General features: G+C 44.1%; 2 protein-coding genes and 1 long non-coding RNA gene across 7 annotated transcripts in view; 2 read left to right on the top strand and 1 right to left on the bottom strand.

Annotated features, from left to right (window-relative positions):
- The first annotated feature begins 41,306 nt into the window (after window positions 1-41,306).
- Window positions 41,307-63,982, top strand: LOC143818284 (uncharacterized). The gene is made up of 4 exons (XR_013224438.1): window positions 41,307-41,371; window positions 60,962-61,046; window positions 63,343-63,525; window positions 63,668-63,982. It is a non-coding gene; the product is annotated as an uncharacterized LOC143818284 (long non-coding RNA).
- Window positions 63,983-141,526: 77,544 nt separating this feature from the next.
- On the bottom strand, window positions 141,527-445,140 carry REPS2 (RALBP1 associated Eps domain containing 2). Of its 5 annotated transcripts, none has more exons than XM_077296311.1 (20): window positions 444,826-445,140; window positions 342,833-342,956; window positions 314,184-314,326; window positions 308,608-308,713; window positions 294,465-294,565; window positions 237,436-237,577; window positions 224,484-224,547; window positions 221,921-222,063; window positions 216,176-216,252; window positions 209,332-209,409; window positions 207,166-207,232; window positions 206,550-206,618; window positions 204,879-204,924; window positions 197,400-197,536; window positions 195,425-195,486; window positions 194,209-194,292; window positions 171,480-171,557; window positions 156,002-156,147; window positions 147,023-147,128; window positions 141,527-144,011 (listed from the first exon to the last, which is right to left on the bottom strand). In XM_077296311.1, exons 1-20 carry the CDS (start codon window positions 445,024-445,026, stop codon window positions 143,943-143,945), a joined length of 2,043 nt encoding a protein of 680 aa, XP_077152426.1. In that variant the 5' UTR covers window positions 445,027-445,140; the 3' UTR covers window positions 141,527-143,942. The 5 variants fall into 5 exon arrangements, with proteins under 5 accessions (XP_077152426.1, XP_077152427.1, XP_077152425.1 ...); XM_077296312.1 differs by having other exon boundaries at window positions 194,209-194,289; XM_077296310.1 differs by having other exon boundaries at window positions 195,413-195,486; window positions 237,436-237,574.
- Window positions 445,141-566,543: 121,403 nt separating this feature from the next.
- LOC143816207 (uroplakin-3b-like) overlaps window positions 566,544-576,716 on the top strand; it is a 20,727-nt gene continuing 10,554 nt past the window's right edge. The window contains exons 1-3 of the mRNA XM_077296313.1: window positions 566,544-566,701; window positions 569,191-569,334; window positions 571,218-571,434. Coding sequence (XP_077152428.1) covers window positions 566,644-566,701; window positions 569,191-569,334; window positions 571,218-571,434 — 419 coding nt within the window. The 5' untranslated portion in view covers window positions 566,544-566,643. The remainder of the gene's footprint in view (window positions 566,702-569,190; window positions 569,335-571,217; window positions 571,435-576,716) is intronic.

The following is a 576,716-nucleotide window of genomic DNA, read 5'->3' as shown; positions in this document are numbered from 1 at the left end:
GTGTCCTATATTGGCACCATTAAATAGTTACTGCCAAATTACTATGTCAGAAACTCAGTAGATGAGCCCACCCCTGTACCTAAGTATGCCACCTTTTTTTTTGTTGTGGTTGTTTTGCGAGACATTAACATCTATTTATATTTTGGGAGTACTGGGACAGACACTCCTTGCACTACTCCTCCACTCACCACCAAGCTGCCTGTGTATCCATGTAACCGCTGTAAAGCTGCCATGAGCCTATTGTTTGTTATTTTAGGCCTTTGAAGCCTGTCTGCGGTCCCTCCTTCCACTAGTCCTCCACTGACCAGACCACTGCTGCCCGTGTACCCCTGGAACCAATTATAAAGTGCCTACAGCCAGCCCATTTTCTTATGTTAGGACTTTGAAGCCTGTCTGCGGTCCCTACTTTAAATACTCCTCCACTGACCACCAAGCTGCCTGCCCGTCTATCCATGTAACCGCTGTAAAACTGCCATGAGCCTATTGTTTGTTATGTTAGGCCTTTGATAGCCTGTCTGCGGTCCCTACTTTAAATACTCCTCCACTCACCACCAAGCTGCCTGTGTATCCATGTAACCGCTGTAAAGCTGCCATGAGCCTATTGTTTGTTATTTTAGGCCTTTGATAGCCTGTCTGCGGTCCCTACTTTAAATACTCCTCCACTGACCAGACCACTGCTGCCCGTGTACCCCTGGAACCAATTATAAAGTGCCTACAGCCAGCCCATTTTCTTATGTTAGGCCTTTGAAGCCTGTCTGCGGTCCCTACTTTAAATACTCCTCCACTCACCACCAAGCTGCCTGCCCGTCTATCCATGTAACCGCTGTAAAACTGCCATGAGCCTATTGTTTGTTATGTTAGGCCTTTGATAGCCTGTCTGCGGTCCCTACTTTAAATACTCCTCCACTGACCACCAAGCTGCCTGCCCGTGTATCCATGTAACCGCTGTAAAACTGCCATGAGCCTATTGTTTGTTATGTTAGGCCTTTGATAGCCTGTCTGCGGTCCCTACTTTAAATACTCCTCCACTCACCACCACCAAGTTGCCTGCCCGTGTATCCATGTAACCGCTGTAAAACTGCCATGAGCCTATTGTTTGTTATGTTAGGCCTTTGATAGCCTGTCTGCGGTCCCTACTTTAAATACTCCTCCACTCACCACCAAGCTGCCTGTGTATCGATGTAACCGCTGTAAAACTGCAATGAGCCTATTGTTTGTTATTTTAGGCCTTTGATAGCCTGTCTGCGGCCCCTACTTGCAATACTCCTCCACTGACCACAATGCTGCCTGGAGTGCCTGCCTGTGTATCCATGTAACCGATGTAAAACTGCCATGACTGCCTACTGTTTGTTATTTTAGGCCTTTGATAGCCTGTCTGCAGCCCCTACTTGCAATACTCCTCCACTGACCACACCAATGCTGCCCGTGTACCCCTGGAACCTATTTAAAAGTTCATAGAGCCTAGTTATATATTTTATTTACTATTAATAAGGCCATGATGGACTACGCTGTACCACGCTACAAGCTAACCAGTCGACACTTCTTTTGCGAGAAAAGCCATCCCAACCCTCCACCAGCATGTAGAAGACCGCATTGTCCATGCACTCTGGCAATCTGTGAGTACAAAGGTGCACCTGACAACAGACGCATGGACCTGTAGGCATGGCCACGGAAGATTACGTGTCCATTACGGCGCAATGGGTTAATGTGGTGGATGCATGGTCCACAGGGGACAGCCTACTAAGTCTGTCTGCAGTCCCTAATTCAAATTGTCCTCCACTGTCTAAATCGGAGCTTCCACCTTCTGGCTTTCGGCCTATAGTATCAGAAATTAAACTGCATTTGGCCTTCAACTTTGGTTAGGGCCTACTAACGGCTTCTGCCCCTCCCTGGTGTTGCCCTCAACTAAATAAAGCTGAGCTTCAACCTTCTGCTCCAAATTACCATTTTGAAAAATGCAATAGGCTTTTCCGGCCTACTAAAGGTGTCTGTCTGTGTGCCCCTGCCTGGTGTTGTCCTCAACTAAATAAAGCTGAGCTTCAACCTTCTGCTCCAAATTACCATTTTAAAAAATGCAATAGGCTTTTCCGGCCTACTAAAGGTGTCTGTCTGTGTGCCCCTGCCTGGTGTTGTCCTCAACTAAATATAGCTGAGCTTCAACCTTCCGGCTCTCATTAAGTGGTTTTAAAAAAAAAAAATGGTGGTTAGGGCCTACTAACGGCTTCTGCCCCTCCCTGGTGTTGTCCTCAACTAAATAAAGCTGAGCTTCAACCTTCCGGCTCTCATTAAGTGGTTTTAAAAAAAAAAATGGTGGTTAGGGCCTACTAACGGCTTCTGCCCCTCCCTGGTGTTGTCCTCAACTAAATAAAGCTGAGCTTCAACCTTCCGGCTCTCATTAAGTGGTTTTAAAAAAAAAAATGGTGGTTAGGGCCTACTAACGGCTTCTGCCCCTCCCTGGTGTTGTCCTCAACTAAATAAAGCTGAGCTTCAACCTTCCGGCTCTCATTAAGTGGTTTTAAAAAAAAAAAATGGTGGTTAGGGCCTACTAACGGCTTCTGCCCCTCCCTGGTGTTGCCCTCAACTAAATAAAGCTGAGCTTCAACCTTCTGCTCCAAATTACCATTTTGAAAAATGCAATAGGCTTTTCCGGCCTACTAAAGGTGTCTGTCTGTGTGCCCCTGCCTGGTGTTGTCCTCAACTAAATAAAGCTGAGCTTCAACCTTCTGCTCCAAATTACCATTTTAAAAAATGCAATAGGCTTTTCCGGCCTACTAAAGGTGTCTGTCTGTGTGCCCCTGCCTGGTGTTGTCCTCAACTAAATAAAGCTGAGCTTCAACCTTCTGCTCCAAATTACCATTTTAAAAAATGCAATAGGCTTTTCCGGCCTACTAAAGGTGTCTGTCTGTGTGCCCCTGCCTGGTGTTGTCCTCAACTAAATAAAGCTGAGCTTCAACCTTCTGCTCCAAATTACCATTTTAAAAAATGCAATAGGCTTTTCCGGCCTACTAAAGGTGTCTGTCTGTGTGCCACTGCCTGGTGTTGCCCTCAACTAAATAAAGCTGAGCTTCAACCTTCTGCTCCAAATTACCATTTTGAAAAATGCAATAGGCTTTTCCGGCCTACTAAAGGTGTCTGTCTGTGTGCCCCTGCCTGGTGTTGTCCTCAACTAAATAAAGCTGAGCTTCAACCTTCCGGCTCTCATTAAGTGGTTTTAAAAAAAAAAATGGTGGTTAGGGCCTACTAACGGCTTCTGCCCCTCCCTGGTGTTGTCCTCAACTAAATAAAGCTGAGCTTCAACCTTCCGGCTCTCATTAAGTGGTTTTAAAAAAAAAAAATGGTGGTTAGGGCCTACTAACGGCTTCTGCCCCTCCCTGGTGTTGTCCTCAACTAAATAAAGCTGAGCTTCAACCTTCCGGCTCTCATTAAGTGGTTTTTAAAAAAAAAATGGTGGTTAGGGCCTACTAACGGCTTCTGCCCCTCCCTGGTGTTGTCCTCAACTAAATAAAGCTGAGCTTCAACCTTCCGGCTCTCATTAAGTGGTTTTAAAAAAAAAAATGGTGGTTAGGGCCTACTAACGGCTTCTGCCCCTCCCTGGTGTTGTCCTCAACTAAATAAAGCTGAGCTTCAACCTTCCGGCTCTCATTAAGTGGTTTAAAAAAAAAAAAATGGTGGTTAGGGCCTACTAACGGCTTCTGCCCCTCCCTGGTGTTGTCCTCAACTAAATAAAGCTGAGCTTCAACCTTCCGGCTCTCATTAAGTGGTTTTAAAAAAAAAAATGGTGGTTAGGGCCTACTAACGGCTTCTGCCCCTCCCTGGTGTTGTCCTCAACTAAATAAAGCTGAGCTTCAACCTTCCGGCTCTCATTAAGTGGTTTTAAAAAAAAAAATGGTGGTTAGGGCCTACTAACGGCTTCTGCCCCTCCCTGGTGTTGTCCTCAACTAAATAAAGCTGAGCTTCAACCTTCCGGCTCTCATTAAGTGGTTTTAAAAAAAAAAATGGTGGTTAGGGCCTACTAACGGCTTCTGCCCCTCCCTGGTGTTGTCCTCAACTAAATAAAGCTGAGCTTCAACCTTCCGGCTCTCATTAAGTGGTTTTAAAAAAAAAAAATGGTGGTTAGGGCCTACTAACGGCTTCTGCCCCTCCCTGGTGTTGCCCTCAACTAAATAAAGCTGAGCTTCAACCTTCTGCTCCAAATTACCATTTTGAAAAATGCAATAGGCTTTTCCGGCCTACTAAAGGTGTCTGCCCCTCCCTGGTGTTGTCCTCAACTGAACAAAGCTGAGCTTCCACATTCTGGCTTTCGCCCTATACTATCAGATATTAAACTGCATTTGGCCTACTAGTGTGGTTAGGCCCTTGAAACAGTGTCTGCTGCTCTTGGGTTTGCTACTCCACTGAACAAAGCAATGCCGCCTGTTTAGTCCTGTTACCAATTTTGAACTGCATGTAGCCTACTTTATTCTTTGGCCCTATATCTGTTTCCTCCTCATCCTGCCCATTGCCCAGCCACTGCTAAATGAGTCTGCTGGTACATTGACCTAGACCACTACATTCCCCTTGTACTCTACACAGCCAGAATCTGTCCCTGCTGAAAGTAAGGTTCCCCTTCCCGCATGTTATACCACCTTACACAGGGACAAAGAGGAAGGTGCAGATGAAAGTGCAGGTTCCTTCATCAGGTGGGGGGGCATACTCGTTGGCGACGTCACTGGCACAGGGCCCCTCAGAGTACGCAAAAGTGTCGCTGCTGGTGGGAGGCGCCCCCGCCATGCAAACACACCGCCGTACTTTGAGGGGCCCTGTGCCAGTGGCAATGCGAACGAGTGGGCCCCCCCCTGCTTGCTCAGGATCACAGCACTTGCAACTTTTAAATACTTACCTTTCCCTGCAACACCGCCGTGACGTAGTCCGCATTTCCTGGGCCCACGAAAAACTTGAGCCAGCCCTACTCCCCCCACAACTTTCCCCCAATTCCCTATGCCCAACTATTATTATACAGTTAATTAAGATTGGCAAGCTTCAGAAACAAGAATGGATGTTTTTGGCATTAAAATGGGCACTGTAGGTGTTTTCCTGGCCTCCACTCACTGCCGACTATGCTTCCCCATTGACTTGCATTGGGTTTCGTGTTTCGGTCGATCCCCGACTTTTAGCGATAATCGGCCGACTGCACTCGACTCGACTCTGGACAAAATCGGGTTTCCCAAAACCCTACTCGATCTTAAAAAAATGAAAGTCGCTCAACCCTAGTGATAACAAAAATTCCCCATTAAGTGTCACCTGCTTAACCCAGCAGGAAGTACGGCGGCGTCTAAAATTCACTAAAATTGACAAATCTCCGGGCCCGGATGGGATACACCCCCCAGTACTGCAGGAATTAAGTACAGTCATTGATAGACCATTATTTTTAATCTTTAAAGAGTCCATAATAACAGGGTCTGTACCACAGGACTGGCGTATAGCAAATATGGTGCCAATATTCAAAAAGGGGACAAAAACTGAACTTGGAAATTATAGGCCAGTAAGCTTAACCTCTACTGTGGGTAAAATCCTGGAGGGCATTCTAAGGGATGCTATACTGGAGTATCTGAAGAGGAATAACCTCATGACCCAGTATCAGCAAGGGTTTACTAGGGACCGTTCATGTCAGACTAATTTAATCAGCTTTTTATGAAGAGGTAAGTTCCGGACTGGACCAAGGGAACTGTTGTGAATTCCGTTCTCGGGCTCCCTCCTGTGGTCATGAGTGGTACTTTGTGAGTTCTGTTTTTGGGCTCCCTCTGGTGGCTTTGAGTGTTACGGCTGGTCTGTAGCTGGACTCCAGCTGCCTCGTTTCCTGCTAGGCTTGCTGCCTATTTAACTCCACCTGGACCTTTACTTGTTGCCTGCTGTCGTTGTATTCAGTACTGGTTCAGATCTCTCTGGGACTTCCCTTGTGACCTGTCTCCTCGTGGAGAAGCTAAGTTCATGCTAGTCTATTTTTGCTCATTGCTATTTGAAAATGTTTCTCAGTATATGATGAGTTCAGTCCAGCTTGCTTATATGCTATTTGATTGCTAGCTGGAAGCTCTGGGGTGCGGAGTTGCGCCCCTCACATCGTGAGTCGGTGTGGGGGTCTTTTTGTATTCTCTGCGTGGATAATTTTTGTAGTATTTTATACTGACCGCACAGATTCCTTGCTATCCTCTGACTATTTAGTTATTAGCGGACCTCATTTGCTAAAACCTATTTTCATTTCTATGTTTGTGTTTTCCTCTTAACTCACCGTCATTATTTGTGGGGGCTGCTCTCACTTTGGGGAAAATTTCTCTGAGGCAAGTGAGGCTTTGTTTCTCTCTAGGGGTAGCTAGTTTCTCAGGCTATGCAGAGGCGTCTAGGCCGAGTTAGGAACGCTCCACGGCTGCCTATAGTGTGTTTGGATAGGATCAGGATTGCGGTCAGTAAAGTCCCCACATCCCCAGAGCTTGTCCTATTTTTTGGTTTACCTATCAGGTCAGTTCATGTGTTCTTACCACCAGAACCATAACAGTACAGCAGGCCAGTAAAGTGTTAATGCATCGCAAAAGAGGGATAAGAGAAGCTCTGAGGGTTTTTTTTCCTCTGCAGTGTGTTTAGCCTCTCTCCTCCCCTTAATCTCTGGGTGGTTCAGGACTCAGCTGCAGATATGGACATTCAAGGTCTGTCCTCTTGTGTGGATCAGCTCGCTACAAGGATACAAAGCATTCAGGATTATGTAATTCACAGTCCTATGTCAGAACCTAAAATACCAATTCCTGAGCTGTTCTCTGGAGATAGGTCTAGGTTTTTGAATTTCAAAAATAATTGCAAATTGTTTCTTTCTCTGAGACCTCGTTCCTCTGGTGACCCTGCTCAGCAAGTTAAAATTATTATTTCTTTGTTACGTGGTGACCCTCAAGATTGGGCATTCTCCCTGGCACCAGGAGATCCTGCATTGCTAAATGTGGATGCGTTTTTTCTGGCACTTGGATTGCTTTATGAGGAACCTAATCTAGTGGACCAGGCAGAAAAGATTTTGCTGGCTCTCTCTCAGGGTCAGGATGAAGCAGAGGTTTACTGTCAGAAGTTTAGGAAGTGGTCTGTGCTCACTCAGTGGAATGAGTGTGCCCTGGCAGCGATTTTCAGAAAGGGTCTTTCTGAAGCCCTTAAGGATGTTATGGTGGGGTTCCCCACGCCTGCGGGTCTGAATGAGTCAATGTCTTTGGCCATTCAGATTGATCGGCGTTTGCGGGAGCGCAAACCTGTGCACCATCTGGCGGTGTTTTCTGAACAGAAGCCTGAGTCTATGGGCTCATTTCCACTTGCAAGGAAAACGGACGAGTGCAATCCGATAAAAAATCGGATTGCACTCGGACCAATGTTATTCAATAGGTGTCTTTTCATTTGCAATTTTTTTTCTCAGCCGAAATTGGACTGAGAAAAAAATCGCAGCATGCTGCGTATTGCTGCGATTCTCGGACGAGACTCGCCAATGCAAGTCAATGGGTGCGAGAAAAAAAACGCATGGAATACGGACCATGCGTATGACGTCCGTTTTTTACGGATACCTTACCATTCTGTGGCATAAAACACTGTAAATGGTCCTGTAAATGACTGTATAAAAATAGTTGCAGAGAAAAAAAACGGATTGCATACGGATGTCATACAGATGTAAAATCGCATTGAACTCACATGACAATCGCATACTTTTCATCCCTTTTTTTCGGTCCAGATTACGGACCATTTTTTCTCTCGCAAGTGGAAATGAGCCCTAAGCAATGTGACAGGATTCTGACCAGAATTGAACGGCAAAATCACAGACGTCAGAATGGGTTGTGCTTTTACTGTGGTGACTCCACTCATGTTATTTCTGACTGTTCTAAGCGCACAAAAAGGTTCGCTAAGTCTGTCACCATTGGTACTGTACAGCCTAAATTCATTTTGTCTGTTACTTTGATTTGCTCTCTGTCATCCTACTCTGTTATGGCTTTTGTGGATTCAGGTGCTGCCCTGAATTTGATGGATTTGTCATTTGCCAGGCGCTGTGGTTTTATCTTGGAGCCATTGCAATTCCCTATTCCACTAAAGGGAATTGATGCTACGCCATTGGCCAAGAATAAGCCTCAGTACTGGACTCAAGTGACTATGCGCATGACTCCTGCACATCAGGAGGTTATTCGCTTTCTGGTGTTACATAATTTGCATGATGTTGTCGTTTTGGGTCTGCCATGGCTGCAGGTTCATAATCCAGTCCTGGATTGGAAAGCAATGTCTGTGTCAAGTTGGGGTTGTCAAGGGGTACATGGCGATGTTCCTTTGGTGTCAATTGCTTCTTCTACTCCTTCTGAGGTCCCTGAATTTTTGTCGGATTACCAGGATGTATTTGATGAGCCCAAATCCAGTGCCCTACCTCCTCATAGGGATTGTGATTGTGCTATAAATTTGATTCCTGGTAGTAAGTTCCCTAAGGGTCGACTTTTTAATTTATCTGTACCAGAACATACTGCTATGCGGACTTGTATAAAGGAGTCTTTGGAGAAAGGGCATATTCGTCCGTCCTCGTCACCTTTGGGTGCAGGGTTCTTTTTTGTGGCCAAGAAGGATGGTTCTCTGAGACCCTGTATAGATTATCGCCTTCTAAATAAAATCACGGTCAAATTTCAGTACCCTTTGCCTCTGCTGTCCGATCTGTTTGCTCGGATTAGGGGGGCTAGTTGGTTCACCAAGATAGATCTTCGAGGAGCTTATAATCTTGTGCGTATAAAGCAGGGAGATGAATGGAAAACAGCATTTAATACGCCCGAAGGTCATTTTGAGTACTTGGTGATGCCTTTTGGGCTTTCTAATGCCCCTTCCGTGTTTCAGTCCTTCATGCACGACATCTTCCGAGAGTATCTGGATAGATTTATGATTGTGTACCTGGATGATATTTTGGTCTTTTCTGATGATTGGGAGTCTCATGTGAAGCAGGTCAGGATGGTGTTTCAGGTCCTGCGTGCCAATGCCTTGTTTGTGAAGGGCTCTAAATGTCTCTTTGGAGTCCAGAAGGTTTCCTTTTTGGGCTTCATTTTTTCCCCTTCTACTATCGAGATGGATCCAGTTAAAGTCCAGGCCATCTATGACTGGACTCAACCTACATCTGTGAAGAGTCTTCAGAAGTTCTTGGGCTTTGCTAATTTTTACCGTCGCTTCATTACTAATTTTTCTAGTGTGGTTAAACCTTTGACGGATTTGACTAGAAAGGGTGCTGATGTGACGAATTGGTCTTCTGTGGCCGTTGAGGCCTTTCAGGAGCTGAAACATCGGTTTTCTTCAGCTCCTGTCTTGCGTCAGCCTGATGTCTCTCTTCCCTTTCAGGTCGAGGTTGATGCTTCTGAGATTGGAGCAGGGGCTGTCTTGTCACAGAGAAGCTCTGATGGCTCGGTGATGAGACCATGTGCTTTCTTTTCTAGAAAGTTTTCGCCTGCCGAGCGGAATTATGATGTTGGTAATCGGGAGTTGTTGGCAATGAAGTGGGCATTCGAGGAGTGGCGACATTGGCTTGAGGGAGCCAAGCATCGCGTGGTGGTCTTGACGGATCACAAGAATTTGATTTATCTCGAGTCTGCCAAGCGGTTAAATCCTAGACAAGCTCGTTGGTCGCTGTTTTTCTCCCGTTTTGATTTTGTGGTTTCGTACCTTCCAGGCTCAAAGAATGTGAAGGCTGATGCCCTTTCTAGGAGTTTTGTGCCTGACTCTCCGGGAGTTTCTGAGCCAGCTGGTATCCTCAGAGAGGGGGTGATTTTGTCTGCCATCTCCCCTGATTTGCGGCGGGTGCTGCAGGAATTTCAGGCCGATAGACCTGACCATTGTCCACCGGAGAGACTGTTTGTCCCGGATAGACCAGTAGAGTTATTTCCGAGGTTCATTCTTCGGTGTTGGCGCGTCATCCTGGGATTTTTGGTACCAGGGATCTGGTGGCCAGGTCCTTTTGGTGGCCTTCCTTGTCGCGGGATGTGCGTTCCTTTGTGCAGTCCTGTGGGATTTGTGCTCGGGCCAAGCCTTGCTGTTCTCGTGCCAGTGGATTGCTTTTGCCTTTGACTGTCCCGAGGAGGCCTTGGACGCATATTTCCATGGATTTTATTTCGGATCTTCCAGTCTCTCAGGATATCTGTCATCTGGGTGGTTTGTGATTGTTTTTCTAAAATGGTCCATTTGGTGCCCTTGCCTAAGTTGCCCTCCTCCTCTGATTTGGTTCTGCTGTTTTTTCAGAATGTGGTTCGTTTGCATGGTATTCCGGAGAACATTGTGTCTGACAGAGGATCCCAGTTTGTGTCCAGATTTTGGCGGTCCTTTTGTGCTAAGATGGGCATTGATTTGTCTTTTTCTTTGGCCTTCCATCCTCAGACAAATGGCCAAACTGAACGAACTAATCAGACCTTGGAAGCTTATTTGAGATGTTTTGTTTCTGCTGATCAGGATGATTGGGTGACTTTTTTGCCATTGGCTGAGTTCGCCCTCAATAATCGGGCTAGTTCTGCTACTTTGGTTTCGCCTTTTTTTTGTAATTCTGGTTTTCATCCTCATTTTTCCTCAGGTCAGGTTGAGCCTTCTGACTGTCCTGGGGTGGATTCTGTGGTGGATAGGTTGCAGCAGATTTGGAACCACGTAGTGGACAATTTGACGTTGTCACAGGAGAAGGCTCAGCGCTTTGCTAATCGCCGTCGCTGTGTGGGTCCCCGACTTCGTGTGGGGGATTTGGTATGGTTGTCATCTCATTACGTTCCTATGAAGGTTTCCTCTCCTAAGTTTAAACCTCGTTTCATCGGTCCTTATAAGATTTCAGAAATCCTCAATCCTGTGTAATTTCGTTTGGACCTCCCAGCATCTTTTGCCATTCATAATGTGTTCCATAGGTCATTGTTGCGGAGGTATGTGGTGCCTGTGGTTCCTTCTGTTGATCCTCCTGCTCCGGTGTTGGTCGAGGGAGAATTGGAGTATGTGGTGGAGAAGATCTTGGATTCTCGTATTTCGAGATGGAAGCTTCAGTACTTGGTTTAAATGGAAGGGCTATGGTCAGGAAGATAATTCCTGGGTTGTTGCCTCTGATGTCCATGCTGCCGATTTGGTTCGTGCCTTTCATTTGGCTCGTCCTGATCGTCCTGAGCCTGGGGGCTCTGGTGAGGGTTCGGTGACCCCTCCTCAAAGGGGGGGTACTGTTGTGAACTCCGTTCTCGGGCTCCCTCCTGTGGTCATGAGTGGTACTTTGTGAGTTCTGTTTCTGGGCTCCCTCTGGTGGCTTTGAGTGTTACGGCTGGTCTGTAGCTGGACTCCAGCTGCCTCGTTTCCTGCTAGGCTTGCTGCCTATTTAACTCCACCTGGACCTTTACTTGTTGCCTGCTGTCGTTGTATTCAGTACTGGTTCAGATCTCTCTGGGACTTCCCTTGTGACCTGTCTCCTCGTGGAGAAGCTAAGTTCATGCTAGTCTATTTTTGCTCATTGCTATTTGAAAATGTTTCTCAGTATATGATGAGTTCAGTCCAGCTTGCTTATATGCTATTTGATTGCTAGCTGGAAGATCTGGGGTGCGGAGTTGTGCCCCTCACATCGTGAGTCGGTGTGGGGGTCTTTTTGTACTCTCTGCGTGGATAATTTTTGTAGTATTTTATACTGACCGCACAGATTCCTTGCTATCCTCTGACTATTTAATTATTAGCGGGCCTCATTTGCTAAAACCTATTTTCATTTCTATGTTTGTGTTTTCCTCTTAACTCACCGTCATTATTTGTGGGGGCTGCTCTCACTTTGGGGAAAATTTCTCTGAGGCAAGTGAGGCTTTGTTTCTCTCTAGGGGTAGCTAGTTTCTCAGGCTGTGCAGAGGCGTCTAGGCCGAGTTAGGAACGCTCCACGGCTGCCTATAGTGTGTTTGGATAGGATCAGGATTGCGGTCAGTAAAGTTCCCACATCCCCAGAGCTTGTCCTAATTTTTGGTTTACCTATCAGGTCAGTTCATGTGTTCTTACCACCAGAACCATAACAGGGAACCCAGTAGATGTAGTGTATATTGACTTTTCAAAAGCTTTTGATACGGTGCCACACAAAAGGTTGATACATAAAATGAGAATAATGGGGATAGGGGAAAATATGTGTAAGTGTGTTTAGAGCTGGCTCAGGGATAGGAAACAAAGGGTGGTTATTAATGGAGCACACTCGGACTGGGTCGCGGTTAGCAGTGGGGTACCACAGGGGTCAGTATTGGGCCCTCTTCTTTTTAACATATTTATTAATGACCTTGTAGGGGGCATTCAGAGTAGAATTTCAATATTTGCAGATGACACTAAACTCTGCAGGGTAATCAATACAGGGGAGGACAATTTTATATTACAGGATGATTTATGTAAACTAGAAGCTTGGGCTGATAAATGGCAAATGAGCTTTAATGGGGATAAATGTAAGGTCATGCACTTGGGTAGAAGTAATAAGATGTATAACTATGTGCTTAATTCTAAAACTCTGGGAAAAACCGTCAATGAAAAAGACCTGGGTGTATGGGTGGATGACAAACTCATATTCAGTGGCCAGTGTCATGCAGCTTCTACAAAGGCAAATAAAATAATGGGATGCATTAAAAGAGGCATAGATGCTCATGAGGAGAACATAATTTTACCTCTATACAAGTCACTAGTTCGACCACACTTAGAATACTGTGCACAGTTCTGGTCTCCGGTGTATAAGAAAGACATAGCTGAACTAGAGCGGGTGCAGAGAAGAGCGACCAAGGTTATTAAAGGACTGGGGGGTCTGCAATACCAAGATAGGTTATTACACTTGGGGCCGTTTAGTTTGGAAAAATGAAGACTAAGGGGTGATCTTATTTTAATGTATAAATATATGAGGGGACAGTACAAAGACCTTTCTGATGATCTTTTTAATCATAGACCTGAGACAAGGACAAGGGGCCATCCTCTATGTCTGGAGGAAAGAAGGTTTAAGCATGATAACAGACTCGGATTCTTTACTGTAAGAGCAGTGAGACTATGGAACTCTCTGCCGTATGATGTTGTAATGAGTGATTCATTACTTAAATTTAAGAGGGGACTGGATGCCTTTCTTGAAAAGTATAATGTTACAGGGTATATATACTAGATTCCTTGATGGGGCGTTGATCCAGGGAACTAGTCTGATTGCCGTATGTGGAGTCGGGAAGGAATTTTTTTCCCCAGTGTGGAGCTTACTCTTTGCCACATGGGTTTTTTTTTGCCTTCCTCTGGATCAACATGTTAGGGCATGTTAGGCTAGGCTATGGGTTGAACTAGATGGACTTAAAGTCTTCCTTCAACCTTAATAACTATGTAAATATGTAACTAAGTTGTAGCAAAACCGGACTGTGACTCTTTATTCTTGGAATCGTCTGCAGAGGTAACTGTCCTGTGCCAGGAAGACCCTGATGGCGTTAAGGAACAGTACCGAGGTACTCAGAGAGCTACACGTTTGTATGGAGGGGGAAGGCTGGAGAGTGATAAAGGGATTGCTATTGGCCATGACTGCTGCCCTGGCTCCCCCTTCCTACAAAGATACAAGAGTTGTGAAATGGATCTGTTTAGCACAGGTGAGGGCCGATTTGAACGTGAAAGTTGCAGTTTTGATTGGGGTGAAATTTTGAATGGATGGGTGTCTTATTCAAGGTTATATCCTGCTCTGCTCTTATTCACATTGACATTGTATGACATATGGTGAGGTTTAATACTAGACAGGTTAGGACTATCCTGTTGGGTACAACGTGAGATGGTGAGAACTACCATGAGTCCTGTGTCATGCAAACAGCAGAACAATCTAAGACCACTGATGTGTGGGATTGCTTTTCATCCAAGTGAACTCACAGTTTTGCCTAAGAACACTGCCATGAATAAAGGATGGCAGCTAAACATCCTCCAAGAGCAACATCTCCCAATTATCCAGAAGCAATTTGTTTATGAATAATGTCTTTTTCCAGTAGTTTAAAACACTATGCCACAAGGCAAAAGTGACAACTAAGTGGCCTGGTGAACAAAAAAATTACATTTTGAAATGCTTATAATTGTACTTCAGGAACCACAGAAACATCTGACTAAAAGATCTAAAATGTTGTCAGTCTCAAATCTTTTGGTCAAGTCTGTACACTGTGAAAAGTTTCTAATGTTTTGCTTTAATGTTCCTATATGCCCCCATTATAAGACAAAAGAAAAAGTATGTTCTTTTGGTCTCTGTTTGACAGGTGTGCATCTACATAACATTGATTTAACTCTGCATAATGAACTTTCCCAGTGACACCTTAAAAGACAATGCAGTGCTTTTTTTTTTGCAACTGGTTCCTATTGTGGTTGGATGCCTAAGCATTCGCACTATGGCCATAGTCTAGCAGATATGTCATGAGGACATACATCCAACATGGGCCACAAATGCAGTGTGCCTTTAATTTTGTTTTTTGCATTGTACATTTGGGGTTTGGGACTGCCTCAATTTTCTGCACTCCTCCAATCGATCCACAGCTGTTTTTAGTTACAGCAGAAAACAGCTGGATCCCACTTCCCAATTTTTTTAGGTGAGAGTTTAATTTGTTTAGTGTAGGGGCCCATTTGAGATCACACTTTGTTGACCCACTTATAGGATTCTGTCAACTACTTTGACTTTAATGTGTATGTGACAAGAAGCTTCTCTCACCTCTCCATCTCCTGGATCCAGAGCTAAGTGGTGCATCCTCCTCCTTCTACTACTGGATCCCTGTATTTCGCTGCCCTTCATGTTGCCGTGGAAACCCAATACGCCTTTATGACTCATTCAGGCTATATAGCCAATATCATCCAGAATGCTGAGGATATTTTCACATTACAGTCTTGCACCACTACTTCGACTTTATCCTGCTACTTCGCTGGATCAGTTCTGCCATAGAACCTACTGTGCAATTCAGGTCTATTACACTGGTTCCTCATTACTGAAACTACGTTACTTCCTTGTGGATTACTACTTTGCTACCGTTTTTTCAAATCTGTTTCATCGGTTTCTGTAGTTCCAGTTTTACTACTCAAGATGCCACTCTAGTCTTCGTTGTGCCAACTGGTTTGCCATGTAGTGTTTGTGCTGAGTAAGAACTGCTCACCCAGACTGAAGGCTATGAGGATCCACCTCTCAAGGTGAAACATAAGAGATTTCTAGATTTTATGATTCTGCACTATACTGTCATGTCGGACGCTGTTCAGACCAGGTCGTTCGATAGACAGTGGTAATTCCGCTTTTGACCACTATGTGCTCATTGGCGTCGGCTAGATTTTATCTAGCTGGTCCGGGGTTAATTTATCTGATGCTCGTATTGGAAGCTGGGCCATGCCCATTGCCTTTATATAGTTCTCCTGAACATTGGGCGTCGCCGATTATAGCTTCTGTCTTGTGCGTTGTTATCTCGGTCTGGAGTGGTGAGCTAGTAGTTGGAGTATGAAGGTGGTGTATTTCCCTTTGTCTTATTTACTCCTTCCTATATTTGTATTTATTTTGCCCTGCGCATTTATAGTGTATTCCTGAGTGACTGCGGCGTGGTGTATATTTTCCGTTATCCTTGTCTGTTCTAACTGTGGGTATTGGTGTATGATCTTTTCACTGGGTGGTGGGCAGTGGTTTCAGCCTAGGGTTGAAACAGGAGACAGGGCGAGGGTTGAGGCCTAGACATGCACACCATCAGTGTAAACTCTAGGTAGAGGGTCAGTCAGGATTTCCCTAGTCTGAGGGAAATTGCAGGGGCCCAGGTTATTAGCTCTTGCCCACCTAGTCTCCCCATGACATTATAATCGGCCTTTAAAACAAAACAAAAAAAAGGGGGTTTCCTTTTTTTTGTTTTGTCATGGATCCAATGACTTCCATAACCCGCCAGTTGGAGGCGCTGTCCCTACAGGTCACTGAGTTGAGGGGGGCAGTGCAGCAACAGGGACTAGCAGTATCTAATGTGCAAGCTGGAGCGACAGGTAGAGTTGCTGAGCCTAAGTTTCCTTTGCCTGAAAAATTTGCTGGGGAACGCAGTAAATTTGTTTCTTTTCGTGAAGCTTGCAAACTATATTTCCGTATGCGCCCGATCTCCTCAGGTAATGAGGCTCAGCGTGTGGGCCTGGTGTTGTCATTGTTAAGCGTAGATCCCCAAGTATGGGCGTTTTCTTTGCCATCTGATTCTGCTGCATTTGACTCTGTGGAGAGTTTTTTTTCCTTTCTTGGAAATATTTACGATGAGCCAGACAGAATGGCTCTAACAGAATCTAAGATACGCACTATTCGCCAGGGGGAGCGAGTTGCAGAGGTTTACTGTTCTAAATTTCGTCGCTGGGCGATCGATACACAGTGGAATGATCCAGCGCTGCGGAGTCAGCTTATTCATGGGGTTTCTGGAAGGGTTAAAAAAGCCCTTCTGATGTACGAGACTCCTACTTCTCTAGATTCCGCTATGAGTCTGGTTGTCCGCATTGATCGCCGTTTGCGTCAGGGGGAGCATGAGACACCGCCTATGGGAGAGGGTTTAGGTTCACGTGTGGTTGCTGCAGGTGAGCCCACGGAGCCTATGCAAGTCGCAGGGGTGTCACATGTGAAGCATTGAGCCCCTGAGCTCAGGAAGCAGGGAGCCTGTTTTTACTGCGGTAAGACTAGTCATTTTATTAACATCTGTCCTCTACTGTCTAAGAAAAACGCAACGGCGGAAAACTTCTAAGCTCAGAGGGTGTGGAGGAGACCAATCTGAGCTCATGTATATCCTCCATGGTGGTTTCTCAATGCATGCTCCCTGCTAAGGTTATAATCGCTGGCAGTGAACTGCCAATTACTGTGTTTGTGGATAGTGGTTCAGCCACAAATCTCATTGATGAGGAGTTTGCGCGCACAGCAGATTTTAGGTGCGAAAAACTGCCTCATCCTATCCGCGTGGTCACCATCAATGCTGCTCCTCTCTCACAGGGGGAGATTACTGAATTTGTGGCTGAGGTGAAACTCCACATTGGGGTTCTACATTCCGAGCAGGTTACATGTAAGGTGCTCAGGAATCTTGCTGCTCAGGTGGTTTTGGGTTTTCCATGGTTGTCTATGCACAACCCGGTAATTGACTGGAAAACTCAGGACATAATTCAGTGGAGCGAATTCTGCCAGGAGAATTGCCTGGCCACATGTGTGTCTGCTGTGACTTCAAGCTTTCCGTAGTCACTTCTGGATTTTGTGGATGTGTTCTCTGAGAAGGGTTGTTCAGAGTTGCCGCCACATCGCCCCTATGACTGTACTATCAGATTTAAACCAGGGGCCAAATTGCCTAAAGCAAGGATGTTTAACATCTCCGGTCCGGAGAGACAAGCATTAAAGGATTACATTGCTGAAAGTTTGAGCAAAGGGCGCATCAGGCCTTCATCCTCACCTGTGGTAGCAGGATTCTTCTTTGTGAAGAAGAAAGATGGCGGATTACGCCCGTGTATGGATTTCAGGGAATTGAACCAGATTACGGTTCGTGATCCATACCCTATGAGAGAATAAGCTGTATGCTAAACTTGAGAAATGTGTATTTTCTCTTCAAGAGTTGCCTTTCTTGGGTTATATTGTGTCTGCTTCTGGTTTTAAAATGGACGCCGCTAAGGTGCAAGCGGTGCTGCATTGGGAACGGCCTGATAACCTGAAAGCACTTCAGCGGTTCCTTGGGTTTTCTAACTACTATAGGAAATTTATCAAGGATTTTTCCATCATTGCTAAACTGCTAACTGACATGACTAAAAAGGGTACCAATTTCTCCGTTTGGCCTGAGGCCGCTGTGCGCGCATTTGAATTTCTTAAGAACAGTTTTGTTTCAGCTCCCATTCTTGTGCAGCCAGACGTATCAAAACCTTTTGTTGTGGAAGTCGATGCGTCTGAGGTTGGTGTGGGGGCGGTGCTGTCACAAGGCTCATCCTTGAGCGATTTGCATCCTTGCGCCTATTTCTCCAAGAAACTGTCGTCTGCCGAACGTAACTACGATATCGGCAACAGGGAGTTGTTGGCAATCAAGTTGGCCTTTGAGGAATGGTGACTGTCATGATTCTCAATGGCGAGAGAACATAGCCCAGCATATATGAGAACTAGCTCTTGGAAGATGGAAACTATACTGACCATGAACTAAACCTGCCGCACAACTAGAAGTGGCCGGGTAGCATGCCTACGTTTTTTTATCCCTAGATGCCCAGCGCCAGCCGGAGAACTACCTAATCCTAGCAGAGGAAAAGACAGTCCTGGCTCACCTCTAGAGAAATTTTCCCAAAAGGCAGACAGAGGCCCCCACATATATTGGCGGTGATTTTAGATGAAATGACAAACGTAGTATGAAAATAGGTTTAGCAAAAATCGAGGTCCGCTTACTAGATAGCAAGAAGACAGAAAGGGCACTTTCATGGTCAGCAGAAAACCCTATCAAAACACCATCCAGAAATTACTTTAAGACTCTAGCATTAACTCATAACACCAGAGTGGCAATTTCCGCTCACAAGAGCTTTCCAGACACAGTAACGAAACAGCAGCTGTGAACAGGAACAAAATGCAAAAACACACAAGGACAAAAGTCCAACTTAGCTGGGAGTTGTCTAGTAGCAGGAACATGCACAGAAAGGCTTCTGATTACATTGTTGACCGGCATGAAACTGACAGAGGAGCAAGGTTATATAGCGACTCCCAACTCCTGATAGGAGCAGGTGAACAGAGGGGATGATGCACACAAGTACAATTCCACAAGTGGCCACCGGGGGAGCCCAGAATCCAATTTCACAACAGTACCCCCCCCTCAAGGAGGGGGCACCGAACCCTCACCAGAACCACCAGGGCGATCAGGATGAGCCCTATGAAAGGCACGGACAAGATCGGAGGCATGAACATCAGAGGCAGTGACCCAAGAATTATCCTCCTGACCGTATCCCTTCCATTTGACCAGATACTGGAGTTTCCGTCTGGAAACACGAGAGTCCAAGATCTTTTCCACAACGTACTCCAACTCACCCTCAACCAACACCGGAGCAGGAGGCTCAACGGAAGGCACAGACGGTACCTCATACCTGCGCAACAATGACCGATGAAAAACATTATGAATCGAAAAGGATGCAGGGAGGTCCAAACGGAAGGACACAGGGTTAAGAATCTCCAATATCTTGTACGGGCCGATGAACCGAGGCTTAAACTTAGGAGAAGAAACCCTCATAGGGACAAAACGAGAAGACAACCACACCAAGTCCCCAACACAAAGCCGAGGACCAACACGACGACGGCGGTTGGCAAAAAGCTGAGTCTTCTCCTGGGACAACTTCAAATTGTCCACCACCTGCCCCCAAATCTGATGCAACCTCTCCACCACAGCATCCACTCCAGGACAATCCGAAGATTCCACTTGACCGGAGGAAAATCGAGGATGAAACCCCGAATTACAGAAAAACGGGGACACCAAGGTGGCAGAGCTGGCCCGATTATTGAGGGCGAACTCCGCCAAAGGCAAAAAAGCAACCCAATCATCCTGATCCGCAGACACAAAACACCTCAAATATGTCTCCAAGGTCTGATTAGTCCGCTCGGTCTGGCCATTAGTCTGAGGATGGAAAGCAGACGAAAAAGACAAATCTATGCCCATCCTAGCACAGAATGCCCGCCAAAATCTGGACACGAATTGGGTCCCTCTGTCAGAAACGATATTCTCCGGAATACCATGCAAACGAACAACATTTTGAAAAAACAGAGGAACCAACTCGGAAGAAGAAGGCAACTTAGGCAAGGGAACCAGATGGACCATCTTAGAGAAACGGTCACACACCACCCAGATGACAGACATCTTATGAGAAACAGGCAGATCCGAAATAAAATCCATCGAGATGTGCGTCCAAGGCCTCTTCGGGATAGGCAAGGGTAACAACAATCCACTAGCCCGAGAACAACAAGGCTTGGCCCGAGCACAAACGTCACAAGACTGCACAAAGCCTCGCACATCTCGTGACAGGGAAGGCCACCAGAAGGACCTTGCCACCAAATCCCTGGTACCAAAGATTCCAGGATGACCTGCCAACGCAGAAGAATGAACCTCAGAGATGACTCTACTGGTCCAATCATCAGGAACAAACAGTCTACCAGGTGGGCAACGATCAGGTCTATCCGCCTGAAACTCCTGCAAGGCCCGCCGCAGGTCTGGAGAAACGGCAGACAATATCACTCCATCTTTAAGGATACCTGTGGGCTCAGAATTACCAGGGGAGTCAGGCTCAAAACTCCTAGAAAGGGCATCCGCCTTAACATTCTTAGAACCCGGTAGGTAAGACACCACAAAATTAAACCGAGAGAAAAACAACGACCAGCGCGCCTGTCTAGGATTCAGGCGCCTGGCAGACTCAAGGTAAATTAAATTTTTGTGGTCAGTCAATACCACCACCTGATGTCTGGCCCCCTCAAGCCAGTGACGCCACTCCTCAAAAGCCCACTTCATGGCCAAAAGCTCCCGATTCCCAATATCATAATTCCGCTCGGCGGGCGAAAATTTACGGGAAAAAAAAGCACAACGTCTCATCACGGAGCAGTCGGAACTTCTCTGCGACAACACCGCCCCAGCTCCGATTTCAGAAGCGTCGACCTCAACCTGAAAAGGAAGAGCAACATCAGGCTGACGCAACACTGGGGCGGAAGAAAAGCGGCGCTTGAGCTCCCGAAAGGCCTCCACAGCATCAGGGGACCAATCAGCAACATCAGCACCCTTCTTAGTCAAATCAGTCAATGGTTTTACAACATCAGAAAAACCAGCAATAAATCGACAATAAAAGTTAGCAAAGCCCAAAAATTTCTGAAGACTCTTAAGAGAAGAGGGTTGCGTCCAATCACCAATAGCCTGACCCTTGACAGGATCCATCTCGATGGAAGAGGGGGAAAAAATGTATCCCAAGAAGGAAATCTTTTGAACCCCAAAAACACACTTAGAACCCTTCACACACAAGGAATTAGACCGCAAAACCTGAAAAACCCTCCTGACCTGCTGGACATGAGAGTCCCAGTCATCCGAAAAAATCAGAATATCATCCAGATACACAATCATAAATTTGTCCAAATAATCGCGGAAAATGTCATGCATAAAGGACTGGAAGACTGAAGGGGCATTTGAAAGACCAAAAGGCATCACCAAATACTCAAAATGGCCCTCGGGCGTATTAAATGCGGTTTTCCACTCATCCCCCTGCTTGATTCGCACCAAATTATACGCCCCACGGAGATCAATCTTAGAGAACCACTTGGCCCCCTTTATACGAGCAAACAAATCAGTAAGCAGTGGTAACGGATATTGATATTTAACCGTGATTTTATTCAAAAGTCGATAATCAATACACGGCCTCAAAGAGCCGTCTTTCTTAGACACAAAGAAAAAACCGGCTCCTAAGGGAGATGACGAAGGACGAATATGTCCCTTTTCCAAGGACTCCTTTATATATTCTCGCATAGCCGCGTGTTCAGGCACAGACAGATTAAATAAACGACCCTTAGGGTATTTACTACCCGGGATCAAGTCTATGGCACAATCGCACTCCCGGTGCGGAGGTAGTGAACCAACCTTGGGTTCTTCAAAAACGTCACGAAAGTCAGACAAGAATTCAGGAATCTCAGAGGGAATAGATGATGAAATGGAAACCAAAGGTACGTCCCCATGAGTTCCTTTACATCCCCAGCTTAACACAGACATAGCTCTCCAGTCGAGGACTGGGTTATGAGATTGCAGCCATGGCAATCCCAGCACCAAAACATCATGTAGATTATACAGCACCAGAAAGCGAATAACCTCCTGGTGATCCGGATTAACACGCATAGTCACTTGTGTCCAGTATTGTGGTTTATTACTAGCCAATGGGGTGGAGTCAATCCCTTTCAGAGGTATCGGAGCCTCCAATGGCTCCAAATCATACCCACAGCGTTTGGCAAAGGACCAATCCATAAGACTCAAAGCAGCGCCAGAGTCGACATAGGCGTCCGCGGTAATAGATGACAAAGAACAAATCAGGGTCACAGATAGAATAAACTTAGACTGTAAAATGCTAATTGAAACAGACTTGTCAGGCTTCTTAGTACGCTTAAAGCATGCTGATATAACATGAGTTGAATCACCACAATAGAAGCACAACCCATTTTTTCGTCTAAAATTCTGCCGCTCGCTTCTGGACAGAATTCTATCACATTGCATATTTTCTGGCGTTTTCTCAGTAGACACCGCCAAATGGTGCACAGGTTTGCGCTCCCGCAGACGCCTATCGATCTGAATAGCCATCGTCATGGACTCATTCAGACTCGCAGGCACAGGGAACCCCACCATAACATCCTTAATGGCATCAGAGAGACCTTCTCTGAAAATCGCCGCCAGGGCGCACTCATTCCACTGAGTAAGCACAGACCATTTGCGGAATTTTTGGCAGTATATTTCAGCTTCATCTTGCCCCTGAGACAAGGACATCAAGGCCTTTTCCGCCTGAAGCTCTAAATGAGGTTCCTCATAAAGCAACCCCAAGGCCAGAAAAAACGCATCCACATTGAGCAACGCAGGATCCCCTGGTGCCAATGCAAAAGCCCAGTCTTGAGGGTCGCCCCGGAGCAAGGAAATTACAATCCTGACCTGCTGTGCAGGGTCTCCGGCAGAGCGAGACTTCAGGGACAAAAACAATTTGCAATTATTTTTAAAATTTTGAAAGTGAGATCTATTCCCCGAGAAGAATTCAGGCAAAGGAATTCTAGGCTCAGACATAGGTGCATGAACAACAAAATCTTGCAAATTTTGTACCTTTGTGGCGAGATTATTCAAACCTGTAGCTACACTCTGAAGATCCATTTGAAACAGGTGAACACAGAGCCATTCAAGGATAAGAAGGAGAGAAAGAGAGGAAGGCTGCAGTATAGGCAGACTAGCAAGTGATTCAATTAAGAGCACACTCAGAACTAGAGGAAAAAAAAAAAAAAAATTGTAGCAGACTTCTTTTTTCTCTCCTTTCTCAGCCAGTAATTTAACCCTTTTTTTTTTTTGGCCGGTCAAACTGTCATGATTCTCAATGGCGAGAGAACATAGCCCAGCATATATGAGAACTAGCTCTTGGAAGATGGAAACTATACTGACCATGAACTAAACCTGCCGCACAACTAGAAGTGGCCGGGTAGCATGCCTACGTTTTTTTATCCCTAGATGCCCAGCGCCAGCCGGAGAACTACCTAATCCTAGCAGAGGAAAAGACAGTCCTGGCTCACCTCTAGAGAAATTTTCCCAAAAGGCAGACAGAGGCCCCCACATATATTGGCGGTGATTTTAGATGAAATGACAAACGTAGTATGAAAATAGGTTTAGCAAAAATCGAGGTCCGCTTACTAGATAGCAAGAAGACAGAAAGGGCACTTTCATGGTCAGCAGAAAACCCTATCAAAACACCATCCAGAAATTACTTTAAGACTCTAGCATTAACTCATAACACCAGAGTGGCAATTTCCGCTCACAAGAGCTTTCCAGACACAGTAACGAAACAGCAGCTGTGAACAGGAACAAAATGCAAAAACACACAAGGACAAAAGTCCAACTTAGCTGGGAGTTGTCTAGTAGCAGGAACATGCACAGAAAGGCTTCTGATTACATTGTTGACCGGCATGAAACTGACAGAGGAGCAAGGTTATATAGCGACTCCCAACTCCTGATAGGAGCAGGTGAACAGAGGGGATGATGCACACAAGTACAATTCCACAAGTGGCCACCGGGGGAGCCCAGAATCGAATTTCACAACAGGTGACACTTCTTGGAAGGGTCGGTACATCAGGTTACTGTTATTACCGATCATAAGAATCTGCTGTATTTGGAGTCAGCCAAGCGTCTGTCCCCCAGGCAGGCTCGCTGGGCATTGTTTTTCACGCGGTTCAATTTTGTTGTCACTTACAGACTGGGGTCTAAAAACACTAAGGCGGATGCTCTGTCCAGGTGTTTTCCGGGGGGGAGAACCTCGGGAGGATCCAGTACCCATCCTCCAAAAGGGTGTTGTGGTTTCGGCTCTCACTACCGAGGTTGAGGCTGAGATTGCCGACCGAGGCTCAGGAGGAGGTACCTTCTGAGCTTCCCATCAACAAATCTTTTGTACCGCTTCATCTCCGCTTAAAGGTTTTGGCGGAGCATCATGATGCTGTCTGTTGTGAATTCCGTTCTCGGGCTCCCTCCTGTGGTCGTGAATGGTACTTTGTTGAGTTCTGTTCGTGGGCTCCCTCTGGTGGCTTTGAGTGACACTGCTGGTCTTTAGCTGGGCTCCAGCTGCCTCGTTTTCTGCTATGCTGCTGCCTATTTAACTCCACCTAGATCTTTACTTGTTGCCAGCTGTCGTTGTATTCAGTATTGGTTCAGATCTCTCTGGGACTTCTCGTGTGACCTGTCTCCTCTTGGAGAAGCTAAGTTCATGCTAGTTCATTTTTGCTCACTGCTTTTGGAAAATGTTTCTTAGTATTTGTTAAGTTCAGTCCAGCTTGCTTATATGCTATTTTCTTGCTAGCTGGAAGCTCTGGGGAGCAGAGTTGCTCCCTCACATCGTGAGTCGGTGTGAGGGTCTTTTGTATTCTCTGCGTGGATATTTTTGTAGTATTTTATACTGACCGCACAGTTCCCTTGCTATTTTCTTACTATTTAGTCCTAGTGGGCCTCCTATGCTAAAACCTGTTTTCATTCCTATGTTTGTATTTTCCTCTGAACTCACCGTCATTATTTGTGGGGGGCTGACTTTACTTTTGGGGAAATTTCTCTGAGGCAAGCGAGGCTTTGTTTCTCTCTAGGGGTAGCTAGTTCTCAGGCTGTGAAGAGGCATCTAGGGAGAGTTAGGTACGCTCCACGGCTGCCTATAGTGTGCGTGATAGGATCAGGGTTGCGGTCAGTAAAGTTTCCACGTCCCCAGAGCTTGTCCGATATTTCTGGTTTACCTATCAGGTCATCTCAAGTGTTCCTAACCACTAGGTCCATAACAGTACAGCTGGCCACTAAAGTGTTAATGCCTCACAAAAGAGGGATAAGAGAAGTTCTGAGCTCATTTTTTTTTCTCTGCAGTGTGTTTTGCTTCTCTCCTCCCCTTAATCTCTGGGTGGTTCAGGACTCAGCTGCAGATATGAACATTCAAGATCTGTCCTCTAGTTTGGATCATCTCACTGCAAGGGTACAAGGCATTCAGGATTATGTAGTTCAGAATCCTATGTTAGAGCCTAGAATACCAATTCCTGACTTATTTTCTGGAGATAGATCTAAGTTTCTGAATTTCAAAAACAATTGCAAATTGTTTCTTGCTCTGAAACCCCGCTCTTCTGGTGACCCTACTCAGCAAGTTAAAATTATTATTTCCTTGTTACGTGGCGACCCTCAAGATTGGGTATTTTCCCTGGTGCCAGGAGATCCTGCATTGCTAAATGTAGATGCGTTTTTTCTGGCGCTTGGATTGCTTTATGAGGAGCCTAATTCAGTAGACCAGGCAGAAAAGACCTTGCTGGCTCTGTCTCAGGGTCAGGATGAAGCGGAAGTTTACTGCCAGAGGTTTAGGAAGTGGTCTGTGCTCACTCAATGGAATGAGTGTGCCCTGGCAGCGATTTTCAGAAAGGGTCTTTCTGAAGCCCTTAAGGATGTTATGGTGGGGTTCCCCACGCCTGCAGGTCTGAATGAATCAAAGTCCTTGGCCATTCAGATTGATCGGCGTTTGCGGGAGCGCAAACCTGTGCACCACCTGGCAGTGTTCTCTGAGCAGAAGCCTGAGTCTATGCAATGTGACAGGATTCTGACCAGAATTGAACGGCAAAATCACAGACGTCAGAATGGGTTGTGTTTTTACTGTGGTGACTCCACTCATGCTATCTCCGAATGTCTTAAGAGCACTAAAAGGTTCGCTAAGTCGGTCGCCATTGGTACTGTACAGCCTAAATTTATTTTGTCTGTTACTTTGATTTGCTCTTTGTCATCCTACTCAGTTATGGCTTTTGTGGATTCAGGTGCTGCCCTGAATCTGATGGATTTGGATTTTGCCAGGCGCTGTGGTTTTTTCTTAGAGCCTTTGCAGGTCCCTATTCCACTAAGGGGAATTGATGCTACGCCATTGGCCAAGAATAAGCCTCAGTACTGGACTCAAGTGACCATGTGCATGACTCCTGCACATCAGGAGGATATTCATTTTCTGGTGTTACATAATTTGCATGATGTTGTCGTCTTGGGGTTGCCATGGCTGCAGGTTCATAATCCAGTATTGGATTGGAAATCAATGTCTGTGTCTAGTTGGGGTTGTCAAGGGGTACATGGCGATGTTCCTTTGGTGTCAATTGCTGCTTCTACTCCTTCTGAAGTCCCTGAATTTTTGTCGGATTACCAGGATGTATTTGATGAGCCCAAATCCGGTGCCCTACCTCCTCATAGGGATTGTGATTGTGCTATAAATTTGATTCCTGGTAGTAAGTTCCCTAAGGGTCGACTTTTCAATATATCTGTGCCTGAATATGCCGCTATGCGGAGTTATATAAAGGAGTCCTTGGAGAAAGGACATATTCGCCCATCCTCGTCACCATTGGGAGCAGGGTTCTTTTTTGTGGCCAAGAAGGATGGTTCTTTGAGACCCTGTAATGATTATCGCCTTCTTAATAAAATCACGGTCAAATTTCAGTACCCTTTGCCTCTGCTGTCCGATCTGTTTGCTCGGATTAAGGGGGCTAGTTGGTTCACCAAGATAGATCTTCGAGGAGCGTATAATCTTGTGCGTATAAAACAGGGCGATGAATGGAAAACAGCATTTAATACCCCCGAAGGCCATTTTGAGTACCTGGTGATGCCATTTGGGCTTTCTAATGCCCCTTCTGTGTTTCAGTCCTTTATGCACGACATCTTCTGAGAGTATCTGGATAGATTCATGATTGTATACCTGGATGATATTTTGGTCTTTTCTGATGATTGGGAATCTCATGTGAAGCAGGTCAGGATGGTATTTCAGGTCCTGTGTGCTAATGCCTTGTTTGTGAAGGGCTCTAAATGTCTCTTCGGAGTCCAGAAGGTTTCCTTTTTGGGCTTTATTTTTTCCCCTTCTACTATCGAGATGGATCCAGTTAAAGTCCAGGCCATTTATGATTGGACTCAACCTACATCTGTGAAAAGTCTTCAGAAGTTCCTGGGCTTTGCTAATTTTTACCGTCGTTTCATCACTAATTTTTCTAGTGTGGTTAAGCCTTTGACTGATCTGACCAAAAAGGGTGCTGATGTGACGAATTGGTCTCCTGCGGCCGTTGAGGCCTTTCAGGAGCTGAAATGTCGGTTTTCTTCGGCTCCTGTCTTGCGTCAGCCGGTTGTTTCTCTCCCTTTTCAGGTCGAGGTTGATGCCTCTGAGATTGGAGCAGGGGCTGTCTTGTCTCAGAGAGGCTCTGATGGCTCTGTGATGAAGCCATGTGCTTTCTTTTCAAGAAAGTTTTCACCTGCCGAGCGTAATTATGATGTTGGTAATCGGGAGTTGTTGGCAATGAAGTGGGCATTTGAAGAGTGGCGACATTGGCTTGAGGGAGCCAAGCATCGTGTGGTGGTCTTGACGGATCACAAGAATTTGATTTATCTCGAGTCTGCCAAGCGGCTGAATCCTAGACAGGCTCGATGGTCGCCGTTTTTCTCCCGTTTCGATTTCGTGGTTTCGTACCTTCCGGGCTCTAAGAATGTGAAGGCTGATGCCCTTTCTAGGAGTTTTGTGCCTGACTCTCCGGGAGTTCCTGAACCAGCTGGTATCCTCAGAGAGGGGGTGATTTTGTCTGCCATCTCCCCTGATTTGCGGTGGGTGCTGCAGGAGTTTCAGGTCGATAGACCTGACCATTGTCCACCGGAGAGACTGTTTGTCCCTGATAGATGGACCAGTAGAGTTATTTCCGAGGTTCATTGTTCAGTGTTGGCGGGTCATCCTGGGATTTTTGGTACCAGAGATTTGGTGGCTAGGTCCTTTTGGTGGCCTTCCTTGTCGCGAGATGTGCGTTCTTTTGTGCAGTCCTGTGGGATTTGTGCTCGGGCCAAGCCTTGCTGTTCTCGTGCCAGTGGATTGCTTTTGCCTTTGCCTGTCCCAAAGAGGCCCTGGACGCATATTTCCATGGATTTTATTTCGGATCTTCCGGTCTCTCAGAGGATGTCTGTCATCTGGGTGGTTTGTGAACGTTTTTCTAAGATGGTCCATTTGGTGCCCTTGCCTAAATTATCTTCCTCCTCTGATTTGGTTCCGCTGTTCTTTCAGAATGTGGTTCGTTTGCATGGTATTCCGGAGAACATTGTGTCTGACAGAGGGTCCCAGTTCGTGTCCAGATTTTGGCGGTCCTTTAGTGCTAGGATGGGCATTGATTTGTCTTTTTCTTCGGCTTTCCATCCTCAGACAAATGGCCAAACCGAACGAACTAATCAAACCTTAGAAACTTATCTGAGATGTTTTGTTTCTGCTGACCAGGATGATTGGGTGACTTTTTTGCCATTGGCTAAGTTCGCCCTCAATAATCGGGCTAGTTCGGCTACTTTGGTTTTGCCTTTTTTTTGTAATTCTGGTTTTCATCCTCGTTTTTCCTCAGGGCAGGTTGAGCCTTCTGACTGCCCTGGTGTGGATTCTGTGGTGGACAGGTTGCAGCAGATTTGGAACCATGTAGTGGACAATTTGGCGCTGTCACAGGAGAAGGCTCAGCGCTTTGCTAACCGCCGTCGCTGTGTGGGTCCCCGACTTCGTGTGGGGGATCTGGTTTGGTTGTCTTCTCGTTATGTTCCTATGAAGGTTTCCTCTCCTAAGTTTAAGCCTCGTTTCATCGGTCCTTATAAGATTTCTGAAATCCTCAATCCTGTGTCATTTCGTTTGGACCTCCAGGCATCTTTTGCCATCCATAATGTGTTCCATAGGTCATTGTTGCGGAGGTATGTGGTGCCTGTGGTTCCTTCTGTTGATCCTCCTGCTCCAGTGTTGGTCGAGGGAGAATTGGAGTATGTGGTGGAAAAGATCTTGGATTCTCGTGTTTCGAGACGGAAGCTTCAGTACTTGGTTAAATGGAAGGGCTATGGTCAGGAGGATAATTCCTGGGTTGTTGCCTCTGATGTCCATGCTGCCGATTTGGTTCGTGCCTTTCATTTGGCTCGTCCTGATCGGCCTGGGGGCTTTGGTGAGGGTTCGGTGACCCCTCCTCAAGGGGGGGGTACTGTTGTGAATTCCGTTCTCGGGCTCCCTCCTGTGGTCGTGAATGGTACTTTGTTGAGTTCTGTTCGTGGGCTCCCTCTGGTGGCTTTGAGTGACACTGCTGGTCTTTAGCTGGGCTCCAGCTGCCTCGTTTTCTGCTATGCTGCTGCCTATTTAACTCCACCTAGATCTTTACTTGTTGCCAGCTGTCGTTGTATTCAGTATTGGTTCAGATCTCTCTGGGACTTCTCGTGTGACCTGTCTCCTCTTGGAGAAGCTAAGTTCATGCTAGTTCATTTTTGCTCACTGCTTTTGGAAAATGTTTCTTAGTATTTGTTAAGTTCAGTCCAGCTTGCTTATATGCTATTTTCTTGCTAGCTGGAAGCTCTGGGGAGCAGAGTTGCTCCCTCACATCGTGAGTCGGTGTGAGGGTCTTTTGTATTCTCTGCGTGGATATTTTTGTAGTATTTTATACTGACCGCACAGTTCCCTTGCTATTTTCTTACTATTTAGTCCTAGTGGGCCTCCTATGCTAAAACCTGTTTTCATTCCTATGTTTGTATTTTCCTCTGAACTCACCGTCATTATTTGTGGGGGGCTGACTTTACTTTGGGGGAAATTTCTCTGAGGCAAGTGAGGCTTTGTTTCTCTCTAGGGGTAGCTAGTTCTCAGGCTGTGAAGAGGCGTCTAGGGAGAGTTAGGTACGCTCCACGGCTGCCTATAGTGTGTGTGATAGGATCAGGGTTGCGGTCAGTAAAGTTTCCACGTCCCCAGAGCTTGTCCTATATTTCTGGTTTACCTATCAGGTCATCTCAAGTGTTCCTAACCACTAGGTCCATAACAACTGTCCTGGCTGGCCACCCAGGGGTTAGAGGTACCGTGGAGTTGGTGTCACGTCGGTTTTGGTGGCCCAAGATCCGACAGGACGTGGTCTCATACGTGTCAGCTTGTACCACGTGCGCTAGGGCTAAGACACCCCGCTCCCGTCCTGTTGGCACACTACTTCCTCTTGAAGTACCTAGTAAGCCATGGACGGAAATCTCAATGGATTTCATCACTGACTTGCCCTCCTCAGCTGGGAACACGGTCATCTTGGTGATTGTTGATCGGTTTTCAAAAATGTCGCACTTTGTGTCTTTGTCTTCGTTGCCTAACGCTAAGACTCTGGCTCAGGTTTTTGTGCAGGAGGTGGTCAGACTTCATGGGGTTCCGTCTGACATCGTGTCTGATAGGGGTACTCAGTTTGTGGCAAAATTTTGGAAAGCATTTTGCTCACGGCTGGGGATCGAGTTGTCTCATTCTTCGGCGTTTCATCCTCAGTCAAATGGTCAGACTGAGCGTATGAACCAAAATTTGGAACAGTGCTTACGCTGCTTTGTCTCTGATAACCAGGAGGAGTGGTCTACCTTTCTTCCTTTAGCTGAGTGTGCTATCAATAATCACCGCCAGGAGTCGTCTGGGGAGTCTCCATTTTTTTGTGTTTACGGGCTACATCCTCAATTTTGTACTTTGAGTCAGAGGGGCTCTTCCGGCGTCCCAGAGGAAGACCAGTTAGGAGCATAATTGTCATCAGTCTGGAGGAGAGTTAAACAGCGCCTGTTGAGTGTGGGTGCTAGGTACAAACGTGTGGCTGACAGTAGGCATGTGCAAGGTCCGGACCTGAGTGTGGATGACTGGGTGCGGTTATCCACAAAAAACATAAGACTCAAGATACCATCCCTTAAATTGGGTCCACGGTTTATTGGTCCATTTAGGGTCACCGCCGTCGTTAACCCAGTAGCGTACCGGTTGGAGCTTCCTATGGTGTATAAGATACACAACGTGTTCCACAGGTCTCTTTTAAAGAAGGTTGTGGGTCCTGTGGACGCGACACCTATGCCTTCTCCAGTCTTGGTGGATGGTAATTTGGAATTTGAAGTCTCCAAGGTGGTTGACTCTCGTGTAGTGCGCCGCACTTTACAGTACTTGGTACACTGGCGTGGTTATGGGCCTGAGGAGAGGTCCTGGGTACCAGCCTCGGACATTCATGCGGATCGGCTGGTCAGGATTTTCACCACCGCCATCCGGACAAGCCGGGTCCTATAAGCTGTGAGGGCCCTGGGGTCCCTCGTAGAAGGCGGGGTACTGTCATGTCGGACGCTGTTCAGACCAGGTCGTTCGACAGACAGCGGTAATTCTGCTTTTGACCACTATGTGCTCATTGGCGTCGGCTAGATTTTATCTAGCTGGCCCGGGGTTAATTTATCTGATGCTCCGATTGGAAGCTGGGCCATGCCCATTGCCTTTATATAGTTCTCCTGAACATTGGGCGTCGCCGATTATAGCTTCTGTCTTGTGCGTTGTTATCTCGGTCTGGAGTGGTGAGCTAGTAGTTGGAGTATCGTTGCTGGTGGTGTATTTCCCTTTGTCCTATTTACTCCTTCCTATATTTGTATTTATTTTGCCCTGCGCATTTATAGTGTATTCCTGAGTGACTGCGGTGTGGTGTATATTTTCCGTTATCCTTGTCTGTTCTAACTGTGGGTATTGGTGTATGATCTTTCACTGGGTGGTGCGCGGTGGTTTCAGCCTAGGGTTGAAACAGGAGACAGGGCGAGGGTCGAGGCCTAGACATGCACACCATCAGTGTAAACTCTAGGTAGAGGGTCAGTCAGGATTTCCCTAGTCTGAGGGAAATTGCAGGGGCCCGGGTTATTAGCTCTTGCCCACCTAGTCTCCCCGTGACATATACCTCTTCTACTGAGCAGGTGACTATAGCTCGATCGTGCTTCTTATCCTCCTGTTTTCTGTTATCTTATACTTATTACAGGCATTTGCAGTTAAAGGTAACACATGTAAATAATAACTACTATTGGTCGGGGTCCTAGGCATCCCTCCCATTAACCCTCGATTATAAAGTGATATCATATCTTAATCGTACGTCACCAGCTTTTCAGATGGGATTGGAATAACACTCCAGTGTTACTTAGAAACACTGTGGCATTATGACTGTTGCTTGTTCATTGAATGGTGGTTTTCTATTGACATTGCAATTGTAGAAAATGTTCTTTCCAGATGTATTCAGAGACCTTGGTGCAGCAATTTCAGCAATCTTTTGTTTCTAATAATAATAATATTAAAAGATTTTTGTATATGCCACAAGTAAACAAATGTATTGAAATGGATTTTCACTAAAAGAAAATTGAGCATAATTTGCAAAAAAATAATGTTTCATTGGCCAAAGTCATGAATATTATTTATGCTGCAGAACATTTGTAAATTCTCAGCCCTGAAATGATGTCTGGCAAGCTCATTATTGGGTGCAAACTTAGTTCACAGCTTGGGGAGACAATTCTGTAAAATGTAATTTATCTTGGTGGAAATAGTAAATATGTCAGATCAAAGCAAAACCTACTGCAATATAAGAACCATGAAGATGAGAATGATGGTTCATCAGGACGATCTTTATGATGGGTCACTTTCAAGTATTTTAACACTTGGTACACATTTATATATTCTTAGGAACATCATTTTCTAAAACTTTGGCATCTTAGTGTATTTAAAAAAAAACAAACATTTAGTTGGAAAGAAGACAAACTTCTATTAAACATAACTCTACATCCCATCTCATTCATATGATAATGATCATGATTGCAATCCTGTAGGGGCGGACATTCCATTGGTGCAATCTGTACAGCCGCCAGGAGCCCAAGAGGTCAGGGGGCCACTTCCATCTCCAAAACAGCAAGAAGCTTCTTTATCAGACCCATAAACAGGTGTATTATGATGAACTGTCAGACTGCAAGGGGCCTATATTCTGTTCTTGCACTGGGGCTCTCTTATGTCCGTGTCCGCCCCTGTTAGTGTGTGTTGTATATACCAAGCAAAAACCTAAATTTCCAGCATGACTTCCAAGAATCCAATTTTGCTATTATAGGAATTAATAATAGGTTATATTAAAGATATATTATTCTTAATGTGGTAGTAAGTAACTGCATAGAAACAGCAGAGGTTTCTGTGGGCCCTGGCAGCTGAGAAACATTGCTATCAACTTTCCCTTGCACATAACAATGCCCAAACCAAAATTAATGTGGCTTATAAAGCCTAATGGTAGACTAGCGCTCTGTGTGAGGCTGATATTGATGAACAAAAATTCTATTTTTCAGTGTAGAGCTATGTTTGACAGTAGGAAATCACTTTCAATAGTTTATTCAAATATCATCCCGTTCTTACAGTACTGGCCTAACTAATATATCCACTGAACCCCTGTATGTTTCATAAACTTGCCAGACTTCAGAAGTTCGCTTTACAAATTTTCATGATCAAAACTTGATGCAAAATGGAGTCTGTAAATAAATAAATAAATAAATAAATAAAAAGCACATAAAAAAGTGTAACATCTTTCCCGTCAACCATCAACAAACTTCTGGCACAGTGCTGAAAAGATGAGATCTAGTCTGGAGATCTAGTCGTTGTGACTGTGAAATGGACAATAAAATGTCCTCGCACTGCTGCCATCTTTAACCAATATAGTACTTGCCTCATTTATAGACAGCTCAGGGAACTGACCATTAGCACACATTTCTCTACTATCCTGATGGATTGTAACAATGTATCAAAGTACGTAAAATGTATCAAGACTGAGAGGATTTCAGGGATCAAACAAAAGTCTACTGTCACTCTGAATTACTAAATTGCTGGTTTGTGACAGTGCACATTGTGCACATTGTCAGGATTCCCCTCTATCTCCAGCGCAAGTAGGTAGCCATGTGATTTTAAGTATGTGATTTGCATACGTGCCGTCAATGCAACTAGATTCTGATCTGCTTCTATCAAAGTTCTCTTGAGAGCAGCAGTTGAGAATCTAGTGGGCACGCGACCGTAAGTATGCAAATTGCTTACTTGCCTTAATGTGGTCATCCACTTGTGTTGGGAATGCATATTCTTAAAATTTTGTAATCTGCAGTCATGTAGAAGGAACCTGTCAATCTCTAGAAACACCTTTTAACTGCAGATATAGAAGTAATCTGCAGGTAAATAGCGCTAAAGGCAAAGACAGACTTCCGTATTTCTCATGCGAGAATTGCATCGCACTGCATAGACTGGCCTGGCACCTCTCCTGATCTGAGCAAGACAGTATGATGGATTACTATGCAGCTGCCAAGCACAGGTCAGGAGAGCCAACAGCCAGTACGAGGTTTACCATGCGATTCTCGCACGAGAAATACGGCAGTCTGTCTCTGCCCTTAAATCGTACCTGGCTGACTTACTGGAGCAGAGCTACGGGGAGAAAAGTATTTTTTTTTCTTTATGCAGCCGCTCACTCTCCGTCATCAGAGTCGTGCTGTAACCAGTTATACTCACCGCTGACTGTATGGTGAGTGTACTGTAATCACTCCCTGGCATATTGATTGACAATATGATACTACACACACGCTGCAGAGCAGGCAGTCCTTCAAATTGATGGGAAATGATAATAGTGCGCCCTCTATATAGTGTGCAGCGACTATAACAGCTCCTTGCACCAGACCAATGGCTGGAAGCGAGCGGCTGCAGGGAGGATATAAGTTCATTTTCTCCCTGTAAATGTTGACTCGGTAAGACAGCCAGACGCAATTTAAATGCTATTCATCTGCAGATCACCACTTTAGTTACCGAAGGTGACAGGTTTCCATTAAATAGTAACAGACTCTAAGTTATACAAGTATTATATCAACAGTGGTCTCTGGTTGTGCACTAGAATATTCCTGATGACAGAAAATAAATCGTTTGGAAATGGCAAATAATTGGAACATTAAGTAAATTAGAAAGTTTAAGAACATTTTCTTAATACAATAATTTTGCTTTACTGACCTAAAACTTTCAAAAGGCATTTTCCCATATATGTATTTCACTAACTTGTATATTTGCTCAAATCTAAGGGCTCGGTGACACGACGGTATTTCCGGACCTAGCACCTAGGACCTAGAAAAAAACAGGCTCCATCCGGACCAATATTATTCACAGGGCATTGCAGATGAACGATTTTATTTCACTTACCAAACCTATGTGTGAATAAAATCCTGCACTAGTTTTTTCAAGTCTACGGGTGCGTAAAAAAAGTTGGATGCCGTATGGAAACACAGTGCAGCATATGATTTTTATAGCTACCTTGCATTTTTGTAACATAGGAAACTGTGAATAGTCCTGTAAATAATTAATAGCTGCTGCTGTAAAAAAAACAGATTGTATATGGCCTGGACATGGATAACAAGTGGTAAAAAGCTCTGAACAATTTTTTATACACTCGTGTGAACCTACCCTTAGGGAGGCTTTATGTGGAACTTTTCTGTATAATATGACTATTAATTACAGACAGTCAATATGTGTAAACATATTTTATGGTCTTTGTTTATTTTTTTAAAATGTACTAGTATATTTCAAATACATATAAATATATATTAAAGCGTTTTCCACTTCTCTCTTATTACAATTTTTTTTTTTAAATACCACCTACTCACTGATGGCATCCCTCCATCTCGTAGACAGGTACCTTGGCACTCTCCACTTTATCTTTCCTGGCCAGGTTGGCGCATGACCTCTGTAGCCAATCAGTGGCTTCGGCAGCGTGAAATTTGTCACGGATTAGATGCAGTGGTTACATGACAACCAAGTTGGAAGGGAAGGAGAGTTGCATGAGCGGCTGGAGACCTGCCACAGGGGTAATAGCACACTAGGCTCATACTTGATGATGATGCCTGTAAAGTGCTGTAGAAATTAATGGAGCTATATAAGAGAGTAAAAGGGGTAGAAAACGCATTTAAATTCTAAAATTACTGTTAATTTACTATAAATTAAAAATCATTTTGCTTAAAGCGGTATTCCCATCTCCAAGATCCTATCCCAATATGTATTAGGTGTAATAATAATAATATTAGCAAATACCTCCAATTAGAAATGTAGTATACCGTAGTTCTTTTGTTTTGCTATGTCGCTTACCCCATGTGCAGGCACTGCAATAGCTTAGGTATCCATGGTTGTGACCACTCATATAGTGACAGTTAGTTGTTAATGGTTGCAAGCATGGATACCTAAGCTACTGCAATGCCCTGCACATGGGGTAAGTGACTCAGAACTATACTACATTTCTAATTGGAGATATTTGTTAATATTATTATTATTACACCTACTACATATTGGGATAGGATCTGGGAGATGGGAATACCCCATTAGGTATCTGCTAATCTATCATATATGAGGAATACAACAAAAAATTGCATTGAGCACTGCACCTCTGAAAAATGGGAATGTGTAAACTGAGCTCAACTCTGCTCTATATCTAATATCTGTCAGGATCTACAAAGTCTGATTTCATCAGAGTGTACTGATGTCTTTATTTGCCATGACCAATGGATTTTCCTCTGCTCTTCGCTAGCTCTTTGTTTACAATCAAGCATGTAGATATCCGTAAAATTACTAACTTGGTCTTCACATTGAAGTTACTCTAGACGTCTGTCATGATTTGTAATTAGAAGTTTGAAGCATGACAGGCCCCGGCTTGCTCTGTGGTGTCTGAATGTGATGACAGATGGCTTTTCATTTCTGCTAACATATAAGATTGTAGCCTTGTTAAAGACTTACAGATTTCCAGACGGCCAAGACTTTGTTTTAAGTAGAGAAAAATTAACACTGTATTGCATGTAAACTTAATGAAAACCTATTGTGACATAATATCCTACAACGAAACAAGAAAGAAAGAGGCAGCGCTCCCTGTGTAACACCGCAGAGTTATCGACAGAATGACAGGATGTATGTAGCTCACCTAGAGGAGATGTGTGTAGCCCTACTCGGATGCAGGGGTAGAACCAAACGATAGAAGGCGGCTGGTCTGGCTACTGCACTCACACCCAGCCGGTGGAGAGGAGAATCAAGGTGTGGGGGAAAAATGCAGCGGTGGTTTCCGGGTACTGCCAAGGAGGAACAGTGGACCAAGTATGGAGGATCAGATTTTGCCATCTGCCGTCTCACCACCACCCGAGCTGCCGCCTCACCACCACCCGAGCTGCTGCCTCACCACCACCCGAGCTGCCGCACCCCCGACCTTCTGTCTCTTCCCCATTATCCCATTGAATGTAAGTCCGCAAGGACAGGGTCCTCTCCCCTCTGTACCAGTCTGTCATTGTAAATTTGTTTATTGTAAACGATATCTGTAACTTTGTATGTAACCCCTTTCTCATGTACAGCACCATGGAATTAATGGTGCTATATAAATAAATAATAATAATAATCAGATTTATTTTAAAAACTTTAAAACAATGAATTTTGGAATTGGATCAACTCCTTTTTCAGGTAATAAATCCAATCCTACATACTCTGTCCACCGTTCCTCCTATCTCATTGGGCTTGTTCACACGACTGTATTTTCGATCTGAGTGCTATCCGTAAAAAATCAGACAGCACTTGGACAAATGTTATTTATTGAGACAGTGCAGATCAGCGATTTTTTCACTGACTGAATCGACATGTTTAAAAAATTGCAGCATGAACGTTTTTCCTCCGCAAATCAGCTGAGACTCGACCATTCAAGTCTATGGGTCCGTGAAAAATATCGTATGCCATACGGAGACGCAAGATAGCATCTGATTTTTATGGATATATTGCAATTCTGTAACATGGGAAACTGTAAATGGTCTTGTAAATTATTAATATCTGGTGGTGTAAAAAACGGATTTCATACAGATGACAAGCGAGAGAAAATCATCCTACTTTTCTGGATGAGTCTCTGAACAATTTTGTAAACAGTTGTGTGAGCCAACCCATAGTAAGGAAACTGTTACTCACCTCTGACAGCGCTAACGCTCTGGCAATCAGGATCTGATTCGTGCAGTCCACGGTTTGGGCAGCACAAATCAGCTGACAGGTTCGCTTTAATACACGTTACAAACCGGCCTGATGAAATACTTTTCCTGAGCTCCCACTGGAGCCTTGCCATTCTATTTGTAGCATATCTTCTGCTATTGCAGCCATCTGTGCCAATGAACAGCAATTTGTCTGTTAACACACATTAGTTTGCATTGTATTTACCTTCAACTCTGACTGTGCATCGCTTGCCTGTTGGCCAGAATGGTCCTTTGCAGGCTGTAGCCTCCTATACACCTGCCCATAACAACAGGTTCGGCTGACAATCTAATTGATTGTCGGGGGAGGGAAGGATCTGGGGTGTCTGATTTTGGACTTTCGATCCTTTTGTTCTCCCAGAGATATCCTGTAGAGCACCAGTTGAGCTCAGCTGAGTGACCGCTCCTGTCTATGGGAATGCCGGGCAATATAGCTGCCGGGAGAATTATCTGGCAAACCTTTGTTTGACCAACAGCCATGTAACATGCATAGGTGGCTTTATATTATCAGCTGAACTCTTTTTATAATCTCTTGCCAAAACTATTTTGGACTTTTCAGCTTTTTACTAGACATATAAAGTATATACCCATAATAAACTAGCTGAGCATGCACAGTATAATATGATCATATTTGGCCAAACTGATTATTTTTTGAGAAAATTCTGTTATATTGAAGCAGCTTGAAGTAAGAAACAGTCTGCCCCAGTGGGATAATTACCTGCAGTATGAATAACACCATTAATTTCTTCAAAGGGCTAGCATATAAGTTACTGTTTTATTGATCAGCGCTGAGCCATGTAAATAGGTTTCTCAGCTGGGGTTAATCCTACTTATAGGAGCTGAATCCTATTCTAGCGTTTTGGAAAGAACCCACAAAGCATATTGGAATTGCGGTTTTCCTAAATTTAGCAGCATGTTAACAGTGCCATAAAATGAGTAGATGGGCATAAAGTTATTGGATGCCATTTGAGCAGCATTACTTTCCCTAGTGACTTATTTCTTGGCAACTTAAAGAAAGACTAATGCAAATGAGCAGTAAGTACGCGTTAGTGTAAACTTGCCAGCAGAAATCCTATACTTCGAATAGTGAATGTGGAATAGGAAATATGTACAAGCCACATAGGAACAACAATAGCAATCTGTACCCCTCCTAATTACAGCACACAGGAACGGTGGTAGTTTTACATTATATTTGGCCATTTCCTCTAATCCAATTAAATATAAGATTCTGAAAGTTTTACTTTGTGAGATGCAGTTTATAGTTTCCAAACTCAGCTATTTTTATTATTTCCATTTATAAAGAATAGAAATTCTTGTAGGAACACATTGAGAACCCCCAAAATGCCCTATGTTCTGTCCTAGCAGTAAATTTGCTGTCTAAAAGTCTAATCATTTTTGTGTCTCAGTTATTACAGACATGTATTTTCTGTGTATATTAAAGAAGACAGGGGGTTTAGCTACATGTCTCATTACATACCGTGCTATCGTGTATCAGGACAGCATACCCTAAATGAAAGGATGCATGGCTTCTTCTAAATCAGTCAAGATCTTGTGAGACTTTCCATTACTTTTTCAAAATTTGCCAGAAGGAAGGGATTGTTATTTAAAGGGGTTGTCCACCACTCGGACAAACCCTTCTTTATAACTAAATTTGCCCTCAATAAAATAATAGTACTCTTATACACAACTCCAGCACCATTGCCATTCCAATGGTGTTGGCTCTCCTGGGTTGATAGGTCACGCGACCCTTGTGATCAGTTAGTTCTGGCCTCTCTCCCAGCCTTCAGATATATCGCATACATCCAGAGGAACTGGGATAGCAGCAGATTTCAGTTACTCCGGATGTATGTGATTTGTGCAAAGGCAGCGCTGATTGGCCACAGGGATCTCATGACATAATTAGGTCACACAATCCCCGGGAGACCAGTGCGGACAACACTGGAAAGGCGTCGCTGTGCTTGTTATTGCCTGCAACACTAATATCACATCAACAGAGCTGCAGCCAATAACTGAGCTAAGTGAATCAGCCCGAGTTGATAGCACAAGCCTATCAGAACTGCTGAGGTAAGTGTTTGGCTGCAGTGCCAATGACATGACATCAGCACTGCAGACAATAACAGTCAACAGGAGCAGTGGCAGAGACTCAATGCTGGCCCCATTGAGGGTGAGTAATGCACAGTTTGCTTTATTTATTTTACTCATTTATATAGCGCCATTAATTCCACAGTGCTTTACAAACATTATTGGCACTATCCCCATTGGGGCTCACAATCTAGAATCCCTGTCTTTGGAGTGTGGGTGGAGATTGGAGAACCCAGAGGAAACCCATGACGTAAACACTGGGAGAACATACAAACTCCTTGCAGTATGTTGTCCTTGATGGGATTTCAACCCAGAACCCCAGCGCTGCAAGGCTGCAGTGCTAACCACTGAGCCACCATGCTGCCCTTATTAAAACAAAACTAAAGCTGGGGGTAAGGTTGAAAACCCTTTTAATATATGACCCATGGAGCTTCAATGTGCTTAATGAGCATGCATGGACTTGTTATTTGTTGAATCCCCACCTTTGTCTTTAAACTGTACTAGTGCTGTAATTGTATATGGATATAGCAACTTTACAGAACCAAAATAACGCCGCTAACAGTTTGGAGTTTATGATCGGTGAGTGAACCTATTACAGGAGTTGGCTGAACTAATGGTTAAATTGCAAAATGCTTGTGAAAACCAGCAGCTTTACATTTTGAATTTTAGTAAAAATTCTCTCCATTCTCAAGAATAGGGTAATTTATTTTTTTTTGTTTAATGCTGGTTATCTAGGTTTTCTGGCCACTGCTGTGGTCTAGCAGTGGTGGTCTGGCCGAGTGCTTGCAAGTTCTTTTTAATAGAACATGTAAGCACTGATCTTTAGCTGTCCGGATTACAGGAGTGCACCATCTGGCTAATGTCCTTGCTCTCTTCCTCACTGCAGCATCGGAGGGTGCATGGTTTGGATCAGTTACACAACAATGATTCTAGTTCAAACTGTCAAGACAGCACTAAGAGAACAGGTAATGTACTGTATTTGGAAACGTCCAGAGAAGCTGATAAGGCACCAGTCCCAGCATATGGCGGTATATAGTCTTCAAAACTCTCCCTTGCAATATGTCATGCATCGCAACTATCGGTGGTGCCCACATTAGAATTTCAAATTATGCATCCAAAAAAAAGTGAAAAGCATCACTAACTGGGTATGCGATTCATAAGTCCTTTATTTCCAGTTCATTGGAACAAAGATTGACAGAGCGGAGGGCAGAAAGTGTGCAGGAGAAAAACAGAGAATGATGTCCGTTTCGCACAGCTGCATTTCAACGGGTTCTGGATGCAAGGTATATTGTGTATAGATTTGTATGATGATACTTAATTGTTGTCACTGCATGCACTTTTGTATTTACATACATTGTAATATGTATTTGTGTCATGTAACTTTGTAGCACTTTAAAACTTGCACCAAAAACTTTTACAGTTTTGTACACTTTTTACACTATTAGCAATTGCACCATTGTATTGTTTAAAAAACGTGTTTAAACATATACGTGAAAAAAAAATAGTACTGGTGTCATCAGTGTTTTGGATCAAAGTGTGTCAGTGCATGGTCCATGTGTCCATTTTTACCATTAAGGCTCATATTCATCTGCGAGGAAAATGGACGAGTGCAATCCGATAAAAAATTGCACTCTGATCAATGTTAAGCTATGCGTCCCTGCTCATCTGCAATTTTTTTTTCCAGCTGAAATCAGACTGAGAAAAAAATTGCAGCATGCTTTGATTGTCCTCATATCTTGGAGGACACTTGCCAATGCAGGTCAATGGGTCCGAGAAAAAAAAAATCGCACTGCACTCGGACCATGTGAGTGCCGTTCGATTTTTACACACTGATCTCCTTTAGCCGGTGATTCATCTGCCGCGTAAAGTAAAATCACAGCGTGACCTGACAAAATAGAATAGATAAAATAGATATATACAGGTAGTCCTCGACTTATGACGTTGATCCGTTCTTACATGGCGTCGTAAACTGAATTTCGATGTAAGTCGGACCATACATTCATACAGTACTGTACCATAATAACAGTACAGTACTGCAAACACTTAGCCTATCCAAACACCTATCCTAACACAGTACCCTACATAATTAGGGTGTTATGGCGTGCAGGAGACTCGTTTTCCTCGTCTAACCGGGTACAGTGTACAGTACTGGACTCTATTCTTCTGCCACTGCACGTAGTTGCATGTAGTTCGACTTACGACGCAAAACCGTGTAAGTCGGAATGAGGCATCGTATAAAGCGTTGTAACCACGAAACGATGTAACTCGAGACCGTTGTAACCCGAGGACTAACTGTACACATAGAATAGATAGATATAAAGATGTCAGTCACATATATGAGTGATTCATTGCTTAAATTTAAGAGGGGACTGGATGCCTTTCTTGAAAAGTATAATGTTACAGGTTATATATACTAGATTCCTTGATAGGACGTTGATCCAGGTAACTAGTCTGATTGCTGTATGTGGAGTCGGGAAGGAATTTTTTTCCCCAATGTGGAGCTTACTCTTTGCCACATGGGTTTTTTTGCCTTCCTCTGGATCAACATGTTAGGGCATGTTAGGTTAGGCTATGGGTTGAACTAGATGGACTTAAAGTCTTCCTTCAACCTTAATAACTATGTTGCTATGTTACTATATATAATTAGTACAGTGCTTGTGTAGCTTACTGTGAATGTATTTTTTACATAGTAAATTATTTTCTGAAAAAAATGTGGGATTCCCCAACATTTTATTAACCAGCAGAGGGAAATCGGACAGGGGGCGGGGAGTGTTATGATCCTTAGTGGTTGAGGATCACAAATTACTCCAGCTAAGTAACATACATAGGACAAGCTCTAGGGAGATGGCAAACTGGACTGACCGCAAATCTGAACCTATCCAAACACACTAGAAATAGCCGGTGAACGTGCCTAAGAAATCCTAGACGTCTCGGGCCAGCCTGAGGAACTAACTACCCCTAGAGAGAAAGAAAGACCTCTCTTGCCTCCAGAGAAATAATCCCCAAAGAAATAGAAGCCCCCAACATATAATAACGGTGAGGTAAGAGGAAGGCACATACACAGGGGTGAAAACAGATTTAGCAAATGAGGCCCACTAATACTAGATAGCAGAAAATAGTAAAGGGGTCTGTGCGGTCAGTAAAAAACCCTTACAAAATATCCACACTGAGATTACAAGAACCCCCGCACCAACTAACGGTGTGGGGGGGAGAAACTCAGTCCCCTAGAGCAACCAGCAAGCGAGGAAATCACATTTTAGCGAGCTGGACTAAAAACATAATAAATGCTGATAATCAAAAAATGATCAAACAAAAACTTAGCTTGTCTTGGAGAGACTGGGAGCAAGGTAGTCACAAGGAATCTGAAGAGCACTGAATACATTGGGAGCAGGCAAGGAACTGAGTATCCAGGTGAACTAAATAGGAAATGAACCAAGGATAACGAACCAGCAGATGCTGCCAACCTGCAGAAAGACAACACTACACAGTACCGCTTGTGACCACTAGAGGGAGCCCAAAAACAGAGTTCACAACAGTACCCCCCCCTTGAGGAGGGGTCACCGAACCCTCATCAAGACCCCCAGGGCGATCAGGATGAGCCGCATGGAAGGCACGAACCAAATCGGCCGCATGAACATCAGAGTCGACAACCCAGGAATTATCCTCCTGACCATAGCCCTTCCACTTCACCAAATACTGAAGCCTCCGTCTAGAGATACAAGAATCCAAAATCTTCTCCACCACGTACTCCAATTCTCCATCGACCAGCACCGGAGCAGGAGGCTCAACAGAAGGAACCACAGGTACCACATACCTCCGCAACAAAGACCTATGGAACACATTATGAATGGCAAACGATGCTGGGAGATCCAAACGAAAAGACCGGGTTAAGGATTTCCAAGATCTTATAAGGACCGATGAAGCGAGGCTTGAATTTAGGAGAGGAGACCTTCATAGGAACATACCGAGAAGACAGCCACACCAAATCCCCAACACGAAGTCGGGGACCCACACCGCGGCGGCGGTTGGCAAAGCGCTGAGCCTTCTCTTGTGACAACCTCAAATTGTCCACCACATGGTTCCAAATCTGCTGCAACCTATCCACCACAGAATCCACCCCAGGACAGTCAGAAGGCTCAACCTGACCCGAGGAAAAACGAGGATGGAAACCAGAATTGCAGAAAAAAGGCGAAACCAAAGTAGCAGAACTAGCCCGATTATTAAGGGCAAACTCGGCCAATGGCAAAAAAGTCACCCAATCATCCTGATCAGCAGAAACAAAACATCTCAAATAAGTTTCCAACGTCTGATTAGTTCGCTCGGTTTGGCCATTAGTCTGAGGATGGAAGGCCGACGAAAAAGACAAATCAATGCCCATCTTAGCACAAAAAGTCCGCCAAAACCTGGACACAAACTGGGATCCTCTATCAGACACAATATTTTCAGGAATGCCATGCAAGCGAACCACATTCTGAAAAAATAGAGGAACCAAATCGGAGGAAGAAGGCAACTTAGGCAAGGGCACCAAATGGACCATCTTGGAAAAACGATCACACACCACCCAGATGACAGACATTTTCTGAGATACCGGAAGATCCGAAATAAAATCCATGGAAATGTGCGTCCAAGGCCTTTTCGGAATAGGCAAAGGCAAAAGCAAACTGCTGGCACGAGAACAGCAAGGCTTAGCCCGAGCACAAATCCCACAAGACTGCACAAAGGAACGCACATCCCGCGACAAGGAAGGCCACCAGAAGGACCTAGCCACCAAATCTCTGGTACCAAAAATCCCAGGATGACCCGCCAACACCGAAGAATGAACCTCGGAAATAACTCTGCTGGTCCATCTATCCGGGACAAACAGTCTCTCTGGTGGACAACGGTCAGGTCTATCCGCCTGAAATTTCTGCAGCACTCGTCGCAAATCTGGGGAAATGGCAGACAAAATCACTCCCTCTCTGAGAATACCAGCCGGCTCAGAAACTCCCGGAGAGTCAGGCACAAAACTCCTAGAAAGTGCATCAGCTTTCACATTCTTCGAACCAGGCAGATATGAGACCATGAACTTGAAACGGGAGAAAAACAACGACCAACGAGCCTGTCTAGGATTCAGGCGCTTGGCAGATTCAAGGTAAATCAGATTTTTGTGATCAGTCAAGACCACCACACGATGTTTAGCTCCTTCGAGCCAATGTCGCCACTCCTCAAATGCCCACTTCATAGCCAACAACTCCCGATTACCAACATCATAATTCCGCTCGGCAGGCGAAAACTTTCTTGAAAAGAAAGGACATGGTTTCATCACAGAGCCATCAGAGCTTCTCTGCGACAAAACAGCCCCTGCTCCAATCTCAGAAGCATCAACCTCGACCTGGAAGGGGAGAGAGACATCTGGCTGACATAAGACTGGAGCTGAAGAAAACCGGTGCTTCAGCTCCCGAAAGGCCTCCACGGCCGCAGGAGACCAATTAGTCACATCAGAACCCTTCTTGGTCAAATCCGTCAAAGGTTTAACCACGCTAGAAAAATTAGCGATGAAACGACGGTAAAAATTAGCAAAACCCAAGAACTTCTGAAGACTCTTAACAGACGTGGGCTGAGTCCAGTCATGAATAGCCTGGACCTTGACTGGGTCCATCTCCACAGTAGAAGGAGAAAAAATAAAACCCAAAAAGGAGACCTTCTGTACTCCGAAGAGGCATTTTGAGCCCTTCACAAATAAAGCATTAGCACGCAGGACCTGAAACACCATCCTGACCTGCTTCACATGGGACTCCCAATCATCAGAAAAGACCAAAATGTCATCCAGATAAACAATCATAAATTTATCCAGATATTCTCGGAAGATGTCATGCATGAAAGACTGAAACACAGAAGGAGCATTAGAGAGTCCAAAAGGCATCACCAAGTACTCAAAATGGCCTTCAGGCGTATTAAATGATGTTTTCCATTCATCTCCCTGCTTAATTCGCACAAGGTTATACGCACCACGGAGATCTATCTTGGTGAACCAACTGGCACCCTTAATCCGAGCAAACAAATCAGACAATAGTGGTAAAGGATACTGAAATTTGACTGTGATTTTATTCAGAAGACGATAATCTATACAAGGTCTCAACGAACCGTCCTTCTTGGCCACAAAAAAAAATCCTGCACCAAGAGGGGAAGAGGATGGGCGAATATGTCCCTTCTCCAAAGACTTAAGACTTAGACTTAAGACTTAAGACTTAAGAATTAAAAAGTCATCCCTTAGGGAATTTACTACCAGGAATTAAATTTATAGCACAGTCACAATCCCTATGAGTGGGCAGGGCACTGGACCTGGGTTCATCAAATACATCCTGGTAGACAGACAAAAACTCAGGGATCTCAGAAGGAGTGGAAGAAGCAATAGACACCAACGGAACATCGCCATGAATTCCCTGACAACCCCAACTTGACACAGACATAGCTTTCCAATCTAAAACTGGATTATGAGCCTGCAGCCATGGCAGACCCAAAACGACAACATCATGCAAATTATGCAGAACAAGAAAGCGAATCACCTCCTGATGTACGGGAGTCATGCACATGGTCATTTGCGTCCAATACTGAGGCTTATTCTCAGCCAATGGTGTAGCATCAATTCCCCTCAGAGGAATAGGAAATTCCAAAGGCTCCAGGACAAAACCACAGCGCCTGGCAAACGACAAATCCATCAGATTCAGGGCAGCACCCGAATCCACAAAAGCCATAACCGGGTAGGATGACAAAGAACAAATCAAAGTAACAGACAAAATAAACTTAGGCTGCATAGTACCAATGGTGACAGGTTTAGCGATTTTTTTTTTAAGCGTTTAGAGCATGCTGAGATAACATGAGTAGAATCACCACAGTAAAAGCACAACCCATTTTGACGTCTATGACTTTGTCGCTCAATTCTGGTCAGAGTTCGGTCACATTGCATAGACTCAGGTCTCTGTTCAGAAAATACCGCCAAAGGATGAGCAGATTTGCGCTCTCGCAAACGCCGATCAACCTGAATGGCTAAAGCCATAGAATCACTCAGACTTGTAGGGGTGGGAAACCCCACCATAACATTCTTAACGGCCTCAGAAAGACATTCTCTGAAATTTGCAGCCAAGGCACACTCATTCCATTGAGAAAGCACCGACCATTTCCGAAATTTTTGACAATACACCTCTGCTTCATCCTGACCTTGAGAGATAGCCAGCAACACTTTTTCTGCCTGATTCTCAAGATTAGGCTCCTCATAAAGCAGTCCAAGAGCCAGAAAAAATGCATCTACATTAAGCAATCCAGGATCTCCTGGCGCCAGAGAGAAAGCCCAATCTTGAGGGTCGCCACGCAACAAGGAGATAACAATTTTAACTTGCTGAGCGGAATCACCAGAGGAACGAGGTCTCAGAGATAGAAATAACTTACAATTATTCTTAAAGTTTAGAAACCTAGATCTATCACCAGAAAACAATTCAGGAATGGGTATCTTTGGTTCTGACATAGGGCTATGAATAACAAAATCCTGAATACTTTGCACCCGTGCAGTCAGATGATCCACACTAGAAGTCAGAGTCTGAAAATTCATGTCTGCTGCTGAGCTCAAAACCACCCAGAGTTCAAGGGGATGAAAGAAGCTAAACAGACTGCAGCAAAGGAAAAGCGGGAGGAAAAAAAAAAAAAATGTACTCAGGTCTTCTTTTTATCCCACTTCGGCGATGCATTAAACACTTTTGAGGCCTGCTCTACTGTTATGATCCTTAGTGGTTGAGGATCACAAATTACTCCAGCTAAGTAACATACATAGGACAAGCTCTAGGGAGATGGCAAACTGGACTGACCGCAAATCTGAACCTATCCAAACACACTAGAAATAGCCGGTGAACGTGCCTAAGAAATCCTAGACGTCTCGAGCCAGCCTGAGGAACTAACTACCCCTAGAGAGAAAGAAAGACCTCTCTTGCCTCCAGAGAAATAATCCCCAAAGAAATAGAAGCCCCCAACATATAATAACGGTGAGGTAAGAGGAAGGCACATACACAGGGGTGAAAACAGATTTAGCAAATGAGGCCCACTAATACTAGATAGCAGAAAATAGTAAAGGGGTCTGTGCGGTCAGTAAAAAACCCTTACAAAATATCCACACTGAGATTACAAGAACCCCCGCACCAACTAACGGTGTGGGGGGGAGAAACTCAGTCCCCTAGAGCAACCAGCAAGCGAGGAAATCACATTTTAGTGAGCTGGACTAAAAACATAATAAATGCTGATAATCAAAAAATGATCAAACAAAAACTTAGCTTGTCTTGGAGAGACTGGGAGCAAGGTAGTCACAAGGAATCTGAAGAGCACTGAATACATTGGGAGCAGGCAAGGAACTGAGTATCCAGGTGAACTAAATAGGAAATCAATCAAGGATAACGAACCAGCAGATGCTGCCAACCTGCAGAAAGACAACACTACACAGTACCACTTGTGACCACTAGAGGGAGCCCAAAAACAGAGTTCACAACAGGGGAGGGCAGATATTTATAGCCTCAGAAGGGGGTAATATCCATGGAGCTTCCCAGGCCATTAATATCAGCTCACAGCTGTATACTTAGCCTTTCCTGGTTATTAAAATTGGGGACCCCCAAAAAAATGAAATAGGGTCCCCCTACATTTAATAATCAACAAAGGCTAGGCAGACAGCTGTGAACTGATCTTAATAGCGTAGGAAGGGCCATAGATATAGGCATCCATCCAGATTAAAAACATCAGCTCTTAGCAACGTAGAAATGGTGCATCCATAAGATGCGCCAATTCTGGCACTTACCTTCACTCTTCCCACTTGCCCTGGTGCGGTGGCAAGTGGGGTGATAGTTGGGGGGGTTGATGTCACCTTTGTATTGTCAGGTGACATCAAACCTAAAGGTTAATCATGGAGAGACATCTATAAGATGCCCCAATTACTAACCCCATAGTGATATTGTATAAAAAAACACACCCAGAATAAAGTCCTTCAGTTGAAAGAATGACACAGACTCCTTTAATGAATCTAAATTAACCATAATCTCATCATCGCCCTGTCCACTGAAGCCAATGTCCCCTGTAACAGAATTAAAATAATACACAATATTCCTCACCTGTCTGCCAGGAAGATAATAATCCATTTGTCCCTCGACGCGTCTAGCTCTGCTACATCTAGATGGCAGATTGCATTGTTTCATGATGTGACTATACAGCCTGCCATCCAGCAAAGACTGTCACGCAACATGTAGGAAAGGCTAAGTGCAACACGAAGAGATAAGGGAAAGGGAACCAAACACTAGGGATGGGGGGAGTGGAGACCCCTAGACAGATCTAACATCACCCTGTCTGCCCTATCGTACCTTTATAGGTTCCGCACCTATCACTTAGCATGATACCTAATCCCTTCCTGGCCTTAGCGATAAACCCTGCACTGAGAAGGACAGGTGAGCACTAGTGAATCCCCACTACCTCTAAAATCAACTGGGATAGTCAAGCGAAACAAGGGAAATATTTAGCTTTAGGAGACTCAGAGAGAAACATCAAAGTCCTCCAAACTCCAAAGAGGACGATAGCTGACTGCTACAGCTCCAAACCTCAACAGGGAAATGCAAATGTAAATATCACCCGCAACTGCCAACAACAAGTTAGGAGTTATTAACGCCCAGATCCAGGTGTGACTGCTAGAGCCAGGGGAGGTGAACACTGGGTCCTAGCGTCAGAAGCACCAGGCAGAAGTCTGCAAAGCAAACTGCTGAGACCTTCTGCAGACAGATGCAGTGCAACGGTCTGCAGTCTCCCAGTGCCGTCAGAAAGGTCCTGGGACTTAAGAACCATTAAACTCAGTTCAACTCACTGACGTCAGCGAAAGCACAGTGGAAAAAGTTCTAACGGCGCTCATGCTGATGTTAGTGAGTTGAACTGAGTTAATTAATTAATTACAGTAAAATTCTGGCTTTAAAAAGTGGATTTTTTAGCAATGTAAGCCTACTAATTGAAATTCAAAAAAATATATGGAATATTTCATTACCTAAGACACTCAAAAAGAGTAAAAAAAAACAGACCAAAAGCTATTGCATTTGTTATAACACACTAGTCACATTGGTGGAATGCATTACTTTTATGGATGAATTATCTAAAAACTAGAACCAATTCATCAAAAGTAATGAGATTTTTTTTAACTCAGCGCCCTCAAAATACCCTAAATCCATTCAAAAACCCTTGGCACCTGAAAAAAAATGTTTCCGTAGACCTGTGTTACAATAAGTATTTGCCATATCCGTTTAAAAACGGATTCAACACATTCGTGCAACATGGACGTATGAATGAGGCCTAAAGCAGAGCTGAAACATTGCACGGCATGGATGCAGCAAACACGAGTTTTGATTTACTTTAAAATGTTGCTTAATCTTCTTAGCACATAAAGTTGATAAATAGCTCAGACTTTACCTGTATAAGATATATATATATATATATATATATATATATATATATATATATATATATATATATATATATATATATATTATGTGTGATAAGTTACAGGAGAGCACATGTAAGTAAGCATCTATATATAAACGGACATCTCCATCCAACAGATCCAGAACTGTATATCTGTGTATTCCACAGTCGCTAAGATGTTTTTGGACCTATCCCAACATTCCTTACACAATCATCATGAAATATTCCCCAACTAAAATCATTCTCTTCCAGTTACACCTAATGAATTTTTATCAACATTATACCTTCCACATGTTTCTATGGAAATGCTGGGAATCAAATCGAGTGCTGCCTGCTCCTATTACTTCTACTTTTCAGTAACTTGGAAGGTTACTGCAAATTCTATTTTCCTTATAAGCACATGATCAAGTATCACACTACAGCGCAACAGCTGTCAACAATGTATGATCCCCCACCCACCCTCAACTGTATTATTAGACAACAAAGTTTAAAGTTACGAAAATGAAACCATTTGGACATAAACATTTCTTACCATGAGAATTTTTCCTCCTGTTTTAACTGCCCACCAAGCACGGAATCCTGAAATTACCCATCTTCTTTTATTCCAATAGCCTTTACCTCGCAAGGGTCCATGTAGTGTCCTGGGAAATCCCAGTGCATAGTCCAGACTAACCAAAATTATACACAGCTTGGAGAATCGGAAATCATTTATTTATTTATTTGTTTTTTTCAATAAAATGGTAAAGATATTGATGATAAAGTGTCACTGATACTCTCAGTGGGTTTGATAATAGTGATGAGCGAATATTCTCGTTACTCGAGATTTCTCGAGCACGTTCGGGGGTCCTCCGAGTATTTTTTAGTGCTCGAAGATTTAGTTTTTCTTGCCGCAGTTAAATGATTTACATCTGTTAGCCAGCATAAATACATGTGGGGGTTGCCTGGTTGCTAGGGAATCCCCACATGTAATCAAGCTGGCTAAGAGATGTAAATCATTCAGCTGAGGTGAGGAATACTAAATCTTCGAGCACAAAAAAATACTCGGAGGACCCCCGAGCATGCTCGAGAAATCTCGAGTAACGAGTATATTCGCTCATCACTATTTGATAACCATTTCTAGCTTTTGAAACTGATATATTGTGCGGTGGGTTGCTGGGATAATCTCCTACAAGTTTAGGGTGGGTGGAAGATAATGTTCACCTTGGCTCCATGACCTTTTTTAAGGATGGGGATGATGAGGACAATGTCTAATGTAGCAGGTTTATTTTACATGCGTTTATGACGCCACAGTTTGGGATTCTTTTTGGTATGCCATATTTTTAAAAAGTGCTTTGTTTTTTATACTTCCTGATATTTGGCTTTGAGAAAAGTTTATTGATACATGTATCATGTGTGGTTTAGATGTGTTTTAGTGCGGATATTTCACATCTAATGCAATTCTATGGGGAAAATCCTCACATAAAACTCAGCATCAAGAGAAATTGAAAATCGGACCACAGATCAGTTTACACTGAGTGATCAAAAATAGCACATTTGGTATTAGATTTCTATAAATCCCATCCACTGTGCTGGAATTTTTTTTTTTTTTGAGCATCAGTAACTCATTGTGGGAACTTAATCTAAGACTCTAATTTCTTTACTGCTACTATTTCTAAGGATGGTTATTGTCAAGTTGCCAAGAACTGGATAACTTCTAGAAATACCCTCTCTGATACATGAATGTAACAGATTCGGCTATGGTATAGGTTATAGTCTTTTATTTACCGGAATAGTAAGTAAGCAAAGAGTTTTGGAAAAATGGGAATAATTGATTGACAGTGGGTTTTTTTGTTTTGTTTTCTCCTCTTTTTTAATTTCTTTTTATTATCCTTTTTGAAGATAAAGGGAGGGAAAAAGGAAAACAACCGATAAATGTTCATAGTCAAAATGGCCAGCTGATGATTGTTTTCTATGGTCAAACTTGACCATTTGATTAGAGTTTTAACTAATGTGTGAATATTCCTGCTCTTGGAACTCAGAATCTTCAGAGGTTACATATTTGTCTCTTTATGTTTTTGCACACAGTGTTGGACAAGAATAGTTTGGGCCCACCAGAGAAAATCATTCTAGGGGCCCACCATGCTTAAGGGGTACTAGCTGCAGAATCTTCCCTTAGCTTCCATCTAGTCAAGCATCCTTATCGGCAGCAGACAATTTTGTGTAAACAAGACAAGTGCTGCCGAGAACAATGATATTCTATAAGCACAGAAAGTTTTTATTATTTAGACATGTGCCACACACACACCAGTCACACGCTAGACACAGGATACATACACACCAGACACATGACACATACACACCAGTCACATGCTAGACACATGACACACACACCAGTCACATGCTATAGACGTGACACACACACACACCAGTCACACGCTAGACACGTGACACACACACACCAGTCACACACTAGACACGTGACACACACACCAGTCACATGCTAGACACAGGATACATACACACTAGACACAGTACACACCCAAAACAACATACAAACACCAGTCACACACTAGACACAGGATTAGACATGAGCAGAGCCCTGGATGTTCAGGTCCAGCTGAACAGTTTAAAAAAAGGCCAGATTCGGGTACCAGAACAGTACCCAGATCCCATTTACTTGAATGGGGGGCCCGAACATCCAGTGTTTACCACGCTGTCATGTGCAAGACAGCACAGCAAACACTGCTTCTGATTGGCCGTAAAATCATTACCGCCGGTCAGACAGCCGAGGTTCACACGCTGTCAAATGATGTGAGCCCACAATTGTGATCGGAGGTATAAAGTTTACCTCTGGTCCCTGGCATCAGCTAATGGGACTACTGTTCCCATCAGCCTACACCTGCTGCTGCTAATAACAGTGACAGCAGGAGCGGCTGATGGGAGTATTCTTAAGCCGGCTCCCACACTCTAAATACATTTTTTTTTAAAACAGAGTACGGTAAGTTCCCCTGTATTTTTGATAACCAGACAGGCAAAACTGACAGCTGTGGGCTGCAACCCTCAGCTGTCAGCTTCAGGAAGGCTGGTTATCAAGAATAGAGGGGTCCCCATGCCGTTTTTTTTTAAATTATTTAAATAAATAATTTTAAATAAATAATTTAAAAAACAACATGGGACTCTCCCTTATTTGTGACAACCAGCATTGCTCAAGCAGCTGGTATTCTGAGGCTAGTAAAGGGCCATTGATATTGGCTGCCCCAACCTAAAAACAGCAGTACACAGCGGCCCAGAAAAGGCGCCTCTATTAGATGCGACAATTCTGGCATTTTGTCCGCCTCTTCCCACTTGCCCTTTAGAAGTGGCAAGTTGGGTTCATATTTGTGGGGTTGATGTCACCTTTGTATTATCCTGTGACATCAAGCCAACAGATTAGTAATGGAGAGCTGTCTATAAGACACCTCTCCATTACTAATCCCACAGTTATATGGTAAATAAAGACACGGCCATAGTAAAGTCTTTAATTGAAAGAATGACACAGACTCCTTTAATGATTCTAAATTAAACTATACTCACGTCATCGCCCACTCCATTGAATCCCTCATCTCCTGTAAGAAAACAAAAATAAAAAACAACCATATCCCTCACCTGTCCCTCATTCTGTCCCACTCTGTAATGCATGCCTGGGGGATAAACAGTTTTCAACCTGGATGGTGCCAAGTTGCAACCGTCCAGGCTGAGAGCCACACAGGATTGAGCCGCTGCAAGCGCAGCATCAGTAACCAGCGGTGACCTCATCAACGTAACGGCAGGTCACTGAGGCTGCGTTCCCAACTGAGTCCCTGAACTGCAGTGACCTTGGTGAGATCACCGCTAGCTTAATCCACCAAAAACAAATACGTCAAGATCCTATTTTACCAGAAAAACCAAACAAGAAAAAACAAGGATCCCTAAAATATAACTTTTAATATATAAAGTTTAAAAAGATATTCCAAAATTGGAGACAAGTAGCAAAAATACAAGATGTCATAGGGAAAAATGATATGCACCAATAGTATATCCTGTTGGGCCCTATAAATAGACTAAAATGACCCCTACCTGACAGTGGAGGTTGGCACCCTAAATTTCAGCGGTAGGCGCCCCCACTCCGCGGCGGCTTCCCCTCCTGTCCCTACAAATCCCTAAGATCAAAAAATGTGTCCCAATACACCCATTGCCCCAGTGAAAAAAACACAGAAAAAAATACAAAGTAAACATAAAAAATGAAAAAAATATAAATAATAAATAGAGCGAGTGCTTCCCCCAATAATAAATGCTCTATTCAGCTCCCAAATGGGAAACAATAGGGAATAGTATCCCCTTTATACCAAAATGTCAATCTGTAGGCACATATGGTGTAAGATTATATGCTTGTCTCATTTGTTCTGTAGTGTTATTACGAAAAAGCAAAAAACTCCGCATTCTATGCCACTTTTAAAGAAATGTATATACTGTACATTCTGAATCACCAATAATAACCATTTATATAAAGTATTGCAGCTGATCAATACCCCTCAGATGAAATACAAAATGGAGTTTACTATCCCCATTAGGCCACCGATCGACCCTCACAAAAATCACAGGCCACTTTCAAACATAATAGTTCCAGAGACCTCAGCACGCGACACCTCAAAAAGTCATATATTCCCTTTAGGTAGGGTTTCAACACAGTCTGCACATTTGAGGCCGATACTATTCATCAACTCATATCACATATAATACTCAGATAGCCGTATACTCATCTGTGCTGTGATATAGAGGGTCGCCGTCACACTGAATCATCGGTAAGCCACACATGAGTGACATCCCAGGTAGTATCCAAAGAGATCACCGCTAGCACAGTGAGAAAGTCTCATGGTGCAGCAGCGAGTTCACCGCAGTTCACTTTGAGTAATTTCTCCGGGTGAACTCACCGATGCCCTGAGAGGATTTTTCTCACCCCCCATCTCCACACAGCCCCTCATCACCCCCTCCTCCACGCAGCCCCTGATCACCCCCCTTCTCCACACTGTCCCTGATCACCCCCCTTCTCCATACTGCCCCTTATCACCCCCTTCTCCACACTGCCCCTGATCATCCCCCTTCTCCACATTGCCCCTGATCACCCCTCTTCTCCACACTGCCCCTGATCACCCCCCTTTCTCCACACTGCCCCTCATCACACCCCTTCTCCACACAGCCATTTATCACCCCCCCATTTCCACAAAGCTCATCATCACCCCCTTTTAAAAGGCCATCATCTCCCCTTCTCCACATAGCCCCTCATCACCCTCCCTTTTCCACAAAGTTCATCACCCCCCTTTTCCACACAGACCCTCATCATACCTCCTTCTCCATTCAGCCCCTCATCACCCCCTTTCCCACACAGCCGCTCATCATCATGCCTCCTTTTCCACACAGCCCCTCATCGTCATGCCCCCTTTTCCACACAGCCCTTCATTATCATCCCCCTTCTCCACACAACCCCTCATCATCCCCTTCTCCACACAGCCCCTCATCATTCCCTTCTCCACACAGCTCCTCTTCATCACCTTCCCTATGCAGCCCCACTCAAGTTACATCAACCCTTTCTAAAATACATCCTCAGAGCACTCACACTGAGTAATGTGTGCTCATTCCCTTTTGTACACGGCCCCATGGTGCAGCCCATATGTCCTCTCTTCACACGACTCTATATATATATATATATATATATATATATATATATATATATATATATACATAGTCTTTTAAGTAATATCTCCCAAACTTTATAAGCATGGAGAAGGACATGTATTGTGGCACATAGTGGTTGTATCTCTTGTAGGGGAACACGCTCTTGGTTAGCCACTTAGAACACGAAGCCACAGGGTTTTTATATCATAAACGGAATAATGTTTATTTCCACTGGTTGCACAGCACCGAAAACAAAACCATAAACATAAAATCCCTAGCCTTGTCCAGGCACTAACTAAACCATATAGCCCTTGTCAACTTCAGACATAACTGAGCTAGTCCCAGTTCAGTGTGTTGTACAGGGCAAGTGCAGTCTCTTCTCAGAGAGATTCTGGTGCGTCTCTCTCCAGCTTCAACCCAACCCCCTCTGCTCAGTTCAACCCAGCTGACTGAGAATAGTCAAAGGGAAGGTGATGTGATTTTTAATTTTCTATTAGTAATTATTGATTATATTATCAATTATTTGTAATACAAAATTAAATGTACAACTTTAATAGTTTTTTTTAATTAATTTTAATTTCAGCCACTGGGGGCTGCCATTTGCATTTAACGGGGGTGTAATTATCTGAGCACGACACTTGCACACCTCAAATACGGCAGCCCCTGGGAATAAGAGTCTGTGGTCACCATCCAACCCCATTAATATGCACACAAATGGGTTTATGGCTATGTGTGTGGGCACCATGGTTACTATAGGTATGACTACGTACTATTACCGATGCATCTAGACACGAGAAGTGTGTATCTTATTAAAGCAATTTATTTCCAACATTACAGGTAGGATTATGTACCATTCCTAAACATTTTTTTGTGTGTATTGCTGTTCATATAACTGGCATACTATTGTCCAGGGGTTGCTAATAGTTAACAAATGGTTTTAAATCGTTTTAGATGTTGTCTATGTTTTTAAATAAACTTTTGTATATTTTACCTATATTCAGGTGTGCACATCGTTATGTGGTGTCTCTTTCTTTTTTTCCGCATCTGGAGCACCCTGCCAGGGCCATGGGGTACACAGTACCGGGTCCGACACAGCAGTTCTTAAAGGGGAAGGTCACGACAGCAGTAACATGGTCCGTGGCCCTGGGTGTCCAATGAAAGTGATGATAAAAGGGGAAATAAAGTTTATGGGGGATTAGTTTGTGACGCCACTAGTGGTGTTCGGTCAATATGGCCGACGCTGCAGTTCAGATCCAGTGGGGCAGTTGGTGATGCTGCAAAGATGTTTCAGCTCACCACGGGCAGAGCTAGTCCCCAGGGCAGATATAGGTGTTAATTGTGATGATGGTAGTTGTGGTAGTTGTAGTGCAGGGCAAGTGGCAGAGGAATAATTCAGAGGACACAGCTGGGTGCAGTTTTCAACGCTTTACTCACAGTTCTGCAGATCACTGTCTCCAGCCGTGCGCTCTGTCCTTCGTGTCTGTGGTCCAGCCAACCCCCAGCTGATTTGGGGTACACTTCTCCAGGACTCTTCTCTCTTATGTTAATTTCCTGGCCATCTTACTGCACTGGTTCACACCTCTCCTGCACTACACCTTCACACACAGTGTCCCAAGCCAGCAGCCTCGGATCTTGTCGGGCGACGTCTCTCTAGTCCCCTGGGTCCTATGTGGCTGCCTTTTCAGCGAATGTGTGTGGATGTGGCATGTACAGATACCACAGCCCCCGGCTGGCTAGCTGATCCTTGTAGTTCTCCACTAGTCTTGGGGGACGGTTCCCCACTGCAACCTGGTCCCTCCACCTGGTGATGGTCAGCGTGGATGCGGGCCCCACGGGTGGATTGCTTACTACCCATGCGCCTAGGACCCCTTCTTGCTTCTGAAGCTTCTTTCTCTCTACTCTTCTTTCTCTAGCTCCCTCTGACAAGGAACCTGTTTCTGCACGTCTTACTCCATTCAGCTCCTCTCACAATCTGACTAATTTTCCCTCCAAATTAGCTCCTCCCCTAACTACTGGCTCCACCCATACCCTCTACCTAATTACCCTTAACAGACTGGGATGAGGCCATCCTCCCATGGGGCACGCTCAGATGCCCTGACTGGAGTGGTGAGGTGTTAAATGGTGGTGCTAGAGTCCTGGGTAATACCCCCTCCTTACCTGAGAGTGGGATACCACACCTCTGGATGAGGTGCAGTACCTCTGTGGCAACTGTACCCTCAGAGGCGCCACACATCTATTGTTCTCTGCATGATGTAGCACCCTTTTCATATGTCTGACTAGTGGTGCACCCTTCTCTTCTCCATTCCAACACAATCTACTCTGCTCTGCCCCAGCTGACTGAGAACAGTGAACACATGGCCTGCTTCTAGTCATAGATAGCCAGGTGCACCTAATCAGGACATGTAGTGCTATTGACTAACCCTAGCCTACCTAGTTTTCCTACACTCCATTGAGACCCCTTGGAGTTATCATCCATGATAAACCTATCATGGCCATTGTAGAGTATGATACTCCCAAAAATGTTCCCACCCACATACACTCAGTATGATATGCCCACAGTGAATTCCTAATACAGTGTCACCTGTCTCATACAGAATGACTCCACATAACATTTAGGAAAGTATGATGTCCCTACAGTGCCATCAACCCAGTATAATAGGCCTACAGCATGATGCTCATAAGAGAATGCCAAGAGTGTGCAAAGCAGTCATCACAGCAAAAGGTGGCTACTTTGAAGAACCTAGAATAGAAGACATATTTTCAGTTGTTTCACACTTTTTTGTTAAGTATATAATTCCACATGTGTTAATTCATCGTTTTGATGCCTTCAGTGTGAATGTACAATTTTCATAGTCATAAAAATACAGAAAAATTTTTAAATGAGAAGGTGTGTCCAAACTTTTGGTCTGTACTGTACATTCACCTACAATGGCTGATAGACATGTACACTGGGCTTCCGTAACACCACCACCCTCCCCAGTTGATCAGCGTTGCAGATGTTATCCAGAACCCGAAGGTTGATTTTAGCTTTAACAAACAAGAAAAAAAAAAGAATTTACCACAACTTTTTGCCATTGTAAAGCAAAAACAGAACAACCTGCTTCACCCCAAATTTAAAATGTGTCCAGTTTCAACCCAGGAGGATCTAGAACTCTTCTCTCACTACTTCAGGGATATTCACAGATTGGCTGTGAGTCACGCTAAGGACCTTGATAATGTAGAGAAACTAACCAGAGAAAGAATCATGCTAAATATTCCCATTGCATTACCCGGGCTCAGTTTTCTGGTAAACAAATGCAATGCATGATTTATTGTCAGCACTGGCACGTGGCCAGCACCACCAGAAAGCACCTGTGATGAGGTAACTCATGTAATCCACAGTGTATAGCACTGACATATCTTAAATTACAACCTTGCTCATAATATATTTTGTAGTTTTGTGGGACATTCATGAACACATTGTATTCTCTGCTTATCCCGCATTTCACACCTGCTGTGCTCCTTCAGCTATCAACCACTTGAAGATCAAAGAGGTTTCTGCTTCTTGCAACCTTTGGGTTATTGTAAAGCTTTTGGCACTTCAAGAGACATTCTCATTATCTAAACTTCACCCATACATAATTCACCTCTTCAGTTACCTTTTTTACTTTTTCAATTTATTATTTACAGTTTCTACAATGGCAACATATTTTGCAGCGCTTTACAGAGATTGTCACCAATCACATTGGTTCCTATTCTTAGGCTATGTTCACACTGCGCTTTTGCTGTGTTTTGGGTTGTTGTTTTTTTGCTGCGTTTCATGCAAATTTAAACCTGAGTCTTAGAGTACCGGCAAAAGCAATGAGATTTCAGAAATCTTATGCACACAGATTGTTTTTTATTCCTCACTGAATTGGAAAACTGCTGCGTTTTCGAAAACTGCAGCATGTCACTTCTTTCAGCATTTTACATTGTTTTTTTTACCCATAGAAAACAATGACTAAGTGCAAAAAAGCAGCAAAAAAACCCATGGGTATCAGGTTTTGATGCGTTTTTAGTGGGAAAAAATCAGGTACAACAGTACTTGAAACCCGTTTATTTTTGTGATTTTTCCCATGTTTCAAGGATAATGTCTTGGTCTCCTCACCTGAGAATGGCAGTTAGGATTAGTACCATTTAAAGTAATCATTGGTTGACCAATGTGTGAAATAGAACAATACCTGCTAACTCAAGGGCTGACCAAAGTGTGAAAGTAAACAGTGTCCTACAAACTCAATGGTATGCTAATGTCTTGGGTAAACTATTCCTGACCAATTCACTTCCCCCTGCTGTTACATTTGTAATTATGTATTTTTTCATGAACTTTTTGTTCAGAATAGTCACTATTTTTTCATACATAAAAATCTTTTTCCACTAAATAATTTGATCACATTGCCCTTTTTCCAAAAGTGGATGGTTTCACATATGTCTTGCATTGGTGATCTCTGTTCATGATTCTGTGGTGGAAGCAAAGCTGAACTTTGGAATCCTGAAAAATGCAGCAAAAAAAAAAAAACACATCAAAACCTGATTTTTTGTAAGCAGCTTCTTTACTGCCAAGAGAGCAGGTTTTTGCCTGCAGAAAAAAACACAACAAAAACTCAATGTGTGGACATAGCCTAAATTACAGTCAAAACCTACTTTTTCTCATGTATTACCTAATCTTTCTAGGGTCAATTTTACAAGGAGCCAAATAACCTCTTCCTATATTTTTGTAGTGTGTGAGGACACCAGAGTAACAAGAGTAAAGTCACATAGACACATGAAGAACATGCAAACTTCATGCAGATGTTGCAGGGCAAGGTATGAATTCTATTCTCTTAGCTGTGTAATAAAAGTCTTTACTTTATACAGTTAAATGGTATCATTTGCATACAGTGTATGGTGACAAAGTGTAAAGGTACCGTTAAGGTACCGTCACACTAAATGATATCGCTAGCGATCTGTGACGTTGCAGCGTCCTGGCTAGCGATATCGTTGAGTGTGACACGCAGCAGCGATAAGGATCCTTCTGTGATGTCGCTGGTCGTTGAAGAAAGTTCAGAACTTTATTTGGTCGTCAGACCGGCGTGTATCGTCGTGTTTGACACCAAAAGCAACGATACCAGCAATGTTTTACACTGGTAACCAGGGTAAACATCGGGTTGCTAAGCGCAGGGCCGCGCTTAGTAACCCGATGTTTACCCTGGTTACCAGCGTAAAATGTAAAAAAACCAAACACTACATACTTACATTCGCATCCCCCGGCGTCCGCTTCCCACACTGACTTAGCCCGGCCGCAAAGTGAAAGTACAGCACAGCGGTGACGTCACCGCTCTGCTGTTAGGGCCGGGCTCAGTCAGTGCAGGGAAGCAGACGCCGGGGGACGTGAATGTAAGTATGTAGTGTTTGGTTTTTTTTACATTTTACGCTGGTAACCAGGGTAAACATCGGGTTACTAAGCGCGGCCCTGCGCTTAGCAACCCGATGTTTACCCTGGTTACCCGGGGACCTCAGCATCGTTGGTCGCTGGAGAGCTGTCTGTGTGACAGCTCCCCAGCGACCAAACAGCGACGCTGCAGCGATCGGCATCGTTGTCTGTATCGCTGCAGCGTCGCTAAGTGTGACGGTACCTTTACACTAAAGGACTTACCAACGATCACGACCAGCGATGCGATCGTTGGTAAGTCGTTGCGTGGTCGCTGGGGAGCTGTCACACAGACAGCTCTCTCCAGCGACCAACGATCAGGGGAACGACTTCGGCATCGTTGAAACTGTCTTCAACGATGCCGAAGTCCCCCTGCAGCACCCGGGTAACCAGGGTAAACATCGGGTTACTAAGTGCAGGGCTGCGCATAGTAACCCGATATTTACCCTGGTTACCATTGTAAAAGTAAAAAAAAACACTACATACTCACCTTCTGATGTCTGTCACGTCCCCCGGCATCCACAGGGTTACGCGCTGCTGCCGAGAGCTTCCTGCACTGACTGAATGTGTCAGCGCCGGCAGCAGCGGTGACGTCACCGCTGTGCTCTGCTTTACGGCCGGCCGGCGCTGACACATTCAGTGCAGGGAAGCCGCCGGCGGGGGACGTGACAGACATCAGAAGGTGAGTATGTAGTGTTTTTTTTTTACTTTTACAATGGTAACCTGCGCGATATTTATCCTGGTTACAAGTGAACACATCGCACACGCCGATCCAGCGATGACAGCGGGTGATCAGTGACAAAATAAAGTTCTAGACTTCTAGCTCTGACCAGCGATATCACAGCGGGATCCAGATCACTGCTGCGTGTCAAACACAACAAGATCGCTATCCAGGACGCTGCAACGTCACGGATCGTCATCGTTCTCGCTGCAAAGTCGCTTAGTGTGAAGGTACCTTTATTCACTCCCTAAAAGACACTCTCTCCCTTCTGATTCAATTATAAAGAACGTCAGAAAAAGTGTCTGTAAGTTGAGTTCCAAACAAAGCAGGCTAAGGCCGCCATATAGATTACCGTACCTCCCAACTTTTGAAAAACAGAAAGAGGGATAAATTATGTGGCACACTAAGCAATTTTGGCCAAGCCCCAGGTCACACCCCAATCTACGCCCATTTACTATTTCTTTCTGCCCTTTGCAGGAGGAGATGCCACATGGGCGGTAGTAGTGAGAGAAATTTAAATGCCTGAGACTGCAAGGTGTAGACTGTCTGCTGTATCTGGCACGGTTAGGAACTAGAGATGAGAGGTTGATTCACGAGTCTCTGGTCCAGAATTCAGGTCAGGAGTACCTGGTGAAAGGAGAGAGGCCTTGAATCTTCTACCTTCCAGCGTCCCCGGCATGACTTTTGATTAGCCAGAGCTGGCGTGACGTAATCTGTGCATCATGCTGATCTCTGGTTGCGACCTATGGATTTATTTTTTGTTCATTCATTCACAGTCATAGCAGCCTGAACTTTCTCATCTTTATGTAGCTTCAACATTCAACATTTCCCTATTTGGTGCCTGTAAAGCCTTGTTCACACGTAGCATAAATAATGTGGTTTTGTTTTCTGCAGATGTCCCCATCAAACTACGTAATAACAATCACATTTTTTTATGCCTTTCCCCCTTATTTGATGTGGTTTTGGTGCAGATATGAAGATGCAGTTTAAGTGCTTTTGTAGCTGGGTTCTGGGCTTCACCTTCCTGCTGCTCTTCCCGCGTTCTCTTCTATGGGCGGTAACTTCTTCCTCGATTCCCACCATCCCAGACCAGGAGGCGGACTTCTCTTGGGGATGGACAGATCTCTCGGACAAGACAGATTTCATCAAACCAGGTATCATTTTAATCAGTATAACAGCGCAAACCTGTTATTGTCTGTAGTTTACTGAGCAAAATCCCGATGACAGGTTCACTTTAAGTTCTGGGAAGACTTGATCACAGGAGTAGAAGTGTGAATGTTATTTAATTTATGTCAGTGCAGAGATATGAGGCCCCGCCCCCCGAAGAAGAGTAGTGATGAGTATGATGGAGAGAGATGAGTATTAGAAGCCTTTATGTGCCGGGACGGCGGACTGAGCAGTCAAATTTGGACAGTCCCTCTGAATCCTGGACAGTTGTGAGCTATGCAGTAAGCTGAACCGAACTAACCAATATCAGTGGAATCTGCAGAAAGTCTAATATGTACGGGACCCTACAAACTCTCCTGCAAAAGATATTTGAAATTCAATGACCAACCCTTGTTCTCCAGGAGACAGGCCACCACCAGATATATCTGGCTTTGGATTTTCTTTTTTTCACATTAAAAACACACGAGCATTCAGCTGAAAGTTATTGCACATGTATGGTCAACTTGATATTTAATGACTTGATCTTTAAGAGCCCTATCAATCAAAAGTGGACAACGATGACTTATAACTGGGACTTTAGAATTAATTTTGGCTTATTGTAGTTTGATGCCTATTGATTGTCTACAAGCTCAATTAAATGCTATGTCAAAAAGGAATATAGGACTCAACCAAGAACTTCAAGCAATAAATATATCAAACTATTTACTTTCTTGAACAACATTGTTTGAAAGGCAAATGACCACATAAGAATTACCCTGGAGGCAACATATTTTGGTTGATCCATCTTGGATTATTGTATTGGTCTAGAGGCGACAAGATAATTTGGTGTTTTAGCAGGAACAGTCGAAACAATAACCTAATAAATGTCAATAGACAAACTGTTGGAATCAGAAGATAAGCAGAGGCTTGTATAAGAAAATGTGTTAATTTTTCTCTACTGGCTGCATTTTACTCTCCAGTGACTGGTTCTATGGGTAAACTAGCAAAGCAAAAAAAAGCAAAAAGCACCCTGATAAACTATTTCTTAGTGCACACGTGTACCTCTAAATATCTTGAAGGATATTACTGTGCATGGGTGGGAGTCTATGAGACAATATACCTTTTGTTCTCTTGACTAAGCTGTGGTGCTCTAGAAAGCACTTCTCACTTATCGAAGATTGTAATGCTAATGGAACAATACAGCCCTTTTAGAATTGCACAGACCCATGGATGTGACTTTATCTGATGGGAATCTTAGGCCATGTGCACACGTTCAGGATTTTTCGCGTTTTTTTCGTGTTTTTTCGCTATAAAAACGTGATAAAAACGCGAAAAAAACGCTTACATATGCCTCCTATTATTTACAGGGTATTCCGCATTTTTTGTGCAAATGTTGCGATTTTTTCCGTGAAAACATCGCATCGCGGAAAAAAAAGCAACATGTTCATTAAAAATGTGGAATTGCGGGGATTCCGCACACCTAGGAGTGCATTGATCTGCTTACTTCCCGCACGGGGCTGTGCACACCATGCGGGAAGTAAGCAGATTATGTGTGGTTGGTACCCAGGGTGGAGGAGAGGAGACTCTCCTCCACGGACTGGGCACCATATAATTGGTCAAAAAAAAAGAATTAAAATAAAAAATAGTCCTATACTCACCCTCTGATGGCCCCCGAAGTGTTCCCGCCTCTCCGGTGCAGGCTCTCTCTTCGGTTCCTATAGATGGTGTGGTTCAGGACCTGTGATGACATCACTGTCTTGTGATTGGTCGCGTGACCGCTCATGTGACTCACGCGACCAATCACAAGCCGCGACGTCATCACAGGTCCTGAACCACACTGGCATCTATAGGAACGGACGCCGCTGAGGAGATCGTCTGGGTGAGTATAACCATTTTTTATTTTTTTTATTATTTTTAAACATTCTATCTTTTACTATAGATGCTGCATAAGCAGCATCTATAGTAACAAGTTGGTCACACTTGTCAAACAGTATGTTTGACAAGTGTGACCAACTTGTCAGTCAGTTTTCCAAGCGATGCTACAGATCGCTTGGAAAACTTTAGCATTCTGCAAGCTAATTACGCTTGCAGAATGCTAAAAAAAATGCGAAAAAAACGGGAAAAAAAAGCAAAAAAAATGCGGTTTTCTTGCAGAAAATTTCCGGTTTTCTTCAGGAAATTTCTGCAAGAAATCCGGACGTGTGCACATACCCTTAAGGTTACCATACATACCAAAAGTCTCTTGAACCTGCAATTCATTTCAGATCAGCTAACCATAATGTGTATGGTGGTCTCCGAAGTAGAATCTGACATTTTGAATTTGAAACCCCGATCCTTTCATTCTCTTTGGAGTTATGTGATGATGACTATAGGTGTTAGACAGGAGCTTACTCTCTTCTACCATAAAAAAGCAAGCAAAGCCATGAAATTACACAAGAGATGTTTGCTGTCAAACAAACATTTGTCCGATATTTGACTGGCTTTATATTGATATGAAATGATGACATATGATATGATGCCGAAGTACAACATTGCCATCATTTCAGAGTTAGAGAATGGACATTTGGTGAGAGAAAGTTGGAATATTTTACATTAGTTCCACAGTCCTCACACTTTGTGTCGGTATATTCTCATTTCCCCAAATGAGGTAGTTGCAAATATGTTTAACAAATGATAGAATACCAAGAAGGATCTTGCCCACACCCACCCATCCCCGTCATCGCTTACCAGCACTCGCATGATGTTCAGACATGGGCAATGTTCTGTGTCCTGTCAAAATGTGTTATATATGAATATATTTAAAATCAGGCAATGGCTTAAAACTCACATATGGAAAACACCTGGCAGCATATTGTTAACTTAACAGCCATTACATTCATCCTTTGGGATTAGATGATTTTTAATTATTGGTTTCTAAGATTAATATATTTCATGCCAACAACATTGATATTCATTCTGATTTTATATAATGTGTCATTTAATAAGATCGAATTATTTTATTCATCCTTTATTTTAAGGATATGAAACAGAATTTGAACATAACTCTTTAGGATATATAAATTATGATTGAATATTTACTCATCGTGTAAGCTTACACATGTCACTATTTTTAGTGTCCTTCTGGTCAAAATCTTCAAATCTTCAAAAATACAAATTTAAAAATGGATTTTAACCAATTCGCAACAATAGAAAACCGTGTTTATTATTATACTGTGCCTGTATTACGATTTTACATTGAGATTGTCCAGCATAAGATGTCAAGGCTTTGCAGAGCAGAGATCTGCCACCAGTACCAAAGTAGCCACAAGACATGACTTTTCCGCCACCTATCTTCATAGATGATATATCAACCTTTTCTCCAGCATCTTTTAAGTGTTCCTAAATATAGATTGTCTGACTATAATCATTTTCTGCAATCCTATCAGTTTTGTCAACTTACTTTTTTATTTTTTCTGAACACCTGAACAACTCATCATATAATCACAGACAGCCAACATTTTTTTATGGACACATTGGAAAACCATAATTTATCATTATGATTATATATATATATATATATATATATATATATATATATATATATATATATATATATATATATATATATATATATATATATATATATAAATTGGGAAAAAATGGAACAGCACAATGCTCACCAATGGTGGGTGCCTGGCCCTCTGGATAAAATGGTCCAAACATTTATCCAACATGTATACCAAATAACAAAAATGAAGGCAGCACTCCAAGGATTTCAAGTAAAAAAGGTGAAGTTTTAATCGACCCACATCACTGCGCGACGTTTCGGCTCACTGAGCCTTTTTCAAGGCTTGAAAAAGGCTCAGTGAGCCGAAACGTCGCGCAGTGATGTGGGTCGATTAAAACTTCACCTTTTTTACTTGAAATCCTTGGAGTGCTGCCTTCATTTTTGTTATTTGGTATATATATATATATATATCTACAGCCCCTAATTCTGATATGAACACATCTTAATTCACTGTGAATTGTAAAAAGATAATAATTACAGTCTTAAGAATTTGCACAAGTTTCTTCAACTTCAAAAAAATTCATAACACTTCAAATTTTTTTACGGACAGGGGAAAAAGTGCTATATTTTCACAGACTGTCTAGGAATTTCTTACAGTTGGCAAGCCTGAGTCCTACTCAGTCAAATATATACATTTTTGCCAAATTCATACTTTTCTTTGTATTGTTTAGTCTCAGATATGACGTTTCATTCAAACTCTGCCTACGAGGCTTAAATTCCTTAGTTGTCTTTACACTTTTGATGATGACAACTGGTGTTTTGTGGATATTATTTAATAAAACCAATAGCTTGGGACTTGTGAGGTATTTGCTTTTTACATTATAGGTGTTGACTTGTTGTTTGTTGATCTGTTGATCTGTAAGGGTGGTGTTATGATCCGGTGACCTTGGAGCCACATGAGACTTTCTCAGGAGAAGGTGGAACCTGTACTGACCGCAAACCCTAAACTGACACCGCAACTAGAAGTAGCCGTGGGGTGTACCTAACACATCCTAGACACCTTGACACAGCCGGAGGAATAAATACCCCTATAGATGGAAAAGGGAATTCTATCTTGCCTCAGAGCAGAACCCCAAAAGATAGGCAGCCCCCCACAAATATTGACTGTGAGTATAAGAGGAAAGACAAACGCAGGCAGAAATCAGGATTTAGCAAAAGAGGCCACGCTAGCTAAATAGGGAAGGATAGGACAGAATACTAAGCGGTTAGTATTAAAACCCTAAAAATATCCACAGCAGATAATACAAAAATTCCACCATCTAACTAAAGACATGGAATGTATCTCTGCATCTCCTGAGAATCCAACTTGACTGAAAATATCCAAACACAGTCTAAGCTGGACAAGAAAAAACAATGAATAGCACTGAATTGTAAAGCACACTGCATGTGTGCTGCAGAAACAAAACCAGACACTTATCTTGGCTGATTTGGCGGCAGGGCAGGAGGAACCAGACAGAGATGCATAACCTCCAAGAACAATGGACAACTGGCAAGGGCTAATGAATCCTGCACACCTAAATACCCCAGTCAGAGCTGCAATCAGCAGGAACACCTGCCCAGGATTGCAACCCAGGGACAACTGCATTACCATCAGCAACCACCGGGGGGAACCCAAGAGCAGAATTCACAACAGTACCCCCCCTTTAGGAGGGGTCACCGAACCCTCACCAGAGCCCCCAGGCCGATCAGGACGAGCCAGATGAAAGGCACGGACCAAATCAGCAGCACGGACATCAGAGGCAAAAACCCAAGAATTATCCTCCTGGCCATAACCCTTCCATTTGACAAGGTACTGAAGCCTCCGCCTCGAAAAGCGAGAATCCAAAATTTTCTCAACCACATACTCCAACTCCCCATCAACCAACACAGGGGCCGGAGGATCAACAGAGGGAACAATGGGCACCACATATTTCCGCAATAAAGATCTATGGAAGACATTATGGATAGCAAAAGAGGCCAGAAGGGCCAATCGAAAAGACACCGGATTAATAATCTCAGAAGTCCTATAAGGACCAATAAACCGAGGCTTAAACTTAGGGGAAGAAACCTTCACAGGAACATGACGGGAAGACAACCAAACCAGATCCCCAATCCGAAGCCAAGAACCAACACACCGACGACGGTTAGCAAATCGTTGAGCCTCCTCCTGGGATAACACCAAATTGTCTACCACATGAGCCCAAATCTGCTGCAACCTGTCAACCACGGAATCCACACCAGGACAGTCTGAAGGCTCAACCTGCCCCGAAGAAAAACGAGGATGAAAACCAAAATTACAAAAGAAGAGCGAAACCAAGGTAGCCGAACTAGCCCGATAATTAAGGGCAAACTCGGCCAATGGCAAAAAAGCCACCCAATCATCCTGATCAGCAGACACAAAGCATCTCAAATAAGTTTCCAAAGTCTGATTAGTTCGCTCGGTCTGGCCATTTGTCTGAGGATGAAATGCGGAAGAAAAAGACAAATCAATGCCCAGCCTAGCACAAAAGGCCCGCCAAAACCTAGAAACAAACTGGGAACCTCTGTCGGACACAATATTCTCCAGAATACCATGCAAAAGAACCACATGCTGAAAAAACAACAGGACGAAATCAGAAGAGGAAGGCAATTTAGGCAAAGGCACCAAATGAACCATCTTAGAGAACCGGTCACAAACAACCCAGATAACAGACATCCTCTGGGAAACCGGAAGATCAGAAATAAAATCCATAGAAATATGCGTCCAAGGCCTCTCAGGGACCGGCAAAGGCAAAAGCAACCCGCTAGCACGGGAACAACAAGGCTTGGCCCGCGCACAAGTCCCACAGGACTGCACAAAAGAACGCACATCACGTGACAAAGAAGGCCACCAAAAGGACCTACCAACCAAATCTCTGGTACCAAAAATACCAGGATGGCCAGCCAACACAGAACAATGAACCTCAGAAATCACTCTACTAGTCAATCTATCAGGAACAAACAGTTTCCCCGCTGGACAGCGGTCAGGTTTGTCAGCCTGAAATTCCTGAAAACCCGTCGTATATCAGGGGAAATGGCAGAAAGGACCACCCCTTCTTTCAGAATGCCGACTGGTTCAAGGACCTCAGGAGAATCGGGCAAAAAACTCCTAGAGAGGGCATCAGCCTTAATATTCTTAGAACCCGGAAGATACGAGACCACGAAATCAAAACGGGAAAAAAACAAGGACCATCGAGCCTGTCTAGGATTCAGCCGCTTGGCAGACTAGAGGTAAATCAGATTTTTATGATCAGTCAAGACCACAATACGGTGCTTAGCTCCCTCAAGCCAATGTTGCCACTCCTCAAATGCCCACTTCATAGCCAACAACTCCCGATTGCCGACATCATAATTGCGTTCAGCAGGAAAAAATTTACGGGAAAAGAATGCACACGTTTCATCAAGGAACCAACAGGATCCCTCTGAGACAAAACGGCCTTTGCCCCAATCTCAGAAGCGTCAACCTCAACCTGAAACGGAAGAGAAACATCCGGTTGACGTAACACCGGGGCAGAAGTAAATCGGTGTTTAAGCTCCTGAAAGGCAGAGACAGCCGCAGAGGACCAATTCGTCACATCAGCGCCTTTCTTCGTTAAATCGGTCAAGGGTTTAACCACACTGGAGAAGTTAGCAATGAAACGGCGATAAAAATTAGCAAAGCCCAAAAATTTCTGAAGGCTCTTCACTGATGTGGGTTGATCCAATCATGAATGGCCTGAACCTTAACCGGATCCATCTCTATAGATGAGGGAGAAAAAATGAAGCCCAAAAAAGAAACCTTCTGCACTCCAAAGAGACACTTAGACCCCTTCACAAACAAGGCATTATCACAAAGGATCTGAAATACCATCCTGACCTGTTCCACATGGGACTCCCAATCATCGGAAAAAATTAAAGTGTCATCCAAATATACAATCATGAATTTATCAAGATAAGTCCGGAAGATATTGTGCATGAAGGACTGAAAAACAGATGGAGCATGAGAGAGCCCGAATGGCATCACAAGGTATTCAAAATGGCCTTCGGGCGTATTAAACGCAGTTTTCCATTCATCACCCTGCCTAATACGAACAAGATTATATGCCCCCCGAAGGTCAATCTTCGTAAACCAACTAGCCCCCTTAATCCTAGCAAACAAATCGGAAAGCAGAGGTAAAGGGTATTGAAACTTGACCGTGATCTTATTCAAGAGGCGATAATCAATACAGGGTCTCAAGGAGCCATCCTTCTTAGCAACAAAACAAAAACCCGCTCCCAACGGTGAAGAAGATGGCCGACTATGCCCTTTCTCCAAAGACTCCTTAACATAACTCCGCATGGCGGTATGTTCAGGCACAGACAGGTTGAAAAGTCGGCCCTTAGGAAACTTACAGCCTGGAATCAAGTCAATCGCACAATCACAGTCCCTATGCGGTGGGAGGGAACTGGACCTGGGCTCATCGAATACATCCTGAAAATCAGACAAAACTCTGGAATTTCAGAAGAGGAAGAAGAGGAGATTGACATCAAAGGAACGTCATTATGAACTCCCTGACATCCCCAACTAGTCACAGACATAGACTTCCAATCCAACACAGGATTATGTACCTGCAACCACGGAAAACCCAGCACGATAGCATCATGCAAATTATGCAACACCAGAAATCGACAATCTTCCTGATGGGCTGGCGCCATGCACATGGTCACCTGTGTCCAGAACTGGGGCTTATTTTTAGCCAATGGTGTAGCATCAATGCCCCTTAAAGGAATAGGGTTCTGCAAAGACTGCAAGGGAAAACCACAACGCCTGGCAAACTCAAAGTCCATTAAGTTCAAGGCGGCGCCTGAATCCACAAACACCATGACAGAAAATGATGACAATGAGCATATCAAGGACACTGATAACAGAAATTTAGGTTGTACAGTACTGATGGTAAATGAACTAGCGATCCTCTTTGTACGCTTAGGGCAGACTGAAATGACATGAGAAGCATCACCACAATAAAAACACAACCTATTCTGACGTCTGAATCCATGTTGTTCCGTTCTAGACAGAATCCTATCACACTGCATTGGCTCAGGCATCTGCTCTGAGGACAACGCCACAGCGCGCATAGTTCTGTGCTCCCGCAAGCGCCGATCAATCTGAATGGCCAGAGACATAGAATTATTCAGACCGAAAGGCGTGGGAAACCCCACCATAACATCTTTGACGGATTCAGAAAGACCCTTTCTGGAAATTGCCGCCAAAGCATAATCATTCCGTTTAGTCAACACAGACCATTTTCTAAATTTCTGACAATACAATTCCGCTGCTTCTTGACCCTGAACCAGGGCCAACAAGTTCTTCTCCGCTTGATCCACCGAATTTGGTTCATCATATAATAATCCTAAAGCCTGAAAAAAGGCATCTACATTAAGCAAGGCCGGATTCCCAGATTCCAGGGAAAATGCCCAATCCTGAGGATCGCCACGCAGCAGGGAGATGACAATTTTAACCTGCTGAATGGAATCACCAGAGGATCGAGGTTTCAGAGCAAAAAGCAGTTTACAGTTGTTTTTAAAATTCAAAAATTTGGACCTGTCCCCAAAAAACAAATCAGGAGTAGGAATCCTAGGCTCCAAAACTGGAGTCTGAACAATATAATCAGAAATACCCTGTACCCTAGCAGCAAGCTGGTCCACACGAGAAGCCAATCCCTGAACATCCATGCTAGCACAAGACTCCTCAGCCACCCAGAGAAAAAGAGGGAAGAAGAGACAAAGCAGACTACAGAAAAAAAAATGGCTCAACACCTTTCTTCCCTTCTTCTGAGATGCATTTAACTCATTGTTGGCCAGTTGAAATGTTATGATCCGGTGACCTTGGAGCCGCATGAGACTTTCTCAGGAGAAGGTGGAACCTGTATTGACCGCAAACCCTAAACTGACACCGCAACTAGAAGTAGCCGTGGGGTGTACCTAACACATCCTAGACACCTCGACACAGCCGGAGGACTAAATACCCCTATAGATGGAAAAGGGAATTCTATCTTGCCTCAGAGCAGAACCCCAAAGGATAGGCAGCCCCCCACAAATATTGACTGTAAGTATAAGAGGAAAGACAAACGCAGGCAGAAATCAGGATTTAGCAAAAGAGGCCACGCTAGCTAAATAGGGAAGGATAGGACAGAATACTAAGCGGTCAGTATTAAAACCCTAAAAATATCCACAGCAGATAATACAAAAATTCCACCATCTAACTAAAGACATGGAATGTATCTCTGCATCTCCTGAGAATCCAACTTGACTGAAAATATCCAAACACAGTCTAAGCTGGACAAGAAAAAACAATGAATAGCACTGAATTGTAAAGCACACTGCATGTGTGCTGCAGAAACAAAACCAGACACTTATCTTGGCTGATTTGGCAGCAGGGCAGGAGGAACCAGACAGAGATGCATAACCTCCAAGAACAATGGACAACTGGCAAGGGCTAATGAATCCTGCACACCTAAATACCCCAGTCAGAGCTGCAATCAGCAGGAACACCTGCCCAGGATTGCAACCCAGGGACAACTGCATTACCATCAGCAACCACCGGGGGGAACCCAAGAGCAGAATTCACAACAGGGTGGTGGACAATGGCTGTCCTGTTCCTGCCCTTGAAGACACCAATCACGTCAATGTATTGTAACGTGATACGTGATAACGTAATAATGTCTTTTGTAAATATTGTGTCATGTGAATTGTATGGTAATGTGATGTTTCCCTGTGTAATGTAGAGTATACAGTAGTGTTATAAGATGTAAAATGTTTTGTAAGGAAGATTGGGCCAGCAACAGACTGCAGGGACAGAGACAGTTAAGGTATAAGGATATAGATAGAGACAGTTCCTCAATAGTTCGAGTAGCAGACCTAGTGTGAAAAGGACGGACATCTAGTGTGCAGGCTTACAAGGCCGTATGCACAGGGGACATGTCACAGAAAAGAAGACTTGACTGGAGATAGCATGATCGATCCTCGAGTGTTGGTGTAGTCATCGGCTGAGAACAACGTGAGGGTTAGAGAACAACCCTTGAACAAGTGGCCCTAGACCGTAGGAACCAGAGAACAGACTAATGACCAGGCCTCTTAACCGTCAAGATACCAGGTTATCCTTACTGGTCAACTTTGCAAGCAGGTTTTCCCCAAGTATCAGGAACCAAAAGGCTTTACTTTGGTCATGATGGAACCATTAAGGACACTAAACGTGGAACCGCTGGAAGGTGACCGTCACAAAACTGTACTGTTGTGTTGGACTAGGCTGTGCTGGAACTCATAAGACCAGAAACATTGAGAACAACCCCACCTGAACTGAAACTATGTCTAATGATGTGTCTTGAAACTGAAACATATTGGAAGTTATGTGCTTCCTATCTCGTGTGTGAAGGCGTAACTGAGAAACTGTTGGAACTGTTAAGAAAAGAATTAATGCTTAACAAACTGTTGGTCTCTTGAGTTGTCTTATAGTCCTGGACAGTCGAGAAAAGCAGCAGCATACAGTCCACATGAACACACAACCCACATTACCAAAGTCCACACACCAAGCTTGGACCACGATTTCCATGTAGTATGCTGTTGTGAATTCTGCTCTTGGGCTCCCTCCGGTGGTTATAAGTGGTAGCGCTGCTGTCTTTGGATTTCAGCATTCATCAGGTGTTTCCACTTTTTGCAATTCTGACTGGGCTATTTAGTCTTGCTTGACCCTTTAGTCAGTGCCATGTGAATTGTATGGTAATGTGATGTTTCCCTGTGTAATGTAGAGTATACAGTAGTGTTATAAGATGTAAAATGTTTTGTAAGGAAGATTGGGCCAGCAACAGACTGCAGGGACAGAGACAGTTAAGGTATAAGGATATAGATAGAGACAGTTCCTCAATAGTTCGAGTAGCAGACCTATTGTGAAAAGGACGGACATCTAGTGTGCAGGCTTACAAGGCCGTATGCACAGGGGACATGTCGCAGAAAAGAAGACTTGACTGGAGATAGCATGATCGATCCTCGAGTGTTGGTGTAGTCATCGGCTGAGAACAACGTGAGGGTTAGAGAACAACCCTTGAACAAGTGGCCCTAGACCGTAGGAACCAGAGAACAGACTAATGACCAGGCCTCTTAACCGTCAAGATACCAGGTTATCCTTACTGGTCAACTTTGCAAGCAGGTTTTCCCCAAGTATCAGGAACCAAAAGGCTTTACTTTGGTCATGATGGAACCATTAAGGACACTAAACGTGGAACCGCTGGAAGGTGACCGTCACAAAACTGTACTGTTGTGTTGGACTAGGCTGTGCTGGAACTCATAAGACCAGAAACATTGAGAACAACCCCACTTGAACTGAAACTATGTCTAATGATGTGTCTTGAAACTGAAACATATTGGAAGTTATGTGCTTCCTATCTCGTGTGTGAAGGCGTAACTGAGAAACTGTTGGAACTGTTAAGAAAAGAATTAATGCTTAACAAACTGTTGGTCTCTTGAGTTGTCTTATAGTCCTGGACAGTCGAGAAAAGCAGCAGCATACAGTCCACATGAACACACAACCCACATTACCAAAGTCCACACACCAAGCTTGGACCACGATTTCCATGTAGTATGCTGTTGTGAATTCTGCTCTTGGGCTCCCTCCGGTGGTTATAAGTGGTAGCGCTGCTGTCTTTGGATTTCAGCATTCATCAGGTGTTTCCACTTTTTGCAATTCTGACTGGGCTATTTAGTCTTGCTTGACCCTTTAGTCAGTGCCAGTTGTCCATTGTTCCTGGAGGATTCACATCCCTGCCTGGTCTCTCCTGCTTTGCTGTTCATTTCAACAAAGATAAGTTCTGGCCTTGTTTTTTGCAGTCCACATGCTGTGGGCCTTATAGTTCAGTTCATTTCCATGTTTTGTCTTTTCCAGCTTGGTCTGTATAAGGATTTGTTCAGCCAAGCTGGTATCTCTGGAGATGCAGATATACCCTCCATATCTTTAGTTAGATGTGGAGATTTTGTATTTTCTGTAGTGGATATTTTCTAGTGTTTTAATACTGACCGCATAGCACTCTGTCCTGTGCTTTCTATTTAGCTAGAGCGGCCTCCTTTGCTAAATCCTGATTTCAGTCTGCGTATGTTATTTCCCTCTCCTCTCACAGTCAATATTTGTGGGCGGCTGTCTATCCTTTGGGGATTTTCTCTGAGGCAAGATAGTTTTCTGTTGTGAATTTGCTTTTTGCTTCCTCTAGTGGTTACTAGTTTTTTGACTCTGGTTTTTCTGTCATTCCTTTTATCCGCACCTGGGTCGTTAGTTAGGGGTGTTGCTATATAAGCTCCCTGGACCTTCAGTTCAATGCCTGGCAACGTAGTTATCAGAGCTAGTCTGCTGTGCTCTTGTCTACTGATCCTGGTTCCAGTTATATCAGCTAAGTCTGCCTTTTGCTTTTTGCTATTTGTTTTGGTTTTGTATTTTTGTCCAGCTTGTTCCAAATCTATATCCTGACCTTTGCTGGACGCTCTAGGGAGCTGGTGTTCTCCCCCCGGACCGTTAGACGGTTCGGGGGTTCTTGAATTTCCAGTGTGGATTTTGATAGGGTTTTTGTTGACCATATAAGTTACCTTTCTTTATTCTGCTATCAGTAAGCGGGCCTCTTTGTGCTAAACCTGATTCATTTCTGTGTTTGTCATTTCCTCTTACCTCACCGTCATTATTTGTGGGGGGCTTCTATCCAGCTTTGGGGTCCCCTTCTCTGGAGGCAAGAAAGGTCTTTGTTTTCCTCTACTAGGGGTAGCTAGATTCTCCGGCTGGCGTGTGTCATCTAGAATCAACGTAGGAATGATCCCCGGCTACTTCTAGTGTTGGCGTTAGGAGTAGATATATGGTCAACCCAGTTACCACTGCCCTATGAGCTGGATTTTTGTATTCTGCAGACTTCCACGTTCCTCTGAGACCCTCGCCATTGGGGTCATAACAGTTTGCCAGGCCAGTATTAAATGTTTAATGCATTGCAGAAGAGGGATTATAAGAAAGAAGATTCTGAGTTTTTTTTTTTTTTTTTTCTTTCTTCTTCCCCTTTACCTCAGAGTGGCTATGCTTGCTGCAGACATGAATGTCCAGACCTTGATTACAAGTGTGGACCAGCTGGCTACTCGTGTGCAGGGCATACAAGACTATGTTATCAGAAATCCTAGGTCAGAACCTAAAATACCGATTCCTGAACTATTTTCCGGAGACAGGTTTAAGTTTAGGAATTTCGTGAATAATTGTAAATTGTTTTTGTCCCTGAGACCCTGTTCATCTGGAGATTCTGCTCAGCAAGTAAAAATTGTTATTTCGTTCTTACGGGGCGACCCTCAGGATTGGGCTTTTTCGCTGGCGCCAGGAGATCCGGCATTGGCTGATCTTGATGCGTTTTTTCTGGCGCTCGGTTTACTTTATGAGGAACCCAATCTTGAGATTCAGGCAGAAAAGGCCTTGCTGGCTATGTCTCAGGGGCAGGACGAGGCTGAAGTGTATTGCCAAAAATTTCGGAAATGGTCCGTGCTGACACATTGGAACGAGTGTGCACTGGCCGCTAATTTTAGAAATGGCCTTTCTGAAGCCATTAAGAATGTTATGGTGGGTTTTCCCATTCCCACAGGTCTGAATGATACTATGGCACTGGCTATTCAAATTGACCGGCGGTTGCGGGAGCGCAAAACCGCAAATTCCCTCATGGTGTTGTCTGAACAGACACCTAATTCGGTGCAATGTGATAGAAAAACCGCAAATTCCCTCATGGTGTTGTCTGAACAGACACCTGATTTAATGCAATGTGATAGAATCCTGACTAGAAATGAGCGGAAAATTCATAGACGCCGGAATGGCTTGTGCTACTACTGTGGTGATTCTACACATGTTATCTCAGCATGCTCTAAACGTATAGCTAAGGTTGTTAGTCCTGTCACCGTTGGTAATTTGCAACCTAAATTTATTCTGTCTGTAACTTTGATTTGCTCACTGTCATCTTATCCTGTCATGGCGTTTGTAGATTCAGGTGCTGCCCTGAGTCTCATGGATCTCTCATTTGCTAAGCGCTGTGGTTTTACTCTTGAACCATTAGAAAATCCTATTCCTCTTAGGGGTATTGATGCTACACCATTGGCAGCAAATAAACCGCAGTATTGGACACAGGTTACCATGTGCATGACTCCTGAACACCGCGAGGTGATACGTTTCCTGGTTTTACATAAAATGCATGATTTGGTTGTTTTAGGGCTGCCATGGTTACAGACCCATAATCCAGTCCTGGACTGGAAGGCTATGTCAGTCTCAAGTTGGGGCTGTCGTGGTATTCATGGGGATTCCCTGCCTGTGTCTATTGCTTCTTCTACGCCTTCGGAAGTTCCGGAGTATTTGTCTGATTATCAGGATGTCTTCAGTGAGTCTGAGTCCAGTGCACTGCCTCCTCATAGGGACTGTGACTGTGCTATAGATTTGATCCCAGGCAGTAAGTTTCCTAAGGGAAGACTGTTTAATCTGTCGGTACCTGAACATACCGCTATGCGTTCATATATCAAGGAGTCTCTGGAGAAAGGACATATTCGTCCGTCTTCTTCCCCTCTTGGTGCGGGATTCTTTTTTGTGGCAAAAAAGGACGGATCTTTGAGACCTTGTATTGATTATCGGCTTTTAAATAAGATCACTGTCAAATTTCAGTATCCTTTACCGCTGTTGTCTGACTTGTTTGCCCGGATTAAGGGTGCCAAGTGGTTCACCAAGATAGACCTTCGTGGTGCGTACAACCTTGTGCGCATTAAGCAAGGTGATGAATGGAAAACCGCATTCAATACGCCCGAAGGTCATTTTGAGTACTTGGTGATGCCTTTTGGGCTCTCCAATGCGCCTTCAGTTTTTCAGTCCTTTATGCATGACATTTTCCGGAAGTATCTGGATAAATTTTTGATTGTTTATCTGGATGATATTTTGGTTTTTTCTGATAATTGGGATTCGCATGTGGAGCAGGTCAGGTTGGTCTTTAAAATTTTGCGTGAAAATTCTTTGTTTGTCAAGGGCTCAAAGTGTCTCTTTGGTGTACAGAAGGTTCCCTTTTTGGGGTTCATTTTTTCTCCTTCTGCTGTGGAGATGGACCCAGTCAAGGTCCGAGCTATTCTTGAATGGACTCAGCCCTCGTCAGTTAAGAGTCTTCAGAAGTTCTTGGGCTTCGCTAACTTCTACCGTCGTTTTATTGCTAATTTTTCTAGCATTGTGAAACCTTTGACGGATATGACCAAGAAGGGCTCCGATGTAGCTAACTGGGCTCCTGCTGCCGTGGAGGCTTTCCAGGAGTTGAAACGCCGGTTTACTTCGGCGCCTGTTTTGTGCCAGCCTGACGTCTCACTTCCCTTTCAGGTTGAGGTGGATGCTTCGGAGATTGGGGCAGGGGCCGTTTTGTCGCAGAGAGGCCCTGGTTGCTCTGTTATGAAACCTTGTGCCTTTTTCTCTAGGAAGTTTTCGCCTGCCGAGCGAAATTATGATGTGGGCAATCGGGAGTTGTTGGCCATGAAATGGGCATTTGAGGAGTGGCGTCATTGGCTCGAGGGTGCTAAGCATCGTGTGGTGGTCTTGACTGATCACAAAAATCTGATGTATCTCGAGTCTGCTAAACGCCTTAATCCGAGACAGGCCCGCTGGTCATTGTTTTTCTCCCGCTTTGATTTTGTTGTCTCGTATTTACCAGGTTCAAAGAATGTGAAGGCCGATGCTCTTTCTAGGAGCTTTGTGCCTGATGCTCCTGGAGTCGCTGATCCTGTTGGTATTCTTAAAGATGGAGTTATCTTGTCAGCTATTTCTCCGGATCTGCGACGTGTGTTGCAGAGATTTCAGGCTGATAGGCCTGAGTCTTGTCCACCTGACAGACTGTTTGTCCCGGATAAGTGGACCAGCAGAGTCATTTCCGAGGTTCATTCCTCGGTGTTGGCAGGTCACCCGGGAATTTTTGGCACCAGAGATCTGGTGGCCAGGTCCTTTTGGTGGCCTTCCTTGTCAAGAGATGTGCGGTCATTTGTGCAGTCCTGTGGGACTTGTGCTCGAGCTAAGCCTTGCTGTTCTCGTGCCAGCGGTTTGCTCTTGCCCTTGCCTGTCCCGAAGAGACCTTGGACACATATCTCCATGGATTTCATTTCTGATCTTCCGCTATCTCAGGGCATGTCCGTTATCTGGGTGATATGTGATCGCTTCTCCAAGATGGTCCATTTGGTTCCTTTGCCTAAGCTGCCTTCCTCTTCCGATCTGGTTCCTGTGTTTTTCCAGAACGTGGTTCGTTTGCACGGCATACCTGAGAATATTGTGTCAGACAGAGGATCCCAGTTCGTTTCCAGGTTCTGGCGATCCTTTTGTAGTAGGATGGGCATTGATTTGTCATTTTCGTCTGCTTTCCATCCTCAGACTAATGGACAGACGGAGCGAACCAATCAGACTTTGGAGGCTTATTTGAGGTGTTTTGTCTCTGCTGATCAGGACGATTGGGTGACATTCTTGCCGTTGGCTGAGTTTGCCCTTAATAATCGGGCTAGTTCCGCCACCTTGGTTTCGCCTTTTTTCTGCAACTCTGGTTTCCATCCTCGCTTTTCTTCGGGTCATGTGGAGCCTTCTGACTGTCCTGGGGTGGATTCTGTGGTGGATAGGTTGCAGCAGATCTGGAATCATGTGGTGTACAACTTGAAGTTGTCACAGGAGAAGGCTCAGCGCTTTGCCAACCGCCGCCGCGGTGTGGGTCCCCGACTACGCGTTGGGGATTTGGTATGGCTTTCTTCCCGCTTTGTTCCTATGAAGGTCTCCTCTCCCAAATTTAAACCTCGTTTTATTGGGCCTTACAAGATATTGGAAATCCTTAATCCTGTATCTTTTCGTCTGGATCTTCCTGTGTCGTTTGCTATTCACAATGTATTTCATAGGTCCTTGTTGCGGCGGTACATTGTGCCTGTAGTTCCTTCTGCTGAGCCTCCTGCTCCGGTGTTGGTTGAGGGCGAGTTGGAGTACGTGGTGGAGAAGATCTTGGATTCTCGCCTCTCCAGGCGGAGGCTTCAGTACCTGGTCAAGTGGAAGGGCTATGGTCAGGAGGATAATTCCTGGGTGGTCGCCTCTGATGTTCATGCGGCCGATTTAGTTCGTGCCTTTCATGCCGCTCATCCTGATCGCCCTGGTGGTCGTGGTGAGGGTTCGGTGACCCCTCACTAAGGGGGGGGTACTGTTGTGAATTTGCTTTTTGCTCCCTCTAGTGGTTACTAGTTTTTTGACTCTGGTTTTTCTGTCATTCCTTTTATCCGCACCTGGGTCGTTAGTTAGGGGTGTTGCTATATAAGCTCCCTGGACCTTCAGTTCAATGCCTGGCAACGTAGTTATCAGAGCTAGTCTGCTGTGCTCTTGTCTACTGATCCTGGTTCCAGTTATATCAGCTAAGTCTGCCTTTTGCTTTTTGCTATTTGTTTTGGTTTTGTATTTTTGTCCAGCTTGTTCCAAATCTATATCCTGACCTTTGCTGGACGCTCTAGGGAGCTGGTGTTCTCCCCCCGGACCGTTAGACGGTTCGGGGGTTCTTGAATTTCCAGTGTGGATTTTGATAGGGTTTTTGTTGACCATATAAGTTACCTTTCTTTATTCTGCTATCAGTAAGCGGGCCTCTTTGTGCTAAACCTGATTCATTTCTGTGTTTGTCATTTCCTCTTACCTCACCGTCATTATTTGTGGGGGGCTTCTATCCAGCTTTGGGGTCCCCTTCTCTGGAGGCAAGAAAGGTCTTTGTTTTCCTCTACTAGGGGTAGCTAGATTCTCCGGCTGGCGCGTGTCATCTAGAATCAACGTAGGAATGATCCCTGGCTACTTCTAGTGTTGGCGTTAGGAGTAGATATATGGTCAACCCAGTTACCACTGCCCTATGAGCTGGATTTTTGTATTCTGCAGACTTCCACGTTCCTCTGAGACCCTCGCCATTGGGGTCATAACAGTTTTCCCTTTTCTATCTCTAGGGGTATTTAGTCCACTGGCTGTGTCGAGATGTCTAGGGAGTGTTAGGTACATTCCACGGCTACTTCTAGTTGCGGTGTTAAGTTCAGGGTCTGCGGTCAGTACAGGTACCATCTTCTCCAGAGTACGTCTCATGCTGCTCCTAGGCCACCAGATCATAACAGTACAACTGGCCAACAATGAGTTAATCGCATCTCAGAAGAAGGGAAGGAAAGTGCTGAGCCATTTTTTTTTCTGTAGTCTGTTGTGTCTTTTCTTCCCTCTTTACCTCTGGGTGGCTCAGGAGTTTGGCGCTGGCATGGATGTTCAGGGATTGGCTGCTCGTGTGGATCAACTTGCTGCTAGAGTACATGGTATTTCCGATTATATCGTTCAGACTCCGGTTTTGGAGCCTAAAATTCCTACTCCTGATTTGTTTTTTGGAGACAGGTCCAAATTTTTGAGCTTTAAAAATAACTGTAAACTGTTTTTTGCTCTTAAACCCCATTCCTCTGGTGATCCCATACAGCAGGTTAAAATTGTCATCTCTCTGCTGTGTGGCGATCCTCAGGATTGGGCATTTTCCCTGGAATCTGGGAATCCGGCCTTGCTTAATGTTGACACCTTTTTTCAGGCGCTAAGGTTATTGTATGATGAACCTAATTCAGTGGATCATGCTGAAAAGACCTTGTTGGCCCTGTCTCAGGGTCAAGAAGTGGCAGAATCGTATTGCCAGAAATTTAGAAAATGGTCTGTGCTGACTAAATGGAATGAGGATGCCTTGGCAGCAATTTTCAGAAAGATGTTATGGTGGGGTTCCCCACGCCTGCTGGTCTGAGTGATTCTATGTCTCTGGCCATTCAGATTGATCGGCGCTTGCGCGAGCGCAGAGTTGTGCACACTATGGCGTTGTCTTCCGAACGGAGTCCTGAGCCTATGCAGTGTGATAGGATTGTGTCTAGAACTGAACGACAAGGATTCAGACGTCAGAATAGGTTGTGCTTTTACTGCGGCGATTCTGCTCATGTCTTTTCTGATTGCCCTAAGCGTACCAAGAGAATCGCTAGTTCCGTTACCATCAGTACTATACAACCTAAATTTCTGTTATCTGTGACCCTGATCTGCTCATTATCGTCATTTTCTGTCATGGCATTTGTGGATTCAGGCGCCGCTTTAAACTTAATGGACTTAGAATTTGCCAGACGTTGTGGTTTTCCCTTGCAGCCTTTGCAGAGCCCTATTCCTTTGAGGGGCATTGATGCTACACCGTTGGCTAAATATAAACCTCAGTTTTGGACACAGCTGACCATGCGCATGACGCCAGCCGATCAGGAAGATTGTCGTTTTCTGGTTTTGCATAATTTGCATGATTCTATTGTGCTGGGTTTTCCATGGTTACAGGTGCATAATCCGGTATTAGATTGGAAATCTATGTCTGTGACTAGTTGGGGTTGTCAGGGGGTTCATGGTGACGTTCCTTTGATGTCAATTTCCTCCTCCCCCTCTTCTGAAATTCCTGAGTTTTTGTCAGATTTCCAGGATGTATTCAATGAGCCCAAATCCAGTTCCCTTCCACCACATAGGGACTGTGATTGTGCTATTGACTTGATTCCAGGCTGTAAGTTCCCTAAGGGCCGACTTTTCAACCTGTCTGTGCCAGAACATGCCGCCATGAGTAGTGTTGAGCGATACCGTCCGATACTTGAAAGTATCGGTATCGGAAAGTATCGGCCAATACCGGCAAAGAATCGGATCTAATCCGATACCGATACCCGATACCAATACAAGTCAATGGGACTCAAGTATCGGACGGTATCCCTGATGGTTCCCAGGGTCTGAAGGAGAGGAAACTCTCCTTCAGGCCCTGGGATCCATATTACTGTGTAAAATAAAGAATTAAAATAAAAAATATTGCTATACTCACCTCTCCGACGCAGCCTGCACCTTACCGAGGGAACCGGCAGCCTTCTTTGCTTAAAATGCGCGCGTTTACTGCCTTCCGTGATGTCATGGCTTCTGATTGGTCGCGTGCCACCCATGTGACGGCGACGCGACCAATCACAACAAGCCGTGATGTAATTTCAGGTCCTGAATGTCTAATTCTAGGCATTCAGGATTTGAAAATTACGTCACGGCTTGTGATTGGTCGTGTGCCGCCCATGTGACCGCGACGCGACCAATCACAACAAGCCGTGACGTAATTTCAGGTCCTGAATGCCTAATTCTAGGCATTCAGGATTTGAAAATTACGTCACGGCTTGTGATTGGTCGCGTCGCGGTCACATGGGCGGCACGCGACTAATCACAAGCCGTGACGTAATTTTCAAATCCTGAATGCCTAGAATTAGGCATTCAGGACCTGAAATTACATCACGGCTTGTTGTGATTGGTTGCGTCGCGGTCACATGGGCGGCACGCGACCAATCAGAAGCCGTGACATAATTTTCAAATCCTGAATGCCTAGAATTAGGCATTCAGGACCTGAAATTACATCACGGCTTGTTGTGATTGGTCGCGTCGCGGTCACATGGGCGGCACGCGACCAATCAGAAGCCGTGACGTCACAGAAGGCAGTAAACGCGCGCATTTTAAGCAAAGAAGGCTGCCAGTTCCCTCGGTGAGGTGCAGGCTGCGTCGGAGAGGTGAGTATAGCAATATTTTTTATTTTAATTCTTTATTTTACACATTGCTATTAATCCCGATACCGATTCCCGATATCACAAAAGTATCGGATCTCGGTATCGGAATTCCGATACCCGCAAGTATCGGCCGATACCCGATACTTGCGGTATCGGAATGCTCAACACTAGCCATGAGGAGTTATGTTAAGGAGTCTTTGGAGAAGGGGCATATTCGGCCATCTTCTTCGCCATTGGGAGCAGGTTTTTTTTTTGTTGCCAAGAAGGATGGCTCCTTGAGACCCTGTATTGATTATCGCCTTTTGAATAAGATCACGGTCAAATTCCAATACCCTTTGCCTTTGCTTTCGGATTTGTTTGCTAGGATTAAGGGGGCTAGTTGGTTTACTAAGATTGACCTTCGAGGGGCATATAATCTTGTTCGTATTAAGCAGGGTGACGAATGGAAAACAGCATTTAATACGCCCGAGGGCCATTTTGAGTATCTTGTGATGCCATTCGGACTCTCTAATGCCCCATCTGTGTTTCAGTCCTTCATGCATGATATATTTCAGAAATATCTTGATAAATTCATGATTGTATATTTAGACGATATTTTGATTTTTTCAGATGATTGGGAGGCTCATGTGAAACAAGTCAGGATGGTATTTCAGATCCTTCGAGATAATGCTTTGTTTGTGAAGGGGTCTAAGTGCCTCTTTGGAGTACAGAAGGTTTCTTTTTTGGGCTTCATTTTTTCTCCCTCATCTATAGAAATGGATCCGGTTAAGGTTCAGGCCATTCATGATTGGATCCAGCCCACATCCGTGAAGAGCCTTCAGAAATTTTTGGGCTTTGCTAATTTTTATCGCCGTTTCATTGCCAACTTCTCCAGTGTGGTTAAACCCCTGACCGATTTGACGAAGAAAGGCGCTGATGTGACGAATTGGTCCTCTGCGGCTGTTTCTGCCTTTCAGGAGCTTAAACGCCGATTTACTTCTGCCCCTGTGTTGCGTCAGCCGGATGTTTCTCTTCCATTTCAGGTTGAGGTTGACGCTTCTGAGATTGGGGCAGGGGCCGTTTTGTCTCAGAGGAATTCTGATGGTTCCTTGATGAAACCGTGTGCCTTCTTTTCTCGAAAGTTTTTGCCTGCGGAACGCAATTATGATGTCGGCAATCGAGAGTTGTTGGCTATGAAGTGGGCATTTGAGGAGTGGCGACATTGGCTTGAGGGGGCCAAGCACCGTATTGTGGTCTTGACCGATCATAAGAATCTGATTTACCTCGAGTCTGCCAAACTGTTGAATCCTAGACAGGCTCGATGGTCCCTGTTTTTCTCCCGTTTTGATTTTGTGGTCTCGTATCTTCCGGGTTCTAAGAATGTTAAGGCTGATGCCCTCTCTAGGAGCTTTTTGCCTGACTCTCCTGGGGTCCTTGAGCCAGTCGGCATTCTGAAGGAAGGGGTGATTCTTTCTGCCATCTCCCCTGATTTGTGGCGGGTTCTTCAGGAATTTCAGGCTGATAAACCTGACCGCTGTCCAGCGGGGAAACTGTTTGTTCCAGACAGATGGACTAGTAAAGTGATTTCTGAGGTTCATTGTTCTGTGTTTGGCTGGCCATCCTGGGATTTTTGGTACCAGAGATTTGGTTGGTAGGTCCTTTTGGTGGCCTTCTTTGTCACGGGATGTGCGTTCTTTTGTGCAGTCCTGTGGGACTTGTGCGCGGGCCAAGCCTTGCTGTTCCCGCGCTAGTGGGTTGCTTTTGCCTTTGCCGGTCCCTGAGAGGCCCTGGACGCATATTTCTATGGATTTTATTTCTGATCTTCCGGTTTCCCAGAGGATGTCGGTTATCTGGGTGGTTTGTGACCGGTTTTCTAAGATGGTTCATTTGGTACCTTTGCCTAAATTGCCTTCCTCTCCTGATTTGGTTCCGTTGTTTTTTCAGCATGTGGTTCGTTTGCATGGCATTCCGGAGAATATTGTGTCCGACAGAGGTTCCCAGTTTGTTTCTAGGTTTTGGCGGGCCTTTTGTGCTAGGCTGGGCATTGATTTGTCTTTTTCTTCCGCATTTCATCCTCAGACAAATGGCCAAACCGAGCGAACTAATCATACTTTGAAAACTTATTTGAGATGCTTTGTGTCTGCTGATCAGAATGATTGGGTGGCTTTCTTGCCATTGGCCGAGTTTGCCCTTAATAATCGGGCTAGTTCTGCTACCTTGGTTTCACCCTTCTTTTGTAATTCTGGTTTTCATCCTCGTTTTTCTTCAGGGCAGGTTGAGCCTTCTGATTGTCCTGGGGTGGACTCGGTGGTTGACAGGTTGCAGCAAATTTGGGCTCATGTGGTGGACAATTTGGTGTTGTCTCAGGAGGAGGCTCAGTGTTTTGCTAACCGTCGTCGGTGTGTTGGTTCCCGGCTTTGGGTTGGGGATTTGGTCTGGTTGTCTTCCCGTCATGTTCCTATGAAGGTTTCTTCCCCTAAGTTCAAGCCTCGGTTTATTGGTCCTTATAGGATTTCTGAGTTTATCAATCCAGTGACTTTTCGTTTGGCCATTCCAGCCTCTTTTTCCATCCATAATGTTTTTCATAGATCTTTGTTGCAGAAATATGTGGTGCCCATTCTTCCCTCTGTTGATCCTCCTGCCCCGGTGTTGATTGATGGGGAGTTGGAGTATGTGGTGGAGAAGATTTTGGATTCTCGTTTTTTGAGGCGGAAGCTTCAGTATCTTGTCAAATGGAAGGGTTATGGCCAGGAGGATAATTCTTGGGTGGTTGCCTCCGATGTTCATGCTGACGATTTGGTTCGTGCCTTTCATTTGGCTCGTCCTGATCGGCCTGGGGGCTCTGGTGAGGGTTCGGTGACCCCTCCTCAAGGGGGGGTACTGTTGTGAATTCTGCTCTTGGGCTCCCTCCGGTGGTTATAAGTGGTAGCGCTGCTGTCTTTGGATTTCAGCATTCATCAGGTGTTTCCACTTTTTGCAATTCTGACTGGGCTATTTAGTCTTGCTTGACCCTTTAGTCAGTGCCAGTTGTCCATTGTTCCTGGAGGATTCACATCCCTGCCTGTTCTCTCCTGCTTTGCTGTTCATTTCAACAAAGATAAGTTCTGGCCTTGTTTTTTGCAGTCCACATGCTGTGGGCCTTATAGTTCAGTTCATATCCATGTTTTGTCTTTTCCAGCTTGGTCTGTATAAGGATTTGTTCAGCCAAGCTGGTATCTCTGGAGATGCAGATATACCCTCCATATCTTTAGTTAGATGTGGAGATTTTGTATTTTCAGTGGTGGATATTTTCTAGTGTTTTAATACTGACCGCATAGCACTCTGTCCTGTCCTTTCTATTTAGCTAGAGCGGCCTCCTTTGCTAAATCCTGATTTCAGTCTGCGTATGTTATTTCCCTCTCCTCTCACAGTCAATATTTGTGGGGGGCTGTCTATCCTTTGGGGATTTTCTCTGAGGCAAGATAGTTTTCCCTTTTCTATCTCTAGGGGTATTTAGTCCTCCGGCTGTGTCGAGATGTCTAGGGAGTGTTAGGTACATTCCACGGCTACTTCTAGTTGCGGTGTTAAGTTCAGGGTCTGCGGTCAGTACAGGTACCACCTTCTCCAGAGTACGTTTTATGCTGCTTCTAGGCCACCAGATCATAACAGTATGCCATGGCTCATGACTACTGCTCCTTGCCACTCTACAGATCCTTAAAAAATCCTCAACTTTTCTTTCAATTTTGGTTTGAGCAAAAAAGGCGTCATCAGTACAGTGCTGAAAATATTTCTTTCCAGCCTTTTTGAGACCATCTTAAAACCCACTATTGATGCTTTTCCAAATACACATTTTTCCCAAAGATGGTCAGATATATGGTTTACTTTCACAGTGTGAAATTTTTAAGTTATATTAACATAATTGCTAAATGAAGGAATAAATAATGAATCAGTCTTTGAACTTGATACAGCCGTAAAATAGAAAGCAAACTCACTATATCTCATCATATCCAGTTAATAATAGTCCTTAATATCAGGTACACAGAGCCAGTTAGCCAACAGGTAAAATCAAACTTCACAAAAAGACAAAATATGTAGCATGATCTAGCATTTTGTAAAAAATATCAATATTTTTATTTTTCATTTTGTTATGCACCTGTGACAGTTAGGCAGGGTCCCTCTCCTTTCCCCTATCGCAACTGTCGTTTGCTGTGCTCCATGTACTCCATGCACCTGTAAAACATCAGTTTTATACTTAAAACATTTAGCTTATTTACAAAGTTAATTCACTCTTTGTCCAACGCTTCCTGTCGGTCAACAGTGACCCTGGTTCCACTTGGTTGGAACCCTGGAACATAGAGTCCAAGTTCTTTTAACCTTGAACATGGGTCTGATTGACCCCTGTGCCCTTGATCCTGGGACCCGAACACACATTGTGCTTACTTGCAACATTCCAGGCCTGTTGGCCACTACAGCTCTCACAGTCCATTTGATCCTGACCTGGATTCCTCCTCTTCCTGTTCAGACCTTCCCCCTCCCTTCTTTTACAGAGCACAGTCTCTTTAAAACAAGTGCACTGCTCTCATACTCCTAGGAGAAAAGTGCAAGTCAACAACAGTTTAGAGCAGATGCCCACAGGCTGCATTGGTGGCAAGGGATGAGTAACCCCATTGTAGTTTTAGTCCAGTAATCCAGCAGGGAATGCACAACCATGCACAAAGAAACTTGGAGAAAGGGGGAAGAAAACCAAAGTCTCTCAACTGTGACCGTGATGGTCAGTACCGGCACCTGATCCTCAGTGCCACTCAGGGCTCCCTGCCATCCAGGAGATGCAGAACAGTCTCTCAATCCTGTTTAGTGCAACTGGCACAACACAAAAACATAAAGGGGTCACCTCTATTCTACACCTTCCTTGTGACCAGAGTAGTGGGCAACGTTCTGGCCTTGTATGATTATGAAAGTATGGCCCGAGGACCCGCTGGAGGAGGACTCCCCACTGTTCCTTCTACTCCTCCCGTCGACCGTCAGGCGATTCACTCAGGTAAGGGCCTCCTTCTCTGGTGACCCGGCTGTGGCCACCATTGTTCTTGGAGTCGCATCTGTCTTACGACTTATTACAGGAGTTGCGACGGTTACAGGTGACTGCCGGACATGCTGTGCCTCCAGCGCCTGTCTCTTCTCAATGCTGGAAACCATTGTGACTGCCATGGCATATGGTCCCCGGTAGGTTGAGCGACTTTCATTTTTTAAAGATCGAGTCGGGTTTTGTGAAACCCGACTTTGTCCAGAGTCGAGTCGAGGGCAGTCGGCCGATTATCGCTAAAAGTCGGGGATCGACCGAAACACGAAACCCAATGCAAGTCAATGGGGAAGCATAGTCGGCAGTGAGTGGAGGCCAGGAAAACACCTACAGTGCCCATTTTAATGCCAAAAACATCCATTCTTGTTTCTGAAGCTTGTCAATCTTAATTAACTTTATAATAATAGTTGTTCATTGGAACTTGGGGGTCATTTGGTAAAAGTTGTGGGGGGTAGGGCTGGTTCAAGGTTTTAGTGGGCCCAGGAATCGTGGACTACGTCACGGCGGTGGAGCAGGGAGAGGTAAGTATTTCAACGTTGCAAGTGCTGTGATCCTGAGCAAGCAGGGGGGGCCCACTCGTTCGCATTGGCACTGGCACAGGGCCCCTCAAAGTACAGCGGTGTGTTTGCACGGCGGGGGCGCCTCCCACCAGCAGCGACACTTTTGCGTACTCTGAGGGGCCCTGTGCCAGTGACGTCGCCAACGAGTATGCCCCCCCCACCTGATGAAGGAACCTGCACTTTCATCTGCACCTTCCTCTTTGTCCCTGTGTAAGGTGGTATAACATGCGGGAAGGGGAACCTTACTTTCAGCAGGGTCAGACTCTGGCTGTGTAGAGTGCAAGGGGAATGTAGTGGTCTAGGTCAATGTACCAGCAGACTCATCTAGCAGTGGCTGGGCAATGGGCAGGATGAGGAGGAAACAGATATAGGGCCAAAAAATAAAGTAGGCTAAATGCAGTTCAAAATTGGTAACAGGACTAAACAGGCGGCATTGCTTTGTTCAGTGGAGTAGCAAACCCAGGAGCAGCAGACACTGTTTTAAGGGCCCAAACACACTAATAGGCCAAATGCAGTTTAATATCTGATACTTTAGGCCAAAAGCCTAAAGACTGAAGCTCAGCTTTATACAGTGGAGGACAACACCAGGGAGGGGCAGACACTGTTAGTAGGCTGTAACCACCAAGTTTTTTAAAAAACAGCACTTAATGAGAGCCAGGAGGTTGAAGCTCAGCTTTATTCAGTTGAGGACAAACACCAGGGAGGGGCAGACACCGTTAGTAGGCCGTAACCAAAGTTGAAGGCCAAATGCAGTTTAATATCTGATACTATAGGCCGAAAGCCAGAAGGTGGAAGCTCAGCTTTATTCAGTTGAGGGCAAACACCAGGGAGGGGCAGACACCGTTAGTAGGCCGTAACCACCAAGTTTTTAAAAAACAGCACTTAATGAGAGCCAGAAGGTTGAAGCTCAGCTTTATACAGTGGAGAACAACACCAGGGAGCGGCAGACACCGTTAGTAGGCCGTAACCAAAGTTGAAGGCCAAATGCAGTTTAATTTCTGATACTATAGGCCGAAAGCCAGAAGGTTGAAGCTCCGATTTAGACAGTGGAGGACAATTTGAATTAGGGACTTGTTATGACCCCAATGGCGAGGGTCTCAGAGATATCAGCAAGTCTGCGAAGTACAAAAATCCAGCTCATAGGGCAGTGGTAACTGGGTTGACCATATATCTACTCCTAACGCCAACACTAGAAGTAGCCGGGGAACATGCCTACGTTGGTCGCTAGATGTCTCGCGCCAGCCGGAGAACTAACTACCCCTAGAAGAGGAAAACAAAGACCTCTCTTGCTTCCAGAGAAAAGACCCCAAAAGTAGGATACAAGCCCCCCACAAATAATAACGGTGAGGTAAGAGGAAATGACAAACACAGAGATGAACTAGGTTTAGCAAAGAGAGGCCCACTTACTAATAGCCGAATGTAGCAAGATAACTTATATGGTCAACAAAAACCCTATCAAAAATCCACACTGGAGATTCAAGAACCCCCGAACCGTCTAACGGCCCGGGGGGAGAACACCAGCCACCCTAGAGCTTCCAGCAAGGTCAGGAAACAGATAATATACAAGCTGGACAAAAATGCAAACAAAAACAAAAAGCAATAAGCAAGAAAGCAGACTTAGCTTAATAATGCAGGAACCAGGATCAGTGGACAAGAGCACTACAGATTAACTCTGATATCAATGTTGCCAGGCATTGAACTGAAGGTCCAGGGAGCTTATATAGCAACACCCCTGACCTAACGACCCAGGTGAGCATACAAGGGATGAATGACATACTCAGAGTCAAATCACTAGTAGCCACTAGAGGGAGCCAAAAGGTAAATTCACAACAGTACCCCCCCCTTAGTGAGGGGTCACCGAACCCTCACCAAGACCACCAGGGCGATCAGGATGAGCGGCGTGAAAGGCACGAACTAAATCGGCCGCATGCACATCAGAGGCGACCACCCAGGAATTATCCTCCTGACCATAGCCCTTCCACTTGACCAGGTACTGAAGCCTGCGCCTGGAGAGACGAGAATCTAAGATCTTCTCCACCACGTACTCCAACTCGCCCTCAACCAACACCGGAGCAGGAGGCTCAGCAGAAGGAACCACAGGCACAACGTACCGCCGCAACAAGGACCTATGAAATACGCTGTGAATGGCGAACGACACCGGAAGATCCAGGCGAAAGGATACAGGATTAATGATTTCCAATATCTTGTAAGGACCAATGAAGCGAGGCTTAAATTTGGGAGAGGAGACCTTCATAGGAACAAATCGAGAAGACAGCCATACCAAATCCCCAACGCGAAGTCGGGGACCCACACCGCGGCGGCGGTTGGCAAAACGCTGAGCCTTCTCCTGTGACAACTTCAAGTTGTCCACCACATGACTCCAGATCCGCTGCAACCTATCCACCACGGAATCCACCCCAGGACAGTCAGAAGGCTCCACATGTCCCGAGGAAAAACGAGGATGGAAACCAGAGTTGCAGAAAAATGGCGAAACCAAGGTGGCGGAACTAGCCCGATTATTAAGGGCAAATTCAGCCAACGGCAAGAAGGTCACCCAATCATCCTGATCAGAAGAGACAAAACACCTCAAATAAGCCTCCAGAGTCTGATTAGTTCGCTCCGTTTGTCCGTTAGTCTGGGGATGGAAAGCGGACGAAAACGACAAATCAATGCCCATCCTACCACAAAAGGATCGCCAGAACCTGGAAACAAACTGGGATCCTCTGTCTGACACAATATTCTCAGGAATGCCGTGCAAACGAACCACGTTCTGGAAGAACACAGGAACCAGATCAGAAGAGGAAGGCAGCTTAGGCAAAGGAACCAGATGGACCATCTTGGAGAAACGATCACATATCACCCAGATGACAGACATGCCCTGAGACACCGGAAGATCCGAAATGAAATCCATAGAGATGTGTGTCCAAGGTCTCTTCGGGACAGGCAAGGGCAAGAGCAACCCGCTGGCACGAGAACAGCAAGGCTTAGCTCGAGCACAAGTACCACAGGACTGCACAAATGACCGCACATCCCTTGACAAGGAAGGCCACCAAAAGGACCTGGCCACCAGATCTCTGGTGCCAAAAATTCCCGGGTGCCCTGCCAACACTGAGGAATGAACCTCAGAAATGACTCTGCTAGTCCATTTAGCAGGCACAAACAATCTGTCAGGTGGACAAGAGTCAGGCCTACCAGCCTGAAATCTCTGCAACACACGTCGCAGATCTGGAGAAATAGCAGACAAGATAACTCCTTCCTTAAGAATACCCACAGGTTCAGCGACTCCAGGAGCATCAGGCACAAAGCTCCTAGACAGAGCATCGGCCTTCACATTCTTAGAACCTGGTAAATACGAGACCACAAAGTCAAAACGGGAGAAAAACAATGACCAGCGGGCCTGTCTAGGATTCAGGCGTTTAGCAGACTCGAGATACATCAGATTTTTGTGATCAGTCAAGACCACCACACGATGCTTAGCACCCTCGAGCCAATGACGCCACTCCTCAAATGCCCACTTCATGGCCAACAACTCCCGATTGCCCACATCATAATTTCGCTCTGCCGGCGAAAACTTCCTAGAGAAGAAGGCACAAGGTCTCATAGTAGAGCAACTAGGGCCTCCCTGCGACAAAACGGCCCCTGCCCCAATCTCCGAAGCATCCACCTCAACCTGAAAGGGAAGTGAGACGTCAGGCTGGCACAAAACAGGCGCCGAAGTAAACCGGCGTTTCAACTCCTGGAAAGCCTCCACGGCAGCAGGAGCCCAGTTAGCTACATCAGAGCCTTTCTTGGTCATATCCGTCAGCGGTTTAACAACGCTAGAGAAATTTGCGATAAAACGACGGTAGAAGTTAGCAAAACCCAAGAACTTCTGAAGACTCTTAACTGATGAGGGTTGAGTCCAATCATGAATAGCTCGGACCTTGACTGGATCCATCTCCACAGCAGAAGGGGAAAAAATGAACCCCAAAAAGGGAACCTTCTGTACACCAAAGAGACACTTTGAGCCTTTTACAAACAAAGAATTTTCACGCAAAATCTCAAAAACCATCCTGACCTGCTCCACATGCGAGTCCCAATCATCAGAAAAAACCAGAATATCATCCAGATAAACAATCAAAAATCTATCCAGATACTTCCGGAAAATGTCATGCATGAAGGACTGAAAAACTGAAGGTGCATTAGAGAGCCCAAATGGCATCACCAAGTACTCAAAATGACCTTCGGGCGTATTGAATGCGGTTTTCCATTCATCGCCCTGCCTAATGCGCACAAGGTTGTACGCACCACGAAGGTCTATCTTGGTGAACCACTTGGCACCTTTAATCCGGGCAAACAAATCTGACAACAGCGGCAAAGGATACTGAAATTTGACAGTGATCTTATTTAAAAGCCGATAGTCAATACAAGGCCTCAAAGATCCGTCCTTTTTTGGCCACAAAAAAGAATCCCGCACCAAGAGGGGAAGAAGAAGGACGGATATGCCCCTTCTCAAGAGACTCCTTGATATATGAACGCATCGCGGTATGTTCAGGTACCGACAGATTAAACAGTCTCCCCTTAGGAAACTTACTGCCAGGAATCAAATCTATTGCACAGTCACATTCTCTATGAGGAGGCAGTGCACTGGACTTAGACTCGCTGAAGACATCCTGATAATCAGACAAATACGCCGGAACTTCCGAAGGCGTAGAAGAAGCAATAGACAAGGGCAGGGAATCTCCATGAATTCCATGGCAGCCCCAACTTGACACTGACATAGCCTTCCAGTCCAAGACTGGATTATGGGTCTGTAACCATGGCAAACCCAAAACAACCAAATCATGCATTTTATGCAGAACCAGAAAACGTATTACCTCCCGATGTTCGGGAGTCATGCACATGGTAACCTGTGTCCAAAACTGCGGTTTATTTTTTGCCAATGGCGTAGAATCAATACCCCTAAGAGGGATAGGATTTTCCAATGGCTCAAGAACAAATCCGCAGCGCTTGGCAAATGACAGATCCATAAGGCTCAGGGCAGCACCTGAGTCCACAAACGCCATGACAGGATACGATGACAGTGAGCAAATCAAAGTTACAGATAGAATAAATTTAGGTTGCAAATTACCAATGGTGACCGGACTAACAACCTTAGTAAGACGTTTAGAGCATGCTGAGATAACATGTGTAGAATCACCACAGTAGTAACACAAGCCATTCTGGCGTCTATGAATTTTCCGCTCATTTCTAGGCAGGATTCTATCACATTGCATTAAATCAGGTGCCTGTTCAGACAACACCATGAGGGAATTTGCGGTTTTGCGCTCCCGCAACCGCCGGTCGATTTGAATAGCCAGGGCCATAGAATCATTCAGACTTGTGGGAATGGGAAAACCCACCATCACATTCTTAATGGCTTCAGAAAGGCCATTTCTAAAATTTGCAGCCAATGCACACTCGTTCCACTGGGTCAGCACGAACCATTTCCGAAATTTTTGGCAATATACTTCAGCCTCGTCCTGGCCCTGAGACATAGCCAGCAAGGCTTTTTCTGCCTGAATCTCAAGATTGGGTTCCTCATAAAGCAGACCGAGCGCCAGAAAAAACGCATCAATGTCAGCCAATGCCGGATCTCCTGGCGCCAGCGAAAAAGCCCAATCCTGAGGGTCGCCCCGTAATAAAGAAATAACAATTTTTACTTGCTGAGCGGAGTCTCCAGATGAACAGGGTCTCAGAGACAAAAACAATTTACAATTATTCCTGAAATTTCTAAATTTAAATCGGTCTCCAGAAAACAGTTCAGGAATCGGTATCTTAGGTTCTGACATAGGATTTCTGGTAACATAATCTTGTATGCCCTGCACACGAGCAGCAAGCTGGTCCACACTTGTAATCAAGGTCTGAACATTCATGTCTGCAGCAAACACAAGCCACTCAGAGGTAAAGGGGAAGAGAAAAAAAAAAATGAGAGAGAGAAAAAAAAACTCAGAATTTTCTTTCTTATAATCCCGCTTCTGCAATGCATTTAACATTTAATACTGGCCTGGCAAACTGTTATGACCCCAATGGCGAGGGTCTCAGAGATATCAGCAAGTCTGCGAAGTACAAAAATCCAGCTCATAGGGCAGTGGTAACTGGGTTGACCATATATCTACTCCTAACGCCAACACTAGAAGTAGCCGGGGAACATGCCTACGTTGGTCGCTAGATGTCTCGCGCCAGCCGGAGAACTAACTACCCCTAGAAGAGGAAAACAAAGACCTCTCTTGCTTCCAGAGAAAAGACCCCAAAAGTAGGATACAAGCCCCCCACAAATAATAACGGTGAGGTAAGAGGAAATGACAAACACAGAGATGAACTAGGTTTAGCAAAGAGAGGCCCACTTACTAATAGCCGAATGTAGCAAGATAACTTATATGGTCAACAAAAACCCTATCAAAAATCCACACTGGAGATTCAAGAACCCCCGAACCGTCTAACGGCCCGGGGGGAGAACACCAGCCACCCTAGAGCTTCCAGCAAGGTCAGGAAACAGATAATATACAAGCTGGACAAAAATGCAAACAAAAACAAAAAGCAATAAGCAAGAAAGCAGACTTAGCTTAATAATGCAGGAACCAGGATCAGTGGACAAGAGCACTACAGATTAACTCTGATATCAACGTTGCCAGGCATTGAACTGAAGGTCCAGGGAGCTTATATAGCAACACCCCTGACCTAACGACCCAGGTGAGCATACAAGGGATGAATGACATACTCAGAGTCAAATCACTAGTAGCCACTAGAGGGAGCCAAAAGGTAAATTCACAACAGGGACTGCAGACAGACTTAGTAGGCTGTCCCCTGTGGACCATGCATCCACCACATTAACCCATTGCGCCATAATGGACACGTAATCTTCCGTGGCCATGCCTACAGGTCCATGTGTCTGTTGTCAGGTGCACCTTTGTACTCACAGATTGCCAGAGTGCATGGACAATGCGGTCTTTTACATGCTGGTGGAGGGTTGGGATGGCTTTTCTCGCAAAAGAAGTGTCGACTGGTTAGTTTGTAGCGTGGTACAGCGTAGTCCATCATGGCCTTATTAATAGTAAATAAAATATATAACTAGGCTCTATGAACTTTTAAATAGGTTCCAGGGGTACACGGGCAGCATTGGTGTGGTCAGTGGAGGAGTATTGCAAGTAGGGGCCGCAGACAGGCTATGAAAGGCCTAAAATAACAAACAATAGGCTCATGGCAGTTTTAAATCGGTTACATGGATACACAGGCAGGCACTCCAGGCAGCATTGTGGTCAGTGGAGGAGTATTGCAAGTAGGGACCGCAGACAGGCTAACAAAGGCCTAAAATAACAAACAATAGGCTCATGGCAGTTTTAAATCGGTTACATGGATACACAGGCAGGCAGCATTGTGGTCAGTGGAGGAGTATTGCAAGTAGGGACCGCAGACAGGCTAACAAAGGCCTAAAATAACAAACAATAGGCTCATGGCAGTTTTAAATCGGTTACATGGATACACAGGCAGGCACTCCAGGCAGCATTGTGGTCAGTGGAGGAGTATTGCAAGTAGGGGCCGCAGACAGGCTATCAAAGGCCTAAAATAACAAACAATAGGCTCATGGCAGTTTTAAATCAATTACATGGATACACAGGCAGGCACTCCAGGCAGCATTGTGGTCAGTGGAGGAGTATTGCAAGTAGGGGCCGCAGACAGGCTATCAAAGGCCTAAAATAACAAACAATAGGCTCATGGCAGTTTTAAATCGGTTACATGGATACACAGGCAGGCACTCCAGGCAGCATTGTGGTCAGTGGAGGAGTATTGCAAGTAGGGGCCGCAGACAGGCTATCAAAGGCCTAAAATAACAAACAATAGGCTCATGGCAGTTTTAAATCGGTTACATGGATACACAGGCAGGCAGCATTGTGGTCAGTGGAGGAGTATTGCAAGAAGCAGGGCCGGACTGGCCATAGGGCACTTCTGGCAAATGCCAGAAGGGCCGGTGCCAGTGGTGGGCCGCTCAATCCGCCGCCCCCGCCGTCGCATTCAACTATACCGGCGTATAGACGCCGGTACAGTTGAATGCAATGATGGAGGAGAGAGCGTCTACAGACGCTCCTCTCCCATCATTCCCCGCTCTGCCTCTGACACTGCGGGTGCGCGATGATGTCATATCATCGCGCACCTGCTGTGTCCCGGGCAGACTGCAGCTGCTGAGACAGGAGCAGGAACCAGGAAGCAACGCTGGGCACGAGGAGAGGTGAGGAGAGTTTTTTTTTTTCTGGACTGTGGGGCCATTCTCGGAGGAGGTGAGGGGAGGAAGAGAAGAGATGTGGGCTGTATATAGTTCTCTGTGGGCTGTGCTCTGTGCTATATACTACTGTGGGCTGTATATAGTTCTCTGTGGGCTGTGCTCTGTGCTGTATACTGCTGTGGGCTGTATATAGTTCTCTGTGGGCTGTGCTCTGTGCTGTATACTGCTGTGGGCTGTATATAGTTCTCTGTGGGCTGTGCTCTGTGCTGTATACTGCTGTGGGCTGTATATAGTTCTCTGTGGGCTGTGCTCTGTGCTGTATACTGCTGTGGGCTCTGTGCTATATATAGTACTCTGTGGGCTGTATATAGTTCTCTGTGGGCTGTGCTCTGTGCTGTATATAGCTCTCTGTGGGCTGTGCTCTGTGCTGTATACTACTGTGGGCTGTATATAGCTCTCTGTGGGCTGTGCTCTGTGCTGTATACTGCTGTGGGCTGTATATAGCTCTCTGGGCTGTGCTCTGTGCTGTATACTACTGTGTGCTCTGTGCTATATATAGTTCTCTGTGGGCTGTGCTCTGTGCTGTATACTGCTGTGGGCTGTATATAGTTCTCTGTGGGCTGTGCTCTGTGCTGTATACTGCTGTGGGCTGTATATAGCTCTCTGGGCTGTGCTCTGTGCTGTATACTACTGTGTGCTCTGTGCTATATATAGTTCTCTGTGGGCTGTGCTCTGTGCTGTATACTGCTGTGGGCTGTATATAGTTCTCTGTGGGCTGTGCTCTGTGCTGTATACTACTGTGGGCTGTATATAGCTCTCTGTGGGCTGTGCTCTGTGCTGTATACTACTGTGGGCTGTATATAGCTCTCTGTGGGCTGTATATAGCTCTCTGTGGGCTGTGCTCTGTGCTGTATACTACTGTGGGCTGTATATAGCTCTCTGTGGGCTGTGCTCTGTGCTGTATACTACTGTGGGCTGTATATAGTTATCTGTGGGCTGTGCTCTGTGCTGTATGCTACTGTGGGCTGTATATAGTTCTCTGTGGGCTGTGCTCTGTGCTGTATATAGTTCTCTGTGGGCTGTGCTCTGTGCTGTATACTACTGTGGGCTGTATATAGTTATCTGTGGGCTGTGCTCTGTGCTGTATGCTACTGTGGGCTGTATATAGTTCTCTGTGGGCTGTGCTCTGTGCTGTATATAGTTCTCTGTGGGCTGTGCTCTGTGCTGTATACTACTGTGGGCTGTATATAGTTATCTGTGGGCTGTGCTGTATGCTACTGTGGGCTGTATATAGTTCTCTGTGGGCTGTGCTCTGTGCTGTATATAGTTCTCTGTGGGCTGTGCTCTGTGCTGTATACTACTGTGGGCTGTATATAGTTCTCTGTGGGCTGTGCTCTGTGCTGTATACTACTGTGTGCTGTATATAGTTCTCTGTGGGCTGTGCTGTATATAGTACTCTGTGGGCTGTGCTGTATATAGTACTCTGTGGGCTGTGCTGTATATAGTACTCTGTGGGCTGTGCTGTATATAGTACTCTGTGGGCTGTGCTGTGTATAGTACTCTGTGGGCTGTGCTGTATATAGTACTCTGTGGGCTGTGCTGTATATAGTACTCTCTGGGCTGTGCTGTATATAGTACTCTCTGGGCTGTGCTGTATATAGTACTCTCTGGGCTGTGCTTTATATAGTACTCTGGGCTGTGCTGTATATAGTACTCTGGGCTGTGCTTTATATAGTTCTCTGTGGGCTGTGCTGTATATAGTTCTCTGTGGGCTGTGCTTTATATAGTTCTCTGTGGGCTGTGCTGTATATATTACTTTGTGGGCTGTGCTGTATATATTACTTTGTGGGCTGTGCTGTATATATTACTCTGTGGGCTGTGCTGTATACTACTGTGTGGACTGTGCTGTATACTTCTACGTGGGCTGTGCTGTATACTACTGTGTGGTCTGTGCTGTATACTACTGTGTGGTCTGTGCTGAATACTGCTGTGTGGGCTGTGTTATCTACTACGCGAGCTGTGCTATAGTATGCAGGCTGTGCTGTATACTATGCGGTTTGTGCTATATAATATGCGGGCTTTGCTATATACTATGGGGAGTATATTATATTCTATGGGGGAGGCCATGTTATGTACTATGTGGCTGTGTTATATACTATTGTGGGGGTATATTATATTCTATGGGGGAGGCTGCGTTATATACTATGGGGGGCTGCATTATATTCTATGGGGGGCTACATTATATATTATGGGGAGGTGGGCTGTATTATATTCTATGGGGGTTACATACTCTGGGGTGGCTGCATTATACTCTGGGGTGGCTGCATTATCTGGGGTGGCTGCATTATACTCTGGGGTGGCTGCATTATACTCTGGGGTGGCTGCATTATACTCTGGGGTGGCTGCATTATACTATATGTGGGCTGCATTATACTGTATCGAGGACTATGGGGAATACGTTATACTATATGAAGAACTATGGGGTGCATTATACTATGGGAAGTGAATTGTACTACATGGATGACTGTGGCGGTGCATTATACTATATGGAGCACTATGAGGATTGTATTATGCTATATGGAGGACTATGAGGATTGTATTATGCTATATGGAGGACTATGAGGAGTGTATTATACTATGTGGAGGACTGAGCAGTGTATTTTAATATATGGAGGACTATAGGGAGTGTATTATACTATATGGAGGACTATGGAGCACATTATAATATATGGAGGACTATGGGGTGTATTTTACTAAACAAGTAAAATGCTGCATATTCGGATTGTTTTTGCTGGAACAAAAAGCCTTGTTGTCAGCAGCACATTGCCAGTGTAAACTGTAGATGTGCTGCTGAAAACATGATATACTGTATGGTGATCGTTCTGTCTCATCATTATTCCTCAGCTGGTGGAAAGAGGCCGGGAAACAAGCGTTGAACAACTTCAGTATTGTCGATCAAACTCGTTTAGCGGCCTGAACTCAGCGCACGTAAATACAACAGAAAGGCTTCTGTGTGATGTGCAATATGTTAGCATTTGGGGACCCATTTTAAACTTTGCCTAGGGCCCCACTTTGCCTAAAACCGGCCCTGCATACAAGTGTACAAAGATATTATACAATCACCATGTGACAAGTGGGCCTGTGTAACTTCAAATGCCAGGGCTGAATTTTAGTCCCAGTCCGGCCCTGGCAAGAAGTGTCTGACACAGTTAGTACTCCCAAAAAATAAATAGATGTTAATGTCTCGCAAAACAACTATAAATAAAAAAAGGGTGGCATGCTTAGGTACAGGGTTGGGCTCATTTGCAGAGTTTATGACAAAGTAATTTGGCAGTAAATTAGTATTTACTGGTGTCAATATAGGACACTGACCCAGACTACTTTAACTAGCATCATAGATGTCAACAAATTAGTATTGTTTGTCAGTGCCAGGCATTGAATGATGTCAGCGCATAGACTAAACATTGGTGGAGCTGTGCGAGATAATTTTGCACGTGGTAGAGCACAGTTTGAGCTGGGGGGGGAACTCTCTTGTGGCCGGCGGTACCGCCCCAGGGCCCCTCATGTTACAACGGTGTGTCTGACGTTGGGTGCGCACCACCACCGCCAGAGACACTACATTGTACTATGAGGGACCCAGTGGCAGTGCCGTCGACCAAAAGCGAGCACACCCACCTCTTCTGACAAACAGCACTGTAACTAACGGGTGCTTGCGCCAAGTGTCGAGAGTGAGACAACGGCCCCGTGGGGGGAGTTTTCCCATTGGGGGATGTGTAAACATGTCGTATGCTGTTCAAACAGCTGCTGCAAATTAAGAGATTTGAACACTCAGTAAGACCACTCCACAAGCAAGACCTTTTTATAGGAAAGCTAGGTGTCAGCCGGGAAAGGTGGGGCAAAATAATTTGAAATACAGGAGTGGTTCATTTTAATGAAGGTGAGATCATCCACATTTTGGGTAGCCAGACGAGTCCTTTTTTTGGTTAATATTTAACCAGCAGCACTGAATACTCTTTCTGATAGCACACTAGCTGCTGGGCAAGCAAGCTCCTGCAACGCATATTCTGCCAATTCAGGCCAGGTGTCTAATTTGGATGCCCAGTAATCAAATGGGAATGACGGTTGAGGGAGAACATCAATAAGGGCTGAAAAATAGTTAGTAACCATACTGGACAAATGTTGTCTCCTGTCACTTTGAATAGATGCTGCAGTACCTGTCCTGTCTGCGGTCATTGCGAAATCACTCCACAACCTGGTCAGAAAACCCCTCTGTCCAACGCCACTTCTGATCTGTGCACCTCTAACACCTCTGCCATGTAGCCCCCTGCAGCTTGTGTGAGAACCATCACCGGCGCTGTGTGATGGGAATGCCTGGATCAAACGGTCTACAAGAGTAGCTTGTTTGGTTGCTAAGATTTGTTCGAGGTTCTCATGTGGCATAATATTTTGCAATTTGCCTTTATAGCAAGGGTCAAGGATGCAGGCCAACCAGTAATCGTCATCGCTCATCATTTTAATAATGCGTGTGTCCCTTTTGAGGATACGTGTCATGATTCCCAATGGCAGGGACTGAGGCAAAAATGGACTAGCTCTAGGAAGATGGTAACTCAGATGACCGCGATGCTGAACCTAACACGCAAATAACAGTAGCCGGGGGGCGTGCCTACGTTTTTATCCCTAGACGTCTCGCACCAGCCGGAGATCTAGCTCCCCCTAGTAGAGGAATACACAGACCTGACTTGCCTCCAGGGAAACCCCAAAAGTGATAGTAGCCCCCCACATATAATAACGGTTAGGTAAGAGGAAAACACGTACGCAGTATGAATATAGGTTCAGCAAAGAGAGGCCCTCTGACTAGATAGCAGAATATACAAAAGAGGACTTCGCGGTCACCTCAAAACCCTAATCAGCCATCCTGAAATTACTTTAACTCCGATATCAACTCATGACACCGGAGTAGTAATTTCAGATCACTAGAGCTTCCAGCAGCAAGAGTGTATAAATGCGTGCTGGACAAAACAAACACAAAAATACCAAAGATCCAACTTAGCTGAATTGCAGACTTGGAGCAGGTAGCAAGCAACAGAGGTGCTCTGATAACATTGATTGCCGGCACTAGAATGACTGAGAAGCCAAACTAAATAGGAAACTCCCAAACCCTGATGGGAACAGGTGCACTGGAAACAAAAGACAAAAGTAAGCCAGTACCACCAGTAGCCACCAGAGGGAGCCAAAAACAGAATTCACAACAGATACGTAAGGCATAATCCGCCATGTGGGCCAAAGTTCCAGTTGTCAAATCTGCGGTTGTGCTTGTTGGAGGGGCAGTTACAGGCAAATCTACGTCACTTGTCTCCATTAAAAAAACAGAACCCGGCCTTGCAACGCCACTAATTTCTGTTGGCCCAGGAGAAGCTTCCTCATTCAAAAAGTACTCATCCCCATCATCCTCCTCGTCCTCCTCCTCCTCTTCGCCCGCTACAGCGTCCTCTACACGGCCCTGACCAGACAATGGCTGACTGTCATCAAGGCTTTCCTCTTCCTTGGCTGCAGACGCCTGCTCCTTTATGTGCGTCAAACTTTGCATCAGCAGACGCATTAGGGGGATGCTCATGCTTATTATGGCGTTGTCTGCACTAACCAGCCGTGTGCATTCCTCAGAACACTGAAGGACTTGACACAGGTCTTGTAGCTTCGACCACTGCACACCTGACAACTCCATGTCTGCCATCCAACTGCCTGCCCGTGTATGTGTATCCTCCCACAAAAACATGACAGCACGCCTCTGTTCGCACAGTCTCTGAAGCATGTGCAGTGTGGAGTTCCACCTTGTTGCAACGTCGATGATTAGGCGATGCTGGGGAAGGTTCAAAGACCGCTGATAGTTCTGCATACGGCTGGAGTGTACGGGCGAACGGCGGATATGCGAGCAAAGTCTGCGCACTTTGAGGAGCAGGTCAGGTAGCCCCGGGTAACTTTTCAGGAAGCACTGCACCACCAGGTTTAAGGTGTGAGCCAGGCAAGGAATGTGTTTCAGTTGGGAAAGGGCTATGGCAGCCATGAAATTCCTTCCGTTATCACTCACTACCTTGCCTGCCTCAAGATGTACAGTGCCCAGCCATGACTGAGTTTCATTCTGCAAGAACTCGGACAGAACTTCCGCGGTGTGTCTGTTGTCGCCCAAACACTTAATTGCCAATACAGCCTGCTGACGCTTGCCACTAGCTGTCCCATAATGGCACACCTGGTGTGCAACAGTGGCAGCTGCGGATGGAGTGGATGTGCGACTGCGGTCTGTGGACAAGCTCTTGCTTCTGCATGAGGAGGAGGAAGAGGAGGAGGGGGGGCGAACGCCTACAGCCAACTCTTTCCTTGACCGTGGGCTAGGCAGAACTGTCCCAATATTGCTGTCCCCTGTGGACCCTGCATCCACCACATTCACCCAGTGTGCCGTGATGGACACATAACGTCCCTGGCCATGCCTACTGGTCCATGCATCTGTTGTCAGGTGCATCTTTGTAGTCACAGACTGCCTGAGTGCATGGACGATGCGGTCTTGAACATGCTGTTGGAGGGCTGGGATGGCTTTTCTAGAAAAGAAGTGTCGACTGGGTAGCTCGTAGCGTGGTACAGCGTAGTCCATCAGCGCTTTGAAAGCTTCGCTTTCAACTAACCGGTAGGGCATCATCTCTAATGAGATTAGTCTAGCAATGTGGGTGTTCAAACCCTGTGTACGCGGATGCGAGGATGAGTACTTCCTTTTCCTAACAAGAGTCTCATGTAGGGCGAGCTGGACTGGAGAGCTGGAGATCGTGGAACTAGCGGTGGTGCCGGTGGACATGGGTGACTGAGAGAGGGTTGGAGATGGTATTCTTGCCGGTGCCCTACATGCAGTGTTTCCTACTACTAACCTGGTGATTCCCTGACTGCTTTGGCCTGGCGACGAAAGCTGCACAGATACTGCAGGTGGTGTGGGAAATGGTCGGCTTACAGGGAGGGAAGGGATGTAGCGTTGCTGACTAGCTTCATTGGCCGAGGGTGCTGCAACCTTTAGGGACGTTTGGTAGTTAGTCCAGGCTTGCAAATGCATGGTGGATAAATGTCTATGCATGCAACTTGTATTTAGACTTTTAAGATTCTGACCTCTGCTTAAGGTTGTTGAACATTTTTGACAGATGACTTTGCGCTGATCATTTGGATGTTGTTTAAAAAAATGCCAGACTGCACTCTTTCTACTATCGGATACCTTTTCAGGCATTGCAGACTGAGCTTCTTTAACCGGATGGCCATGCTGTCCTCCAACTGGTTTTGTTTTTGCCACGCGTTTTTGGCCAGATACGGGCCCGGTAGATGGAACCTGTTGTGATGTTGATGCCTGCTGCGGCTCCTCCTCCTCCACTTCAGAACTACTGCCGCCTGTACCCTGTTCCCCCAATGGCTGCCAATCGGGGTCCACAACTGGGTCATCTATGACCTCCTCTTCTATGTCGTGTGCAATTTCGTCTGTGTCACCGTGTAAGCCGGTGGTATAGCGTTCGTGACAGGGCACCATAGTCTCTGCTGGGTTTGATTCTGCCTCAGTACACTGCAAGGGCAATGTTCTGGTCTGAGTCAAAGGAACAGCATAGTAATCTGGCTGTGGCTGTGCATCTGTGCACTCCATGTCCGATTCACCTTCTAATGGGCATGGCCTGTTAACTGTTTCATTGTCTAACCCAGGAACGGTATGTGTAAAGAGCTCCATGGAGTAACCTGTTGTGTCGACTGACGCATCCTTAACTGTTGTTTTTAGTGAAGGACACAAGGAAGCGACTTGTTCCTGACCGGGAGCATCCACTGACGATGCACTGCTCTGACATTTGGCACTTTCCAGGGAGGAGGCGAAAGAGCTAGAGGCAGAGTCAGCAATGAAAGCCAATACTTGTTCCTCCTGCTCCGGCTTCAAAAGTGGTTTTCCTACTCCCAGAAAAGAGAGCGTTCGAGGCCTTGTGTAGCCAGACAACGAACCTGGCTCAACAACTCGAGACTTAGGTGCTGTACTGCTTTTACCACGACCACCTGATGCTCCACCACCACTACCATCATTACCAGCTGACAATGACCGCCCACGGCCACGACCTCTTCCACTAGACTTCCTCATTGTTTGCAAAACGTAACCAAAGTAACGGTATTTGTTACTGTAAAACAACTTATAAGGTGAACTCAAACTTCTGTTGGATTTATATATACCTTTATAGGTGCCTGACACTGAAATGAAAATCAGGCCCAATGTTACACACTAGGTTTTCTGTGCCCCAATAATTTGAGACAGATGGCACACACAGGACCAGCACTCAAGCAGAAATGCCAATCTTAATCTCCCACTATTATTTTTTTTTTGAAAAGGGAGAATGTACCCAAAAAAAAAAAAAATGGCCAAGTATTACACAGTGTTTTCGATGGCACACAATGAGAGACAGATGCCACACACAGCAATGGCATGGAGGCAGACTTGCCAATATTTATCTCCCACTAATTTTTTTTTTTGAAAAGGGAGAATGTACCCCCCAAAAAAAAAAATGGCCAAGTATTACACAGTGTTTTCGGTGCCACACAATGAGAGACAGATGCCACACACAGCAATGGCACGGAGGCAGACTTGCCAATATTTATCTCCCACTAATTTTTTTTTTTGAAAAGGGAGAATGTACCCAAAAAAAAAAAAAAAATGGCCAAGTATTGCACAGTGTTTTCGGTGGCACACAATGAGAGACAGATGCCACACACAGCAATGGCACGGAGGCAGACTTGCCAATATTTATCTCCCACTAATTTTTTTTTTTGAAAAGGGAGAATGTACCCAAAAAAAAAAAAATGGCCAAGTATTACACAGTGTTTTAGGTGGCACACAATGAGAGACAGATGCCACACACAGCAATGGCATGGAGGCAGACTTGCCAATATTTATCTCCCACTAATTTTTTTTTTTGAAAAGGGAGAATGTACCCAAAAAAAAAAAAATGGCCAAGTATTACACAGTGTTTTCGGTGCCACACAATGAGAGACAGATGCCACACACAGCAATGGCACGGAGGCAGACTTGCCAATATTTATCTCCCACTAATTTTTTTTTTTGAAAAGGGAGAATGTACCCCAAAAAAAAAAAAAATGGCCAAGTATTGCACAGTGTTTTCGGTGGCACACAATGAGAGACAGATGCCACACACAGCAATGGCACGGAGGCAGACTTGCCAATATTTATCTCCCACTAATTTTTTTTTTTGAAAAGGGAGAATGTACCCAAAAAAAAAAAAAAATGGCCAAGTATTACACAGTGTTTTCGGTGGCACACAATGAGAGAAGATGCCACACACAGCAATGGCACGGAGGCAGACTTGCCAATATTTATCTCCCACTAATTTTTTTTTTTTTGAAAAGGGAGAATGTACCCAAAAAAAAAAAAAATGGCCAAGTATTACACAGTGTTTTCGGTGCCACACAATGAGAGACAGATGCCACACACAGCAATGGCACGGAGGCAGACTTGCCAATATTTATCTCCCACTAATTTTTTTTTTTGAAAAGGGAGAATGTACCCCCCCCAAAAAAAAATGGCCAAGTATTACACAGTGTTTTCGGTGCCACACAATGAGAGACAGATGCCACACACAGCAATGGCACGGAGGCAGACTTGCCAATATTTATCTCCCACTAATTTTTTTTTTGAAAAGGGAGAATGTACCCCCCCCCAAAAAAAATGGCCAAGTATTACACAGTGTTTTCGGTGCCACACAATGAGAGACAGATGCCACACACAGCAATGGCACGGAGGCAGACTTGCCAATATTTATCTCCCACTAATTTTTTTTTTTTGAAAACGGAGAATGTACCCCAAAAAAAAAAAATTGCCAAGTATTACACAGTGTGGTGCCACACAATGAGAGACAGATGCCACACACAGCAATGGCAGGAAGGCAGACTTGCCAATATTTATCTCCCTGCAGTTATCTCAGAAAAGTATGGCAGGCAGCTATAAAAAGGACTGCTGCACACAAAAGTGTGGACAAACACACAAGATAGCTGTGCAGAAAGGAAGGAAAAACAGGATTTGTGCTTTGAAAAAAGCAGTTGGTTTGCACAGCGGCGTACACACAGGCACAGGAACGCAGCTATCAGGGTCAGGGAGCCTTCTAGTGCAGCCCAATGAGCTACAGCCCTGAGGGAAAAAAAATGTAGCTTCCACTGTCCCTGCAATCAAAAGGTGGTGTTGGACAGTGGAAATCGCTACAGCACAAGCGGTTTGTAGCTTTATGTACCCTGCCTATCACTATCCCTGCTTCTGAAGAAGCTGCAGCAACCTCTCCCTACGCTCAGATCAGCAGCAGTAAGATGGCAGTCGGCGGGAACACCCCTTTATAGCCCCTGTGACGCCGCAGAAAGCAAGCCAATCACTGCAATGCCCTTCTCTAAGATGGTGGGGACTGAGATCTATGTCATCACGCTGCCCACACTCTGCGTCCACCTTCATTGGCTGAGAAATGGCGCTTTTAGCGTCATTGAAACGCGACTTTGGCGCGAAAGTCGCGTACCGCATGGCAGACCCCACACAGGGATCGGCTCGGTTTCATGAGACGCCGACTTTGCCAAAAGTCGGCGACTTATGAAAATGAACAATCCGTTTCGCTCAACCCTAGTCCCCGGGGTCCCTCCTCTCTTATGAAAGTCACCTGGTCCCACTCTTGCAGAGGACCCTCGTGTGCGATGGACCTGGCGTTCACAGACATTTTAGCACTGGTCCTGACTTCTTGAATGAACCCATATCCCGTGGTAAGGTTAAAATTAGTGATGAGCGAATATACTCGTTACTCAAGATTTCTCGAGCATGCTCGGGTGTCCTCCGAGTATTTTTTAGTGCTCGGAGATTTAGTTTTCATCGCGGCAGCTGAATGATTTACAGCTACTAGCCAGGCTGAGTACATGTGGGGGTTGCCTGGTTGCTAGGGAATCCCCACATGTAATCAAGCTGGCTTAGAGATGTAAATCATCCAGCTGAGGTGAGGAAAACTAAATCTCCGAGCACTAAAAAATACTCAGACGTCACCCGAGCGTGCTCGAGAAATCTCGAGTAACGAGTATATTCGCTCTCATCAGGCCACGTGTCATCCGACCAGACATGGCTCCTCCATTGGGGTGCCGCAACTCATCACGTATGAGGTGCTCCCACCGTTTCTACTTCTTAATCCCTCCTGCCACCCACCGAGCCTCTTTCGCTGTGAAGGTATGGGGTTCACCTGGGTAGCCATCGTGGGGAGATGCAGAGACCAAAGAGGGTGCTGGGACAGTAGTAGGTGTGGGGAACGGGGTGAGCATAGGTGCCAAACTCACTGTGGTACTGCATCCGTCTGAGAGGAGTCTCCACTTCAGCCACACAAATTCGAAACCACGGCCACAACTGTCCCCCGTTCTGCTATCTCAGATTTTCTGACCACTTCCTCTGGCTGCTGCAGCTCAGGATTCTCTACAGCTGCTGTGCTCGTGCTGCCATCAATCTTCCTCACCGGCCGGTTGAATGGGGACCAATCTTTCGGGAGGGCCATCCGATCCTTCCTAGTCCCATGTTTTCCGCCCCGCCGTCCACCAGCCTCCAGGGCGAGAGTCCAATTTTAACTGTGCTACGGACCACTCTCAGTCCTGCCACCCATTGCCTCCTCGGAACGACATACTGTGCCGCTTCATGGGGGAAGACAATTTGCACTGCAAGTCTCTAACGGCCACTATCTTCACCCAACCACTAACCATGAGTGGAGAAAAAGTTTTGGTGTTATCATTCATATTCTCTGAAAAAAGGCCAAGAAAGCAAAAATTCTGCTGGGGTATGTACACTTTTGAGCACAACTGTATATACGCATATGCAATACTCACCTCTCCTCCTAATTCCCCATGCTGCTCCAGGCTCTGCTCTGGTTCTATCAGCTCTACTGTTGGCACAACGTGCCACTGAGTCAGAAGCAGAGGGTGAGTGATGGGAGAGGGAGCGTCAGCTGACGCACTCTCCTCCATCACTGTTTTCAACTGTATCGGCATCTATGATGCTGATTAGTTGAATGCACGATGTGGGGGGCGGCACCAGGCCCCTTTTATGGGCCCCACAGCAACCACTATTAGCAGCACACCACTGGCTGGGGGCGCCTGGAGGAGTGGGGGCCCTAGGTAACTACCTGGTCTGCCTGCCCCTAACGCCAGCCCTGCAGAGCAGGTCACAGCTGGGTCAGTAGTTGAAGAGGGGAATGAATTTTGCAGGAAAAAGAGACTTCCTGTTTCTACGTAGAGCAGAGAAAGAATTATACAGAAGAATTAACTGGGCAGAAAGATGAAATGAGCAATTGTAAGTACACAGTGCTGTATAATATGATGACTGCAAATAAATAAGAGGATAAAGACTTTGATGGGATTGCTTCTTTAATGAGCGACATTATCTGTCTGTGAATAAGTGCAGGTTTTGGTTTTTTTCTGAACAGTTCCTGGTAATCTTCTTTTGGGAGCTTTGATTCATAATTTTCCTTTAGTTAATTTATAGCAAACTAAAGTGATAGCAGCACCACAAACAAAATGAGATCACATCTTGGTTCAAAACCAAATTGCACTGACAGCTATCATAGAACAGTTACATTACCATGGAGGAGAATAATCTAAACCTGGTTGATTTTATGAATGCATTCCCTATGAAGTAAGCATTTTATTAAGGAATATAAAAATAAGAAAAGTATGTGGTGGCATAAGGCCATCTGGCTGCAAGCCACAGCAGGGCTAGTATACTGTAAGCTGTAACATGAGGTAGGGTTATGGGCCTGAAGCACTTTTCTTATATGGAAATAAATGGACTAACGATAAAAAAGTGTAGTGTAATATCACATTTTTAGCTGGTAAGCATAAAAGAGACTGGACACAGGGAAAAAAAATAATTTGCAAGACAGAAACCGTGAAGGTATTGATAATTTATCGCCTGAATATAAGGTCTATTAAATATCTCTAAAATAAAATCTCTTCTTTAATGGAATGCAGACATTTGGTGCTCACACTAATGCGTTTAAGGGCTCGCTCACACGAGCGATGATTCTCTCTTCCGAGAGAATCGGATTGGTTATGATAATTACACTTGGCTCTGATCAGAGTAATGATTTTTGGGTTTTCATTGGCTGAAAGCCATAATCATCAGCATTAACAGAAATAAACACTTGAAATAGATCACTCTGTTTGTAATGACTCTATATATGAGTTTCACTTTTTGTATTGAAGAACTGAAATAAATTAACATTTTGACGATATTCTATCTATCTATCTATCTATGTTTTGAAGAATATTTTGTATGAAAACGATGTGTAAATGACATAGAGAATTGCTCCATGTAAAAGCTCATGCTAAAATCGCATAGCAATCACAATGCATTTGAATGTAAATCTTATGTTAGGTGTGAAAAATTGGATTGTACTCACATGAAAGACGCATTACACTTGCATTACATTTGTCCGACATGAACAAAATCAGACTGATTTTAAAATCGCTTGTGTGACTCCAGCCTAATACAGTATGTTATACCATATGTATACATTGAAGATATGACAAAATTATTAGTAAAGTGTGGCAGATTAACCCCTTACTGACATCGGATGGGATAGTACGTCCGATGTCAGCTCCCCTGCTTTGATGCAGGGCTCCGCGGTGAGCCCGCATCAAAGCCAGGACATCTCAGCTGTTTTGAACAGCTGACATGTGCCCGCAATAGCGGCGGGTGAAATCGCGATTCACCCGCCGCTATTAACTAGTTAAATGCCGCTGTCAAACGCAGACAGCGGCATTTAACTACCGCATCCGGCCGGGCGGCCGGAAATGACGGCATCGCCGACCCCCGTCACATGATCGGAGGTCGGCGATGCTTCTCCATTGTAACCATAGAGGTCCTTGAGACCTCTATGGTTACTGATCGCCGGTAGCTGTGAGCGCCACCCTGTGGTCGGCGCTCACAGCACACCTGATTTTCTACTACATAGCAGCGAACAGCAGATCTCTGCTATGTAGCAGAGGCGATCGTGCTGTGCCTGCTTCTAGCCTCCCATGGAGGCTATTGAAGCATGGCAAAAGTTAAAAAAAAAAAGTTAAAAAAAGTGTGAAAAAAATAAAAAAAATATAAAAGTTTAAATCACCCCCCTTTCGCCCCAATCAAAATAAATCAATAAAAAAAAATTCAAATCTACACATATTTGGTATTGCCACGTTCAGAATCGCCCGATCTATCAATAAAAAAAAGCATTAACCTGATCGCTAAACGGCGTAACGAGAAAAAAAATCGAAACGCCAGAATTACGTTTTTTTGGTCGCCGCGACATTGCATTAAAATGCAATAACGGGCGATCAAAAGAACGTATCTGCACCGAATTGGAATCATTAAAAACGCCAGCTCGGCACGCAAAAAATAAGCCCTCAACCGACCCCAGATCATGAAAAATGGAGACGCTACGAGTATCGGAAAATGGTGCAATTTATTTTTTTTTTTAGCAAAGTTTGGAATTTTTTTTCACCACTTAGGTAAAAAAAAACATAGTCATGTTAGGTGTCTATGAACTCGTAATGACCTGGAGAATCATAATGGCAGGTCAGTTTTAGCATTTAGTGAACCTAGCAAAAAAGCCAAGCAAAAAACAAGTGTGGGATTGCACTTTTTTTGCAATTTCACCGCGCTTGGAATTTTTTTCCCGTTTTCTAGTACACGACATGGTAAAACCAATGATGTCGTTCAAAAGTACAACTCGTCCCGCAAAAAATAAGCCCTCACATGGCCAAATTGACGGAAAAATAAAAAAATTATGGCTCTGGGAAGGAGGGGAGTGAAAAACGAACACGGAAAAACGAAAATTCCCACGGTCATGAAGGGGTTAACTAAAATCTGAGAGCAGCATTCATTAGGTCACCATGTGATTTTAGGTACAAAAACAGTTAAACCATGGTCATGTTTAACTAGAAAAGGATGGCATAAATGCCAGGCTAAACAAAGGGTGGATGTTCTAGTGACAGAGGCACAGGTGAGATCATGTGGCTCAGCTGAAATGCAGAAAGGATTAAATTGATCATAAACAATGCTGACTTTGTACAGTCAGCAGGATGCAAGCATCATTGACTCCAGCACACCTTAGACAAGCGCAGTGCTCGGCCGTAGTTACTTCACTGCCCCTGGAACAAATGGCACTAATATCACATTGCACTTGAGGTCCCATCTACTTTAAATGAGCACAATCCCTGTATGTATGCCAGATTACACGCGTTCATTCTTTAGAATAGTCCCAGCACTTTGTATTGTACTCTTGAACACATAACACCTGCCGGCAAAGTAGATATGTTTATCTTTTTAGCTGAGTCTTTGAGAACATGATATCCTCTACCACCTTGCAATACCTGCTATATGAGATCCCTGCACTCAGAATTTTCTGCAATCACGTTTTTGATCTGTATGGTAGCTTGGGAGTTTACTTTCAGAAAATAGCATTTTAAGCGAGTGCCAAAAAGACTGTACTGATTTGGGTATTTTTGGCAACTTTTGATACAATAATTGCATAAAAAAAAGTAAAATCTAACACTAAACCAATGGTTCCTAAACTATGAGGCAAGCCACACCAGTGAGGTGCAAGTCCACTCTTCCTTACTGTTGTTGGTGAGAAACATTTAGAAGAAGCAATCATATTCTGCCAAGAGATTTCCATGGCTGCACCTTTCTCTTGTTTAGATTTGACTCCTTTTGCTCATATTGTACTTGGTTTAGTAAGCAAATAAAATGTAAACTAAGTTAGATTGTTAAGTTTGCAATTCGCCTCAACAAATGGTGAGGGCCAAGAATGACCTGATTCTTAGCTATGAGGCTCTAGTAGAAAAAAGTTTTAAAATCCATGTACTAAAGTCAAATTTTTTGATACCAGATAATCATATTTATATCACCACATTTTAGTTAGTTTGAAGTATGTCTTACCATGACATTACAGATACAATAAAATAAAGAGTACAATATTACATTTGAAGAGAGAAAAGGGTCATTGTTACTCATTTGCCCTTGGTCTAGAGCAGTTTCCCAAACTCCAGTCCTCACGGACCCCACAGGTCATGTTTTCAGGATTTCCATAGTGTTGCACAGGTGAGAGAATTCCTGAGGGCTGGATGAAACTTCCACCACCTGAGCAATACTAAGGAAATCCTGAGAACATGACCTGTGGGGTCCGTGAGGACTGGAGTTTGGGAAACACTGGCCTAGAGTCACATAATTCCTTAAAACATTGAATCATCATTAAGCACACTATTTACTAATTAAATGTATTGGCTGATTTTTGGACCTCTAGGCAACCTCAGTAGACACTCCACTATACATACAATATCAATTATTCATATGAACCTCAATTTCAGCACTCTTTACCCAGCCCAGCTTTCCAATTTTTGGAAACCTTCAATTATACATGAGTCATTTCGGACATTGGTACACCGGTAAATGTTGAGTCATTCATGATCTCTATGGCTCTAACGGTTTCTCATAAAGAGAGCTACAGTTCTCACATTTCCTGCACTCCATACAACCCCCACAGGACTTCAATAGGCCTCTATATTTTTTAGAAAGACATACACAAGTTTTTGATGCCTTCACTATCAACCAAATCCCATATCCAAATCTTCTTCATCCCTAACATACTGATTTCACAAGATGGCTGACATCATGAGGATGAAGATGCTCACAGCCATGCCTCTTCACAAACATCTTTACCTTACCTCAATGTGGACTCATTGGATTTTTTACCAAGGGTCATCTTATGATCCTGTCAGGAACAGTGTACACATGGCGCTTACCGCTAACTTCCAAGCCACACCACCTTATGGGTGTCTTGTCTTTTTATGTCACCTGGGCATATATCCTTTAGAAAAAGATGTCCAGTATAACATTTTACCCCATATTATTCTGTTACCACCTTTTATTACTACCATTATTTGATGTGCTCATTATTCCTGCCTTGTTTGTATGGCGCCCCTGAGGGTCCAGTCTCCACAGAGGTACTGCATCTCAGCCAGAAGTGTGGTTCCCCAACTCTCTGGTAAGGAGGGGACACTGCACAGAACCCTAACACTTCCACCCATCACTAGACCTCCCTAGGCCAGGGATGGATTAGGTAGAGGGTGTGGGTGAAGAAAGTGTACAAGGGGAGGAAAGAGTGAGGAAATCAGTGAGTCTGTGGGAAGGAGGAGAGGAGAGCAGACGTGAGAGACGGTTGCAGCTGGGGACTGGAGCTGGTAGGAGCTCATCCCAGCATGAGAGAGAGAAGGGAGAGCAGCTCCCAGAAGGAACAAAGGGATCCTAGGGGCACGGAAAGTGTGGAGACCACCCGTGGGGCCTGCATCCACGCCGATCATCACCAGGTGGAGAGACCAGGTCGCAGTAGGGGATCTGGCCCCTGATCTAGTGGAGGAACTACAAGTCCCAGCTTTGAACCCGGAGGCTGTCGTGTCTGCAAGTGCGACAGCCACATGCACATCTATTTCGCTGAAAAAGGTAGACACAGAGGGTCCAGAGGACAGTGACGACATTGCCCAACAGGACCCGCGACTACTGGCTTGGGACACTAGGTGTACAGTGCAGGGCAGGAGAGGAGAGGAGAGAGCCAGCACAGTTAGTCAGCCAGGAAAGGCACATACAAAGGGGTTCTAGATGAGTGCCCCAAGTTACTGGAGAGTTTGCTGGACCATTGACCTGGAGGACACAGCACCCCGGCTGGGGAATAACATCCAAACTGTGAGTAAAAGTGTGGAAACTGCACCCTGCTGTGTCCTCTCCATTCTTTACTGCGGCACCTGCCCTGCACCACCGCATCCTCCATTTCAATTAACACCTTTAACTGCCCTGGGGTCAAGCTCTGTCTGTGGAGAGCTGTAACAACTTTGCTGCCTCCTCATCTGCCCCAAAGGACCTGAACTGCAGCACTGGCTATTTCTGGCCGAATAGCACAGATGGCGTCACGAACAATTCACTTTCCCTATACAAATTTTATTCCCATTTCCACCATCATCCATTTTCTATTCTCCATCCCTTTAATTGCAAGCCCAGGGCCATGGACCGGGTCACCGCTGCAGTGACCACCCCTTTAAGAACTATCCGAGCCGGTTCTGAGTACCCCATGTCCCAGGCGATCTTGGCATCATGAACAGGAAACTGGGTCCTGTGCGCCCTGGACTTTATTGAACTGTTCAGTTGCCGCCATTGTCGCGCCACGTGACATGCGGGAAATGGAGATGAGTTGACGTGGGCAGAGAACAAGAAAGGGCGCAAAAACTGTACCCACCCACTGTAGCGACTGCCAGGGAGAAAGAACTTGTTCGTCAGTGAGACGAATCTGCCTTCTGATATGGCTGGTTGGAGAGAAGAGAAAAAGAATGGACCACCCATGGAAGAGAGCGAAGGAGAAGCGCACGGGAAAGCATGGGACCAGCATGGCAGAATGCTACCCGGTGGACGTGATGGCGGATGATGGACAGAAGCCTCAGGAGAGTACAGAGGGAGAAGTGGATTCCCCCAACCAGCGAGATGAAGCCCTGGACCAGCTGCAAGCGATGGATCCGGATCTACTCAGCGTTCAGATGGAGGAGCTGACGCATCAACTTCTGTGGTCGCAGCTGGCTGCGGTGACAGCATGGAAGGAGGCTCTGTTGAAAAGGGTGACTACACAGATCTTGTAACCAGCATCCTCAACCCCAGCGGTGGCGGAGACCGGCACCGGAGGAGCAGGTATGAACATTGCCCTGGTGGGACCTTTAAGACCTCTGCCAACCCTAGAACCTAGCCAGGTAGTGAAGGATATAACTTGGGACCGGATGACAGACCTAGAGGGTGCGCTGGTGGAGCCACTGCTATCTGAACCCTTGCCCCGGGAGGTGCGTGGTAAAGGGGGGAGATCTGCTGGAATCACCAGGAGATAGACTTGATGGGGTTTCCAGAGGAGGCCCAAGCAGGGGCAAATCATGTGGAGACCATTAGCAGGGAGGACTACTACCAGTGGCAGGTGCTGAAGTTAGAGGCGGTGGAGCGGAACGCAGGGCCCGGTGGGAGGCCATGGAGGAGTGCAACATGGAGGCCAAGACCCAGACCCACCAGGTCAGACCTGCTGATCGGGGCCCGTTAAGGCAGGGCACTGTGGTCTCTTTTAATCTGAACAAGGGCTGGGGATTTATCAGGGAGTCTGGAGACTACTCGGAACTCTTTGTAAACCGCCGGGATGTGAAGTCACATCTCTTAAAGGGACACCCATACCGTGACCTTTACCAGGGAGATCAGGTGACATTCACCCAGCACAAGGGTGAAAGGGGGTGGTACGCCCTCGATGTAAAGGTGAACAGGAGCGTGCTGATTCAGATGTAGCAACCAAAACCGCAGCATGGACACAGGCAACGCAGACCCCAGTTGCTGGACAAGCCCCATTAGAGTCACCCGTTGTGGCATCTGAAGAAAACCATCCCCGACCGGGAGGTTGCCGACCTGAGTATCTGCCCTTGAAGCGGAAATAAATGAGGATTCAGCAAATTGATAGTTAATTACCTGGTTAGGAATGTTTATTAATGTTTATTAAAGTTTAAAGGACAACAGGGTCGTGAACGGTGAATAACCTGAAACTTTTATTGTAAATAATTAGCACTCAAAATGCTCCTTATTGGTTTTACCTTCATTCTACCATGTAGTCAGTGTGAGTAGAGCCTTCTTTGTTTAATCTCGGACCAAGAACAAAAACTGTCTGGTGTGGCTGAAGAACGGTCTGACAACTTTGCCAGTTAGGCCTTGTAGCAATGCCCAAGCCTACGTTGGGGTTTGAGACGGGTCCCCCATATTGCTCTGAAGAACAGTTAGGGAGAAGGATACCCCGATGTGGGATCTGACAACCTGTTGCACTTTTAATACGTTTTGCACTTTTAATATGTTTTGCACTTTTAAGACTTTAAATGCAACGTTTAAGAAAAAGAACCTCCCATAAATGAAAGATGAGTTGATGTTACCTGTTTACCTGTTGAGATGCATTTCACAAAAATGTTGTATATTTCTCACCTGTTTTGTTTTGCTCCAGCCCAGGATGTGCTGTTTTTAATGGAGGGAGTATGTGGCGCCCCTGAGGGTCCAGTCGCCACAGAGGTACTGCATCTCAGCCAGAGGTGTTGTGCCCCAACACTCTGGTAAGGAGGGGAGACTGCACAGAGCCCAACCACTTGCACCCATCACTAGACCTCACCAGGCCAGGGAGGGATTAGGTAGAGGTTGTGGGTGGACAAAGTGAACAAGGGGAGGAGAGAGTAAGGAAGTCAGTGAGTCTGTGGGAATGAGGAGAGGAGAGCAGACGTGAGAGACGGTTGCAGCTGGGGACTGGAGCTGCTAGGAGCTCATCCCAGCACAAGAGAAAGAAGGGAGAGCAGCTCCCAGACAGAATGAAGGGGTCCTATGATATGACCTGGTGGTTAAGAGGCCACACTGATATGACCTGGTGGCTAAAATGCAACATGGGACGAGCTCTGAGAAGGTGGTATCTCTACTGACCGCAGTCCCTAATCCTAACAACAACACTAGTAATAGCCGTGGGATGTTCCTGACTCTCCCTAGACACCTCTTCACAGCCTAAGAACTAACTATCCCTAAAGAAGGAAATAGAAAGCTATCTTGCCTCAGAGAAAACCCCAAAAGGAAAGACAGCCCCCCACAAATATTGACTGTGTGTGGAGAGGGAAATGACGTACACAGAAATGAAATCAGAATTCAGCAAAGGAGGCCAATACTAAACTTGATAGACAGAGAGAAAAGGATACTGTGCGGTCAGTATTAAAAACTACAAAATCCACACAGAGTTTACAAAAATGAACTCCACACCGACTCACGGTGTGGAGGGGCAAATCTGCTTTCCCAGAGCTTCCAGCTAGCCTGAATATGACATAGTGACAAGCTGGACAAAAAGAGACATATTTGCAATGCAATAGAGTCCAAGCAAATGGACAAACAAAAACTAGCAAAAACTTATCTTTTGCTGACAAGGACAGGCCATATGAGAAATCCAAGGAGAGAACCAAATCCAACCAAGAACATTGACAGCTGGCATGAACTAAAGCCCAGAGCAGGTTTAAATAACAAACCCAGGCAAGGCGATTAGTGAAGGCAGCTGCTACAGATACCTAAAGGAGCAGCAGTTCCACTCGAAACCACCAGAGGGAGCCCAAGGGCAGAACTCACAAAAATACCATTAGCAACCACAGGAGGGAGCTCCAGAACGGAATTCACAACAGTACCCCCCCCCTTCAGGAGGGGTCACCGAACCCTCACCAGAGCTCCCAGGCCGATCAGGACGAGCCAAATGGAAAGCACGAACCAAATCGGCAGCATGAACATCGGAGGCAACAACCCAAGAATTATCCTCCTGGCCATAACCCTTCCACTTGACCAGATACTGAAGCTTCCGCCTCGAAAAACGAGAATCCAAAATCTTCTCCACCACATATTCCAATTCCTCCTCAACCAACACCGGAGCAGGAGGATCAACGGAGGGAACCATAGGTACCACATATCTCCGTAACAAGGATCTATGGAACACATTATGAATGGCAAAGGAAGCTGGAAGGGCCAAACGAAAAGACACCGGATTGATAATTTCAGAAATCTTATAAGGCCCAATAAAGTGAGGCTTGAACTTAGGGGAAGAAACCTTCATAGGAACATGACGAGAAGACAACCAGACCAAATCCCCAACACGAAGCCGGGGTGTTATGATCCTAGTGGCAAGGATCGCAGGTCGGACTGTTGTGAACTCTGTTTTTGGGCTCCCTCTAGTGGTCACAAGCGGTACTGTGTAGTGTTGTCTTTCTGCAGGTTGGCAGCATCAGCTGGTTCGTTATCCTTGGCTGGTTTCCTATTTAGTTCACCTGGATACTCAGTTCCTTGCCTGCTCTCAATGTATTCAGTGCTCTTCAGATTCCTTGTGACTACCTTGCTCCCAGTCTCTCCAAGACAAGCCAAGTTTTTGTTTGATCATTTTTTGATTATCAGCATTTATTATGTTTTTAGTCCAGCTCGCTAAAATGTGATTTCCTCGCTTGCTGGTTGCTCTAGGGGACTGAGTTTCTCCCCCCCAAACCGTTAGTTGGTGCGGGGGTTCTTGAAATCTCAGTGTGGATATTTTGTAAGGGTTTTTTACTGACCGCACAGACCCCTTTACTATTTTCTGCTATCTAGTATTAGTGGGCCTCATTTGCTAAATCTGTTTTCACCCCTGTGTATGTGCCTTCCTCTTACCTCACCGTTATTATATGTTGGGGGCTTCTATTTCTTTGGGGATTATTTCTCTGGAGGCAAGAGAGGTCTTTCTTTCTCTCTAGGGGTAGTTAGTTCCTCAGGCTGGCTCGAGACGTCTAGGATTTTTAGGCACGTTCACCGGCTACTTCTAGTGTGTTTGGATAGGTTCAGATTTGCGGTCAGTCCAGTTTGCCACCTCCCTAGAGCTTGTCCTATGTATGTTACTTAGCTGGAGTAATTTGTGATCCTCAACCACTAAGGATCATAACAGTAGAGCAGGCCTCAAAAGTGTTTAATGCATCGCAGAAGTGGGATAAAAAGAAGACCTGAGTACATTTTTTTTTTCCTCCCGCTTTTCCTTTGCTGCAGTCTGTTTAGCTTCTTTCATCCCCTTGAACTCTGGGTGGTTTTGAGCTCAGCTGCAGACATGAATTTTCAGACTCTGACTTCTAGTGTGGATCATCTGACTGCACAGGTGCAAAGTATTCAGGATTTTGTTATTCATAGCCCTATGTCAGAACTAAAGATACCCATTCCTGAATTGTTTTCTGGTGATAGATCTAGGTTTCTAAACTTTAAGAATAATTGTAAGTTATTTCTATCTCTGAGACCTCGTTCCTCTGTTGATTCCGCTCAGCAAGTTAAAATTGTTATCTCCTTGTTGCGTGGCGACCCTCAAGATTGGGCTTTCTCTCTGGCGCCAGGAGATCCTGCATTGCTTAATGTAGATGCATTTTTTCTGGCTCTTGGACTGCTTTATGAGGAGCCTAATCTTGAGAATCAGGCAGAAAAAGCGTTGCTGGCTATCTCTCAAGGTCAGGATGAGGCAGAGGTGTATTGTCAAAAATTTCGGAAATGGTCGGTGCTTACTCAATGGAATGAGTGTGCCTTGGCTGCAAATTTCAGAGAAGGTCTTTCTGAGGCCATTAAGAATGTTATGGTGGGGTTTCCCACCCCTACAAGTCTGAGTGATTCTATGGCTTTAGCCATTCAGGTTGATCGGCGTTTGCGGGAGCGCAAATCTGCTCCCTTTGGCGGTATTTTCGGAACAGAGACCTGAGTCTATGCAATGTGACCGAACTCTGACCAGAATTGAGCGACAAAGTCATAGACGTCAAAATGGGTTGTGCTTTTACTGTGGTGATTCTACTCATGTTATCTCAGCATGCTCTAAACGCTTTAAAAAAATCGCCAAACCTGTCACCATTGGTACTATGCAGCCTAAGTTTATTTTGTCTGTTACTTTGATTTGTTCTTTGTCATCCTACCCGGTTATGGCTTTTGTGGATTCGGGTGCTGCCCTGAATCTGATGGATTTGTCGTTTGCCAGGCGCTGTGGTTTTGTCCTGGAGCCTTTGGAATTTCCTATTCCTCTGAGGGGAATTGATGCTACGCCATTGGCTGAGAATAAGCCTCAGTATTGGACGCAAATGACCATATGCATGACTCCCGTACATCAGGAGGTGATTCGCTTTCTTGTTCTGCATAATTTGCATGATGTTGTCGTTTTGGGTCTGCCATGGCTGCAGGCTCATAATCCAGTTTTAGATTGGAAAGCTATGTCTGTGTCAAGTTGGGGTTGTCAGGGAATTCATGGCGATGTTCTGTTGGTGTCTATTGCTTCTTCCACTCCTTCTGAGGTCCCTGAGTTTTTGTCTGACTACCAGGATGTATTTGATAAACCCAGGTCCAGTGCCCTGCCCCCTCATAGGGATTGTGACTGTGCTATAAATTTAATTCCTGGTAGTAAATTCCCTAAGGGACGACTTTTTAATCTGTCTATACCAGAGCATGCCGCGATGCGGAGTTATATAAAGGAGTCTTTGGAGAAGGGACATATTCGCCCATCCTCTTCCCCTCTTGGTACAGGATTTTTTTTTGTGGCCAAGAAGGACGGTTCGTTGAGACCTTGTATAGATTATCGTCTTCTGAACAAAATCACAGTCAAATTTCAGTATCCTTTACCACTATTGTCTGATTTGTTTGCTCGGATTAAGGGTGCCAGTTGGTTCACCAAGATAGATCTCCGTGGTGCGTATAACCTTGTGCGCATTAAGCAGGGAGATGAATGGAAAACAGCATTTAATACGCCTGAAGGCCATTTTGAGTACTTGGTGATGCCTTTTGGACTCTCTAATGCTCCTTCTGTGTTTCAGTCTTTCATGCATGACATCTTCCGAGAATATCTGGATAAATTTATGATTGTTTATCTGGATGACATTTTGGTCTTTTCTGATGATTGGGAGTCCCATGTGAAGCAGGTCAGGATGGTGTTTCAGGTCCTGCGTGCTAATGCTTTATTTGTGAAGGGCTCAAAATGCCTCTTCGGAGTACAGAAGGTCTCCTTTTTGGGTTTTATTTTTTCTCCTTCTACTGTGGAGATGGACCCAGTCAAGGTCCAGGCTATTCATGACTGGACTCAGCCCACGTCTGTTAAGAGTCTTCAGAAGTTCTTGGGTTTTGCTAATTTTTACCGTCGTTTCATCGCTAATTTTTCTAGCGTGGTTAAACCTTTGACGGATTTGACAAAGAAGGGTTCTGATTAGTGTTGAGCATTCCGATACCGCAAGTATCGGGTATCGGCCGATACTTGCGGGTATCGGAATTCCGATACCGAGATCCGATACTTTTGTGGTATCGGGTATCGGTATCGAAACAACATTAATGTGTAAAATAAAGAATTAAAATAAAAAATATTGCTATACTCACCTCTCCGACGCAGCCTGGACCTCACCGAGGGAACCGGCAGCGTTGTTTGCTTAAAATGCGCGCTTTTACTTCCTTCCGTGACGTCACGGCTTGTGATTGGTCGCGTGCCGCCCATGTGGCTGCGACGCGACCAATCACAGCCAGCCGTGACGTAATTTCAGATCCTGATGCCTATTTCTGCATTCAGGACCTGAAATTACGTCACGGCTTGCTGTGATTGGTCGCGTCGCGGTCACATGGGCGGCACGCAACCAATCACAAGCCGTGACGTAATTTTAAAAATGCGCGCGTCTCCTGCCTCCCGTGACGTCACGGCTTGTGATTGGTCGCGTCGCCCATGTGACCAATCACAAGACGGAACGTAATTTTAAAATCATGAATGCCTAGAATTAGGCATCCAGGACCTGAAAATTACGTCACGGCTTGCTGTAATTGGTCGCGTCGCGGCCACATGGGCGGCACGCGACCAATCACAAGCCGTGACGTCACGGAAGGAAGTAAAAGCGCGCATTTTAAGCAAACAACGCTGCCGGTTCCCTCGGTGAGGTCTAGGCTGCGTCGGAGAGGTGAGTATAGCAATATTTTTTTATTTTAATTCTTTATTTTACACATTAATATGGATCCCAGGGCCTGAAGGAGAGTTTCCTCTCCTTCAGACCCTGGGAACCATCAGGATACCGTCCGATACTTGAGTCCCATTGACTTGTATTGGTATCGGGTATCGGTATCGGATTAGATCCGATACTTTGCCGGTATCGGCCGATACTTTCCGATACCGATACTTTCAAGTATCGGACGGTATCGCTCAACACTAGTTCTGATGTGACTAATTGGTCTCCTGCGGCCATGGAGGCCTTTCGGGAGCTGAAGCACCGGTTTTCTTCGGCTCCAGTCTTATGTCAGCCAGATGTCTCTCTCCCCTTCCAGGTCGAGGTTGATGCTTCTGAGATTGGAGCAGGGGCTGTTTTGTCGCAGAGAAGCTCTGATAGCTCTGTGATGAAACCATGTGCTTTCTTTTCAATAAAGTTTTCGCCTGCCGAGCGGAATTATGATGTTGGTAATCGGGAGTTGTTGGCTATGAAGTGGGCATTTGAGGAGTGGCGACATTGGCTTGAAGGAGCTAAACATCGTGTGGTGGTCTTGACTGATCACAAAAATCTGATTTACCTTGAATCTGCCAAGCGCCTGAATCCTAGACAGGCTCGTTGGTCGTTGTTTTTCTCCCATTTCAACTTCGTGGTCTCATATCTGCCTGGTTCGAAGAACGTGAAAGCTGATGCACTTTCTAGGAGTTTTGTGCCTGACTCTCCGGGAGTTTCTGAGCCGGCTGGTATTCTCAGAGAGGGAGTGATTTTGTCTGCCATTTCCCCAGATTTGCGACGAGTGCTGCAGAAATTTCAGGCGGATAGACCTGACCGTTGTCCACCAGAGAGACTGTTTGTCCCGGATAGATGGACCAGCAGAGTTATTTCTGAGGTTCATTCTTCGGTGTTGGCGGGTCATCCTGGGATTTTTGGTACCAGAGATTTGGTGGCTAGGTCCTTCTGGTGGCCTTCCTTGTCGCGGGATGTTCGTTCCTTTGTGCAGTCTTGTGGGATTTGTGCTCGGGCTAAGCCTTGCTGTTCTCGTGCCAGCGGTTTGCTTTTGCCTTTGCCTATTCCGAAAAGGCCTTGGACGCACATTTCCATGGATTTTATTTCGGATCTTCCGGTATCTCAGAAAATGTCTGTCATCTGGGTGGTGTGTGATCGTTTTTCCAAGATGGTCCATTTGGTGCCCTTGCCTAAGTTGCCTTCTTCTTACACAGTACCGCTTGTGACCACTAGAGGGAGCCCAAAAACAGAGTTCACAACAGTACCCCCCCCTTGAGGAGGGGTCACTGAACCCTCATCAAGACCCCCAGGGCGATCAGGACGAGCCGCGTGGAAGGCACGAACCAAATCGGCCGCATGAACATCAGAGGCGACAACCCAGGAATTATCCTCCTGACCATAGCCCTTCCACTTCACCAAATACTGAAGCCTCCGTCTAGAGATACGAGAATCCAAAATCTTCTCCACCACGTACTCCAATTCACCCTCGACCAGCACCGGAGCAGGAGGCTCAACAGAAGGAACCACAGGCACCACATACCTCCGCAACAAAGACCTATGGAACACATTATGAATGGCAAACGATGCTGGGAGATCCAAATGAAAAGACACCGGGTTAAGGATTTCCAAGATCTTATAAGGACCGATGAAGCGAGGCTTGAATTTAGGAGAGGAGACCTTCATAGGAACATACCGAGAAGACAGCCACACCAAATCCCCAACGCGAAGTCGGGGACCCACACAGCGATGGCGGTTGGCAAAGCGCTGAGCCTTCTCTTGTGACAGCTTCAAATTGTCCACCACATGATTCCAAATCTGCTGCAACCTATCCACCACAACATCCACTCCAGGACAGTCAGAAGACTCCACCTGACCCGAGGAAAAACGAGGATGAAACCCTGAATTACAAAAAAAAGGCGAAACCAAAGTAGCAGAACTAGCCCGATTATTAAGGGCAAACTCGGCCAATGGCAAAAAAGCCACCCAGTCGTCCTGATCAGCAGAAACAAAACATCTTAAATAGGTTTCCAAAGTCTGATTAGTGCGCTCGGTTTGGCCATTTGTCTGAGGATGGAAGGCCGACGAAAAAGACAAATTAATGCCCATCTTAGCACAAAAGGTCCGCCAAAATCTAGACACAAACTGGGATCCTCTGTCGGAAACAATATTTTCAGGGATCCCGTGCAAACGAACCACATTTTGAAAAAACAGAGGAACCAACTCGGAGGAGGAAGGCAACTTTGGTCCATTTGGTGCCCTTGCCTTTTTAGAAAAACGATCACACACCACCCAAATGACCGACATTCTCTGAGAGACAGGGAGATCTGAAATAAAATCCATGGAAATGTGCGTCCAAGACCTTTTCGGGACAGGCAAAGGCAACAACAAGCCACTGGCACGAGAACAGCAAGGCTTAGCCCGAGCACAAATTCCACAAGACTGCACAAAGGAATGCACATCCCGCGACAAGGAAGGCCACCAGAAGGACCTAGCCACCAAATCTCTGGTACCAAAAATCCCAGGATGGCCTGCCAACACTGAAGAATGAACCTCGGAAATAACTCTGCTGGTCCATCTATCCGGGACAAACAGTCTCTCCGGTGGACAACGGTCAGGTCTATCCGCCTGAAACTCCTGCAGCACTCATCGCAAATCTGGGGAGATGGCAGACAAAATCACCCCTTCTCTGAGGATACCAGCTGGCTCTGAATCACCAGGAGAGTTAGGCACAAAACTCCTAGAAAGAGCATCAGCCTTCACATTCTTCGAACCAGGCAGGTATGAGACCACGAAATCAAAACGAGAGAAAAACAACGACCAACGAGCCTGTCTAGGATTCAGCCGCTTGGCCGACTCGAGATAAATCAAATTCTTGTGATCAGTCAAGACCACCACACGATGCTTAGCTCCCTCGAGCCAATGTCGCCACTCCTCAAATGCCCACTTCATAGCCAACAACTCCCGATTACCAACATCATAATTCCGCTCGGCAGGCAAAAACTTTCTTGAAAAGAAAGCACATGGCTTCATCACAGAGCCATCAGAGCTTCTCTGCGACAAAACAGCCCCCGCTCCAATCTCAGAAGCATCAACCTCAACCTGAAAAGGGAGAGAAATATCTGGCTGACGCAACACAGGGGAAGAAGTAAAATGACGTTTAAGCTCCTGAAAGGCCTCAACAGCCGCAGAGGACCAATTCATCACATCAGCGCCCTTCCTCGTCAAATCGGTCAGAGGCTTCACCACACTAGAAAAATTAGCAATAAAGCGGCGATAAAAATTGGCAAAGCCCAAAAATTTCTGAAGGCTCTTTACAGATGTAGGTTGAGTCCAATCATGAATGGCCTGGACTTTAACAGGGTCCATTTCAATAGCCGAGGGAGAAAAAATGAAACCCAAAAAAGAAACCTTCTGAACTCCAAAGAGGCACTTAGGCCCCTTCACAAACAACGCATTAGCACGAAGGACCTGAAATACCATCCTAACCTGCTTCACATGAGACTCCCAATCATTGGAGAAAACCAAAATATCATCCAAATACACAATCATGAATTTATCCAGATAATTCCAGAAGATATCATGCATAAAGGACTGAAATACCGATGGAGCATTAGAGAGCCCGAATGGCATCACAAGATATTCAAAATGGCCTTCGGGCGTATTAAATGCTGTTTTCCATTCATCACCTTGTTTAATACGCATGAGATTATACGCCCCTCGAAGGTCGATTTTAGTAAACCAACTGGCACCCTTAATCCGAGCAAACAAATCAGAAAGTAAAGGTAAAGGGTACTGGAATTTGACAGTGATCTTATTGAGAAGGCGATAATCTATACAGGGTCTCAAGGAGCCATCCTTCTTGGCAACAAAAAAAATCCCGCTCCCAACGGTGACGAAGACGGGCGAATATGCCCCTTCTCCAAGGACTCCTTTACATAACTCCGCATAGCGGCATGCTCTGGCACAGACAAATTGAAAAGTCGGCCCTTAGGGAACTTACAGCCAGGAATCAAATTAATGGCACAATCGCAGTCCCTATGAGGAGGCAGGGAACTGGACTTGGGCTCATCAAATATATCCTGGAAATCCAACAAAAACTCAGGAACTTCAGAAGAAGGGGACGAGGAAATGGACATCAAAGGAATATCACTATGTATCCCCTGACAACCCCAACCAGTTACAGACATAGATCTCCAATCCAGCACTGGATTATGTACCTGTAACCATGGAAAACCCAGCACAACAACATCATGCAAATTATGCAACACCAAAAAGCGAATATTTTCCTGATGTGCTGGAGCCATGTACATGGTTAACTGTGTCCAGTACTGAGGTTTATTCTTGGCCAATGGCGTAGCATCAATCCCCCTTAAGGGAATAGGACTCTGCAAAGGCTCCAAGGAAAAACCACAGCGTTTGGCAAATTCTAAGTCCATTAAGTTCAAGGCAGCGCCAGAATCCACAAATGCCATAACAGAAAAGGATGACAATGAGCAAATCAGGGTAACAGACAAGAGAAATTTAGGCTGTACAGTACTAATGGTAACAGACCCAGGGACCCTCTTAGTACGCTTAGGGCAATCAGAAATAGCATGAGCAGAATCACCACAGTAAAAACACAGGCCATTCTGACGTCTGAATTTCTGCCTTTCTGCTCTAGTCCAAATCCTATCACATTGCATAGGCTCAGGACTCTGCTCAGAGGACACTGCCATATGGTGCACCACCTTGCGCTCGAGCAAGCGCCGATCAATCTGAATGGCCAAAGACATTGACTCATTCAGACCAGCAGGCGTAGGAAACCCCACCATAACATCTTTAAGGGCTTCAGAAAGACCCTTTCTTAAAATCGCTGCCAGGGCATACTCATTCCATTTTGTGAGCACAGACCACTTTCTAAATTTCTGGCAGTATACTTCTGCTGCTTCCTGACCCTGACACAGAGCCAGCAAAGTTTTTTCTGCCTGATCCACAGAATTAGGCTCGTCATACAGCAATCCGAGCGCTTGAAAAAATACGTCAATATTGAGCAATGCAGGATTTCCTGGCTCAAGGGAGAATGCCCAGTCCTGCGGGTCGCCACGCAGCAAAGAAATAACAATCTTCACCTGCTGAATGGGGTCACCAGAGGAACGGGGTCTCAGAGCAAAAAACAATCTGCAATTATTTTTAAAGTTCAAAAATTTAGATCTATCCCCAGAAAATAAATCAGGAATAGGAATTCTAGGCTCTAATACCGGAGTCTGGACAACATAATCTTGAATACTCTGTACCCTTGCAGCGAGTTGATCCATGCGCAAGGACAGACCCTGAACCACCATATCAGCACCAAAATCCTGAACCACCCAGAGATTAAGGGGAAAAAAAGACAAAACAAGCTACAAAGGAAAAAAAAATGACTCAGAACTTTCTTTTCCCTCTTTTGAGATGCATTTAACACATTGTGGGCCAGCTGTACTGTTATGACCTGGTGGTTAAGAGGCCACACTGATATGACCTGGTGGCTAAAACGCAACATGGGACGAGCTCTGAGAAGGTGGTATCTCTACTGACCGCAGTCCCTAATCCTAACAACAACACTAGTAATAGCCGTGGGATGTTCCTGACTCTCCCTAGACACCTCTTCACAGCCTAAGAACTAACTACCCCTAAAAAAGGAAATAGAAAGCTATCTTGCCTCAGAGAAAACCCCAAAAGGAAAGACAGCCCCCCACAAATATTGACTGTGAGTGGAGAGGGAAATGACGTACACAGAAATCTAATCAGAATTCAGCAAAGGAGGCAAATACTAAACTTGATAGACAGAGAGAAAAGGATACTGTGCGGTCAGTATTAAAAACTACAAAATCCACGCAGAGTTTACAAAAATGAACTCCACACCGAATCTGCTTTCCCAGAGCTTCCAGCTAGCCTGAATACGACATAGTGACAAGCTGGACAAAAAGAGACATATTTGCAAAGCAATAGAGTCCAAGCAAATGGACAAACAAAAACTAGCAAAAACTTATCTTTTGCTGACAAGGACAGGCCATATGAGAAATCCAAGGAGAGAACCAAATCCAACCAAGAACATTGACAGCTGGCATGAACTAAAGCCCAGAGCAGGTTTAAATAACAAACCCAGGCAAGGCGATTAGTGAAGGCAGCTGCTACAGCTACCTAAAGGAGCAGCAGTTCCACTCGAAACCACCAGAGGGAGCCCAAGGGCAGAACTCACAAAAATACCATTAGCAACCACAGGAGGGAGCTCCAGAACGGAATTCACAACAGTCCTAGGAGCACGATAAGTCTGGAAACCACCCATGGGGCCCACATCCACGCCAGGTGGTGGGACCAGGTCGCAGTAGGGGAACCGGACCCTGATCTAGTGGAGGAACTACAAGTCCCAGCAAGGAACCCGGAGGCTGTAATGTCTGCAAATGCGACAGCCACATGCACATCTATTTCGCTGAAAAGGTAGACACTGACGGTCCAGGGTACAGTGAAGACATCGTCCGACCCGACAGGACCCGCGACTACCGACTTGGGACACTAGGTGTGCAGTGCAGGAAAGGAGAGAGCCAGCGCAGTGTCGGCCAGGAAAAGAACATACAAAGGGGGTTCTGGACGAGTGCCCCAAGCTACTGGAGAGTTTGCTGGACCACTGACCTGGAGGACACAGCACCCTGGCTGGGGAATAACATCCGAACTGTGAGTAAAAGTGTGGAAACTGCACCCTGCTGTGTCCTCTCCATTCTTTACTGCGGCACCTGCCCTGCACCATCACATCCTCCATTTCAATTAACACCTTTAACTGCCCTGGGGTCAAGCTCTGCCTGTGGAAAGCTGTAACAACTTTGCTGCCTCCCCATCTGCCCCAGAGGACCTGAACTGCAGCATTTCTGGCCGAATACCACAGGTGGCGTCACGAACAATTCCCTTTCCCTATACAAACTTTATTCCCATTTCCACCATCATCCATTTTCTATTCTCCATCCCTTTAATTGCGCTCCCAGGGCCAAAGACCGGGTCACAGCTGCCGTGACTGACTACCCATTTAAGAACTGCCTGACCTGGTTCCGAGTACCCCACGGCCCAGGCGGGTGTTGCATTTGCATATTCCTTAGTTCATAAAGCTGCTAAATAATGTTTTTTTTACTATAATTGGGCAGCTACAATGTATTTTTCAACATATGTACAGAATATCTATTTAAAAGACTTAATTGGCATAGACAGCTAACTTCTACCATAGGGGTTTTACTGTATGTAATTCATAATAAAATTAGTTCCCAAAAGCTATTGCCATCTTGGAATTGTAATCCATAAAATATTGTTGGTTTAATAGTCTGCGGGACTCCTTGTTTCCAATGTGATCTATAGAGAGATCAGTCTGTCAGACAAATATTTTCTACAAATAATATGAGTTAAAGCACCTTTAAAATACTAAAAACAACTGGGTCCGCGCTACAGTGCTAATGAAACAACTAGAAATATAGAAATATGCACCCGATACTCCGCTTGGATAATGCACAATGTAACAGTTGAATTAGTAGCAGAAGGATAAATGTTGCGCTGCCCAGCACAACACAGGACCACCATATACCTGACACCACTGGTCAGGACTGCGACCTAGAGCCAGGAATAAACGTGTGCCTAGAAAGCCAATGAGTAAATTGTGCACTAACCGTTATGTTGCAATGGCCCGGTATGTGATGATGAATATTGGTCCAGTTGGGAGGTGATATCCGTCGGGCAGGTGTGTGGGCAGACAGGCGGGCAAGCAGGGAAGAGTGACCGCAGAGCAGCATGCCGTGCGGAAGCTACGTAGAGCCAGGGACAACTCCGGCCAGTAGCGTCCCTGGATACGAGCGGGAACCAACGGAGGGAGGAGCTCGCTGGCACAGGGCTCAGCATGTGACGTCACTGAGCTCAGGGAAAGTACGGGGTGTCACAGGGATTGTGCATTATCCAAGCGGAGTATCGGGTGCATATTTCTAGTTGTTTCATTAGCACTGTAGCGCGGACCCAGTTGTTTTTCATATTGATTGTTTTCACTACCTGACAGCTTAAGCCCCTTTCTGTCTCGGTTCCTGCGGCTCAGTGACTTTGGGGACGTAGCGCTGGTGTATTCTTCTATATTACCTTTAAAATACTGCTGTATATATGTTCTATTTATTCTTAAATATTCCAAAGTTGCTTTAAATTTTCTAATAACAGCTGCAAGTAACAAAATGGTCACCAAAAAGTCATACAGCCACATCCATGTGAAAGTCTTTAAGGACTAAAATAGTTGCATTGAAACCAACCTCAAAGCTATGGGCCTGAAGGTAACTCTTGTTCCCATCTGTCTTGCCATCTCAGACGGCAGTATCCTACTTTATTATCAATGGCATGAGTTGAAGCTTGTGGGAACAATGCAAACACTCTGATTGGATCCCCCAATTATGATGGATCCATAGAAGTATTGGTCTTCTCATATAGGCCAGGGGGAGATTCTGCGCCCTGAGGCTCCAGGACCCTTCGGTTCCAGGGCCTAGACGTGACTATAGCCCCTGAACACACTTAAATATTATTGACATACTGTACAAACATCTCTTCCCGAGGGCACTATGCACTGGGTTCTTTAATGTGGTGCATACACTGATGAATCTACTGGTTCAGCTTCAATATTCTGATGCATTCGAATGTTACAAAAAGTAGAGCAGCTGCTTCATCCAGACAACATATTTCTCAATGTATGTACACTAGTGGTGATCGAGCACTAAAATGCCAGAGTGCTTGGTACTTGAAACCTACAAAACCGAAAGATAAAATGAATTTTACAAGAAAAATGTTACAAAACATTCTTTCCTGTATAATGATTTGCATATAAGGCAAAATTAAAACAGAAAAAAACACCTCATCCACCCCGCAGTAAACAGGCCATCTCTCACTGTATTTCCCCTTCACCTATGACTACAGTAGATAACATAGTAGAGGGGGAAATAGAACTACACCCACTGGTAGTTTTAACATTTTACTACCTTATCTGGGCATGTGCTGTGTGTGACATGGTCAGACACATCCTGTTTAATTTATGAAGGGACTCTGAAACTCACAAAGCCTATGCGGACAATGGAAGAACTGACAAAAATTAGAGGGAAGAAGAAATCTGATACAACCTGTATTAGACATAAAGGAGGACCTCATACACATTCTGTTAAAACTGATAGGTAGTGGCAATCCCAGGCTCATAAAGCCTATGCACTACTTGTAACGGCTGCCAAAAATAAGGATGGCGTTATGGTTCCTCCCCTCAGTGTATCTGGGATGCAGTTACTGACTGCTCGGCCATCCAATCCAGTACAGGGGCGTGCTGTAGTTGTCAGTACTTTGACGGCTTGGCCATCCAATCTGATGGCGTGCTGGGCTGTCAGTGTGTTGATTGACAGCTTGACTATCCAATCCGGGACTGGGAGGCATTGGCTGTCTCCAAGTGTTCGTTACACCAGGTGACTGCTATGCCACTTAACTGAGCTGTTTTTTCAGACCTCTTCCAGATGTACATTCAACAAGTGAGGTTTGTGCTTCCTGTACCTTGAGTTCTGTATGCTTGATCTTTTTTTGCCTGACCTTGGACTTCACTCTGACCATTCGACTGTTTAACCCCTTCTGCTCTGATCCGTTATCCTCCTGGTATTCTGACCTCGGAATGTTACCTGACCATGCTTATGTCTCTTCCCTCTGTTTATGACATACCCTCCTGGCTTCTCACCTTGGACTCCTTTACCATTCTGATTCACAGCTTGGCTTTGAGAAATGACTAGCGTCACTAGCGTCTGGTCTGTATTCCACGATACTAAAAGCGGATAGGATCAGGCTCAACCACTGTTAGGTGCTCAGGGGTAAAACGGTAAGACAATACAAAAGATCTAAACCTGGCACACTCCAAAAACATGAAGACAGAACTGTTGCTTTCAACGTTTTTGTAAAATATCTTGTGCAAAAGAGAATGGTTTCCAAGGACAGCTCTGTCTTCACGTTTTTGGAGTGTGCCGGGGTTAGATGTTTTGTTTTGTATTCCACGATAGACAGAAGCCACGAGAACCAGCTCCTACACCCCAGCACCTGAAACTTTTCTTTTGATTAGCTGGTCTCAAATGTTGTCACTCCGCAATGATGACATTGCACAATGCTGGCTAATTAAAAGAGGAGCCGAGAATGTAATCAGGTAAGACAAGGTTTGTAGGGCTCCAGTCTACAGATTACAGACCTGACCATTAGACAGGGTCCTGAAAATTGATTTTCACCATCAATAATGTATATTACATTGCTTTGTATGATGAAAAATAGTCATATAAATATTATACAACATTTGGTTGGTTCCTAACATTCCAAATAGTAAAATGTTACAATTTAACATTAATAACAGATATAGGTGTAACGTTTTAGAAAAGTAGCCCTTCAACATAACAATAAAGTGGAGAATGCTTAAAGGGGACTTCAACTTTCAAAAAAAAAAAAAAAATTCACATATCATTGAGACATCATAAAAGATATTGGGACATATTTATCAAGCTAAAAGCGCCAGACTTCTGGTGTAATTTGTGCCGGGAAACTGTCTTTCATGGCTTCCACATTATGTGTTTTTTTCAGGAGGGCCTGGGGAGCAAAGAGAGCGCAACATAGGGTTTTACCTGGTTAAATGTACAATAAAATATGAGAGTGCTCGCTCACCTGGTGGTGTTGCAATTTCAACAATCTTTAGGCATGTACCAGCTACTGCAAACCACAGGTCATCAGACCAAGAGATATACTATGTGAAAATCAGGCAGTTTTCCTTGTGCTGATGGTAAATGTTATGATCTGGTGGCCTAAGAGCAGCATGAGACGTACTCTGGAGAAGGTGGTACCTGTACTGACCACAGACCCTGAACTTAACACCGCAACTAGAAGTAGCCGTGGAATGTACCTAACACTCCCTAGACATCTCGACACAGCCGGAGGACTAAATACCCCTAGAGATAGAAAAGGGAAAACTATCTTGCCTCAGAGAAAATCCCCAAAGGATAGACAGCCCCCCACAAATATTGACTGTGAGAGGAGAGGGAAATAACATACGCAGACTGAAATCAGGATTTAGCAAAGGAGGCCGCTCTAGCTAAATACAAAGGATAGGACAGAGTACTATGCGGTCAGTATAAAAACACTAGAAAATATCCACCACAGAAAATACAAAATCTCCACATCTAACTAAAGATATGGAGGGTATATCTGCAACTCCAGAGATACCAGCTTGGCTGAACAAATCCTTATACAGACCAAGCTGGACAAGACAAAACATGGAAAAGAACTGAACAATAAGGCCCACAGCATGTGGACTGCAAAAAACAAAGCCAGAACTTATCTTTGTTGAAATGAACAGCAAAGCAGGAGAGACCAGGCAGGGATGTGAATCCTCCAGGAACAATGGACAACTGGCACTGACTAAAGGGTCAAGCAAGACTAAATAGCCCAGTCAGAATTGCAAAAAGTGGACACACCTGATGAATGCTGAAATCCAAAGACAGCAGCGCTACCACTTATAACCACCGGAGGGAGCCCAATAGCAGAATTCACAACAGTACCCCCCCCTTGAGGAGGGGTCACCGAACCCTCACCAGAGCCCCCAGGCCGATTAGGATGAGCCAAATGAAAGACACGAACCAAATCGTCAGCATGAACATCGGAGGCAACAACCCAAGAATTATCCTCCTGGCCATAACCCTTCCATTTGACAAAATACTGAAGCTTCCGCCTCGAAAAACGAGAATCCAAAATCTTCTCAACCACATACTCCAACTCCCCATCACTCAACACCGGGGCAGGAGGATCAACAGAGGGAACAACGGGCACCACATATTTCCACAACAAAGATCTATGAAAAACATTATGGATGGAAAAAGAGGCTGGAAGGGCCAAACGAAAAGACACTGGATTGATAATCTCAGAAATCCTATAAGGACCAATAAACCGAGGCTTGAACTTAGGGGAAGAAACCTTCATAGGAACATGACGGGAACACAACCAGACCAAATCCCCAACCCGAAGCCGGGAACCAACACACCGACGACGGTTAGCAAAACGCTGAGCCTCCTCCTGAGACAACACCAAATTGTCCATAACATGAGCTCAAATTTGCTGCAACCTGTCAACCACAGAGTCCACCCCAGGACAATCAGAAGGCTCAACCTGCCCTGAAGAAAAACGTGGATGAAAACCAGAATTACAAAAGAAGGGTGAAACCAAGGTAGCAGAACTAGCCCGATTATTAAGGGCAAACTCGGCCAATGGCAAGAAAGCCACCCAATCATCCTGATCAGCAGACACAAAGCATCTCAAATAAGTTTTCAAAGTCTGATTAGTTCGCTCGGTTTGGCCATTTGTCTGAGGATGAAATGCGGAAGAAAAAGAGAAATCAATGCACAGCCTAGCACAAAAGGCCCGCCAAAACCTAGAAACAAACTGGGAACCTCTATCGGACACAATATTCTCCGGAATGCCATGCAAACGAACCACATGCTGAAAAAACAACGGAACCAAATCAGAAGAGGAAGGCAATTTAGGCAAAGGTACCAAATGAACCATCTTAGAAAACCGGTCACAAACCACCCAGATAACCGACATCCTCTGGGAAACTGGAAGATCTGAAATAAAATCCATAGAAATATGCGTCCAAGGCCTCTCAGGGACCGGCAAAGGCAAAAGCAACCCACTAGCGCGGGAACAGCAAGGCTTGGCCCGCGCACAAGTCCCACAGGACTGCACAAAAGAACGCACATCCCGTGACAAAGAAGGCCACCAAAAGGACCTACCAACCAAATCTCTGGTACCAAAAATCCCAGGATGGCCAGCCAACACAGAACAATGAACCTCAGAAATCACTTTACTAGTCCATCTGTCAGGAACAAAAAGTTTCCCCACTGGACAGCGGTCAGGTTTATCAGCCTGAAATTCCTGAAGAATCCGTCATAAATCAGGGGAGATGGCAGAAAGAATCACCCCTTCCTTGAGAATGCCGACTGGCTCAAGGACCCCAGGAGAATCAGGCAAAAAGCTCCTAGAGAGGGCATCAGCCTTAACATTCTTAGAACCCGGAAGATACGAGACCACAAAATCAAAACGGGAGAAAAACAGGGACCATCGGGCCTGTCTAGGATTCAGCCGTTTGGCAGACTCGAGGTAAATCAGATTCTTATGATCGGTCAAGACCACAATACGGTGCTTGGCCCCCTCAAGCCAATGTCGCCATTCCTCAAATGCCCACTTCATAGCCAACAACTCACGATTGCCGACATCATAATTGCGTTCCGCAGGTGAAAATTTTCGAGAAAAGAAGGCACACGGTTTCATCAAGGAACCATCAGAATTCCTCTGAGACAAAACGGCCCCTGCCCCAATCTCAGAAGCGTCAACCTCAACCTGAAATGGAAGAAAAACATCCGGCTGACGCAACACAGGGGCAGAAGTAAATCGGCGTTTAAGCTCCTGAAAGGCAGAAACAGCCGCAGAGGACCAATTCGTCACATCAGCGCCTTTCTTCGTCAAATTGGTCAGGGGTTTAACCACACTGGAGAAGTTGGCAATGAAACGGCGATAAAAATTAGCAAAGCCCAAAAATTTCTGAAGGCTCTTCACGGATGTGGGCTGGATCCAATCATGAATGGCCTGAACCTTAACCGGATCCATTTCTATAGATGAGGGAGAAAAAATGAAACCCAAAAAAGAAACCTTCTGTACTCCAAAGAGGCACTTAGACCCCTTCACAAACAAAGCATTATCACGAAGGATCTGAAATACCATCCTGACTTGTTTCACATGAGACTCCCAATCATCTGAAAAAATCAAAATATCATCCAAATATACAATCATGAATTTATCAAGATAATTCCGAAATATATCATGCATGAAGGACTGAAACACAGATGGAGCATTAGAGAGCCCGAATGGCATCACAAGGTATTCAAAATGGCCTTCGGGCGTATTAAACGCAGTTTTCCATTCGTCACCCTGCTTAATACGAACAAGATTATATGCCCCTCGAAGGTCAATCTTAGTAAACCAACTAGCCCCCTTAATCCTAGCAAACAAATCAGAAAGCAAAGGCAAAGGGTATTGGAATTTGACCGTGATCTTATTCAAGAGGCGATAATCAATACAGGGTCTCAAGGAGCCATCCTTCTTGGCACCAAAAAAAAAATCTGCTCCCAATGGTGAAGAAGATGGCCGAATATGCCCCTTCTCCAAAGACTCCTTAACATAACTCCGCATGGCGGCATGTTCTGGCACAGACAGGTTGAAAAGTCGGCCCTTAGGGAACTTACAGCCTGGAATCAAGTTAATAGCACACAGTCCCTATGCGGTGGAAGGGAACTGGATTTGGGCTCATCGAATACATCCTGGAAATCTGACAAAAACTCAGGAATTTCAGAAGAGGGGGAGGAGGAAATTGACATCAAAGGAACGTCACCATGAACCCCCTGACAACCCCAACTAGTCACAGACATAGATTTCCAATCTAATACCGGATTATGCACCTGTAACCATGGGAAACCCAGCACAATAGCATCATGCAAATTATGCAACACCAGAAAACGACAATCTTCCTGATGGGCTGGCGCCATGCACATGGTCAGCTGTGTCCAAAACTGAGGTTTATTTTTAGCCAACGGTGTAGCATCAATGCCCCTCAAAGGAATAGGACTCTGCAAAGGCTGCAAGGGAAAACCACAACATCTGGCAAATTCTAAGTCCATTAAGTTTAAAGCGGCGCCTGAATCCACAAATGCCATGACAGAAAATGACGATAATGAGCAGATCAGGGTCACAGATAACAGAAATTTAGGTTATACAGTACTGATGGTAACGGAACTAGCGATTCTCTTGGTATGCTTAGGGCAATCAGAAATAACATGAGCAGAATCGCCACAGTAAAAGCACAACCTATTCTGACGTCTGAATCCTTGTCGTTCAGCTCTAGACACAATCCTATCACACTGCATAGGCTCAGGACACCGCTCGGAAGACAATGCCATAGTGTGCACAACTCTGCGCTCGCGCAAGCGCCGATCAATCTGAATGACCAGAGACATAGAATCACTCAGACCAGCAGGCGTGGGGAACCCCACCATAACGTCTTAAACGGATTCAGAATGACCCTTTCTGAAAATTGCTGCCAAGGCATCCTCATTCCATTTAGTCAGCACAGACCATTTTCTAAATTTCTGGCAATACGATTCTGCCGCTTCTTGACCCTGACACAGGGCCAACAAGGTCTTCTCAGCATAATCTACTGAATTAGGTTCGTCATACAATAACCCTAGCGCCTGAAAAAAGGTGTCTACATTAAGCAAAGCCGGATTCCCAGATTCCAGGGAAAATGCCCAATCCTGAGGATCACCACACAGCAGAGAGATGACAATTTTAACCTGCTGGATGGGATCACCAGAGGAATGGGGTTTCAGAGCAAAAAACAGTTTACAGTTATTTTTAAAGTTCAAAAATTTGGACCTGTCCCCAAAAAACAAATCAGGAGTAGGAATTCTAGGCTCTAAAACCGGAGTCTGAACGATATAATCGGAAATACCCTGTACTCTAGCAGCAAATTGATCCACACGAGAAGCCAATCCCTGAACATCCATGTCAGCGCCAAACTCCTGAGCCACCCAGAGGTAAAGAGGGAAGAAAAGACACAACAGACTACAGAAAAAAAAATGGCTCAGCACTTTCCTTCCCTTCTTCTGAGATGCGATTAACTCATTGTTGGCCAGTTGTACTGTTATGATCTGGTGGCCTAAGAGCAGCATGAGACGTACTCTGGAGAAGGTGGTACCTGTACTGACCGCAGACCCTGAACTTAACACCACAACTAGAAGTAGCCGTGGAATGTACCTAACACTCCCTAGACATCTCGACACAGCCGGAGGACTAAATACCCCTAGAGATAGAAAAGGGAAAACTATCTTGCCTCAGAAAATCCCCAAAGGATAGACAGCCCCCCACAAATATTGACTGTAAGAGGAGAGGGAAATAACATACGCAGACTGAAATCAGGATTTAGCAAAGGAGGCCGCTCTAGCTAAATAGAAAGGATAGGACAGAGTACTATGCGGTCAGTATTAAAACACTAGAAAATATCCACCACAGAAAATACAAAATCTCCACATCTAACTAAAGATATGGAGGGTATATCTGCAACTCCAGAGATACCAGCTTGGCTGGACAAGACAAAACATGGAAAAGAACTGAACAATAAGGCCCACAGCATGTGGACTGCAAAAAACAAAGCCAGAACTTATCTTTGTTGAAATGAACAGCAAAGCAGGAGAGACCAGGCAGGGATGTGAATCCTCCAGGAACAATGGACAACTGGCACTGACTAAAGGGTCAAGCAAGACTAAATAGCCCAGTCAGAATTGCAAAAAGTGGATACACCTGATGAATGCTGAAATCCAAAGACAGCAGCGCTACCACTTATAACCACCGGAGGGAGCCCAAGAGCAGAATTCACAACAGGTAAAATTCCATGACTCAACTCGGAAGATGAAGAAAATTAGAATGCAGTATTTATTTAGTGGTTATGAAGTCTACACATTTCAAAATTCTTCCTCAGGACACAACCACCTGATTTCCGCACAGTATATTATGTGTTTTTGACACTTTTTGCAATTTGTCTGACAAGGATGCGTGATATTACATTTAGAGACCTGATTAGTAGGAAAGGAGATGTGTCCTAAATTGCAAAGCCGTGCTCCAAAAATTCACCAGAATTTTGGGTCAAATTTCCTGCACAAAGTAAGCCATTTATTATGTGTTGTAAACTTAAAGGGAACCTGTCAGAAGATTTTTGTACTATAAGGTGCAGCCACTGCCTTTCAGGGCTTGTCTACAGCATTCTATAATGCTGTAGATAAGCCCCAGATCCGACCTGAAAGTGATGAAAAATAAGTTATATTATACTCACCCGGGGGGCCGTCCGGTCCGATGGGTGTCACAGGTCCGGTTCTCACAACTCCCATCTTCTTGCGACGACGACAGCCTGCTTCTTCATCGCTCCCCGACATCACGCTCCAGCGCAGGCGTACTTTGTCTGCCCTGTAGAGGGCAGAGTAAAGTACTGCAGTGCTTAGGCGCTGGGCCTCTTTGACCTTTCCCAGTGCCTGCGCACTGCAGTACAGGGATAGCTAGGGTGCCCTTAATGTTAGGGATAGGCAAGGTGCCCCTCGTCCAGGGATACCCGTTGTGATAACAGACTTATCAAAGTGCATGAATCATTATGATAAATTTGGCACATAAGTTTTCACTATCTAGGAATTAAATGGCACTGATAAATCTGCCCTATGATTTTGTGGTTCCATGAGCTGACCATGTTTGGGATGATTGGTCTGAACTGTTTGAACTGTAACAAAGAAAAAGAAATGTAAAGCTATACAATAGGAACTACTTTTAATGAGTCAAATGTATGCCAATAATATACTCATGTTTGACAGGCAAACATACATGTTTTTGTACAAATAAAAATCATATACATTAAGGGGTTTTCTGCGCTAAACTTACATTTATGTCTGACTGCTGTCTGCCAAATCTGAAGGAGTGCCGTTTACACACTTTCAGGATTCCCCTCTGTTGACTGCTTGACTAGCTGTTACTTGACAGTTCATACAAACGGTTTACATATTGGTGGTCAAATGTCAACAGGCATCTTTTTCCTGATTATCTGATTAGAACATTGAGAAAAGCAGGAAAAGTTGCAAGCCAGCATGTAATAGCTAGTATTCAAATCACTTATGCGCTGTCAGATGGTGACTGCTCAAGCAGGCAATAGAGAGGTAGAGGGGAATCCTGACATTGTGCATCTGCCACACTGTCGGAATCTGGCAGTCTGCAGACAGAAATGTACATATAACCTGAAAACTCCTTGAACATATACATATATTTTTCAAGTAGAGACAATAGCAGATATGTGCAACGTAGGGTTATACTTTTGCATACCTTTTTACCTACAGTGGAGTAGACATTTTACCAAAACAGAAATAAAAAATCACTTTGAATGTATGTCCGAAACATGGTGTAAATGGGACTTATATGGGATAAATACTTATCTTCACCAATTCTGTATGCACATTTATTTTTACTGTAATTAAAACTCATTTTCTTCTTTTTCTAGATGCCCTTTACCCAATAAAACACAATCAAAAATATGGTTGACAAATCCTCTCTTAATCTTGACCATTACATATTTAGCAAATCTTAAGACCCTAATGATACATTTGGCACTAATTAGTCCAGCGAAACTTTTTAAGAAAGTTTTGTATACTTCCTAATGTTGGGAAAGAGCAGAAGGCTGATATGTCAAATGTCACACATTAATGTAGAATTTTGTGCAAATTGTTTTTTATGCATGTTAAAAAAATTCAAGTAACTTTTCTGCCAAAAAAACTGTCCTGTTATGTACATGAGGAATAACACATTTCTGTCCATTACATGACTTGTGTCTTGCTATTTCACCAGTTTTCCCCTTTGCATGCTCTATCTCTTAAAGAGAGGGATTCCTGCTGTTTATCTCATTTCAGCATACAGACAGATGCAGAAGCTACATGGATGACATTCAGTCCTGACTCCTGAGCTGTCTGGATGTGATTCAATCAATGGGAGTAGGTAAAAGACTTGTTAGAAAGCTCAGCGTGATCGTTCTGTGCCTCCTTCTGACTGCTTTCTTAATCTGCTCCTCAGTCCTCACTCCTCCTCCCCTCTCCATAGAGTGCAGTAGGCTGTGTAACTTGACACCATATTGAGCTAGAAGTCCAAGATCGATTTGAGATAGTCTATTCAGAGTTGATGGTAAGTTCAGGAGGCAAAGGAGAGGTGAAGGAGTGTCTCAAAAGTGAAGAAAAAAAGAATTATCATATAAAATATATTGCAAAGATTCCTATATTCAACTGTACTATTGATTTATGCAAAGTTTGTTAAAAGTACAGTTCCCATTTAAGATTGCAGCATAAATATATTTTGCTCCAGGCCTTTTTCAAAACAACTCTGACTTGTGTATAATATGCAACTTTTATGCAGAAATGTATTCATAAATATTTTGTACTTCACCACTGTGGCCACTTTTCTCATCATTTTTAACTTTTGACATAAAAAAGTTTATTAAATGGCATAAAACATTGATAAATCATTGATAATTTTGGTCAATGCATTTACAACAAGGGAATGTCATAAATTACACACAATGTGTGAACAATCCCAAAAATGAATGTCCCACACTGTCCTCTAATTCTAAAATTAAAAATAAACAGTTATTTCATGATGATTCAAAAGTAAAATTTTAATTTAATGTTCAGCTTTACATTCATCAAATTCCCCATACATCTCAGCGTGAGAATGGATGAGCCTCTTTAGAACTTTTCTGTTTTATTAGATATTCATCAACCTTTATAAACCCAGACTCTTTGGTCCATGTGTGCTTGTATAAATGAATAATGCTCTCAGTGTGAAAAACAAGATAATCTTGTAGCTATGATACCTTTTAATGGCTAACAAAAATAAAATAAATGATGTTACAAAGCAAGCAATGCTTTGTAACATCAACTGGCTAACACCGTACCACCCCCCCACCCCCCTTATGTTGTATAAATTAAGACTTAAATGAGTTCTAGTACATCTGCTGGGATGACGGGCATCAAAATATAACTATTTTCTTTATTTGCTTTTGCAAACCATGAAAATGGAAAACACCATATCTCCTTCCGCTGGCTTCGGCACAAGAATGACAAAAAGGCTACAAGATGCGTGCACAGTAGAACATCCTTGTACTTCTGCTACATTTGCAAGACAGCCAAAGGTCATAACACAGAAAGAGGACGAAGCTGCTCCAGTTGGGTTTCCAAGGCAATCCTCTCCTGATGGACTTCCTACAAAGTACAAGCAGAAAGTCAGTAATTCTCAGGTTAATTCTTCAATTCAATGTACAGATATGTCATTGAAAGAAATAATAATAAAGACCTGATGTCATCTGTCCCGGACCTTCTTAAAACTCTGAAAGCTTGTGGTAACCACAAGAAGGAGCTTATTAAATTTGAATTTTCTAAAATATATTCAATAAAACTAAATGTACGTGTAGACATTTTTCTTTTCTTTTTTAGAAATATAATCAACAGAAAGATTTTATACATTACAAACTGGTTAATTTAAATTCCTATTGATACTAAGGTTCAGATTTATTAAAGGGAATCTGTCCCCACATTTGACCTATTTAAACTATTAATATGGACATGTAGGTTATAGACTGTTGAAAAAAGTCCTCCGTGTATGTCTCATATCAGATGCCTTGTTGCTGAGACATCATCTTTTATCACTTTTCCAGGCTCTGGGGAGGATGGTGCTTGGAAGATATCACTGCCCCCAGGGCTTATTTTAAATAGAAGGGGACTTACCAGTGTGATATGCAGTGGTTACCAGTGTTACCAGTGTGATGTGTAATGGCCGCTCTCTGCTTTCCTGATCTCACTGCTGTGTGTGATTATACCTGACACATCTGCAGTTTCCTCTCAGCTTCCATCTCACAGGCAGACAGGACTGCAATAGTGTTACAATACAGCAGAGCGGAGAGAGAAGCAAAAATATGTTTGAAAGAAGACAAAGTTCATTTCTCCTGTTCTGTGTTAAGGTACCGTCACATTAAGCGACGCTGCAGCGATAGCGACAACGATGCCGATCGCTGCAGCGTCGCTGTTTGATCGCTGGAGAGCTGTCACACAGACCGCTCTCCAGCGACCAACGATGCCAAGGTCCCCGGGTAACCAGGGTAAACATCAGGTTGCTAAGCGCAGGGCCGCGCTTAGTAACCCGATGTTTACCCTGGTTACCAGCGTAAAAGTAAAAAAAACAAACAGTACATACTCACCCAGCGTCCCCCAGCTTCTGCTTCCTGACACTGACTGAGCTCCGGCCCTAACAGCACAGCGGCTTTCACTTTCACTTTAGGGCCGGCGCTCAGTCAGTGTCAGGAAGCAGACGCTGGGGGAGGTATGACGCTGGGTGAGTATGTACTGTTTGTTTTTTTTACTTTTACACACAGACCGCTCTCCAGCGACCAACGATGCCAAGGTCCCCGGGTAACCAGGGTAAACATCGGGTTACTAAGCGCGGCCCTGCGCTTGGTAACCCGATGTTTACCCTGGTTACCAGTGTAAAACATCGCTGGTATCGTTGCTTTTGCTGTCAAACACAACGATACACGGCGATCGGACGACCAAATAAAGTTCTGGACTTTATTCAGCGACCAGCGACATCACAGCAGGATCCTGATCGCTGCTGCGTGTCAAACTAAACGATATCGCTAGCGAGGACGCTGCAACGTCACGGATCGCTAGCGATATCGTTTAGTGTGACGGTACCTTTAGTTACTTGTCTCACACTGGTTACCCTCCTTCATGTAAAATAAGTTCTGCAGTCGAAGTTATCTTCAGGCAGCTTCCTCAACAGAGCCAAGGTGAGGACATTTATATAAAGTAATAAAAGATGATTTCTCCACAATAAGGCACCTGTTATGAGAGAGATAGGTAGGGCTGTTTCAGCAGTTTATAACCTATTTGCTCATATTAATAATTTAGATAGGTTAAATGTGGTGAGAGATGCCTTTTAAGAACTCATGAATATGGAGGACAACATGGCAGCAGGTTTACTAGTTCTCTAGGGATAACCTCCTGCTAACGAAACAGTGATTTTATCAAAAGTACACCAAGCACCCGAGTAGGTGTCACATCACTAAAATCAGGGTTTTTGTCTCTACATTATCCTGCTCTTAGAGTAGGTTGCAAAAACCTAGTGGCAGATTCCTTTTAAGAAGGGCACAACTTTAAAAGAGGACCTGCTACCAGATCTCCAAAATAATCTGTATACGTCTTGGATTACCGTAGATCACATAGTCATAATGAGGATGGTGTACTTACTTTGCAAATCCATCCCACAGTGACTCTATGATCCTTTCTGAATGCTCAGCATTTTGAGTCCAGCTATACATTGCCAGATTTCAGAGTCCTAGTGTATTACGTTGCAAACTCTATCTCCACCATCCTACCTTGATTGACAAGCTCTTTTCACTGTCATCCTCCAATTCTGCTGCAGAAATCTTGTGCATGCCCAGTAAAAGCTGCAGTCTCCCTAGGACTATAGACAGATAAGCTTGTCTTCCAGCAGTTTCTAGTACCATCTGCTGGAAGAACTAAGGTCACCAATGGTATTATATGTGTGGTAGAACATGGTAGACCTGCCCAGACTCCAGGACAGTCTTCTATCAATTACAGAGCTGGGGGGGACAGAAGGGAGATGAAACTGACTATTGGTGATGTACTACTTCCCATAACATGATTTTCACTTTTTGATCCATTTTTTCATAGAGTGGAAGGAGTCTAGAAGCATTCCAACAAGCAGTGTGAATAGCGTATAATGTGCTCGATATTATAGTGACCTTAAAAAAACATAGAAACTAGGCATTGTTGTAACTGTACTGACCTATAGACTCAAGTTTCAAGGTCCTATCTACCCCACAATGAATGCCATCAAAAAAACTAAACCTAAAAAACAATGGTGGAATTGCATTTTTTTAACACTAATTCCCCTCGCTTGCAATTTTTATCCCGTTTTTCAGTACACTATAACAGAAAACAAATGGTGTCATTCAAAACTACAAGTCGCCGTGCAATAAACAAGCCCTCTTATGGCAACAGAAAAATAAAAAAGTTATGGTTCTTGGAAAGAGGGAATAGAAAAACAAAGGAGTAAAAACTAAAAATTGCCAGATCTTTAAGGGGTTAAACTATCCCTAAGGAATTTTTTTTGTTAGAAAATTGTAATATTATACAGTATGTAAAGCCATGATAATTTTTTTACAATAAAAATACATTTTAAATCCATTCTTTACCTTGAGTTGCTGCTGAAGTTCACTATTCAGTCTGGCCAGCACTGCATTGGCTTCCTTGTTTTTACGGATGGCTGTCTGGATAGCTTTCTTCTGCTTGGAAGGCAGCCTAAAAAAAAGGATATGTACATAAAGGCCAGTCCAGAGATAAATCCATGTCTTTCAGAGGACCACACACCCACTAGCGCATATGGAAATAATTAGCTGACAATATATGCGCCACAAACCCATAGTACAATGCCAAATGTTATGCCATTGCCTTGATGTGGTGAATAAAATCAATGCCTCCCCCAGTCCTGAGCTTTCCATGTGTCTGCATTATATTTCGTAAAGATAGCAAATGCTTGTCTGTATAAAGTGAGATTATTTTATTAAACCTAGTAATAAATTGGGTACATTAAAGTTAGTGGCATCCAGTCAAGATGAGATCATTGCCACAGTAATACATCTTTCCTATGATAGTAACACTTTTTTTTACTGAACCGAAATCAATCATTCTCCTTTCTCCTTCGTCAATGCTCGGGTACACAGGCATCACACATCTTGTTTAATTTAAGAACAGCTCCGTGATGCATTGCTGAGCGAGCTGGATTTATTTGCAGGGCTTTTTAATGGTTTTAATCACTAGGCTATGTCGCCGTCAGCACACTGGGTAACATAGCCTGCCTATGATGCCACATCTATTCATTGGAAATATGCTTTGCACATATTCAATGGAGCATCTCACACTTCGGCTAATGGCTGCAATAGTCTAAGGGATAAAAACTATGTCCGTTTCCTAGAACAGGGATAATCTACAGTAATCAGGCTTTTTGTTCACGGGATTAAACTAGGTTGCAAGCAGATGATGATGGTGTTCTCTTGCAGCTCTATCTAACCGAAAGTGCTGGTCAGCACATCTACCGCTGCCTGCAGATTGCTGAGTAGCAGATCTGTAAGGAAATAGAAAACGGTTAAAAGGACCATTTGGTTTAGATGAGTTTATGTGTTATAAAAGCTACAAAAAAGGACAATGGTGAAAACGATTGCATTTCATGGCGAAAAAAATAGAAAAAGCCAGTTACATGCACTACCTAAACGTTGTATTATTGGCATCAGTTATGTATCCAAGTGTATCATACAGAATACAGAACTGTTAGTAGTAAGTGGATAATTTATTCCATTTATGAACAAACGGCTTACCGTGAGAGCAATGCTTCAATCACAGATAGATACCGTAAACAGTTGTATAAAGACCAATAAAGGGCTCAATAAAGGACGTGGTAAAGACTGTTAGATTAAAGGTGCATTTACGTTGCAAAAATATTGTGAAGGATTTTGTGCTAATTTTGCACTGTAAACAGGCTGCTATTCGTCTGATAAAAAGCAAAATGCTCAATCTTAGAGTGAATAATTTTTAAGCATCATTCATCAAGACTTGCGTAGCCAAGAACAATGACAGCATATGCACCTTGAACAATCTATTACAGATCATGCAGCGTATCGTATACCATGGTCTGAGTAAATAAGCTATTAAAGATCACATTAATTACATTTTTAGCGATCGACAGTCATTAACCCCTATATCCTTTAAGGTTGTTTGCACCTTCACGACCAGGCCAAATTTTATCATTCTGACCAGTGTCACTTTATGTGGTACTAAATCTGGAACTCTTCAACGGATGCCACTGACTCTGAGATGTTTTTTTCGTGGCATATTGTACTTCATGATAGCTGTAGAATTTCTTTGATATGACTTGCGTTTATTTGTGGAAAAAAATGAAATTTGACAAAAAATTTGAAAAAGTTGCAATTTTTAAACTTTTAATTTTTATGCCCTTAAGGCTGGTTTCACACTTCAGTGCTTCCGGAACATGTAGTGACAGTTTTCTCACATGCCGGAGACACTGACACACATAGACCCATTCAAATGAATGGGTCTATGCACCATGTCAGCGTGTTTTGACGGACCATGTGTCCGTGTGCAAAACACGCAGACATGTCCGTTTTTACCCGAGCACACAGCCAGCCAAACGTCCCGCACACGGAGAACAGTGTACACTGTTGTCCGTGCACACGGCCGGCCGTGGGGGAAGCATCGCTACTGTAAGCCGCTGTTCCCCTGTGTGTGGTGCTGAACCTGGCTTTCATCCATTGTCCCCTGCTCTGCTGGTGACCAGCGTCAGCAGGGGAGAATGAATGAAAGAAAAAAAGTGGGGTCCCCCCTATATTTTACAACCAACCCGGCAAAACTCACAGGTGCGGGCTGCTATTCTCAGGCTGGTAAGGGGCCATGGATATGGGCCCCCAGCCTAACAAAGTGGCCGCAGCTGCCCAGAAAAGGCGCATCTATTAGATGCGCCAGTTCTGGAGCTTTGCCCGATTCTTCTCACTTGCCCTGTAGCAGTGGCAAGTGGGGTAATGAGGGGTTAATGTCAGCTTCCTATTGTAAGGTGACATTAAGCCGGCTTAGTAATGGAGAGGTGTCAATAATACACCTAACCATTACTAATCCTAAGTTGTTAAAGGGTAATTAAACACACCACACAGTAAGAAAAAATTATTTTAATGAAATAAAACAATATACACATTTTTTACATCTTTATTAGTCTGCCATTCCAAGCGAAGTGAAGCGGTGACATCACCGAAGCTCCGCTCCCTGGTGGCCTGAACTAAAATGAACTCTTCAGCGTGGGAAAATGCCAGCTGAGAACAGATGACAGCCAGCTTCAGCACCACACGCAGGGGAACAGCGCTTACTGTAGCGCTGCTTCCTGGCGGCCATCCGTGTGGTCTTGATGTGGCAAACGGGCGGCACACGGTTGCCACACGTGTGCCACACGGATGTATCACACGGACACACGAACACAGATATCTCCAGTACCGTTTTTACCGGTACCGGAAATATCAGGATGTGTGAAACCGGCCTTAAACCAGAGAGTTATGTCACAAAAAATAGTTAATAAATAACATTTCCACATTTACCACATGTCTACTTTACATCAGTTCAATTTTTGAAACCTAATTGTTTAGGAAGTTACAAGTGTTAAAAGTTGACCAGCGATTTCTCATTTTGTCAACAAAATGTACAAAACTATATTTTTAGGGACCACATTACAGTTGAGGTGTCTTTGAGGGGTCTATATGCCAGAAAATATTCCAAAGTGATAGCATTCTAAAAACTGTAACCCTCAAGGTGCTCAAAACCACATTCAAGAAGTTTATTAACCTTTCAGGTGGTTCACAGGAATTGTTAGAATATGGAAGGAGAAAATGAATGTCCATGATGTGCCTAAATAGCGAAATCCCCCTCAAGTGACACCATTTTGGAAGCTAGAGCCCTCAGGGAACTTATCTAGATGTGTGATGAGCACCTTGAACCCCCAGGTGCTTCACAGAAGTTTATAACATTGAGTCGTGAAAATAAAAAAATCTAACTTTTCCCAGAAAATGTATTTTAGACCCAAATTGTGCATTTTCACAAGGGTAACAGGAGAAATTACACTGTGGAATTTGTTGCTCAATTTCTCCTGAGCACGCAAATATACTACATATGGGGGAAAATTACTGTTTGGGCCACAAAAAGTGCTTCATACTGTATAATGGCCTCACATATTGTTCCATACAGTATAATGGCCCCACATACTGCTCCATACAGTATAATATCCACAAAAAGTGCTACATAAAGTATAATGGCCACAAAAAGTGTTCCACACAGTATAATGACCGCACATAGTGACCCATACAGTAAAATGGACCCACATAGGGCTTCGAACAGTATAATGGCAACAAAAAGTGCTTCATAGAGTATAACCCCCTCATAGTGCTCCATACAGTATAATGGTCCCACATAGTGCTCCAAACAGTATAATGGCCCCACATAGTGCTCCATATAATATAATGGCCCTACATAGTGCTCCATACAGTATAATGGGCCCCACATAGTGGTCCATACAGTGTGCTGGGCACTCCATAGTGCTCCATGCAGTATAATGGCCCCACATAATGCTTCATACAGTATAATAGGCCCCACATAGTGCTCCATACAGTTTAATGGCGGTGAGCCTGGGCTAGCGTTAGGGGTCACTATATACCTTGGGTGACTCATGTTTCTTTCATGTTGCTACTGGCATCTGTTTGTCATCTACCAGTCTCACTACACTTTGTCTGGTTTCTTTGATATGGTTTTTATGATGTATTATTAATAAAATTGTATTTTATGGGATTCTATGACTGCATGCTTCTTGTCTTTGGTTTTCAGTTTAATGGCACCGCATAGTGACCCATACAGTAAAATTTCCCCACATAGTACTTTGAACAGTATAATGGCAACAAAAAGTGCTCCATAGAGTATAACCCCATCATAGGGCTCCACTGAGTATAACCCCCTCTAGTGCTCAATATACCATAATGGGCCCCGCATAGTGCTCCATACAGTATAATGGGCCCACATAGTACTCCATACAGTTTAATGTGCCTCACGTAGTGCTCCATAAAGTATAATGGGTCCACATTAAAATAATAAATACCCCCCTCTGCCCATTCCCCTGCTGCACTGATCTCTTCATGGTGTCTTCAAATTTTCAGCATATCTCGGTACAATGAATGCATTGTAATGATGACATCATCGCGCTCACACTACCAAAATTGTTTAACAATATCAACAATCTCAAAATTACAAGTCCATCTCCAGAGATCTTGATGTTCCTTTGTCCACGGTACACAACATAATCAAGAAGTTTACAACCCATGGCAGTGTAGCTAATCTCCCTGGACGGCAGAGAAAAATTGATGAAGGGTTACAACACAGGATAGTCCGGATGGTGGAAAAGCAGCCCCAATCAAGTTCCAAAGAAATTCAAGCTGTCTTGTAGGCTCAGGGTGCATCAGTGTCAATGCAAACTATCTATCAACATTTGAATGAAATTAAATGCTATGGCAAGAGACCCAGGACATAAAAAAGCTCGACTGCAGTTTGCCAAAATGTATGTGAGTATGCCAAAACCCTCCATGGAAAATGTCGTGTGGACAGATGAGACCAAGATAGAGCTGTTTAGTAAAGCACATCATTCTACTGCTTACCAAAAATGGAATGAGGCATACAAAGAAAAGAGCAAAGTACCTACAGTCCAATAAGGCGGTCGTTCAAGGATATTTGGCGGGTGTTTTGCAGCCTCTAGCACTGTGTGCCTTGACTGTATGTAACTTGTAGAGAATCTGGAAAGCTAGCACTCAATCAGTACAGTTCACGGTGCCAGTGAACGGGACACTACATCCCACAAGTCATGGAGTCAAAGTAATCACTGCACTCGTATAATTTCAAGTTGCATATATCAGAAGTTTATTTGACTTGAGTCAGTAGACAAATGCTTGGCGAATTTAACGTTTCGGCCAGCCCGTGGCCTTGCTCACAAAAATCGCCCAATGGAAATCTGTTGTTTAAAGTAAGGATACCGTATGGCTGATGAGTCAGATAGGAGGACCCAAATGTGTAACCAAAATTATATGGTATAAACGCTTGCCCATGCACTACAGCTGTAATTCCAGCCGGAGGGTAAACAATTGCTGTTGTATATATACACTCAGGAGTATGTGAGACAGCACTATCTTCCCCGGCTTTTCCTGGGATAGTTCAGAAGGCACATGATCTACACAGCCTGATCTGTACTCCTGAGTGTATATATACAACAGCAATTGTTTACCCTCCGGCTGGAATTACAGCTGTAGTGCATGGGCAAGCGTTTATACCATATCATTTTGGTTACACATTTGGGTCCTCCTATCTGACTCATCAGCCATACGGTATCCTTACTTTAAACAACAGATTTCCATTGGGCGATTTTTGTGAGCAAGGCCACGGGCTGGCCGAAACGTTAAATTCGCCAAGCATTTGTCTACTGACTCAAGTCAAATAAACTTCTGATATATGCAACTTGAAATTATACGAGTGCAGTGATTACTTTGACTCCTTGACTGTATGTAAGGCATAATGAAATCTGAAGATTAACAATGGATTTTGGGTCGCAATGTAGTGCCCAGTGTCAGAAAGCTAGGTTTACGTTCTAAGTCATGGGTCTTCCAGCAGGACAATGACCCCAAACATACTTCCAGAAGCACCTAGAAATGGATGGAAACAAAGCACTGGAGAGTTCTGAAGTGGCCAGCAATGAGACTGGATCGAAATCCCATTGAACAACTGTGGAGAGATCTTACAATTGCTGTTAGGAGAAGGCTCCCTTCAAATATGAGAGACCTGGAGCAGTTTGCAAAACAAGAGTGGTCCAAAATTTAAGTTGAGAGATGTAAGGAGCTTGTTGATGGTTATAGGAAGCGATTGATTGCAGTTATTTATGCCAAAGAGGGTGCAACCAAAAAAGAAGTTGAGGGTGCCAACAATTTTGTCTGGCCCATTTTTGAGGTTTCATGTGAAATGTTATCCAATTTGCCTTCTTTCTCTGTTTTTTTGCTGTTCCAATACACACAAAGGAAATAAACGTGTATAACAAAACATGTGAAATAACTGGAATTGTTTTAGAAATGCTTCATTTTCTGGAACAATTTCAAGGGGGCTTTCCGTCGTGACTGTATATATTACACCAATAATTTCTGCAGTGAGCCACCAGGGACAAGCTTGCAAAATTTTCTGTCTTTTATAATTTTATTTATGTTACAAAAACTAGTCAATTTTTATGTGATGCCTTTTGATCATAGGTATGTTTTTGGAGAACCCTGAAATAACCTATGCAAAGCGAGAAAATACACATCCATGCCAAATCGAGAACTCCAATGCGGTAAGGTAACAATGCCAACCAGCGAACCTTTGCTCTGCCTAATTAAGGAACAGCACACGCTGTAGTCATCTGAGTATTAATACAATCTCGGAAAAGTCAATGTGGTACACTGCTTATAATGTGTAAACAAGTGAATTAATCATATACAACAATCTTTTACTCTTGTGCCAGTGACAGACGGAATTCCTTCTGGCAATTTCATCTGATAGTCTGCATAGATCTCAATATTTATGGAAGATTTCAGATTTGTCTATCGCTTATTTCATAAGCCATTTACAATACAAAACTGGAGCTGGTGATGACAATTGTGTCACAAATTATAAATGATCACAAGATACTGTATCACGTTTATAATACCAAAGGTGCATAATGTTATTTTATACAATTCTTTAACATTTTGAGATGAATTAAGGCACATCTCATTCCTGCCCGACCATCATTAAAACTGGCATATGAAAGCCAGTGGTAAAGAATTAGCGTCATATACTACAATTAGGCAGAGTCCAAAACATGACATTTTGAATGTCTCTAACCTTTCTTCCATCAGTGTCTGCCTTTTAAAATGGTTGTCCAAATTTCAATCTTCAGGATCACTCCCTAGTCTCAATTTCAATCCGGAATTCTTTATTGCACTTTGGTACCGTTAGTTAACATTTTTTTCAACAGATTGACGTGTTTCCTAATATGAACTGTTTCTCCTTATACTTCGCATGGTGAGGTAGATTTTTCCTTTTTTATATTTGGATAAGAGGCAGTATAGCCTCTGCAGTATTGAAGGAGCACAGGGGTACTGAAGTTGGCAAGATCCAGCAAACCGACCAACTCCAGACCAATGCTTGTAAACTCTACAGCAAAGAAACTGTAGGCATTTTGCTCCTTGCCTATGAGACAGTGCACTGCTATTAGACTGCAGAGGTGGCTGGTAGCCTAGGCAATGAACAATAAACAATAAAATAAAAAAAATCAGTCAGAAGCAGTGTGAAAGACTGGTGGAAAGCATGCCAAGACGCATGAAAACTGTGATTAAAAATCATGGTTATTCCACAAAATATTGATTTCTGAACTCTTCCTGAGATAAAACATTAGTATTGTTGTTTCTAAATGATTCTGAACTTCTTTTCTTTGCATTATTTGAGGTCTGAAAGCACTGGAGTTTTTTTGTAATATTGACCATTTCTCCTTTTCAGAAAAAATACTAAATATATTGCTTGGAAATTTGGAGACATTTTGTCAGTAGTTTATAGAATAAATGAACAATTTACATTTTACTCAAAAATATACTTATAAAGAGAAAAATCAGACAAACTGAACATTTTGCAGTGGTCACTTAATTTTTGCCAGAGCTGTATATTCTTAACTATGAGGTTTCATTGATGCAAGACTATGAAAAGCATGTATTCACAAACCATGGCCTGTTTCTTTGCTGGTAGAAATATCTATAACAGATATCGAGACCATTGTTAATTTGAATGTACATCTAAAAGTTTCTTTAAAATGTATGTACAACTGTAGCACTTTTTTATTGTTCTTTGTCGCACTCACCATCTTAAAAGATGTAACAACCAGCTATAGTATCATATTGGTTACCATGTTTATGTGCTGCGTAGAAAATCTACACTATTTACTTATTCAACCCACATTTTAGTTTGCATCAAATTTTCCAATCGGCCAAGTTCACACAATCACGTCCATACATTGCCTGTGTAACTGGACAAGAATAGTGCATGCTCAGGTCCTTGCGCACTAGAACATAGGCTACAACTGGTTTGTACAGCAAAAAGACTGAAGGCATGTTTGTTGGAACCTGGTCTTAACACATAAGTAACATACAAAAACACTGAAATCTTCACAAAATATTTTTTTCTATCAGAAAATAAAGGGCATTTTTATTCCAAGTTTTTCAATTCGATCTTACCGTATGCATATTGATTCCTTTGGGGGGAGGAACATCCATCAATTAAATCACTTTTAGTGTAAAATTGGGTGGTTATATAACATAGTTTCACTGTAGATGTGAATATAATAAGTGCAAATGCTCCTTAAGACCCAGTACTTAGATTTAGTAGCACTGTAGACTGAATGGAGACACTAGTCAGGAGGTCATTATGAAGCCAGTTATTTATGGATTAGTGGAGGTCAATATCTTAACAAAATATAAACCAGAGAAATAAACCACTGCTATTTATAACTATCTGCAGACTACGTAACATACTTTTGAACAGCGGGATGAGACTTTAAGGATGCAGCAGATGAGGTCACACTTGATGCTGAGGACAAGTCGTGATTTTCCAGCACTTGGCTTTCAGGGTGGAATTTTCTTCTTAATGGCTTGGTGGGTGGGTGGTTTAATAGGATCTCCTGTAAGAAAGAATTAAGTTTTATAAATATTTAAATTTTTTTATGAAATGCATTTTTGAAAATGTTGCATTCACATTTTAGTATGTTAGTGTCAGTGAAGCTGAAATCAACTTTTGCTACCCATTTTAATATATTATGGAAGTACATCACAAGCCTTTACCTTATCCTTTTTAGCTCCCCTTCTGAAAAGGAACAATGTGGGTCACAGCAGGGAATTAAATCAAATTTCCTGTCACTGGCCTATGAGAGATGTCAGCAGAAAATAGGCTTTATTTTTATGGCAGTCTGCGTCCCATTAATGAGACGGAAAGATTGTCGGGATACACTGACATTCATTGTGACGATTTCTCTGCTCTTCCCATGTACAAAATACCATAGTTATGAAAATCACACGTCTAACTATAGGTGTAAAGCCATTTCTATGACTGATAGGTAAGGCTTGGGGTATATCAAATTTCATCTCCACATCCATAACTCAGTCTGGGGTCTTGGTTCTGGGGGAGCCACTGAACACAATGCAGACAAGTCCAAAGTCTGAAAGTTTGGACTCTGGCCTTGTTTTGTTCAGTGTCCATCTTTTTAGCCAGACACAAAAGTGTAGTCTACTAAAGTCGTGGAGCTGAAACGCAATGTGAACCCATAGTATGTCCTAACGAGCACAGTAAAAGTGAGACATTTCCTTTTATAAAGCATGGGGTGTCTTTCTTTACTATCATTAGAAGTTATTTCTAGTGATTCTTAAAATCTTGACCAGTCCTCAAGTAATTTTCCCCAAAAAATTATAAAAAATGAATAAATAATAAGAACATCCTATTCATTAACATGTATTGGAAATAAACTATAAGAAATGGCTTCTGGTAATTCAAGACATGCTGAAAAATATTTGAAGAATCTGAATTATTTGTGAAATTCAATAGTGTGACCAATGAGTATGATTTTCTCAGGCCAAGTGAGAACACCTCTGTCATATGCTTCATTATGAACAGAGTGATCAATGTCATGGAAAGCATCCCTAAGGACAATATATCAAATAACCATGATCCCTTTGAAACTGCATATAGAAATATGTTCATTACGGGCAGTGTACAACTTAAAAATTAATAAAAATAATTAGAAAAATGTTCCTGGGGCTCATATAACTAGGAATAAATGCAAATCTTACCAGTTTCCTTCAATGCATCACACACTACGTATAAACCATCACATTGTATATACTAAGAGGAGAATACAAGCAAGACTAGTGAAGATGTTTAAGGAGTGGCCTAGGGGTACCTTCCTGCCAGTATCCACCCCAGTGACTGTAGCTAGTACTATGGGGACACTATGGCTAGCAGTCATGGTTATACTGGAGAAGCTCATCTTGGTGGCACTGTGGATGCCACCGTTGTGGTACTATGGCTTGTAACTAGGGATATATTCTGACTGGTGCTCATGTGGATGAAACTATGGTTTGAATTTTAGCCCGCCCTACCACATAAAAATATATAAGATGAAAATGGAATATGGGGTATATGGTGATGTCTATTAGGGCAATAATCTTGCAATTCATGTGAAATATATAATGTATTAATCTCCTACCATAACACACATATATATATGGACTAAAGATAACATATAGGGGCATAAGAATTAATTCTGTCTAAATCTTAGTGAAAACTAAGATATGTCATTATCACAGTAATTCATGCTGTTTGATAACTGTAAGGCATCTTTACACTGTCTAATCTAACTTCAGATTACTTAGTTACGGTAACTTTGTGCCAAAAATTTGTGCCAAATTTTGGCACATTTTTTTGAACAATTTTCTCACATTTTTTTGTGCATATAAGACCAATCCCCTTGTTAGACACAACACACACAGGGGCAAATTCATTAAGACTGACATTGCGTATACCAGTATTAATGAAGGGCTTGCTGGAATACAGTGGGTAAAATAAGTATTTGATACATTGCCGGTTGTGCAAGCTTTCCCGCCTATGAAGAATGGAGAGGTCTATAATTTTTATCGTAGGTACAGCATACTTCCACTGTAAGAGACAGAATGTAAAAAAATATCCAGAAAACCAAACTGTATGATTTTAACATAATTTATTTGCATTTTATTGCATGAAATAAGTATTTGATACAATAATAAGAAAGAACTTAATATTTGGTAACAAAACCTTTGTTTGCAATTACAGAGGTCAGACGTTCTCTCTAGTTCTTGATGAAGTTTGCACACACTGCAGCAGGGATTTTGGCCCACTCCTCCATACAGATCTTCTCCAGATCTTTCAGATTTCGCAGCTGTCACTGAGCAACATTTAGTTTCAGCTCCTTTCAACGATTTTCTATTGGGTTCGGGTCTGGAGGCTGGCTAGGCCACTCCATGAGCTTGCAATGCTTCTTATGGAGCCACTCCTTAGTTGCCCTGGTTATGTGTTTCAGGTCATTGTCATGCTAGAAGATCCAGCCACAACCCATATTTAATGCTCTTACTGAGGGAAGGCGTTTTTGGCCAAAATCTTGTGATACTTGACCCCATGCATCCACCTCACCACCTCCCCATCCACCTCACCATCAACCTCACCACCTGTGCACTTGACCCCATCCCCTCCCACTTGCTACCCAACCTCACTAACATGCTCATTCCAGCCCTAACCCATCTCTTCAACCTATCTCTATCTTCTGGTACCTTCCCCTCTGCCTTCAAACATGCCACCATCACACCCATCCTCAAAAAAACTAACCTTGACGCAACTGCTTTGCCCAGCTACCGCCCCATATCACTGCTCCCGTTTGCTTCAAAACTCCTTCAGCAGCATGTCCATGCTCAAATTTCCTCCCACCTCTCATCTAACTCTCTCCTTGACAACCTCCAATCTGGCTTCTGCCCCCACCACTCCACCGAAACTGCCCTTACAAAAATTACTAATGACTTACTCACAGCCAAAGCTAACAGACAGTTTTCCATCCTCCTCCTTCTTGACCTGTCCTCTGATTTTGACACAGTCGATCACTGCCTACTGCTACAGATTCTTTCTTCCCTTGGCATCAAAGACCTTGCCCTATCCTGGATTGCCTCATACCTTTCCGACCGCACATTTAGCGTTTCCCACTCCCACACTACCTCCTCATCCCGCCCTCTCTCTGTTGGAGTCCCTCAAGGCTCTGTCCTAGGGCCCCTACTTTTTTCCATCTATACCCTTGGCCTAGGGCAACTCATAAAGTCCCATGGCTTCCAGTACCACCTGTATGTGGACGACACTCAGATCTACCTCTCTGGCTCAGATGTCGCCTCTCTTCTGTCCAGAATCCCGGAGTGTCTGTCAGCTATATCTTTCTTCTTCACCTCTCGCTTCCTTAAACTCAATGTAGACAAAACCGAACTCATCATCTTTCCCCATCTCACGTATGCCCCCTACCTGATCTACCTATTATGGTAAATGGCATCACGTCCTCTCTCTACCTCGGGGTAACTCTCGACTCTGCCTTGTCCTTCAAACTGCACGTTCAAACTCTTGCCACCTCCTGTCGCCTCCAACTCAAAAATATCGCCAGAATCCATCCCTTCCTCACCCCACAATCTACTAAAACTCTTGTGCATGCCCTTATCATCTCCCGCCTTGACTACTGCAACACCCTCCTCTGTGGCCTCCCCGCTAACTCTCTTGCACCACTCAGTCTGTCCTCAACTCTGCTGCCCGGCTAATCCACCTCTCTCCTCGCTACTCCCCTGCTTCTCCCCTTTGCAAATCCCTCCACTGGCTCCCAATTCCCCAACGAATCCAGTTCAAACTACTAGCACTGATCTACAAAGCCATCCACAACCTGTCCCCTCCCTATATCTCTGAACTAATCTCCCAATACCTTCCCTCACGTAATCTCTGATCCTCCCAAGACCTCCTACTCTCCTCCACACTTATTCATTCCTCACACAACCGCCTCCAAGATTTCTCCCTTTCTCATGTACAGCACCATGGAATTAATGGTGCTATATAAATAAATAATAATAATAATAATAATGCATCCTCCCTTCAATATGGTGCAGTCATCCTTTCCGCTTCACAGAAAAGAACAAAGTATGATGTTTCCACCACCATGCTTCATGGTTGGTATGGTGTTCTTGGGGTTATACTCATCCTTCTTCCTCCAAACACAGCGAGTGGAGTTGATACCAAAAAAGTTCTATTATGATCTCATCTGACCACATGACCTTCTCGCATGTGTCCCCTGGATCATTCAGATAGTCATTGGCAAACTTCAAACGGGCCTGAACGTGTGGTGGTGTGAGGAGGGGTACTTTGCTTGCCCTGCAGGATTTTAATCCATGACAACATACTGTGTTACTAACAGTAATGTTTGAGACTGTGCTCCCAGCTCTCTTAAGGTCATTGACCAGGTCCTTTCATGTAGTTCTAGGCTGATTCCCGACCTTTCTCAGAATCTTCCCTACCCCATGAGGCAAGATCTTGCATGGAACCCTACACCGAGCAAGATGGACAGTCATCTTGTGTTTTTTCCATTTTCTTATAATTGGGCCAACAGTTATTGTCTTCTCACCAAGCCACTTGCCTATTGTCCTGTAGCCCATTCCAACCTTGTGCAGGCCTACAATTTTGTCCCTGGCGTCCTTAGGCTGGTTTCACACTTGCATGCGTTTTTTTTCCTATACTTAACATTAAAAACGCATGCGTTTTTTCGCATGCGTTTTGACGCGTTTTCGGCAACGCATGCGTTTTTTGACGCGTGCGTTCATTTGCAGAAATGCAACCTGTAGTAATTTCTAGCGGGGTTTTTTTTGCCGCGAAAAAACGCATGCGTTTTTTCGCAGCAAAAGATGCATTGCTGTCTATGTAAACGCATGCGTTTTTAAGCACATGCGTTTGTTTGCGTTAAAAACGCATGCGTTTTTATAGAAAAACACAAGAAAACACAAAAAAAACAAGAAAACCCTACCCCTAACCCTATCCCTAACCATAGGGATCCAAACCCTAACCCTAAGGTTAGGATCCCTAGTAACCTTAGGGATCCTAACCCTAACCCTAACCCTAGGGATCCTAACCCTAACCCTAACCCTTAGGGTTAGGGTTAGGATCCTAACCCTTAGGGTTAGGGTTAGGATCCCTAGGGTAACGGTTAGGGTTAGGGTTAGGATCCCTAGTAACCTGTTGTGAATTCCGTTCTCAAACTCCCTCCTGTGGTCATGAATGGTACTTCGGTGAGTTCTGTCCGTGGACTCCCTCTGGTGGCTGTGAGTGGAGCTGCTGGTTCTGAGATTCCTTCCCCACCTGCCCTCATTTAGGGCTAGGCTGGATTCTCTATTTAACTCCACTCAGATCGTTTCTCCATGCCAGCTGTCAATGTTCTAGTACTGGTTCAGATCTCTCCTGGATCTTTCTGAGGACCTGTCTACTCCAGAGAAGCTAAGTTCCTGCTTGTTCATTTGTTACATATGGTTTTTCTTGCTAAGTTCTAGTCCAGCTTGCTATCATGAAACTGCCTGGCTAGCTGGAAGCTCTGGGGGTGCAGAGTGGCACCACCGCACCGTGAGTCGGTGCGGGGGTATTTTTTGCACACTCTGCGTGGTTTTGTAGTTTTTTGTGTTGACCGCAAAGATCCCTTTTCTATCCTCAATCTGTTTAGTTAGACTGGCCTCCCTTTGCTAAAGCCTATTTCATCCTGTGTTTGTGATTTCCTCTTAACTCACAGTCAATACTTGTGGGGGGCTGCTTTTACCTTTGGGGAAATTTCTCTGAGGCAAGTGAGGCTTTGTTTCCTTTCTTTAGGGGTAGTTAGCTCTTAGGCTGTGAAGAGGCGTCTAGGCAGAGTCAGGCACGCTCCACGGCTATTTCTAGTTGTGTTGATAGGAGTAGGGTTTGCGGTCAGCAGAGTTCCCATTTCCCCAGAGCTCGTCCCGATTCCGTGTTTAACTATCAGGTCATTCCTGGTGCACCTAACCACCAGGTCCATAACAGTACAGCTGGCCAACAAAGTGTTAATGCATCTCAATAGAGGGAAAAGAGAAGTTCTGAGACCATTTTTTTTTTCTCTGCAGTGTGTTTTGCCTTTCTTTTCCCCTTAAACTCTGGGTGGTTCAGAACTCAGGTGTGGATATGGACATTCAAGGTCTGTCCTCTAGTGTAGATCAACTCGCTGCAAAGGTACAAAACATTCAAGATTATGTAGTTCAGAATCCTATGTTGGAGCCTAGAATTCCAATTCCTGATTTGTTTTCTGGGGATAGATCTAAATTTCTGAATTTCAAAAACAATTGTAAACTGTTTCTTGCTGTGAAACCCCGCTCTTCTGGTGACCCTATTCAGCAAGTAAGAATCATTATTTCTTTGTTGCGTGGCGACCCTCAAGACTGGGCATTCGCCCTGGCGCCAGGAGATCCTGCATTGTGTAATGTAGATGCGTTTTTTCTGGCGCTGGGATTGCTTTATGATGAACCGAATTCTGTGGATCAGGCAGAGAAAATTTTGCTGGCTTTGTGTCAGGGTCAGGATGAAGTGGAGGTATATTGCCAGAAGTTCAGAAAGTGGTCTGTGCTTACTCAGTGGAATGAGTGTGCCCTAGCAGCAATTTTCAGAAAGGGTCTTTCTGAAGCCCTTAAGGATGTTATGGTGGGGTTCCCCACGCCTGCTGGTCTGAATGAATCAATGTCCTTGGCCATACAGATCGATCGGCGCTTACGTGAGCGCAAAACTGGGCACCATTTGGCGGTATCTGTTATGATCCTTAGTGGTTGAGGATCACAAATTACTCCAGCAAGGTGACTAAACATAGGACAAGCTCTAGGGAGGTGGAAAACTGGACTGACCGCAAAACTGAACCTATCCAACCACACTAGAGGCAGCCGGTGAACGTGTCTAAAATCCTAGACGTCTCGAGCCAGCCTGAGGAACTAACTACCCCTAGAGAGAAAGAAAGACCTCTCTTGCCTCCAGAGAAATAATCCCCAAAAGATATAGAAGCCCCCAACAGATAATAACGGTGAGGTAAGAGGAAGGCACATACACAGGGGTGAAAGCAGATTCAGCAAAAGAGGCCCACTAATTCTAGATAGCAGAAAATAGAAAAGGGGTCTATGGGGTCAGTAAAAAACCCTTACAAAATATCCACACTGAGATTTCAAGAACCCCCACACCAACTAACGGTGTGAGGGGAGAAACTCAGTCCCCTAGAGCAACCAGCAAGTAAGAAATCACATTTTAACAAGCTGGACAAAAAACATGATGAACGCTGATAATCAGAAACTGAACAAACAAAAACTTAGCTTGTCTTGGAGAGACTGGGAGCAAGGTAGTCACCAGGAATCTGAAGAGCACTGAATACATTGATAGCAGGCAAGGAACTGAGTATCCAGGTGAGCTAAATAGGAAACCAACCAAGGATAACGAACCAGGTGATGAAGCCAACCTGCAGAAAGACAACACTACACAATACCGCTTGTGACCACTAGAGGGAGCCCAAAAATAGAGTTCACAACAGGTATCCTCTGAGCAGAGGCCTGAGACTATGCAATGTGATAGGACTTTGACCAGAGCTGAACGGCAAGAACATAGACGTCAGAATGGGCTGTGTTTTTACTGTGGTGACTCCACTCATGCTATCTCTGATTGTCCTAAGCGCACTAAGCGGTTCGCTAGGTCCGTCACCATTGGTACTGTACAGCCTAAATTTCTTTTGTCCGTTACTCTGATTTGCTCTTTGTCATCCTATTCTGTTATGGCATTTGTGGATTCAGGTGCTGCCCTGAATTTGATGGACTTGGAGTTTGCCAGGCGCTGTGGTTTTTTCTTGGAGCCCTTGCAGCATCCCATTCCTTTGAGGGGAATTGATGCTACGCCTTTGGCCAAGAATAAGCCTCAGTACTGGACCCAGTTGACCATGTGCATGGCTCCTGCACATCAGGAGGATATTCGCTTTTTGGTGTTGCATAATCTGCATGATGTGGTCGTGTTGGGTTTGCCATGGCTGCAGGTCCATAATCCAGTATTGGATTGGAAATCAATGTCGGTGTCCAGTTGGGGTTGTCAAGGGGTACATGGGGATGTTTCATTGTTGTCAATTTCTTCCTCCACTCCTTCTGAAGTCCCTGAGTTTTTGTCGGATTACCGGGATGTATTTGATGAGCCCAAGTCTAGTACCCTACCTCCTCATAGGGATTGTGATTGTGCTATTAATTTGATTCCTGGTAGCAAGTTCCCTAAGGGACGACTTTTCAATTTGTCTGTGCCAGAACACGCCGCTATGCAGAGTTATATAAAGGAGTCCTTGGAGAAAGGGCATATTCGCCCGTCGTCGTCACCATTGGGAGCAGGGTTCTTTTTTGTGGCCAAGAAGGATGGTTCTCTGAGACCTTGTATAGATTACTGCCTTCTTAATAAAATCACGGTCAAATTTCAGTACCCTTTGCCTCTACTGTCTGATTTACACTCACCGGCCACTTTATTAGGTACACCTGTCCAACTTCTTGTTAACACTTAATTTCTAATCAGCCAATCACATGGCGGCAACTCAGTGCATTTAGGCATGTAGACATGGTCAAGACAATCTCCTGCAGTTCAAACCGAGCATCAGTATGGGGAAGAAAGGTGATTTGAGTGCCTTTGAACGTGGCATGGTTGTTGGTGCCAGAAGGGCTGGTCTGAGTATTTCAGAAACTGCTGATCTACTGGGATATTCACGCACAACCATCTCTAGGGTTTACAGAGAATGGTCCGAAAAAGAAAAAAAATCCAGTGAGCGGCAGTTCTGTGGGCGGAAATGCCTTGTTGATGCCAGAGGTCAGAGGAGAATGGGCAGACTGGTTCGAGCTGATAGAAAGGCAACAGTGACTCAAATCGCCACCCGTTACAACCAAGGTAGGCCTAAGAGCATCTCTGAATGCACAGTGCGTCGAACTTTGAGGCAGATGGGCTACAGCAGCAGAAGACCACACCGGGTACCACTCCTTTCAGCTAAGAACAGGAAACTGAGGCTACAATTTGTACAAGCTCATCAAAATTGGACAGTAGAAGATTGGAAAAACGTTGCTTGGTCTGATGAGTCTCGATTTCTGCTGCGACATTCGGATGGTAGGGTCAGAATTTGGCGTAAACAACATGAAAGCATGGATCTATCCTGCCTTGTATGGAGCATCTTTGGGATGTGCAGCCGACAAATCTGCGGCAACTGTGTGATGCCATCATGTCAATATGGACCAAAATCTCTGAGGAATGCTTCCAGCACCTTGTTGAATCTATGCCACGAAGAATTGAGGCAGTTCTGAAGGCAAAAGGGGTCCAACCCGTTACTAGCATGGTGTACCTAATAAAGTGGCCGGTGAGTGTATTTGCTCGGATTAAGGGGGCTAGTTGGTTCACCAAGATAGACCTTCGAGGGGCGTATAATCTTGTGCGTATTAAACAGGGCGATGAATGGAAAACAGCATTTAACACGCCTGAGGGCCATTTTGAGTACCTGGTGATGCCATTCGGCCTTTCTAATGCTCCCTCTGTGTTTCAGTCCTTTATGCATGACATCTTCCGAAAGTATCTGGATAGATTCATGATCGTATATTTGGATGATATTTTGGTCTTTTCGGATCATTGGGAGTCCCATGTGAAGCAGGTCAGAATGGTGTTCCAGGTCCTTCGTGCTAATTCCTTGTTTGTGAAGGGATCTAAGTGTCTCTTTGGAGTTCAGAAGGTTTCCTTTTTGGGTTTCATTTTTTCCCCTTCTACTATCGAGATGGATCCTGTTAAAGTCCAAGCTATTTATGATTGGACTCGGCCTACATCTGTGAAGAGCCTTCAGAAATTTCTGGGCTTTGCCAATTTTTACCGTCGCTTCATCGCTAATTTTTCTAGTGTTGTTAAACCGTTGACTGATTTGACCAAGAAGGGTGCTGATGTGGTGAATTGGTCCTCTGCGGCCGTTGAGGCTTTTCAGGAGTTGAAATGTCGTTTCTCTTCGGCTCCTGTGTTGTGTCAGCCAGATGTTTCGCTCCCTTTTCAGGTCAAGGTTGATGCTTCTGAAATTGGAGCAGGGGCTGTTTTGTCTCAGAGAAGTTCTGATTGCTCTGTAATGAAGCCATGCGCTTTCTTTTCAAGAAAGTTTTCGCCTGCTGAGCGTAATTATGATGTTGGCAATCGGGAGTTGTTGGCTATGAAGTGGGCATTCGAGGAGTGGCGACATTGGCTTGAAGGAGCCAAGCATCACGTGGTGGTCTTGACAGATCACAAGAATCTGACTTATCTCGAGTCTGCCAAGCGGTTGAATCCTAGACAGGCTCGTTGGTCGCTGTTTTTCTCCCATTTCAATTTTGTGGTTTCGTACCTTCCGGGTTCTAAGAATGTGAAGGCTGATGCCCTTTCAAAGAGTTTTGTGCCTGATTCTCCTGGGGTTCCTGAGCCAGCTGGTATTCTCAGAGAGGGGGTAGTTCTGTCTGCCATCTCCCCTGATTTGCGGCGGGTGCTGCAGGAGTTACAGGCTGATAGACCTGACCGTTGTCCAGCGGAGAAACTGTTTGTCCCTGATAGATGGACTAATAGAGTTATCTCTGAGGTTCATTGTTCGGTGTTGGCTGGTCATCCTGGGATTTTTGGTACCAGAGATTTGGTGGCTAGGTCCTTTTGGTGGCCTTCTTTGTCGCGGGATGTGCGTTCTTTTGTGCAGTCTTGTGGGACTTGTGCTCGGGCTTAGCCCTGCTGTTCTTGTGCCAGTGGGTTACTTTTGCCCTTGCCGGTCCCGAAAAGGCCCTGGACGCATGTTTCCATGGATTTTATTTCAGATCTTCCTGTTTCTCAAAGGATGTCGGTCATCTGGGTGGTTTGTGATCGCTTCTCTAAAATGGTCCATTTGGTACCCTTGCCTAAATTGCCTTCTTCCTCTGATTTGGTTCCATAATTTTTCCAACATGTGGTTCGTTTGCATGGCATTCCGGAGAACATCGTGTCGGACAGAGGTTCCCAGTTTGTTTCAAGGTTTTGGCGTTCCTTTTGTGCTAAGATGGGCATTGATTTGTCTTTTTCTTCTGCTTTCCATCCTCAGACAAATGGCCAAACCGAACGAACCAATCAGACTTTGGAAACCTATCTGATATGCTTTGTTTCTGCGGATCAGGATGATTGGGTGACCTTCTTGCCATTGGCTGAGTTTGCCCTTACTAATCGGGCCAGTTCAGCTACTTTGGTTTCGCCTTTTTTTTGTAATTCTGGTTTTCATCCTCGTTTTTCTTCAGGACAGGTTGAGCCTTCGGACTGTCCTGGTGTGGATTCTGTGGTGGACAGGTTGCAGCAAATTTGGACTCATGTGGTGGACAATTTGACCTTGTCCCAAGAGAAGGCTCAACGTTTCGCTAACCGCCGTCGCCGTGTTGGTCCCTTCGTGTTGGGGATTTGGTTTGGTTATCATCTCGTTATGTTCCTATGAAGGTTTCTTCTCCTAAGTTTAAGCCTCGTTTCATTGGTCCTTATAAGATTTCTGAAATCCTTAATCCTGTATCATTTCGTTTGGCCCTTCCTGCTTCTTTTGCCATCCATAATGTGTTCCATAGGTCGTTGCTGCAGAGATATGTGGCACCTATGGTTCCCTCCGTTGATCCTCCTGCTCCGGTGTTGGTCGAGGGGGAGTTGGAGTATGTGGTGGAGAAGATTTTGGATTCTCGTATTTCGAGACGAAAACTTCAGTACTTGGTCAAATGGAAGGGCTATGGTCAGGAGGATAATTCCTGGGTTGTTGCCTCTGATGTCCATGCTGCCGATTTAGTTCGTGCCTTTCATTTGGCTCGTCCTGATCAGCCTGGGGGCTCTGGTGAGGGTTCGGTGACCCCTCCTCAAGGGGAGGTACTGTTGTGAATTCCGTTCTCGAACTCCCTCCTGTGGTCATGAATGGTACTTCGGTGAGTTCTGTCCGTGGACTCCCTCTGGTGGCTGTGAGTGGAGCTGCTGGTTCTGAGATTCCTTCCCCACCTGCCCTCGTTTAGGGCTAGGCTGGATTCTCTATTTAACTCCACTCAGATCGTTACTCCATGCCAGCTGTCAATGTTCTAGTACTGGTTCAGATCTCTCCTGGATCTTTCTGACGACCTGTCTACTCCAGCGAAGCTATGTTCCTGCTTGTTCATTTGTTACATATGGTTTTCTTGCTAAGTTCTAGTCCAGCTTGCTATCATGAAACTGCCTGGCTAGCTGGAAGCTCTGGGGGTGCAGAGTGGCACCACCGCACCGTGAGTCGGTGCGGGGGTATTTTTTGCACACTCTGCGTGGTTTTGTAGTTTTTTGTGTTGACCGCAAAGATCCCTTTTCTATCCTCAATCTGTTTAGTTAGACTGGCCTCCCTTTGCTAAAGCCTATTTCATCCTGTGTTTGTGATTTCCTCTTAACTCACAGTCAATACTTGTGGGGGGCTGCTTTTACCTTTGGGGAAATTTCTCTGAGGCAAGTGAGGCTTTGTTTCCTTTCTTTAGGGGTAGTTAGCTCTTAGGCTGTGAAGAGGCATCTAGGCAGAGTCAGGCACGCTCCACGGCTATTTCTAGTTGTGTTGATAGGAGTAGGGTTTGCAGTCAGCAGAGTTCCCATTTCCCCAGAGCTCGTCCCGATTCCGTGTTTAACCCCTTAGTGACGGAGCCAAATTTTTGAAATCTGACCAGTGTCACTTTATGTGGTAATAACTCTGGAACGCTTCAACAAATCCCAGTGAATTTGATATTGTTTTTTCGTGACACATTATACTTTATGATAATGTTAAATTTAGGTCGAGATGTTTTGTGTGTAGTTATAAAAAATATCAGAAAATTGAGAAAAATGTAAAAAAATTAGCAATTTTCAAACTGAATGATTATCCCTTTAATCCAGATGGTCATACCACAGCAAACCATTAATAAATAACATTTCCCTCATGTCTGCTTTACAGCAGCACCATTTATAAAATGTTGTTTTATTTTGATAGCATTTTGGGAGGTTTAAAAATGTAGCAGTAATTTTTCATTTTTTCAAGGAAATTTGCAAAAAAAAATTTTTTAGGGACTTAGCCATGTTTGAAGTCCCTTTCGAGGTCCCATATATTTGGAAACCCCCAAAAGTGATACCATTTTAAAAACAGCACCCCCTGACATATTGAAAACTGCTGTCAGGTAATTTATTAACCCTTCAGTTGCTTTTCAGGAATTAATGCAAAGTGACATGACACGACTGACAATGTGCATTTTTATCACCTAAATGCCTCTAACTTCTGAACAGGTTACAACAGCCGGCAGACTCTAAGGCCGCTATTTGGTCATGAATTGCCAATCACAAACATCAGGACCACAAAATCATGATCTGAGGGCACCAGTTGGGATAAAGACAGACAAGCCACACTCTGTTAACCATTTATAATGTTGTAGCCACTATTGACAGCAGCATCTAAGGGGTTAAACAGATTTGGACGGTGCAAACACTGATCGTGGCTGATTCCGCAAGTTGTCAGCTATAGTGTACAGCTGACAGCTGCTGGATTGTCACCTGTATGGGGATACTAGTCTCTTATATCTCAGGTCAGTTAAAAGACGTATTGGCGGTCATTAAGGGGTTAACTATCAGGTCATTCCTGGTGCACCCAACCACCAGGTCCATAACAGTAACCCTAGGAATACTAACCCTAACCCTAGCCCTAGGGATCCTAACCCTAACCCTTAGGGTTAGGGTTAGGATCCTAACCCTTAGGGTTAGGATCCCTAGGGTTATGGTTAGGGTTAGGGGTAGGGTTAGGGGTAGGGTTTGGATCCCTATGGTTAGGGTTAGGGGTAGGGTTAGGGTTAGGATCCCAAGGGTTATGGTTAGGGTTATGGTTAGGGGTAGGGTTAGGGGTAGGGTTAGGGTTTGGATCCCTATGGTTAGGGTTAGGGGTAGGGTTAGGGGTAGGGTTAGGGTTTGGATCCCTATGGTTAGGGTTAGGGGTAGGGTTAGGGTTTGGATCCCTTTATCACCTTGATGGTGGGGGGTGGCTTATCAGTGACCTGGTGACCAGGACATTCTAATAAAAAGCTACCCCTAACCCTAACCCTAGGGATCCTAACCCTAACCCTAACCCTAACCCTAGCTAATTCTATTAATAGTGTGTTTTCTAGTTGATTTTGATGATTGGCAGCTGTCACACACTTCTCAGCATGCGTTTCAAAAACGCAAACGCGGGAAAAAACGCATGTAAACACGGGAAAACGCCACGTTTTGCTGCGTTTTTTTGCTGCAAAAACGCATGCGTCTAAAAAACGCACCGTTTGCATGCGTTCTCATGCGTTTTTTCACCACATGCGTTTTTTTAAAAAACGCTGCAGATCAAAACGCAAGTGTGAAACCAGCCTTAGACAGCCCTTTGGTCTTGGTCATGGTGGAAAGTTTGGAGTGTGATTGATTGAGTGTGTGGACAGGTGTCTTTTATACAGGTAACAAGTTCAAACAGGTGCAATTAAAACAGGTAATGAGTGCAGAGCAGGAGGGCTTCTTAAAGAAAACTACCAGGTCTATGAGAGCTAGAGTTCTTGCTGGTTGGTAGGTGATCAAATATTTATTTCATGCAATAACATGCAATTTAATTATTTAAAAAATATGCAATGTGATTTTCTGTTTTTAATTCTTAGATTCTATCTCTTACAGTTAAAGTGTACCTATGATAAAAACTACAGACCTCTCCATTCTTTGTGGGTGGGAAAACTTGCAAAATCGGCAGTGCATCAAATACTTATTTTCCCGACTGTATGATGCACTGAATTCAATAAGAGAGGCACACAACTTAATTCTGGTGCATCTTCTCAGTGCACCTCGGCAGAAAAGCAACATTAGTCCTCAAGTGGAGTAGTATTTCTAGCTTATAAAACACCAGCACTTTTGCTGAATTTGATGGACAAGTGTAGCCAAGCCCCTCCCACAGTCAGCTCCAGCCATTTTGATAGAGTAGCTTCAAACTGGCGTGTAATGCCCAAAGTTGCAAAATCTTTGTACAACTCCACATTGCGCAAAAAATGTGCAACTTTTCAAAGCCTTTTATGACAGTTTTCTGGCATAAAAGAGTTGATGAATTGCGCAAAAAGTAGATAAAACACGTATTGAATATGAAAAATACTGGTACATTCAGTTCAATTAATATTTCCTAATCTGACAGTCAGTTTGGCTTGTCTGAAGAATAATGGAGTATAAGTATTTTTCTGACTGAGTAAATGTAAGACACCTGCATATGGACAACTATAAAATCCCTTCTCCTGCATCTAATTGAAAGCTGTGGATTACATAAAGTAATGAATGTGAGTTTGTAAAGTGTAAAGGAAATTGGAGATAAACTTGTGAGTGATGGATAACATTGCAACAGTAAGAACGCTGATTTACCTTTTTGTCTGGACTGCTTTCCTCTGTCTGTGGCAACATTTTATTAGTCTGCAATTTGATCTCTACTGCTCGTTCATTCTGTAGAATAGATAGTATTAACTTTATTAAACAAATTGACTGGAAGGTGAGCTTATTTGAAAATGAAAAACAAATGTAAGATAAGCTGATGTATGCAATGCCTTTATTATACCACTTAAAGCAGAACCTGTCAGCAGGACTTTGCTAAGTAAACTACAGACACTGTCAGGTTGGCAGTGGTAAACTGTTTAAAATGATACCTGGGGTGAAGAAATCCATCTTGTAGTTCTTGTGTAATCAGAGCTTTCAATAAATGAAAACCCGTGCTCCGGGGCAGAACAGTAGACAGAGTCTTATCTTCTTGCTCTAAGCCAGAGAAGCCAAGGAAAGACCTGCCCACAGGCTGCCCCAAAGCACAGCCTGTCTCTATGATGAGGAACATGTTTGTGCTTCGGAGAACCCTGTGGGTAGGTCTTTCCTTGGTTTCTCTGGCTTAGAGCAGAAAGATAAGACTCTGCCTACAGTCCTGTCCTGGAGCACGGGAATATCATTAACTGAAAACGTCTAAGGGTACTGTCACACAGTGCAATTTTGATCGCTACGACGGTACGATTCGTGACGTTCTAGCGATATCGTTACGATATCGCAGTGTCTGACACGCAGCAGCGATCAGGGACCCTGCTGAGAATCGTACGTCATAGCAGATCGTTTGGAACTTTCTTTCGTCGCTTGATCACCCGCTGACATCGCTGGATCGTTGTGTGTGACACCGATCCAGCGATGTGTTCGCTTGTAACCAGGGTAAACATCGGGTAACTAAGCGCAGGGCCGCGCTTAGTAACCCGATGTTTACCCTGGTTACCAGCGTAAACGTAAAAAAACCAAACAGTACATACTCACATTCCGGTGTCTGTCCTCCGGCGTCTCAGCTTCTCTGCACTGTGAGCGCCTGCCGGCCGGAAAGCGAGCACAGCGGTGACGCGGTGACGTCACCGCTCTGCTTTCCGGCTATGGTGCTTACACAGTGGAGAGAAGCAGAACGCCGGGGGACAGACACCGGAATGTAAGTATGTACTGTTTGTTTTTTTTACGTTTACGCTGGTAACCAGGGTAAACATCGGGTTACTAAGCGCGGCCCTGCGCTTAGTAACCCGATGTTTACCCTGGTTACCCGGGGACTTCGACATCGCTCCAGCGCCGTGATTGCAAAGTGTGACCGCAGTCTACGATGCTGGAGCGATAATCATACGACGCTGCGACGTCACGGATCGTGCCGTCGTAGCGATCAAAATTGCACTGTGTGACAGTACCCTAACACTGATTACACAAGAACTACAAGATGGATTTCTTCACCCCAGGTATCATTTTAATCAGTTTAACACTGCCAACCTGACAGTGCCTGTAGTTTACTTTGCAAAATCCTGCTGACAGGTTCGCTTTAAGTGGTGTATAGTACAAACCAAATACAAAAATGTTTAGCGGTTTTAAAGGTTCAACGCTAATGTATATAACAATATATCTGTGAAAAAATCTCTAAGCTTCCGTGTACCACATATAGAAAGAAGCATGTAGCCACGTTGGATCTAATGCTCAGTAAGGGCCCAAGAAGATATCTGTTCAAATCTGTCTGATCTTGGACCACAATGCATGGACTGGCCACAGGTCTACCGACCGTAGCAGGACAGCTTCATATTTTTATATGATGCTGTCACTCTCGGGTCAGGAGAACCGTGGTCAGTCCGTGCACTTTGATTCAAGTTCGGACCAATTGTACCACATATAGAAAGAAGCATGTAGCCACGTTGGATCTAATGCTCAGTAAGGGCCCAAGATGATATCTGTTCAAATCTGTCTGATCTTGGACCACAATGTATGGACTGGCCACAGCTCTACCGGCCATAGCAGGACAGCTTCATATATTTATATGATGCTGTCACTCTCTGGTCAGGAGAACCGTGGTCAGTCCGTGCACTGTGATTCAAGTTTGGACCAATTTGCACAAACATCTGAATGAGCATTACTCAGTAGTGGGGGTGGAGGACTCAATCAAAAAAACCTTGATTCAAAACAAATTATAAATGCTGTCTGTATTGTTGCTACATGGTTTCTGTCTACCCAACGTTTACAATGTTTGCTGACACAAGTGGCTAGACTCGTACGAGTCTGAAAATGAAGACCATAAAAGTATAGAAGCCCATAGAGCTCTGACATCACTTTTAAAGGGATTGCCCACTAGTAGGACAACCATATCTTGATCTTAATGTTTAGCACTGACTTCCTATTCATGTTCAATTTGTATGAAGGCGGAGACCGTGATGGCAGCACTTATTGGGCAGCAGACAGCATGTGAACTGCGAGTGCTGACACTGCTGGAATGGCACTGTCACAGGAGGAGAGTATAATCTTTTTTATTTTATCAGGGCCAAACATTTAGATTGAGAAGGGGTTGTCCTAGTAGTGGACAACCCCTTTAAGGGTATGTGCACATGACAACATTTACAGGCGGGGCAAACCAGATGAGTTTTTTTTTGTAAAAAAAACCAGAAGCTTCAACAAACGTTTTTTCCTTAAGTGGCTTTTTTAGATTTTTTTTTGTTGTTTCCTGCTCAATTTTCTACTGTATTTAACCACCAGCAGTTTTTTTAGGCGTTTTTTCCAGCATTTTTGTGGCTTTTTTTTTTTTTATTTGAACTTTAAGGTCATTTATGAAACTCAATTCAAGAATAAGGAAACCGCTGGTGGTTTTTCAGTAAAAAAACATTGGCAAAACTCTCAAAAAGATGCCAAAGTGTCTTTCCAGACCAGACTTTAAGAATGGTCAGCTAATTTCTTTTAACCACTTGGCATCTTTGGTAAAAGGACTGAACATATGAACACAAAATCATTTTAACAAACGCATATGTTCATTCAATCGAGCATGGTGACCCGCTCCACTGCGCAGGCGCCAGATTCATAACACACTGCGGGGTGGGATCTGGGGCCTCTGCTACATGAAGGCGCCCTGACGTCATGACAGAGAGGAGGCGGCGCCCGGTGGGATGATGGACGGCTGCGAGGCGCTTGAGTCAGGGAGAACTCATACCTCAATAGAGTTATGGCGCCAAATTTATAAAAGTGATTAATTCAGCATTCCTAGGGATGCTAAACATAAGAGCCACTTTCACAGAATGCAGCCTTAGTGCTGCAGAAGGTGGCTCTTTTATTTAAAAACACCCTGGAGGTGACAGGTTCCCTTTAATGCAACCACAAGACACCTCAGGACCTGAACCCCAACCAATGTGAAGGCAAAGTGCCTTTACTAAATATGAAAACTCTAGAAGAAAGTTTAGCTACTCTTTAAATGAGTTGAGGTATGTTTTAGATAAGGGCATAATTGAATCTGTACATGAAAAGAGACACAGCTGAGTGCAGGATAGAGCTATCCATGCATAAGTTGTAGAAACAAGCCCATTAAGATATAGAACACTGATTTTCTGGCCCAGAAATGTTTGCAATAATCTGCTGCACTAAAATATCTTAGCAGCACCACATCAAAACCCTGTCATGGGCAGCCCGATCTCTAGTCCTGAACTCCATTGAAAACCTCTGGAATGTAATCAAGAGGATGATGGATAGTCACAAGCCATCAAACATAGAAGAATTGCTTACAATTTTGAGCCAGAAGCAGTGTGAAAGACTGGTGGAAAGCATGCCAAGACGCATGAAAGCTGTGATTAAAAATCATGGGTATTCCACAAAATATTGATTTCTGAACTCTTCCTGAGTTAAAACATTAGTATTGTTGTTTCTAAATGATTATAAACTTGTTTTCTTTGCATTATTTGAGGTCTGAAAGCACTGGGCTTTTTTTTTATTTTGACCATTTTTCATTTGTCAGAAATTTATAGAATAAAAGAACAATTTACATTTTACTCAAAAATATACTATAAAGAGAAAAATTAGACAAACTGAATATTTAGCAGTGGTCTCTTAATTTTTGCCAGAGCTGTATATATATATATACGGTATATACAGTATATGTGTAGTATTTGTACTTTGTAATGCAGTGAGCATGAGTGCGACTGTGCATGAATAATGCAAGTTGCTTATTTCAATAAGATTCATTTATAGACCTTGACAATACTTGTGTTTAGGATGTTCTTAAAGTGCCACCTAGTGGAGTATGTTGTTAATGTTTGAAAATTCTGTATAAAGAGAAATTGACAACAGGATTACTATTTAATATAATAACCATAGTAATTAACAGTTATAGTTAATATTACAATATATTAATATATTAATTCATTTTTTATTTAAATACATGTACCGAATATGCAGAATGTCCGTTTAGTGCCATTAAGCTCTCATGTCATTGACTCATTTTTCTATTTACAAGAAATTATGCATTTTGTATTTCTTTTGCAGATAAAGCTTGCAAAGTTGATTTAAAAAAAGAAATATAAAAATATTTGTGGGTGCTCTATTGAAATAGAATGAGGATCAGACCCTACCAATGTGACCGGACTGAATTCAGGCATCACTAGTGAGATGGACTTTTTTTTGACATCCTAATATGCCTTCATGACATGTTCAACAATCATGTTGAGGTGGATTTTTCTACTGGTGATCTAAAGTGTGTGGCCATGTCATAGCCAGGCCTGTTGCTAGGCATCTGCCAATACGCAGATTGGCATGACTTGCACAGACTGTTCATTAGGGAGGATAAGGTAATTTTAATCGTATAGGGGTTGTCCATTACTGGACAACAGCTTAGTAAAGAAGCACTCTCAGCCAAAATATTATACCCTAATCCTTTGTAAATATGTATGTGATGTAGTGTAGATACATTAAAATACTTACCGATCGCCATCTTTCCAACATGGCTCCAGTCCTCTTCTGGATCATATGACTTCAAATTAGACTATCCAGATCACACTGGGCTTTATGTGTGGTCTGAAAGTCGCTTTCCTAATGTAAGTCTATGGAGCCTCCTTTGTAGACTCAATAGGTTTACACTGGTGGGAAGCAGCACAAACCAAGCCGCAATCTCTTTGAATTGGCAAGGAAGGACCAAAGCAATTCTGGAAACTGGGGAGAATGATGTTTGTTAAAGGCAAGGTACCGCGTTTGTAGATCATTAATAAATTAATGTAATGTAGCATAACATGCTGTTATAACCAAGTTTTGAATGCATTTGAAACATATTTTGTGTGTTATAGGAGTTTAAAGAAGGCACTAGGGGATGACATCTTGTTTTCACAGCAGCAGCACAACACTATCAGTGTCATAATACGGCACCCCATGGTCGTAGGAGATAACAGACCACCGCTGACCCTATCTGTAGCATTGCAGCGGCATTAGCAGTGAGCTGGGCACGACTCTGTGGGCTGCACAATTCACAGTAGTGGGAGTGTTCTGCTGCAATATTCATGGAGCACTCGGATCTGCCAACTAAACATAAGCAGTACTGCTTCCAACAGAACAGATCTTAGATTGATGGCTGACAGTAGTAAAATGCAGGAGAAAAGCCCGTCAGAATAGCATAGACATCAAGGAGGAACAGTGTACCATTAGCATTATAGGAGCAGGAGCTGTCAGCTGCTCTGCAGGAGTTGTGATTCATCCCTTCGTAAGATAAGATAAGAAGCTGCAGTGAATGGCCAGGCCTTGTGGAGGGAGGTGAGAGAATCATGTTATCTGGGTGAGAGAGACTGATGGGATAGAGAAAAACAGTAACTGCTGGTGATCGAAGATCACAGGGCAGTCTCCCACAAAATGGCTCCGCCCTGTGATGCTACTCTTCATTCTGCCCCAGGGATAAACCGGAAGATCCGAAATAAAATCCATAGAAATATGCGTCCAAGGCCTCTCAGGGACCGGCAAAGGCAAAAGCAACCCACTAGCGCGGGAACAGCAAGGCTTGGCCCGCACACAAGTCCCACAGGACTGCACAAAAGAATGCACATCCCGTGACAAAGAAGGACCTACCAACCAAATCTCTGGTACCAAAAATCCCAGGATGACCAGCTAACACAGAACAATGAACCTCTGAAATCACTTTACTAGTCCATCTGTCAGGAACAAACAATTTCCCCACTGGACAGCAGTCAGGTTTATCAGCCTGAAATTCCTGAAGAACCCGTCGTAAATCAGGGGAGATGGCAGAAAGAATCACCCCTTCCTTCAGAATACCGACCGGCTCAAGGACCCCAGTAGAATCAGGCAAAAAGCTTCTAGAGAGGGCATCAGCCTTAACATTCTTAGAACCCGGAAGATACGAGACCACAAAATCAAAACGGGAGAAAAACAGGGACCATCGGGCCTGTCTAGGATTCAGCCGTTTGGCAGACTCGAGATAAATCTGATTCTTATGATCGGACAAGACCACAATACGGTGCTTGGTCCCCTCAAGCCAATGTCGCCACTCCTCAAATGCCCACTTCATAGCCAACAACTCACGATTGCCGACATCATAATTGCGTTCCGCAGGCGAAAACTTTAGAGAAAAGAAGGCACAAGGTTTCATCATGGAACCATCAGAATTCCTCTGAGACAAAACGGCCCCTGCCCCAATCTCAGAAGCGTCAACCTCAACCTGAAAAGGAAGAGAAATATCCGGCTGACGCAACACAGGGGCAGAAGTAAATTGGCGTTTAAGCTCCTGAAAGGCAGAAACAGCCGCAGAGGACCAATTCGTCACGTCAGCGCCTTTCTTCGTCAAATCGGTCAGGGGTTTAACCACACTGGAGAAGTTGGCAATGAAATGGCGATAAAAATTAGCAAAGCCCAAAAATTTCTGAAGGCTCTTCACGGATGTGGGCTGGATCCAATCATGAATGGCCTGAATCTTAACCGGATCCATTTCTATAGATGAGGGAGAAAAAATGAAGCCCAAAAAAGAAATCTTCTGTACTCCAAAGAGGCACTTAGACCCCTTCACAAACAAGGCATTATCACGAAGGATCTGAAATACCATCCTGAGTTGTTTCACATGAGACTCCCAATCATCTGAAAAAATCAAAATATCATCCAAATATACAATCATGAATTTATCAAGATAATTCTGAAATATATCATGCATGAAGGACTGAAACACAGATGGAGCATTAGAGAGTCCGAATGGCATCACAAGGTATTCAAAATGGCCTTCGGGCGTATTAAATGCAGTTTTCCATTCGTCACCCTGCTTAATACAAACAAGATTATATGCCCCTCGAAGGTCAATCTTAGTAAACCAACTAGCCCCCTTAATCCTAGCAAACAGATCAGAAAGCAAAGGCAAAGGGTATTGGAATTTGACCGTGATCTTATTCAAGAGGTGATAATCAATACAGGGTCTCAAGGAGCCATCTTTTTTGGCAACAAAAAAAAAACCTGCTCCCAATGGTGAAGAAGATGGCCGAATATGCCCCTTCTCCAAGGACTCCTTAACGTAGCTCCGCATGGCGGTATGTTCTGGCACAGACAGGTTGAAAAGTCGGCCCTTAGGGATCACAGCCTGGAATCAAGTCAATAGCACAATCACAGTCCCTATGCGGTGGAAGGGAACTGGACTTGGGCTCATTGAATACATCCTGGAAATCTGACAAAAACTCAGGAATTTCAGAAGAGGGGGAGGAGGCAATTGACATCAAAGGAACGTCACCATGAACTGTTATGACCTGGTGGTTACGGAGTGGTACTGAGATGACGTGGTGGGTAAAACCAATCATGGACAAACTCAGAGGAGGTGGCAGCTCTACAGACAGTAATCACCTATATGACCTAGTGATTACGGAGCAGCACTGAAATGACCTAGTGGGTAAAACAAATATTGTACTAGCTCTGAGGAGGTGGTAACTTTACTGACCGCAATCCCTACTCCTAACACCAACACTAGAAATAGCCGTGGAGCGTTCCTATCTCTGCCTAGACGCCTCTTCACAGCCTAAGAACTAGCTACCCCTGAAGATGGAAATGGAAAACTATCTCGCCTCAGAGAAACCTCCAAAGGAAAGATAGCCCCCCACAAATATTGACGGTGAGTGAAGAGGGAAATGACAAACTCAGAAATGAAACTAGATTTTAGCAAAGGAGGCCACTACTATCTAAATAGACAGAGAAAGAAAAGGCTACTGTGCGGTCAGTATAAAAACTAAATGTCCACGCAGAGTTTACAAAAATAACCTCCACACCGACTCACGGTGTGGAGGGGCAAATCTGCAACCCCAGAGCTTCCAACTAGCCGGAATATTTCATGATGACAAGCTGGACAAAAGAGACATAACTTAAACTGAACAAAAGGTCATAGGCAGGGAAACACCCAAAAACTAGCAGAACTTATCTTAAGCTGAAATGGACTGGCCAACAGAGAACTTCCAGGAAAGGACTGAATCCACAGGAAGGAACATTGACAGCTGGCATCCACTACAGCCCAAAGCCCAGTTAAATAACAAGGCCAGGGAACCGATTAGTGAAAGCAGCTGCTAAGTACCACTTGAAACCACCAGAGGGAGCCCAAGAGCAGAACTCCCAAAAATACCATTTGCAACCACAGGATGGAGCCCAAGAACGGAACTCACAACAATGAACCCCCTGACAACCCCAAATAGTCACAGACATAGATTTCTAATCTAATACCGGATTATGCACCTGTAACCATGGGAAACCCAGCACAATAGCATCATGCAAATTATGCAACACCAGAAAACGACAATCTTCCTGATGGGCTGGCGCCATGCACATGGTCAGCTGTGTCTAAAACTGAGGTTTATTTTTAGCCAATGGTGTAGCATCAATGCCCCTCAAAGGAATAGGACTCTGCAAAGGCTGCAAGGGGAAACCACAACGTCTGGCAAATTCTAAGTCCATTAAGTTTAGAGCGGCGCCTGAATCCACAAATGCCATGACAGAAAATGACGATAATGAGCAGATCAGGGTCACAGATAACAGAAATTTAGGTTGTACAGTACTGATGGTAACAGAACTAGCGATTCTCTTGGTACGCTTAGGGCAATCAGAAATAACATGAGCAGAATCGCCGCAGTAAAAACACAACCTATTCTGACGTCTGAATCCTTGTCGTTCAGCTCTAGACACAATCCAATCACACTGCATAGGCTCAGGACTCGGAAGACAATGCCATAGTGTGCACAACTCTGCGCTCGCGCAAGCGCCGATCAATCTGAATGGCCAGAGACATAGAATCATTCAGACCAGCAGGCGTGGGGAACCCCACCATAACATCTTTACCGGATTCAGAAAGACCCTTTCTGAAGATTGCCGCCAAGGCATCCTCATTCCATTTAGTCAGTACAGACCATTTTCTAAACTTCTGGCAATATGATTCTGCCGCTTCTTGACCCTGAGACAGGGCCAACAAGGTCTTCTCAGCATGATCCACTGAATTAGGTTCGTCATAGAATAACCTAAGCGCCTGAAAAAAGGTGTCTACATTAAGCAACGCCGGATTCCCAGGTTCCAGGGCAAATGCTCAATCCTGGGGGTCACCACGCAGCAGAGATATAACAATTTTAACCTGCTGGATGGGATCACCAGAGGAACGGGTTTTCAGAGCAAAAAACAGTTTACAGTTATTTTTAAAGCTCAAAAATTTGGACCTATCCCCAAAAAACAAATCAGGAGTTGGAATTCTAGGCTCTAAAACTGGAGTCTGAACGATATAATCGGAAATACCCTGTACTCTAGCAGCAAGTTGATCCACACGAGAAGCCAATCCCTGAACATCCATACCAGCGCCGAACTCCTGAGCCACCCAGAGGTAAAGAGGGAAGAAAAAAAAAAAAACACAACAGACTACAGAAAAAAAAAATGGCTCAGCACTTTCCTTCCCTTCTTCTGAGATGCGGTTAACTCATTGTTGGCCAGTTGTACTGTTATGATCTGGTGGCCTAAGAGCAGCATGAGACGTACTCTTACTCTGGAGAAGGTGGTACCTGTACTGACCGCAGACCCTGAACTTAACACCACAACTAGAAGTAGCCGTGGAATGTACCTAGCGCTCCCTAGACATCTCGACACAGCCGGAGGACTAATTACCCCTAGAGATAGAAAAGGGAAATCTATCTTGCCTCAGAGAAAATCCCCAAAGGATAGACAGCCCCCCACAAATATTGACTGTGAGAGGAGAGGGAAAAAACATACACAGACTGAAATCAGAATTTAGCAAAGGAGGCCACTTCTAGCTAAATAGAAAGGATAGGACAGAGTACTATGCGGTCAGTATTAAAACACTAGAAAATATCCACCACAGAAAATACAAAATCTCCACAGCTAACTAAAGATATGGAGGGTATATCTGCATCTCCAGAGATACCAGTTTGGCAAAACAAATCCTTATACAGACCAAGCTGGACAAGACAAAAACATGGAAAAGAACTGAACAATAAGGCCACAGCATGTGGACAGCAAAAAATCAAGGCCAGAACTTATCTTTGCCTGGTCTCTCCTGCTTTGCAGTTCATTTCAACAGAGATGTGAATCCTACAGGAACAATGGACAACTGGCACTGACTAAAGGGTGAAGCAAGACTAAATAGCCCAGTCACAATTGCAAAAAGTGAACACACCTGATAAATGCTGCGATTCAGAGACAGCAGCGCTACCACTTACAACCACCGGAGGGAGCCCAAGAGCAGAATTCACAACACTAGACCACCCAAAAGGGGAAGGAAATGGTGATGTCAGCAGTTACTGCCCCAATTTTGCTCTTAACAGTAAAGCTGGTAAGTCTTACTATAGCTGCTTGAGGTCTAAAATGGAAAATGCTCCCCCTAATGGTAAATATATATATATATTTGTAATAAAATATATAATATTTGTCATATAGAAATGTATGCAAACAGTGCAAACATTGGATCAATACATTTTAATTACTATTTTAAGCTTAATTTCACAAAAAAAAAACTACAAGAAAACTGGTGGCACCTTCCCTTTAAGTATTTTAATACACCTACACTACTTCACATATGGCTACACATGTGGCATTCAGGTAGCTGCTCTACTGCTGCTGAATGAGACAGTTGTCATGTGGCAGTAGATTTTTTATCCAGTGTGTCAGAGTTAGTTTGGGCACTGTGAGTTAGAAAATGTAATACATTGCATTGTATACCAACGACTCATAAATGTGCTTTGCTGCCATCTACTGGCCAATGTGTAAATGAATGTTTTAAGTGATTAGTCTCCTCACAACAAGCTGCCATAGAAACAGCTGGGCGGAGCCTCCCAGCTCAGGGCTCACACAGATTTCCTGAAGTAACTCCCAGCTCAGGACTCTCAGACTTCCTGAGGTAACTTCCAGTTGTGGGCTGTTCAAGCTGCTTAAGGGAGAAAACACTACTGCTCCCATCATAGTTTTCCATGCGAGTCCACACTGAGGGAACATCCTTCTCCACATAATCTCCTCCACAAAGGAATTAAGTCTTCGAGTAAGGAGAGATAACGCTGCACATGTGCTCTTCTGCATGCTGGTTTTCCTGTTTGCTTCTAGCCAGGACCAGACCTACGTGGCTGCCACGCCACTGACTTTGTTTAACCTACCCCCTGCGATAGGGAATGGTAGGCTCAAAACCGTGATTACTTCCACACTTTAGTGTATTTCCACAGAGAGCCAATCTGTGAAGGTCCCTCCAGCAGTGTAATATTTCTTGGACTGCACATAACAGTTCCTCTAATAACAGCTGCCCTGAGAGGCCATAACCTCGCTTGTCTCATGAGGAGAGAATCACTACTTTCATATGCACAATATACTGTGAACTTTGCCTTTAAGAGAGAGACTGTACCTTGTTACCTCTTTCAATAAAACTGTTATGTTTTTCAAGTCCACATGCATGTCTGGCTACTTGAGATTGCACAAACACCACGGGCGCTCTAAAACCTGCACCCAGACACCACCACCACTACAAGAGTGCCCCTGGAGAGTACTATATCATCCACAAGTGCCACCTCCCGCTATTGACAATTGTTGTGGACACAAGGGAAATGATGAGGGGTCCAGAGATCCACTTCAGCTACCGTGACATCATTATCTGTTGCCAGTGGGACTACATGCCCCAGCTGGCCCTTCTGCAACATCTGGTGCCTCCCCAGAGGCACACCACATTCATATTTAGAAATGACTAGGGAATAAAAAGTTTTGAGTGTGGTGCTTCTTTAATAGCACAAGTGTGCAGCATACAATAACGAAAACCCTCTAGAAGTACGTCCTGATCCCGCGATTTCAACACTGTATTCACGGCCGGTCAACTGACATAAACAATGTTACATAACTGCTGCAGCCAATCATCAGTCTCTGGTTGGCATTAAGCCTTCACTATTCTGTCAGAATGGAAGAAATCACTGTTATCCTGCTCTGATGGAATTAGGAAGGCAGGGGACTCATAGATGAGACTGGAGAAAAATGTGATTTTTAACCTTTTTACCCCCAAGGGTGGTTTGCACGTTAATGACCAGGCCAATTTTTACAATTCTGACCACTGTCCCTTTATGAGGTTATAACTCTGGAACGCTTTAACGGATCCTGGTGATTTTGACAACGTTTTCTCGTGACATATTGTACTTCATGATAGTGGTAAAATTTCTTTGATATTACCTGCGTTTATTTGTGAAAAAAACGGAAATTTGGCGAAAATGTTGAAAATTTCGCTATTTTCCAACTTTGAATTTTTATGCAATTAAATCACACAGATATGTCACACAAAATACTTAATAAGTAACATTTCCCACATGTCTACTTTACATCAGCACAATTTTGGAACAAACATTTTTTTCTGTTAGGGAGTTATAAGGGTTAAAAGTTGACCAGCAATTTCTCATTTTTACAACACCATTTTTTTTTAGGGACCACATCTCATTTGAAGTCATTTTGAGGGGTCTATATGATAGAAAATAACCAAGTGTGACACCATTCTAAAAACTGCACCCCTCAAGGTGCTCAAAACCACATTCAAGAAGTTTATTAACCCTTCAGGTGTTTCACAGGAATTTTTGGAATGTTTAAATAAAAATGAACATTTAACTTTTTTTCACAAAAAATTTACTTCAACTCCAATTTCTTTTATTTTACCAAGGGTAACAGGAGAAAATGGACCACAAAAGTTGTTGTACAATTTGTCCTGAGTACACCAATACCCCATATGTGGGGGTAAACAACTGTTTGGGCGCATGGCAGAGCTCAGAAGCGAAGGAGCGCCATTTGACTTTTCAATGCAAAATTGACAGGAATTGAGATGGCACGCCATGTTGCGTTTGGAGAGCCACTGATGTGCCCAAACATTGAAACCCCCCACAAGTGACACCATTTTGGAAAGTAGACCCCCTAAGGAACTTATATAGATGTGTGGTGAGCACTTTGACCCATTAAGTGACTCACAGAAGTTTATAATGCAGAGCCGTAAAAATGAAAAATCATATTTTTTCACAAAAATGATCTTTTTGCCCTCAATTTTTTATTTTCCCAAGGGTAAGAGAAGAAATTGGACCGCAAAAGTTGTTGTACAATTTGTCCTGAGTACGCTGATACCCCATATGTGGGGGTAAACCACTGTTTGGGTGCATGGGAGAGCTCGGAAGGGAAGGAGCGCCGTTTAACTTTTCAATGCAAAATTGACAGGAATTGAGATGGGACGCTGTTGTGAAATTGGATTTTGGGCTCCCCGGTGGCCACTGGTGGAATTGAACTTGTGTGCATCATCCCCTCTGTTCACCTGTTCCCATCAGGATGTGGGAGTCGCTATTTAACCTTGCTCCTCTGTCACTTCCATGCCGGTCAACATTGTAATCAGAAGCCTTTCTGTGCATGTTCCTGCTACCAGACAACTTCCAGCTAAGTCGGACTTTTGTCCTTGTTTGTTTTTTGCATTTTGTTCCAGTTCACAGCTGCAGTTTCGTTTCTGTGTCTGGAAAGCTCTTGTGATCTGAAATTGCCACTCTGATGTTATGAGTTAATACTAGAGTCTTAAAGTAATTTCAGGATGGTGTATTGATAGGGTTTTCAGCTGACCATGAAAGTACCCTTTCTGTCTTCCTGCTATCTAGTAAGCGGACCTCGATTTTGCTAAACCTATTTTCATACTACGTTTGTCATTTTCATCTTAAATCACCGCCAATATATGTGGGGGCCTCTGTCTGCCTTTCGGGGAAATTTCTCTAGAGGTGAGCCAGGACTATATTTTCCTCTGCCAGGATTAGTTAGTCCTCCGGCCGGCGCTGGGCGTCTAGGGATAAAACGCAGGCTACGCTACCCGGCTACTGTTAGTTGTGCGGCAGGTTTAGTTCATGGTCAGTTTAAGTTTCCATCCTTCCAAGAGCTAGTTCCTATGTATGCTGGGCTATGTTCTCTTGCCATTGAGAACCATAACAGGACGCCATGTTACGTTTGGAGAGCCCCTGATGTGCCTAAACATTGAAACCCCCCACAAGTGACACCATTTTGGAAAGTAGATCCCCTAAGGAACTCATCTAGATGTGTTGTTAGAGCTTTGAACCCCCAAGTGTTTCACTACAGTTTATAACACAGAGCCGTGAAAATAAAAATTATTTTTTTTTCAACAAAAATTATTTTTTAGCCCCTAGTTTTGTATTTTTCCAAGGGTAACAGTTGAAATTGGACCCCAAAAGTTGTTGTCCAATTTGTCGTGAGTACGCTAATACCCCATATGTGGGGGGGAACCACTGTTTGAGCGCATGGCAGAGCTCGGAAGTGAAGGAGCGTCTTCTGGAATGCAGACTTAGCTGGATTGGTCTGCAGGCGTCACATTGCGTTTGCAGAGCCCCTAATGTACCTAAACAGTAGAAACCCCCCACAAGTGACCCCATATTGGAAACTAGACCCCCCAAGGAACTTATCTAGATGTGTTGTGAGAACTTTGAACCCCCAAGTGTTTCACTACAGTTTATAACGCAGAGCAGTGGAAATAAAAAACTTTTTCTTTCCACAAAAATTATTTTTTAGCCCCCAGTTTTTTTTTTTTTCAAGTGTAACAGTTGAAATTGGACCCCAAAAGTTGTTGTCCAGTTTGTCCTGAGTACACTGATACCCCATATGTGGGGGGGAACCACCGTTTGAGCGCATGGCAGAGCTCGGAAGGGAAAGAGCGTCATTTGGAATGCAGACTTAGATGGATTGGTCTGCAGGCGTCACATTGCGTTTGCAGAGCCCCTAATGTACCTAAACAGTAGAAACCCCCCACAAGTGACCCCATATTGGAAACTAGACCCCCCAAGGAACTTATCTAGATGTGTTGTGAGAACTTTGAACCCCCAAGTGTTTCACTACAGTTTATAACGCAGAGCAGTGGAAATAAAAAACTTTTTCTTTCCACAAAAATTATTTTTTAGCCCCCAGTTTTGTTTTTTTTCAAGTGTAACAGTTGAAATTGGACCCCAAAAGTTGTTGTCCAGTTTGTCCTGAGTACACTGATACCCCATATGTGGGGGGGAACCACCGTTTGAGCGCATGGCAGAGCTCGGAAGGGAAAGAGCGTCATTTGGAATGCAGACTTAGATGGATTGGTCTGCAGGCGTCACATTGCGTTTGCAGAGCCCCTAATGTACCTAAACAGTAGAAACCCCCCACAAGTGACCCCATATTGGAAACTAGACCCCCCAAGGAACTTATCTAGATGTGTTGTGAGAACTTTGAACCCCCAAGTGTTTCACTACAGTTTATAACGCAGAGCAGTGGAAATAAAAAACTTTTTCTTTCCACAAAAATTATTTTTTAGCCCCCAGTTTTGTTTTTTTTCAAGTGTAACAGTTGAAATTGGACCCCAAAAGTTGTTGTCCAGTTTGTCCTGAGTACACTGATACCCAATATGTGGGGGGGAACCACCGTTTGAGCGCATGGCAGAGCTCAGAAGGGAAAGAGCGTCATTTGGAATGCAGACTTAGATGGATTGGTCTGCAGGCGTCACATTGCGTTTGCAGAGCCCCTAATGTACCTAAACAGTAGAAACCCCCCACAAGTGACCCAATATTGGAAACTAGACCCCCCAAGGAACTTATCTAGATGTGTTGTGAGAACTTTGAACCCCCAAGTGTTTCACTACAGTTTATAACGCAGAGCCGTGAAAATAAAAAATCCTTTTTTTTTTCCACAAAAATTATTTTTAGCTCCCAGTTTTGTATTTTCCCAAGGGTAACAGGAGAAATTGGACCCCAAAAGTTGTTGTCCAATGTGTCCTGAGTACGCTGATACCCCATATGTTGGAGTAAACCCCTGTTTGGGCACACGGAAGAGCTCGGAAGGGAAGGAGCACTGTTTTACTTTTTCAACGCAGAATTGCCTGGAATTGAGATCAGACGCCATGTCGCGTTTGGAGAGCCCCTGATGTGCCTAAACAGTGGAAACCCCCCAATTATAACTGAAACCCTAATCCAAACACATCCCTAACCCTAATCCCAACGGTAACCCTAACCACACCCCTAACCCTGACAAACCCCTAACCCTAATACCAACCCTATTCCCAACCGTAAATGTAATCCAAACCCTAACTTTAGCCCCAACCCTAACCCTAACTTTAGCCCCAACCCTAACTAGCCTTAACCCTAGCCCCAACCCTAACCCTAGCCCTAACCCTAGCCCTAACCCTTGCCGTAACCCTAGCCCTAACCCTTGCCCTAACCCTAGCCCTAACCCTTGCCCTAACCCTAGCCCTAACCCTAGCCCTTATCCTAGCCCTAACCCTAACCCTAGCTCTAACCCTAATGGGAAAATGGAAATAAATACATTTTTTTAATTTTTTAATTTTTCGCTAACTAAGGGGGTGATGAAGGGGGGGTATGATTTACTTTTATAGCGTTTTTAGCGGATTTTTATGATTGGCAGCCGTCACACACTGAAAGACGCTTTTTATTGCAAAAAATATTTTTTGCATTACCACATTTTGAGAGCTATAATTTTTCCATATTTTGGTCCACTGAGTCATGTGAAGTCTTGTTTTTTGCAGGACGAGTTGACGTTTTTATTGGTGACATTTTCAGGCACATGACATTTTTTGATCGCTTTTTAGTCTGATTTTTGTGAGGCAGAATGACCAAAAACCAGCTATTCATGAATTTCTTTTGGGGGAGGCGTTTATACTATTCCGCGTTTGGTAAAATGGATAAAGCAGTTTTATTCTTCGGGTCAGTACGATTACAGCGATACCTCATTTATATCATTTTTTATGTTTTGGCGCTTTTATACGATAAAAACTATTTTATAGAAAAAATAATTATTTTTGCATCGCTTTATTCTGAGGACTATAACTTTTTTATTTTTTCTTTGATGATGCTGTATGGCAGCTCGTTTTTTGCGGGACAAGATGACATTTTCAGCGGTACCATGGTTATTTATATCCGTCTTTTTGATCGCGTGTTATTCCACTTTTTGTTTGGCGGTATGATAATAAAGCATTGTTTTTTGCCTTGTTTTTTTTTTTTTTTTACGGTGTTCACTGAAGGGGTTAACTAGTGGGACAGTTTTATAGGTCGGGTCGTTACGGACGCGGCGATACTAAATATGTGTACTTTTATTGTTTTTTTTTATTTCGATAAAGAAATGTATTTATAGGAACAATATATATATATTTTTTTAATTTTGGGGGGGATTTTTTTTATTTTTTTTACACATGTGAATATTTTATTTTTTACACTATAACATTGCCCCAGGGGGGGCATCATGTTATGGTGTAAGATCACCGATCTGACACTTTGCTGCGCACTGTGTAAGATCGGCGATCTGACGTGCACAGCTCCTGGAGGCTTCCCGGCGCCTGCTCTGAGCAGGCGCTGTGAAGCCACCTCCCTGCAGGACCCGGATGCCGCGGCCATTTTGGATCCGGACCTGCTGCAGGGAGGAGGAGGTAAGAGACCCTCGGAGGAACGCAATCACATCGCGTTGCTCCGGGGGTCTCAGGGAAGCACGCAGGGAGCCCCCCCGTGAGCGCGGCCGATCGCTATGACATACTATCCTGTCGGTGGTCATACGGGCCCACCCCACCTCGACGGGATAGTACATCTAATGTCAGAAAGGGGTTAATGTTTTACTGCCCCTGAACAATGAAAAGAAGTCTGTCAACCCCAAAACTGAAATCACTTGTGCATTCATATTGAATGCCCCCTCAATTTTATTCCTACGCACCACCTTTTACAGGTGCTTCTCACAAAATTAGAATATCATCAAAAAGTTAATTTATTTTAATTCTTCAATACAAAAAGTGAAACTCATATATTATATAGAGTCATTTACAAACAGAGTGATCTATTTCAAGTGTTTATTTCTATTAATGTTGATGATTATGGCTTACAGCCAACGAAAACCCAAAAGTCATTATCTCAGTAAATTAGAATACTTTATAACACTGACTTCAAAAATGATTTTAAAATCTGAAATGCTGACCTACTGAAATGTATGTTCAGTAAATGTGCTCAATACTTGGTCGGGCTCCTTTTGCATCAGTTACTGCATCAATGCAGCGCGGCATGGAGGTGATCAGCCTGTGGCACTGCTGAGGTGTTATGGAAGCCCAGGTTGCTTTGATAGCAGCCTTCAGCTTGTCTGCATTGTTGGGTCTGGTGTCTCTCATCTTCCTCTTGACAATACCCCATAGATTGTCTATGGGGTTAAGGTCAGGCGAGTTTGCTGGCCTATCAAACACAGTGGTATTGTTGTTTTTAAACCAGGTATTGGAACTTTTGGCAGTGTGGACAGGTGCCAAGTCCTACTGGAAAATTAAACTTCCATCTCCACAAAGCTTGTCAATAGAGGGAAGCATGAAGTGCTATAAAATTTCCTGGTAGAGGGCTGTGCTGACTTTGGTCTTGATAAAACACAGTGGACCTACACCAGCAGATGACATGGCTGCCCAAACCATCACTGATTGTGGAAACTTCACACTAGACCTCAAGCAGCTTGGATTGTGTGCAGCTCCACTCTTCCTCCAGACTCTGGGACCTTGATTTCCAAACGAAATGCAAAATTTACTTTAGTCTCAAAACAACACCATGGACCACTGAGCAGCAGTACAGTTCTTTTTCTCCTTGGCCCAGGTAAGACACTTCTGGCATTGTCTATTGGTCATGAGTGGCTTGACACAAGGAATGTGACACTTGTAGCCCATGTCCTGGATACGTCTGTGTGTGGTGGCTCTTGAAGCAATGACTCCAGCAGCAGTCCACTCTCCCCCAAATTTTTGAATGGCCTTTTCTTAACAATCCTTTCAAGGTTCCGGTTATCCCAGTTGCTTGTGCACCTTTTTCTTCCACACTTTTTCCTTCCACTCAACTTTACATTAACATGCTTGGATACAGCGCTTTGTGAACAGCCAGATTCTAAAGCAGTGACCTTTTGTGGCTTTCCCTCTTTGTGGAGTGTGTTAATGACTGCCTTCTGGACAGCTGCCAAGTCAGCAGTCTTCCCCATGATTGTGGAGCCTACTGAAACAGACTAAAGGACCTTTTTAAACCCTTAGGAAGTATTTGCATGTGTTTTTTGTTAGTTATTCTAATTTACTGAGATAACGACTTACTGCAACATACACTCCACAAATGTACTATCTATAAATTTACTTGGCGCTAACTATTCTTTTTTTTCTGCAAAAGAAAAACACACATCACTAACACTGCAAAGTACATTCCGCTAGTGCACTAGCTAAGAATTTACCTGCCAATAACAGTTTTTTTTTTTTTGCAAAAGTAAAACACTATCTCCCTGCTCTGTACTTTTTTTCTCTAAAAGAAAATTGGACATCACTAACACTGCGACATCTGCTACTCTGTTACGCTACCTCTAATCTGCGCTAACTACTATTATTTTTTTCTCAAAGAAAATCGGACATCACTAACACTGCAAAGGATGCTGCTCTAAGTCTTGGCGCAGACTCTGATCAGCAGCTATACTGATCAGAGCACTGCGGCCATGGGAAGAGTGCAACTGCTCAGCGCAGGACACCGCACACATGAAAAAGTAAACAAGTGCAGAAAAAATACAATGGGGACTGGGAGGTTTTGGTGGGAAGCTGAAACAAGGATTGAGGAACTGCTACTGCTGCTGTGATCGCAGGAGACAGATCGCAGGAGGATCTCACTGGCATTCAATGAATTTCAATATCTCAAGTAACACAAGGGGTATACAATTGTAACACCCCAGGTAACCGGTTGTTACAGTGATGTTGCCTTCCTTTCGGAGAGGGCAATATCATGCTTGGAGGCATGAAGGATTCTCTTTACCAGGTAACGCACCCACATTCAACACATTCTGAATCCAGGCCAGAAGGGGGAGCACTGAACCAGTATTCAAGGGCGCTTCCCCAGCTTTAAGTGTTCTGATCTGGAGGAGGAGTTAGGCAGTCTGGAGCAGACAGTGGAAATGGAAGAAAGTCTGGAACTGAGATAAGACAGCGGAGCCGTGCAGCCAGGACTGAGCTGCAGCTCCAGGGAAAGGAAGTGAACCCGAGGGGTTGAAAGTGGTGGAGCTACTGAGGAAAGGAGCACAGTCGAGAAGGAAAGGGGCTCAGAGGGGAACTGTGACCGGGCACCCTCAGAGCCGAAGCGAAGGAACCGGGCACCGGGAGCCCGAGGCTGTGTGGTACTCTAGGACACATAGCAGAAAAGGAGGGCATAGGACTGCATGTTAATTGCCCACACCACGCCTGGAGATGAAGCAGCACCTATAGAGCCCGGGTCGTGATAGAGACCCTATAAAACGGCTCAATCTGCTCACCATACAGGTAACTGTCTCAGAACAGGAGGGAGAGGACTTTGCCAGCAGCTACAGGCAGCAGGGACCTCGCACACTAGCGCAAGTAGGAAGGCTTATGGACCTCACCTGTGAGAGGGATTCACTATTGCCTCCAGGCCGGTCGGGCCTTATCATCACCTGTTCCTGGTACCCTGGACTGTGGACTGCTACTGTCAGTAAACCAGGTAAGGACTGCAACTGTGTGTCCTCCGTTATTTATGGCAACCCACCATCCTTGCCATACACCTTGGGAGCTCTGGGGACTCCGCTTCACCTGTGGGAAGCGTCACGATCTTGCTGCAACAACATCACCCAAGAGGACCCCTTTAAGCAGTGCCGGTCCCTATGACCGAGAACCACAGGTGGCGTAATGAATAGACTTTATTCCAAAATACCCCTTAAAGACCTTTCCCCTTTTTAATTGGGCGCCCAGGGCCACGGACTGGGTCGCAGCCACGTGACAGCCCCTTTAAGTGCGACCGGACCCGGTACCGAGTAACCCCATTGCCCTGGCGGGCAACTCACAATCACTCTGCATCCCAACTCTAAGGTAAAGATGGCATGCAGAGTAGTGATCGCTATTTTAGATTAACCTCTTTGGTGCTGTTTGATCATTAAATATTGTTCAACCAATCAGCGCCAAAGGGGTTAATTAGGAGAGGTGACGTGGCTATTACCCCACCCATTGCGACTGTTATGATTGGTGCTGTCTAAGACAGCACCAATTACAGAATGTCACATGGATTTTTTTTTTGTAACTTTATTGTGACTTCGTTGTGACTTTCTGATCAGAATTGATCAGGCAATGACTGCCATCGCCAATGCGGGGGGGGGGGGGTGGTATAACCCCCCCCCCTTCCCAAGGCAATGTGTAGGGACGGCCTGCTGTCAAAGAGAGCAGACATCTTAACTCGGTTAGTGCGCAATGCACAGCAGTGACTGGAAATACCGGTGCCGTATGTATACTTCTCTTTGTGAGAACACAGCTCCCAAAGAGAGGTACATATACGCCGCATGTCAGGAAGGGGTTAAAGAGTTGTCCATTACTGCACATCACATCCCCTCAATTTTTTGTTGTTCCTTGAGGTGTCTGGCAGAGGTTTACTCCCCTCTCCCCATAAATAATAAATGGATGCCTGGCAGAACCCAGTTTGCATGTGCAAAGTGGGGTCTAAAGAAATAGCTGTCAGACAAACACAGTTATCTGATATATAGAAAAATAAGGCTAACAAAGCCACAGCCAGCTCACCGACAGACCGAAGGAGCATGGAGTTATCGTCCTGACCAAGACGTGCAGCAATGGAAGATGAAGAAAAGGTGTATACTCCAGCCTCTAAAATCTTGAAAAGCTTTATTGGTGCATATAAATATAGCGTGATTAAAATCCTTGCTCAAAAGTGGATGCAGTCATGAGGATAGACAACGCGTTTCGATCTATGTCACATGATTAAGATCGCATAGATCGAAACGCGTTGTCTATCCTCATGACTGCATCCACCTTTGAGCAAGGATTTTAATCACGCTATATTTATATGCACCAATAAAGCTTTTCAAGATTTTAGAGGCTGGAGTATACACTTTTTCTTCATCTTCTACAGTTATCTGATGCAGGACATATTATTGGTTCCACACAGGGCCCAAGAGGTAAGGGGCCCATTTTCACTACCAAAGCAGGTGGAATTATGCATTTTGATGACCTATTGGGCAGCAAAGGACCCATATACTGGTTTTGCACAGGAACCCTTTTCAGTCTGATCTGATGTGTATAGCCACCTTTAGAAAGGAGTACAAGATTCTCAGGATACTTTATACCGTAAGTATTAAGTATGGACAGTTCCATGTTCCTTCTCTAGGTAATATGTTCCCTTAAACAGATGCAGTGTCTTAATAGCCTTGATAAATAAAATACAATTTAGAGATACTTTACCAGACATTGCAAAATATGTAGGAATTTTGAAAAGCTGAAATAAGAATAAAACAAGAACATGAAAACTAAGGCCTGCAATTTCCATACCTGTTCTTGTGACTTGAAGTCTGCAAAAGTTGTCTGATGAATTTGTATCTTTTGATCAGTGTTATTGTTGGAGTAAGAAAGCTGCTAAGACACATAAAATAATTAATGTTAGGTATAACTACAGTATAGTTTCTTTTCTTGTGAGGTGTAAAAATGTCTTTCCGGTCCTGAGAGTTTGTTATGATGTACTAGCCTAAAGAAAATGCCTTGGCCTACAGTCCAGAATGCTCATCTCACAAGCTTGTCTAGATGGCACACAAGCATAGCAAATCTCAGTATTGAGATACTAACATACGGTATGTCCTTATTTTGTTGTGTATAGTAATAGACTATACCTGCATGAGCTTCAGATTTCACATGAAATCTGAACAATTCCTTCTGTGCTATTCCAACATATAAAAACTGGTGAACATGTACAGAGGCACACAAGCCATGAAGTTCCCTAATATTGTGTCATGCACCGAAAATATATTGAGATAGGAATTAAAAAATATATATTATTAAAAATGGCCCACGGCTTACTGTATAAAACTGTAAGAAGTGTAACTATTGCACATTTGTATCTATACATTTCTTTAGAATAAGTCATGAAAAGACACAAGAAATGACCGAATAAATTTGGAGGACCCGTCAGTAGTTCATTTCCACTGGACAGGAATTGTGCAAATTGCCTCCTACCTGCTGGATTGCCCAGCGCTTTTTCTGATTTGTAGGCTTGACGCTATGACATTGTTGCAGTATGATGCACACATGATGTTGCACCAAGTCTGATAATCAGGTTAAAAGGTGTCTGGGATGCCAGTAAGTAGGATGTGTTCTTGCCAGTTTTGATGAGAAACTGGGCTGAAGTCATACTTCATGAATCAGTAGCACCAGATGAGTGGCATACACCTCTGTGTTCGCCTCATCACAAATCCTACTTAAGTCTCTGGAGTAAGATGTGCGATGTAACGAATGACCCCGTTCCTCATGAATTTGACGAGCGCTGGCTGCCATGCCCTTTCCCGCCTTAGCTGCGCTCACTTTGTCAGAGTTGTGTGAGAATGCCAAAAGTCAAGTCACACAATTTTAGAGCAGCCTCCAGTTTCGCCAAAATTATGAGACTTTTCAAAGATATTTATGCCTGAATACTGGCGTAAAAGTTTTGATAGCGCGGGTTCATAGTATATATTTTTGTCTTCGTTTTATTAAATACAAATACTACCTGAGATACTACCTGTGACACACATGGTCTTGGAGGTAGTGCAGGCGGAGGAGGTATCCATCCAGCTCTAGGTGCTATGTAAACCAGAGAAAGGAATTATCTCAGGAGGATGTCATATCTTCATGGGTCAAGTGAAATCAATAAAAAAATGTATATAATGATACAGAAATATAAATTAGCACTTTTACATGGACTAATAATCAAATAATTGCATCTGCATGAAGAATGTTGGTCTCTAATCATTAAAAAGGTTGTCCACTACTTTTACATTGATGGCCTATCCTTAGAATAGGTCATCAATGTCTGATTATCCGGGGTTTGACACCCGGCACCCATGCTGATCAGCTATTAAGAGAGCCGGAACTGCTCACTTGCCAAGCTGCTTTGTCTACTTGTAGTGGTTGCTGCAAATCACTAGAATGCGGATGTGCAGTACCCTGCGACAGCCACTACAAGTAGATGGAGAAGCTCAGCAAGTGAGCAGTTCAGGCCGGAGGTAGCCTACACCGATAGCAGCTGATCATCGGGGGTGCCAGGTGTCGGCCCCAGACAATCAGACATTGATGACCTATCCTAAAGATAGGCCATCAATGTAAATGTAGTGGACAACCTCTTTAAGCCATAGCATGGCAGTGTTCCCCTGACAAAAAAACGTGTTCATAAGCCAACCACATCTTTCATGTAGCCCAACAACACATAGTGACAGGTAAAGGAGTGAGAAGCCTACAGATATAATTCACACCACAAAAATAGTGGTATGTAGTCTCCATGGCAAATGACTTTTTCATTTTCAGCGTATGAACACAGTATAATATAAATCTGTTTCTACACAACCCTTTGTAATTACGTTAATTGAAGGTGAATTACAGCTAACTACAGATTTCTACAGAGTAAATTACAGTCTAATCTTGTATGGCTGCCGGATATGAGAATTTATGCGTCTTTTTTACATTTAACACTGCAGTGTGCTGTAATCACAGTTTAATCTACAAAAGCAAAGATAATTCTCTGAAAATGGCTACAGTCCTCCTAAAGCATGGCACCTCTGTTTTGAGATTTACTATAGGATGATATATTACTATTATACAAAAAGACAACAACAAGGGGCTAAAGGTTTTTTTGGTATGCCCACTCAATTAACATGTCAAGAAACTCATGAGCTGCAAACTATCCTCTATGCTCCAATCTCTTTCCACTGGGGCCTCTCTCCTATGTCAATCCATCACAGGGAATAAAATACTATATACCTAACATACAAAGCCCTTATAACATGTGCTCTCTTCAGTAACACGTTATGATCTTTTTCCTTTCACTTTCTTCATACACTCACCTCCATTATTTCTCCTGTGCTTTCCCCTTCCTGTCCTTCAAACACAAAAAACTACTAATATGCCAAAACCATTCAGTTGCCATACACAAGATAGCTGTCTGCCGAACAGTTATCTCTCCAGAGTCCCTAAAAACAAAAGGTTTGGCTAACAACATTTTAACAACCAGATCCTTCACTCTCTTGACTGTCAGGGGAGAGTTGGGAAGCCCTTATACACATCAGAGGGTCATTGGTAGATTCGGCATGGGGGCTTTTATATTAATACCACCTCTTCAGCTGGTACTGTACATAATGTGCACAACCCTCACCTCCTATGGATATCCTAGTTCTTCCCTGGTCTCACTACTATGTTGAACATGAAAGTTTTGCACATATATTTATGGCTTCGAAAAGGATTTTTTCTGCTAATATGGAGCTATTAGTATCTGCCTCAAAGGGTTTTTACCTTCCTCCGTAACAACATGCTAGTTTACAGGTTTAACCCAATGGTTAAACTTAAATGGTTCAAACTTAAAAACTATGAAACTATATACTGTATGTACTGCATTTGTACATATTTTACCATATTGTACAACACTTTGTGCGGCACCAGTAATAATTATAATTATATTTACATTCAGGAAAGGTTAAAACAAGAGAGATGTAAAATTTACAAACCTGGAGAGTGATGCTGTATGATTCTACTCAGGTCCAAGGAAGAAGCTCTTGAATGTGTTTTTTGTGGTCTTGGTGGTGGAGTTGGAGGCTCTTCAAATTTCTTCATGGTTTCTTCAATAGATGTGCTAGAGTAAGACCTGAAGAATAATGTGAAATCAACAAGATTTATTGGCTGGATTGAATCCATATACAAGTCCCTTTCAAATATATTGCATCCGTAATGTACATGTATGTTATCCTGTGGCGGACAGCATGTGCTAATTGCAAGAGAAACACCAACTTTAGATCATATTGATAAAAGAAAGAAAAAACTGAGGAAGAGATCATAGGTTATTTCATAAAACAAAATGTATATGACTTTGTGAGCTGAGAACTGTTGATGGTTAATTAAATTGATTTTGATTTACTGTAACTTGAAAGTTGCAATAAACAAAGCAAATATGGTGGTCTATTAGTTTCACTGTGAAGAGGTTGTCCCATCTTAGGCATATAATGCAATGGTAGGGTGTAACATGTACTTTTGACATGCAGGTTCAACCACTGGGACCACTGAGATTATTTGGGAAGAGGTTAAACGTAGTACACTGCATATGCTACTGATTACGTGATCTGCTGCAACGGTAAAAACAAAAGGTCCATTTTCACTTTGTAAACCCTGTTCAGCGGTAATTAATGGACAGTAGGAATAAAAAAAATCACTTCACATATAATAGCTGCTGAATATACTTATTAGCATACGCAACAAACTTAAAGGGTTGTCTAGTTTATAAAACCCATCTTCATTTACCTGCTTAGAGAATTAATAGTTAATAGAGGGGGTCCTCTGTTCGGGATTATCCTGTCTTGGATACGGTGGAGAGCGGTTTTTAACGGTCGTATCTAGCTCTGAAGATCCTGTCCTGTCCTGCATTACACAGGCAATTCAGTAATTTGAATTGGCAAAGTGTAATACTTAATTTGCCCTTTGGTGGCTTTACAGAAAAACAACACCTATTGTCAGGTTTACGTGCAGAATACAGCTGATCCATAGAGGTCCCATCAGCAACACTTTGTCAGTAGCTTAACGTCAAGGAACCATTCTAAGGCCAGGTTTACAGTGGTCAACTGGTGACATTAAATGACCTTAGATCAAGTCGAACATATTTTCAGATCGGTGGTTGCTTGTTAGATAAGCCGACAACACTTCAGATGCCAACAGAACAATTGGTAAAAGATTGTTCTCGTCAGCACATGTCCAGTTTACAAAAGGACAATGTGCTGCCGAGAACAATGATTTTTTTTTTTTTAAGTCAAAAGATGATTTCCCTGGCAAACAAGCATTTTGCTTGTTTATCAGGTGATCAGCAGCCTGTTTACACAGCACAGTTAATGGGAAATTAGCGTTTCCAGGAACATTCGGACATAATATAATCCGCTCTAACAAGTAGGAATTGTTCAAAGTGGAAAATCTCTTTACATGTTCAATGTATTACTACAGCCAGAGGATTGATCAGATCACCTGACATGTCTGACTTCAATGTTTTCAGCATATACAGCATAATATATGATTTAAAGACAAGCAGAAAATATGTAGGAATTGATTGGCTAAATGAGATATACAATAGAACTGAGACTCGCAATTCCATCTACTCAATACAGTGATGTACAGACTACAGGAAAAATGCCAGACAGAGAGTACTGATTAGTTAATTTAATGCTCTAAACTGAGGATTTCACTGTCTATATGTCCCATCAGTGCATAGACGGGACTTGCCTGATACAGATCAGAAAATACTCCCTCTGGGGAAAACGCTCCATGTGATACCGTTTTCTTACTTCTACATAATAATGGTAATAGCTCAAGTATAAGCCAAAATGTGTAGCCAGAACATTGAGTAATCTCCTCACATGAGCTTCTGATGCTTAATCTCATCCATAGAATTTAGCTGGAGAAGAGATTAATCATAGCTCCCTTAAGATGCCAGGTGATTGAGGACAGGGGGTGCTTATCTGACACCATGACACCACTCAACACCGTAGGAAGATTTTTAGTCTTTTAATAATTACTCAAATCAGATTATTTTTAAGAAACCGTATTATTTATATTAGGAGTGAATCACAAGAGTTTACATCTTAGATATTATAAATAATAAAGCTGTCTAGTCATAGAATAATAAGATAAGTCACATTGTACTATAAGCCATGTTGTGTGTTCTTGTTCCTGGAAGACAGTCATCAACATAAAGGATGTCATTCTGGTTACTAACGGCTATATCCCGGTACAGCTATATACCGTAAACTGGTTTATCAGCTGTAATATCGGTGCACTATGGACCCAATAATAATCTGTGGGCCTTAAACCCCAGCCCCACTAAACAAGAACATCATTATATGTTAAAGAAAGAAATGTATGTTATCTATGTGACTCCCTGAATCAATACCATATGTGGAGTAATTATAAAATGTACCTTCCTCTCTATTGTACAAAGGCTAGACAAGTTGAATTACACACAAGCATCTGGAATATTACCATATTTATAGGTGGACCTTATAAGGATAATTTACATTAATGGATTTTACCTGGTCCTCACCTTTCACGTTCAAAACAGCATCAGAGCATTAATTCTTCTAGGTACACTTGCAAACAGGTTTTGAAGGAACGCAAACAACAGGTTGTACCAAACATTAGAGAACTGCTGCCACCAGAGTGGTACTACAGGAGTTCTACAGGGGGAACAAAAGGATCGTCCATTCCAACATACCGATCCGTCTCTTCCCTGACAATATCTGTCAATGGAGTGTCGGAGGCCCCGGTACACATTAGACTGTCCGCTGATCTGGTTTTCTGTAGTGTAATATGTACAGAAGCCTTAAGATTTCACAACTCAGTAATGGAAGAACAGACTAACCATGTAAGGCCAGAGTCACACTAGCGTAGAATATGGACGAGTGCTATGCGAGAAAACATCACATAGCACTCGGACCACTGTTAATCTATGGGACAGCTCACATCACCGTATTTTTTCTCAGGTGTATTCAACGTGCGAGTGAAATCGCAGCATGCTGCAACTGTACGCGTATATTGCCCGATTCTCGCCAATGCAAGTCTATGGGTGAGAGAAAAAAATCGGACACCACACGGACCATCAGTGTGACTTGTGAGAAATAAGCACACCTTTTTTCTAATTGCAGCCCATTGAGCCATTCAATTCATTGGAAAAAAGCAGTGAGAAATGTAAAGCCATACACATGTCATACGGATTCCATACAGATACATAGATACGAGGAAATCGCATCATCGCATTGCAAACGTATTACACATGAATGATCATTTGGAGAACATTTGTGCGACTCTCGGCCTAGAGCATCGGACCGATTTAAGTGTGAAGCCGGCCTAAAGGTATTGCTGGACTTGTCTTTGAAAGAGCTGCATGTGCATATAGTTTGGGGGGTGAAATCCTGTTGACAAATTCACATGGAATGTCACAAGAAAATTCTTAAATCAGCTTTTGTGCTAAATGTATTTAAAAGGCAAAAAATATACATCTTGCAATATTCACACTGGTCACTGCATTTTTTTTTTTCTAACTTCCTGTTGTTTCAGGAAATTCACATGTACATTAGCCATAGTGAACACTTACCCTTTTTTGCTGGACTTAAACATCTAATGAGCATGTACAAAGGTCATTTTGAAGGGATGAAGAGCAGGGACAGGTGTGACCTGGCCTATTGTGATTGATGCTGTAATCCTGCCTCTGCTGGTAAGGAGCCTGGTGAAAACTCTTCTTGAAAGGATGTTAATTATTAGTTTAAAAAAGGCCCATTGGCCAGTCTAAAAATTGCAAGATTGCTAATTTTGTTTTGAAAAAGAAAAATTACATAAAACACAAACCCTGATTTAAACAAGAGATGAGGAGTTATTTTTGTATATGAGAATAAAGACAGACATTACTAGTGTATGGAGGCATAAGGGGGAATTTTACACGGGAGCTACAAAAGGGGGCATATCCATCGCAATGCATGGGTGCTACAAGGGGAGGGCTATTTCTACCGTGAGAGGGTCACAAGGGGAGACATCACTACTGTAATGTAATTTACTTTTGGGGACTGTTACTGCGGGGGGAGGGGCAAAAGGGGCAAAAGGGATTAACTGATACTGTGAAGGCAATGAGGGTGGTACTATTACAATTTTTTTCTTCATCTGGTGCAGTGTAGAAGTGCGGGAAAAAGTGTGGTGGGTGCTATAGAAGTGATCAATCATAGATGTGTGTGTGCCACGTTTCTACAGAGGCAAGTCCAGGCTTGAAATAGTCATAGCGGTCTGTGCCGGATGAAGAAGAAAAGCAAAAATTAATTCCTTGAATTGCAGACCAGTAAATCACTGGATTTACGTACACTTACAATCTATAGAACATCTATATAGAATTGTCACTGGTGGTAATGTTAATATGGTTTTTGATAATGGTCATTATGGTGCTATTATTTGGTTACTATGTAGTAGTAATATATAGCGTGTGGTGGTATTTATTCCTTGTATATGATTTTATTGATATAATGGTCTTTTCTTATAGTGGATTTTGTTCCGCAACAGGATGGTGGTTATACGTAGACACTACGTTGTGATAATATTTTGACAATGTGTGGCGGAATATATTTTCCTTTGTGTCCTTTATTATTGGTTTATTAGTGATATATTTGTTGTGGTATACTGAACATGTTCAGTAACAAAATGCTGATATTTGTTATTTAATAACTGTATGACTTAGAAGTATCACTTCGAAAATTATCTTATTGCTGTGTTTTAATTGAAATGCATACATTTAGCTATATTTTTTTTAGTTATTCATTATAGAATCTAGAACACAATGGGGGCCAATACATATGACCAACATGCTGTTAGAGTCCCATGTTTTGCAAGGGGCCTATAGGATTCCAGCTACGCCACTGGTTGGCAATGCACTTATATTCGTGGGAACAGCAAGCGCTTTTCCTAAGTTACATACATATGAACACCTGACTCCCCAACTACTGATATGACTGTGTACATTTTAGAACTTCTTTTCTTCACTTGATGAATAGGTATAGTAGGCAATAAAAAACCATAAGACACAAGCCAGTTTGACCTTATTAATATTCATACAAAGGTTCTATACATTTACAATGGTGCTTATGTTGTTTTGTTTGCAAGCGATCATCTGTTTCTGCTAAGACTTTTTTTTATAACTAAAGAATGCAACCCCCATGTCACAAAACCACAACTTCCCTTCCTATCACGAAACTATTAGTGAACTAGCAAATACTAGTTTTGTATGATGACCGCTAAGACCACAAAACAATTTAAACTACATAAAAATTATACTTTTTGAACACGTCTAGGGAAGTTTGCTAAATTTGTATATAGTTTGAGTACTTATTTTTCAAATACTACACAACAACACAGGATACGCAGATGCCTTAGTCTAAGTTCCCACGATCCGTTTCTCGTTCTTCAGCTGTGAACCTTACTGACATTACCGCTCCTCACAGCAGCCAGATTCACACACTACTGTCATTGTGTCCCGGCAGCAGTGCTGAGCGGTCATATTACTGATGTCACCGCTCACCACTGCATCCAGATGTAGCAGATTCAGGGATCGTCATGGGACATGGGATGGATTTACGACAGATTCCTTTGGATTATTTTATTTTTTAAAGGTAATAAATGGGTAAAAGAGTGTCGTGGAGTGCTTTTTACAATTAAAGGACTTTTCTCTGTGTGTTTATTACTTTTTACTACGTGGTTAGTAATGGGGGTGTCTTATAGGGTATGTATAGGGGTGTCCATTACTAACTCCTGGGCTTGATGTCAGCGGACATTACACAGCTGATGGGTGCGTAAATATCGGACCACACATGCATGGTCCACGTGCCGTGCAATTTTTTTCTCGCACCCATTGACTTGCATTGGTGAGTCGCAGCCATCCGCAGCATGTGGTGATTTTTACCTCACCCCAATTCCAGGTGAGGAAAAATTTGCAGATTACCTGATTTAATAACATTGATGCGAATGCAATGCGATTTTTTTTTTCACATTGCTCTGGACGATTTTATAACCCGATATGAGCAAACCCTAAGGGGTAGTATGGCCTAGTCATAAGGACTGAGCCTCAAAGCATGGGTGCTGTAGGACACCAGGTCTCTCAGCCAGCTTGCATATGGTGTCACACCTTTGAGGTTAGGGACGCACTGAGAGGTTCACCATGAAATTGCAGTGGGTCTCATATAGTTTGACCAGAATGTTAAACTGAGAACCTTATATTCAGTTGTGTAAACATTTGCCTAATGGCATTAGATCAACATATGATTTTTGGATGTGCAGTCCATGTCTTTTTCCACAATTATGGAGTATCCAGACAAAGAAGGTTTATAGTTTTATTTATCATATGACATCTCAGAAAGGGACAAAAAGTAGAGATGAAAAAACTCGATAAAAGCGCATGAAAAAAAAAATACTAAAAAATGCAATGAAAAAACTAAGTTGGTGCAGAAATGCTGCAGAAAATCTGCAGCATAAAACTTGCCAAATACTCATCATGAGAGCTTAGCATTACATCACATTAGCCTCACATATGGTTATATAAAATTAAATATTAATCAATAATATAACTCAACCATAATTCATGGTTACCTAATGCATTTCTGAATTATCATACTTTCGTTCTACCTTCCCTGTTTAGCGTACTTTTAAAAGGCATAGCTAAAGCAAGTATAAAGGTAGCAGTCACACTCAGGCATTGGTGCTTGTAGGGCAAGTGTTATGGATAAAACATGATAGGGCAAGGCCATGTTACACTGGGGTGTTGGAGCATTAATTTACACATCTGATACTTCCTATGCACATTACACACAAGAAATTTATTTTTCATATTTACTTTTCTCAATTCTATGGTAAGAAAAGAGCTTAACATTTTCTCATTAAAATTAGCAAAAATAAGAGCAGGAATGTATGTTATGCTTTGTGCATACATAGTCTTTTTGTTGAATTTTTGGAGCAGAAAATCTAAGTCTTTAGGAATTTTGATTAGTTTGATAAGGATTTAGAAAGATTCTGCTGCAAAAACTTCTAAAAAAAATTCAGTTTGAACACCCAAGCTAAATAATGAATTGCTTAAAATATTAATATATACAATACACAGGTTCGGACTGGCCAGTTGGAAAACAGGTAAATTCCCTGATGGGCCGCTATGCAGGAGTTGGCCCACATCTCAGTATGAGCAGTTGTTGGCACTATACGCTTAATTCACTATGTGCAGACAAAGAGAGTATCTTGTCATTATTATATAGAAGCATAGGTACATTTATGTATGAGGGTAATATAATATTTGTATGTAGGTGAACAGTGGGCCTCCAGAGTAATTGTTACTAGTGTTGGCACTTGGCCCTCCAATTTATCACAGCTGTACACACACATAAATTGCCAATATGAACATATGTAAGCAATTATGATTGTGCTGATCTTACCTAGACCTTGGCCTTGTTTTATGTGTGTACTGTTCTTGGTGAACAACTGAAAAAATAACATTGAAAAAATAAAATACATTTTAAATTAGACTTACATTTATGCTCAAGTTTAATTTTCATAAAAATAAATCCACATTAAATCCAAATATTGCAAGTTATTTTACTGACTATATGAGTGGAAAGCCATGTCTGCAAATTAGAAACTTGAACATTAGAAATTATTTGCTTTGTTTGTATACTACAGAGATATAAGGAAGTGACAAAACCAAGATTTTTTCTTTTTGGAGCATTTAAAAAAACCAACAGATTAATAAAATCCCATTAATACTGTAAAATTACTTTGCAAGATAAGGATCAGATTAAGAGATTACCAAGTAAATCCTGCTGTAGATTTCAGGAGTAGAGAGGTTTGTTAAAACTGTCCTTGTGTAGACAAATACTCTATACTGCCTAGACACTTGCATAATCCTTGCTGTGCTTGGCTAAAGGATCCCATACACATTAGACTACTGTCACACAAACTCACTGATATCAATGGGTTTGTCTCATGGTGTAATGTGTATGGGGATGATGGTCGAGGGAGATGTCGATCGCTCATGTTTGATCTTAGACTGCCGACTGCATTTTTCTCTCTAAGATAAGCTGACACCAACGTGTGAGCCAGCGGCTTTCTAATAGAGAATACAGGAACGCTCAGTGGAACGAGCACTCCTAAGTATTGGAGAGGTGGCCAAATGATCGGCCAAAGCATCGACGGCAGTCTAATGTGTATGGCCTGCTTTACAGTTCGTATAGAAAATGAATGGAGCAAAGATTCACTCGACTCCAAGCGATTAGTAAGTTAGCCCCTAGTCTATTGGTAGGGGATAACTTATTAACTTGATACAGACCAAATCTTTTCTTTTCATAGGAGATAAGCTGCTGCCAACAAAGTCTCACTGTTGAAAACATATTATGCCCAGCCATTTTCTCATGAGCATATGGGAGTCAAGATAGATAACTGTCAGAAGGCCATTCTTACAGCTCACAGCTATCGCAAAGGTATGGCCAGTTTAACGCAAAATATATATCTTGTTACTAAATAGTTCTGAGAAAACATACAGTTGTGGCAAAAATTAAGAGACCACTGCAAAATGTTCAGTTATTCTGATTTTTCTCTTTATAGGTATATTTTTGAGTAAAATGTAAATTGTTCATTTATTCTATAAACTTCTGACAACATGTCTCTGAAGTTCCAAGCAATAAATTTTGTATTTTTTTTCTGAAAAGGAGAAATGGTCAAAATTGAAAAAAAGCCCAGTGCTTTCAGACCTCAAATAATGCAAAGAAAACAAGTTTATAATCATTTAGAAACAACAATACTAATGTTTTAACTCAGGAAGAGTTCAGAAATCAAAATTTTGTGGAATAACCAAGATTTTTAATCACAGCTTTCATGTGTCTTGGCATGCTTTCCACCAGTCTTTCACACTTCTGGGGCAAAAATTGTAAGCAGTTCTTCTTTGTTTGATGGCTTGTGACTATCCATCATCCTCTTGATTACATTCCAGAGGTTTTCAATGGGGTTCAGGTCTGGAGATTGGGCTGCCCATGACAGGATTTTGATGTGATGGTCTCTTAATTTTTGCCAGAGCTGTATATAACAGACTCATCAGTTTTCTTTCAGATTACCTGTTTTGAAGGACTGGAACTTTTTTGTCTCAATTGGTCCAAGATGAATTTTTGAGTTTTCTTTTAAAGCTGGATTTAAAGAAAATAGTAAAATGTTATTTATTTATTTATGCAGGTAACATATGCTGTCCGTCTAGTGCACAGAAAACTGTTCTAAGAATATTCTATAGTTGGAGCCATAAGCACATTTATATAGTCACATTTTGTAGATTATCAAGGATTCCATGTCTAATTCTGCTGGAATTTCTACATTTGGTACATGTTGGATTACATAATTTATGGAATATCTCCGTTTTTCTGTCATTAAAAGTACAGAGGTCTAAACTTCTGTGTATATACTAATTCACTTTTCAGTATTACAATATCACAACCATGCAACGTCTTAAGGTAAGGTAAGATCACATAATCTCATGTTTCTCCCAGAAAGAAGAGGACAATAAATAAAAAAAGTTATGCGCTACAATTTTCTGTCCTTATGTTTTTAAAAACAAACATTTTTGCAGGGAGCTATTCTGGAGGAAGAAAAGAATGCAATAGAAGCCTGGAGCTGAGAATATAAAATGGTAACAAAAGAAACAACGGTTTGAATAAATGAAGAACCAAAACAATAATATACCTTCTGAGTCCTTCACCAAGTTTTCCTTTAATGCATTTTGACTGGTTGGTACTTCTGTGGTGGTCTTCTAATTGTTAAAAGAAAAATTATATTTTACATGACATAGATCCATAATAACTGCTGCACTCCCAATTGGCATTTTATTGTAGAAAGAGTCAGATATTTAGGGTGAATTTGCAAAGAGGAAATATTTCTTATTTTGTGGTGACAATGAGTAATTACTTCAAATTTTGCAGCCACTAAACCCATAACCAAAAATGTACCTATAGTTATGGTATGTTTTCCCTTCAACGTCTGTCTTTGGGTTTGGTTAAGTTTTATGCCTTATGATTTGGCTACTCAGGTTTTAATGTGTAATGTAAATTATATGAGTTGTGTGTTCATACACTACATTCACTTCTGTTTTATACTTCTTATCTTTTGAGTTTATTGTTGAACTTGGTATCTCTTCATGAGAACTGGGGTAAAAAAAGAACATTGCTGATTTAATTACAAATGCCTTTCTACAAATATTCCTATCACCTAGTTGAGGCAGTGCTTAAATTTGTTAATTTTTTGGTTGTTTCCCATTCACAGCTTTACACTGGACTGTCTTGTGTTTAAATATAAATACATAACCAAAGAAAACTGTTACAGCCATCAGGACTAACACAGAGGTATCTCATTCTAAATCCTTAGCGTAAATATGGATTTGGTCCCCCTTTTGCAGCTAAAACTGGTTCCATTATTCTGAGAAGGCTTTCTAAAAGATTTTAGAGTGCCTATGTGAGAATTTTTGCCCAGTCTTCCAGAAGAGCATTTGTGAGGTCAGACACTAAAGTGGTAAGAGAGGGCCGGGTGTCTAGTCCATTCCAGAAATATTTGAAGGGTTTGGGGTCAGTGATCTGCATGAACCAGTCACATCTTCCACAGCAATCTCACCCATCTATGCCTTTTGCTTTGTGCACTGGGACACAGTCATTCTGGCGCAGTTAATAATCCTCCAAAACTGTTCTCATAAAGTTGGTAGCATACAAATGTCCAAAATGTTTTGGTATGCTGAAGCATTAAGATTTCCTTTCACTGGAACTAAATCGCCTAGGTCAACCACTGAAAATCACCTCTATAGCAGTATCCTGATGCCACTAAATTTTATAGTTGGCAATATGCAGTCAAGCAGGTAACATTCTTCTGTCCTTTGCTAAACCCAAACTCAACCATCAGACTGCCAGATAGAGAAGCATGATTTGTCAGGCTTCATCATGCAGTGCCTTCCACTATTCTATCTGAGGCTTGTCATGATGCTTGATGACGTAAGGCTTGGCCATGGAAACCCATACAGGTTTTTGTGCGTGCTGATGTCCGAAGAGGTTTGGAACTCTGCAGAGCATTGGCAAGTTTTATGCTCTATGAGCATCAGCACCCTACTCTGTAACTTTACATTGTCTGCCACTGCATGACAAAGTGGCTGTGGTTCCTAAATTCTTCTACCTATCCATAATACCATTTACATTTTAATCTGGCATATTAAAGAGGGAAATTTTGAACATTTTATTTTGTTGCGACAGAAGTCCGTGTTCAGTGTTTAGCACCGGATACTAGCTGTTTGGTATGAACCCCGAACTTTTAAGTTCGGATTCGCTCATCTCCATCTACGCTTTTGTGTACATATTTTTCATCACACAACAGCATGCATTCCTAGAAATTTTAAACAAATCTTTGTCATTTGTTTCACATAATTATACAGACCACAATGTCCTTTTGCTTTTAAAGCTGAAATACTAATCTAGTTATACTACAAAAACCTCATTGTCAAAACCAAAGGATTTAATTCAATGATCCGTGAATGCAGAGACACAGCTAATTAGTGTGTAACCAACATCTACCCACTAGGAAAAAATAATCTAAAGTTTCCATCTTAGTTCTGAACTAAAGTCACTGATGCAGACAAAAATAAATTCCATCACAGTGTAAACTGGAATGAGAACATTTGGACTTGTACCAGCCTTCTCTATACAGGTAGATTGCTAGCAATGGAAGCCATAAAAGCAGATGTCGCATGGAAAGATTGTAAATGTAACAGGGGCTGTGCTGAGTGAGGTCTTTGAAATGTGCCATGCATTCATGTAATAAGCATTGATGTCTACTGTAGGTGTACAAAACATAAAAACATCAATTATTACTGACTGGCTCGTTGTTACTGGTTTCCACATCAAAGAGGATCAGGGGCTCTGAGTTAGCAGGATCTTCACAGACAGTCTCAAGCTGGTTGGAAGAGAAAATCAGACACCAGGGAAATGTTAGATGTGAAAATTCAAGATTTAATCTATGCAAACAAGGCCACAAGGGGATGATCCAAAGTTTTCTAACAGAAAAAGCAGGGCAGAGCAGCATTATAATTTACACACATTTATCATACTAATAGATAGTACTAAAAAAGTCACATAACCACATCCAAACTACATAAGGTCAGACACCGTTTTTTTCGGTACCAGAAATAAATGCAAGTGTGAAAGCGGCCTAAGATGGTTTAGTGAATCCTGCATTGGGCAGGGGGTCGGACATGATGATCCTTGAGGTCCCTTCCAAATCTAACATTCTATGATTCTATGATCCATTAAGCAAAAAACAGATCCTTTTCAACTAAAAGAAAAAGGGATGGCTATTTAACAGATTCATTTTTCATAGACTTTAATCTTTAAAAAAATTCAGTTAAAATCAGTCTTTTTAAGCCGGACAAAAAGTTGTGTCTGCACAACTTTTCTATGAATGGATTGCTGCTGGATGCATTTTAATGGATGATTACTGGACAGACATGTGAACAAAGCCTAAAGCTGGCTACTACATGAGATAGCTATTGGTCAAACCTTTGTTCAGCAGACAACTATATCTTCTTGCTACCCTACCAATCCATGGGAAGAAAGGAGAAAGCTGTTGTCAGTCTCCTTTGGCAGAGGTGTATCTACCCCGAAAATAAAAGCATTGGTCATTGAAATCCCAATGGCCCGATCATTCTGTGTTGCCGACATTATTTGTTGGGAAGGAAACAGAGGACTCCCTTAATATCATAGGGTCTGATCGTCCTATTGAAAGCAGAAGGTCAAGTCATTTTTCATCTATTGTATAATGGGGACCAAAAGTTCTGATCAAACTCAAAAATACTTTTTTTGATGCACCCTATCTTGAATATTGCAGTTAACTAAACTATTTAGTACGCTTAAAGAAAACATGCAACAAATGCTATAATAATCCTCTGTCGTACATAGGACACTACAGATATGTTTAGCATATGCGCCAGAAATGCAATGAGGAAGTTGCATCCAGGTTTTAACCTCTTCATGACCTTTGACGTATATTTACGTCTAAGGGCATGTTCCTGTCTTTGATGTGGACTCGCACACTGAACCCACATCTTTCCCCGCACTTGATGATTGATTTAATCAGCCATCAAGTGCCTTTAACACCCCAATCGTGGCTGTTAACCTCTTTTACCCTGCTGTCAATCACTGACACACACTGGCCGGAAGCAAGTCATTAATCCCGCCTATCGGCCTCTCTATCAAGTGATCGTGATAGGTTGCTATCATAGCCGGGGGTCTAAAAAAGACCATTGTGCCTGTCACTATAAATCTATTGTAGACACCAGTTCATAACCGGCATTTATAGATCTATATTTCTGTTATATAGACAATCGCAGCTTACAGTCTCATAAGGGGACTATTGAAGTCAGTAAAAAGAAAAAAAGTTTTAAAAAATATGAAAAAAAAAAATTACGTTAAAGTTTAAACCACCTCCTTTTGCCCCATTGAAAATAAAATAATTAAGAAAAAGCAAAACACATATCTGATATCGCCAGGTTCAGAAATGTCCAATCTCTAAAAACATTTTAAAAAATTAATCTGATTGGTAAACAGCGTAACGAGAAAAAACCTGCCAGAATTACATTCTTTGCCGGCCACAGCATTGCAATAAAATGCAATAAGAGGCGATCAAAACGTCGTATTTACCCCAAAAAGGTATCAATAAAAACCCAAGCCACAAAAAATAAGCCCTCACCCTGCCAAAGATCACGAAAAATGAAAACGCTACCAGTCTCGGAAAATGGCGACATAAGTTAAAATTTGTTTCCTTAAAAATGTCAGAAATTTTTTTCACCACTTAAATAAAAAAAAAACCTATACATGTTTGATATCTTTTAACTCGTACTGACCTGAAAAAGCATATTGCCAGATCAGTTTTACCATATTATGAACATGGTAATTAACCCCTTCACCCCCAAGGGTGGTTTGCACGTTAATGACCGGGCCAATTTTTACAATTCTGACCACTGTCCCTTTATGAGGTTATAACTCTGGAACGCTTCAACGGATCTTGGCGATTCTGACATTGTTTTCTCGTGACATATTGTACTTCATGATAGTGGTAAAATTTCTTCGATATAAGTTGCGTTTATTTGTGAAAAAAACGAATATTTGGCGAAAATTTTGAAAATTTCGCAATTTTCCAACTTTTAATTTTTATGCCCTTAAATCACAGACATATGTCACGCAAAATACTTAATAAGTAACATTTCCCACATGTCTACTTTACATCAGCACAATTTTGGAACCAAAATTTTTTTTTGTGACGGAGTTATAAGGGTTAAAAGTTGACCAGCAATTTCTCATTTTTACAACACCATTTTTTTTTAGGGACCACATCTCATTTGAAGTCATTTTGAGGGGTCTATATGATAGAAAATACCCAAGTGTGACACCATTCTAAAAACTGCACCCCTCAAGGTACTCAAAACCACTTTCAAGAAGTTTATTAACCCTTCAGGTGTTTCACAGGAATTTTGGGAATGTTTAAATAAAAATGAACATTTAACTTTTTTTCACACAAAATTTATTTCAGATCCAATTTGTTTTATTTTACCAAGGGTAACAGGAGAAAATAGACCCCAAAATTTGTTGTACAATTTGTCCTGAGTACGCTGATACCCCATATGTGGGGGTAATCCACTGTTTGGGCGCATGGCAGAGCTCGGAAGGAAAGGAGCGCCATTTGACTTTTCAATGCAAAATTGACTGGAATTGAGATGGGACGCCATGTTGCATTTGGAGAGCCCTTGATGTGCCTAAACATTGAAACCCCCCACAAGTGACACCATTTTGGAAAGTAGACCCCCTAAGGAACTTATCTAGATGTGTGGTGAGCACTTTGACCCAACAAGTGCTTCACAGAAGTTTATAATGCAGAGCGGTAAAAATAAAAAATCATATTTTTTCACAAAAATGATCTTTTCGCCCCCAATTTTTTATTTTCCCAAGGGTAAGAGAAGAAATTGGACCCCAAAAGTTGTTGTGCAATTTGTCCTGAGTACGCTGATACCCCATATGTGGGTGTAAACCATTGTTTGGGCGCAGGGCAGAGCTCGGAAGGGAAGGAGCGCCATTTGACTTTTCAATGCAAAATTGACTGGAATTGAGATGGGACGCCATGTTGCATTTGGAGAGCCCCTGATGTGCCTAAACATTGAAACCCCCCACAAGTGACACCATTTTGGAAAGTAGACCCCCTAAGGAACTTATCTAGATGTGTGGTGAGCACTTTGACCCAACAAGTGCTTCACAGAAGTTTATAATGCAGAGCGGTAAAAATAAAAAATCATATTTTTTCACAAAAATGATCTTTTCACCCCCAATTTTTTATTTTCCCAAGGGTAAGAGAAGAAATTGGACCCCAAAAATTGTTGTGCAATTTGTCCTGAGTACGCTGATACCCCATATGTGGGTGTAAACCATTGTTTGGGCGCAGGGCAGAGCTCGGAAGGGAAGGAGCGCCATTTGACTTTTCAATGCAAAATTGACTGGAATTGAGATGGGACGTCATGTTGCGTTTGGAGAGCTCCTGATGTGCCTAAACATTGAAACCCCCCACAGGTGACACCATTTTGGAAAGTAGACCCCCTAAGGAACTTATCTAGATGTGTGGTGAGCACTTTGACCCAACAAGTGCTTCACAGAAGTTTATAATGCAGAGCCGTAAAAATAAAAAATCATATTTTTTCACAAAAATGATCTTTTCACCCCCATTTTTTTATTTCCCCAAGGGTAAGAGAAGAAATTAGAGCACAAAAGTTGTTGTGCAATTTGTCCTGAGTACGACGATACCCCATATGTGGGGGTAAACCACTGTTTGGGCGCATAGCAGAGCTCGGAAGGGAAGGAGCGCTATTTTACTTTTCAATGCAAAATTGACTGGAATTAAGATGGGATGCCATGTTGCGTTTGCAGAGCTCCTGATGTGCCTAAACATTAAAAACCCCCACAAGTGACACCATTTTGGAAAGTAGACCCCCTAAGGAACTTATCTAGATGTGTTTTGAGAGCTTTGAACCCCCAAGTGTTTCACTACAGTTTATAACGCAGAGCCGTGAAAATAAAAATTCTTTTTTTTTTCACAAAAATGATTTTTTAGCCCCCAGTTTTGTATTTTCACAAGGGTATCAGGATGAATTAGACCTCAAAAGTTGTTGTCCAATTTGTCCTGAGTATGCTGATACCCCATATGTGGGGGGGAACCACTGTTTGGGCGCATGACAGAGCTCGGAAGGGAAGGAGCGCCATTTGGAATGCAGACTTAAATGGATTGGTCTGCAGGCGTCACGTTGCATTTGCAGAGCCCCTGATGTACCCAAACAGTACAAACCCCCCACAAGTGACCCCATATTGGAAACTAGACCCCCCAAGGAACTTATCTAGATGTGTTGTGAGAACTTTGAACCCCCAAGTGTTTCACTACAGTTTATAAAGCAGAGCCGTGAAAATAAATTCTTTTTTTTTTTTCACAAAAATGATTTTTTAGCCCCCAGTTTTGTATTTTCACAAGGGTATCAGGATGAATTAGACCTCAAAAGTTGTTGTCCAATTTGTCCTGAGTATGCTGATACCCCATATGTGGGGGGGAACCACTGTTTGGGCGCATGACAGAGCTCGGAAGGGAAGGAGCGCCATTTGGAATGCAGACTTAAATGGATTGGTCTGCAGGCGTCACGTTGCATTTGCAGAGCCCCTGATGTACCCAAACAGTACAAACCCCCCACAAGTGACCCCATATTGGAAACTAGACCCCCCAAGGAACTTATCTAGATGTGTTGTGAGAACTTTGAACCCCCAAGTGTTTCACTACAGTTTATAACGCAGAGCCGTGAAAATAAATTCTTTTTTTTTTTTTCACAAAAATGATTTTTTAGCCCCCAGTTTTGTATTTTCACAAGGGTAACAGGATAAATTGGACCCCAAAATGTGTTGTCCAATTTGTCCTGAGTATGCTGATACCCGATATGTGGGGGGGAACCACTGTTTGGGCGCATGACAGAGCTCGGAAGGGAAGGAGCGCCATTTGGAATGCAGACTTAAATGGATTGGTCTGCAGGCGTCACGTTGCATTTGCAGAGCCCCTGATGTACGCAAACAGTACAAACCCCCCACAAGTGACCCCATATTGGAAACTAGACCCCCCAAGGAACTTATCTAGATGTGTTGTGAGAACTTTGAACCCCCAAGTGTTTCACTACAGTTTACAACGCAGGGCCGTGAAAATAAAAAATCTTTTTTTTCCCACAAAACTTATTTTTTGGCCCCCAGTTTTGTATTTTCACAAGGGTAGCAGGAGAAATTGGACCCCAAAAGATGATGTCCAATTTGTCCTGAGTACGCTGATACCCCATATGTTGGGGTAAACCCCTGTTTGGGCACACGGGAGAGCTCGGAAGAGAAGGAGCACTGTTTTCCTTTTTCAAAGCAGAATTGGCTGGAATTCAGATCGGATGCCATATCCCGTTTGGAAAGCCCCTGATGTGCCCGAACAGTGGAAACCCCCCAATTATAACGGAAACCCTAATCCAAAAACACCCCTTACCCTAATCCCAACAGTAACCCTAACCACTCCTCTAACCCAGACACACCCAACCCTATTCCCAACCGTAAATGTAATCCAAACCCTAACCCTATCTTTAGCCCCAACCCTAACTGTAGCCCCAACCCTAGCCCCAACCCTAGCCCTAACCCTAGCAATAACCCTAGCCCTAACCCTAATGGGAAAATGGAAATAAATACATTTTTTAATTTTTTTATTTTTCCCTAACTAAGGGGGTGATGAAGGGGGGTTTGATTTACTTTTATAGCGGGTTTTTTAGCGGATTTTTATGATTGGCAGCCGTCACACACTGAAAGACGCTTTTCATTGCAAAAAATATTTTTTGCGTTACCACATTTTGAGAGCTGTAATTTTTCCATATTTGAGTCCACAGAGTCATGTGAGATCTTGTTTTTTGCGGGATGCGTTGACGTTTTTATTGGTAACATTTTCGGACACGTGACATTTTTTGATCGCGTTGCTGCGGGGGGCTCAGGGAAGCCCGCAGGGAGCCCCCTCCCTGCGCGATGCTTCCCTGCACCGCCGGCACATCGCGATCATGTTTGATCGCGGTGTGCCGGGGGTTAATGTGCCGGGGGCGGTCCGTGACCGCTCCTGGCACATAGTGCCGGATGTCAGCTGCGATATGCAGCTGACACCCGGCCGCGATCGGCCGCGCTCCCCCCGTGAGCGCGGCCGATCGGCTATGACGTACTATCCCGTCGAGGGTCAGATAGGCCCAGGTCACCTCGACGGGATAGTACGTCTAAGGTCACAGAGGGGTTAAAAAACAATTGTGGAATTACACTTTTTTTTGCAATTTCACCTCACTTGGAATTTTGTTGCCATTGTCCAGTACATTATATGGTAAAATGAATTGAGTCATTGAAAAGTACAACTTGTCCTGCAAAAAAACAAGCCCTCATATGGCTATATTGAAGGAAAGGTTCTTGGAAGAAGAGGTACAAAAAACTGAAGCGCAAAAAAAGAAAAATCGCAAGGTCATGAAAGGAGTTAAAATAATTGCTTCTCATTCCCAAATACTTTTTGAGGCAGTTCAGGATCTGACTTGCAACTTACATCTTCCCTGTGTGAAGACCTAGGTCTGTGTGAATCAATAATTTCGTACCTCCTTCCTGGCTGAGCACGCTGTGTTTGTTCCACGATATCCTTCATATACACCATCTGTGCCAGGATTCACAGGTGCTGTGAAATGAATAATAAATTGAATTATTATGTTTCTTATCGCAGAAACTTACTGAAGTTTTCTTTTAAATAATCCTATATTGATTGGCCTCCATAACAGAAGACATATGGGGGAGGTTATAGAAGGTGAATGTCCCAGTTAAAATCTAAAGGATAGGCTGCATGTCAGACTGCTCTTTTCAGTATGATTACCCAGTCCTTGTGTTGGATAGGAAGATACCCAAGGAATACAGCAGGATCTAGACAAGTCAGCACTAGATGCTTTTTACTCTAGACCACGATAGGTTTCGTCCAACTGCTACAGCACCACTCCAGTGTTTGTTTCATTTTTTATTTCAGCATCAGAGTGGTGCTACTAATCTAAGTTCCCTGAACTTGCCAGACGCCATCTTCATCTATTACCGCTTCAGTCTCGTGGTGCCAACTTGTGACTGTAACTTCATATTGTATAGACCTGATATCAGAGGTAATGGTTACAAGCTCTCAATGCAAGTCTATGACAGCTTCATTCTGGCCTCAATCTGGCTGACGTAGACTTACATTGAGTTGTGACTTCCTGATCACCCAGGAATGCCTGGAGCAATCAAAAACTACTGGACATGGTCTGCAGCAGTGCAGATAAAGGATGAAGGCTGGTAAGTATAAGACAAGGGTCAGGGAATTTAGATTAGTAGCACAATTCCAGTAAAAAAAAACCACGGGAGTGGCGATTTAAACAGTTAGTGAGCTGGAGCATTTTCCCTAGATTCATATCACTGAAGCTAACATCTTCAGTGATACATACCTCTCCTCCAGTATATTACCAGCGACCTTGTCACACACCCCATAAAATGCTTGTAAAATTCAAGAAAATCATTCCTCTGTAGCTTTTTGGCCAAAAGCCACTAGTACATTAATAAAGAATGGGAAATAAAAGGAAGGAATTATATTTAACTTTCGGATGCCCTGCTTGCATTTTTCTAAAAAAATGTTTTTAAATCTACCCTAAGCCTCCATTGAGCACACATTTTTAACAGTTTTTTTTTTATGGAGGTGGGAGGGGCTTGTTAATTATTGTCTTAAATTGTATATGAATTTTTACAAGGGGTTTTGGATGGCTTTATTTTAAATAAGGCATGTCATAAAAAAACACAATTTGTAGTGTGTCTTGTGTTTACCTAATACCAGGAAAACAATGCAAAAAAGGCAAATGTAACATGTAAAACCACACTTTTTGGAAAAACTCACTGTAATCCACTTTTTGCTTTGGCTTTGAGGAAAAAACTTTATAAAATACTAGGAATGTAACTTCAGTGGGTAAATTGTTTTATCTTCAGATGCGGGCACAGCGCTCTTCCAAGCATCTGCAAGCTACTCTCCGTGAATTCCTCCTTCCCCACTATGCTGATTAGTAAGGCACATAGTAGATCATTATCCTGATACAATGCAATGGATGCTATATGAATTGCTAGAGGCTGGAGACGGGAGCGCATTTCAGCCTCTGAGAGACACCCCCACTTCATGCAGTCCGTCTTGACATCTTTGTTATTAGAGACGACTTTCCTAACAACAGGCAGTGAGCAATAAACGTTTAAGTAAAGTAAATTGAAGAATTAGTTTTCAGGGTGTTATCTATTAAATAAACTTAAGTTGTTAAAAAGGATAGTTCCATTTAAATATAGAGAGCAGAAGCAGACCAAAGGTATGAGAATGTCACTCCTGTTGACTGCTACAGGCTTTCCGAATCCTGAAATGGTTAAAAGAAGTGACATGTGGAGCATGTGCACAGCAATGTTGTTTTTTCATGTTTTTTCTTAGAGTCTTTTTTTCACAGTCATTTTTCAGTTGTTTTTTTTTTCACTCTATGATCAATGGAAAAAAAAAGGCTTCACTTAAGCAAAAAATGATGGAAAATGCTTAAATAAACTCCGGTCATCTTCCGGTCATCATTTGAGCTTTCCCATTAACTTGTGCTGTAAAGTAGAATGTATCTTCCTAGCGGAAAATGCCAGAAGAATGGTCAGGTCCCTTTTTTTTTTTAACTATTTGGTGTTTTTATAAACCTGAAGTAGTTAAAAAACAGTCAAAAGCCTGAACATGTGCACAGAAAGTGATTTTTACATAGAAATGCTTATGTTCATTCAGGAAACCACCTGAAAAAGACATTGAGTGCACATACCCTTAAAGGAGTTGTCAACATATCCAATTGGAGAAAGGTGGAACTTGATGGACCTAGGTCTACTTTCAACCTATGTAACTAAGTACATATTATATTGATATTCTGTCAATACAATCCAAAATGAAGACTTTTGAATGCCAGTATGTTGCTTGCATTATGTATATGACACTGACCAAACAACTGATTAACAGAATTAATCAGAGGAAGTCCAGGGACTTAAAAGGACAGAATTTAACTGTTATTCAATATCCCATTTCTATAAACCATGAGCCTTATAGATGTAACAATTGGACCTAGAAGTATTTTAAAAATGAAGGAAATGTACACTGCCACAATAATTTTGAAATAAAGCATCAAGGTGTGACTGAAATAGAATTTCAGCAGTAACTAAAAGACACGGCTGTTTTAAGCCTTCAGGCCTGATTAATCATTTGGTGTTTTTTTTATTCAATTTTTTTTGGGTAGTACATTTTTTAAAGGAATTTTGCACAAAATCAAAATTTTTGCTTTCAACCTGTTTAAAATTTTCAGGCACACATGAAATTAATCCATTTGTGCAAAAATGAAGCTACTTTTTAAAAAGTCATGATCAATGAATCTTCCGAAGACTTCTACAAAGCCCTCCTGCAATAGTGAACATTTCTAAAAAAAGAAGCAGTGAACACATTAAAATACTTCTAAAAGGAGACATCTATCTATATAATTGTCTAAGGGTCACTTCCGTCTGTCTGTCTTTCTGTCTGTCTGTAACAGAAATCCCACGTCGAGACCAATCAGAGACGGGCACAGTTCAGCCGCGAATTGGCCCCTTCCTACTCTCCGTCAGTGCCCCTCCATACTCCCCTCCAGTCTGCGCTCACACAGGGTTAATGGCTGCATTACACCGCGTTATGCCACGGTGTAACGCAGTCCGTTAACGCTGCTATTAACCCTGTGTGACCAACTTTTTACTATTGATGCTGCCTATGCAGCATCAATAGTAAAAGGATCCCAATTCTAATGCATCGGGTATTCTAGAATATGTATGTAGTTTATTTATGAAGTTTTCAGAATAATGCAATTTATACACAGGATTCGGCCGGCCGGGCGCGACCAATTAGCGAGGCGTAGTTCAAATTCCGTGCCAATTCGTGGCCGGACTGCGCCTGTCGCTGATTGTTTGCCGCCGGCTGGACGTGACCAATCAGTGAAGCCAGGGCCTGCTCCAGGTTTTTGAGGGCCCCGGGCAAAAGAGTCTCAGTGGGCCCCCCTCTTTAACACATACCACGATTCATGATGCACAGATACAGCAGAGAAATATACCACAGCCAAGTAGCATATAACACAGCCCACGTAGCATATAGCACAGTGTTAGGGGTCGAGTTCCCGCTTTTGCACAGGGGAATCTCGGGCCATCTCCGCTGCGGTCTCCCATTCTTCTCCTGCCGTAGGGACCTGCCGTTGGGACTAAGTCCTACTTTTCCCCTTCTGAGCATGCGCAGGGTAAGATCTCTCATTGGAGATCAAGGTTCACATGCTCAGATACTACCAAATCCCATTGGTCCTCTAGGAAGGTCCTGAAGGTGCTCAATTTCTGTGGCAGCTTCCCATTGGTCTTTCTGGGAAGATCCTGTACTTTCTGCAGCTATAAAAGGTTCGCATGACCGCACGGCCATGCGCTAGTGTACATTTGAAAATGTGTGTGTGTTGATGAGTGCAAGTCGTTCTTTAAACATCCCCTCCCTTGTGTATGACTGCTCCCAAAAGGTGGATGTCTGCTGTCTAGTGCCCGACTAAGCTATCAACATTAAAACATACGATACAGTGTCTATTGCTGTGACCGCCAGTGCGGCGCCGTGCACTAATAGAGCGCTTCTCTAACCCAAGTCTGGGTGGTTGGTGGCGTCCGCCAGTGCGGCACTGCTTGCACTCTTGTGCTTTAATTTACTATTATTTGTTATAGTCTGACACCCAGTAGCGGTGTCGAGGTCAAGTGGTCTAGACGAACTCTATTCCCGAGTCTTGGGATTGAGTTCTGTGACTCCTTGTTTGTGCTCTTTGTGCGGTACCGCGACCCTGTGACGTAACAGAGTTCTCTTCCACCGCCATATAGTGCCGCCATTTGCCAGCAGCAGGTTCTTTCCTGCACGGTGGACCCCGGGCTGCGAACGCACCAAATATCATCTCACTATTTACTCGGTGCATTCCGCCAGTCCTGACACACAGCCACGTAGCATACAGCACAGGCCACGTAGTATATAACACAGCCCATGTAGCATATAGCCCTTAGACAATTATATAGATAGATAGATATATATATATATATACTGTTATGTCATATCTATTTCTAAACAGTTAACGTTTTCTCCTTCAAAGAATAAAACATATTATACAACCATGAGATCAAACTACCGTACTTAATAGGGACAGATGCTTTTTGGATGTTCAAAATCCTTTTATTCCATATGATCTCAACCATATTAACCAATCAAATATTATAGCACAGTAAAATATTTTTGTCTTTACATTTCTATATCTTATACTTGTTATGCTATTAATTCACTCCAGGGTAATAGCTGTCTCTTTATTTCCAGTAAATGATTTACCAAAATATTTTTTTACTTTATCCAATTGCATTGGAGTGCCTTGTTATTTTAAGCCAATGCATATGTAATTATTTTAGCGACAGCGAAGGTGTTGCCCAAAGCGCAGCAGCAGTAACACATCTATTTTTTGTTCTGTGTGTTTTATTTGAATTCCTAAATAAAGCTTACATGTTCAAATCCCAAATCTCGTGTGTGGAAATGTTCAAGTCTACTATGTCCTCTCTTTGTTACCCAGCAAATCAGTGTACTTATTTTTTTCACTTGCTGATATTTTACAGTGCTTTAGAGACATCATCTTCACTGTTGTGAAGGCTCCATGACATTTTAATTGGTATCATTAAAATGTTTCCAGTCCTCATGACCCCCAAGAGATGATTTTAGGATTTCCTTAGTATTGCACAGGTGATGGAATTATTAATCACCAGAAACTGCCACAGGTTCTTTCACCTGTGCAATACTAAGGAAATTTTGAAAACATGACATGTTGGGGACCGGAGTTTGGGAAACACTGGTCTATATACTGGAAGCTGTATCAGCTTCTCTGTGTGTCTCTCTGCCTCATCTAATTGTAGATGTAATTTGACTCCTCACTGAAGACAGAACTGAAGACAGATTAGAGCAGTTTTTGAGAGTGAATAATCAGTGCAGGAGAAAGAGGGAAGAGAAAAATGATACATGGGTATTTTTCTAAAATAAGACATACAGCATATTACAAAGTTTTGTATTTTCGCTAGTAATGTTGATTTATAATAAACATTTTAAAAGACAGTAATTTATTTAAAGGAAAACACACCCTTTTCATTTACCGGTATATCCCTAAGCAAGGAACCAAAATGGAAATCTACAGTATATATTTAATATTGCATTATACAAGATAGAAAATGAATGAATTCCAAAAGAATTTTCAGGGAAAAAAATCACTCACTTGGCTTAACTATTTCAGATAACAAGGTTTTAGGAAGTGTATCTGGTAAATCGTATCCATTTTTCCTAGCAACAATAAGGTGAAAGGCTGCAAAAAATTCTGCCAATGTCAAAGCACCGTCACAGTCAACATCACTAAGATCCCTGAAAGAGAACAAAGCAGAAGAAAATGATTTTAAAAAATCACACAGGCAAAAACATGATTATCCCATTTACTCATCTGGACAGCACTAACTAAATGCCCGGAGTAACATAACTTGATAATATAAAAATCAAGTCGGGATCACATTACTGACACCATGTTTAGTCCTGTTCAGTTACCCTATGGATATATCACACCGGATTTTTAGAAGCAGACTACTTGTAAGATGTAAGCAGAATATTATATGTTCTTTATAACAACAATCTAAAAAATAAAATGAAAACAGTATAACTGTCCGTAGGTTTTTGCCTCCAAATCTTACTGCAGCATAATATGGAGAAAGAATTCCTGATTCCCGCTATGTTTCACTTACTGGGCTGCTTGGTGAAGTTTTGATAAAAATCACTGTTTTATCAGCAGGAGATTATCCCTCGAGGACCAGTAAACCTGATACCATGTAGTCCTCCTCATTCATGAGAGCTGCATAGCCCCGCCCACATAGATGGGCAGCTGTCTACCTATGCACAGTGTACACAGAAAGCTGTCAATCAGAGTAGTTTGGGCGTAGTTATACACAGCTAAGTATTCAGAAAACTCCAGTTAAAACAGTGATTTTATGAAAACTGCAGCAAGCAGCCCGGTAAGTGACACATCACAAAAGCCAGGGTCTCTGCCTCTGCATCATGCTGCTTTCAGAATGGGTAGCAAAACACTGGTGACAGATTCCGCCTAACGGGGTTTTCCCTTCTAACATGACAAGGCTGTAGTCACTCTCTGTGACTGCAGACTTGTGAATCCTCATATTGCACGTACTAAGCGCTGTGAGGATACTCCGTGGTCTGTGCCAGGAATGACGGTCATGTGTCCACAACCGCAAGTATGTGATATGCATACTTCCGGCCACAATCAGACTAGACTCTTTCCGGCCTCGCATAGGACTCTTACCTTAAGTGAGTCGGAAAAAGTCTAGTCTGATTCTGGCAAGGCATACTTGTGGTCACATGATCACAGGTCCTGGTGCTGATACTGGAGAATCTTCACAGCGTTCAGTGCGTGTGTTGTGGTGCTGAGTCACTGAGTGACTGCAGACTTGTCATTTTGGACTAGAAAACCCTTTTAAGAACTATACCTGAGAACATTGTTCATTTGATGTATCCTGGACATACTGCTTTCCTGAAAGCCTCTAGTTATGTCTATCCTACTATCTACTGTAATGCCATGTATGGAAGGTAAAATAATGTATACTGAATACAACAGCAAACTTTATTAAAGGGAACCTGTCACCTCGTTTTTTCAGTATGAGATATAAATACTGTTAAATAGGGCCTGAGCTGTGCATTACAATAGTGTATTTTGTGGACCCCGATTGCCCACCTATGCTGCCAAAATACGTTACCAAAGTAGTCGTTTTCGCCTGTCAATCAGGCTGGTCTGGTCAAAAGGGCGTGGTGTCTTCCCCAAGATCTTGCTTAGTTTTCCGTTGGTGGCGTAGTGGTGTGCGCATGCCCAAGGTCCCAAATCCACGTCACAGGGAGTGAAAAGATCGCGATGTGCTGTATTTCATTGGTGATCGGTGGGCGCGGCCATCTTCCTTTGGCCGCGCATGCGCAGAAGCGGCGCTCTGCTGGCCGCGGCTTCAGGAAAATGGCCGCGGGATGCCGCGCGTGCGCAGATGGAGATCGCGGCGGCCATTTTCCTGAAGCAGAGTTCAGGAAAATGGCCGCCGCGATCTCCATCTGCGCACGCGCGGCATCCCGCGGCCAATTTCCTGAAGCCGCGGCCAGCAGAGCGCCGCTTCTGCGCATGCGCGGCCAAAGGAAGATGGCCGCGCCCACCGATCACCAATGAAATACAGCACATTGCGATCTTTTCACTCCCTGTGACGTGGATTTGGGACCTTGGGCATGCGCACACCACTACGCCACCAACGGAAAACTAAGCAAGATCTGGGGGAAGACACCACGCCCTTTTGACCAGACCAGCCTGATTGACAGGCGAAAACGACTACTTTGGTAACGTATTTCGGCAGCATAGGTGGGGAATCGGGGTCCACAAAATACATTATTGTAATGCACAGCTCAGGCCCTATTTAACAGTATTTTTATCTCATACTGAAAAAACGAGGTGACAGGTGCCCTTTAATTTACTCTTTGAGTAGTTACATTGGCAAATGCGCTGTGTACATTGTTTTGTCCTATATATTGTATATTTTTATGGAAGTATACCAAGAGCTCACATTTAATATGTCAATTGGATGAGTTTCAAAATGTCATTACCTACACAATAAAGAATAAAAAGGTTATGGGTAATTACGCTTACACTCACCTATATAAGAAGAATCATATTAAAGCCCATAAAAAGTATGTGTGAATTTTGGCAAACAAGTGGAAGCGTAGCTATCTATCTGTTCTTTCATACTTACCAAATGTGTGAAAGTTCTGAAATAGGAAGCTTTGATTTGGTAAAGAAGTTTCTTGCTATGGACCCTGCAAATAATTGAAAAAAAAGAAAGTTTTAACAAAGTACATATAACTTGACTATAATACTTCCTATTACGGTTTAAGCATGCAGCTGTGAACCGGGATGCCTTCTAGAAGAAATGTTTAAAAAATCTTGTTATTTTTTCATATAGAATCCCACAGATAAAAATGAATGAGAATAAAAGAGATCAGCATGGACCCACAACATTTTCAATATGCCATATTCGAGATTCATGTGCAAGAGGTCTTAAACAGAACCTGACAGCAGGATTTAAACCAAGGAGGCAGTCTGAGAGCTTTATCAGCCTCCTAATACAGTTTTTAATGATCTCTGTATTATGATACCTAAATACTATCTTTGTGTATGTTTAAAAATGTTTAAGAGAAGCTGTCATGACAAAATGACTTATTGATTAAATCAGGTTTTTCTGTTTTAGACTCCAACTTCCTTTTGTTTCAGGAAACAACACATGTACATAACACACACAATTGTCATACCCAACCATATAATTTGTGTCACGCACGGGTGTGACGCACATGGATTGTGGACTAATTGTGCCACAGGGTCGGCTTAAGTAGGATGAGTGTGGCTAATCGGCTACCTTGATTTTACTAGAGCTTCTGATGGTGGAGTTAGACTTGAGCTGCAGATAGCTGCCAGGTACCACTCCAAGGCAGTTCCCAGTACTGCAGCTGCTGACCCCAAGGGTCAGACTCGCAGACACAGACTGGGCTTGGAGTAACTGACAGAACAGGATAAGGGCTCTGTTCAGACTGCAAAGATTCTGGATCCTAGGGCAGAACGGATACTGACATGGAGTCACAGACGGGGCTGGCTTCAGATAATGGGACAGGCTCCAACAGTACGGACTCTGGAAAACTAGCCAGGGCAGCCACTGGTGAAGGATCAAGTACTGCCGGAATGATTACATGTTTGGATACCACCAGTCCGGCTTCAGGAACAGGTACCACCAGTGCAGTTTCAGGGTTCATGTACTGCTGATGTGGCTTCAGGCTCAGGTACTGCCGGAGCGGTGTTAAGCTACAGGTACCACCGGGTTTCGGGTTCAGGGATCGCCAGGTGTGGATTCAGGTTCAGGCCCTGGTCACACAAGTACCAGGGGTTCAGGTTAAGACCTTGGCCACGCAAGGACCAGTGGTTCAGGTTCACGTAGTAACTACATGGGATATTAGAAAGGGGGACCTGGCATACATACAGTTGCACACACACAATGTAGGGAACTACAAGGGTTGCTTAGATGCCTCCCTACTGGGGAAGGCACCTTTGATACAAGATGCCTCCCAGCTATTTGCTGGGAAGCATTTTCAAATTACGCGCGCTGCGCTTTTAAAAACAGGGGAGCGCTCCCGCACTGGATGCGCCATCGGAAAGCCTGTGCGGCATGCAGAGGAGCAGGAAATGGAGAGTTCACTGTGTAGCCGTGGCAGTGAGTATGTCGGCATCACTGCATAGAGGGGAAGGAGGAACAATGTAGGGGCACCAGTATTAGTGTTACAGTTTGAATTGAAGCATCTAATAAGAGCGTGGAAATGTCACTGCGAAGAAAGGGGGAGCAGGATCACGGGAGGAGTAGAAAAAGAAGTCTCTTCTCTTCTCTGCAATGCATGATTCAAGTGGCTGCAGTAATGATTGACAGGCATTCCAGACTAGTTCGCTACCCTAAAGCAGAGATCAGGGAGGAGTTAACAATGTTTTTAAACCACATACATGTAGCTTTAGGTATAACACATTAATCATTATAAACTATATTAGGAGGTTGCTATCCAGTTCCATATAAGCTGTAAGATAATATATACCATGGGATAACATTAGAAGTAATTTACTGTAGATACTACAATGAAATGAATAATATCTGCTAATGGAGGGCGTTTAGGGCATTTATATTTTGTTTATTAGAGAAATGATACATTACATTAAGCCACAAGTGAATAAATATAATGGTTTAAGTTACAACAAGCTTTTTCTAACTTAATTATCTCTAAATATTTAATTATATGATACACACATAAAACATTTCTAAAGAAGATGTATTAGGACATACAAATATATACAAATTAACCTAGACATAATAGAAAGAAAATCACATTCCACAATGTAAACTTATGTCTACCTTATCATGGTTGTATCGTAAATATAGGCATACTGAGAAATCTATGTTCCATTCTGAACAGGCATTTTATTTAGTACTTATTACGAGCTGTCATATTAAAAATCCAGACAAAACTTCAATAAAAAACCCCATCTCATACAAAATATATTAATCAACACTGGTAAACACTAAGAAATTGCTAGAAATCAAAATCTAAAAATGTATAAAATGTAATATTAGATCACATCCTGCAGTGAATTCCCATTACTGACTTGATTATATCTACAGCAAGGCTTCTTTTAGAGAAAGTAAGACCCTGGGCAGAAATTGTAATTTTGACCCATCATTCATACTCATGCTCACACTGTCATCATGATCAATTTTCAATAATACAGGTCTTTAAACAGACAATGTGCTATAAGATATACACTGCTCAAAAAAATAAAGGGAACACTAAAATACCACATCCTAGATATTTATGAATGAAATATTCCAGTTGCAAATTTGTATTCATTGCATAGTGGAATGTATTCACAACAATAAAACGTAACAATTATCAATGTAAATCAAAATGAATATCCCATGGAAATCTGGATTTGGAATGATACTCAAAATCAAAGTGGAAAATCAAATTACAGGCTGATCCAACTTCAGTGGAAATGCCTCATGACAAGGAAAAGATGCTTAGCATTGTGTGTGGCCTCCACGTGCCTGTATGACCTCCCTACAATGCTTGGGCATGCTCCTGATGAGGCAGCGGATGGTCTCCTGAGGGATCTGCTCCCAGACCTGGACTAAAGAATCCGCCAACTTCTGGACAGTCTGTGGTGCAACGTGACGTTGGTGGATAGAGCGAGACATGATGTCCCAGATGTGCTCAATCAGATTCAGGTGTGGGGAATGGGCGGGCCAGTCCATAGCTTCAATGCCTTCATCTTGCAGGAACTACTGACACACTACAGCCACATGAGGTCTGGCATTGTCCTGCATTAGGTGGAACCCAGGACCAACCGCACCAGCATATGGTCTCACAAGGGGTCTGAGGATCTCATCTCGGTACCTAATGGCAGTCAGGATACCTCTGGCAAGCACATGGAGGGCTGTGTGGCCCTCCAAAGAAATGACACCCCGCACCATTACTGACCCACTGCCAAACCGGACATGCTGAAGGATGCTGCAGGCAGCAGATCGCTCTCCATGGCATCTCCAGACTCTGTCACGTCTGTCACATGTGCTCAATGTGAATCTACTTTCATCTATGAAGAGCACAGGGCGGCAGTGGCGAATTTGCCAATCCTGGTGTTCTGTGGCAAATGCCAAGCATCCTGCACGGTGTTGGGCAGTGAGCACAACCCCCATCTGTGGATATTGGGCACTCAGTCCATCCTCATGGAGTCGGTTTCTAACCGTTAGTGCAGACACATGCACATTTGTGGCCTGCTGGAGGTCATTTTGCAGGGTTCTGGCAGTGCTCCTCCTATTCCTCCTTGCACAAAGGTGGAGGTAGCGGTCCTGCTGCTGGGTTGTTGCCCTCCTACGGCCCTCTCCACATCTATTGGTGTACTGGCCTGTCTCCTGGTAGTGCCTCCAGCCTCTGGACACTACACTGACAGACACAGCAAACCTTCTTGCCACAGCTCGCATTGATGTGCCATCCTGGATGAGCTGCACTACCTGAGCCACTTGTGTGGGTTGTAGAGTCCGTCTCATGCTGCCACGAGTGTGAAAGCACAGCCAACATTCAAAAGTGACCAAAACATCAGCCAGAAAGCATTGGTACTGAGATGTTGTCTGTGGTCCCCACCTGCAGAACCACTCCTTTATTGAGGGTGTCTTGATAATTGCCAATAATTTCCATCTGTTGTCTATTCCATTTGCACAACAGCATGTAAAATTAATTGTCAATCAGTATTGCTTCCTAAGTGGACAGTTTGATTTCACAGAACTTTGATTTACTTGGAGATAGATTCTGTTGTTTAAGCGTTCCCTTTATTTTTTTGAGCAGTGTATTATAGTATAATACACTTGAGGCCCAAATCATCAAATTTTTTAAGCCATATTTTGGTTGTAAAAAGCATTGAAAAGTCGTAAAGTTTTGGAGCAACGTGAAGCTGAGCTAAAATTTTGTGACTTTTGGAGTTCTCACACCATTTTTGTCTAGCTCTGACAAAGCAGGTGGAGGTTGGCAGAATGGAAGTGTAATGATTGCTGCTTGTCAAATTCATGATGAGCGGTGCGTTCTTTACACCACAAATCTTACTCTAGCCCCTGACTGGAGTAAGATTAGCAGCAATGCGCACACTACTTATGCCTCTTCATGAATCAGGAGCGAACGATTACAGCACATTCCCACATGAAGATCAGCATGGACAATGCTGGTCTTAATGAATCGGGCCTATGTGTTTCTTAACTGTAAACTGTTCCTACACTAATTATTTGTGGACTGGAAGCAGGGTAGTGCCAGCAAAGAAAAAGCCACAGCAATGCCTATGCAAATTTGTCAGACAGAGTTCTCCCAATCGATCGCTTCCATTGCCCTGCACAACTTTCTAATTCCGCCACCAAGAAATCACATTTGAGCAGCCTACCAGCAGCCATGTAAATGGAGCTAAATCAGCACTTGGGCCGATAGGAAAGATTACATTTTAGAGTAGTATTATACAGTATCCAACCACTACTACACCGTGTTCAAAATTATTATGAAAATTGGATTTAGGTGTCATAAAGATTTAATTGTTTTGTTTTTCAAATAAACTTGTGGATGGTATTGTGTCTCAGGGCTCAATGCATCACTGCAATCAATCTTAAACACGTGATAATTAGTTTTCCAGGTGATTTTAATTAAAGTAAAACTACTTAAAAATGATGTTCCACATTATTAAAAAGGCCACAGGTTTCAATTGATATGGGAACTAAAAAGGATCTCTCTGCTGCTGAAAAGCATTAAATAGTGCAATGCCTTGGACAAGGTATGAATACATTAGATATTTCACGAAAATTAAGAATGATCATCATACTGTGAGATTTGTGACTGAAACAGAGCACAGATAGAGTTCACGCAGATAAAGGCATAATGAGGAAGGTTTCTGCCAGACAAATTCATTGGATTAAGAGAGCAGCTGCCAAAATACCATTACAAAGCAGCAAACAGTTATTTGAAGCTGCTGGTGCCTCTGGAGTCCCTCGAACCTCAAGGTGTAGGATCCTTCAAAGGCCTGCTGTGGTGCATAAACCTACTATTCGGCCACCCATAAACAGCGTTCACAAGCAGAAACGGTTGCAGTGGGCCCAGACATACAGTGGTGTTCAAAAGTCCTGCATAGGCATAGGATAAATTGATTTTTCAAGTTTTAAACGTTTTCTGTCGAATATCTTCGATGCTAATATGACATATTGTATATGGTTTTGTTCAGAATACAATTTTGCATTCTCTCCCTGTAATATTTTTAGCTTTTGAAGCAGTTTTGCCTCAAATTATTGCAACAATATGGGAATTGAAAGCACAACTATATATTGTACAGCTTCAGATCCAAAATTAGCCAATCACAGATGAGGTTCTTGTGACCAATCATAACCTGGATATGGCAGCCAATCACATTGCATTACATTGCATCACATCTGCTGCTTTGTTTGTTTGTTTTATCTGTTGGTCTATCTAGTGAATCATACAGTAGAGTTTTATGATGGGAGCCTTCAGATTTTTGTCAGCGGAGGATCGTGTGCGAGTTGTGGTGCTACATGAAGAGGGTTATACTGGCCCCCAGATCGCAAGGAAGGTCGGCTGTAATCAGAGTATAGTCGTAAGAATTTTGCAGAAACATAAGCAGCTTGGAATTACCCAGGACAGGCCCAGATCTGGTTGGCCCAGAAAGTCAACTGAAAGGGAGGATAGAGTACTGATAAGAACATCCCTTGCCAATCGAAAGCTCACCTCTCCTCAGCTTCTGCGAGAATGGCAAGAAAAGTGCAATATTGAGGTAGCAAAATCAACTGTTAGGAAGAGATGTTTGGAAGCAGGATTGAAAGGGTGCAAGGCCCGAAAGAAGCCATTCATGACAGCCATACAAAGACAAAGGCGAAAACTGTGGGCATTGAAATATTTAAAATGGAGGAAGGAGGAGTGGGAAAAAGTGCTAATTAGTGATGAAAGCACTTTTTGCATTTTAGGAAATGATGGCAAGTCTTATGTGAGAAGGTTCCCACATGAAGAGTACAAGCCAGAGTGTTTGAGCTTCTCTGTGAAACATGTAATGAAAGTAATGGTCTGGGGCTGTATGGCAGCCAATGGTGTTGGAAGAACAAGGTGGCTACTATTGACTGGCCAGCTCAGTCCCCAGACCTCAATCCAATTGAAAATTTGTGGCACAAGGTATCATTAGAGATATCTAGAAAACAGCCAAGGACCAAGAGTGAGTTGATTGAGGCTCTGATACAGGCCTGGAACCACATCATCACTCGTGAACATCTGCAGAAGCTTGTTCACTCAATGCCACAGAGATGCAAGCTGGTGCTCAAGAGCAAAGGCTGGCCAATAAAGTATTAGAAGCTTAAGATGCACTCAAAAGGCCCTTTTCAGGACTCTGAATTAAATAAAAAATAATAAATCTTAAAAAGTAAAATTTAAGTCTGTGTGAACTTGCATTGGAAGTTAATGTACTTAGAAACCTGTTCATCATTCTACACACTGTACTGGTGTAGGTATGGTTATGCTGTAAAAAAAATTATCAAAAATGCGCATGCCATAAAATTAATACACTTGGGACATTCAAAAATGAGTATGGCAAACAATATGGGATTACAAAAACATATATGTTCCACCAGTTTCACTGTAGAGCTGCAGAAGTATGAAACATATAGTTTTCTTCACGCCTATGCAGGACTTTTGAACACCACTGTACATGAAAACTAATTTCCAAACAGTTTACTGATCAGTGTCGAGCAAACCTGGATGGTCCAGATGGATAGAGTAGTGGATGGTTGGTGGATGGCCACCATGTCCCAACAAGGCTGAGACGTCAGCAAGGAGGGGGAGGAGTCATGCTTTGGGCTGGAATCATGGGGAAACAGCTAGTAGGGCCCTTTAACCCCTTCATGACCCAACCTATTTTGACCTTAATCACCTGGCCATTTTTGCAATTCTGACCAGTGTCCCTTTATGAGGTAATAACTCAAGAACGCTTCAACGGATCCTAATAATTATGAGAATGTTTTTTCAGGACATATTGAGCTTCATGTTAGTGGTAAATTTAGGTCGGTAATTTTTGCGTTTATTTGTGAAAAAAACGGAAATTTGGCGAAAATTTTGAAAATTTTGCAATTTTCAAATTTTGAATTTTTATTCTGTGAAACCAGAGAGTTATGTGACACAAAATAGTTAATAAATAAAATTTCCCACATGTCTACTTTACATCAGCATAATTTTGGAAACAACATTTTTTTTTTGCTAGGAAGTTATAAGGGTTAAAATTTGACCAGCGATTTCTAATTTTTACAACAAAATTTACAAAACCATTTTTTTAGGGGCTACCTCACATTTGAAGTTAGTTTGTGGGGTCTATATAGCTGAAAATACTCAAAAGTGACACTATTCTAAAAACTGCACCCCTCAAGGAGCTCAAAACCACATTCAAGAAGTTATTAACCCTTCAGGTGTTTCACAGCAGCAGAAGCAACATGGAAGGAAAAAATGAACATTTAACTTTTTAGTCACAAAAATGAAGTTTTATCAACAATGTTTTCATTTTCCCAAGGGTAAAACGAGAAACTGGACCCCGAAAGTTGTTGTACAATTTGTCCTGAGTACGTCGATACCCCATATATGGGGGGAATCACTGTTTGGGTGCATGACAGGGCTCGGAAGGGAAGGAGTGCCATTTGACTTTTTGAATGAAAAATTGGCTCCAATCTTTAGCGGACACCATGTCGCGTTTGGGGAGCCCCTGTGTCTAAAGATTGGAGCTCCCCCACACGTGACCCCATTTTGGAAACTAGACCCCCCAAGGAACTCATCTAGATGTGTGGTGAGCACTTTGAACCCCCAAGTGCTTCACAGAAGTTTATAACGCAGAGCCATGAAAATAAAAAATCATTTTTCATTCCTCAAAAATTATTTTTTAGCCCACAATTTTTTATTTTCACAAGGGTAACAGGAGAAATTGGACCACAAAAGTTGTTGTCCAGTTTGTCCTGAGTACGCTGATACCCCATATGTGGGGTAAACCACTGTTTGGGCGCATGGCTGCGCTTGGAAGGGAAGTAGTGATATTTTGGAATGCAGACTTTGATGGAATGGTCTGAGGGCATCATGTTACGTTTGCAGAGCCCCTGATGTGCCTAAACAGTAGAAACCCCCCACAAGTGACCCCATTTTGGAAACTAGACCCCCCAAGGAACTTACCTAGATGTGTGGTGAGCACTTTAAACCCCCAAGTGCTTCACAGAAGTTTATAATGCAGAGCCGTAAAAATAAAAAAACCTTTTTTTTCCTCAAAAATGATTTTTAGCCCGCAATTTTTTTTTTTTACAAGGGTAACAGGAGAAACTGAACCCCAATAGGTGTTGTCCAGCTTGTCCTGAGTATGCTGATACCCCATAAGTGGGGGTAAACCACTGTTTGGGCACACGTCGGGGCTCAGAAAAGAAGTAGTGACGTTTTGAAATGCTGACTTTGATGGAATGGTCTGCAGGCATCACGTTGTGTTTGCAGAGTCCCTGATGTACTTAAACAGTAGAAACCCCCCACAAGTGACCCCATTTTGGAAACTAGACCCCCCAAGGAACTTATCTAGATGTGTGGTGAGCACTTTAAACCCCCTTCACAGAATTTTTTAACGCAGAGCCGTGAAAATAAAAAATCATTTTTTTCCCACAAAAATAATTTTTTAGCCCCCATTTTTTTTATTTTTCTAAGGGTAACAGGAGAAATTGGACCCCCAAAATTGTTGTACAATTTTTCCTGAGTATGCTTATGCCCCATATGTTTGGATAAATCACTGTTTGGGAGCACGTCGGGGCTCCATTTTACTTTTTAAATGAAAGATTGGCTGGAATCAATGGTGGCACCATGTCGTGATTGGAGACCCCCTGATGTGCCTAAACAGTGGAAACCCTTCAATTCTAACTCCAACACTAACCCCAACACACCCCTAACCCTAATTCCAACTCTAACCATAACCGTAATCACAACCCTAACCCCAACACACCCCTAACCACAACCCTAACCATAACCCTAACCACAACCCTAACCCCAACACACCCCTAACCCTAATCACAACCCTAACCACAACCCTAATCCCAACACACAACCAACCCTAATCCCAACCATTACCCTAACCACAAGCCTAGTCCTAACCTCAACACACCCCTAACCCTAATCTTAACCCTAATTCCAACCCTAATTCTAACCCTAACTCTAGTTCCAGCCCTAACCCTAAGGCTATGTACCCACGTTGCGGATTCGTGTGAGGATTTTTCCGCACCGTTTTTGAAAAATCCGCTGGTAAAACGCACTGCGTTTTGACTTGCGGATTTACCGCGGATTTCCAGTATTTTTTGTGTGGATTTCACCTGCGGATTCCTATTGAGGAACAGGTGTAAAACGCTGCGGATTCCACACAAAGAATTGACATGCTGCGGAAAATACAATGCAGCGTTTCCGCACGGTATTTTCCGCACCATGGGCACAGCGGATTTGGTTTTCCATAGGTTTACATGGTACTGTAAACGTGATGGAAAACTGCCACAAATCTGCAGCGGCCAATCCACACCGTGTGCACATAGCCTAATTCTAACCCTAACCCTAATTCTAACCCTAACCCTAATTGCAACCCTAACCCTAATTGCAACCCTATCCCAAATTCTAACCCTAACCCTAATTGCAACCCTAACCCTAATTCTAAGCCTAACCCTAATTGCAACCCTAGCCCTAACCCTAACCCTAGTTCTAACCCTAACCCTAGTGGAAAAATAAAAATAAATATATTTTCTTTATTTCATTATTTTCCCTACCTATGGGGGTGATAAGGGGGGGCTTTATTTACTATTTTTTTTATTTTGATCACTGTGATAGAACCTATCACAGCGATCAAAATGTACCTGGAACAAATCTGCCTGCCAGCAGATTTGGCGGGCGCACTGCGCATGCGCCCGCCATTTTGGAAGATGATCGCTGAAGACGGACGGACACCGGGAGGGACACCGGGACTCGGTAAGAATGGGGGGTGGGATCAGACAGCGGGGGGGCGGAGGGGAGGCCGGGGGCAGGCAGAGGGGAGAGGAGGGCAACGGAGCACAGAACAGAGGGGAGGAAAGACTGACAGCGGCGGCAAATCACCGCTGTCAGTCGGTGGAGGGGGCAGATCGTGGTCTCCAGCCATGGCCGATGATATTGCAGCATCGGCCATGGCAGGATTGTAGTATTTCACAAAGTTTCACTGGTGAAATATTACAAATTGTCCTGATTGGCTGTTTCACTTTCAACAGCCAGAGTGGTCGTAGCCCTGGCCTGAAGTACCACTCCCCCTGTCCCTCTCACCCGATCTGCAGGAACGCGATCCTGCCATGACGCCACATAGGCGTCACAGGTCGGATTGGCACCGACTTTCATGATGCCTACGTGGCGTCACAGGTCAGGAAGGGGTTAAGGTTCCTGAGGGTGTGAAAATGACCTCTGCAAAGTATATAGAGTTTCTGACTGACAACTTTCTTCCATGGTATAAAAAGCAGAAACGTGCCTTCAGGAACAAAATCATCCTCATGCATGACAATGCACCATCTCATGCTGCAAAAAATACCTCTGAGTCATTGGCTGCTATAGGCATAAAAGGAGATAAACTCATGGTGTGGCCACCATCTTCCCATGACCTCAACCCTATAGAGAACCTTTGGAGTTTCATCAAGCAAATGTTCTATGAGGGTGAGAGGCAGTTCACATCAAAACAGCAGCTCTGGGAGACTATTCTGACTTCATGCAAAGAAATACAAGTAGAAACTCTCCAAAAGCTCACGTTCAATGGATGCAAGAATTGTGAAGGTGATATCAAAGAAGGGTTCCTATGTTAACATGTAACTTGGCCTGTTAGGATGTTTTGGAGTTAAATAGCTTTTTTGTTCAGTGAATGTGACCTCCTAATGTTGCAAATTCCACAAATGAGCATTTTCAGTTCTTTAAAACATATCAAATGTTTAGAAATTCTACTGTGCCTAATAATTTGGAACAGTGCATTTTGAGTTTTTATTCATTTTGGAGATTATACTGTTATCATTGGGAGGTTTCTTCAATAAAATTTGATGTATACTCTAATGGGTGATGACTTTTATTAGACTGTCACTTGCACCGACCATTTAGGAAAATTCGAGAAAAATGTCATTTGCATAATAATTTGGAACATGGTATATGTGACCATGGACATAAAGAAATTGTATACATCATAAAATATATTGATTTCAATAGTGAGATACACTATCCAGGCAAAGGTAAAATAATGCTACCAATAGGGCTCGTTCACACGACTATATTTTTGAAAAAAACAAACAGCACTAGGAAGAATGTTATTCAATGGGGAATTGCAGAGGAGCGATTTTTTTCACTGACCGAATCTGTGTGTTAACAAATTGCAGCCTGCACTTCTTTCTTCCGTGAATAGATTGAGACTCACCTATTCAAGTCTACGGGTATATGGAAAAAAATTGGATGCCACAGAGAGACACAGGATAGCATCTAATTTTTACAGGGTTCATTGCAATTCTGTAATTGGTCTTGAAAATGATTAATAGCTGCTGCTGTAAAAAAAAAAAAAAAAGGATTGCATGCAGCCTACACTTGGATGACATGTGAGAAAAAAAAAATCAACCCGCTTTTCTAGATGAAACTCGGAATGATTTTTTATACACCCTTACAATTTACCCTTACAGCAAGTCAGTTCATGACATTTCTTCCCATCTTAATATTTCACACTCAACTGTGAGTGGTGTTATTAAAAAGTGGAAGCATTTAGGAACCACAGCAACTTAGAAGAAGAAGACCAGGTCAGCTAAGTGCTGAGGAGCACAATTCCTAAAGTTCTCCAATACTCTGATGAGCTCAAAACAGCCTCTGTCACTAATATTAGTAGAAAAACTGTGAGCCGGTTGTCATGACATGGATTTCCATGGACGAGCAGCTGGATGCAAGCCTACATCACCAAACACAATACAAAGTGTCGGATGGAGTGGTGTAAAACTAATTTGTCATTGGACTTCTGAGCAGTGTCAAAATGTTCTGCGGAGTGACGAATGAAGTCAGCTACTGGAGTGAGATTTGTTACATAGGAAAGGCTACAGATCGTCACAAATTAGACAGGCTGTGTAGTCACACCCCCATCCCTCCCCAGCTCCATCCATTAGGGCAGAGCTGGGAGAAACTGGTGTGAAGATGCCAAAAGCAGCAAAATTTAGGCATTATTTTTGGTGGTTTTTTAGCATTTTTCCAGGCAGGTTCCAAGTGGAATCCAATTGAAATAACCCAATATAAACGGTATTTAAAATCATTATTTAAATTACCTTCTAAGCAGACTAAATCTAAACCCAAAAAGAAAACTGTTTCTGGTCAGCCATCTACAGTACATTATATTAACACTTTAAGACCTTTAAAAAGTATTCGGTTGCTTACGGTGGAGGAAACGGATAAGAGTGTTTCTCATCGACTAACTAAAGGAACATTCTAAACTTAATAGATGCTGAATATCTAAACATTCAACCCATGTTGTCAGCAAAATAAATTTTGCAAAATATCCATCTGACTTACCGGAAATGAAAGAATTCAGATCAGATTGAAGAGATTTGAACTGATTAGTGTAGTAGTCTCGCTGTTCTTGTGTTATCCTCCAGGGGTCCTCGGAGTAACTCTCTGAACAGTCCTGTGATTCTCTTTCAAGTGAAAGCGACTGCTGTGAACAGATATATATTTTTTTAGAGATACTGCAGCATGAAACCTGTACAAATAAAATCACCAGGGAACCACAAAAATCAGCTAAATCACAAATGTAAAATTATATAAATCATATACCTAAGATTTAGCTACATTAGCCCTTATAAAGCCCTTACAATTCTTCCATTCCCCGAGACCCACAAACAGACCTGGTGGTGGAGTCGGCATACTCCTGTCCCCACAATGCACTTTCCAAGTCATCCCCCCAGTTCCATCACTCTCATTCCCTTCTTTTGAGGTCCACACCATCAGGTTCTTTCATCCCCTCTCCCTCAGTGTAGCGGTCATATACCGGCCCCCAGGCTCACCCACCCACTTCCTGGACCATTTCTCAGCCTAGTTGCGCACTTTATATCATCAGAACTCTCAACCTTTATCCTGGGAGACATCAACATCCCCATTAACAGCCCCACTTCCACATCTGCATCCCATCTTCTATAACTAACCACTTCTCTCGGTCTCTCACAGCTCTCAATCTCTGAGACACACAAGGGCGGTAACACCCTTGACCTTGACTTTGTTCAGCTCTGTTCAATCTCCTACCTAAAAAACTCACCGCATTTCCCTCTCTGACCAAAACATTCTCTCCTTCACTCTCACAAATCCGCGCCCACCCCAGCACACTCATACCTACCATACATTCAGAATTCTACAAGCCATTAACTCTCATACACTTTCAGATTCCCTACACTCATCACTGTCCCCAATCTCCTCTTTTTCCTGTCCTGATCAGGCTGTATATCACTACAATGACACTCTCAGCAGCACCCTGGATCAACTAGCCCCCCTCACCCTCAGAACCTCCAAACACAGAGTAAAACAGCCCTGGACCACATCGCTAACTCGATTTCTCCAGCGATGCTCTAGGAGTGCTGAACGCTTATGGAGGAAAACTCACACACCAGAAGACTTCATCAACTTCAAATTTATGCTAAAAACCTAAACTATACCCTTCACCTCGCCAAACTGACTGTCACGGGGAGACTAGGTGAGCGAGAGCTAATAACCCGGGCCCCTGCAATTTCCCTCAGACTAGGGAAATCCTGACTGACCCTCTACCTGGAGTTTACACTGATGGTGTGCATGTCCAGGCCTGGAACCTCACCGTATCTCCTGTTTCAACCCTAGGCTAAAACCTCCGCCCACCACCCAGTGAAGAGGTAATACACCAATACCCACTGTTAGCACAGACAAGGATAAAGGAAAATATACACCACGCCGCAGTCACTCAGGAATACACTATAAAAGTGCAGGGCAAAATAAATACAAATATAGGAAGGAGTAAATAAGACAAAGGAAAATACACCATCAGCAACGAATCTCCAACAACCAGCTCTCCACTCCAGACCGAGATAATAACGCACAAGACAGAAGCTATAATCGGCGACGCCCAATGATCAGGAGAACTATTTAAAGGCAATGGGCATGGCCCAGCTTCCAATCCGAGGATCAGGTAAATTAACCCCGGAACAGCTAGATAAAATCTAGCCGACGCCAATGAGCACATGGTGGTCAAAAGCGGAATTACCGCTGTCTGTCGAACGACCTGGTCTGAACAGCGTCCGACATGACACTGACCTACTACATCAACCTGCTCTCCTCACTAATCAACAACACCAAGAAACTTTTTGACACCTTTCACTCCCTCCTCAGGCCAAAAGCACAAGCCCCTATCACAGACATTTGTGCTGATGACCTGGCCTTCCACTTCATAGAGAAAATAGATAACATCCGTCAGGAAATCTGCTCCCAGCCACCAAGTGCTGTGACTCCCATCTCTCCATGAATTTCCACTGGCTCATTCTTCACATTTGATCCCATCACAGAAGAAGAAGTCTCTAGGCATTCTCTTCTTCTCGTCCGACTATATGCACTACTGACCCCATTCCCTTTCATCTCCTCCAGTCTCTCTCCCCAGTCATCACAACCCACCTAACTACAATCTTTAATCTCTCCCTCTCCTCAGGTATTTTCCTATCCTCCTTCAAACACTCTATCATTACTCCATTATTAAAGAAACCTGCTCTCGACCCATCCTGCGCAAATAACTACAGACCAGTCTCCAATCTCCCCTTCATCTCTAAACTCTTGGAGCACATGGTCTACTCCTGCTTTACCCGTTACCTTTCCACTCACTCCCACCTAGACTCTTCACTGTCCGGTTTCCGCCCCCTACTTTCGACAGAAACTGCACTCATCAAAGTGACCAATGACCTTCCGACAGCAAAATATAACAGTGACTATTCTCTGCTCATTCTTCTCGACCTGCAGCTTTCGACACTGTTGACCACCGTCTCCTGCTCTCTAGGCTCCAGTCATTAGACATTAAGGACACTGCCCTCTGCTGGTTCTCTTCCTACCTTTCTGACCGCTCCAATGCAATGCTCTATTAATTGGCCTCCCCGTTACTCGACCTTCTCCTCTCCAGTCCATCCTTAATGCAGCAGCCAGGGTTGTCCATATAGCTAATCGGTATTCAGACGTGTCCGCTCTTCACCAGTTGTTACACTGGCTGCCCATTCATTATAGAATCCAATTCAAAGTACTTGTTCTCACCCACAAAGCTCTCCACAGTGCGGCACCTCCTTACATCTCCCTCATTTCTGTCTATTGGCCTAACCAACCACTGCGCTCTGCAAACGACTTTTGACTAACCTCTGTACTAATCCGTACCTGTCACTCCCGACTATAAGACTTCTCCTGTGCTGTGCCAATCCTCTGGCATGCTCTACCACAAGATATTAGGACCATCCACAATTTGCATAGTTTTAGGCGCTCCCTCAAAACACATTTGTTCAGAGTGGCCTATCACGTTCCCTAATCAAAGTCATTTTATGTTTAAGTGTTTGTGTGTAGCCCATTCACTACTTCCATCTATCCCCCATCCCCTGAAGATGGCGGGACCATCATTGTAAATACACACCTCTACCTTGTATCTCCCCCACCTCATTGTAGATTTGTAAGCTCTCACGAGCAGAGTCGTCTTATTTTGCTTTTATTATTGTATTGTTAACGTTGTTACTTATGACTGCTGTGTTTGAAACTGTTAAACTGTAAAGTGCTGCGGAATATGTTGGTGCTATATAAATAAAGATTATTATTATTATTATTATTATTATTAAAAAGTCTTTAATTACAGAATTTGCTACATCCAATCAAGCATAGCTTACAGAACATGCTGAATGCAAACATGGAATACATAGCGATCAAGCTTTTTCGCAGGGCTATACATACTAAAAGGAATCTGTCATGTTCAGAAAGCTATTCATCTGCAGATAATCACAACAGGAGGAAAAAAAGAGGAAAAAACCTCCACTATTCTAGAAAAAACACCACAGAAAAACAGGCAAAGGTGCTTACCTGTCTAGGCCTCAAATCAAATGCACTCTCATGGTGCAGTGGGCCCCAAGTAAAGATGGCGACTACACAGGTGTGGTAATACCAAATGAGACAGCCAGCCTACAATCAGGGACTGGCCGCTGGGCACACCAGTGCAAACAATAATCTGCAGCAATGTTCACACAGAGTACGCACAGCAACCGGATCCTAGCCTATTAGTAACGCCATGTGGCGGGCTGACCAGTGCTAACTGTAATGCATCCCGTGTGAACAGAGGCCACAACTTACAAAGCCATCAGGGCCCAACTGCACCTCAAAAAGTAAAAGTAAAAAAAGTGCACAAGAACATATCGAAAAATGTAAGGTATTAGTTAATATTATGGCCACAATACATAAGCTGGCAACCCACGTCACGGGTCCTCACGCTTGCCAGTCCTAGTCTAACAGCAAAAACCACAACAGGAGGAAAAAAAGAGGAAAAAACCTCCACTATTCTAGAAAAAACACCACAGAAAAACAGGCAAAGGTGCTTACCTGTCTAGGCCTCAAATCAAATGCACTCTCATGGTGCAGTGGGCCCCAAGTAAAGATGGCGACTACACAGGTGTGGTAATACCAAATGAGACAGCCAGCCTACAATCAGGGACTGGCCGCTGGGCACACCAGTGCAAACAATAATCTGCAGCAATGTTCACACAGAGTACGCACAGCAACCGGATCCTAGCCTATTAGTAACGCCATGTGGCGGGCTGACCAGTGCTAACTGTAATGCATCCCGTGTGAACAGAGGCCACAACTTACAAAGCCATCAGGGCCCAACTGCACCTCAAAAAGTAAAAGTAAAAAAAGTGCACAAGAACATATCGAAAAATGTAAGGTATTAGTTAATATTATGGCCACAATACATAAGCTGGCAACCCACGTCACGGGTCCTCACGCTTGCCAGTCCTAGTCTAACAGCAAAAACCACAACAGGAGGAAAAAAAGAGGAAAAAACCTCCACTATTCTAGAAAAAACACCACAGAAAAACAGGCAAAGGTGCTTACCTGTCTAGGCCTCAAATCAAATGCACTCTCATGGTGCAGTGGGCCCCAAGTAAAGATGGCGACTACACAGGTGTGGTAATACCAAATGAGACAGCCAGCCTACAATCAGGGACTGGCCGCTGGGCACACCAGTGCAAATAATAATCTGCAGCAATGTTCACACAGAGTACGCACAGCAACCGGATCCTAGCCTATTAGTAACGCCATGTGGCGGGCTGACCAGTGCTAACTGTAATGCATCCCGTGTGAACAGAGGCCACAACTTACAAAGCCATCAGGGCCCAACTGCACCTCAAAAAGTAAAAGTAAAAAAAGTGCACAAGAACATATCGAAAAATGTAAGGTATTAGTTAATATTATGGCCACAATACATAAGCTGGCAACCCACGTCACGGGTCCTCACGCTTGCCAGTCCTAGTCTAACAGCAAAAACCACAACAGGAGGAAAAAAAGAGGAAAAAACCTCCACTATTCTAGAAAAAACACCACAGAAAAACAGGCAAAGGTGCTTACCTGTCTAGGCCTCAAATCAAATGCACTCTCATGGTGCAGTGGGCCCCAAGTAAAGATGGCGACTACACAGGTGTGGTAATACCAAATGAGACAGCCAGCCTACAATCAGGGACTGGCCGCTGGGCACACCAGTGCAAATAATAATCTGCAGCAATGTTCACACAGAGTACGCACAGCAACCGGATCCTAGCCTATTAGTAACGCCATGTGGCGGGCTGACCAGTGCTAACTGTAATGCATCCCGTGTGAACAGAGGCCACAACTTACAAAGCCATCAGGGCCCAACTGCACCTCAAAAAGTAAAAGTAAAAAAAGTGCACAAGAACATATCGAAAAATGTTAGGTATTAGTTAATATTATGGCCACAATACATAAGGTGGCAACCCACGTCACGGGTCCTCACGCTTGCCAGTCCTAGTCTAACAGCAAAAACCACAACAGGAGGAAAAAAAGAGGAAAAAACCTCCACTATTCTAGAAAAAACACCACAGAAAAACAGGCAAAGGTGCTTACCTGTCTAGGCCTCAAATCAAATGCACTCTCATGGTGCAGTGGGCCCCAAGTAAAGATGGCGACTACACAGGTGTGGTAATACCAAATGAGACAGCCAGCCTACAATCAGGGACTGGCCGCTGGGCACACCAGTGCAAACAATAATCTGCAGCAATGTTCACACAGAGTACGCACAGCAACCGGATCCTAGCCTATTAGTAACGCCATGTGGCGGGCTGACCAGTGCTAACTGTAATGCATCCCGTGTGAACAGAGGCCACAACTTACAAAGCTAAGGCTAGGATCCGGTTGCTGTGCGTACTCTGTGTGAACATTGCTGCAGATTATTGTTTGCACTGGTGTGCCCAGCGGCCAGTCCCTGATTGTAGGCTGGCTGTCTCATTTGGTATTACCACACCTGTGTAGTCGCCATCTTTACTTGGGGCCCACTGCACCATGAGAGTGCATTTGATTTGAGGCCTAGACAGGTGAGCACCTTTGCCTGTTTTTCTGTGGTGTTTTTTCTAGAATAGTGGAGGTTTTTTCCTCTTTTTTTCCTCCTGTTGTGGTTTTTGCTGTTAGACTAGGACTGGCAAGCGTGAGGACCCGTGACGTGGGCTGCCAGCTTATGTATTGTGGCCATAATATTAACTAATATCTTACATTTTTCGATATGTTCTTGTGCACTTTTTTACTTTAGACTTTTTGAGGTGCAGTTGGGCCCTGATGGCTTTGTAAGTTGTGGCCTCTGTTCACACGGGATGCATTACAGTTAGCACTGGTCAGCCCGCCACATGGCGTTACTAATAGGCTAGGATCCGGTTTCTGTGCGTACTCTGTGTGAACATTGCTGCAGATTATTGTTTGCACTGGTGTGCCCAGCGGCCAGTCCCTGATTGTAGGCTGGCTGTCTCATTTGGTATTACCACACCTGTGTAGTCGCCATCTTTACTTGGGGCCCACTGCACCATGAAAGTGCATTTGATTTGAGGCCTAGACAGGTAAGCACCTTTGCCTGTTTTTCTGTGGTGTTTTTTCTAGAATAGTGGAGGTTTTTTCCTCTTTTTTTCCTCCTGTTGTGGTTTTTGCTGTTAGACTAGGACTGGCAAGCGTGAGGACCCGTGACGTGGGTTGCCAGCTTATGTATTGTGGCCATAATATTAACTAATACCTTACATTTTTCGATATGTTCTTGTGCACTTTTTTTACTTTTACTTTTTGAGGTGCAGTTGGGCCCTGATGGCTTTGTAAGTTGTGGCCTCTGTTCACACGGGATGCATTACAGTTAGCACTGGTCAGCCCGCCACATGGCGTTACTAATAGGCTAGGATCCGGTTGCTGTGCGTACTCTGTGTGAACATTGCTGCAGATTATTGTTTGCACTGGTGTGCCCAGCGGCCAGTCCCTGATTGTAGGCTGGCTGTCTCATTTGGTATTACCACACCTGTGTAGTCGCCATCTTTACTTGGGGCCCACTGCACCATGAGAGTGCATTTGATTTGAGGCCTAGACAGGTAAGCACCTTTGCCTGTTTTTCTGTGGTGTTTTTTCTAGAATAGTGGAGGTTTTTTCCTCTTTTTTTCCTCCTGTTGTGGTTTTTGCTGTTAGACTAGGACTGGCAAGCGTGAGGACCCGTGACGTGGGTTGCCAGCTTATGTATTGTGGCCATAATATTAACTAATACCTTACATTTTTCGATATGTTCTTGTGCACTTTTTTTACTTTTACTTTTTGAGGTGCAGTTGGGCCCTGATGGCTTTGTAAGTTGTGGCCTCTGTTCACACGGGATGCATTACAGTTAGCACTGGTCAGCCCGCCACATGGCGTTACTAATAGGCTAGGATCCGGTTGCTGTGCGTACTCTGTGTGATCATTGCTGCAGATTATTGTTTGCACTGGTGTGCCCAGCGGCCAGTCCCTGATTGTAGGCTGGCTGTCTCATTTGGTATTACCACACCTGTGTAGTCGCCATCTTTACTTGGGGCCCACTGCACCATGAGAGTGCATTTGATTTGAGGCCTAGACAGGTAAGCACCTTTGCCTGTTCATCTGCAGATAATGTTGTGCTCAAACGTTTACATACCCCGGCAGAATTTTGGCTTTCTTGGCCTTTTTTCAGAGAATATGAATGATAACACCAAAACTTTTTCTTCACTAATGGATAGTGGTTGGGTGAAGCCATTTATTGTCAAACAACTGTGTTTTCTCTTTTTAAATTATAAGGACAACAAAAAACATCCAAATGACCCTTATCAAAAGTTCACATACCCTGGTGATTTTGGCCTGATAGCATGCACAGAAGTTGACACAAATGGGTTTGAATGGCTACTAAAGGTAACATCCTCACCTGTGACCTGTTTGTTGTAATCTATGTGTGTGCATAAAAGCTGAGTGAGTTTCTGGGATCCAGACGGACTCTTGCATCTTTCATCCAGCCACTGACGTTTCTGGATAGTGAGTCATGGGGAAAGCAAAAGAACTGTCAATGTATCTACGGGAAAAAAATAGGTTGAACTGTATAAAACAGGAAAGGGATACAAAAATATATCCAAGGAATTGATAATGCTAGTCAGCAGAATTCAAACTGCGATTAACAAATGGAAAATCAGGGGCTCTGTAAAAACAAAACCACAGTCAGGCAGATCAACAAAAATGTCGCCCACAACTGCCAGGAAAATTGTTTGGGATGCATAGAAAAAGCCACAAATAACATCAGCTGAAATACAGGACTCTCTGAAAACTAGCAGTGTGGCTGTTTCAAGATGCACAATGAGAAGGCACTTAAAGAAAAATGGGCTGCATGGTTGAGTCGCCAGAAGAGAGCCATTACTGTGCAAATGCCACAAAGTATCTCGCCTACAATACGCAAAACACCACAGAGACAAGCCTCAAAACTTCTGGAACAAGGTAATTTGGGAGACCAATTGAACTTTTTGGCCACAACCATAAACATTACATTTGGAGAGAGGTCATCAAGGCCTATGATGAAAGGAACACCATTCTTACTGTAAAGCACGGAGATGGATCGCTGATGTTTTGGGGATGTGTGATCTATAAAAGGCACAGGAAACTTGGTCAAAGTTGAAGGAAAGATGAATGCAGCACATTATCAGCAAATACTGGAGGCAAATTTAACCCCTTCACCCCCAAGGGTGGTTTGCACGTTAATGACCGGGCCAATTTTTACAATTCTGACCACTGTCCCTTTATGAGGTTATAACTCTGGAACGCTTCAACGGATCTTGGCGATTCTGACATTGTTTTCTCGTGACATATTGTACTTCATGATAGTGGTAAAATTTCTTTGATATTACCTGCGTTTATTTGCAGAAAAAATGGAAATTTGGCGAAAATTTTGAAAATTTTGCAATTTTCCAACTTTGAATTTTTATGCCCTTAAATCACAGAGATATGTCATGCAAAATACTTAATAAGTAACATTTCCCACATGCCTACTTTACATCAGCACAATTTTGGAACCAACATTTTTTTTTGTTAGGGAGTTATAAGGGTTAAAATTGACCAGCAATTTCTCATTTTTACAACACCATTTTTTTTTAGGGACCACATCTCATTTGAAGTCATTTTGAGGGGTCTATATGATAGAAAATACCCATGTGTGACACCATTCTAAAAACTGCACCCCTCAAGGTGCTCAAAACCATATTCAAGAAGTTTATTAACCCTTCTGGTGCTTCACAGGAATTTTTGGAATGTTTAAATAAAAATGAACATTTAACTTTTTTTCACAAAAAATTTACTTCAGCTCCAATTTGTTTTATTTTACCAAGGGTAACAGGAGAAAATGGACCCCAAAATTTGTTGTACAATTTGTCCTGAGTACGCCGATACCCCATATGTGGGGGTAAACCACTGTTTGGGCGCATGACAGAGCTCGGAAGCGAAGGAGCGCCATTTGACTTTTCAATGCAAAATTGACTGGAATTGAGATGGGACGCCATGTTGCGTTTGGGGAGCCCCTGATGTGCCTAAACATTGAAACCCCCCACAAGTGACACCATTTTGGAAAGTAGACCCCCTAAGGAACTTATCTAGAGGTGTGGTGAGCACTTTGACCCACCAAGTACTTCACAGAAGTTTATAATGCAGAACCGTAAAAATTAAAAAATCATATTTTTTCACAAAAATTATTTTTCGCCCCCAATTTTTTATTTTCCCAAGGGTAAGAGAAGAAATTGGACCCCAACAGTTGTTGCACAATTTGTCCTGAGTACGCTGATACCCCATATGTGGCGATAAACCACTGTTTGGGCGCATGGGAGAGCTCGGAAGGGAAGTAGCACCGTTTGACTTTTCAATGCAAAATTGACAGGAATTGAGATGGGACGCCATGTTGTGTTTGGAGAGCCACTGATGTGCCTAAACATTGAAACCCCCCACAAGTGACACCATTTTGGAAAGTAGACCCCCTAAGGAACTTATCTAGATGTGTTTTGAGCGCTTTGACCCACCAAGGGCTTCACAGAAGTTAATAATGCAGAGCCGTAAAAATAAAACAAAAATTTTTTCCCACAAAAATTATTTTTTTAGCCCCCAGTTTTGTATTTTCCCTAGGGTAGCAGGAGAAATTGGACCCCAAAATCTGTTGTCCAAGTTGTCCTGAATGCGATGATATACCATATGTGGGGAGAACCACTGTTTGGGCGCATGGGAGGGCTCGGAAAGGAAGGAGCGCCATTTGGAATGCAGACTTAGATGGAATGGTCTGCAGGCGTCACATTGCGTTTGCAGAGCCCCTAATGTACCTAAACAGTAGAAACCCCCCACAAGTGACACCATGTTGGAAAGTAGACCCCCTAAGGAACTTATCTAGATGTGTGATGAGCGCTTTGACCCACCAAGGGCTTCACAGAAGTTAATAATGCAGAGCCGTAAAAATAAAACAAAAATTTTTTCCCACAAAAATTATTTTTCAGCCCCCAGTTTTGTATTTTTCCGAGGGTAACAAGAGAAATTGGACCCCAAAAGTTGTTGTCCAATTTGTCCTGAGTGCGCTGATACCCCATATGTGGGGGGAAACCACCGTTTGGACGCATGGAAGGGCTCGGAAGTGAAGGAGCGCCATTTGGAATGCAGACTTAGATGGAATGGTCTGCAGGCGTCACATTGCGTTTGCAGAGCCCCTAATGTACTTAAACAGTAGAAATCCCCCACAAGTGACACCATGTTGGAAAGTAGACCCCCTAAGGAACTTATCTAGATGTGTGGTGAGCGCTTTGACCCACCAAGGGCTTCACAGAAGTATATAATGCAGAGCCGTAAAAATAAAACAAAAATTTTTTCCCACAAAAATTATTTTTTTAGCCCCCAGTTTTGTATTTTCCCTAGGGTAGCAGGAGAAATTGGACCCCAAAATCTGTTGTCCAAGTTGTCCTGAATGCGATGATATACCATATGTGGGGAGAACCACTGTTTGGGCGCATGGGAGGGCTCGGAAAGGAAGGAGCGCCATTTGGAATGCAGACTTAGATGGAATGGTCTGCAGGCGTCACATTGCGTTTGCAGAGCCCCTAATGTACCTAAACAGTAGAAACTCCCCACAAGTGACACCATGTTGGAAAGTAGACCCCCTAAGGAACTTATCTAGATGTGTGATGAGCGCTTTGACCCACCAAGGGCTTCACAGAAGTTAATAATGCAGAGCCGTAAAAATAAAACAAAAATTTTTTCCCTCAAAAATTATTTTTCAGCCCCCAGTTTTGTATTTTTCCGAGGGTAACAAGAGAAATTGGACCCCAAAAGTTGTTGTCCAATTTGTCCTGAGTGCGCTGATACCCCATATGTGGGGGGAAACCACCGTTTGGACGCATGGAAGGGCTCGGAAGTGAAGGAGCGCCATTTGGAATGCAGACTTAGATGGAATGGTCTGCAGGCGTCACATTGCGTTTGCAGAGCCCCTAATGTACTTAAACAGTAGAAATCCCCCACAAGTGACACCATGTTGGAAAGTAGACCCCCCAAGGAACTTATCTAGATGTGTTGTAAGAACTTTGAACCCCCAAGTGTTTCACTACAGTTTATAACGCAGAGCCGTGAAAATAAAAAATCCTTTTTTTTCCCACAAAAATTATTTTTTAGCCCCCAGTTTTGTATTTTCCTAGGGGTAACAGGAGAAATTGGACCCCAAAGGTGGTTGTTCTATTTGTCCTGAGTACGCTGATACCCCATATGTTGGGGTAAACCCCTGTTTGGGCACACGGGAGAGCTCGGAAGGGAAGGAGCACTGTTTTACTTTTTCAACGCAGAATTGGCTGGAATTGAGATCGGACGCCATGTCGCGTTTGGAGAGCCCCTGATGTGCCGAAACAGTGGAAACCCCCCAATTATAACTGAAACCCTAATCCAAACACACCCCTAACCCTAATCCCAACAGTAACCCTAACCACACCCCTAACCCTGACACACCCCTAACCCTAGTCCCAACCCTATTCCCAACCGTAAATGTAATCTAAACCCTAACCGTAACTTTAGCCCCAACCCTAACCCTAACTTTAGCCCCAACCCTAACTGTAGCCTTAACCCTAGCCCCAACCCTAGCCCTAACCCTAGCCCTAATGGGAAAATGGAAATAAATACTTTTTTTTTTATTTTTCCCTAACTAAGGGGGTGATGAAGGGGGGTTTGATTTACTTTTATAGCGGGTTTTTTAGCGGATTTTTATGATTGGCAGCCGTCACACACTGAAAGACGCTTTTTATTGCAAAAAATATTTTTTGCGTTACCATATTTTGAGAGCTATAAATTTTCCATATTTTGGTCCACAGAGTCATGTGAGGTCTTTTTTTTGCGGGACGAGTTGACGTTTTTATTGGTAACATTTTTGGGCACGTCACATTTTTTGATCGCTTTTTATTCCGATTTTTGTGAGGCAGAATGACCAAAAACCAGCTATTCATGAATTTCTTTTGGGGGAGGCGTTTATACCGTTCCGCGTTTGGTAAAATTGATAAAGCAGTTTTATTCTTCGGGTCAGTACGATTACAGCGATATCTCATTTATATTATTTTTTTTATGTTTTGGCGCTTTTATACGATAAAAACTATTTTATGGAAAAAATAATTATTTTTGCATCGCTTTATTCTCAGGACTATAACTTTTTTATTTTTCTGCTGATGATGCTGTATGGTGGCTCGTTATTTGCGGGACAAGATGACGCTTTCAGCGGTACCATGGTTATTTATATCTGTCTTTTTGATCGCGTGTTATTCCACTTTTTGTTCGGCGGTATGATAATAAAGCGTTGTTTTTTGCCTCGTTTTTTTTTTTTTTTTCTTACGGTGTTTACTGAAGGGGTTAACGAGTGGGCCAGTTTTATAGGTCGGGTCGTTACGGACGCGGCGATACTAAATATGTGTACTTTTATTGTTTTGTTTTTTTTATATTTAGGTAAAGAAATGTATTTATGGGAATAATATTTTTTTTTTTTTCATTATTTTGGAATATTTTTTTTTATTTTTTTTTACACATTTGGAATTTTTTTTTTTAACTTTTTTACTTTGCCCCAGGGGGGGACAATACAGATCGGTGATCTGCCAGTTTGCATAGCACTCTGACAGCTCACCGATCTGATTGAAGTGCAGGCTGCTTCACAGTGCCTGCTCTGAGCAGGCTTCTGTGAAGCCACCTCCCTCCCTGCAGGACCCGGATCCGCGGCCATCTTGGATCCGGGTCTGGAGCAGGCAGGGAGGGAGGTAAGACCCTCGCAGCAACGCGATCACATCGCGTTGCTGCGGGGGGCTCAGGGAAGCCCGCAGGGAGCCCTCTCCCTGAGCGATGCTTCCCTGCATCGCCGGCACATCGCGATCATGTTTGATCGCGGTGTGCCGGGGGTTAATGTGCCGGGGGCGGTCCGTGACCGCTCCTGGCACATAGTGCCGGATGTCAGCTGCGATATGCAGCTGACACCCGGCCGCGATCGGCCGCGCTCCCCCCGTGAGCGCGGCCGATCGGCTATGACGTACTATCCCGTCAAGGGTCAGATAGGCCCAGGTCACCTCGACGGGATAGTACGTCAAAGGTCACAGAGGGGTTAATCAGCACGGAAGCTGCACATGGGACGTACTTGGTCATTCCAACATGACAACGATCCAAAACACAAGGTCAAGTCGACCTGACATTGGCTACAGCAGAACAAAGTGAAGGTTCTGGAGTGGCCATCTTAGTCTCCTGACATCAATATCATTGACCACTGTGGGGAGAGCTCAAGCACAGTTCATGCTAGACAGCCCAGGAATTTACAGGAACTGGAGGCTTTTTGGGAAGAAGAGTGAGCTTTAACAGCTGAGAAAATAACGAACCTCATCCACAACTACCACAAAAGACTTCAAATCGTCATTCATGTTAGAGGGGGCAAACTTTTGATCAGGGTCATTTGGATGTTTTGGATTGTCATTATGATTTTAAAAGAGAAAACACAGTAGTTTGACAATAAATGGCTTCACCCAACCACTAACCATGAGTTGAGAAAAAGTTTTGGTGTTATCATTCATATTCTCTGAAAAAAGGCCAAGAAAGAAAAATTTCAGTCGGGGTATGTAAACTTTTGAGCACAACTGTATAGGGTTAATATGCAGATAAATAGCGTTAAAATCCTACCAGTTTGCCTTATTGGAGCAGTGGCTACAGGGAGACTGTGAAGCTATACCCTCCCTGGAGCCACTCGATTTTAGTCAAATGGGCTGTACAGACTGTAAGTGTAGCATTCACAGTATAGTGAGCAGTAACTGTAACCACTCCCTGCACCGAAGCAAATGGCTGCAGGGAGGATATAACTTTTATTTTCTCACTGTAGCCGCTGCTTCAATAGCGCAGCTGGGCAGAATTGTAATGCTATTTACCTGAAGATTAACCCTATGCATACATGTAAATAGCAGTTTTGGATGTGACATGACAGGTGACCTTTAACCCCTTTCCGATATTAGGCGTAATAATACGCCGATGTCAGACACCCTCCCTTTGATGTGGGCTCCGGCGGTGAGACCACATCTTTTCCGCCATATGTCAGCTGTTTTGAACAGCTGACATGTGCTGCTAGCAAACGTGGGAGGAGTCGCGATCCACCCGCGGCTGTTAACCCATTAGATGCCGCTATAAAACTCTGACAGTGGCATTTAACACGTGCTTCCAGCAAATCCCGCCCACTGGCACCCAGGTCACGTGACCGCGTGGTAATCGCCTGTATGTAGCAGAGTTGATCGGGTTATGGCAGCTTCTAGTCCCATGGAGACTATGGAAGCATGCCAAAAGTAAAAAAAAAAGCCTCATTCGAAATAAAAAAATGAAAAAAATCAAACATACATATATTTGGCATTGCCGCGTTTAGAATCGCCCGATCTATCAATATAAAAAAATAATTAACCTGATCGCTAAACGGCGTAACGAGAAAAAAAGTCATTACGTGTTTTTGGTGGCCGCAACACTGCGTTAAAATGCAATAACGGGCGAACAAAAGACTGCATCTGCACCAAAAGGGTATCTTTAAAAAAATCATCTTGGCACGCAAAAAATAAGCCCTCACCCAACCCCAGACCACTAAAAATGGAGATGCTACGAGTATCGGAAAATGGCACAATTTTTTTTTCAACAAACTTTGGAATTTGTTTTCACCACTTAGATAAAAAAAACAATCTAGACATGTTTGGTGTCTGTGAACTCGTAATGACCTGGAGAATCATGACAGGTCAGTTTTAGCATCTAGTAAACATAGTAAAAAAAAAAAAAACAATTGTGGAACTGAACTTTTAAAAAAAATTTCACCGCACTTGGAATATTTTTCCCGTTTTCTAGTACATGCCATGGTAATACCAATGGTGTGGTCCAAAAGTACAACCTGTCCCACAAAAAACAAGCCCTCATATAGCCCTCATATAGCCATATTAACTGAAAAATAAAAAAACTTATGACTCTGGGAAGAAGGGGAGCAAAAAAACAAAAACAAAAATACATCTGGTAATGAAAGGGGTTAAGCAAGAAGGCTCATATTTGGTGCGGAATTTATGCAGATTTCTAAACTGAGGTCCACAGCATCTCTGCATCTAAAATTCATGCATATTTTTCACAGTTATTCATGCATATTTATGTGTATTATTTGTTGTGGAAATGCCAGGCCATAGGTTAAGGAGACCAATTTGAAGAGATTTGTTAAAATCTTAAATTAAATCCACTAATTACTTAGATCCTGATATGCAAGATTGATGCTGAAGGCTATAGGACTAAGGAGATACTACTTCTAGAGCCTTACAAAAACATTCTTTCTGATATTTATGAGATACAGTGCTGTCATCAACACCTTGTGATGAATAATCCCATCTATGTCCCAAGAATAAATACATATTTTCCACTATTAAAAAGGAATCTGCCAGCAGGATTTCTGCCCCCAAACTATTTTTATTTGCGTGTAGCTCTTTCAAATACAAGTCTAGCAATACCTGTACATGGCCAGTTTATTCCTCCGTTACTAAGAAACCAGTGTTTGGATTGATATGTAAATGAGGCTGAAGAACTATGTGTATATCTGAAGCCTCTATCACTCCAGCTCTATTTCTCGCCCAGCCCTGCAGGATGAGGAACTACGACCGGACCTGACATGCGATCTAGTGATCAGATCCCACTGAACAGTGGACATATCTCCTCCCGTACCTACTGTTGCGATGTCTGATTCTGCCACTAGTTGCCGCCATATTCATTCTGGTGATGGAGGAGAGGTCTCTCCTTTGTCATTTCCAATTTCCATCATGGGGGACTTTACCATCCCCATTGATAATCCCCCTTTTGTTTCTGCTACTTTTCTTTTTCGAACTCCTCTCTCGGCCTTCCACTGCTTACTAACTCACTTACACATGAAGATGGGCATACACAGGACCTGATTTTCTTCTGACTTCGCTCAGGATACGACTTTACTAACTCCCCTCTCACTTTCTCTGACAACAACCTTCTTTCTTTCTCAGTCAACAACTGTAATAATTATAGGGGATAACTCAGGAGACTCTTTGCGTGGTGGAACAAGACAACTACAGGACACAGTTTTATAAGTGGTAAAGTCTATATTATCACACGGTGATTCAAACAGGTGCAGAGAGAATCTCAAGTCCACAACACTTGGTGCAAATATCAAATGCAACTCAGCAGACTATAGGAAACTTCAGAGGAAAATGCAATCACGCAAAAAGTCTATGAAGCACAATTATTCTTGAGGATACTTGACACGAATAAGTCCTTGCTTAGTCCAAAACACAGACAGATATGCTTATAAGGCAGTTCAAATAATATCTTAGCTCAACCAGGGAGGTCTGGGTAATAGTCTCAGGTTCTTGCAGAGCAGAAACAGCTTACATGTCCAACAAATACAGATGGAAGCAAACACGAGCAGCAGATGAAGGAGGATTACTGGAACTGGTGTATGCAGCAGGAACTCAGAGCAGAGTAGCAGGATAACCCCACAGATTCACAGGAGCAGGTATATAGCCAGGGAGTCACCAGAGGTCAGGAGCTGGATGCAAGGCAGAATACTCTAGCACAGACTGAAGGCTGGGGTGGAGTTTTATAGCAGGAAAACCCAGTGCACATGAGACCAAAGACATCATCTTGGAAAAGGGCAGTAATGCACAAAAAGGTAATAAAAAATGTTCAGAGTCCTGACATTACTCCCTCCTTAGAAGCGGCCTCAGGACGATCCTGGACCTGGTTTCTCAGGGAATCTCTGATGAAAATGAGAAATCTTCTGTTGGGCATTGATGTTTTCCACAGGTTCCCAAGAGTCTTCCTCAGGGGGATATCCCTGCCATCTTATCAGATGTTGGAGCCGATTCCTGCGAATCCTGGAATCAACAATTTCCTCCACCACTAATTGTTCTTGCTCATCAATCACCACAGGCTGCGAAGGTGGCACAACACGTCCCTGGAAGGTATTAGGAGATACAGGCTTTAGTAAAGATACATGAAAAACTGGGTGTACCTCCATAGTCCTAGGCAGCTTCAGCCGGCAGGCCACAGAGCTCACAATACCGTTGATCTTGAAAGGGCCAATGAATTTCTGTCCAAGTTTTTGTGAAGGAATGTTTAACTTCAGATTCTTAGTTGCTAACCACACGGAATCTCCTACCTTGAACATGGGTGCAGGTTTACGGAATCTATCAGCCGATCTCTTATAACGTTCTTGAGCTGTGGTCAGGGATTCCTTCAGAACCTCCAGATTTTGCCTCATCGCAGACAGCCTTTCCTCCACTGCCGGAACCGGAGAATTAATTGGAGACCTAGGTAAGATACATGGATGATAACCCAGATTGGCAAAGAAAGGTGTAAATTTAGTGGAGGCGCTCTGAGAATTGTTATATGAAAATTCGGCTAATGGCAGCAACTCCAACCAATCATCCTGGAGATGGCTGACATAGCATCTTAGATATTGTTCTAGCGTCTGGTTGGTACGCTCAGTCTGACCATTTGTCTGGGGATGGTAAGAGGAAGAGAGACAGACATTAATATTGAGTGCAGAGCAAAACCCCTTCCAGAATCTTGAAATGAACTGCACTCCACGGTCAGAGATGATCTCATCCTGAACCCCATGCAACCGAAAGACATTCTGTATAACCAAGTTCACTGTATCTTTAGCTGAGGGGAGGCCGGTGCACGGAACAAAATGAGCAGCTTTAGTCAGGCGATCAACTACCACCATGATTGTATTCATGCCCCCCGATGTAGGCAGCTCCACAATAAAGTCCATTGATATAGACACCCAAGGGCGGGATGGAACAGGTAATGGTTGTAGAAGACCCGTAGGTGCCACATGAGGAGTCTTGTAACGAGCACATACCTCGCAAGAGAGAACATAGTCCTTGGTATCCTTCAGGCTAGTTGGCCACCAGAAGAATCGACTCAGGAACTCTTGTGTCTTCTGTACCCCCCTGTGACCAGCCAACTTGGAGTCATGTACCAACTTGAGGATCTGCAGACGGACGACCTCAGGGATGTAGATACGTCGATCTCTGAACCACATGCCACCCTTAAAGACAAGATTAATATCCACACGTGGGTTGGCCAGAAATACATCACTGTCATAGGCCTCCCTGCACTCCTTCCACAAGTCCTGATCCTGGATAACTCCAATGAAATTGGCATCAGATAGAGTGGTCTTGGACGGGGCTCCAGGTACGGAATCCGCAGCATGGATTCGGGATAAAGCATCAGCCTTCCCATTACGAGAACCTGGACAGTACGAGATAACAAAGTTAAATTGATTTAAAAATAAGTTCCAACGAGCCTGATGAGGAGAAAAACATCTAGCGGATCTAAGGAACTCTAAATTGCGATGGTCAGTTAGCACTATGATCTGTTGTGCAGCTCCTTGCAGATGATGCCTCCATTCTTTGAAAGCCGCAATCATAGCCAGCAATTCCTTGTCTCACATGTCGTAATTCTTCTCTGCTGAGGTTAGTCTATGGGAAAAGAAAGCACAAGGATGTAGCAGACCCTTCTCTCCAGTTCTTTGGGAGAGAATAGCCCCCAAAGCATTATCAGAAGCGTCCGCCTCCACAATGAAAGAAAGTGTTGGATCTGGGTGTATCAACAGCGGTGCTGATGTGAAACAGATCTTAAGCCGATCAAAAGCTTCTTGAGCCTGTGATGACCACTTAAAGGGCTTTCCTTCTTTGTCAAGGAAGTAATGGGACGGACAATATCAGAAAAATTTAGAATGAAGCGTCTGTAGAAATTTACAAAACCAATAAAACGTTGGACCTCCTTAACGTTCTTGGGTACCGGCCAGTCAAGGATAGCCTGAATCTTACCAGATTCCATGTTCAGCCCCTGGGGAGAGATGATATAACCTAAGAATTGTATCTCAGAACGATGGAACTCGCATTTCTCCGGCTTAATATACAGATGGTTCTCTTTCAGACGTCTTAAAACAGTTTTGACATGTTCTTCATGTTCCTGTAGAGAGTCAGAAAAGATTAGTATATCGTCCAAATAAATCACTACAAACTGGTCCAACAAATCTCTGAAAATGTCATTAGCAAGGTGTTGAAACGTTGCAGGGGCGTTACAAAGCCCGAAGGGCATCACAAGAGATTCAAAGTGTCCATACCGGCATCTGAATGCTGTCTTCCACTCATCCCCTGGACGAATATGCACCAAATTATAAGCCCCACGAAGATCCAGTTTAGAGAACACCTTAGCATGGCGGACTCTTTCCAGTAATTCGGGAATCAGAGGCAAAGGGTAACGGTTTCGTACGGTTACCTTATTGAGTTCCCGATAGTCAACACAGGGTCTCAGGGTCCCATCCTTCTTCTTTACAAAAAAGATAGGTGCCCCTGCTGGTGAGGAAGAAGGACGTATGAAGCCTTTGGCCAGATTTTCATCAATATACTCCTTTAAGGCTTGAAGCTCAGGTGCCGCCAAAGGGTATACGTTACCAAAAGGAATAGCTGCCCCAGGAAGCAACTCAATGGGACCGTCATAATGCCTGTGTGGAGGAAGCTGATCTGCATTCTTCTTGTCACAGATGTCAGAGAACTCTTTATATGCTGGAGTTAAAGAAAATACCTGTACATGTGGTTCCGTAGCCGTGGACTCAGGGACAGCTTCTGTTAACGCTGAGTTGCTCCTTGTTGGAAAGATAATCTCCTTGGTCTCCCAGTTGATAATTGGGTTCTGAGAACGCAACCAAGGAATGCCTAAAATCACAGGAAAATGAGGAGAAGAAATTAGCAAGAAAGAAAGTTGCTCCTGATGATTAGGCTCCAACAAAATTTCAAGGGGTACGGTCTCCTGATCCACAGGCCTAGAGATTTAAGGTGACCCATCCACTGTTTCCATGGTAATTGGAGAGGCTCTTTGCTGAATTTCAATACCATGTTCCTTGGCAAATGCGATATCCATGAAATTGCCACCTGCACCAGAGTCAATCATAGCTGCAATGGAAATCCACTGTCCTGAACACAGGATCTTAATATGGAGAAAACAGTGAGAGTTCTTTTCCTTAAGCTCCTTGGGGGGTGAAGTCATAGAAAGTGAATGGAATACAGAGTTTAAAGGCAGGCTACATTCAGAGATGTCAGATTCATCATTACAGTTGTCATACTCCCCTACTGATGCTAGCACCTTGTTAGGCCAACTAGGACACTTAGGACAATTGATCAAGAAGTGGTCAGACTGGCCGCAGTAGAAACATAGACTTTCACGAAGGCGATGCTCCCGGCGCTCATTGATCTTGCGCCTCTGAACGGAATCAATTTGCACCTCCTCCACCTCCCGAGAGGTTTTACCTGCCGGCTCTTTGGAAGGAAGGGAAAAGTTAGAAATATGGTTATATGCAGCAAACTTCTCCTGCCTACGCTCAGTAAGGCGAATGTCAATGCGCACACAATGCTGTATAAATGTCTCTAGCTCTTGTGATGACTCAGAGCGAGCTAGTTCATCTTTTACAATACTAGACAGACCCCTTTTAAAAATAGGCAATTGTGCATAACTGTCCCAATTGGTATCTACCGCTAATCTCCTGAGTTCAGTAGCATACTCAATAGCAGAACATTTTGCCTGGCTTAACGACAATAAGGCAGATTCAGCAGTTGCACGGCGATTAGGATCATCAAACATTAATGCCATAGCGGCCAAGAAATCATCCAAGTTATTTAACCGTGGGTCACGAGACTCAATCATCGGATTCGCCCAGGCGAGCGCTCGTGCGGTCAGCAGCATTATTACACACAATACTTTGGATCTATCATTAGGAAAACAGTCAGCATGCACATCAAAATATAGCATACATTGATTCACAAAGCCATGAAATTTGTCGCGATCACCATTAAATCTGAATAGGGGCAACTTAGGTGGGCTAGCTGGTGGCGGTTGCCCAGAGGGAAAAGTCGCTTGTGCAGCTATTTGCGTGCTTATGTCCTGAAAAGCCCGTCCATACTGGGACTCTATGCCAGCAAGTTTGTTTTCCTGGGCTGCCATGTGGGTGCTTAAGTCCTGCAAAGTCTGTCCAAACACTTGTTGATTGAGTTCAAAGCTTCCAAACTTCTTTTGCAGACCTTCCACATCTTTCTGCAGTGATCTAATTATTGAAAACACCTGCTCTAGTCTGCTTTCTGCAGTCATTGTTCCAGCAGTCTCCTTTTTTTTTTTTAGGCTAGAGTATCCTGTAATAATTATAGGGGATAACTCAGGAGACTCTTTGCATGGAACAAGACAACTACAGGACACAGTTTTATAAGTGGTAAAGTCTATATTATCACACGGTGATTCAAACAGGTGCAGAGAGAAACTCAAGTTCACAACACTTGGTGAATAATGTTCAGAGTCCTGACAACAACTGTCACCCCACTGAGAAAAATTTTTACTTGGAAAATGTCACAGTACCTGTATATTTCCTAATGGCGGGGCCTCTCCCTATTAATTATGCATACTACCAGTATGCAATGATATATTGAAGGTTTCTCCTGAAGACAATCACAAGTATAGTTGAGCGACTTTTACTTTTTTCGGATCGAGTCGGGTTTCGCGAAACCCGACTTTGTCAAAAGTCGGGTCGGGTGAAATCGGCCGATTATTGCAAAAAGTCGGGGACCGTCTGAAACACGAAACCCAATGCAAGTCAATGGGGAATCAAAGTCGGCAGTGAGTGGAGGACAGGAAAACACCTACAGTGCCAATTTTAAGGCCAAAAACATCAATACTTATTACTGAAGCTTGTCAATCTTAATTTACTTTATAATAATAGTTAGGCATTGAAAACTGGGGGTCATTTGGCTAAAATTGTGGGGGGGGTAGGGCTGGCTCAAGATTTTCGTGGGCCCAGGAAACGCGGAATACGTCACGGCGGTGGAGCAGGGAGAGGTATTTCAACTTTGCAAGTGCTGTGATCCTGAGCAAGCAGGGGGGGGCCACTCGTTGGCATTGGCACTGGCACAAGGCCCCTCATAGTACGGCGGTGTGTTTGACGGCGGGTGGCGCCTCCCACCGGCAGACACTTTTGCGTACTATGAGGGGCCCTGTGCCAGTGACACAGCCAACGTGTATGCCCCCCCACCTGATGATGGAACCTGCACTTTCATCTGCACCTTCCTCTTTGTCCCCGTGTAAGGTGGTATAGTATGCGGGAAGGGGAACCTGACTTTCAGCAGGGTCAGATTCTGGCTGTGTAGAGTGCAAGAGGAATGTAGTGGTCTGGGTCAATGTACCAGCAGACTCATCTAGCAGTGGCTGGGCAATCGGCAGGATGAGGAGGAAACAGATATAGGCCCAAATAATAAAGTGGGCTAAATGCAGTTCAAATGTGGTAACAGGACTAAACAGGCGGCATTGCTTTGTTCAGTGGAGGTCAACTGTAATGAGTGGCAGACACAGTTAGTAGGCCCAAATAATAAAGTAGGCTAAATGCAGTTCAAAATTGGTAACAGGACTAAACAGGCGGCATTGCTTTGTTCAGTGGAGGACAACTGTAATGAGTGGCAGACACAGTTAGTAGGCCCAAATAATAAAGTAGCCTAAATGCAGTTCAAAATTGGTAACAGGACTAAGCAGGCGGCATTGCTTTGTTTAGTGGAGGACAACTGTAATGAGTGGCAGACACAGTTAGTAGGCCCAAATAATAAAGTAGCCTAAATGCAGTTCAAAATTGGTAACAGGACTAAACAGGCGACATTGCTTTGTTCAGTGGAGGACAACTGTAATGAGTGGCAGACACAGTTAGTAGGCCCATATAATAAAGTGGGCTAAATGTCTGCCAAAAAATTGTTCATAAATACACAGGTGGCATAGCTAGGTACAGAGGTGGGCTCCTCTGCTGAGTAGCAGACAGTGGTAGTAGGCGCAAAGTATTAACTGGTCTAAATGGAGGCCATGGCCCCTGTATATTTTAACTATCATCTATCATTTCAACACATTTGTATTGGCAGTGCCACTGAAGGATTTAACAGCACAGACTACACAGTGGTGGAGCAGGGAGGGGTAAGTATTGCAAGTGGTAGAGCACTGTTCGAGCTGGGGGGGAAAACTCTCTCGTGGGCGGCGGTATTGGCACAGGGCCCCTCATATTACAACAGTGTGTCTGACGTTGGTTGTGTACCTCCACCGTCAGAGACACTTCATTGTACTATGAGGGACCCTGTGCCAGTGCCGTCACCCAAGAGTGGGCACACCCACCTGTCCAGGCAAATGGCAATCGCACGGGTGCTTGCGCCAGGTGGTGACCACGGCCCTGTGGGGGTGTCAGCCCATTTAGGGAGGTATAAAAATGGCCTATGGTGGACATTCAGCAGCTGCAAATGGAGGAATTGGAGAAGTCAGTAAGAGGAGGCCAAAAGCAAGACATTTTTCAGGCAAGCTACGCGTCAGCAGGGGAAGGTGGGGCCAAATAATTTGAAATCCATGATTGGTTCATTTTAATGAAGGTTAGATCATCAACATTTCGGGTAGACAGACGTGTCCTTTTTTCGGTCAGTATTGAACCAGCAGCACTGAAGACTATTTCTGATAGCACACTAGCAGCAGGGCAAGCGAGCTCCTGTAATGCATATTCTGCCCATTCAGGCCAGGTGTCTATTTTAGATGCCCAGTAATGAAAGAGGAATGACCTGTGAGGGATAACATCGATAAGGGAGGAAAAGTAGTTCATAACCATACTGGACAAATGCTGTCTCCTGTCACTTTGAATTGATGCAGCAGTACCTGTCGTGTCAGCGGTCATTGAAATATCACTCCACAACCTGGTCATAAAACTCGCTGTCCAAGGCCACTTCGGATTTGTGCACCTCTAACACCTCTGCCATGTTGCCCACTACGGCTCGTGTGAGAACCATCACCGCCGCTGTGTGCTGGGAATGCCTGAACCAAACGGTCTACAAGAGTTGCTTGTTTGGTAGCCAATATTTGCTCAAGGTTCTCATGTGGCATGATATTTTGTAATTTTCCTTTATATCGTGGATCCAGGAGGCAGGCCAACCAGTAATTGTCATCGGTCATCATTTTGATAATGTGGGGGTCCCTTTTTAGGATACGCAAGGCATACTCAGCCATGTGGGCCAATGTTCCAGGTGTCAATTCACTGCTTCTGCTGGGTTGAGGAGCACTTTCTTGCAAATCAACATCACTTGTGTCCCGCAAAAACCCTGTACCTGACCTTGCAACGCCACCAGTTTCTATTGCCCCCTGAGAAGCATCCTCCTCCCATAAATATTCATCCCCATCATACTCCTCCTCCTCCTCTTCATCCGCCACCTCGTCTAGGAGAGTTCCCTGAGCAGACAATGGCTGACTGTCATCAAGGCTTCCCTCCTCCTCGGCTGCAGACGCCTGCTCCTTAATGTGCGTCAAACTTTGCATCAGCAGACGCATTAGTGGGATGCTCATGCTTATGATGGCCTCGTCTGCACTTACCAGCCATGTGCATTCCTCAAAACACTGAAGGACTTGACAGAGGTCTTGTAGCTTCGACCACTGTACACCAGACAACTCCATGTCTGCCATCCAAGTGCCTGTCCGTGTATGTGTATCCTCCCACAAATTAATTACAGCACGCCTCTGTTCGCACAGCCTCTGAACCATGTGCAGTGTGGAGTTCCACCTTGTTGCAACGTCGATTATTAAGCGGTGCTGGGGAAGATTCAGCGATCGCTGATGGTTCAGCATACGGCTGGAGTATACGGCAGATGTGCGAGCAAAGTCTTCGCACCTTCAGGAGCAGAGCTGGTAACTCCGGATAATTTTTGAGGAAGCACTGCACCACCAGGTTCAAGGTGTGAGCCAGGCAAGGTATGTGTTTCAGTTATGAAAGGGCTATGGCAGCCATAAAATTCCTTCCGTTATCACTGACTACCTTGCCTGCCTCAAGATGTACACTGCCCAGCCATGACTGAGTTTGTTGCTGCAAGTACTCGGCCAGTACTTCCGCGGTGTGTCTGTTGTCGCCCAAACACTTCATTTGTAACACAACCTGCTGATGCTTACCAGCTGTTCCATAATGGGACACCTCGTGTGGAACACTGGCAGCTGCGGATGGAGTGGTCGTGTGACTGCGCTGTGTGGACGAGCTTTCGCTTCTGGAGGAGGAGGAGGAGGAGGGGTGGCGAACGCCTACAGCCAACTGTTTCCTAGACTGTGGGCTAGGCAGAACTGTCCCACTATGGCTGTCCCCTGTGGACCCTGCATCCACCACATTATCCCAGTGCACCGTGATGGACACGTAACGTCCCTGGCCATGCCTACTGGTCCATGCATCTGTTGTGAGGTGCACTTTTACACTGACTGATTGCCTGAGTGCATGGACAATGCGGTCTATGACATGCTGGTGGAGGGCTGGGATGGCTTTTCTCGCAAAGAAGTGCCGACTGGGTAGGTCATAGCATGGTACTGCGTAGGCCATCAGGTCTTTGAAAGCTTCGCTTTCAACCAACCGGTAGGGCATCATCTCTAATGAGATTAGTATAGCAATGTGGGCGTTCAAACCCTGTGTACGCGGATGAGAGGATGAGTACTTTCTTTTCCTAACTAGAGTCTCTTGTAGGGTGAGCTGGACTGGAGAGCTGCATATGGTGGAACGAGCGGTGGTGGTGGTGGTGGACATGGCGGATTGAGAGAGGGTTGGTGATGGAATTCTTGATGTTGGCCTACATACAGTGTTTCCTACCAATAACCTTGTGATTCTTTGACTGCTTTGGCCTTGCGACGATACCTCCACATTTGCTGCTGGTGGTGTCCTAACCGGTGGGCTTACAGTGAGGGAAGCAATGTAACGTTGCTGACTACCTTCATTCTGAGCAGGTGCACCAAAGGTACGGGACGTTTGGTAGTTAGTCCAGGCTTGCAAGTGCATGCTGGTTAAATGTCTAAGCATGCACGTTGTATTTAAATTTTGAAGATTCTTCCCTCTGCTAAAGGTCTTTGAGCATTTCTTACAGATAACTTTGCACTGATCATTCTGATCTTGGTTAAAAAATTGCCACACTACACTCTTCCTACTATGGAATACCTTTTCAGGCATTGCACACTGTGCTACTTTCAACGGATGGCCACGTTGTCCTAAAACTGTTTTTGTTTTTGACAAACGTTTTTGGCCTGATACGGGCCTGCCAGATGACAGCTGTTGCGATGTAGATGGCTGCTGCGGATCATCCTCATCCGCTTCTGAGCTACTGGCAGCGGCACCCTCTTCCCCCAATGGCTGCCAATCTGGGTCAACAACTGGGTCCTCTATCACCTCCTCTTCAATGTCATGTACACCTTTCTCTGTGTCACCGTGTAAGGTGCTATAGCATTCGGAACAGGGCACCATAGTCTCATCAGGGTCAGATTCTGGCTCAGTACACTGCGAGGGCAATGTAGTGATCTGAGTCAATGGAACAGCATAATAATCTAGCTGTGGCTGTGCATCAGTGCACTCCATGTCCCATTCATCTTGTAATGGGCAGTTAACAATTTCCCTTTCTAACCCAGGCACGGTATGTGTAAAGAGATCCATGGAGTAACCTGTAGTGTCGCCTGACGCATCCTTCCCTTTTGGTTTGGGTGAAGGACACAAGGAAACATCTCGTTCCTGACCGGGAGCATCCACTGACGACTCGCTGCTTTTATATTTGGAACTTTCTGAAGAGGAGGCGAAAGAGCTAGAGGCCGAGTCAGCAATGAAAGCCAAAACTTTTTCCTGCTGCTCCGGCTTTAAAAGCTGTTTTCCTACTCCCAGATAAGGGAGCCTTCGAGGCCTTGTGTAGCCAGACGATGATGCTGGCTCAACACGTCCAGCCTTAGGTGCTATTGTGCTTTTCCCACTACCACCAGATGCACCACCACCACCACCATCAGTACCAGCTGACAATGACCGCCCACGGGCTCTTCCACCAGACTTCCTCATTTTTTGGAAAATCTAACCAAAATAACAACCATTATATGGTACTGTAAAACAAGGTAGAAGGTGTTTATTAACTTGTTGAGAATTTAAATCTCACTTTTTTGGGGGGGGGACTGAACCAAAACTCAGGCCCTGTGCATAAAACAACACAATGTAAGTGGCAGAAAGTGGCTGGCTGATATACGACAAACTAACAGGACTGAAGTATATCCACTTTGTGAGAATTTGAATCTCACTTTTTTTGGGGGGAGAATGAACCAAAACTCAGGCCCAGTGTGTAAAACAACACAATGTAAGTGGCAGAAAGTGGCTGGCAGATATACGACAAACTAACAGGACTGAAGTATATCCACTTTGTGAGAATTTGAATCTCACTTTTTTGGGGGGAGACTGAACCAAAACTCAGGCCCAGTGAATAAAACAACACAATGTAAGTGGCAGAAAGTGGCTGGCTGATATACGACAAACTAACAGGACAGAAGTATATCCACTTTGTGAGATTTTGAATCTCACATTTTTTTGGGGAGACTGAACCAAAACTCAGGCCCAGTGTATAAAACAACACAATGTAAGTGGCAGAAAGTGGCTGGCTGATATACGACAAACTAACAGGACAGAAGTATATCCACTTTGTGAGAATTTGAATCTCACTTTTTTTTTGGAGACTGAACCAAAACTCAGGCCCAGTGTATAAAACAACACAATGTAAGTGGCAGAAAGTGGCTGGAAGATATATGAAAAAATACAAGGACTGTAGTACAATTTCAATCTCCCTACAATGATCTCAGGACAAGTATGGCAGCAATAAAAAGGACTGCTGCACACAAAAGTGTGGACAAATAAACAAGATAACTGTGCAGAAAGGAGCAACAGGATTTATGCTTTTAAAAAAGCAGTTAGTTTGCACAGCAGCGTGCAAACAGCAATGCAGCTATCAGGGAGCCTTATAAGGCAGCCTAATAAGCTACAGAGCTGATGCACAAAAATATAGCCTCCACTGTCCCTGCAAAAAAAAGGTGGTGTTGGACAGTGGAAATCGCTACAGCACAAGCGGTTTGGGGGTTAATCTTCCCTCCCTAACTATATCCCTTCTTCTGATGAAGTTGCAGCAACCTCTCCCTATGCTAAGATCGGCAGAAGTAAGATGGCGGTCGGCGTGCACGCCTCTTTATAGCCCCTGTGATGCCGCAGAAAGCAAGCCAATCACTGTCATGCCCTTCTCGAAGATGGTGGGGACCGAGACCTATGTCATCACGCTGCCCACACTCTGCGTCCTCCTTTATTGGCTGAGAAATGGCGCTGAAAGCGTCATACGAAATGCGACTTTGGCGCGCAGATCGCCGACCGCATGGCCGATCCCACACTAGGATCGGGTCGGGTTTCATGAAACTCAACTATGCCGAAAGTCGGCGATTTTTTAATTTGTCCGATCTGTTTCGCTCAACCCTAATCACAAGCACCGCTGCAGTCCCACTGGAAGTGTAGTCAATATGGCGGGATATACACTGTGTTCCAAATTATTATGCACAAAGAGTTTAGGAGTGATAAGGTTAGAATTTTTTTGTTTGTCATTTTAACTCATTGATGGTGATGTGTGTCAGGGCTCTTTATATCACTGAAAGCAATTGCAGATACCTGTGCAAATTAGTTTGGCAGGTGTGTCCAAATAAAGGCAAGACTACTTAAGAAGGCTGTTCCACATTATTAAGCAGCCTACATTTTTGGCTAAAATGGGAAAGAAAAAGGATGTGTCGGCTGCTGAGAAGCAACAAATTGTGGAGTATTTAGGTCAAGGCATGACTGCAATCAACATTGCCAAGACACTTCATCGTGATCATCGCACAATCAAGAAGTATGTAGCTGATTCCCAGCACACACGTGTGCGTGCTGATAAGGAAAAATTGAGGACCCTTTCCAACAGGCAATTGCGTAAGGTAAAAAAGAGCAGCTGCAAAAATGCCTGGTCATAGCAGCAGACAAGTTTTTGAAGCTGCTGGTGCCTCCAACGTCCCCAGAACAACAAGATGCAGGGTCCTTCAGAGGTGCGTAAGCCATCCTGTCGACCACCTCTATTCACTGCACACAAGCAGAAACAGCTCCAGTGGGCCAAACGATACATGAAGACTGACTTCCAAACTGTTTTGTTCACCAATGAGTACCGTGCAACGCTCGATGGTCCAGATGGATGGAGTGGAGGATGGCTGGTTGATGGACACCCCATGAAAACACGGCTAAGGCGCCAACAAGGAGGAGGTGGAGTAATGTTTTGGGCTGGAATCATGGGGAGAGAGATTGTCGGCCCCTTTATGATCCCTGAAGGGGTAAAGATGAACTCCATAATCTATGTGGAATTTCTAAAAACACTTCCTGCCATGGTTCAAGAGGAAGAACCGTGCTTTCTGCAGCAAGATCATTTTCATGCATGATAATGCACCGTCTCATGCTGCAAAAACACATCTGCATCTCTGGCTGCTATGGGCATAAAAGAGGACAAACTTATGGTGTGGCCACCATCTTCCCCTGGCCTCAACCCCATTGAGAACCTCTGGAGCATCATCAAAAGGAGTGTCTATGATGGCGGGAGGCAGTTCACATCTAAGCAACAGCTCTGGGAGGGTATTCTGTCCACATGCAAAACAATTGAAGCAGAAACCATCCAAAAACTGACAAATTCAAGGGGCGAGAGAGTTCAGAAGCTTCTTTCGAACAAGGGGTCCTATGTGCAAATGTAACATCACCTAGAATAAAGTTTTCACTTGAAAACTGTTTGATTTCATTTTGTAATAAGCTGATAATGCTTCTAACTTCTCAATTGACCATTTTTTTGTTCAATATAAAATAAAAAAGGTTGAAAACTCTGCTGTGCATAATAATTTGGAACATGCATTTTGAGTGTTTTTTTTTTTTTTTTTAAAGATACTGTTTTCATAGGCAGTTTGTTCCAAAACATTGCAATTATACTAGAATAGTAGATGACTATAAAATAACAATGACTGCAATTCAGATAGGTAATTTAGAGAAAATATGAGGAAATATTATTTGCATAATAATTTGGAACACAGTGTAAACAGCATGGTGTGCTGAGCTAAATACTGTGACTGTGGATAGAATTGACTGGTCAAAATATAAAATAAATATTATCAAATAAATACTGTCAATGAGAATAGACACCGTAGCAGACCTACTAGATGGTTTGTCTGGGTATCGGGATTGTTATGCTGAAGCCAGAACTGTTCATAAAGGTTAATAGACATGCAAAAGGCCTTGTAAATTCCTCTGACCTGGTGGGAATATTCTGCGAAGGTCCCATACAGTCCTAGGGTATCTTCTGACACTCCAAGAGGAGAGTAAGTAATAGGCGCTGGAGTACCTGCTTCCAAGGGTGTGCAGAGCACTGCCCCGGCCGATGGCGAGCGTTTGAGACAATTACTGCCAGTTGAACTCAGGTACTCCAGTGCCTATTACTTACTCTCCCCTTCGAGCAGGGCCGGCGTTAGGAGCAGGCAGACCAGGCAGCTTCCTGGGCCCCCCGCTCCCCTAGGGGCCCCCAGCCAGCGGCAAGTCACGCAGCCGCTATGGGGCCCCTGTGAGGCAGGGGGGCCCGCCTGCCCCCAGCGTCGACTCCCCCGCCGCATTGCACTATACCGGCGTCTGCCGGTACAGTTCAAAGCAATGATGGAGGAGAGAGCGTCACCTGACGCTCCCTCTCCCATCATTCCCCGCTCTGCCTCTGACACAGCGGGTGCGTGTCATCGCGTACTCACTGTGTGCCAGGCAGAGCGACGGCAGCCGCCGACACAGGAGCAGGGAGCAGCGCGGCCTCAGGGAGAGGTAAGGCGCTTGTGTTTTTGTTTTTTTTTACTGGACTGTGCGGCCATTCTCGGGAGGAGAGAGGCGGGGAGGGAAGGGGCGATGTGAGCTGTGCTGTATACTACTGTGGGCTGTGCTGTATACTACTGTGGGCTCTGCTGTATACTACTGTGGGCTCTGCTGTATACTACTGTGGGCAGTGCTGTATACTACTGTGGGCTCTGCTGTATACTACTGTGGGCTGTGCTGTATACTACTGTGGGCTCTGCTGTATACTACTGTGGGCAGTGCTGTATACTACTGTGGGCTCTGCTGTATACTACTGTGGGCTCTGCTGTATACTACTGTGGGCTCTGCTGTATACTACTGTGGGCAGTTCTGTATACTACTGTGGGCAGTGCTGTATACTACTGTGGGCAGTGCTGTATACTGCTGTGGGCAGTGCTGTATACTACTGTGGGCTCTGCTGTATACTACTGTGGGCTCTGCTGTATACTACTGTGGGCAGTGCTGTATACTACTGTGGGCTCTGCTGCATACTACTGTGGGCAGTGCTGTATACTACTGTGGGCAGTGCTGTATACTACTGTGGGCAGTGCTGTATACTGCTGTGGGCAGTGCTGTATACTACTGTGGGCTCTGCTGTATACTACTGTGGGCAGTGCTGTATACTACTGTGGGCAGTGTTGTATACTACTGTGGGCTCTGCTGTATACTACTGAGGGCAGTGCTGTATACTACTGTAGGCAGTGCTGTATACTACTGTGGGCAGTGTTGTATACTACTGTGGGCTCTGCTGTATACTACTGAGGGCAGTGCTGTATACTACTGTAGGCAGTGCTGTATACTACTGTGGGCAGTGCTGTATACTACTGTGGGCTCTGCTGTATACTACTGTGGGCAGTGCTGTATACTACTGTGGGCAGTGCTGTATACTACTGTGGGCAGTGCTGTATACTACTGTGGGCAGTGCTGTATACTACTGTGGGCAGTGCTGTATACTTCTGTGGGCAGTGCTGTATACTACTGTGGGCTGTGCTGTATACTACTGTGGGCTCTGCTGTATACTACTGTGGGCTCTGCTGTCTACTACTGTTGGCTCTGCTGTATATTACTGTGGGCTCTGCTGTATACTACTGTGGGCAGTGCTGTATATTGCTGTGGGCAGTGCTGTATACTACTGTGTGGGCTGTGCTATATACTACTGTGTGGGCTGTGCTATATACTACGTGGCTGTGCTATATAATACTACTATGTGGGCTGTTATGACCCCAATGGCGAGGGTCTCAGAGGAACGTGGAAGTCTGCAGAATACAAAAATCCAGCTCATAGGGCAGTGGTAACTGGGTTGACCATATATCTACTCCTAACGCCAACACTAGAAGTAGCCGGGGATCATTCCTACGTTGATTCTAGATGACACGCGCCAGCCGGAGAATCTAGCTACCCCTAGTAGAGGAAAACAAAGACCTTTCTTGCCTCCAGAGAAGGGGACCCCAAAGCTGGATAGAAGCCCCCCACAAATAATGACGGTGAGGTAAGAGGAAATGACAAACACAGAAATGAACCAGGTTTAGCACAGAGAGGCCCGCTTACTGATAGCAGAATAAAGAAAGGTAACTTATATGGTCAACAAAAACCCTATCAAAATCCACACTGGAAATTCAAGAACCCCCGAACCGTCTAACGGTCCGGGGGGAGAACACCAGCCCCCTAGAGCTTCCAGCAAAGGTCAGGATATAGATTTGGAACAAGCTGGACAAAAATACAAAACCAAAACAAATAGCAAAAAGCAAAAGGCAGACTTAGCTGATATAACTGGAACCAGGATCAGTAGACAAGAGCACAGCAGACTAGCTCTGATAACTACGTTGCCAGGCATTGAACTGAAGGTCCAGGGAGCTTATATAGCAACACCCCTAACTAACGACCCAGGTGCGGATAAAAGGAATGACAGAAAAACCAGAGTCAAAAAACTAGTAACCACTAGAGGGAGCAAAAAGCAAATTCACAACAGTACCCCCCCCTTAGTGAGGGGTCACCGAACCCTCACCACGACCACCAGGGCGATCAGGATGAGCGGCATGAAAGGCACGAACTAAATCGGCCGCATGAACATCAGAGGCGACCACCCAGGAATTATCCTCCTGACCATAGCCCTTCCACTTGACCAGGTACTGAAGCCTCCGCCTGGAGAGGCGAGAATCCAAGATCTTCTCCACCACGTACTCCAACTCGCCCTCAACCAACACCGGAGCAGGAGGCTCAGCAGAAGGAACTACAGGCACAATGTACCGCCGCAACAAGGACCTATGAAATACATTGTGAATAGCAAACGACACAGGAAGATCCAGACGAAAAGATACAGGATTAAGGATTTCCAATATCTTGTAAGGCCCAATAAAACGAGGTTTAAATTTGGGAGAGGAGACCTTCATAGGAACAAAGTGGGAAGAAAGCCACACCAAATCCGCAACGCGTAGTCGGGGACCCACACCACGGCGGCGGTTGGCAAAGCGCTGAGCCTTCTCCTGTGACAACTTCAAGTTGTCCACCACATGATTCCAGATCTGCTGCAACCTATCCACCACAGAATCCACCCCAGGACAGTCAGAAGGCTCCACATGACCCGAAGAAAAGCGAGGATGGAAACCAGAGTTGCAGAAAAAAGGCGAAACCAAGGTGGCGGAACTAGCCCGATTATTAAGGGCAAACTCAGCCAACGGCAAGAATGTCACCCAATCGTCCTGATCAGCAGAGACAAAACACCTCAAATAAGCCTCCAAAGTCTGATTGGTTCGCTCCGTCTGTCCATTAGTCTGAGGATGGAAAGCAGACGAAAACGACAAATCAATGCCCATCCTACTACAAAAGGATCGCCAGAACCTGGAAACGAACTGGGATCCTCTGTCTGACACAATATTCTCAGGGATGCCGTGCAAACGAACCACGTTCTGGAAAAACACAGGAACCAGATCGGAAGAGGAAGGCAGCTTAGGCAAAGGAACCAAATGGACCATCTTGGAGAAGCGATCACATATCACCCAGATAACGGACATGCCCTGAGATAGCGGAAGATCAGAAATGAAATCCATGGAGATATGTGTCCAAGGTCTCTTCGGGACAGGCAAGGGCAAGAGCAAACCGCTGGCACGAGAACAGCAAGGCTTAGCTCGAGCACAAGTCCCACAGGACTGCACAAATGACCGCACATCCCTTGACAAGGAAGGCCACCAAAAGGACCTGGCCACCAGATCTCTGGTGCCAAAAATTCCCGGGTGACCTGCCAACACCGAGGAATGAACCTCGGAAATGACTCTGCTGGTCCACTTATCCGGGACAAACAGTCTGTCAGGTGGACAAGACTCAGGCCTATCAGCCTGAAATCTCTGCAACACACGTCGCAGATCCGGAGAAATAGCTGACAAGATAACTCCATCTTTAAGAATACCAACAGGATCAGCGACTCCAGGAGCATCAGGCACAAAGCTCCTAGAAAGAGCATCGGCCTTCACATTCTTTGAACCTGGTAAATACGAGACAACAAAATCAAAGCGGGAGAAAAACAATGACCAGCGGGCCTGTCTCGGATTAAGGCGTTTAGCAGACTCGAGATACATCAGATTTTTGTGATCAGTCAAGACCACCACACGATGCTTAGCACCCTCGAGCCAATGACGCCACTCCTCAAATGCCCATTTCATGGCCAACAACTCCCGATTGCCCACATCATAATTTCGCTCGGCAGGCGAAAACTTCCTAGAGAAAAAGGCACAAGGTTTCATAACAGAGCAACCAGGGCCTCTCTGCGACAAAACGGCCCCTGCCCCAATCTCCGAAGCATCCACCTCAACCTGAAAGGGAAGTGAGACGTCAGGCTGGCACAAAACAGGCGCCGAAGTAAACCGGCGTTTCAACTCCTGGAAAGCCTCCACGGCAGCAGGAGCCCAGTTAGCTACATCGGAGCCCTTCTTGGTCATATCCGTCAAAGGTTTCACAATGCTAGAAAAATTAGCGATAAAACGACGGTAGAAGTTAGCGAAGCCCAAGAACTTCTGAAGACTCTTAACTGACGAGGGCTGAGTCCAATCAAGAATAGCTCGGACCTTGACTGGGTCCATCTCCACAGCAGAAGGGGAAAAAATGAACCCCAAAAAGGGAACCTTCTGTACACCAAAGAGACACTTTGAGCCCTTGACAAACAAAGAATTTTCACGCAAAATTTTAAAGACCAACCTGACCTGCTCCACATGCGAATCCCAATTATCAGAAAAAACCAAAATATCATCCAGATAAACAATCAAAAATTTATCCAGATACTTCCGGAAAATGTCATGCATAAAGGACTGAAAAACTGAAGGCGCATTGGAGAGCCCAAAAGGCATCACCAAGTACTCAAAATGACCTTCGGGCGTATTGAATGCGGTTTTCCATTCATCACCTTGCTTAATGCGCACAAGGTTGTACGCACCACGAAGGTCTATCTTGGTGAACCACTTGGCACCCTTAATCCGGGCAAACAAGTCAGACAACAGCGGTAAAGGATACTGAAATTTGACAGTGATCTTATTTAAAAGCCGATAATCAATACAAGGTCTCAAAGATCCGTCCTTTTTTGCCACAAAAAAGAATCCTGCACCAAGAGGGGAAGAAGACGGACGAATATGACCTTTTTCCAGAGACTCCTTGATATATGAACGCATAGCGGTATGTTCAGGTACCGACAGATTAAACAGTCTTCCCTTAGGAAATTTACTGCCTGGGATCAAATCTATAGCACAGTCACAGTCCCTATGAGGAGGCAGTGCACTGGACTCAGACTCACTGAAGACATCCTGATAATCAGACAAATACTCCGGAACTTCCGAAGGCGTAGAAGAAGCAATAGACACAGGCAGGGAATCCTCATGAATACCACGACAGCCCCAACTTGAGACTGACATAGCCTTCCAGTCCAGGACTGGATTATGGATCTGTAACCATGGCAGCCCTAAAACGACCAAATCATGCATTTTATGTAAAACCAGGAAACGTATCACCTCGCGGTGTTCAGGAGTCATGCACATGGTAACCTGAGTCCAATACTGCGGTTTATTTGCTGCCAATGGTGTAGCATCAATACCCCTAAGAGGAATAGGATTTTCTAATGGTTCAAGAGTAAATCCACAGCGCTTAGCAAATGAGAGATCCATGAGACTCAGGGCAGCACCTGAATCTACAAACGCCATGACAGGATAAGATGACAGTGAGCAAATCAAAGTTACAGACAGAATAAATTTAGGTTGCAAATTACCAACGGTGACAGGACTAACAACCTTAGCTATACGTTTAGAGCATGCTGAGATAACATGTGTAGAATCACCACAGTAGTAGCACAAGCCATTCCGGCGTCTATGAATTTTCCGCTCATTTCTAGTCAGGATTCTATCACATTGCATTAAATCAGGTGTCTGTTCAGACAACACCATGAGGGAATTTGCGGTTTTTCTATCACATTGCACCGAATTAGGTGTCTGTTCAGACAACACCATGAGGGAATTTGCGGTTTTGCGCTCCCGCAACCGCCGGTCAATTTGAATAGCCAGTGCCATAGTATCATTCAGACCTGTGGGAATGGGAAAACCCACCATAACATTCTTAATGGCTTCAGAAAGGCCATTTCTAAAATTAGCGGCCAGTGCACACTCGTTCCAATGTGTCAGCACGGACCATTTCCGAAATTTTTGGCAATACACTTCAGCCTCGTCCTGCCCCTGAGACATAGACAGCAAGGCCTTTTCTGCCTGAATCTCAAGATTGGGTTCCTCATAAAGTAAACCGAGCGCCAGAAAAAACGCATCAAGATCAGCCAATGCCGGATCTCCTGGCGCCAGCGAAAAAGCCCAATCCTGAGGGTCGCCCCGTAAGAACGAAATAACAATTTTTACTTGCTGAGCAGAATCTCCTGATGAACAGGGTCTCAGGGACAAAAACAATTTACAATTATTCACGAAATTCCTAAACTTAAACCTGTCTCCGGAAAACAGTTCAGGAATCGGTATTTTAGGTTCTGACCTAGGATTTCTGATAACATAGTCTTGTATGCCCTGCACACGAGTAGCCAGCTGGTCCACACTTGTAATCAAGGTCTGGACATTCATGTCTGCAGCAAGCATAGCCACTCTGAGGTAAAGGGGAAGGAGAAAAAAAAAAACTCAGAATCTTCTTTCTTATAATCCCTCTTCTGCAATGCATTAAACATTTAATACTGGCCTGGCAAACTGTTATGACCCCAATGGCGAGGGTCTCAGAGGAACGTGGAAGTCTGCAGAATACAAAAATCCAGCTCATAGGGCAGTGGTAACTGGGTTGACCATATATCTACTCCTAACGCCAACACTAGAAGTAGCCGGGGATCATTCCTACGTTGATTCTAGATGACACGCGCCAGCCGGAGAATCTAGCTACCCCTAGTAGAGGAAAAAAAGTCAAAAAACTAGTAACCACTAGAGGGAGCAAAAAGCAAATTCACAACAGTGGGCTGTGCTATATACTATGGTGATATATTATATTCTATGGGGGAGGCTGTGTTATATACTATGTGGCTGTGTTATATATTTGGGGGGTACATTATATTTTATGGAGGGTGCTGCATTATATTCTGTGGGGGGCTTTATTAGATTTTATGAGGGATGATTGCATCATACCCTCTGATTGGGCTACATAATATTCTATGGGGAGGTGGGCTGTATTATATCCTGTTCGGGGCTACATTATATTCTATGGGGGGCTGTATTATATTTATATTCTATGAGGGGTGATTTCATCATACTCTGAAAGGGCTACATTATACTATATGGGGGGCTGCATTATATTCTATGGGGAGGTTACATTATACTCTGTGCGGGGGTTACATTATACTCTGGGGCGGCTGCATTATACTCTGTCGGGTGGTGGCTGCATTATACTATATGTGGGCTGAATTATACTGTATCGAGGACTATGGGGAATACATTATACTATATGAAGAACTATGGGGTGCATTATACTATGGGAAGTGAATTGTACTACATGGATGACTATGGCGGTGCATTATACTATATGGAGCACTGTGAGGAGTGTATTATGCTATATGAAGGACTGAGGAGTATATTTTAATATATGGAAGACTATGAGGAGTGTATTATACTATATGGAGGACAATGGGAAGTGTATAATACTATATGGAGGACTATGAGGAGTGTATTATACTATATGGAGGACTGAGGAGTATATTTTAATATATGGAAGACTATGAGGAGTGTATTATACTATATGGAGGACTATGGGAAGTGTATAATACTATATGGAGGACTATGAGGAGTGTATTATACTATATGGAGGACTTTGGGGCACATTATATTATAAGGAGGACTATGGGGTGTATTATACTAAACAAGCAAAATGCTGCATATTCATTGGGTGATTGGATTGTTTATGCCGGAATAAAAAGCCTTGCTCTCAGCAGCACATCGCCGGTGTAAACTGTAGGTGTGCTGCTGATAACATGATACTGTATGGTGATCTGTTAGTGATCTATTAGTGATCGTTCTGTCCCCTTCATTCTTTCTCAGATGGTGGAAAGAGGCCGGGAAACAAGCATCCAACGACTTCAGTATTGTTGATCACACTCGTTTAGCGGCCTGAGATCAGCGCATGTAAATACAGCAAAAATGCTTCTGTATGATGTGCAATATGTTAGCATTTGGGGCCCCATTTTAAACTTTGCCTAGGGCCCCACTAAGCCTAAAACCAGCCCTGCCTTCGAGTGTCAGAAGATGACTCCACAGGACCTTCGCAGTATATTCCCACCAGGTCAGAGGAGTTTACAAAGGCTCTTGCATGTGTATTAACTTCTACAAACAGCTCTGGCTTCAGCCTAATACATCGTGCTATAACGATCCCGACATCCAGACTAACCATATAGTGGATCTGCTACGATGTCTTCTCATTGACAGTTTTTATTTGACAATATTTATTTTATATTTTGACCAGTCAATTCTATCCACAGTCACAGTACATGCCGTGGGTACGGAAAGTATTCAGACCCCTTTAATTTTTCACTCTTTGCTTCATTGCAGCCATTTGGTAAATTCAAAAGTTTATTTTTTTTCTCATTAACGTACACTCTGCACCCCATCTTGACTGAAAAAAACAGAAAATGTAGTAATTTTTGAAAATGTATTAATAAAGAAAAACCGAAATATCACATGGTCGTAAGTATTCAGACCCTTTGCTCAGTATTGAGTAGAAGCACCCTTTTGAGCTAGCACAGCCATGAGTCTTCTTGAGAATTACGCAACAAGTTTTTCACACCTGGATTTGATGATCCTCTGCCATTCTTCCTTGCAGATCCTCTCCAGTTCCATCAGGTTGGGTGGTGAACGTTGGTGGACAGCCATTTTCAGGTCTCTCCAGAAATGCTCAGTTGTATTAGGTCAGGGCTCTGGCTGGGTCAGTCAAGAATGGTCACAGAGTTGTTCTGAAGCCACTCCTTTGCTATTTTAGCTGTGTGCTTAGGGTCATTGTCTTGTTGGAAGGTGAACCTTCGGCCAAGTCTGAGGTCTGGAGCACTCGGGAAGAGGTTTTCATCCAGGATATCTCTGTACTTGGCTGCATTCATGCTTCCTTCAATAACAACCAGTCATCCTGTCCCTGTAGCTGAAAAACACCCCCATAGCATGATGCTGCCACCACCACTATATTTCATTGTTGAGATTGTATTGGGCAGGTGATGAGCAGTGCCTGGTTTTCTCCACACATACTGCTTAGAATTATCACCTAAAAGGTCTATCTTTGTCTCATAAGACCAGAGAATCTTATTTCTCATAGTCTGGGAGTCATTCATGTGTTTTTTTAGCAAACTCTATGCGGCTTTCATATGTCTTGCACTGAGGAGAGGCTTCCATCGGGCCACTCTGCCATAAAGGCCCGACTGGTGGAGAGCTGCAGTAATAGTTGACTTTGTGGAACTTTCTTCCATTTCCATACTGCATCTCTGAAGCTCAGCCACAGTGATCCTGGGGTTCTTCTTTACCTCTCTCACCAAGGCTCTTCTCCCATGATTGCTCAGTTTGTCTGGAAGGCCAGGTCTAGGAAGACTTCTGGTGGTCCCAAACTTCTTCCATTTAAGGATTATGGAGGCCACTGTGCTCCTAGGAACCTTGAGTACTTCAGAAATTCTGTTGTAACCTTGGCCAGATCTGTGCCTTGCCACAATTCTGTCTCTGAGCTCCTTGACCAGTTCCTTTGACCTTATGATTCCCACTTGGTCTGACAAGCACTCTGAGCTGTGAGGTCTTATATAGACTGGTGTGTGCCTTTTCAAATCAAGTCCTATCAATTTAATTAAACACAGCTGGACTCCAATTAAGGAGTAGAAACATCTCAAGGAGCATCATAAGGGAATGGACAGCATGTGACTTAAATATGACCAAATATGACCATGTGATATTTCAGCTTTTCTTTATTAAATTTGGAAAAATTTCTACATTTCTTTTTTTTTCAGTCAAGATGAGGTGCAGAGTGTACATTAATGAGCAAAAAAACGAACTTTTTTGAATTTACCAAGTGGCTGCAATGAAACAAAGAGAGAAAAATTTAAAGGGGTCTGAATACTTTCCTTATCCACTGTATAATATCTATATTTACTATCTATAGTGAGGTAATATTGTGGCAGTAATCCCTTCTATTGGTTCAATATTCTTACTATGTGTATATTTCATATCCCTCCCGCATCGCCCTTTGAAAACAATCTATATATATAGTACTACTTTACTGTCTGGCAACAAGTGATAGTTGCCAATCAAACCAGGTAGCTGGACGAGCATGTAGTGCATCTGTCTTTGTTTTTTAATGAATCCTTGCTTTGTTTCCTTTCTAAATACCATGGTGGATAATCCAGAGTTCGAAAAATTTGTGGATTAATTAAAGGTTATTTGATCTGAAAGTCAGAGAGAACTTGAGGAAGGCAAGGGTAGTCAGACTTCAGCTGCTAATAAGAGACATCCTAGAGACCAGGGCAGGACGGGCCATCTGGCAATTCTGGCAAATGCCAGAAGGGCCTGTCTGGTTGTGGGCTGCCTTGTCTGCTATGTTGTTAACAGAATCAGCATCCTCAAGACACCCATTCTGTTAACAGTTGTGGCGGAGCACAAAGTTGTTCCTCCGTCACTTACCCCAACAGGCTTCTGTCTGTGGCCTGCTAGAGTCCTGCATTAAGGCTATGTTCACATTGCGTTAGGGCAATCCGTTAAGCGCATAGCGCTAGTGGATTGCGTTAACGCAATGTATCTATAGGGGTCGCGTTTGCCGATCCCGCTAGCGCAGATCCCTGATCTGCGCTAGCGAGGAACGGACCTCGGGCACACCTCGGACGCTGCTTGCAGCGTCCGAAGTCTGTCAGAAAATAACGGCACATCGCTAGCGCGTGCCGAAAATGGCATGCGCTAGCGATGCGCTAGAGATCAGATTCACATTGCCGTCCATAGGTGCGCTAACGGACCCGTTGCATGGCCTTAATTGCGACAATTTCGCCATGCAACGCAGTCCGTTAGCGTTAACCCATTAACGCAATGTGAACCTACCCTAAGCAAGAAATTCGGTGGTGCAATGACGTCACAGAATCTCGATTAGGTGAGTATAGGGATTTTTTTCATTTGGGGGGCTCTGGGGTACCATCACACTATATAGGTCACTGTGATTTGGACCATTATAGTATATAAGGGGCTGTGGGGTGGACCACTATACTATATAGTGTACTGATGAGGGGGCATCATACTACATAGGGGGCTGTTGGGGGGACCATCATACTATATGGGGGACTGTGAGGTGGACCATCATACTATTTAGGTGGCCATGATGTGAACTATCGTTCTATATGGGAGGCTATTTGGAGGTACCATCATAATATATAATGAACTATGGGGTGGACCATCATACTATATGGGGATTTTGTGAGGACCATTTTACTATATAGGGGTATGTTGGGAGGATCATCATACTATATGGGGGCTATGAGGTGAACCATTATACTATATGAGGGGCTATGGTGGTCCGTCATACAGTATTTGGGCTATGTGGCATCTTCATAGTGTATAAACGATCTATCATACTGTGTGGGATAGCTGTGTGAACCATCTTACTGTGTAGAGTGGTTGCGGTGGACATCATACTGTGTGGGGTGGCTGCAATGGACATTATACTGTATGGAAGTTTATGCGGTACATTATACTATGTTGTGGCTGTGGTGACCATCATCGTGTATGGGATGGTTATGGAAGAAATCATACTGTATGGGGGCTGTGGAGTCATCATACTGTACGGGGGCTTTGGAGGACATCACACTTTATATAGGGGCCTGTGGTGGACATCATACTGTGTAGGGGTCTGTGGTGCTTCTAATACTGTATATTGGGGGCTGTGGTGGATACCATACTGTATTGGTGGCTGTGGTGACAATTTTACTGTGTGGGGTGCTGTGGGGCATCATACTTTGTGTAAGGTTTGTAGGGAAATCATACTGTGTAGGATCATCATATTTTGCAGGGCCATAATACTTTACGGGGGTCATGAAAGGGGTATCATAGTGAGTGAGACCACTTAGGGGCTTCAGTAAGTGCAAAATAATGAAGTGCTGCAATACATTTCCTTCTCCGTTTGTTACAAAGTTGGGAGATACGATTAGAATCCTTGCACCTACTGTAGTTACGCCCCCGATCATGTGACCGCAAGTATGAAATTTGCATACATGCGGTCACGTGCTAACTAGCAAAGCTGAGTACAATTAGTTGGAATGTGGCCGGAGGTGTGGAAATCCCATACTTGCGGTCACATGACAGCCGATCCCAATTAGGTCACCAGAGAATCCTCACAGTGTGCGCTATGAGAATTCAGAAGTCTGAAGTTACATAGACTTTAACCTCAACTTCTTTAATGATCAGTATGGTGGTATTATTAATATTATATATGCTGGTAATATTTGATCATGGTCTGTTGGTACTTGTCTGTAATATTGCAATATTATTATTTTGATATTATAATCATTTAATCTTATATAGCAATATTATTGGTATTATTAGAAATATTGGTCTTTTAGAAACTGTTGATTCTCAATATAACAAGCATACTGAATGAATAAATAAATACAAGAAATCTACCAATCCAAATTGAAAATATATAGCAAGGTAGTGGTGTAAATATTAAAGTATTAAAATATACCTTTTATTAATAGTTCGTAAAAAAACGGATATCAGACAAAAAACAACACACCAACACATACATACATAAAATATCAAAATCAGGTTCAATGAATTCTATAGCTGTCAGGCCCCAAATATAGCACAATATTTCCTTATTGCACCGTTTATCAACAAATCTGTGCAAACTAAGTAGTGCCAATACTTGTGTCTTATGGTACTGTATAAATCATATATGTGCACATGCATAAACATATATTCTATGAAACAAAGAGCCTATAAGACAATTGGAACAGTCTCACCTGTTCATCACTTCCTTACATGTGGTTTCCTAATCTTTGAGATGACTCCCAAAAAATGTATCCTGATGATCCAGGGGTGGAAAAAGGGGGTGAACAGGAATCCCCATACAGGTCATAGCCCACCACTCCGAAACTCAGGTATTAGATCGTACCCCCAATGCTTCCCAACGCGTTTCATTTTCCAAATCATCAGGGGAGAGAGAAATATCAAGGTTAGGGGGGAGAAGGCGTTCCCTTAGAGAAGAGCAAACATCCTTCGTGTACAAAGTAAACCTGGGGTCTGACACCCCACGTTGTCTCAACAGTTTAAATAAAGTATCCCAGAACCTTTAGAAGCGTCACTTCCTTTAACCCCCGAGAGTTGTACATCTACCTCTGTCACTTTCAAAAACATGCCGGCAATACAGAACACATCGCGCTTGTTGTCCGAAAACCGGAAATGCTCTTGTGACTTCTCATCTGCGCTCCAAGCTGGAACAAGTCGCATCAAGAGCCATTTGAGGTACTGATATATTGAAATAGTCCAAACTCTGTATAGAGGGTCTGATAAACACTGGAATAATACAAAATTCACATTGTCCAAAAGGTTTTCCATAATTATTCTCCCTTCCCCCAAACCTGCCTCTCACCATCATTCTACTCTATCAGTGGTTCCAAGAATAAATTAAAATGATTAAAAGATCCCCCTGCATCCTATATTTAGAACCATAACTTTTATTAGGTGTGAGAGATCCTGCGTTTACGCACTGAGCCAGACGTGAGCATTTTTGAATCACTCAAAATTGGCGCAGCAGTCCACAAGATTTCAGAAAGTTTCAAACACCAGTCTTTTCATTTGGTGTTTCAATAAATACATGTTTTAGGGCTCCAGGGCTTCGTTTTCAAGTTAAAAGAGATCAGCTCTTTTGATTGAATAAATAATGTAAAAAAGGAATTGGTAGAATAGCAACAGAATAAAAATGTACATTGCTTTAAGAAAACACATACATATAGCCATAACTGCAGTATGCGGTACCAGAAATTACAGTATATATAATTGAATTCAACATTACTCTACAGGGAGAAGAAAAATAGGACTTTTGGCAACAGATTCCACAGAGCCGCAGTCACAGATAATATGGCATTTATGGAGCAATTGTAAAATTATGCACAGTAAATTCAAGAAGGCTGAATCTAAAATGATAGAATGAGTGTCAGCTGCACTAAGGAAAGAAAGGAACGCAAGACAAATCAAGCAGAAGTGCAAATCCTGCTTGTCTTTTTTTCTGTGGGAACACAATATTATTAGTAATATATTAATATTAATGACATTGAGTCACTTGGTAGAAGATATGATTCTCCAGTCTGCAGTCTTTACTTTTAAAGTCAGTTCCACATAAGTGAATTATCAGGGTGCTTCTGGAATTCATTAGGCGAATACACCCTAGGCTATATCTGCAGCTGGTGCTTTTGCTGGAAAAATAACCCAATAAATGAAGGAAGTGAAATTTCAGAACATTGGGTGGAATTGATTTTAAAGAGTAACCATTGTTTTATTCTTTTTCTTCTTAAATCAATAGAAAGCATAAAATATATTACAACGTTTCTTAATTTTAACAGATAAATCTGCTTCTTTCTCCCCCGGGACTGGACTGATATTTTACTCTCAATATTTTCAATTCACTGGCAAAATCTGTCCTCTGTGAGTACAGACTTTACTGAAATAGGATATGGCAGTTGGTGCTCATAAAGTTCTATGGAGAGGGGAAGAAGAGGGAGGAGCTAGAAGCAGAAAGACATTCTGCTGTAAATTTTCCTGAAATGATAGTAACATTTTAAATGGGTTCTTCAACAATACAATATAATGGCTCCCATCACGTAACTCAAACGGCAACCCGTTCCAGTTACGTTTCAGGGCAGGATGCAGTGTAAAGGAACACAGCTCCCATGACCTGTGTCTCAACCTACAGAGATCACTGAATTGCAAGTAGAATCCGTACTGCAAGTACATATATCAGTGAGCTCCTAGAGAAGGGCTGTGATAGGAGAAGAAATCTTCTGAAGAAAAAAATCATTTGTACTCAGTCAGCCATATAAGTCTCGGGAGCTGTGTTTATTAATACTGTACCCAAGTGGTCCTCAACATTTCTGACCTTGAGAGCCAGATTCAGCTCTGATAGATGCCAGCTCATTTTCCCATGCTCCAGAGGTCATCCCAGTTCAGCACGGCTGCGAGCTGCAGTATCAGTGATTAGCTATGCCGTGACTGATGCTGCGCTGCCTCACAGCCTGACCTGCACTGAACTCTGGAACGTGGAAAAATGTCAGTTCATTTTCCCACGCTCCAGAGTTCAGCGCAGGTCAGGCTGTGAGGCAGGGCAGCATCAGTGACGGCACTGCTAGTCACTGAAGCTGTGATGGCAGCATCTCCTCATTCACCAGTGGTTTTCAGCAGGGGAGGTTGCATCTTGGCACCGTCCTGGTTGAAAACTGTATGTACCCCAGATATGGATTACGGCGTGGGACACAACAACAGACAAGTATAGTATATTGTTGGTTTGTTATTTTTTTTTTTATTACAGGAGATCGAGGGCGTCGCATGAATTAGGAGTAACAATAAAATGGGAAAATTGTGTTGTTTTATTTCATTAAAAGACTTTATTCTGCCTGTGTCTTTAATTAACATGTAACAACTATAGGATTAGTAATTAATAGGTGTCTTATTGACACCTCTCTGTTACTAAGCCGTGGGTTTAATGTCACCTTACAATACAAATGTGACATCAACCCAACTATTATCCCACTTGCCACCACTACAGGGCAAGTGCCCACTGAGGACCACACGGACCGTGCAGGAGACAGCGCTAGAGATAAGCGCTGTCCCCTGCACCTGGTGCTGAAGCCGGAATTTATTCCTTCTTCCCAGCAGCGTTCGCTGTAGAGAAGGAATGAAAAATCTTGTTTTTTTTTTTCTGGTTAAAATCAAGTTCCCGGCAACCTCCCCCCTCCCACCCCCTGTGCCCCCGGCCGCTGGAAATAAAATACTCACCCAGCTCCCTCGATGCTTCCTCTCAGCGCCGCAGCTTGTCCTGTATGAGCGGTCACGTGGTGCTGCTCATTACAGTGATGAACATGCGGCTCCACCTCCCATAGGTGGGTGAGTATTTTATTTCCAGCGGGCGGGCGCACAGGGGGTGGGAGGGCGTGGGAGGGGGTTGGTTACCGGGAACTTTATTTCAACTGCAAAAAAAAGAAAAAAATATTGATTTTTCATTCCTTCTCTCCAGCGAACGCTGCTGGAGAGAAGAAATGAATGGCGGCTTCAGCACCACAAGCTGGGGGGACAGCGCTTACTGTAGCGCTGTCTCCTGCACGGCACATGGACGGCACACGGACAGCATCCGTGTGCGGTACGTGTTTTACACGGACCCATTGACTTTAATGGGTCCGTGTGATCCGTGCGCTCCCACGAACACTGACATGTCTCCGTGTTTTTCAAACGGACACACGGTCCGTGAAAACACGCTGACATGTGCAGAGACACATTGATTTTAATGTGTCTACGTGAGTCAGTGTCTCCGGTACGTGAGGAAACTGTCACCACACGTACCGGAGCCACTGACGTGTGAAACCAGCCTCATGCAAATTTCCCAGGTTGCCTCTAACAGCTGCCGGTGGAAGCGCGATCCACCCTCGATTGTTAACCTGTTAAATGCTGCTGTCAATCTCCGGTAAGTGCGCATGAAATCATGCCCATAGGTGACCCCATCACGTGATTGAGGGTCACCGATGGGTTGGCATGACAACCAGAGGTCTCCAGCAGATCACTATAGCCGGATTGCTATGAGCGCTGCCCAGTGTTCGGCGCTCATAGCAAGTGAGCATTTCTAACATACAGGCGATCTGATCATCGCCTGTATGTAGCAGAGCCGATCAGACAACTGCAGCTTCTAGTCTCCCATGGAGACTATTGAAGCATGCAAAAAGTACAAAAATAATTTTAAAAATATTAACAAAATAAAAAAATATAAAAGTTCAAATCACCCCCTTTTCGACCCATTCAAAATAAAACAATAAAAAAATCAAACATGGCCGCGGCTTCAGGAAAATGGCCGCCGCGATATCCATCTGCGCACGCGCGGCATCCCGCGGCCATTTTCCTGAAGCCGTGGCCAGCAGATCGCCGCTTCTGCGCACGCGCGGCCAAAGGAAGATGGCCGCGCCCACCGATCACCAATGAAATAACGAACAGCGCGCTCTTTTAAATCCCCTGGCAGAGGATTCGGGACCTTGGGCATGCGCACACCACTACGCCACCAACGGAAAACTACGCAAAATCTGGGGGAAGACAACACGCCCTTTTGACCAGACCAGCCTGATTGACAGGCGAAAACGGAGACTTTGCAAAGGTATTTCGGCAACTTAGGTGGGTAATAAACGCATAACAAACACACTAATGTAACGCCCACCTCTGCCCCTATTTAACGCTATTTTTATCCCATCTTCCAAAAACGTGGTGACAGGTTCCCTTTAAATTTTTTGCAATTTCACCACACTTGGAATTTTTTTTCATTTTCCAGTACACAATATGTTAAAATCAATCATGTAGGTCAAAAGTACAACTTATCCCGCAAAAAACAAGCCCTCACATAGCAATTTTTACAAAAAATAAGAAAGTTTTGGCTCTGGGAAGAAGGGGAGCAAAAACGAAAATACCTCCGATCGTTAAGGGGTTAAGAAGCAGAAATATCAACCAAACTTGGAAATATAAACTTATTAAATTAAACTGATTGTTTTATATGTCAAAGAGTTACAAGAGAACAGGTAGTAGTCACTCTGACTTAGGACGGTTTCACACGTCTGTTTATTTCCAGTACCGGAAAAACCGGTACCGGAGATATTTGTGTCCGTGTGTGTAATACGTGCGGCATACGTTTGGCAACCATGTGCTGCCCGTGTGCCATATCAGTACCACACGGACGGCCGCCGGGAAAGAAGCGCTACAGTAAGGGCTGTTCCCAGGCGGCAGGTGCTGAAGACGGCTCTCATCATTCTCCCCTGCTCTGCCGACGATCGGCGCAAGCAGTGGAGAATGATGACAGTTATATTAAAGTCAGCAGGTGGGGGCTTTTGGGACTCTAAGGGTATGTGTCCACGGGCCGGATTACATCCGGAATAGCTGCGGATTGAACGTTGTGTACAACCGCAGCGTTCAACCCGCAGTGTCCAGATGTTAAAGCACAGTGGAGGGGATTTTATGCGAACACGCACCCTGCGGGCCTGCGTTTACGGACATGCGGCGCATCTTTTTAGACCGCAGTATGTCTGTTTAACTTGCAGCAACGCTCCGTCACTGCAAGATAAATCACAGGGCCCTATGAATGGGGATCGGAGATTCCGGATGTATGCAATGAACACATCGGGAATCACCGCGCGTACAGGAGGGGGCGGTGCTTCTGGCGGAGCGAGTTTTCCACTCCGTCCAAAGCGCTGTCATGACAGACGGTGGAAACATACCCTTACTCCCATCATCCGACACCTGCTGCCGCTAATAACAGTAACAGCAGGAGTGGATGATAGGGGTATTCCTCAGCCGCTGCCTGTGATAACGAAATAAATTAATGAAAATCCCGGTGTGGGTTCCCCCCCTATTTTCTTGAACCAACCAGGCAAAACTCACAGCTGGGGGCTCAGTCTTGCGTCATATTTCTGGAACTTTTTGTGATGAGGTGGCATGACTTTTACCAAGAGTTTTGGGCTAAATATTGCACCGTGCACCAAAATTGCACCAATATTTTTTGCACAAAGCAGACCAACTATTATGTGGTTTAAACAAAGTAGACAGTCTAAAGATGCACCGCATTTATCAAACAGCTTGAACCATTGTGATAAATCTGGCACAATTTAAGAGTGTCTAGTCTAAGGCCGGGGTCACACTACAGTATGGAGTACGGATGAGTGCTATGCGAGAAAACATCGCATAGCACTTGGCCCAGTGTTCATCTATGGAGCAGCTTACATCAGCGTTTATTTTCTCGGGCGTACTCAGCGTGCTTGTAAAATCGCATCATGCTGCGATTGTCGCTGAGACTTGCCAATGCAAGCCTATGGGTGCGAGAAAAAAAATCGCACAGCACTCGGTGTCCTTTGAAAATCCAGCAATTCATGTGCCCCATACACACTAACTGGTTAGAATAGAATATATAGAATAGATATAAACACATAGAATACATAGGTACAGTGGGGCAAAAAAGAATTTAGTCAGTCAGCAATAGTGCAAGTTCCACCACTTAAAAAGATGAGAGGCGTCTGTAATTTACATCATAGGTAGACCTCAACTATGGGAGACAAACTGAGAAAAAAAAATCCAGAAAATCACATTGTCTGTTTTTTTATCATTTTATTTGCATTTTATGGTGGAAAATAAGTATTTGGTCAGAAACAAAATTTCATCTCAATACTTTGTAATATATCCTTTGTTGGCAATGACAGAGGTCAAACGTTTTCTGTAAGTCTTCACAAGGTTGCCACACACTGTTGTTGGTATTTTGGCCCATTCCTCCATGCAGATCTCCTCTAGAGCAGTGATGTTTTTGGCTTTTCACTTGGCAACACGGACTTTCAACTCCCTCCATAGGTTTTCTATAGGGTTGAGATCTGGAGACTGGCTAGGCCACTCCAGGACCTTGAAATGCTTCTTACGAAGCCACTCCTTCGTTGCCCTGGCGGTGTGCTTTGGATCATTGTCATGTTGAAAGACCCAGCCACGTTTCAACTTCAATGCCCTTGCTGATGGAAGGAGGTTTGCACTCAAAATCTCACGATACATGGCCCCATTCATTCTTTCATGTACCCGGATCAGTCGTCCTGGCCCCTTTGCAGAGAAACAGCCCCAAAGCATGATGTTTCCACCACCATGCTTTACAGTAGGTATGGTGTTTGATGGATGCAACTCAGTATTCTTTTTCCTCCAAACACGACAAGTTGTGTTTCTACCAAACAGTTTCAGTTTGGTTTCATCAGACCATAGGACATTCTCCCAAAACTCCTCTGGATCATCCAAATGATCTCTAGCAAACTTCAGACGGGCCCGGACATGTACTGGCTTAAGCAGTGGGACACGTCTGGCAGTGCAGGATCTGAGTCCATGGTGGCGTAGTGTGTTACTTATGGTAGGCCTTGTTACATTGGTCCCAGCTCTCTGCAGTTCATTCACTAGGTCCCCCCGCGTGGTTCTGCGATTTTTGCTCACCGTTCTTGTGATCATTCTGACCCCACGGGGTGGGATTTTGCGTGGAGCCCCAGATCGAGTGAGATTATCAGTGGTCTTGTATGTCTTCCATTTTCTAATTATTGCTCCCACTGTTGATTTCTTCACTCCAAGCTGGTTGGCTATTGCAGATTCAGTCTTCCCAGCCTGGTGCAGGGCTACAATTTTGTTTCTGGTGTCCTTTGACAGCTCTTTGGTCTTCACCATAGTGGAGTTTGGAGTCAGACTGTTTGAGGGTGTGCACAGGTGTCTTTTTATACTGATAACAAGTTTAAACAGGTGCCATTACTACAGGTAATGAGTGGAGGAAAGAGGAGACTCTTAAAGAAGGAGTTACAGGTCTGTGAGAGCCAGAAATCTTGATTGTTTGTTTCTGACCAAATACTTATTTTCCACCATAAAATGCAAATAAAATGATAAAAAAACAGACAATGTGATTTTCTGGATTTTTTTTTCTCAGTTTGTCTCCCATAGTTGAGGTCTACCTATGATGTAAATTACAGATGCCTCTCATCTTTTTAAGTGGTGGAACTTGCACTATTGCTGACTGACTAAATACTTTTTTGCCCCACTGTATATACTGTACACACATGGTCAAAATTGTTGGTACCCCTCGTTTAATGACAGAAAAACTCACAATGGCCACAGAAATAACTTGAATCTGCAAAAGTAATAATAAATAAAAGATCTATGAAAATGAACAAATGAAAGTCAGACAGTGTTCGCGTAACCATGGATTACAGCGCTGACTAGGTCAGTATGATGCTGATGGGAGGGGGGTGATAGTATAATGTGGTGAGGAGGCAGTGATTTCTTCCAGGCACTGCACGCTCCGGAGCCTGGAAGAAATCATTAACATAAAAGATTATAAATCAATTTTTCAATGTCTACACCACAGATATGAGGCATACAGGTAAGACTGGTTTAACCATTCAATTACCTGTATGCCCATAGTAATAGATAAAAATCGTCCAGGGGGTGACAGATACCCTTTAAATACTTTTCATGTTTGTTGCTTCCTCTCTTCTAAAATATGTCTATCTATTTGCATTTTGTTGTATACTATATGAATTATAGTACACATTCTTTGGACATTTTTGTTTTCAGGTTTGGTTTTTGCTCATGCTTTCTGGCCTTTTGGCATTAAGTTGAGGTGTCTTTGCGACTGTTGTGTTATGATAAATACAGAAGCAACATAAGAGCGTATGTCAGTGGCATTGCCTTTAAATCAATATTTGAGGGCAACTTCTTGTACATTTGGGACACAGTAGTCAAATTTGAAGTTTGGTCTCAGACCATCACTGATTTCTATAGAGTATTGTAATTCCCTTCCCCAAACGGTATCTAACATACTAAGCCAAGGGCCATTCATTGGACATATTTCCAGACACATTTTGTTGTAATCTACTTCATTTCCCAGGAGTAAAAACATTGTTCAGGTTTTCTTCCAATGTTCTAAGGGTTTCAAACTGCATTACATAGGATCAAAAACAGCTAACTTTAAGTCAGACTGGCCAATGCTGCTGATTTAGTCAGGACATCCCGACAATCAAATGTGTATTTCAACTATATTTTGGCAGCAAAGATTTTAACATGCCTGATCTTTGGTTCCCACAGTGCCTGGCAGTGGCTGATGGAGTTCTACCTATGACTTTAAGGCTTGGGTCACATAACAGTATAAAAAGAATCGGTCACATTCTCATCTGGAAAAGTGGGACGATTTTCTCTCACTTGTCACCCGCATACAATGTTTTTTTTTACAGCAGCAGCTATTAATCATTTACAGGACCATTTAAGGTTTCTTATGTTACAGAACTGCAATGCATCCGTGAAATCGGATGGTATACTGATGGTCCATATGGCATGCTATTTTTTTTCTCGCACCCATAGACTTGAATGTGTGAGTTTCATCTGATTTCAGAATGAAATTGTGATTTTTTTCCACCGACAGATTTTGTCAGTGAAAAAACAATGGTCCATCTGCACTGCCTCTTTGAATAACATGGGTTATTCCCAAAAAAGGATAGTACTGATCCGATTTATACAATCGTGTGCATGAGCCCTTAACGTGCACATTCATCCTCGGGAATCGCTCGATCTTTTATACTGATGATATAGGGGTTACAAAGTTGTGGGGGTATCTAATAAAGGTAGTATGGAACCTTCTACAGAAAAACAAAATGCTTTTGTATTGATCACTTTTACCATTTAGGAACAAAAAAATATATGACTTAGGCAAAATTTTTCCAAAAATTCTATGGAGTTTCCAAATTTTATGAGTTGATATAGTGCCAATTTGTGCTTAGAAATATTCTATGTTGCACTGGGGCTTTCCACTAATAAATGAAAGTCATGACAGTAGTTCAAGCTGAGCCTGATAATAAGACTCCAAGAATCAGATGTGCTGGAATCAATTACAGTTTATTTTCAACGCGTTTCCTGATCGTACCAACCTCTTCCTCAGGAGACCACAATCAGACAATTCATTTTATGATTGTGGTTCTTCAAAGAAGAAGATCGGTACAACCTGGAAATGTGTTGGGAATACACTGTAATTGATTCTAACATATCTGCTTCTTGGAATCCTTCACCAGCAGTGCAGAAAATCTGTACTCCTTTTTCCAAATATACCGATGATGAGTATATTCAACCAGCAGAGCAGCAGCAGCTGGACCATGGCTGTTTAAGCCCTATAAGGCTGGGGTCACACATGCGAGTTTTACGGACGTAAGAGCGCAGAAACTACGTCCGTAAAACTCGCATTACATACGGCACAATTATTCTCAATGGGGCTGCTCCTATTAGCCGTATATTACGGTTCAGTATTATACGGCTTTCTACGGCCGTACAAAATCGCAGCATGCTGCGTTTGTCAGCGTACTGCGCAAATAATACGCCAATGAAAGTCTATGGGGGCGCGAAAAATACGGATTCCACACGGACCTGCAGTGTGACTTGCGAGAAATACGCAGCGCTGTTAGTGAAAAGTCGGTAATTCAATTGCCGGCTTTTCATTTCTCCTGCACAAACCCGACAGGATATGAGACATGGTTTACATACAGTAAACCATCTCATATCCCCTTTTTTTTTGCATATTCCACATTACTAATGTTAGTAGTGTGTATGTGCAAAATTTGTGCACTGTAGCTGCTAAAATAAAGGGTTAAATGGCGGAAAAAATTGGCGTGGGCTCCCGCGCAATTTTCTCCACCAGAGTGGTAAAGCCAGTGACTGAGGGCAGATATTAATAGCCAGGAGAGGGTCCATGGTTATTGGCCCCCCCGTGGCTAAAAACATCTGCCCCCAGCCACCCCAGAAAAGGCACATCTGGAAGATGCGCCAATTCTGGCACTTGGCCACTCTCTTCCCACTCCCTGTAGCGGTGGGATATGGGGTAATGAAGGGTTAATGCCACCTTGCTATTGTAAGGTGACATTAAGCCAGATTAATAATGGAGAGGCGTCAATTATGACACCTATCCATTATTAATCCAATTGTAGGAAAGGGTTAAAAAACACACACACACATGATTACAAAGTAGTTTAATGAAATAAACACAGCGGTTGTTGTAATAATTTATTGTTCTCCCATTCCATTTCCAGGACCTCGCTTGGCAACATAATAAACGCACAAGATACATACCTTCTGCTGTCAGATCTCGTCCCACGAAGTAATCCATCTGAAGGGGTTAACTAATATTACAGGCAGGAGCCCTGCAAATGCAGCTGTGCTCCCTGCCTGTAATCCCCAGCGAATGAATGAAATGTAGGTCATTGACCTACATTTCCTTCAGTCGCGGTGATGCGCCCCTGCTGGATGTTCTCATGAACTGCAGCCTGGGAACTTTTTCCCACGCTCCAGGTCATATGAGGACATCCACCAGGGGGCGCATCACCGCGACTGAAGGAAATGTAGGTCAATGACCTACATTTCATTCATTCCCCGGGGATTACAAGCACGGAGCACAGCTGCATTTGCAGGGCTCCTGCCTGTAATATTAGTTAACCCCTTCAGATGGATTACTTCGTGGGACGAGATCTGACAGCAGAAGGTATGTATCTTGTGCGTTTATTATGTTGCCAAGCGAGGTCCTGGAAATGGAATGGGAGAACAATAAATTATTACAACAACCGCTGTGTTTATTTCATTAAACTACTTTGTAATCATGTGTGTGTGTGTTTTTTAACCCTTTCCTACAATTGGATTAATAATGGATAGGTGTCATAATTGACGCCTCTCCATTATTAATCTGGCTTAATGTCACCTTACAATAGCAAGGTGGCATTAACCCTTCATTACCCCATATCCCACCGCTACAGGGAGTGGGAAGAGAGTGGCCAAGTGCCAGAATTGGCGCATCTTCCAGATGTGCCTTTTCTGGGGTGGCTGGGGGCAGATGTTTTTAGCCACGGGGGGGCCAATAACCATGGACCCTCTCCTGGCTATTAATATCTGCCCTCAGTCACTGGCTTTACCACTCTGGCGGAGAAAATTGCGCGGGAGCCCACGCCAATTTTTTCCGCCATTTAACCCTTTATTTCAGCAGCTACAGCGCTGAAATTTTGCACATACACACTACTAACATTAGTAATGTGGAATATGCAAAAAAAAAGGGGATATGAGATGGTTTACTGTATGTAAACCATGTCTCATATCCTGTCGGGTTTGTGCAGGAGAAATGAAAAGCCGGCAATTGAATTAGCGGCTGTTCACAGATATCGCGCTGAATGAAATCTAAATACAGACTATATATATATGTGTCTCAATGACATATATATATATATATACTGTATATATGTTTTCCCTAACATTTGAGCACATAAATCCATTAGATGTCGGTTTTGCAAGCCTGCGCGAAAATCTCGCAGTACGGATGCCATACGGATTACATACGGAGGATGCCATGCGCAAAATACGCTGAAACACCCTGACTACGGATCAATATTTTGGGGACATTTCTCCGTATTACGGCCGTAGTACGGACGTATAATACGTGGCGTATTTTCTTACGCCATGTGTGACCCCAGCCTCAGTGTTGTGGTCTTCATGGTCTTAATAGGTGAGCGTAAAAACCCATAAATAACTCATGTTATCTGGTTAATGCCCTTGTTAAATTCTAGTTTCATCTGTAATATCGATAAGAAGTATAATTACTGTTATTCCTATGGTGCCATTTTATTCTGCAGAAGTTTACATTTGGAGGAGGGGGATATTTCATATTGTTTGTAAGGTGATTATTTCTACCAGTGAAAGAACATTTATTTCCATTTTCAGTTTAGTTTTATTCTTTAATCATTAAATTAGTGCCAGTATATGTCTATAATGCCTAATAATAATTAAGCTATGTATCAAACATATAGGTTTATATATTTTTCACTTTTAATTCAGTAACCATTAGTAGAATGTGAACTCCACATTCTGTTTTATCTCTTTTCTCGCACTGACAATATGTAAGAAAAGCTTTTAATATTGTCAGTTTTATTGCAAAAGTAAAACTATAATGACATTTTTGAACCTGTATTTTCCTAATTTCTAAGAATAATATATAAGAACGCAATAGTATCCACATCATTAGTCTCCGTGACTGACTTCATAAAATTCATAAAATAGCCTTTTTTATAGCTCGCTAATGATGATCTTGGTGTTTCCTGTGTTCTGCAGTTATGGAATCTATAGTTATATGTGATAATGACAGCAGGCAGAGGTGATGGATGCATTGCTAGTCACTAGAACAAGCCTATAGAACAGATCTGTACTCGCTGACGCAATTTTCCCATCCAGCCTTCTATCTCCATAATCTTATCTAATCTTTACATTCCACAATAAGCAGCAATTATTTATAATGGTGGATTCCTAGAAAACTGAAGCAGATATCCAGGTGCTGCAGTTTTCTCACCAGCGAGCTCTGGTGACAGCAGTGGATCCTTATAATATATACATATGCAGTATGTGCTGTGGAATCCAGCTTGGTGCATCAAATGTCACATTTTGCTGAATTGATCACGAATCCTTACCCTGCTAATAGACGTCTGCAGAGGGGCAGGTTGGTTTCCATAGTTCAGCGGCAAGTGTCCATCCTGCTGAAGTAGAGCAGGTTGTCTAGTCTCGTATGCGGCTGCAGAGAGGGAATAATAAAGAAGAATCGGTCATGTGACTCAGGCTGCTGTTGCATGGTTACAAGGCTCCGAGTGGTAATTAACTGAATTTAAAGCACTAGAAGGCTGCTAAAAGTCACTTAACCAGTTCATTCCTTGGAAAACATCGCCATGAATAGAGATAATAGAAAATATGATATGATAACCCTAAATATTTTATGCATTTTTATAGACTTCATTTTTTTTTGCAATATATATATATACAAAGTTCATCTTTTTTATTTAGCCACTAGCATGTGAAAAGGCATACTAATTGCCTTCTCACAAATCTAGAGAGTTCAGTTTGGTTGGAGTTCCACATATATTTTTTAATGCAGTTTAAGATCACTTTTAGGCTACGTTCCCACGATGAGCAGTTCCAGGAAAGCGCATGGGATTTATAGAAATCTCCTGCCCACCGTGCTTTTATTTTACTGCGGTGAGTGTTTCAAATCCGCAAAATGTCAATTTTTGTTGCGGATTTTCCTCACAGGTTTGTATTATGTGTAGAAAATCTGCAGGTAAATAACAAACGTTTCATGCATTTTTGGTGCATTTCTGCCTCAGAAACACACTTAGAAAAAGCATTTATTTGGCACATGACTGTATCAATAAAGTTTTGTCAAAGCCAAATATGAGGATTTATCAAAAACAAAGCAGCTTTGTGTAAAACATGACATAGTAAAAAGAGCCAGAAAAAATGCAGCATAAAAAGCGCTATAAAAACACATGTAGAAAAACTGTCATAAATACTATAAAAAAAGCAAGTAACCTAATTTTACATAATAGGTGCAGAAAAAATCTCATTGTGGGAACATAGCCTAATAGGTAGATTAGGTTACTTGCATTTTTTTCATTGCATTATTTTAATATGCCTTTTTATTGCATTTTAGATGCTGTGGTTTTTGTCTCTTGTTGGTATGTCAGACTTTAAATAAAGCTGCTTTGTTTGTGATACTCATTGATATTTGGCTTTGGCAGACCTTGATACAGTCATGTGCAGATTAAGGCCTCCTCCACATGTCCTGCACAGGAAAAATCAGTACTGGTGACATCCGTGGTCCATGTCATACGTATGTACGTATGTGACATCCATGTATCCATTTGCTATCCATGTAAAACATCCGTGTGGGATCCCTGTGCCGTTCATGTGTCTGTGTGACACATACTGGAGCCTGGGAAAAGAAGTACTGTTCGCACTGCTCCCATGTGCTGGCTGCCGAATGTTGCTCTTATCATTGTCACCTGGTCTTGTTGAGATTAGCACGACCAGGTGACAATGATGGGAGTTGTATTCAGCACCCACTGTGTACCTCCTGGATAAAATGAAGAATTAAATAAAGAAAAATGGCGTAAACTCCCGCATAATTTTCATAACCAGCAGAGGGAAAGACCACAGCTGGCTCTGAAGTTAATAACCTGTGAAAAGGGACAATATCCCAAAAGATTCCCAGGCTATTAACAGCTCACAGCTGTTTGCTTACCCTTTACTGGTAAGTTTACAGGAACCCCAGAAAGGGCAAGTGGAAAGAGCGAGACTAAGTGCCAGATTTGACGCATCTTATGGATGGGACATTTCTGAGGCAACCGGCGGGATGATTTTGGTAGCCTGGGAAGGGGGGCTATACCCTTCTCAGGCTATTGCTATCAACCCACAGCTGTCTGTTTAGCCCTTACTGGTTTGAATTTATAGGTGGACCCTATGTCATTTTGTTTATGGGGTCCCCGTAAACTCACCAGTAAAGGCTAAGCAAACAGCTGAGATCTGTTATTAATAGCCTGGGAACCTTTTGGAATTTTTTTCCTTTTCCCAGATTATTAACATCCACCCCCAGCTGTGGGCTTTTCCTCTGCTGGTTATGAAAATTACATGGGAGATCACACCATTTTTTAATGTAATTCTTAATTTTACATAGGATGTACACAGTGGGGGCAGAAAAAAATTGCTATCATTGCTGCTTTTTTGCACTGATCACAGGGAAACCAGGTGACAATGATGAGAACTGCCTGGGAAGAGCGCAAACTGTACTGCTGTACTCTATTATGTCAAGCTGAAATTAACTGGAAGCAGACAACTGTTTCCCATTGTACAAAATTGAATGATACAAATACAGTTGTGTAAGCAACTTTAATTTTTTTATGTCTGTAATATAACAAAATATAAACATGAGGATGAATGACCTCGGGGAGATCAAAACATCCAACACCGCGGAGACACCATCACGTGTTTCTCAACGCAGTGATCCAGAACACTGCGCCCATCCCTTAAGGGAAATATGCAAATGCATGTAGAAAAGCCGCGGAGACACCATCACGTGTTTCTCAACGCAAGCAGTGAATAGCCAGGTCTTTCACCGGGAAGGAACAACCACGGGAAGGGCAGCATCCAATAAAGGAAAACCACCTATGCCAAAACAAAAAGCATATAATTAGTAAAACTCTATGGCCACAGTCACAAGTTGAGTATGTGGTGAGTTTTTTACCTCAGTATTTGTAAGCGAAAAACCAGGAGTGGAAAAATCAGAGGAAAAGTATAATAGAAACATGTCACCACTTCTGCATTTATCACCCACTCCTGGTTTTAGCTTACAAATATTGAGGTAAAAAGTCACCAAATACTCAAAGTGTGCACGTTGCCAAAACATCTAGAGAAGAGATGTCTCCCCAAGAAGACTAGTGCTTCAAAAACAGTTTTACCCTTGTAATATTCAAAGCTCATAGCTGGTGTGACACCTATGAGAGAAAAAATGGCCAAATTCACATTCAAACTCTACTCCGATACTTCAACATGTCAATTTGTAGTTCCTGTGGGAGATAAGCTGCTGTTAGGTCTGACCATTGCTTATTAATCTCCCATTGTAAGTAAAAATATGAACATTTGGGCAAACCAAGTGTCCACATGTATGAGGATATTAGTAGAACTGTCTGTCAACAGAACTGAATACATGAACAGCCTTTTAGGCTACATGCACACTTGCATTTGGACATTCCGTTTGTCTGGTCTGAATTAAGGAACAGATAAACGGAACGGATGTCCAAAACTGATCTGTTGCATAACTGATGCAGATGGAAGCACAGGGGCTCAATTTATTAATATGATTTTTATCTGGGTTCCGCTATGTGTCAGTTTTTAGAATGAAAAAGTTCTACATGATATGCTTTTTCTTCCATTCTAAAAACAATCTCATAGCGGAACCCGAGTAGACACCATCATGATAAATGGGTTCCTCTGCTTTCATTTGCATCAATTAAGGGACAGATCCGTTTTGTATATCAATTCTGTTTATCTGCTCCTAAAAACAAAAACAGACTGTACTGTCCAAATACAAGTGTGAATGTAGCCTTACCATTGCAGAAGGCCTGCATCTTATCTGTTTGTGTCTCCCAGTCTGTTGTATGGTTTTGTTCTTAAGTAAACACAGCACTGCTAATACAATATCACGCTATATCTGTACACTGCATTAGAACAGACAACAAATTATGTTTTATAGAATATTAATTAATAAAAGCCTGACTTTTTTCATAATTGTTTTGAACTCTGAAGCATTCTTTTTAAAATGACCAAGAATTAACTTTGCTGATTTCTTATCTGTTTTTTTTACCTTTGTAAAAACACTTCAATTGTTTGTACTGGTGTAGGAAGGAAGCTCACTGGGAGACCCTTCAAGCTGACACCATATGTGTAGAGAGCTGCATTGTTTCCCAGCTGCTTTCTATTTTTACTTGGAAGGTTCCCATCTTCTTACGTTCTAAGGAATTTCTAGCTCCAGATACCTACAAGTCACTGTGCCTGTTTCTCATTAGAGGCAATCATACCAAAATCATTTTAGAACTGGATACCTGTTGTCCTATGCATTGATACAATAGTGGATATTACCAGAAAACTCACAATACAATGCCACAGTGTAAAGTAACCACAAGTTATGGTAGATGTGACCAAGCTGCTGCTTCACATTGCCCTGACACTTTACAAGAAAACTGTGTCCCGGCCCCATTGTGCTGCCCAGTATGGCCACAGGCCTCCACTGTCTCCTGCTCCATCTTCCGGAGCTGCCGCACATAACCCAAAGGACACACAGTTTGTATTAACCAACAACAGTTTACTGGCTAGTTTAAGTTCATCAGATCATAATATGCAGTATCAGGCACAACATTTCTTGTTTCTTATTTCCTTAACACAGTCCATTTCCAGCATTACTATCCATTGCCCCTGGACTATCTCTATGTTGGCTATTCCTGTCTGCCACAGGAATTTCCTGTCCAGTCACGCAATGCACCCAGAATCCATTACCTTCTCTTCTTGCGTCCATCGTCCCCTGTACACCAGAGGATAGGGCACTCCTCCTAGTACCTATACTGAGCCCTGAGCTCTGGACATTACAGGAATGCCCGCAAGGGATTCTAGTAAGGCCTCCCACTGCATACAGTTCCTTGCTGCCACTAGCTGACTAACTATTAGGAAGTAATCTGCTTTATACTAGCGTTAACCCCATCCCATTATGGGTTAGTCCCAAACATTAACTGTACCTTATCCTATGCCCCCAGCTAACTACAGTTACTATCGTCCATCAGTATGTACTAAGCCTATTGCCTTTATATTATGTGCTAGGTCCTAATCTATATTTTACACTATGCTGTACACAATCACATCACAGTCTATTCACAATATACATGTTACACTTATGTATTACCTCTACATTATCACATCACAATAACGTACACAAGATATACAAAAGACGCATAATACTATGTACATGACATGATTGGTGTCTTCAGGGGTAGGAACACGTTAGTACAGTCCACCACTCTTATGATAGCAAGACCTCTGTGGGCACTATGGGATAAGTAAAAGTTTAAATCCAATATGCTTGATCTTTTTTTCCACAGAAGCATAGTGTTACCGTGACAGAGAGGAGCCAGAAGACCACAGCATCTGATTTCATGTACTACTGCACTGATTAGAAGCACGCCTCTTTTATATTAAATAGTGCAGGCTTCTGTTAGTGGTGAAGGGGCTAAACTGTTCAGCTTTAGTGTCCCTACTGTGCAGTGTTGGCCACTCCCCTTTGCTATATATACTTACCTCTGACAATCTAGATAGCCAGTATTAAGTCTTGTACTGCCTGCTGTGGAGTGGAGGCATCAGTTATTGGTAGAGGCGTTTGGAGTATATTTCTGTGACTGTTGCTTGGACTTTTTGGCTGTTTACAAATCCTCTTCCTCTCGTATTTGGTTTACATTCCTTTTCTCCCCAGTGTTCCCCTTCGTTGTAGGTGAGGGCATATTTGTATGATTGGTATTTTTCCTTTATTCCTGTTCGTCCTTCCTTCTTTGCCTGGTTTGTGTATATTCATATACTATTACTCCCCACTTCCCTGGGTGGTGGAGGGGGAAACATATAGGGCTGATTCAGGAGTTGAGCAAGGTACATGGCCTTGGCATCTTCACCATCAGAAGTAATCCAGGGAGCAGGGATAGCTAGGGCACCCCTAGCTTTAGGGACAGGGAAGGAGCCCGTGGCTCTGGGTAATCTGACAACAGAGTCGTGACACATAGGCTACAGAATGCATGCCCAAGTACACATTAAATTGTTACATCTGTCAAAATGATTGGGATCCAGGTTAAACATTTAAGTGAGTATAATTAGCATAGTATATTTCCATTTCTACATGTAAAGTTCTATAAACCATTTCACATGTTTAAATGGAAGCTATACTTTTAATAGGCTTTGCATAAATCAACAGTACAGGCGGATATAAGAAACTTTGTAATGTATCTTATCAGACAAATCTACTTCAATCTCCACTCCCAATTTCCTGAACTCATCATTCACTCTAAAGCAGTGTTTCCAAAACTCGGGACCTCACAGCCACCAACAGATCATTTTTTTCAGGATTTCCTCAGTATTGCACAGGAGATGGAATTTATCAAGGCATCAGAAACTGCCACAGGTACTCTCACCTGTGCAATACTAATGAAATCCTGAAAGCATGATGTGTTGGGGGCTGTGAGGACTTGAGTTTGGCAATCACTTCTCTAAAGCAACAACTCAAATCTGTCTTGCTCAGGAAAAGACTGATTGCTGGCAGAGTTAGCTTTCAAATTACACCTCCTATTATACTCTATGAATATGGAAGGAGCTGAAGAGGAAAGAGGAGCAAAGTGAGGAAAATAGCAGAGGCAAAAAGAGATTGAAAAACTGTGCTGCAGTTTTATTTAGCTTATCCCATTGCCAGATTCACAACTATGCACCTGAGTACTGATGTATACTGTTCTCCATGTCTCTGTTGCGTATGTCTGAGTGCTACCTAAAGAAAGGACACAAATCCCTCTTGCTCTATGCCTACTGTGTATAGAGACTTCACATTAGCTAGTCTTCCCCACCAACTCAATGGCAAGTTAGAGATAGGATGAGCAGTTTTGAAAAGAGGTGAAAAATACAGGACACCAGTTATATAATGGTCAGAAATAGTGTTATTCCTAATTTATACACCGAGCAGCTTATTCTGAAAATATATGATTGTATAGGTATCCTTTAAAAACATTCTCACAAAATATATTTTCATAGCATGGCATATCACTTATCACATGACATATCATATATTCCTATATATTGAGTAAATATATGAGGCGTAAAGGGGGTTATGTCACCCAGTACTACATAGAAAGCTTAGTTACATTAAAGGGAACCTGTCAGTACATTTTTACATATGGAAGTAGTGGAATGGCTGGGCACAGGGCCGGACTGGGACTAAAATTCAGCCCTGGCATTTGAAGTTACACAGGCCCACTTGTCACATGGTGACTGTATAATACCTTTGTACACTTGTAGGCAGGGCCGGTTTTAGGCAAAGTGGGGCCCTAGGCAAAGTTTAAAATGGGTCCCCAAATGCTAACATATTGCACATCACACAGAAGCCTTTCTGTTGTATTTACGTGCGCTGAGTTCAGGCCGCTAAACAAGTTTGATCGACAATACTGAAGTTGTTCAACGCTTGTTTCCCGGCCTCTTTCCACCAGCTGAGGAATAATGATGAGACAGAACGATCACTAATAGATCACTAACAGATCACCATACAGTATCATGTTTTCAGCAGCACATCTACAGTTTACACTGGCAATGTGCTGCTGACAACAAGGCTTTTAGTTCCAGCAAAAACAATCCGAATATGCAGCATTTTACTTGTTTAGTAAAATACACCCCATAGTCCTCCATATATTATAATGTGCTCCATAGTCCTCCATATAGTATAATACACTCCCTATAGTCCTCCATATATTAAAATACACTGCTCAGTCCTCCACATAGTATAATACACTCCTCATAGTCCTCCATATAGCATAATACAATCCTCATAGTCCTCCATATAGCATAATACAATCCTCATAGTGCTCCATATAGTATAATGCACCGCCACAGTCATCCATGTAGTACAATTCACTTCCCATAGTATAATGCACCCCATAGTTCTTCATATAGTATAACGTATTCCCCATAGTCCTCGATACAGTATAATGCAGCCCACATATAGTATAATGCAGCCACCCCAGAGTATAATGCAGCCACCCCAGAGTATAATGCAGCCACCCCAGAGTATAATGCAGCCACCCCAGAGTATAATGCAGCCACCCCACAGAGTATAATGCAGCCACCCCAGAGTATGTAACCCCCATAGAATATAATACAGCCCACCTCCCCATAATATATAATGTAGCCCCCCATAGAATATAATGCAGCCCCCCATAGTATATAACGCAGCCTCCCCCATAGAATATAATATACCCCCACAATAGTATATAACACAGCCACATAGTACATAACATGGCCTCCCCCATAGAATATAATATACTCCCCATAGTATATAGCAAAGCCCGCATATTATATAGCACAAACCGCATAGTATACAGCACAGCCTGCATACTATAGCACAGCTCGCGTAGTAGATCACACAGCAGTATTCAGCACAGACCACACAGTAGTATACAGCACAGACCACACAGTAGTATACAGCACAGCCCACGTAGAAGTATACAGCACAGTCCACACAGTAGTATACAGCACAGCCCACAGAGTAATATATACAGCACAGCCCACAAAGTAATATATACAGCACAGCCCACAAAGTAATATATACAGCACAGCCCAGAGAACTATATACAGCACAGCCCACAGAGAACTATATACAGCACAGCCCACAGAGAACTATATAAAGCACAGCCCAGAGTACTATATACAGCACAGCCCAGAGTACTATATACAGCACAGCCCAGAGTACTATATAAAGCACAGCCCAGAGAGTACTATATACAGCACAGCCCAGAGAGTACTATATACAGCACAGCCCAGAGAGTACTATATACAGCACAGCCCAGAGAGTACTATATACAGCACAGCCCACAGAGTACTATACACAGCACAGCCCACAGAGTACTATATACAGCACAGCCCACAGAGTACTATATACAGCACAGCCCACAGAGTACTATATACAGCACAGCCCACAGAGAACTATATACAGCACACAGTAGTATACAGCACAGAGCACAGCCCACAGAGAACTATATACAGCCCACAGCAGTATACAGCACAGAGCACAGCCCACAGAGTACTATATACAGCCCACAGCAGTATACAGCACAGAGCACAGCCCACAGAGTACTATATACAGCCCACAGTAGTATACAGCACAGAGCACAGCCCAGAGAACTATATATAGCACACAGTAGTATACAGCACAGAGCACAGCCCACAGAGTACTATATATAGCACAGAGCACACAGTAGTATACAGCACAGAGCACAGCCCAGAGAACTATATACAGCCCACAGTAGTATACAGCACAGAGCACAGCCCACAGAGAGCTATATACAGCCCACAGCAGTATACAGCACAGAGCACAGCCCACAGAGAGCTATATATAGCACAGAGCACACAGTAGTATACAGCACAGAGCACAGCCCACAGAGTACTATATACAGCCCACAGTGGTATACAGCACAGAGCACAGCCCACAGAGAACTATATACAGCCCACAGTAGTATACAGCACAGAGCACAGCCCACAGAGAACTATATACAGCCCACAGCAGTATACAGCACAGAGCACAGCCCACAGAGTACTATATATAGCACAGAGCACAGCCCAGAGAACTGTATATAGCACACAGTAGTATACAGCACAGAGCACAGCCCACAGAGTACTATATATAGCACAGAGCACACAGTAGTATACAGCACAGAGCACAGCCCACAGAGCTATATACAGCCCACAGCAGTATACAGCACAGAGCACAGCCCACAGAGAGCTATATATAGCACAGAGCACACAGTAGTATACAGCACAGAGCACAGCCCACAGAGTACTATATACAGCCCACAGTGGTATACAGCACAGAGCACAGCCCACAGATAACTATATACAGCACAGAGCACAGCCCACAGAGAACTATATACAGCCCACAGCAGTATACAGCACAGAGCACAGCCCACAGATAACTATATACAGCCCACAGCAGTATACAGCACAGAGCACAGCCCAGAGAACTATATACAGCCCACAGCAGTATACAGCACAGAGCACAGCCCACAGAGAACTATATACAGCCCACAGCAGTATACAGCACAGAGCACAGCCCACAGAGAACTATATACAGCCCACAGCAGTATACAGCACAGAGCACAGCCCAGAGAGAACTATATACAGCCCACAGTGGTATACAGCACAGAGCACAGCCCAGAGAACTATATACAGCCCACAGCAGTATACAGCACAGAGCACAGCCCAGAGAACTATATACAGCCCACAGTAGTATACAGCACAGAGCACAGCCCACAGAGAGCTATATACAGCCCACAGTAGTATACAGCACAGAGCACAGCCCACAGAGAACTATATACAGCCCACAGCAGTATACAGCACAGAGCACAGCCCACAGAGAACTATATATAGCACAGAGCACACAGTAGTATACAGCACAGAGCACAGCCCACAGAGAGCTATATACAGCCCACAGCAGTATACAGCACACAGCACAGCCCACAGAGAACTATATATAGCACAGAGCACACAGTAGTATACAGCACAGAGCACAGCCCACAGAGAGCTATATACAGCCCACAGCAGTATACAGCACAGAGCACAGCCCACAGAGAACTATATATAGCACAGAGCACACAGTAGTATACAGCACAGAGCACAGCCCACAGAGAGCTATATACAGCCCACAGTAGTATACAGCACAGAGCACAGCCCAGAGAACTATATACAGCCCACAGCAGTATACAGCACAGAGCACAGCCCACAGAGAACTATATACAGCCCACATCTCTTCTCTTCCTCCCCTCACCTCCTCCGAGAATGGCCCCACAGTCCAGAAAAAAAAAAAACTCTCCTCACCTCTCCTCGTGCCCAGCGTTGCTTCCTGGTTCCTGCTCCTGTCTCAGCAGCTGCAGTCTGCCCGGGACACAGCAGGTGCGCGATGATATGACATCATCGCGCACCCGCAGTGTCAGAGGCAGAGCGGGGAATGATGGGAGAGGAGCGTCTGTAGACGCTCTCCTCCATCATTGCATTCAACTGTACCGGCGTCTATACGCCGGTGTAGTTGAATGCGACGGCGGGGGCGGCGGATTGAGCGGCCCACCACTGGCACCGGCCCTTCTGGCATTTGCCAGAAGTGCCCTATGGCCAGTCCGGCCCTGGCTGGGCAGCTCCCTGCTAAAAAAAATTATACATTTTTGGACAGATCTGATGTACCAGAAAAATCTAGCATAGAAGCCATATGAACATTATACTGGAATACACTAGGGCAGGGGTGAGGAACCTCAGGCCCCAGGGCCATTTATGGCCCTCGATGACCTTTTATCAGGCCACCGGGCAGATTCTCAAGAACCGCATTCTTGGGCAAGGAGCTATATTTTGATTTCCACAAGACCATTAATTTCTTCTTGCTCTGTTAGCACAAACATGCAGTGTTCACTACTGTCCACTGAAGGGCATGCAATGAAAGATTACGTCCTGAAACCAGTGCCACAGTCAGGATGTACTTTGTGGGTAGAGCTTGTACGGCCCCCGAAGGATGTCATACATATCCAAATGGCCCTTCGCAGAAAAAATATTCCCCACCCCTGCACTAGGGGGTTGTCAATACATTGGAAGAAGCAGATAAATGCACTGACATGCCCTTTGCATAGGATTCTATGCTAGATTTCTCATGAAGAGAAAAGAGGACTATGTATCGCACTACCCCACATGTGCAGGTAGAAATAAATGAATGCTGGAAGGTGCAGGTGCAGAAAGAAATAAACCAATGCTGGGAGGTGCAGGTGCAGGGAGAAATAAACCAATGCCGGGAGGTGCAGGTGCAAGGAGAAATAAACCAATGCTGGAAGGTGCAGGTGTAGGGAGAAATAAACCAATGCCGGGAGGTGCAGGTGCAAGGAGAAATAAACCAATGCTGGGAGGTGTAGGGAGAAATAAAACAATGCTGGGAGTTGCAGAGAGAAATAAACCAATGCTGGGAGGTGCAGGGAGAAATAAACCAATGCTGGGAGGTGCAGGTGCAGGGAGAAATTAACCAATGCTGGAAGGTGCAAGTGCAGGGAGAAATAAACCAATACTGGGAGGTGCAGGGAGAAATAAACCAATGCTGGGAGGTGCAGGTGCAGGGAGAAATAAGCCACTGCTTGGAGGTGCAGGTGCAGGGAGAAATAAACCAATGCTGGAAGGTGCAGGTGCAGGGAGAAATAAACAAATGCTGGGAGGTGCAGGGAAAAATAAAACAATGCTGGGAGGTGCAGGGAGAAATAAAACAATGCTGGGAGGTGCAGGTGCAGGGAGAAATAAACCAATGCTGGAAGGTTCAAGTGCAGGGAGAAATAAAGCAATGCTGGGAGGGGCAAGGAGAAATAAACCAATGATCACTATTAACTTAATACTTCCTTCCTGGTAATTTTGACTTGGCATCTGATTTTTATATTGCCTGACTCTTTCGATAAAACCAATAGGAGCTTAAAACAGTTTTATGCTATGTATTTTAGGCACAAGTAACCCAAAAATGTGGCTTCCCTTAAATGGAAATTAACATTTTTAGTTATTGTCATTTATAACATTATTTCTTCTCTTTTGTTTTTCTTTCAAAGGTATAAGGGTAATATAATGATAATATGGAAATATGGGAATAAAGAAAAGAGGTTTTTTTTTATGGAGGACATACAAGAATTACATATGATTCATACAGTTGTGGCCAAAAGTATTGACACCCCTGAAATTCTGTCAGATAATACTCAGTTTCTTCCTGAAAATGATTGCAAACACAAATTCTTTGGTATTATTATCTTGCAATGCAAGATGCAATGTTTTGCTTCATATGGGTCAACCATATAGATTGAAAACTTATTTTAAACTTTTTGTCAGCTAGTGTCATTTTTTCTAGATTTTTTCATTTTCTATTATGTATAAAAAATGTTTGCTGATGTATTGTTGGTAGAAACACATCATTTTTGTACATAACAACTAAATAATTTTAGTACATAAATCACTCAATATTGAATAACATCTACCCAACTGAAGGGAGAAGCCAAGTCAGTTCACATAATGACTTTTGTAAGCTGTAACAACGGACATTATGAATAAGTGAATAAACTCAGACTGATATAATCCTTTTAAATTGTAATTACCGGAGGAAATTGTATAAATACTTCCATGTTGTAATCAAATTATAGGTTGATAAATCTAATGACACTATAATTAGACAATTTCTAACGTGCGTGGGGCTGCTGTCTGCTATATAGCAAGCCTACAAAAATCATCATACAATATTTACTGCTTTGTTATATGCTGCTGAAGTATTAAGAAAATATAATAATAGTTCTCAAAGTCAAATCTCTAATCATTAAGAGTAAGAGCACGCTACAATCACATTGACATAAATCTTTGTTATAAAATTATGCACAGAACTTTTTGTCAATTTGAAAGGATAGAGATAGAGAAAAGTTAATATATAAACAGATAGATAGACAGGCAGATACAAAACTGTGAAAAAGTTTTAGGTATGTGTTGAAAAAACGCTGCTAAGAAAGTTTTAAAATAGTGTAAAATATGGTATCAGTTTATTTTTATCAGTTAACAAAATGCAAAAAGTGAATGAGCAAGAGAAAAATGTAACGCAAATTAATATTTGGTGAGACCGCCCTTTGCCTTCAAAACAGCACAAAGCATCAATTTGTCTAGATACACTTTCACAGTTTTTGAAGGAACTTGGCAGGGTGGTTGTTCTAAACATCTTGAAGAACCAAGATCTTCCGTGGATGTAGGTTTATGCAAATTCTTCTGCCTCTCCATGTAATCCCACACAGTCTTCACGATTTTGAGATCAGGGCTCTATGGGGACCATATCATCACTTCCAGGACCTTTTTTCTTTTTTTTTTTTTTTTTACACTGAAGGTAGTTCTTAATGACTGTGCTGTTTGCTCCGGGGTTATTGTCCTAGTGTTCAAATTTGGTAATGTAATGGTGGGAAAACTTGGTAGAGGGCGATATAAACACAGCGGTCATGTTATTTTTGTTATCTGATAAAATTATTTTTTAATATCCGTTCTCATGGTTATATTTTCTAAGATTTGACAGTCAGTAGTTACATATACGGTATATTAAAAATCTAATGGGTAAATGTTTACAGTCTGAAGTGCATAACCTGGAGGAAATGGTAACTATAGGGGTGGGTGCAAAGCTATAACATGATATAGAATATAGATAGATAGATAGATAGATAGATAGATAGATAGATAGATAGATAGATAGATAGATAGGATAATCCAAAAAATGGAGGCAGCACACCATTCATAGTGAAAAAGCAGGAGCTTTGGATTCCTATAATTGAGGTTTGGTCTATGCCTGGGGGGCTTTGCACCCGATTTTTCTGTTGTATTTTTGTGCTGCTTTAATATTTCTCTAAATTGATAGATAGATAGATAGATAGATATGGGATAGCATGGCAAAAAAAACAGTTTTCATTATCTCACCTCCACTGTGTTGTTCAGGACTGTTTTGCTTTTTCCCACATGCATATTCCGGGGATGTTGAAAGAGGAGATTTCTTAGGAGATGTCACACATATCTTGGCTTCTGACTTAAAGGAAAAAAAATAACAGGAAAAAAGCCAAATCAATTGTGAAACAGTGAAAGTACACGGACAGTGTATTGGAAATTTGCATTTATAAGGAAACACAAAAAAATTATATTCTTTATACTAATTTGTATTCATTGTTTTCACAGTTCTTGGTTATATATAGACCAGATGTTGTGTGATGCTGGCGTTAATAACTTGATTCATATCAGGTGAACATTAGGGACATTCCACAGATTCAGTAGAAGAACTGATTAGATTTCCTTTTCTCATATGTTTATGCTTTAAGGGATTCACTTCTCAGGAGAAACCTTTTCATTTTCACTATTAAGCGCTTGCTGTAGAGGTTGTTATCTATTACATGGCCCTCAATTTATTAAACACTTCCTAAGTTTAATAATTTCTTTTGCAGTATCACTTTATGACAATTGTGTTGCATCCTATCAGTTGATTTGCAGAGATTAACAAGCAGTTGTCAGTGATGGAACAACCCTCTTCTAACCATGCTCCAATTTTGGAGTTCTACTCAGGTTATGTGGATCTACTTAGGGCTAAAGGTCTAACTACACTGCATGCACACGGTTAGATCACCGTTGACAAGCAACATGTTAGAGGTCGTTTAATAGCCTGTTTACCCAGGTCAACCCTGATTCAGATGTGTTGATTAGTGTTGAGCGATACCTTCCGATATTCAAAAGTATCGGTATCGGATTGGATCGGCCGATATCCAAAAAATATCGGATATTGCCGATACCGATACCCGATACCAATGGAAGTCAATGGGACACAAATATCGGAAGCGATCCTGGATGGTTCCCAGGGTCTGAAGGAGAGGAAACTCTCCTTCAGGCCCTGGGATCCATATTCATGTAAAAAATAAAGAATAAAAATAAAAAATATGGATATACTCACCCCTCCGACGGACCCTGGACCTCAGCGGTGCAACCGGCAGCCTCCGTTCCTAAGAATGCAGTGAGTGTAGGACCTGCGATGACATCGCGGTCTTGTGACTGGTCGCGTTCCCAGGAAAACACCAGAACACAGGCAGGGATGCCTACCTGTTCAAGGCCTCCAACAATTGCACTACCCAGGGTGCACCAGGCCCAAATGAATATAGCGAAAACACAGGTGCAAATAATACCGATGCAGCCAACCTACAATCAGGAATTGGCTGCTTGGAGCATCCGTGCAAAAAAATAGTCTGTATGTGGCATGTTCACACAGGAATGCAAAGTATATGGTGAAAAGCCTATTAATGACGCCATATATATAGCGGGCTAACCATGATGCATCCTGTGTGAACAGAGGCCACAGTGTACAGAGCCATCTAGGGCCCAGGCGCACCCTGGAAAAATGTACAGTGCACCAAAAACATAACAATGTATGCAAGGTATTGGTTGATATTATGGCCACAATATTGAAGCTGCCAACCCACGTCAAGGGTCCTTGTATCTTGGCAGTCCTAATCTAAAAAAACACCATTGGAGGAAACCCTCCACTAAACTAAACAAAAAAACACCAGAACACAGGCAGGGATGCCTACCTGTTCAAGGCCTCCAACAATTGCACTACCCAGGGTGCACCAGGCCCAAATGAAGATAGCGAAAACACAGGTGCAAATAATACCGATGCAGCCAACCTACAATCAGGAATTGGCTGCTTGGAGCATCCGTGCAAAAAAATAGTCTGTATGTGGCATGTTCACACAGGAATGCAAAGTATATGGTGAAAAGCCTATTAATGACGCCATATATATAGCGGGCTAACCATGATGCATCCTGTGTGAACAGAGGCCACAGTGTACAGAGCCATCTAGGGCCCAGGCGCACCCTGGAAAAATGTACAGTGCACCAAAAACATAACAATGTATGCAAGGTATTGGTTGATATTATGGCCACAATATTGAAGCTGCCAACCCACGTCAAGAGTCCTTGTATCTTGGCAGTCCTAATCTAAAAAAACACCATTGGAGGAAACCCTCCACTAAACTAAACAAAAAAACATCAGAACACAGGCAGGGATGCCTACCTGTTCAAGGCCTCCAACAATTGCACTACCCAGGGTGCACCAGGCCCAAATGAAGATAGCGAAAACACAGGTGCAAATAATACCGATGCAGCCAACCTACAATCAGGAATTGGCTGCTTGGAGCATCCGTGCAAAAAAATAGTCTGTATGTGGCATGTTCACACAGGAATGCAAAGTATATGGTGAAAAGCCTATTAATGACGCCATATATATAGCGGGCTAACCATGATGCATCCTGTGTGAACAGAGGCCACAGTGTACAGAGCCATCTAGGGCCCAGGCACACCCTGGAAAAATGTACAGTGCACCAAAAACATAACAATGTATGCAAGGTATTGGTTGATATTATGGCCACAATATTGAAGCTGCCAACCCACGTCAAGGGTCCTTGTATCTTGGCAGTCCTAATCTAAAAAAACACCATTGGAGGAAACCCTCCACTAAACTAAACAAAAAAACACCAGAACACAGGCAGGGATGCCTACCTGTTCAAGGCCTCCAACAATTGCACTACCCAGGGTGCACCAGGCCCAAATGAAGATAGCGAAAACACAGGTGCAAATAATACCGATGTAGCCAACCTACAATCAGGAATTGGCTGCTTGGAGCATCCGTGCAAAAAAATAGTCTGTATGTGGCATGTTCACACAGGAATGCAAAGTATATGGTGAAAAGCCTATTAATGACGCCATATATATAGCGGGCTAACCATGATGCATCCTGTGTGAACAGAGGCCACAGTGTACAGAGCCATCTAGGGCCCAGGCGCACCCTGGAAAAATGTACAGTGCACCAAAAACATAACAATGTATGCAAGGTATTGGTTGATATTATGGCCACAATATTGAAGCTGCCAACCCACGTCAAGGGTCCTTGTATCTTGGCAGTCCTAATCTAAAAAAAACACCATTGGAGGAAACCCTCCACTAAACTAAACAAAAAAACACCAGAACACAGGCAGGGATGCCTACCTGTTCAAGGCCTCCAACAATTGCACTACCCAGGGTGCACCAGGCCCAAATGAAGATAGCGAAAACACAGGTGCAAATAATACCGATGCAGCCAACCTACAATCAGGAATTGGCTGCTTGGAGCATCCGTGCAAAAAAATAGTCTGTATGCCATGTAACCAGGATGCATCATGGTTAGCCCGCTATATATATGGCGTCATTAATAGGCTTTTCACCATATACTTTGCATTCCTGTGTGAACATGCCACATACAGACTATTTTTTTGCACGGATGCTCCAAGCAGCCAATTCCTGATTGTAGGTTGGCTGCATCGGTATTATTTGCACCTGTGTTTTCGCTATCTTCATTTGGGCCTGGTGCACCCTGGGTAGTGCAATTGTTGGAGGCCTTGAACAGGTAGGCATCCCTGCCTGTGTTCTGGTGTTTTTTTGTTTAGTTTAGTGGAGGGTTTCCTCCAATGGTGTTTTTTTAGATTAGGACTGCCAAGATACAAGGACCCTTGACGTGGGTTGGCAGCTTCAATATTGTGGCCATAATATCAACCAATACCTTGCATACATTATGTTTTTGGTGCACTGTACATTTTTCCAGGGTGCGCCTGGGCCCTAGATGGCTCTGTACACTGTGGCCTCTGTTCACACAGGATGCATCATGGTTAGCCCGCTATATATATGGCGTCATTAATAGGCTTTTCACCATATACTTTGCAGTCCTGTGTGAACATGCCACATACAGACTATTTTTTTGCACGGATGCTCCAAGCAGCCAATTCCTGATTGTAGGTTGGCTGCATCGGTATTATTTGCACCTGTGTTTTCGCTATCTTCATTTGGGCCTGGTGCACCCTGGGTAGTGCAATTGTTGGAGGCCTTGAACAGGTAGGCATCCCTGCCTGTGTTCTGGTGTTTTTTTGTTTAGTTTAGTGGAGGGTTTCCTCCAATGGTGTTTTTTTCGCATTCCCAGGGCCTGAAGGAGAGTCTCCTCTCCTCCAGACCCTGGGAACCATACGCACCGCACACGCCGAAGATGACTGGGAACTTATAGGAACTTCCGATTCCGATTTCCGATATCACAAAAATATCGGAACTCGGTATCGGAATTCCGATACAGCGAATATCGGCCGATACCCGATATTTGCAGTATCGGAATGCTCAACACTAGTGTTGATCAATAATAGATCATTCAGTGTGCATAGGCTGCAATTATTTTCAGCAGCGCAGATCCTGTTTACACAGGACAATGCACTGCCACAAAAGATTATGTTTTTCGGTAACCAAAAGATCATTTCACACCAAAAATGTAGTAAATAGTGTTTACCGCATTTGTCCGGTGAAAGGCAGCCTGTTTAGGCTGCAGAATTATCATGAAACAAGTGTTCATAGTGTAAATGGAGCATTAGTCCAGGACCTTTACACATATGGTATGAGTTCACAATATTGAGTGGCCCTTAGGTTTTTCACAGACTCCATATTAGGTCTCCTTCACATGTTCATGTTTCCAGTGCGGATACCACGTGCACCCATAATAACCTTTGTGCTATGCACATGTCTGTGTTTCTACATGGATTGTGTGTTCGTGCAAAACACACAAAGACGCACGTTTTTTTTTCTGGCAGTATAGATGACAAGGGCCAATACAAGTCTATGGGTCCATGACAAACACGTTCAGCACGCGGATGGAATCCATGTTCTGTAAATGTGCTGTCCATTTTTAACATTGCAAACTATAGGAGAAACTTTGTAATTTCTTTCTTTATCCATACTGGAAAAAAAACTGATGACACACTAATGGTAAAAAAGGACACTCGGATGGCACACTGATGGCACCCTTATGGAAACCACTGATAACACGGGTACCGGTATTCGAAGTTGTAGTTGTAGCAATGACTGGGGATGTCATGAGTGTGTCACGTCCTCCTGGGAGATCTGGGGGTAGAAGATCACTGTGTATTGTGAATCACAGATCTTCGATTTAGCCTGTGTATTTGGATCCCATATTGAATTAATTTGGTTTCCTTTGGTGTTGAAGAGGTTAATGACCCTTTCTATGCTGGTCAGAAACATGCAGCTCCATTTCAGCTGCTTCTGATCTGGTCCTTAACTCTTCCTATAAAACCTGGCCAGACCCTCTCTGTCCTGCCGATGAAAGCTCTGCTTCCTTGCTCTTAGGAGACTTGGGCCTCTCCACCTTTAAGAGAAGCCCTGGGACAAGGATAGGTAGGGTCCCAGCTCCAGGGACAGTTTGAGGCCCCTGTTCCTTACTGAAGACTGTCAGAGCGTGACAGGGGAATAATGGCATATAAGTAATTTACTGCTATCTATAAAAATAAATAAAACCACTATAAAAATGAACTAAAAATAACATTAAAAAAAAACAAATAAAATGATCTTAACGTGTTAATCATTGGCTGTGCATGTCTGTTCCAGGATGTGGTTTATGTATTCTGCATTCTACGCTTTTACTTCTTTCTTACCTTAGATTCTCCTTCACCAAAGGGGTGGAGTGAACCTTTCTCATTGGCACTGTGTTTTGCTTGGTGTGCATCTATGCTTGCCAATTGAATGCAATATTTTAGGTTGTCAGATTTCAATGACAGGAAACAAGCAAGTGGCAATTCTGTATACGAGAGAAAAGAAAATCGTTACAGATCATGAGTACATTTCAGTCTACGTCATTTATCAATCATTCATGTTCTCATTACTTATTTAAGTAAAGAATACCAATGTTCAGACATGGCAAGCTGTCAAGGAGCAATGTTAAAAGAATGACTAGACCTGTGTCATTCAATACAGATGGTAATTCATCCCTGGTAGAACAACCTGTCGATCATCTAATAATTAAGTCTATTAATTGTGGGAAAACAGCCTGACATATGGTTGGCAAAAACCGTGATGTATGCATCAAAACCATATGGTAATATGCTATGTTTTCCATTTAAATATTCAGTGGTAATTGAATTTTTTTGTCATTATTTTTATTTTTAATATCAATTAATTTAATATGTAAAAGAAATAAAAAGCCACTGTCTTTTTACAAAAGTTAGGGCAAATCTTTAACCTGCATTGGCAGCTTTTGGAAAAGCTACATCAGAGTTGGAAGGGGTCTTTCTAATGATTGTACCTACTCTAAAGGCCCCGTCTCACATAGCGATTTACCAACGATCACGACCAGCGATACGACCTGGCCGTGATCGTTGGTAAGTCGTTGTGTGGTCGCTGGGGAGCTGTCACACAGACAGCTCTCTCCAGCGACCAACGATCAGGGGAACGACTTCGGCATCGTTGAAACTGTCTTCAACGATGCCGAAGTCCCCCTGCAGCACCCGGGTAACCAGGGTAAACATCGGGTTACTAAGCGCAGGGCCGCGCTTAGTAACCCGATGTTTACCCTGGTTACCAAAAAAAACAAACAGTACATACTCGCCTTTTGGTGTCCCTTGCCGTCCGCTTCCTGCTCTGACTGAGCCGCCGTACAGTGAGAGCAGAGCGCAGCGGTGACGTCACTGCCGTGCTGTGCTCTCACTTTCCGGCCGGCAGTCAGTCAGAGCAGGAAGCAGACGGCAAGGGACCTGACGGACATCAGATGGTGAGTATGTAGTGTTTTTTTTTTTTTTACATTTACGCTGGTAACCACGGTAAACATCGGGTTACTAAGCGCGACCCTGCGCTTAGTAACCCGATGTTTACCCTGGTTACCAGTGAAGACATCGCTGGATCGGTGTCACACACACCGATTCAGCGATGTCAGCGGGGCCTCAACGACCAAAAAAAGGTCCAGGCCATTCCGACACGACCAGCGATCTCACAGCAGGGGCCTGATCACTGGTACGTGTCACACATAGCGAGATCGCTACTGAGGTCGCTGTTGCGTCACAAAACTAGTGACTCAGCAGCGATCTCGCTAGCGATCTCGCTATGTGAGACGGGGCCTTAAGTCGCTAACTGCTCCAGTTAAAGGGGTATTCCAGCATCGACAAGCTATAACTTATGGACTCACCGGGTGATCTCTGTTAAATCTCTGTGGGTTCCACTTGGACCTCCAATTTATCACTGAAAGCCCTGCTGCCAGGAGGAAATTAACTTTGTTCCTCCAGACTCTGACTTTAAGTCATAGGGCTCGCTCCCACTTGCGATTAAATTGGACCAATGTTAATTTATGATTGTGTGATCATCTGTAATTTATTTTTTTACCAACTCGGATAAGATCATGATCAGACCGGAAAAAAAACGCAGCATGCTGTAATTGTATACGATGACTGTATGCGAAAATCAGATTGCATTCACGAATAGAAGTCAATGAGTGCAAGCAAAAAAAATCGGACAGTAGTACTTAGACCATGCGAATGCCGTCCGATTTTTACACACCCACATCTTTGAAAACATAATGAAAGCGTAGAGTAAAATCACAGCAAGACCCGACAGGATAGAATATATATATCTATATATATAATTGTCTGAGGGGTACTTCCATCTGTCTGTCGCGGAAATCCCCGGTCGCTGATTGGTCGCGGCCAATCAGCGACAGGCACAGTCCGGCCGCGAATTGGCCCCTCGCTACTCCCCTCCAGTCAGTGCCCCCTCCATACTCCCCTCCAGTCAGTGGCATAACACGGTGTAACGCAGTCCATTAATGCTGCTATTAACCCTGTGTGACCAACGTTTACTATTGATGCTGCCTATGCAGCATCAACAGTAAAAACTTTTTAATGTTAAAAATACTTAAAAAAAATTAAAAATCATTATATTCTCACCTTCCGGCGCTTTTTCCGCTCCTCACGATGCTCCGTCCCAGGAATGCATTTCGGCAATGACCTGAGATGATGAAGCGGTCTCGCGAGACCGCTACATCATCACGTGTTATTGCCACAATGCATTCTTGGGAACGGAGCATCGCGAGAAGCATCACTGAATGCCTGGCCTGGATTCGGGGGCCGCCGGAAGGTGAGTATATAACTATTTTTTATTTTAAGTCTTTTTTTTTAACAGGGATATGGTGCCCACATTGCTATATACTATGTGGGCTGTGTTATATACTGCGTGGCCTGTGTTATATACTACGTCTCTATGCTATATACTACGTGGGCTGTGCTATATAGTACGTGGCTGTGCAATATACTGCATGGCTGGGCAATATACTACGTGGCTGTGCTATATACTACGTGGCTGTGTTATATACTACGTGGGCTGTGTTATATACTACATGGACTGTGTTATACACTACGTGGGCTGTGTTATATACTACGTGGGCTGTGTTATATACTGCGTGGGCTGTGCCATATACTACATGGGCTGTGTTATATACTACGTGGGCTGTGCTCTGTACTACTATACATATTCTAGAATACCCGATGCGTTAGAATCGGGCCACCATCTAGTATATATATATATATATATATACACACATACATACATAGCATAAATAGATATAAAGATGTCAGTGACATATATAATTAGTACAGTGCGTGTGTAGCTTACCGTACATGTATTTGATTAATAATGAAATCAATGTCTGAAAAAAATGGGATACCATTAAATTTTATTAACTAGCAGAGGGAAAGCGGACAGCTGGGGGGCAGATGTTCATAACTTGGGAAGGGGGTAATTGTCATGGAGCTTCCCAGGCTATTAATATCAGCTCACAGCTGTATAATAAACCTTTACTGGTTATGTAGGGTCCCACTATAATTAATAACCAGCAAAGTCTAGGCAGACAAATGTGGGCTGATATTAATAGCCTAGGAAGAGGCCATAGATATTGGCCCCGTCCTAGACTAAAAACATCAGCTCTCAGCTGGTCCAGAAATGGTGCATCCATAATATGTGCCAATTCTGGCACTTAGTCTCGCTACTCCCATTTGCCCTGGGGTAGTGGCAAGTGGGGTGGTAGTATTGGGGTTGATGTCATTTTTGTATTGTCAGGTGACAAGACGCCTCCATTACTAACTCCATAGTAAAACTGTAAAAAAAACTAACACCCGGAATAAAGTCTTTTATTTGAAATAATAATACAGACTCCTTTAATGAATCTACATTTACCAAAAACATGTATACTCACGTCAATGCCTAATTCACTGAAGCCAATGTCTCCTTTAAAAGAATTAAAATAATAAACAACCATATTCCTCACCCATCTGCTGAGAAGATAATAATCCAATTGTCTAATGACGCGTCTAGTTCTACAGTGCGTGTGTAGCTTACCGTACACGTATTTGATTAATAATGAAATCAATGTCTGAAAAAATGGGATACCAATAAATTTTATTAACTAGCAGAGGGAAAGCAGACAGCTGGGGGGCAGATGTTCATAACTTGGGAAGGGGTAATTGTCATGGAGCTACCCAGGCTATTAATATCAGCTCACAGCTGTATAATAAACCTTTACTGGTTACTAAAATGGGGGACTCCCCAAAAAAAAGATGTAGGGTCCCACTATAATTAATAACCAGCAAAGTCTAGGCAGACAAATGTGGGCTGATATTAATAGCCTAGGAAGAGGCCATAGATATTGGCCCTGTCCTAGACTAAAAACATCAGCTGTCAGCCACCCCAGAAATGGTGCATCCATAAGATGTGCCAATTCTGGCACTTAGTCTCGCTACTCCCACTTGCCCTGGGGCAGTGGCAAATGGGGTGGTAGTATTGGGGTTGATGTCATCTTTGTATTGTCAGGTGACAAGATGCCTCCATTACTAACCCCGTAGTAAAACTGTAAAAAAACCTAACACCCTGAATAAAATCTTCTATTTGAAATAATAATACAGACTCCTTTAATGAATCTACATTTACCAAAAACATGTATACTCACGTCAATGCCCAATTCACTGAAGCCAATGTCTCCTGTAAAAGAATAAAAATAATAAACAATCATATTCCTCACCGGTCCGCTGAGAAAATAATAATCCAATTGTCCCACGATGCGTCTAGCTCTGCTACATCTAGATGGCAGGCTGCATTGTTGCATAATGCGAATATATAGCCTGATATCCAGCGGTGACATGGTAAAGTTGAGCGGAGTTCATATCCAATGCACTCATTTCACTTCACCGACGTCACTGTGAGCGCGAGAAAGTTCATCGGAGTTCAGAGCCAAGGAATGCAGTTCAACTCAATGACGTGAGAGCAAGCACCGTTAGAACATTTCCCACAGTGCTCCCTCTGACGTAATTGAGGTGAAAGGAATTCATTGGCTGTGAACTCCAATGAGTGCCATCAGAAAGGTCATCGGAGTTCAGAGCCAATGAACTTAGTTCAACTCAATGACGTGACCGTAAGGAGTGGTGAAAAGAGATGAAAGGAGTTCCTTGGCTGTGCACTCCGATGACAGTTCTCACGCTCACAATGTCGTCAGAAAGATCTTACACTCACAGTGACGTCAGTGAGGTGAAAGGAGTTGATTGTATATGAACACAGCTCAACTTTAGCACTTCACCGCAGAGCACTGAGCTGAGCAAGCATATATACATATATATACTGTATATACAGTATATACAGTGGGTACAGAAAGTATTCAGACCCCTTTAAGTTTTTCACTCTTTGTTTCATTGCAGCCATTTGGTAAATTCAAAAAAGATAATTTTTTCTCTCAATAATGTACACTCTGCACCCCATCTTGATGAAAAAAACATAAATGTAGTAATTTTTGCAAATTAAAAAAGAAAAACTGAAATATCACATGGTCATAAGTATTTCAGCAAACACACTATAGCCCTCTACAACTCCAGTCACAGACACTGAATGAGATACTTGGTCTTCATTTTATCTGCATATAGTAAAAAGAAAGCCAGCTCACGTAGTACTTCAAGTCCAGTTTGCATGGAACCAGGTGCATCCACACCAGATAATGTGCTCAAGGGAAAAAAAGGGTTGTTGTTCCAGCATCTGGTAAAATTAGTTCTTTCTTTATTTGAAATCCATTAAAACTTGTAAAAATTACAATGGTTGCATAGACAAGGCGGGGGAGCAAGATGCGTTTCGAAAGAAATAAAGAAAGAACTAAGTTACCAGATGCTGGAAACAACATCCCTTTTTTCTTCATGTTATCTGCCACGCCCCTGGAGTGGGGATATGTGAGCCGTCATTCCCACCCATCTCTTTTGACTGCTCGTAAGACCAGGTCCTGGAGTGCACTAATAACTCTCTCAGCACTATATATGCTGGAAAATGCTTTTTGAGCTAACGTCACCGAAGCTACCAACCTCGATGATGCATATCTCCCCTCCTGGACCTGTGCATGTGTAGGGGACAGGGACCTGGTGAGCTGTGCAGACGGGTGGAACCATTGTTGCCGGGAGTCGGGGTTCCGGGGGACGGATTTGAGGGGCGCAGGGGAAGCCAGGCTCATGTGACAGGAGGCAGAGTGACGCAGGGAGAGGAGAGGATAAAAAGCAAAACGCGCGAAAGCAGGGGCAGAGAAGCGCGGGAAATCTCTGAGGAGAGGAAACTGCAGCGCAGTTGTCGTGTGTGTGCAGGCCGCAGTGAGACTTGCTGGAAGCAGGGGGAAAACGTGCAACAGACACTGCGGGCAATTATCAGAGCCCCCAAAAAGAGGCGCATTCGTCGTCAGCGACCCCCCCAGGCAGAGGGGTAGCGCTGATCAGCTCAGGGACAGTATTACCGTGCTCCCCGGGAGCATCTTGCCACAGAGTGTTCCGGACCCTCCTGGGATTTTCATAGCTGTGACTGATACTGATCATTCTGCTAATTCTCCTCAAAAAGACTCCTCTCTGGACGTGGAAACTGTTACCCCGGATCAACGTCCGCCTGTGGGAGGTAACGCAGCACCGCAAAAGACATTCTGGACTCGAATCTACACCTGGGCTCGACGTCGGAGGACACCGCCTTCCCTCACCATTAGGACTACGTCGCTGGCGGAGCCTCACCACCGGGACTACATCGCTGAAACAGCACTGATAAGTGAACGTTGTTGACTTTACCTTAGTAGGGGAGGTATTAGTGAGGCGCTGCCGCGTTCTTCGGGTATAGTTCAGGCCTCCTATATAGTAGTTAGGATTGACTGTGATATTGTAGACTTGTACTCAAGTTCCCTGCGTGGAAAACTGTTGTTATCTTTTTGGTTGGAAGTTAAAAGAAAAGTTAAAAACGCTGTTTGCTTTCTGGCTCCCATTTGTCCCTGCATCCTCCTTTACCTGCTGTCTCTTCATTTGGCGTAGTCGGCAGGATGCAGGATCCAAAGAGGGAGTCAGAAGATACGGAGGATGGGGCTGGGCCGAGAGCGTCTCTCTCATTGGGGGCCATGTTGAATAATCTGCCCAAGTTTAATGGGAGCAACATGTTGTTGTGGAGTTGGACTGAAAGGATGCGGGGGCTGCTGAGAATGCATCCTATGACCCCGGCCCTGGAAGCAGAGGTGGCCATTATGGCCTTAGACGGAGAGGCCCGAGATTCAGTGATGTTGAGACCCCCCACAGAGCGGAATACTTTTACCGGGGTGTTAAATGTGTTAGAGGGGACGCACGGGGATCCCACCGACGTGGGAGAGCTGCGGGCCCGGTTGTTTGGACGGCGACAAAAAGAGGGCGAGACTGTCACTCAGTACATGAATGCTCTGCAAGAGCTAAACATTGCAATCGTGCGGAAAGATGGTATGGGGATGGGACATGTTGACGTGACCCTGCGCGACCAGCTGGTGACGGGACTGCGAGATGAGTTGACCAAACAGGCTCTACGTGAACGAGTGCGGGTCGACCCGCGCCTGACTTTCTCCGACATAGGCAATGAGGCCCGCACCCGGGAGCAAGAGAGGGGGGTGACGGTCCTGACAGGAGAGACTCGGGTTATCCAGACTGCTGCCGCAGGAGGGGGTGAGCCGTCGTGGGTTCAGGAGATGCGGCAGGAGCTCAAACAAATCAGAGACGAACTGGCTGAAGTTAAAAAGAATGCGCGAAGCCCAAGGGAGCTACCCCGGGGGCAAGGGTCTGGGAGTCCAGCTCGTGGCGCTCGTCCAGGATATTATCCGGTCCCCGGTGCTTGTTATGGTTGCGGGGAGGCCGGACATTTCGCACGGGAGTGCCCCCGGAGAGGGAGGGCCTCGTCCCGTCAGGCGTTAAACTAGAGGGCTCCGAGCTAAGGGGACGACGCTCGGAGCCAGAGTCCCCGCGGATGGGTGGTGAAAGTCCCGGAAATTTGGTTGCCAGCTGCCCCCTGGTTTGGGCAGAGTTTGAAGGGCGGGCTGTCCGTTGTCTGGTGGACACCGGGTCCCAAGTCACGACTATGCCCGAGGCTTATTTTAGAAAACACTTTCCTTTGACAGTCAGACCCCAATGGGGTCCCGTAATTCGGTTACAGGCCGCCAATCAGCTGCCCATCCCAGTGGAAGGGGTCACATGGATGCAAATATCTTTATGTGGGAAGGACCTGGGCCGCCGGGGGGTTGTGTTAACACGGGGAGATCCCGGCCCACAACATACTGTGACCTTGGGGATGAACGTATTGAAAGATTTTGGCAGTTTTCTGTTAGGGGAGACTACACAAGAGACACTCAATCAGTGGGGGACCAGTACACCACAGGGCTCCGTGTTCAGACAGTTAGTGAGGGAAGTCCGGGTACAAGAGACCTGTCAGGAGGGAGACATACTAGGGAGAGTAATTACTTCCCCGACAGCAAAGGTGACGTTCCCCCCAGGACAGACTGTTATATCCCTGCCCATACGAGCTCGCATCCCTCTAGAAGGAGTACAAGTACAGATTGAGCCCACCTTTACATCCCCTTTGCCCACAGGACTGCTGGTGGCCCGATCCCTGGCTACTGTTAAAAATGGGGCCGTACCAGTGCGATGTGTGAATGTGGACGAACACGATGTCGTGCTACAGGTCCGAAGTGAGATGGCCAAAGTGTTACGACCTTTAGAAGTGATGCCCCCTCCAGATACTTTGCAGTTAACGGTGGATTCCCCTGATCCCTGGATGGTCAGTGTCCGGTCTACGCAGGATCCTGAGCCAATAGCGTTTCGAAAGGGTCAAACTATTCTGGAGCACATGCGGACAGAATTATCGGGCTTGGATCCATCACAGATCTCACAAGTGCAGCGACTCCTTGGACATTATGCTAAAGTGTTCGCACAACATGAAGATGATTTTGGCTGTACCACGGCCATCGAACATGGAATTCCGACCGGAGATACAGTGCCCATCAGGGAGCGGTACAGACAGATTCCCCCGCAGATGTACCAGGAAGTAAAGACGTTGTTAGGCCAGATGCTACAAAAGGGAGTGATCCGCGAGAGTCAGAGCCCGTGGGCTGCCCCGATCGTGCTGGTGCGGAAAAAGGACGGCACGCTCCGGTTCTGTGTGGACTACCGTAAGCTAAATGCATGCACCGTCCGAGACTCTTATCCACTTCCCCGTATTGAGGAGTCTCTCTCCGTGCTGGGTCGGGCCAAATATTTTTCCACCTTAGACCTAGCCAGCGGATACTGGCAGGTCCCGATGACAGAAGCAGATCGTCCTAAGACAGCGTTTATCCTTCCCATGGGACTATTTGAGTTCAATCGAATGCCGTTTGGGCTGGCCAACGCTCCAGGCACCTTCCAACGATTAATGGAGCGGTGTCTGGGGGATTTGAACTTCGAGGCCACTCTCATTTATCTCGATGACATCATCATCTATGCTCCAACATTCGAGGAACATCTGTGCCGACTGGAGCAGGTACTAGACCGGTTACTGAAATACGGGCTTAAGGTGAAGCCCCAGAAGTGTCACTTGTTCCGGGAACAGATCGAGTACCTGGGGCATGTGGTGTCCGCCGAAGGAGTCCGGCCATCACAGGAGAAGATTGCCGCAATCCAGGAGTGGCCCACACCGGAGACCGCCAAGGATGTACGGGCGTTCTTGGGCCTCGCTGGGTACTACCGGCGCTTCGAGAAGAACTTTGCTCGCCGTTCTCACAATCTACAAGTCCTGCTGAAAGGAAGCTCCCCCAAGGAACGGGGAAAGAAGATACAATGGCAGGAGCCACAAGAAGCAGCGTTCCGGGACTTGAAGACAGCTCTCATGGAGCCGCCGGTGTTGGCTTATGCGGACTTTTCGCAACCGTTCATCCTACACACCGACGGCAGCTCTCAGGGATTGGGGGCTGTGTTGTCTCAGGTTCAGGATGGGCGGGAGAGAGTGATCGCCTATGCGAGTCGGTCTCTTCATGACTCTGAGTTGAACCCGGACAATTACAGTTCTTTCAAGGTGGAGCTGCTGGCCGTGGTGTGGGCTATGACGGAGCGGTTCGCTGAGTACCTGGCCGGTTCCGAGGTGCTGATACGCACGGATAACAACCCATTGGCACATCTGGAAAATGCGAAATTGGGTGCCCTGGAACAGCGCTGGGTAGCCCGGATGGCCAAGTACAGATATCGTATCCTCTACAAGCGAGGAGCGGAGAATGTTCATGCTGACGCGTTATCTCGTCTGCGGAAGAACCCCCCAAGAACTAACCGAGATGAGGAGCTGGAGGGAGAAGAAATCCCCTACGCCATCGGGGGCGCTGCTCGGACGGCTGTGAGCCGGGAACAGACCGGGAACGGAACGGCTACAGGACTGTTGGTTCAGAGTCGGGACGAATGGATACGGCTGCAACAGGAAGACCAGGAACTAGCTCCATTGCGACAGTGGATAACGAATGGTCTATTGCCCGTGAGAACCCCTGGACAAACTCTCCCGTCAGACCTGAACCTTCTTCTGCGGCAGTGGGAGCGCCTAACTCTTCAGGACGGGCTCTTATGCCACTTAACCATGGCTCAGGCAGATTCCGAGCCAACCTGGCAGATGGTCTTACCAGGGCCCATGGTGGCCGCAGTTGCTAAAGAAGCTCATGAGTTCGGGGCACACTTCGGAGTGAAGAGGACGTTTAAGTGGCTGCAAACTCGGTTCTATCATCCTCGGCTGCTTGCGGAAGTACAAACTGCCTGTAGACAATGTCGACAATGTGAGCTAACCAAGTCACCGGAGGAAAGGGCGCCTGTGCAGAGCATCACGACGTCTGCCCCTTTTGAAGTATTAATGATAGACTACATTACCATTGGAGCAGCGCATCAAGGCTACGAACACTGCCTCGTTATGGTAGATCATTTTTCAAAATTCGCCGTAGTCACCCCTACCCGTGATCAGACAGCTGAGTCGGCGGCGAGCGCTATCTGTAAGAACTTTATTCAAGTTTACGGCTGTCCGAGGCAAATACATTCGGATCAAGGCGCCTGTTTCTTGGGCAAAGTCATGGAAGAGCTGCATCGCCTCTACGGCATTGATAAGTCACGCACCACACCGTATCACCCCCAGGGAAATGGGGCTTGTGAGCGGTTTAACCGGACTTTGCTTCAAATGCTGCGTGCGCTAGAACAAGATCAGAAGGCCCGCTGGCCGGAGTATGTGTCTGACCTAGTGTGGGTCTACAACAATAGAGTTCATCAAGTCACAGGACGCACCCCGTATGAAGTGGTCTTTGGGCGCCCAGGAAAAGGCATGACAGATCTGGAACTGTCTTCGGAGGAAGAAGGCCCCCGAACAGGGATGGCTTCGTGGGTGCGTGATCATCGGCATCGGCTGCAGACCTTACACCGACTGGTACACACTCGAATTCGGGAAGTGGAGCATCGGAGCACCCCTACAGCAAAACCCCCAGAGTTCCGGCCAGGTGATCGAGTACTCGTTCGAGAGCAAAGACCGCAAAACAAGTTAGACCATCGTTGGGAAAAAAACACCCTATCGGGTGCTTCGCCGTATAGACCCGCATGGACCTGTATATGAAGTACAGTCTGAGGCCCCCGGAAGTACAGGTACTCGCATTCTTCATCGCAACATGCTCCGGTTGTGTCGCTCTGTTGACTCGGACACCCCGGAATCCGCAATCAGGGAAGAGCCACCTACGACTGAGTCCCCCAACAACCATTGGTGGGATGAAGAAGATGATGAAGAAGAAGAACGGCGCCAAAATACTCCCCCTATCTCGACTACTACACTACCCCTGACCAGTCACCCTTCCGCTGACGACATTCCCCCAACACCCCTTACACAAGGACCCGAGCCACGACGTTCTGAACGTTCTACTGCCGGTAGACCCCCAACTCGCTACAGTCCTGACTTACACACTAGACAGACCCAAGTGTGGAACAACCCGTCAGGTGGGCGACCTGTCAGTGAGAAGGCCTCGCCCGGGGACTGGTGAGCATACAGGGTGGGGGAATGTAGGGGACAGGGACCTGGTGAGCTGTGCAGACGGGTGGAACCATTGTTGCCGGGAGTCGGGGTTCCGGGGGACGGATTTGAGGGGCGCAGGGGAAGCCAGGCTCATGTGACAGGAGGCAGAGTGACGCAGGGAGAGGAGAGGATAAAAAGCAAAACGCGCGAAAGCAGGGGCAGAGAAGCGCGGGAAATCTCTGAGGAGAGGAAACTGCAGCGCAGTTGTCGTGTGTGTGCAGGCCGCAGTGAGACTTGCTGGAAGCAGGGGGAAAACGTGCAACAGACACTGCGGGCAATTATCAGAGCCCCCAAAAAGAGGCGCATTCGTCGTCAGCGACCCCCCAGGCAGAGGGGTAGCGCTGATCAGCTCAGGGACAGTATTACCGTGCTCCCCGGGAGCATCTTGCCACAGAGTGTCCTGGACCCTCCTGGGATTTTCATAGCTGTGACTGATACTGATCATTCTGCTAATTCTCCTCAAAAAGACTCCTCTCTGGACGTGGAAACTGTTACCCCGGATCAACGTCCGCCTGTGGGAGGTAACGCAGCACCGCAAAAGACATTCTGGACTCGAATCTACACCTGGGCTCGACGTCGGAGGACACCGCCTTCCCTCACCATTAGGACTACGTCGCTGGCAGAGCCTCACCACCGGGACTACATCGCTGAAACAGCACTGATAAGTGAACGTTGTTGACTTTACCTTAGTAGGGGAGGTATTAGTGAGGCGCTGCCGCGTTCTTCGGGTATAGTTCAGGCCTCCTATATAGTAGTTAGGATTGACTGTGATATTGTAGACTTGTACTCAAGTTCCCTGCGTGGAAAACTGTTGTTATCTTTTTGGTTGGAAGTTAAAAGAAAAGTTAAAAATGCTGTTTGCTTTCTGGCTCCCATTTGTCCCTGCATCCTCCTTTACCTGCTGTCTCTTCACATGCACGCACACACAATTTGACGTCAAACTCAGGCAGGGAGACACAGGCACTTGAATGCATCAGTGCCCATCAGACTTAGCTTGCTGAACCACTAGTGACAGAGACTACAGCATTAAAGGGGAATCTATCAAAGTATAAAGAGGTGTTGTGAGGAGCAGCCCATTGCACTTACATGGTCCTTAAAGTGAACACGACGGAGTAGAATTCAATAACTGGGTTTTACCTAGTGGGTTTAGAGTCATTTTGTTAAGTTTATAAACTGCTGTTCTGCATCACCAATAGGCCATCCCTGGCATTCATTTGATTGTTCCAGTTCTCCAGGTAAATGCTCGGTAGCTGCACTGGGAGGGTGCACAACTAGGTAAATTATATTAATATAGTCAAAATTTAAGTGCACACTGAGTGATGCAGCACAGTGGTCCCGTTCAGGTCAGACCGGGTGTGTGTGAATTAACCTGTTACATTTTGTTGGTTGGTGGAAGTTAAGCTCTAAACGCACTAGATGGTGACACCAGACGGACAGTGATGGTGCGCATTGAATCTGAGAGAGACTCCATAAAGAAGATATTTTCTCTGCTGGAAAGTGTCAATTGAACTCACGTGCAAGTGGTGCATTTGAGGAGCGAAATCTTCAATTGGCCACAGCTTGAGGGGGAAACTTTAATGCAGTATGCAAATGCCCTCCAGGAGGCAATGCAGGAGATCCGTAGTCAAGACTCAGAGGGCATAGGCGCCATTTAGGAGCTGGACCAGCTCCTGTAGGACCAGTTTATTGCTGGGATAGCTAGTAAGCCTTTACAAGACAAGCTCCGAGACATGACTCAGGGTAACTCACTTTCACGTTTGTCAACAGCTACCTAGTTGCTCTAGAACGGGAAGAGGAGTTAAATCAGGTGATCAAGAAGTCGGTGAACAGTTTCCAAATCACAGAAGCTCGGACAGGATCCGAATATGCGGTGGTCCTGAGAGAAGCAATCCAGACCTTGACGACAGCACAGCAGGAGCAAATGTGGGAGCTCCGTCTAGAAATAGATCAGATGAAGACTCAGTAACCCCATACACCACCCCATACATTGCAGCCTACAATCAAAGGCGCAGGCGCGCCAGACCTACCCAGGACCCAGGTGTCCTTTTGCAGGCAAGATATCCTTTACACCATTCAGTGAATTTTGCCAACAGCGACTATATGAATAAGACCCTATGAGTGTCGAAACGTTAATATTCTTGTGGCCTCACCATTTTCTCTATCCCTGAACCAATTCCTTATTCATGAATTGTATTATCGCTGCATCTACATCTATGTAATAAAGTCTTCACAAGCATCTATCAAGAGTGTATGGTGATTGAACATTACCCCATACACCACCAACAGCACCACAATCCAAGGATCATATGGCAAGGCCAGCCAGGATGCAGGGTCTTGTAAGTCATGACACATCGAAACTGAGACCCTTCTGGATGTCTCAATGCTTGCGCTTCTGACGATATCACCAGAGAGTGTCCTGTGAAGTCTCACGAGATTTCGGCACTATCTTCAATGGAGCACGGTGACCCGCTCCACTGTGCAGGCGCCAGATTCTCAGCCCCGCAGTGTGAATACATCATAACACACTGTGGGGCGGAATCTGGGACCTCCGCAACACGCAAGCGCGATAGCCTGATGTCAGTTCCTGGGCAACACACACTGCGCATGCCCGAGAACTGTTGGCACAGCGCAGGCACCGGGCATATAACAGCAACACAGGAGGAGGCGCACAGACACAAGAGGGGGATGATGGACGGCTGGGAGGCAGATGAAACGGGGAGACACCATACGTCTGTGACTCAATATATGTATGGGGCGCAATTTATAAAAGTCAATATTTCAGTGTCACTAGAGATCAGAAATATAAGAGCCACCTTCATAGAATGCAGCCTTAGTGCTCCTGAAGGTGGCTCCTTTACTTAAAAACATCCTGGGGGGGTGACAAGTTCCCTTTAATGAGCAGGGGCATGTGATCGCTTGGCCCTAAGAGCTGCTGGCAGCGGAACAAGATGCAGCTAGGGCGCGTAGGATGTTGGGTTTTTTTGTTTTCTTTTTATAGGGATGAGGAACCATGCATACAAGGACAGAAATGTGGAGCCATGCAGACAAAGACAGGGATGGAAAGCCATGCATACAATGACAGGGAAGGGGAGCCATGCATACAAGGATGGGGATGAGGAAGCATGCATACCAAGATAGGGATGAGGGGGCAATGCATATCCGGCTTATACTTGAGTCAATACGTTTTTCCTGGCAAAATTAGGTGCCTCGGCTTATACTCGGGTTGGTTTATACACATGTATAAATGGTATATTAGTTATCATTGGAACAGGTGATGTGAATACTCGCAAGAGTCAAGAAAAAGTTGGATCATAGATTGAACCCTTTTGGACACAACTGTAAGCTTCAACAAAGGACCTTTTCATGTCAACTTCACCTAGAAAAGCACTTTTTTTTAAAGTTTTACAGTACAGCTGGAAAAGTTGCCAAACTGTGAAAAACACAAATATGCAGAAGCAAGATTATTTTCACCAGTTTTCTCCAGTTAAGTCTAGCATTCTTTGCTGTTTTTGCAAGATAGATTTGGATGGTTCAGCCAAACAAAAACTTTGCTCTGTAATGAAGAGGGTCTAAACCAGTGGTGGCAAACCGATGGCACGTGTCTGTGTGCACAAGACTCCAGCACCTACTTCAGCTGGATCTTCGTCCTTGGACACACATGCAGCTGAAGTGTATTGCAGCGCACAAACTTGCCAGGTCCGTGTGCACCAATACACACTGTTGGCCAATCAGAGGTCAACAGCTGACGTCGGCATACACGTGACTGAGTTCATGGCAGTGATGTCATATGCACCCGTCACTTGGATGCTGAAGTCAGCTGCTTGCTTCAGAAGGCAGCGTGGCGGAGGAGAGGAAGGTAAGTAGGAGTGTTTATTGAGTTTTTCTCTATGCGTTGAACAACAGCGACCTCGGCAGTATGGGGGGCATACACTAGGATTGGGGAGCATATACAAGGATGGGGGAAACATATACATGGATTGGGGGGCATATACCAGGATGGTAGGGCATATACTAGGATAGGGGGGCATACACCAGGATGGGGGAGAGGCATACACCAGGATGGTGGGAGCATACACCATGATGGGGGGAGGCATACACCAGGATGGGGGAGTATATACAAGGATGGGGGACCATATGCATTGATGGGGGCATATAAATGGGATAGGGGGAGCATATACAAGGATGGGAAAAGCATATAAATGGGATAGGGGAGCATATACAAGGATGGGAAAAGCATATACCAGAATGGGGAGAATATACAAGTATGGAGAAACATATACATGGGGCAGGGCCGGCATTAGGGGCAGGCAGACAAGACAGCTGCCTAGGGCCCTCGCTAATCCAGGGGCCCCCTCCAGCCAGTGGCATGCCGCTAACAGCAGCACACCACGCTGCCGCTATAGATGCCGATACAGTTGAAAGCAGTGATTGAGGAGAGAGTGTCATGTGATGCTCCCTCTCCTATCACTCCCCCTCTGCCTCTGACTCAGCATGTGCCAGCAGTGGAGCTGATCAGACATTCTGCAGAAGTTAGAGCAGCAGGGGGACAATAAGAGGTAAGTATTGTGTGTTCGTCTGCTGCACTATAGTGTGTGTGAGGGGAGTGCACTGTACAGTAGTGTGTGTGTCTGCTGCACTATACTGTGTGTGTCTGCTGCACTATACTGTGTGTCTGCTGCACTATATTGTGTGTCTGCTGCACTGTACTGTGTGTGTTCATCTGCTGCACTATACTGTGTGTGGGGAGACTGCACTATACTGTGTGTGTGTGTCTGCTGCACTATGCTGTGTGTGGGGGGACTGCACTATACTGTGTGTGTGGGGGTCTGCATTATACTGTGTGCTGGGGTTTGCACTATACTGTGTGTGGGGGTCTGCGTTATACTGTGTGGGTGGGGGTCTGCATTATACTGTGTGGGGGTCTGCATTATACTGTGTGTGGGGGAACTGCACTATACTGTGTGTGTGGGGGGTCTGCATTATACTGTGTGTGGGGGGTCTGCATTATACTGTGTGGGGGGCAAAATTATACTGTGTGGGGGGGGGACTGCACTATACTGTTTGTCTGCTGCACTATACTGTGTGTGTGCACCTGCTGCACTATATTGTGTGTGGGGAGACTGCACTATACTGTGTGTGTGTCTGCTGCACTATACTGTGTGTGGGAACTGCATTATACTGCATTATGTTCTATGAGGGGACTGCATTATACTCTGAGGGGACTACATTATACTTTGAGAGGGGGCTGTATTATACTTTGAGAGGGGGCTACAATATACTCTGAAGGTGCTGCATTATACTCTGAGGGGGCTGCAATATACAGGGCTGCATTACACTCTGAGGTGGGATGCATTATACTCTGAGGGGGCTGCACTATACTCTCTCAAGGACCATGGGGAGTGCATTGTACTACATGTACTATATGGGACCTGCATTATACTGTATCGAAGACTATCTGTACCAATCATTCTTCCTCAGCCGGAGACAGACATGCAGGGCGTCTCTCCAGACTACTGCATTTCTATCTTGCAGAGATGCGAGCCTCCGTAAGATAAATTTCACCCGTGCAATGTATCGGACGCGGTGAATCAGCATGGTTCAATGAACACACGCAGATTCACCTGCGTTCAATAGCTGGCAACGCTTTGGACGCAGCGGACATGAACTGCGTCCAAAGTGCTGCTAATTACTGAACGTGTGCACCTACCCTAAAAAGGCCAGGAAACAAATGACCAACAACTTCAATATTGTCGATCACGCTAGTTTAGTGGCCTGAACTCAGCTCAAGTAAATACAACTGAAATGTTTCTGTGTGATGGTGCAATATGTGAGAATTTGGTGCCCCACTTTAAACTTCTGCCCAGGGCCCCACTTTGTCTAAAACCGACACTGAGTGGGGGAGCATATACATGAATAAGGGGAGCATATACAAGGATGTTGAAGCATATACAAGGATGGAGGAGCACATACCACAAGGATGGGGGAGCATATACCACAAGGATGGGGGGAGAATATACAAGTATGGGGGATATATACCAGGATTGAGATGCATATACCAGGAAGGAGGAGCATATACCAGGATTGAAGAGCATATACCAAGATGAGGGCATATATACCAGGATGAAGGACATACACATAAGAAAGGAGAGCATATACAAGGAAGGGAGAGCAAATACTAGGGATGGGGGGCAAATTCAAGGATTGGGAGCACATACGCATATACAAGGATGAGAGGAATATATAGGGATGGAGGGTGCATATACCAGAAGGATGGGTGGTGCATATACCACAAGAATGGGGGGGCATATACAAGGATGGGGGATATATACCAGGATGGGGGTACATATACCAGGATAGGGTGCTTATATCAGGATAGGGTACATATATGAATTTGCGGTATATACCAGGATTGGTAGAGCATATACCAGGATGGGGAGATCATATCAGGATAGGGAGCATATTCGTTTATATCAGCAGTCTGGTAGCCCTGCTCCTATCTGTGACTGCTCTCCACCTGCATTCTGTACAAATTGTTTTTCCTAAACTAAAACCTCAGTATTCAGGTTAAATTGCCGTGTTGGCACCTTGCTATAAATAAGTGGGTTTTGGGTTGTAGTTTGGCACTCGTTCTCTAAAACGTTCACCATCATTAGTCTAAACCATCTATAGTCTAAACCCTTCTCATAGTGCTAATTACAGATGGGGCTCAGGTTTTGCTAATATAAGCTACATTGCAATTTTTTCTCATGTGGCACTGCCTTGAAAATAAGTCGCCATATATACTTGGGTATCTTCAATGAGAGTCTGTACCTCTCATGCTGCGTCAAAAGCATCTGAGCAGAATCGGATGAAAAAGTAATAATTTTACTAGTACCCAAGCTGTTTAACCCCTTTCTGACCTCGGATGGGATAATACGTCCGAGGTCAGAAGCCCCTCTTTGATGCGGGCTCCGGCGGTGAGCCCGCATCAAAGCCGGGACATGTCAGCTGTTTTGAACAGCTGACATGTGCCCGCAATAGGCGCGGGCAGAATCGCGATCTGCCCATGCCTATTAACTAGTTAAATGCCACTGTCAAAGGCAGACAGCGGCATTTAACTACCGCATCCGGCCGGGCGGCATCGCCGACCCCCGTCACATGATCGGAGGTCGGCGATGCTTCAGTATTGTAACCATAGAGGTCCTTGAGACCTCTATGGTTACAGATCCCCGGCAGCTGTGACCGCCACCCTGTGGTCGGCGCTCACAGCACACCTGATTTTCTGCTACATAGCAGCGAACAGCAGATCGTAGCAGAGCCGATCGTGCTGTGCCTGCTTCTAGCCTCCCATGGAGGCTATTGAAGCATGTCAAAAGTAAAAAAAAAAAAGTTAAAAAAGATGTGAAAAAAATAAAAAAAATATAAAAGTTTAAATCACCCCCCTTTCGCCCCAATCAAAATAAATCAATAAAAAAAAAATCAAACCTACACATATTTGGTATCGCCACGTTCAGAATCGCCCTATCTATCAATAAAAAAAAGCATTAACCTGATCGCTAAACAGCGTAGAGAAAAAAATTTGAAACGCCAGAATGACGTTTTTTTGGTCGCCGCGAGATTGCATTAAAATGCAATAACGGGCGATCAAAAGAATGTATCTGCACCAAAATCCTATCATTAAAAATGCCAGCTTGACATGCAAAAAATAAGCCCTCTACCGACCCCAGATCATGAAAAATGGAGACGCTATGAGTATCGGAAAATGGCGCAATTTTTTTTTATTTTTTTTTTAGCAAAGTTTGGAATTTTGTTTCACCACTTAGGTAAAAAAGAACCTAGTCATGTTAGGTGTCTATGAACTCGTAGTGACCTGGAGAATCATAATGGCAGGTCAGTTTTAGCATTTAGTGAACCTAGCAAAAAAGCCAAACAAAAAACAAGTGCGGGACTGCACTTTTTTTGCAATTTCACTGCACTTGGAATTTTTTTCCCATTTTCTAGTACACGACATGCTAAAACCAATGGTGTTGTTCAAAAGTACAACTCGTCCTGCAAAAAATAAGCCCTAACATGGCCAAATTGACGAAAAAATAAAAAAGTTATGGCTCTGGGAAGGAGGGGAGTGAAAAACGAACACGGAAAAACGAAAAATCCCAAGGTCATGAAGGGGTTAATATTAAAGGGCTTTTCCTGGCTAAAATGAAAATAATGCACACACTATTACGTTTCTCCCTATACACAATGAGAGTGGGCGGTCTTGTGACCGCATTTATTCAATTTGTATACTTGTGTTCATGTGCCGACTGGTCTCATCCGCCATCTCTCAATTTTTTATTGAGAGAAGCCGGATGAGAATAGTCTGCACATGAATTTAAATTGCATACATGGGGTCATATGACTGCCCACTCACTTGGGGATCATGACAAAGAGTGAGCATCGTATGTCTGCAGTCACGTAGAGTGACTGCAGACTTTTCATTTCAGCCTATTCACCATGCTCCAAATTATTATGCAAATTGGATTTAAGTGTCATAAAGATTTAATTATTTTGTTTTTCAAATAAACTCGTGGATGGTATTGTGTCTCAGGGCTCAATGGATCACTGAAATCAATCTTAAACACATGTGATAATTAGTTTTCCAGGTGATTCTAATTAAAGGAAAACTACTTAAAAATGATGTTCCACATTATTAAGCAGGCCACAGGTTTCAAGCAATATGGGAAATAAAAAGGATCTCTCTGCTGCTGAAAAGCGTTAAATAGTGCAATGCCTTGGACAAGGTATGAAAACATTAGATATTCACGAAAAGTTAAGAGTGATCATCATACTGTGAAGAGATATGTGACTGAAACAGAGCACAGACAAAATTCATACAGATAAAGGCATAATGAGGAAGGTTTCTGCCAGACAAATTCATTGGATTAAGAGAGCAGCTGCCAAAATACCATTGCAAAGCAGCAAACAGTTATTTGAAGCTGCTGGTGCCTCTGGAGTCCCTCAAACCTCAAGGTGTAGGATCCTTCAAAGGCTTGCTGTGGTGCATAAACCTACTATTCGGCCACCCCTATACAGTGTTCACAAGCAGAAAAGGTTGCAGTGGGCCCAGACATACATGAAGACTAATTTTCAAACAGTCTTGTTTAATGATGAGTGTCGAGCAACCCTGGATGGTCCAGATGGATGGAGTAGTGGATGGTTGGTGGATGGCCAACATGTCCCAACAAGACTGCGACGTCAGCAAGGAGGTGGAGGAGTCATGTTTTGGGCCGGAATCATGGGGAAACAGCTGGTAGGGCCCTTTAAGGTTCCTGAAGGTGTGAAAATGACCTCTGCAAAGTATATAGAGTTTCTGACTGACAACTTTCTTCCATGGTATAAAAAGCAGAAATGTGCTTTCAGGAGCAAAATCATCTTCATGCATGACAATTACACGTCAATTACAATTACACTACACGTCGAAACGATAGAAACATGTAACAATAGATAAGTCTAGGTTATGTACAGTGGGTACAGAAAGTATTCAGACCCCTTTACATTTTGAACTCTTTGTTTCATTGCAGCCATTTGGTAAATTCAAAAAAGTTCATTTTTTCTAATTGATGTACACTCTGCACCCCATCTTGACTGAAAAGAGTAGAAATGTTTGCATATTTATTAAAAAAGAAAAACTGAAGTATCACATGGTCATAAGTATTCAGACCCTTTGCTCAGACACTCATATTTAAGTCACATGCTGTCCATTTCCTTGTGATCCTCCTTGAGATGGTTCTACTCCTTCATTGGAGTCCAGCTGTGTTTAATTAAACTGATAGGACTTGATTTGGAAAGGCACACACCTGTCTATATAAGACCTCACACCTCACAATACATGTCAGACCAAATAAAAATCATGAGGTCAAAGGAACTGACCAAGGAGCTCAGAGACAGAATTGTTATGGTTTCCAATGGCAAGGAAACATCAGAAGTGTAGAATAAACGGACAAGCTCTCGGGTGATGGAAACTAGAGCTGACCGCGATGCTAAACCTACACACCACACTAGAAGTAGCCAGGGGGCATTCCTGCGTTGTCTCTAGATGCCGCGCGCCAGCCGGAGAACTAACTACCCCTGGTAGAAGAAAACACAGTCCTGGCTTGCCTCCAGAGAATGTCCCCACAGGAGATAGCAGCCCCCCACATATAATAACGGTGAGAGCAGATGAAAAGACACACGTAGTATGAAAGCAGATTTAGCACAGAGAGGCCCGCTAACTAAATAGCAGAAAGATACAACAGAGGACTTCGCGGTCAGCTGCAAAACCCTTCAAAACACCATCCTGAAATTACCTTAACTCATGTGACAACTCATGCCACTGGAGTGGTAATTTCAGCCCAACAAGAGCTTCCAGCTGCAGAGATTCACATAAGTGCAAACTGGACAAAACATACAAAAATAGACTTAAGGACTAAAGTGTCCAACTTAGCTGAGCAGAAAACTGGGAGCAGGAACATGCAACAGAATCACTCTGGATACATTGATGGCCAGCATTAGAATGACTGAGGAGCAAGGTTAAATAGGATACTCCCACATCCTGATAGGAACAGGTGAACTGAGAAGGCAAAGCTTGCAGGACACCAGTACCACAAGAGACCACCGGGGGAGCCCACGAACCGAATCACAACAGTACCCCCCCCTTAAGGAGGGGGCACCGAACCCTCACAAGAACCACCAGGGCGATCTGGATGAGCCCTATGAAAGGCACGGACCAAATCAGAAGCATGAACATCAGAAGCTGTAACCCAAGAATTATCCTCTTGACCGTAGCCCTTCCATTTCACCAAATATTGAAGTCTCCGTCTGGAAACACGGGAGTCCAAGATTTTCTCCACCACGTACTCCAATTCACCCTCAACCAGCACAGGAGCAGGAGGCTCAACAGAAGGCACAAGTGGTACCTCATACCTCCGCAATAATGACCGATGGAAGACATTATGGATAGCAAAGGATGCTGGGAGGTCCAAACGAAAAGACACAGGGTTAAGAATTTCCAAAATCTTATAAGGACCGATGAACCGAGGCTTAAACTTAGGAGAAGAGACCCTCATAGGGACAAAACGGGAGGACAACCACACCAAGTCCCCAACACGAAGACGAGGACCAACACGACGATGGCGATTAGCAAAACGTTGAGTCTTCTCCTGGGACAACTCCAAATTGTCCACCACCTGCCCCCAAATACGATGCAACCTATCCACCATGGTATCCACTCCAGGACAATCCGAAGACTCCACCTGACCAGATGAAAAACGAGGATGGAACCCTGAATTGCAAAAGAAAGGGGAGACCAAAGTGGCAGAACTGGCCCGATTATTAAGGGCAAACTCAGCCAACGGCAAAAAGGAGACCCAGTCATCCTGATCAGCAGACACGAAACACCTCAAATAAGTCTCCAAGGTCTGATTAGTACGTTCCGTCTGGCCATTTGTCTGGGGATGAAATGCAGACGAAAAAGACAAATCAATGCCCATCCTGGCACAAAACGCCCGCCAAAATCTGGACACAAACTGGGATCCCCTGTCGGAAACGATATTCTCCGGAATACCATGCAGCCGAACCACATTCTGAAAAAACAGGGGCACCAACTCAGATGAGGAAGGCAGCTTGGGCAAGGGCACCAAATGAACCATCTTAGAAAAGCGGTCACACACCACCCAAATGACGGACATCTTCTGAGAAACAGGGAGATCAGAAATAAAATCCATAGAGATGTGTGTCCAAGGCCTCTTAGGAACAGGCAAGGGCAACAACAACCCACTAGCCCGAGAACAACAAGGCTTGGCCCGAGCACAAACATCGCAAGACTGCACAAAAGTACGCACGTCCCGAGACAGGGAAGGCCACCAGAAGGACCTAGCCACCAAATCTCTGGTACCAAAAATTCCCGGATGACCTGCTAACGCAGAAGAATGAACCTCCGAGATGACTCTATTGGTCCACTCATCCGGCACAAACAATCTACCAGGCGGACAATGATCAGGCCGATCCGCCTGAAACTCTTGTAAAGCACGTCGCAGGTCTGGGAAGACAGCAGACAATATCACCCCATCCTTAAGTATACCCGTAGGTTTAGAATCACCAGGGGAATCAGGTTCAAAACTCCTAGAAAGGGCATCCGCCTTCACATTCTTAGTACCTGGCAGATACGAAACCACAAAATTAAACCGGGAGAAAAACAAGGACCAGCGCGCCTGTCTAGGATTCAGACGTCTGGCCGACTCAAGATAAATCAAATTTTTGTGATCAGTCAAGACCACCACCTGATGTTTAGCACCCTCAAGCCAATGACGCCACTCCTCGAATGCCCACTTCATCGCCAAAAGCTCCCGATTACCGACGTCATAATTTCGCTCGGCGGGCGAAAATTTTCGAGAAAAGAACGCACAAGGTCCCATCACTGAACAATCTGAACTTTTCTGCGACAAAACCGCCCCCGCTCCGATCTCGGAAGCATCAACTTCCACCTGAAAAGGAAGAGAAACATCAGGCTGGCACAACACCGGAGCAGAAGAAAAACGGCGCTTAAGCTCCCGAAAGGCCTCCACAGCAGCAGGAGACCAATCTGCAACATCAGCACCCTTTTTAGTCAAATCAGTCAAAGGCCTGACAACGCTAGAAAAACCAGTTATGAATCGACGATAAAAGTTAGCAAAGCCCAAAAATTTCTGAAGGCCCTTAAGAGAAGTCGGTTGCGTCCAGTCACAAATAGCCCGAACCTTCACAGGATCCATCTCAATAGAAGAGGGGGAAAAAATGTACCCCAAAAAAGAAATCTTTTGAACCCCAAAAACACACTTTGAACCTTTAACAAACAGAGAATTGGTCCGCAAAACCTGAAAAACCCTCCTAACTTGTTGAACATGAGATTCCCAGTCATCCGAAAAAATCAAGATATCGTCCAAATACACAATCATAAATTTATCCAGATATTCACGGAAAATATTGTGCATAAAAGACTGAAAGACCGAAGGGGCATTTGACAGACCAAAAGGCATCACCAAATACTCAAAATGGCCCTCGGGCGTATTAAATGCGGTTTTCCACTCATCCCCCTGCTTAATTCGCACCAAATTATACGCACCGCGAAGATCAATCTTAGAGAACCACTTCGCCCCCTCAATGCGAGCAAATAAATCTGTCAGCAATGGCAAAGGATACTGATACTTGACTGTGATCTTATTCAAGAGTCTATAATCAATACAAGGTCTCAAAGAACCATCGCTTTTAGCTATGAAAAAGAACCCCGCTCCAAGAGGAGACGAAGAAGGACGAATATGTCCCTTTTCCAAGGACTCCCTAATATACTCTCGCATGGCAGCATGTTCAGGTACAGACAGATTGAATAGACGACCCTTAGGAAATTTACTGCCAGGGATCAAATCTATGGCGCAATCGCAATCTCTGTGAGGAGGAAGAGAATTAAGAGTAGATTCCTCAAAAACCTCACGATAATCAGACAAAAACTCAGGAATTTCAGAGGGAATAGATGAAGCAATGGAGACCAAAGATGTGTCCCCATGATTTCCCTGACATCCCCAGCTTAGTACAGACATTGTTTTCCAGTCAAGGACTGGGTTATGAGTTTGCAACCATGGCAATCCCAGCACCAACACATCATGTAGATTATACAGTACAAGGAAGCGAATCACCTCTTGATGGTCTGGAGTCATACGCATAGTCACTTGTGTCCAGTATTGTGGTTTATTACTAGCCAATGGTGTAGAATCAATACCCTTTAAAGGTATAAGAACTTCCAGAGGCTCTAGATCAAACCCACAGCGCCTGGCAAAGGACCAATCCATAAGACTCAAAGCGGCGCCAGAATCCACATACGCATCCGCAACAATAGAAGATAACGAACAAATTAGAGTTACAGACAAAATAAACTTGGACTGCAAAGTGCCAATAGCAGAGGATTTATCAACTTTCTTTGTTCGTTTAGAGCATGCTGATATAACATGAGTAGAATTTCCACAATAGAAGCACAAATGATTTTTGCGCCTATAAATCTGTCGTTCGCTTCTGGACAGAAAGCTATCACATTGCATACTCTGTGGTGCCTCTTCAGAAGACACCGCCAACTGGTGCACAGGTTTGCGTTCCCGTAAACGCCGATCAATCTGAATTGCCATTGTCATGGACTCATTCAGACCAGTAGGCGCAGGAAACCCCACCATGACGTCTTTTACAGCATCAGAGAGACCTTCTCTGAAAATTGCCGCCAGAGCGCATTCATTCCACTGAGTAAGCACAGACCATTTTCGAAATTTTTTCAATATATTTCGGCTTCATCTTGCCCCTGAGAGAGGGCTATTAGGGCTTTCTCAGCCTGAATCTCCAAATTTGGTTCCTCATAAAGCAACCCCAAAGCCAGAAAAAACGCATCCACATTGAGCAACGCAGGATCCCCTGGTGCCAATGAAAATGCCCAATTTTGGGGGTCACCCCGCAGTAAAGAAATAACAATTTTTACTTGCTGGGCAGGATCTCCAGCAGAATGAGATCTCAGCGAAAGAAACAATTTACAATTGTATTTAAAATTTAGAAAACAAGATCGATCTCCAGAAAAAAACTCCGGTATAGGAATTTTAGGTTCAGACCGAGGAGCATGTAACAAAAAATCTTGTATATTCTGAACTTTAGAGGCAAGATTATTCAAATTGGTAGCCAGACTCTGGGGATCCATATTTCAACAGATAAAGTCTGAGCCATTCAGGGGTTAAGAGGAGAGGAAAACAGGAGACTGCAATTAGAGCTGGAGTGCAACTTCAGAGGAAGGAAAAAAAAAAAAGGTTTCACACAGTTCCTTTTCTCTCCTGCTTCAGCATATAGATTAAACATTTAGGCTGGCCATACTGTTATGGTTTCCAATGGCAAGGAAACATCAGAAGCGTAGAATAAACGGACAAGCTCTCGGGTGATGGAAACTAGAGCTGACCGCGATGCTAAACCTACACACCACACTAGAAGTAGCCAGGGGGCATTCCTGCGTTGTCTCTAGATGCCGCGCGCCAGCCGGAGAACTAACTACCCCTGGTAGAAGAAAACACAGTCCTGGCTTGCCTCTAGAGAATGTCCCCACAGGAGATAGCAGCCCCCCACATATAATAACGGTGAGAGCAGATGAAAAGACACACGTAGTATGAAAGCAGATTTAGCACAGAGAGGCCCGCTAACTAAATAGCAGAAAGATACAACAGAGGACTTCGCGGTCAGCTGCAAAACCCTTCAAAACACCATCCTGAAATTACCTTAACTCATGTGACAACTCATGCCACTGGAGTGGTAATTTCAGCCCAACAAGAGCTTCCAGCTGCAGAGATTCACATAAGTGCAAACTGGACAAAACATACAAAAATAGACTTAAGGACTAAAGTGTCCAACTTAGCTGAGCAGAAAACTGGGAGCAGGAACATGCAACAGAATCACTCTGGATACATTGATGGCCAGCATTAGAATGACTGAGGAGCAAGGTTAAATAGGATACTCCCACATCCTGATAGGAACAGGTGAACTGAGAAGGCAAAGCTTGCAGGACACCAGTACCACAAGAGACCACCGGGGGAGCCCACGAACCGAATCACAACAAGAATTGTGGCAAGGCACAGATCTGGCCAAGGTTACAAAAGAATTTCTGCAGTACTCAAGATTCTTAAGAGCACAGTAGCCTCCATAATCCTCAAATGGAAGAAGTTTGGGACCACCAGAAATCTTCATAGACCTGGCCATCCAGCCAAACTAAACAATCATGGGAGAAAAGTCTTGGTGAGAGAGGTAAAGAAGAATCTCAAGATCACTGGAATCTCAAGATCACTGTGGCTGAGCTCCAGAGATGCAGTAGGGAGATGGGAGAAAGTTCCACAAAATCAACTATCACTGCAGCCCTCCAACAGTCGGGCCTTTATGGCAGTGTAGCCCGATGGAAGCCTCCTCAGTGCTCAGACAAATGAAAGCCAGCATAGAGTTTGCTAAAAAACACATGAAGGACTCCCAGACTATGAGAAATAAGATTCTCTGGTCTGATGAGACGAAGATGGACCTTTTTGTTGATAATTCTAAGCGGTATGTGTGGAGAAAGCCAGGCACTGCCCATCACCCAATACAATCTCAGCAGTGAAACACGGTGGTGGCAGTATCATGCTATGGGGGTGTTTTTCAGCTGCAGTGACAGGACGACTGGTTGCCATTGAAGGAAACATGAATGTGGCCAAGTACAGAGCTATCCTGGATGAAAACCTCTTCTAGGGTGCTCTGGACCTCAGACTTGGCTGAAGGTTCACATTCCAACAAAACAACGACCCTAAACACACAGCTAAAATAACAAAGGATTAGGATTGGCTTCAGAACAACTCTGTGACCATTCTTGACTGGCCCAGCCAGAGCCCTGACCTGAACCCAATTGAGCATCTCTGGAGAGACCTGAAAATGGCTGTCCACCAATGTTCACCATCCAACCTGACGGAACAGGAGAGGATCTGCAAGGAAGAATGGCAGAGGATCCCCAAATCCAGGTGTGAAAAACTTGTTGCATCATTCCCAAGAAGACTCATGGCTGTACTAGCTCAAATGGGTGCTTCTACTCAATACTGAGCAAAGGGTCTGAATACTTATGACCATGTGATATTTCAGTTTTTCTGCTTTATTAAATTTGAAAAAAATTCTACATTTCTGTTTTTTTTTCAGTCAAGATGGGGTGCAGAGTGTACATTAATGAGAACATAAAGGAACTTTTTTGAATTTACCAAATGGCTGCAATGAAACAAAGAGTGAAAAATTTAAAGGGGTCTGAATACTTTCCGTACCCACTGTATATAGATTTGCAGATGGTAATGATTACATCTGCTTTTTTGAATTAATGATTGCAGCAAAACAGACACATTTACAGGATACGATATCATCTCCTCACCGCACTTGATGCTCTCCATGCGAACTGCCAGACCAGCTTGTGCTGCAGCGATTAATTTCAATGCAATAAAAAATTGAGCTGGACCGAAGAAACCCACATGTTTTGCACCACACAATTCTGTGATCTAAGAGAAAAAAATACAAAGAGGGCATTTGTATTGGTAGGCATACATTTTAAAGGAAAAAGTTACAATTGCACATTTACTTCTGTTTCCTGACTATTACCCTGTACAACCAGGAGCTACTCACATGTATTTTTAATGCATTAATGCATTGACAGTGTGGTATAATTGACACTTTAGCTTTATTTTGCAGCTCAGCATGATTATGGCAAAACTAAATTTAAATGTTAGTTTTTAAACCCTTCCTAACTAGGCAAATTTTAGTGTTTACAGTGAATCTATCAGTTGTGGCATGTAAAAGCTTGGGCACCCTGGCCAAAATTACTGTTATTATGACCGGTTAAGCAAGTTGAAGATGAAATGATCTCTGAAAGGGGTAAAGTTAAAGATAACACATCGCCCTTGTATTTTAGACAATATATATATACAGGTGCATCTCATAAAATTAGAATATCATCAAAAAGTTAATTTATTTCAGTTCTTCAATACAAAAAGTGAAACTCATATATTATACTAATTATGCAAATTGTCTCTTCAGAGAGGAAGAGAGCTAGAACTCTATTGCCACCTATTGGAAGGCAGCAATGCTACAAGTCAATGTTGCCCCTTTAACGAGCCTTGTCACATGACTTAGGATAAAAGCCAAACCAGAATCTCAATTTACAGACACTGTGTTTTGGGGTACTGCCCCTCGTCTGTGCAAAGCGGAGATCTGGTTTGGCTGTGAGAGAGGCGTCAGACCGTTATCCGATACTTCTTGGATAATATTCATATATTATATAGAGTCATTACAAACAGAGTGATCTATTTCAAGTGCTTATTTCTGTTAATGTTAATAATTATGGCTTACAGCAAATGAAAACCCAAAAGTCATTATCTAAGTAAGTTAGGATACTTTATAACACCAGCTTGAAAAAATGATTTTAAAATCCGAAATGTTGTTCTACTAAAATATATGTTCAGTAAATGCACTCAATACTTGGTCGGGACTCCTTTTGCATCAATTATTGCATCAATGCGGTGTGGCATGGAGGCAATCAGTCTGTGGCCCTGCTGAGGTGTTATGGAAGGCCAGGTTGCTTTGATAGCAGCCCTCAGCTCGTCTGCATTGTTGGGTCTGGTGTCTCTCATCTTCCTCTTCCATAGATTCTCTATCGGGTTAAGGTTGGGCGAGTTTGTTGGCCAATCAAGCACAGTGATTCTGTTATTTTTAGCCAAATAGCCCAAATCAGGAAGCGTATACCCATGTGTGGGTGTGAAGAGCTGCATGGGAATAGACCTCCCAAAAAAAGACACTGGATTTGAGTTTATGCTACACTGCTATCATTCGGTGGTGTAGAGAAGTCTGGCCCATTCCAGCCCTTGTTCATTTTTATAAGAGTCAGCCTGTCAGCATATTCAGTTGACAGGTGGATGCGCTTATCAGTTATAATTCCACCAGCGGCACTAAAAACCCGCTATGAAAAAACGCAGGCCAGGACCTCCAAGGCTTAGAGAGCCACTTCATTCTATGTGTCCAGCTTGGATACCCAATAATTATAAGGCACAGAGGAATCACGGAGGACATTGGTACAGTCAGTAAGGTACTCCCTCAGCATCTTCCCAAACTTTGCACTGCTTATGATAGTACCCCGAGCCTCAGGGCCTTTGCGATAGGAGGGTCTGAGAAAACTCTCTCAGAACTTTGACAGTGTTCCCCTGCCTCTGCAGGATTGGAGTTGTGTCTCTTTCGCCTGTACTCCTTGGTTGTCCAACTAACTGTGACCTCTGCTGCCAGCGTTTTCAGATGGTAATTTTTTTAATAATTCCATTACAAAGGCCTTCTGGTTCTGCCCCATTTTAGTAGACATGTCCGCATCGAGAATAAGATATAGAAAGTTCTTGTAGCATGGGTCTAGAATAGGGTTGAGCGAAACGGATTGGACAAAATTCAAAAATCGCCGACTTTCGGCAAAGTCGGGTTTCATGAAACTGACCCGATCCTAGTGTGGGATCGGCCGTGCGGTCGGCGATCAGTGCGCCAAAGTCGCGTTTCGTATGACGCGTTCAGTGCCATTTTTCAGCCAATGAAGGAGAACGCAGAGTGTGGGCAGCGTGATGACATAGGTCTCGATCCCCACCATCTTAGAGAAGGGCATGACAGTGATTGGTTTGCTTTCTGCGGCGTCACAGGGGCTATAAAGGGGCGTGCACGCCGAGCGCCATCTTACTTCTGCCGATCGTAGCATAGGGAGAGATTGCTGCAGCTTCATCAGAAGAAGGAATATAGTTAGGGAGGGAAGATTAACCCCCAAACTGCTTGTGCCGTAGCCATTTCCACTGTCCAACACCACCTTTGTTTTGCAGGGACAGTGGAGGCTATATTTTTCTGCATCAGCTCTGTAGCTTATTAGGCTGCCTTATAAAGGCCCCGTCTCACATAGCGAGATCGCTAGCGAGATCGCTGCTGAGTCACAAGTTTTGTGACGCAACAGCGACCTCCTTAGCGATCTCGCTATGTGTGACACGTACCAGCGATCAGGCCCCTGCTGCGAGATCGCTGGTCGTGTCGGAATGGCCTGGACCTTTTTTTGGTCGTTGAGGCCCCGCTGACATTGCTGAATCGGTGTGTGTGACACCGATCCAGCGATGTCTTCACTGGTAACCAGGGTAAACATCGGGTTACTAAGCGCAGGGCCGCGCTTAGTAACCCGATGTTTACCCTGGTTACCAGCGTAAATGTAAAAAAAAAAAAACAGTACATACTCGCCTTCTGATGTCCGTCAGGTCCCTTGCCGTCTGCTTCCTGCTCTGACTGCCTGCCGTACAGTGAGAAGTGAGAGCACAGCAGTGACGTCACCGCTGCGCTCTGCTCTCAGTGTACGGCGGCTCAGTCAGAGCAGGAAGCAGACGGCAAGGGACCTGGACACCGAAAGGCGAGTATGTAGTGTTTGTTTTTTTTTGGTAACCAGGGTAAACATCGGGTTACTAAGCGCGGCCCTGCGCTTAGTAACCCGATGTTTACCCTGGTTACCCGGGTGCTGCAGGGGGACTTCGGCATCGTTGAAGACAGTTTCAACGATGCCGAAGTCGTTCCCGTGATCGTTGGTCGCTGGAGACAGCTGTCTGTGTGACAGCTCCCCAGCGACCACACAGCGACTTACCAACGATCACGGCCAGGTCATATCGCTGGTCGTGATCGTTGGTAAATCGCTTAGTGAGACGGGGCCTTAAGGCTCCCTGATAGCTGCATTGCTGTTTACACGCTGCTGTGCAAACCAACTGCTTTTTTAAAAGCAAAAATCCTGTTGCTCCTTTCTGCACAGTTATCTTGTTTATTTGTCCACACTTTTGTGTGCAGCAGTCCTTTTTATTGCTGCCATACTTGTCCTGAGATCATTGTAGGGAGATTGAAATTGTACTACAGTCCTTATATTTTTTCATATATCTTCCAGGCACTTGCTGCCACTCACATTGCGTTGTTATATACACTGGGCCTGAGTTTGGGTTCAGTCTCCCCCCCAAAAAAGGGAGATTCAAATTCTTACAAAGTGGATATATTTCAGTCCTGTTAGTTTGTCGTATATATCAGCCAGCCACTTGCTGCCACTCACATTGCGTTGTTTTATACACTGGGCCTGAGTTTGGGTTCAGTCTCCCCCCAAAAAAAGGGAGATTCAAATTTTCACAAAGTGGATATATTTCAGTCCTGTTAGTTTGTCGTATATCAGCCAGCCACTTGCTGCCACTCACATTGCATTGTTTTATACACTGGGCCTGAGTTTGGGTTCAGTCTCCCCCCCAAAAAAGGGAGATTCAAATTCTCACAAAGTGGATATATTTCAGTCCTGTTAGTTTGTCGTATATCTTCCAGCCACTTGCTGCCACTCACATTGCGTTGTTTTATACACTGGGCCTGAGTTTGGGTTCAGTCTGCCCCCCAAAAAAGGGAGATTCAAATTCTCACAAAGTAGATATATTTCAGTCCTGTTAGTTTGTCGTATATCTTCCAGCCACTTGCTGCATCTCACATTGCGTTGTTTTATACACTGGGCCTGAGTTTGGGTTCAGTCTCCCCCCCAAAAAAGGGAGATTCAAATTCTCACAAAGTGGATATATTTCAGTCCTGTTAGTTTGCTGTATATCAGCCAGCCACTTGCTGCCACTCATATTGCGTTGTTTTATACACTGGGCCTGAGTTTGGGTTCAGTCTCCCCCCAAAAGAAGGGAGATTCAAATTCTCACAAAGTGGATATATTTCAGTCCTGTTAGTTTGTCGTATATCAGCCAGCCACTTGCTACCACTCACATTGCGTTGTTGTATACAGTGGGCCTGAGTTTGGGTTCAGTCTCTCCCCCAAAAAAAGGGAGATTCAAATTCTCACAAAGTGGATATATTTCAGTCCTGTTAGTTTGTCGTATATCAGCCAGCCACTTGCTGCCACTCACATTGCGTTGTTTTATACACAGGGCCTGAGTTTTGGTTCTGTCGCCCCACAAGAAAAGGGAGATTTAAATTCTCAACAAGTTTACATACACCTTCTACCTTGTTTTACAGTACCATATAACGGTTGTTATTTTGGTTAGATTTTTTAAAAAATGAGGAAGTCTGGTGGAAGAGGCCATGGGCGTAGGTTGCCAGCTAGTACTGATGGTGGTGGTGGTGCATCTGTTGGTAGTGGGAAAAGCACAATAGCACCTAAGGCTGGAGGTGTTGAGCCAGCATCATCGTCTGGCTACACAAGGCCTCGAAGGCTCCCTTATCTGGGAGTAGGAAAACAGCTTTTAAAGCCGGAGCAGCAGGAAAAAGTTTTGGCTTTCCTTGCTGACTCAGCCTCTAGCTCTTTCGCCTCCTCTTCAGAAAGTTTCAAATATGAAAGCAGCGAGTCGTCAGTGGATGCTCCCGGTCAGGAACAAGACGTTTCCTTGTGTCCTTCACACAAACCAAAATTGAAGGATGCGTCAGGCGACACTACAGGTTACTCCATGGAGCTCTTTACACATACCGTGCCTGGGTTAGAAAAGGAAATTGTTAACTGCCCATTACTAGATGAATCGGACATGGAGTGCACTGATGCACAGCCACAGCTAGATTATTATGCTGTTCCATTGACTCAGATCACTACATTGCCCTCGCAGTGTACTGAGCCAGAATCTGACCCTGATGAGACTATGGTGCCCCGTCCCGAACGCTATAGCACCTTACACGGTGACACAGAGGAAGGTGCACATGACATTGAAGAGGAGGTGATAGATGACCCAGCTGTTGACCCAGATTGGCAGCCATTGGGGGAAGAGGGTGCCGCTGCCAGTAGCTCAGAAGCGGAGGAGGATGATCCGCAGCAGCCATCTACATCGCAACAGCTGTCATCTGGCAGGCCCGTATCAGGCCAAAAACGTTTGTCAAAAACAAAAACAGTTTTAGGACAGCGTGGCCATCCGGTGAAAGTAGCACAGCGTGCAATGCCTGAAAAGGTATTCCATAGTAGGAAGAGTATAGTGTGGCAATTTTTTAACCAAGATCCGAATGATCAGTGCAAAGTTATCTGTAAGAAATGCTCAAAGACTTTTAGCAGAGGGAAGAATCTTCAAAATTTAAATGCAACGTGCATGCTTAGACATTTAACCAGCATGCACTTGCAAGCCTGGACTAACTACCAAACGTCCCGTACCGTTGGTGCACCTGCTCAGAATGAAGGTAGTCAGCAACGCTACATTGCTTCCCTCACTGTAAGCCCACTGGTTAGGACACTGTTGTGAATTTGCTTTTTGCTCCCTCTAGTGGTTACTAGTTTTTTGACTCTGGTTTTTCTGTTATTCCTTTTATCCGCACCTGGGTCGTTAGTTAGGGGTGTTGCTATATAAGCTCCCTGGACCTTCAGTTCCATGCCTGGCAACGTAGTTATCAAAGCTAGTCTGCTGTCCTCTTGTCTACTGATCCTGGTTCCAGTTTTATCAGCTAAGTCTGCCTTTTGTTTTTTGCTATTTGTTTTGGTTTTGTATTTTTGTCCAGCTTGTTCCAAATCTATATCCTGACCTTTGCTGGAAGCTCTAGGGGGCTGGTGTTCTCCCCCCGGACCGTTAGACGGTTCGGGGGTTCTTGAATTTCCAGTGTGGATTTTGATAGGGTTTTTGTTGACCATATAAGTTACCTTTCTTTATTCTGCTATCAGTAAGCGGGCCTCTCTGTGCTAAACCTGGTTCATTTCTGTGTTTGTCATTTCCTCTTACCTCACCGTCATTATTTGTGGGGGGCTTCTATCCAGCTTTGGGGTCCCCTTCTCTGGAGGCAAGAAAGGTCTTTGTTTTCCTCTACTAGGGGTAGCTAGATTCTCCGGCTGGCGCGTGTCATCTAGAATCAACGTAGGAATGATCCCCGGCTACTTCTAGTGTTGGCGTTAGGAGTAGATATATGGTCAACCCAGTTACCACTGCCCTATGAGCTGGATTTTTGTATTCTGCAGACTTCCACGTTCCTCTGAGACCCTCGCCATTGGGGTCATAACAGTTTGCCAGGCCGATATTAAATGTTTAATGCATTGCAGAAGAGGGATTATAAGAAAGAAGATTCTGAGTTTTTTTTTTTTTTTTTTCTTCTTCCCCTTTACCTCAGAGTGGCTATGCTTGCTGCAGACATGAATGTCCAGACCTTGATTACAAGTGTGGACCAGCTGGCTACTCGTGTGCAGGGCATACAAGACTATGTTATCAGAAATCCTAGGTCAGAACCTAAAATACCGATTCCTGAACTGTTTTCCGGAGACAGGTTTAAGTTTAGGAATTTCGTGAATAATTGTAAATTGTTTTTGTCCCTGAGACCCTGTTCATCTGGAGATTCTGCTCAGCAAGTAAAAATTGTTATTTCGTTCTTACGGGGCGACCCTCAGGATTGGGCTTTTTCGCTGGCGCCAGGAGATCCGGCATTGGCTGATCTTGATGCGTTTTTTCCGGCGCTCGGTTTACTTTATGAGGAACCCAATCTTGAGATTCAGGCAGAAAAGGCCTTGCTGGCTATGTCTCAGGGGCAGGACGAGGCTGAAGTGTATTGCCAAAAATTTCGGAAATGGTCCGTGCTGACACATTGGAACGAGTGTGCACTGGCCGCTAATTTTAGAAATGGCCTTTCTGAAGCCATTAAGAATGTTATGGTGGGTTTTCCCATTCCCACAGGTCTGAATGATACTATGGCACTGGCTATTCAAATTGACCGGCGGTTGCGGGAGCGCAAAACCGCAAATTCCCTCATGGTGTTGTCTGAACAGACACCTAATTCGGTGCAATGTGATAGAAAAACCGCAAATTCCCTCATGGTGTTGTCTGAACAGACACCTGATTTAATGCAATGTGATAGAATCCTGACTAGAAATGAGCGGAAAATTCATAGACGCCGGAATGGCTTGTGCTACTACTGTGGTGATTCTACACATGTTATCTCAGCATGCTCTAAACGTATAGCTAAGGTGGTTAGTCCTGTCACCATTGGTAATTTGCAACCTAAATTTATTCTGTCTGTAACTTTGATTTGCTCACTGTCATCTTATCCTGTCATGGCGTTTGTAGATTCAGGTGCTGCCCTGAGTCTCATGGATCTCTCATTTGCTAAGCGCTGTGGTTTTACTCTTGAACCATTAGAAAATCCCATACCTCTTAGGGGTATTGATGCTACACCATTGGCAGCAAATAAACCGCAGTATTGGACACAGGTTACCATGTGCATGACTCCTGAACACCGCGAGGTGATACGTTTCCTGGTTTTACATAAAATGCATGATTTGGTTGTTTTAGGGCTGCCATGGTTACAGACCCATAATCCAGTCCTGGACTGGAAAGCTATGTCAGTCTCAAGTTGGGGCTGTCGTGGTATTCATGGGGATTCCCTGCCTGTGTCTATTGCTTCTTCTACGCCTTCGGAAGTTCCGGAGTATTTGTCTGATTATCAGGATGTCTTCAGTGAGTCTGAGTCCAGTGCACTGCCTCCTCATAGGGACTGTGACGGTGCTATAGATTTGATCCCAGGCAGTAAATTTCCTAAGGGAAGACTGTTTAATCTGTCGGTACCTGAACATACCGCTATGCGTTCATATATCAAGGAGTCTCTGGAGAAAGGACATATTCGTCCGTCTTCTTCCCCTCTTGGTGCGGGATTCTTTTTTGTGGCAAAAAAGGACGGATCTTTGAGACCTTGTATTGATTATCGGCTTTTAAACAAGATCACTGTCAAATTTCAGTATCCTTTACCGCTGTTGTCTGACTTGTTTGCCCGGATTAAGGGTGCCAAGTGGTTCACCAAGATAGACCTTCGTGGTGCGTACAACCTTGTGCGCATTAAGCAAGGTGATGAATGGAAAACCGCATTCAATACGCCCGAAGGTCATTTTGAGTACTTGGTGATGCCTTTTGGGCTCTCCAATGCGCCTTCAGTTTTTCAGTCCTTTATGCATGACATTTTCCGGAAATATCTGGATAAATTTTTGATTGTTTATCTGGATGATATTTTGGTTTTTTCTGATGATTGGGATTCGCATGTGGAGCAGGTCAGGTTGGTCTTTAAAATTTTGCGTGAAAATTCTTTGTTTGTCAAGAGCTCAAAGTGTCTCTTTGGTGTACAGAAGGTTCCCTTTTTGGGGTTCATTTTTTCCCCTTCTGCTGTGGAGATGGACCCAGTCAAGGTCCGAGCTATTCTTGATTGGACTCAGCCCTCGTCAGTTAAGAGTCTTCAGAAGTTCTTGGGCTTCGCTAACTTCTACCGTCGTTTTATCGCTAATTTTTCTAGCATTGTGAAACCTTTGACGGATATGACCAAGAAGGGCTCCGATGTAGCTAACTGGGCTCCTGCTGCCGTGGAGGCTTTCCAGGAGTTGAAACGCCGGTTTACTTCGGCGCCTGTTTTGTGCCAGGCTGACGTCTCACTTCCCTTTCAGGTTGAGGTGGATGCTTCGGAGATTGGGGCAGGGGCCGTTTTGTCGCAGAGAGGCCCTGGTTGCTCTGTTATGAAACCTTGTGCCTTTTTCTCTAGGAAGTTTTCGCCTGCCGAGCGAAATTATGATGTGGGCAATCGGGAGTTGTTGGCCATGAAATGGGCATTTGAGGAGTGGCGTCATTGGCTCGAGGGTGCTAAGCATCGTGTGGTGGTCTTGACTGATCACAAAAATCTGATGTATCTCGAGTCTGCTAAACGCCTTAATCCGAGACAGGCCCGCTGGTCATTGTTTTTCTCCCGCTTTGATTTTGTTGTCTCGTATTTACCAGGTTCAAAGAATGTGAAGGCCGATGCTCTTTCTAGGAGCTTTGTGCCTGATGCTCCTGGAGTCGCTGATCCTGTTGGTATTCTTAAAGATGGAGTTATCTTGTCAGCTATTTCTCCGGATCTGCGACGTGTGTTGCAGAGATTTCAGGCTGATAGGCCTGAGTCTTGTCCACCTGACAGACTGTTTGTCCCGGATAAGTGGACCAGCAGAGTCATTTCCGAGGTTCATTCCTCGGTGTTGGCAGGTCACCCGGGAATTTTTGGCACCAGAGATCTGGTGGCCAGGTCCTTTTGGTGGCCTTCCTTGTCAAGGGATGTGCGGTCATTTGTGCAGTCCTGTGGGACTTGTGCTCGAGCTAAGCCTTGCTGTTCTCGTGCCAGCGGTTTGCTCTTGCCCTTGCCTGTCCCGAAGAGACCTTGGACACATATCTCCATGGATTTCATTTCTGATCTTCCGCTATCTCAGGGCATGTCCGTTATCTGGGTGATATGTGATCGCTTCTCCAAGATGGTCCATTTGGTTCCTTTGCCTAAGCTGCCTTCCTCTTCCGATCTGGTTCCTGTGTTTTTCCAGAACGTGGTTCGTTTGCACGGCATCCCTGAGAATATTGTGTCAGACAGAGGATCCCAGTTCGTTTCCAGGTTCTGGCGATCCTTTTGTAGTAGGATGGGCATTGATTTGTCGTTTTCGTCTGCTTTCCATCCTCAGACTAATGGACAGACGGAGCGAACCAATCAGACTTTGGAGGCTTATTTGAGGTGTTTTGTCTCTGCTGATCAGGACGATTGGGTGACATTCTTGCCGTTGGCTGAGTTTGCCCTTAATAATCGGGCTAGTTCCGCCACCTTGGTTTCGCCTTTTTTCTGCAACTCTGGTTTCCATCCTCGCTTTTCTTCGGGTCATGTGGAGCCTTCTGACTGTCCTGGGGTGGATTCTGTGGTGGATAGGTTGCAGCAGATCTGGAATCATGTGGTGGACAACTTGAAGTTGTCACAGGAGAAGGCTCAGCGCTTTGCCAACCGCCGCCGCGGTGTGGGTCCCCGACTACGCGTTGGGGATTTGGTATGGCTTTCTTCCCGCTTTGTTCCTATGAAGGTCTCCTCTCCCAAATTTAAACCTCGTTTTATTGGGCCTTACAAGATATTGGAAATCCTTAATCCTGTATCTTTTCGTCTGGATCTTCCTGTGTCGTTTGCTATTCACAATGTATTTCATAGGTCCTTGTTGCGGCGGTACATTGTGCCTGTAGTTCCTTCTGCTGAGCCTCCTGCTCCGGTGTTGGTTGAGGGCGAGTTGGAGTACGTGGTGGAGAAGATCTTGGATTCTCGCCTCTCCAGGCGGAGGCTTCAGTACCTGGTCAAGTGGAAGGGCTATGGTCAGGAGGATAATTCCTGGGTGGTCGCCTCTGATGTTCATGCGGCCGATTTAGTTCGTGCCTTTCATGCCGCTCATCCTGATTGCCCTGGTGGTCGTGGTGAGGGTTCGGTGACCCCTCACTAAGGGGGGGGTACTGTTGTGAATTTGCTTTTTGCTCCCTCTAGTGGTTACTAGTTTTTTGACTCTGGTTTTTCTGTTATTCCTTTTATCCGCACCTGGGTCGTTAGTTAGGGGTGTTGCTATATAAGCTCCCTGGACCTTCAGTTCCATGCCTGGCAACGTAGTTATCAAAGCTAGTCTGCTGTCCTCTTGTCTACTGATCCTGGTTCCAGTTTTATCAGCTAAGTCTGCCTTTTGTTTTTTGCTATTTGTTTTGGTTTTGTATTTTTGTCCAGCTTGTTCCAAATCTATATCCTGACCTTTGCTGGAAGCTCTAGGGGGCTGGTGTTCTCCCCCCGGACCGTTAGACGGTTCGGGGGTTCTTGAATTTCCAGTGTGGATTTTGATAGGGTTTTTGTTGACCATATAAGTTACCTTTCTTTATTCTGCTATCAGTAAGCGGGCCTCTCTGTGCTAAACCTGGTTCATTTCTGTGTTTGTCATTTCCTCTTACCTCACCGTCATTATTTGTGGGGGGCTTCTATCCAGCTTTGGGGTCCCCTTCTCTGGAGGCAAGAAAGGTCTTTGTTTTCCTCTACTAGGGGTAGCTAGATTCTCCGGCTGGCGCGTGTCATCTAGAATCAACGTAGGAATGATCCCCGGCTACTTCTAGTGTTGGCGTTAGGAGTAGATATATGGTCAACCCAGTTACCACTGCCCTATGAGCTGGATTTTTGTATTCTGCAGACTTCCACGTTCCTCTGAGACCCTCGCCATTGGGGTCATAACAGGACACCACCAGCAGCAAAAGTGGAGGTATCTTCGCAAGGCCAAAGCAGTCAGGGAATCACAAGGTTCTTGGTAGGAAACACTGTATGTAGGCCAACATCAAGAATACCATCACCAACCGTCTCTCAATCCGCCATGTCCACCACCCCCACCGCTAGTTCCACCATATGCAGCTCTCCAGTCCAGCTCACCCTACAAGAGACTCTCGTTAGGAAAAGAAAGTACTCATCCTATCATCTGTGTACACAGGGTTTGAACGCCCACATTGCTAGACTAATCTCGTTAGAGATGATGCCCTACCGGTTGGTTGAAAGCAAAGCTTTCAAAGACCTGATGGCCTACGCAGTACCACGCTATGACCTACCCAGTCGGCACTTCTTTGCGAGAAAAGCCATCCCAGCCTTCCACCAGCATGTCAAAGACCGCATTGTCCATGCACTGAGGCAATCAGTCAGTGGAAAGGTGCACCTCACAACAGATGCATGAACCAGTAGGCATGGCCATGGACTATTACGTGTCCATCACGGTGCACTGGGTTAATGCGGTGGATGCAGGGTCCACAGGGGACAGCCATAGTGGGACAGTTCTGCCTAGCCCACGGTCTAGGAAACAGGTGGCTGTAGGCATTCGCCACCCCTCCTCCTCCCCCTCCTCCTCCTACAGAAGCGAAAGCTCATCCACAGAGCGCAGTAGCATGACCACTCCATCCGCAGCTGCCAGTGTTGCACACGAGGAGTCCAATTATCGAACAGCTAGTGGTAAGCGTCAGCAGGCTGTGTTACAAATAAAGTGTTTGGGTGATAACAGACACACCGCGGAAGTCCTGGTCGAGTACTTGCAGCAACAAACGCAGTCATGGCTGGGCAGTGTACATCTTGCGGCAGGCAAGGTAGTCAGTGATAACGGAAGGAATTTTATGGCTGCCATAGCCGTTTCAGAACTGAAACACATACCTTGCCTGGCTCACACCTTGAACCTGGTGGTGCAGTGCTTCTTCAAAAATTATCCGGAGTTACCAGCCCTGCTCCTGAAGGTGTGAAGACTTTGCTCGCACATCCGCCGGTCGCCCGTACACTCCAGCCGTATGCTGAACCGTCAGCGATCGCTGAATCTTCCCCAGCACCGCCTAATAATCGAAGTTGCAACAAGGTGGAACTCCACACTGCACATGGTTCAGAGGCTGTGCGAACTGAGGCGTACTGTGTTATGATCCTAGTGGCTTAGGATCACAAATCTAACCAGCTAAGTAGAAAATAATAGGAAGAGCTCTGGGGATGTGGTAACTGGACTAACCGCAAACCTGATCCTAACCGCACACACTATAGGCAGCCGTGGAACGTTTCCTGAAATCCTAGACGTCTCTTCACGGCCTGAGATACTGACTACCCCTAAAGAGAAAGTAAAGACCTCACTTGCCTCAGAGAAATCCCCCAGAGATATAGATGCCCCCCACAAATAATAACGGTGAGTTAAGAGGAAAAGACAAACGCAGAGATGAAACAGGTTAAGCAAATGAGGCCCGCTAACGCTAGATAGCAGAAAATAGCAAGGGATCTGTGCGGTCAGTAAAAAACCCTATGCAAAAATATCCACGCAGAGAATGCGAGAACCCCCACACCAACTAACGATGTGGGGGGAGCAACTCAGCACCCCAGAGCACCAGCAAGCAGGGAAATCACATATTAGCAAGCTGGACAAAAACTCATCATATACTAGGAAACATCTTGAACACAGATGAGCAAAAATAGGCAAACAGAACTTAGCTTCTCTTGGAGAGACTGATAACGGATGTAGACAGGAGCAATCAGAATAGCACTGAATACAACGGCAACAGGCAAGGAATGAAGGACCTATGTGGATTAAATAGGAAACCTAACTAGCAGATGACGAGACAGCTGATCCTGCCAGAAACCTGCAAAATAACAAAAAGAGCCACCAGGAGGAGCCCAAAGAGAGAACTCACACAGTACCACTCATGACCACAGGAGGGAGCCCGGAAACAGAGTTCACAACAGTACTGTAATTAATTTGTGAGAGGATACACATACACAGGCAGCACTTGGATGGCAGACATGGAGTTGTCTGGTGTGCATTGGTCGAAGCTAAAAGACCTCTGTCAAGTCCTTCAGTGTTTTGAGGAATGCACACGGCTGGTAAGTGCAGATGACGCCATCACAAGCATGAGCATCCCACTAATGCGTCTGCTGATGCAAAGTTTGACACACATTAAGGAGCAGGCATCTGCAGCCGAGGAGGAGGGAAGCCTTGATGACAGTCAGCCATTGTCTGCTCAGGGAACTCTCCTGGACGAGGTAGCAGACGAAGAGGAGGAGGAGGAGGATGATGGGGATGAATATTTATGGGAGGAGGATGCTTCTCAGGGGGCAATAGAAACTGGTGGCGTTGCAAGGTCAGGTGCAGGGTTTTTGCGGGACACAAGTGATGTTGATTTGCAAGAAAGTGCTCCTCAACCCAGCACAAGCAGTGAATTGACACCTGGAACATTGGCCCACATGGCTGAGTATGCCTTGCGTATCCTAAAAAGGGACCCCCGCATTATCAAAATGATGACCAATGACGATTACTGGTTGGCCTGCCTCCTGGATCCACGATATAAAGGAAAATTACAAAATATCATGCCACATGAGAACCTTGAGCAAATATTGGCTACCAAACAAGCAACTCTTGTAGACCGTTTGGTTCAGGCATTCCCAGCACACAGCGGCGGTGATGGTTCTCACACGAGCCGTAGGGGGCAACATGGCAGAGGTGTTAGAGGTGCACAAATCCGAAGTGGCGTTGGACAGAGGGGTTTTATGACCAGGTTGTGGAGTGATTTCGTAATGACCGCTGACACGACAGGTACTGCTGCATCGATTCAAAGTGACAGGAGACAGCATTTGTCCAGTATGGTTACGAACTACTTTTCCTCCCTTATCAATGTTCTCCCTCACAGGTCATTCCCCTTTGATTACTGAGCATCTAAAATAGACACCTGGCCTGAATTGGCAGAATATGCATTACAGGAGCTCGCTTGCCCTGCTGCTAGTGTGCTATCAGAAAGAGTCTTCAGTGTTGCTGGTTCAATACTGACCGAAAAAAGGACACGTCTGGCTACCCGAAATGTTGATGATCTAACCTTCATTAAAATGAACCAATCATGGATTTCAAATTATTTGGCCCCACCTTCCCCTGCTGACACGTAGCTTGCCTGAAAAATGTCTTGCTTTTGGCCTCCTCTTACTGACTTTTCCAATTTCTCCATTTGCAGCTGCTGAATGTCCACCATAGGCCATTTTTATACCTCCCTAAATGGGCTGACTCCCCCCACAGGGCCGTGGTCACCATCTGGCGCAAGCACCCGTGCGAGTGCCGTTTGCCGGGACAGGTGGGTGTGCCCACTCTTGGGCGACGGCACTGGCACAGGGTCCCTCATAGTACGCAAAAGTGTCTCTGCCGGTGGGAGGGCCACCCACCATCAAACACACCGCCGTACTATGAGGGGCCCTGAGCCAGTGCCAATGCCAATGAGTGGGCCCCCCCTGCTTGCTCAGGATAACAGCACTTGCAAAGTTGAAATACTTACCTCTCCCTGCTCCACCGCCGTGACGTATTCCGCGTTTCCTGGGCCCACGAAAATCTTGAGCCAGCCCTACCCCCCACAACTTTAGCCAAATGACCCCCTGTTTTCAATGCCTTACTATTATTATAAAGCAAATTAAGATTGACAAGCTTCAGTAATAAGAATTGATGTTTTTGGCATTAAAATGGGCACTGTAGGTGTTTTCCTGTCCTCCACTCACTGCCGACTTTGATTCCCCATTGACTTGCATTGGGTTTCGTGTTTCAGTCGGCCCCCGACTTTTCGCAATAATCAGCCGATTTCAACCGACCCGACTTTTGACAAAGTCGGGTTTCGTGAAACCCGACTCGATCCCAAAAAAGTAAAAGTCGCTCAACTCTAGTCTAGAAGTGTCACCAACCAGTAATGACTGTCACCCAAAATTTTGGGAACGCGAGGGTCACGGGAAAGGCAGCATAACATAAACTCAGCCATGCATGCCAGACTGCTAACAGTCAAGACTTGCTCTGCTTCATGCTCTCCTCCTCCCTGTCCTCAGGCCATCCACGCTGAACAGACGGTATGACAGTTGTGCAGGTAGTACCGTCTATAGCGCATGAAATTAGCTCCTGTTCTTCCTCCTCCTCTTCCTCATTGTCACCCAATCCATGTTGGGATGAGATGAGGCTGGGCTGTGTGTAATCATACTGTATGGTTCCTTGCTCCATCTCATCATGCTCTGCCTGCAATGCATACTCTATGATTGTGAGCAGAGAGCGTTTCAGAACACAGAGAAGTGGGATGGTGTTGCTAATCATGGTGTTACCATCTTGGTGGAGTCCTCAAAGTTTTGGAGGATGGTACATATGTCTGACATCCATGTCCACTCCTGAGGTCTTATGTGTGAACTGAATACCAATGGCCTTGTTGATGCTGGTAGTCAACAACTGCCCACTTCTCACAAATCCTTCCCAACATCTGCAGTGTAGAGTTCCAATGCATAAGGACATCACACACCAGTCGGTGAGCTGGAAGCTGCAAATACTGCTGAAGCACGGCAAGGGTGGCGAAAGCTGTAGCTGACTTTCTAAAATGGGCACCTAGGCGGCGTACTTTGACAAGCAGATCTGGCAGCTCTGGGTAGGTTTTGAGAAACTGCTAAACAACGAGGTTAAGCACATGGTCCAGGCATGGTTCATGTGTGAGCACGCCTCGCCTCAGAGCCACCACCAGGTTCTGGTCATTGTCACACACGACCATTCCATTCCAGTCCATTTCAGCAAAGATAAGTCATTGCTTTTCTTTTGGTTGTCCACTTGCTGTGGACTTAATCGTTCAGCTCATTTTGTGTTTTTTCTTGTCCAGCTTGTCTGTATGATATATTCAGCTTTGCTGGAAGCTCTGGGGAAGCAGATTTGCCCCTCCACACACCTTGAGTTGGTGTGGAGATTTTTTGTAAACTCTGCGTGGATTTTTAGCTTTTAATACTGACCGCACAGTATCCTTTTCTATCCTGTCTATTTAGTTAGAATTGGCCTCCTTTGCTAAATCTTGTTTTCATTCTGTGTATGTCATTTCCCTCTCTACTCACAGTCAATATTTGTGGGGGGCTATCTTTCCTTTGGGGTTTTCTCTGAGGCAAGATAGCTTTCTGTTTCCATCTTTAGGGGTAGTTAGTTCTCAGGCTGTGACGAGGTGTCTAGGGAGTGACAGGAACATCCCACGGCTACTTCTAGTGTTGGTGTTAGGATTAGGAACTGCGGTCAGTACAGATACCACCTCCTCAGAGCTCGTCCCATGTTGCTCCTTAACCACCAGGTCATAACAGTACAGCTGGCCGGCAATGTGTTGAATGCATCTCAAAAGAGGGAAAAAAAAAGTTCTGAGCCATTTTTTTTTTCTTTGCAGCCTGTTTTGTCTTTTTTTTCCCCTTACCTCTGGGTGGCTCAGTGGTTAGGCGCTAGCATGGATATTCAGTGATTGACGTCTTGTGTGGATCATCTTGCTGCTAGAGTACAGGGTATTTCGGATTATATCATTCAGACTCCTGTTTTAGAGCCTAGAATTCCTACTCCTGATTTGTTTTTTGGGGATAGATCCAAATTTTTGAACTTTAAAAATAACTGCAGATTGTTTTTTGCTTTGAGACCCCGTTCCTCTGGTGACCCCATTCAGCAGGTGAAGATTGTCATTTCTCTGCTGCGTGGAGACCCTCAGGACTGGGCATTCTCTGTTATGACCCCAATGGCGAGGGTCTCAGAGATATCAGCCAGTCTGCGATGTACAAAAAGCCAGCTCATAGGGCAGTGGTAACTGGGTTAACCATATATCTACTCCTAACGCCAACACTAGAAGTAGCCGGGGAACATGCCTACGTTGGTCGCTAGATGTCTCGCGCCAGCCGGAGAGCTAACTACCCCTAGAAGAGGAAAACAAAGACCTCTCTTGCCTCCAGAGAAAGGACCCCAAAAGTAGGATACAAGCCCCCCACAAATAATAACGGTGAGGTAAGAGGAAATGACAAACACAGAGATGAACTAGGTTTAGCAAAGAGAGGCCCACTTACTAATAGCAGAATGTAGTAAGATAACTTATATGGTCAACAAAAACCCTATCAAAAATCCACGCTGGAGATTCAAGAACCCCCGAACCATCTAACGGCCCGGGGGGAGAACACCAGCCACCCTAGAGCTTCCAGCAAGGTCAGGATACAGATTATATACAAGCTGGACAAAAATGCAAACAAAAACAAATAGCAAAAAGCAAGAAAGCAGACTTAGCTTAATCAAACAGGAACCAGGATCAGAAGACAAGAGCACTACAGATTAGCTCTGATATCAACGTTGCCAGGCATTGAACTGAAGGTCCAGGGAGCTAATATAGCAACACCCCTGACCTAACGACCCAGGTGAGCATACAAGGGATGAATGACATACCCAGAGTCAAATCACTAGTAGCCACTAGAGGGAGCCAAAAGGTAAATTCACAACAGTACCCCCCCTTAGTGAGGGGTCACCGAACCCTCACCAAGACCACCAGGGCGATCAGGATGAGCGGCGTGAAAGGCACGAACTAAATCGGCCGCATGCACATCAGAGGCGACCACCCAGGAATTATCCTCCTGACCATAGCCCTTCCTGTTGTGAAATTGGATTTTGGGCTCCCCCGGTGGCCACTGGTGGAATTGAACTGGTGTGCATCATCCTCTCTGTTCACCTGTTTCCATCAGGATGTGGGAGTCGCTATTTAGCCTTGCTCCTCTGTCACTTCCATGCCGGTCAACATTGTAATCAGAAGCCTTTCTGTGCATGTTCCTGCTGCTAGACAACTCCCAGCTAAGTTGGACTTTAGTCCTTGTTTGTTTTTGCATTTTGTTCCAGTTCACAGCTGTAGTTTCGTTTTTGTGTCTGGAAAGCTCTTGTGATCTGAAATTGCCACTCTGATGTTATGAGTTAATACTAGAGTCTTAAAGTAATTTCAGGATGGTATTTTGATAGGGTTTTCAGCTGACCATGAAAGTGTCTTTTCTGTCTTCCTGCTATCTAGTAAGCGGACCTCAATTTTGCTAAACCTATTTTCATACTACGTTTGTCATTTCATCTAAAATCACCACCAATATTTGTGGGGGCCTCTGTCTGCCTTTCGGGGAAATTTCTCTAGAGGTGAGCCAGGACTATATTTTCCTCTGCCAGGATTAGTTAGTCCTCCGGCCGGCGCTGGGCGTCTAGGGATAAAACGCAGGCTACGCTACCCGGCTACTGTTAGTTGTGCGGCAGGTTTAGTTCATGGTCAGTTTAGTTTCCATCCTTCCAAGAGCTAGTTCTTATGTTTGCTGGGCTATGTTCTCTTGCCATTGAGAACCATAACACCTTCCACTTGACCAGGTACTGAAGCCTCCGCCTGGAGAGACGAGAATCTAAGATCTTCTCCACCACGTACTCCAACTCGCCCTCAACCAACACCGGAGCAGGAGGCTCAGCAGAAGGAACCACAGGCACAACGTACCGCCGCAACAAGGACCTATGAAATACGTTGTGAATGGCAAACGACACCGGAAGATCCAGGCGAAAGGATACAGGATTAAAGGGAACCTGTCACCACGTTTTTGGAAGATGGGATAAAAATAGCGTTAAATAGGGGCAGAGGTGGGCATTACATTAGTGTGTTTGTTATGCGTTTATTACCCACCTAAGTTGCCGAAATACCTTTGCAAAGTCTCCGTTTTCGCCTGTCAATCAGGCTGGTCTGGTCAAAAGGGCGTCTTGTCTTCCCCCAGATTTTGCGTAGTTTTCCGTTGGTGGCGTAGTGGTGTGCGCATGCCCAAGGTCCCGAATCCTCTGCCAGGGGATTTAAAAAAGCGCGCTGTTCGTGATTTCATTGGTGATCGGTGGGCGCGGCCATCTTCCTTTGGCCGCGCGTGCGCAGAAGCGGCGCTCTGCTGGCCGCGGCTTCAGGAAAATGGCTGCGGGATGCCGCGCGTGCGCAGATGGATATCGCGGCGGCCATTTTCCTGAAGCCGCGGCCAGCAGAGCGCCGCTTCTGCGCACGCGCGGCCAAAGGAAGATGGCCGCGCCCACCGATCACCAAGGAAATAACGAACAGCGCGCTCTTTTAAATCCCCTGGCAGTGGATTCGGGACCTTGGGCATGCGCACACCACTACGCCACCAACGGAAAACTACGCAAAATCTGGGGGAAGACAACGCCCTTTTGACCAGACCAGCCTGATTGACAGGCGAAAACGGAGACTTTGCAAAGGTATTTCGGCAACTTAGGTGGGTAATAAACGCATAACAAACACACTAATGTAACGCCCACCTCTGCCCCTATTTAACGCTATTTTTATCCCTTCTTCCAAAAACGTGGTGACAGGTTCCCTTTAAGGATCTCCAATATCTTGTAAGGACCAATGAATCGAGGCTTAAATTTGGGAGAGGAGACCTTCATAGGAACAAATCGAGAAGACAGCCATACCAAATCCCCAACACGAAGTCGGGGACCCACACCGCGGCGGCGGTTGGCAAAACGCTGAGCCTTCTCCTTTGACAACTTCAAGTTGTCCACCACATGATTCCAGATCCGCTGCAACCTATCCACCACAGAATCCACTCCAGGACAGTCAGAAGGCTCCACATGTCCCGAGGAAAAACGAGGATGGAAACCGGAGTTGCAGAAAAATGGCGAAACCAAGGTGGCAGAACTAGCCCGATTATTAAGGGCAAATTCAGCCAACGGCAAGAAGGTCACCCAATCATCAGAAAAAACCAGAATATCATCCAGATAAACGATCAAAAATTTATCCAGATACTTCCGGAAGATGTCATGCATAAAGGACTGAAAAACTGAAGGTGCATTAGAGAGCCCAAATGGCATCACCAAGTACTCAAAATGACCTTCGGGCGTATTGAATGCGGTTTTCCATTCATCTCCTTGCTTAATGCGCACAAGGTTGTACGCACCACGAAGGTCTATCTTGGTGAACCACTTGGCACCTTTAATCCGGGCAAACAAGTCTGACAACAGCGGCAAAGGATACTGAAATTTGACAGTGATCTTATTTAAAAGCCGATAGTCAATACAAGGCCTCAAAGATCCGTCCTTTTTGGCCACAAAAAAGAATCCCGCACCAAGAGGGGAAGAAGAAGGACGGATATGCCCCTTCTCCAGAGACTCCTTGATATATGAACGCATCGCGGTATGTTCAGGTACCGACAGATTAAACAGTCTTCCCTTAGGAAACTTACTGCCTGGAATAAAATCTATTGCACAGTCACATTCCCTATGAGGAGGCAATGCACTTGACCTAGACTCGCTGAAGACATCCTGATAATCAGACAAATACGCCGGAACTTCCGAAGGCGTAGAAGTAGCAATAGACATGGGCAGGGAATCTCCATGAATTCCATGACAGCCCCAACTTGACACTGACATTGCCTTCCAGTCCAAGACTGGATTATGGGTCTGTAACCATGGCAAACCCAAAACAACCAAATCATGCATCTTATGCAGAACAAGAAAACGTATCACCTCCCGATGTTCAGGAGTCATGCACATGGTAACCTGTGTCCAAAACTGCGGTTTATTTTCTGCCAATGGCATAGCATCAATACCCCTAAGAGGGATAGGATTTTCTAATGGCTCAAGAACAAAACCGCAGCGCTTGGCAAATGACAGATCCATAAGACTCAGGGCAGCACCTGAATCCACAAACGCCATGACAGGATACGATGACAGTGAGCAAATTAAAGTTACAGATAGAATAAACTTAGGTTGCAAATTACCAATGGCGACAGGACTAACAACCTTAGTAGGACGCTTAGAGCATGCTGAGATAACATGTGTAGAATCACCACAGTAGTAACACAAGCCATTCTGGCGTCTATGAATTTTCCGCTCATTTCTAGTCAGGATTCTATCACATTGCATTAAATCAGGTGCCTGTTCAGATAACACCATGAGGGAATTTGCGGTTTTGCGCTCCCGCAACCGCCGGTCAATTTGAATTGCCAGGGCCATGGAATCATTCAGACCTGTGGGAATGGGAAAACCCACCATCACATTCTTAATGGCTTCAGAAAGGCCATTTCTAAAATTTGCAGCCAATGCACACTCGTTCCACTGGGTCAGCACGGACCATTTCCGAAATTTTTGGCAATACACTTCAGCCTCGTCCTGGCCCTGAGACATAGCCAGCAAGGCTTTTTCTGCCTGAATCTCAAGATTGGGTTCCTCATAAAGCAAACCGAGCGCCAGAAAAAACGCATCAATATCAGCCAATGCCGGATCTCCTGGCGCCAGCGAGAAAGCCCAATCCTGAGGGTCGCCCCGTAAAAAAGAAATAACAATTTTCACTTGCTGAGCGGAGTCTCCAGAGGAACAGGGTCTCAGGGACAAAAACAATTTACAATTATTCCTGAAATTTCTAAACTTAAATCGGTCTCCGGAAAACAGTTCAGGAATCGGTATCTTAGGTTCTGACATAGGATTTCTGGTAACATAATCTTGTATGCCCTGCACACGAGCAGCAAGCTGGTCCACACTTGTAATCAAGGTCTGGACATTCATGTCTGCAGCAATCACAAGCCACTCAGAGGTAAAGGGGAAAAGAAAAAAAAAATGAGAGAAAGAAAAAAAAACTCAGAACTTTCTTTCTTATAATCCCGCTTCTGCAATGCATTTAACATTTAATACTGGCCTGGCAAACTGTTATGACCCCAATGGCGAGGGTCTCAGAGATATCAGCCAGTCTGCGAAGTACAAAAAGCCAGCTCATAGGGCAGTGGTAACTGGGTTAACCATATATCTACTCCTAACGCCAACACTAGAAGTAGCCGGGGAACATGCCTACGTTGGTCGCTAGATGTCTCGCGCCAGCCGGAGAGCTAACTACCCCTAGAAGAGGAAAACAAAGACCTCTCTTGCCTCCAGAGAAAGGACCCCAAAAGTAGGATACAAGCCCCCCACAAATAATAACGGTGAGGTAAGAGGAAATGACAAACACAGAGATGAACTAGGTTTAGCAAAGAGAGGCCCACTTACTAATAGCAGAATGTAGTAAGATAACTTATATGGTCAACAAAAACCCTATCAAAAATCCACGCTGGAGATTCAAGAACCCCCGAACCGTCTAACGGCCCGGGGGGAGAACACCAGCCACCCTAGAGCTTCCAGCAAGGTCAGGATACAGATTATATACAAGCTGGACAAAAATGCAAACAAAAACAAATAGCAAAAAGCAAGAAAGCAGACTTAGCTTAATCAAACAGGAACCAGGATCAGAAGACAAGAGCACTACAGATTAGCTCTGATATCAACGTTGCCAGGCATTGAACTGAAGGTCCAGGGAGCTAATATAGCAACACCCCTGACCTAACGACCCAGGTGAGCATACAAGGGATGAATGACATACCCAGAGTCAAATCACTAGTAGCCACTAGAGGGAGCCAAAAGGTAAATTCACAACAATTCTCCCTTGAGTCAGGGGATCCTGCATTACTCAATGTAGACGCATTTTTTCAAGCGCTCGGATTGCTGTATGACGAACCTAATTCTGTGGATCAGGCAGAAAAAACCTTGCTGGCTCTGTGTCAGGGTCAGGAAGCGGCAGAAGTATACTGCCAGAAATTTAGAAAGTGGTCTATGCTCACAAAATGGAATGAGTATGCCCTGGCAGCAATTTTCAGAAAGGGTCTTTCTGAAGCCCTTAAAGATGTTATGGTGGGGTTCCCCACACCTGCTGGTTTGAATGAATCAATGTCTCTGGCTATTCAGATTGATCGGCGCCTGCGCGAGCGCAAGGTGATGCACCATATGGCAGTGTCCTCTGAGCAGAGTCCTGAGCCTATGCAATGTGATAGGATTTTGACTAGAGCAGAACGGCAGGAATTCAGACGTCAGAATAGGCTTTGTTTTTACTGTGGTGATTCTGCTCATGCTATTTCTGAGTGCCCTAAGCGTACTAAGAGGGTCGCTAGGTCTGTTACCATTAGTACTGTACAGCCTAAATTTCTCTTGTCTGTTACCCTGATTTGCTCATTATCATCCTTTTCTGTTATGGCATTTGTGGATTCAGGCACTGCCCTGAACTTAATGGACTTAGAGTTCGCCAGACGCTGTGGTTTTTCTTTGCAGCCTTTGCAGAGCCCTATTCCCTTAAGGGGGATTGATGCTACACCATTGGCCAAGAATAAACCTCAGTACTGGACACAGTTGACCATGTACATGGCTCCAGCACATCAGGAAGATTGTCGTTTTCTGGTGTTGCATAATTTGCATGATGTTGTTGTGCTGGGTTTTCCATGGTTACAGGTGCATAATCCGGTGCTGGATTGGAAATTTATGTCTGTGACTAGTTGGGGTTGTCAAGGGATACATAGTGATGTTCCTTTAATGTCAATTTCCTCTTCCCCCTCTTCTGAAGTTCCTGAGTTTTTGTCGGATTTCCAGGATGTATTTGATGAGCCCAAGTCCAGCTCCCTTCCTCCTCATAGGGACTGCGATTGTGCTATTAACTTGATTCCTGGCTGTAAGTTCCCTAAGGGCCGACTTTTCAACCTGTCTGTGCCAGAGCATGCAGCCATGCGGAGTTATGTAAAGGAGTCTTTGGAGAAGGGGCATATTCGCCCGTCTTCATCACCGTTGGGAGCTGGATTCTTCTTTGTTGCCAAGAAGGATGGCTCCTTGAGACCCTGCATAGATTATCGCCTTCTCAATAAGATCACGGTCAAATTCCAATACCCTTTACCTTTGCTTTCTGATTTGTTTGCTCGGATTAAGGGGGCTAGTTGGTTTACTAAGATTGACCTTCGAGGGGCATATAATCTTGTTCGTATTAAACAGGGTGACGAATGGAAAACAGCATTTAATACGCCCGAAGGCCATTTTGAATACCTTGTGATGCCATTCGGGCTCTCTAATGCTCCATCTGTGTTTCAGTCCTTTATGCATGATATCTTCTGGAATTATCTTGATAAATTCATGATTGTATATTTGGATTATATTTTGGTTTTTTCCAATGATTGGGAGTCTCATGTGAAACAGGTCAGGATGGTATTTCAGATCCTTCGTGCTAATGCTTTGTTTGTGAAGGGGTCTAAGTGCCTATTTGGAGTTCAGAAGGTTTCTTTTTTGGGTTTCATTTTTTCTCCCTCGGCTATAGAAATGGATCCTGTTAAGGTCCAGGCCATTCATGATTGGATTCAACCCACATCTGTGAAGAGCCTTCAGAAATTTTTGGGCTTTGCTAATTTTTATCGCCGTTTCATTGCTAACTTTTCCAGTGTGGTTAAGCCCCTGACCGATTTGATGAAGAAAGGCGCTGATGTGATGAATTGGTCCTCTGCGGCTGTTGAGGCCTTTCAGGAACTTAAACGTCGTTTTACTTCTGCCCCTGTATTGCGTCAGCCGGATGTGTCTCTTCCTTTTCAGGTTGAGGTTGACGCTTCTGAGATTGGGGCAGGGGCCGTTTTGTCTCAGAGAAGTTCTGATGGTTCTTTGATGAAACCGTGTGCCTTCTTCTCCAGAAAGTTTTCGCCTGCTGAGCGTAATTATGATGTCGGCAATCGGGAGTTGTTGGCTATGAAGTGGGCATTTGAGGAGTGGCGACATTGGCTTGAGGGAGCCAAGCATCGCATTGTGGTCTTGACCGATCATAAGAATCTGATTTACCTCGAGTCTGCCAAGCGGTTGAACCCTAGACAAGCTTGATGATCCCTGTTTTTCTCCCGTTTTGATTTTGTGGTCTCGTATCTTCCGGGATCTAAGAATGTGAAGGCTGATGCCCTCTCTAGGAGTTTTTTGCCTGATTCTCTGGGAGTCCTTGAGCCGGTTGGTATTCTCAAGGAGGGGGTGATTCTTTCTGCCATCTCCCCTGATTTACGGCGGGTGCCTCGGGAGTTTCAGGCTGATAAACCTGACCGCTGTCCAGTGGGGAAACTGTTTGTTCCTGATAGATGGACTAGTAAGGTAATTTCTGAGGTTCATTGTTCGGTGTTGGCCGGTCATCCTGGGATTTTTGGTACCAGAGATTTGGTTGCTAGGTCCTTTTGGTGGCCTTCCTTGTCACGGGATGTGCCTTCTTTTGTGCAGTCCTGTGGGACTTGTGCCCGGGCCAAGCCTTGCTGTTCCCGTGCTAGTGGGTTTCTTTTACCTTTGCCGGTCCCTGAGAGGCCCTGGACGCATATTTCCATGGATTTTATTTCGGATCTTCCTGTTTCCCAGAAGATGTCTGTTATCTGGGTGGTTTGTGACCGGTTTTCTAAGATGGTCCATTTGGTACCTTTGCCTAAGTTGCCTTCCTCCTCTGATTTGGTTCCATTGTTCTTTCAGCATGTGGTTAGTTTGCATGGCATTCCGGAGAATATTGTGTCTGACAGAGGTTCCCAGTTTGTTTCTAGGTTTTGACGGTCCTTTTGTGCTAGAATGGGCATTGATTTGTCTTTTTCTTCAGCATTTCATCCTCAGACAAATGGCCAAACTGAGCGAACCAATCAGACCTTGGAAACCTATTTGAGATGCTTTGTGTCTGCTGATCAGGATGATTGGGTGACCTTCTTGCCGTTGGCCGAGTTTGCCCTTAATAATCGGGCTAGTTCGGCTACCTTGGTTTCGCCTTTTTTTTGTAATTTTGGTTTTCATCCTCGTTTTTCTTCAGGGCAGGTTGAGCCTTCTGACTGTCCTGGTGTGGATTCTGTGGTGGACAGGTTACAGCAGATTTGGACTCATGTGGTGGACAATTTGACGTTGTCTCAGGAAAAGGCTCAACGTTTTGCTAACCGTCGTCGGTGTGTTGGTCCCCGGCTTCGTGTTGGGGATTTAGTCTGGTTATCTTCTCGTCATGTTCCTATGAAGGTTTCTTCCCCTAAGTTCAAGCCTCGCTTTATTGGTCCTTATAAGATTTCTGAAATTATCAATCCGGTATCTTTTCGTTTGGCCCTTCCAGCTTCTTTTTCCATCCATAATGTTTTCCATAGATCTTTGTTGAGGAGATATGTGGTGCCCGTGGTTCCCTCTGTTGATCCTCCTGCTCCGGTGTTGGTTGAGGGGGAGTTTGAATATGTGGTGGAGAAGATATTGGATTCTCATTTTTCGAGGCGGAAGCTTCAGTATCTGGTCAAGTGGAAGGGTTACGGTCAGGAGGATAATTCTTGGGTTGTTGCCTCTGATGTCCATGCTGCCGATTTGGTTCGTGCTTTTCACTTGGCTCGTCCTGATCGGCCTGGGGGCTCTGGTGAGGGTTCGGTGACCCCTCCTCAAGGAGGGGGGTACTGTTGTGAATTCCGTTCTTGGGCTCCCTCTGGTGGTTGTAAATGGCACTTTTGTGAGTTCTGCCCTTGGGCTCCCTCTGGTGGTTTTGAGTGGAACTGCTGCTCCTTGGGTTTAGCATTGCAGCTGTTTCCACTGATCGTCTCTCCTGGCTCTGCTATTTAGCCTGGCTCTAGTCTTCAGCCAGTGCCAGCTGTCAATGTTTCTTGGTTGGATTCAGATCTCTCCTTGGATTTCTCTGATAGCCTGTCCATTTCAGCAAAGATAAGTCATTGCTTTTCTTTTGGTTGTCCACTTGCTGTGGACTTAATCGTTCAGCTCATGTTGTGTTTTTTCTTGTCCAGCTTGTCTGTATGATATATTCAGCTTTGCTGGAAGCTCTGGGGAAGCAGATTTGCCCCTCCACACCGTGAGTCGGTGTGGAGATTTTTTGTAAACTCTGCGTGGATTTTTAGCTTTTAATACTGACCGCACAGTATCCTTTTCTATCCTGTCTATTTAGTTAGAATTGGCCTCCTTTGCTAAATCTTGTTTTCATTCCGTGTATGTCATTTCCCTCTCTACTCACAGTCAATATTTGTGGGGGGCTATCTTTCCTTTGGGGTTTTCTCTGAGGCAAGATAGCTTTCTGTTTCCATCTTTAGGGGTAGTTAGTTCTCAGGCTGCGACGAGGTGTCTAGGGAGTGACAGGAACATCCCACGGCTACTTCTAGTGTTGGTGTTAGGATTAGGAACTGCGGTCAGTACAGATACCACCTCCTCAGAGCTCGTCCCATGTTGCTCCTTAACCACCAGGTCATAACAGCCAGGTCTGATATACTGTAGACCTGATGATGCTGTGCGGCCAGCCAATCACTGTAATGACACAGCCAACATGTCTGTGGCATTACAGTCTGTGGCAGACAATGCCTGCATGCTCACTGGCTCTCTAAAGTGCGCAAACATGCAGGACAGGGACCTGAGCTCCCGAATTACTCAGCAAGCTCCAAGGATCTTGAGCAGTGAGATGCTGGGGCGAGTACCGAGTAGTGGCGAGCATGCTCGCTCATCACTATGGAGGACAGCAAAGTAGGAGTAGGCTATAAGAAGATAGCAAAGCATTTTCAAGTTGCCCTTTCCTTCATTAAAAATGTAATTAGGAAATGAAAGTTAAGGAACAGTAGAGGTCAAAATAAGGTCTGGAAACTCAAGCAAAATCTTAGTGAGAGCTGCTCATAGGATTGCTAGAGAAGGAAGTCAGAATCCCTCACTTGACTACAAAAGACCTTCAGAAAGATTTAGCAGACTTTAGAGTTGTGATACATGGTCTACTGTTCAGACACACTTGCACAAATATGACCTTCATGGAAGAGTCATCAGAAGAAAACCTCTCTGGCATCCTCACCATAAAATTCAGCATCAGAAATTATGCAAAAGAACATCTAAATAAGTCCTGTGGACCGATGAGGTTAAAATAGAACTCTTTGAACACAATGATGAAAGGTATACATGGAGAAAAAAGAGCACAGTACTTCAGGAGAAGAACATCTCGCCAACCATTAAGAATAGGGTGTGGATCAGTCATGATTTGGGGTTGTGTCACAGCCAATGGTACAGGGAACATTTCATGGGTAGAGGGAAGAATGAATTCAATGAAATTCCAACAAACAAATTCTTGATGCAAACATAACATTATCTGTAAAAAAGCTGAAGTTGAAAATAGGATAGCTCTTACAAATGAATGATTAGGGTTTGATCGAATAGCTTTGAATAAGTGCTTACCTGAATAGCTATAGCGCTTACAAAATAGCTTCCTCGGTAACCTGGATACCTGGAACACTCCAGATAATCAGCTGTTTGGTGCCGCAACTGCATGTGTCAATCACAACACATGCATGGAGAGCCTGTTTGTTGGGCTCTCTATGCATGTGTTGTGGCTGTGTTACAGCAGCAGCGGCGCGGAACAGCTGATTATCAGGAGAGTTCCAGGTATCCAGGTCACCGAGGCAGCTATTCGGTAAGCGATATAGTTATTCGGATAAGCTCTTATCCGAAGTTATTCGATCATTCCTAATAATGATCCTAAACTCAAATCAAAATCCACAATAGACTACCATAAACGATGCAAGCTGAAGTATTTATAATGGCCCTCACAGTCTCCTAATCTGAACATCATTGGAAATCTGTGGCTAGACCTCAAAATAGCAATGCGTGCAAGATGACCCAGAAATTTCACAGAACTGGAAGAATTTTCCAAGGATGAATGGGTGAAAATCACTCAAACAAGAATTGAAAGACTCTTGGATGGCTATAAAAAGTGTTTACAAGCTGTGATATTTTCAAAAGAGAGTGCTACTAGGTACTAACCATGCAAGGTGCTAAAACGTTTGCATCGGCCCATTTTCCTTTTTGTAATTTTTAAAATGTTAAAGATGAAAATATATATTTTTGCCTAAAATACCTACAAAATGTGTCATCTTTAACTTTAGACCTTTTAGAGTTCATTTCATCTTCAAGTTGCTTAACTGTTCACAATACCAGTAATTTTAATCAGGGCTGCCCATACTTTTAGATCTTACTGTAGGTCATAGGAAGCTGAATAAAATGACACCTCATTTTTCTTATATGTATATGAGATGTCCAGCACTATGGGCCAGATACTGATCTGCATAAGAATCTGTTTCCACAGAAGGGGGAAATACCGGTGTGATGTGTAATGGTCAGTCTCTGCTCTCCTGATCTCACTGTAGAGCTGTGTATGACAGCTGCATAGAAATACATGCTGTCTGCTCAGATCAAGAGAGCTACTGGCCAGTCTGAGCATTGCGATGCGATTTTCCTCTGTGTTATATGGCCATTTGACAGCGCCCTATATCTGGCACAATCAGCAGCTGTCCTCTCGGTGCTTCAGTTTCCATCTCAGTGGAAGAGATATTATTGCAATACAGCAGAGCTGTGAGTGCTGCAGCTGTTAATATGTTTGTAAGAAGACTAAGTTCAGTTCTACTGTTCTGTGTTAGTTTAATTTACAATAAACCCTGGATGCAGTTTCTCATGAAAATCTTTGTTCTGCCTACAGTCCTGAACAGCTCATTTACATATAAAAAAGTGGATTTCTCTAGAATAATACATCAGATCGCAGATATCAAGGTATGATTCAACACCGATTGTGAATCAATTTCTCCTGCTGTTGTGTAAATGTGTACAGACAACAGGTAGAAATTATAGGCAATTAGCAAGACAACCTCTATAAAGGAGTGGTCTTGCAGGTGGAGACCACAGACCATTTCTCTATTCTCATCCTTTTCGACTGTTGTTTTGGTTACTTTTGCATTTTGTCATTGCTGTAATCCCCAAAGGTAAAGTAGCATGAGACGGTATCTACAGTACAACCCACAGAAGTTGCTCAGTTCATCCAGGATTACACATCAATGCGAGCTGTGGCAAGAAGAGTAGCTGTGTCTGGCAGCAGTGTCTAGAGCATGGAGCAGACACAGTACCAGGAGAGAGGCCAGTACACCAGGATATATTAATATCCATGCATGTGTATGTGTACATATGCCTATGTAAATGTATTAATATGTATATGCATGTTTAATATGCCTCTATGCAGTATGTGTATACATTAATATGTAGGTGTGTATATGCCTATGTATGTGTATATATCAATGGCTAAATGTGGTTAAATATGTTGATGTCCAGGCTGAGAACCACTGGTGACTGAACTCCTGCGAGCGCAGCCTCAGTGACTGGTGGTGACGTCATAGAGGTTACGTCCGTCACTGAGTCTCCGTTCCCAGCCGGGCTGAACTGCGGTGACCTCCGTGAGATACCTGCTAGCAGCGTGTGCTCGCAGCAGTTCAATCACCAGTGCTTCTCAGCCTGGATGATCACATCTTGGCACCGTCCAGTTTGAAAACTGTTCATCCCCAGATATGGATTACAGCGTGGGACAGAACGACAGACAGGTATGGTATATAGTTGTTTATTTTATTACAGGAGATCGAGGGCTTCGGTGGAATTTGGCGAGGTCGCAAGTATGGTTTAATTAAGATTATTAAAGGAGCCTGTGTCTTTCTTTCAATAAAGGGACTTTATTCTTGCTGTGTCTTTATTTACCATATAATGGTAGGATTAGTAGTGGAAAAGTGTATTATAGACGCCTCTCCATTACTAAGCCGTGGGCTTGATCTCGCCTGACAATACAAAGGTAACATCAACCCCACAAATATTAACCCGACTTGCCACCGCTACAGGGCAAGTGGGAAGATCAGAATTGGCGCATCTAATATCCATGGCCCCTTACCAGCCTGAGAATACCAGCCCCCAGCTGTCTGCTTTAGCAAGGTTGGTTGTCAAAAATGGGAGGGTCCTCACACCTTTTTTTTATTATTTATTTAAATGATTAAAAAATATGGTGTGTGGACCCCTCTATTCTTGATAACTGGCCTTGCTGAAGCTGACAGCTGAGGGTTGCAGCCCCCAGCTGTGAGTTTTGCCTGGCTGGTTAACAAAAATACAGGAACCCACGCCGTGCTTTTTTTAAAAAATTATTTACCGTATTTTTCCGACCATAAGACGCACCTTTTTTCCTCCAAATTTGGGAGGAAAGTGTGGGTGCGTCTTATGGTACGGATGTAGCATGTGGGGAGGGGGGCAGCAGTGAGTGGGATCGCACTGTTATCCCACTTCAGGATGTCCCTGCTGCCCAGAATCAGGGCTGGGAAAACCACGTGGTCCCGATGATTAAGTGCAGTGAATATTCATTAGCGGCTCCCCGCCCACCGATCAGCTGAGCGGTGAGCCTGGAGCAGCAAATGAATACTGCACTTAAGCAGGGACACGCATGGCTTCCTCAGCGCTGATTGCTGCAGCAGCTGGGGAGATCTGTGTGTCCGGGGGAGGAGGCAGCAGCAGGGGCCAGAGCGGAGAGATCGCTGTATACCTGCCTGCCATGCCTGGATGCCGAGTGCTGTGCACAAACAGGACCTGTGTGATGTCAGGAGTGGGCGGGCTGGAGCATCACATGGCAGCTCAGAGCCCTCCCTCTTCTTGACATCATCACAGGTCCTTCAGGTTCTCCACTAGAATCTGCAGCTTCCTCAAAACCTGTGCTGTGGAGAGGCAACAAGAGGGAGGGCTCTGTGTGCAGTCATGGGATGCTTTTACCTCACCACAGTGGCTGGCTGCCTGCCACAATTAAGAGGTTAGTCTTTACAAAACACAATAAAGCACTCTGCCACTCCTGTGGTGAACTATAACTCCCAGCATGTCATAGGATCTGCAGGACATGCTGGGAGTTATAGTTCTCCCATGGGATTTTAAAGCAGCACTCCAGTGCTATTTTGCAGTGCTGGAGTGGTGCTTTCAATATAAGCCCTGTGCCCCCATTCTTATACTCACCCTCCAGCATCTTCATATAGTACTGTACAGACACCACACTGGTCCTGCAGCTTCCAACATAATAACATACTATTATATATAATAACACCACATATAATAGTATGTTATTTATGTTATTAAATATTTTACCACATTTTTTTGCTTCAAATATTTTTTTTTCCCTATTTTCCACCTCTAAAACCTGGGTGCGCCTTATAGTCCGGTGTGTCTTATAGTCCAAAAAATACGGTATATACAATAACACCACATATAATAGTATGTTATTTATGTTATTAAATATTTTACCACATTTTTTTGCTTCAAATATTTTTTTTCCCTATTTTCCACCTCTAAAACCTGGGTGCGCCTTATAGTCTGGTGCGTCTTATAGTCCAAAAAATACGGTATTTACAGCGCAGGAGCACCTGATGAACACTCCCATCTGCCGCTCCTGCTCTCACTGTTATCGGCAGCAGGTGTCGGATGATGGGAGCAGTTGTCCCATCTGCTGACACCAGTAACTGAAGGTAAACTTCATACCACCGATCACAGCTGAGTCCTCATGTTGTCTTTTGACAGCGTGGGAATTGCAGCTCTCTGACCGGCGGGGATGAATTCACTGCCAATCAGAAGCGGTGTTTGCAGCGCTGTCTTGCACATTACAGCGCAGCAAACACTGGATGTTCGGGCCCCCCATTCAAGTGAATGGGGTCTGGGTTCAGGTCCGGGTATTGCTCTGGTACCTGAACCCAAACTTTTTATAACTGTTTGGCCGAACTCGCAGGACCCAAATATCCAGGTGTCCGCCCATCTCTAATAAGTAGTATGTGCTTGTGTAAATATGCTTATGTATGTACTGTAACTCAGGATAGATTAGCAGCATGTTTTCAAATGTAATGAGGTACAAAAGAAAAATGAGACATTACTGTGTGACAATTATGTTTTTTAAAGTATAATTTTCTTTTTACAAAGAGAATTGACCTATTTTTCCTCTTTTTTGTATATGTCCGTCATCAAATTCTTTCAATGCTTAAAGTTGAAGTGTAAGCAGCCCTACTATAATCATTTAGTGTAGAGTTCCGTTTTTGTCAACATGCTTGCTGTTTGATAAATTCTTAAGAATCTTTGCGCCGACTTTTTTGTGTTCCCATGTCTATGCAGTAAGTTTGGTTCTGGTACTGTGCCTCTGTAGTATGTGTCCTCTATTCAGTGAATATTCAATGAGTCTTCTCTATGGTCATTTTGTTAAAACTAACATTTTATATGCAGTAGGGGCATTTTATTTTTGTGATTAAGCCAGAAACACCATTTATATTCCTACATTTGTAATTGGTTTAAACTTTTTCCAACATTAATACTGACTTTAAAAAGGTGAGGGGAGTTTAATAGAAGGGACACGGCCACATATGTCCTGACAAATTTACTATACTTTATCCCAGGAAGGGGAGTAATGATAGTGTAAATCACCATAACCAGCCCCTGACCAGCGTCGGACTGGAGCAACTTAGGCCCACCAGAGAAAATCATTCTTGGGGCCCACTATGTAGCTACATAGAAATAAATTCAAGACCATCAATTGTGTGGTAAAACACGCTAATATCAGGGTATAATATAAGGAAGTACATGTCTTAATTATGTAGCAGGGGTTGGGGTAGCCCCCTCATAGAATATAAAGAAGACCCTCATAGAATATAATGTAGCCTCCCTCATGGAATATAATGCAGCCCCCCTCATAGGCTATAATACAGCACCCCACAAAATATAATGCAATCCCCTCATAAGGTATAATGCAGTTCCCCCATAGAATATAATGTAGTACCCTCATATGGCATAATGCAGCCCCTCTCATATAGTAAAATGCAGCCCCTCCACAGAATATAATGTAGCCCCCTCAGAGTATAATGTAACCCCCTCATAAAGCAGCCCCCCATAGAATACAGTGTATCCCCTCATAGGGCATAATGCAGCTCCCCTCATGCAGCATGATGTAGCCCCCTGAGAGAATAATGCAGCCCCCCACATATAATATAATGCATCCCCTCAATAGAATATATTGTAGCCCCCTCAGAGTATAATGCAACCCCCTTCATAAGGCATCCCCCCGTAGAATATACTGTAGCCCCCTCATAGGGCATTGTGCAGCTCCCCTCATATAGTATGATGTAGCCCCCTGAGAGAATATTGCAGCCCCCCACAGAATTATAATGTAGCCCCCTCAAAGGGTATAATGCAGCCTCCTGAAAGGGTAAAATGCAGCTCCCCTCCACACCATCATGGTTCTCCCCCTCCACCCCCATCATTATACTCATCAACACTTCCATCATTACCTTCTCCCCCACCATCATTGTCCTTTCCACCACTACCATCTTTGTCCTTTACACAACCATCATTGCTTTCTCCCCCACTACCATCATCATTGTCCTTTCCACCACAACCATCATTGCCTTCTCCCGCCCCACCCCATCATTGTCCTTTCCACCACCTCCATCATTGCCTTCCCCACCACCATCATCACTGTCTCCCCCACCACCATCATTGCCTTCTCCCCCACCACCCCATCATTGCCCATTCCATCACCTCCATCATTGCCTCCCCACCACATCATCATTGCCTCCCCACCACCATCATCATTGCCTCCCCCACCACCATCATCATTGCCTCCCACCACCATCATTGACTTCTCTCCCCCCACCCCCATCACCCACATCATTGCCAATCTCCAATATCTCCAATATACACACACACAACACCATTATCACACGGACAGCACCACACACGGACAGCACTCACACACACAAAGCACCGCACCACTTACACACACAGCCGCACACACGCAGAGAGACACACACAGCACCCACTCACCTCTCTGCATGTTCCCAGCAGCCGCAGCACATCCAAGCAGCTTCCTCTCTGAAACAGCCGAATGATGACATCCAGCCACGCTGAGTCAGACAGGAAGTGTCGGGCAGGCGGGCAGGAAGGAGGACGGCGTCGGATCCCCGCAGCTCCGCTCTGGTCCCAAGTTGCAGGGATCACAATCAGGGTTTGCCGCCCTTTAGGGGCCCACCTCCAGGGCCCCGATTCAGCAGCACCGGTGGGCAGTGTTAGCTGCAGCCTGTGGCTAATGCTGTCCGCTATTAAAGTGAAATGGTATTCACTCCTCTCCACGCCCATGGGAGCATGGGGAAGCGTGAATATTCATTTCACTTTAGCAGCGGGGACAGACTCCTGTCTCCAGCTGCTCTCTCTGGCACCGGGAGGGCCACACTTGAATCAGGGGCCCCATAGCAGCTGGGTGTGCCGCTATTAGTGACATGCCACTGGCTGGGGGCCCTTGGAGCAGTGGGGGCCCTAGGCAGCTGCTGGACAATATGCGTGGACCCACCAAAGAATCCTCTGGTTCTTCGGTGGGCTAGTACGACCCTGCCCCTGACTGTCATAAATTTGTATTCCTGGCACATAAACAGAATGTGGTGTGCCTAATTTATTAAAGAGGTGTGCAATTCTTAGAAAACTAGGTGTACTTTATGCCAGTTTGATTTTTATATTAAGGCTGGTAGAAAGTATGCTAGTCTTAATGGAAACAACATTTTGGTAGTAAAAAATGTAATTATTTTTTCTTCACTGCGCAGCCCAATTCTGTGACACACCCATGGTGTCAATATAATCACTTCCCCTTTAGATTAATTCATTGAGAGGTGTAGTTTGTAAAATGGGGCCACTTATGGGGGGTTCTGCTGTTCTGGTACCTCAGGGGCTCTTCCAGTGGGTGATGATAACCACAAACCATATCAGCAAAATCTGCACTATAATATGGCGCTCCTTTCCTTCTGAGCTTGTGCCTGAAAAGTACTTCCCAATGACATGTAGGATATTGGTGCACTGAGGAGAAATTGAGAAATTGTACAACAAACTGTACTGTCCATTTTTTCCTATTAGTACTTATAAAACTTACAAATTTAGGTATAAAACAACATTTTAGTGGTCATTTTTCATTCTTCACCGCCCAATGGTATAAAATTCTGTGAGGCACATGTGGTGTAAACATGCTCACTGCACCCCTAGATTAATTCATTGGGGGATGTAGTTTGTAAAATGGGGACACTTATGGGGAGTTCTGCTGTTCTTGCACCTCACGACTTTTTCCAATGTGACATGTACCCTCAAACCATTCCAGCAATATTTGAACTCCAATACGACGCTTTGATCTGTCTACCCCATGTGCTATCCCCTTTGTCTGCTGTCTCTCTCCTTCCTGTATTCTCCCCTCATGTGCTGTCCCGTTTGAGTTTACAGCAGGAGATTGCAGAGGATACGTTTTGTGAGGTAAAATATTGTTTATAAACAGTCAGTGAAATATTTTACCTGACAAAAGAAATCCTCTGTGATATGCGCCCCTCCTGTACAAAGATGGCGGCGGTCAGTGAATCATTCGGCTGATCCCAGAGGCGCATGTTTGCGACGGTGTTCCGCTGGTGGTACCGTGCAAGAGGCTGCGTATGACATATACAGTGTGTGTGGTGCATACGGCTTATACAGTGTGTGTGTGTGTGGTGCATACGGCATATACAGTGTTTGTTTGTGTGTGTGTGGTGCGTACGGCGTATACAGTGTGTATGCGTGTGTGGTGCAACGGTGTTCTGCTGGTGGTATCGCGCAAGAGGCTGGTACCACCAGCAGTTTTCATATTGAGGCACCCATGACTTGGGTGTCCCAATATGGAGGTCGGAGAACTTCCACCACTTGGAATTCTGGGATCCGGACACATCTGGACGGAACAGGATGTGAAGACATTACAAGGTAAGTATATATTAAGATAATGAATAACACATACTAACAAATGCCAATGTATAGATTGGAATAAATTAGGACCGATCACCAGATATACTATGAAAAAGTGAGGGGGAAAAAAAACAAAAGACGATCATTGAGTCCAATAGTTTAGAGAGTGATAACATCTTTATTGTATAAAAAGGCATAGGGAGACATAACCATCTGACACATAGGAAACCATACACTGATGTATGCAGAGGACACACGGAATCAAGGGAGCAAAGTTATATTCCACAGTAATGACTCTAGATTTTCAGACATATTTGGCTTTTGGGGCACAGTGACAAAACATCAAAAATCCCCAAAGAGTTCCCCCATTTTAGTAATTACGCTTAGGGAATTATTCTACAGGTGTAGAGACTATATTGACCTCTGGCGTATTCCAGAAAAAAAATCACAAAGTGGATGTTGCAGTGTGAAAATTGCAAAGATGCTATTGCAGTGGCCAATACATAGTGCTCAGCTTGTACTTCTGGAAACATGCACCACATAAGTTGTTAAACATGTTGCTCAGGGCTTAACAATTGCTAACCTATCTCAATAAGAGACTGGTGGGGGTCCCACATTGGTCAACTTAATACTGCTTTGGCTGGGGTCAGAACTAAGCAATGCACCAGATAAATAAAGCAGCACAGTGCATTGCTTGCAGCATCATACAAACATTGGAAATGTAAAATTTAACCTCTTAAGGACAGAACAATTTTTCTGTTTTGCTATTTCATTTTTCCCTCCTCTTCTTCCAACACTTTTTTTATTTGTCTGCAGACAAAGTCAGGTGAGGGCTTCTTTTTTTTCAGGGACTAGTTGTACTTTTGAATGACACCATCCATTTTATCACACTGTTTACTGAAAAATGGGAGAAAAAAATCCAAGCGAAGTAAAATTGCCAACCCCCCCCCCCCCCCGACTTGGTATCATTGCATTCATAACTAATAAAATACTATACTGTTAATAGTATATTATATTTATTCCATAGCTTGACCATTGAAATGTCAGAATTACTTTTTTGGTTATGTTGAAGATCAGAATTGTCGCATGGACCACTAGATGGTAAACTACAGCTCATCCAACCTAAAAATAACAGTTTTAGCTTTTGGAAGGCAAGGAGGAAGAATTTAAAGTAAAGTGGTTGCCCAAGAGCCTCTTTTGTTGTCTATATAAAACCAGAAAGATATTTTTGGGACATATCCAAGTCCCCAAGATGGCCGAATCTCCAGCTAGACAGAACACAATTCTGCAACCTTACATAATATTTACACAGCAAGACAATGTGACCAGCTGCTAATAAAAGTACCAGGTGCAGTCTGATCTTTTGGGATAACCTTTTTATAGCAGCTTCCTTCCTACTGAGGAATATTTATGTTTGTGTTCCTGACAGTGCAATCCACTCCCCATACTGACCTCATACATCACAGAAGACCAAAGCTTTGCCATTGTTCAAAATATTATCACAATTTTAAAAGGAAACAGTATGCTGATTTAAGAGTCTGCCTGCACCAGGGAAATAAAGTCCAGATACTAGAGGTACATTATTTCTTGCAGGCAGCAGCTCAGCATTAGGGCCGGCTGTCAGTCAGTGCCGGGGCGGTTACAGCCGATGCTCCCTATGCACAGAGTGGTGACTAAAACTGTGCCTTTGCCACCCGTTTGACTGAAAGACTGAGCCTGCCGGGAGAAATAAATAAAATTTCCTTCCGGCAACGGGTCTCTTAGTGTAGGCGCTACATGGTGTCAAAATGCTATTAACCTGCAGATCAACCCCATATCTGCAGGTTACTATCGTTTTCACATGACAGGTTCCATTTAAAGGGAATATGTTACCAGGTTTTTGCTTTCCCATCTGAGCACCGCATGATTTAGTGACAGATACCAGTGATGTATCACTTACTGAGCTGCATTCTGTCATTGTCTGTGTAATCCATCCCACACCGATTAACTGGTTTCTATGTACACTGCGTATAGGCAGAAAGCTACCAATAATTATTGGTAGGGGCAGTATTATACAGTGCTCATGAAACAGGAGGACTACATAGCAGCATGATTTCTAGTCCTTAAGTTATAGCCTCCTAAAGATAAACTGTGATTTTTTTCAAAATTACACTATGCAGCCTAATAAGTTACACATCGTTGGCTTGAATCAGGGTCTCCATCTTTACATTATGCTGCTCTCAGATAAGGTAACAGAATCCTGATGACAGTTCCTCTTTAAATGGATGAGTCGAATTTTACCAGACTTCAAAATATATTAAGTAAATACTACAGAAATTCAATACTAAAATATAATAAACCACTTTTGCGCAAAAATTCCTTAAATCCCTATCCTGTCATGATGCTCATGTGGAACAATGAAGTAGGAAAGTTAGATCAGAATACATTTTATGTGCCAAAGGCATGGATAGAATGTGAATATCAGTGGTCTCAAATATATGGCCCATGGGGAAATTTCATGTGGCCCTGAGGCCGGTCCTCCAGAAGCTGTTCAGGGCCATCCAAGGGCCTATAGGTAGGCCTGGCATTATGTCCTTAAATGTGTTGAGCTCCAACCCAACCATGTCACAGAACAGTCTTCTGAATGACGTCACACAGCGCTTCTGGTGCTGCCGATACCAGGACACCAGCTGGAGAGGATTTGCAAGCAATGGGCCCGGTGTTATGGACTGGTAATTTAGGAGAGACATGCGACTAGCTCTGAGCAGGTGGTAACTATACAGACCGCAGTTCCTGATCTTAACACAACACTAGCAGTAGCCGTGGGATGTTCCTGTCACTCCCTGGACACCTCGTCACAGCCGGAGAACTAGCTACCCCTAAAGGTAGAAACAGGAAAGCTATCTTGCCTCAGAGAAAATTCCCAAAGGATAGGACAGCCCCCCACAAATATTGACTGTGAGAGGAGAAGGAAATGACATACATAGTATGAAACAAGATTTAGCAAAGGAGGCCACTTCTAGTTAAATAGATAGTAAGGAAAGAACACTGTGCGGTCAGTAATAAAAACTAGAAAAAGTCCACCGCAGAGATATGCAAAAATCTCCACACCTGACTAAAGGTGTGGAGGGCAAAATCTGCAGCCCAGAGCTTCCAGCTTAGCTGAATAGATCCATACTGATAAGCTGGATAAATGAGCAAAACATAGAATGTGCTGAACAATCAAGTCCACAACAAGTGGACTGCAAAAGGACAAGCAAGGACGTATCTTTGCTGAGCTGGACAGAGTGTCAGGGAAATCCAAAAGAGCAGTGGCTCCAGGCAGGAACAATTGACAACTGGCATTGATTGAGGAATAAGGCCAGACTAAAATAGCCGAGCCAGAAAGATGATCAGTGGAAGCAGCTGCTCATGCTAAATCCAAGAAGCAGCTATACCACTCAAAACCACAGGAGGGAGCCCAAGAGCAGAATTCACAAAAGTGCTACTTACAACCACGGGAGGGAGCCCAAGAGCGGAATTCACAACAGTACCCCCCCCCCCTTGAGGAGGGGTCACCGAACCCTCACCAGAGCCCCCAGGCCGATCAGGACGAGCCAAGTGAAAAGCACGAACCAAATCGGCAGCATGGACATCGGAGGCAACCACCCAAGAATTATCCTCCTGGCCATAACCCTTCCACTTAACAAGATACTGAAGCCTCCGCCTCGAAAAATGAGAATCCAAAATTTTCTCAACCACATATTCCAACTCCCCCTCAACCAACACCGGGGAAGGAGGATCAACAGAGGGAACAACGGGTACCACACATCTCCGCAACAAAGATCTATGGAAAACATTGTGGATGGCAAAAGAGGCTGGAAGGGCCAAACGAAAAGACACTGGATTGATAATCTCAGAGATCTTATAAGGACCAATAAAGCGAGGTTTGAACTTAGGGGAAGAAACATTCATAGGAACATGACGAGAAGATAACCAGACTAAATCCCCCACACGAAGCCGAGGACCAACACACCGACGGCGGTTAGCAAAACGCTGAGCCTTTTCCTGAGACAACGTCAAATTGTCTACCACATGAGTCCAAATCTGCTGTAACCTGTCCATCACAGAATGTACACCAGGACAATCAGAAGGCTCAACCTGCCCTGAAGAAAAACGAGGATGGAAACCAAAATTACAAAAAAAAGGCGAAACCAAAGTAGCCGAACTGGCCCGATTATTAAGGGCAAACTCGGCCAACGGCAAGAAAGCCACCCAATCATCCTGATCAGCAGACACAAAGCATCTCAAATAGGTTTCCAAGGTTTGATTAGTTCGCTCAGTTTGGCCATTTGTCTGAGGATGGAACGCCGAAGAAAAAGACAAATTAATGCCCATCCTAGCACAAAAGGCCCGCCAAAACCAGGAAACAAACTGGGAACCTCTGTCAGACACAATATTTTCCGGAATGCCATGCAAATGAACCACATGCTGAAAAAAACAATGGAACCAAATCAGAGGAGGAAGGCAATTTAGGCAAAGGTACCAAATGGACCATTTTAGAGAACTGGTCACAAACCACCGAGATAACAGACATCCTCTGGGACACAGGAAGATCCGAAATAAAATCCATGGAAATATGCATCCAGGGCCTCTCAGGGACAGGCAAAGGCAAAAGCAACCCACTAGCGTGGGAACAGCAAGGCTTAGCCCGGGCACAAGTCCCACAGGACTGCACAAAAGAACGCACATCCCGCGACAAGGAAGGCCACCAAAAGGACCTAGCCACCAAATCTCTGGTACCAAAAATCCCAGGATGACCGGCCAACACCGAACAATGGACCTCAGAAATTACCTTACTTGTCCATCTATCAGGAACAAACAGCTTCCCCACAGGACAACGGTCAGGTTTATCAGCCTGAAATTCCTGAAGCACCCGCCGTAAATCAGGGGAGATGGCAGAAAGAATCACCCCTTCCCTAAGAATGCCAACCGGCTCAAGACCTCCAGGAGAATCAGGCAAAAAACTCCTAGAGAGGGCTTAACATTCTTAGATCCCGGAAGATATGAAACCACAAAATCGAAACGGGAGAAAAACAGGGACCATCGAGCCTGTCTAGGGTTCAGCCGCTTGGCAGACTCGAGGTAAATCAAATTCTTATGATCGGTCAAGACCACAACGCGGTGCTTGCCTCCCTCAAGCCAATGTCGCCACTCCTCAAATGCCCACTTCATAGCCAACAACTCCCGATTGCCGACATCATAATTGCATTCCGCAGGCGAAAACTTTCTGGAGAAGAAGGCACACGGTTTCATCAAAGAACCATCAGAACTTCTCTGAGACAAAACGGCCCCTGCCCCAATCTCAGAAGCGTCAACCTCAACCTGAAAAGGAAGAGACACATCCGGCTGACGCAATACAGGGGCAGAAGTAAAACGACGTTTAAGTTCCTGAAAGGCCTCAACAGCCGCAGAGGACCAATTCATCACATCAGCGCCTTTCTTCATCAAATCGGTCAGGGGCTTAACCACACTGGAAAAGTTAGCAATGAAACGGCGATAAAAATTAGCAAAGCCCAAAAATTTCTGAAGGCTCTTCACAGATGTGGGTTAAATCCAGTCATGAATGGCTTGGACCTTAACAGGATCCATTTCTATAGACGAAGGAGAAAAAATAAACCCCAAAAAAGAGACCTTCTGAACTCCAAATAAGCACTTAGACCCCTTCACAAATAGAGCATTATCACGAAGGATCTGGAATACCATCCTGACCTGCTTCACATGAGACTCCCAATCATTGGAAAAAATCAAAATATCCAAATACACAATCAAGAATTTATCAAGATAATTGTGGAAAATGTCATGCATGAAGGACTGAAATACAGAAGGAGCATTAGAAAGCCCGAAAGGCATCACCAGGTATTCAAAATGGCCTTCGGGCGTATTAAATGCAGTTTTCCATTCGTCACCCTGTTTAATACGAACAAGATTATATGCCCCTCGAAGGTCAATCTTGGTAAACCAACTAGCCCCCTTAATCCGAGCAAACAAATCAGAGAGTAAAGGTAAAGGGTATTGGAATTTGACCGTGATCTTATTAAGAAGGCGATAATCAATACAGGGTCTCAAGGAGCCATCCTTCTTGGCAACAAAAAAGAATCCCGCTCCCAATGGTGACAAAGACAGCCGAATATGCCCCTTCTCCAAGGACTCCTTAACATAGCTCCGCATAGCGGTATGTTCTGGCACAGACAGGTTGAAAAGTCGGCCCTTAGGGAACTTAGAGCCTGGAATCCAGTCAATAGCACAATCACAGTCCCTATGTGGAGGAAGGGAACTGGACTTGGGCTCATCGAATACATCCTGGAAATCTGACAAAAATTCAGGAACATCAGAAGAGGGGGAAGAGGAAATTGACATTAAAGGAACGTCACTATGTACCCCTTGACAACCCCAACTAGTCACAGACATCGATTTACAATCCAACACTGGATTGTGTACTTGTAACCATGGAAAACCCAGTACAACAACATCATGTAAATTATGCAACACCAGAAAACGACAATCTTCCTGATGTGCTGGAGCCATGCACATAGTCAGCTGAGTCCAATACTGAGGTTTATTCTTGGCCAACGGTGTAGCATCAATCCCCCTCAAAGTAATAGGGCTCTGCAAAGGCTGCAAAGAAAAACCACAGTGCCTGGCAAATTCTAAGTCCATTAAGTTCAGGGCAGCGCCTGAATCCACAAATGCCATGACAGAGAAAGATGACAATGAGCAAATCAGGGTCACAGACAGGAGAAACTTAGGCTGTACAGTACTAATGGTAACAGATCTAGCGACCCTGTTAATACGCTTAGGGCAATCAGAGATAGTATGAGCTGAATCACCACAGTAAAAACACAGCCCATTCTGACGTCTGTATCCTGTTGTGGATTCTGTTTGTGGGCTCCCTCTGGTGGTTACTGCTGGTACTGGGTGACTTTGGTGGGTTGTGGCCTTTGGTTTCCACCTGTCCATCAGAGGCTGGGTGTTTCCTATTTTACCTGGCCTTTCTGTCATTCCCTTGCCGGCTATCAATGTATTCAGATGTGCTCTGTTTGGTTCCTGCCTACCTGCTCCCAGATCTTTCAGGATAAGCTAAGTGCTGATTTTCAGTTGTTTGGTTTTTTGTCCAGCTTGCTTATTATGTCTCTATGCTAGCTGGTAGCTCTAGTGGACTGAGGTTCTCCCCATGTGCCATGAGTTGGCACATGGGTTCTTGTAATCTCAGGATGGTTTTTTTGATTAGGGTTTTTTGCTGACCGCTCAGTCCCCTTTTGTATCGTTCTGCTTTCTAGTTTACAGCGGGCCTCAATTTGCTAAAACTATATATATCATCTCTATGTGTGTGCCTTCCTCTCATTTCACCGTCAATACATGTGAGGGGGCAACTATATCTTTTGGGGTTCATTCCTCTGAAGGCAAGTGAGGTCTTTATTTTCTCTGCAGTACTAGTTAGCTCTTAGGCTGGTGCGTGGCGTCTAGAACCAACGTAGGCACGCTCCCTGGCTATCTCTAGTTGCGTTTGTCAGGCGTAGGGCAGCGGTCAGCCCAGGTTCCATCACCCTAGAGCTCGTCCGTTATCTATTTGTACTTTGCTTGTCCTGTGCTATCCCTAGCCATTGGGGATTCATGACAGTATAGCCGGCCCACAAAGTGTTAATTGTTTGGGCTGAAGCAGGAGAAAAAGAAGTGTTTAAGGGAAATTTTTTTTTTTTTTTTTTCCCTTCAGAGTTTTGCTGCCTAGCCCTTAATTGCTGTCTAGCTGCTTCTTACCTCCTCTTAACCCTTGAATGGCTCTGATCTTAGCTGTTTAACATGGATGTCCAGAGTTTGGCTTCCAGCCTGAGTAATCTCGCGGCAAAAGTTCAAAACATACAGGATTTTGTTGTTCACACTCCCATGTCTGAACCTAGAATTCCTATTCCAGAGTTCTTTTCTGGAGATAGATCTACCTTCCTGAATTTCAGGAACAATTGTAAATTGTTTCTTTCTTTAAAATCTCGCTCCTCTGGAGACCCTGCTCAACAGGTCAAGATTGTAATATCTTTCCTACGGGGCGACCCTCAGAATTGGGCATTTGCATTGGCACCAGGGGATCCTGCATTGCTCAGTGTGGATGCGTTTTTTCTGGCATTGGGATTGCTCTATGAGGAACCTAACCTAGAGATTCAGGCTGAAAAGGCTTTATTAGCCCTCTCTCAGGGGCATGATGAAGCGGAAATATATTGTCAAAAATTTCGGAAATGGTCGGTGCTTACTCAGTGGAATGAGTGCGCCCTGGCTGCAAACTTCAGAAATGGTCTTTCTGAGGCCATTAAGGATATTATGGTGGGGTTCCCTACGCCTACAGGTCTGAATGAGTCTATGGCTATGGCCATTCAGATTGATCGGCGTTTACGGGAGCGCAAACCCGTGCACCAGTTGGCGGTGTCTTCTGAACAGGCACCTGAGACTATGCAATGTGATAGAATTCAGTCCAGAAGTGAACGGCAAAATTATAGGCGGAAAAATGGATTGTGTTTTTATTGTGGTGATTCAGCTCATGTTATATCAGCATGCTCTAAACGCACAAAAAGGGTTGATAAATCTTTTGCCATTGGTACTCTGCAGCCTAAGTTCATTTTGTCTGTGACTCTGATTTTTTCACTGTCTTCCCTTTCCGTCGATGCCTATGTGGATTCGGGCGCTGCCCTGAGTCTTATGGATTGGTCATTTGCTAAACGCTGCGGTTTTAGTCTGGAGCCTCTGAAAGTTCCTATTCCTCTGAAGGGAATTGACTCTACACCATTGGCTATGAATAAACCGCAGTATTGGACACAAGTGACCATGCGCATGACTCCCGTTCATCAGGAGGTGATTCGCTTCCTTGTACTGTATAATTTACATGATGTACTAGTGCTTGGTCTGCCATGGTTACAAACTCATAATCCTGTCCTGGACTGGAAAACAATGTCTGTGTTAAGCTGGGGATGTCAGGGGGTTCATGATTATGCACCTCCGATTTCAATCGCTTCATCTACTCCTTCTGAGATCCCTGCGTTTTTGTCTGACTATAGGGATGTTTTTGAGGAGCCTAAGCTCAATTCGCTGCCTCCTCATAGAGAGTGTGACTGTGCTATAGAATTGATTCCTGGCAGTAATTTCCCTAAGGGTCGTTTATTTAATCTGTCACTGCCAGAGCATACTGCTATGCGGAATTATATTAAGGAGTCCTTGGAAAAGGGACATATTCGTCCATCTTCGTCCCCTCTGGGAGCAGGTTTCTTTTTCGTGGCTAAAAAAGATGGTTCCCTGAGGCCTTGTATAGATTATCGCCTTCTGAATAAGATTACGGTCAAATACCAGTATCCATTGCCATTATTGACTGATTTGTTTGCTCGCATTAAGGGGGCTAGGTGGTTCACTAAGATAGATCTTCGCGGTGCGTATAATCTGGTGCGGATAAAACAGGGTGATGAGTGGAAAACCGCATTTAATATGCCTGAGGGCCATTTTGAGTATTTGGTAATGCCTTTTGGACTCTCCAATGCTCCGTCAGTCTTTCAGTCCTTTATGCACAATATTTTCCGTGAATATCTGGATAAGTTTATGATTGTGTATTTGGATGATATTTTGGTGTTTTCTGATGACTGGGAGTCTCATGTTCTACAGGTCAGGAAGGTGTTTCAGGTTCTGCGGGCCAATTCTCTGTTTGTGAAGGGTTCAAAGTGTCTCTTCGGAGTCCAGAAGATTTCTTTTTTGGGGTACATTTTTTCTCCTTCTACTATTGAGATGGATCCCGTCAAGGTTCAGGCTATTTGTGACTGGACACAACCTACATCTGTTAAGAGCCTTCAGAAGTTCTTGGGGTTTGCTAATTTTTATCGTCGGTTCATTGCTAATTTTTCCAGTATTGTCAAACCATTGACTGATTTGACTAAAAAGGGTGCTGATGTTGCTGATTGGTCTCCTGCGGCCGTGGAGGCCTTTCAGGAACTTAAGCGCCGGTTTTCTTCTGCTCCTGTGTTGTGTCAACCAGATGTTTCACTTCCTTTTCAGGTTGAGGTTGATGCTTCCGAGATTGGAGCGGGGGCGGTTTTGTCACAGAGAAGTTCTAATGGCTCGGTGATGAAGCCATGTGCATTCTTCTCTAGAAAATTCTCGCCCGCCGAGCGCAATTATGATGTGGGTAATCGGGAGCTTTTGGCCATGAAGTGGGCATTTGAGGAGTGGCGTCATTGGCTTGAGGGTGCTAAACATCGTGTGGTGGTCTTGACTGATCACAAGAATCTCATTTACCTTGAGTCTGCCAGGCGTTTGAATCCTAGACAGGCTCGTTGGTCGTTGTTTTTTTCTCGTTTCAATTTCGTGGTTTCATACCTGCCAGGTTCAAAGAATGTGAAGGCAGATGCTCTTTCCAGGAGTTTTGTGCCTGACTCTCCTGGAGACTCTGGGCCTACTGGTATCCTTAGGGATGGGGTAATATTGTCCGCCGTATCCCCAGACTTGCGACGTGCATTGCAGGAGTTTCAGGTGGATAAACCGGATCGTTGTCCACCAGAAAGACTGTTTGTTCCGGATGATTGGACCAGTAGAGTCATCTCCGAGGTCCATTCTTCTGTGTTGGCTGGTCATCCTGGAATATTTGGTACTAGAGACTTGGTGGCCAGGTCTTTTTGGTGGCCTTCCTTGTCTAGGGATGTGCGTACCTTTGTGCAGTCTTGTGAAGTGTGTGCTCGAGCTAAGCCTTGCTGTTCTCGGGCCAGTGGGTTGTTGTTGTCCTTGCCCATCCCGAAGAGGCCTTGGACGCACATTTCCATGGATTTTATTTCTGATCTTCCGGTTTCACAGAAAATGTCCGTTATCTGGGTTGTGTGTGACCGCTTTTCTAAGATGGTTCATTTGGTGCCCTTGCCTAAGTTGCCCTCCTCCTCTGAGTTGGTCCCTTTATTTTTTCAGAACGTGGTCCGTTTGCATGGGATTCCGGAGAATATCGTTTCTGACAGGGGATCCCAGTTTGTGTCTAGATTTTGGCGGACGTTTTGTGCCAAGATGGGCATTGATTTGTCTTTCTCGTCTGCATTCCATCCTCAGACGAATGGCCAGACGGAGCGAACTAATCAGACCTTGGAAACTTATTTGAGGTGTTTTGTTTCTGCTGATCAAGATGACTGGGTTGCTTTTTTGCCACTGGCCGAATTTGCTCTTAATAATCGGGCTAGTTCTGCCACGTTGGTCTCTCCTTTTTTTTGTAATTCGGGGTTTCATCCTCGTTTTTCCTCTGGTCAGGTGGAGTCTTCGGATTGTCCTGGAGTGGACGTGGTGGTGGACAGGCTACATCAGATTTGGAATCAGGTGGTGGACAATTTGAAGTTATCTCAGGAGAAGACTCAGCAGTTTGCTAATCGCCGTCGCCGCGTGGGTCCCCGACTTCTTGTTGGGGATTTGGTGTGGTTGTCTTCTCGTTTTGTCCCTATGAAGGTCTCTTCTCCTAAGTTCAAGCCTCGGTTCATCGGTCCTTATAGGATCTCGGAGATTCTTAACCCTGTATCTTTTCGTTTGGATCTCCCAGCATCGTTTGCTATTCATAATGTGTTCCATCGGTCATTGTTGCGGAGGTATGAGGTGCCCGTTGTTCCTTCGGTTGAGCCTCCTGCTCCGCTGCTGGTGGAGGGAGAATTGGAGTATGTTGTTGAGAAGATCTTGGATTCTCGTGTTTCCAGACGCAAACTCCAGTATTTGGTTAAGTGGAAGGGTTATGGTCAGGAGGATAATTCCTGGGTGGTCGCCTCCGATGTTCATGCGACTGATTTGGTCCGCGCCTTCCATAGAGCTCACCCTGATCGCCCTGGGGGTTCTCGTGAGGGTTCGGTGACCCCTCCTCAAGGGGGGGGGTACTGTTGTGGATTCTGTTTGTGGGCTCCCTCTGGTGGTTACTGCTGGTACTGGGTGACTTTGGTGGGTTGTGGCCTTTGGCTTCCACCTGTCCATCAGAGGCTGGGTGTTTCCTATTTTACCTGGCCTTTCTGTCATTCCCTTGCCGGCTATCAATGTATTCAGATGTGCTCTGTTTGGTTCCTGCCTACCTGCTCCCAGATTTTTCAGGATAAGCTAAGTGCTGATTTTCAGTTGTTTGGTTTTTTGTCCAGCTTGCTTATTATGTCTCTATGCTAGCTGGTAGCTCTAGTGGACTGAGGTTCTCCCCATGTGCCATGAGTTGGCACATGGGTTCTTGTAATCTCAGGATGGTTTTTTTGATTAGGGTTTTTTGCTGACCGCTCAGTCCCCTTTTGTATCGTTCTGCTTTCTAGTTTACAGCGGGCCTCAATTTGCTAAAACTATATATATCATCTCTATGTGTGTGCCTTCCTCTCATTTCACCGTCAATACATGTGAGGGGGCAACTATATCTTTTGGGGTTCATTCCTCTGGAGGCAAGTGAGGTCTTTATTTTCTCTGCAGTACTAGTTAGCTCTTAGGCTGGTGCGTGGCGTCTAGAACCAACGTAGGCACGCTCCCTGGCTATCTCTAGTTGCGTTTGTCAGGCGTAGGGCAGCGGTCAGCCCAGGTTCCATCACCCTAGAGCTCGTCCGTTATCTATTTGTACTTTGCTTGTCCTGTGCTATCCCTAGCCATTGGGGATTCATGACAGTATCCCCTCTGTTCCGCTCTAGTCAGAATCCTATCACATTGCATAGGCTCAGGACTCTGTTCAGAGGATGCTGCCATATGGTGCACCACTTTGCGCTCGCGCAGGCGCCGATCAATCTGAATGGCTAAAGACATAGATTCGCTCAGACCAACAGGTGTGGGGAACCCCACCATAACATCTTTAAGGGCTTCAGAAAGACCCTTTCTGAAAATTGCTTCCAGAGCGTCCTCATTCCATTTAGTGAGCACAGACCATTTTCTAAATTTCTGGCAGTATAATTCTGCCGCTTCCTGACCCTGGCACAGAGCCAACAAGGTTTTTTCCGCATGATCCACAGAGTTAGGTTTGTCATACAATAATCCGAGCGATTGAAAAAATGCATCTACATTAAGCAATGCCAGATCCCCTGACTCAAGGGAGAATGCCCAGTCCTGAGGGTCACCACGCAGCAGAGAAATAACTATTTTAACTTGCTGAATGGGGTCACCAGAGGAACGGGGTTTCAGAGCAAAAAATAATTTGCAGTTATTTTTAAAGTTCAAAAACTTAGATCTATCCCCGTAAAACAAATCTGGAGTAGGAATTCTAGGCTCTAAGGCTGGAGTCTGAACAACATAATCTTGGATACTCTGAACTGTTGCAGCAAGCTGATCCACACGAGAAAACAAACCCTGAACATCCATGTCCGCACCTAAATCCACCCAGAGATTAAGAGGAAGGAAAAAGACAAAACAGACTAAAGAAAAAAAAATGGCTCAGAACTCTTTTTCTTTTCCTTCTTTTGAGATGCATTCAACTCATTTTTGGCCAGTTGTACTGTTATGGACTGGTAATTTAGGAGCGACATGCGACTAGCTCTGAGCAGGTGGTAACTATACAGACCGCAGTTCCTGATCTTAACACAACACTAGCAGTAGCCGTGGGATGTTCCTGTCACTCCCTGGACACCTCGTCACAGCCGGAGAACTAGCTACCCCTAAAGGTAGAAACAGGAAAGCTATCTTGCCTCAGAGAAAATTCCCAAAGGATAGGACAGCCCCCCACAAATATTGACTGTGAGAGGAGAAGGAAATGACATACATAGTATGAAACAAGATTTAGCAAAGGAGGCCACTTCTAGTTAAATAGATAGAAAGGAAAGAACACTGTGCGGTCAGTAATAAAAACTAGAAAAAGTCCACCGCAGAGATATGCAAAAATCTCCACACCTGACTAAAGGTGTGGAGGGCAAAATCTGCAGCCCAGAGCTTCCAGCTTAGCTGAATAGATCCATACTGATAAGCTGGACAAATGAGCAAAACATAGAATGTGCTGAACAATCAAGTCCACAACAAGTGGACTGCAAAAGGACAAGCAAGGACTTATGTTTGCTGAACTGGACAGAGTGTCAGGGAAATCCAAAAGAGCAGTGGCTCCAAGCAGGAACAATTGACAACTGGCATTGATTGAGGAATAAGGCCAGACTAAAATAGCCGAGCCAGAAAGATGATCAGTGGAAGCAGCTGCTCATGCTAAATCCAAGAAGCAGCTATACCACTCAAAACCACAGGAGGGAGCCCAAGAGCAGAATTCACAAAAGTGCTACTTACAACCACCGGAGGGAGCCCAAGAGCGGAATTCACAACAGCCCGGACAGGAGATAAGCCGCTTGGGAGAAGGTAATAGCAATGTTGCTGGCTATGGAGACATAGTACTGTATATGGGTTGATTTTTGGGCCATCACACTTTATAGAGAACTCTGGTGGCATCATAATGTATCCAAGTAGATTACGTGGTCATACTGTATATAGGTGCTATAGCAGCTTCATACTGTATATTAGGAGTTGTGTTGGCCTCATACTGTATATAGTGTGGCTGTGACCATCATACTGTATTTAGTGCATCTATGTGAAAATCATACTGTACATCGGGAAGCTGTAGGGCCACCTAACTGTATATGGAGGCTATGGGGTCATCATGCTCTAAATAGGTTTTTTGGGTCATCATACTGTATATAGGCTGCTGTGGCAGCCTCATTCTGTGCACAAGGAGTTGTAGAGGACATCACACTGTAAATAGGGGGCTGTGGGCAATCATACTGTATTAGGGGCCAGAAAGGCAATACTAATGTATATAGAGGAGCTTTGGGGTCATCGTACTGTATATGGGGGACTTTGAGACCATAATACTGAATATACGGAGCTGTTCGAACATCATACTGCATATAAAAGCAATGGGGCCAATCATCCTGTATATAGAGCAGCTGTGAGACCATCTTACTATATACAGGGCCTGTGGGGACCATCATACTGTGTATAGAGATGCTATGGGGCCATAATAATGTACATAGGGGAATGTGGGGCAATCAAACTGTATATAATGGTTGTGGGGACCATCATACTGTACAAAGGGGGCCATCCTACTCTATATTAGAGGCTATGTTGCCATTATACTGTAAATAGGGGAGCTGTGGGTCCATCTACTGGAAATAGAGGGCTATGTGGCTGGGTGGGGTTTTGCAACATACGGTACTTGTTGCAGTCATTGTACACAAGCCATCACAAGCATTTTACCTGCATCACACCTTCATGTAATAGCTCCATCCTTTTTTTTATTGCATATGGCATATAAGATTTGCAAGGAAACAGTAGTATATAAATGTCAGTGACACTGATAGAATAATCTTCTATTAATTCTATTAGTAAGGATGGCAGTGACTAAAGGTATGCCATCTGGAGTGAGCTCAAGTTTGGCATTAGAAAATCACCTCAACAAATTCCACTTCAGAAAAAAAAGAAAATTGATTTTCTACAAGCATCGTGAAAAGGATTAGATACAGAAATTAGGCCACTAAGAGATTTACATTCCAGCTGTACTCAAGAAGCAGCAAAAGGATCAGGATAAGGAAAAAACTTATCAGTGCTCAAATTAACCTGATGGTCTTTCACTAATTCCAACAGAACGTAACAACCTTAGTTATATGAACAGTATCTGCTAGAGGTTCACAGTACCATAGCAACTATTTACAAAGATTTCCAAAAACTATTTGCTTACATACTGTATGTCCTATCCCAAAATACTAACCCTGATCTCCCGCAAGGACAACTATTGTGCTTCCATAATAGTTTTGCAATAACGACACATGAGGAAGCCCAATGATTAGTGCCCTTTATATAGTGGTTTAAGTGCTAATTTCCTCTGCAGAAATGAGCCATTTATGTAATGCATGGATAAGCTGGCTTCTGCAAACAATGGTCATTTCTTTGTAGCAGGACTTTGCTCTAGCTAATAGGAGTTAAGTAAAAAGAGGGGTTGTCCTATACAACTCCTTTAAAACTTGAAATACCACCCCGAGAGAAAAATTCAGTTTAGGTTAGTTTATTGGGAATCTGCTCACACTATACAATCTCTGGAAGAAGCAAAAAAACACATAATGGTCATAGAAGCTGAACATTGGCAAACTCTTACTGTATTATAAAAAATATGGCTGTGAGACTAATATTCCTTTAGAAAGTTGAAGCTCATTTTTATAACTTGGCATGCTTATCTCGATGCCATAACTTTTAAAGTGTATCTCTCATTACAAAAAAAAAATCCAAATTCATATCATTACTTTTTTTTTAAATAGTCATCCTCTTTATTACAAGGGTTTGAGATGGGACCTGGACCCTGGTCTTTTGATACTTACTGTTCCATCAACAACATGAACATATGGATGAGCTTATGATACGCCAATGCACTAGTACATGTATATACAGTAGTATCTGCTTTTTCAACTAATGCCATCCAATGATATTCCCCTCTTTGTTCTGAGGCTGTGATCAACAGGGTCAAGGTAGCTACAGAGAATCTCAAAGCATCACTCCAGTGTTATTTTTTTCCTGCAGCGTGGAGTGATGCAACTAATCTACGTTCCCTGCCCCTACTATTATACTTACCAGCCACTGTCTTCATCATATCTGCCTCATTTCGGTCAGCTTCTGCAGGCTGTGACCTCCATGGATTGTTCCAGTGGTTACCGGCCGATCCGACAGTCACAACTCAATGTAAGTCTATGAGGACCAGGTCCCTGTTCTCATACTCTTCCATTGAGAACATGTGACCATTACCTCTGACTTCCGGTCAGTCAGACATTTCAGTCACAAAATGGGGGTGTACAATCAGACTGGCACTAGGAAGAGCAGAAGAGAGTGGCTGGTGAGTATATTACTAGGGTAAGAGACATTAGATTAGTTGCATCAGTCCAGTGGTGAAATAAAAAAAAAATTCTAGAGTTGTGATTGAGTCAATTTTGGCCTTAATGACCACATTGTTCAAATCTGACCAGTGTCACTTCATGTGGTAATAACTCTGGAACGCTTCAACGTATCCCAGTAAATTTGAGATTCTTTTCTCACGACACATTGTACTTTATGTTAGTGATACATTTCAGTCGATGTGTTTTGCATTAATTCGCAATTTATTTGATATTCGCAATTTTCGAACTTTCAATTTTTATATCCTTAACCCCTTCACCCCCAAGGGTGGTTTGCACGTTAATGACCGGGCCAATTTTTACAATTCTGACCACTGTCCCTTTATGAGGTTATAACTCTGGAACGCTTCAACGGATCTTGGTGATTCTGACATTGTTTTCTCGAGACATATTGTACTTCATGATAGTGGTAAAATTTCTTCGATATAACTTGCATTTATTTGTGAAAAAAACGAATATTTGGCGAAAATTTTGAAAATTTCGCAATTTTCCAACTTTGAATTTTTATGCCCTTAAATCACAGACATATGTCACGCAAAATACTTAATAAGTAACATTTCCCACATGTCTACTTTACATCAGCACAATTTTGGAACCAAAATTTTTTTTTGTGATGGAGTTATAAGGGTTAAAAGTTGACCAGCAATTTCTCATTTTTACAACACCATTTTTCTTTAGGGACCACATCTCATTTGAAGTCATTTTGAGGGGTCTATATGATAGAAAATACCCAAGTGTGACACCATTCTAAAAACTGCACCCCTCAAGGTACTCAAAACCACTTTCAAGAAGTTTATTAACCCTTCAGGTGTTTCACAGGAATTTTTGGAATGTTTAAATAAAAATAAACATTTAACTTTTTTTCACACAAAATTTATTTCAGCTCCAATTTGTTTTATTTTACCAAGGGTAACAGGAGAAAATAGACCCCAAAATTTGTTGTACAATTTGTCCTGAGTACGCTGATACCCCAAATGTGGTTCAAGTGCTTCACAGAAGTTTATAATGCAGAGCGTAAAAATAAAAAATCATATTTTTTCACAAAAATGATTTTTCGCCCCCAATTTTTTATTTTCCCAAGGGTAAGAGAAGAAATTGGCCCCCAAAAATTGTTGTGCAATTTGTCCTGAGTACACTGATACCCCATATGTGGGTGTAAACCATTGTTTGGGCGCAGGGCAGAGCTCGGAAGGGAAGGAGCGCCATTTGACTTTTCAATGCAAAATTGACTGGAATTGAGATGGGACGCCATGTTGCATTTGGAGAGCCCCTGATGTGCCTAAACATTGAAACCCCCACAAGTGACACCATTTTGGAAAGTAGACCCCCTAAGGATCTTATCTAGATGTGTGGTGAGCACTTTGACCCAACAAGTGCTTCACAGAAGTTTATAATGCAGAGCCGTAAAAATAAAAAATCATATTTTTTCACAAAAATGATCTTTTCGCCCCCAATTTTTTATTTTCCCAAGGGTAAGAGAAGAAATTGGCCCCCAAAAATTGTTGTGCAATTTGTCCTGAGTACGCTGATACCCCATATGTGGGTGTAAACCATTGTTTGGGTGCAGGGCAGAGCTCGGAAGGGAAGGAGCGCCATTTGACTTTTCAATGCAAAATTGACTGGAATTGAGATGGGACGCCATGTTGCGTTTGGAGAGACCCTGATGTGCCTAAACATTGAAACCCCCCACAAGTGACACCATTTTGGAAAGTAGACCCCTTATGGAACTTATCTAGATGTGTGTTGAGCACTTTGACCCAACAAGTGCTTCACAGAAGTTTATAATGCAGAGCCGTAAAAATAAAAAATCATATTTTTTCACAAAAATGATCTTTTCGCCCCCATTTTTTTATTTCCCCAAGGGTAAGAGAAGAAATTAGACCACAAAAGTTGTTGTGCAATTTGTCCTGAGTACGACGATACCCCATATGTGGGGGTAAACCACTGTTTGGGTGCATAGCAGAGCTCGGAAGGGAAGGAGCGCTATTTTACTTTTCAATGCAAAATTGACTGGAATTAAGATGGGATGCCATGTTGCGTTTGGAGAGCCCCTGATGTGCCTAAACATTAAAAACCCCCACAAGTGACACCATTTTGGAAAGTAGACCCCCTAAGGAACTTATCTAGATGTGTTTTGATAGCTTTGAACCCCCAAGTGTTTCACTACAGTTTATAACGCAGAGCCGTGAAAATAAAATTTCTTTTTTTTTTCACAAAAATGATTTTTTAGCCCCCAGTTTTGTATTTTCACAAGGGTATCAGGATAAATTGGACCCCAAAAGTTGTTGTTCAATTTGACCTGAGTACGCTGATACCCCATATGTGGGGGGGAATCACTGTTTAGGCGCATGACAGAGCTCGGAAGGGAAGGAGCGCCATTTGGAATGCAGACTTAAATGGATTGGTCTGCAGGCGTCACGTTGCATTTGCAGAGCCCCTGATGTACCCAAACAGTACAAACCCCCCACAAGTGACCCCATATTGGAAACTAGACCCCCCAAGGAACTTATCTAGATGTGTTGTGAGAACTTTGAACCCCCAAGTGTTTCACTACAGTTTACAACGCAGAGCCGTGAAAATAAAAAATCTTTTTTTTCCCACAAAACTTATTTTTTGGCCCCCAGTTTTGTATTTTCCCAAGGGTAGCAGGATAAATTGGACCCCAAAAGATGATGTCCAATTTGTCCTGAGTACGCTGATACCCCATATGTTGGGGTAAACCCGTTTGGGCACACGGGAGAGCTCTGAAGGGAAGGAGCACTGTTTTCCTTTTTCAACGCAGAATTGGCTGGAATTCAGATCGGATGCCATGTCCCGTTTGGAGAGCCCCTGATGTGCCTAAACAGTGGAAACCCCCCAATTATAACTGAAACCCTAATCCAAACACACCCCTTACCCTAATCCCAACAGTAACCCTAACCACTCCTCTAACCCAGACACACCCAACCCTATTCCCAACCGTAAATGTAATCCAAACCCTAACCCTATCTTTAGCCCCAACCCTAACTGTAGCCCCAACCCTAGCCCCAACCCTAGCCCTAACCCTAACCCTAACCCTAGCAATAACCCTAGCCCTATCACTAGCCCTAACACTAGCCGTAACACTAGCCCTAACCCTAGCCCTAACCCTAGCCCTAACCCTAGCCCTAGCCCCAACCCTAGCCCCAACCCTAACCATAGCCCTAACCCTAGCCCCAACCCTAGCCCTAACCCTAGCCCTAACCCTAGCCCCAACCCTAACCCTAACCCTAGCCCTAACCCTAGCCCTAACCCTAACCCTAGCCCTAACTCTAGTCCTAACTCTAGCCCTAACCCTAACCCTAATGGGAAAATGGAAATAAATACATTTTTTAATTTTTTTATTTTTCCCTAACTAAGGGGGTGATGAAGGGGGGTTTGATTTACTTTTATAGCGGGTTATTTAGCGGATTTTTATGATTGGCAGCTGTCACACACTGAAAGACGCTTTTCATTGCAAAAAATATTTTTTGCGTTACCACATTTTGAGAGCTGTAATTTTTCCATATTTGAGTCCACAGAGTCATGTGAGATCTTGTTTTTTGCGGGACGAGTTGACGTTTTTACTGGTAACATTTTCGGACACGTGACATTTTTTGATCGCTTTTTATTCCGATTTTTGTGAGGCAGAGTGATCAAAAACCAGCTATTCATGAATTTCTTTTGGGGGAGGCGTTTATACCGTTCCGCGTTTGGTAAAATTGATAAAGCAGTTTTATTCGTCGGGTCAGTACGATTACAGCGATATCTCATTTATATCATTTTTTTTATGTTTTGGCGCTTTTATACGATAAAAACTATTTTATAGAAAAAATAATTATTTTGGTATTGCTTTATTCTCAGGACTATAACTTTTTTATTTTTTTGCTGATGATGCTGTATGGCGGCTCGTTTTTTGCGGGACAAGATGACGTTTTCAGCGGTACCATGGTTATTTATATCAGTCTTTTTGATCGCGTGTTATTCCACTTTTTGTTTGGCGGTATGATAATAAAGCGTTGTTTTTTGCCTCGTTTTTTTTTTTTTCTTACGGTGTTTACTGAAGGGGTTAACTAGTGGGGCAGTTTTATAGGTTGGGTCATTACGGACGCGGCGATACTAAATATGTGTACTTTTATTGTTTTTTTTATTTTATTTAGCTAAAGAAATGTATTTATGGGAATAATATATATATTTTTTTTCTTTATTTAGGATATTTTTTTTTTTTTTTTTTTACACACATGTGGGGAATTTTTTTTTACTTTTTTACTTTGTCCCAGGGGGGAACATCACAGATCATTGATCTGGCAGTGTGCACAGCACTCTGCCAGATCTGCGATCTGCTGTGCAGGGCTGCAAGCTTACCAAGTGTCTGCTCTGAGCAGACACTCGGTAAGCCACCTCCCTCCCTGCAGGACCCGGATGCCGCGGCCATCTTGGATCCGGGACCTGCGGCGAGGAGGGAGGTAGGAGACCCTCAGAGCAACGCGATCACATCGCGTTGCTCCGGGGGTCTCAGGGAAGCCCGCAGGGAGCCCCCTCCCTGCGCGATGCTTCCCTATACCGCCGTTACACCGCGATCATGTTTGATCGCGGTATGCCGGGGGTTAATGTGCCGGGGGCGGTCCGTGACCGCTCCTGGCACATAGTGCCGGATGTCAGCTGCGATATGCAGCTGACACCCGGCCGCGATCGGCCGCGCTCCCCCCGTGAGCGCCGCTGATCGGTGATGACGTACTATCCCGTCGGCGGTCATACGGGCCCACCCCACCTCGACGGGATAGTACGTCAAATGTCGGGAAGGGGTTAAAGGGAAGCTATCAGCAGGATTGTGCACAGTAACCTACAGGCATTGTCAGGTCAGCGGCGCTATAGTGATCAAAATGATACCTTAGTTGATGAAAATTGTCTTGCAGTTGTTGTTTAATGTTTATTTTCAGTTTTGAGTTAATGATATGCTCGTGCTCCGGGGCGGCCTGTGGGGAGTCTGCATGTGGTGCTCTGTTTTACGTATTCATAATGAAGACTGCTGACGGGTCACTGATCCCTCAGTCGCCTGCCCCCTAATTTACATAGTGAATATTATATATTGGAAAAAAAAACAAAACCTTTTCTGCAGGCAGATGATGGCCGTGGCACCTACGCTGCAGCATAATCGCATATGTACTGTGTATATAATTAATATGTTTGATGCTATCCTGATATTACAAAAAAAAAAATTGAAAATGGCACCCGCCGCGCCTGAGCAGCAGCAGCTATTAGTGATCAGATAGCTGCTACTGCGCAGTCTCCGGTGGCGCCATCTTGCTAGAGAATGAAAATCCTCCGCCAGTGCCTGTGCAGTAGCAGCTAAAGGCGATCGCCAATGTGCAGGCACTGGCAGCACCATCTTTGAGGAGGATTTTTTTTTTCTTGGCCCGGAGCACAGTACAAGAATAGGTCTTATTTTTATGTCTGTGTGGTTCACCGTGCGGTATAAATAATAAGACGGATTTATTCTTCGGGTCGGTGCGATTACAGCGATACCAGATTTATATAGTTTTTTTATGTTTTTGCTACTGTCACAATAAAAATGCTTTGTATTAAAAAAATACTTTTTTCGCTGCCATATTCAGAGAGCTGCAACTGTCTTATTTTTTGGAGAACAGAACTGAGAACTTACTTTTTGCAAGGTAAAATGAAGATTTGTTTAGCATCATTTTGGGGTACATAATATTTTTTGATCGCTTTTCATTCAGATTTTTGAGATGGAAAATGAATAAAATCCAGCAATTTAGTTATTAACTTTATAAATTTTTTTTGTAGTAAAAGTGATAAGACCAATTTGTTCCTTAGGTCGGTACGATTACAGGGATACCAGATTTATGTTTTTTATGCTTTGCTACTTTTACAGACTAAAAACGGTATTTTGCAAAAATGAATTTGTTTTTGCATCACCATATTCTGAGAGCTATAACTTTTGTATTTTTTTGCCGAATGAGCCAAATTAGGGATTGGTTTTGGCGGGACAATATGGCATTTTCATTTATACCATATTTTTAATGTATATCTTTTTGATATATTTTTATTAAATTTTTGTGTCAGCATGATGAAAAGGCTGCATTTTTTACGTGTTTTTTACTATTTCTTTTTTACAGTGTACACTGTATGGAATAAATAACATGACGGTTTTATAGTTTGGGTCATTCTGGACAGGGTGATACCAATTGTGTGTACTTTTTTTGTTTATTTTTGCTTGAACATAAAGGCTTCATTTTTAGTGGCAAAACAGATTTTTGTGTGTATTTTCCATGTTTTTTTTACTTTTTCACTTAGGCTACTTTCACACTAGTGTCGTGCACTGCACGTCGCTATGCGTCGTTTTGTAAAAAAACGCATCCTGCGAAAGTGCTTGCAGGATGCGTTTTTTCTCCATAGACTTGCATTAGCGACGCAGTGAGATGCATTGCCACACGTCGCAACCGTCGTGCGATGGTTGCGTCGTGTTGCATCGGTCCGTCGCCACCAAAAAACGTTGCATGTAACGTTTTTTGGTGTGTTGTGACCGTCTTTTCCGACCGCGCATGCGCGGCCGGAACTCCGCCCCTGCCTCCCCGCACATCACAATGGGGCAGCGGATGCGTTGAAAAACAGCATCCGCTGCCCCGTTGTGCGGCGCTTTCACTGCTTGTGTCGGTACGTCGCAACGACGCAATTCATCGTGCGTCGTACGACGCTAGTGTGAAAGTAGCCTTAGTCCCACTGTGAGACATAAATAATTGTTACTTTGATTATTGGTATTGTGCATTGCAGTACTCGTGTACTGCAATGCCTGAAACCTATCACTGCTTCCCTGACTCAGCCTATTAGACCCTGCTTATAGCAGGACCTAACAGGCCACCGTACCCTGTTGTCATCAGATGATCTCAGGGTGCGATGACAACTATTGGCACCCATGATTGCAATTATGAGGGCCGATAAAGTTAAAGGGGGTGTTTTAACCCCCTTTTAACCACTTAAATGCCACAATCAGTTCCAAAATCGGCCAGAGTCAATGCTGCAGGGGAACAACTGTCACTCACAGGATTTTTGCCACGGAGAGGGAACTATTCATTTATTTCTCACCACCGTTTTAAAATGGTGATGAAGAATAAGCCCCCTTGATGACCGCCTTTTTAATGCTCGTTAAGTGGTTACAAAAATAAATATGGGCTCTGCTTGGTTGTTATGGGCAACAAAACCAGTTTTTCTTTCAGATAAATGAGGCCCTTTGCATATCTAATGTAATGTATATGTTTTTCAGAAATGATCCAAAAACATACATTTCTATACTTGGGGATTCAAATGTAATAATTTTATGAAGAAAATGTGAATACCATGCCAAACACCAGAAATTCTCCAGTAATGGTCTACAGACCTTTGTTCTGATCTATGTTTTGAGCTACCTTCCATGAGAACAGAAACATATGCACAATACTAGATTAATGATCACAGCGCTTGCAGTATATTTAGACAGGTTCTTGCATGTCTCACTATCACCACTGTAAATCTTTCTTTGTGAATTACACTTCTTGAGTTTTACAACTACTCACAATTGCGCTTTACTTACCAGTAATTAAAGAAGCACTCTCACTAATATTTTTCTTGTTTAAATGATGTATATACATGTTTTTCATGTACAGCACCATGGAATCAATGATGCTATATAAATAAATGATAATAATATGTCATGTAGTATGAGTGTATTAATATACTCACCTACTGTGGCACCCCAGGAGTCCGGATGCACTAGCCAAAACTGTGCAGTCCATGCAAGTGTCCCCAAAAGAGAAGATCCAGCTGACTTCCAGTCCAGATGAAGTCCCGTGGCGACGGCAGAAGAGGATCCCACTGACCAGAGGGAGAGACAACGACTGCTACGACCAGGATGGACGACCCATTTGTCGCCGCTGCAGCAAGGTGGGACACATCGCAAGATTCCGCAATTTAAACGGGCAACCTCTGGGGCAGAGGGGTAACCCCCAGGAGTAGGATGACCAGGCCCACAAAGCTGGCGATCAAGTAGGTCGGAGGACGACCGATCCTACCAGTTGTGATTGACAGCATCCCGATGAACACTTTACTGGATTACGGCTCTCAGGTGGCGACTCTGCCATATATTCTTTACAAACGGTACTGGGCTGACTCTGATATTGCCCGTGGCCCAGAAAATGATCTGACAGTAGTCACTAGCAATAGTCAGCCTTTGCCACAAGTGGGGTATAAGGAGGTGACCATCAATGTGGGGCGAGTAGAAATGAAAGCCCAAGGTCTGATAATTGTAGACATTGATTGACGAGAATGTAACCCAATGACCTTAGGTACTAATGTGATAGAAAACAGTCTTGGCAAGGTTATTGTTGTGTTGCAACAGGTAGCCTGCTTGTTCCAGTGAGCAGTGGGTCCTGCAAAAGGAAATCAAAGCACTGATGCAGAGACAACAGGTAGAGCTGTCTGGTGGAGAAGTCGGAAGTGTTAGAGTGAGTGATCCATTCCCCATTGCTGTACCCCCAAGGAGTAAAATGTTCATTTGGTGTTGGGCAGCAATAGGCCTCAGGGGCCAAGATTATCAGGTCCTGATAGAACCAGTGTACTCTGATAGTAGGCCCATTGTCCTGACAGCCAGGGGGTAGTCGATATCCGCAAGGGGAGAGTACCAATACGCATCCTGAATTGTGGGGAAAAAAGAGGTCCATTTACCCCGAAATGCCACCCTTGCAAAGTTTTTCACTGTCAGTACCAATGCAATACAAACAGCAGAACCCTTGGTCCCGTTTGACCAGGCAGAGGACAATGTCTCTGTAGAACAACTGGAGGATTGGTGTCAGAAATTGCACGTAGGCATTGACTCTACTCCTGTGCACCAAAAGCATGGGGCTTACCAAGTAGTCCTGGAACATGAGCGAGAATTCAGTAAACACCCAGTAGACTTTGGGCAGGTAAAAGGGGTTCAACACCATATCCCCACTGGAAATCATCCACCCATTAAAGAAAGGTAACGGCCTGTACCCCCAGCTCACTATCAATGTGCCAAGGATATGGTGCAGTAAACGACTGGAAGAAAATGTAAGCGCAATAGGGTCTTATCTGGGTATAAGGAGATATATTCTATTCAAATTTACTCACCAGATCCAGCCCTTACACAGGCTCAAAGAAATGTAAGCTGCTGCAGATCCACCGGTCTCCTCATGACCAAGCAAACTAAAAAAAAATGGGATATATGGGTAGATTCTTCTCTGCGCCGCTTGAAAAATTAGAAGTCCAGATGGGTAATCCAATGAAAAAGTGGCTTTATTCAACGCATTTCGGAGCACCAGGGCTCCTTCATCAGGATTCCACACAGAATGTACATAGATACGTGTTTGGCAGTTCTTAAATACAACCAAAATTCAAAAAACGGCGCCAACATTGTCACAATTTTACATTTGACATGTCATGTGACAATGCTTGCACGGTTTTTTGAATTTTGGATGTATCTAAGAACTGCCAAACATGTATCTATGTACATTCTGTGTGGGATCCTGATGAAGGAGACCTGGTGCTCCGAAACGCATTGAATAAAGCCACTTTTCATTGGATTACCCATCTGGACTTCTAATTTTTCAAACGGCTCAGAGAAGAATCTACCCTTATATCCCAATTTTTTTTATACTAAGGATATGTTAAGGGAGATAAAGGAGGCTGGGGTGATCAGAGACAGTTGTAGCCCCTGGGACTGTGTGTTGACTACAGGCGAATTAACAGCATTACACACAAGGATGCCTACCCATTACCTAGAATTGAGGAGTCACTAGCTGTACTGAGATCCGCTAACTATTTCTCCACCTTAGATCTCAAGTTCAACTACATGCCAGTCGGGCTTTGCAACGCACCAGGGACATTCCAGAGGATGATGGAGTGTTGCCTTGGACACTAGAACTTTGAAATCGTTCTGTTGTACTTGGATGACATCATCGTCTTCTCCAAAACCTATTGTCACGGATCCCACTCCGTGGTTTCACTAATTCGTCACGTACCCGCTCTCAGCACGTGACTTGGGGTTGTGCCTGCAAAGGTTAATCTATCTCCCCACTCTCAGTCCAGCATTCAACCTCTGTCCTATGCTGTAATGGGAGCATAAATCACACACCGACCCAGGCCACACACCCGCTTATACACGCTGCCACCATTCATCGAATACACGGGCAACGAGTCCCGGAAATAGTACTAATACTGTCTACCACTCATACGGATCATACAGTTTAAAGCTATGGATTCTTTTAGAACATTCAATGTTCAACTTGTTAAAGTTTTATGCTTTAATACAAAAAAGTTTCAGTGCTTACAGTAAGAAAAAGGTATAAAAATATGATAATAAAAAGACATACAACTATGCAAAACAGTACAAAATAAATAGGAGAAAACTTACAGAAATAGCTAACTTGTAGTCTGCTTCTGCTCCCTGAGGGGGGTTGTATATGGAGTTGGTGGAACACATCAGCTTCGGCTGCCCTCACATGTGAACAATTTTTGCATGTATACAAGCCAAATTTAGAGAGTCAACCTGGAGGTCAGATTTCTAGACCAGCCCCTCAAGTTGATATTCTAATTGCTTGTTTTTGATTGGACCACGGCCGCGCCCCCAATGAATATATTATTTCTCTGAGATTCTTCCTGTAAAGCTTCCCACAGATAGTGTCAGACTGTAAGTGACATCTCTTTTCCAAAGAGCTAAGAGGTGTCAAATGTTCCCTTTCTTCTTGGATCACAGCACGACCCCCCTGGTGAGATTTGGAGACAGAAGTCTGCTGTCTCAGGAAAATACACATTAACACCTGAGGGAGACCAGCCTTCAGGACAGATGTTACATTATCACTAGTCACACAATAAACCTATACATAGTTCACTGCACACATATACAGTATATATATACATACAGTACAGATCAAAAGTTTGGACACACCTTCTCATTGAAAGATGTTTCTGTATTTTCATGACTATGAAAATTGTAAATTCACACTGAAGGCATCAAAACTATGAATTAACACATGTGGAATTATATACTTAACAAAAAGTGTGAAACAACTGAAAATATGTCTTATATTCTAGGTTTTTCAAAGTAGCCACTGTTGTGAATTTGGATTCTGGGCTCCCCCGGTGGCCGCTTGTGGAATTGGACTTGTCATCCTCTTTCCTGTTTCACCTGTTTCCATCAGTAGTGGGTGTCGCTATTTAAGCTCATTTCTCTGGTGGTTTCTTGCCGGTCAACAATGTTATCTGATGCCTCTCAGTGCTTGTTCCTGCTTCTGACAACTACTAGATAAGTTGGACTTTTGTCCATGTTTCGTTTTGCCTATTTGTTCCAGTTCACAGCTGAAGTTTTGTTACTGTGTCTGGAAAGCTCTCGTTGATCAGGGATTGCTACTCTGGTGTTATGAGTTAATGCCAGAGTTTAAGGTAATCTCTGGATGGTGTTTTGTTAGTGTTTTTCTGCTGACCATGAAAGTATACTATCTGTCTTCTGCTATCTAGTAAGCGGACCTCAAATTTGCTAAGACTATTTTCCTGCTGCGTTTGTTGTTTCATCTGAACTCACCGTCATTATATGTGGGGAGCTACTGTCTTCTTTGGAATATTTCTCTAGAGGTGAGCCAGGTCTTATATTTCCCTCTGCTAGCTATTTAGGTCTTAGGCCAGAGCTGGGCATCTAGCAATAAATAGGAAATGCTACCTGGCTATTTCTAGTTGCGCGGCAGGCTTAGTTCATGGTCAGTATAGTTCCATCTTCCGAGAGCTTGTCCCTCTATAGGCTTGCTATGATCTCTGCCTGCAGAGATCATGACAGTTTGACCGGACCAATAAAGTGTTAAAGACCCAGGTTGAGAAAGGAGAGTTATAAGAAGTCTGCTGGAATTGTTTTTTTTTTTTTTTTTTTTTTTTTTTTTTTTTTTTTTCCTCCAGTTTGCCTTGCTGCAGTCTTTTTTCTCTCTCTCCTCCTAATCTCTGTATGGCTCTGTGTGCACCTGACAATAATGGATCTTCAGAGTGTAACTGCGGGTTTGAATAATCTCATCACGAAAGTACAAAATTTACAAGATTTTGTGGTACATGCTCCAGTATCTGAGCCGAGAATTCCTTTGCCGGAGTTCTTCACAGGGAATAGAGCTAGCTTCCAGAATTTCCGAAATAATTGTAAGCTTTATTTGTCCCTGAAGTCTCGTTCAGCTGGAGACCCTGCTCAGCAGGTTAGGATTGTGATTTCCTTGCTCAGGGGTGACCCTCAAGATTGGGCCTTCTCATTGCCAGCAGGGGATCCTGCGTTGCGCGATGTGGATGCGTTTTTTCTGGCCTTGGGCTTGCTTTATGAGGAACCTCATTTGGAACTTCAGGCAGAAAAAACTTTGATGGCACTATCTCAGGGGCAAGACGAAGCTGAGGTTTACTGCCAAAAATTCCGTAAATGGTCTGTGCTTACTCAGTGGAATGAGTGCGCCTTGGCGGCAACTTTCAGAGAAGGTCTCTCTGATGCCGTTAAGGATGTTATGGTGGGGTTCCCTGTGCCTGCAGGTCTGAATGAGTCCATGACAATGGCTATTCAGATTGATAGGCGTCTGCGGGAGCGCAAACCGGTGCACCATCTGGCGGTGTCTATGGAAAAGACGCCAGAAAGTATGCAGTGTGATAGAATTCTGTCCAGGAGCGAGCGACAGAATTTTAGACGGAAGAATGGATTGTGCTTCTATTGTGGGGATTCTACTCATGTTATATCAGCATGCTCTAGGCGTACAAAGAAGCTTGATAAGTCTGTTTCCATTGGCACCATTCAGTCTAAGTTTATTTTGTCTGTAACCCTGATTTGCTCTTTGTCATCCATTGCCACGGACGCCTATGTTGACTCTGGCGCCGCTCTGAGTCTTATGGATTGGTCCTTTGCCAATCGTTGTGGTTTTGATTTAGAGCCTTTGGAGACTCTTATTCCTCTGAAGGGGATTGACTCCACCCCATTGGCTAATAATAAACCACAATACTGGACACAAGTAACCATGCGTATCAATCCGGATCACCAGGAGATTATTCGTTTCCTGGTGCTGTATAATTTACATGACGATTTGGTGCTGGGATTGCCATGGTTGCAGTCTCACAATCCAGTCTTGGACTGGAGAGCAATGTCTGTGTTGAGCTGGGGATGTAAGGGTATTCATGGGGACTTACCTTTGGTTTCTATTTCGTCGTCCATTCCCTCTGAAGTCCCTGAGTTCCTCTCAGATTATCAAGACGTCTTTGACGAACCCAAGCTTGGGTCGTTACCTCCGCACCGTGAGTGCGATTGTGCCATAGATTTGATACCGGGTTGCAAATATCCAAAGGGTCGTTTGTTTAATCTGTCTGTGCCGGAACATGCTGCTATGCGGGAATATATAAAGGAGTCTTTGGAAAAGGGACATATTCGTCCATCTTCTTCTCCCTTGGGAGCTGGGTTTTTCTTTGTCTCAAAAAAGGACGGCTCTTTGAGACCATGTATTGATTATCGGCTTCTGAATAAGATCACTGTTAAGTACCAATACCCATTGCCATTGCTTACTGATTTGTTTGCTCGTATAGAGGGTGCTAAGTGGTTCTCTAAAATTGATCTTCGTGGGGCGTATAATTTGGTGCGGATCAGGCAGGGGGATGAGTGGAAGACCGCATTTAATACGCCCGAGGGCCACTTTGAGTATTTGGTCATGCCTTTTGGTCTTTCTAATGCCCCTTCAGTTTTCCAGTCTTTTATGCATGATATTTTCCGCGATTTTCTGGATAAATTTATGATAATATATCTGGATGATATTCTGATTTTTTCTGATGACTGGGACTCTCATGTCCAGCAGGTCAGGAGAGTTTTTCAGGTTCTGCGGTCTAATTCTTTATGTGTGAAGGGGTCTAAGTGCGTTTTTGGGGTCCAGAAAATTTCCTTTTTGGGGTATATTTTTTCTCCCTCTTCCATTGAGATGGATCCCGTCAAGGTGCAAGCTATTTGTGACTGGACTCAGCCCTCCTCTCTTAAGGGTCTTCAGAGATTTTTGGGCTTTGCCAACTTTTACCGCCGATTTATTGCTGGTTTTTCGGATGTCGTTAAACCACTGACTGATTTGACCAGACATGGCGCTGATGTTGCTAATTGGTCCCCTCATGCTGTAGAGGCCTTTCAGGAGCTTAAGCACCGTTTTGCCTCTGCCCCTGTGTTACGTCAGCCTGATGTGAATCTGCCTTTTCAGGTTGAGGTTGACGCTTCGGAGATCGGAGCTGGGGCAGTGTTGTCGCAGAAAGGTTCCGACTGCTCCGTCATTAGGCCTTGTGCCTTCTTTTCTCGCAAATTTTCGCCCGCAGAGCGGAATTATGATGTTGGGAATAGGGAGCTTTTGGCCATGAAGTGGGCGTTTGAGGAGTGGCGCCATTGGCTAGAGGGGGCTAAGCATCGGGTGGTGGTATTGACTGACCACAAAAATTTGATTTATCTTGAGACTGCCAGGCGCCTGAATCCTAGACAGGCGCGCTGGTCTTTATTTTTTTCTCGCTTTAATTTTGTGGTGTCATACCTACCGGGTTCTAAGAATGTTAAGGCAGATGCCCTTTCTAGGAGTTTTGACCCGGACTCTCCTGGTAATGCTGAACCCACAGGTATCCTTAGGGAGGGAGTAATTTTGTCGGCCGTTTCTCCTGATCTGCGGCGGTCCTTGCAAGAGTTTCAGGCGGATAGACCGGATCGTTGTCCGCCTGATAGACTGTTTGTTCCGGATGATTGGACCAGTAGAGTCATCTCTGAGGTACATTCTTCTGCATTGGCAGGTCATCCCGGAATTTTTGGTACCAGGGATTTGGTGGCAAGATCCTTCTGGTGGCCTTCCCTGTCACGAGATGTGCGAGTCTTTGTGCAGTCATGTGACATTTGTGCTCGGGCCAAGTCTTGTAGTTCTCGGGCTAGCGGACTGCTGTTGCCCTTGCCTATTCCTAAGAGGCCTTGGACACACATCTCGATGGATTTTATTTCAGATCTGCCTGTTTCCCAGAAGATGTCTGTCATCTGGGTGGTCTGTGACCGTTTCTCTAAAATGGTCCATTTGGTTTCTCTGCCCAAGTTGCCTTCTTCTTCTGAGTTGGTTCCTCTGTTTTTTCAGAATGTTGTCCGATTGCACGGTATTCCTGAGAATATTGTTTCTGACAGAGGTACCCAATTTGTGTCTAGATTTTGGCGGGCATTCTGTGCTAGGATGGGCATAGATTTGTCTTTTTCATCTGCTTTTCACCCTCAGACTAATGGCCAGACCGAGCGGACTAATCAGACCCTGGAGACATATCTGAGGTGTTTTGTCTCTGCTGACCAGGATGATTGGGTTGCTTTTTTGCCATTGGCAGAGTTCGCCCTCAATAATCGGGCCAGCTCTTCCACCTTGGTGTCCCCGTTTTTCTGTAATTCGGGGTTTCACCCTCGATTTTCCTCCGGTCAGGTGGAATCCTCGGATTGTCCTGGAGTGGATGCGGTGGTGGAGAGATTGCATCACATCTGGGGGCAGGTTATGGACAATTTGAAGTTGTCCCAGGAGAAGACTCAGCGTTTTGCCAACCGTCATCGTCGTGTTGGTTCTCGGCTTTGTGTTGGAGATTTGGTGTGGTTGTCTTCTCGTTTTGTCCCTATGAGGGTCTCTTCTCCTAAGTTTAAACCTCGGTTCATCGGCCCTTATAGAATATTGGAGATTCTTAATCCTGTTTCTTTCCGTTTGGACCTCCCTGCGTCCTTTTCCATTCATAACGTTTTTCATCGGTCGTTATTACGCAGGTATGAGGTACCTGTTGTACCTTCAGTTGAGCCTCCTGCTCCGGTGTTGGTTGAGGGTGAGTTGGAGTACGTTGTGGAGAAAATTTTGGACTCTCGTGTTTCCAGACGGAGACTCCAGTATCTGGTCAATTGGAAGGGTTACGGCCAGGAGGATAATTCTTGGGTCAATGCATCTGATGTTCATGCTTCTGATCTTGTTCGTGCCTTCCATAGGGCTCATCCTGGTCGCCCTGGTGGATCTGGTGAGGGTTCGGTGCCCCCTCCTTGAGGGGGGGGTACTGTTGTGAATTTGGATTCTGGGCTCCCCCGGTGGCCGCTTGTGGAATTGGACTTGTCATCCTCTTTCCTGTTTCACCTGTTTCCATCAGTAGTGGGTGTCGCTATTTAAGCTCATTTCTCTGGTGGTTTCTTGCCGGTCAACAATGTTATCTGATGCCTCTCAGTGCTTGTTCCTGCTTCTGACAACTACTAGATAAGTTGGACTTTTGTCCATGTTTCGTTTTGCCTATTTGTTCCAGTTCACAGCTGAAGTTTTGTTACTGTGTCTGGAAAGCTCTCGTTGATCAGGGATTGCTACTCTGGTGTTATGAGTTAATGCCAGAGTTTAAGGTAATCTCTGGATGGTGTTTTGTTAGTGTTTTTCTGCTGACCATGAAAGTATACTATCTGTCTTCTGCTATCTAGTAAGCGGACCTCAAATTTGCTAAGACTATTTTCCTGCTGCGTTTGTTGTTTCATCTGAACTCACCGTCATTATATGTGGGGAGCTACTGTCTTCTTTGGAATATTTCTCTAGAGGTGAGCCAGGTCTTATATTTCCCTCTGCTAGCTATTTAGGTCTTAGGCCAGAGCTGGGCATCTAGCAATAAATAGGAAATGCTACCTGGCTATTTCTAGTTGCGCGGCAGGCTTAGTTCATGGTCAGTATAGTTCCATCTTCCGAGAGCTTGTCCCTCTATAGGCTTGCTATGATCTCTGCCTGCAGAGATCATGACAAGCCACCTTTTGCTTTGATGACTGCTTTGCACACTCTTGGCATTCTCTTGATGAGCTTCAAGAGGTAGTCACCGGAAATGGTCTTCCAACAATCTTGAAGGAGTTCCCAGAGATGCTTATCACTTGTTGGCCCTTTTGCCTTCACTCTGCGGTCCAGCTCACCCCAAACCATCTCGATTGGGTTTAGGTCTGGTGACTGTGGAGGCCATGTATCCTGGCGTAGCACCCCATCACTCCCGTTCTTGGCCAAATAGCCCTTACACAGCCTGGAGGTGTGTTTGGGGTCATTGTCTTGTTGAAAAATAAATGATGGTCCAACTAAACGCAAACCGGATGGAATAGCATGCCGCTGCAAGATGCTGTCATTGCCATGCTGGTTCAGTATGTCTTCAATTTTGAATAAATCCCCAACAGTGTCACCAGCAAAGCACCCCTACACCATAACGCCGCCTCCTCCTCCATGCTTCACGTTGGGAACCAGGCATGTAGAGTTCATCCGTTCACCTTTTCTGCGTCACACAAAGACACGGTGGTTGGAACCAAAGATCTCAAATTTGGACTCATCAGACCAAAGCACAGATTTCCACTGGTCTAATGTCCATTCCTTGTATTCTTTAGCCCAAACAAGTCTCTTCTGCTTGTTGCCTGTCCTTAGTAGTGGTTTCCTAGCAGCTATTTTACCATGAAGGCCTGCTGCACAAAGTCTCCTCTTAACAGTTGTTGTAGAGATGTGTCTGCTGCTAGAACTCTGTGTGGCATTGGCCTGGTTTCTAATCTGAGCTGCTGTTAACCTGCGATTTCTGAGGCTGGTGACTCGGATAAACTTATCCTCAGAAGCAGAGGTGACTCTTGGTCTTCCTTTTCTGGGGTGGTCCTCATGTGAGCCAGTTTCTTTGTAGCGCTTGATAGTTTTTGCAACTGTACTTGGGGACACTTTCAAAGTTTGCCCAATTTTTTGGACTGACTGACCTTCATTTCTTAAAGTAATGATGGCCACTCGTTTTTCTTTACTTAGCTGTTTTTTTCTTGCCACAATACAAATTCTAACTGTCTATTCGGTAGGACTATCAGCTGTGTATCCACCAGACTTCTGCTCCACATAACTGATGGTCCCAACCCCATTTATAAGGCAAGAAATCCCACTTATTAAACCTGACAGGGCACACCTGTGAAGTGAAAACCATTTCCGGTGACTACCTCTTGAAGCTCATCAAGAGAATGCCAAGAGTGTGCAAAGCAGTCATCAAAGCAAAAGGTGGATACTTTAAACAACCTACTGTAGAATATAAGACAAATTTTCAGTTGTTTCACACTTTTTTGTTAAGTATATAATTCCACATGTGTTAATTCATAGTTTTGATGCCTTCAGTGTGAATTTACAATTTTCATGGTCATGAAAGTACAGAAAAATCTTTAAATGATAAGGTGTGTCCAAACCTTTGGTCTGTACTGTACTTCAGCGCACCTATGAAGACCACTTGAAGCACCTGGCCGAGGTGTTCGAAGCCCTGTCCAACTTTGGCCTGAAAGTGAAGCCATCCAATTGCCAACTGCTAAAGCCCAAGGTGCAGTACCTAGGTCACGTGGTAAGCGCCGAAGGTGTGGCACCAGACGCTGACAAAGTCACGTATCAGGGATTGCCCAAAACCCAACAACATTCATGAAGTATGGCAGTTCCTCCGGTTGGTAGGCTATTACCGGAGATTCATGGGGGCTTCACCAAGATAGCCGCACCTCTGCAAGACTTACTAGTGGGCCAATCCAAGAAGGCTAAGAACAAGAGTCCTCCGTTCAAGTGGAATGACAGGCTAGAAGAATCCTTCACTTGGATGAAGCTGGCTCTCACAGGAGTTGAAGTTATGGCCTATCCTGACTATGACCAACCATTTTTACTATACACAGATGCCAGCAACGTGGGATTAGGAGCCATGCTGTCACAAGTGCAGAAAGGCAGAGAGAGTGATTGACTACGCTAGCAGGAAGCTTTGCCCCACTGAAAGGAACCCCAACAACTACAGTTTCTTTAAACTGGAGTTTTTCGCCATAGTCTGGGCAGTAACGGAATACTTAAAGCACTACCTGGCTTCGGCGAAGTTTACTATCTATACGGACAATAATCTGCTAACCCACCTTGAAACCGCAAAGCTGGGTGCACTGGAACAGCGATGGATGGCCCGGCTGTCAAACTACGAATTTACCATCAAGTACCAAGCAAGACATAAGAACGCTAATGCTGTTGCGCTGTCCAGAAGGCCCAATTTACCAGACGAGAGAGAAGATCTGGAGGCATACGAAGAAATCGAGTTATCAGCCTTCCACCACCCAGTTGCGGCCCAACGCTCCCAGGAGGTGAGGAACAAGCGCTGCATTGTGCAAGAGGCCATGTTAAACCCATTGGCCCACCACGAGATGGCAGAAATGCAAGATAGTGATCCAGCAGTCTGCCTAGTAAAGCATCTACTGCGACAAGTTGACTCACACCCTGATCCAGATGGTCCACAGGAAGCGCAGCAGTTGTGGAAGGAGAAGGGTAAGCTGTTCATCTATGAGGGTAAGCTGTGTCGAGGGAACATCAACCCACGCACTCATGAACTGATCTGGCAGGTGGTAGTCCTGAAGCGGGATGAGCCAATGATCTTAGAGGCATATCACAATAGAAACTTCGAGTAGAAGAGGTTGGAGGTCCTTCTTTGTGAAAGATTCTACTGGATTGGCATGAGGACAGTCATTGAGAAGTGGTGCCGAGAATGTAGCCCCTGCAACCTGTGCAGGAAAGACCGCAACAGCCAGCAAGCCCCATTACAGCCAATAATCACCAAACAGCCGCTTGAACTGGTAGCCTTGGACCACGTGAAGCTGATCCCAAGCCGTTCAGGCTATGTCTGAACCCTCACTATAGTAAGCCATTACTCAAGGTTCCAGGTAGTCGTGCCTGTTAAAGACCAAACAGCAAAGATGGCAGCCAAAGCGTTCCAAGAACATTTTTTCGACCGCATGGTTACCCTGAACAAGTGCTCACTGGCTAAGGACCAGCCTTTGAAGCAGAAGTGTTCCAGGAGTTCTGTAATCTGTACGGCTGTAAGAAGATCAGGAGATTGTCGTACCATCCACAGACAAATGGCATGTGCGAGAAGATGAACCAAGTGGTAATTGACTTGTAGAAGATCTTGCCCCTGGAAGAGAGAAACCAGTGGCCAGAAAAGTTGCCAGACTTAGTAGATCTATACAACCATATCCCGGTGAACTCCACCAACTGTACACGCGCCTATCTAATGAGAGCGAGGCCTGGCAAGTTACCTATTGACTTGGTCATGGGAGTCCTAACACCTGAAATCACATCACCAGATGCAGACTGGGATACAGAGCGGCAGCAGCAATACCGCAAAGTGCAAGAATGTGTGGAGAAAAGTTTGTCCCAGGCAAGACAGAGGCAGGAGAGAAACTATAATCAGCATGTAGTTCCCTTGTCACCTGGAGAACAAGTACTCAAAAGGAAGAGACGAGAGCACAAACTAGATGATCAGTGGGAGGCTGAACCATACACCGTCATGCCTTCAAAGTTTGATAACACCAAGGTGTGCCTCATCAGTAAAGATGAAGGAGAATCCTCAGCAGCAGTATCAAGGGATCATGTGAAATTATGCCCTGACCAATTGAAAAACAAAGAAAAAGATCAAGATTCCCCTTAACCCATAGAACAGGAATAGAAAAACCATACCATTCTTGGAGACTTTCCCCAGTCATGGACACAGGTAAACCAAGCCATCATAGTACCTGTCTTGATCTTTTCCCAACCTACTGCACCTGAAGCAGCAGAGACTCTAGATCCATCGGCTCAAGCAGCAGATGCCACACCAGCAGCGAAGCAAGAAAATCTACCTCCTGCTAACGGTGTATCTGTCAGACCCATGGTGAGTCTAAGAAGTCGCAGATGGTTGCCCAGTTTTCCATTACAATGCAGGCCTACTAGTAGCACAGACACTAGTGGATCCACAACAGCAACAGCAGACACATCAGACCAGACTAGGTCATCAGAGGTACCTGTACTGCGTATATCCACCCGTAGTACCAAAGGTCAGATCCCAGCCCGATATAGGGACTAAAATGTTAATGAATAATGATGTAAATAAGTTGAAATGTATATAACTGCAACCACTAAGCGTATGAACCTACAGAGACTCTGTAAGAACTTTTGAACCACTCTATTTTACCTGTTGAAGGACAATTGGGCCACAGGACTATGTGTGGTCAGGACCTTCATTGTGTATATTTCCCCGACATGGCGTAAACATAAACCATCGGCGTGGCCGAAGAGCCAGGTAAAGTCAGGTCTGGAGTCCCGTAGCCACGCCTGGAAATGAAGCAAAGGTGGGTTAGGGCAGTGCCCACCGAGGAAACTCAAAAGTCCTTAGGGTAAAGCAAATGGACCAGTGTTGCCCTCAGGAACTTAATTGTCAATTGTTACCGTTTTTGAGGTTTTTGTAATTTTTCATTTTTGAAATCTTGTAATAGCCATAACTGTTCATTTGTTAATAATGTTTGTTTGTTTTATGTTCCCTCAGTCCGGGAGTACTGAATTTCTCTGTGGGGAATGTGGCACCCCAGGAGTCCAGATGCCACAGTGGCAATGCCTCCCTCACAGGGGGTGATGCCATGCCTGGAAGCAAGAAGGGATCCCTTTAACAAGTAACTCTAGCATGCAACACATTCCTGACTCCAGACCAGAAGGGGGAGCTCTAAACCCAGTTTCAGGGGAACTTCCCTGATAAGTTCGGGTCTGGAGGCGGGGTTAGTCAGTCAGTCAGAGCTAGTCTGTGGAAGAGGAAGCAAGTGAGGAGAAGCTGGGGATAGGAGCTGCGACTGAGCTCACCCCAGGATTGAGCACAACAGACCGGACACTGGAGTCCGTGGATGTGTGGGAACTGCATGCCCAGCAACTGAATCCAGAGAACAGGAGATTGCAGGTCTCCTGGCCACAGCTACCCGAAGACACAGCAGCAAACTAGAGCCCGGAGTCACCACGAGGAAGTGACACCTGGAACAGGCTCAAGCTGCCTGCCATGAGGGTAGGGTTCCACTAAAAGGACAGACTGAGAGAGGGACTTGAAGACAGCTTAAGGCATCAAGAACCTAAAGAACCTAAACAGTGCACTAGGGAGGCTTCCAACCCCACCTGGCTAGGGGGATTCTGACCTGCTTCCAGGCTGCCTAGATCTCCAATACCACCTGTACCAGTTCTCTGGACTGCACCTACAATTAAAGGTAAAGAAACTACAGTCCCTGTGTCCTCCAATCATTCCTGCACCCCAACGTCCACAACCCCTCATAGACTGGTATCCCTGGGGCCCTGCTCCACCTGTGGGGAGCAGGACCATCCTAGCTGCATCACCATCGGCCCCAGTGGTCCCTTTAAACAGTGTCGGCCATCTATAGCCGAATACCACAGGTGGCGTCACGAACAATCGCCTAGAAAACATTCCCTCATCCCTTTTAATTGCGCACCCTGGGCCATGGACCAGCTCACTGCTGCCGTGACCACCCCTTTAAGAACCGTCTGACCCGGCTCCGAGTACCCCACGGTCCTAGCAGGTGTTGCACTACCGCCGCTCTCTCCGGTGTCCAGCGCCGATCTCCTGCTGTTCTCAGTGACGTCACAGCAATTGCGACTAGCCGCCTAGCTCTATGCGTGAGCCGGAAGTCTGTTAGGCCTCGTTCCCACTTGTGTATAAACTCGGTAACTGAATGAGATAAAAAATTCACATTGCACATGCACCAATATTATTCAATAAGTCAGTGCTCATCTGCATCTTTTTCCTCAGCTGAAATCGTACAGAGGATAAAAATCACAGCATGCAAGTCAATGGGTGCGAGAAAAGAAAACAAACAGCACATGGACCATTCGTATGCTGTCCAATTCTTCTGGATACATTACTATTATGTAGTATAGAACACTGTAAACAGTCCTGCAAATGATTGTAGAATAATACAAAAAAAAAGAAAAAAAAGCATTGCATACGGATGTCATACAGGTGCTTTGTGAGAAAAATAGCATTGTACTCGCATGACACTCGCATGGCACACGTCCTTCTTTTCTGGATCAATATCAGAGCGATTTTTTACATGCTATTGGAAATGAGGTCTTACAATGAAAGCCTGAGGGTCATGGTTCAGCCACTCCATAGGCTTACGGTTCGCTCACATCTGTGTATATAAAGTAGCTGAGATTATCAGCCAGAAAAGTTGGAGAGTGTCAGGCGAGTGTCATACATTTTTTTTCTCACCTAGCATCCACATGCCATGTGAGTCTATGCAAGTGTATACTATTTTCCTCACCTAGCATCTGTATGACATGCGAATGCAATTTGTTTTTAACCTCAGCTTTTACATACAGTAAGGGTATGTGTCCACGTTCAGGATGGCCGGTGGTATCGCCGTAGCGGCGAAGCCGCTCGGCGCTAAGCCCCGTCCCCTTTCTGGGACGCGATGATGCCGGATGTGTTAACTGTACACATCCGGGATCATTGCACCCTCGCATAGCGCCCTGTGATATTCCTTGCGGCGACGCAGCGTCGCCGCAGGTAACACGGACATGCTGCGATCTGAAAAGACGCGCAGCATGTCCGGAGTCGCAGGGCCGACGCATGCGTGTTTCCACGCATAGTGGACACGGGATTTCAAAAAATCCCCTCCACTATGCTGGAACATCTGGACGCTGCGTGTTTGACGCTGCAGCTCTGCGCAGCGTCAAACAAGCAGCGTTTACTGACCGTGGACACGTACCCTAATTCTCTATGTCATTTCAAGATGGTTTTCTAACTAATATAAAAACAATATATATAATACAATACATACAGATATACAAGTGCTTCTCACTAAATTAGAATATCATCAAAAAGTTAATTTATTTCAGTTCTTCAATACAAAAAGTGAAAATCATATATTATATAGCATCATTACAAACAGAGTGATCTATTTCAAGTGTTTATTTCTGTTAATGTTGATGATTATGGTTTACAGCCAATGAAAACCCAAAAGTCATTATCTCATTAAATAGAATAATTAACAAAAAACACCTGCAAAAGCTTTCTAAGCGTTTAAAAAGGTCCCTTAGGCTGTCGTCACACTAGCAGTATTTGGTCAGTATTTTACATCAGTATTTGTAAGCCAAAAGCAGGAGTGGAACAAACAGAGGAAAAGTATAATAGAAACATATGCACCACTTCTGCATTTATCACCCACTCCTGGTTTTGGCTTACAAATACTGATGTGAACTACTGACCAAATACTGCTAGTGTGATGGCAGCCTAAGTCTGTATCAGTAGGCTCCACAATCATGGGGAGACTGCTGACTTGGGAGATGTCCAGAAGGCAGTCATTGACACACTCCACAAGGAGGGTAAGACACAAAAGGTCATTGCTAAAGAAGCTTGCTTTTCACAGAGTGCTGTATCCAAGCATATTAATGGAATGTTGAGTGTAAGGAAAAAGTGTGGCAGCAAAAGGTGTACAAGCAACTGGGACAACCGCTGCCTTGAATGGATTGTTAAGAAAAGGCCATTCAAAAATATGGGGGAGATTCACAAGGAGTGGACTGCTGCTGGAGTCATTGCTTCAAGAACCACCACACACAGACGTATCCAGGACATGGACAACGTATCCAGGACATGGGCGACACAAAGATGTATCTAGGACATGGGCTACAAGTGTCGCATTCATTTTGTCAAACCACTCATGACCAATAGACAACGCCAGAAGCTTCTTACCTGGGCCAAGGAGAAAAAGAACTGGACTGTTGCTCAGAAGTCCAAGGTGTGGTTTGCAGATGAAAGTAAATTTTGCATTTCATTTAGAAATCAAGGTCCCAGAGTCTGGAGGAAGAGTGGAGAGGCACACAGTCCAAGCTGCTTGAGGTCTACTGTAAAGTTTCCACAATCAGTGATGGTTTGGGGAGCCATGTCATCTGCTGGTGTCGGTCCACTGTGTTTCATCAAGACCAAAGTAACCGCAGCCATCTAACAGGAAATTTTAGAGCACTTCATGCTTCCCTCTGCCAACAAGCTTTTTGGAGATGGAAATTTCATTCTCCAGCAGGACTTGGCACCTGTCCACACTGCCAAAAGCACAAAACCTGGTTTAAAAACAACAATTTCACTGTGCTTGATTGGCAAGCAAACTCGCCTGACCTTAACCCCATAGAGAATCTATGGGGTATTGTCAAGAGGAAGATGAGAGACACCAGACCCAACAATGCAGATGAGCTGAAGGATGCTATCAAGGCAACCTGGGCTTCCATAACACCTCAGCAGTGACACAGGCTGATCGCCTCCATGCCATGCTGCATTGATGCAGTAATTGATACAAAAGGAGCCCCGACCAAGTATTGAGTGCATTTACTGAACATACATTTCAGTAGGCCAACATTTCGTATTTTAACCCCTTAACCCCCAGAGCTTTTTTTCGGTTTTGCGTTTTCATTTTTCGCTCTCCTCCTTCCCAGAGCCTTAACTTTTTTATTTTTCCATCAATATGGATATGAGAGGGCTTAATTTCTGTGGGACGAGTTGTACTTTTGAACAACACCATTAGTTTTACCATGTCATGTACTAGAAAATGAGAAAATAATTTCCAGTCTTTAGCAAACACACTGGTGGCCTTCACACCTCCAGTGACAGACACTGAATGAGACACTCAGTCTCCATTTTATCTGCCAAATGACACCTCTGGGTTGAGGATATGTGAGCAGTCATTCCCACCCATCTCTTTTGACTGCTGGTAAAACCCAGCCCTGGAAAGGCCTAATAACTCTCTCAGCACTATAAGTGCTGGAGCATCCTCTCTGAGCTCACACCACCAAAGCTACCAACCGCAATGATACATATCTGCCCTGAAGGACCCATCCGGCGGCCATGTTAAAATAGATAGATTTATAGACATATAGAAATATGTCAATGAGATATATAATCAGTGCTTTGCATGTGTAATTTTGTTTAGTACTTGTATTTAGCAAATAAATAAAAGAAAAAAAAGCATTGGATCTCCTTTATTTTTATTAACCAGCTGAGGGAAAGCAGACATCTGAGAGCTGGTCTTAATAGTCTGGGAAGGGGGCAATAAACATGGAGCTTCCTAGGCTATCAATATCAGCTCACAGCCGCCTACTTAGCCTTTACTGGTTATTAAAAAGCAGGGATAAAAAAATGGCTTGGGGTTCCCCCAATTTTTTAATAACCAGCAAAGATTAAGTAGACAGCTGTGGGCTGATATTAATAGGCTAGGGAGGGGCCATGGATGTTGGCCCACTCTCAGACTAATAATACCAGCCCTCAGCCACCCAGAGACAGTGAATCCATTAGATATGCTAATTCTGGCGCTTAGCCTTGACTCTTTCTGCTTACTCTGGTGCGTTGGGAAGCGGTATAATGGTTTTGGGGTTGATGTCAGCTAACATCGAGACAAGGGGTTAGTAATGGAGAGGCGTCTATAACTAACCCCGTACGTTTAAAGCAAAAGACACACATAGAAAAGTCCTTTATTTGTACAAAACACTTCCCACTTTTTTAGTTAAGGTGTTTATAATATATACCAAATTTACTCAAGGTACGCTCCAATATTTGGCTTAAAAAGTAAAAGTAGAAAAGAGTAACATGCTGTATTTATCATTTTGCATGAGCCACTGTGTTAAATGAGGTGCATGTTAACCCCTTCATGACCCAGCCTATTTTGGCCTTAATGACCTTGCCGTTTTTTGAAATTCTGACCAGTGTCCCTTTATGAGGTAATAACTCAGGAACGCTTCAACGGATCCTAGCGATTCTGAGATTGTTTTTTCGTGACATATTGGGCTTCATGTTAGTGGTAAATTTAGGTCGATAATTTCTGAGTTTATTTGTGAAAAAAACGGAAATTTGGCAAAAAATTTGAAAATTTCGCAATTTTCACATTTTGAATTTTTATTCTGTTAAACCAGAGAGTTATGTGACACAAAATAGTTAATAAATAACGTTTCCCACATGTCTACTTTACATCAGCACAATTTTGGAAACATTTTTTTTTTTTGCTAGGAAGTTATAAGGGTTAAAATTTGACCAGTGATTTCTTATTTTTACAACAAAATTTACAAAACCATTTTTTTTAGGGACCACCTCACATTTGAAGTCATTTTGAGGGTTCTATATGGCTGAAAATACCCAAAAGTGACACCATTCTAAAAACTGCACCCCTCAAGGTGCTCAAAACCACATTCAAGAAGTTTATTAACCCTTCAGGTGTTTCACAGCAGCAGAAGCAACATGGAAGTAAAAAATGAACATTTAACTTTTTAGTCACAAAAATGATCTTTTAGCAACAATTTTTTTATTTTCCCAGCGGTAAAAGGAGAAACTGGACCACGGACGTTGTTGTCCAATTTGTCCTGAGTACGCTGATACCTCATATGTGGGGGTAAACCACTGTTTGGGCGCACGGCAGGGCTCGGAAGGGAAGGAGCGCCATTTGACTTTTTGAATGAAAAATTGGCTCCAATCTTTAGCCCACACCATGTCACGTTTGGAGAGCCCCTGTGTGCCTAAACATTGGAGCTCCCCCACAAGTGACCCCATTTTGGAAACTAGACCCCCCAAGGAACTTATCTAGAAGCATAGTGAGCACTTTAAACCCCCAGGTGCTTCACAAATTGATCCGAAAAAAATGAAAAAGTACTTTTTTTTCACAAAAAAATTATTTTAGCCTCAATTTTTTCATTTTCACATGGGCAACAGGATAAAATGGATCCTAAATTTTGTTGGGCAATTTCTCCTGAGTACACCAATACCTCACATGTGGGGGTAAACCACTGTTTGGGCACATGGTAAGGCTCGGAAGGGAAGGAGCGCCATTTGACTTTTTGAATGAAAAATTATCTCCATCGTTAGCGGACACCATGTCGCGTTTGGAAAGCCCCTGTGTGCCTAAACATTGGAGCTCCTCCACAAGTGACCCCATTTTGGAAACTAGACCCCCCAAGGAACTCATCTAGAGGCATAGTGAGCACTTTAAACCCCCAGGTGCTTCACAAATTGATCCGCAAAAATGAAAAAGTACTTTTTTTTCACACAAAATTTCTTTTAGCCTCAATTCTTTCATTTTCACATGGGCAACAGGATAAAATGGATCCTAAAATTTGTTGGGCAATTTCTCCTGAGTATGCCGATACCTCATATGTGGGGGTAAACCACTGTTTGGGTGCACGGCAAGGCTCGGAAAGGGAGGCGTGCCATTTGACTTTTTGAATGGAAAATTAGCTCCAATCGTTAGCGGACACCATGTCGCGTTTGGAGAGCCCCTGTGTGCCTAAACATTGGAGCTCCCCTACAAGTGACCCCATTTTGGAAACTAGACCCCCCAAGGAACTTATCTAGACGCATTGTGAGCACTTATAACCTCCAGGTGCTTCACAGAAGTTTATAACGCAGAGCCGTGAAAATAAAAAAATAATTTTTCTTTCCTCAAAAATGATTTTTAGCCCAGAATTTTTTATTTTCCCAAGGGTAATAGGAGAAATTGGATCCCAAATGTTGTTGTCCAGTTTGTCCTGAGTACGATGATACCCCATATGTGGGGGTAAACCACTGTTTGGGCGCACGGCAGGGCTCGGAAGGGAAGGCACGCCATTTGGCTTTTTGAATGGAAAATTAGCTCCAATCATTAGCGGACACCATGTCGCGTTTGGAGAGCCCCTGTGTGCCTAAACATTGGAGCTCCCGCACAAGTGACCCCATTTTGGAAACTAGACCTCAAAAGGAACTAATCTAGATGTGTGGTGAGCACTTTGAACCCCCAAGTGCTTCACAGAAGTTTATAACGCAGAGCCGTGAAAATAAAAAATGTGTTTCCTTTCCTCAAAAATATTTTTTTAGCCCAGAATTTTTTTATTTTTGCAAGAGTAACAGGAGAAATTGGACCCCAAAAGTTGTTGTCCAGTTTCTCCTGAGTACGCTGATACCCCATATGTGGGGGTAAACCACTGTTTTGGCACACGTCGGGGTTCGGAAGGGAAGTAGTGACGTTTTGAAATGCAGACTTTGATGGAATGCTCTGCGGGCATCATGTTGCGTTTGCAGAGCCCCTGATGTGCCTAAACAGTAGGAACTCCCCACAAGTGACTCCATTTTGGAAACTAGACCCCCAAGGGAACTTATCTAGATGTGTGGTGAGCACTTTGAACCCCCAAGTGCTTCACAGAAGTTTATAATGCAGAGCCGTGAAAATAATAAATGTGTTTCCTTTCCTCAAAAATATTTTTTTAGCCCAGAATTTTTTATTTTTGCAAGAGTAACAGGAGAAATTGGACCCCAAAAGTTGTTGTCCAGTTTCTCCTGAGTACGCTGATACCCCATATGTGGGGGTAAACCACTGTTTGGGCACATGCCGGGGCTCGGAAGGGAAGTAGTGACGTTTTGGAATGCAGACTTTGATGGAATGGTCTGCGGGCATCATGTTACGTTTGCAGAGCCCCTGATATGCCTAAACAGTAGAAACCCCCCACAAGTGACCCCATTTTGGAAACTAGACCCCCCAAGGAACTTATCTAGATGTGTGGTGAGCACGTTCAACCCCCAAGTGCTTCATAGAAGTTTACAACGCAGAGCCGTGAAAATAAAAAATCATTTTTCTTTCCTCAAAAAAAGATGTTTTAGCAAGCAATTTTTTATTTTCACAAGGGTAACAGGAGAATTTGGACCCCAATATTTGTTGCCCAGTTTGTTGTGAGTACGCTGATACCCCATATGTGGGGGTAAACCACTGTTTGGGCGCACGTCAGGGCTCGGAAGGGAAGTAGTGACATTTGAAATGCAGACTTTGATGGAATGGTCTGCGGGCGTCACATTGCATTTGCAGAGCCCCTGATGTGCCTAAACAGTAGAAACACCCCACAAGTGACCCCATTTTGGAAACTAGACCCCCGAAGGAACTTATCTAGATGTGTGGTGAGCACTTTCAACCCCCAAGTGCTTCACAGAAGTTTATAACGCAGAGCCGTGAAAATAAAAAATAATTGTTCTTTCCTCAAAAATTATGTTTTAGCAAGTAATTTTTTATTTTTGCAAGGGTAACAGGAGAAATTGGACCCCAACAGTTGTTGCCCAGTTTGTCCTGAGTACGCTGGTACCCCAAATGTGGGGGTAAACCACTGTTTGGGCGCACGTCGGGGCTTGGAAGGGCGGGAGCACCATTTGACTTTTTGAACGCAAGATTGGCTGGAATCAATGGTGGCGCCATGTTGCGTTTGGAGACCCCTGATGTGCCTAAACAGTGGAAACCCCTCAATTCTAACTTCAACACTAACCCCAACACACCCCTAATCCTAATCCCAACTGTAGCCATAACCCTAATCACAACCCTAACCCCAACACACCCCTAACCACAACCCTAACCGCAACACACCCGTAACCCTAATTCCAACCCTAATCCTAACCCTAATCCCAACCGTAACCCTAATCCCAACCCTAACCACAACTGTAACCCCAACACACCCCTAACCCTATCCGTAACCCTAACCACAAGCCTAATCTTAACCCTATTTCAAACCCTAGCCCTAATTCCAACCCTAACTCTAATTCCAACCCTAACACTAAGGCTATGTGCCCACGTTGCGGATTCGTGTGAGATTTTTCCGCACGATTTTTGAAAAATCTGCAGGTAAAAGGCACTGCGTTTTACCTGCGGATTTACAGCAGATTTCCAGTGTTTTTTTGTGCGGATTTCACCTGCGGATTCCTATTGAGGAACAGGTGTAAAACGCTGCGGAATCCGCACAAAGAATTGACATGCTGCGGAAAATACAACGCAGCGTTTCTGCACGGAATTTTCCGCACCATGGGCACAGCGGATTTGGTTTTCCTTAGGTGTACATGGTACTGTAAACCTGATGGAAAACTGCTTCGAATTCGCAGCGGCCAATCCGCTGCGGATCCGCGGCCAATCCGCTGCCAATCCGCTGCGGATCCGCTGCCAATCCGCTGCGGATCTGCTGCCAATCCGCTGCGGATCCGCGGCCGATCCACTGCGGATCCGCTGCGGATCCGCTGCCGATCCGCGGCGGATCCGCGGCGGATCCGCGGCGGATCCGCGGCCGATCCGCTGCGGGTCCGCTGCCAATCCGCTGCGGATCCGCGGCCAATCCGCTGCCAATCCGCTGCGGATCCGCGGCCAATCCGCTGCCAATCCGCTGCGGATCCGCTGCGGATCCGCGGCCGATCCGCTGCCGATCCGCTCTGTGTGCACATGCCATAACCCTACCCCTAACCCTACCCGTAACCCTAACCCTACCCCTAGTTCTAACCCTAGTTCTAACCCTAACCCTAGTGGAAAAAAAAAAAAAAAAAATTCTTTATTTTATTATTGTCCCTATGGGGGTGATAAAGGGGGGGGGGTTATTTATTATTTTTTTTATTTTGATCGCTGTGATAGAACCTACCACAGCGATCAAAATGTACCTGTAAGGAATCTGCCGACTGGCAGATTCGGCGGGCGCACTGAGCATGCGCGCGCCATTTTCCAAGATGGCGGCGCCCAGGGAGGAGACGGCCGGACACCGGGAGGATCGGTAAGTATGAAGGGGTGGTGGGGGGGTGGATCGGAGCACAGGGGGGGTGATCGGAGCACAGGGGGGGGGATCTGAGCAAGGAGGGAGCGGACAGCAGGACGGGGGAGCCGGCAGGCGGACGGAGGGGACCGGAGGACTAACGGAGCACTGGGGGGGCGATCGGTGGGTGTGGGGGGGGGCACTTTAGTATTTCCAGCCATGGCCGATGTTATTGCAGCATCGGCCATGGCTGGATTGTAATATTTCACCAGTTTTTTAGGTGAAATATTACAAATCGCTCTGATTGGCAGTTTCACTTTCAACAGCCAATCAGAGCGATCGTAGCCACGGGGGGGGTGAAGCCACCCCCCCTGGGCTGAAGCACCACTCCCCCTCTCCCTGCAGATCGGGTAAAATAGGAGTTAACCCCTTCACCCGATCTGCAGGGACGCGATCATTCCATGACGCATACGCTGCGTCATAGGTCGTTTTGGCACCGACTTTCATGACGCAGCGTATGCGTCAAAGGTCGTTAAGGGGTTAAGACTGTCTAGTCTAAGTTTACACTGACTAATTATTACATGGGTGTCACATGGTCTGAACATACTGCTGCAACCTATGCTCTGAGCACTAGGTGACACTGCACTAATACCACGGTCTCTACTAGATGCTGGCAAAGTGTGGCAGTTTAGCTTTTAGATTGCTAAGACTAGTTTTCTCTTTCCTGTCCACCTATGTTTCTGCAGTGAGTTGATATGTAATTAGGTTTCAGCTGGGAGCCATGGCAGCCTTCTATATGAACCCCAGCTGACAATCTCAAGCTACCAGTTATTTAGTTAGTTTCAGCTAGACCTGGGCTCTTTGATACTTTGTTCCTGTGTGCTATTTCGTATAATCTGATCTGACTTCGACTTGTATTTTGACTACCAGCTTGCCCTCTGATTTTGTCGTAGACATGACTTCTTGGTTTTGACCCTACATGAGAAACCGTCTTGCCTCTGATTAGACCAGGCCCCTGTTCATGGCTTTAAAGGGTGAAGATTTGGGGTTTCTTATGTCAAGTGTTGTGAATTAGACTTTTTGGCTCCCTCTTGTGGTCACTAGTGATATGACACTTTGATATTCCTTCCCTTGCTTGGTACCCACCTGGCCTCGTTAGTCCAGGGGTGTCGCTATTTGAACTTCCTGGATTTTCAGTCTGGTGCCTGGCATCGTTGTAATCAGATCCTTCTGTTTGCTCCTTTCTGCTGGTCCTGGTTTTTTGCAAAATTAAGCTAAGTCCTGCTTTCTTGTTTTTGGTTATTTACTGTGCTCTTATTTTTGTCCAGCTTGTACTAAATGTGATTCCTGATACTGCTGGAAGCTCTAGGGGGCGGATGTTCTCCCCCCGTGCCGTTAGACGGTTCGGGGGTTCTTGAATATTCCGCGTGGAGTTTTTGTGAGGGTTTTTGCTGACCATATAAGTCATCTTCCTATATTCTGCTATTAGTTAGTGGGCCTCTCTTTGCTAAAAACCTAGTTCATTTCTTGTGTTTGTCTTTTCTTCTTACCTCACCGTTATTATTTGTTGGGGGCTTGTATCCAACTTTTTGGGGTATTTCCTCTGGAGGCAAGAAAGGTCTTTCTTTTCCCTGCTAGGGTTAGTTAGTTCTCCGGCTGGCGCGAGACGTCTAGAATCAACGTAGGTACGTTCCCCGGCTGCTGTTATTTGTGTGCTAGGTTCAGGTATATGGTCAGCCCAGTTACTACTGCCCTATGAGCTGGGTTTTATGTTTGCAGACTTCGCTATTTGTCTTTGAGACCCCCTGCCATTGGGGTCATAACAGTATGCCAGGCCCTAAGTGAATATTTAATGCATTGCAGAAGTGGGATTATAAGAAAGGAAATTCTGAGTTTTTTTTTTTTTCTTTCTTTCCTCCCCTTTATCTCAGAGTGGCTGGAGCCTTGCTGCAGACATGAATGTCCAGACCTTGATTACTAGTGTGGATCAGCTTGCTGCTCGTGTGCAGAGTATTCAAGATTTTGTTACTAGCAGTCCTATGTCAGAACCTAAAATACCTATTCCGGAATTGTTCTCTGGAGACCGATTTAAATTTAGAAATTTCAGGAATAATTGTAAATTGTTTCTATCTCTGAGACCTCGTTCGTCTGGAGACTCAGCTCAGCAAGTAAAAATTGTTATCTCTTTCTTACGGGGCGACCCTCAGGATTGGGCCTTCTCGTTAGCGTCAGGCGATCCGGCTTTGGCAGATGTTGATGCGTTGTTTCTGGCGCTTGGGTTGCTATACGAGGAGCCCAATCTTGAAATTCAGGCAGAAAAGGCCTTGCTGGCTATCTCTCAGGGCCAGGATGAAGCTGAAGTTTATTGCCAAAAATTTCGGAAATGGTCCGTGCTTACTCAGTGGAATGAGTGTGCTCAGGCCGCAAATTTCAGAAATGGCCTTTCTGAAGCCATTAAGAATGTGATGGTGGGTTTCTCCGTTCCTACAAGTCTGAATGATTCCATGGCGTTGGCTATTCAAATTGACCGGCGTTTATGGGAGCGCAAAGTCGCTAATCCTCTGGTGGTGTTGTCTGAACAGACACCTGAGTTAATGCAATGTGATAGAGTTCAGACTAGAATTGAACGGAAAAATCATAGACGTCAGAATGGGTTGTGTTTCTACTGTGGTGATTCTACACATGTTATATCAGCATGCTCTAAACGCTTAACAAAGGTGGTTAGTCCGGTCGCCATTGGTAATTTGCAACCTAAATTTATTTTGTCTGTGACTTTAATTTGCTCATTGTCTTCCTATCCTGTTATGGCGTTTGTGGATTCAGGTGCTGCCCTGAGTCTTATGGATCTGTCGTTTGCCAAGCGCTGTGGTTTTGTTCTGGAGCCTTTGGTTAATCCTATTCCTCTGAGAGGTATTGATGCTACGCCATTGGCGGAAAATAAGCCGCAGTTTTGGACACAGGTGACCATGTGCATGTCTCCTGAACATCGAGAGGTGATTCGTTTTCTTGTTTTGCATAAAATGCATGATTTGGTCGTTTTGGGTCTGCCATGGTTACAAACTCACAATCCAGTTTTGGATTGGAAGGCTATGTCTGTGTCAAGTTGGGGCTGTCAGGGAATTCATTGCGATTCCCCGCCGGTGTCTATTGCTTCCTCTACTCCTTCGGATGTTCCTGAGTATTTGTCTGATTATCAGGATGTATTCAGCGAGTCCAGGTCCAGTGCTCTTCCACCTCATAGGGACTGTGACTGCGCTATAGATTTGATTCCAGGTAGTAAGTTTCCTAAGGGAAGATTATTTAATCTGTCTGTACCTGAGCATACCGCAATGCGTTCGTATATTAAGGAGTCTCTGGAGAAGGGACATATTCGTCCATCCTCTTCCCCTCTTGGTGCGGGATTTTTCTTTGTGGCCAAGAAGGACGGATCTTTGAGACCTTGTATAGACTATCGACTTCTGAATAAAATCACTGTTAAATTTCAGTATCCTTTGCCTCTGTTGTCGGACTTGTTTGCCCGGATTAAGGGTGCCAAGTGGTTCACCAAGATAGACCTTTGTGGTGCGTACAACCTTGTGCGCATTAAGCAGGGAGATGAATGGAAAACTGCATTTAATACGCCCGAAGGTCATTTTGAGTACTTGGTGATGCCTTTTGGGCTCTCTAATGCTCCTTCAGTGTTTCAGTCCTTTATGCATGACATCTTCCGGAAGTATCTGGATAAATTTATGATTGTTTATCTGGATGATATTCTGTTTTTTTCTGATGATTGGGACTCCCATGTAAGGCAGGTCAGGATGGTGTTTCAGGTTTTGCGTGAGAATGCTTTGTTTATTAAGGGCTCAAAGTGTCTCTTTGGTGTGCAGAAGGTTCCCTTTTTGGGTTTTATCTTCTCCCCTTCTGCTGTGGAGATGGACCCAGTCAAGGTCCGAGCTATTCATGATTGGACTCAGCCCACGTCGGTTAAGAGTCTTCAGAAGTTCCTGGGTTTTGCTAACTTCTACCGTCGTTTTATCGCTAATTTTTCTAGCGTTGTTAAACCTTTGACGGATATGACCAAGAAAGGTTCTGATGTTGCTAACTGGGCTCCTGCAGCCGTGGAGGCTTTTCAGGAGCTGAAGCGCCGGTTTACTTCGGCGCCTGTTTTGTGTCAGCCTGATGTCTCGCTTCCCTTTCAGGTTGAAGTGGATGCTTCTGAGATCGGTGCAGGGGCCGTTTTGTCGCAGAGAATCCCTGGTTGCTCAGTAATGAGACCATGTGCTTTTTTTTCTAGGAAATTTTCGCCTGCTGAGCGGAATTATGATGTTGGCAATTGGGAGTTGTTGGCCATGAAGTGGGCATTTGAGGAGTGGCGTCATTGGCTCGAGGGTGCTAAGCATCGTGTGGTGGTTTTGACTGATCACAAAAATCTGATGTATCTCGAGTCTGCTAAACGCCTGAATCCTAGACAGGCCCGTTGGTCATTGTTTTTCTCCCGTTTTGACTTCGTGGTCTCGTACCTGCCTGGTTCAAAGAATGTTAAGGCTGATGCTCTTTCTAGGAGCTTTGTGCCTGACTCTCCTGGAGCCTCAGAGCCAGTTGGTATTCTTAAAGAGGGAGTAATCTTGTCGGCCATTTCTCCGGATTTGCGACGTGTGTTGCAGAGATTTCAGGCTGGTAGACCTGACTCTTGTCCACCTGACAGACTGTTTGTTCCTGATAAATGGACCAGTAGAGTCATTTCCGAGGTTCACTCCTCGGTGTTGTCAGGGCATCCGGGAATTTTTGGCACCAGAGATTTGGTGGCTAGGTCCTTTTGGTGGCCTTCCTTGTCACGGGATGTGCGGTCATTTGTGCAGTCCTGTGGGACTTGTGCTCGGGCTAAGCCTTGCTGTTCTCGTGCCAGCGGGTTGCTTTTGCCCTTGCCTGTCCCGAAGAGGCCTTGGACACACATTTCCATGGATTTCATTTCGGATCTTCCAGTGTCTCGGGGCATGTCTGTCATCTGGGTGGTATGTGATCACTTTTCCAAGATGGTCCATTTGGTGCCCTTGCCTAAGCTGCCTTCCTCTTCTGATCTGGTTCCGTTATTCTTTCAGAATGTGGTTCGTTTGCACAGCATTCCTGAGAATATCGTGTCTGACAGAGGATCCCAGTTTGTTTCCAGGTTCTGGCGATCCTTTTGTGCTAAGATGGGCATTGATTTGTCGTTTTCATCTGCCTTTCATCCTCAGACTAATGGCCAAACTGAGCGAACAAATCAGACGCTAGAGGCTTATTTGAGATGTTTTGTTTCTGCAGATCAGGATGATTGGGTGACCTTCTTGCCGTTGGCTGAGTTTGCCCTTAATAATCGGGCTAGTTCCGCTACCTTGGTTTCGCCATTTTTCTGCAACTCTGGTTTCCATCCTCGTTTTTCCTCGGGACATGTGGAGCCGTCTGACTGTCCTGGGGAGGATTCTGTGGTGGATAGGTTGCAGCGGATTTGGGATCATGTGGTGGACAACTTGAAGTTGTCACAGGAGAAGGCTCAGCGTTTTGCCAACCGCCGCCGCGGTGTGGGTCCCCGACTTCGTGTTGGGGATTTGGTGTGGCTGTCTTCTCGGTTTGTTCCTATGAAGGTCTCCTCTCCTAAATTTAAGCCTCGCTTCATCGGTCCTTATAAGATTTTGGAAATTCTTAATCCAGTGTCCTTTCGCTTGGAACTTCCTGTGTCGTTTGCCATTCACAACGTGTTCCATAGGTCTTTGTTGCGGCGGTACGTTGTGCCTGTGGTTCCTTCTGTTGAGCCTCCTGCTCCGGTGTTGGTTGGGGGCGAGTTGGAGTACGTGGTGGAAAAGATCTTGGATTCTCGTCTCTCCAGGTGGAGGCTTCAGTATCTGGTCAAGTGGAAGGGCTATGGTCAGGAGGATAATTCCTGGGTGGTCGCCTCTGATGTGCATGCGGCCGATTTGGTTCGTGCCTTTCACGCTGCTCATCCTGATCGCCCTGGTGGTCTTGGTGAGGGTTCGGTGACCCCTCCTTAAGGGGGGGATACTGTTGTGAATTAGACTTTTTGGCTCCCTCTTGTGGTCACTAGTGTTATGACACTTTGATATTCCTTCCCTTGCTTGGTACCCACCTGGCCTCGTTAGTCCAGGGGTGTCGCTATTTGAACTTCCTGGATTTTCAGTCTGGTGCCTGGCATCGTTGTAATCAGATCCTTCTGTTTTGCTCCTGCTGGAAGCTCTAGGGGGCGGATGTTCTCCCCCCGTGCCGTTAGACGGTTCGGGGGTTCTTGAATATTCCGCGTGGAGTTTTTGTGAGGGTTTTTTGCTGACCATATAAGTCATCTTCCTATATTCTGCTATTAGTTAGTGGGCCTCTCTTTGCTAAAAACCTAGTTCATTTCTTGCGTTTGTCTTTTCTTCTTACCTCACCGTTATTATTTGTTGGGGGCTTGTATCCAACTTTTTGGGGTATTTCCTCTGGAGGCAAGAAAGGTCTTTCTTTTCCCTGCTAGGGTTAGTTAGTTCTCCGGCTGGCGCGAGACGTCTAGAATCAACATAGGTACGTTCCCCGACTGCTGTTCTTTGTGTGCTAGGTTCAGGTATATGGTCAGCCCAGTTACCACTGCCCTATGAGCTGGGTTTTATGTTTGCAGACTTCGCTATTTGTCTTTGAGACCACCTGCCATTGGGGTCATAACAGTCAAGTCTGTGATCTCTGATGGACATAACAATGGGATTAGGCTACGTTCACATTTGCGTTGTTGTGTGTTGCATCGGCGACGCAACGCACAACGCATGCAAAACGCATGCAAAACGCATTGTTTTGTGACGCATGCGTCCTTTTTTTGCTTGATTTTGGACGCACAAAAAATGCAACTTGCTGCGTCCCCTGCGCCCTGACGCATGCGCCGCAGTGACGCATGCGTCACAAAACGCAAGTGCAATGCATGTCCATGCGCCCCCATGTTAAATATAGGGGCGCATGACGCATGCGTCGCCGCAGCGGCGCCCGACACTGCGTCGCACAACGCTAATGTGAACGTAGCCTTACAACATTTTCCACATAGTGTAAACTTTCACAGTACAGTTTAAAAAGTTAAGTGACAATTGCTTATCCAATACTTAATCAGTGAAAAAGTTTCAATCAGTGTTATAATATTAGAAGTCTGGCTGTCACTGGTGCTATGCCTGTTAAATACACTAGAGGTGCACAACACATGGTTACTGATACATCTATTTTTTCTCAAGAACACTGGACCATGCCACATCAAAGGAACAACAAAAGACCTACAACCAACATCAAACACTTTGTGATATTGTGTCAAATATTAGAAGAACATTAAAATTGGAAGAACATTAAACAGGAATAACGTTTATGGAAGAATGCTATGAAGAAAGCAGCTGCTATCCATGTAAACATTGTAGTCAATTTCAAATTTGCCTAAGACCATTTGCATGTTCCACAATGCTTTAGGGAAAATGTTCTATGGACAATAGTGGAACTGTATTTTTAGCACAAATGCACAATGCTCTGTCTGGAGGAAAAGAACACCACCCCAACACAAAAAAACATCAGCACATCTGTGAGGCATGATGGAGGAAGCATAATGATTTTGGCTGCCATGTGAACAATGAGCAAAACAATGACACAAAGAGCACAAGTAAAACTATACAAAGTTTTATAAAGAAGATAACTTGCATTTTGTAACGGCCAAGTCAGAGTCCTAACCTAAAAATTCATGAGATGTGAAAATATTGAGTAACTGACACACATTTGCAGGGAAGAATACTTATAAATACAAATCTTATTTGCAGCTATAGGAAATATTTGATGGTGGTGATTGCTGTAATAGGAGGCTCTGTAGGTTAAGAAATTAAAGGGCCTAGTCACCTTTTTATCTATATTGTGAATATTTACTCAATGTGCTCAACAAAAGTTATGAATAGAACAACTGTCTATGTGCTTGTGATTATCTTTGATAACAGTTGGACCACATTTATTAGTGATCATTGCAAATGTACAGATAATTCCAAAGTGTTACCGTAGTTACTTTTTCTTGCAACTGTAAGTTTTCAGATTGGGCCTCCCATTTTTTTTTGCACAACTTTTAAAAACCTGGATATGTTTAAATGCATTAAAGGTTTTAGATTAAAAAAAACAAACCATACTTTATTCACCCTCATTGGGTGCAACTCTGAGTCTCCGCGGCTGTTCCTGATGTCACATTGAAAACGCTGCAGCCACTAAGTGAGCTCAACGGTTCAACCTCAGTTGACAGAGCGAGGCACTGAGCTCAATGACTGGCTATATAGACGTCAACGTGCTACAGACATCAAGGCTACTTTCCCACGATGAGCTTTTGCTGAGTTTTTGAAGCTGCAGAATTTCTGCACCTAATATTTAAATTAGGTTTTTCATTGTGTTTTTGTGTGCTTTTTTACATGTGTTTTTATCTCGTTTTTGACGCTGCGCTCTTGTCTGTTTTTGGTGTGTCATTTTAAATAAAGCTGCTTTATTTTTGATACTTCTTATAACTTTGCTTTGACAAAACTTTATTGATATAGTAAGGTGCGGATTACAGACGCTTTTGGTGCTTTTCCACCGCAGAAACGCACAAAAAAGGCACGTGGATGATTTACCTGTGGAATTTCTGTATCTAATGCATGGTGAAAATTCACACAGAAATCTCTGCACACCCACAAGAGAAATTGACATGCTGCCGATGTGAAACATGCACAGCAGGTCAGTTTACGCTGAGTGAAAATAAAAGCACAAAGGGCAGGAAATTTCTATAAATCCCATCCATTTTGTTGCGTTTTTGACACAGCAAAAATATGCAGTGTCAAAAAAGCACCAAAAAGCTTGTTGTGGGCACACAGGGTTATAGACACCATGAGTAGCAACGGAAACAACACAGGACCCGCAGAGGGTAAGTAAAGTGCAGGTTTTATTTATATACAAATTGTGCCGGGGGCTCAGGGTTTTCTGAAGCATGAAATAAGAAATCCCCTTTAAATTACAACACCGGCTGGAATATTAAAAAAATGGTGCGTGAGAATGTTCATTTAGGCTAAATGATTAATGCACATGTATTATGAGTCCTTCGGTGAATTTTCGAGCCTGTGATTTAATATGACATTTTTTTTCTGTCATATTTAGTAAGTATCTCCCAGAAAAATTGCAGAAGTGTGCAACTGGACTCCAAATGTACACAGGTAGTTTACGCTAGAAGAATAAGGCTATGATCACACTATCGGTATTTGGTGAGTTTTTTACCTCAGTATCTGTAAGCGAAAACCAGGAGTGGGTGATAAATACAGAAGTGGTGACGTATTGCTATTATACTTTTCCTCTGACTGTTCTTTGTATTTTGGCTTACAGATACTGAGGTAAAAACTCACCAAATACTCAGTGTGTGCACGTGGCCTTACTTTTAGAGGAGAACAGTAGATCACAGAAGATTGGATACAACTGCACTGCATGTTTTATACCAGTGTATCTTTACTTTTAAAGGGAACCTGTCACCCCCAAAATCGAAGCTGAGCTAAGCCTACCGGCATCAGGGGCTTATCTACAGCATTCTATAATGCTGTAGATAAGCCACCGATGTATCCTGAAAGATGAGAAAAAGAGGTTAGATTATACTCACCCAGGGACGGTCCCGTTTTGGTCCGGTCCGATGGGCGTCGCGGTCCGGGGCCTCCTATCTTCTTACGATGACGTCTTCTTCTTGTCTTCACGCTGCGGCTCCGGCGCAGGCGTAGTTTGTCTGCCCTGTTGAGGGCAGAGCAAAGTACTGCAGTGTGCAGGCGCCGGGAAAGGTCAGAGAGGCTCGGCGCCTCAACAGGGCAGATAAAGTACGCCTGCGCTGGAGCCGCAGCATGAAGACAAGAAGAGGACGTCATCCTATGAAGATGGGAGGCCCCGGACCAGACCGTGACGCCCATCGGATCGGACCGCCCCCCCAGGTGAGTATAATCTAACCTCTTTTTTTCATCTTTGAGGATACATGGGGGCTTATCTACAGAATTACAGAATGCTGTAGATAAGGTCATGATGCTGGTGGGCTTAGCTCATCTTCGATTTTAGGGGTGACAGGTTTCTTTTAAACCCTGGATCCTTCAAAGAACTCATTCAATGTAAATATCTGTGTTCAATATATGACATATCAGAAGTATGGAGTGAGGTAACTCAAATCCTTTACCATTTTTTTTTAATGTGGCCCTTCACTATTCCCAACAGTATAATAAAGACTAAAGAAAAATTCTGAAAAATCCACACTGAAGCACTATGTGTCCTTCACCATCTGATGTGGCCTATAAATATTTGCTATGAGTAACTGTTTGCTATAGTGACATAGCTGGTAATTATCAGGGAGGCTTCATAGCAACAATCCTCCTTTTGGAAGTTGTCACTGCTTTTTCTTGACGCCTGTAGATGACATTTGTATATTGCCACAATCATCAATCTTCCTCCCCCAAAAAGGCACCAGTACGCAAGATGACTAGCAACAAGTAAATTATGATAATAAACAGGTGAGAAAAAATAGGACAGGGCAGGTTATGTGGGCTGCCGTGATTAATATTTGTGGTAATGTGTTAGCCATGTCATTACCGTGATTTCCCAATATGATCCCCCCTCCTAAACATATAAACTGCATTGGAAAATTACTGAAAGTCTAGTACTATACTAAATTGGGTAAGGGGCATTTATCACCTATGCACAGCATATGTGCTACTTTTCGAGTTGTTGAAAATCTGACTTCTTGGTTCCCCTAACACGCAAGAAAACTGGGGTGAATAGAGCCATAGTACATAGTACATAGTAGCCATGACAACTGTTCTATTTAAAAGGTTGTCCCTTTTAATAAATTAATGTCTCCGGCTGCAGGTTATTAAAAGAATTACGCCATTTTCACTTTCCCACGGATGTTCCCAGTGTCCGCGGCACTGATGTCACGTAGACAGTGCGGTTGCTAATCAGTGCGCTCAGTGGCTTTGAAGCGGTTGTTCCATCTATAGTGACAGAGCCTCTTAGCTCACTGATTGGCTGGCGCACTGTCAACATGATGTCAGCACCACAGCCAACCCCAGACACCGGGAGCAGTGACTTAGGTTTGCCAAGAGACCAGGTAAGGCGAGTACAGCTCAGTTTGTCTCCTTACATAGGAAGGTGAGAACAGCTCAGTTTGTCTCCTTATAGAAGAAGGTGAGTACAGCTCAGTTTGTCTCCTTATAGAGGAAGGCGAGTACAGCTCAGTTTGTCTCCTTATAGAAGAAGGTGAGTACAGCTCAGTTTGTCTCCTTATAGAGGAAGGCGAGTACAGCTCAGTTTGTCTCCTTACATAGGAAGGTGAGAACAGATCAGTTTGTCTCCTTATAGAAGGCGAGTACAGCTCAGTTTGTCTACTTATAGAGGAAGGCGAGTACAGCTCAGTTTGTCTCCTTATAGAGGAAGGTGAGTACAGCTCAGTTTGTCTCCTTATAGAGGAAGGCGAGTACAGCTCAGTTTGTCTCCTTATAGAGGAAGGCGAGTACAGCTCAGTTTGTCTCCTTATGGAAGAAGGCGAGTACAGCTCAGTTTGTCTCCTTATAGAAGAAGGTGAGTACAGCTCAGTTTGTCTCCTTATAGAGGAAGGCGAGTACAGCTCAGTTTGTCTCCTTATAGAGGAAGGCGAGTACAGCTCAGTTTGTCTCCTTATAGAAGAAGGTGAGTACAGCTCAGTTTGTCTCCTTACATAGGAAGGTGAGAACAGCTCAGTTTGTCTCCTTATAGAGGAAGGCGAGTACAGCTCAGTTTGTCTCCTTATAGAAGAAGGTGAGTACAGCTCAGTTTGTCTCCTTATAGAGGAAGGCGAGTACAGCTGAGTTTGATTCCTTATAGAGGAAGGCGAGTACAGTTCAGTTTGTCTCCTTATAGAAGAAGGTGAGTACAGCTCAGTTTGTCTCCTTATAGAAGAAGGCGAGTACAGCTCAGTTTGTCTCCTTATAGAAGAAGGTGAGTACAGCTCAGTTTGTCTCCTTATAGAGGAAGGTGAGTACAGCTCAGTTTGTCTCCTTATAGAAGAAGGTGAGTACAGCTCAGTTTGTCTCCTTATAAAGGAAGGCGAGTACAGCTCAGTTTGTCTCCTTACATAGGAAGGTGAGAACAGCTCAGTTTGTCTCCTTATAGAAGGTGAGTACAGCTCAGTTTGTCTACTTATAGAGGAAGGCGAGTACAGCTCAGTTTGTCTCCTTATAGAGGAAGGTGAGTACAGCTCAGTTTGTCTCCTTATAGAGGAAGGCGAGTACAGCTCAGTTTGTCTCCTTATAGAGGAAGGCAAGTACAGCTCAGTTTGTCTCCTTATAGAAGAAGGCGAGTACAGCTCAGTTTGTCTCCTTATAGAAGAAGGTGAGTACAGCTCAGTTTGTCTCCTTATAGAGGAAGGCGAGTACAGCTCAGTTTGTCTCCTTATAGAGGAAGGCGAGTACAGCTCAGTTTGTCTCCTTATAGAAGAAGGTGAGTACAGCTCAGTTTGTCTCCTTACATAGGAAGGTGAGAACAGCTCAGTTTGTCTCCTTATAGAGGAAGGCGAGTACAGCTCAGTTTGTCTCCTTATAGAAGAAGGTGAGTACAGCTCAGTTTGTCTCCTTATAGAGGAAGGCGAGTACAGCTCAGTTTGTCTCCTTATAAAGGAAGGCGAGTACAGTTCAGTTTGTCTCCTTATAGAAGAAGGTGAGTACAGCTCAGTTTGTCTCCTTATAGAAGGTGAGTACAGCTCAGTTTGTCTCCTTACAGAGGAAGGCGAGTACAGCTCAGTTTGTCTCCTTATAGAGGAAGGCGAGTACAGCTCAGTTTGTCTCCTTATAGAAGAAGGTGAGTACAGCTCAGTTTGTCTCCTTACATAGGAAGGTGAGAACAGCTCAGTTTGTCTCCTTATAGAGGAAGGCGAGTACAGCTCAGTTTGTCTCCTTATAGAAGAAGGTGAGTACAGCTCAGTTTGTCTCCTTATAGAGGAAGGCGAGTACAGCTCAGTTTGTCTCCTTATAGAGGAAGGCGAGTACAGTTCAGTTTGTCTCCTTATAGAAGAAGGTGAGTACAGCTCAGTTTGTTTCCTTATAAAAGAAGGTGAGTACAGCTCAGTTTGTCTCCTTACAGAGGAAGGTGAGAACAGCTCAGTTTGTCTCCTTATAGAGGAAGGCGAGTACAGCTCAGTTTGTCTCCTTATAGAAGAAGGTGAGTACAGCTCAGTTTGTCTCCTTATAGAGGAAGGCGAGTACAGCTCAGTTTGTCTCCTTATAGAGGAAGGCGAGTACAGTTCAGTTTGTCTCCTTATAGAAGAAGGTGAGTACAGCTCGGTTTGTCTCCTTATAGAAGAAGGTGAGTACAGCTCAGTTTGTCTCCTTATAGAAGAAGGTGAGTACAGCTCAGTTTGTCTCCTTATAGAGGAAGGCGAGTACAGCTCAGTTTGTCTCCTTATAGAAGAAGGTGAGTACAGCTCAGTTTGTCTCCTTATAGAAGAAGGTGAGTACAGCTCAGTTTGTCTCCTTATAGAGGAAGGCGAGTACAGCTCAGTTTGTCTCCTTATAGAGGAAGGCGAGTACAGCTCAGTTTGTCTCCTTATAGAGGAAGGCGAGTACAGCTCAGTTTGTCTCCTTACATAGGAAGGTGAGAACAGATCAGTTTGTCTCCTTATAGAAGGCGAGTACAGCTCAGTTTGTCTACTTATAGAGGAAGGCGAGTACAGCTCAGTTTGTCTCCTTATAGAGGAAGGTGAGTACAGCTCAGTTTGTCTCCTTATAGAGGAAGGCGAGTACAGCTCAGTTTGTCTCCTTATAGAGGAAGGCGAGTACAGCTCAGTTTGTCTCCTTATGGAAGAAGGCGAGTACAGCTCAGTTTGTCTCCTTATAGAAGAAGGTGAGTACAGCTCAGTTTGTCTCCTTATAGAGGAAGGCGAGTACAGCTCAGTTTGTCTCCTTATAGAGGAAGGCGAGTACAGCTCAGTTTGTCTCCTTATAGAAGAAGGTGAGTACAGCTCAGTTTGTCTCCTTACATAGGAAGGTGAGAACAGCTCAGTTTGTCTCCTTATAGAGGAAGGCGAGTACAGCTCAGTTTGTCTCCTTATAGAAGAAGGTGAGTACAGCTCAGTTTGTCTCCTTATAGAGGAAGGCGAGTACAGCTCAGTTTGATTCCTTATAGAGGAAGGCGAGTACAGTTCAGTTTGTCTCCTTATAGAAGAAGGTGAGTACAGCTCAGTTTGTCTCCTTATAGAAGAAGGCGAGTACAGCTCAGTTTGTCTCCTTATAGAAGAAGGTGAGTACAGCTCAGTTTGTCTCCTTATAGAGGAAGGCGAGTACAGCTCAGTTTGTCTCCTTATAGAAGAAGGTGAGTACAGCTCAGTTTGTCTCCTTATAAAGGAAGGCGAGTACAGCTCAGTTTGTCTCCTTACATAGGAAGGTGAGAACAGCTCAGTTTGTCTCCTTATAGAAGGTGAGTACAGCTCAGTTTGTCTACTTATAGAGGAAGGCGAGTACAGCTCAGTTTGTCTCCTTATAGAGGAAGGTGAGTACAGCTCAGTTTGTCTCCTTATAGAGGAAGGCGAGTACAGCTCAGTTTGTCTCCTTATAGAGGAAGGCAAGTACAGCTCAGTTTGTCTCCTTATAGAAGAAGGCGAGTACAGCTCAGTTTGTCTCCTTATAGAAGAAGGTGAGTACAGCTCAGTTTGTCTCCTTATAGAGGAAGGCGAGTACAGCTCAGTTTGTCTCCTTATAGAGGAAGGCGAGTACAGCTCAGTTTGTCTCCTTATAGAAGAAGGTGAGTACAGCTCAGTTTGTCTCCTTACATAGGAAGGTGAGAACAGCTCAGTTTGTCTCCTTATAGAGGAAGGCGAGTACAGCTCAGTTTGTCTCCTTATAGAAGAAGGTGAGTACAGCTCAGTTTGTCTCCTTATAGAGGAAGGCGAGTACAGCTCAGTTTGTCTCCTTATAAAGGAAGGCGAGTACAGTTCAGTTTGTCTCCTTATAGAAGAAGGTGAGTACAGCTCAGTTTGTCTCCTTATAGAAGGTGAGTACAGCTCAGTTTGTCTCCTTACAGAGGAAGGCGAGTACAGCTCAGTTTGTCTCCTTATAGAGGAAGGCGAGTACAGCTCAGTTTGTCTCCTTATAGAAGAAGGTGAGTACAGCTCAGTTTGTCTCCTTACATAGGAAGGTGAGAACAGCTCAGTTTGTCTCCTTATAGAGGAAGGCGAGTACAGCTCAGTTTGTCTCCTTATAGAAGAAGGTGAGTACAGCTCAGTTTGTCTCCTTATAGAGGAAGGCGAGTACAGCTCAGTTTGTCTCCTTATAGAGGAAGGCGAGTACAGTTCAGTTTGTCTCCTTATAGAAGAAGGTGAGTACAGCTCAGTTTGTTTCCTTATAAAAGAAGGTGAGTACAGCTCAGTTTGTCTCCTTACAGAGGAAGGTGAGAACAGCTCAGTTTGTCTCCTTATAGAGGAAGGCGAGTACAGCTCAGTTTGTCTCCTTATAGAAGAAGGTGAGTACAGCTCAGTTTGTCTCCTTATAGAGGAAGGCGAGTACAGCTCAGTTTGTCTCCTTATAGAGGAAGGCGAGTACAGTTCAGTTTGTCTCCTTATAGAAGAAGGTGAGTACAGCTCGGTTTGTCTCCTTATAGAAGAAGGTGAGTACAGCTCAGTTTGTCTCCTTATAGAAGAAGGTGAGTACAGCTCAGTTTGTCTCCTTATAGAGGAAGGCGAGTACAGCTCAGTTTGTCTCCTTATAGAAGAAGGTGAGTACAGCTCAGTTTGTCTCCTTATAGAAGAAGGTGAGTACAGCTCAGTTTGTCTCCTTATAGAGGAAGGCGAGTACAGCTCAGTTTGTCTCCTAATAGAGGAAGGCGAGTACAACTCAGTTTGTCTCCTTACAGAAGAAGGCGAGTACAGCTCAGTTTTCCCCTTATAATAACCTGCAGCTGGGATATTCATTTACTGAAAGGGAATAACCCCATTAAGTGAGATGGATGCACGTCTAATAAACCCGCAACGCACTGTTCTCACTGGGGACACTGGACCCGATGCTTAGGTGATAAATATTGTTTGTGGAATAACCCCATTAATTATTACGTAGCAGGGTGAGCTTTTTTTCCAATTTATACATAAATGTGTTTTCAGGTTTCCAAGTTTGTGAAAGTAGAGAGTATAGAACACGGTACAGCTAGAATTTTTTATGAGGTCTGGTCACTAATGTAAATCAATAATAATAAAAACAAAGCACGACATAATAACATTAGGAGCACTCTGTTCTTTTTATGTAATAATTGTACATAATAGGCCTCTATAAATATATCCGACTACGCCAGAAATTTGTATTTTATCAATTTGGTTACAAATAATCGGCAAATCAAGCATATCATTACCAGGATTAATTAATATTCCCTTATATGTCACCCCGCAACCTGAGCTGACTGGTAAAACAAGTGCATCAAAAAGAGGCCTAACTGGTCAAGTAAGTCAGTAAAATTCCAGGCGAGGTCACGAGAGCGCAGCCTACAAGCTTGACATTATTGACTAGCATTTATTGGACGACGTCATCGTGAATATATTATTCCTTTATTTCCACTCCTAAAACAAAATAAATAAAATTATTTAACAACTATCAACAGAGTGTTATATGAAATCTCCAGCTAACCAGTGAATCAATGAGAGGGATGGCCTGTGTCACCATTTAGGACTCACCTGGTGTAAAGTTTCAGCTGGAAGCTTGGATGCCATGAATAGTTCTGCCACCTTGCTGCTATCTGCTGCCAGGCGTGAGGATCCTTCAACTTGGCACAAGGAGAAAAGCTCAGAGTAACGTTTCTGCTCATTGTCACTAAGTGATAGGTAGAGTCCTCCAGGTCCTTGACCAGCACACACCATTGGAGGTCCTGGATCCATAGATCAGCTCCTGTATGAAGAAGCTCTTGATGTAAGAAGTCCAATCCAGTAAATAGAAGCACTGCCTCTCTTCACTTTATATGGTTGTCACTCTCTTCCTGTGCTTTCTCAATAAGAGGTAAAGGAGCTGAAAAGAGGAGGTGTTACTACTGCAGCTGGAGAAACATCCCCTCTCTGCATTGCTGCTGCTGGCTGGCCACAGCTCAGCATTTTACTTATGCAAGCTCTCTACTGCCACCTGCTGCTGAAAGTCTCAAAATACAACTAAAAAGTGCTACAGACAGATGTTCTTCTAAAAACACAATCTAGTTAAAGGGAGTTTGTCACCAGATTTTTACTACCACATCTGATGAAAGGACATAGATTCTGATTCCATCAATGTATCACTTACTGGGCTGCTTACTGCAGTTTTGATAAAATTACTGTTTAGTCTGGTGCAGATTTACCAGTTCTCTGAATGCTGAGCTCTATATAAACCTGCACACCACTGATTGACAGCTTGATGTGCACACTGTGCATAGGCAGAAAGCTGCCAATCATTGGTGGGGACAGGGTTATACAAAGCTCATGAATATTGGCTGCCTGGTAACAGTTTTACTAGTCCTCTAGTGATAATATCCTGCTGATAAAACAATGATGTTATGAAAACTACAGCCAATAGCCCAATAAATGTCACATCACTGGAATCAGGGTCTCTGTCTCTACATCATGCTGCTTTTAAATTATAAAACCTTGTGATAGACTAGATATGTTGGAAGAAATAAAAAGTTAAACTCCATGTAAATCATGCATGGTATAGGAAGAGTATTTCTCATACTTTTGCATTTTCCAACAACTTTTGGAACCATCTGATGGAGCCATCAACCTTTATGGAACATTAGATGGGGCATATTATTCTATGGAGCATCTTATGGGGCCATCAACCTTTAGGGAATATTAGATGGGGCATATTATTCTATGGAGCATCTTATGGGGCCATCAGCCTTTATGGAACATTAGATGGGGCATATTATTCTATGGAGCATCTTATGGGGCCATCAACTTTTATGGAGCATTAGATGGGGCATATTATTCTATGGAGCATCTTATGGGGCCATCAACCTTTATGGAGCATTAGATGGGGCATATTATTCTATGGAGCATCTTATGGGGCCATCAACCTTTATGGAGCATTAGATGGGGCATATTATTCTATGGAGTACCTTATGGGGCCATCAACCTTAATGGAGCATTATATGGCGCATATTTAAATATGGAGCATCTTATGGTCCATCATTAACCTTTGTGCAGCATTATATGGGGCATATTTTAATATGGAGCATCTTATGGGCCCAGCATTAACCTTTGTGCAGCATTATATGGGGCATATTTTAATATGGAACATCTTATGGGCTCATCATTAACCTTTGTGCAGCATTATATGGGGCATATTTTGTATGGAGCATCTTATGGGGCCCATCATGATCTGTATGGAGCATTATATGGAGTGTATTTTGTATGGAACATCTTATGGGACCCATCATGAACTGTATAGAGCATTATATGGGGCTCCTGATTCAATATGGATATTCAAAAACCTTTAACCTACTGAGGTCTCAATTAATTTTACTTTTATTGATATCTATTTTTATTTTTGAAATTTACCAGTAACTGCTGCATTTCCCACCCTAGGCTTATACTCGAGCCAATAAGTTTAATAATAATAATAATAATAATAATAATAATATACGGTATATCAAATTGAAAGAGGGGAGCATATCTAAAGAAGAATATAATGCTGTTTGCAGGGAATGCAGGGCAAGCGTTAGAAGAGCTAAAGCCAATAATGAAGTAAGGCTTGCAAGGCAGACCACAAGCAGTAAAAAGGATTTTGGGGGTATGTAAAAAGCAAAAGAAAATAAAAAAATGCTATAGGATTTTTACAGGATGAAAAGGGTGAAATGGTCAAAAATGAGGTGGAGAAGGCCAAACTTTTAATTTCCGATTTTGCACCTGTGTTCTCTAAGAAAACAATTGTAACATCAACTGATCTTCACGGTGTCATCGAAAGAATAAAAGAATCCACACTATCTATAAACAGAGAGATGGTGAGGGAACACTAAGCTAATGTAAATGAATTTAAATCTCCTGGTCCAAATGAATTACATGCCAGGGCACTGAAAAAATTAGCAGAGGAAATTGCAGAACCACTAGCCAGAATCTTTGAAAAATCCTGGAAAACAGGAGACGTCCCAGATGATTGGAGAAGGGCAAATGTTGTCCCTATCCTCAAAAAAATAAATGAAGATGGAGCCAGGAAAATAGAGGCTAGTGAGACTTACATTGATACCAGGAAAAATATTTGAACAAATTATTAAACGACATGTATGTAAGTTCTTGGATAAGAATACAATAATTAACCAGAGGCAACATGAGTTTGCAACAAACAAGTCATGCCAGACTAATCTAATTTCATACTATGGTGGAATCACTGACTGGGTGATCAGGGAAATGTGGTAGATATAGTATATCTCACCTTCAGCAAAGCATTATATAAATAATTTCATTATATCCTTACTGAAAAAATGACCAAGTATGAGTTTGACAAGGCTACAGTTGAGTGAATTCATAATTGGCTCAGTGATCATACTCAAAGAGTGTTAAATAAATAGTTGAACATCTAATTGAAAAAGTATTTCAAGTGGGGTACCACAAGGCTCTGTCCTGGCCCCAGTGTTGTTGTAAGGAGGTTGCTTTCCCTGCTCCTTGCCTGGAACCACTTAGTCAGACAGCTGGGTTGTTGGGGGGAAGACTTTCTGCCCTGGACAGAGGGGACGTGGTGACTGCTGGGAAAAGAGAGGGGAGTGGTCAGAAAAGTGCGGGAGAGAGAGCGCGCCAGAGAGGGGACAGCGTGCCAGAGAGAAAGCAGGCTGCAGCGCCGCGCTCCCCATGACAGAGTGCTCCCCGTGAGGGCACTAAGGCTGGAGTGAGAGTGGGGACTTGGAAGCCTCCATAATCTGAGAAGACTCTTCCCCTGACAGTGCAGAGACAGTGACTCAGTGCAGCCCTGGTGACCGCGGTCACAAGCAAAGATCCCTGAGTGTGATAAGTAACTGCCCAGTGTGTGTGTGTGACAATCGTTATTACAGAGAAGCTGCCAGGCTTACGGAGACTCCTGCAGCAGTGACAGAGAGACTGTTATTTCCTGGTTCCAGATTCACTTTGAGAAGAGCAGGCTGCAGAGACTTAACCCCGGACTTTCCAGGAGACACAGAAAAGACCAGAATCTCAAGCCCTGCTGGTGACTGTATCCACGTTGGAAAAAGGACCCTCCAGTCAGGATCTCCCTGGGCTGATAAGTTACCAGAACACTCGTTAACCCTTTTGATTCCGCTTAATTGTTTACTGTTTACTGTTTGACTCCATTAACCCCCTGTTTACTCCCTGCGAGGAGAATTTTACCCCTGTTAATAAATTCCCCTCAACAGTTGGTCTGTCTGTTCCGTGGTGACATACTCAGTACCTGCATCCTATTACACTGTTCAACATTTTTATAAATGATCTAGATAAGGGAACTGAAGGTAAACTGATCAAATTTGCAGATGATGCAAAGCTAGGAGGGATAGCTAAGACCAGAGAAAACAGAGAAAGGATCCAGAAGGATCTAGGAAGCTTGAACAATGGAAATCGACTAATATAATGGTATTTAGCTGGGAGAAATGCAAGATTCTACATCTGGGCAAGAAAAATGAAAATTACATCTACAGAATGGGAGGAATAGAACTAAGCAACAGCATGTGTGAAACAGACTTGGGTATACCAGATCAGAGACTGCGCATGAGTCAACAGTGTGATGCAACAGCAAAAAAGGCAAACACAGTTCTAGGCTGTATTAAGTGTAGCATAGAGTCTAGATCATGTGAAATAATTATTCCCCTCTTCTCCTCCTTGGCCAGGCCTCATCCATATTTCTGTGTCCAGTTCTGGGCACCACATTTTAAAAAAGTCATTGAAAAACTGGAGCAAGTTCAGAGAAGAGCTACCAGGATAGTGAGCGGATTGCAAAGTATGTCCTACCAGGAACTGTTACAGCATCTGTGAATGTTTAGCTTGCAAAAAGAAGGCTAAGAAGAGACTTAATAGCTGTCTCCAAATATCTGAAGGTCTGTCACAGTGTAGGGGGATCAGCCTTTTTCTTATTTGCACATGGAAACATGATAAGCAATGGAATGAAACTTAAAGGGAGAAGATACAGGTTAGATATTAGAAAAAAGTTTTTGACAGTGATGGTGATCAATGAGTGGAACAGGCTGCCGTGAGAGGTGGTGCGTTCTCATTCAATGGACGCCTTCAAATGGAGGCTGGGCAGACATCGGTCTGAGATGGTTTAGTGAATCCTGTGCTGCATTGAGCTGGGGATTGGACACGATGACCCTTGAGGTCCCTTCCAACTTTAACATTCTATGATTCTATGATCTGTTTAGTTTCCATTAGAGTATCTGCAAAATGATGGACACTTTAATTGAAACCAGACGGCCCCACTCCCTGTTGAACCTCACCCCTAAAGTACATCTCTTTGTAAGGATGTTGCTTTCCCTGCTCCTTACCTGGAACCACTTAGTCAGACAGCTGGGTTGTCGGGGGGAAGACTTTCTGCCCTGGACAGAAGGGACCATGTGACTGCTGGGGGCAGAGAGGAAGAGAGAGGGGTGTGGTCAGAAAAGAGCGGGAGAGCAGAGCACGCAAGACAGGGGGGACAGCGCGCCAGAGAGAAAGCAGGCTGCAGCACCGCGCTCCCTGAGAGACAGTGCTCCCCGTGAGGGCACTGAGGCTAAGATACCAGCCGTAGTGGAGGCTGGATTTGAGAGTGTGGACTTGGAAGCCTCCGTAATCAGAGAAGATGTATCCCCTGACAGTGACCTGAGCGCGCAGCCCCTGTGACCGCAGTGACAAGCCAGGATCCCTGAGTGTGACAAGTAAACTGCTCAGTGTGTGTAGCATTGCTACTGCAGAAAGACTGCCAGGCTAATATACAGAGACTGTGCAGCAGAGTGGCTGTGTTACTTCTTGCTTCCAGGTTCACTGGGAGAAAAGATTGCAAAGACTTAACCCTGGAGTCTCCAGTTCCCAGGAGACAGAGGAGAGACTTCAGCATCTCAAGCGCTGCTGGTGACTGTACCCACGTTGGAATAAGGACCCTCCACTTAGGACCTCCCTGGATTGATAAGTTACAAGAACACTCGTTAACCATTTCGATTCCGCTTCTGTTTGCTTTATCTCTATTAACCCCCTGTTTACTCCCTGAGAGCAGAATCTTACTCCTGTTAATAAATTCCCCTCAACAGTTGGTCTGTCTGTTCCATGGTGACATACTCAACCCTGCACTCTATTACACTTGGTGTAGCCACAGGATGTCACATGGTAGCGAGGAAAGGACAGACCAAGCAGTTGAGGGAGGCCCCAGGTCTAGCATCTCCCTGGGAGCCCTGTTAGCTAACCTGCCAAAATTCTCGGGAAGCGATGTCATGTTGTGGAGTTGGACAGAGCGCATCCGAGGGATGATGCGGATGCATCCTATGACGCCAGCTCTGCAGGCGGAAATAGCTGTGATGGCCCTAGAGGGGGATGCACTGGACTCTGTTATGCTCAGACCCCCCCAGGGCGAGAGATACCCTGGACTAAGTATTACGTATACTTGAGGAGATGCATGGGGACCCCACTGATGTAGGGGAGCTGCGTATGCGACTGTTTCGCCGGGTACAAAGAGAGGGGGAGACCGTGATGCAATATATGAATGCACTACAATGCAATGAGCTTCATACTGCCATTATATGGAAGGACAGCGTAGGTGTGGGGTCAATTGACGTTGTGCTGAGAGACCAACTGGTGACAGGCTTGCGAGATGTGTTGATTAAACAGGCCCTGTGAGAGCGCATGCACGTAAAGCCAGATATGACCTTCTCTGAGGTCGGGAGTGAGGCACGCACGTGCGAGCAAGAGCAAGGGGTGGCAGTGCCAGTGGGGAAGGTATAGAGCGGGGAGGTAACAGCCCCTCAATGGGTAGAAGACTTGAAGAAGGAGGTAAAGCGGGTCCATGAGGAAGTGGCTGAATATTAGAAAACCCCTGCTGCAGAGTACACCCTCTGGTACGAGAAAGAGAGTCCGCCCCCCAAAGTGAGACTAGTGCCGCTCGGAGAAGAAGACTGCCGACATGCTACAATTGCGGAGCACCCAGTCAGAATGAAGAGGAGATGACATGGACCCGGGATTCCCGGTTGAAGATAAGAAGAATCTGGGAAGAGATTGAGAGTCTGGGGAAAGCCCTGACTGCCATTTTGGGGACCAGCGGCATACCCCAAGGTAACGTGCGGAAGCAGCCAGAAAGAGATAGCGGAGAGGTGCGTAGCATGAAGAAGGTTTCAGTGGTGGAAAAGATTGCAAAGACTTAACCCCGGAGTCTCCAGTTCCCAGGAGACAGAGGAGAGACTTCAGCATCTTAAGCGCTGCTGGTGGTGACTGTACCCACGTTGGAATAAGGACCCTCCAGTCAGGACCTCCCTGGATTGATACGTTACAAGAACACTCGTTAACCATTTCAATTCCGCTTCTGTTTGCTTTATCTCTATTAACCCCCTGTTTACTCCCTGCGAGGAGAATCTTACTCCTGTTAATAAATTCCCTGCAACAGTTGGCCTGTCTGTTCCGTGGTGACATACTCAACCCTGTACTCTATTACAACATTTTTTTACTTTTGCTGGTATATTTGGTCAAAAAGGAACGGGTACTTTAGGGGTCCTTTTACCTTAGTATCTGACTCATTCCTTTACTTATACCCAAACAACAGATGATACAAGGTCGAGATATGCAATATAAAACATAAATACTTTATTGTTAAAACAATGACATCAGGTGCACAGAGGTGATACACAAAACGTAGTCTAAAAAAGTGCTGCAAGAAAAACATTGGCAAGAGGCATGTAGGCAGGGGGTCAGTCTAAAAAGATATAATCCTAGACACAACAATGATTTTCGGTAATCTTGATACGCAGTATAGATAGACCCTCCTGGGACACGCCTCCGCCCCAACGCGCGGTAAAACAACCTTTGTCAGGGGGCGTCACGGGTCTATCTACACTGCGGTGGGTATATGCTTACAATCACAGTATTATTGCACTATTATGGCCGTGTGATTGTCACTGTTATTATAACAGCTGCATAGTAGGGATTGGTGATTACTATTTACAGCTTCTACTATTTGGTAGGATGCAGCATCCCTGTGTATACCCCTGACTTGTAGGGACCTCTGTTTAATTATTGGTTATGTGTGATTTCATGATGGTACCCCCTCAAACCAGTGTATCAAGATTACCGAAAATCATTGTTGTGTCTAGGATTATATCTTTTTAGACGGACCCCTGCCTACATGCCTCTTGCCAATGATTTTCTTGCAGCACTTTTTTAGACTATGTTTTGCGTATCAGTTCTGTGCACCTGATGTCATTGTTTTAACAATAAAGTATTTATGTTTTATATCGCATATCTCGACCTTGTATCATCTGTTGTTTGGGTATATGTTCAATATATGATGATAGGTCTTACTGTAGTCTTATTCATGGGTACAAATTATTGATTATTACTTATGTACCATGTGGAAAAACGCTATAAGTGGTTATCCATTCCTTTACTTGGATGCTGAGGGTTCATCGGGGTGGGGGGTGGAGGTGCCATCAGCTTCATCTGCCTACAGGCACCAATACACCTTGTCCCGGCCCTGCTACACAGCATCACAAGTCTGCAGCCATAGATTGCTGTATGTAACTGTTACATCTTAGTATAATGCAGGTAAATGGAGTCACTTTGTGGCCCACAGAATACCATGACTGCAACAAGCTAGTACCAAAAATTCAACTGGTTCTGACTTTTTGCAACTTAATTGTTGCAGTCGAAGAAACCCATTCAACTGCAATCTGCAAGGATGTCGCTGTGGTATAGTGCAATTTTTGGCTGTCAGACCTATATTGTATCCAAACTTGCCATGTATCCCCAGCTCCATATGAAGTTGTATACATTTATTTTATCAGTGGTGAAACAGTCAAAATTCTCTTGAGGTGGCAATAGATAGTGGCAGCATCCACTGCCGGGTTTCACGCTGTACTATGCGAGACTCGGCTGCTGCTGCTGTGACTGAGGTGACATCAGTAAAATTATCTCAGTTCACAGCAGCCGGTTGTCATGAGGGCAGCTCTGCTGTAAACTGAGGTAACCTTACTGGCGTCAACTCAGTTCACAGCAGCCGGGTCTCACAAGGGCATCGCGAGTGCCAGACTCACAGTCGCACATTTGTCCGGCACTTCACAGCAACTGGGTTCTCACAAGGTAGCTGCTACCCCAGTCTATGGAGCTGCGTTCTCTGAACAGAGCTTCATAGACTAGATGAAGAAGAAAGGGATCATCATGGGACCTCCATATTATCGATTAGGGCGGATTATAAAAATTTTTTTTTTAATGGTGTAAAGAGGAAAATTGTTGGGGAGTTTTTTTCACATAAAATTTTTTTCCGGTGTGTTTTCTTCTCTTTTTACTTACTGGGTTAGTAATGGGGGTGTCTTGTCTGTAAGCATCTCCATTACTAACCTGTGGGCTTGATGTCAGTGGACATTACACAGCTATCATCAACCTCATAATCCCATTACTCTGATTGCCATCACACCAGGGCAATCGGAAGAGCCGAGGCTAATGGATGCACCATTTCTTGGGTGCATAAGGTCTGGTCTCATTAGTCTGGGACGGGGCCAATATCCATGGCCCTTCCCAGCCTATTAATATTCATCCCCAGCTGTCTGCCTTGCCTTAGCTGGTTATTAAAAATAGGAGGGACCCCACATCTTTTTTTTTAAGGTCACCCATTTTTAATAACTAGGAAAGGCAAAGCAGACAGCTGGGGGTTGATATTAATAGGTTGGTGTTAAATATACTTATTTTGTATATTTATTCTGAACTTCTTACCAGATGTGATGCTTCAAAGAAAATGTCACGATAATTCTTATAAAAAATGTAGTGATTTATTGGTTCGTCCACCAAAAATTGTAAAAGTTCATCCATCTTTTCTTGAATTAAGAATGGTAGTTTGCGTCTGTGTCAATAACATGTGTCAGGCCTTTATCCATGAGTGACTGTACCAAGAAGGGCCCATCTCAGCTGCTGCATGTAGACTCTTCTAATGAATGAAGTGAGTGAAAAAGCGACCCCTCCTTGAGTCATGTGGTTTAAATATGTCTCACATAGCACCTGTTTTCTATATATGGTGCTATCTATGCCATCTCCCCTGAGCTAACTGTCCACCACCTAAATGTCATGTCAGCAAATATACCCAGTATGGAGTTGAGAGTAAAAATGAATACCCATTATTAATATTTAACAGTTGGGAAGATCCATGGGTATTGGCCCTTTCCCAGAATAATAGGACAAGCTCACAGCTGTCTGCTTTCCCTTGGCTGGTTATTAAAAAACGGAGGGCTCACGTCGTTATTTTTTTCATTTATTTATTTACTTGTTAGTATTTTTAATTTGGTTTATTATAAATGAGATCATTGAGCCATTTCCAACCTACTAATATCAATCATCTGCCACCCTAGAAGTGGCGCAAAATATTTGATGGGCCAAGTCTGACGCTCAGCCTCAGCTCTTCATGATTACTCTGGGGCAGTGGCAATCAAGGTAATGTGTGTTAGTAATGGAGAGTTGCCAGTCAGACATCCCCATTAGTAACCCAGTTATAGAAATAAATAAAAACACACAGAAAAAAAAATATTTGAATAAAAATTCCCCACACTAGCCCTCGTATTTATTAATGAAATTATCCCACAAAGTAATTTCAAATTCCACATCCATCTTCTTTGTCTCCGGTGCCTGTGGATAGCAGTAAAGCTACCACTTTGCACAGGTGCTGGCTGATGAATACTCTCATCAGCGTAGCCTGCTATCAGCGAGTGCGGCGACACTGATGACAGTAGTACACATCAGCTGGCGCCTGACCAATGGTAACCTTTTCACCGCCGGTCACAGCCGCTGGCTCACACGCTGTCCTCTGTGTGAAAGCTTGGAAAGCTATAATGGTCCACAATACCCAGCAGCAGTGACCAGTGGTGACTTCAGTAAGATTACCGCCGGTCAGAGCTGGGGTTTCCCATGCTGTCACATAGTGTGAAATGCATAGGGTTTAAATACAGCATGTATACCATGAGCGGACATACAGCCAGTGCAGCTGAGGGGGAGGTGGAGGAGGGCCTTTGGAGCATGGTAATAATCAGGGCATTCTGGCTTGCTGCTCAGAGCCCGAAGCTCGGGGAGGCCCATGGCTAGATTGCCCTCATCATATGAAACTTAACTTTTACTCATTAATAAAGATAAAAATTAACAAAGTCACCCAAAGTGTAATTAAGAATTGGGGTATAGTCTCATACAAAAATAACCTTAGAGACTAGGTGACCCCCCATAGGATTCCAAACTCCGCATATAGCAACACCTGCGGAATACATATGGCCCAAAGTACAATATACAAATCCGCTGCAGGAAAAAATTCATGTAATCAGCAGCACGAATGTACATACATTTGGTTGCAAAGAAAATTAATTATCTTAAGCAAAGGTGGCACATAAAACGAACCGTGCCGATTTGTAGATATAAGATACTGGAAAAGGAACAATCTCACCAATTCCAACGGTGCGGGCACAGGAGCGCTGGATAGTCTCCAGTCAGGAGTAAATCCAAAAATTGATGGGAAATGACAATACCCTGTCGATCCCTATGGGGCTACCGATAAGCTATCCCCAAAGCTCCTGCCCTTACAAGGGCAGTCCACAACTACCCCTGCACACACATGCCCTGCACTCTCCCTGTATCATAGTCCCAACGCGTTTCTTCCAAGCTAATTCATCAGGGGACTTGCTTGTATGAGGAGACAAAGTGCCTATGTGCTATACTAGAGGACAAAAAGTCCTGCCACCCTCTGTGCTATCTTGCAGAGAATGAAGGGGCGTAGGGCAGGTCTTTAAATACCCAGAGGTCTGGTAGAACACACACCAGAACACTGGCCATGGGGTAATCAATATAGGTATGTGGCAGCTGTGGGTACATATCAACAAACCAATAGGTAGTGGGCAGACAAAAATGAAACACCCACTCTCGGTTACCGGAAGCTGTACAGTCAATAATTCCAGGTGCATACCGCATTGTATACGCGCTGAAATGCCGATAACAGATGAGAACTCACAGTTATGTTGACGTCACACGCCGAAAAGCCATGCTCGTGTGCAGATGGAAGAGACAAGCGCTTCCGTCATGCGCAGTGTAAACCGGAAGTAGCCGCTGCTAGGTTACACTAAACTATCTGCCGATCAAACTGTGAGATACCGGCGAGTAAGCGTATATTAATGGGTGACACCCAGCGAGGCACATAATGTCCATATACGTACCTCGCACTTGCACCAGTACAAGAAATAAGTATCCTGTACGCTGGCCGGAAGAGGCTGTCACTAGGCAACGTGTTGCCAAACAATAGGCGAACGGCAAAGTAAAAACTGAGCGCATGCGCAGGACTCACACACTTGTAGAGAGCAGGTAAACACTTGCAACATGCGCAAAGTATACCGGAAGTTAAAGCTGCTAAGTTACAAGAAACACCACAGCGACCACCAATAAGGCTTCATAATACCGGCAAGTAGGCATGAAACAGCCCATGGTGGAGGTAATGTCTGTATGGATACCATGCAACTATGCCGGTACAGAGGACAAAGCGTTAGATATATTATACGCCGGTCGGAGGGGGCTGTAACCAGGTAACAACATACCAAACAATAAGCAAGCGGACAAGTGAGCAATAGTCGTGAGCATAGGACCCACATGTATCTGTACAGAAGAATCATACAATCACATGATATAGCTATTATAGCCGCAACGAAATTTGAAGTTACGGCAAATAGCAACATATAGTTATTAAGAACTACTTCTGCAAAAAACTACCACAAAAGGGGGGAAACCACATGCCACATAAACTGTGGAAAATACAGAATGATAATTATTAATCATGCACATCCAGTGAAGAATGTGGGTGACAACAATAAGGATTTAGGCATAACAAAATAATTAGATAACTGCGTAGTACCAAAAGTCGGGGGGAGAAAAAAGGAGGAAAACAATTCAAATAAAACAGCCATAATTAATTTGGTCATTCAACCCATGTGGACTAACAGTGTTCAAGTAAAAGATCCACTTAGCCTCACGCTGCAGTAACAATTGGTCCCAATCACCCCCTCGTATAGGTTTTTTCACCCTTTCAATTGCCATAAATTTAAGATGACTAGGAGAGCCATTGTGTGATTGATTAACATGTCGGGAGATGGAAGTATCTCTACCATGTACCACATCTCCAACATGTTCCCCAACTCTTCTTTTGAATTCTCTGATGGTTTTCCCAACATATTCAATTCCGCAGGAACAAGATGCTTTATACACAACCCCTTTGGTACTGCAATTAATGAATTGCTTGATGTTATAATTTCTGCCTGTAACGTTACTCACAAAGTTATTACCTGTGTCAATGTACTGGCAGACCGTACAGTGTCCACATTTGAAACAGCCCTTTGTGTCACTCCTTAGCCATGTTTCATTTACAGGACGTGAAAAATGGCTATGAACTAATCTATCATTAAGTGACCGCGACTTCTTGTAAGTAATTGCTGGGGTATCATCGAGGTAGTCTGAAATATCCGAATCCATCTTTAATATGGACCAATGTTTCGCAACAATATCTCTGACGCGGTTAGCGCCATTATCAAAAGTGGTAATAAACCGTACCACCTCGTTGTTCTGTGTCCGTGCAGTGGGGTTCAACAGAGAAGGTCTGTCCCTACTTTTAGCATCATGATAGGCCCTTGTAAGAATCTTAGATGCATAACTAATAACATTGACCTTTTTTTCACGTCAGTAATCGAGTTTTCCGCATTGCCCTTTTTGGATATCCTAATTACTAAAGGTTTGAATGGTGATCTGGTCACTTCAAATTACAAAAAAACAACAGCTATCAATGCCCTCCTACACTGGAGCAGTCATCATCCGGAACACCTTAAGAGAGGTATTCCAAAGGGGCAATACCTGAGAATTGGGAGGAATTGCTCAGATGATGCCATTTTTGAGTCTCAAGCTCAGGAACTAAGGAGAAACTTTCGAGATAGGGGTTATCCATCTAAGATTCTTACAAGGGCCTATCATGATGCTAAAAGTAGGGACAGACCTTCTCTGTTGAACCCCACTGCACGGACACAGAACAACAAGGTGGTACGGTTTATTACCACTTTTGATAATGGCGCTAACCACGTCAGAGATATTGTTGCGAAACATTGGTCCATATTAAAGATGGATTCGGATATTTCAGACTACCTCGATGATACCCCAGCAATTACTTACAAGAAGTCGCGGTCACTTAATGATAGATTAGTTCATAGCCATTTTTCAAGTCCTGTAAATGAAACATGGCTAAGTAGTGACATAAAGGGCTGTTTCACATGTGGACACTGTACGGTCTGCCAGTACATTGACACAGGTAATAACTTTGTGAGTAACGTTACAGGCAGAAATTATAACATCAAGCAATTCATTAATTGCAGTACCAAAAGGGGTTGTGTATAAAGCATCTTGTTCCTGCGGAATTGAATATGTTGGGAAAACCATCAGAGAATTCAATAGAAGAGTTGGGGAACATGTTGGAGATGTGGTACATGGTAGAGATACTTCCATCTCCCGACATGTTAATCAATCACACAATGGCTCTCCTAGTCATCTTAAATTTATGGCAATTGAAAGGGTGAAAAAACCTATACGAGGGGGTGATTGGGACCAATTGTTACTGCAGCGTGAGGCTAAGTGGATCTTTTACTTGAACACTGTTAGTCCACATGGGTTGAATGACCAAATTAATTATGGCTGTTTTATTTGAATTGTTTTCCTCCTTTTTTCTCCCCCCGACTTTTGGTACTACGCAGTTATCTAATTATTTTGTTATGCCTAAATCCTTATTGTTGTCACCCACATTCTTCACTGGATGTGCATGATTAATAATTATCATTCTGTATTTTCCACAGTTTATGTGACATGGGGTTTCCCCCCTTTTGTGGTAGTTTTTTGCAGAAGTAGTTCTTAATAACTATATGTTGCTATTTGCCGTAACTTCAAATTTCATTGCGGCTATAATAGCTATATCATGTGATTGTATGATTCTTCTGTACAGATACATGTGGGTCCTATGCTCACGACTATTGCTCACTTGTCCGCTTGCTTATTGTTTGGTATGTTGTTACCTGGTTACAGCCCCCTCCGACCGGCGTATAATATATCTAACGCTTTGTCCTCTGTACCGGCATAGTTGCATGGTATCCATACAGACATTACCTCCACCATGGGCTGTTTCATGCCTACTTGCCGGTATTATGAAGCCTTATTGGTGGTCGCTGTGGTGTTTCTTGTAACTTAGCAGCGGTAACTTCCGGTATACTTTGCGCATGTTGCAAGTGTTTACCTGCTCTCTACAAGTGTGTGAGTCCTGCGCATACGCTCAGTTTTTACTTTGCCGTTCGCCTATTGTTTGGCAACACGTTGCCTAGTGACAGCCTCTTCCGGCCAGTGTACAGGATACTTATTTCTTGTACTGGTGCAAGTGCGAGGTACGTATATGGACATTATGTGCCTCGCTGGGTGTCACCCATTAATATACGCTTACTCGCCGGTATCTCACAGTTTGATCGGCGGATAGTTTAGCGTAACCTAGCAGCGGCTACTTCCGGTTTACACTGCGCATGATGGAAGCGCTTGTCTCTTCCATCTGCACACGAGCATGGCTTTTCGGCGTGTGACATCAACATAACTGTGAGTTCTCATCTGTTATCGGCATTTCAGCGCGTATACAATGCGGTATGCACCTGGAATTATTGACTGTACAGCTTTCGGTAACCGAGAGTGGGTGTTTCATTTTTGTCTGCCCACTACCTATTGGTTTGTTGATATGTACCCACAGCTGCCACATACCTATATTGATTACCCCATGGCCAGTGTTCTGGTGTGTGTTCTACCAGACCTCTGGGTATTTAAAGACCTGCCCTACGCCCCTTCATTCTCTGCAAGATAGCACAGAGGGTGGCAGGACTTTTTGTCCTCTAGTATAGCACATAGGCACTTTGTCTCCTCATACAAGCAAGTCCCCTGATGAATTAGCTTGGAAGAAACGCGTTGGGACTATGATACAGGGAGAGTGCAGGGCATGTGTGTGCAGGGGTAGTTGTGGACTGCCCTTGTAAGGGCAGGAGCTTTGGGGATAGCTTATCGGTAGCCCCATAGGGATCGACAGGGTATTGTCATTTCCCATCAATTTTTGGATTTACTCCTGACTGGAGACTATCCAGCGCTCCTGTGCCCGCACCGTTGGAATTGGTGAGATTGTTCCTTTTCCAGTATCTTATATCTACAAATCGGCACGGTTCGTTTTATGTGCCACCTTTGCTTAAGATAATTAATTTTCTATGCAACCAAATGTATGTACATTCGTGCTGCTGATTACATGAATTTTTTCCTGCAGCGGATTTGTATATTGTACTTTGGGCCATATGTATTCCGCAGGTGTTGCTATATGCGGAGTTTGGAATCCTATTGGGGGTCACCTAGTCTCTAAGGTTATTTTTGTATGAGACTATACCCCAATTCTTAATTACACTTTGGGTGACTTTGTTAATTTTTATCTTTATTAATGAGTAAAAGTTAAGTTTTATATTTCCACTTACGCTGTATTATAGACATTTCTAGTGGTATTATCTGTTTCGCTTTCAGCATTACAGATTTTGCTATTATTGCTATTTTTGCCCTCATCATATGCCATGAGCGATCCTGCAGCTCCGCTGCCTACAGGAAAAGAAGCAGGGCGAAACGAGCGTGTCGAGGCTAAGAGGCTTAAAGTCTCCGGGCACCTTTCTTACACAGCAGCAATATTAAGGTATTGTATACTACTATTACCATAACTTCTGCATTTTATACCGGAAGCTGATAGTAATATGTGCTCCTCAGTTCAATAAACTGCCTACAGAACCGGGAATTGATGTATTGAAGGGCTTAAAGTCTCCGGGCACCTTTCTTACACAGCAGCAATATTAAGGTATTGTATACTACTATTACCATAACTTCTGCATTTTATACCGGAAGCTGATAGTAATATGTGCTCCTTAGTTCAATAAACTGTCTACAGAACCGGGAATTGATGTATTGAAGGCAAACACATTATGCTTTGGCAGCTCTTTGACTAGGATATAATGGTATATAGATATATGGGTTCCATGTACTGTAAGATTGCTCTTACTGAGTGTATTGGGGGACACTCGCTTGGCACGGGATTAACGTAGTCAGGCACGATTTTTCGCTTAAACACAGTCTATACGGTTTATTAAAGTGTCATAAACCGGGTTATGCACAGTTCATTATATACATTTCACGAAACACAACAGGCACCAACTGGTGATATTAACTTGCAGCTTTATCTTAAACACTTCATTTACGTCTTTGACTCACGGACCCTAAACATGCTGGACCTCCCATTTCGCCCAGTTACCATGGGTGTCAGTACGCCGTACAGTTCACCAATGTCCCAAGTCACATACAGCGCATATGACACTGGGTCGCGATCTCTAAACACGCCGAACCTCACTCCGTTCAGTTGCCGTGGGAGACCACACAGTTCATAGAACAACACAAGCACCAACAGTCTGTATAGGTACCTGACGGGAGCTCCTGCTCCACTTGCTGACTCCTTGTCAGTCCTCTCTTCCGGATAAGCTGCCTCACAGGGATCACCAACTTGCCTGGCCGGCACACATTAGTCAGTCCAGACCCACCGAAGGACTGTAGCTTCCCCACACAGTAGCTGTCACTGGCTCTGCAGATCCCGGTCCTCACCTCGTGCTGTTCAGGGATCCGGTCCTACTCCCAGGACCTCCCAACACCCAGGTTACACAGGATCACACAGGTGGCCAGTCCGGGTACTATTCAGGATGTCCATCCCCAGCTGGGACTGTCCAACACCCAGGCCACCAGTATCAAAGTCCCACCATGTCCTCTTCAGGAAGCCTCCTCCCAGATCTTCCAACACAGGCTTCCCAGTGTGCTATTCAGGATTCCTACTCCCAGGAAATCCAACACACTGACATCTGCTCCTCAGGACTCCTACTCCCAGGAAATCCAATACAGGAACCACACAAGAACATGTGACCCACACCCTGGTCACATTATATACCCTTAAGCACTCCCCTGGATGGGAGTGTGGATGTCTGGCTAGTTTGTCCCGCCCATCTCACACAACTAGCCTAGTAAGTCTCCCTTGACTATTATACAACACTACACAAACTCTTAAGGGACTATAGGTCCCAGAACAACCACATTACATCAGACTTACCACGCAGACTCCCTCTGCGACACATATTGGCCATTCACAACACTGCCAGTCACTGTTTCACCACTATTATCACAACAGATATGCCTCCATGCATATCCCAAGGAGCACACACACAGCACCCCCTAGCTGCCACAGGGGTCACTGCATCACATACCCCCCACTGTTCATACTTGTGGGGATGAACACCTGTCATACACCCGGGGTCTCGAGACAGGTCACGCACGTTACCTTGCCCTACCATTCGAGAGAACCGTCTCAGTCGGTTTTGAGCATCACCCATAATCATACCCTTGTTGGGTTTACCCTGCCCCCAGCGGTCAACATGTAGGCCTTGAGCTTTGGCCCTTAAGTCACAGTCTGTCTGTGTCACCAAACCTTTAGTCACCACACTTTCCAAGTGCGCCCCATTACCCGGCCTTTCTCTCCATGGCTGCCACCCACGGTTATTGCAGTCATGAGTCCACCGTCCAGACGAGCCTAGCGACTGATCTGAGTCTGACCCTTCATCACTACGTCTACTACTGTTCATGTCCCTTAGCTTTGTACTGGGAGTAGAACTGCCACTTTCAGATATACGACCTCCTTGTCTCTCTGAACGTCCTTGGTGGTCAGCCATTCCATTATTTGGAGGGTCCCTTTTGTTCCCTTTTCCTTGGGAAGAAGGTGGCCGCCACTTTATGTTCTGCAGCTGTTTATTGACCTACCATCTGTACAGTCTTAGCTGCTCTATTTCTTTCAGGTATGCCATGCGATACCCCAGGAGCATCTGGATATTCCCTAGACTCTCCTTGGACCCGACAAAAAAGGAACAGAACCATCCCATCTTCACCCGCCTGGGCCTCGTCATCAGCCGGAATCCTCAGTCTCTTCACACCGGATATATTCACCATATCCTGCATCACTTTCCCAAATCTGCCAACGACCTTCCCCACCAGATTTCTGGGTACTTGCACGAGGTCTTCCACCAAGCCCAGCCGACTTTGTGTTTTCCTGGCTTGCTCCAAACGACGAGTGGCCTCATTATTCCTCAACAGGATCATCTGTTTCGTGCGGAGGCACTGTAGGTGCATATCCCTCAGGACAGTGACCCGCTTCACTGTGACTTCCTTAGTCGACAGTATCACCAACTGTTTCGTCTCTAGTGCCTAGTGCACACTACATGCTTCTACTGCCTTTTTAAAGGCTTCATGCACACCCTCACTGGTACATGCATCTTGCGCCTCTTCGGGTACATCTATCATGCACTTGAAGAGCATAGTCTCACTCTCTTCAGGAACGGATGGCTCCTGCTTTGCCACGGACCTTTCCATCAAGGCACCTGTCACAACCGGGTGACTATCTTGTTCCGCTTTTAGCTCCAGCTCTTTCTCTGGTAGAGAGCCTCTTAATGCTTCTCTGAGCACTTCCATATCTTCCCTTAGGGTCTTATACACATGAACAGGTGATCTCTGAGCTCAGAGACTTCCTTCTCCAGCTCATCCACCCTGTGCTCAGCCGCTTGTCTCAGGTCCCTTTCTCGTTTGACATGTTCTTTCACTGTCTCTCTAATCAGCTCTATTTTGTGATCCTGTTCTCTTTTGGCTAGCACCTGTCGCATTATCACCTCTTTAAATATATTTTCAGATGGGCCAGCTTGCTCACTCACACTCTGCCGCTTCAGAGTTTTTCCTATTTCTTCATCAACATCTTCACAAGGGGCAGCTGGTACCACCTCTTTACACCTTTTACGTCTCCGGCAATGGGAGGACTTGCCCTTCTTGTGGGGCTCTTCTTGACTGTACTTCCTTACTTCCTCAGAGTCACAGCCACCCCCGGAGTCTGTATCACACCCCTCAATATGAGGACCCCGACAGTCACTCTCTATCTGGGTGACAGCTCCACTCTGTTTAACCCCATCCTTATCTACCAGACCACTACCAGTCATATTGTGGCACACTTCAGGTGACGTCAGGTCAGTAAGTTGGACTGACGCATCTTCACCTCTGGTCACCAATATGTCTGACCCCTCAACCTTGGGAGACACAAATGCTTTAAGGTATGCAACCCCACCAGCTGAGAGCCCTCCATTCTCCTGTTGTAAAGAAGCTCCCTTCTCCCACAAGTCTGTGAACAACCTAGAGTCCCGGCCAATTATCACTGGGCAGGGTAAGGTTGAGACTATGGCGACATCATGGATTGCACTGTCCTTGGCCGTCTCGAGGACCAACCTGGCCACTGGATAGCCCTTAGTGTGCCCATGGATGCAGGTGACCCTGACCTTCCTACCGGGTATTTCAAAGCCCTCAAGTGCAACCCTCACTAGAGTCACCGGGCCCCCAGAATCGACCAGTCCATACATTTCCATCTCATGCACCCGCAGGGCACACCCCCGTAAATTTTCACCAGGTGGATAGTTCACACAGCATACCGGACACAAATAACTTACATGCCCTGGGCACCAATTTGTCTGCGGTACCTCTTTGGGAAGCTCCGCCCCCTTTTGGGAAACCACCATTTCCCGAGATTCCACCTCTTTTTGGGCTACTGCCCCTCTTCGGGTTACCGCCCCTTTTGGTACTCCACCCCCTTTTGGGCAACCATCCCCATTTGGGTCACCACCCACATTTATGGACACCACCCTTTTAGGGACACCACCCCCTTCCCTGGGGTAGACCTCGTGGACTCCCACGGTATTCTTAGCACCAGTTCGCACAGTACACACACTATGTCCCTGGGCTTGCACTGGCCCTTTAAGAGTCTGCACAACCTGGAGGAAAAAGGAAAAAAAAAAATTTTTTTTCTCTTATATGTCACTTCACCAGCTCCTGCTGGTACCGCCACAGCTCCCTCTGCAGTCACACACAACCGGCACCTCCGGCTGCCGACCACAAGCCGCTGCTGCTGCCACTGCAGCTCCGGCTGCTGTGGAACCTCTTGCTGCAACCGCGGCTACACTCCACAAGGCTCTACAGCAGACATCGTGGACCCGCCGATCCACAGCAAGCCGCTTGTCAACTTCGTGGACCCGCCAATCCACAGCAAGATGCTTGTCAGCTTCGTAACCCCGCCAAGTTACAGCCAGACGCAATCTTCGTGGCCCCACCAAGCCACAGCAAACAACTCCACACATGCCTCCTGGACCGTTGCCCACATTCTCCACCATATGTAAGATTGCTCTTACTGAGTGTATTGGGGGACACTCGCTTGGCACGGGATTAACGTAGTCAGGCATGATTTTTCGCTTAAACACAGTCTATACGGTTTATTAAAGTGTCATAAACCGGGTTATGTGTTGTGAAATTGGATTCTGGGCTCCCCCGGTGGCCACTTGTGGAATTTAACTTGTGTGCATCATCCCCTCTGTTCACCTGCTCCTATCAGGATGTGGGAGTCGCTATATAACCTTGCTCCTCTGTCAGTTTCTTGCCGGTCAACAATGTAATCAGAAGCCTTCTGTGCTTGTTCCTGCTACTAGACAACTCCCAGCTAAGTTGGACTTTTGTCCTTGTGTGTTTTTGCATTTTGTTCCTGTTCACAGCTGCTGTTTCGTTACTGTGTCTGGAAAGCTCTTGTGATCGGAAATTGCCACTCTGGTGTTATGAGTTAATGCTAGAGTCTTAAAGGAATTTCTGGATGGTGTTTTGATAGGGTTTTCTGCTGACCATGAAAGTGTCCTTTCTGTCTTCCTGCTATCTAGAAAGCGGACCTCGATTTTGCTAAACCTATTTTCATACTACGTTTGTTATTTCATCTAAAATCACCGCCAATATATGTGGGGGCCTCTGTCTTCCTTTTGGGAAAATTTCTCTAGAGGTGAGCCAGGACTGTCTTTTCCTCTGCTAGGATTAGGTAGTTCTCCGGCTGGCGCTGGGCATCTAGGGTTAAAAAACGTAGGCATGCTACCCGGCCACTTCTAGTTGTGCGGCAGGTTTAGTTCATGGTCAGTATAGTTTCCATCTTCCAAGAGCTAGTTCTCATATATGCTGGGCTATGTTCTCTCGCCATTGAGAATCATGACAGTTATGCACAGTTCATTATATACATTTCAGGAAACACAACAGGCACCAACTGGTGATATTAACTTGCAGCTTTATCTTAATCACTTCATTTACGGCTTTGACTCACGGACCCTAAGCATGCTGGACCTCTCACTTCGCCCAGTTATCATAATTGTCAGTACGCCGTACAGTTCACCAATGTCCCAAGTCACACGAATGTCCCAAGTCACATACAGCGCATATGACACTGGGTCGCTATCTCTAAACATGCCGAACCTCACTCCGTTCAGTTGCCGTGGGAGACCACACAGTTCATAGAACAACACAAGCACCAACAGTCTGTATAGGTACCTGACGGGAGCTCCTGCTCCACCTGCTGACTCCTTGTCAGTCCTCTCTTCCGGATAAGCTGCCTCACAGGGATCACCAACTTGCCTGGCCGGCACACATTAGTCAGTCCAGACCCACCGAAGGACTGTAGCTTCCCCACACAGTAGCTGTCACTGGCTCTGCAGATCCCGGTCCTCACCTCGTGCTGTTCAGGGATCCGGTCCTACTCCCAGGACCTCCCAACACCCAGGTTACACAGGATCACACAGGTGGCCAGTCCGGGTACTATTCAGGATGTCCATCCCCAGCTGGGACTGTCCAACACCCAGGCCACCAGTATCAAAGTCCCACCATGTCCTCTTCAGGAAGCCTCCTCCCAGATCTTCCAACACAGGCTTCCCAGTGTGCTATTCAGGATTCCTACTCCCAGGAAATCCAACACACTGACATCTGCTCCTCAGGACTCCTACTCCCAGGAAATCCAATACAGGAACCACACAAGAACATGTGACCCACACCCTGGTCACATTATATACCCTTAAGCACTCCCCTGGATGGGAGTGTGGATGTCTGGCTAGTTTGTCCCGCCCATCTCACACAACTAGCCTAGTAAGTCTCCCTTGACTATTATACAACACTACACAAACTCTTGAGGGACTATAGGTCCCAGAACAACCACATTACATCAGACTTACCATGCAGACTCCCTCTGCGACACATATTGGCCATTCACAACACTGCCAGTCACTGTTTCACCACTATTATCACAACAGATATTCCTCCATGCATATCCCAAGGAGCACACACAGCGCCCCCTAGCTGCCACAGGGGTCACTGCATCACAGTACTTAAAGGGAATCTGTCACCCCAAAAATTGCCTATAAACCAAGGCCAATGGCATCAGGGGCTTATCTACAGCATTCTGTAATGCTGTAGATAAGGCCCCAATGTATCCTGATAGATAAGAAAAGCAGGTTATATTATACTCACCCAGAGGCGGTCCTGCTGCTGTCCAGTCCGATGGGTGTTGCGGTCCGGGTCCGGCGCCTCCCATCTTCATACGATGTTGTCTTCTTCTTGTCTTCTTGCCGCGGCTCCTGCGCAGGCGTACTTTGTCTGTCTTGTTGTTGTGTTTATTTATACAATAGCGTGCTACTTTTAGAAATATTCTTTGAATAGGTAGTTAAAGATTTCTTTTTTAGTAACTGATTTATTTTATTATTAATAATATTTGTACTAGCAGATTTGGTAATTTGTTATATACCTATTCAATTAATTCATTTTACATTCCATAGGGTCTAAGTGTTTCAATTGTATTGAGATATTGTAATTGTATACCTGCTGCTATATTATCTATTTAAAGCACTTTAGTAAAAACCTCTATATTCCAGTACCCCCCTTTTCCTGTAAATTTTAATGTTTTTACTTTTTATTTATTTATTTATTTAATAAACGTATGTTTTAAATCTGTAGTGTAGTCACTTCAATTGTTTTGTTACCCAAACCGGGGAATCATGTCTCGCACCATCCACCAACGTTACGTTGCACCACAGACTGTCCAGGAGTTGGCGGTTGCTTTGGTCCAGGTCTGGGAGGAGATCCCTCAGGAGACTATTCACTGCCTCATCAGGAGCAAGCCCAGGCATTGTATGGAGGCCATACAGGCATGTGGAGGCCACACACTACTGAGCATTATTTCCTTGTCTTGAGTAGTGTTGAGCATTCCGATACCGCAAGTATCGGGTATCGGCCGATATTTGCTGTATCGGAATTCCGATCCCGAGATCCGATACTTTTGTGATATCGGGAATCGGTATCGATATTAATGTATAAAATAAAGAATAAAAATAAAAAATATTGATATACTCACCTCTCTTACGCAGCCTGGACCTTACCGATGTAACCGGCAGCTTCCGTTCCTAAGAATGAGCGCTTGAAAGACCTTAGATGACGTCGGGGCCTGTGATTGGTCGCGTGAGCGGTCACGTGACCGCCACGCGACCAATCACAAGCCGCGACGTCATCTAAGGTCTTTCAAGCGCTCATTCTTAGGAACGGAAGCTGCCGGTTACATCGGTAAGGTCCAGGCTGCGTCGGAAAGGTGAGTATATCAATATTTTTTATTTTTATTCTTTATTTTACACATTAATATGGATCCCAGGGCCTGAAGGAGAGTTTCCTCTCCTTCAGACCCTGGGAACCATACAGGATACCTTCCGATACTTGGTGTCCCATTGACTTGTATTGGTATCGGGTATCGGTATTGGCGATATCTGATACTTTTCGGGTATCGGCCGATACTATCCGATACCGATACTTTCAAGTATCAGATGGTATCGCTCAACACTAGTCTTGAGGCATTTGCACTGAAGTTTTATCAGCCTGTAACTTCATTTTCCACTTTGATTTTGAGCATCATTCCAACTCCAGACCTCCGTGGGATATTAGTTGTGATTTACGTTGATAATTTTTAGGTTTTACTGTTCTCAACACATTCCATTATGTAATGAATAAAGATTTACAACTGGAATATTTCATTCAGTGATATCTAGGATGTGGGATTTTAGTGTTCCCGTTATTTTTTTGAGCAGTGTATGTGCTAACTTTAAACAGCCTACAGTGCATTTAAATTAAGTAACTACAAATAACAAAATGCACACCATTGAGTACATCCATCTACCCGAAATGATTATCCCATGCATATACTGTTATATAGCAGAGGTATACAATATATAGGAGGAAAAAGCTAGAAACAATATCATAGATCTTAAACTATGGTAGCATCTGTTTTGTGTCAACACCACCAGGCAATTGCAATATGAACACAAATTGTACACAGAGATAGATTGCAACAGTTAGTGCCTGACATATAATAATGCCAGCACATGTCTACCTGAAACCTGTGTCATGGTTAGCAAAGAAGGGCAGGGAATGAGTGCCGAACGCGTGTCACCACACACTATGGCTTCCTCAGGAGCCTAAAGCTCAGCTGCAAGTACCATGGCTCCCAACCAAAATTTACTTTCATCTGAAAACAACACCTTGGACCACTGAGCAACAGTCCAGTTCTTTTTCTCCTTGGCCCAGGTAAGACCCTACTGGTGTTGTCTATTGGTCTTGAGTGGCTTGACACAAGGAATGTAACACTTGTAGCCCATGTCCTGGATACGTCTGTGTGTGGTGGCTCTTGAAGCAATGACCCCAGCAGCAGTTCACTCCTTGTGAATCTCCCTCCAAATTTTTGAATGGCCTTTTCTTAACAATCCTTTCAAGGCTACGGTTATCCTAGTTGCTTGTGCACCTTTTTCTACCACACTTTTTCTTTCCACTCAACCTTCCATTAGTATGCTTGGATATAGCACTCTGTGAACAGCCGGCTTCTTTAGCAATGACCTTTTGTGGCTTATCCTCCTTGAGGAGCATGTCAGTGACTGCCTTGTGGACATCTGTCAAGTCAGCAGTAGTCCCGATTTACTGAGATAATGACTTTTGGGGTGTCATTGCCTGTAAGCCATAATCATCAACACTAACAGAATTAAACTCTTGAAACAGATCCCTCTGTTTGTAATGACTCTATATAATACACAAGTTTCAATTTTTGTATTGAAGAATTGAAATAAATTTACTTTTTGATGATATTCTAATTTTGTGAGAATCACCTGTAGATAGGAGAATTTGGTAATCTTGACCTCTATTGCAGGCAATAAACCCAAAAGCAAGTTATACATCTCCATAGAGATACATTGTGTAGAACAATGTATTTCTATAGTCCCTGTATACTGAGATGAGGTTTTTTGACCCTATAAAAGTAGTAATAATAATAAGCAATTACAAAAATCTCATTTTTTTCTGTGAGTGTCCCCTGTAATCAAATCCACATCCTTAACATTACAGGTAAGAAGGAGCTTAAGCTGCTGAGCCACAAACTTTGATGATATCATGGGAGAATTTTGTGTACTTGATACTGATACATACTACATAGTAATGGATTTCTATGTACGTAATTTAAAGAAGGCGAATAAATGAGATTTTTTTTCATCCTATAAAATTATTAAAAAATAATAATGAAAAACACTTGATGATGAAAAAATAATGTTATTTTTTAATGTTTTTTTTTTTTCAAATAAATATCACAAATCAGCATGGACATATTTGGTGTTCGTGTAATTATAATGACCCGCACAACACATTGATAAGATTATTTATGGGGATCGGTAAAAGATGTAAAAAAATGGTGTGATTGATATTTTTCTCTATTAAACCCATAAAAAAAAGTAATAAAACTAATGTTGAAGCCGTGTTTGCACATAGCGTAAATGCGTTATTCTTTCTGCATTTTTTTTAAGGTGTCCTCACACAACGCAATAGCAATCTTCTCTGATTATTGCGTGTTTGCTGCTTTTCTTTTATGCATTTTCCACCTTATTTCATGCAATTTTGGTGCAGATATGAATCATCGATTTTAACGCTTTTCATATAGTACAGAAAAACTTTGTTTCTGCGCTTTCATGCTTTTTTTTCAGAAGAAGCCTGTAGAGAGAAAAAATGCACCAAACTGTAGGGTTCAGTAGTGTTTTCAGACCAGTGGGGGCAAAGATTTCATGGAATCACATTCACTTTGTCTTGAAATTTAGACGGTGTTCACATGTAGCGTAATTGCTCTATATTTTCTGCTAAAAATTCTGTTTTGTTTAACTGTCCAAGCAAAGTGGCTGTGATTTCATGAGAACTGCACCCCCTATTTGTCTAGAAACACTGCTGAACTGTATGGTTTTGGTGCCTTCTTTCTCTCTTGTCTTCTATGTGGAGCTTAAAAAAACACATGTGAAAAACAGCAATTACTTTTTTTAAGTGTAGAATCAAAACTTTCTGTACTGTAAAAAAAGCACATTAAAAACGCGGCTTCACATTTGAACCAGATACGCATCAAATAAGGGGGAGAAGATTGTTACTGCATAGCTTGATTCAGGAAACAAAAAAAGAAATGATAAATGGATTTGGGTGCCAGGACTCTGAACATTTTTTATTACCTTTTGTGCATTACTGCCCTTTTCCAAGATGGCATCTTTGGTCTCATGTGCACTGCGTCTTCCTGCTATAAAACTCCACCCCAGTCTTCAGTCTGTGCTAGAGTATTCTGCCTTGCATCCAGCTCCTGACCCTGGCTATATACCTGCTCCTGTGAACCTGTGTTGTGAATCTGCTACTCTGCTCTTAGTTCCTGCTGCATACACCAGTTTCCAGTAATCCTCCTTCATCTGCTGCTCGTGTTTACTTCCATCTGCATTTGCTGGACATGTAAGCTGTTGCTGCTCTGCAAAAACCTGAGACTATTACCCAGGCCTCCCTGGTTGAGCTAAGATATTATTTGAACTGCCTTATAAGCATAGCTATCTATGTTTGGACTAAAACAAGGACTTATTCGTGTCAAGTATCCTCAAGAATAATTGTGCTTCATAGACTTTCTGCGTGATTGCATTTTCCTCTGAAGTTTCCTATTGTTAAATATTAATTAATTGACTTATTCTTGGTCTTGATGCAGTATAGAGCACATTGCTTCTTGCTGACGTTACAAAAGCTATTTATGTATATAGGAGCTCAGAGCATAAGTCCACTCCATATACAGGGAACACGTGATCTGTAGAGAAGATATATAAGCGTCTCTTAGGAGGGTGTGGGGGTCTTTTGTCACGTGGGACTGTCATCTCCCATCTTCACCCTCATTCTCTCCATGGATGTCCGAGAAGGAAGGAAGGAACAACAGCTGGTAGCTGCAGCCATGATGACCTTCAAACTTCAGACACACAGACAGATGGCTTCCATTCGGAACTTGGGAAAGAGGGGTAACTAATGCTGATCTCTACACATGGACAATCCGTTCGTAACTATTTTCATCTGTTTTATGTTTTTGCTGCAAAGTGATTTTTCTATGGACAATCAATAAACCACTATACTTTTTATGTGAATATGACGACATTTTTCTTTTAAGAATAACGCACCTGGTTAAGTCCTGATTTACATGAATGTGCAGAATAAGCATATTAACATTGCCGAAGCCAGCCAGTTTTGATTTTTGTGCTATTTTTTCGTGAATTTCCTTCATTTTTGCACACGGGGGGAAGACAGAAGAGTTTGCAAGATTTTGTGCAACTATTCAGAAATTTCACTTCAAAACTTCAAGTCACAAAGATTTCAGAAGAACCTATGACTTTGTAAATGTAACAGAGACTAACAGGTGTTAGTTGAATTGACAAGTAGTAGGAGTACTACAAGTGCCGGACGTGCTGAAAATAGACCTGCTAAAAATAGCCGTGATGAAGTGAAGTCTGGAGCCCAGCAAAAGAACTACAAGCTGAGATTTCAAGGTAAGACAAATGGATTTGATTAATTCATATGCTAAATCAAGTCAGATAGAATTTGTAAGTTTGTACAGATCTAGTGTAGAAATATTTTGGTTTTCGTTATATGCGGAATGCAGAATCGCAAATTTGAAGTTAGATTCTAAGCTAGTATCTAGGAAAAAAGAAAAAGAGCAACTGAAAAATATATTACATATGGTTAATGTATTTCATGAGTTTGTTACAGAGAAGTCCAAAAAAGACAGTGTAGAAAGAATTTCTAAGGAAATGGAAATTAATGATGTCCCCAAGATTGATTGTGATGTGAAGAGTGAGGAAGAGGTGACGCACGTGTCTGTTATGACCACTCAAGGTGACCTTGACTTTGTGCCTCATGATGAAAAACAAGATGGAGGACACGTAGGAGACATGACAACTGACAAAGATGATGTGGAAGGGCCACTAAAAATAGAAGACGGCTCAGAGGCCCAACTTCAAATTAAATCTAGGAAGACCTTGTTGAAATTATGTAAAATCATTCCTGCATATGATGACAAAATCGATGTGTGCAGAAATTCAGAAATATTTGAAAGTTTTGCCGATAAGTATGATCTGACTAATCAGGAGAAAAATAAATTATTTAAAATTTGGCTACCAGTAAGTTTCTCCAGGAAATTCTCACTAAAAATGCAGAATGAAGAATTCCATGAAGAAATGGAGAGAGATTAAAAATTTTGATATTTTGTGGATTAAAAGAAAATTATCCAGATCTTGATATTCTTCTAAAATTGAGGATTGGCCGAAAAGAATGTACTTTTACATTCATGTCCATTTTTGAAAGGGTTTACAGGATGATCAGTACAAATTCCAGTAGAAAATCAATGATAAATTGTTTTGTAAACAAATTCAGATTCCTAAATCCTGCATCTCGTGTTATTGCGTCACAGAAAGGTTCTTTATATGAATGTGCACAGTCCATTGAATTTTTTAGAAAACATGAGAATCTTGAAAGGAAAACAAATCATACTAAGGTTTTTAAATCAGACAGAATTATATCTCATCAGAAGCCAAAATCAAAATCTCCAAAACTGACCCAAAATCAAATTTATGAAGAACGAAGAAAATTACATATTTGCTACAAACCCTATGAGTCTTCTACTGAAGCTGCACTGAAAGGGTTAAAAGCTGGAGGTTCAGATCTGTCTGTAAAAATGGTGGAAATTGACAGACAGAAACAAGTGGTGAGTATCCCCGGGCCTGCTCAACTGAACACTCCATTATCTCAGTTCATAAGTGTAAAGATGATTTTATTAAATAGTGCTGTCCAACAAATTATCAACAGAGAGGTAAATTTTGGGTTAGGAATTGGCTAAAACTGTAATCAATTATATGAGGTGTAGGGGAGTTATACAATGTATTATTTATTAATATGTAATTATTTTATACAATATATTTCTGCAGTTATATATATTAATATAGTATACAGTAAGTACTGTAGCATATTTGTATAAGTAGAGATTATAGTAACTGTATTTATGTGTATAGATGTATGTATATATGTATGTATATATATATATATGTATGTATATGTATATATATGTATGTATATGGGTATAGTGAAATAATTAGAATTTATTCCAGTAATACTTAGAATTACATTAATTACATATATTAAATATATACATATGTATAACATATTTAAATTATTTTGTTTTTAAATAAATATGAAATTAACCTTTATCTTTTATTCTTCCTTAGAGCTTTCATTTCAAAACAGGAATTGAACAAAAAAAACAAAAAAAAAACAAAAACCTTTTTACATGAATTTATGTCTTTATTCGCAGGAAGTAATAATAACTGCATGATTGTATATATTTAACACTTAATAAAAAATAATACATAACTAATAAACTAAAAACTTGTTTTTTTCCCTTTGCATGGTAATAATGTAGTTTTTTTCTTTCACTGCATGGGGCGACAGGTCACATTCTCTTGTTTCAACTTAAAGCTGTAAGAAGAAACTTTAGAAGTTCCTCAGCCTTTGCATTCAAACGGATTCAGTTGCAGACTTGTACTAAATATAATTGTACAACAAATGCACACATTTCATATGGAAGAGTCCTATCTATAGGTTAGAACATAGTGTTAAGTTAGATAGTGTTAGATATATTTGGGGAATATTCAAATAAATATTAGAATACTAAAATTAATAATTTACAAATGCGCATTGATAATTAGGATACAATATTTTGGGTTAATATACATGTTTTTTGTATGTAATATATGTAGTGTCAACTTTTATGTGAGTGACAGATAAGCAGCTGCTAAGAATGAAGTGTAACGTAAGGAGCGTGGAATGTGGAACGTGCGGTATGTAAGAGGCCTCATGACTTATGGTATGTTGAGAGAAAGAAAGAAAATAACAAAAAACTTGTGTGTATGAAAATAAGATTCAGTTAAATTACAAATGTTAATATATATTGAAATATAATTTATTCCACATATTTCTATATTTCTTTAGTAATTATTTATTGATTTAGTTAATAGTGAATAAGTGCAATCACACATCAATATGGTTTATCAAGTCTACATTTAGAACATTTTCCAAATTATAACTTTTTTATATATCTAGTGTATTTTTTATTGATTACATAAATGCATACCCATTTTCAAACAAATATATGGCACAAGCTGATATGACAGTTATAAAATTAATTATTTTTAATTTTGGTTTTTACAAATTTATTTTTTTCATAAAATAATATTTTTTGGTATTAAGGGGGAAATGTGTTTTTGATCCAGATTACATCATCACATTTCATCAATACCTCTTTTTCACACATTTTAATAAAAAATAAATATTAATAAGGTATTATTGGGTACAATACAATAAGTATTATAAAAGTCATTTTTTTTTTCTCTAATGAAGGTTATATGCAAAGTTGCATAATTTCAATATTTTGGTAATCCAAGGTTATGACAACATCTAGATTATGGAAATATTAAAGGGAATGTGTTATTGAGACATAACCTTTACATTTATCATCAACATATAAAGGCCTTATTTTTATTTTATTCTCATTTTTCATTTTTCACTATTTCTTATTTTTATTTGTTTATCATTTTTATTTTTCATTTTTCATTTTTTCTTCAATTTTTATTCTTAAATTTTATTTTTCATTTTTCACTTTTTTCTTCAATTTTTATTCTTAAATTTTCATTTTTTATCTCAAAAAGAAAAATCAATATTTAATAAAGTAATGTCTAATACAAGTATATTGCTTTATCAAATATAATGATCATATGGTTTCATTATATAAGAAATGTTTCAATTCTGAGTTAAATACAACAATTCATTCATTTATTCATATTCATATATATTTATCCTTATTTTGGTTCATGGCTACACATTCTTACATATTATTGGTTATAGTTTATTAATAAAGTTTTAGTAATATCAACATTTGTTACATATAAGACACACTGACATCTATGGGTTCAAAAAGAAATTACACCCATGACATAAAAATGTCCTATCACATGAAGAATATGGCTAATAATATATTATCATTATTATTATTATTTTATTTTTCCAAATATGAATTCCATATTAATATAATTTAATAATTATATGGATATTATTGATTGCTATGGTAAGCTATGATATTATAGGTTAGGAAAATTACCAGATTTGGTATAGAATAGGGAATGAAGACTTCAATCAAGATACTAAAGTTACGTTAATAAAGACTTTGTATATTTTTATATTCAATTAAAAGTTACAAGAAGAAAAAGACGTTATCTAGAAGTTTCACAAGGTAACAATGCTATGATTTCTGAATAATAATAGACTGTGTCAAATACAATTCATGTCACCATTCACAACTACAGCATCCATCACTGACAAGTATGAGTACAATATCCTACCTGCCAACCACGGAGAGGACAATGATCCTATGACGCTAAGATGAACTGTGTTATTATGTTCCAGTGGTTTCCTATCACCTATAAGACTTCCATGAAAGCTGGTGAACAATCAGGTGATTGTCAGGACGCTACAACCCTGACATGTGTCCGGTGCACTAAAGACTGGTTATGGTGCTATATTTAGCAGGGAAGAGTCAATTTAACCCTTGCTGTGCTGACCAAAAACACCTGTTCCCAGACCAGTGCGGATGATATAGAAGGATTCCAGAAATATCCAAGGCGAGCCAATGTAAGTCCAGGTTTCTAAAGGTGACACTACACAGATATTAAAGCTACATCTCATCTATGAACTTTGTTTTCTTATCAACATTTGAATTTATGGACTTTGATTGACACATGACACACAGTCTCTACAATATCTACATGCTATCATCTATTTCATAAGAATTATAATAAAGATTGTTTAAAAAGAACCAAGGAGAAGACATCAAGATGAAGACCAGATGACATCAGATGACATCAGACCTGAGATGCTTCAAGTAGACATAGGGAAGTATAATAATATATATTTTATCTGAATATTAGTCACGGTTTACCATAACATGAATTTACATAACATTATATTATTGAATACGCAGAACAATATTATTATTATTATTATTATTGATATTATAAACACTAAATTATTTTGCCAAAGAAGAAGAAAAGAAGAAAGAAGATCTTATTAATATATTTAATTTGAGGGTTCCAATCAATGAATGTCTGTCACCCTCAAAAGGGGGAATTGTTAAATATTAATTAATTGACTTATTCTTGGTCTTGATGCAGTATAGAGCACATTGCTTCTTGCTGACGTTACAAAAGCTATTTATGTATATAGGAGCTCAGAGCATAAGTCCACTCCATATACAGGGAACACGTGATCTGTAGAGAAGATATATAAGCGTCTCTTAGGAGGGTGTGGGGGTCTTTTGTCACGTGGGACTGTCATCTCCCATTTTCACCCTCATTCTCTCCATGGATGTCCGAGAAGGAAGGAACAACAGCTGGTAACTGCAGCCATGATGACCTTCAAACTTCAGACACACAGACAGATGGTTTCCATTCGGAACTTGGGAAAGAGGGGTAACTAATGCTGATCTCTACACATGGACAATCCGTTCGTAACTATTTTCATCTGTTTTATGTTTTTGCTGCAAAGTGATTTTTCTATGGACAATCAATAAACCACTATACTTTTTATGTGAATATGACGACATTTTTCTTTTAAGAATAACGCACCTGGTTAAGTCCTGATTTACATGAATGTGCAGAATAAGCATATTTAACACCTATAGACTGCTAAGCTGCGTTTAATATTTACACCAAGTGTTGTGGACTTGAGTTTCTCTCTGCACGTGTTTGAATCACCGTGTGATAATATAGACTTTACCACTTATAAAACTGTGTCCCGTAGTTGTCTTGTTCCACGCAAAGAGTCTCCTGAGTTATCCCCTATAATTATTACAGGATACTCTAGCCAGAACAGGGGAGACTGCTGGAACAATGACTGCAGAAAGCAGATTAGAGCAGGTGTTTTCCATAATTAGATCACTGCAGAAAGATGTGGAAGGTCTGCAAAAGAAGTTTGGAAGCTTTGAAACAATCAACAAGTGTTTGGACAAACTTTGCAGGACTTAAGTACCCACATGACAGCCCAGGAAAACAAACTTGCGGCATAGAGTCCCAGTATGGACAAGCTTTTCAGGACATAAGCACGCAAATAGCTGCACAAGCGACTTTACCCTCTAGGCAACCACCACCAGCTAGCCCACCTAAGTTGCCCCCATTAAGATTTAATGGTGATCGCAACAAATTTTGTGGCTTTGTGAATCAATGTATGCTATATTTTGATGTGCATGCTGACCGTTTTCCTAATGATAGATACAAAGTATTGTGTGTAATAATGCTGCTGACCGCACGAGCACTCGCCTGGGCGAATCCGATGATTGAGTCTCGTGACCCATGGTTAAATAACTTGGATGATTTCTTGGCCGCTATGGCATTAATGTTTGATGACCCTAATCGCTGGGCAACCGCTGAATCTGCTTTATTGTCTTTACGCCAGGCTAAACGTTCTGGTTTTGAGTATGCTACTGAATTCAGGAGATTAGCGGTAGATACCAATTGGGACAGTTATGCACAATTGCCTATTTTAAAAGGGGTCTGTCTAGTATTGTAAAAGATGAACTAGCTCGCTCTGAGTCACCACAAGAGCTAGAGACATTTATACAGCATTGTGTGCACATAGACATTCGCCTTACTGAGCGTAGGCAGGAGAAGTTTGCTGCATATAACCGTATTTCTAACTTTTCCCTTCCTTCCAAAGAGCCTGCAGGTAAAACCTCTCGGGAGGTGGAGGAGGTGCCCATGCAAATTGATTCCGTTCAGAGGCACGAGATCAATGAGCGCTGGGAGCATTGCCTTCGTGAAAGTCAATGTTTCTACTGCGGCCAGTCTGACCACTTCTTGATCAATTGTCCTAAGTGTTCTAGACGGTCTAACAAGGTGCTAGCAGCAGTAGGGGAGTATGACAACTGTGATGATGAATCTGACATCTCTGAATGCAGCCTGCCTTTAAACACTGTATTCCATTCACTTTCTATGACTTTACCCCCAAGGAGCTTAAGGAAAAGAACTCTCACTGTTCTCTCGATTCTGTGTTCAGGACAGTGGATTTCTAGTGCAGCTATGATTGACTCTGGTGCAGGTGGCAATTTCATGGATATCGCATTTGCCAAGGAACATGGTATTGAAATTCAGCAAAGAGCCTCTCCAATTACCATGGAAATAGTGGATGGGTCACCTTGAAGAGCCTCATCAGGAGCAACTTTCTTTCTTGCTAATTTCTTCTCCTCATTTTCCTGTGATTTTAGGCATTCCTTGGTTGTATTCTCAGGACCCAATTATCAACTGGGAGACCAAAGAGATTATCTTTCCAACAAGGAGCAACTCAGCGTTAACAGAAGCTGTCCCTGAGTCCACGGCTACGGAACCACATGTACAGGTATTTTCTTTACCTCCAGCATATAAAGAGTTCTCTGACATCTGTGACAAGAAGAATGCAGATCAGCTTCCTCCACACAGGCATTATGACTGTCCCATTGAGCTGCTTCCTGGGGCAGCTATTCCTTTTGGTAACGTATACCCTTTGGTGGCACCTGGGCTTCAAGCCTTAAAGGAGTATATTGATGAAAATCTGGCCAAAGGCTTCATATGTCCTTCTTCCTCACCAGCAGGGGTGCCCATATTTTTTGTAAAAAAGAAGGATGGGACCCTGAGACCCTGTGTTGACTATCGGGAACTCAATAAGGTAACCGTACAAAACCGTTACCCTTTGCCTCTGAATCCTGAAATACTGGAAAGAGTCCACCATGCTAAGGTGCTCTCTAAACTGGATCTTCGTGGGGCTTATTATTTGGTGCGTATTCGTCCAGGGGATGAGTGGAAGACAGCATTCAGATGCCGGTATGGACACTTTGAATATCTTGTGATGTCCTTCGGGCTTTGTAACGCCCCTGCAACGTTTCAACGCCTTGCTAATGACATTTTCAGAGATTTGTTGGACCAGTTTGTGGTGATATATTTGGACGATATACTAATCTTTTCTGATTCTTTAAAGGAACATGAAGAACATGTCAAAACTGTTTTAAGACGTCTGAAAGAGAACCATCTGTATATTAAGCTGGAGAAATGCGAGTTCCATCGCTCTGAAATACAGTTCTTAGGTTATATCATCTCTCTCCAGGGGCTGAACATGGAATCTGGTAAGATTCAGGCTATCCTTGACTGGCCGGTACCCAAGAAGGTTAAGGAGGTCCAACGTTTTATTGGTTTTGTAAATTTCTACAGATGCTTCATTCGAAATTTTTCTGATATTGTCTGTTGTGAATTTGGATTCTGGGCTCCCCCGGTGGCCGCTTGTGGAATTGGACTTGTCATCCTCTTTCCTGTTTCACCTGTTTCCATCAGTAGTGGGTGTCGCTATTTAAGCTCATTTCTCTGGTGGTTTCTTGCCGGTCAACAATGTTATCTGATGCCTCTCAGTGCTTGTTCCTGCTTCTGACAACTACTAGATAAGTTGGACTTTTGTCCATGTTTCGTTTTGCCTATTTGTTCCAGTTCACAGCTGAAGTTTTGTTACTGTGTCTGGAAAGCTCTCGTTGATCAGGGATTGCTACTCTGGTGTTATGAGTTAATGCCAGAGTTTAAGGTAATCTCTGGATGGTGTTTTGTTAGTGTTTTTCTGCTGACCATGAAAGTATACTATCTGTCTTCTGCTATCTAGTAAGCGGACCTCAAATTTGCTAAGACTATTTTCCTGCTGCGTTTGTTGTTTCATCTGAACTCACCGTCATTATATGTGGGGGGCTACAGTCTTCTTTGGAATATTTCTCTAGAGGTGAGCCAGGTCTTATATTTCCCTCTGCTAGCTATTTAGGTCTTAGGCCAGAGCTGGGCATCTAGCAATAAATAGGAAATGCTACCTGGCTATTTCTAGTTGCGCGGCAGGCTTAGTTCATGGTCAGTATAGTTCCATCTTCCGAGAGCTTGTCCCTCTATAGGCTTGCTATGATCTCTGCCTGCAGAGATCATGACAGTTTGACCGGCCAATAAAGTGTTAAAGACCCAGGTTGAGAAAGGAGAGTTATAAGAAGTCTGCTGGAATTTTTTTTTTTTTTTTCCTCCAGTTTGCCTTGCTGCAGTTTTTTTTCTCTCTCTCCTCCTAATCTCTGTATGCTCTGTGTGCACCTGACAATAATGGATCTTCAGAGTGTAACTGCGGGTTTGAATAATCTCATCACGAAAGTACAAAATTTACAAGATTTTGTGGTACATGCTCCAGTATCTGAGCCGAGAATTCCTTTGCCGGAGTTCTTCACAGGGAATAGAGCTAGCTTCCAGAATTTCCGAAATAATTGTAAGCTTTATTTGTCCCTGAAGTCTCGTTCAGCTGGAGACCCTGCTCAGCAGGTTAGGATTGTGATTTCCTTGCTCAGGGGTGACCCTCAAGATTGGGCCTTCTCATTGCCAGCAGGGGATCCTGCGTTGCGCGATGTGGATGCGTTTTTTCTGGCCTTGGGCTTGCTTTATGAGGAACCTCATTTGGAACTTCAGGCAGAAAAAACTTTGATGGCACTATCTCAGGGGCAAGACGAAGCTGAGGTTTACTGCCAAAAATTCCGTAAATGGTCTGTGCTTACTCAGTGGAATGAGTGCGCCTTGGCGGCAACTTTCAGAGAAGGTCTCTCTGATGCCGTTAAGGATGTTATGGTGGGGTTCCCTGTGCCTGCAGGTCTGAATGAGTCCATGACAATGGCTATTCAGATTGATAGGCGTCTGCGGGAGCGCAAACCGGTGCACCATCTGGCGGTGTCTATGGAAAAGACGCCAGAAAGTATGCAGTGTGATAGAATTCTGTCCAGGAGCGAGCGACAGAATTTTAGACGGAAGAATGGATTGTGCTTCTATTGTGGGGATTCTACTCATGTTATATCAGCATGCTCTAGGCGTACTAAGAAGCTTGATAAGTCTGTTTCCATTGGCACCATTCAGTCTAAGTTTATTTTGTCTGTAACCCTGATTTGCTCTTTGTCATCCATTGCCACGGACGCCTATGTTGACTCTGGCGCCGCTCTGAGTCTTATGGATTGGTCCTTTGCCAATCGTTGTGGTTTTGATTTAGAGCCTTTGGAGACTCTTATTCCTCTGAAGGGGATTGACTCCACCCCATTGGCTAATAATAAACCACAATACTGGACACAAGTAACCATGCGTATCAATCCGGATCACCAGGAGATTATTCGTTTCCTGGTGCTGTATAATTTACATGACGATTTGGTACTGGGATTGCCATGGTTGCAGTCTCACAATCCAGTCTTGGACTGGAGAGCAATGTCTGTGTTGAGCTGGGGATGTAAGGGTATTCATGGGGACTTACCTTTGGTTTCTATTTCGTCGTCCATTCCCTCTGAAGTCCCTGAGTTCCTCTCAGATTATCAAGACGTCTTTGACGAACCCAAGCTTGGGTCGTTACCTCCGCACCGTGAGTGCGATTGTGCCATAGATTTGATACCGGGTTGCAAATATCCAAAGGGTCGTTTGTTTAATCTGTCTGTGCCGGAACATGCTGCTATGCGGGAATATATAAAGGAGTCTTTGGAAAAGGGACATATTCGTCCATCTTCTTCTCCCTTGGGAGCTGGGTTTTTCTTTGTCTCAAAAAAGGACGGCTCTTTGAGACCATGTATTGATTATCGGCTTCTGAATAAGATCACTGTTAAGTACCAATACCCATTGCCATTGCTTACTGATTTGTTTGCTCGTATAGAGGGTGCTAAGTGGTTCTCTAAAATTGATCTTCGTGGGGCGTATAATTTGGTGCGGATCAGGCAGGGGGATGAGTGGAAGACCGCATTTAATACGCCCGAGGGCCACTTTGAGTATTTGGTCATGCCTTTTGGTCTTTCTAATGCCCCTTCAGTTTTCCAGTCTTTTATGCATGATATTTTCCGCGATTTTCTGGATAAATTTATGATAATATATCTGGATGATATTCTGATTTTTTCTGATGACTGGGACTCTCATGTCCAGCAGGTCAGGAGAGTTTTTCAGGTTCTGCGGTCTAATTCTTTATGTGTGAAGGGGTCTAAGTGCGTTTTTGGGGTCCAGAAAATTTCCTTTTTGGGGTATATTTTTTCTCCCTCTTCCATTGAGATGGATCCCGTCAAGGTGCAAGCTATTTGTGACTGGACTCAGCCCTCCTCTCTTAAGGGTCTTCAGAGATTTTTGGGCTTTGCCAACTTTTACCGCCGATTTATTGCTGGTTTTTCGGATGTCGTTAAACCACTGACTGATTTGACCAGACATGGCGCTGATGTTGCTAATTGGTCCCCTCATGCTGTAGAGGCCTTTCAGGAGCTTAAGCACCGTTTTGCCTCTGCCCCTGTGTTACGTCAGCCTGATGTGAATCTGCCTTTTCAGGTTGAGGTTGACGCTTCGGAGATCGGAGCTGGGGCAGTGTTGTCGCAGAAAGGTTCCGACTGCTCCGTCATTAGGCCTTGTGCCTTCTTTTCTCGCAAATTTTCGCCCGCAGAGCGGAATTATGATGTTGGGAATAGGGAGCTTTTGGCCATGAAGTGGGCGTTTGAGGAGTGGCGCCATTGGCTAGAGGGGGCTAAGCATCGGGTGGTGGTATTGACTGACCACAAAAATTTGATTTATCTTGAGACTGCCAGGCGCCTGAATCCTAGACAGGCGCGCTGGTCTTTATTTTTTTCTCGCTTTAATTTTGTGGTGTCATACCTACCGGGTTCTAAGAATGTTAAGGCAGATGCCCTTTCTAGGAGTTTTGACCCGGACTCTCCTGGTAATGCTGAACCCACAGGTATCCTTAGGGAGGGAGTAATTTTGTCGGCCGTTTCTCCTGATCTGCGGCGGTCCTTGCAAGAGTTTCAGGCGGATAGACCGGATCGTTGTCCGCCTGATAGACTGTTTGTTCCGGATGATTGGACCAGTAGAGTCATCTCTGAGGTACATTCTTCTGCATTGGCAGGTCATCCCGGAATTTTTGGTACCAGGGATTTGGTGGCAAGATCCTTCTGGTGGCCTTCCCTGTCACGAGATGTGCGAGTCTTTGTGCAGTCATGTGACATTTGTGCTCGGGCCAAGTCTTGTAGTTCTCGGGCTAGCGGACTGCTGTTGCCCTTGCCTATTCCTAAGAGGCCTTGGACACACATCTCGATGGATTTTATTTCAGATCTGCCTGTTTCCCAGAAGATGTCTGTCATCTGGGTGGTCTGTGACCGTTTCTCTAAAATGGTCCATTTGGTTCCTCTGCCCAAGTTGCCTTCTTCTTCTGAGTTGGTTCCTCTGTTTTTTCAGAATGTTGTCCGATTGCACGGTATTCCTGAGAATATTGTTTCTGACAGAGGTACCCAATTTGTGTCTAGATTTTGGCGGGCATTCTGTGCTAGGATGGGCATAGATTTGTCTTTTTCATCTGCTTTTCACCCTCAGACTAATGGCCAGACCGAGCGGACTAATCAGACCCTGGAGACATATCTGAGGTGTTTTGTCTCTGCTGACCAGGATGATTGGGTTGCTTTTTTGCCATTGGCAGAGTTCGCCCTCAATAATCGGGCCAGCTCTTCCACCTTGGTGTCCCCGTTTTTCTGTAATTCGGGGTTTCACCCTCGATTTTCCTCCGGTCCGGTGGAATCCTCGGATTGTCCTGGAGTGGATGCGGTGGTGGAGAGATTGCATCACATCTGGGGGCAGGTTATGGACAATTTGAAGTTGTCCCAGGAGAAGACTCAGCGTTTTGCCAACCGTCATCGTCGTGTTGGTTCTCGGCTTTGTGTTGGAGATTTGGTGTGGTTGTCTTCTCGTTTTGTCCCTATGAGGGTCTCTTCTCCTAAGTTTAAACCTCGGTTCATCGGCCCTTATAGAATATTGGAGATTCTTAATCCTGTTTCTTTCCGTTTGGACCTCCCTGCGTCCTTTTCCATTCATAACGTTTTTCATCGGTCGTTATTGCGCAGGTATGAGGTACCTGTTGTACCTTCAGTTGAGCCTCCTGCTCCGGTGTTGGTTGAGGGTGAGTTGGAGTACGTTGTGGAGAAAATTTTGGACTCTCGTGTTTCCAGACGGAGACTCCAGTATCTGGTCAATTGGAAGGGTTACGGCCAGGAGGATAATTCTTGGGTCAATGCATCTGATGTTCATGCTTCTGATCTTGTTCGTGCCTTCCATAGGGCTCATCCTGGTCGCCCTGGTGGATCTGGTGAGGGTTCGGTGCCCCCTCCTTGAGGGGGGGGTACTGTTGTGAATTTGGATTCTGGGCTCCCCCGGTGGCCGCTTGTGGAATTGGACTTGTCATCCTCTTTCCTGTTTCACCTGTTTCCATCAGTAGTGGGTGTCGCTATTTAAGCTCATTTCTCTGGTGGTTTCTTGCCGGTCAACAATGTTATCTGATGCCTCTCAGTGCTTGTTCCTGCTTCTGACAACTACTAGATAAGTTGGACTTTTGTCCATGTTTCGTTTTGCCTATTTGTTCCAGTTCACAGCTGAAGTTTTGTTACTGTGTCTGGAAAGCTCTCGTTGATCAGGGATTGCTACTCTGGTGTTATGAGTTAATGCCAGAGTTTAAGGTAATCTCTGGATGGTGTTTTGTTAGTGTTTTTCTGCTGACCATGAAAGTATACTATCTGTCTTCTGCTATCTAGTAAGCGGACCTCAAATTTGCTAAGACTATTTTCCTGCTGCGTTTGTTGTTTCATCTGAACTCACCGTCATTATATGTGGGGGGCTACAGTCTTCTTTGGAATATTTCTCTAGAGGTGAGCCAGGTCTTATATTTCCCTCTGCTAGCTATTTAGGTCTTAGGCCAGAGCTGGGCATCTAGCAATAAATAGGAAATGCTACCTGGCTATTTCTAGTTGCGCGGCAGGCTTAGTTCATGGTCAGTATAGTTCCATCTTCCGAGAGCTTGTCCCTCTATAGGCTTGCTATGATCTCTGCCTGCAGAGATCATGACAATTGTCCATCCCATTACTTCCTTGACAAAGAAGGAAAAGCCCTTTAAGTGGTCATCATAGGCTCAAGAAGCTTTTGATCGGCTTAAGATCTGTTTCACATCAGCACCGCTGTTGATACACCCAGATCCAACACTTTCTTTCATTGTGGAGGTGGACGCTTCTGATAATGCTTTGGGGGCTATTCTCTCCCAAAGAACTGGAGAGAGGGGTCTGCTACATCCTTGTGCTTTCTTTTCCCGTAGACTAACCTCAGCAGAGAAGAATTACGACGTGGGAGACAAGGAATTGCTGGCTATTATTGCGGCTTTCAAAGAATGGAGGCATCATCTGCAAGGAGCTGCACAACAGATCATAGTGCTAACTGACTATCGCAATTTAGAGTTCTTTAGATCCGCTAGATGTCTTTCTCCTTGTCAGGCTCATTGGAACTTATTTTTAAATCAATTTTACTTTGTTATCTCGTACCGTCCAGGTTCTCGTAATGGGAAGGCTGATGCTTTATCCCGAATCCATGCTGCGGATTCCGTACATGGAGCCCCATCCAAGAACATTCTATCTGATGCCAGTTTCATCGGAGTTATCCATGATGAGGACTTGTGGAAGGAGTGCAGGGATGCCTATGACGGTGATGTATTTCTGGCCAACCCACCTGTGGATATTAATCTTGTCTTTAAGGGTGGCATGTGGTTCAGAGATCGACGTATCTACATCCCTGAGGTCGTCCGTCTGCAGATCCTCAAGTTGGTACATGACTCCAAGTTGGCTGGTCACAGGGGGGTACAGAAGACACAAGAGTTCCTGAGCCGATTCTTCTGGTGGCCAACTTGCCTGAAGGATACCAAGGAATATGTTCTCTCTTGCGAGGTATGTGCTCATTACAAGACTCCTCATGTGGCACCTACGGGTCTTCTACAACCATTACCTGTTCCGTCCCGCCCTTGGGGGTCTATATCAATGGACTTTATTGTGGAGCTGCCTACATCAAGGGACATGAATACAATCATGGTGGTAGTTGATCGCCTGACTAAAGCTGCTCATTTTGTTCCGTGCATCGGTCTCCCCTCAGCTAAAGGTACAGTGAACTTGGTTATACAGAATGTTTTTCGGTTGCATGGGGTTCCGGATGAGATCATCTCTGACCGTGGAGTACAGTTCACTTCAAGATTCTGGAAGGGGTTTTGCTCTGCACTCAATATTAATGTCTGTCTCTCTTCAGCTTACCATCCCCAGACAAATGGTCAGACTGAGCGTACCAACCAGACGCTGGAACAAAATCTAAGATGCTATGTCAACCATCTCCAGGATGATTGGTTGGAGTTGCTGCCGTTAGCTGAATTTTCATATAACAATTCTCAGAGCGCCTCCACTAAATTTACACCTTTCTTTGCCAATCTGGGTTATCATCCGTGTATCTTACCTAGGTCTCCAATTAATTCTCCGGTTCCAGAAGTGGAGGAAAGGCTGACTGCAATGAGGCAAAATCTGGAGGTTCTGAAGGAATCCCTGACCACAGCTCAAGAACGTTAGATCGGCTGATAGATTCCGTAAACCTGCACCCATGTTCAAGGTAGGAGATTCCATGTGGTTAGCAACTAAGAATCTGAAGTTAAACGTTCCTTCACAAAAACTTGGACAGAAATTCATTGGCCCTTTCAAGATAAATGGTATTGTGAACTCTGTGGCCTGACGGCTGAAGCTGCCTAGGACAATGAAGGTACACTCAGTTTTTCATGTATCTTTACTAAAGCCTGTATCTCCTAATACCTTCCAGGGACGTGTTGTGCCACCTCCGCAGCCTGTGGTGATTGATGGGCAAAAACAATTTGTGGTGGAAGAAATTGGTGATTTCAGGATTCGCAGGAATCGGCTCCAATATTTGATAAGATGGCAGGGATATCCCCCTGAGGAAGACTCTTGGGAACCTGTGGAAAACATCAAAGCCCAACAGAAGATTTCTCGTTTTCATCAGAGAATCCTTGAGAAACCAGGTCCAGGATCGTCCTGAGGCCGCTTCTAAGGAGGGAGTAATGTCAGGACTCTGAACATTTTTTATTACCTTTTGAGCATTACTGCCCTTTTCCAAGATGGCATCTTTGGTCTCATGTGCACTGTGTCTTCCTGCTATAAAGCTCCCAGTCTTCAGTCTGTGCTAGAGTATTCTGCCTTGCATCCAGCTCCTGACCCTGGTGATTCCCTGGCTATATACCTGCTCCTGTGAACCTGTGTGGTGATCCTGCTACTCTGCTCTGAGTTCCTGCTGCATACACCAGTTTCCAGTAATCCTCCTTCATCTGCTGCTCGTGTTTACTTCCATCTGCATTTGCTGGACATGTAAGCTGTTGCTGCTCTGCAAAAACCTGAGACTATTACCCAGGCCTCCCTGGTTGAGCTAAGATATTATTTGAACTGCCTTATAAGCATAGCTATCTGTGTTTGGACTAAAACAAGGACTTATTCGTGTGAAGTATCCTCAAGAATAATTGTGCTTCATAGACTTTCTGCGTGATTGCATTTTCCTCTGAAGTTTCCTATAGACTGCTAAGCTGCGTTTAATATTTACACCAAGTGTTGTGGACTTGAGTTTCTCTCTGCACCTATTTGAATCACCGTGTGATAATATAGACTTTACCACTTATAAAACTATGTCCTGTAGTTGTAGTATAGATGTAGAAGCTTTATATTCATCTATTCCCCACGAGGTGGGAATAGTGGCTGTGGACAAGTACTTGCCAACAAGGGAACGCCAGTATAAAAGATATAAAAGACACAATGAGTTTGTCTTAAAGGCTTTGAGATTCTGCCTCACAAATAATATTTTTCTCTTTGATGGAAAGTACTTCCACCAGCTCAGGGGCACAGCAATGGGTAGCCCTTGTGCGCCCACTTACGCTAATTTGCTCCTGTGCTGATGGGAGGACAAGGTGGTATTTAATGGTACGTCTAATACCTCAGAAGATAAGGTGGCACTGTGGTTGCGTTATTTAGATGACGTTTTCGTGATTTGGAGAGGTACGGAGACGGACTTTGGGAAATTTGTAGAGAACTTGAATAGCAATACAATGGGTCTATGTTTCACCTATGAGGTTGACAGAAATAAATTGGCGTTTCTTGATATCCTTGTCCAAAGGGGGGAAAACGGCGAAATTATCACAAAGAGTAAACCCATGGCAACCAATTCCCTTTTGAGGTGGGAAAGTAGTCGTCCGAAGCCCCTCAAAAGGGGCATTCCGAAAGGTCAGTATCTCAGAATTCGTCGGAATTGTACAGATTTATCCAACTTTAAAGAGCAGGCAGATGACCTAAGATATAGGTTCCGTGAGTGGGGGTATCCAGATGATATCTTGGAGGAAGCCTATAAGTCGTCCCTCTCAAGAGACCAAAAAGACATACTGATACCCACACCGTCTAAGACGGAGGATAACGTTACACGGTTTGTAACTAAATTCTCAAATGGGGCAGGAGAGATTCGGAACATTCTGCAAAAACATTGGCAGATATTATGTATGGACACGGATATCAGGGACTCAATTAATCCCTCGCCACAAATTACACTTCGAAGAGGCAAATCCCTAAAGGACAGGTTGGTCCACAGCCACTATCAAAACCCAAGAAATCAATCCTGGTGGGGTACAGAACCCGCAGGTTGTTATAGGTGTGGAAGATGTAAAGCATGTAGATCCCATAATAATAATAATAATAATAATAATAATAATTTTATTTATATAGCGCCAACATATTACGCCGCGCTTTACAAATTATAGAGGGGACTTGTACAGACAATAGACATTACAGCGTAACAGAAATCACAGTTCAAAATAGATACCAGGAGGAAAGAGGGCCCTGCTCGCAAGCTTACAAGCTATGAGGAAAAGGGGAGACACGAGAGGTGGATGGTAACAATTGCTTTAGTTATTTGGACCAGCCATAGTGCAAGGCTCGGGTGTTCATGTAAAGCTGCATGAACCAGTTAACTGCCCAAGTATGTAACAGTACAGACACAGAGAGCTATTAACTGCACAAAGTGTATGAGAACATGATGCAAGGAACCTGATTTTTTTTTTTTTTTTAGGCCACACAGGGATAGTTAGGTTAATGCATTGAGGCGGTAGGCCAATCTGAACAAATGAGTTTTTAGGGCACGCTTAAAACTATGGGGATTGGGGATTAATCCTATTAACCTAGGTAGTGCATTCCAAAGAATCGGCACAGCACGTGTAAAGTCTTGGAGATGGGAGTGGGAGGTTCTGATTATTGAGGATGCTAACCTAAGGTCATTAGCGGAGCGGAGGGCACGGGTAAGGTGGTAGATTGAGACCAGAGAGGAGATGTAGGGTGGTGCTTAGCCATGGAGTGCTTTGTGGATGAGGGTAGTAGTTTTGTACTGGATTCTGGAGTGGATGGGTAGCCAGTGTAATGACTGGCACAAGGTAGAAGCATCGGTGTAACGGTTGGTGAGGAATATGATCCTGGCTGCAGCATTCAGGACAGATTGGAGCGGGGAGAGTTTGGTAAGAGGGAGGCCGATTAGTAGAGAGTTACAATAGTCCAGACGAGAATGAATAAGTGAAACAGTAAGAGTTTTTGCAGAGTCGAAAGTAAGAAAAGGGCGAATTCTAGAAATGTTTTTGAGATGCAGATAAGAAGACCAGCCAGTGATCGGATGTGGGGGGTGAATGAAAGCTCGGAATCAAGGATGACCCCAAGTCAGCGGGCATATTGCTTTGGAGTAATGGTGGAACCGCACACGGAGATGGCAATGTCAGGCAAAGGTAGGTTAGTAGAGGGAGAGAACACGAGGATTTCAGTTTTTGACAGGTTCAGTTTCAGATAGAGGGAGGACATGATGTTAGAGACAGCGGCAAGACAATCACTGGTGTTTTCTAAAAAGGCAGGCGTGATATTAGGAGAAGAAGTGTATAATTGGGTGTCGTCAGCATAGAGATGGTACTTGTAACCAAATCTACTGATTGTTTGTCCAATAGGGGCAGTATACAAAGAGAAGAGGAGGAACCCCAACAGTAAGGGGAAGGTGAGAGGAGGATGAACCAGCAAAACATACAGTGAAGGATCGGTCAGAGAGATAGGAGAACCAGGAGAGAACAGTGTCCTTTAGGCCGATGGAGCGGAGCATAGTGAGGAGGAGCTGATGATCCACAGTATCGAATGCTGCGGAGAGATCCAAGAGAATTAGCATGGAGTAGTGACCATTAGATTTAGCTGTTAGTAGGTCATTAGAGACTTTAGTGAGGGCAGTTTCAGTAGAGTGTAAAGAGCGGAAGCCAGATTGACAGGTCTATGATTAGCGGCACAGTTTTGGTCGAGGGATGGTTTCTTAAGTAATGGATGTATGATGGCATGCTTAAATGAGGAGGGAAAAATACCGGAAGTGAGAGAAAGGTTCCCTTCAGACTAGTAAAACGTTCACGAATAACAATACCAGTAGAACGTATCAGATCAGACAATTTATTAACTGCCAAACAAAAGGGGTTGTATACAAAGCAACATGTGAATGTTGTCTGGAATATGTAGGGAAAACAAAAAGGGAATTTTGCAGGAGAATAGGGGAACATATCAGAGAATTAATGAAGTATAATATGAATCAGCTGTTTGGACTTACTGAAAGCAGCGCGGGTCAACAATTGCTGATAAAATTCACATGCGCAAAAGCAGGAGGCATCATTTCTACACAGAAGCGGCAAATTAACTGTGACCACTTACGAAATGAAGGAAAATGGCAATTAGAATAAAAGAATACCACGCATAGGTTTGCGACAACAAATCAGAACTATCTTGTCAGCGCGCGTTGTTACTGCAGGAAGCTTCCTTATATAGCCTTGTGCTCCTCTGGTTTAGTCCTGTCTGTTCAGCTAAGGCAGTGATTTTCAACCAGTGTTCCGCGGCACACTAGTGTGCCACGACACATGGTCGGGTGTGCCGCGGGGAAAGTTCCCCAAACTATGGTGCCCCCTTTGTTTTGTTCCCCGGCAATGCGCAGCGATGCGCAGTCACGGAATAACACATGCGCAAGCTTTGAACGCTTGCGTGACTTAATGACGTCACCGAGGCCGGCGCGTCATCCTGAGAGCGGAGAGACTCTCACATTTGCCCGCCGCCAAGGTAATGCCCGCCAATAATGCTGTGTATAATCATTAAGTCAGCAACAGCTCATTAACAGTTACTCAGCTGTTGCTGACTATATGAGCTTTTGCCTGAGTATATGAACTGTTGGCAGAATACTCAGCATATGAGCTGGTACTTTTAGTACCTGGCAGAGGTCCTTTAAGTGTGGCAGATAATGTAATACTCTTCTATTTTAGTGTGTGGCTGCGCACACTATCTCAGCAGTGATGGAGAAGTATTTGAGAATGGAAAAGGCAAATGCGGAACAGGACCCTGGACACAATTCTAACCCAGATGAAGGCCCTAGTATGAGAGGTCGACAAAAGAAAAAAGACAAGACGGTGAGCTCAAGGCAATACAGTGAAAGCTATCTTTCATTTGGATTTACTTTCACTGGGGATGCGACAGCACCAACACCACTGTGCTTGGTGTGTGGTGAGAAGCTATCCAATAGCGCCATGGTGCCAAGCAAGCTTAAACGCCATCTCCAAACGAAACACCCTTCTGTTCAAAACAAGCCGATGGAGTATTTTGTACGCTTACGTACAAGCAATGAGAAAGGGGCAACTTTTTTGAGAAAAAGCACAAAGGTAAATGAGAGAGTCCTCAAAGCTAGCTACATTGTTGCTGAACTCATAGCTAAATCAAAAAAGTCACACACTGTGGCAGAAACATTAATACTGCCAGCTTGTAAAGCTATTGTAAATGAGATGCTTGGCCCTGACGCAGCCAAAGAGATAGCTAAAGTGCCTCTCTCTGATAACACAATTGCCAGACGGATTGATGACATGTCTGCGGACATTGAAACAGTTGTTTTGGAAAAGGTGCGGATCAGTAAAGGTACCTTCACACTAAACGATATCGCTAGCGATCCGTGACGTTGCAGCGTCCTGGCTAGCGATATCGTTGTGTTTGACACGCAGCAGCAATCAGGATCCTGCTGTGATATCGCTGGTCATTGATTAAAGTTCAGAACTTTATTTGGTCGTCAGATCGCCGTGTATCGTTGTGTTTGACAGCAAAAGCAACGATACCAGCGATGTTTTACAATAGTAACCAGGGTAAATATCGGGTTACTAAGCGCAGGGCCGCGCTTAGTAACCCGATGTTTACCCTGGTTACCAGTGTAAAATGTAAAATAATAAACAGTACATACTCACCTTCGCGTCCCCCGCCGTCCGCTTCCCACACTGACTGACTGCCGGCCGCAAAGTGAAAGTACAGCACAGCGGTGACGTCACCGCTCTGCTGTTAGGGCCGGCGCTCAGTCAGTGCAGGAAGCGGATGCCGGGGGACGCGAAGGTGAGTATGTAGTGTTTGTTTTTTTACATTTTACACTGGTAACCAGGGTAAACATCGGGTTACTAAGCGCGGCCCTGCGCTTAGCAACCCGATGTTTACCCTGGTTACCCAGGGACCTCGGCATCGTTGGTCGCTGGAGAGCGGTCTGTGTGACAGCTCTCCAGCGACCAAACAGCGACGCTGCAGCGATCAGCATCGTTGTCTGTATCGCTGCAGCGTCGCTTAGTGTGACGGTACCTTAAGAAATTTGCCTTGCAACATGATGAGTCGATGGATATCAGTGGACATTGTCAGCTGTTGGCCAATGTGCGTTTTGTGGATGGAGAAGCCATTAGAGAAAACTTCCTATTTTGCAAGGCACTGCCAGAAAAATCAACAGGAGAGGTAATATTCCAGGTCACATCAGAATATCTTGATAAAAGTGGGCTTACATGGGAAAACTGCACAGGTGTCTGCACTGATGGAGCCGCAGCCATGGTCGGGCGCATCAAAGGCTTTGTAAGTAGGGTTAAAGAAAGAAACCCAGATGTTCTTGTTACCCACTGTTTCTTGCACCGTGAGGCCCTCGTTGCAAAGACCTTACCAGCAGATCTAGCTCCCGTGTTGGATGATGTTGTGCGCATAGTGAACTTTGTGAAGACGCGACCTTTGAGATGTCGCTTATTTGCGTCTTTGTGTACAGAAATGGGAGCGGAACATAAAATCTTATTGCTCCACACGGAGGTCAGGTGGCTGTCACGCGGCAAAGTGCTGGCCCGTGTGTATGAGTTGCGAGAGGAACTTAAAATATTTCTGACAAACGAGAGGTCCGATTATTCAAAGCTGCTTGCAAGTGATGAGTGGTGTGCAAAGCTGGCATACCTGGCTGATATATTTCAATATCTGAATGAGCTAAACACACAGATGCAAGGCCAAAATGAAAACCTGCTTACAAGCACTGATAAAATGAACGGATTCCGTTTAAAGTTGCAGCTCTGGCAGCAACATGTGCAGGGTGGCAACCTTCAGATGTTCCTGCTCACCGAGAAACTGCATGATGACAACACTGTTGCAATGTGCGAGGTGATTGGCAGACATTTGAAAACTCTTGAAGAGAAGTAATCGTTTTATTTCTCTTCAACCTTCACAGAATGCCTTGACTGGGTTAGGGACCCATACAGCTCATTATCCGTTGCTAGAAAGGACATGACTTTAAAGGAGCAAGAGGAACTCATTGAACTGAAGCAAGATCGCGGTTTAAAGCTAAAGTTTGCTGATCTTCCTTTGGACAGTTTTTGGTTATCTGTTGCCAAGGAGTTCCCCATTCTGGCCAACAAAGCTATTTTGACATTGCTCCCATTTTCGACCAAATATCTATGTGAGCTGGGCTTCTCAAGCTTGACTGCGATAAAAACTAAAAACAGGGAGAGACTGAGAACTGTTGAGGAAGAGCTTCGTGTGTGTCTTTCCACCGTTCCTGCCAGGATATCCCTTTTGTGTTTATCGAAACAGGCCTAGGTTTCACACTGAGTGAGTATAAATACATTTAGAATCTATATTAAGTATATGTAGAATATGTACTGTTTTAGTGTCATTTTGTGCCATTTTGGTTGGTGGTGTGCCCCGGGATTTTTTAAGTATAAAAAGTGTGCCGCGGCTCAAAAAAGGTTGAAAATCACTGAGCTAAGGTGTACTGTATTTATTTCCTATAGTTGTTTCAAAAAATACAAAATGGCAGAATAATACTAAAGAAAATTATTTATTTCTGCATTTGTTTCTTTCATCATATTCCCAGGATCTCAGTTTACATTCAAGAGGTTACATACACATAGCATTTAGTAGGATTGCCTTTAAATTGTCTAAGTTCAGATAGCCCTTTTACAAGCTTCTCACAATAATTTGCTGTACTTTGGACCCATTAAATAATCACAGAAATGGTGTAAAAAAATTAGGTTCTGCACAAAGGTCAACCAGCTTTACATTTTTTTTTCTGAAACACCTCAGCATTTCAAAGTAAAATGTGCATGGCAGCAATAATGGATCCACTGTGCCTACAGATTGAGCTGCATGAATCATCTTTTAGGTTCTCTTTAAGCCATTTGGTCACAACTTTGGAAGAATGCTTGCAGTAATTGTCCATTTGGAAGAATGCCCATCTGCTCCCAAGTTTTAACTTTCTGGCTGATGTCTTGACCTTCGTATTGACTATCGTCACATAATTTTCACTACTGCATCAGGCACCATGGGTTCAACTGGGATGTCTGGGGCCCACAGGGGAAATTGACCCTAGAGGCCCATCCTACAGCCATATGCAAATACCTGTTAGCTGTTATCCCCATTGTAGTGGAGCATCGACTGTAAAACATAGGTGGCTCCTGCACATCTACTGTACGCCACCATAACTGGGATGTACAATTATGGTAGGTTGCATTAAAGGGATGGATTCTTTGGTTAAAAGAAGTTGTAATAATACTACATACAAAGGAGAAATACTACCACACCATGATTGGACTACATATTCCACCACATAGTGACCAAATAATACCACATACAAGGTAGAAATACCACCACACTGTGACCAGATCAGATATGACCACCACATAGTGACCGAATAATACCACAAACAAGGGAAAATACCACTACATCATGACCAGACCACATATTACCACCAATATACTGACCGAATACTACAATACTGAGAATGAATAAAAACCACAATACTAATAACAGTTATTACCACCAGTGATATTATACACAGGAGTGGAGAGTGTACAGTATAGTGTATAGTGTATAGACATTATAGACAGGAGCTCTGTATATAGTGTAAGTGTACAATTAATACAGTGATCACTAGTGACATACACAGGAGCTCTGTATATAGTGTACAAGTAATACAGTGATCACCAGTGACATTATACACAGGAGCTCTGCATATAGTGTCAGTGTAGAGGTAAAAGAGTGATCACCACTGACATTATACACAGGAGCTCTGTATATAGTGTAAAGTGTAAGTGTACATGTGATACAGTGACTCACCACTGATGTCTCTAGGTGAAGTCCTTTACCTTCACTTTTCTTCTACATCTGCACAGACCACCTTCACTTCTTTCTGCCGGGCCTTGTCTTTGCAGAAAATAACATTCATTTACAGCTGATCTCTTCTAGAGCACGTTCCCTACTTTTTCCCTGACTTCTACACTATGTCAAATGAAGAAAAAAAGTGATATAGTGCTTACTTTCATAGTAACAAGAACCCCCTTTCGTAACCCCCCCCAGGGTAAACAGTCTCCAAAAAAGTCAATTATATTACCGCAGTAATAATATTCCCCATTTGCCACCATAAACTAATAATGTATGTTCCTCATTCTGGACCCCATACAATAATTAAAGGGAACAAAGGAGAAAAGAGGAGTTTTATGATAAAAAGGTATAATTTTATTAATTACACAAGGTATATAAATAGCACAAAAATACAAGATAGTATATTAAAGTACACAAGGATGAAAGACAAGAAGGACCATCGGTGAAAATAGACAAACTGGATCTGTGCTGTAAATGGGCGAGAAGCTGCTCATCCAGTCAACTGTATTAGCAATTAATAAATAATGGTATATAAAAAATTCTTGGGCTGAGAGCAGTGCTCTCACGTGGAGGCCATGGGACACATAACAGGTTGCCTTTAAGAGTCCATCATGCTGGCCCCCTTTATTTAATAATGTGCCCCCTGCCCCTGGCTGTGCCTTTGCCCCCCATGTCCCTTGGCCCTGACTGTGCCTGTGCCCCCATTGGACCTGGCTGTGCCTGTGCCCCCCTATGTCCCCTGGCTATGCCTGTGCCAACTAAGTACCTTGGCCTTGACTGTGTCTGTGCCCCCTATGTCTCTTGGCTCTGGCAGCAAAGAGAAACCCTTAGAGAATATTAAGTTTATTTAACATACAGTTGTGCCCAAAAGTTTACATATTCGGGGTGTGTGGCCTTGCAATGGCTCCAATTGGATATGTTCACTAAGGGTATGTGCACACTTTGTGGATTTGGCTGCTAAAACTGTCTAAGGCCTGGTTCACATTAGCGTTTCTGTGAGCAGCATATGATCTGCACAGATCCACATGCACCAAGCATACATATCTTTAACATGGTGTACGCAGGGACATGTGTTTGCATGCATTCACATGCAGATGTGTACGCATGAATCGTTTCACGGTGTGCGGGCGTTCTTCACCAAATGCAACATGTTGTATTTTTTGAGGCGTCAAATATTGCGCAATCATGCATGTGCGGATGAATGGGTAAAAAAAACGCATTACTGTCTATGGTAACACATTGGTACGCAAGGACATACGTACTTTAGACTGCTCATGTCTAGGAAATGATGTCACCACCTCCACCATAAAAATCACAAGCGCATGCTAAAACACATTTAAACGCATGCACACGCAGTGGTTTTTTTTGCGTCATGCGTAAGATGATGTGGAGGCGTAAGCATGCATTTGCATGCGTTTTGGCATGCATTTGCGCATGCAGATGATACGCTGCGCACAGAAACGCTAATGTGAACCTAGCCTTAGTCCCCTTGTGACAGATATACTGCAGCCTACTGTGTGGTAGTGATGGGTCATTCGTGAATGATCCAAGACAAAGAGCCGGCTCCCTGCTGTGAACTATGGGAGTCAGCACCCCAGTGAGAGCCACTGAATTCTCTGAATGGCTCTCACTGGGCATATAATTCCAAAATTTGTCAGATGTAACCCCACCCACCTGAGATAAACCCCGCCCATTCATCAATTTCATTGGCTGGCTTACATGGGCATGGTTTCGACCTCTGGTGGGCGGAGATTAAGCCATAATGATGATATGTGTTCACCTATGGTGAACACATATTTAATAGGGATCTATTTAGGATCCAAAAAGCCATGAGAGCCAGATCACCAAAAAGAGATAGACTGCCCATCACTACTGTGTTGAGAAAAGCAGGTAGGGAGCTGTTTGTCTGTGCTTCAGTTCTCGGTGTACTCCCTCCTGACAAAGCTTTACGGGGCTGTTCCTGGACGGACACACAGAATCTGAAAAAGTTGACCCTCTCTCCTGTCAGCACTTAAAGGGAACCTGTCACCCCCAAAATCGAAGATGAGCTAAGCCCACCAGCATCAGGGGCTTATCTACAGCATTCTGTAATGCTGTAGATAAGCCCCCGATGTATCCTGAAAAATGAGAAAAAGAGGTTAGATTATACTCACCTCGGGGGCGGTCCCATCCAATCGGCGTCGCGGTCCGGGGCCTCCCATCTTCATAGGATGACATCCTCTTCTTGTCTTCATACTGTGGCTCCAGTGCAGGCGTACTTTGTCTGCCCTGTTGAGGGCAGAGCAAAGTACTGCAGTGCGCAGGCACCAGGAAAGGTCAGAGAGGCCTGGCGCCTGCACACTGCAGTACTTTGCTCTGCTCTCAACAGGGCAGACAAAGTACACCTGCGCCCGAGCCGCAGCGTGAATACAAGAAGAGGACGTCATCGTAAGAAGATGGGTGGCCCCGGACCGCGACGCCCATCGGACCGGACCGCAGCGGGACCTCCCCTGGGTGAGTATAACCCAACATCTTTTTCTCATCTTTCAGGATACATCGGGGCTTATCTACAGCATTACAGAATGCTGTAGATAAGCCCCTGATGCCGGTGGGCTTAGCTTTATCTTTGATTTTGAGGGTGACAGGTTCCCTTTAACAGGACATTCTACTCCCTGGCTGGCCACATCAAGTCTTGGGACACTGAATAGTTCTGGACAGCAGTCTCCCCCCCCTCCTGTGAGTGCTTATCAGAAGCTCCCTAGCTGCCACATAGATTCTGGGACTCTGAGAAAAAGTGCATGGCAAACAGGAAGACCAGGTGGCAAATGTGAGCTGATTGTTTCTACACTGGAGGCAACAAATCCTCCCTGCTGAACTCTGGCAGAGCCCCCTCTGTGTGAACGGAGGGAAGTGTATATGTAAAATCTGCTGGGCTCTTTATAGCTAAGAGTTAACTGGATCCTGTGTCACTGAGGGGTTAAGAAGTGAAACTAAACATTGTGCCTTAAAGACAGGCTCCTCAGTCTGGAAGACCAGTGTGTGTGGGGTATGGGCAGAAAATGCAGGAAGCCCTCCACATCAATAATCCCAGCTTCTTCCAGATTAGGCAATATCCAAAAATACTTAACAGACAAGGCAGGCTTTGCCCCAGATCAAGACTCTAAAATGGCATCTGATGCTCCCTCTCGCACTGCCTCCCCTTCCTCACAAGAGAATCTCTCAAGAGAAAATATGCAAGAAGATGCAAGTAGGAGAAACACCCACTCCAACACCTCTTCTATACCTTCACCAAGCTCTACTAATGCTCCTGTGGTGACACCATCTCAGAATCTGGCATTGATGATGGAAGAAATCAAAGATATCCATTCTCAAATGTGGAATATTCTGACCAAAACAGATATTGAAGGTTATATTACCTGCTTGGAAAAGCTATATAAGTCTGAGATACAAGGCCTGAAGGCGTCAATCTCACAAGTCGCCAATAGAGTGACCCAGTTGGAAACTTCCTCTGCTACAGCTACTGCAGAACAAAAGGTGCAAAGTCAAATAATAGAATGCCTGTTAGGGGTCGAGTTCCCACCTCTGCACAGGGAAAGTCTCGAGCCATCTCCGCTGTGGTCTCCCATTCTTTTCCAGCTGCAGCGCAGCCTGCTCAGTGGAGACATCGGTCCCAGCGTCTGGCTCAGCCTGATACGGTGCAGATGATTACTGCTGCCTTTCCAGGCTCAGCCATTGTAACCAGTACTGGTCAGCGGCGAGCAGACTTCTCTGGGACTAAGTCCTGCTTTTCCCCTTCTGAGCATGCCTAGGGTAAGACCTCTCATTGGAGGTCAGGGGTCACATGCTCAGGTACTGCAGCAGCGCCGATTGGTCCTCTAGGAAGATCCTGAAGTTGCTGCAGCTATAAAAGGTTTGCATGGCCGCACGGCCATGCGCTAGTATCAACTAAGTTATGTGTTCTGGGCCAGTGTGGTCATGTGTATGTGGTTTCAGGGTTCGGCTGAAATAAGCCCCTAAAATACCAGCACCTCCGGTGAGGAGTTTTGTGTGAGTGGATTCAGGGCCCGGCTGAAATAAGTCCCTAGAATACCGGCACCTCCGGTGAGGAGTTTTGCGTGTGCTATTCTGACTGCATGACCACTGTTCTCTCTATTTGGTAGCTTTGTTCCTCTGTGAAGTAACAGAGTTCACTTATACCGCCATATAGAACCATCAGTTACTAGCAGCGGGTTTTACTCCTGCACGGTGGACTCCGGGTTGCGAACGCACCGATTACTCTATAAATATATATTTGGTGCGTTCCGCCAAACCCTAACATAATACTAGCGCCAGGGTCTGGCTATTAAATGGCGGATAAACAGCAATCTTTGCAGTACATCCAGCAGCTGGAGGGTAGGTTGGCAGCTCTCGAGCGCTCAACCTCAGCAGTGGATGTTACCGCAGTTGCTGTTCAAGCTGCTAGCGTGGCTGCAGCAACCTTGTCCACTGCCACCCATGTTCCGACTCTTTCTCGCTTCCCGCTGCCAGAGAAATTTTCTGCAGATAGTAAATCTTGTAGGGGTTTTGTGAGCTAGTGCTCCATACACCTCGAGCTTCTGGCCGCACGTTTCCCCACAGAGCGGACAAAGGTGGGATTTATAGTGTCTCTCCTGTCGGACAGCCCTGTTGGAGTGGGCTACGCTGCTGTGGGAGCGTGGCGATCATGTGGTGCAGTGCTCCGCTGTTCCTGAGCACTCTGAAACAGGTCTTTTTAGGACCTCGAGTCACCCATGATATGGCGCTCCAACTGTTGGCATTGACTCAGGGCTCGTCCTTGGTCAGCCATTTTGCCGTCCACTTTCGTACCCTAGCATCTGATTTGGAGTGGTCAGATAAAGCCCTTATCCCAATATTTTGGAGGGGGCTGGCTGACCACATGAAGGATGCTCTGGCCACTAGGGAGATTACCGCCACACTGGAGGAGTTAATAGCTGTGTCCACTCGTATTGACCTCCGTTTTTACGAGCGGAACTATAGCGAGCCCAGTGTAAGCAGAGGTTTTGGCTGGCTTCCACCTTCACCAAACCTTTGGAATCTCCGGTCCTGGTCCCTGAGTCACATGAAGCCATGGAGGTGTCACGAGCGAGATCTAAGTCCCGGACCGCTCGTACACTCAAGGTCTGTCATGTTTGCCAACAGTCAGGACATCTTGCCACCAGATGTCCCCAGCGGTCGAGGAAACGTCAGCGTCTAGTGGTAGTTGGTGGAGGTACACTAGACACGGCAACGTTTGTCTCCAAATTGTCCTTTAAGGGGACAATTACTATAGGCTCATTCTCCCACTTGGTAGAGCTCTGCATGGATTCTGGGGCGGAGGGCAATTTTATGTCCTCAGCTTTCGCCCAACATCACGCAATTCCCCTGGTAATGCGAGCTCAACCAGTTACCGTACGAGTGGTGAATGGGTCGACACTGCCCGCTCAGATAACACACCAGACCATCCCTTTCACTCTGTCCATGTCGCCATCTCATCAGGAGATTATATCTCTGCTCGTCATTCCTGAGGGAATTGATGAGGTCCTGTTAGGGATACCTTGGCTACGGTACCACTCTCCTCATATTGAGTGGTCCACAGGCAGAATTTTGGGATGGGGTGAATCTTGTGGGGGTAGATGTCAGATCTATCCTCTCTCCCCAAGCAATATTGGCCCTATGCGGACGTGTTCTCCAAAAGGGCTGCGGAGACCCTTCCGCCTCACCACCCCTATGACTGTCCAATAGGGGTATCCTAATCAAAGAAGGCACTAGACTTAAGAAAGCAAAAACCCATGCGATAGAAAATCTTTTGAAGCAAATACATTCCCTTGAACAATCCCATAAAAAAATAATCCATCTTCTGATATCTTGATTAACTTGAACAAGCACAAAGATGACCTGAAGGGACTTCTAGAGCAAAGCTACTCAAAACCTAGGGAAAGGTTACAGCAGTTCTATTATGAATTTGCAGACCAAATGTGGTGGCCCTCTAGCTAGAAGCATCCATCGTAAACCCCCAACGACATTTATCCAATCTATACAGGAGGCTACAGGATCCGTAATCATTGAATCCAAACAAATTGCTGAGGCATTCAAAGGATATTATAGCTCCCTGTACAATATTGAAAGCCAATATGTAGATATGTCACCAAACCAACTTCATTTGAAAGTTGATCAATACATGAAAGACACTGCTCTGCCCTCAATAGGCATCCCTAGAGCAATCATTTGTAGAAGAGGAGGTACTTCAGGTCATCAAAACCTCCCCATCTAATAAATGCCCAAGTCCAGATGGTTACTCTGCCAAATTTGCTAAAACATTTGCTACGCAATTAACACCATTCTTAACCAAAGTACTTAATTCAGTTTCCACTTCAAACCCTTTTCCCAGATAAACTCTGGAAGACTATATTTCGGTGATACTGAAACCTGGGAAAGACCAAACATTATGCTCTAGTTACAGGCCAATATCCTTAATTAACATTGATGTTAAACTCTTCTCTAAAATCATAGTGACCAGATTAGCCTCTCTGATGCCTCATATCGTGCACAACGATCAAGTAGGATTTGTGCTGAAGAAGGAGGCAAGAGACAACACGATTAAAACGATGCTGCTTATGTCCTGTATGTAATTGAAAAAGATCCTAGCATGCATTCTATCGGTTGATGCTGAAAAATCATTTGACCGGGTTAGCTGTCCATTTCTACATAGTGCTCTTAAACAAATCAAGTTAGGTCCGAACATTCTCAACAAAATAATGGCTTTATATCAAGACCAATCTGCCAAGGTCCGTTGCATTGGCACCTATCCAGAATCTTTTGGAGGGTCGAATGGAACAAGACAGAGGTGTCCACTCTCCCCGTTATTGTACATTATTGTGATGGAACATCTGGCAATGGCCTCAGGAAAAACACCAATATTCAAGGAATCCCAGTCGGGCACGAATCTCCTAAATTGGCGCTATACGCAAATGGCATCCAAGTGTACATCACTAATCCTAAAACATCACTGTCCTCTATTCTGAAAGAATTTGAGACATAAAGTCAACTGAGTAATTTTAAGGTAAATCTTTCTAAGTCAGAGATTTTAAACATCAATATCCCACAGAAGGAGGCACAATTATTAAAGGGGTCCTTTCCTTTCCGTTGGTGTAATGGTTCTATGAAATATGTTGGGGTCCAATTGCCCTCAGACTTGTCCCAGCTCTTCCATCTGAATCATGAGCCTTTGCTCAGTCGTGTCAAAGCGGAGCTTAAGGCTCATGACAAAACACGATTATCTTGGTTCAGTAGAAGCAACATATTAAAGATGGACATTCCTCCAAAACTGCTTTATGTATTTCAAGCGGTTCCAATTGCACTCCCCTGTTCCTTTTTTAAGCAACTAAATACAGTCTGTAACAATTTCATTTGGAGATCGAAAAGATCGAGACTGGCCATTAAATTTTTGGCTAGATCTAAATCTCAAGGGGGTGCCGGCCTCCCGAATTTTCAACTCTATCATGCTGCGGCTGTGCCGGGGCGGGTGGTGGACTGGTTTTGTGGTGCGGATCAGAAGCTTTGGGTCACACTTGAGTCATTTCTATTGTACCTAGACTTAACTTCTCTACCCTTGAGTTGGAGTGAGTAAATTCCTGGTCTTCAACTATAAAACTAGACTCCATCAGGTCAGGTCATTGCAAATTTCATTAATATACCATTGCTAAACAAGCTTAAAGCTCTCTACAACAATCAAACCATACCTAGGTTTTCATACCTTCAGTTCCGTTCATTCATTGATTCCCTTCAGCCGTTCTCAGTGCTCAAGTCTGACCCTTTTCAGTTTGATTCGTTGCTGGTCAGAGAAGTTGCACCCAAGCATACAATCTCTCAAATATATTATATATTGTCATCTCAGACTAATACAGAACTTGTATGGTTCACAAAAGAGTGTGAGAGAGAGATTGGGATGACTTTCTCGGAGGAGCAATGGAACAAAACTTTCTTTTGCACACACAAACTTCCATTGGCTTGCGAAGCTCAAGAAACAAATTACAAAATCATAACTAGATGGTATCGTTGCCCAGCAGATCTTCATAAGATATTTCCCTCTGTCTCCACTAAATGCTGGAGATGTGAAAATGCTGAAGGCACTATGCTTCATATCTGGTGGGAATGCCCTCAAATAAGTGGCCTCTGGAGCAAAGTCTTTGATGTTCACAAATACATTACAGGGGAATCATCATCTAGATCTCCCCTGACCGGATTTCTTTCTATGATACCAGGGTCTTTTAAATCTATGAAAAGAGGATTGCTGAGACACTGTTTATCCGCAACTAGAACAGTCATTCCCAGACACTCATGTTCCAGAACAACGCCATCTATCCCAGAATGGTCTCTTGAAATGGATCTTTTGTGTAGAATAGAAAGACTCTCTGCTCATAATAAAATTAGCTCAGACAACTTTTTCCATACTTGGCAAGGATGGATTTTATTCAGAGATTCCCCAGAGTACTCCTCAATCCTTCTGTCATGATGAAGACACCATATATTGTACTTGTACATACCTGAATCTGGGCGGATTCATAAACTTTGCTTATTTCTTCCTCTCCTCTTAAGATATCTTCTTGACTTTTCTATTTTGTTATAATTTTCTACTACAATGTATTTTCTTACCTTTGTCAGGCTTGACAAAGTCCAACTTGATTGCAAGAAGTTAATGAACAATTTGTTAATATACAGAAAAGGTTGCACTCTATCATGCTAAAGCATGTCAATGTGAAATATATGAAATATGAATAGCAATACAGCTTTTGAATATTAGGAAAAAAAAATTGAGACGCTTAGCATAAAATTTGGCCAAATTATATCTGCCCATCAACCATTGTCAAGGTGGTCTCAAAAACTGATGGGTCCCTACTAGTGTTGAGCAATACCGTCCGATACTTGAAAGTATCAGTATCGGAAAGTATCGGCCGATACCGGCAAAGTATCGGATCTGATCCGTTACCGATACCCGATACCAATACAAGTCAATGGGACTCAAGTATCAGAAGGTATCCCTGATGGTTCCCAGGGTCTGAAGGAGAGGAAACTCTCCTTCAGGCCCTGGGATCCATATTAATGTGTAAAATAAAGAATTATTAATAAAAAATATTGATTTACTCACCTCTCCGACGCAGCCTGGACCTTACCGCTGGTAACCAGCAGCCTTCTTTGCTTAAAATGAGCGCGTTCAGGGCCTTCCATGATGTCACGGCTTCTGATTGGTCGCGGCCGCCCATGTGACCGCCACGCGACCAATCACAAGCCGTGACGTAATTCTCAGGTCCTAAATTCCTAATTCTAGGAATTTAGGACCTGAGAATTACGTCACGGCTTGTGATTGGTCGCGTGGCGGTCACATGGGTGGCCGCGACCAATCACAAGCCGTGACGTCATCTAAGGCCCTGAACGCGCTCATTCTTAGGAACGAAGGCTGCCGGAAAGAAGCCGAGGGTGAGTATATTCCTATTAGGTATATACTCACCCTCGGACGCGCCCTGCTTCTTTCCGGCAGCCTTCCTTCTTAAGAATGAGCGCGTTCAGGGCCTTAGATAACGTCACGGCTTGTGATTGGTCGCGGCCGCCCATGTGACCGCTCACGCGACCAATCACAAGCCGTGATGTCATCCCTCAGGTCCTAAATTCCTAGAAGGGAATTTAGGACCTGAGGGATGACGTCGCGGCTTGTGATTGGTCGCGTGGCGGTCACATGAGCGGCACGCGACCAATCAGAAGCCGTGACGTCATGGAAGGTGCTCAACGCGCTCATTTTAAACAAAGAAGGCTGCCGGTTACCAGCGGTGATGTCCAGGGGCCTCCGGACAGGTGAGTATATCAATATTTATAGTGCTTTGGAACAAAGCACTATACTGTTATTCCACCGTGGTAAACTTCTTCTTATTCTTATTATTCAGTCCGCACGTAATGCGGCCCGAACCGCTAAACTCACAGACTCCAGTGAGGTGTCATTTCGAAGCCAGCGTTCCTGAGAGGTGTGCTAAGTATTTTTCGTGTCGATCGGATTTGTAGTTTTTGCGCAATTTGTGTTTGAAAAAGTCTTTCAATGCGTTTCAATGGAGAAATTTTCCTATACGTTTATAATGGGCTGGTTTCTGAGGCAATTTCTAAAAATAACTGCCACCTGGCTGATTAGCTCATTGATATGCGCAGTCAGACACAGTTACTATGCCAACTCCTATGAAATCTACATCAGCTCACCAGGTCACAAGTTTTGTCAGATAATATCAGCTCTTAAAGTGACAGTACAGCACAATTCCAAACCACTATCCGTAGTCTTATGATTATTAGACTGTGGCCCGATTCTAACTCATCGGGTATTCTAGAATATGCATGTCCACGTAGTATATTGCACAGCCACGCAGTATACAGTGCAGAGCCGCGCAGTATAAAGCGCAGAGCCGCGCAGTACACAGCGCAGAGCCGCGCAGTACACAGCGCAGAGCCACGCAGTACACAGCGCAGAGCCGTGCAGTACACAGCGCAGAGCCGCGCAGTATAAAGCGCAGAGCCGTGCAGTACACAGCGCAGAGCCGCGCAGTACACAGCGCAGAGCCGTGCAGTACACAGCGCAGAGCCGCGCAGTATAAAGCGCAGAGCCGCACAGTACACAGCGCAGAGCCGCGCAGTACACAGCGCAGAGCCGTGCAGTACACAGCGCAGAGCCGCGCAGTTTAAAGCGCAGAGCCGTGCAGTACACAGCGCAGAGCCGCGCAGTACACAGCGCAGAGCCGTGCAATACACAGCGCAGAGCCGCGCAGTATAAAGCGCAGAGCCGTGCAGTACACAGCGCAGAGCCGCGCAGTACACAGCGCAGAGCCGCGCAGTACACAGCGCAGAGCCGCGCAGTATAAAGCGCAGAGCCGCGCAGTATAAAGCGCAGAGCCGCGCAGTACACAGCGCAGAGCCGCGCAGTACACAGCGCAGAGCCGTGCAGTACACAGCGCAGAGCCGCGCAGTATAAAGCGCAGAGCCGTGCAGTACACAGCGCAGAGCCGCGCAGTACACAGCGCAGAGCCGTGCAGTACACAGCGCAGAGCCGCGCAGTATAAAGCGCAGAGCCGTGCAGTACACAGCGCAGAGCCGTGCAGTACACAGCGCAGAGCCGCGCAGTACACAGCGCAGAGCCATGCAGTACACAGCGCAAAGCCGCGCAGTATAAAGTGCAGAGCCGCGCAGTATAAAGCGGAGCCGTGCAGTACACAGCGCAGAGCCGAGCAGTACACAGCGCAGAGCCGCGCAGTAGACAGCGCAGAGCCGTGCAGTACAGAGCGCAGAGCCGCACAGTATAAAGCGCAGAGCCGCGCAGTATACCGCGCAGAGCCGTGCAGTACACAGCGCAGAGCCGCGCAGTACACAGCGCAGAGCCGCGCAGTACACAGCGCAGAGCCGCGCAGTACACAGCGCAGAGCCGAGCAGTACACAGCGCAGAGCCGAGCAGTACACAGCGCAGAGCCGCGCAGTACACAGCGCAGAGCCGCGCAGTACACAGCGCAGAGCCGCGCAGTATACAGCGCAGAGCTGCGCAGTACACAGCGCAGAGCCGCGCAGTACAGAGCGCAGAGCCGCACAGTATAAAGCGCAGAGCCGCGCAGTACACAGCGCAGAGCCGCGCAGTACACAGCGCAGAGCCGCGCAGTACACAGTGCAGAGCCGCGCAGTACACAGCACAGAGCCGCGCAGTACACAGCGCAGAGCCACCCAGTATACAGCGCAGAGCCGCGCAGTACGCAGCGTAGAGCCACGCAGTATGCAGCGCAGAGCCGCGCAGTATACAGCGCTGAGCCGCGTAGTATACAGCGCAGAGCCCCGCAGTATACAGTGCAGAGCCCCGCAGTATACAGCGCAGACACGCGCAGTACACAGCACGGACACGCGCAGTACACAGCGCAGAGCCGCGCAGTACACAGCGCAGAGCCGCGTAGTATACAGCGAAGAGCCACGCAGTATATAGCGCAGAGCCGCGCAGTACAAAGCGCAGAGCTGCGCAGTATACAGCGCAGAGCCGCGCAGTATACAGCGCAGAACGCGCAGTACACAGTGCAGAGCCGCGCAGTACACAGCGCAGAGCCGTGCAGTACACAGCGCAGAGCCGCGCAGTACACAGCGCAGAGCCACGCAGTATACAGCGCAGAGCCGCGTAGTATACAGCGCAGAGCCGCGTAGTATACAGCGCAGAGCCACGCAGTATACAGCACAGAGCCACGCAGTATACAGCGCAGAGCCACGTAGTTATACTGCCCAGTCACGTAGTATATTGTCCAGTCACATAGTATACTGCATATCCCTGTTAAAAAAAAAAAGAATTAAAATAAAAAAGTTACATACTCACCTCCTGGAGCGGCCGGTATCTGATGGTTGTTGCACCTCCTAGAGCGGCCGGTACACGATGCTTGTTGCACCTGGAGTGGCCGGTACCCGATGCTTGTTGCGCGCTCCGGTCCCAAGAGTGCATTGCGGTCTCACGAGATGATGACGTAGCGGTGTTGTGAGACAGAAAGACGGAAGTGCCCTTAGATAATTAGATAGTAGATTACCCCGCTCACCAATTCGGAACCCGAGAGGCCCGGCCCACCAAATCGGACCCCGAGGGGCCCGGCCCACCAAATCGGACCCAGAGTGACCCCGCCCCCTAAATCAGACCCAGAGTGACCCCGCCCACCAAATCGGACCCAGAGTGGCTCCGCCCACCAAATCGGACCCAGAGTGACCCCTTCCACCAAATCAGACCCAGAGTGACCCCTTCCACCAAATCGGACCCAGAGTGACCCCTTCCACCAAATCGGGCCCAGAGTGACCCCGCCCACCAAATCGGACCCAGAGTGACCCCACCCACCAAATCGGACCCTGAGGTGCCCAGCCCACCAAATCAGACCCTGAGGTGCCCAGCCCACCAAATCGGACCGAGTGACCCCACCCACCAAATTGGTCCCTAAGGTGCCCCGCCCACCAAATCGGACCCAGAGTGGCTCCGCCCACCGAATCGGACCCAGAGTGGCCGCGCCCACAGAATCGGACCAAAAGTGACCCCGCCCACCGAATCGGACCTAGATTTACCCCGCCCACAAAATCAGACCCAGATTGACCCAACCCACCAAATCGGACCGCCTGAGGGGCACCCAAGTGTGAAAGTCTTGCAGGGGCAGCCCGGGCACCATTCCAAAGCACTATCTGTAGTTCCTTCAGGAAATACCCATCTAGTTTTTATTTTAATTCTTTATTTTACACATTCATATGGATCCCAGGGCCTGAAGGAGAGTTTCCTCTCCTTCAGACCCTGGGAACCATACACTGGAAACTTCCGATTCCGATTCCCGATACCACAAAAGTATCGGATCTCGGTATCGGAATTCCGATACCGCAAGTATCGGCCGATACCAGATACTTGCGGTATCGGAATGCTCAACACTAGTCCCTACGCGTGTGAATACCTCTCTTAGGCTGATATCTGAATTCCTGGGTGAATGTGGACTCCTCTCTCAGCAATGCCTGCATTTATGGGTAAGTATGAGAGGTAGTGCAACTTTTTTTTGTATATTGTATATGGAGGTAGCTCCTCCTAGTATGCACCTATTCACACAAGTCTGGATGTGCCAGTCAATTTTTGCCATTATGTAAAATATAAATAAGCAACTAAAGGCGCAGCACACAATCTCGAGTCTCTGCAGCCAATAAAGGCACAATACCACCCTATTTGTCTAGTATAAAATGATTTGTAAAAGAGAAATTTATATTTGCGCTAAGAAACTGAGAAAACTTAAAAAAAAAAAATCCAACCTAATATGGGAATAAAACTATGCAATATAAAAGGAAGAGAAAACCTTGATACTCAGATAAAACAGAAAAAAATATATCAAATTACCTCTCTGAAAAAGGATAGTGGCGTAAGAATGATGGTCCCAACTGAGAGCAGTTCTTATGGTGTGTATGGTTATGATGCCATACCGTGGTGGACATTGAACCATGTTCCAACAAGAGGGCCTACACACCCTCTACACACCTTAACATACTGTCTTGATATTTTTGAAACCTTTTGACAGTATCACTATGGTCTGTACCACTATAATGAAAACTACCTCTTTGGTTGTATTTGTAATTATATGCTGTTCTCAATTAATAAGAAGATTAGATTATGAAAAAAAAAAAAAAAAGTTTATGGAGCGGCCCCCAGACGCAGGGCAGTGGGGTACTCGGTACCGGGTCCCTCGGTCTCGGTTCTGGGGATGTCACAGTGGCTAGACCCGGTCCATGGCCCTGCTAAGGGGCATCCAATTAAAGGTGATGGTGGGTGGTGCAAGGCACGATGAATAACGAAGACACAGGGTTGCAGTCTCTTTACCTTTTACTGTAGACTTCGGCATCCACAATCCAGAGCACTGCTAACAGGGCAAGCTGAGACCGGCCGGTCCGAAGGCACATCCAGAGTTCCCTTTACAGGTGGAAATCAGTAGCCTTCCTACTTGCGCCTGTGTGTTGCAGTACCTCCCTGCTGAGCACCACGGGATAATCCTCACAACTCTTGTATCTGTTTCTGATTTTCTCTCTCCGTCCCCCAGTTGGTATGGCTAGGACGCACCCGTATGACGGGGTAGGCCTGGAGTTATTTTATAGGGACCCTAGAGACGCCCCTCTCCCACAATTGCCTCCGTTGTCTGCTTAGGTGAAAAGGTGAGACAGCCAACCTAGAGTTAACTGCCCTGCCGTAGTTCAGAGTAATGCGTAGAGCCTATTACTCCCTCGGTGTTTCGGCCACCGGCTACGCGCCTCAGAAGGATGTTGCCACGATCTTAGGGCACGACTCCTCCCGGTATTATCTCCTAGTGCTGTGATCTCGTTTCTCACTTCTCCACAATATCCTTCGCTTCTTGTCCTTTCTTAGGATGCCGCCGCAATGAAGTGCAGGCGCGGCTCCGTAACGATCTGTTTCTTGCTAGGCAACTGTCAGGATCCCACCCCTGACAGGGACCCCCCTGAGTCTTCCCAAGTAACGCTCTCCTCTCACTAGATGTTACCTGGGCAAAACCCAGTCAGCTTCTTCCTAACTTCCTATCCAACCCCCAGTTTTACCAGAGTGTGAGGAGTGGCCTAATACATAGAACCCTTTGCTCCCCATGGTCGCCGGAGTGTGAAGTGTAATGTGTGACTGTGACACCTGGTCAGGTGAACTCTTTTAGTACAATCAGACGTACCATCACTCCCCTTAGCGGCAGAGTGACAATACTGCACGACCAGGACTCTGGGGCGCTGCACTTACATACCCAGGCAGAATTTTTGCTTTCTTGGCCTTTCTTCAGAGAATATGAATGATAACACAAAAACTTTTTCTCCACTCATTGTTAGTCATTGGCTGAAGCCATTTATTGTCGAACTTCTGTGTTTTCTCTTTTTAAATCATAATGACAGCCCAAAACATCCAAATAACCCTGATCAAATGTTCACATACCCCATTTCTAAACACCATGTATTGCCCCCCCTAACATCAATGACAGCTTGAAGTCTTTTGTGGTAGTTTTGGATGAGGTTCTTTATTTTCTCAGATGGTAAAGATGCCCACTCTTCTTGGCAAAAAAGCCTCCAGTTCCTGTAAATTCCTGGGCTGTCTAGCATGAACTGTGCGCTTGAGATCGCCCCAGAGTGGCTCAATGATATTGAGGTCAGGAGACTGAGATAGCCACTCCAGAACCTTCACTTTATTCTGCTGTAGCCAATAACAGGTCGACTTGGCCTTGTGTTTTGGATAGTTGTCATGTTGGAATGTCCAAATACGTCCCATGCTCAGCTTCCGGGCTGATGATTGCAAATTTGTCTCCAGTATTTGCTGATAACATGCTGCATTCATCTTTCCTTCAACTTTGACCAAGTTTACTGTGCCTTTGTAGCTCACACATCCCCAAAACATCAGCTATCCACCTCCGTGCTTTACAGTAGGAATGGTGTTCCTTTCATCATAGGCCTTGTTGACCTCTCTCCAAATTTAACATTTATGGTTGTGGCCAAAAAGTTCAATTTTGGTCACATCACTCCAAATTACCTTGTTCCAGAAGTTTTAAGGCTTGTCTCTTTGCTGTTTTGTGTATTGTATGTGAGATACTTTGTGGCATTTGCGCAGTAATGGCTTTCTTCTGGCAACTTGACCATTCAATCCTGTATTTCAGCTGATGTTATTTGTGGGTTTTTCGTTGCATCCCAAAAAATTTTCCTGGCAGTTGTGGACATTTTTGTTGGTCTACCTGACCGTGCTTTTGTTTTTACAGAGCCACTGATTTTCCATTTGTTAATCATAGATTGAACACTGCTGACTGGCACTATCAATTCCTTGGATATATTTTTGTGTCCCTTTCCTGCTTTATACAGTTCAAGTACCTTTTCCCATAGATCCGTTGACATTTCTTTTACTTTCCCCATGACTCAAAATCCAGAAACGTCAGTGGCTGGATGAAAGATGAAAGAGTCTGTCTGGATCCCAGAAACTCACTCAGCTTTTATGCACACACACTGTATATGACAGCTGACACCCCGCAGCAATGCCCACGATCAGCGCTATCGCCGATCGCGGGCATTTAACCCCTCTGATGCCGCTGTCAATAGTGACAGCGGCATAGAGGTGGATCGCGCAGGGACGGGGGCTCCCTGCGCTCTCCCACTGGAGCAACGCGATGAGATCGTGCTGCTCCGGTGACCTGGAAGGAGTCCCCGGATCCAAGATGGCCGCGGGACTCCTTCCGGGTTATTTACTGACCTTGCTTGCCGGCGCCTGCTGAGAGTTCCTAATAGCAGGCGCCGGCAAGCCTCTGGAACGTGCCTGTCACATCGTTGATCTGACAGAGTGCTATGCACACTGTCAGATCAACGATCTGATCTAAAACAGTGATGTCCCACCCTGGGACAATGGTAAAAAGTAAAAAAAAAAAATACAAAGTATAAAAAATAAAATAAAAAAATCCCCAAATAAAATAATAAATAATAAAATAAAATAAAATAAATTATAGCTCTCAAAATGTGGTGATGCAAAAACTATTTTTTGTAATAAAAAGCGTCTTTTAGTGTGTGATGGCTGCCAACCATAAAAATCCGCCAAAAAAACGCTATAAAAGTAAATCAAACCCCCCTTTATCACCCCCTTAGTTAGGGAAAAATAATAAAATTTTAAAAAATGTATGTATTTCCATTTTCCCATTAGGGTTAGGGTTAGGGCTACGGTTAGGGCTAGAGTTAGGGCTAGGGTTAGGGTTAGGGCTAGGGTTAGGGTTAGGGTTGGGGTTAGGGCTAGGGTTAGGGCTGGGGTTAAGGTTGGGGTTAGGATTTCAGTTAGAATTGGGGGTTTCCACTGTTTAGGCACATCAGGGGCTCTCCAAACGCGACATGGCGTCCGATCTCAATTCCAGCCAATTCTGCTTTGAAAAACTAAAACAGTGCTCTTTCCCTTCCGAGTTCTCCTGTGCGCCCAAACAGTGGTCCCCCCCAACATATGGGGTATCAGCGTTCTCAGGACAAGTTGGACAACAACTTTTGGGGTCCAATTTGTCCTGTTACCCTTGGGAAAATAAAAACGTGGGGGCTAAAATATCATTTTCGTGGAAAAAAAAAGATTTTTTATTTTCACGGCTCTGCGTTATAAACTGTAGTGAAACACTTGTTGGTTCAAAGTTCTCACAACACATCTAGATAAGTTCCTTGGGGGTCTAGTTTCCAATATGGGGTCACTTTTGGGGGGTTTCTACTGTTTAGGTACATCAGGGGCTCTGCAAATGCAACATGACGCCTGCAGACCAATCCATCTAAGTCTGCATTTCAAACGGCGCTCTTTCCCTTCCAAGCTCTGCCGTGTGCCCAAACTGTGGTTCCCCCCCATATATGGGGTATCAGCGTACTCAGGACAAATTGGATAACAACTTTTGTGGTCCAATTTCTCCTGTTACCTTTAGGAAAATAAAAACGTGGGGGCTAAAATATCATTTTTGTGGAAAAAAAAATATTTTTTATTTTCACGGCTCTGCGTTATAAACTGTAGTGAAACACTTGTTGGTTCAAAGTTCTCACAACACATCTAGATAAGTTCCTTGGGGGGTCTAGTTTCCAATATGGGGTCACTTTTGGGGGGTTTCTACTGTTTAGGTACATCAGGGGCTCTGCAAATGCAACATGACACCTGCAGACCAATCCATCTAAGTCTGCATTTCAAACGGCGCTCCTTTCCTTCCGAGCTCTGCTGTGCGCCCAAACAGTGGTTCCCCCCCATGTATGGGATATCAGCATACTCAGGACAAATTGGACAATAACTTTTGTGGTCCAATTTCTCCTGTTACCCTTGGGAAAAAAAAAATTGCGGGCTGAAACATCATTTTGTGGAAAGAAAAAATGATTTTTTTAATTTTCACAGCGCTACATTCTAAGCTTTAGTGAAACAATTGGGGGTTAAAAGTGCTCACCACACATCTAGATAAGTTCCTTAGGGGGTCTTCTTTCCAAAATGGGGTCCATTGTGGGGGGTTTCCATTGTTTAGGCATGTCAGGGGCTCTCCAAAGGCGACATGGGTTCCGATCTCAATTCCAGCCAATTTTGCATTGAAAAGTCAAACGGCGCTCCTTCCCTTCTGAGCTCTGCCATGTGCTCAAACAGTGGTTTATCCCCATATATGAAGTATCAGCATACTCAGGACAAATTGCACAACAACTTTTGAGGTCCAATTTATCCTGTTACCCTTGGGAAAATAAAAAATTTGGGGCAAAAAGATCATTTTTTGTGAAAATTAATATGAAATTTTTTTTACGGCTCTACATTATAAACTTCTGTGAAGCACTTGGAGGTTCAAAGTGCTCAACACACATCTAGATTAGTTCCTTAGAGGGTCTACTTTCCAAAATGGTGTCACTTGTGGGGGTTTCCACTGTTTAGGCACGTCAGGGGCTCTCCAATCGAGCCATGGGTTCCGATCTCAATTCCAGCAAATCTTGCATTGAAAAGTCAAATGGCGCTCCTTCCCTTTTGAGCTCTGCCATGTGCCCAATCAATGGTTTACCCCAACATGTGGGGTATCAGCGTACTCAGGACAAATTGTACAACAACTTTTGTGGTCCAATTTCTCCTGTTACCCTTGGTAAAAACAAATTGGATCTGAAGTAAAAATTTTGTGAAAAAAAAGTTAAATGTTCAATTTTTTTTAAACATTCCAAAAATTCCTGTGAAGCACCTGAGGGGTTAATAAACTTTTTGAATGTGGTTTTGAGTACCTTGAGGGGTGCAGTTTTTAGAATGGTGTCATTTTTGGGCATTTTCTGTCATATAGACCCCTCAAAGTCACTTCAAGTGTGAGGTGGTCCGTAAAAAAAATGGTTTTGCAAATTTTGTTGCAAAAATGAGAAATTGCTGGTCAACTTTTAACCCTTATAACTCCCTAACAAAAAAAAATTATGTTTCCAAAATTGTGCTGATGTAAAGCAGACATGTGGGAAATGTTGTTTATTAACTATATTATGTGATATATTAAGGGCATAAAAACTAAAAGTTTGAAAATTGCTAAATTTTCATAATTTTCGACAAATTTTTGTTTTTTTCACAAATAAATGCAAGTCATATCGAAGAAGTTTTACCACTATCATGAAGTACAATATGTCACGAGAAAACAATGTGAGAATCACCAGGATCCGTTGAAGCGTTTCAGAGTTATGACCTCATAAAATGACAGTGGTCAGAATTGTAAAAATTGGCCCTGTCACTTAGGTGAAAACAGGCTTCGGGGTGAAGGGGTTAAAAAATAAAAGTGTTAGTTAATTCATAAAAAAATAAACAAACTGTAAAGTGGATGACCAAAAAAAGAACTTTAAATCAAATCGACTTCATGTAATCCCACATGTTGAGATCAGGGCTTCTGTGGGGGCCATATCATCACTTCCAGGACTTTGTGTTCTTCTTTATGATAAAGAGAGTTCTTAATCACATTAGTTGTATGTTTATGCTCATTGTTATTTGTATGTCCTGCTACAGAATTATGTTGATGCCAGACACTTCTCTAATGGTATTGCACGATTGATAACTATCTTCCTGTATTTCTGTATTTGAGGACACCATTAATCCTCACCAACTTCATTTTCAGAAATGCAGCCCTAAACTTGACAGGAATCTCCACTATGCTTCACTTTTGCTTGCAATCACTCATTGTACCACTCTCTAGTCCTTCAGTGTAGGTACTCCCTTCTGTTTCAGACAAATATTTGACTCATCAGTCCATAGCACCTGCTGCCATTCTCCTGCACCCCAGGTCTTGTATTTCATAGCTGTGTAATTTGGATTTCTTTCCATGTCGAAGGTATAGCTCTTTTGCAGCAATTCTTCCATGAAGACCACATATAGCCAGATTTCTCTGAATAGTTGCTCGGCTTAGCTGAGTCCCACTAGTTACTGCCAGCACTGAGCTAATGGCACTGCTGGACATTTTTTTATTTTGAAGGAATGTGAGCATAATGTGTCTTTCATGTGCGTCATGAAATTTATTTGGCAAATCACTGCGTCTACGGTTCTTGACATTTTTTGATGGGCTTCTTCAAAACAGCTCAAACAATACATTTGAAACCCAAGACTGCTTTGAAATGTTTGCCTGGGAGAGACCTTACTGATGCTGTATAACTTGTGTCTTGTTGCTGTGCTTCAGCCTTGCCATGGTGTATGACCTGTGCAATGAAAATGTCATCACAACTTCACTTTTTTAGCAAATCTTTGGTGTTGATCACCTAGTTTCACAGCTGTCTCTTGATTAATGACTTTGTTTCAACCTTCATGAAAATAATGATCATTGTCACCTGTTTGGTATATTGTAATTGGTTACTCATACATCTGATAACAATCTTACAAAATCCCTACTTTTTTGCCAATGGAGTATGGCCCCTTAAGGAAGCTGATGCGAAACGCGCTTTGGAGCTGGTGGCGTGGCATCATTCACATCTGACAATGGGTAAAAGTCTCTCCTGATATGGTGGGGTGGGTTTATATTAGATCCCACATTTAACATAGGCATATAATGAAGCAGCATTGTTCCCCTACTGTCTGAGCGATGTTTAGGTTTACATAAGCACTATGCACTTTTCAATCGATTCAAACTCCCCCAGATGTGGTTATCCATGTGAATGCCGATATCTACCTGATCTTTTGCTCTAATTAAGTCTAACTGATTTACCTGTTTATTACATGTATGTATATGTTTTTCTGTGAGTTCAGTAAATTAGTATTTTTATACGCCATACATTTTGGACATGTATTCCATGTTTTTAGTATAAAATCCAGTTTTGGGGTGTCCTCTTTTTATCCTGTATCTGGTCTCCCTGTATAGGTATAGGCAGGGCCGGACTGGCCATCTGGCAATTCTGGCAAATGCCAGAAGGGCCTGTCTGGTTGTGGGCTGCCTTGTCTGCTATGTTGTTAACAGAATTGGTGTTCTCAAGACATATGTACTGTTAAAAGTTGTGACGTAGCACAAAGTCGCTGACTCCGTCACTTATCCCAGCAGGCCACGGGTATCATTAGAAATATTGGCCTTGTAGTAAATCTTGCTTTCTTCAATCCTGGGTAATATTAGTAATATATCCCATCTGGTGCTCGGGGGCAGGATGGCATAGGCCTGTGTGATTTTAAATGCCAGGGCTGAATTTCAGTCCCAGTCCGTACCTGGGTACAGGGTCCTGTTAAATGGCTATATGTTGTTATGTTTCCTGTTCTGGTCATATTTCTTCTCTTTTTTGCCAATGTGCCTAGAAAAAGTGATACGTTTTGAAGGCAATGTGTGGTCACAACTAAAATAAATTTTTTCTGTTCATTTAATTCTCATAATTTTTTTCCACATCTACCTAAAACTTTTGCACAGTACTGTAACCTCTGAATAAATATTTCAAACACAATGTGAACACCTTACCATAGTGAAAACATCTTGATTCCATTGGGCCATAATCCTAATTGCTGGCTCTCTTCATCTAAGTTAAATATCTGAATTCATTTCATTTGAGCTCTTAGTGCTCAGGAGACAGTCTAAAGAGGACAAAGACTGATCTGACAGGGAGTAGGTTGTTGGGACTGAGACTACATAAAACCAGCAGTTTGCAACCTATTGTAACACGCACAAGTTGCAGAAGAAAGTCAGCTAAGGGAAAAGATCAATGAAAACCAACTGCAGAAATGTTATATACTGTACATACACTACACTACAAAAAAACAATATATAAAAAGAGTTTACATAAATATGCTTGTAATGCTACTGTATTACCACTAGATGGCACTCAATCCCAATTCTAGTTTCTGCATTGCCTATGTAGAGCAGGAGTAGGCAGCATAGAAATGGTTGAGGTCTACACTATAGCAGGAGTAGCTTAGAAAAGGTTCTGAAGATTTAAATCTCAGTGATTAAATAAGCGGCAAAATGTCTAACACTGTTGGGCCACAAAACTGCCACATGTCTCATAATTACACCATGGAGGTGCGACCACTGCTTCACTCGTATGAAGGTTCACCCACTTGCCATGCTGAAACAAATCTATGACCACAGAGAAGCAGAAAACAGTAAGCCATGGGAATGTAAACCACAGAGGAAGCACAAATGGCACTTGAAGAAAATGGGCCTTTGTTACTTTATACCAGACATGTCTCTACAGTGACTACATTATTAGCAAAAATAGAGGATGCGGAAATGGAGCAAAGTTAATCGAAAAAACATTAACGGAAATCATCATGGGAAGCACAGATTTGTACTTGCTGTAGGGTCTTGTAGGTTGGAATGTTTCATGCTTCTCGTCTTTGGATCCTTCAATGTTTGGAAAGAAGCCTAATCACATGGCTGCTTCTAAATGGTAGATAGTAAAAAACTATGTTCATATAGTACAACTCTAATTCCCAAAAAAGCTGGGATGCTGTGTAAGGCCGGGGCACACTTGTGAGGGTGATGCGAGAAACTCACACGAGTCTCTCATATCAATACCCGCCACTGCCGCCGGCACTCGGGATCAGAGCGTTCAGCTGCATAGAAATACAAGCAGCCTTAAACTCCAGTTCGAATGCTGGCGGCAGTGCCAGGTATTGATGAGAGACTCGTACGAGTTTTTCACATCACACTCGCTAGTGTGACCCCGGCCTAATACTTTGTGTAGTGAGACAGGACCTTAGACATTAAAACTTTTTAGATAAAAAGAGTCCAAGATCTAATTCCAAAACATGTGCCCCACATCCCATACAGCTGAAGTCATACGGTATCACAGAATACCTAAGGTATAACACTCATGGGGTATATAACAAAGGGCTCACAAGAAATTAATCAATATCCTAAAAATTTATTTTTCATTTGATATACATTTAACCCCTTCATGACCCAGCCTATTTTGACCTTAATGACCTGGCCATTTTTTGCAATTCTGACCAGTGTCCTTTTATGAGGTAATAACTCAGGAACGCTTCAACGGATCCTAGCAATTCTGAGATTGTTTTTTCGTGACATATTGGGCTTCATGTTAGTGGAAAATTTAGGTTGATAATTTTTGCGTTTATTTGTGAAAAAACGGAAATGTGGTGAAAATTTTCAAAATTTCACAATTTTCAAATTTTGAATTTTTATTCTGTTAAACCAGAGAGTTATGTGACACAAAATCTAATATATAAAGCTGAATGTGTGTATGTGTGTATGTCTGGGATTGGCATCTGAACCGTCGCAGCTACAGCCACAAAATTTTGCACAGTCACACGTCTGGACCCCGAGAGCGTCATAGGCTATGTTGTGAGGTGAAATTTTAACCCCGCGCTTTCCAATTCACCAAACAATTTTGCCCCTATCTACATAATGGGGAAAAAGTGAAAGGAAAAGTGTTGGAGGCGTCGCAGCTACAGGCACAAAATTTTGCACAGTCACACGTCTGGACCCCGAGAGCGTCAAAGCTATGTTGTGAGGTGAAATTTTAACCCCGCGCTTTCCAATTCACCAAACAATTTTGCCCCTATCTACATAATGGGGAAAAAGTGAAAGGAAAAGTGTTGGAGGCGTCGCAGCTACAGGCACAAAATTTTGCACAGTCACACGTCTGGACTCCGAGAGCGTCAAAGCTATGTTGTGAGGTGAAATTTTGACCCCGCGCTTTCCAATTCACCAAACAATTTTGCCCCTATCTACATAATGGGGAAAAAATGAAAGGAAAAGTGTTGGAGGCAAATTAACAGCTGCCAGATGTGAACAAGGGGGACTTAAAGAATGAGAGCGATGGCGCCAAAGAGTATATACTGTACAGTTGCTAAGGTGGGGCCCCGACATGGGATAATCACCACACCACCACGGGGATATGAACACACACAAAATGCGCCACACACTACCACGTGCTCGAACACATATACCACCCTCAGCGCACATTTCACCACACATACACCAACCTCGCCACATAAAAGTCGAAACATTAAAGTCGCCGCTCAAAACTCGCCACGCGCAAAACTCTCCACATGCAAAACTCGCTACACGTGCAAAACTCACCTCATGGAAAACTCGCCACACGCAAAACTTGCACACGCGGAAAAATTGCCACATGCACAAAAGTTGCAACACATGCAAAAGTTGCCTCACACAAAACTTGCACATACTCAAAAGGCACCACACATAAAACTCGCCACGCGCAAAACTCGCCATGCGCAAAACTTGCTGCACACAACTTGCTACACTAACCTGTCACATGCAACTCGACACACAAAAAGTTGCTACACGCATGTCGCCACACAAAACTCATCTCACAAAAGTCACTACATGCATGTCGCCACACGCAACTCAACACACACAACTTGACACACGAAACTCGCCCTAAAACACACACAAGTCTGGTATTATCCTTCAAAAATAAAAATCTGATTAATAAGCAGACAAACTACAAGAGCAACAAATGTACCATATAGGAATCCGGCAGCTGTCAGTCACATGACCAGTCTATTATGTGTATGTGTGAGCTAATATATACTGCCAGGGGGTGGGCTTACTGTTGGCTGGGGATTTATCAGGCTGCCAATTTAGCTTACAAATACTGAGGTAAAAATACTGACCAAATAACGTGTGAACAAGGTCTAATACAGGAGGAGATGACATACAGATATATACTATATACAGGAGGAGATGACACACAGGTATATACTATTTACAGGGGAGATGACACACAGGTATATACTATATACAGGAGGAGATGACACACAGATATATACTATATACAGGAGAGATGACACACAGGTATATACTATATAGAGGAGGAGATGACATACAGGTACATACTACATACAGGAGGAGATGACATACAGGTATATATTATATACAGGAGGAGATGACACACAGGTATATACTATATACAGGAGCAGATTACCTACAGGTATATAGTATATACAGGAGGAGATGACATACAGGTATATGCTATGTATAGGAGGAGATGACATACAGGTATATACTATATACAGGAGGAGATGACACACAGATATATACTATATATAGGTGAGATGACACACAGGTATATACTATATACAGGAGGAGATTACATAGAGGTATATACTATATATAGGAGGAGATGACATACAGGTATATACTATATACAGGGGAGATGACACACATCAGGTATATACTATATACAGAGGAGATGACATACAGGTACATAGTATATACAGGAGATGACATACAGGTGTATACTATATATTAGGGAGATGACAAACATGTATATACTGAGGTGAAAATGAGAGGTGTGAGGTGAAAATGAAAAGGTGTGAGTGCAAAATGAGAGGAGTGAGGGAAAATAGTGGAGTGATCGGAAAATGACAGATGTGAGGTCGAAATGACAAGTGTTAGGGGGGAATGAGAGGAGTGAGGGGGAAAATAAGAGGAGTGAGGGGGAAAATGAGAGGTGTGAGGGAGAAAATGTTGTGAACTCTGTTTTTGGGCTCCCTCTAGTGGTCACTAGCGGTACTGTGTAGTGTTGTCTTTCTGCAGGTTGGCAGCATCAGCTGGTTCGTTATCCTTGGTTAGTTTCCTATTTAGTTCTCCTGGATACTCAGTTCCTTGCCTGCTCTCAATGTATTCAGTGCTCTTCAGATTCCTTGTGACTACCTTGCTCCCAGTCTCTCCAAGACAAGCTAAGTTTTTGTTTGATCATGTTTTGATTATCAGCATTTATTATGTTTTTAGTCCAGCTCGTTAAAATGTGATTTCCTCGCTTGCTGGTTGCTCTAGGGGACTGAGTTTCTCCCCCCACACCGTTAGTTGGTGCGGGGGTTCTTGAAATCTCAGTGTGGATATTTTGTAAGGGTTTTTTACTGAACGCACAGACCCCTTTACTATTTTCTGCTATCTAGTATTAGTGGGCCTCATTTGCTAAATCTGTTTTCACCCCTGTGTATGTGCCTTCCTCTTACCTCACCGTTATTATATGTTGGGGGCTTCTATTTCTTTGGGGATTATTTCTCTGGAGGCAAGAGAGGTCTTTCTTTCTCTCTAGGGGTAGTTAGCTCCTCAGGCTGGCTCGAGACGTCTAGGATTTTTAGGCACGTTCACCGGCTACTTCTAGTGTGTTTGGATAGGTTCAGATTTGCGGTCAGTCCAGTTTGCCACCTCCCTAGAGCTTGTCCTATGTATGTTACTTAGCTGGAGTAATTTGTGATTCTTAACCACTAAGGATCATAACAGTAGAGCAGGCCTCAAAAGTGTTTAATGCATCGCAGAAGTGGGATAAAAAGAAGACCTGAGTACATTTTTTTTTTCCTCCCGCTTTTCCTTTGCTGCAGTCTGTTTAGCTTCTTTCATCCTCTTGAACTCTGGGTGGTTTTGAGCTCAGCTGCAGACATGAATTTTCAGACTCTGACTTCTAGTGTGGATCATCTGACTGCACGGGTGCAAGGTATTCAGGATTTTGTTATTCATAGCCCTATGTCAGAACCAAAGATACCCATTCCTGAATTGTTTTCTGGTGATAGATCTAGGTTTCTAAACTTTAAGAATAATTGTAAGTTATTTCTATCTCTGAGACCTCGTTCCTCTGGTGATTCCGCTCAGCAAGTTAAAATTGTTATCTCCTTGTTGCGTGGCGACCCTCAAGATTGGGCTTTCTCTCTGGCGCCAGGAGATCCTGCATTGCTTAATGTAGATGCATTTTTTCTGGCTCTTGGACTGCTTTATGAGGAGCCTAATCTTGAGAATCAGGCAGAAAAAGCGTTGCTGGCTATCTCTCAAGGTCAGGATGAAGCAGAGGTGTATTGTCAAAAATTTTGGAAATGGTCGGTGCTTACTCAATGGAATGAGTGTGCCTTGGCTGCAAATTTCAGAGAAGGTCTTTCTGAGGCCGTTAAGAATGTTATGGTGGGGTTTCCCACCCCTACAAGTCTGAGTGATTCTATGGCTTTAGCCATTCAGGTTGATCGGCGTTTGCGGGAGTGCAAATCTGCTCATCCTTTGGCGGTATTTTCTGAACAGAGACCTGAATCTATGCAATGTGACCGAACTCTGACCAGAATTGAGCGACAAAGTCATAGACGTCAAAATGGGTTGTGCTTTTACTGTGGTGATTCTACTCATGTTATCTCAGCATGCTCTAAACGCTTAAAAAAATCGCTAAACCTGTCACCATTGGTACTATGCAGCCTAAGTTTATTTTGTCTGTTACTTTGATTTGTTCTTTGTCATCCTACCCGGTTATGGCTTTTGTGGATTCGGGTGCTGCCCTGAATCTGATGGATTTGTCGTTTGCCAGGCGCTGTGGTTTTGTCCTGGAGCCTTTGGAATTTCCTATTCCTCTGAGGGGAATTGATGCTACGCCATTGGCTGAGAATAAGCCTCAGTATTGGACGCAAATGACCATGTGCATGACTCCCGTACATCAGGAGGTGATTCGCTTTCTTGTTCTGCATAATTTGCATGATGTTGTCGTTTTGGGTCTGCCATGGCTGCAGGCTCATAATCCAGTTTTAGATTGGAAAGCTATGTCTGTGTCAAGTTGGGGTTGTCAGGGAATTCATGGCGATGTTCCGTTGGTGTCTATTGCTTCTTCCACTCCTTCTGAGGTCCCTGAGTTTTTGTCTGACTACCAGGATGTATTTGATGAACCCAGGTCCAGTGCCCTGCCCCCTCATAGGGATTGTGACTGTGCTATAAATTTAATTCCTGGTAGTAAATTCCCTAAGGGACGACTTTTTAATCTGTCTATACCAGAGCATGCCGCGATTCGGAGTTATATAAAGGAGTCTTTGGAGAAGGGACATATTCGCCCATCCTCTTCCCCTCTTGGTGCAGGATTTTTTTTTGTGGCCAAGAAGGACGGTTCGTTGAGACCTTGTATAGATTATCGTCTTCTGAATAAAATCACAGTCAAATTTCAGTATCCTTTACCACTATTGTCTGATTTGTTTGCTCGGATTAAGGGTGCCAGTTGGTTTACCAAGATATAGATCTCCGTGGTGCGTATAACCTTGTGCGCATTAAGCAGGGAGATGAATGGAAAACAGCATTTAATACACCTGAAGGCCATTTTGAGTACTTGGTGATGCCTTTTGGACTCTCTAATGCTCCTTCTGTGTTTCAGTCTTTCATGCATGACATCTTCCGAGAATATCTGGATAAATTTATGATTGTTTATCTGGATGACATTTTGGTCTTTTCTGATGATTGGGAGTCCCATGTGAAGCAGGTCAGGATGGTGTTTCAGGTCCTGCGTGCTAATGCTTTATTTGTGAAGGGCTCAAAATGCTTCTTCGGAGTACAGAAGGTCTCCTTTTTGGGTTTTATTTTTGCTCCTTCTACTGTGGAGATGGACCCAGTCAAGGTCCAGGCTATTCATGACTGGACTCAGCCCACATCTGTTAAGAGTCTTCAGAAGTTCTTGGGTTTTGCTAATTTTTACCGTTGTTTCATCGCTAATTTTTCTAGCGTGGTTAAACCTTTGACAGATTTGACCAAGAAGGGTTCTGATGTGACTAATTGGTCTCCTGCGGCCGTGGAGGCCTTTCGGGAGCTGAAGCACCGGTTTTCTTCAGCTCCAGTCTTATGTCAGCCAGATGTCTCTCTCCCCTTCCAGGTCGAGGTTGATGCTTCTGAGATTGGAGCAGGGGCTGTTTTGTCGCAGAGAAGCTCTGATGGCTCTGTGATGAAACCATGTGCTTTCTTTTCAAGAAAGTTTTCGCCTGCCGAGCGGAATTATGATGTTGGTAATCGGGAGTTGTTGGCTATGAAGTGGGCATTTGAGGAGTGGCGACATTGGCTCGAAGGAGCTAAACATCGTGTGGTGGTCTTGACTGATCACAAAAATGTGATTTACCTTGAATCTGCCAAGCGCCTGAATCCTAGACAGGCTCGTTGGTCGTTGTTTTTCTCCCGTTTCAACTTCGTGGTCTCATATCTGCCTGGTTCGAAGAACGTGAAAGCTGATGCACTTTCTAGGAGTTTTGTGCCTGACTCTCCGGGAGTTTCTGAGCCGGCTGGTATTCTCAGAGAGGGAGTGATTTTGTCTGCCATTTCCCCAGATTTGCGACGAGTGCTGCAGAAATTTCAGGCGGATAGACCTGACCGTTGTCCACCAGAGAGACTGTTTGTCCCGGATAGATGGACCAGCAGTTATTTCCGAGGTTCATTCTTCGGTGTTGGCGGGTCATCCTGGGATTTTTGGTACCAGAGATTTGGTGGCTAGGTCCTTCTGGTGGCCTTCCTTGTCGCGGGATGTTCGTTCCTTTGTGCAGTCTTGTGGGATTTGTGCTCGGGCTAAGCCTTGCTGTTCTCGTGCCAGCGGTTTGCTTTTGCCTTTGCCTATTCCAAAAAGGCCTTGGACGCACATTTCCATGGATTTTATTTCAGATCTTCCGGTATCTCAGAAAATGTCTGTCATCTGGGTGGTGTGTGATCGTTTTTCCAAGATGGTCCATTTGGTGCCCTTGCCTAAGTTGCCTTCTTCCTCCGACTTGGTTCCTCTATTTTTTCAGAATGTGGTTCGCTTGCACGGCATTCCTGAAAATATTGTGTCTGATAGAGGATCCCAGTTTGTATCCAGGTTTTGGCGGACTTTTTGTGCTAAGATGGGCATTGATTTGTCTTTTTCGTCGGCCTTCCATCCTCAGACTAATGGCCAAACCGAGCGAACTAATCAGACGTTGGAAACTTATTTGAGATGTTTTGTTTCTGCTGATCAGGATGATTGGGTGACTTTTTTGCCATTGGCCGAGTTTGCCCTTAATAATCGGGCTAGTTCTGCTACTTTGGTTTCGCCTTTTTTCTGCAATTCTGGTTTCCATCCTCGTTTTTCCTCAGGTCAGGTTGAGCCTTCTGACTGTCCTGGGGTGGATTCTGTGGTGGATAGGTTGCAGCAGATTTGGAACCATGTGGTGGACAATTTGAGGTTGTCACAAGAGAAGGCTCAGCGCTTTGCCAACCGCCGCCGCGGTGTGGGTCCCCGACTTCGTGTTGGGGATTTGGTGTGGCTGTCTTCTCGGTATGTTCCTATGAAGGTCTCCTCTCCTAAATTCAAGCCTCGCTTCATCAGTCCTTATAAGATCTTGGAAATCCTTAACCCGGTGTCTTTTCGTTTGGATCTCCCAGCATCGTTTGCCATTCATAATGTGTTCCATAGGTCTTTGTTGCGGAGGTATGTGGTACCTGTGGTTCCTTCTGTTGAGCCTCCTGCTCCGGTGCTGGTCGAGGGCAAATTGGAGTTCGTGGTGGAGAAGATTTTGGATTCTCGTATCTCTAGACGGAGGCTTCAGTATTTGGTGAAGTGGAAGGGCTATGGTCAGGAGGATAATTCCTGGGTTGTCGCCTCTGATGTTCATGCGGCCGATTTGGTTCGTGCCTTCCACGCGGCTCATCCTGATCGCCCTGGGGGTCTTGATGAGGGTTCGGTGACCCCTCCTCAAGGGGGGGTACTGTTGTGAACTCTGTTTTTGGGCTCCCTCTAGTGGTCACTAGCGGTACTGTGTAGTGTTGTCTTTCTGCAGGTTGGCAGCATCAGCTGGTTCGTTATCCTTGGTTGGTTTCCTATTTAGTTCTCCTGGATACTCAGTTCCTTGCCTGCTCTCAATGTATTCAGTGCTCTTCAGATTCCTTGTGACTACCTTGCTCCCAGTCTCTCCAAGACAAGCTAAGTTTTTGTTTGATCATTTTTTGATTATCAGCATTTATTATGTTTTTAGTCCAGCTCGTTAAAATGTGATTTCCTCGCTTGCTGGTTGCTCTAGGGGACTGAGTTTCTCCCCCCACACCGTTAGTTGGTGCGGGGTTTCTTGAAATCTCAGTGTGGATATTTTGTAAGGGTTTTTTACTGACCGCACAGACCCCTTTTCTATTTTCTGCTATCTAGTATTAGTGGGCCTCATTTGCTAAATCTGTTTTCACCCCTGTGTATGTGCCTTCCTCTTACCTCACCGTTATTATATGTTGTGGGCTTCTATTTCTTTGGGGATTATTTCTCTGGAGGCAAGAGAGGTCTTTCTTTCTCTCTAGGGGTAGTTAGTTCCTCAGGCTGGCTTGAGACGTCTAGGATTTTTAGGCACGTTCACCGGCTACTTCTAGTGTGTTTGGATAGGTTCAGATTTGCGGTCAGTCCAGTTTGCCACCTCCCTAGAGCTTGTCCTATGTATGTTACTTAGCTGGAGTAATTTGTGATCCTCAACCACTAAGGATCATAACAGAAAATGAGAGATGTGAGGGGGAAAATGAAAGATGTGATGGGGAAAATAAGAGGCGTGATGAGAAAACAAGACAAGTGAGGTGCTATAACTAACCACAGATATTTACTATGCCCAGGCAACGCCGGGCTCTTCAGCTAGTAGTTAATAGATAACATTACCCACATATCTACTTTACATCAGCACAATTTTGGAAATTTTTTTGCTAGGAAGTTATAAGGGTTAAAATTTGACCAGCGATTTCTCATTTTTACAGCAAAATTTACAAAACCATTTTTTTAGGGAACACCTCACATTTGAAGTCAGTTCGAGGGGTCTATATGGCTGAAAATACCCAAAGTGACACCATTCTAAAAACTACACCCCTCAAGGTGCCCAAAACCACATTCAAGAAGTTTATTAACCCTTCAGGTGTTTCACAGCAGCGGAAGCAACATGGAAGGAAAAAATGAACATTTAACTTTTTAGTCACAAAAATGATCTTTCAGCAACAATTTTTTTATTTTTCCAAGGGTAAAAGGAGAAACTGGACCCTGAAAGTTGTGGTCCAATTTGTCCTGAGTATGCTGATACCCCATATGTAGGGGGAAACCATTGTTTGGGTGCACGACAGGGCTCGGAAGTGAAGGAGCGCCATTTGACTTTTTGAATGAAAAGTTGGCTCAAATCTTTAGCGGACACCATGTCGCATTTGGAGAGCCCCTGTGTGCCTAATAATTGGAGCTTCCCCACAAGTGACCCCATTTTGGAAACTAGACCCCCAAAAGGAACTTATCTAGATGCATAGTGAGCACTTTAAACCCCCAGGTGCTTCACAAATTGATCTGTAAAAATGAAAAAGTACTTTTTTTTCACAAAAATGTTTTTTTAGCCTCAATTTTTTTATTTTCACATGGGGAACAAGATAAAATGGATCCAAAAATTTGTTGGCCAATGTCTCCTGAGTATACTGATACCTCACATGTGGGGGTAAACCACTGTTTGAGCACACAGCAGGGCTTGGAAGGGAAGGAACGCCATTTGACTTTCTCAATGGAAAATTATCTCCAATCGTTAGCGGACACCATGTCACGTTTGGAGAGCCTGTGTGTGCCTAAACATTGGAGCTCCCCCACTATTGACCCTATTTTGGAAACTAGACCCCCCAAGGAACTTATCTAGATGTGTGGTGAGCACTTTGAACACCCAAGTGCTTCACAGAAGTTTATAACGCAGAGCTGTGAAAATAAAAAATCATTTTTCTTTTCTCAAAAATAAATTTTTAGCCCTCAATTTTTATTTTCACAAGGGTAACAGGAGAAATTGGACAACAAAAGTTGTTGTCCAGTTTATCCTGAGTACGCTGATACCCCATATGTGGGGGTAAACCACTAATTGGGCACACGTCGGAGCTCGGAAAGGAAGTAGTGACGTTTTGAAATGCAGACTTTGATGGAATGGTCTTCGGGCGTCACGTTGTGTTTGCAGAGCCCCTGATGTGCCTAAACAGTAGAAACCCCTCACAAGGGACCCCATTTTGGAAACTAGCCCCCCCCAAGGAACTTATCTAGATGTGTGGTGAACACTTTGAACCCCCAAGTGCTTCACAGAAGTTTATAACGCAGAGCCGTGAAAATAAAAAATCATTTTTCTTTCCTCAAAAATGATTTTTTAGCCGGCAATTTTTTATTTTCACAAGGGTGACAGGAGAAATTGGACCCCAAAAATTGCTGTCCAGTTTGTCCTGAGTATGATAGTACCCCATATGTGGGGGTAAGCCACTGTTTGGGCACACGTCGGGGTTCGGAAGGGAGCACCAGTTGACCTTTTGAACGCAAGATTGGCTGGAATCAATAGTGGCACTATGTTGCGTTTGGAGACCCCCTGATGTGCCTAAACCGTGGAAACCCCTCAATTCTAACTCCAACACTAACCCCAACACATCCGTAACCCTAATCCCAACTCTAACCATGACCCTTATCACAACCCTAACCCCAACACACCCCTAACCACAACCCTAACCCCAACACACCCCTAACCCTAATCCCAACCCTAACCACAAGCCTAACCATAACCCCAACACACCCCTAGCCCTAATCTTAACCCTATTTCCAACTCTAACTCTAATTCCAACCCTAACTCTAATTCCAACCCTAAGACTGTGCCCACGTTGTGGATTTGTGTGTGGATTTTTCCGCACCGTTTTTGAAAAATCCACAGGTAAAACGCACTGCGTTTTACCTGAGGATTTACCACAGATTTCCAGTGGTTTTTTGTGCGGATTTCACCAGCGGATTCCTATACAGGAACAGGTGTAAAAAGCTGCAGAATCTGCACAAAGAATTGACATGCTGCGGAAAATCCTGAGCTGTATTTTCCGCACCATGGGCACAGCAGATTTGGTTTTCCATAGGTTTACATGGTACTGTAAACGTGATGGAAAACTGCTATGAATCCACAGCGGCCAATCCGCTGCAGATCCCCAGCCAAATCTAACCCTAGTTCTAACCCTAACCCTAGTTCTAAACCTAACCATAACCCTAGTTCTAACCCTAACCCTAGTGGAAAAATAAAAATAAATATATTTTCTTTATTTTATTATGTTCCCTACCTATGGGGGTGATAAAGGGAGGGGTTATTTACAATTTTTTTTATTTTGATCACTATGATATGATGTATCACAGTGATCAAAATGAATGAACAAATCTGCCGACCGGCAGATTCGGCGGGCGTACTGCGCATGCGCCCGCCATTTTTCGAAGATGGCAGCGCCTATGCAGAAGACGGACGGACACCGGTTGGGACACCGGAGGTCGGTAAGTATGGGGGGGTAGGATCAGAGCACAGGGGTGGGATCGGAGCGGACAGGAGGACGGAAAGGAGGAGAAGACAGGACTGAGGAGAGGAGATCGGTGGCGGTGGTGGGGGCAGACCGTGGTCTCCAGCCTTGGCCGATTATATTGCAGCATCGGCCATGGCTGGAATGTAGTATTTCACCAATTTTCATTGGTGAAATATTACTATTGCTCTGATTGAAAGTGAAAGTGAAACATCACTTTCAACAGCCAATCAGATCGTGGCCACGGGGGGGCCCCCGGGCTCAAGTACCGCTCCCCCTGTCCCTGCAGGTCGGGTGAAATTACAGTTAACCCTTTCACCCGATCTGCAGGAACGCGATTCTGCCATGACATCACATACTGTAGGCATCACAGGTTGGATTGGCACCGACTTTCATGAAGCCTATGTGGCGTCACAGGTCGAGAAGGGGTTAAAGGAATGTGTCACGGCAGCAGTGACCCGATCTGTGGCCCTGGGCGTCCAATAAAAGTGAAATAAAGGGGAAAATAAAGTTTATGGGGGATAGTTCATGACGCCACCTGTGGTATTCAGCAAGGGATAGCCGATTCTGCTTAAAGAGACTGCTGGGGCTGATGGTGATGCAGCAGAGTTCGTACAGCTCTCCACGGGTAGAGCTAAGTCCCAGGGCACTTATGATGTGAAAGATAGTAGTGATGATTGTAGTATAGAGTGGATGGTGCAATAACTAACTCTGAAGACACAGCAGGGTGCAGTTTCCACACTTTTACTCACAGTTTGTGGTGCAGTCCATTGCACTGATTACAGATGGTAATGGAGATCCAGGCAGCCTGGAAGCAATTTGGGATCCACCTAACCAGGTGAGTTAAGAGTAGGCCTCCCTATTGCGCTGTGTTTTGAGGTCCTTGCTGCCTAAAGCTGTGCTCAGTTCTCTGCTCCTTCTTGTTCTTGTCTGTATGGCAGGCACTCTCATTTGCTGCTGTGCCTTCAGATGTTGTGATGGGCCAGGAGACCTGCAGTCCCCTGCCCTCCGGATTTAGCTGCCGGGACTTCAGTACCCGCACAACCACGGACTCCGGCATCCAGTCTCTAGCACTTGACCCTGAGGTGAGCTTATCTACAGCTCCACTCCTCAGGTTCTTCCTTGACTTTGTCTCTCCTCTCTGTCTCCCTCAGACTAACTAACTCCGCCTCCAGGCCAGAACTTAAATATCAGGAAGCTCCCCTAAAATCAGGTGTTAGAGCTCCTCTTTTGGTCTGGAGTAGGAAAGCTGCTGATGTATTACCTGCTAAGGGAATCCCTCCTTGCTTCCAGGCATGACATCACCCCCTGTGAGGGAGGTAATGCCACTGTGGCAACTGGACTCCTGGGGTGCCACATTAGAAGTGTGGGCAATTTCCCAGCGAACATGTGTAGCGGCTACAAGCCGGCATTGATGTCAGGCAAGATGGAGGACCTGCCCAAACACCTGCTACAAGCACAGCAGCAATAGAATCTACAACATCAGTAGCAATTAATGCAGCTACAGATAGCGCAACAAGAGACCAGTAGGTTTCTTATACAAGAAATGCAGCATTAGCAAGACAAGCATCAGATTGACTTACTGGCATAGGTGGTTTGTGGAAGGCCGACAGCCCTTCCCCCAAGTCCAAGTGATGACACATACGTCCAGAAGACGGTATGACTAGCCATGCAAAAATTGACCCTGGGTGATGATGTGGAGGCCTTTTGATGGTGTTCCAGCGGGTCAATAAGCTTATTGAGAGGCTAGGGTCAGCCAGGTACATTACCACCCTGGACCTAACTAAGGGCTACTGGCAAATTCTCCTGTCTCCAACTACCAAGGAGAAGATGGCCTTCTCTACACCTGATGGGTGCTTTCAGTATACCTTGATGCCGTTCGGACTACAAGGAGCCCTAGCTATGGACTTGCTACTATTCCCACACAAGAAGTATGCCGCCGCTTACTTGGAAGACATCGTGATCTTCAGCCCGGATTGGGAAAGTCACCTGCAGAAGGTCCAGGCAGTACCTGATGCACTAAGGAAAGCGGGGTATACTATAAACCCAAAGAAGTGTGTCCTTAGGAAAGATGAGGCAAAGTACTTTGGCTATATCGTTGGAAAAGGCAAGATAAAGCCCAAGTAGATAAAGGGGAGGCAATCCAGAAATGGCCACAGCCGATCTCCAAAAAAGCAGGTCAGGGCATTCCTCGGAATTGTGGGATGTTATCAGCAATTTATCCGAAACTTCACCATGATAGCTTCCCCTCTAACTGATCTTCTCAAGGGCACAAAGTCGATGATGGTCAAATGGTCCTCCAAAATGGAGATTGCATTCCAGGAGTTGAAGCTCATCCTGTGCAGACAGCCAGTCTTGGACCCACCAGACATCATGAAGGAATTTGTGCTCCAGACATATGCCTCTGAAGTCAGTTTAGGAGCTGTGCTGTCCCAGGTAATAGATGGCAACGAACACCCATTCCTATACCTGAGCAGGAAACTCTCCTCCTGTGAGAAAAACTATGCCATTGTGGAGAAAGAGTGCTTGGCCATCAAATGGGCATTCAACACCCTAAGATATTACCTGTTAGGCAGAAGGTTCAGGCTTATATCTGATCATGCACCCCTGAGATGGATGAAGGGGAAGATGCCCGGGTAACTAGGTGCTTTCTGGCACTCCAGGACTTCACTTTCCATGTGGAGCACAGGCCAGGGAGGTTGCATGGGAATGCAGATGTCCTGTCCAGTGTCCCCTGCTTAGCTAGTGAAGGTGCCAAGACCCCTGGCTTTGGGCAGAAGGGGGAATATGTTGAGAGGATTAAATGAGAGTTATGTTATGGGCTGGTTTTAGTGGACCTTCATAGAGCAGGTGGGAGTCCACTGTATCTGCACCGTATCTCCACCTGCTGTGTCCTGACAGGACCTGTGTGATGTTGAGATCACGTAATAATGTGAAGTATAGATCACGTAATAAGTCACATGATGGAGGAGTCACATAGTCTGGGCTTAAATGGCTGCCAGAGGTTCCAGTGTTCAGTGGTTGCTTGGAGAGAGAACACTCCAGGAAGTTGTGCGCTCAATCTGAACCATGGACATTGCTGCCTGTGAGCGGGCTTATCCCGCTAGGAAAAGGACTGTTTTTTTGCTTCTTTGTTTTGCTGTTTTGCCCAGTGGGCAGTGTTTACTTTCACAGCTTGGTTTATGCTGCTACAATAAACCAAGCCTTTTCAGACAGTGTTCCAGTTATACCTCTGTCTCCAGTCGAGTGAGCCGCTCTACCACAGAGCCCACATATTTGACATTTCTGTAGTGATGAGTCTGCCTAATTAAACAGGTGCATGTCTCCAGAAGCATGAGCTGGGAATAATGTACTGGTCACTACAACCAGGGCTGGTGTTAGGGGCAGGCAGACAAGGCAGCAGCCTAGGGGCCCTGCTCCTCCAGGGGCATCCAGGCAGTGGTGCTCACTATACAGCCCATAAGAGGGACCCAGTGCCACACACTCCCATCGAGCATTCAACTTATCGGCATCGCAGATGCTGATACAGTTGAAAGCACTGATGGAGGAGAGAGTATTAGCTGATGCTCCTTTTTCCATCACTCCCACTCTGCTTGTGACTCAGTGGGTGCACAATGATGTCACATCATCATGCGCCACACTGTGCCTGCAGTGGAGAAGCTGAGAATTGAGCAGAGTCTGCAGCAGCGTAGGGAACAAGGAGGAGAGGTGAGTATTGTGTGTGTCTGTATATATGGGTACTGTGTGGGCTGCACTACAATGTGTGTGTGTCTGCATTATAGTCTGTGTTTCTCTGCATTATATTATGTGTGTGAGCTACACTACACTGTGTGTGTGTGAGCTGCATTATAGTGTGTGTGTGGGCCGCATTAGAGTTAGAGTGTTTGTGTCTGTGTGTCTCTGCATTACACTATGTGTGTGGGGGCTGCATTATACTGTGAGTGAAGGTTGCATTATACTATCTGTGGGGGCTGCACTATGCTGTGGGGAGGCTGCTCTATACTGTGTGTGTCTGGGGGGCTTCATTTTACTGTGGGGGGCTGTACTATCCTGTGTGTGACTGACTTTGTTAGGGGGGCCGCTGCCTGTGTGTGTAGATGCTGCAGATTGCCTCTCATACATTCTCTCATTCTAACTTAATCACATTCCTCATTCTCAGTATTTAAAAATGGACCATGTCGTTCAGAGGTTCTGATCCATACTGCACCTTGCATCCTATAGTCATATTTATGCGGCATGCTTCTTACCTAAATGCATCCATCTCTCAGCATCCAAACAACCATTCCTTGGCATTCCTGCCTTTTCTAGAATTATTAGCGGTATCCTTATCTGCTTTATTTCCCTGCTCAAGATGCACCAGGTCCTTTATCATATATCTCGGATCTGTAATCTGTCCTGACCTGGTTAGTCTAGCACCCATAACAGTTGTCAAAGGTAGTGACCCCTATCTTCAGCCCTGTTATGTATAAGCTGGATCCCACTGGTCTACTATGATAACCAGCAATCCTGCTTCCAAAGCAATAAGCTAAACTGCAACTCTCTGTTCTGTCCTGATGCTGATGCACACTGTCCTGAAAAAGTTGTTCACTATGAACAACGCAGTTCCAACCACAAGCGCTATATACTCCTCATACATCTGGATCTGAGTCCTCGCTAGACTCTGAATATGCAAGGTCTATTCCTGAATCCACTCCTGGTTCAATAAGATAATATTCGTGCGTGATATTTTCTTGCCTCCTTGGCATATGCCATCTAAAGTATAATCTATCTACCCAACTTTTAAACAATCCATGATGGTGAGTTACTATATGACAAGAGTACTCTCTGCACCTATACTGGTGAACTGAACATAGACACTTTTCACACAGCATGTGGTACACACATGGTAAGCATTTGACATTTCAATCACATCCATAAACGCAGTATTTCTGTACTTTCTCGCTCCCCACATCTTATCAAAATGCTCTAGTGCCACTGGACAAAAGCATAAATCACATCTATTTGTGGAATCTCTTATTTAGTTCACTATATCCTCTTATTCATTTCCTATCTGAGTACGTTGTTGCATACAAAAATGAGCATTTATGTTCACATAGATTGTCTTCACGGGCTTTTTCCCACTTCATTTCAAACTCCCACCCGAGACCTTCCTGTAAGTTTTTTTCGTGTAGCAACTAACCGGAGAGTTTTATCTTGCTCACTGCCTCTAATGAGAAGGCTATTTAAACATTGAGTACACATCATTTAGTCTCCATACATCACCAGCGATGCTTAGTACCCACAGATTCAGCAATATATCAGGATCACAGTATAATCAGAACAGTTCAGCACAGCTCTATCAGCATTACTTATCAATTAAAAACTGACAAGGCACCAATAAACTGAACTAATATAATTAGCTAACAAAGCAGAATAAAAGTAATAAAGAAGGAAAGAAACCTAGAAAAAACATAGGACAAGTATAGCAGAGCATAGCAGAGCAGGATCAAGACAATGTAATTACAATATTTACAGTATTAACAAACATTGACATTGTTAAAAACAGACAGGAACCCTTATTATAGATACAGACAAAACAAATGATGGAAAATCATCGCACTTCATAATGAAACAAAATAATTGTTAACAGCACTTAAACAAACAACTGACAAACAAGAGACAACAAATAACAGATACTTTCTTTTACCTGGGGGTTTTCCCATTAGAAATCCCCAAAGACTGACTCTAGAAATCCGCCTTTCCAGGAGAGAAAACTGTGAGTAATAAATCTACTCACTTACCTGGGATCTGGTTTTCTGTTCAGGAGGGAGTCGGTCAATTGTTCAGACTGAGATGAAAATCGAAGGGGAATATTATATCTCACTGGGGTCTCCAAGTTGTTAGAGAAGGGATTCTAATTAGAAATGAGCCACCTCCCTAGTGTTCGGGTTCGGTTCGGTTCGTCGAACAGGGAGGTGTTTGACGAACACCATCAAACCCCATTGAAACCAGTGGCAGGCAAACACAAACACATACAAACACATGGAAAACACATAGAAAACACCTTAAAAGGTGTCCAAAAGCTGACAAACTGCTCAGAAGACACAACAAACACATGGAAAAGTCACAACTACATATAGTCATGTGAAAAGAAAAGAGGTGGAGGAGTAAAAGGAGGAGGAGACACAGATATAGGCATGTCATGCCCTTCTAAAATCAAGAAAGGCTGGAGTAAAAATCTAAACTCACTCTACCAACACCCAGACGTCTTGACAAAAAAACTAAAAAAATAAATATCTTTAGGTAGAATGGCAGCGGGTCCATTCAGAACACTTTCCTTAGAAGACGTAGTGGTACCCCCATTGAGAGCTCTGCCAAAAAATGAACCCAATACATTCAGACTAATCCACCATTTGTCATATCCAAGGGGCAGGTCAGTAAACGACAACATCGACGTGGAACCAAGTACAGTACTATGCACTGAACCTCCTTTGACGAGGCAATCAGGTGGGTCAAGAAGTTGGGAAGGGGCACCCTAATGGCCAAAACAGACATTGAGGGGGCATTCCGGTTACTACCTGTGCCTCCAAATATTGTCCTCCCATTAGGCTGCTTCTGTGAAGGAGCATACTACATAGATCGCTGTTTGCCCATGGGGTGCTCCATATCCTGCTCACTATTTGAGGTGTTTAGTTGCTTCCTCGAATGTGTCGTCATGGACGTTTGTAAGGCGGCACATATCCATTACCTCGACGACTTCTTATGCCTGGGCCCAAAAGATTTGCCACAGTGTGAAAACATGCGGTAGTCCACCTGTGAGAAGGAGAGAGCTGGAGGGAGAGTGGACACCCCAGAGTTGAGGTGTTAGATTGAGAAAGAAAGAAGGCGGTGTAGCTTGCTTCATGGGTCGGGTACTCTGCTGAGTAGCAGAAATTGCTAGTAGGCCCAAAAGGATTTCCTGGGCCAGATGCCATTACAAAATAGTAGTTAGGTAAACAGGCGGTGTAGCTTGCTTCATGGGTGGGGTACGCTGCTGAGTAGCACTAAATTCTACTAGGCCCAAAAGGATTTCCTGGGCTAGATGCCGTTAAAAAATAGTACTTAGGTAAACAGGCAGTGTAGCTTGCTTCATGGGTGGGGTACGCTGCTGAGTAGCACCAAATTCTACTAGGCCCAAAAGGATTTCCTGGGCCAGATGCCGTTAAAAAATAGCAGTTAGGTAAACAGGCGGTGTAGCTTGCTTCATGGGTGGGGTATGCTGCTGAGTAGCACCAAATTCTACTAGGCCCAAAAGGATTTCCTGGGCTAGATGCCGTTAAAAAATAGTACTTAGGTAAACAGGTGGTGTAGCTTGCTTCATGGGTGGGGTACGCTGCTGAGTAGCACCAAATTCTACTAGGCCCAAAAGGATTTCCTGGGCCAGATGCCGTTAAAAAATAGTAGTTAGGTAAACAGGCGGTGTAGTTTGCTACATGGGTAGGGTACTGTGCTGAGTAGCACAAAATGCTATTAGGTACAAAACGATTTCCTGGGCTTGATGCAGTTAAAAATTAGTAATTAGATCAACAGGCGGTGTAGCTTGCTTCATGGGTGGGGTATACTGCTGAGTAGCACTAAATTCTACTAGGCCCAAAAGGATTTCCCGGGCTAGATGCCGTTACAAAATAGTAGTTAGGTAAACAGGAGGTGTAGCTTGCTTCATGGGTGAAGTGCGCTGCTGAGTAGCACCAAATTCTACTAGGCCCAAAAGGATTTCCCGGGCTAGATGCCGTTACAAAATAGTAGTTAGGTAAACAGGCAGTGTAGCTTGCTTCATGGGTGGGGTATGCTGCTGAGTAGCACCAAATTCTACTAGGCCCAAAAGGATTTCCTGGGCTAGATGCCGTTAAAAAATAGTACTTAGGTAAACAGGTGGTGTAGCTTGCTTCATGGGTGGGGTACGCTGCTGAGTAGCACCAAATTCTACTAGGCCCAAAAGGATTTCCTGGGCCAGATGCCGTTAAAAAATAGTAGTTAGGTAAACAGGCGGTGTAGTTTGCTACATGGGTAGGGTACTGTGCTGAGTAGCACAAAATGCTATTAGGTACAAAACGATTTCCTGGGCTTGATGCAGTTAAAAATTAGTAATTAGATCAACAGGCGGTGTAGCTTGCTTCATGGGTGGGGTATACTGCTGAGTAGCACTAAATTCTACTAGGCCCAAAAGGATTTCCCGGGCTAGATGCCGTTACAAAATAGTAGTTAGGTAAACAGGAGGTGTAGCTTGCTTCATGGGTGAAGTGCGCTGCTGAGTAGCACCAAATTCTACTAGGCCCAAAAGGATTTCCCGGGCTAGATGCCGTTACAAAATAGTAGTTAGGTAAACAGGCAGTGTAGCTTGCTTCATGGGTGAAGTGCGCTGCTGAGTAGCACCAAATTCTACTAGGCCCAAAAGGATTTCCTGGGCTAGATGCCGTTACAAAATAGTACTTAGGTAAATAGGCGGTGTAGCTTGCTTCATGAGTGGGGTACGCTGCTGAGCAGCACTAAATTCTACTAGGCCCAAAAGAATTTCCTGGGCCAGATGCCGTTAAAAATAGTACTTCGGTAAACAGGCTGTGGGTGGCTGGGCTACTCTGCTGACTAGCAGACACTGAAGCTTTGCAGCAGACCTCTGAATCCCAGGTCATAGTATGAGTAAACAACTCTGCAGACGACCCCACCCACCTGGAATTGACAATGGCAACGTCATGTAAAACTCAGCAAGGGGACTAAATAAAAGAGTCTCCATTTTTTCAAAAAATTCGGCCACAGACACCACTTAAGTGGCATCAATTTCGCCAGAGTTTTTTAAAACGGTTGGTGAGGTGATTTTCAAAAATCATCAAGCTTTTAGTCTCCCCAAGATGACACAGGGGTAGAAAAGTCCTTGTGGATCCAGGACTTGTTCATCTTGATGAACGTTAGTCTGTCTACATTGTCACTGGACAGCCGCGTGCGCTTATCTGTCAGCACACCACCAGCAGCGCTGAACACACGTTCAGAGAGAATGCTGGCTGCGGGGCACGACAAGATCTCCAAGGCGTGAGTGTCAAGCTCAGGCCATTTTTCAAGATTGGAAGCCCAAAATGAGCAAGGGTCCACTTCCACAGTCATGGCATCGATGTTAACTTGGAGATACTCTTGTACCATCCTCTCTAGGCGTTGGCTGTGCGTCAGACTTCTTGTCTCCTGTGGCCTTGAAAAGGATGGTCTAAAAAAATCTTGAAACGATTGGAAAAAATTGCTGTTACCACCAGATACGATGTTACTGTTATGGTTAGAGTGATGACTCGATAGTCCCACGGTTGGCAAGTTAGAACTCAGAGATTGACTACGTGCACCACTGGTGTTTTGTGGAAAAGCAGATGTTAGATTCTGTAACAGTCTCTGATGATACTCCTGCATGCGTGAATCCCTTTCTATGGCAGGAATTATTTTGCCAAATTTGCTTTTGCACCGGGGATCTAAGAGTGTGGCAACCCAGTAGTCGGCATTACTTCGGATTCTGACAATCTGAGGGTCATGTTGCAGGTAGTGCAGCAAGAAGGCACTCATGTGTCTTGCGCATCCAGGAGGACCAAGTCCTTGTTGTCTTGGTGGTGGCGAGGTGAGAATCATGCTTCCTTCGTCTGCCCTCTCCCCCCAACCTCACACAACAGAAATTTGATCAAGGTCTCCTTCATCTGATGAGTCTTCCATGGCCAGCGCCAGTTCGTCCTCCACTTCTTCCTCGCCTCCTGCACCTTCCTCAACAGTTTGGCTGCTACCATGCACCCTCGGTAATCCCTCTCCCCCAGCCTCCAATGCCAGCCGCCTTGGTGCTGCCAACCTTCTTGACCTTGGAGATATGATCCCTTCTGCATACGACTCCTCCTGTTCCTCATCCTCCTCCTCATCTTGTTCCACCACCTGACTCCGGACACTGTGTAAGGTGTGCTCCAGCATGTAAATCACCGGAATGGTCATGCTGATAATGGCATCGTCAGCACTAAACATCTTCGTTGCTATTTCAAAACTGTGCAGAAGGGTGCATAGGCCCCTGATCTGAGACCACTCCTGCAGCGTGATTTGCCCCACCTATTGATCTCATTGGCCCAGGCTATACGTCATAACGTATTGCACCAGGGCTTGTCAGTGCTGCCACAGTCGCTGCAACATGTGCAGAGATGAATTCCACCGTGTGGGCACAACGCATTTCAGCCGGTGACCTGGCAGGCCCAACTTTAACGACTTCTGTAGAGATGCAAGTCGTCGAGCTGCAGGATGCGAACGGCGGAAGTGAGCACACAGCGACTGTGCCCTCTGCAGAAGCCCATCTAGTCCGGGATAGTGGGATAAAAATTGCTGGACAACCAGGTTCAAAACATGAGCCATACAAGGCACGTGTGTGACATTGCCCCGGTGAATGGCAGCACTGTTGTGAATTCTGTTGTGGGTTCTGCTCTTGGGCTCCCTCCGGTGGTTATAAGTGGTAGTGCTGCTGTTTGTCCTTCACAGCAGTCATCAGGTGCTTCCACTTTGGACGGGGCTATTTAGTCTGGCTTCACCCTTTAGTGAGTGCCAGTTGTCCATTGTTTTTCTGGAGGATTCACATCTCTGCTTGGTTTCTCCTGCTGGATTGTCCAAATCATCAAAGATAAGTCCTGGCTTTGTTTTTGCAGTCCACATGCGGTGGACTTTATAGCTCTGTGAATTGCTATGTTTTTTCTTGTCCAGCTTTGTCTGTGTAAGGATTTATTCAGCCAAGTTGGAAGCTCTGGAGTCGCAGAGTTACCCTCCATGCCTTTAGTTAGGTGTGGAGATTTTTGTATTCTCTGTGGTGGATTTTTGTAGTAATTTAATACTGACCGCACAGTACTCTGTCCTGTCTTTTCTTTCTAGGTAGCGTGGCCTCCTTTGCTAAATTCTGTTTTCAGTCTGCGTTTGTAATTTCCCTCTCCTCTCACAGTCAATATTTGTGGGGGGATGTCTTTCCTTTGGGGATTTTCTCTGAGGCAAGATAGTTTTCCTGTTTCTTTCTTTAGGGGTAATTAGTCCTCCGGCTGTGACGAGGTGTCGAGGGAGTGACAGGAACATCCCACGGCTACTTATAGTTGCGGTGTTAAGTTCAGGGTCTGCGGTCAGTATAGAGGCCACCTACTCCAGAGCTCGTCCATGCTGCTCCTAGACCACCAGATCATAACACAGCACCCAGGTTTGCAGCATTGTCGCACACAGCCTTCCCTGGCTGCAGGTTGAGTGGAGACAACCATTGATGGAACTCGGTCTCCAGAGCTGACCACAACTCCTCAGCTGTGTGACTCACATTTCCCAGACATTTCAATGTAAACACTGCCTGATGCCGTTGAGCCCTGGTGACAGCATAGTGAGGAGGTGTGCAGGATTCCTTCTGTGCAGTTACAACGCGGGTGGCATTACCAGACAGGTTTTGGGTGCAGGTGGAGGAACGATAGGAGGTTGAGGAGGCAGAAGCAGTGGAGTGTTATGGACCTGGTGGTTAGGTGCACCTGGAATGACCTGATGGTTAAACTAGAAGACAGGACGAGCTCTGGGAAGTGGGAACTCTGCTGACCGCAAATCCTAATCCTATAACACACACACTAGAAATAGCTGTGGAGCGTACCTAACTCTCCCTAGACGCCTCTTCACAGCCTAAGAGCTAACTACCCCTAAAGATAGGAAAATAAGCCTTACCTTGCCTCAGAGAAATTCCCCAAAATGTAAAGGCAGCCCCCCACATGTATTAACTGTGAGTTAAGAGGAAAGTCACAAACACAGGGATGAAACAGGTTTCAGCAAAGGAGGCCAGACTTACTAGATAGACTGAGGATAGGAAAGGGATCTATGCGGTCAGCACAAAAAGCTACAAAAAGCCACGCAGAGTGTGCAAAAAGACCCCCGCACTGACTCACGGTGCGGAGGTGCCACTCTGCAACCCAGAGCTTCCAGTTAGCAAGACAATATCATGTTAGCAAGCTGGACTAGAACTTAGCAAGTACTAAGAAATATATTCAGTACAAAATGAACAACAAAATGAACTAGCAGGGACGTAGCTTCGCTGGAGTAGACAGGTCATCAGAAAGATCCGAGAGAGATCTGAACCAGTGCTAATACATTGACAGCTGGCATGGAGTAACGATCTGAGTGGAGTTAAATAGAGAAGCCAGCCTTGCCGCAAATGAGGGCAGCTGAGGGAGCAACCTCAGAACCAGCAGTTCCACTCACAGCCACCAGAGGGAGTCCATGGACAGAACTCGCCAAAGTATCATTCATGACCACAGGAGGGAGTTCAAGAACGGAATTCACAACAGTACCCCCCCTTGAGGAGGGGTCACCGAACCCTCACCAGAGCCCCCAGGCCGATCAGGATGAGCCAAATGAAAGGCACGAACCAACTCGGCCGCATGGACATCGGAGGCAAAAACCCAGGAATTATCTTCCTGACCATAGTCCTTCCATTTGACCAGGTACTGAAGTTTCCGTCTCGAAATACGAGAATCTAAAATCTTCTCCACCACATACTCCAACTCCCCCTCGACCAACACCGGAGCAGGAGGGTCAACGGAGGGAACCATAGGCGCCACATATCTCCGCAACAACGACCTATGGAACACATTATGGATGGCAAAAGAAGCTGGAAGGGCCAAACGAAACGACACAGGATTGAGAATTTCGGAAATCTTATAAGGACCAATGAAACGAGGCTTAAACTTAGGAGAAGAAACCTTCATAAGGACATGACGAGACGACAACCAAACCAAATCCCCAACACGAAGTCGGGGACCAACACAGCGACGGCGGTTGGCAAAACGTTGAGCCTTCTCCTGGGACAATGTCAAATTGTTCACTACATGAGTCCAAATTTGCTGCAACCTGTCCACCACAGAATCCACACCAGGACAGTCCGAAGGCTCAACCTGCCCAGAAGAAAAACGAGGATGAAAACCAGAATTACAAAAAAAAGGCGAAACCAAAGTAGCCGAACTGGCCCGATTATTAAGGGCGAACTCAGCCAATGGCAAGAAGGTCACCCAATCATCCTGATCAGCAGAAACAAAGCATCTCAGATAGGTCTCCAAAGTCTGATTAGTTCGTTCGGTTTGGCCATTTGTCTGAGGTTGGAAAGCCGAAGAGAAAGACAAATCAATGCCCATCTTAGCACAAAAGGACCGCCAAAACCTTGAAACACACTGGGAACCTCTGTCCGACACGATGTTCTCCAGAATGCCATGCAAACGAACCACATGCTGGAAAAATAGTGGAACCAAATCAGAGGAGGAAGGTAACTTAGGCAAGGGTACCAAATGGACCATCTTAGAGAAGCGATCACAAACCACCCAGATGACCGACATCCTTTGAGAGACAGGGAGATCTGAAATAAAATCCATGGAAACATGCGTCCAAGGCCTTTTCGGGACTGGCAAGGGCAAAAGTAACCCACTGGCACGAGAACAGCAGGGCTTGGCCCGAGCACAAGTCCCACAAGACTGCACAAAAGAACGCACATCCCGTGACGAGGAAGGCCACCAAAAGGACCTAGCCACCAAATCTCTGGTACCAAAAATCCCAGGATGACCAGCCAACACCGAACAATGAACCTCAGAGATAACTCTACTAGTCCATCTATCAGGGACAAACAGTTTTTCTGCTGGACAACGGTCAGGTCTATCAGCCTGAAACTCCTGCAGCGCCCGCCGCAAATCAGGTGAGATGGCAGACAGAATTACCCCCTCTTGGAGAATACCAGCCGGCTCAGAAACTCCCGGGGAATCAGGCACAAAACTCCTTGAAAGGGCATCGGCCTTCACATTCTTAGAACCCGGAAGGTATGAAACCACAAAATTGAAACGGAAGAAAAACAGCTACCATTGAGCCTGTCTAGGATTCAACCGCTTAGCAGACTCAAGATAAGTCAGATTTTTGTGATCCGTTAAGACCACTACACGATGCTTGGCTGCCTCAAGCCAATGTTGCCACTCCTCGAACGCCCACTTCATAGCCAACAACTCCCGATTGCCAACATCATAATTACGCTCAGCAGGCGAAAACTTTCTAGAAAAGAAAGCACATGGCTTCATCACAGAGCCATCAGAAGATCTTTGAGACAAAACAGCCCCTGCTCCAATCTCAGAAGCATCAACCTCGACCTGAAAAGGGAGCGAAACATCTGGCTGACACAACACAGGGGCCGAAGAGAAATGACGTTTCAACTCCCGAAAAGCCTCAACGGCCGCAGAGGACCAATTCACCACATCAGCACCTTTCTTGGTCAAATCAGTCAACGGTTTAACAACACTAGAAAAATTAGCGATGAAGCGACGGTAAAAATTAGCAAAGCCCAAGAATTTCTGAAGGCTCTTTACAGATGTAGGCTGAGTCCAATCATAAATGGCCTGAACTTTAACAGGATCCATCTCGATAGTAGAAGGGGAAAAAATGAAACCCACTAAGGAAATCTTCTGAACTCCGAAGAGACATTTAGACCTCTTCACAAACAAAGAATTAGCACGAAGAACCTGGAACACCATTCTGACCTGCTTCACATGAGACTCCCAATCATCCGAAAAGACCAAAATATCATCCAAATATACAATAATGAATCTATCCAAATACTTTCGGAAGATGTCATGCATAAAGGACTGAAACACAGATGGAGCATTAGAAAGCCCGAATGGCATGACCAGGTACTCAAAATGGCCCTCGGGCGTATTAAATGCTGTTTTCCATTCATCGCCCTGTTTAATACGCACAAGATTATACACCCCTCGAAGATCTATCTTGGTGAACCAACTAGCCCCCTTAATCCGAGCAAACAAATCAGACAGTAGCGGCAAAGGGTACTGAAATTTGACCGTGATTTTATTGAGAAGGCGGTAATCTATACAAGGTCTCAGAGAACCATCCTTCTTGGCCACAAAAAAGAACCCTGCTCCCAACAGTGACGACGACGGGCGAATATGCCCTTTCTCCAAGGACTCCTTTATATAACTCCGCATAGCGGCGTGTTCCGGCACAGATAAATTGAAAAGTCGTCCCTTAGGAAATTTACTACCAGGAATCAAATTAATAGCACAATCACAATCCCTATGAGGAGGTAGGGCACTGGATTTGGGCTCATCGAATACATCTCGGTAATCCGACAAAAACTCAGGGACTTCAAAAGGAGTAGAAGGAGAAATTGACAACAACGGAACGTCACCATGTACCCCCTGACAACCCCAACTGGACACAGACATTGATTTCCAATCCAATACTGGATTATGGACCTGTAGCCATGGCAAACCCAACACGACCACATCATGCAAATTATGCAACACCAAAAAGCGAACATCTTTCTGATGTGCAGGAGCCATGCACATGGTCAACTGAGTCCAGTACTGAGGCTTATTCTTGGCCAAAGGCGTAGCATCAATTCCCCTTAATGGAATAGGATACTGCAAGGGCTCCAAGAAAAAACCACAGCGCCTGGCAAACTCCAAGTCCATCAAATTCAGGGCAGCGCCTGAGTCCACAAATGCCATAACAGAGTAGGACGACAAAGAGCAAATCAGAGTAACGGACAAAAGAAATTTAGGCTGTACAGTACCAATGGTGACAGACCTAGCGAACCGCTTAGTGCGCTTAGGACAATCAGAGATAGCATGAGTGGGGTCACCACAGTAAAAACACAGCCCATTCTGACGTCTGTATTCTTGCCGTTCAGCTCTAGTCAAAGTCCTATCACATTGCATAGGCTCAGGCCTCTGCTCAGAGGACATCGCCAAATGGCGCACAACCTTGCGTTCACGCAAGCGCCGATCGATCTGAATGGCCAAGGACATTGATTCATTCAGACCAGCAGGCGTGGGAAACCCCACCATAACATCCTTAAGGGCTTCAGAAAGACCTTTTCTGAAAATTGCTGCAAGGGCACACTCATTCCATTGAGTAAGCACAGACCACTTTCTAAACTTCTGGCAATATACCTCCGTTTCATCCTGACCTTGACACAAAGCTAGCAAGATTTTCTCTGCCTGATCCACAGAGTTAGGTTCGTCATAAAGTAATCCAAGCGCCAGAAAAAATGCATCTACATTAAGCAATGCAGGATCTCCTGGCGCAAGGGAGAATGCCCAGTATTGTGGGTCGCCACGTAACAAAGAAATAATGATTTTTACTTGCTGAATGGGGTCACCAGAGGAGCGGAGTTTCAAAGCAAAAAACAGTTTACAATTATTTTTGAAATTCAGAAATTTAGATCTATCTCCAAAAAACAAATCAGGAATTGGAATTCTAGGCTCTAACATAGGATTCTGAACTACATAATCTTGAATGCTTTGTACCCTCGTAGTGAGGTGATCAACACAAGAGGACAGACCTTGAATGTCCATATCTACACCTGAGTCCTGAACCACCCAGAGGTTAAGGGGAAAAGAAAGACAAAACACACTGCAGAGAAAAAAAAATGGTCTCAGGACTTCTCTTATCCCTCTATTGAGATGCATTAACACTTTGTGGGCCAGCTGTACTGTTATGGACCTGGTGGTTAGGTGCACCTGGAATGACCTGATGGTTAAACTAGAAGACAGGACGAGCTCTGAGAAGTGGGAACTCTGCTGACCGCAAATCCTAATCCTATAACACACACACTAGAAATAGCTGTGGAGCGTACCTAACTCTCCCTAGACGCCTCTTCACAGCCTAAGAGCTAACTACCCCTAAAGATAGGAAAATAAGCCTTACCTTGCCTCAGAGAAATTCCCCAAAATGTAAAGGCAGCCCCCCACATGTATTAACTGTGAGTTAAGAGAAAAGTCACAAACACAGGGATGAAACAGGTTTCAGCAAAGGAGGCCAGACTTACTAGATAGACTGAGGATAGGAAAGGGATCTATGCGGTCAGCACAAAAAGCTACAAAAAGCCACGCAGAGTGTGCAAAAAGACCCCCGCACCGACTCACGGTGCGGAGGTGCCACTCTGCAACCCAGAGCTTCCAGCTAGCAAGGCAATATCATGTTAGCAAGCTGGACTAGAACTTAGCAAGTACTAAGAAATATATTCAGTACAAAATGAACAACAAAATGAACTAGCAGGGACTTAGCTTCGCTGGAGTAGACAGGTCATCAGAAAGATCCGAGAGAGATCTGAACCAGTGCTAATACATTGACAGCTGGCATGGAGTAACGATCTGAGTGGAGTTAAATAGAGAAGCCAGCCTAGCCGCAAACGAGGGCAGCTGAGGGAGCAACCTCAGAACCAGCAGTTCCACTCACAGCCACCAGAGGGAGTCCACGGACAGAACTCGCCGAAGTATCATTCATGACCACAGGAGGGAGTTCAAGAACAGAATTCACAACAGTGGAGCAACTTCTAGATGCAGAGGATCGACGAGCAACTCATGGGGATGGCAAGACTTGGACAGCAGCCCCTTCTCCTGATGTCGCTGTAGTTACCCAGTGCCCAGTCACCGACATGTAACAACCCTGTCCATGTCTACTCATCCAAGTGTCTGTGGTGAAATGCACCCTGTCACACACAGAGTTTCTCAAGGAAGCGGTGATGTTGTGTGCGACATGCTGGTGTAGCGCAGGCACAGCTTTCTTTGAGAAGTAGTGGCGACTGGGCATCTGGTACTGGGGCACTGCGACGGACATAATGTCTCGAAAATCTTCTGTGTCCACCAGGCGGAAAGGCAGCATTTCTGTAGCCAACAGCTTGCAGATGGAGAAATTCAACCTCTTAGCTTTGTCATGGCTAGGAGGAAATGGTCTTTTACTTGTTCACATCTGAGGGACTGAGGGCTGGCTGCCGTGCTTAGATGGAGTTGAGTAGGGTGTCCCCAAACTGCTGGTCAGTGAGGAAGGTGCAGGCGGAGATGTTATGTTATCTTGATCAAAATGTGGTGTCGATGTCGGAGAGCACTCAACATCAGCAGGTGTTTCCACTTGCAAATGTCCTGACAACCTGCCAATCACACTGGCTGTTGTGGGTAAAGAGGTGGAAGGTCTGCATCCAAAACCAAGTGCGACTGCTGTCCCCACAGTCACAGAGGATGAAGAGGACGCGGATGCACTTGATGGGGCAGACGGTGGTTGACCCGGCCCACTACAACTTATGCCTCATATCCATGTGACGGTTCATGCATGAAGTACTCAAGCTAGTGATTTTTTGGCCTCTACTGAGATTTTGTTGACAAATCTTACAGACAACATGAGTTGGGTCATCCTTTGCGATGTCAAAAAATGCCCAGGCTATGCAAGGCTTAGAGCCCGTGCGATCTGAAGAGCCACCATGACTTCTGGTCTGAGGCACAGTTGGGGTTGAGGATGCAGTTGATGACGTGCTTCCCGTACTCCGTCTCTGTCCAGGAAGGCGCACCGTTACCTCATCGTCAGACTCGTCACTAGCATCCTCCTCCACCTCCTCTGCTGATCTCATGGACTGGTGAACTGGGGGTTGACAGTAAGTGGGGTCTACAACCTCGTCATCATCATCCTGTGTGTTCTCACACCCATCGTTCTCAGAGCCAACCTCTTCCTGCCCCGACCGAAAAGTCAAGTTTTTGTTCCAATCAGGTATCTCAGTCTCATCATCATCTTCCTCATTGTCTCCACCAACAGGAGTTACAGTTCGGGAAAAAGGGTCTACATTATGCTCAGAACCTTCTTCATCTGGGCCTGGATCCGACTCACAAAGATTCTGGGCATCCGTGCAGATCATTTCCTCGTCTGGATTCACAGAAGCTCTGGAGCAGACCTCTGATTCTCAGGCTATAGTATGCGTAAACAGCTCTACAGACTCAACCATGTGTGTTACCCCATGCTCAGATGGGCAGCTGGGGACTTGGGAGCTGTGAGGAAGCAAGTGCGATTGGGGTGACAACTCTGTGGACTGGAGTAGTTGTGATGTTGAAGTTGACATGGAGGAGAGCCCACTTGAACGAGCACTTGATATCTGTTCAAGCACCTGCTGTTTTTGTGCCTCATCTGGAATTTTTGGCGATGCTTGTAGTGATGGTCGTAAGAAAGGGATCATATCAGATTCCCTTTCCCTTCCACGAAAAGAAGTAGACATCTTACTTTGGCTGGAAGATGGTCTATCTTCTGCAGATGTTACTGTTGTTTTACCACCTACCCCATGGACACAACCTTTTTTTCCCTTTTCAACACGCCTATTCCCCATTCCACCAGCAGCAGGCCTTTTGCCACTCATTTTAGTGCTTAACTAATTGGCAACTCTGTATCTGTAGTTGTTGGCACAACAACCGATGGATGAAAACCGAGCAGAACTGAGTGGCCAAACTGTGGTACTAGGCCCAAAACTATTAACTGGATTAGATGCAGTGAAAATTGAGATACACAGACGGTATAGTTTGTTTCACAGGCGGGCTACTCTGCTGACGTGGAGACACTGCTCCTAGGCCCAAAACTATTAACTGGATTAGATGCAGTGAAAATTGAGATACACAGGCGGTATAGTTTGTTTCACAGGAGGGCTACTCTGCTGACGTGCAGACACTGCTCCCAGGCCCAAAACTATTAACTGGATTAGATGCAGTGAAAATAGAGATACACAGGCGGTGTTGTTAGTTTCACAGGCGGGCTACTCTGCTGACGTGCAGACACTGCTCCTAGGCCGAAAACTGTTAACTGGTTTAGATTCAGTGAAAATAGAGATACACAGGCGGTGTAGTTAGTTTCACAGGCGGGCTACTCTGCTGACATCCAGACACTGCTCCTAGGCCCAAAACTATTAACTGGATTAGATGCAGTGAATATTGAGATACACAGGCGGTATAGTTTGTTTCAAAGGCAGGCTACTCTGCTGACGTGCAGACACTGCTCCTAGGCCCAAAACTGTTATGACCCCAATGGCGAGGGTCTCAGAGAAATAGGTAAGTCTGCGAAGTACAAAAATCCAGCTCATAGGGCAGTGGTAACTGGGTTGACCATATATCTACTCCTAACGCCAACACTAGAAGTAGCCGGGGAACATGCCTACGTTGGTCGCTAGATGTCTCGCGCCAGCCGGAGAACTAACTACCCCTAGAAGAGGAAAACAAAGACCTCTCTTGCCTCCAGAGAAAGGACCCCAAAAGTAGGATACAAGCCCCCCACAAATAATAACGGTGAGGTAAGAGGAAATGACAAACATAGAAATGAACTAGGTTTAGCAAAGAGAGGCCCGCTTACTAATAGCAGAATGTAGTAAGATAACTTATATGGTCAACAAAAACCCTATCAAACATCCACGCTGGAAATTCAAGAACCCCCGAACCGTCTAACGGCCCGGGGGGAGAACACCAGCTCCCTAGAGCTTCCAGCAAGGACAGGATACAGATTAAGTACAAGCTGGACAAAAATGCAAACAAAAACAAATAACAAAAAGCAAGAAAGCAGACTTAGCTTAATCTAGCAGGAACCAGGATCAGTAGACAAGAGCACAACAGATTAGCTCTGATTACAACGTTGCCAGGCATTGAACTGAAGGTCCAGGGAGCTTATATAGCAACACCCCTGAACTAACGGCCCAGGTGAGCATACAAGGGATGACTGACATATCCAGAGTCAAATCACTAGTAACCACTAGAGGGAGCCAAAAAGCAAATTCACAACAGTACCCCCTCCTTAGTGAGGGGTCACCGAACCCTCACCAAGACCACCAGGGCGATCAGGATGAGCGGCGTGAAAGGCCCGAACTAAATCGGCCGCATGCACATCAGAGGCGACCACCCAGGAATTATCCTCCTGACCATAGCCCTTCCACTTGACCAGGTACTGAAGCCTCCGCCTGGAGAGACGAGAATCTAAGATCTTCTCCACCACGTACTCCAACTCGCCCTCAACCAACACCGGAGCAGGAGGCTCAGCAGAAGGAACCACAGGCACAACGTACCGCCGCAACAAGGACCTATGAAATACGTTGTGAATGGCAAACGACACCGGAAGATCCAGGCGAAAGGACACAGGATTAAGGATTTCCAATATCTTGTATGGACCAATGAAGCGAGGCTTAAATTTGGGAGAGGAGACCTTCATAGGAACAAATCGAGAAGACAGCCATACCAAATCCCCAACACGAAGTCGGGGACCCACACCGCGGCGGCGGTTGGCAAAACGCTGAGCCTTCTCCTGTGACAACTTCAAGTTGTCCACCACATGATTCCAGATCTGCTGCAACCTATCTACCACAGAATCCACCCCAGGACAGTCAGAAGGCTCCACATGTCCCGAGGAAAAACGAGGATGGAAACCAGAGTTGCAGAAAAATGGCGAAACCAAGGTGGCGGAACTAGCCCAATTATTAAGGGCAAATTCAGCCAACGGCAAGAAGGTCACCCAATCATCCTGATCAGAAGAGACAAAACACCTCAAATAAGCCTCCAGAGTCTGATTAGTTCGCTCCGTTTGTCCATTAGTCTGTGGATGAAAAGCGGACGAAAACGACAAATCAATGCCCATCCTACCACAAAAGGATCGCCAGAACCTGGAAACAAACTGGGATCCTCTGTCCGACACAATATTCTCAGGAATGCCGTGTAAACGGACCACGTTCTGGAAGAACACAGGAACCAGATCGGAAGAGGAAGGCAGCTTAGGCAAAGGAACCAAATGGACCATCTTGGAGAAACGATCACATATCACCCAGATGACAGACATGCCCCGAGACACCGGAAGATCAGAAATGAAATCCATAGAGATGTGTGTCCAAGGTCTCTTCGGGACAGGCAAGGGCAAGAGCAACCCGCTGGCACGAGAACAGCAAGGCTTAGCTCGAGCACAAGTCCCACAAGACTGCACAAAAGACCGCACATCCCTAGACAAGGACGGCCACCAAAAGGACCTGGCCACCAGATCCCTGGTGCCAAAAATTCCCGGGTGCCCTGCCAACACCGAGGAATGAACCTCGGAAATGACTTTACTGGTCCACCTAGCAGGCACAAACAATCTGTCAGGTGGACAAGAGTCAGGCCTACCAGCCTGAAATCTCTGCAACACACGTCGCAGATCCGGAGAAATAGCTGACAAGATAACTCCTTCCTTAAGAATACCCACAGGTTCAGCGACTCCAGGAGCATCAGGCACAAAGCTCCTAGACAGAGCATCGGCCTTCACATTCTTCGAACCTGGTAAATACGAGACCACAAAGTCAAAACGGGAGAAAAACAATGACCAGCGGGCCTGTCTAGGATTCAGGCGTTTAGCAGACTCGAGATACATCAGATTTTTGTGATCAGTCAAAACCACCACACGATGCTTAGCACCCTCGAGCCAATGACGCCACTCCTCAAATGCCCACTTCATGGCCAACAACTCCCGATTGCCCACATCATAATTTCGCTCTGCAGGCGAAAACTTCCTAGAGAAAAAGGCACAAGGTCTCATAGTAGAGCAACCAGGACCTCTCTGAGACAAAACGGCCCATGCCCCAATCTCCGAAGCATCCACCTCAACCTGAAAGGGCAGTGAGACATCAGGCTGGCACAAAACAGGCGCCGAAGTAAACCGGCGTTTCAACTCCTGGAAAGCCTCCACGGCAGCAGGAGCCCAGTTAGCTACATCATAGCCTTTCTTGGTCATATCCGTCAAAGGTTTAACAACGCTAGAAAAATTAGCGATAAAACGACGGTAAAAGTTAGCAAAACCCAAGAACTTCTGAAGACTCTTAACTGACGAGGGCTGAGTCCAATCATGAATAGCTCGGACCTTGACTGGGTCCATCTCCACAGCAGAAGGGGAAAAAATGAACCCTAAAAAGGAAACCTTCTGTACACCAAAGAGACACTTTGAGCCTTTAACAAACAAAGAATTTTCACGCAAAATCTTGAAAACCATCCTGACCTGTTCTACATGCGAGTCCCAATCATCAGAAAAAAACAGAATATCGTCCAGATAAACGATCAAAAATTTATCCAGATACTTCCGGAAAATGTCATGCATAAAGGACTGAAAAACCGAAGGCGCATTAGAGAGCCCAAAAGGCATCACCAAGTACTCAAAATGACCTTCGGGCGTATTGAATGCGGTTTTCCATTCATCTCCTTGCTTAATGCGCACAAGGTTGTACGCACCACGAAGATCTATCTTGGTGAACCACTTGGCACCTTTAATCCGGGCAAACAAGTCTGACAACAGCGGCAAAGGATACTGAAATTTGACAGTGATCTTATTTAAGAGCCGATAGTCAATACAAGGCCTCAAAGATCCGTCCTTTTTGGCCACAAAAAAGAATCCCGCACCAAGAGGGGAAGAAGAAGGACGGATATGCCCCTTCTCCAGAGACTCTCTAATATATGAACGCATAGCGGTATGTTCAGGTACCGACAGGTTAAATAATCTTCCCTTAGGAAACTTACTGCCTGGAATCAACTCTATTGCGCAGTCACACTCCCTATGAGGAGGCAGTGCACTGGACCTGGACTCGCTGAAAACATCCTGATAATCAGACAAATACTCCGGAACTTCCGAAGGCGTAGAAGAAGCAATAGACACGGGCAGGGAATCCCCATGATTTCCACGGCATCCCCAACTTGACACTGACATGGCCTTCCAATCCAAGACTGGATTATGGGTCTGCAACCATGGCAACCCCAAAACAACCAAATCATGCATTTTATGCAAAACAAGAAAACGTATAACCTCCTGATGTTCAGGAGTCATACACATGGTAACCTGTGTCCAAAACTGCGGTTTATTTTCTGCCAACGGCGTAGCATCAATACCCCTAAGAGGGATTGGATTTTCTAATGGCTCAAGAACAAAACCACAGTGCTTGGCAAATGACAGATCCATAAGACTCAGGGCAGCACCTGAATCTACAAACGCCATGGCAGGATAAGATGACAGTGAACAAATCAAAGTTACAGACAGAATAAATTTAGATTGCAAATTACCAACCGTGACAGGACTAACAACCTTAGTTAGACGTTTAGAGCATGCTGAGATAACATGTGTAGAATCACCACAGTAGTAACACAAGCCATTCTGGCGTCTATGAATTTTCCGCTCATTTCTAGTCAGGATTCTATCACATTGCATTAAATCAGGTGTTTGTTCAGACAGCACCATAGGTGAATTTGCGGTTTTTCTATCACATTGCCTTAAATCAGGTGCCTGTTCAGACAACACCATAAGGGAATTTGCGGTTTTGCGCTCCCGCAACCGCCGGTCAATTTGAATAGCCAGGGCCATGGAATCATTTAGACCTGTGGGAATAGGGAAACCCACCATCACATTCTTAATGGCTTCAGAAAGGCCATTTCTAAAATTTGCGGCCAGTGCACACTCGTTCCACTGAGTCAGCACGGACCATTTCCGAAATTTTTGGCAATACACTTCAGCCTCGTCCTGGCCCTGAGACATAGCCAGCAAGGCTTTTTCTGCCTGAATCTCAAGATTGGGTTCCTCATAAAGTAAACCGAGCGCCAGAAAAAACGCATCAATATCCGCCAATGCCGGATCTCCTGGCGCCAGCGAGAAGGCCCAATCCTGAGGGTCGCCCCGTAAAAAAGACATAACAATTTTCACTTGCTGAGCGGAGTCTCCAGATGAACAGGGTCTCAGGGACAAAAATAATTTACAATTATTCCTGAAATTTCTAAACTTAAATCGGTCTCCGAAAAACAATTCAGGAATCGGTATCTTAGGTTCTGACATAGGATTTCTGGTAACATAATCTTGTATGCCCTGCACACGAGCAGCAAGCTGGTCCACACTTGTAATCAAGGTCTGGACATTCATGTCTGCAGCAAGCTTGAGCCACTCAGAGGTAAAGGGGAAAAGAAAAAAAAATGAGAGAGAGAAAAAAAAAAACTCAGAATTTTCTTTCTTATAATCCCGCTTCTGCAATGCATTTAACATTTAATACTGGCCTGGCAAACTGTTATGACCCCAATGGCGAGGGTCTCAGAGAAATAGGTAAGTCTGCGAAGTACAAAAATCCAGCTCATAGGGCAGTGGTAACTGGGTTGACCATATATCTACTCCTAACGCCAACACTAGAAGTAGCCGGGGAACATGCCTACGTTGGTCGCTAGATGTCTCGCGCCAGCCGGAGAACTAACTACCCCTAGAAGAGGAAAACAAAGACCTCTCTTGCCTCCAGAGAAAGGACCCCAAAAGTAGGATACAAGCCCCCCACAAATAATAACGGTGAGGTAAGAGGAAATGACAAACATAGAAATGAACTAGGTTTAGCAAAGAGAGGCCCGCTTACTAATAGCAGAATGTAGTAAGATAACTTATATGGTCAACAAAAACCCTATCAAACATCCACGCTGGAAATTCAAGAACCCCCGAACCGTCTAACGGCCCGGGGGGAGAACACCAGCTCCCTAGAGCTTCCAGCAAGGACAGGATACAGATTAAGTACAAGCTGGACAAAAATGCAAACAAAAACAAATAACAAAAAGCAAGAAAGCAGACTTAGCTTAATCTAGCAGGAACCAGGATCAGTAGACAAGAGCACAACAGATTAGCTCTGATTACAACGTTGCCAGGCATTGAACTGAAGGTCCAGGGAGCTTATATAGCAACACCCCTGAACTAACGGCCCAGGTGAGCATACAAGGGATGACTGACATATCCAGAGTCAAATCACTAGTAACCACTAGAGGGAGCCAAAAAGCAAATTCACAACACAAAACTATTAACTGGATTAGATGCAGTGAAAATTGAGATACACAAGCAGTATAGTTTGTTTCACAGGCGGGCTACTCTGCTGACGTGCAGACACTGCTCCCAGGCCCAAAACTATTAACTGGATTAGATGCAGTGAAAATTGAAATACACAGGCGGTATAGTTTGTTTCAAAGGCAGGCTACTCTGCTGACGTGCAGACACTGCTCCTAGGCCCAAAACTATTAACTGGATTAGAAGCAGTGAAAATTGAAATACACAGGCGGTATAGTTTGTTTCAAAGGCGAGCTACTCTGCTGACGTGCAGACACTGCTCCTAGGCCCAAAATTGTTAACTGGATTAGATGCAGTAAAAATAGAGATACACAGGCGGTGTAGTTAGTTTCACAGGCAGGCTACTCTGCTGATGTGCAGACACTGCTACTAAGCCCAAAACCCCAAAACGATTTACTGGGTTAGATGCAGTAAAAATTGAGATACACAGGCAGTGTAGCTAGCTCCACAGGCGGGCTACTCTGCTGACGTGCAGACTCTGCTACTAAGCCCAAAACCCCAAAACGATTTACTGGGTTAGATGCAGTAAAAATTGAGATACACAGGCGGTGTAGCTAGCTTCACAGGCGGGCTACTCTGCTGACGTGCAGACACTGCTACTAAGCCCAAAACCCCAAAACGATTTACTTGGTTAGATTCAGTAAAAATTGAGATACACAGGCGGTGTAGCTAGTTTTACAGGCGGGCTACTCAGATGACTATCAGACAATGCTACTAGCCCAAAAGGATTGGCTGAGCTAGATTACACCAAATGCTGTGACTAACACTTGCACAGCACTGGCTCAGACCTGCCTGGCAAACAGTGCTATGAACTGCTGTAACCTACCCTGAAAAGGGCTGATATTACAACTAGTCCCGACTCCTCCCGACTCCCTAAACCTATCTCTCTGACAATTCGCTCCAAAAAAACACTCTTATTCTGTATAGCGCCCACAGCAGCAGTGGTGCCATCTAACACTAAGCTGCAGCAGTGAGGAAATGGTGGTGACGGGGCAAATGGCTGGTTCTTATAGGGCAAGGACATGTGACATACACAGCCAATGACACATGCCCTTGCTTGTGTGCATCACATGCACATTGCTGTGGGTGTGTGCACTGCTGATAGGCTGAAAGACTGCACCGCCCCTCTGTAAATGCGGGAAAGAAAAAAAAATGGAGATCGGTGTTATTTCAGCACAGATCTATCCCCCGCCCCCCCTCCCGCCCACTATACACTGAAACAGTCCATTAACAATGATAAACAGTTTTAATGTGCAAATCAAGCTAGGCTTTTGGTGAACGAACAGTTATCGAACAGAAACTCGAACAGCCGAATTTTAAGCAAATTGTTCGGGTTCGTCGAACGACTCGAACACTGCCCAAAACAGCTCGAATTTAAAATTGGCGAACAGTTTGACTCGAACACCGCTTATCTCTAATCCTAATCTACTCAGGTATTCTGTTTTAGGTACCCAAGCGATGACGCAATAATCAGAGAGACACGTTGTCTTTCCAAATAGTATCTGTTTAAAAGGGTGTTAGAGTGTTCTTTGATAGTACAAGTTCAAAGGCAAATGAGGCATTACACAATAATCTGGCAGAAATATGAGTTATACAATGGGTTGTCAATGAGATAAATTACATAAGAGAAAATGTGGGGGTACTTCCAGCATGTCAGTGTGTTCTGGTTAAAAAGTTAAAGTTCTTAAGAGAATTTGGCAGAACAAATAAAATTTTTAGGTGATTACAGACCATATTGAAAACAACACATATATTTGACAATTTTTGGGAATCGTAGGAACTGACCACCGGCCATGTAGATATCGGCATGTAGACAGAAGACAACTGGAACATAGGTCATTATTGCATAATACTATTTTCTTCTATTTTATTCAGAACAGAAATTAGCCACTTCTTTCACAGGGGGCTGCACTATATTGTGAGATGCTGCATTATACTGAGTCACACTGTGTGGGAGGGCTGCACTACACTGTGTGTTGGGGGACTGCATTATACTGTGTGTAGGGGAGCTGCATTATACTGTGTGTGGGGAGGCTGCACTCTACTGTTTGTGTGTGTTTGCATTATACTGTGTGTGTAAGTGGCTGCATTATACTCTGAGGGGGGCTGCAGTATAGTCTGATGGGGGCTGCAGTATACTCTGAGGGGGCTGCAGTACACTCTAAGAGAGCTGCATTATACTCTGAGGGGGCTGCAGTATACTCTAATGGGGCTGCATTATACTCTGAGGGGGGCTGCATTATACTCTGAGAGAGGCTGCAGTATTCTCTGAGGAGGGCTGCAACATACCCTGAGGGGGGCTGCATTATGCTTTGAGGGGGGCTGCATTATGCTTTGAGGGGGCTGCATTATACTCTGAGGGGGCTGCAGTATACTCTGAGGGAGGCTGCATTATACTCTGAGGGGAACCGCATTACAATCTGAGAGGGGTTGCATTATACTCTGAGGGGGCTGCATTATACTGTATGTGTGGGGCTGCATTATATTCTATGAGGGGGCAGCACTATACTCTATGAGGGGGCTGTAGTATACTCTGAGGGGGGCTGTATTATACTCTATTAAGGACAATGGGAAGTGCATTATATTATATGTAATATATGGGACCTGCATTATACTGTATCAAGGACTATCTGTCCCCATCATTCTTCCTCAGCCAGAGTAAAGAAATCGGGGAACAAGCATCAAATGACTTCAATATTGTCGATCATGCTCATTTAACTCATTTAACTTAGTGCATGTAAATACAACCAAAATGTTTCTGTGTAATGGTGCAATATGTGAGCATTTGGGGCCCCACATTAAACTTTTGCCCAGGGCCCCACTTTTTCTAAAACTAGCCCTGACTACAACAGCAGTTTGCAATTTGCACTCAGCAACATCCACTGCTGCTTGTTTCTGGAAAACAGCCATGGAGTCAAAATCGTCACTACATCAGTAGATAAAATTCCCAGAGGATTATAATTTCCAAAATGTGGTCACTTGAGGGGGAATGCTGCTTTTCTCGCACTTAGGTGCTCTTTATATGGAATCCGAAAACTATTCTTGGAAAATCTGAGTTTAAGGAGGCAAATAGCGTTCCATCCCTCCCAAGTCTCTCCATATGACTAAGTAGTACTGTACAGCCACATACAGTAATAAGTAATTGATCCTTTGCTGATTTTGTAAATTTGCCCACTTTCAAAGATATGAACAGTCTATAATTTTAAGGGTAGGTTAATTTTAGCTTTGAGAGATAGAATATCAAAAATAAAATCCAGAGAATCACATTGTATAAATTATATAAATTTATTTGCATTTTGCAGTGAGAAATAAGTATTTGATCCCTCGGGCAAACAAGACTTAATGCTTGGTGGCAACACCCTTGTTGGCAAGCACAGCAGTCAGACATTTTTTGTAGTTGATGATGAGGTTTGCACACATGTCAGGAAGAATTTTGGTCCACTCCTCTTTGCAGATCATCTCTAAATCATTAAGATTTTGAGGCTGTCGCTTGGTAACTCGGAGCTTCAACTAACTCCATAAGTTTTCTATGGGATTAAGGTCTGGAGATTGGCTACGCCACTCTATGAACTTAATGTGCTTCTTTTTGAGCCACTCCTTTGTTACCTTGGCTGTATGTTTTGGGTCATGGTCTTGCTGGAAAACCCAGAAACGACCCATTTTTAATGTCCTGGCTCAGGAAAGGAGGTTGTCACTCAGGATTTTACGGTACATGGCTCCATTCATTCTCCCATTGATGCGGTGAAGTAGTCCTGTGCCCTTAGCAGATAAACACCCTCAAAACATAATGTTTCAACCTCCATGCTTGACAGTGGGGATGGTGTTCTTTGGGTCATAGGCAGCATTTCTCTTCCTCCAAACACGACGAGTTGAGTCAATGCCAAAGACCTCAATTTTTGTCTCATCTGATCATAGCACCTTCTCCCAATCACTCACAGAATCATCCAGGTGTTTATTGGCAAACTTCAGATGCCCCTGCACGTGTGCCTTCTTGAGCAGGGGGACCTTGCGGGCACTGCAGGATTTTAAACCTTTATGGTGTAATGTTTTAGCAACAGTTTTCTTGGTGACTGTGGTCCCAGCTGCCTTGAGATCATTAACAAATTTACAAAATCAGCAAATGATCAAATACTTATTACCTCCACTGTATGGGGTATTGTCATCGTCAGTAGAAATTGTGGGACAAATTTTGATGCCATTTTACCCATTTCCCAGTATGAAAATGTGAAACTTGGGGCTAACACACAATTTTGGTGGTAAAAATTATTTTTTCTTCACTGCCCAATGGTATAAAAGTCTGTGACACACCTGTGGTGTCAATATAATCATTGCATCCCTAGTTGAATTCATTAAGGGTTTAGTTTGTAAAAGGGGGTCCCTTATGGGTGGTTCTGCTGTTGGCACCTCAGGGGCTCTTCCAATGTACGGTAACCCTCAAACAAGTGCAGCAAAATCTGCACTATAATATGGCATTTCTTCCCCTCTGAGCTTTGCACTGTGCCTCTAAAGTAGTTTTCAATTATATATGGGGTATCGGTAAACTCCGGAGAAGTTGCACAACAAATTTTGGGGTCCAATTTCCCCTGTTACCCTTGTGAAAATCCAAAATTTGGAGCTAAAAAAGATTTTTGCGGGAAAAACGTGATTTTTTTTATTTTCACGGCTTAACGTTAATAACATCTGTGAAGCACCTGGGGATTCAAGGTGTTCAATACACATCTACATAAGTCCACAAAGGAGTCTTTTTTCCAAAATGGTGTCACTTGTGGGGGTTTCCACTATCTAGGCACATCATGGGATCTCCAAACGCAACATTGAGTCCTCTAATTATTCCAGCAAAATTTTACATTTAAAAAGTGAAATGGCGCTCCTTCCCTTCCAAGCCCTGCCATGTGCCCAAGCAGTTAGTTTCCTCCACATATTTTGTATTGGCGTACTCAGGAGAAATTGCACAACAAATTTTATGGAGCAATTTCTTCTGTTACCTTTACAAAAATGCAAAATTTGGAGCTAAAAAGATTAATCTGGGAAAAAATTTTTTTTTAATTTTCACAGCTCTACACTATAAACTTCTGTGAAGCACCTGTGGGTTTAATGTGCTCAATACACATCTAGATAAGTTCCCTACGGGGTCTATTTTGCAAAATGGTGTCACTTGTCGGGATTTCTACTGCTTAGGCTCATCAGGGGCTCTACAAACATGACATGGCGTCCGCTAATTATGCCAGCAAATTTTACATTCAAAAAGTGAAATGGCACTTATTCTCTTTCGAGCCCTGGAGTGTGCCCAAACAGTAGATTCCCCCCACATATGGGATATCAGCGTGCTCAGGAGAAATTGCACAATAAATCGTATGGTCCATATTCTCTTGTTTCTCTTGCGAAAGTAAAAACAATTACGTCTAAAGGAAAATTTTTGTGAAAGAAAAGTAAATGTGTATTTTTTCCTTCCACATTCCAAAAATTCCTGTGAAGCACATGAGCGGTTAATAATCTTCTTGAATGTGATTTTGAGTACCTTGAGGGTTGCAGTTTTTTAAATGATGTCACTTTGGGGTATTTTCTGTAAAAAAAAAAGGCCCCTCAAAGTCACTTCAAATGAGAGGTGGTCCCTAAAAAAAATGGTTTTGCAAATTTTGTTGTAAAAATTAAAAATCATTGGTCAACTTATAACTTCCTAACAAAAAAAAATTATGTTTCAAAAATTGTGCTGATGTAAAGTAGACATGTGGGAAATGTTATTTATTAATTATTTTGTGCGATATGACTCTGATAGAAGTGCATAAAATTGTGAAATTTTCACCAAATTTCCATTTTTTTTCCATTAATAAACACAAGTCATATCAAAGAAATGTTACCACTATCATGAAATACAATATGTCACAAGAAAACAATCTCAGAATCAGTGGGATCCATTGAAGCGTTCCAGAATTATGACCTCATAAAGTGACAGTGGTCAGAATTGTAAAAATTGGCCTGGCCAGGAAGGTGAAAACAAGCTTCAGGGTGAAGGGGTTAATCAGAACATGGAACATAGAACACCTATCAGAAATTGAACACAGCAACACAGGGGTGGACATATCAGTTGTGCCATCTGTACAGTCACTGAGAGGCACAAGAGGTAAAAGGGCTCATTTCTACCTCCAAAGCAGGTGGAATTGTGCATTATGATGAGCTAATTTACTGCAAAGGGCCCATCTACTGTTCTTGCACAGGGGACCTCTTCTGTCTGTGTCCGCTAATACAGCAACACATCTCAAAAAAGTTGGGACAGTGTTAATAAAAAGGTGGAAAAGTAAGTGATAATAATTGAAAACACTTGAATGGTCAATTTTCAAGTCACATGACTGCGTATAAAAAAGTATGTTAGAGAGGCAGAGTCTCTCAGAAGGAATGATGGTCAGAGGTTAACCAGTCTGTGAAGAAGTGCATCTAAAAATTGTGGAACAATTTCAGAAAAAAAGTTCCTCAGAGTAAAATTACAAAGACTTTGAATATCCCACCTTCTACAGTACATATCATCAAAAGGTACAGAAATTCTGCAAAAATCCATAAGCACAAGGGACAAAGGTCAATATTGTATGTTCATGATCTATGCACAGATTAATTGACCACTGACGCCATGTCCTGCAGACTCAACATGAGGGGGACCATCCAGTTTATTATCAGCGCAAAATTAAAAAACCTGCATCTCTGATGGCATGGGGTTATATTAGTGTCCATGGCATGTGGAGCTTACACATTATATAGAGGTTATAGAACAACTTATGCTCCCATCCAGACAATGTCAATTCAATGGAAGGCCTTGTATATTTCAGCCGAACAATGCTAAACCACATACTGCATCCATCACTACACCATGACTCTACAGAAGAAGAGTTCATGTGGCCTCCCTGTATTCAGACCTTGCACCAATAGAAAAGATATAATGCATTATGAAAATCAAAAATCCAGCAGAGAAGACCCAGGACTGTCGAACAGCAAGAATCATACATCAGATAAGAATAGGACAACAATCCTCTCCCACAAGTCCAGCAATTGGTCTCCTCACAGCCCAGATGTTACAGAGCAATTATTAAAACAAGATGGTATGCCACACAATGGCAGACATGGCCCTGGTCCGAGTTTTTTGAGACGTGTTGGTTCTATCAATTTCTAAATTAGCAAATTGTTTTCAAATAAAATGGAAAAATATCTAATTTCACCTTCTGATATGTGCTTCGTGTTCTGTTCTGAACAAAATATGGCTATAAGATATTTCCAGATCATTGCATTCTTGTTTTCTTTACATTTTACACAGCGTCCTAACTTTTTGGGAATTGCGGTTGTACAAGAAGGTTACTCACTAACAATCTTAACCCCTTTCTGACCTCGGACGGGATAGTACGTCCGAGGTCAGAAGCCCCGCTTTGATGCGGGCTCCGGTGGTGAGCCCGCATCAAAGCCGGGACATGTCATCTGTTTTGAACAGCTGACATGTGCCCGTAATAGGCGCGGGCAGAATCGCGATCTGCCCGCACCTATTAACTAGTTAAATGCCGCTGTCAAACGCAGACAGCGGCATTTAACTACCGCTTCCGGCCGGGCGGAGGGAAATGATCGCATTGCCGACCCCCGTCACATGATCGGAGGTCGGCGATGCTTCAGAATAGTAAGCATAGAGGTCCTTGAGACCTCTATGGTTACAGATCCCCGGCAGCTGTGAGCGCCACCCTGTGGACGGCGCTCACAGCACACCTGATTTTCTGCTACATAGCAGCGAACAGCAGATCGCTGCTATGCAGCAGAGGCGATCGTGTTGTGCCAGCTTCTAGCCTCCTATGGAGGCTATAGAAGCATGGCAAAAGTTAAAAAAAAGTAAAAAAAAATGTGAAAAAAATAAAAAAAATATAAAAGTTTAAATCACCCCCCTTTCGCCCCAATCAAAATAAATCAATTAAAAAAAATCAAACCTACACATATTTGGTATCGCCGCGTTCAGAATCGCCCGATCTATCAATAAAAAAAGCATTAACCTGATCGCTAAACGGCGTAGCGAGAAAAAAATTAGAAACTCCAGAATTACGTTTTTTTTGTCACCGCGACATTGCATTAAAATGCAATAACGGGCGACCAAAAGAACGTATCTGCACTGAAATGGTATCAATAAAAACGCCAGCTTGCCACACAAAAAATAAGCCCTCAACCGACCCCAGATCATGAAAAATGGAGACGCTACGAGTATCAGAAAATGGCACAATTTTTTTTTTTAGCAAAGTTTGGAATTTTTTTTCACCACTTAGATAAAAAATAACCTAGTCATGTTAGGTGTCTATGAACTCGTACTGACCTGCAGAATCATAATGACAGGTCAGTTTTAGCATTTAGTGAACCTAGCAAAAAAGCCAAACAAAAAACAAGTGTGGGATTGCACTTTTTTTGCAATTTCACTGCACTTGGAATTTTTTTCCCGTTTTCTAGTACATGACATGGTAAAACCAATGATGTCATTCAAAAGTACAACTCGTCCCGCAAAAAATAAGCCCTCACATGGCCAAATTGACGGAGAAATAAAAAAGTTATGGCTCTGGGAAGGAGGGGAGCGAAAAACGAACACGGAAAAACGGAAAATCCCACGGTCATGAAGGGGTTAAAAGCATTTAGTCGGTCATATAAATAAAGAAAAGTCACAACGTAAAAGAAAATGTGGTTACGTGTGTTTTTGTGTACGTGTACAAGACATATACAGTATTTCTATCAGGAAATGTTTGTATGTACAACTATAGACATGTGTATAAAATACTTATATATGTAGACATACAATTCATACTCATACCATTGCCAGATATTGAGTTTCATTAACTACTTTACCTCCAGTTAGGGTTTGTCTAGCTAAAAATACCTCAGGAACTTACGCAAAACATGAAAAACCCTACATTCTTACCACACCTAGCATGATATTTACTCTTGTACACTCTTGGAAATCTGGGTCACTGCACCAATTGGAATCACATAATATATATTGAATGCTCCATTAGAACTTTCATTAGCAGTAGTTGATAAACATTAGTTCTCATAATTCTCTTTTTGGAAATGAAAGAATCCCTTAAAAATTATATTTTTCACTAAATAACCTCCTATTACGTTTTATTATTTTTACTCTAAAACAAGTCTGACATGTCTGTCCGCTATTCTTCTCTTCATTATGTCAGGAATGCATGAACCATTATATGCAAGGGACCATTATTTCCCCAGGGGAGACACCAAGCCTTCATAGAAATATTCTTAAAAGTTCAGAATCGTCTGGAGCGAGGCAAACAAGTACTACGTAGACTGTACTTACCCTTCTGTACTAACGTTGTAATACATTATTCAATCATGGATCTGCTCCTAAAACTGGGGCTCCTGCTTCTGGGGGTCACGGTAACATTAACAGGTAAAGAAGTTTATCTCTTCTCACCTTTTACTATTTCCTTGAGCTGATTTTTTTCAAGAGTATGTAGCACCTTTTGCACAGAGGAAATGTATTGGAGCAATTTTCCCACGTTAAATATTCTCAAAATGATATTTATTGTTGCCATTTATGTTTTTCAAAGATTTTTCACTAATTATTCATTCACTATTTTGATAAACACATTTTCATTGTTGTAGTTAACAATTAGCAAGTAGTTATATTTGCTTCGCACTATATATAAGGGGATCCTCAGAAATAAACAGAAACTGTTTACTTAAGATTTATTCAGACTTTTTGTAATTTTTAACAATTTGTCATACATGAAAAGATGATCCAACATATCTGTTCTTAGCGACTTAACTGCTACATATATTTCACGTATGACAAAAAGTAAGGCATATGAAGAACTCAGTATAATAAACTTTACTTGTGCAACCGAAGAAAAGATTTTTCATTCTCACAATTGTTTTTCCAAAAATTAAAAATTTGCATGTCACTAGGTTATATAGTAGAAAGTCGAAATAAGTTTGCCTTGGACCATGTGGAATAAAATATATTTTGCTCCATTTATATCAAGGTTATAATACAGAATAGAGAATTTGTCTGTTTTGTTTCTATTACGAGAGACAAACAGTGAATTTTATTTTACCGAATGTAAATTGAAAGGCAGAAAGAAGTTGAAATGAACTGTTTAATGCTAAATTGAAGTGGTATCTAAATACATTTATAGATCATATTAGACTTGGTTATCTTGGGTCTCCTTTATAGCTATGACCAGAGCTAAGGACTAACCGGGATTTGGTGTATTAGCTTAAAGAGTAACCATAGTTTTATTATTGATTTAATGAAAACGAGACACTTTCTAACATGTCTTATCAGAGAAATCTGCTGCTTCTTCTGGATTGACCTTTCCCTATCACAATTCAAGAGTAAAACTGTAAAATTTGTATTCAGTGAAGCCATATTTTTCCATTACTGAGACAGGAAATGACAGTTACTACTGATAAATGTTATGAAGAGAGGAGAACTGAAGGCAGACATAGACTTCCTGCTGTAAGTTCTCCCAAAACAACAGTTATACTTTAAATCAATGGTAAAAAAGTTGAACTTTAATTGCAGAAGAACGTGCACCAGAATGTGTCCCTCAGCCACCCACTTCCCTCTCCACAGAATTCCATAAGCACCATCTGTCATCTCCTGTCTCAGTAATGTGAAAGTCTGCCTTGACTGAATTCAGATTTTACCCATGTAATGAGAGTGAAAGATCAGTCGAAGAAGACAAGGAGGCAGGTTATTTTCTAAGATCTACTGTATCATGCCCCTGGAAGAAGCCAGCGTCGAGGTGGGGAGACACCACCACAAATCTTTAAGGTGAATTAGGCTCTTTATTTGTCTTATGTCTTAAAATTTATGTATCCTTCCACACTGTTGGAAATGCGGCATTTAGGCTATTTGGCTACATAGGCCTGATGTCATTGTATGTTGCGTGATATATACAGAACACCTGATACCTTTTTTTGCTTACCATTGAATTGCGAGATATGTTTTCATGGCAATCCGTTCATTGGTACAGTATTTACTTTAGAGGGAGAACCATCAGATTGGATTCTATGGATTGTTTTCTTTATTTGATATGCACTAGTTGTCATTAAGGGTATAACCCTCTTCACTGCTGTAATTATAGGGCCAATATTTTAGGGCTCATTTATGAACAATATTGTTTAATATCTTGTGTTATATATCATACTGCAATTACATTAGCAGCACAGTGCACTTTATATTGAATGGATATCAAGTTTATGTACATCTTGTCAGAATGGATCATTAATTCATTATGACCCCAGTTGATTTCTTTTTTCACCTTTTTGTAATTACTTTATTAGCCTAATTTGGGCATTTGAAGATATTATTAGCATTTACCCTTGATAATTAGTGGTTTGTCAGCGTCTCCTTCTCTGAGACACTCTGCTTTTTAAATATTTTCTTTATGTATTAGTTTTTTAACTATTTTGAAATAAAACCATATATTTTATCTTCTATGGATCTCTTCTTTACCCTGGACATATTTGCACCAGGGTTCTAGATTTTTTTTATCACAAAGTTGCCTATTTTCATGTGTACTATCCATTTATTAAATAATAATTGAGAAATCAGTTACTATCTTATATGGATAGAGTTGTCTACTACTCAATTTTATGCGGCATTTAACACGTCAGATCCCTGCCCACCACAATAGTGATGAGCGAATGTGCTCGGATAAGGTGTTATTTGTTAACAAACAGGCAATCCCTGCATGTGTTATGGCTGTCAAAGAGCCGTGAGACATGCAGGCGCGGGGACTCAAATAACACTTTATCGGAGCACATTCGCTCATCACTACACCACAGGCATCACCTGTACTTTTGTGAGCCTATCTGCACATAAATACTACAAATTAAATGCTATTAATTAATTCTTCTGTCCTTTTTCAGAGGTTCGATATTATGTTCCTCAAGTTACAACCAAGCCAATTTTAGGAAGACTGACAAATAACAGTTTTGCACTTGATCAACCACAGTGCATTTTTCACCTGTATAACACAACTGATGTGTGGTTGGTTGTTGCACTGAATAGCGGTAAGTGAATATATTACTAAACCATATTACTAAAGAGACTTTATTTTTTTTATAAAAAAAAAGGGGCCACACTGCTCCTGCGAGAGCTTTGAACGTCTCATTGTTTTTACTGCTAACAACACAAGAAATCCTTACAGTGAAAGACACAAGGATGGAATGCGTAATACAGCCGCTACCAAAAGTACAGCAATAGGATGTACAAAGAAGTGTAAATAATGAAGGAAATAGGTTGTGCAGGAATGCAAACATCTGTTAACCTTAAACAGGCTCTTCAGGAATAGAAAAAAATAGATACAGTAAATCAAAGAAATGTAATTATAAATGAAAACCTCAATATCTTTGATGAACAAATGACACTTGTTTTGTATAAGGAAGCTGCCTCTTCTACCTCACCACTTTCTTTCATTAGCGGTGCTCCTAAATTATATTCTAATCTAACATTGGAGATACCAAGGGTGCAGATGTAACAAGACGCTGCTTACACTGCTGTTCGCTCTATGTGATCTAATAGTGAAAATACCAGGGGTGCTGAGGCAAGAGTAATACTCTTTATTTTTTTTTTATATAGCGCTAACATATTCTGCAGCGCTTTACAGTTTGCACACATTATCGTCACTGTCCCCGTTGGGGCTCACAATCTAAATTCCCTATTAGTATGTCTTTGGAATGTGGGAGGAAACCGGAGGAAACCCACGCAAACACAGAGAACATACAAACTCTTTGCAGATGTTGTCCTTAGTGGGACTTGAACCCAGGACTCCAGCGCTGCAAGGCTGCTGTGCTATCCACTGCGCCACCATGCTGTCCAAGAATAAGCTGCTAACACTGCTGTCCATCCATCCATGGTAGACAGCAGTGGGAGCAGCCACTGCTTTCCTCAGCATCTCTAGTATTTCCAATATTAGAACATAAAGACAGGGTGGACAGCCGTATGAGCATCCTCTTCTTACCTCAGCATCCCTGATATTTCCAGGATTAGAACTGAAAGACATTGAGTACAGCAGCATGAGCAACCTCTTCTTATCTCAGCACTTATAGGTATCTGTGGTATTAGAACAAAAAGACATAGTGAACAGCAGAGTGAGCAGCCTCTTCTTACCTCAGCACTCCTGATATCTCCAGTATTAGATCAGAAAGACAAGGTGGACAGCAGAGTGAGCAGCCGCATCTTACCTCAGCTCTCCTGGCATCAATAGTATTAGATCAGAAAAAGAGGGTGGATAATAGAGTGAGCAACCTCTTCTTATTTCAGCATCCATGATATTTTTAGTATTAGAACTGAAAGACACTGAGTACGGCAGTCTGAGCAACCTCTTCTACTACTAGAGAGAAGATTGCAAGCTAGACCCTCTTGTCCAACATCACTATCTGACCTCACAAATACTCTTCTGGATGTATAATCAAAAATTCCTTTGGACATTCCAAAATCTTGTAGAAAGCCTTTCCAGAAGATTGGAAACTTCAGATTAATGCCTATGGATTTAGAATAAAAAAAGGGGGGTAAAATGTGGATTTAAGCTGCGCTGCTGAATGATTCAAGGTCCAAATATGTAGCAATCAGACCGTGGATTTATTCAACGCGTTTCAAAGTACAAGACTTCTTCATCAGGACATCACAATATACCATATATATGGATTTAGAATGGGATATCATAAACACTCACAGATGTAAGGTGTAGGTGTCTCAATACTTCTGATCACATAGTGTATTTCATTTTTCAACCAGAAAGACATCCAAATAATTATGAACTCAGTTTTACTTCTTTCCCTTCCAGTATTACATTGAAATAAAATAACAGAAACATGTCGTAAACACACATGACATTTTAATTAAATGTAGGGTTTTGTTATCTTCACTGACTTTAAATTTGTTTTACCCACAGTTGTGCCAAATTTGACAGAATATAATCTCAGTACTCCATCTGATTACAAGTTATTCCCAACTAAAGATTACTATCATATCTACCAGCAGCCAGCTGCTAATTACCCATGTGCTGATACTGTCCCAGAATTTAAGGCTTTGATTCCGGTTGGAATAGAAATAGTTTGCGGAAATGTTTCATTTTGTAATGGGATTTTAACTGAAAATGGACCTTATAGGTAAGATCACTTCATTGTTCTGATTACTTTAACATCTTACAGTAGCTTGCAAAAGTATTCACCCCCTCTTCATTGGCATTCTTTGTGTTTTGCTACCTTGCAACCTGGAATTTTACTGTTTTTTTGAGGGTTTGCATCAGTTCATGTAAAGACTATACCTACAGTCATGAACATTTGGTTTTCTTTTGATTGGGAAGCAAACAACAAATAGGACAAATTAACTTAAAACTTTGGTGTGCATAACTATTCATCCCCATAAAGTTAGTACTTTGAAGAGGCTACTTTGGTGACAATTACAGCTGAAAATCGCTTTACATACGTCTCTACAAGCTTTCCACCTATTGCCACTGGGATTTCTGCCCATTCTTCAAGGTAAAACTACTCCAGTTTCTTCAAGTTACCGTAGATGGTGTCCTCTGGTTAACAGCAATCTTCAAGTCTGACCATAGATTCCCAATTGGATTAACAGCTGTGCTTTGACTAGGCCACTCCAAAACAGGTTTCGCCTTAAACCACTTTTTTATCGGATTGCATTAGTCCAATTTCATCGCAAGTGGGAATGAGCCCTTACATTGATAGTAGATTCTTAGATCATACTCCGGGCTTGAACTACGCAGGCCTGTATAGCTGCCAGATGAGGAAGTCATCATGTGACCTCATGCTGTCATGGCAACTTTCATGCCCCAGCGATGATGTCGTGGGGATGTTGATTGGTGGTAGAGGGAGTGCTCTCCCTCTCACAGCCTTCTAAATGCTGCTATTGCGATTGATTGCGGCATTTAGAAGGTTAAACAGCCCGTGGCAGTGCGAGCACCGCTCCTGGCTGTGACAGCCGGGTCTAGGCTATCATTTAAGTTGAGCCCCTAATGTCGATCACATTAGCACAGCTCTTGTGCCCGCATGATCACCATGACGTACCGATGCATCCATTTCCAGGAACGCACATCAAAACATTAATTACTGGTATGCCATTTGTCAGGAAGGAGTTTTGTGATGGAACCGTCTTTTCCCATTACCTCAAAAATAGAGGAATATTCCAGTATCTCTTTTACGATTTCCTTTATAATTCACTCTTGTCATTTGCTAAAAACTGCAACAAAAACTGCCTACTGCTTTTACAATAATGAGCTGTACATTATGACATATGTAAAATATACAATACAAAAATGTATTCCTTAACCCCTTCACGACATGCGCCGTACTACTACAGCGCATGTCGTGCCTCCCCCTTTGATGTGGGCTCCGGTGCTGAGCCCACTTCAATGTCGCGACATGTCAGCTGTTTTGTCCTGTGAACTCCTGTGTGTTAGAGATGAGCGAATCCAAAGTTAAAAGTTCAGAGTTCGCACTGGACAGTTAGTGCTCGGTGCTCAATGTTGAACAAAAATCCTGGTCCTCATTGTTTTTTATGGGATTTGAGTTTTGGTTCAAGTTCGGGTACAGTTCTGGTAAAAAATAAATAAAGTTCAGATGGGGTACCAGAACTGGAACTTCCACAGGTCCATTCATCCCTACTGTGTATAGCACAGGCGTTTGGACGATCGCAGCTTCAAGTCTCCTAAGAGTACTATTGAATACAGTAAAATATTGGCCGCCACAACATTGCAATAAAATACAATAAGAGGCAATCAATACATCATATCTACCCCAAAATGGTATAAATAAAAATATCAGCTCAGAGTGCAAAAAATAAGTCCTCATACAACCCCGTATCCTGGAAAATGAAAATGTTACAATTGTTGGAAAATGGCGACAAAAGACAAATTGTTTTTCTACAAATGAAAAAAAAAATGTAACCACATAAATACAAAAAAACATATCTGGTATCTGCGTACTCATTCTGACCTGGGGAAAAATATTGGCAGGTCAGTTTTACCATATAGTGAACATGGTAAATAAAATACCCAAAAAACAAAATTAAAATTGTCTAATTGCACTTTAATTGCAATATCAATCAAATTGGATTTTCCCCCTTTTCTAGTATACTATATGGTAAAAGGAATCATTTAATTCAAAGGTACAACTCGTCTAGCAAAAAACAAGCACTCATATGGCTATATGGCCAGAAAAATAAAAATGTTATGGCTCTAGGAAGAAGGCGAGGAAAAAATTAAATGAAAAATCTGCACGTAGTATAACACAAAATACACTATTATCATTGATGGCAGTGGGGGCAATAGCCTATCAGGTGATGGAGTAAACTTAGGAGCCCCACATATTTGCCCTCTCCTTATTTTCTTAGGCACTATACCAGTAAGGCCGGAGTCACAATAAACGTATGAAAAATCAGTCCGAGTCTCCCTGCTGAGAGTTATACGAGTGTCATGCGAGTACAATCCAATTTTTCACACCTAGCATTCGATTTACATCCGAACGCAGTGCGATTTTAACATGAACTTTTACATAGAGCAATTCTCTAAGTCATTTACACATTGTTTTCAAAGGAAATATTCGTCAAAACAGACACACATATACAGTGTGGGAAATAAGTATTTGATCCCTGGCTGATTTTGTAAGTTTGCCCACTGACAAATCTTTCCAGCATCTCTGTAGAAAGGTGAGGAATATTGTTGTTTTTTATTTTTAACTCTTTTGCAGATGACACGGGCGTCGGTGGAATGGGCGAGGTCATAAGTATAGTTTAATTAAGATTTATTTAAAGAGTCTGTCTCATTCTTTCAATTAAAGGACTTTATTCTGGTTGTGTGTGTTTTCATACAATGTGAATATGGGGTTAGTAATGGGGACGTCTTATTGATGCCTCTCCATTATTAACCTTGGGGCTTGATGTCACCTGACAATACAAAGGTGACATCAGCCCCCACAACTATCTCCCCAGTTGCCACCATTACAGGGCAAGTGGGAAGAGTGAGGTTACGTGCCAGAATTGGCACATATTAGAGATGCGTCTTTTCTGAGGTGGCTGAGAGGTGATGTTTTTAGCCTGGGTGGGGGGGGGCAGTATTGATGGCCCCTTCCTAGGCTATTAATATCAGCCCACAGCTGTCTGCATAGCCTTTGCTTGTTATTAATTATAGAGGGACCCTACGTAATTTTTTTTAGGGTCCCCAATTTTAGTAACTAGTAAAAGCAAAGTATACAGTTGTGAGCTGATATTAATGGCCTGAGAAGCTCCATGGGTATTACCCCCTTTCCAGGCTATAAACATCAATCCCCAGCAATTGACTTTCCCTCTGTTGGTTATGAAAATTACGCGGGAGCCCACTCGATTTTTTTTCAGAAAAATTATCTTTTATTAATTATATACATGTACAGTAAGCTGCAAACACACTGTACTAATTGTATTTGCACAGACATCTGTATATCTACCTATTCTATGTGTTTTTACTGTATGTAATCCATCTCTTCTATCCTGTTGGCACCTACTGTGATTTTACTCTATGCGGCTGCTGAATTGCTGGCTTTTCAATAAGCGGGACTAAATGAATAGATCCAAAGGTAACCATACAGGTGGCCATAGAGTTTTGCCCAAACTGGTGCAATGCAGTTGAAGTATGATTTTGATGTGCATCACCCATATATACCTGCATTGCAAAAGCCTCAGTAATTTGCAATAAAATGGATTCTCAGGAGATGCGGATATACATTCCATGTCTTTAGTTAGATGGTGGAATTTTTGTATTATCTGCTGTGGATATTTTTAGGGTTTTAATACTGACCGCTTAGTATTCTGTCCTATCCTTTCCTATTTAGCTAGCGTGGCCTCTTTTGCTAAATCCTGATTTCTGCCTGCGTGTGTCTTTTCTCTAATACTCACAGTCAATATTTGTGGGGGGCTGCCTATCCTTTGGAGTTCTGCTCTGAGGCAAGATAGAATTCCCATTTCCATCTATAGGGGTATTTAGTCCTCCGGCTGTGTCGAGGTGTCTAGGATGTGTTAGGTACACCCCACGGCTACTTCTAGTTGCGGTGACAGTTTAGGGTTTGCGGTCAGTACAGGTTCCACCTACTCCTGAGAAAGTCTCATGCGGCTCCAAGGTCACCGGATCATAACAGGCAGGACTGTAGGCAAAGTCTTATCTTCCTGCTCTAAGCCAGAGAAACCAAGGAAAGACCTGCCCACAGGCCACCCCGACAGTCACTTTGCCCCAGACTAATCGTTTGTCTTATCCCTGTGATTCTAGTCACTTCACACGGCCAAGCCGTTAGTCAGAGTGGTCAAGGAGTTCAAGGTCAGAAGGCAAGAGGGTAAGTCATAAACAGAAGGAAGAGACAAAAGCATAGTCAGGTAACGTTCTGAGGTCAGAGTACTGGGAGGATAACTGTTGTGAATTCTGTTCTCGAGCTCCCTCCTGTGGTTATGAATGGTACTTCGGTGAGTTCTGTTCATGGACTCCCTCTGGTGGCTGTGAGTGGAACTGCTGGTTCTGAGATTCCTTCTCCAGCTGATCTCGTTCAGGTCTTGGCTGGCTGCTCTATTTAACTCCACTCAGATCATTACTTGATGCCAGCTGTCAATGTCCTAGTACTGGTTCAGTTCACTTGGATCTTTCAGATGACCTGTCTACTTCAGCAAAAGCTAAGTCCCTGCTAGCTTATTTGTTGCTACTGTGTTTTTGTCCAGCTTGCTATTATGATCAAATCTTGTTAGCTGGAAGCTCTGGGATGCAGAGTGGCACCACTGCGCCGTGAGTCGGTGCGGTGGTTTCTTTTGCACACTCTGCGTGGTTTTTTGTTAGTTTTTTATGCTGACCGCAAAGATACCTTTTCTATCCTCAGTCTGTTTAGTAAGTCTGGCCTCCTATGCTGAAACCTATTTCATTCCTGTGTTTGTGACTTCCATCTTAACTCACAGTCAATATATGTTGGGGCTGCCTATTTCTTTGGGGGATTTCTCTGAGGCAAGGTAGGCTGTATTTTCTATCTTTAGGGTTAGTTAGCTCTTAGGCTGTGAAGAGGCGTCTAGGCAGAGTCAGGAACGCTCCACGGCTATTTCTAGTTGTTGTGATAGGATCAGGGGTTGCGGTCAGCAGAGCTCCCACTTCCCAGAGCTCGTCCTGTATTGCTAGTTTGCTCATCTCGTCATTTCTAGTGCTCCTAACCACCAGCCCAACATAGCAGATAACGGAGCAAAAAGAGCAAAAGAGGTTAAACAGGCGGATGGTCAGAACGAAGTCCAAGGTCAGGCAACAGATCAAGCATATAGAACTCCAGGCACAGGAAAGCATAAACCTCACACACTGAATGTACGTCTGGCAGAGTTCTGGGAGACATAGCTCCGTGGCAATTAACTGGAATAATGTACACATGGAGACAGCCGA

The sequence above is a fragment of the Ranitomeya variabilis genome, chromosome 3 (assembly GCF_051348905.1).
Source record: "Ranitomeya variabilis isolate aRanVar5 chromosome 3, aRanVar5.hap1, whole genome shotgun sequence".
Taxonomy (NCBI): Eukaryota; Metazoa; Chordata; class Amphibia; order Anura; family Dendrobatidae; genus Ranitomeya; species Ranitomeya variabilis.
This window is presented reverse-complemented; position numbering and strand designations above follow the sequence as displayed.

Excerpts from the sequence above, each read along its gene's own strand:
- REPS2 (XM_077296308.1), bottom strand. The coding sequence starts at position 445,026 with ATGGATCCAGGACCTCCAATGGTGTGTGCTGGTCAAGGACCTGGAGGA. Across the intron at positions 209,410-216,175 it reads CGTGCTCAGCCAGGAAGGAG|CTTGAGACTGTCTGTGAAGA; the intron begins GTACGAAATTAT and ends TCTTCCAACCAG. Across the intron at positions 204,925-206,549 it reads GTTCCAGTCCTTCAAAACAG|TTGTTCACCAAGAACAGTAC; the intron begins GTAATCTGAAAG and ends TTATTTTTTCAG.